Raw genomic sequence first — 494,610 nt, 5'->3', positions numbered from 1 at the left:
ACTGTTGCCTCACACCTGGGTGACCCAGGTTCGAGTCTCTGCCTGGGTCACGTGTGTGAAGTTTGAATGTTCTCCCCATGTCATCGTGGGGTTTCCTCCGGGTACTCCGGTTTCCCCCCAGTGTCCAAAAACATGCTGAGGCTAATTGGAGTTGCTAAATTGCCCTTAGGTGTGCGTGTGAGAGTGAATAGTGTGTGAGTGTGCCCTGCGATGGGCTGGCCCCCCATCCTGGGTTGTTCTCTGCCACTTGCCCATTGCTTCTGGGACAGGCTACGGACCCCCCACGAACCAGTAGGATAAGCGCTTTGAAAAATGGATGGGTGGATAGATGTATTAGAATTGCTACCCCTCTTTATTATAATAATAATAATAATAATAATAATAATAATAATAATAATAATAATAATAAATAAATAACTTAATTTCCCTACAGGGGATCAATAATCTTTACGCCTCCTCAACTTGCTCTTTGTGGAGTAAGTTGACCACGAAGGGCTGCCACTCATAGTGGCGCCCAGGGAGCTGGGGGTTAAGGGTCTTGCTCAAGGAGCCGCAGACGTGCTGAGGCTGGGTTCGAACCTGCGACCTTCTGATTACAAGGATACAGGCTTAGCCCACTGAGCCACACGCTGCCCCCTAGTGCCCACTTTGCCTAGAGTTATAGCAGGCTGAGAACACATTGGGAAACTCGGGTGTTTTAAGTTCATCCTTTGGCAGGTCTATGAGTCTCTTGTAATAAAACGTCTGCCTGTAGTTTAAGCTGGCTACCAGGGAGTGGTACTGGGGTCGCCGTACAGCTGCCCATCCACGTAGAGCTGGTCTACGGCGATGAGAGCTCGGGAACCCTTCTAAATAAAGTTGCGTCGGATTGGGAACAGAACTTTGCGTCGCTCCAGGATCTCTTTGGGGAACTGGTCGTTTACGACAAAGTCTGTTCCTTTCAGCTCCCAGCCGCGGCTCTTCACCTGCTCCTTCTGCTTAAAATATCCAAATTTAACCACAATAGGATACGGTCTCAGTGCACCAGGCCTCTTGGCTCCCAGCCGATGGACTCTCTCAAAGCAGATGTTTTTCAGTGTCCTCTGAAAGCTTCAGGTGGTTCTTGATAAAGGTTTTGACGGTAATTCTGGGATGCCTGAAAACACCAGGTTATTTCTCATGCTACAGGCCTGTAGATCGACGACAGTCTCTTTTATTTTTTTATTTTCTTCATTTAGATGGGTCACATTTTCAGTTAGAGACTTAACCGAGTCCCATAGTGAGGTGTTTTCAGCAGCGAGTGTTTCCACCTGCTGCTGGTTGAATTCCAAAGATTCCCTCGGGGATTTGAATTCCTGATGTAGAATCTCGACGACAGCCAACCTCTCGTCGAAGCTGGACAATCGTTTGTCGATTGAATCCAGGATGTCGGCAAAGTCTTTACCAGTCGGCGATGCTGTGCCAGGGGAGTCTGCCGGGCAACTTCTTTTGGAGGACGGTGTCTCGCTTTTGGCTGGAGAAGATGCATCTGCGTTCTTCTTCATGACTATAATGTTGAAGTACCAGTCGATATATTCCACAAGAGATTCCAAATTCCCCTCGCTGTTCATTCAGATTTTCCGCCAAGTCTCCGGCGTCTGACGTCACCTACAGCATTTCCGCCTCTGACGTGCCCTCCAACGTACTCATACTTGTACTTGCAAGATCTCAATTCTGTATTACAGTAGCGTACATTGTCCTGGAGGATATGGGTGTGAGGCAAGGAACAACCCAGCATGGGCCACCAGCATATCGCAGGGCACAGATACCAGTCACACCTACAGGCAATTTGGTAACTCCAATTAGCCTCAGTATGTTTTTGGACTGGGGGGGGGGGGGGAAACCAGAGAACCTGGAGGAAACCCCACAACAACACAGGAAGAACATGCAAACTTTACACACATGGTGTTATGGCCGTGACTCAAACCCAGCTCCCAGAAGTGTGAGGCAATAGTGCTATCCATTGCACCACCATGCTGGACCATAAGTGGAAATCCAACAAGTGAAACTGATTTATTAGGGTTAAGCTAACAGACACCCAGAAAAATTAAAATGTAAATCACTGCAGTGCCGTGCAAACCTGTGTGAACAGCCAATCAGATCAGCCTGCTCTGTAGCATGTACCTCCCTGTTTCCGGTCCCTTTGTCAGTTTCTCACTGGCTGATTCAAAACAAGTGGAACCACTATGATGTTCAAACCCTTTGCTCTTCTCATTTTCATTAGTAAGCTCCTGATCACCGTAACCAGTCTGCATTTAAGACATTTTTCCCACACCCCATTCTCACAATAAGCTGATAATAATACTAATAATACTACTGTAATAATAGTATTACAGTAGACTTACTCAGCCAGATGGCAGTGGTCACATACTGATGAATGGTTGGGTAGCCAAGTGCTAGAAAGCTAGAAAGCAAATAAACTGATTCACCATTTACTCTCATGTACATCAATTAAAACTGTTTGCTCCAAGATAAAAGATGAAAAATACAAAAGTCATTTTTTCCGTCTAACCTCTGATTACTGCATGACATTTCTGATAATTGATGAGTAGAAGTCTGTTGTCAAATGTCTGTTGCTTGGTGGTAAGATGTTTCCAAAAGGAGAACCACAAAGAGCACAGTCATTTTCAAGGTTATTTCTCACTGGTCAGTGTGAAAGGCTGCATCATTACTATAACGCCGGGCTCAGCACAGTGACTGCACCTGCGCTGCACTGTAGACCACAAGCCAGGCTGCAGACCATCAGCCCTGAAAGTTAAAACAGGACTCGTATGTGTGTCATGTGTTGTTTAATAAAAATTTACAGGACAGAACATAGTGGATTCAGTTTCCTTTGCTCTTACACTCCCAGTCCAAAGTGTGGCCACAACTGCTGTCAATGCATCTGTCTCTTTTTTCACTGTGTTATTCACCTTAATATCAAAAGGCTCCAAAGCAGTACAGTAATGCAGAACAAATAATGTAACTAACAAGGAAGTGGGGAGGTAATGGACAGAAGTGTTGGTTTTTGGTAACTCCACTCCTCTGACCTCCACTGTAATTTTAGGTTCCTTGGAACAATATTGTAAACCAGTCATCACACACCTAGGGGTTAAAGTCGACACCAACCTTAAGTTTGACACGCAGATAAGATCAGTTGTCAAGTCAAGCTTTTTACAATTGAGGCAGTTGGCCAAAATAAAGCCAATTCTTTCTAGGCAGCACTTTGAGACAGTAATCCACTCTTTTGTCGGTACTAGTTTGGACCACTGTAACGCCCTCTATGTTGCGGTTAGAGGCTCCACTATTGTTCACCTCCAGAAGGTTCAAAATACTGCCGCACATGGAAATATGAGCATGTCTCCCCCATTTTAGACTCACTCCACTGGCTGCCCGTACATTTTAGGATTCATTTTAAAATTCTGTTATTTGCTTTTAAAGCCCTCAAGGGTCTTGCTCCACCTGACCTCTGTGAGCTGCTTCACTCTTACACCCCCACCTGCTCTCTCAGGTCAGCTGATCAGCTGCTCCTGATGGTTCCTAAGACTCAGCGTGAGCTTAGAGGGGATCGAGCTTTTGCATTCGCAGCTCCTAAAATGTGGAATGATTTGCCTTTTCACATTAGAGAGGCCTCTTCTCTTTAAATCTTTAAATCTCTTTTTAAAACTCATCTCTTCTCCTTGGACACCTTGTGAGATATTAACTTTAATAGTAAATTTTATTTCAATCTTAGCCTTTTCTTTATTAATATAAATTTTTATATATTCATAAATAATTATTAATATAATATTTTTATTTTATTAATGGCCATTTACTTACATTTAATGTTTTGGTTTTTATTAAATTTATTTTAATTCGTTTTTAAGTTTGTGAATATTTTTATTTATTCCTTTGTGCAGCACTTTGGTCGATAAGGTTGTTTAAAGTGCTTTTTAAATAAAGCTGGATTGGATTAGATTGGAAGATGGCTCAACAAATCTCTCTCCCAGTATGTAAAATTCGATAGAGGGGCGCAAGGTGACATTCTGTCAGGGGCCCAGAATTTTTAGCTACACCTCTGTGCTACTGTGTTTTTATTTTTACTCTAGCCATCAACAACTCTGGAGCTGCTATATTGCCACCTGGTGGTGAAGAGATCAGACAAAATATGTACACATGTAACCAACAGTGGGGCGGCATGGTGGTGCAGCGGTTAGCACTGTTGCCTCACACTTCTGGGACCCCGGTTTGAGTCTCTGCCTGGGTCACATGTGTGTGGAGTTTGCATGTTCTCTCTTGCTAAATTGGCCGTAGGAGTGCATGTGTGTGTGAATGGTGTGTGAATGGTGTGTGAATGTGCCCTCCGATGGGCTGGCCCCCATCCTGGGTTGTTCCCTGCCTTGTGCCCATTGTTTGCAGGATAGGCTCCGGACCCCCCGCGACCCAGTAGGATAAACGGTTTGGACAATGGATGGATGGATGTATGAGGGTGAGTCACAATGACAACAGCTGCTCTGTTGACTTGGTCCCAGGAGTCGTCAGCGTTGGTCTGCCGGGGCCCCCGTCCTGTCTGTGGAAGCACCCCTCTTGTTGGCTGTTCTCTCTGCCTGGGCCCCCTCTCCTGCTGCCTCACCTTTGGGTTGAAGTGGCTCCCCATTTCCTCTGTAAAGCTCTTTGTGTATCTTAGAAAAGGGCTGTATACATGTAACATTCATTCATTTATTCGAGGTCCCAGCCAGAAGAGTGCAGTCCCACACTGTCCCAACAGCCTGAATCAGCTGGATGTTATAGGATTAATACACTTCCTGCATTAGGCCATTTACCCTCAGTGTATTTCCACATACCCTGACAGGATGGATGACAATACTGTGGCCCTAATTTTCAATACACAGTTTTCACAGGAGTCTCACCCTCATCCACATTCTCTGCATTCCTTATCTCATGCTTTTTTGCCACCCGCATCTCCTCTGCCTGCTTTGTCTCATTTTCCCACAATTGAAACACCTTCCAATTTGTCTCCGTTTTAGTTCTACCACATTAATACCTGAGCAACCAGTCTGATCCTGTTCCTCTAATTTCAAACGCATCTGGCTTATCTGATTGGGACTGAAGCTGCTGTTTCTAGGAAAACCACATTCGTCCCACTGGGGCAGGTCTGACGCCGCGTCCTTCCCATATTTCTCCCATAATTGTTGTAGAGAATTTCAGCTGGAGATCTTTCCCAGAAGCAAGTCACTTCACTTTAGCACCTGTTATCAGTAAAAGTCAAGTCAAGTAGGTCTTTAATGTTATTTTTAACTTTACACAGTTGAGTATAGTACAGTTACAAAAGAAACTGTTTCCCTCGGACCAAGGTGCTACTTAAATTAACACAAGACTAACACATACCAACCTAGCAACATACTGTATGGTGCATAATGAGCAAAAACTGTGCAAACATTGCAGGACAGTGCAAAAAGAGAGGACAACTGACACCAACGAGCACAAACAGCACAGTAAACCCAATACTGATAAGGTGCAGTTTGGTTGTGCAATGAGGTAGCAATAAAAATAAATAAAAGTAACTGTAAACATGGCTACAATAAGATAAAAAAATAGTAGTTAAATAATAAAGTGTGTTAATGAGTGTATGTGTGTGTGGTATCAGATTAGTCCCTGAGAGTTCAGTAGTCTGACGGCATGGGGGATAAAGCTGTTTGAGTCTGGCTGTAAAGGCCCGAATGCTCCGGGACCTATTTCCAGAAGGCAGGAGGGTGAAACGATAATGTGAGGGGTGGGTGGGGTCATCCACAATGGTGGTGGCTTTGCGGATGCAGTGTGTGGTGTGAATATCCGTGATGGAGGGGAGAGATATGTTAGGGTTATCTTCTTCTGAAGATGCGCTGGAAACAAACCAGTCTCTGAACACAGAACAACACAGACAGCTGTGATGACGTTTTACTTGCTGCAAGGTGTAGGGAATCCACTTGCAGAGTCTCCGCAGTTTCAGCAAAATGATGGTTTATTGAACAGCAAAAATAATACAATGTAATACAGTGTAGAGACACACCGGGTACTGAAAGGCAGCTCAGACACAAATTGAAGACAGTTCTTCACCCCCCTTTATACCCAAAAAGGCCCTCCCCACCAAGGTGTTGTGTGTAGGTGTTGTGAGTGAATTTACATATAAAGAGTGACCCCCTGGAGTGTGAGGATCCTGAGACGGGGACAGGACAGAACAGGGTAGAGACTTTTATGATCATTGTAATTAAATTCTTATCACCTTATCTTATCCTTATCACCCTAGTGGTGCCAACTGGAACCCCCATTCTCTCCCTGGCTTCCCCCATGATCATAAATTCCTAACATTGTCTGCATTCAAATGATCAACCAAGAACCTTGGGGCATTTTTACCACTTTTCCTTACAAAGGGAAGCCCGGTCCTGACCTCGAGGTGTCAGCCTCTCAGTCGAACTCGGCCAACTTCGAAAAAGGAACTCCCCTCGCAGTGTCTTTTATTGAGGTACACAAACAGGATATGCAACTGACATTGAACATTGTTTGTCACCATATATGGGGTGGAAATATTCAAGCGACAGTTCTTGAGACGTGTTATTGCTCAATTAAGATCAAGCTGCGGCAGGGTGTTGTTTCCAAGCGTCTAGCAAAATGATAATAAAAAAAGTACATATTTCTCTAACAAGATACTCCAATGATTTTCTCACCTGTCATCACTATCTGTTGTAGGGACTTGCGATCTGAGGCGACATAGTTCCCAAAGCAGACTGTGATGCAGCTGCTCAGGGTGCTTTCAACAGTTCCCCAATAGAGTGTGAGGATGGGAGATGGGCTTTTCTGAGCTTCCGTGGAGAGTAGAGGTGCTGCTGTGCTTTCCTTACTATGGAGCTGATGTTGAAGGACCTGGTGAGATTCTCCGCCAGATGGACAACAAGGAATCTGGTACTCTCTACGATCTCCACAGATGAGCCATCGATGTGCAGCAGAGAGTGGTCACTCTGTGCTTTGTGTTCTTCTAAAGTCAACAACCATTTCTTTGGTCAACATTCAGAGACAGGTTGTTGGCTCTGCAGCAGTCCGATAGTCATCACACTTCCTCTTTGTATGCTGAGTCACCGTTTTTATTGACGAGACCCACAGTCTTGTCATCAGCCTGATGTTGATGATGTGATTCGAAATGTGCATTGCTGCTCAGTTGTGAGTCATCGGAGTTAACAGCAGTGGGCTGAGCATAAAGTCCTGGGTTCCTGCTACAGCGTCTGAGCAGCCGCCTTCGTCGCCCGTAGCTCCTGCGCAGCCCGAGCAGCCGCCTCCGCTGCCCCCTGCGGCCCTAGAACCCGAGGCGCTCCCTCTGCCTCAAATGACTGTGCCCCTTGGGGCTCTTGTTCCTGGCCCCACTCCTGTCCCTGACCCAGCTCCAGACTTTCCTGCCCTAGTCCCCGAGGAGGTCCCGGACAGTCCGACCACCGTGTGTGCCACGCCCCCTGATTATCCACGTGTGCTTCCCTGATCGTACCCAGCTGTGTCCGATTATTTTCAATCAGTCCTGTCTATTTGAGTCCATGTCTTACTAGAGTTCAGTGTCCGTCATTGAAGTCCGTCTGCGTGAGATGTTTCCTGCACCCCGTGTTCCTAATAAATCCCCGTATTTCCCCGTATCCTGCCTGCCTTGCCTGTTTCCTGCCCGTCCGCCGCTCCCGTTAAACGGCGATCGTGACACAAGGCACACGCACATCAACAAGTACCAATGCAGCAAATACAGATGAACAATTTAGGAGGAATACTAGTCAAAGGAAGGAAGAAAAGCAGCCCACCCTATCTCATGGTCACGGACACAAACATCAGGGAGTGTTATGAAGAAGACACCACACTTAGCACCATTGGTTTTACGCAGTGAATTACACCAGAGAGAGTTTTTACATTCTAGCTGTGTTACATAACATTCCTCAGCCTTCAGGTTTTTTCCACACAATGCAGGACACGCAGGGGTGCCAAACAAAACAGCGGAACTGCAGTGTAGCCAATTATTTGTTTCAGTAGTTTTAAGAAAACTAGAACATAAAATGTTTGTTTTACTTAGGTAAAAGTCCAGTTGAAACAGACTTTATTTTTAAAAAGTTAGATTGGCTTTAAGTGATGAAACATGTTACTTGTGTTAATATTGCTTAATGAAGTGTAGGTGACATAGAAGCATGCAGTTTGATGTTTGGGGGCTGTAGTTTTTAATGGGACTATTTGAATATGGAGTACTAGTGTTGTACTTTTTAAGATGGCGGCCGGTGCATTCGTGTGTTTGTGGGGCTGAATCAAGATCTTTTGGTTTTCTCACCTAATACCTACTTGACAATGTTTACCTAAGCAACTTTGGCTTTGATAACCCTTAGTCATTAGCAACATCTACCTTTGAGCCCTTGGAGGGCGAAAAACCTGCCTGCCAGAGTGGTCACTGCCTCTGGCAGGGATGAGGGAGGCGCCTCTGGAGGGACAACCGGCGGTGGCGGGACTGGGAAGTCCCGGGAAGGGGATACGGGCGCGGTCCTCTTCGGGACCCGGGGTACTCGAGGGATCGAGTCCCTGACAGCCCTAAAACCCCCCCAATTCGCCATACGCTCGGGTCGGTAATTATACCGGCTCAGGGGCGGTAGCTGGTCCAGAGTGATCGGCTCTAGTTCAGGGAACGAGAAGGGTGTGTCCTCCTCGTCCTCGCTGGAAGCCCCGAGCCTCGCCAGGTAGTAGGCTCCCATGGGGAGCGGTTCAGGAATGGAGGCCCGGACGAGCTCCTCTCTCTCTTCCTCTCCGAGAGGCCAGGAGTGGGCGAGGGAGCACGTGCCCAGGCTGATGGGCTCCGGCTGGGGCTTTCCTTTCCTCTGCTTCCTCTTTTTCTTTCGGTCTGTCATTCTGTCACGGTAACGGCGAGACGAGCCGGACGGAAGATCGCTCAGGAAGCGCGAGCGATCCAAAAACAGGCAGGCAGGCAGGAATCGGGGCAAATGAGGGTTTAATAGGGACAGGCACGGACATCCACTAAAAAACACCACGAAACAACCATCAATGACAGACATGGAAACAGGGGAGACCAGGACTTAAATACAATAAAGCAGGGCAACATAACCGGACAGGGCTGGAAACAATCGGGGAAGCACACATGGGTAATCAGGGGGCGTGGCACACATGAGGAGCGGACGAGTCAGGCGTCACAGTCACCAGCACTCCCTAAAAAAGGAAAAGGTGAACCTAGTTTATCTGAGCTGCAGGAAAATATCATGAGAATGATAGCAATCAAAATTAAAGTACCAATAGTCTTGCACAGTTATAACAAAGAATACAGAGTCTATTGAAGCTCTAAAAGAGCAGTCCGAATTTCTTTTTCAAGAAATTCAGGAGATGAAGAAAGACGTCCAAACAGTCAAAACAGTTAATGCTAGTCATGAGAAGAGGATATGGATATCAGTCCACGTCTTGCCCTGCCTTTTGTCCATCATTGATGTTAGTAGCGTTCCGATGTCCTGGTCTCCCCGTAGCCGTCTTCCCCTTAATAAATCCCCAGTTTTCCCCGGCTTTCGGCTACCTATTTCGTTCTTCCCTGCCTGCCTACCCGTCCGCACCCGCGAATCCTGACAACTATACACTGATGACAATATGAATGTTCATAAACACGACACGATATTTTACGGCCCAGCCCAGTCGGATGCCGTTTCATCTTCACCGTCTTTTCCTTAATTAATTAGGCATATCATACTTTCAAAAAGTCCTTTTAAGGTCCCTTCTGGTGTCATCGCAGACATTGCGGCCCTGTCAGTCTCCAAGTCGAGTACTATCCCATCCCAACTACCTAGCTGGCCAGCTTGCAAGCTAACGGACCTTGTAGGTGCCCGCAGGCATCTTACGTTAAGCAAGATAAGTTTGGTGATAATTAATGCAGCTAGCGAAGTACTTACATAAAAACCTATTACTTGGGGGCGCAATAAGTTATCGGATTGACTAGTAAACGACAAGAAACATAAATAACACAATCAACAAAAATCTGCTGCCAAGTCAATCAGTACTTGTATTTCCCGCTGGCTCCATTTTGGACAGCAGTTAGACGAACTCTATCTGCATTCTATTAGTCATCCTGCTGGTCCTGGATGTAGAGGGTTGAATTTTGGACCGTATTTTAAACCACTGAAATTCTGGCAGCGTATTTGAAACAGCGAAAATAACGGGACTGAATATTGTAAAGCACAAATAAGACGACTGAATATTACTGCTTGAATAATAAAGATGCGAATAAAACACATGGAATATTTTCAACTGAATTTCTTCTTTTCAAATTTATTTTGAAGCTAAATTAAGTTAACTGAATTCATGTGGTTGAATTATAAACACGCACTTTAAAATACGTATGTTTTGGAACTGAATTTTGGAAGAATTGTCATGTTGAGTATTCCGTAGCCACTATGAGAAACGTATATAAAGTTCTTATTAGCTGATATGGCCCTCTTGGCTACTTAGTACCCTATACAACACAAGCAAAGATATTTGTGTAGCGCCTGTGGGACAAGAAAGGGGAGTGGGATGATCCCCATCTACCAGAGGAACTGCTGCACTCACGGCATACCTGGGAGGCAGAGCTGGAACACCTGCAAAAGATAGCATTACCCAGGTGTTACTCCAGCCCAGAAATGGACAACTCCAGCCGTATGAGAGACATTCATGTGTTTCGCAATGCCTCAGAGCAGGCATATGGACCTGTTGCTTATCTCAGGACTGAGGCTAAAAGGGGCGACATCGAGGTCTCCTCTCTTGCGGCACGCTCCCGCGTCGCACCCCAGAAGCAGCAGTCCATTCCACGGTTGGAGCTGTGTGCAGCCCTCACAGGTGCGCAGTTTTACAAGGTTATATCCACTGAACTAACCCTTCCCATCCGTAGCTGCACATTGTGGTCTGACTCACTGACTGTCCTTACATGGGTGTTGTCGGATTCATGTCGCGACAAAGTATTTGTGGGTACTCGAGTTGCGGAGATCCAGGAGCTGACAGCAGGAGACAACCCAGTTGATGACATCACGCGAGGACTCGCTCATCTGGATATGTATGACGTCAGCCGAATGGACCCATGTGAAGTGTCCACCACATGGATGGCCTGTGAAGCCGAGCCCGACTGTATGTTATTTATGTTCACAGACCACACACTATTTTACACGTAATAAGTGATAACGGTTGCCGAAAACTCGCAAATAAGAGTCTTCATTAAAAGAAGTTTGAGTCATCCAGATTCTGTTTGCGGTTATATCAGAGTTCTAACCGAACTCCCCACAGTGGTTTGAATATACCTACTCGGCACACAAACGCTCCATTACATATATACTTATTATTTTGGTGATCGATTTAAATCATATTATTAACATTGGAAACAGACGTTAATAATGTATTTTAATGCTATAAGACGTTAATAGCATACGTTAATTTTATCATCCATCCATCCATTTTCCAAACTGCTTATCCTACTGGGTTGCGGGGGGTCCGGAGCCTATCCCGGATGCAATGGGCATGAGGCTGGCAACAACCCAGTATGGGGGGCCAGCCCATCGCAGGACACACTCACACACCATTCAATCTCTACGGGCAATTTAGCAAGTCCAATTAGCCTCAGCATGTTTTTGGACTGTGGGGGGGAAACCAGGGTACCCGGCGGAAAACCCACGATGACATGGGGAGAACATGCAAGCTCCACACACATGTGATCCAGGTGGAGAGTCAAACCCGTGTCCCAGAGGCGTGAGGCAACAGTGCTAACCACTGCACCACCATGCCGCCCCACTATTAATCTCAATTTTGCTAAATAAAAATATCTAGCTTGCATCAGTCACATGATGACCATTAACCAATGCTCACCCTTGACGGCAGAGCGCGCTGGTTACGAGCCGGGAACAAGCTCGCAAAGAGCACGTGCATTTTTTGCTGGCTGGGCGGTGCAGAGCTGTAGGGGAAACACAGAAATTATTTGGGAGACGCAGAGTGATGCAACAAAAACCAGTAAAGGTGTACAGCGTACACTATTGTCTATCGCAGACAGGAGTATTAGGTGATTATGTACACTTTAAATTGTCTTGTGGCAACTGACGAATTGAAACAAATGAGAATGCTGTGTCTGCACAGTGTGCAACAGCGCGACAAAACATTACCTGTCCTTTTATTAACTGCACAAGTAGTGGTGGTCATTAGCCGCTAGCTAACTGGGTGAGAGTGTCATGGGTCTAACTCTGTCCACCATTTTAGGGAACATATTTTGTTTTAAAGTAAGTTACCAGGCTTTCCCCTGCCTTTCTGGAGGGCTTATATTTCACTAAAAACTATCTAACTGCATATCTACATAATTATGGACTATTACGATATAAAAACACACACTGTATTTTAAAGAAAATTATAATTATATACAGAGTGTATTAGATTTATATTTCAAATATGACAAAATGCAGATTTTACAGAAGCAAAATTATTGTACCACTACAATTTAAACATTTAATAAGCTTGCTGCCTTGCACAGAGTGGATAGTCAAGCAAACTGAATCATCATAAATACATTATTGTATATTTTCTATTCTTATTGCTTTATTATTATAGCACAATGAATACATGATAAGGGAAGGATTCTGGATCAGCACCATGATGCAAACTTGTGGCCGTAGTATGTACAGTATTCTGGAGAATGTGTAAAACGTCACTGTATGTGCACAACACAGCCCTGCCGTCCAGCACTATCAGCAGCAGGGGCAGCAGCAACCCCTCAACAGCAACATCGTGCCCCATCAGGTAAAACATAAGCTACGTTTGCTTTGCATTGTTCTCACCCGATGACAGTGAGTATGATGCAATTCCATATTAGATTCCTGATAAATGTGGGTCGTTATTTAGCTTGGTTCTATGTGCCCCTTCAAACATCTCTGCACGGCCCTGCATAACCCTGTATTCCGTCAATTCGCAAATCATATTCAAGTAATCATTCAAAAGCACTACATAAGAACTTATATAACATCCTTACAGTTTATTGCACGCAGGCTATATTTTGTGCATTTATTGTTGACACTGATGTTTGGTTCGGTTGCATCAAGACATACTATGTTTGCCACTTTGCTCGGTTTGCTGAGTTCCCCTAATATTTTTTGTCATTACTGACACCTATTTATTGTATTTATTTTGCCTGTTTATACCTGTTTTACTATTTTTACTGTTTGACTACCGATAATGAAAGAAAAAAGTATTTTTCATGGCCTTTCACCTCTGTCGCAACCATTCACACAGACTGTATACCTCAGCCTTAATGTTACCGCAGTTAAGTTAGCCTCATATTCAACTTTCTGGCTTTAACAGTTTTTAACAGAAGTAAGGTGGGGCATTTCTAATGAGATGTGTGTTTAATGAATTGCAATGCCCAGTACATAGACAACGATGCACACCAATTGTTTTTGCGCTCCAAACCATTTTGTGATTTGGGTACATTTTATGGCTTTGTTCTTTCCAGTAACTTTTCTGGAGGACTGAATACGGCAAACGTTACATATTAGTTATCAGTCATAGTAGACGACCATACTTTTTTTTTATTATAGTCTTACAGTTTCTAATTTACATGCCAAAAACTATTTTGACTGGTAGTGTTTTCATTTTTTTGTGAGTTTAGCTTGAATTTTAGGGTTTGTGCTTAGTGGTTTGATTAAAGGAGAGGAGATTTTAGGAAACGTGTTTTAGCAATTCAGAAAAACTGTAAAATGTTAAGGCATGTCAGACTACTTTGAAAGTGGGTGAGAGGCCTCACACTCCAAAGGGTTACAGTAAATACTGATTATGCTGTGTTTCTTTTATGTTCCTCTTTTTGAGTCTGGTACTATGACAAAAAAATTCCCAATCTATCTATCTAGTGCTACTTCATTATTCCATCCTCTTTGTGCAACGTAGTAATGTAAAGTACTGTCAGTAAAACAGCATGATACTACCACCACCCTGCTTGACCATTGGTTCAGTATTCTTATGTTAAGAAAACAACCTCACCTTGATCCCCTGCAAACATCTCTTTTCATTGTGGCCAAGCAGAGAAGTTAATGACACATTCACATGTCATTGTGACTGCCCCCCACCCCCACCCCAGCCCGTGAATATGCAGCCATCAGCAGCCTTTCAGACTATTAGACAGACAGAACACACTAAGGAATGTGTCTGTTTTATTCAAGCACAGTACAGAACCATATGTTTTTTTATTTTTCATGACCATAGGTGAGGGTAGGAACGTAGATTGACTGGTAAATCGAGAGCTTCGCCTTTTGGCTCAGCTCTCTCTTCACCATGACAGACCGATGCAGCGCCCACATGACTGCTGACGCCGCACCGATCCGCCCGTTGAACTCCCGTTCCATCGTTCCCCCACTCGTGAACAAGATCCCGAGATACTTCAACTCCTCCACTTGGGGGAGGACCCCATCCCCAACCCGGAGAGAGCATTCTACGCTTTTCCGGCTGAGAACCATGGTCTCGGATTTGGAGGTGCTGATTCTCATCCCAACCGCTTCACACTCGGCTGCGAACTGCTCCAGTGAGAGCTGAAGGTCACGGTCCGATGAGGCCAACAGAACCACATCATCGGCAAAAAGCAGAGACCTAATCCTGAGGTCACCGAACCGGACACCCTCAACGCCCTGGCTGCGCCTAGAAATTCTGTCCATTAAAGCTATAGACAGAATCGGTGACAAAGGGCAGCCCTGACGGAGTCCAACCCTCACCGGAAACAAGTCCGACTTATTGCCGCCCATGTGGACCAGGCTCTGGCACAGGTCATACAGGGACTGAACCGCCCTTAAAAGGGGGCCCGGAACCCCATACTCCCGGAGCACTCCCCACAGGACTCCCCGAGGGACACGGTCGAATGCACTCTCCAAGTCCACAAAACACATGTAGACTGGTTGGGCAAACTCCCATGAACCCTCCAAAACCCTGCTGAGAGCATAGAGCTGGTCCACTGTTCCACGGCCAGGGCGAAAACCACACTGCTACTCCTGAATCCGAGGCTCGACAATCCGGCGGACCCTCCTCTCCAGGACCCCCGAATAGACCTTACCAGGGAGGCTGAGGAGTGTGATCCCCCGATAGTTGGAGCACACCCTCCGGTCCCCCTTCTTAAAGAGGGGGACCACCACCCCGGTCTGCCAGTCCTGAGGCACTGCCCCCGATGTCCACGCGATGCCGCAGATGCGTGTCAGCCAGGACAGCCCCACAGCATCCAGAGCCTTAAGGAACTCCGGGCGAATCTCACCCACCCCCGGGGCCCGGCCACCGAGGAGCTGTTTGACCACCTCAGTGACCTCCGCCCCAGAAATAGGCGAGTCCACCCCCAAGTCCCCACACTCTGCTTCCATATCGGAAGGCGTGTCGGTGGGATTGAGGAGGTCTTCGAAGTATTCCTTCCACCGACCCAAGACGTCCCGAGTTGAGGTCAGCAGCGCACCATCCCCACCATAAATAGTGTTGATGCTGCACCGCTTTCCCGCCCGGAGCCGCCGGATGGTGGACCAGAATCTCCTCGAAGCCGTACGGAAGTCGTTCTCCATGGCCTCGCCAAACTCCTCCCACACCCGAGTTTTTGCCTCAGCAACCGCCAAAGCCACATCCCGCTTGGCCTGCCGGTAGCCGTCAGCTGCATCTGGAGACCCACAGGCCAAAAAGGCCCGATAGGACTCCTTCTTCAGCTTGACGGTGAAGTAAAATACAAAATTCTAACTTCATCAATAAACTGACTAAAACACATTTTGATAGTTTTAGGCCATCTTTGCCTCACAGCAGAAACAATTTCTTAAATTTCACAGGCCATTTATTGCAGTATAATCAATTTATTAATGAAACTGGAATTTTGTCTAAATATAAGAAAATTATAATTGCTTAGATTTTCATTTTTGTAGTGAAGTTAAGATAAGAAGTTTTCATAATCACTGCTCTCCCTGGTGGATGTAATTAAGTTATAATTTTTGTCCCTGTATCAAACACACTTTAATGATCCATATTCAATACAAACCTGACACACATCTCACAAGTCTAATACTCATTATGAGTAGTTTAAAGAGGGAAGTTCACTTAAAAGCCCTGGACACTAACACGGTACAAAAAGGTGTCAGAGTTTGTTTTTTGGCAGAAGCTAAGAAAGCAGGTGTCATGCCCGGCTCGTCCGCTCCTCGTGTGTGCCACGCCCCCTGATTACCCACGTGTATTTCCCGGATTGTACCCAGCTGTGTCCGTTTGCTTTTCATCAGTCTTGTGTATTTAAGTCCTGGTCTCCCCAGTTTGCTGGGTCTGTCATTGATGTTCGTAAGCGTGAGCTGTTTCCCGGTCCCTGTCCTCGTATTAAACTCCCGTTTGCCCCGTATTCCTGCTTCCTGCTTGCCTGCTTGCCCGCACGATCGCCGCTTCACCCGTACCCGATCGTGACAGAATGACAGACCACAAAAGGAAAGGCCCCCGGAGAAGGAGAGGACCGGAGGAGACGATCCGCCTGGGAGCCTGTTCGCTCTCCCGGCTATGGATCGCTTCGGAGGAGAATGAGAGGGAAGTACCCGCTCTACCTCCAGCCCGGAAGCTGACCACACACTACCCCGATCCCGTGTGGAAGTACTGGCTCTCCAGTGAGGATGAGGACGAGGAGCCCTTCCTCTATCCTTACCCGGAGCCGGAGCCGATCCTTTCACCGCCTGTTTTTCAGGACATCGCACCACCTCTCGCCGCCGCTGGGCGCCGGAGAAGGAGGAGGAGACCGGCGATTGCCTGTCCCGAGGAGCTCCCTCCGTCAACGCCCACGGACACACAGCTCTCTCCCCCTGCAGTAACCACCCCGGAGGCGCTACCCGCGCCTCACTTAGGGAAGCCGGTGAACTGCGCCTCCCAGTTCTTTGCCCTCCAGGGGTTGTTCTGGAGGATCTGGGGGGAACTGGTCCCTCCAGTAATTCCGGAGGTAGCGGGGCTAGCGGAGCGACTCCAGAGGAGCTTTGCGGCGTTTACTCCCGCTTCCGACCCAGAGGAGCTGGAGAGTATGGCAGAGGACGTGCGGCAGCTCCTACTGCTCCAGAGGGCTGCAGACCCCGCTCCCGTGCAGCCGCCATTGCCGGCGGACCCCGCTCCCGTGCAGCCGCCATTGCCGGCGGACCCCGCTCCCGTGCAGCCGCCATTGCCGGCGGACCCCGCTCCCGTGCAGCCGCCATTGCCGGCGGACCCCGCTCCCGTGCAGCCGCCATTGCCGCTGCCGCCGCCTGCGCAGCCGCCGCCGCCTGCGCAGCCGCCTTCGCTGCCGCCGCCACCTGCTGCAGCTCCAGGGCAGGCGCCCCCACTGCAGCCACCTGCAGCTCCAGGGCAGGCGCCCCCACTGCAGCCACCTGCAGCTCCAGGGCAGGCGCCCCCACTGCAGCCACCTGCAGCTCCAGGGCAGGCGCCCCCTCTGCAGCCGCCTGCTGCAGCTCCCGGGCCGGCGCCCCCACTGCAGCCACCTCCAGTTCCTGACCGTGCTGCAGCTCCCGGGCAGGCGCCCCCACTGCAGTCGCCTGCTGCAGCTCCCGGGCCGGCGCCCCCACTGCAGCCACCTCCAGTTCCTGACCGCGCTCCAGTTCCTGACCGCGCTCCAGTTCCTGACCGCGCTCCAGTTCCTGACCGCGCTCCAGTTCCTGCAGAGGCGCCCCCTCTGCAGCCGCCTGCTGCAGCTCCCGGGCAGGCGCCCCCACTGCAGCCGCCTGCTGCAGCTCCCGGGCAGGCGCCCCCACTGCAGCCGCCTGCTGCAGCTCCAGGGCAGGCGCCCCCTGACCGCGCTCCAAGTCCTGACCGCGCTCCAGCGGCTCCCGGGCCAGCTGACCGCGTTCCAGTCCCTGACCGCGTTCCAGTCCCTGACCGCGTTCCAGTCCCTGACCGCGCTCCAGTCCCTGACCGCGCTCCAGTCCCTGACCGCGCTCCAGAGGCGCCCCCTCCGCCTGCAGCAGCTCCAGCTCCTGTCCCTTCTCCTCCAGTGACTTTGTCTCTCTCACCCCGGCGAATTCGACCCCGACCTGGGGTCATGTCTGTGTCCCGTAAAGGGAGGGGACACAGACGCAGGGCTGGGGTCCCGCCCGCCCTGCCCCCTGGCTCGCCCTGCCTCGCCTGCGCTGGGGCTCGGTTGGCGCCTGCGGGTCCTGGCCCTCCGGGTCGGTTGTCGCCTGCGGGTCCCTCTCCGGTGCCTCGTCGCCCTGCCTCGCTCCCCTCTCCGGGTCCTGGTCGGTCGCCTGGGGGTTCCCCGACGGCGGCTCCTTGGTCGCCTGCGGGGCCCTTACCTCCGGCCCTTCCCCGGACGTCGCCGCCTGCTGCGGCTCCCCCCTCCTCCGGGCCTTCGCCCTGGCCCCTTCCTGCTCCCTCGTCCCCTTCCCTGGTGCTCCCTCCTGCTCCCTCCCTGGCCCCTCCGCGGGTCCCTCGCCCTGTCTCCTCTGCCCCTTCTCGGTCCCCTCCGGCTCCGGCCTCCCGGCCGCCTGCGGCCCCTCCGGCTGCCGCCCGTCGCCCGCTGGGTCTCCCTCGGGCTCCCCTTTGTTCCCCCTCCTTGTCTCCCTACGCCCCTGCCTTTGTCCCGCCTGTCTCTGCCCCTTCGTCTTTTGCTCCCCCTCGCTTCGTTCCTCCCGTCTCTGCTCCTCGTCCTCCTGTGTTCCCTCCGTTCACTCCTGGCCCTTGTGTCCCGCCTGTGCCCTCTGCTTCGCCCTTTCTTGTCTGTCTGTCTGCTTTCCCGGCCCTCTGTCGGGTTTTGTCCTTTGTCTTGTCCCTGGCTGTGTTTTGTGCCTCTGTCTTGTTCCCGGTCCTGCGTTGATTCTGTTCTTGTTTTTCAGGTCCTGTCTTGCCTCGTCCCGTCCGTCGCCCCCTTCCTTGGCGCGCCCGGAGTAGCGCGCCTTTGGGGGGGGGTTCTGTCATGCCCGGCTCGTCCGCTCCTCGTGTGTGCCACGCCCCCTGATTACCCACGTGTATTTCCCGGATTGTACCCAGCTGTGTCCGTTTGCTTTTCATCAGTCTTGTGTATTTAAGTCCTGGTCTCCCCAGTTTGCTGGGTCTGTCATTGATGTTCGTAAGCGTGAGCTGTTTCCCGGTCCCTGTCCTCGTATTAAACTCCCGTTTGCCCCGTATTCCTGCTTCCTGCTTGCCTGCTTGCCCGCACGATCGCCGCTTCACCCGTACCCGATCGTGACAGCAGGTAACTGATGGTCAGATATTGCCATGACGAAAAATACATTTGATTTTTCCCTTATTCATCCACTTTATTAGGTACACCAGGTCAACTGCTTGTTAAATCTAATCAGCCAATCATATGTCAGCACTAACAGTCTGAGATGAATGCTCAACATACTAAGCTATGCAGCAGTCCAAGGAACAGGGAAAACAGAAGGGACTTAAGCACACTGGGACTGAAGGGCAAGAGACAGGGAGGAACACGATGGCCAGCGACACCTACTGGCCAAACCGGTTGGAGACATGAAGGGCAGGGCCAGATGGGTGCTGATTGTGAGAGCGCTTTAAATTGACACGCTGACTGTATATAACTATTATTGTGCTTTTTTGTTTGTAAATCTTTAAGTGACAATAAAATAAAATAAAAAAGGCTGTACAGATCAGCTACTTCCAAGGACACCTCTCACTGGCAGAGTTACATGACGTGCCCATTCTCCTTCAGGTCCGCACTGTATGGGTTACAAGTATTTAGGTATTAACAACTCAGTTTGGGTCAAGTTAACCTGAAGTACGAAGCCAACAGCGTCAACTCAGCATTTTTAAGAGTGAAGAAAACTAGCGGTGTGATATTGAAAAGCCAGAGTTACCGCCACTTATCCTCAAAGTTAATCGGCTAAACAAGGAATATGGCTTCACAATATAAGCCTCAGAAAGCGCCCGGTAGCTCACCATCAACACATTTATTTATTTAGCTTGCGGACACAAAATAATTTTTATTATGAAGACATGCACGCATGGCGTGAAAATGAAGGATGCGCTTCTTTGAAACTATAAAAACCACTTTGCGTCACGCTTTCTGCCGGTAGCTTAAATGAAGCATATGAGGCGCTCAGTAAGTCCTTCAAATTTGCCATGTATGTTTTTAACGTAATGTTTGAAACAACCTGCACAGAAATTGCTGCATTTGTAGTGCCATTGTCTGGCAGCAGGTGAGGGCTGGGTTTTATACACTTAATATTTTGAAACTCAGTTCTCATCTACCTCCATCCAGTCCAGAACCAATTGGTGCAAAGCAGGGAATAACCCAGGATGAGACACCCATTGCAAGGCACACTGACACATGACCACCTATGAACCATTTGGTAACTCTGTTTAGCCTGAGCATGGAGGTACCTGGAGGACACCTCGCGATAACATGGGGAAAACATGCAAGCTCCACACACATGAAACCCTAGCAGGGGCTTGAACCCAGCTCCGAGAAGCATGAGGCAACAGGGCTAGCCACTGCACCACCATGCCATCCTGCGTTACCACTAATAAAGTCATATATGTTCATAACTTTCATTTCTTCTCAAATATATACTGCAAGTTGTTCATCATCAGTAATCCATGTCTGCGATGTAATTTTGTAAATCCTACAGGTCACATGCATGCATGGTGTGAAAATGAAACCCAACTTCCCAATGCAACCCAAAGCTAACTTGCCTAAGTACAGACTCACGTGCACCACCTTCAAGTCTTGCTATAATTTCCTTTTTACGTTCTACAAATACCCTCACTGCTTTCCTCTTTGGTTTGCTGCAATCATGTTCACTTTCATAGGGGCCATGATTACTATATCACTAAACGTACTGTAGACAAAGCACTACAAAAATCATACCGAACAAAGGAACACACCATTCTCACGTCAAACTCGGTCAAGAGGTACTACGAAACAGACCGATTCACAGGCAAAAGCAACCCAGTAGGACCATTTGCATGTCAGTTCATCAAAGATGCATCTTGATTTGTACAAATTTAGCAGTTCCGTTTCGTCGTGATCAGTAAAAGACCAGTAACAACTCATTTTGGCCTAAAAAGTGGCAATATGTAACCTGTTTTAGAAGCAGCAGATTTAACTCTGCACATATTTAAATATTTGTCTTTTACATGCCTCTGACATGTCCCAAATTAGTAAGAGTTGCTGTTTGGCTGAATGTTTTCCATTTAGTATGAATTCAAATGATTCAACTTCTAAAGACAACATGAGATCATTGTATTTGGATCATTGTTGAATGTTCATTGTTGAAGTTTTGTTGCTTTAGAATACCATGTGACCTACAATTTTAAAGATTTGATTATACATGCGGGGCGGCATGGTGGTGCAGTGGTTAGCACTGTTGCCTCACACCTCTGGGACCCGGGTTCGAGTATCCGCCTGGGTCACATGTGTGCAGAGTTTGCATGTTCTCCCCATGTTGTCGTGGGGTTCTCTCCGGTTTCCCCCCACAGTCCAAAAACATGCTGAGGCTAATTGGAGTTGCTGAATTGCCCGTAGGTGTGAATGGTGTGTGAGTGTGCCCTGCGATGGGCTGCCTCCCTGCCTCATGCCCATTGATTCTGGGATAGGCTCTGGATCCCCCACGACCCAGTAGGATAAGTGGTTTGGTTTGGAAAATGGATGGATGGATGATTACACATGCACATTTATCTAGTAAATGAAAACAAACAGTATTATCACAAAGACAACTTTTACAGCAAACATTTTGTGAATGTTTGCAACTCAGAATAACTTTGTAATTTGCCGATCAGTGCTGACACACCACAGCACAACACACAGTGCACAACCACGAAATCTCTCCTCAGGTGATTGATGGACTCTGAGCATGAGACATGTACAAAAGATGAGGACTCTTCTCCACTATGTAAATGGAAATTGTTCTTAATCTATTATTTATACCTTTTGCTTATATCGTAAGATTTAGGAACACACTGAAAAAGATCAACTTTAATACATTTGAAGGTTGAAGTTATTGGAATTTGTTACGGCTGATTTGGTGGAATAAGTTTTTGGACCGAACTGTCGAAAAATGTGGAATGAAAATGCAGTTTAATGGTTGAATCCGTGGTTTGCCTAACTTGCTATAAATTGCACACACATCCAGCATTAAAGTGACAGGGAGCTATTAGACCAGAGTTGTTTTATTGCATTAACACGGAACAGCAAAAAATATCATAACATTATTCTAACATTAATGTCATGTTGTTCTTAATAGATTTCCAGTCCTGATTTCAAATTGGGCCTTTAAAACTAGAATATGGTCAGTTTTAAAAATGCTTGACTTTGTTGCAACTCTGACTAAGTTGAATTCCATCGAGTGGCTGACAGGTGTGAATATTATCCTGAAATTGACAAGTTAATGTCATCTTTCCAGTTAATGTGAGTTTGTTCTTTGTGGGTCTCTGTCTCAGGCTGTCATTTTAGTCCTAGTCTCATTTAAAGCACTTAACAATATGCATGAATTGCATAGCTGCTAATGTAAAAAACAAAAATTAACTTGAAAAGCATTCTACAACAACATACAGTATTATGAAGTATTAATAGTATTTATTGCCAATTCCAGATGGCAGGTAACTTCTATAATATGAATAGAATACAAGATATTTTAAACCAAATTACAGTTGTTATTTTTCTGTTTAAAAAAGACAATTGCTGTAATTTACATACGACAAAACCTGTAAAAGACATTTTGTAATTCTTTTCTAAATGACATGAAGATACTTTGTTACTCTCCTTGGGGAAATTCTCTTTTCACCTACCCCATCTTGCTCTACTTGACACGGGCACAGACAAAGGTGACAGCAAGCCTGGCAGCAAAGGGCAGCCACCTGTAGGGACACCCATGGAGCTGGGGGTTTTACAGTGATTAACAGCAATTTTGCAATACTTTTCTGGCAGCTTTTTTTTGCTAAGAATTTACAGTAAATTCTACAGACAATTCTACACTAAAACAGATGTCATTCCTAAGCGCAGCATGGACTGCTTCCGGACACAGTATCAAATGTGACTTACAGAGTCACTTGAGTAAGCTGGAGATCCTACAACCCCGGGTAAGAGAGCCTGCAGTAGGCAGCCTACCAAAAGAGGGCCTTCCTGTTCCCTTGGTGAATTAGAAAACCAGTGGAGAGAGCTCTTCTGTTGCAGTTTCACACAGATGAACAACATGGAGTACTTTGGATTGAGGTTTTGCAGTAAGAGGGTGCTGAAAGAAAAAGGAGTTTCAAAGACATTGGTCTGCCTGTACTGCCGATTTTGTCTCTGCCGATTTCAGATGTTCATGTAAAGTGTGAATTTACTAATGTGAGATTCCTTAAATATAACCACTTAAACAGAACAGTTGTAAATTTTCTGTCCAGTTTCGTAGATGGACTGACGCAGAGGCAGACCTATGGTTAGGTCTGGGTGGTATTGACAGCTGGGCCCACCCAATTAGATTAATGAAACTGCATTTTTTATATATAAACTACTGTCTTCTAACTCTGTTCCTATACATCACTGTTGTTACTGTGGCAAGTATGACAGAATGTGTGAGCTCCCTCTAGTGGTGATCTAGGTAGAATTTTTTCTCAATTTTTTTGCTATTCTGTCTTCTTTTCATACATATAATGCGGCGATTAGCTTCATACTGGGCACCGACACACCTGGAAATGGCGTAACATCGAACCAAATGCCAAAAGTAATCAGAAGTTAGCACGCTGCCCAGAATGCACAGATGACAAGCTACACTGCAAGTCGTCCAGCCACGACGTCACCCAGCCCCTCGTCTACCATCTAAAATACAGATAAATTACATGTGCTCCATATTTCTGCAGCTGACATTATTTTGAACAGGGCCATAAAGAACATAATCTTGGCCGGGAGGGAGGGGCTGCTGGGCTATTTTATATCAGGCTACTCTTTCTTAATAACCCCATTTTCAATTCAGAACAATAAGAGTAATGGGATGGGGAGGCATGGTGGTGCAGTGGTTATCACTGTTGCCTCACACCTCTGGGACCCGGGTTCGAGTCTCTGCCTGGGTGACATGTGTGCAGTTTGCATGTTCTCCCTATGTTGTCGTGGGGTTCTCTCCGGGTACTCCGGTTTCCCCCCCATAGTCCAAAAACATGCTGAGGCTAATTGGAGTTGCTAAATTGCCCATAGGTGTGCATGCGTGAGTGAATGGTGTGTGAGTGTACCCTGCGATGCGTGACCCAGTAGGATAAGCAGTTTGGAAAATGGATGGATGATTATACATGTACATTTATCTAGTAAATGAAAAACAGTATTATCATAAGACAACTTTTACAGCAAACATTTTATGAATGTTTGCAACTCAAAATAATTTTTTAATTTGGCGATCAGTGCTGACACACCACAGCACAACACACAGTGCACAACCACGAAATGTAACCTCTGCATTTAACCTACATGTGACACCATGACATAGCAGGGGGCAGCTAATTCAGCACCCAGGGAGCAGTGCTTGGGGGTGATACCTTGCTAGTCAGGGATTTGGACCAGCAACATTTCGATTACAAGTGCACTTCCCTAATTAAAATGAAATATTTCATATGTTCACAATCAATTAATGTGCAGGAAGGCTACCAATTCTGTCATTTTCCACTAACACCAAATTAACTCGCTAGTCTCCCAAGGTCATTCTAAATTAATTGCAACAGACATGCTCAGGCAGTGGCATCTTGTGGTTTGCCATATATGGAAGCCTTCATTAATAATAACTCAGACTAGCTAGTTTTGTTCCTAAGGACAAAGTACATTTCTATCATCTAATCGTGGGAGTTTTTATAGCCACTGAGCTCATGTAAAAGGGAGAACCGACTGATGAACTTGAGGTTGCAAATCATCTATGTCGCAGTCGCTGGTCCCTTTTGTATTTATTGAGTGTATATCTAAAGTTTCTTTTTTAGTTTTTTTGAGTTTATGTTGGGCACCCAACTGTAACACAAAGCTGGCAATTCATGTATAATTTAAGATAGTGTTACGGCGCCTCATTGCGCCTGCATTTACACTTTATGGTTAACTGTGTGATAGATTACGTCCTTCAAATGATACGAAGAAATGCCTCAGTCCCATTTGCCTGAACAAAATACAGCTTTTCATAGTCCTGAGCCCTCGCTATACATTTAGTTTATATGAAACTTTCTTTAACATTGAAAAGAAATACAGAACTTCATGCATCTGTGTGACGGACATCTCCGACATTCCCTGGTAAAATGGCCCCTACACACAAATCGTGACGTATTACACATGTAACCTAATACAATCCATTGTCTATACATGTCTCAGTAGGTGGAGACATTACGAAGCAGAGGCCACGCCCTAGCTCAGCTGTCATCATATCTAGACTAACGAACAGGGAGCTATTTCAAACAGAAAAGTTTACTGAAATAAAATTCTGAATTCTGTTTCACGTGAGCCGAATCATCTTCTGTAAAATACACAACCGTGCAATTTAACAGTTTATAAAACTGCTTTGCAGTCAAAGACTACCTTCACAATATATTCTAACTATTAAAAAACACCTCTGAATCTTTGTCAAATAAATCCTAAACATCAACAGGACTAATGAGGGGGACCCAACATACAGGTATTTCAGAAATACAATTTAGAAAAATTCAAGAACAAACATTTATTGGACTGACTGAACTGTGTGGGTCTGGTGGTGTGTCTCAAAGTATCCTAATCAAGAAAAATCACTGGGAGCACTAGTAGGGCCTCTCCCCTGTGTGAATCCGCTGGTGCTTCTTTAGGGGTCCTAACTCTCTGAATCTTTTTCCACACTGAGAGCACTGGTAGGGCCTCTCTCCTGTGTGAATCCGCTGGTGACTCTTTAGGCTTCTTAACTCATTAAATCTGTTTCCACACTGGGAGCACTGGTAGGGCCTCTCTCCTGTATGAATCCGCTGGTGTGTCTTTAGGTGACTTAATTGACTGAAGCTCTTCTCACACTGGGAGCACTGGTAGGGCCTCTCTCCTGTGTGAATCCGCTGGTGTGTCTTCAGGTGACTTAAATATCTGAAGCTCTTCCCACACTGGGAGCACTGGTAGGGCCTCTCTCCTGTGTGAATCCGCTGGTGTGTCTTTAGGTTTCCTAAATCACTGAAGCTCTTCCCACACTGGGAGCACTGGTAGGGCCTCTCTCCTGTGTGAATCCACTGGTGTCTCTTCAGGTGACTTAAATATCTGAAGCTCTTCTCACAGTGGGAGCACTGGTAGGGCCTCTCTCCTGTGTGAATCTGCTGGTGTGTCTTTAGCTTTCCTAAAATACTGAAGCTCTTCTCACACTGGGTGCACTGGTAGGGCCTCTCTCCTGTGTGACTCCGTTGGTGTGTCTTTAGGGTTCCTAACTGATTAAAGCTCTTCCCACACTGGGTGCACTGGTAGGGCTTCTCCCCTGTGTGAATCCGTTGGTGAGTCTTTAGGTTTCCTAAACGACTGAAGCTCTTCCCACACTCAGAACACCGATGGGACTTCTTTGTGCGAGTCTGCCTGTGTATTTTACAGTCTCTGTTTATATTGAAAGTCTTCTTACCCTGGGAACCCTGCTGTGCTGTCAGTGTGTCTGTATTGGCTTCTGCCAAGGTACTGAGTGTGTCTTTACTGGGCTGAGCGGCACTGGGGCCAGCAGAAGTTGGGGAATCCTGGTTTGTGTTGACAGTTCCAGCCCTCAGTTGTCTGACATACTCTTTGGGGTAAGATTCATTCATTCTCCTTGCTGGGGGCAAGATGAAAACAAGTCAGTCCGTACTGAGAGGGAAAAGAGTTAATAGAAAAAAAGTCAGAAAAATAGTGAAGGCAAACGTATCTTCCAAAGAGCCTTCGTTACTCCATACGCAGTTTATGTTCACAATGTGGAATTCACACTGCAATCTCCGACATGCCTGAACTTTACCGAGTACTAACACTGCTGGTTTGAAATGGCAACCTGAAGCACAAACTATGACCTTCAAATGTACCAAAACATTTGCAGTTTTGATGGTATATGTTGGTAGCTAAAATCACCTGGGTTTGGAGGTTTCGCACACTGTTTGCTCCGCCCACCAGTAACTAACAGAAGAGAACCAATCAGCTCCACCTCAGTCACATCCTGAACCGCTGCACCCTTCACCTTCTGTCATGAAAACAAACAAGACAGAATAAGCTGTTCACCTCAAATCTATACAGGTGCTTCTGTTTGCTTAATAGTAAAAAAGGAGCAGAAACCAAACAAATTACTTCAAGTATAAACATTAAACTGAAATTATGTCCATTTCTGGTGTGACCTACCGTTGGCTGCTTTCGAAATTAAAACACAGAAATTATACCACTTCAGAACGGAAAAGTGACATTTGTAAAGAGACCCATTTACACTCCATTTCACCTTGGGGGGGCTCTCATTCGCAGTCCCTTCACCCTCAGATATCAGGTATTCCCCCTCCTCTTTTTTAACCTCTCTGACACCCTGCTGGGAAGGTTGCTGGTTTGTATGGCAGGTGGTGTTACTGCAGGAAGACGTCTGCTGAAACCAAAATGATATCAAACACATTGAGACTGTGCCAGTTAATTAGTATGTTGCAATACAAAGCCAGCAGCAGATTGCGTTGAGCACAAACAGACCCTCTTTCCCTGGTCTGTAGCACATGACTCTGATCCCACAGCAAGGGTTCTGCTCTGACCGGACCGCCTGGATGTAGGCTGGAAACTCCTGGATGCTGAAAACACAAATGATCACTTCAGGCAGACTGCATCACCTTAGCGCATATCCGCAAGGCTCTTTGTGTTTGGGTCGCAACTACAGGCACTTTCACATTGAGCTTTTGTCTGGAACCAAAACCTTATCCTGGAACCAGGGATTTCTCTCACGTTCACACTGCGGGAACTCAGCCCGATTGTAGTTCCCTGGAAGAAGTTCCAGAACCCTTTAGTGCTTACTCCAGACTAGGTCCTTTTTGTTCAAATACGGTGGTGCTTATAGCATTAAACTTGCTGACTAGTTGACCACAAGCACTGGCGCTAACTTGGAAGTTACTCATAGGTGCAGAAAAAGAGATGCAGCAGAGCAAAAATTGAGCAGACACATGGAGAACAAAAATAATTCCAGTTAATGCATCAACCAATACATTTTTTGCTTGCATCCCCATCTTTTTGAATCAGACGCTTCAATCGCTACCAATATAGTTCTGTCTAATATCACCGGTGCAAGGGGTGAAACTTGCCAGTGCTTATTAGTGAGACGTCATATACATGTGGTAGGTTCATATAAGCAAAATATAAATAATTTGTGATCAATCCCTCCAGTAACTAACAAATAACAAAACAAATTATTCAACCTCCATTGTTTTGGAATGACGGTGTAGTTTCAAATAAAGTCATTGTGAACCTACAAACTTTTTGTGTCTTACATGCTTCAGCATAAAGGTCCCAGTTCCAGTTGTGTGGGGTGAAACTGATACACAAAAGTGGCTAGGAGCTGCAAGAGTTCCAGGTCGACACAGCCCAGAAACCCAAACCAGGCCCCGGAACTTTTGCCTTATCCTTTAGCGACACAGATGAATGCCTGACACTGTTTGAAGGAATCACCCGTCACAGCAGGAAACCTCTGACTGGCAGTATCACCTCCACTCGCCTTGTCCCCAGGGCTCCTTCTCAGAAGGTGAGAAGTCCACTCCTCCGAATTGCTGCATTTGTCGCCGCCCAACCTCTCCGTCATCACCCCGCTGGATCGGCTGCTTCTCATGAACACTGGGGTGGTGGAATTCAGCCCTAGAGAAAACACAGTTGCAGACTATGCAAATTTCCCACTGGTGGGACTAATAAAGGCTCTCATTGCACTCTTGGTACTCATCCAAGTCTAATGCCGGAGCCCAAAGCCTACCCATATCCAACATGGCCTGGTGGTTCCTCTTCATGTTCCTGTAGTGCACCTTCTCGCATCTCTGCAGCCGAACCCATTCAGCCTTGGAGAAATAGGCCCGGATATCCGCATAATCCTCCTGCATGGGGATAGGGTTCTCCATGAGGCTGCTTCATGCTTTACAGAGCAGGCACAATGACACTGAAAGGCCACTGCACCCACTGGCCATCCCAGATACAACAGCCCGTCCTCAGTTTTAGCTGTCAGTTCTCCCCCAGTTGCCTTACCTCATCTGACAAACTCATGTCCGAAGCCCTTTCCATCCTATGCAGCAACCAAGTTCACGTTCCCACCTGAAATGTGTAATAAAATGTCAAATATGCAGAGGTGGGTAGGGACGAGGTACACTTAATCAAGTGACTTGTTGGGGAGGAAATCTTAGTGTATTCAGTGAACGTTTTGTAGTCTTACTTGAGTATATCTGCCAAATGAAATGCATTTTCTCCTGCATCTCATCTTTCGTTGACTTATGTGAGGCTGTTACCAGTGGTATCCAGCCATCCCATCAAGGCGGTTTTCCTCCCCAAACCATTCCAGCTCATACCACAGCTGACTTGCATGCAAACCACAAGCAAGATCAAGTTCATTGGATAGCAGTATGAGAGTACTGAACTACAACATGAATGCATTTTGCAGTCCACTTTCATCCTTGCCATGAGGGAAAGTTGGGGTCCCACCAGACAAAGAAGCCTACCCCAGCTAAGAATAACTGGTAAATAAATTGACAGCAAATGTTATTCAGCTGAGATAGGGAACACAGGCTTAACCTTTGGATCATTTTAGGATTTGACAGGTGGTAGGGAACGATTTTCTTCACGTGAGAACGTAGGATAGCCAGCAGAGACCCCTGCCAAAAGAACTAAACCCTTTTAGTGCATTTATGGACATATTTGTTTTGCTTTTTAAAAGAAAACACTTTCTAAAAAGCAAAAATAAAATGATGTCAAAATTACTGAGAAAAGGTATACATATATCTTTAAGGCATGAATTAAAATGGCCTTTACTCTCTGTTCTTGTACATTTGTAGGAGGCGTAAAAAAGTCCTGACAGGATTGTATCTCCTGAATGAGTGAATGTTTGTGCGTGTAAGTGAATGTGAGTAAGATCTGTGTGTGTTTAAGTGTGTTACAGAATGAGTGTGTGTGTGTGAGCCTTTAAAGGAGCATGTGGCGGTTGGATAATTCAGTGTCTCAGTTTCACTAACCCAAGGCTGTCAGGGGGTAATTTTTATGTTATATTTATATCATAATTATGTAATACTATTCATATTAATCTAAATCTGCAAAATAATATTACTAAAGCCTTGAAATAGATCTAGTTGCGTAAACCCCATGCTTCCCTTTAGACTCACCCCTGCATGCTGCAGGTATCACTCCAACTAATGAAGCTGAAAACATGGCTTTTCTTCACCTTTCAGCTTAACAGCTGGTTTGATTACGGACTCTCACCAGCTCTTTACCAGTAAAGGTTTAGTAGCGATTGCAAGCACTGCTGTTGTTTTCTTTCACTCCACCTGAGTTCGCCATCTCTGTAATGGAACCGTCTCTTTGCTCTTAGTGTACAGACAGGCTCCAGCTCCGTGTTAAACTACGACAGCATCATTTTGACTGCTGTTGTGTTAACAGTGTTTTTACTGAGGAAAACTAGGGGCTGCTTAGGCTGAATCTTGTTATACTTTTCACGCTTACTTTGTATACTGGTTCCGCTCTGTGGACTGGTTCCATAGACTGGGTGCTTTCTGTTGAGATGTTGAATCATTGACGTTGTGCTATTGTGGTAAACTAATTCGGTTTTACAATGGACACACTGTATAGTATTTTCGCTTTTCTTTTGTTTGAAATGTTCCCAAACTTTAGACAGACATTTTTCATCTTTCTCTGACTGTCCTCGCTATTTTCCCCGTCTTCCTCCATTGCGCCATCAAATCAACCCTGCTACACGTAATGCAGAATAAGCACTGTGCGACAGTATTAATCCTCCGAGTGAAACACGCTGATCACTAAGCAGCACATAGTTGTCCGGATTACACGAAGCATCGAAGCAAAGAATTTGCATCGAGATTTTTAGTAATCGAGTTATTCGAGTTACTCGAATCGTTGCAGCCCTAATTACGTGATTTTTTTTTTTTACCCAATATAAGGCATTTTACATTTAAACAAAACTCCAACTTCTAAACAATTAGAGTACATACATGTAAGCAAACACAAATTACGGAGTATTCCTAACTTTGGGCAACATATTAAAACTTTCTTCTGCAAGACGTCGGCACAAATATCCAAGATCGTCAACAGAAACATGACTGACGGGGCACATGTTTAATTATAAAAAGAACCACTTAACATTCTGACACTGTAATGGTACTTATAGCTAAGGAGTTCTCCTATACCGTTTATTATTCTCTACACTGAGAAGAGTGACATCCATCTCCCGCCTGCTAGCCCTGCCTTCCACATATCTCACATGCAGCTCATATCCGCACGAACTGTAAGTCAATGAAATCTCCCCAATGGGTGTACCGTGGTTGTTTTTTGATTATTAAAAAAGGTAATATACCTGCGTTCGATTCTCTCTCTGAGGCGGAACTCGGATGAAAAAAATCCCATCGGAAACATGCCTCCTTTCTGACGTTGAAGTTGGACAGAATTTTCCTATCTGAGATATCCGAGATTGTGACGTTATTTCAGCATGGCGGTTTACACACATAATAATAATAATAATAATAATAATAATAATAATACTACATTTTATTTATAATGCCCTTTACATCCCAGGATCTCAAAGGGCTACACGTTAAAATAAAAAGAGACAAAATAAATAGTTTAAAAGTAAACAAATTTAAAACCTCTAAGTGGAGGAACCAAAGGTTTTGTTAAAAAGAAAAGTCTTTAGATGCTTTTTAAAACAGTCAGTGGGTTGTGGTGCCCTCAGGAAGTCAGGGAGGGCATTCCATAGGCGTGGAGCAGCAGCACAGAAAGCCCCATCTCCCATAGTCTTCAGATTGGTTCTTGGTTTGTGGAGGAGGTTAGCCTGCGTAGAACGGAGGAGAACGTGTTGCGCGTTGTGGGTTAATAAGTTCTTTGAGGTAGGGGGGGGAGGCATGTCCATGGACGCATTGGTGTGTAAGAAGCAAATCCTTATAGTCAATCCTGGCGGAGACGGGAAGCCAATGAAGTGAGTGAAGAATGGAAGTGATGTGCTCATGTTTTCGCACTCTCATCAGGATCCTTGCTGCAGAGTTTTGAATGTATTGGAGCCTCTGCAGGCTCTTGCTAGGTATCCCAAAGAGAAGTGCATTACAGTAGTCCAGTCTAGAGGAGATAAAGGCATGGACCAGCTTTTCGGCATCAGATAGGGAGAGAATGGGGTGGAGTTTGGAAATGTTCCGGAGATGGTAGGAGGAGGTTTTACAGAGATGGTTGATATGGGATTCAAAGGTGAGTTGGGGATCCATTTTTACGCCAAGATTTGTGACTGTTGATGAGAGAGAGATATTAGAGCCAGAGAAGATGATACTGGTTATGGGTGATGATTTTATCTGGTGAGGGGTGCCAACCAGAATGGCCTCGGTTTTGGAGCTGTTGAGTTGAAGGAAATTGTGATCCATCCAAACCTTTATCTCCTCCAGACAGACGGTGAGTTGAGATGGGGATGATGAGAGTGGCGTTGCCGCTGTGGCATTTACATAAAGCTGTGTATCGTCGGCGTAACAGTGAAAGAAAAATCCATGGCGGCTGATGACCTGACCGAGCGGAGAAAGGTAAAGAATGAAGAGCATGGGGCCAAGAACTGACCCCTGGGGAACGCCACAGGAGACTGTGTGTGGCTTTGAGGTGGAGTCACCCATAGCAAGGTACTCTATCCGGTTTGCGAGGTATGATTGAAACCAGCTGAGGGCAATGTCAGTGAGTCCAAAGGTGGAATGTAGTCGATTTAATAAGATGTCATGGTCAACTGTATCAAATGCAGCAGATATGTCCAGGAGAATAAGCAAGGAGGAAGAGCCAGCATCGGATGACATCAGGAGATCATTTGAGACTCTTACGAGTGCAGTTTCTGTACCGTGGTTTGTCCGGAAACCAGATTGGAATTTTTCATAGAGGTTGTTGAGTTTCAGGTGGTTATGCAGCTGGATGGCAACTACTTTCTCAATCACTTTGGATATGAATGGGAGATTTGAGATGGGCCTATAATTGGAAAGGACTTCTGGGTCCAGGTTGTGTTTTTTGAGAAGTGGTCTTATAATGGCTTTTTTTAAGACAGATGGGATATGACCAGTTTGAAGAGTTATTTATAACAGAGGTGATAAGGGGACTTAAGATAGTGATATGGGTCTGCACCAGGGAAGTTGGGAAAGGGTCCAAGGCACAGGTGGAGGGTTTCATCTTCCTGATGATGTTTTGCACCACTTCTGATGAAGCCAGAGAAAAGCAGTTTAGGCGCTGAGAAATAGCACATGTTGAGGAAATGGTTTGGATCTGAGGACCGGAAAGGGCAGAGCGAATATGTGCAATTTTGGATGTGAAATAATCCATGAAATGGTTGCACTGCTCTGCTGTGGTGCCAGTAAGTGGGAGGAGGGGTTGCAGTTCGAGGAGATGGTTAACAGTGGAGAAAAGCTGTTTGGAATTTCCCACACTATTTCTGATGGCATCAGAAAAAAATTTCGACCTTGCCTCTATGAGAGATTTCGAATATTTTTGTTGGTGCTCCCGGTAGGCTTGCTTGTGAACGGTAAGGCCAGATGCTTTATAGCGCCGCTCAAGAATCCGACCTGCTGTCTTCATTTTCCGAAGCCCATCTGTGAACCAGGGCGCTGAGCATGAGAAGGTCACAGCTCTGGTTTTAACAGGGGCATGGTGGTCCAGAAGGCTACTCAGATGGCTGTTATAGTAGTCCACTGCTTCATCAGCTGATGAAAAATTTGTGGAAAGATGCTGAAGGTCTGCTGCCACGTGTTCTGGGTTGATGTTTTTGAGGTTCCTAAAGCAGATATTGTGTTCAGGCTTGGTGAGGCTAGAAGGAGATGGCAACTCCATAGAAATTACCTTGTGGTCGGAGACGCCTAGGTCATACACCTGCAAGTTAGTGAGAGAAGCAGAGTTTGTGATGACCAGGTCCAAGGTGTGCCCCCTGTTGTGTGTAGGGACATCAACAAGTTGTTTTAAATTAAAGCAGTCGAGCAATTGAAGAAACTCAGCAGCAAGGCGACAAGTGGGGGAGTCAACATGGATGTTTAAATCTCCTAAAATGATGACTTACATCAGTAATTCTATTTTACAAATCTTAAAAATGTTTATAATTATTAATAAATGTAATTGCACATGATCGATTTAGAGAATACCATATCGTTACCGTAAACAGTATCCTAGCATGCAATATCAGAATTTTACCAGACTTGTTAGGTTTTCTGGTTTGTTTATATTTCGCTTGCTTCTCAAAAAAAGAATATCGCTATGAATGTACCAAAATACTTTATAAAGCTTTTAATGTGGTTTGACTAGTTCCTGTTTCTTGTGTGTTTGTCTCTCGGAAATAATAATCTTACTCCAAAACTGCTGAAATATAAAGCAACATCACACAGCAGCGCATTCATGGAGGCAGCCAAGTTTGTTCCGAGTTGTGGCACTGTAGCTCGAACGGGAGATTGTCGGACGTGATGTCACTCAATTTGGAATTTCCAAGTTCTGAGAGATAATCGAACGAATCACATGGTCTTATTTGCGCACATTATGTTTGTTTTATTTGGAGAGAATATTTTAATTTTAGATTCGGTTCTTTAATTGTCTGTACTGTTGATCGGAAAAGCCCGCAACTGAGGGTTTGTTAATTTTCTGATTTAGCAAACCAACACGCTACTCCAGTACTCTTTTGTTCTGGATACTCCTTTACTCTCACTAAAGTAGTGAGACTTGAGTACTTTTAACAGGGTTGCTGCACAGACTTCAACATCACAATTAAGACACAAGACCTCAAAAAGAAAAAAAAAAAGCATATACACAATTATTATTAAAAGATGGGCTACATTCGAACATTATCTCGAACATAATTACAAAGCTGTCCTCATTCACAGCTGACCTTAGCTCACGATGGACGAACGGTGTAATACTAATATAGATATATATGCGGTCTTATCCCTCCCGCAGGTGAACAACTTTACTATGACTAAATCCGGGAACATCGATCGAAACACTGTGTGTATTTCACTATTGGCTCTGTACAAATGAAGTTGGCTCACCGCGTATAGAGACTAAAGCACTTCGGCCGTACTGTAAGTGTTGCTGTTGTTGAAAACTCAGAAAAAGATGTCGAACACAATACCTCCAAAGCTGTAACTTCGGCGGTGGTTTGAACTTCCAAAGCAGTATCTGGCGGACTAGACCCACACTGAACGTAGTTCTGGATGGGCAGTGAAGTCGTCTTTGAGGACTCATAGCGTTTGTGTTTCCCTGATGCATGATTTGTCTCGATCGCTCGAATACCCATATTACCCCATGTGTATGTCTTCTTGCAATACGAGCATTTAAAACCATGTCCAAAACAACTAGCTCGGTACATTAGCAGTCACAGCTACGAACCTATTCCCCACAAACGCCTTACCGTGCCGCAGATGCTTCCTCTTGTTAGTAACTAGAAAGTGGTTTCCCTTAACGATATTGTCCTGCGTCGCTTTCAGCCATAATTAAAACCGCGACTGTAATATCTGCTGACCGCTGCAGCCTGATGGAATAATGGCGGCGCCTCCCCTTCCTTTTGAATTCGCTCGCTCCGCGCGCCGCATCCTGATTGGAGGGCAGCAAACAAGGTCGCCCGTGAGACAACTGCGTTACAAATACAGTACCAAATGCAAATACAGCAACTTCCGCATCATCTTTTAAACAGTATATTAGAAATATACAAACAATTTTGGGTAAATTGGATGGATTTACTGAGGGTCACATATGCCTCATTCAAGCTATCTGACGCTTTCCGGGGCTTGTATCATAAAGCCAGATCCCTTGTTTAGCCGATTGAGAATAAGCATTGTCGTGCACCAGGAAGAACCTAGGACCCACTGCACCAACGTAAGGTCTGACAGTGGGTTCAAGGATTTCATCCTGATACCTAATGGCAGTCATGGTGCCATTGTCTAGCCTGTAGAGGTCTGTGCAGCCCTCCATGAATATGCCTCCCCAGACCATCACTGACCCAACCCCCTCTGCTACTTAACTGACCAGATCAATATCCCAGAAGTTTAATAGACTTGATGCTATACTCTGATTAAAAATTGTTCCTTAAATTTTTTTAAGCAGTGTATATTTTTCAAAGGGGGGAGGTTTAATGTAATTACCTCAGAAAGAGTGGTTTGTGAATGCTGGAGAAAAAGTAACACATCATCCGCATAAAGTCTTACCTTATGTTCTACATTCCTGCATTTAATGCCTTTAATCACTGTAGCCTGTCTAATTGCTGCTGCTAGTGGTTCAATAAAAATCGCAAACAATGAGGGGGATAGAGGACATCCGTGGCTGGTGCCCCTCTTGAGACAGAAACTGGAGGATGTTTAGTCATTCGTCCTGACGCATGCTGTTGGTGAACTATATAATATTTTTAACCAGTTTATGAAAGAGTTTCTGAAACCAAATTTGCATAAAGCTGCAAATAAAAAATTCCAGTTACTGTAACTCTATCGAATGCTTTTTCTGCATTTAGAGACAGTATTGTAATTTGAAGGTTTTTATTGCATGAATAGTCTATGTCTAGATTAAGTAATCTACGTGTATTTGTTGATGAGTGCCTCCCTTATGAAACCAGTTTGGTCAGGATGAATTATGAGAGGGGTTAACTTCTCTATTCTTTTTGAGAGAGCTTTGCAGATTATTTTAAGGTCAACGTTTATAAGGGATATTGGACGATAGCTGGTAGATACTGTAGGATCTTTGCCTGGTTTTAGCAAGAGACTAATGTTTGCAGAATTCATATTTGGTGGTAGCCGACCATTTTCCCTGGTTTCTTGCAACATTCTGCAGAATGTTGATGCCAGAATTGTCCAGAATTCTTTATAGAATTCTGCTGGAAATCCATCTGGACCTGGAGCCGTTTTATTGGGCATACCGTTCAGGGCTTCCTGGAGTTCACCTGGTGTCAGCGGAGAATCCAGTGCCATCGCTTGATTGTCTGATAATTTCGGAAGGGTTATACTATCAAGAAACTGATCAATTTCGTCTTTAGATGGGTTTATCTGTGGTGAATATAAAGATTTGTAAAAGTCCCTGAAAGTGCTGTTTTTTCTGTCAGGGTCATATACTGTATCCCCATTTCAGTCTTTAACAGCACATATAGTTGTTTTTTTCCATATTTATTTTTAACTGATCGTATCTAGCCTCGCTTGTCTCCCGTGTCTCCCTTTCCCGAATAAACCCCGATTACCCCGATCCTGCTCGTCAGCCTGGTTTTCTGAACCACCGCCCGCACGATCGCCTGTCCACCCGAACCTTCCCGTGACACATGGTTTCTTCTAAGTCCTGGATACACTTGTTTTCTCTTCTTTTTATGTGATGAGAATGAGATTATTTTACCTCTCATCACAGCTTTGCCTGCTTCCCAGAGAACAGATGCTGATGTTCCAGGCAGGTCATTATAGTCTAAATATAAAGCCCACTCTTTTTTTAAAATAGTTAATAAAATCTCCATCTTTAAGCAATGATGTATTAAATCTCCAGTTTCTACTTGGTGGAATGGCCTTCTTATTTATTAGGGTTAAAGATACAGGAGCATGATCGCTGACAGCTATAGGGTGTATCTCTGTGTCTGAAATGTCACTCAGCAGAGAGCTACTGACTAGGAAATAATCCAGATGAGAGTAAGAGTGATGGACATGTGAGAAGAAAGTATATTCCCTACGGGTGGGGTGAAGAGAACGCCATGCATCGCAAAGTCCATAGTCATACTCATGTGCTGTTTAACTATGTTTGTGGATTCCCAATTGCGCTGAGCAGCTGTACTGAGCCTGTCCATTTCTTTATTTAGTCCAAAGTTGAGGTCGCCCACAAGAACAAGTGCGCAGTCCTGGTGTTCAGAGAGTGCGGTAAAGAAAACGTGGAAGAATGAGGGGTTATCAACATTTGGACCATATATATTAACAATACATAACTTTTTGTTAAGTATAGATAATTTAATGATTATAAATCTACCCTGTGGATCTATAATTGTGTTGAGTACTGTGAAATTGACATTTTTATGTATTAGAATGGGGAGGCATGGTGATGCAGTGGTTAGCACTGTTGCTCCGGACCCCCTGCGGCCCAGTAGGATTAGCAGTTTGGAAAATGGATGGATGGATGGATATTTTTATTAATTTAATTTTGAGTATTATGGTGTTCCATGGGGGCGGCATGGTGGTGCAGTGGTTAGCACTGTTGCCTCACACCTGGGTGACCCAGGTTCGAGTCTCTGCCTGGGTCACGTGTGTGAAGTTTGAATGTTCTCCCCATGTCATCGTGGGGTTTCCTCCGGGTACTCCGGTTTCCCCCCAGTGTCCAAAAACATGCTGAGGCTAATTGGAGTTGCTAAATTGCCCTTAGGTGTGCGTGTGAGAGTGAATAGTGTGTGAGTGTGCCCTGCGATGGGCTGGCCCCCCATCCTGGGTTGTTCTCTGCCACTTGCCCATTGCTTCTGGGACAGGCTACGGACCCCCCACGAACCAGTAGGATAAGCGCTTTGAAAAATGGATGGGTGGATAGATGTATTAGAATTGCTACCCCTCTTTATTATAATAATAATAATAATAATAATAATAATAATAATAATAATAATAATAATAAATAAATAACTTAATTTCCCTACAGGGGATCAATAATCTTTACGCCTCCTCAACTTGCTCTTTGTGGAGTAAGTTGACCACGAAGGGCTGCCACTCATAGTGGCGCCCAGGGAGCTGGGGGTTAAGGGTCTTGCTCAAGGAGCCGCAGACGTGCTGAGGCTGGGTTCGAACCTGCGACCTTCTGATTACAAGGATACAGGCTTAGCCCACTGAGCCACACGCTGCCCCCTAGTGCCCACTTTGCCTAGAGTTATAGCAGGCTGAGAACACATTGGGAAACTCGGGTGTTTTAAGTTCATCCTTTGGCAGGTCTATGAGTCTCTTGTAATAAAACGTCTGCCTGTAGTTTAAGCTGGCTACCAGGGAGTGGTACTGGGGTCGCCGTACAGCTGCCCATCCACGTAGAGCTGGTCTACGGCGATGAGAGCTCGGGAACCCTTCTAAATAAAGTTGCGTCGGATTGGGAACAGAACTTTGCGTCGCTCCAGGATCTCTTTGGGGAACTGGTCGTTTACGACAAAGTCTGTTCCTTTCAGCTCCCAGCCGCGGCTCTTCACCTGCTCCTTCTGCTTAAAATATCCAAATTTAACCACAATAGGATACGGTCTCAGTGCACCAGGCCTCTTGGCTCCCAGCCGATGGACTCTCTCAAAGCAGATGTTTTTCAGTGTCCTCTGAAAGCTTCAGGTGGTTCTTGATAAAGGTTTTGACGGTAATTCTGGGATGCCTGAAAACACCAGGTTATTTCTCATGCTACAGGCCTGTAGATCGACGACAGTCTCTTTTATTTTTTTATTTTCTTCATTTAGATGGGTCACATTTTCAGTTAGAGACTTAACCGAGTCCCATAGTGAGGTGTTTTCAGCAGCGAGTGTTTCCACCTGCTGCTGGTTGAATTCCAAAGATTCCCTCGGGGATTTGAATTCCTGATGTAGAATCTCGACGACAGCCAACCTCTCGTCGAAGCTGGACAATCGTTTGTCGATTGAATCCAGGATGTCGGCAAAGTCTTTACCAGTCGGCGATGCTGTGCCAGGGGAGTCTGCCGGGCAACTTCTTTTGGAGGACGGTGTCTCGCTTTTGGCTGGAGAAGATGCATCTGCGTTCTTCTTCATGACTATAATGTTGAAGTACCAGTCGATATATTCCACAAGAGATTCCAAATTCCCCTCGCTGTTCATTCAGATTTTCCGCCAAGTCTCCGGCGTCTGACGTCACCTACAGCATTTCCGCCTCTGACGTGCCCTCCAACGTACTCATACTTGTACTTGCAAGATCTCAATTCTGTATTACAGTAGCGTACATTGTCCTGGAGGATATGGGTGTGAGGCAAGGAACAACCCAGCATGGGCCACCAGCATATCGCAGGGCACAGATACCAGTCACACCTACAGGCAATTTGGTAACTCCAATTAGCCTCAGTATGTTTTTGGACTGGGGGGGGGGGGGGAAACCAGAGAACCTGGAGGAAACCCCACAACAACACAGGAAGAACATGCAAACTTTACACACATGGTGTTATGGCCGTGACTCAAACCCAGCTCCCAGAAGTGTGAGGCAATAGTGCTATCCATTGCACCACCATGCTGGACCATAAGTGGAAATCCAACAAGTGAAACTGATTTATTAGGGTTAAGCTAACAGACACCCAGAAAAATTAAAATGTAAATCACTGCAGTGCCGTGCAAACCTGTGTGAACAGCCAATCAGATCAGCCTGCTCTGTAGCATGTACCTCCCTGTTTCCGGTCCCTTTGTCAGTTTCTCACTGGCTGATTCAAAACAAGTGGAACCACTATGATGTTCAAACCCTTTGCTCTTCTCATTTTCATTAGTAAGCTCCTGATCACCGTAACCAGTCTGCATTTAAGACATTTTTCCCACACCCCATTCTCACAATAAGCTGATAATAATACTAATAATACTACTGTAATAATAGTATTACAGTAGACTTACTCAGCCAGATGGCAGTGGTCACATACTGATGAATGGTTGGGTAGCCAAGTGCTAGAAAGCTAGAAAGCAAATAAACTGATTCACCATTTACTCTCATGTACATCAATTAAAACTGTTTGCTCCAAGATAAAAGATGAAAAATACAAAAGTCATTTTTTCCGTCTAACCTCTGATTACTGCATGACATTTCTGATAATTGATGAGTAGAAGTCTGTTGTCAAATGTCTGTTGCTTGGTGGTAAGATGTTTCCAAAAGGAGAACCACAAAGAGCACAGTCATTTTCAAGGTTATTTCTCACTGGTCAGTGTGAAAGGCTGCATCATTACTATAACGCCGGGCTCAGCACAGTGACTGCACCTGCGCTGCACTGTAGACCACAAGCCAGGCTGCAGACCATCAGCCCTGAAAGTTAAAACAGGACTCGTATGTGTGTCATGTGTTGTTTAATAAAAATTTACAGGACAGAACATAGTGGATTCAGTTTCCTTTGCTCTTACACTCCCAGTCCAAAGTGTGGCCACAACTGCTGTCAATGCATCTGTCTCTTTTTTCACTGTGTTATTCACCTTAATATCAAAAGGCTCCAAAGCAGTACAGTAATGCAGAACAAATAATGTAACTAACAAGGAAGTGGGGAGGTAATGGACAGAAGTGTTGGTTTTTGGTAACTCCACTCCTCTGACCTCCACTGTAATTTTAGGTTCCTTGGAACAATATTGTAAACCAGTCATCACACACCTAGGGGTTAAAGTCGACACCAACCTTAAGTTTGACACGCAGATAAGATCAGTTGTCAAGTCAAGCTTTTTACAATTGAGGCAGTTGGCCAAAATAAAGCCAATTCTTTCTAGGCAGCACTTTGAGACAGTAATCCACTCTTTTGTCGGTACTAGTTTGGACCACTGTAACGCCCTCTATGTTGCGGTTAGAGGCTCCACTATTGTTCACCTCCAGAAGGTTCAAAATACTGCCGCACATGGAAATATGAGCATGTCTCCCCCATTTTAGACTCACTCCACTGGCTGCCCGTACATTTTAGGATTCATTTTAAAATTCTGTTATTTGCTTTTAAAGCCCTCAAGGGTCTTGCTCCACCTGACCTCTGTGAGCTGCTTCACTCTTACACCCCCACCTGCTCTCTCAGGTCAGCTGATCAGCTGCTCCTGATGGTTCCTAAGACTCAGCGTGAGCTTAGAGGGGATCGAGCTTTTGCATTCGCAGCTCCTAAAATGTGGAATGATTTGCCTTTTCACATTAGAGAGGCCTCTTCTCTTTAAATCTTTAAATCTCTTTTTAAAACTCATCTCTTCTCCTTGGACACCTTGTGAGATATTAACTTTAATAGTAAATTTTATTTCAATCTTAGCCTTTTCTTTATTAATATAAATTTTTATATATTCATAAATAATTATTAATATAATATTTTTATTTTATTAATGGCCATTTACTTACATTTAATGTTTTGGTTTTTATTAAATTTATTTTAATTCGTTTTTAAGTTTGTGAATATTTTTATTTATTCCTTTGTGCAGCACTTTGGTCGATAAGGTTGTTTAAAGTGCTTTTTAAATAAAGCTGGATTGGATTAGATTGGAAGATGGCTCAACAAATCTCTCTCCCAGTATGTAAAATTCGATAGAGGGGCGCAAGGTGACATTCTGTCAGGGGCCCAGAATTTTTAGCTACACCTCTGTGCTACTGTGTTTTTATTTTTACTCTAGCCATCAACAACTCTGGAGCTGCTATATTGCCACCTGGTGGTGAAGAGATCAGACAAAATATGTACACATGTAACCAACAGTGGGGCGGCATGGTGGTGCAGCGGTTAGCACTGTTGCCTCACACTTCTGGGACCCCGGTTTGAGTCTCTGCCTGGGTCACATGTGTGTGGAGTTTGCATGTTCTCTCTTGCTAAATTGGCCGTAGGAGTGCATGTGTGTGTGAATGGTGTGTGAATGGTGTGTGAATGTGCCCTCCGATGGGCTGGCCCCCATCCTGGGTTGTTCCCTGCCTTGTGCCCATTGTTTGCAGGATAGGCTCCGGACCCCCCGCGACCCAGTAGGATAAACGGTTTGGACAATGGATGGATGGATGTATGAGGGTGAGTCACAATGACAACAGCTGCTCTGTTGACTTGGTCCCAGGAGTCGTCAGCGTTGGTCTGCCGGGGCCCCCGTCCTGTCTGTGGAAGCACCCCTCTTGTTGGCTGTTCTCTCTGCCTGGGCCCCCTCTCCTGCTGCCTCACCTTTGGGTTGAAGTGGCTCCCCATTTCCTCTGTAAAGCTCTTTGTGTATCTTAGAAAAGGGCTGTATACATGTAACATTCATTCATTTATTCGAGGTCCCAGCCAGAAGAGTGCAGTCCCACACTGTCCCAACAGCCTGAATCAGCTGGATGTTATAGGATTAATACACTTCCTGCATTAGGCCATTTACCCTCAGTGTATTTCCACATACCCTGACAGGATGGATGACAATACTGTGGCCCTAATTTTCAATACACAGTTTTCACAGGAGTCTCACCCTCATCCACATTCTCTGCATTCCTTATCTCATGCTTTTTTGCCACCCGCATCTCCTCTGCCTGCTTTGTCTCATTTTCCCACAATTGAAACACCTTCCAATTTGTCTCCGTTTTAGTTCTACCACATTAATACCTGAGCAACCAGTCTGATCCTGTTCCTCTAATTTCAAACGCATCTGGCTTATCTGATTGGGACTGAAGCTGCTGTTTCTAGGAAAACCACATTCGTCCCACTGGGGCAGGTCTGACGCCGCGTCCTTCCCATATTTCTCCCATAATTGTTGTAGAGAATTTCAGCTGGAGATCTTTCCCAGAAGCAAGTCACTTCACTTTAGCACCTGTTATCAGTAAAAGTCAAGTCAAGTAGGTCTTTAATGTTATTTTTAACTTTACACAGTTGAGTATAGTACAGTTACAAAAGAAACTGTTTCCCTCGGACCAAGGTGCTACTTAAATTAACACAAGACTAACACATACCAACCTAGCAACATACTGTATGGTGCATAATGAGCAAAAACTGTGCAAACATTGCAGGACAGTGCAAAAAGAGAGGACAACTGACACCAACGAGCACAAACAGCACAGTAAACCCAATACTGATAAGGTGCAGTTTGGTTGTGCAATGAGGTAGCAATAAAAATAAATAAAAGTAACTGTAAACATGGCTACAATAAGATAAAAAAATAGTAGTTAAATAATAAAGTGTGTTAATGAGTGTATGTGTGTGTGGTATCAGATTAGTCCCTGAGAGTTCAGTAGTCTGACGGCATGGGGGATAAAGCTGTTTGAGTCTGGCTGTAAAGGCCCGAATGCTCCGGGACCTATTTCCAGAAGGCAGGAGGGTGAAACGATAATGTGAGGGGTGGGTGGGGTCATCCACAATGGTGGTGGCTTTGCGGATGCAGTGTGTGGTGTGAATATCCGTGATGGAGGGGAGAGATATGTTAGGGTTATCTTCTTCTGAAGATGCGCTGGAAACAAACCAGTCTCTGAACACAGAACAACACAGACAGCTGTGATGACGTTTTACTTGCTGCAAGGTGTAGGGAATCCACTTGCAGAGTCTCCGCAGTTTCAGCAAAATGATGGTTTATTGAACAGCAAAAATAATACAATGTAATACAGTGTAGAGACACACCGGGTACTGAAAGGCAGCTCAGACACAAATTGAAGACAGTTCTTCACCCCCCTTTATACCCAAAAAGGCCCTCCCCACCAAGGTGTTGTGTGTAGGTGTTGTGAGTGAATTTACATATAAAGAGTGACCCCCTGGAGTGTGAGGATCCTGAGACGGGGACAGGACAGAACAGGGTAGAGACTTTTATGATCATTGTAATTAAATTCTTATCACCTTATCTTATCCTTATCACCCTAGTGGTGCCAACTGGAACCCCCATTCTCTCCCTGGCTTCCCCCATGATCATAAATTCCTAACATTGTCTGCATTCAAATGATCAACCAAGAACCTTGGGGCATTTTTACCACTTTTCCTTACAAAGGGAAGCCCGGTCCTGACCTCGAGGTGTCAGCCTCTCAGTCGAACTCGGCCAACTTCGAAAAAGGAACTCCCCTCGCAGTGTCTTTTATTGAGGTACACAAACAGGATATGCAACTGACATTGAACATTGTTTGTCACCATATATGGGGTGGAAATATTCAAGCGACAGTTCTTGAGACGTGTTATTGCTCAATTAAGATCAAGCTGCGGCAGGGTGTTGTTTCCAAGCGTCTAGCAAAATGATAATAAAAAAAGTACATATTTCTCTAACAAGATACTCCAATGATTTTCTCACCTGTCATCACTATCTGTTGTAGGGACTTGCGATCTGAGGCGACATAGTTCCCAAAGCAGACTGTGATGCAGCTGCTCAGGGTGCTTTCAACAGTTCCCCAATAGAGTGTGAGGATGGGAGATGGGCTTTTCTGAGCTTCCGTGGAGAGTAGAGGTGCTGCTGTGCTTTCCTTACTATGGAGCTGATGTTGAAGGACCTGGTGAGATTCTCCGCCAGATGGACAACAAGGAATCTGGTACTCTCTACGATCTCCACAGATGAGCCATCGATGTGCAGCAGAGAGTGGTCACTCTGTGCTTTGTGTTCTTCTAAAGTCAACAACCATTTCTTTGGTCAACATTCAGAGACAGGTTGTTGGCTCTGCAGCAGTCCGATAGTCATCACACTTCCTCTTTGTATGCTGAGTCACCGTTTTTATTGACGAGACCCACAGTCTTGTCATCAGCCTGATGTTGATGATGTGATTCGAAATGTGCATTGCTGCTCAGTTGTGAGTCATCGGAGTTAACAGCAGTGGGCTGAGCATAAAGTCCTGGGTTCCTGCTACAGCGTCTGAGCAGCCGCCTTCGTCGCCCGTAGCTCCTGCGCAGCCCGAGCAGCCGCCTCCGCTGCCCCCTGCGGCCCTAGAACCCGAGGCGCTCCCTCTGCCTCAAATGACTGTGCCCCCTGGGGCTCTTGTTCCTGGCCCCACTCCTGTCCCTGACCCAGCTCCAGACTTTCCTGCCCTAGTCCCCGAGGAGGTCCCGGACAGTCCGACCACCGTGTGTGCCACGCCCCCTGATTATCCACGTGTGCTTCCCTGATCGTACCCAGCTGTGTCCGATTATTTTCAATCAGTCCTGTCTATTTGAGTCCATGTCTTACTAGAGTTCAGTGTCCGTCATTGAAGTCCGTCTGCGTGAGATGTTTCCTGCACCCCGTGTTCCTAATAAATCCCCGTATTTCCCCGTATCCTGCCTGCCTTGCCTGTTTCCTGCCCGTCCGCCGCTCCCGTTAAACGGCGATCGTGACACAAGGCACACGCACATCAACAAGTACCAATGCAGCAAATACAGATGAACAATTTAGGAGGAATACTAGTCAAAGGAAGGAAGAAAAGCAGCCCACCCTATCTCATGGTCACGGACACAAACATCAGGGAGTGTTATGAAGAAGACACCACACTTAGCACCATTGGTTTTACGCAGTGAATTACACCAGAGAGAGTTTTTACATTCTAGCTGTGTTACATAACATTCCTCAGCCTTCAGGTTTTTTCCACACAATGCAGGACACGCAGGGGTGCCAAACAAAACAGCGGAACTGCAGTGTAGCCAATTATTTGTTTCAGTAGTTTTAAGAAAACTAGAACATAAAATGTTTGTTTTACTTAGGTAAAAGTCCAGTTGAAACAGACTTTATTTTTAAAAAGTTAGATTGGCTTTAAGTGATGAAACATGTTACTTGTGTTAATATTGCTTAATGAAGTGTAGGTGACATAGAAGCATGCAGTTTGATGTTTGGGGGCTGTAGTTTTTAATGGGACTATTTGAATATGGAGTACTAGTGTTGTACTTTTTAAGATGGCGGCCGGTGCATTCGTGTGTTTGTGGGGCTGAATCAAGATCTTTTGGTTTTCTCACCTAATACCTACTTGACAATGTTTACCTAAGCAACTTTGGCTTTGATAACCCTTAGTCATTAGCAACATCTACCTTTGAGCCCTTGGAGGGCGAAAAACCTGCCTGCCAGAGTGGTCACTGCCTCTGGCAGGGATGAGGGAGGCGCCTCTGGAGGGACAACCGGCGGTGGCGGGACTGGGAAGTCCCGGGAAGGGGATACGGGCGCGGTCCTCTTCGGGACCCGGGGTACTCGAGGGATCGAGTCCCTGACAGCCCTAAAACCCCCCCAATTCGCCATACGCTCGGGTCGGTAATTATACCGGCTCAGGGGCGGTAGCTGGTCCAGAGTGATCGGCTCTAGTTCAGGGAACGAGAAGGGTGTGTCCTCCTCGTCCTCGCTGGAAGCCCCGAGCCTCGCCAGGTAGTAGGCTCCCATGGGGAGCGGTTCAGGAATGGAGGCCCGGACGAGCTCCTCTCTCTCTTCCTCTCCGAGAGGCCAGGAGTGGGCGAGGGAGCACGTGCCCAGGCTGATGGGCTCCGGCTGGGGCTTTCCTTTCCTCTGCTTCCTCTTTTTCTTTCGGTCTGTCATTCTGTCACGGTAACGGCGAGACGAGCCGGACGGAAGATCGCTCAGGAAGCGCGAGCGATCCAAAAACAGGCAGGCAGGCAGGAATCGGGGCAAATGAGGGTTTAATAGGGACAGGCACGGACATCCACTAAAAAACACCACGAAACAACCATCAATGACAGACATGGAAACAGGGGAGACCAGGACTTAAATACAATAAAGCAGGGCAACATAACCGGACAGGGCTGGAAACAATCGGGGAAGCACACATGGGTAATCAGGGGGCGTGGCACACATGAGGAGCGGACGAGTCAGGCGTCACAGTCACCAGCACTCCCTAAAAAAGGAAAAGGTGAACCTAGTTTATCTGAGCTGCAGGAAAATATCATGAGAATGATAGCAATCAAAATTAAAGTACCAATAGTCTTGCACAGTTATAACAAAGAATACAGAGTCTATTGAAGCTCTAAAAGAGCAGTCCGAATTTCTTTTTCAAGAAATTCAGGAGATGAAGAAAGACGTCCAAACAGTCAAAACAGTTAATGCTAGTCATGAGAAGAGGATATGGATATCAGTCCACGTCTTGCCCTGCCTTTTGTCCATCATTGATGTTAGTAGCGTTCCGATGTCCTGGTCTCCCCGTAGCCGTCTTCCCCTTAATAAATCCCCAGTTTTCCCCGGCTTTCGGCTACCTATTTCGTTCTTCCCTGCCTGCCTACCCGTCCGCACCCGCGAATCCTGACAACTATACACTGATGACAATATGAATGTTCATAAACACGACACGATATTTTACGGCCCAGCCCAGTCGGATGCCGTTTCATCTTCACCGTCTTTTCCTTAATTAATTAGGCATATCATACTTTCAAAAAGTCCTTTTAAGGTCCCTTCTGGTGTCATCGCAGACATTGCGGCCCTGTCAGTCTCCAAGTCGAGTACTATCCCATCCCAACTACCTAGCTGGCCAGCTTGCAAGCTAACGGACCTTGTAGGTGCCCGCAGGCATCTTACGTTAAGCAAGATAAGTTTGGTGATAATTAATGCAGCTAGCGAAGTACTTACATAAAAACCTATTACTTGGGGGCGCAATAAGTTATCGGATTGACTAGTAAACGACAAGAAACATAAATAACACAATCAACAAAAATCTGCTGCCAAGTCAATCAGTACTTGTATTTCCCGCTGGCTCCATTTTGGACAGCAGTTAGACGAACTCTATCTGCATTCTATTAGTCATCCTGCTGGTCCTGGATGTAGAGGGTTGAATTTTGGACCGTATTTTAAACCACTGAAATTCTGGCAGCGTATTTGAAACAGCGAAAATAACGGGACTGAATATTGTAAAGCACAAATAAGACGACTGAATATTACTGCTTGAATAATAAAGATGCGAATAAAACACATGGAATATTTTCAACTGAATTTCTTCTTTTCAAATTTATTTTGAAGCTAAATTAAGTTAACTGAATTCATGTGGTTGAATTATAAACACGCACTTTAAAATACGTATGTTTTGGAACTGAATTTTGGAAGAATTGTCATGTTGAGTATTCCGTAGCCACTATGAGAAACGTATATAAAGTTCTTATTAGCTGATATGGCCCTCTTGGCTACTTAGTACCCTATACAACACAAGCAAAGATATTTGTGTAGCGCCTGTGGGACAAGAAAGGGGAGTGGGATGATCCCCATCTACCAGAGGAACTGCTGCACTCACGGCATACCTGGGAGGCAGAGCTGGAACACCTGCAAAAGATAGCATTACCCAGGTGTTACTCCAGCCCAGAAATGGACAACTCCAGCCGTATGAGAGACATTCATGTGTTTCGCAATGCCTCAGAGCAGGCATATGGACCTGTTGCTTATCTCAGGACTGAGGCTAAAAGGGGCGACATCGAGGTCTCCTCTCTTGCGGCACGCTCCCGCGTCGCACCCCAGAAGCAGCAGTCCATTCCACGGTTGGAGCTGTGTGCAGCCCTCACAGGTGCGCAGTTTTACAAGGTTATATCCACTGAACTAACCCTTCCCATCCGTAGCTGCACATTGTGGTCTGACTCACTGACTGTCCTTACATGGGTGTTGTCGGATTCATGTCGCGACAAAGTATTTGTGGGTACTCGAGTTGCGGAGATCCAGGAGCTGACAGCAGGAGACAACCCAGTTGATGACATCACGCGAGGACTCGCTCATCTGGATATGTATGACGTCAGCCGAATGGACCCATGTGAAGTGTCCACCACATGGATGGCCTGTGAAGCCGAGCCCGACTGTATGTTATTTATGTTCACAGACCACACACTATTTTACACGTAATAAGTGATAACGGTTGCCGAAAACTCGCAAATAAGAGTCTTCATTAAAAGAAGTTTGAGTCATCCAGATTCTGTTTGCGGTTATATCAGAGTTCTAACCGAACTCCCCACAGTGGTTTGAATATACCTACTCGGCACACAAACGCTCCATTACATATATACTTATTATTTTGGTGATCGATTTAAATCATATTATTAACATTGGAAACAGACGTTAATAATGTATTTTAATGCTATAAGACGTTAATAGCATACGTTAATTTTATCATCCATCCATCCATTTTCCAAACTGCTTATCCTACTGGGTTGCGGGGGGTCCGGAGCCTATCCCGGATGCAATGGGCATGAGGCTGGCAACAACCCAGTATGGGGGGCCAGCCCATCGCAGGACACACTCACACACCATTCAATCTCTACGGGCAATTTAGCAAGTCCAATTAGCCTCAGCATGTTTTTGGACTGTGGGGGGGAAACCAGGGTACCCGGAGGAAAACCCACGATGACATGGGGAGAACATGCAAGCTCCACACACATGTGATCCAGGTGGAGAGTCAAACCCGTGTCCCAGAGGCGTGAGGCAACAGTGCTAACCACTGCACCACCATGCCGCCCCACTATTAATCTCAATTTTGCTAAATAAAAATATCTAGCTTGCATCAGTCACATGATGACCATTAACCAATGCTCACCCTTGACGGCAGAGCGCGCTGGTTACGAGCCGGGAACAAGCTCGCAAAGAGCACGTGCATTTTTTGCTGGCTGGGCGGTGCAGAGCTGTAGGGGAAACACAGAAATTATTTGGGAGACGCAGAGTGATGCAACAAAAACCAGTAAAGGTGTACAGCGTACACTATTGTCTATCGCAGACAGGAGTATTAGGTGATTATGTACACTTTAAATTGTCTTGTGGCAACTGACGAATTGAAACAAATGAGAATGCTGTGTCTGCACAGTGTGCAACAGCGCGACAAAACATTACCTGTCCTTTTATTAACTGCACAAGTAGTGGTGGTCATTAGCCGCTAGCTAACTGGGTGAGAGTGTCATGGGTCTAACTCTGTCCACCATTTTAGGGAACATATTTTGTTTTAAAGTAAGTTACCAGGCTTTCCCCTGCCTTTCTGGAGGGCTTATATTTCACTAAAAACTATCTAACATGCATATCTACATAATTATGGACTATTACGATATAAAAACACACACTGTATTTTAAAGAAAATTATAATTATATACAGAGTGTATTAGATTTATATTTCAAATATGACAAAATGCAGATTTTACAGAAGCAAAATTATTGTACCACTACAATTTAAACATTTAATAAGCTTGCTGCCTTGCACAGAGTGGATAGTCAAGCAAACTGAATCATCATAAATACATTATTGTATATTTTCTATTCTTATTGCTTTATTATTATAGCACAATGAATACATGATAAGGGAAGGATTCTGGATCAGCACCATGATGCAAACTTGTGGCCGTAGTATGTACAGTATTCTGGAGAATGTGTAAAACGTCACTGTATGTGCACAACACAGCCCTGCCGTCCAGCACTATCAGCAGCAGGGGCAGCAGCAACCCCTCAACAGCAACATCGTGCCCCATCAGGTAAAACATAAGCTACGTTTGCTTTGCATTGTTCTCACCCGATGACAGTGAGTATGATGCAATTCCATATTAGATTCCTGATAAATGTGGGTCGTTATTTAGCTTGGTTCTATGTGCCCCTTCAAACATCTCTGCACGGCCCTGCATAACCCTGTATTCCGTCAATTCGCAAATCATATTCAAGTAATCATTCAAAAGCACTACATAAGAACTTATATAACATCCTTACAGTTTATTGCACGCAGGCTATATTTTGTGCATTTATTGTTGACACTGATGTTTGGTTCGGTTGCATCAAGACATACTATGTTTGCCACTTTGCTCGGTTTGCTGAGTTCCCCTAATATTTTTTGTCATTACTGACACCTATTTATTGTATTTATTTTGCCTGTTTATACCTGTTTTACTATTTTTACTGTTTGACTACCGATAATGAAAGAAAAAAGTATTTTTCATGGCCTTTCACCTCTGTCGCAACCATTCACACAGACTGTATACCTCAGCCTTAATGTTACCGCAGTTAAGTTAGCCTCATATTCAACTTTCTGGCTTTAACAGTTTTTAACAGAAGTAAGGTGGGGCATTTCTAATGAGATGTGTGTTTAATGAATTGCAATGCCCAGTACATAGACAACGATGCACACCAATTGTTTTTGCGCTCCAAACCATTTTGTGATTTGGGTACATTTTATGGCTTTGTTCTTTCCAGTAACTTTTCTGGAGGACTGAATACGGCAAACGTTACATATTAGTTATCAGTCATAGTAGACGACCATACTTTTTTTTTATTATAGTCTTACAGTTTCTAATTTACATGCCAAAAACTATTTTGACTGGTAGTGTTTTCATTTTTTTGTGAGTTTAGCTTGAATTTTAGGGTTTGTGCTTAGTGGTTTGATTAAAGGAGAGGAGATTTTAGGAAACGTGTTTTAGCAATTCAGAAAAACTGTAAAATGTTAAGGCATGTCAGACTACTTTGAAAGTGGGTGAGAGGCCTCACACTCCAAAGGGTTACAGTAAATACTGATTATGCTGTGTTTCTTTTATGTTCCTCTTTTTGAGTCTGGTACTATGACAAAAAAATTCCCAATCTATCTATCTAGTGCTACTTCATTATTCCATCCTCTTTGTGCAACGTAGTAATGTAAAGTACTGTCAGTAAAACAGCATGATACTACCACCACCCTGCTTGACCATTGGTTCAGTATTCTTATGTTAAGAAAACAACCTCACCTTGATCCCCTGCAAACATCTCTTTTCATTGTGGCCAAGCAGAGAAGTTAATGACACATTCACGTGTCATTGTGACTGCCCCCCACCCCCACCCCAGCCCGTGAATATGCAGCCATCAGCAGCCTTTCAGACTATTATACAGACAGAACACACTAAGGAATGTGTCTGTTTTATTCAAGCACAGTACAGAACCATATGTTTTTTTATTTTTCATGACCATAGGTGAGGGTAGGAACGTAGATTGACTGGTAAATCGAGAGCTTCGCCTTTTGGCTCAGCTCTCTCTTCACCATGACAGACCGATGCAGCGCCCACATGACTGCTGACGCCGCACCGATCCGCCCGTTGAACTCCCGTTCCATCGTTCCCCCACTCGTGAACAAGATCCCGAGATACTTCAACTCCTCCACTTGGGGGAGGACCCCATCCCCAACCCGGAGAGAGCATTCTACGCTTTTCCGGCTGAGAACCATGGTCTCGGATTTGGAGGTGCTGATTCTCATCCCAACCGCTTCACACTCGGCTGCGAACTGCTCCAGTGAGAGCTGAAGGTCACGGTCCGATGAGGCCAACAGAACCACATCATCGGCAAAAAGCAGAGACCTAATCCTGAGGTCACCGAACCGGACACCCTCAACGCCCTGGCTGCGCCTAGAAATTCTGTCCATTAAAGCTATAGACAGAATCGGTGACAAAGGGCAGCCCTGACGGAGTCCAACCCTCACCGGAAACAAGTCCGACTTATTGCCGCCCATGTGGACCAGGCTCTGGCACAGGTCATACAGGGACTGAACCGCCCTTAAAAGGGGGCCCGGAACCCCATACTCCCGGAGCACTCCCCACAGGACTCCCCGAGGGACACGGTCGAATGCACTCTCCAAGTCCACAAAACACATGTAGACTGGTTGGGCAAACTCCCATGAACCCTCCAAAACCCTGCTGAGAGTATAGAGCTGGTCCACTGTTCCACGGCCAGGGCGAAAACCACACTGCTCCTCCTGAATCCGAGGCTCGACAATCCGGCGGACCCTCCTCTCCAGGACCCCCGAATTGACCTTACCAGGGAGGCTGAGGAGTGTGATCCCCCGATAGTTGGAGCACACCCTCCGGTCCCCCTTCTTAAAGAGGGGGACCACCACCCCGGTCTGCCAGTCCTGAGGCACTGCCCCCGATGTCCACGCGATGCCGCAGATGCGTGTCAGCCAGGACAGCCCCACAGCATCCAGAGCCTTAAGGAACTCCGGGCGAATCTCACCCACCCCCGGGGCCCGGCCACCGAGGAGCTGTTTGACCACCTCAGTGACCTCCGCCCCAGAAATAGGCGAGTCCACCCCCAAGTCCCCACACTCTGCTTCCATATCGGAAGGCGTGTCGGTGGGATTGAGGAGGTCTTCGAAGTATTCCTTCCACCGACCCAAGACGTCCCGAGTTGAGGTCAGCAGCGCACCATCCCCACCATAAATAGTGTTGATGCTGCACCGCTTTCCCGCCCGGAGCCGCCGGATGGTGGACCAGAATCTCCTCGAAGCCGTACGGAAGTCGTTCTCCATGGCCTCGCCAAACTCCTCCCACACCCGAGTTTTTGCCTCAGCAACCGCCAAAGCCACATCCCGCTTGGCCTGCCGGTAGCCGTCAGCTGCATCTGGAGTCCCACAGGCCAAAAAGGCCCGATAGGACTCCTTCTTCAGCTTGACGGTGAAGTAAAATACAAAATTCTAACTTCATCAATAAACTGACTAAAACACATTTTGATAGTTTTAGGCCATCTTAGCCTCACAGCAGAAACAATTTCTTAAATTTCACAGGCCATTAATTGCAGTATAATCAATTTATTAATGAAACTGGAATTATGTCTAAATATAAGAAAATTATAATTGCTTAGATTTTCATTTTTGTAGTGAAGTTAAGATAAGAAGTTTTCATAATCACTGCTCTCCCTGGTGGATGTAATTAAGTTATAATTTTTGTCCCTGTATCAAACACACTTTAATGATCCATATTCAATACAAACCTGACACACATCTCACAAGTCTAATACTCATTATGAGTAGTTTAGTAGTTTAAAGAGGGAAGTTCACTTAAAAGCCCTGGACACTAACACGGTACAAAAAGGTGTCAGAGTTTGTTTTTTGGCAGAAGCTAAGAAGGCAGGTAACTGATGGTCAGATATTGCCATGATGAAAAATACATTTGATTTTTCCCTTATTCTTCCACTTTATTAGGTACACCAGGTCAACTGCTTGTTAAATCTAATCAGCCAATCATATGTCAGCACTAACAGTCTGAGATGAATGCTCAACATACTAAGCTATGCAGCAGTCCAAGGAACAGGGAAAACAGAAGGGACTTAAGCACACTGGGACTGAAGGGCAAGAGACAGGGAGGAACACGATGGCCAGCGACACCTACTGGCCAAACCGGTTGGAGACATGAAGGGCAGGGCCAGATGGGTGCTGATTGTGAGAGCGCTTTAAATTGACACGCTGACTGTATGTAACTATTATTGTGCTTTTTTGTTTGTAAATCTTTAAGTGACAATAAAATAAATAAAATAAAAAAGGCTGTACAGATCAGGTAGTGAGAGCTACTTCCAAGGACACCTCTCACTGGCAGAGTTACATGACGTGCCCATTCTCCTTCAGGTCCGCACTGTATGGGTTGCAAGTATTTAGGTATTAACAACTCAGTTTGGGTCAAGTTAACCTGAAGTACGAAGCCAACAGCGTCAACTCAGCATTTTTAAGAGTGAAGAAAACTAGCGGTGTGATATTGAAAAGCCAGAGTTACCGCCACTTATCCTCAAAGTTAATCGGCTAAACAAGGAATATGGCTTCACAATATAAGCCTCAGAAAGCGCCCGGTAGCTCACCATCAACACATTTATTTATTTAGCTTGCGGACACAAAATAATTTTTATTATGAAGACATGCACGCATGGCGTGAAAATGAAGGATGCGCTTCTTTGAAACTATAAAAACCACTTTGCGTCACGCTTTCTGCCGGTAGCTTAAATGAAGCATATGAGGCGCTCAGTAAGTCCTTCAAATTTGCCATGTATGTTTTTAACGTAATGTTTGAAACAACCTGCACAGAAATTGCTGCATTTGTAGTGCCATTGTCTGGCAGCAGGTGAGGGCTGGGTTTTATACACTTAATATTTTGAAACTCAGTTCTCATCTACCTCCATCCAGTCCAGAACCAATTGGTGCAAAGCAGGGAATAACCCAGGATGAGACACCCATTGCAAGGCACACTGACACATGACCACCTATGAACCATTTGGTAACTCTGTTTAGCCTGAGCATGGAGGTACCTGGAGGACACCTCGCGATAACATGGGGAAAACATGCAAGCTCCACACACATGAAACCCTAGCAGGGGCTTGAACCCAGCTCCGAGAAGCATGAGGCAACAGGGCTAGCCACTGCACCACCATGCCATCCTGCGTTACCACTAATAAAGTCATATATGTTCATAACTTTCATTTCTTCTCAAATATATACTGCAAGTTGTTCATCATCAGTAATCCATGTCTGCGATGTAATTTTGTAAATCCTACAGGTCACATGCATGCATGGTGTGAAAATGAAACCCAACTTCCCAATGCAACCCAAAGCTAACTTGCCTAAGTACAGACTCACGTGCACCACCTTCAAGTCTTGCTATAATTTCCTTTTTACGTTCTACAAATACCCTCACTGCTTTCCTCTTTGGTTTGCTGCAATCATGTTCACTTTCATAGGGGCCATGATTACTATATCACTAAACGTACTGTAGACAAAGCACTACAAAAATCATACCGAACAAAGGAACACACCATTCTCACGTCAAACTCGGTCAAGAGGTACTACGAAACAGACCGATTCACAGGCAAAAGCAACCCAGTAGGACCATTTGCATGTCAGTTCATCAAAGATGCATCTTGATTTGTACAAATTTAGCAGTTCCGTTTCGTCGTGATCAGTAAAAGACCAGTAACAACTCATTTTGGCCTAAAAAGTGGCAATATGTAACCTGTTTTAGAAGCAGCAGATTTAACTCTGCACATATTTAAATATTTGTCTTTTACATGCCTCTGACATGTCCCAAATTAGTAAGAGTTGCTGTTTGGCTGAATGTTTTCCATTTAGTATGAATTCAAATGATTCAACTTCTAAAGACAACATGAGATCATTGTATTTGGATCATTGTTGAATGTTCATTGTTGAAGTTTTGTTGCTTTAGAATACCATGTGACCTACAATTTTAAAGATTTGATTATACATGCGGGGCGGCATGGTGGTGCAGTGGTTAGCACTGTTGCCTCACACCTCTAGGACCCGGGTTCGAGTATCCGCCTGGGTCACATGTGTGCAGAGTTTGCATGTTCTCCCCATGTTGTCGTGGGGTTCTCTCCGGTTTCCCCCCACAGTCCAAAAACATGCTGAGGCTAATTGGAGTTGCTAAATTGCCCGTAGGTGTGAATGGTGTGTGAGTGTGCCCTGCGATGGGCTGCCTCCCTGCCTCATGCCCATTGATTCTGGGATAGGCTCTGGATCCCCCACGACCCAGTAGGATAAGTGGTTTGGTTTGGAAAATGGATGGATGGATGATTACACATGCACATTTATCTAGTAAATGAAAACAAACAGTATTATCACAAAGACAACTTTTACAGCAAACATTTTGTGAATGTTTGCAACTCAGAATAACTTTGTAATTTGCCGATCAGTGCTGACACACCACAGCACAACACACAGTGCACAACCACGAAATCTCTCCTCAGGTGATTGATGGACTGAGCATGAGACATGTACAAAAGATGAGGACTCTTCTTCACTATGTAAATGGAAATTGTTCTTAATCTATTATTTATACCTTTTGCTTATATCGTAAGATTTAGGAACACACTGAAAAAGATCAACTTTAATACATTTGAAGGTTGAAGTTATTGGAATTTGTTACGGCTGATTTGGTGGAATAAGTTTTTGGACCGAACTGTCGAAAAATGTGGAATGAAAATGCAGTTTAATGGTTGAATCCGTGGTTTGCCTAACTTGCTATAAATTGCACACACATCTAGCATTAAAGTGACAGGGAGCTATTAGACCAGAGTTGTTTTATTGCATTAACACGGAACAGCAAAAAATATCATAACATTATTCTAACATTAATGTCATGTTGTTCTTAATAGATTTCCAGTCCTGATTTCAAATTGGGCCTTTAAAACTAGAATATGGTCAGTTTTAAAAATGCTTGACTTTGTTGCAACTCTGACTAAGTTGAATTCCATCGAGTGGCTGACAGGTGTGAATATTATCCTGAAATTGACAAGTTAATGTCATCTTTCCAGTTAATGTGAGTTTGTTCTGTGTGGGTCTCTGTCTCAGGCTGTCATTTTAGTCCTAGTCTCATTTAAAGCACTTAACAATATGCATGAATTGCATAGCTGCTAATGTAAAAAACAAAAATTAACTTGAAAAGCATTCTACAACAACATACAGTATTATGAAGTATTAATAGTATTTATTGCCAATTCCAGATGGCAGGTAACTTCTATAATATGAATAGAATACAAGATATTTTAAACCAAATTACAGTTGTTATTTTTCTGTTTAAAAAAGACAATTGCTGTAATTTACATACGACAAAACCTGTAAAAGACATTTTGTAATTCTTTTCTAAATGACATGAAGATACTCTCCTTGGGGAAATTCTCTTTTCACCTACCCCATCTTGCTCTACTTGACACGGGCACAGACAAAGGTGACAGCAAGCCTGGCAGCAAAGGGCAGCCACCTGTAGGGACACCCATGGAGCTGGGGGTTTTACAGTGATTAACAGCAATTTTGCAATACTTTTCTGGCAGCTTTTTTTTGCTAAGAATTTACAGTAAATTCTACAGACAATTCTACACTAAAACAGATGTCATTCCTAAGCGCAGCATGGACTGCTTCCGGACACAGTATCAAATGTGACTTACAGAGTCACTTGAGTAAGCTGGAGATCCTACAACCCCGGGTAAGAGAGCCTGCAGTAGGCAGCCTACCAAAAGAGGGCCTTCCTGTTCCCTTGGTGAATTAGAAAACCAGTGGAGAGAGCTCTTCTGTTGCAGTTTCACACAGATGAACAACATGGAGTACTTTGGATTGAGGTTTTGCAGTAAGAGGGTGCTGAAAGAAAAAGGAGTTTCAAAGACATTGGTCTGCCTGTACTGTTGATTTTGTCTCTGCCGATTTCAGATGTTCATGTAAAGCGTGAATTTACTAATGTGACATTCCTTAAATATAACCACTTAAACAGAACGGTTGTAAATTTTCTGTCCAGTTTCGTAGATGGACTGACGCAGAGGCAGACCTATGGTTAGGTCTGGGTGGTATTGACAGCTGGGCCCACCCAATTAGATTAATGAAACTGCATTTTTTATATATAAACTACTGTCTTCTAACTCTGTTCCTATACATCACTGTTGTTACTGTGGCAAGTACGACAGAATGTGTGAGCTCCCTCTAGTGGTGATCTAGGTAGAATTTTTTCTCACTTTTTTTGCTATTCTGTCTTCTTTTCATACATATAATGCGGCGATTAGCTTCATACTGGGCACCGACACACCTGGAAATGGCGTAACATCGAATCGAATTAATGTGCAGGAAGGCAACCAATTCTGTCATTTTCCACTAACACCAAATTAACTCGCTAGCCTCCCAAGGTCATTCTAAATTAATTGCAACAGACATGCTCAGGCAGTGGCATCTTGTGGTTTGCCATATATGGAAGCCTTCATTAATAATAACTCAGACTAGCTAGTTTTGTTCCTAAGGACAAAGTACATTTCTATCATCTAATCGTGGGAGTTTTTATAGCCACTGAGCTCATGTAAAAGGGAGAACCGACTGATGAACTTGAGGTTGCTAATCATCTATGTCGCAGTCGCTGGTCCCGTTTGTATTTATTGAGTGTATATCTAAAGTTTCTTATTTAGTTTTTTTGAGTTTATGTTTGGCACCCTACTGTAACACAAAGCTGGCAATTCATGTATTATAATTTAAGATAGCGTTATGGTGCCTCATTGCACCTGCATTTAGATTTTATGGCTAACTGTATGGTAGATTACTTCCTTCAAACGATATGAAGAAATGCCTCAGTCCAATTTGCCTGAACAAAATACAGCTTTTCATAGTCCTGAGCCCTCGCAATACATTTAGTTTACAAGAAACTTTCTTTAACATTGAAAAGAAATACAGAACTTCATGCATCTGTGTGACGGACATCTCCGACATTCCCTGGTAAAATGGCCCCTACACACAAATCGTGACGTATTACACATGCAACCTAATACAACCCATTGCCTATACATGTCTCAGTAGGTGGAGACATTAAACAGCAGAGGCCACGCCCTAGCTCAGCTGTCATCATATCTAGACTTACGAACAGGGAGCTATTTCAAACAGAAAAATTTACAGAAATTCTGAATTTTATTTCACGTAACCCGAATCATCTTCTGTAAAATACACAACCGTGCAATTTCACAGTTTATAAAACTGCTTTGCAGTCAAAGACTACCTTCACAATATATTCTAACAATCAAAAAACACTGCCTCTGAATCTTTGTCAAACAAATCCTAAACATCAACACGACTAATGAGGGGGACCCAACATACAGGTATTTCAGAAATACAATTTTGAAAAAATCAAGAACAAACATTTAATGGACTGACTGAACTGTATGGGTCTGGTGGTGCGTCTCAATGTATCCTAATCAAGAAAATCACTGGGAGCACTGGTAGGGCCTCTCTCCTGTGTGAATACGCTGGTGGCTCTTCAGCGGATTTAAATAACTGAAGCTCTTCCCACACTGGGAGCACTGGTAAGGCCTCTCTCCTGTGTGAATTCGCTGGTGTCTCTTCAGGTGACTTAAATATCTGAAGCTCTTCTCACACTGGGAGCAATGGTAGGGCCTCTCTCCTGTGTGAATCCGCTGGTGTGTCTTTAGGTTTCCTAAAATACGGAAGCTCTTCTTACACTGGGAGCACTGGTAGGGCCTCTCTCCTGTGTGAATACGCTGGTGGCTCTTTAGGATTCCTAACACTCTGAAGCTCTTCCCACACTGGGTGCACTGGTAGGGCTTCTCCCCTGTGTGAATCCGCTGGTGTGTCTTTAGGTTTCCTAAAAATACGGAAGCTCTTCTTACACTGGGAGCACTGGTAGGGCCTCTCTCCTGTGTGAATACGCTGGTGGCTCTTCAGCGGATTTAAATAACTGAAGCTCTTCCCACACTGGGAGCACTGGTAAGGCCTCTCTCCTGTGTGAATTCGCTGGTGTCTCTTCAGGTGACTTAAATATCTGGTTTGTGTTGACAGTTCCAGCCCTCAGTTGTCTGACATACTCCTTGGGGTGAGATTCATTCATTCTCCTTGCTGGAGGCAAGATGAAAACTAGTCAGTCAGTACTGAGAGGGAAAAGAGTTAATAGAAAAAAAAGTCAGAAAAATAGTGAAGGGAAACGTATCTTCCAAAGATCCTTCCTTACTCCATACGCAGTTTATGTTCACAATGTGGAATTCACACTGCAATCTCCGACATGCCTGAACTTTACCGAGTACTAACACTGCTGGTTTGAAATGGCAACCTGAAGCACAAACTATGACCTTCAAATGTACCAAAACATTTGCAGTTTTGATGGTATATGTTGGTAGCTAAAATCACCTGGGTTTGGAGGTTTCGCACACTGTTTGCTCCGCCCACCAGTAACTAACAGAAGAGAACCAATCAGCTCCACCTCAGTCACATCCTGAACCGCTGCACCCTTGACCTTCTGTCACAAAAACAAACAAGACAGAATAAGCTGTTCACCTCAGATCTATACAGGTGCTTCTATTTGCTTAATAGTAAAAAAGGAGCAGAAACCAAACAAATTATTTCAAGTATAAACATTAAACTGAAATTATGTCCATTTCTGGTGTGACCTACCGTTGGTTGCTTTTTAAATTAAAACACAGAAATTATATCACTTCAGAATGGAAAAGTGACATTTGCAAAGAGACCCATTTACACTCCATTTCACCTTGGGGGGGCTCTCATTCGCAGTCCCTTCACCCTCAGATATCAGGTATTCCCCCTCCTCATTTTTAACCTCTCTGACACCCTGCTGGGAAGGTTGCTGGTTTGTATGGCAGGTGGTGTTACTGCAGGAAGACGTCTGCTGAAACCAAAATGATATCAAACACATTGAGACTGTGCCAGTTAATTAGTATGTTGCAATACAAAGCCAGCAGCAGATTGCGTTGAGCACAAACAGACCCTCTTTCCCTGGTCTGTAGCACATGACTCTGATCCCACAGCAGGGGTTCTGCTCTGACCGGACCGCCTGGATGTAGGCTGGAACCTCCTGGATGCTGAAAACACAAATGATCACTTCAGGCAGACTGCATCACCTTAGCGCATATCCGCAAGGCTCTTTGTGTTTGGGTCGCAACTCCAGGAATTTTCACATTGAGCTTTTGTCTGGAACCAAAACCTTTTCCTGGAACCAGGGATTTGTCTCACGTTCACACTGCGGGAACTCAGCCCGATTGTAGTTCCCTGGAAGAAGTTCCAGAACCCTTTAGTGCTTCCTCCAGACTAGGTCCTTTTTGTTCAAATACGGTGGTGCTTATAGCATTAAACTTGCTGACTGGTTGACCACAAGCACTGGCGCTAACTTGGAAGGTACTCATAGGTGCAGAAAAAGAGATGCAGCAGAGCAAAAATTGAGCAGACATGGAGAACAAAAATAATTCCATTTAATGCATCAACCAATACATTTTTTGCTTGCATCTCCATCTTTTTGTATCAGAAGCTTCAATCGCTACCAATATAGTTCTGTCTAATATCGCCGGTGCAAGGGGTGAAACTTGCCAGCGCTTATTAGTGAGACGTCATATACATGTGATAGGTTCATATAAGCAAAATATAAATAATTTGTGATCAATCCCTCCAGTAACTAACAAATAACAAAACAAATTATTCAACCTCCATTGTTTTGGAATGACTGTGTAGTTTCAAATAAAGTCATTGTGAACCTACAAACTTTTTGTGTCTTACATGCTTCAGCATAAAGGTCCCAGTTCCAGTTGCGTGGGGTGAAACTGATACACAAAAGTGGCTAGGAGCTGCAAGAGTTCCAGGTCGACACAGCCCAGAAACCCAAACCAGGCCCCGGAACTTTTGCCTTATCCTTTAACGACACAGATGAATGCCTGACACTGTTTGAAGGAATCGCCCGTCACAGCAGGAAACCTCTGACTGGCTGTATCACCTCCACTCGCCTTGTCCCCCGGGCTCCTTCTCAGAAGGTGAGACGTCCACTCCTCCGAATTGCTGCATTTGTCGCCGCCCAACCTCTCCGTCATCACCCCGCTGGATCGGCTGCTTCTCATGAACACTGGGGTGGTGGAATTCAGCCCTAGAGAAAACACAGTTGCAGACTATGCAAATTTCCCACTGGTGGGACTAATAAAGGCTCAAGCAAACCACAAGCAAGATCAAGTTCATTGGATAGCAGTATGAGAGTACTGAACTACAACATGAATGCATTTTGCAGTCCACTTTCATCATTGCCATGAGGGAAAGTTGGGGTCCCACCAGACAAAGAAGCCTACCCCAGCTAAGAATAACTGGTAAATAAATTGACAGCAAATGTTATTCAGCTGAGATGGGGAACACAGGATTAATCTTTGGATCATTTTAGGATTTGACAGGTTTTAGGGAACGATTTTCTTCACGTGAGAACGTAGGATAGCCAGCAGAGACCCCTGCCAAAAGAACTAAACCCTTTTAGTGCATTTATGGACATATTTGTTTTGCTTTTTAAAAGAAAACACTTTCTTAAATGCAAAAATAAAATGATGTCAAAATTACTGAGAAAAGGTATACATATATCTTTATGGCATGAATTAAAATGGCCTTTACTCTCTGTGTTCTTGTACATTTGTAGGAGGCGTAAAAAAGTCCTGACAGGATTGTATCTCCTGAATGAGGTAGGAATGTTGTGCTCATGTTTGTGTGTGTAAGTGAATGTGAGTAAGATCTGTGTGTGTTTAAGTGTGTTACAGAATGAGTGTGTGTGTGTGAGCCTTTAAAGGAGCATGTGGCGGTTGGATAATTCAGTGTCTCAGTTTCACTAACCCAAGGCTGTCAGGGGGTAATTTTTATGTTATATTTATATCATAATTATGTAATACTATTCATATTAATCTAAATCTGCAAAATAATATTACTAAAGCCTTGAAATAGATCTAGTTGCGTAAACCCCATGCTTCCCTTTAGACTCACCCCTGCATGCTGCAGGTATCACTCCAACTAATGAAGCTGAAAACATGGCTTTTCTTCACCTTTCAGCTTAACAGCTGGTTTGATTACGGACTCTCACCAGTAAAGGTTTAGTAGCGATTGCAAGCACTGCTGTTGTTTTCTTTCACTCCACCTGAGTTCGCCATCTCTGTAATGGAACCGTCTCTTTGCTCTTAGTGTACAGACAGGCTCCAGCTCCGTGTTAAACTACGACAGCATCATTTTGACTGCTGTTGTGTTAACAGTGTTTTTACTGAGGAAAACTAGGGGCTGCTTAGGCTGAATCTTGTTATACTTTTCACGCTTACTTTGTATACTGGTTCCGCTCTGTGGACTGGTTCCATAGACTGGGTGCTTTCTGTTGAGATGTTGAATCATTGACGTTGTGCTATTGTGGTAAACTAATTCGGTTTTACAATGGACACACTGTACAGTATTTGCTTTTCTTTTGTTTGAAATGTTCCCAAACTTTAGACAGACATTTTTCGTCTTTCTATGACTGTCCTCACTATTTTCCCCGTCTTCCTCCATTGCGCCATCAAATCAACCCTGCTACACGTAATGCAGAATAAGCACTGTGCGACAGTATTAATCCTCCGAGTGAAACACGCTGATCACTAAGCAGCACATAGTTGTCCGGATTACACGAAGCATCGAAGCAAAGAATTTGCATCGAGATTTTTAGTAATCGAGTTATTCGAGTTACTCGGTGAATCGTTGCAGCCCTAATTACGTGATTTTTTTTTTACCCAATATAAGGCATTTTACATTTAAAAAAACTGCAACTATTAAACAATTAGAGTACATACATGTAAGCAAACACAAATTACGGAGTATTCCTAACTTTGGGCAACATATTAAAACTTTCTTCTGCAAGACGTCGGCACAAATATCCAAGATCGTCAACAGAAACATGACTGACGGGGCACATGTTTAATTATAAAAAGAACCACTTAACATTCTGACACTGTAATGGTACTTATAGCTAAGGAGTTCTCCTATACCGTTTATTATTCTCTACACTGAGAAGAGTGACATCCATCTCCCGCCTGCTAGCCCTGCCTTCCACATATCTCACATGCAGCTCATATCCGCACGAACTGTAAGTCAATGAAATCTCCCCAATGGGTGTACCGTGGTTGTTTTTTGATTATTAAAAAAGGTAATATACCTGCGTTCGATTCTCTCTCTGAGGCGGAACTCGGATGAAAAAAATCCCATCGGAAACATGCCTCCTTTCTGACGTTGAAGTTGGACAGAATTTTCCTATCTGAGATATCCGAGATTGTGACGTTATTTCAGCATGGCGGTTTACACACATAATAATAATAATAATAATAATAATAATACTACATTTTATTTATAATGCCCTTTACATCCCAGGATCTCAAAGGGCTACACGTTAAAATAAAAAGAGACAAAATAAATAGTTTAAAAGTAAACAAATTTAAAACCTCTAAGTGGAGGAACCAAAGGTTTTGTTAAAAAGAAAAGTCTTTAGATGCTTTTTAAAACAGTCAGTGGGTTGTGGTGCCCTCAGGAAGTCAGGGAGGGCATTCCATAGGCGTGGAGCAGCAGCACAGAAAGCCCCATCTCCCATAGTCTTCAGATTGGTTCTTGGTTTGTGGAGGAGGTTAGCCTGCGTAGAACGGAGAGAACGTGTTGCGCGTTGTGGGTTGATAAGTTCTTTGAGGTAGGGGGGGGAGGCATGTCCATGGACGCATTGGTGTGCAAGAAGCAAAACCTTATAGTCAATCCTGGCGGAGACGGGAAGCCAATGAAGTGAGTGAAGAATGGGAGTGATGTGCTCATGTTTTCGCACTCTCATCAGGATCCTTGCTGCAGAGTTTTGAATGTATTGGAGCCTCTGCAGGCTCTTGCTAGGTATCCCAAAGAGAAGTGCATTACAGTAGTCCAGTCTAGAGGAGATAAAGGCATGGACCAGCTTTTCGGCATCAGATAGGGAGAGAATGGGGCGGAGTTTGGAAATGTTCCGGAGATGGTAGAAGGAGGTCTTACAGAGATGGTTGATATGGGATTCAAAGGTGAGTTGGGGATCCATTTTTACGCCAAGATTTGTGACTGTTGATGAGAGAGAGATATTAGAGACAGAGAAGATGATACTGGTTATGGGTGATGATTTTATCTGGTGAGGGGTGCCAACCAGAATGGCCTCAGTTTTGGAACTGTTGAGTTGAAGGAAATTGTGATCCATCCAAACCTTTATCTCCTCCAGACAGACGGTGAGTTGAGATGGGGATAATGAGAGTGGCGTTGCAGCTGTGGCATTTACATAAAGCTGTGTATCGTCGGCGTAACAGTGAAAGGAAAATCCATGGCGGCTTATGACCTGACCGAGCGGAGAAAGGTAAAGAATGAAGAGCATGGGGCCAAGAACTGACCCCTGGGGAACGCCACAGGAGACTGTGTGTGGCTTTGAGGTGGAGTCACCCATAGCAAGGTACTCTATCCGGTTTGCGAGGTATGGTTGAAACCAGCTGAGGGCAATGTCAGTGAGTCCAAAGGTGGAATGTAGTCGATTTAATAAGATGTCATGGTCAACTATATCAAATACAGCAGATATGTCCATGGAGAATAAGCAAGGAGGAAGAGCCAGCATCGGATGACATCAGGAGATCATTTGAGACTCTTACGAGTGCAGTTTCTGTACCGTGGTTTGTCCGGAAACCAGATTGGAATTTTTCATAGAGGTTGTTGAGTTTCAGGTGGTTATGCAGCTGGATGGCTACTACTTTCTCAATCACTTTGGATATGAATGGGAGATTTGAGATGGGCCTATAATTGGAAAGGACTTCTGGGTCCAGGTTGTGTTTTTTGAGAAGTGGTTTTATAATGGCTTTTTTTAAGACAGATGGGATATGACCAGTTTGAAGAGAGGGGACTTAAGATAGTGATATGGGTCTGCACCAGGGAAGTTGGGAAAGGGTCTAAGGCACAGGTGGAGGGTTTCATCTTCCTGATGATGTTTTGCACCTCTTCTGTTGAAGCCAGAGAAAAGCAGTTTAGGCGCTGAGAAATAGCACATGTTGAGGAAATGGTTTGGATCTGAGGACCGGAAAGGGCAGAGCGAATATGTGCAATTTTGGATGTGAAATAATCCATGAAATGGTTGCACTGCTCTGCTGTGGTGCCAGTAAGTGGGAGGAGGGGTTGCGGTTCGAGGAGATGGTTAACAGTGGAGAAAAGCTGTTTGGAATTTCCCGCACTATTTCTGATGGCATCAGAAAAAAATTTCGACCTTGCCTCTATGAGAGATTTCGAATATTTTTATTGGTGCTCCCGGTAGGCTTGCTTGTGAACGGTAAGGCCAGATGCTTTATAGCGCCGCTCAAGGATCCGACCTGTTGTCTTCATTTTCCGAAGCCCATCTGTGAACCAGGGCGCTGAGCGTGAGAAGGTCACAGCTCTGGTTTTAACAGGGGCATGGTGGTCCAGAAGGCTACTCAGATGGCTGTTATAGTAGTCCACTGCTTCCTCAGCTGATGAAAAATTTGTGGAAAGATGCTGAAGGTCTGCTGCCACGTGTTCTGGATTGATGTTTTTGAGGTTCCTAAAGCAGATATTGTGTTCAGGCTTGGTGAGGCTAGAAGGAGATGGCAACTCCATAGAAATTACCTTGTGGTCGGAGACACCTAGGTCATACACCTGCAAGTTAGTGAGGGAGTTTGTGATGACCAGGTCCAAGGTGTGCCCCCTGTTGTGTGTAGGGACATCAACAAGTTTTAAATTAAAGCAGTCGAGCAATTGAAGAAACTCAGCAGCAAGGCGACAAGTGGGGGAGTCAACATGGATGTTCAAATCTCCTAAAATGATGACTTACATCAGTAATTTTACAAATCTTAAAAATGTTTATAATTATTAATAAATGTAATTGCACATGATCGATTTAGAGAATACCATATCGTTACCGTAAACAGTATCCTAGCATGCAATATCAGAATTTTACCAGACTTGTTAGGTTTTTTGGTTTGTTTATATTTCGCTTGCTTCTCGAAAAAAGAATATCGCTATGAATGTACCAAAATACTTTATAAAAGCTTTTAATGTGGTTTGACTAGTTCCTGTTTCTTGTGTGTTTGTCTCTCGGAAATAATAATCTTACTCCAAAAAACTGCTGAAATATAAAGCAACATCACACAGCAGCGTATTCATGGAGGCAGCCAAGTTTGTTCCGAGTTGTGGTACTGTAGCTCGAACGGGAGATTGTCGGACGTGATGTCACTCAATTTGGAATTTCCAAGTTCTGAGAGATAATCGAACGCATCATATGGTCTTTTATTTGCGCACATTATGTTTGTTTTATTTGGAGAGAATATTTTAATTTTAGATTCGGTTCTTTAATTGTCTGTACTGTTGATCGGAAAAGCCCGCAACTGAGGGTTTGTTAATTTTCTGATTTAGCAAACCAACACGCTACTCCAGTACTCTTTTGTTCTGGATACTCCTTTACTCTCACTAAAGTAGTGAGACTTTAGTACTTTTAACAGGGTTACTGCACAGACTTCAACATCACAATTAAGACACAAGACCTCAAAAAGGAAAAAAAATAGCATATACACAATTATTATTAAAAGATGGGCTACATTCCAACATTATCTCGAACATAATTACAAAGCTGTCGTCATTCACAGCTGACCTTAGCTCACGATGGACGAACGGTGCAATACTAATATATATGCGGTCTTATCCCTCCCGCAGGTGAACAACTTTACTATGACTGAATCTGGGAACATCGATCGAAACACTGTGTGTATTTCACTTCTGGCTCTGTACAAATGATGTTGGCTCACCGCGTATAGAGAATAAAGCACTTCGGCCGTACTGTAAGTGTTGCTCTTGTTGAAAACTAGATTGTTGCATGAATAGTTGCATGTTATGCTAACTGGAGAGTCAACAACAAGAACGGCAAACGCCCTGTTTGGGTTATAAAAACCAGACCCTGACAAGAGATATTGAGCTACTCTTGGTATGTACTGTTTTGTGCATCTAAGTGTGCTCCCTGATTTAAATCTGTGACGTCATTAAAGAGAGCTGACTTGCAACCAACCTTCGCCTCAGACTGCATCCTTCCCTCATCAACGGACTCGGTGGAGTCTAACTCCAACAATTTGGGGGCTCGTCCGGGATGAGGAGGAGGTTGTGCTAATTGGAACCAGAGACGAGGTCTTGCGGACGCGGACAGACTCGGGGCCCAGGGAAAAAAGGTAGGCAGAGCCTGTTTTATCAAACTCTGCATATTGGCTATTCCTAAAAAGTGGCTGGAAGTGTCTCAGGATCTGTCAACCAATATTGGGGCGAGGGTTTGTTGGGGGTGTAGCTCTGAAGGGTCTGGGACCCTTGAGAATAGTATCGTTGTTGAAGGGTCTGGGACCCCTGAGAATAGTATCGTTGTGGAGAGGTCTGGGACCTTTGAGTAAAGTAGTGTTGTTGAAGGGTCTGGGACCCTTGAGAATAGTATCGTTGTTGAAGGGTCTGGGACCCCTGAGAGTAGTATCGTTGTGGAGAGGTCTGGGACCTTTGAGTAAAGTAGTGTTGTAGAGGGGTCTGGGACCCGTGAGAATAGTATTGTTGTAGAAGGGTCTGGGACCCGGGAGGAAAGCACCGGTGTGAAAGGGTCGGGGACCCTGGAGGAGAGAAGGGAGAAGTACTGTTGAGGAGGGTCTGGGACCCGTGAGGAAAGCGCTGTGATAGAGGGTCTGGGACCTGGGAGCCTTCGCAGGGGGTCAGGGACCCTGTAAAACAGAGGGCTCTCAGATGTGACGGTGGGTCAGGGACCTCCGTCACAGAACCTATTGGCAAGGGTCTGGGACCCGTCCGTGGATTGGCACCCCACCTACTGCTGGCAGGTAGTAGGACAGCTGGGACTGAGCCGCCCGGGGATATAGGACCCCCAAGCAGCTCGTTTGGCTGGAGGAGTCAGGTTCATCCTCCCGAAAACGGGTCATTGTAGGCCCGAGGTATAGAGTCCTCGAAGCTACCCTTGTAAATAAAGTGTATTTAGTGCGAGTTGGTGACTGGGGGTTGGTGGGGAACTGGTGTGAGATAAGGTGTACATAGAGCCATTTATTCTTTGCATTTACAATTGATTACTTACTGTTTACTGTTTACCGTTGTCCGTGGCTTGATAATTGTGTGTGTTTATGTTTTGGTGGTGTTTATTGGTGGGGCACTCAGTGACAGCGAAAAGGTGTACTAAGTGTGGGTGGGTGAATCCACATCCTGAGGCGCAAGGGCTATTAGATCAGGAAAAGCGTAGGTCGGATAAGGTAAAACATGGAGCACGAATTTGATAGAGAATTGGATGACGGAGGCTGGGGTCCACCAGTGCGCGGGCGGTGGAAGCCTCTGTCTGAACAAATGCAGTTGCTAAAAATAGCAGTGGGTAAAGCAGCACAGGAAAAGGGCCGAGAGAGAGAGAAGGCAGATGCGTGGAAGCGTATGGGGATTGCAGTAAAAAGTGCTGGATACAAACCAGAGGATAGACAATCATTAGGAGCACTTTTATGGCGTAAGGAAAGGGAGCATAGAGGCCTGAAAGATGAGGCAGGATGTCAGCTGGAAAAAGCAGGGGTGTTACAACGGGGAAAGTGGAGAAAAGAGGGAGTGAAACAGGAGCAGGAGAGGCAAGTGTGGGCTCGCCTAGCCATTTTCTGGCAAGGGATCGATCACCTGCATAGGGAAAGTGGAGATAACGATAACTGTGACCCAGTCCCGGAGGGGCAGGGAACTAGGAAAAGTGACAAACAACCCCCGGCGTACACCAGCCGTGGGGGATTTCCCACCGCTCCCCCGGCGCACATATGTCCAGTAATACATGTTACTGGGGGAACGGTCCAGGTTCAAACCCAGGGGGAAGGGAACCTCCTGGGAAGGGATGGCGGTAGTGTGGAGGAAAGAGACTCGGATTGTGAAACCGCTAGGGATTCCGAGGGAGAAAGTACGGGCACCCCTGGTAAAGGCAGCACTAAGCAAGCCTTCCAGGAAAGGGTGATCAGAGAGCAAAAGGAGGAGGCAGCCCGGGGTAATAGGGGCAGCCTCACCCCTCTCCGAGACCGGGGACGGGTTAGGAGAGGGGAAGTTGAGATTATTGGTGAATTGTCGGGGTATTGTGAGGAAGATGAGGATGAGAAAGTGTTGATTGATTTGGACGGTGAACAATGCGAGGGGGTAGAGCCTGAGAGAAGGGAATCCTCAGGGAAACTGATTCTCAGGTCCCGCATTCTACAGCGGCGACCTAGCCTGAAGTCTAAGCAGTTTCCCCTATTAAGGGGGGCTTCAGGAGGCCCAGAGAGATACAAGCCGTTCTCCTTAGGAGACGTGCAGGCACTAGCAGACAAGATGCCCCCTCCTGCAGACGGGGGAGGTCACTGGATGGATAAATTAGACCAGCTGACGCAGGGAACAAAGTTGGCCATGGGTGATTTCAGAGCAGTGGCTGCGAGGTGCCTCACTAAACATTCTCTGCAGGAAATAGAGGAAATGGCAGGGACACTCACTCGCAGCGATGGTGTGATTCTAACAGACGTAGTGCTGGGCTTGGGGGAAGCCATGCGGGAGATGTTCCCCGCCCCAAGTGGGGCTAGCATGCCAAAATTTACGTGGGACCCTAAAACCCCCCCCAGAGAATATTTGGACAAATGTAAGGAGGATTGGACGCGGAGAACTGGGTGTCACCCGGGGCAGGCGGGGGTTCAGCAGGAGTGGTTCCGGCGAGCGGTCCTGGAAGGTGTCCCTGAGCAAGTGAAAGCAGCTATTTTGGCTAATCCTGACCTCCCAGGCGCTGAGTCCCCCGTGTGGGATAGACATGTGTTGCATCATCTTCAGAGAGCGAGGGACGAGGCCACAAAAGAGGAAGGAGGTCTGAAAGATTTACAGACACAGTTGTTGAAACTGCAGGTGGGAGAAGCGAGACAAAAAGCACAGACTTACAAAAAGAAAGGGCAGGGGAGACAGATGGTGGCAGGAGCACCACCACCCCAGTTCGGCCCATGGGTTGGACAAAATACCAATTACAGTAATCGAGGTTGGGGTCCCCAGCAATGGGGAAGAGGCCGTGGGGGCCGAGGCCGGGGAGTCGGGAACTGGGGATGGGGCCGGGGTATGTCGCAGAGGTGGCCACCGCAGGGAGCTTGTTTCCGGTGTGGGGCTGTGGGTCATTGGGCCAGGGAGTGCGGAGCAGGACAGGCCCAAGGAGGACCCCCAGCAGGACAAGCGACTGCACCCAATCCACAGGCTGTTCCCGGAGGAGGGCAGTACCCCACCCTCACAGGATCCGAGGACTGGGAGTGGGGAGACCCCTCCCAGTGACGGTGCCCACGGGTGGCCCGGGACGCAGGGGGGGCAGACCCCATGCTGTCCCTAATGGTCATGGACAAAGAACTGCCGTTCTTGGTGGACACAGGGGCCACATATTCGACTTTGAATGTGATGCCTAACCAACAACATCTTTCCACCACTACAGTGACCGTTGTGGGCTTCTCCGGGGAGGAGCAGAAACTGCCAGTGACTAAGCCTGTGAGAGTGCGGTTGGGGGGACAGACCTTTCTACACCCGTTTGTGGTCTCCGCTGCAGTGCCTGTGAACCTTCTGGGGCGGGACATGCTGGTGAAGCTGGGGGCTTCAATTCTGTGTAATGCTGATGGTGTGGTTGTCACCCTCCCCGAAGGGACCCGCCTGCCATGTGACGGAGCGACAGGCGGCACCGGGCAGTGGCTGATGCAACCTGTGTCACAACACCCGGTGGCTGACATCTACTGGGGCCTCCTGCAGCCTAGCCCGGCGGGTATCCTGGCGGTGTACTCCGCGTGGCGCTCCTGGATCTCCCTCCTGGAACCCTACGTTCCTCCGCCCGACCCCCCACATGTGACACTGTTTTATGACCGAAATTCCACAGAATGGTATGGGGACCTGTTTTCTGAGCAACTGGAAGGCCACGAGTGGCAAGTTGCTTCCCAAAACATTTATGTAGGTCCCGAGGGGGTGGCCTCAGCGGTCCACCTGTCTCCGGAGCAACTGCCCTGGTACAGGATGGGAGAGGAGGCGGTGCCACACGTCTCACTCGCCCTACATCCTAAGCATCAGGCCAAAGATTTAGGCCCAATGGTGAAAAGAGCCACTTCAGCTACAGACTGGGTTCTCACCCAGATCCCTCAAATCTCGTACTCCCCCTCCTGCAGTTCCTACTGTATTCAAACTAAGGTGACAGACACAGCCATGTTACAGCATGAACAATTGTCTAGGGACCATTGTAGGGAAAAGATGGATCATCCCGGTGCAGCAGCACTACTGGCTTCTCTGCCAGACTCACTGTGGTCCAACAGCCCCACTGATGTTGGTTTGGTGGACTGCACGCCCGTCGACTTCCTACTGCACCCCAGTGCTGGACCCCTCTGGGTCAAGCAATATCAACACAAACCAGCGGCAGAGGAAGGGATAGCAGAGACTGTAGCCGGTCTCTTACGGGCGGGTGTATTAGAAGGGTCCACTTCTCAGTGGAATACTCCTATACTCCCAGTAGAGAAGGCAGGAACAGGCAAGTATCGTATGGCGCACGACTTGCGCGCTATCAATGAGCTGCTGCTGACTCCCACTGTTCCGGTTCCTAATCCCTACGTCGCTCTCACCAATCTTACGCCGTCCCAAACATGGTTCACTTGCATTGATCTGGCTAATGCTTTCTTTTCTGTACCACTAGCACCCCACTGCAGGGATGTATTCTCGTTCACGTACAGGGGATGCCAGTTCAGGTACACGCGACTCCCACAGGGATTTGCTCTGTCTCCTGGGATTTTCAACCAGGTGTTGAAGCAGTCGTTGCAGGGCTGCCATCTCCCGGATGGGGTCACCCTCGTCCAGTACGTCGATGACTTGCTTATCGCGGCCCCGACAGCGGAGGCGGAACTCGAGGCAACGCGGTCAGTGCTCCTCTGGCTGGCAGAAAAAGGATTTAAGGTCAGTAAGGATAAGATACAGGTGGCCCGGACGGTGGTGTCCTTCCTGGGGAGGGTCCTGTCAGGTAAGGGAACAGGGCTCTCTCCGGCCCATCAGTCAGCCATCCTGAATCACCCTAAACCAATTACTGTGAAGGACATGTTGTCCTTTTTGGGACTGACCGGCTACAGCCGAACTTACATTGCAGATTACACAGGTCTGACGCAACCACTGCGGGCTCTGGTGCGGCCACATGGCCTGCGGAGCCTCAGCGCCACTCTGACGTGGGATCAACCTGCAGAGGAGGCTTTCATCACTCTCAAGCAGAGGTTGGCCCAAGCAGCTGATTTGGCGTTACCTGATTATTCTCTCCCATTTCATTTAGATGTTTCTGAAACTGGAGACGTCGTGAACGCCGTCTTGTTTCAGAAAAAGGGGGGAGAGAGGAAGGTATTGATGTATATTAGCACCAAACTCGACACCACAGAACAGCGACATCCATCATGCACCAGACATGTGGCAGGAGTGGCAAAAGCCGTGCAGAAAACAGCACACATTGTGATGGGCCATGCCCTACACATCCTGACCACGCACAGTGTGGTGGCCTATGTGAACTCACAAACGTTCACAATGACGTCTCTAAGACAGCAGAGGCTCAGCAAAATTTTTTGAGGCACCACATTTAACTTTTGTCCATGAGGGCATCAACATGGCTGATCGAATGGGGGGAGGGGCACCCCACGAATGTGAGGCCAGGGTTAGGAAAGAGGAAAAGGTCAGGGAGGACCTAACAGCCGAAAAGATAGAAGGTACGGAGGAGTGGTTTACCGATGGATGTTGTTTTCGAACAGAGAGTGGAAGTTTGCAAGCAGGTTTTGCAGTGGTAGCGAGAGAAGGCCTGGGATTCAGGACACTGAAAGCAGAGAGACTGGAGGGGGCCCAATCGGCCCAGAGAGCGGAGATCAGGGCAGTCATTGAAGCTTTAAAATTGGCCGAAGGTAAAGCAGTCACCCTCTATTCAGACTCAGCGTATGCGGTGGGGGCTGTGCATGTGGAACTCAGCCAGTGGCTGAGGGCTGGGTTCTTAATGGCAGGAAACAAACCGATTAAGCATGAGGCAGATATGAGAGAGTTAGTGGAGGCATTGATGCTTCCGGAGAAAATAGCTGTGGTAAAGTGCAAAGGACATGAGGGGTCAGGGACAGTGATAGCACAAGGCAATCAAGCAGCAGATGCGGAAGCAAAAGTGGCAGCGGGGTATGAGGTAAGCAGGCAGATGGTGACAGTAGAAGAGGAACTGGAGGGACAGGGCAGGCTGACCTCAAGCAGGATCCGAGTCATGCAGGCGCAAGCCTCCCCAGAGGAGAAGAACATGTGGGCAGAGAAGGGGGGCATAGAGACAGAGGGCCTGTGGTGTAACAGGGAGGGGAAGCCAGCCCTCCCTCTGGGAATTAGGCAACAGGTCATAGAGGAGGCACACGGTGTGGGGCACGTGGGGACAGGACAGATGCTTCACAATTTGAGAGCATGGTGGCATCCGTTCCTGAAGGATATGGTAAAGGAGTTTGTGAGAAGCTGTGAGATCTGTGCGCTGCACAACCCGAGACCCACGGTAAAACCAGAAAAGGGTCAGTTTCCAGCATGTCATAGGACTGGAGAGGAAATAGTCCTAGACTACACCGACATGATAATACCGGTGCGGGGGATGCGATATGTGCTGATGTGTGTGGATGCATTCTCAGGGTGGCCAGAAGCCTGGCCCACTAGGAGAGAAGACGGGGCCTCGGTGGTGAAGTTCCTAGTAAACCACTATATACCCAGGCATGGGTTCCCCGAGAGGGTGAGGTCAGACAATGGTTCACATTTCAAAAGCGAGGATCTGCAGAAGGCAGAAAGGGCGTTGGGACATATTAGAAATATACAAACAATTTTGGGTAAATTGGATGGATTTACTGAGGGTCACGTGTGCCTCATTCAAGCTACCTATCTGACGCTTTCCGGGGCTTGTATCATGAAGCCAGATTCCTTGTTTAGCCGATTGCGGATAAGTATTGTCGTGCACCAGGAAGAACCTAGGACCCACTGCACCAACGTAAGGTCTGACAGTGGGTTCAAGGATTTCATCCTGATACCTAATGGCAGTCAAGGTGCCATTGTCTAGCCTGTAGAGGTCTGTGCAGCCCTCCATGAATATGCCTCCCCAGACCATTGCTGACCCACCAGCAAACCGATCATGCTGAACAATGCTGCAGGCAGCATAACGTTCTCCATGGCTTCTCCAGACCCTTTCACGTCTGTCACATGTGCACAGGGTGAACCTGCTCTCATTTGTGAAAAGCACAGGGTGCCAGTGGCAGACCTGCAAATTCTGGTATTCTATGGAAAATGCCAATCGAGCTCCAGTGAAAAACTAGTGAAAAAACCGTCAGAAAAGATCAAGAGGGGAAAAATGCCAGTGGCCTCCACCTGTTAAACCATTCCTGTTTTGGGGGATCGTCTCATTGTTGCCCCTCTAGTTCACGTGTTGATAATTTCATTAACACCAAAGCAGCTGAAACTGATTAACAACTCCCTCTGCTACTTAACTGACCAGATCAATATCCCAGAAGTTTAATAGACTTGATGCTATACTCTGATTAAAAAGTGTTCCTTAAATTTTTTTAAGCAGTGTATATTTTTCAAGGGGGGAGGTTTAAGATGGCGGCCGGTGCATTCGTGTGTTTGTGGGGCTGAATCAAGATCTTTTGGTTTTCTCACCTAATACCTACTTGACAATGTTTACCTAAGCAACTTTGGCTTTGATAACCCTTAGTCATTAGCAACATCTACCTTTGAGCCCTTGGAGGGCGAAAAACCTGCCTGCCAGAGTGGTCACTGCCTCTGGCAGGGATGAGGGAGGCGCCTCTGGACGGACAACCGGCGGTGGCGGGACTGGGAAGTCCCGGGAAGGGGATACGGGCGCGGTCCTCTTCGGGACCCGGGGTACTCGAGGGATCGAGTCCCTGACAGCCCTAAAACCCCCCCAATTCGCCATACGCTCGGGTCGGTAATTATACCGGCTCAGGGGCGGTAGCTGGTCCAGAGTGATCGGCTCTAGTTCAGGGAACGAGAAGGGTGTGTCCTCCTCGTCCTCGCTGGAAGCCCCGAGCCTCGCCAGGTAGTAGGCTTCCATGGGGAGCGGTTCAGGAACGGAGGCCCGGACGAGCTCCTCTCTCTCTTCCTGTCCGAGAGGCCAGGAGTGGGCGAGGGAGCACGTGCCCAGGCTGATGGGCTCCGGCAGGGGCTTTCCTTTCCTCTGCTTCCTCTTTTTCTTTCGGTCTGTCATTCTGTCACGGTAACGGCGAGACGAGCCGGACGGAAGATCGCTCAGGAAGCGCGAGCGATCCAAAAACAGGCAGGCAGGCAGGAATCGGGGCAAATGAGGGTTTAATAGGGACAGGCACGGACATCCACTAAAAAAACACCACGAAATAACCATCAATGACAGACATGGAAACAGGGGAGACCAGGACTTAATTACAATAAAGCAGGGCAACATAACCGGATAGGGCTGGAAACAATCGGGGAAGCACACATGGGTAATCAGGTGGCATGGCACACATGAGGAGCGGACGAGTCAGGCGTCACAGTCACCAGCACTCCCTAAAAAAGGAAAAGGTGAACCTAGTTTATCTGAGCTGCAGGAAAATATCATGAGAATGATAGCAATCAAAATTAAAGTACCAATAGTCTTGCACAGTTATAACAAAGAATACAGAGTCTATTGAAGCTCTAAAAGAGCAGTCCGAATTTCTTTTTCAAGAAATTCAGGAGATGAAGAAAGACGTCCAAACAGTCAAAACAGTTAATGCTAGTCATGAGAAGAGGATATGGATATCAGTCCACGTCTTGCCCTGCCTTTTGTCCATCATTGATGTTAGTAGCGTTCCGATGTCCTGGTCTCCCCGTAGCCGTCTTCCCCTTAATAAATCCCCAGTTTTCCCCGACTTTCGGCTACCTATTTCGTTCTTCCCTGCCTGCCTACCCGTCCGCACCCGCGAATCCTGACAACTATACACCGATGACAATATGAATGTTCATAAACACGACACGATATTTTACGGCCCAGCCCAGTCGGATGCCGTTTCATCTTCACCGTCTTTTCCTTAATTAATTAGGCATATCATACTTTCAAAAAGTCCTTTTAAGGTCCCTTCTGGTGTCATCGCAGACATTGCGGCCCTGTCAGTCTCCAAGTCGAGTACTATCCCATCCCAACTACCTAGCTGGCCAGCTTGCAAGCTAACGGACCTTGTAGGTGCCCGCAGGCATCTTACGTTAAGCAAGATAAGTTTGGTGATAATTAATGCAGCTAGCGAAGTACTTACATAAAAACCTATTACTTGGGGGCGCAATAAGTTATCGGATTGACTAGTAAACGACAAGAAACATAAATAACACAATCAACAAAAATCTGCTGCCAAGTCAATCAGTACTTGTATTTCCCGCTGGCTCCATTTTGGACAGCAGTTAGACGAACTCTATCTGCATTCTATTAGTCATCCTGCTGGTCCTGGATGTAGTGGGTTGAATTTTGGACCGTATTTTAAACCACTGAAATTCTGGCAGCGTATTTGAAACAGCGAAAATAACGGGACTGAATATTGTAAAGCGCAAATAAGACGACTGAATATTACTGCTTGAATAATAAAGATGCGAATAAAACACATGGAATATTTTCAACTGAATTTCTTCTTTTCAAATTTATTTTGAAGCTAAATTAAGTTAACTGAATTCATGTGGTTGAATTATAAACACGCACTTTAAAATACGTATGTTTTGGAACTGAATTTTGGAAGCATTGTCATGTTGAGTATTCCGTAGCCACTATGAGAAACGTATATAAAGTTCTTATTAGCTGATATGACCCTCTTGGCTACTTAGTACCCTATACAACACAAGCAAAGATACTTGTGTAGCGCCTGTGGGACAAGAAAGGGGAGTGGGATGATCCCCATCTACCAGAGGAACTGCTGCACTCACGGCATACCTGGGAGGCAGAGCTGGAACACCTGCAAAAGAAAGCATTACCCAGGTGTTACTCCAGCCCAGAAATGGACATCTCCAGCCGTATGAGAGACATCCATGTGTTTCGCAATGCCTCAGAGCAGGCATATGGACCTGTTGCTTATCTCAGGACTGAGGATAAAAGGGGCGACATCGAGGTCTCCTCTCTTGCGGCACGCTCCCGCGTCGCACCCCAGAAGCAGCAGTCCATTCCACGGTTGGAGCTGTGTGCAGCCCTCACAGGTGCGCAGTTTTACAAGGTTATATCCACTGAACTAACCCTTCCCATCCGTAGCTGCACATTGTGGTCTGACTCACTGACTGTCCTTACATGGGTGTTGTCGGATTCATGTCGCGACAAAGTATTTGTGGGTACTCGAGTTGCGGAGATCCAGGAGCTGACAGCGGGAGACAACCCAGTTGATGACATCACGCGAGGACTCGCTCATCTGGATATGTATGACGTCAGCCGAATGGACCCATGTGAAGTGTCCACCACATGGATGGCCTGTGAAGCCGAGCCCGACTGTATGTTATTTATGTTCACAGACCACACACTATTTTACACGTAATAAGTGATAACGGTTGCCGAAAACTCGCAAATAAGAGTCTTCATTAAAAGAAGTTTGAGTCATCCAGATTCTGTTTGCGGTTATATCAGAGTTCTAACCGAACTCCCCACAGTGGTTTGAATATACCTACTCGGCACACAAACGCTCCATTACATATATACTTATTATTTTGGTGATCGATTTAAATCATATTATTAACATTGGAAACAGACGTTAATAATGTATTTTAATGCTATAAGACGTTAATAGCATACGTTAATTTTATCATCCATCCATCCATTTTCCAAACTGCTTATCCTACTGGGTTGCGGGGGGTCCGGAGCCTATCCCGGATGCAATGGGCATGAGGCTGGCAACAACCCAGTATGGGGGGCCAGCCCATCGCAGGACACACTCACACACCATTCAATCTCTACGGGCAATTTAGCAAGTCCAATTAGCCTCAGCATGTTTTTGGACTGTGGGGGGAAACCAGGGTACCCGGAGGAAAACCCACGATGACATGGGGAGAACATGCAAGCTCCACACACATGTGATCCAGGTGGAGAGTCAAACCCGTGTCCCAGAGGCGTGAGGCAACAGTGCTAACCACTGCACCACCATGCCGCCCCACTATTAATCTCAATTTTGCTAAATAAAAATATCTGGCTTGCATCAGTCACATGATGACCATTAACCAATGCTCACCCTTGACGGCAGAGCGCGCTGGTTACGAGCCGGGAACAAGCTCGCAAAGAGCACGTGCATTTTTTGCTGGCTGGGCGGTGCAGAGCTGTAGGGGAAACACAGAAATTATTTGGGAGACGCAGAGTGATGCAACAAAAACCAGTAAAGGTGTACAGCGTACACTATTGTCTATCGCAGACAGGAGTATTAGGTGATTATGTACACTTTAAATTGTCTTGTGGCAACTGACGAATTGAAACAAATGAGAATGCTGTGTCTGCACAGTGTGCAACAGCGCGACAAAACATTACCTGTCCTTTTATTAACTCCACAAGTAGTGGTGGTCATTAGCCGCTAGCTAACTGGGTGAGAGTGTCATGGGTCTAACTCTGTCCACCATTTTAGGGAACATATTTTGTTTTAAAGTAAGTTACCAGGCTTTCCCCTGCCTTTCTGGAGGGCTTATATTTCACTAAAAACTATCTAACATGCATATCTACATAATTATGGACTATTACGATATAAAAACACACACTGTATTTTAAAGAAAATTATAATTATATACAGAGTGTATTAGATTTATATTTCAAATATGACAAAATGCAGATTTTACAGAAGCAAAATTATTGTACCACTACAATTTAAACATTTAATAAGCTTGCTGCCTTGCACAGAGTGGATAGTCAAGCAAACTGAATCATCATAAATACATTATTGTATATTTTCTATTCTTATTGCTTTATTATTATAGCACAATGAATACATGATAAGGGAAGGATTCTGGATCAGCACCATGATGCAAACTTGTGGCCGTAGTATGTACAGTATTCTGGAGAATGTGTAAAACGTCACTGTATGTGCACAACACAGCCCTGCCGTCCAGCACTATCAGCAGCAGGGGCAGCAGCAACCCCTCAACAGCAACATCGTGCCCCATCAGGTAAAACATAAGCTATGTTTGCTTTGCATTGTTCTCACCCGATGACAGTGAGTATGATGCAATTCCATATTAGATTCCTGATAAATGTGGGTCGTTATTTAGCTTGGTTCTATGTGCCCCTTCAAACATCTCTGCACGGCCCTGCATAACCCTGTATTCCGTCAATTCGCAAATCATATTCAAGTAATCATTCAAAAGCACTACATAAGAACTTATATAACATCCTTACAGTTTATTGCACGCAGGCTATATTTTGTGCATTTATTGTTGACACTGATGTTTGGTTCGGTTGCATCAAGACATACTATGTTTGCCACTTTGCTCGGTTTGCTGAGTTCCCCTAATATTTTTTGTCATTACTGACACCTATTTATTGTATTTATTTTGCCTGTTTATACCTGTTTTACTATTTTTACTGTGTGACTACCGATAATGAAAGAAAAAAGTATTGTTCATGGCCTTTCACCTCTGTCGCAACCATTCACACAGACTGTATACCTCAGCCTTAATGTTACCGCAGTTAAGTTAGCCTCATATTCAACTTTCTGGCTTTAACAGTTTTTAACAGAAGTAAGGTGGGGCATTTCTAATGAGATGTGTGTTTAATGAATTGCGATGCCCAGTACATAGACAACGATGCACACCAATTGTTTTTGCGCTCCAAACCATTTTGTGATTTGGGTACATTTTATGGCTTTGTTCTTTCCAGTAACTTTTCTGGAGGACTGAATACGGCAAACGTTACATATTAGTTATCAGTCATAGTAGACGACCATACTTTTTTTTTATTATAGTCTTACAGTTTCTAATTTACATGCCAAAAACTATTTTGACTGGTAGTGTTTTCATTTTTTTGTGAGTTTAGCTTGAATTTTAGGGTTTGTGCTTAGTGGTTTGATTAAAGGAGAGGAGATTTTAGGAAACGTGTTTTAGCAATTCAGAAAAACTGTAAAATGTTAAGGCATGTCAGACTACTTTGAAAGTGGGTGAGAGGCCTCACACTCCAAAGGGTTACAGTAAATACTGATTATGCTGTGTTTCTTTTATGTTCCTCTTTTTGAGTCTGGTACTATGACAAAAAAATTCCCAATCTATCTATCTAGTGCTACTTCATTATTCCATCCTCTTTGTGCAACGTAGTAATGTAAAGTACTGTCAGTAAAACAGCATGATACTACCACCACCCTGCTTGACCATTGGTTCAGTATTCTTATGTTAAGAAAACAACCTCACCTTGATCCCCTGCAAACATCTCTTTTCATTGTGGCCAAGCAGAGAAGTTAATGACACATTCACATGTCATTGTGACTGCCCCCCACCCCCACCCCAGCCCGTGAATATGCAGCCATCAGCAGCCTTTCAGACTATTAGACAGACAGAACACACTAAGGAATGTGTCTGTTTTATTCAAGCACAGTACAGAACCATATGTTTTTTTATTTTTCATGACCATAGGTGAGGGTAGGAACGTAGATTGACTGGTAAATCGAGAGCTTCGCCTTTTGGCTCAGCTCTCTCTTCACCATGACAGACCGATGCAGCGCCCACATGACTGCTGACGCCACACCGATCCGCCCGTTGAACTCCCGTTCCATCGTTCCCCCACTCATGAACAAGATCCCGAGATACTAAAACTCCTCCACTTGGGGGAGGACCCCATCCCCAACCCGGAGAGAGCATTCTACGCTTTTCCGGCTGAGAACCATGGTCTCGGATTTGGAGGTGCTGATTCTCATCACAACCGCTTCACACTCGGCTGCGAACTGCTCCAGTGAGAGCTGAAGGTAACGGTCCGATGAGGCCAACAGAACCACATCATCGGCGAAAAGCAGAGACCTAATCCTGAGGTCACCGAATCGGACACCCTCAATGCCCTGGCTGCGCCTAGAAATTCTGTCCATTAAAGCTATGGACAGAATCGGTGACAAAGGGCAGCCCTGACGGAGTCCAACCCTCACCGGAAACAAGTCCGACTTATTGCCGCCCATGTGGACCAGGCTCTGGCACTGGTCATACAGGGACTGAACCGCCCTTAAAAGGGGGCCCGGAACCCCATACTCCCGGAGCACTCCCCACAGGACTCCCCGAGGGACACGGTCGAATGCACTCTCCAAGTCCACAAGACACATGTAGACTGGTTGGGTAAACTCCCATGAACCCTCCAAAACCCTGCTGAGAGTATAGAGCTGGTCCACTGTTCCACGGCCAGGGCGAAAACCACACTGCTCTTCCTGAATCCGAGGCTCGACAATCCGGCGGACCCTCCTCTCCAGGACCCCCGAATAGACCTTACCAGGGACGCTGAGGAGTGTGATCCCCCTATAGTTGGAGCACACCCTCCGGTCCCCCTTCTTAAAGAGGGGGACCACCACCCCGGTCTGCCAGTCCTGAGGCACTGCCCCCGATGTCCACGCGCTGCCGCAGCCAGGACAGCCCCACAGCATCCAGAGCCTTAAGGACGAATCTCATCCACCCCCGGGGCCCGGCCACCGAGGAGCTGTTTGACCACCTCAGTGACCTCCGCCCCAGAAATAGGCGAGTCCACCCCCAAGTCCCCACACTCTGCTTCCATATCGGAAGGCATGACGGTGGGATTGAGGAGGTCTTCGAAGTATTCCTTCCACCGACCCAAGACGTCCCGAGTTGAGGTCAGCAGCGCACCATCCCCACCATAAATAGTGTTGATGCTGCACCGCTTTCCCGCCCGGAGCCGCCGGATGGTGGACCAGAATCTCCTCGAAGCCGTACGGAAGTCGTTCTCCATGGCCTCGCCAAACTCCTCCCACACCCGAGTTTTTGCCTCAGCAACCGCCAAAGCCACATCCCGCTTGGCCTGCCGGTAGCCGTCAGCTGCATCTGGAGACCCACAGGCCAAAAAGGCCCGATAGGACTCCTTCTTCAGCTTGACGGTGAAGTAAAATACAAAATTCTAACTTCATCAATAAACTGACTAAAACACATTTTGATAGTTTTAGGCCATCTTTGCCTCACAGCAGAAACAATTTCTTAAATTTCACAGGCCATTTATTGCAGTATAATCAATTTATTAATGAAACTGGAATTTTGTCTAAATATAAGAAAATTATAATTGCTTAGATTTTCATTTTTGTAGTGAAGTTAAGATAAGAAGTTTTCATAATCACTGCTCTCCCTGGTGGATGTAATTAAGTTATAATTTTTGTCCCTGTATCAAACACACTTTAATGATCCATATTCAATACAAACCTGACACACATCTCACAAGTCTAATACTCATTATGAGTAGTTTAAAGAGGGAAGTTCACTTAAAAGCCCTGGACACTAACACGGTACAAAAAGGTGTCAGAGTTTGTTTTTTGGCAGAAGCTAAGAAAGCAGGTAACTGATGGTCAGATATTGCCATGACGAAAAATACATTTGATTTTTCCCTTATTCATCCACTTTATTAGGTACACCAGGTCAACTGCTTGTTAAATCTAATCAGCCAATCATATGTCAGCACTAACAGTCTGAGATGAATGCTCAACATACTAAGCTATGCAGCAGTCCAAGGAACAGGGAAAACAGAAGGGACTTAAGCACACTGGGACTGAAGGGCAAGAGACAGGGAGGAACACGATGGCCAGCGACACCTACTGGCCAAACCGGTTGGAGACATGAAGGGCAGGGCCAAATGGGTGCTGATTGTGAGAGCGCTTTAAATTGACACGCTGACTGTATATAACTATTATTGTGCTTTTTTGTTTGTAAATCTTTAAGTGACAATAAAATAAAATAAAAAAGGCTGTACAGATCAGCTACTTCCAAGGACACCTCTCACTGGCAGAGTTACATGACGTGCCCATTCTCCTTCAGGTCCGCACTGTATGGGTTACAAGTATTTAGGTATTAACAACTCAGTTTGGGTCAAGTTAACCTGAAGTACGAAGCCAACAGCGTCAACTCAGCATTTTTAAGAGTGAAGAAAACTAGCGGTGTGATATTGAAAAGCCAGAGTTACCGCCACTTATCCTCAAAGTTAATCGGCTAAACAAGGAATATGGCTTCACAATATAAGCCTCAGAAAGCGCCCGGTAGCTCACCATCAACACATTTATTTATTTAGCTTGCGGACACAAAATAATTTTTATTATGAAGACATGCACGCATGGCGTGAAAATGAAGGATGCGCTTCTTTGAAACTAGAAAAACCACTTTGCGTCACGCTTTCTGCCGGTAGCTTAAATGAAGCATATGAGGCGCTCAGTAAGTCCTTCAAATTTGCCATGTATGTTTTTAACGTAATGTTTGAAACAACCTGCACAGAAATTGCTGCATTTGTAATGCCATTGTCTGGCAGCAGGTGAGGGTTGGGTTTTATACACTTAATATTTTGAAACTCAGTTCTCATCTACCTCCATCCAGTTCAGAACCAATTGGTGCAAAGCAGGGAATAACCCAGGATGAGACACCCATTGCAAGGCACACTGACACATAACCACCTATGAACCATTTGGTAACTCTGTTTAGCCTGAGCATGGAGGTACCTGGAGGACACCTCGCGATAACATGGGGAAAACATGCAAGCTCCACACACATGAAACCCTAGCAGGGGCTTGAACCCAGCTCCTAGAAGCATGAGGCAACAGGGCTAGCCACTGCACCACCATGCCACCCTGCGTTACCACTAATAAAGTCATATATGTTCATAACTTTAATTTCTTCTCAAATATATACTGCAAGTTGTTCATCATCAGTAATCCATGTCTGCGATGTAATTTTGTAAATCCTACAGGTCACATGCATGCATGGTGTGAAAATGAAACCCAACTTCCCAATGCAACCCAAAGCTAACTTGCCTAAGTACAGACTCACGTGCACCACCTTCAAGTCTTGCTATAATTTCCTTTTTACGTTCTACAAATACCCTCACTGCTTTCCTCTTTGGTTTGCTGCAATCATGTTCACTTTCATAGGGGCCATGATTACTATATCACTAAACGTACTGTAGACAAAGCACTACAAAAATCATACCGAACAAAGGAACACACCATTCTCACGTCAAACTCGGTCAAGAGGTACTACGAAACAGACCGATTCACAGGCAAAAGCAACCCAGTAGGACCATTTGCATGTCAGTTCATCAAAGATGCATCTTGATTTGTACAAATTTAGCAGTTCCGTTTCGTCGTGATCAGTAAAAGACCAGTAACAACTCATTTTGGCCTAAAAAGTGGCAATATGTAACCTGTTTTAGAAGCAGCAGATTTAACTCTGCACATATTTAAATATTTGTCTTTTACATGCCTCTGACATGTCCCAAATTAGTAAGAGTTGCTGTTTGGCTGAATGTTTTCCATTTAGTATGAATTCAAATGATTCAACTTCTAAAGAGAACATGAGATCATTGTATTTGGATCATTGTTGAATGTTCATTGTTGAAGTTTTGTTGCTTTAGAATACCATGTGACCTACAATTTTAAAGATTTGATTATACATGCGGGGCGGCATGGTGGTGCAGTGGTTAGCACTGTTGCCTCACACCTCTGGGACCCGGGTTCGAGTATCCGCCTGGGTCACATGTGTGCAGAGTTTGCATGTTCTCCCCATGTTGTCGTGGGGTTCTCTCCGGTTTCCCCCCACAGTCCAAAAACATGCTGAGGCTAATTGGAGTTGCTAAATTGCCCGTAGGTGTGAATGGTGTGTGAGTGTGCCCTGCGATGGGCTGCCTCCCTGCCTCATGCCCATTGATTCTGGGATAGGCTCTGGATCCCCCACGACCCAGTAGGATAAGTGGTTTGGTTTGGAAAATGGATGGATGGATGATTACACATGCACATTTATCTAGTAAATGAAAACAAACAGTATTATCACAAAGACAACTTTTACAGCAAACATTTTGTGAATGTTTGCAACTCAGAATAACTTTGTAATTTGCCGATCAGTGCTGACACACCACAGCACAACACACAGTGCACAACCACGAAATCTCTCCTCAGGTGATTGATGGACTCTGAGCATGAGACATGTACAAAAGATGAGGACTCTTCTCCACTATGTAAATGGAAATTGTTCTTAATCTATTATTTATACCTTTTGCTTATATCATAAGATTTAGGAACACACTGAAAAAGATCAACTTTAATACATTTGAAGGTTGAAGTTATTGGAATTTGTTACGGCTGATTTGGTGGAATAAGTTTTTGGACCGAACTGTCGAAAAATGTGGAATGAAAATGCAGTTTAATGGTTGAATCCGTGGTTTGCCTAACTTGCTATAAATTGCACACACATCCAGCATTAAAGTGACAGGGAGCTATTAGACCAGAGTTGTTTTATTGCATTAACACGGAACAGCAAAAAATATCATAACATTATTCTAACATTAATGTCATGTTGTTCTTAATAGATTTCCAGTCCTGATTTCAAATTGGGCCTTTAAAACTAGAATATGGTCAGTTTTAAAAATGCTTGACTTTGTTGCAACTCTGACTAAGTTGAATTCCATCGAGTGGCTGACAGGTGTGAATATTATCCTGAAATTGACAAGTTAATGTCATCTTTCCAGTTAATGTGAGTTTGTTCTTTGTGGGTCTCTGTCTCAGGCTGTCATTTTAGTCCTAGTCTCATTTAAAGCACTTAACAATATGCATGAATTGCATAGCTGCTAATGTAAAAAACAAAAATTAACTTGAAAAGCATTCTACAACAACATACAGTATTATGAAGTATTAATAGTATTTATTGCCAATTCCAGATGGCAGGTAACTTCTATAATATGAATAGAATACAAGATATTTTAAACCAAATTACAGTTGTTATTTTTCTGTCTAAAAAAGACAATTGCTGTAATTTACATACGACAAAACCTGTAAAAGACATTTTGTAATTCTTTTCTAAATGACATGAAGATACTTTGTTACTCTCCTTGGGGAAATTCTCTTTTCACCTACCCCATCTTGCTCTACTTGACACGGGCACAGACAAAGGTGACAGCAAGCCTGGCAGCAAAGGGCAGCCACCTGTAGGGACACCCATGGAGCTGGGGGTTTTACAGTGATTAACAGCAATTTTGCAATACTTTTCTGGCAGCTTTTTTTTGCTAAGAATTTACAGTAAATTCTACAGACAATTCTACACTAAAACAGATGTCATTCCTAAGCGCAGCATGGACTGCTTCCGGACACAGTATCAAATGTGACTTACAGAGTCACTTGAGTAAGCTGGAGATCCTACAACCCCGGGTAAGAGAGCCTGCAGTAGGCAGCCTACCAAAAGAGGGCCTTCCTGTTCCCTTGGTGAATTAGAAAACCAGTGGAGAGAGCTCTTCTGTTGCAGTTTCACACAGATGAACAACATGGAGTACTTTGGATTGAGGTTTTGCAGTAAGAGGGTGCTGAAAGAAAAAGGAGTTTCAAAGACATTGGTCTGCCTGTACTGCCGATTTTGTCTCTGCCGATTTCAGATGTTCATGTAAAGCGTGAATTTACTAATGTGACATTCCTTAAATATAACCACTTAAACAGAACGGTTGTAAATTTTCTGTCCAGTTTCGTAGATGGACTGACGCAGAGGCAGACCTATGGTTAGGTCTGGGTGGTATTGACAGCTGGGCCCACCCAATTAGATTAATGAAACTGCATTTTTTATATATAAACTACTGTCTTCTAACTCTGTTCCTATACATTACTGTTGTTACTGTGGCAAGTACGACAGAATGTGTGAGCTCCCTCTAGTGGTGATCTAGGTAGAATTTTTTCTCAATTTTTTTGCTATTCTGTCTTCTTTTCATACATATAATGCGGCGATTAGCTTCATACTGGGCACCGACACACCTGGAAATGGCGTAACATCGAATCGAATTAATGTGCAGGAAGGCTACCAATTTTGTCATTTTCCACTAACACCAAATTAACTCGCTAGCCTCCCAAGGTCATTCTAAATTAATTGCAACAGACATGCTCAGGCAGTGGCATCTTGTGGTTTGCCATATATGGAAGCCTTCATTAATAATAAGTCAGACTAGCTAGTTTTGTTCCTAAGGACAAAGTACATTTCTATCATCTAATCGTGGGAGTTTTTATAGCCACTGAGCTCATGTAAAAGGGAGAACCGACTGATGAACTTGAGGTTGCAAATCATCTATGTCGCAGTCGCTGGTCCCTTTTGTATTTATTGAGTGTATATCTAAAGTTTCTTTTTTAGTTTTTTTGAGTTTATGTTGGGCACCCAACTGTAACACAAAGCTGGCAATTCATGTATAAATTTAAGATAGTGTTACGGCGCCTCATTGCGCCTGCATTTACACTTTTTGGTTAACTGTGTGATAGATTACGTCCTTCAAATGATACGAAGAAATGCCTCAGTCCCATTTGCCTGAACAAAATACAGCTTTTCATAGTCCTGAGCCCTCACTATACATTTAGTTTATATGAAACTTTCTTTAACATTGAAAACAAATACAGAACTTCATGCATCTGTGTGACGGACATCTCCGACATTCCCTGGTAAAATGGCCCCTACACACAAATCGTGACGTATTACACATGTAACCTAATACAATCCATTGTCTATACATGTCTCAGTAGGTGGAGACATTACGAAGCAGAGGCCACGCCCTAGCTCAGCTGTCATCATATCTAGACTTACGAACAGGGAGCTATTTCAAACAGAAAAGTTTACTGAAATAAAATTCTGAATTCTGTTTCACGTGAGCCGAATCATCTTCTGTAAAATACACAACCGTGCAATTTAACAGTTTATAAAACTGCTTTGCAGTCAAAGACTACCTTCACAATATATTCTAACTATTAAAAAACACTGCCTCTGAATCTTTGTCAAACAAATCCTAAACATCAACACGACTAATGAGGGGGACCCAACATACAGGTATTTCCGAAATACAATTTAGAAAAAATCAAGAACAAACATTTAATGGACTGACTGAACTGTATGGGTCTGGTGGTGCGTCTCAATGTATCCTAATCAAGAAAATCACTGGGAGCACTGGTAGGGCCTCTCTCCTGTATGAATCCGCTGGTGTGTCTTCAGGTGACTTAATTGACTGAAGCTCTTCCCACACTGGGAGCACTGGTAGGGCCTCTCTCCTGTGTGAATCCGCTGGTGTCTCTTTAGGCTTCTTAACTCATTAAATCTGTTTCCACACTGGGAGCACTGGTAGGGCCTCTCTCCTGTGTGAATCCGCTGGTGTGTCTTTAGGTGACTTAATTGACTGAAGCTCTTCCCACACTGAGAGCACTGGTAGGGCTTCTCTCCTGTGTGAATCCGCTGGTGTGTCTTTAGGTTTCTTAAATCACTGAAGCTCTTCCCACACTGGGAGCACTGGTAGGGCCTCTCTCCTGTGTGAATCCGCTGGTGTCTTTTTAGGCATCTTAACTCATTAAATCGGTTTCCACACTGGGAGCACTGGTAGGGCCTCTCCCCTGTGTGAATCCGCAGGTGCTTCTTTAGGTTTCTTAAATCACTGAAGCTCTTCCCACACTGGGAGCACTGGTAGGGCTTCTCTCCTGTGTGAATCCGCTGGTGCTTCTTTAGGGGTCCTAACTCACTAAATCCGTTTCCACACTGGGAGCACTGGTAGGGCCTCTCTCCTGTGTGAATCCGCTGGTGTGTCTTCAGGTGACTTAATTGACTGAAGCTCTTCCCACACTGGGAGCACTGGTAGGGCCTCTCTCCTGTGTGAATCCGCTGGTGTCTTTTTAGGCATCTTAACTCATTAAATCGGTTTCCACACTGGGAGCACTGGTAGGGCCTCTCCCCTGTGTGAATCAGTTCGTGTTTCTTTAGGGTTCCTGACTGACTGAAGCTCTTCTCACACTGAGAGCACTGGTAGGGCCTCTCTCCTGTGTGAATCCGCTGGTGTGTCTTTAGGTTTCTTAAATCACTGAAGCTCTTCCCACACTGAGAGCACTGGTAGGGCTTCTCTCCTGTGTGAATCCGCTGGTGTGTCTTTAGGTTTCTTAAATCACTGAAGCTCTTCCCACACTGGGAGCACTGGTAGGGCCTCTCTCCTGTGTGAATCCGCTGGTGTGTCTTCAGGTGACTTAAATGACTGAAGCTCTTCTCACACTGGGAGCACTGGTAGGGCCTCTCTCCTGTGTGAATCCGTTGGTGTATCTTTAGGTTTCCTAAAAGACTGAAGCTCTTCCCACACTCAGAACACCGATGGGACTTCTTTGTGCGAGTCTGCCTGTGTATTTTACAGTCTCTGTTTATATTGAAAGTCTTCGTACCCTGGGAACCCTGCTGTGATGTCAGTGTGTTGACAGAAGTTGGGGAATCCTGGTATGTGTTGACAGTTCCAGCCCTCAGTTGTCTGACATACTCCTTGGGGTGAGATTCATTCATTCTCCTTGCTGGGGGCAAGATGAAAACAAGTCAGTCAGTACTGAGAGGGAAAAAAGTTAATAGAAAAAAAGTCAGAAAAATAGTGAAGGCAAACGTATCTTCCAAAGAGCCTTCGTTAGCCCATACGCAGTTCATGTTCACAGTCAGCTATTCACACTGCAATCTCCGACATGCCTGAACTTTACTGAGTACTAACACTGCTGGTTTGAAATGGCAACCTGAAGCACAAACTATTACCTTCAAATGTACCAAAACATTTGCAGTTTTGATGGTATATGTTGGTAGCTAAAATCACCTCGGTTTGGAGGTTTCGCACACTGTTTGCTCCACCCACCAGTAACTAAAAGAAGAGAACCAATCAGCTCCACCTCAGTCACATCCTGAACCGCTGCACCCTTCACCTTCTGTCACGAAAAAAAACAAGACAGAATAAGCTGTTCACTTCAAATCTATACAGGTGCTTCTATTTGCTTAATAGTAAAAAAGGAGCAGAAACCAAACAAATTACTTCAAGTATAAACATTAAACTGAAATTATGTCCATTTCTGGTGTGACCTACCGTTGGCTGCTTTCGAAATTAAAACACAGAAATTATGTCACTTCAGAATGGAAAAGTGACATTTGCAAAGAGACCCATCTACACTCCATTTCACCTTGGGGGGGCTCTCATTCGCAGTCCCTTCACCCTCAGATATCAGGTATTCCCCCTCCTCTTTTTTAACCTCTCTGACACCCTGCTGGTATTCCATGTGTCTGCTCAATTTTTGCTCTGCTGCATCTCTTTTTCTGCACCTATGAGTAATTTCCAAGTTAGCATTAAACTTGCTGACTGGTTGACCACAAGCACTGGCGCTAACTTGGAAATTACTCATAGGTGCAGAAAAAGAGATGCAGCAGAGCAAAAATTGAGCAGACACATGGAATACAAAAAGAATCCCATTTAATGCATCAACCAATACATTTTTTGCTTGCATCTCCATCTTTTTGTATCAGACGCTTCAATCGCTACCAATATAGTTCTGTCTAATATCGCCGGTGCAAGGGGTGAAACTTGCCAGCGCTTATTAGTGAGACGTCATATACATGTGATAGGTTCATATAAGCAAAATATAAATAATTTGTGATCAATCCCTCAAGTAACTAACAAATAAAACAAATTGCTCAACCTCCATTGTTTTGGAATGACGGTGTAGTTTCAAATAAAGTCATTGTGAACCTACAAACTTTTTGTGTCTTACATGCTTCAGCATAAAGGTCCCAGTTCCAGTTGTGTGGGGTGAAACATACACAAAAGTGGCTAGGAGCTGCAAGAGTTCCAGGTCGACACAGCCCAGGGACCCAAACCAGGCCCCGGAACTTTTGCCTTATCCTTTAACGACACAGATGAATGCCTGACACTGTTTGAAGGAATCACCCGTCACAGCAGGAAACCTCTGACTGGCAGTATCACCTCCACTCGCCTTGTCCCCCGGGCTCCTTCTCAGAAGGTGAGACGTCCACTCCTCCGAATTGCTGCATTTGTCGCCGCCCAACCTCTCCTCCATCACCCCGCTGGATCGGCTTCTTCTCATGAACACTGGAGTGGTGGAATTCAGCCCTAGAGAAAACACAGTTGCAGACTATGCAAATTTCCCACCGGTGGGACTAATAAAGGCTCTCATTGCAGTCTTGGTACTCATCCAAGTCTAATGCCGGAGCCCAAAGCCTACCCATATCCAACATGGCCTGGTGGTTCCTCTTCATGTTCCTGTAGTGCACCTTCTCGCATCTCTGCAGCTGAACCCATTCAGCCTTGGAGAAATAGGCCCGGATATCCGCATAATCCTCCTGCATGAGGATAGGGTTCTCCATGAGGCTGCTTCATGCTTTACAGAGCAGGCACAATGACACTGAAAGGCCACTGCACCCACTGGCCATCCCAGATACAACAGCCCGTCCTCAGTTTTAGCTGTCAGTTCTCCCCCAGTTGCCTTACCTCATCTGACAAACTCATGTCCGAAGCCCTTTCCATCCTATGCAGCAACCAAGTTCACGTTCCCACCTGAAATGTGTAATAAAATGTCAAATATGCAGAGGTGGGTAGGGACGAGGTACACTTAATCAAGTGACTTGTTGGGGAGGAAATCTTAGGGTATTCAGTGAACGTTTTGTAGTCTTACTTGAGTATATCTGCCAAATTAAATGCATTTTCTCCTGCATCTCATCTTTCGTTGACTTATGTGAGGCTGTTACCAGTGGTATCCAGCCATCCCATCAAGGCGGTTTTCCTCCCCAAACCATTCCAGCTCATACCACAGCTGACTTGCATGCAAACCACAACCAAGATCAAGTTCATTGGATAGCAGTATGAGAGTACTGAACTACAACATGAATGCATTTTACAGTCCACTTTCATCCTTGCCATGAGGGAAAGTTGGGGTCCTGCCAGACAAAGAAGCCTACCCCAGCTAAGAATAACTGGTAAATAAATTGACAGCAAATGTTATTCAGCTGAGATGGGGAACACAGGATTAACCTTTGGATCATTTTAGGATTTGACAGGTGGTAGGGAACGATTTTCTTCACGTGAGAACGTAGGATAGCCAGCAGAGACCCCTGCCAAAAGAACTAAACCCTTTTAGTGCATTTATGGACATATTTGTTTTGCTTTTTAAAAGAAAACACTTTCTTAAATGCAAAAATAAAATGATGTCAAAATTACTGAGAAAAGGTATACATATATCTTTAAGGCATGAATTAAAATGGCCTTTACTCTCTGTGTTCTTGTACATTTGTAGGAGGCGTAAAAAAGTCCTGACAGGATTGTATCTCCTGAATGAGTGAATGTTTGTGTGTGTAAGTGAATGTGAGTAAGATCTGTGTGTGTTTAAGTGTGTTACAAAATGAGTGTGTGTGTGTGTGTGTGTGTGTGTGAGCCTTTAAAGGAGCATGTGGCGGTTGGATAATTCAGTGTCTCAGTTTCACTAACCCAAGGCTGTCAGGGGGTAATTTTTGTTATATTTATATTATAATTATGTAATACTATTCATATTAATCAATCTGCAAAATAATATTACTAAAGCCTTGAAATAGATCTAGTTGAGTAAACCCCATGCTTCCCTTTAGACTCACCCCTGCATGCTGCAGGTATCACTCCAACTAATGAAGCTGAAAACATGGCTTTTCTTCACCTTTCAGCTTAACAGCTGGTTTGATTACGGACTCTCACCAGCTCTTTACCAGTAAAGGTTTAGTAGCGATTGCAAGCACTGCTGTTGTTTTCTTTCACTCCACCTGAGTTCGCCATCTCTGTAACAGAACCGTCTCTTTGCTCTTAGTGTACAGACAGGCTCCAGCTCCGTGTTAAACTACGACAGCATCATTTTGACTGCTGTTGTGTTAACAGTGTTTTTACTGAGGAAAACTAGGGGCTGCTTAGGCTGAATCTTGTTATACTTTTCGCGCTTACTTTGTATACTGGTTCCGCTCTGTGGACTGGTTCCATAGACTGGGTGCTTTCTGTTGAGATGTTGAATCATTGACGTTGTGCTATTGTGGTAAACTAATTCGGTTTTACAATGGACACACTGTACAGTATTTTCGCTTTTCTTTTGTTTGAAATGTTCCCAAACTTTAGACAGACATTTTTCGTCTTTTTCTCTGACTGTCCTCGCTATTTTCCCTGTCTTCCTCCATTGCGCCATCAAATCAACCCTGCTACACGTAATGCAGAATAAGCACTGTGCGACAGTATTAATCCGCCGATTGAAACACGCCGATCACTAAGCAGTACGTAGTTGTCCGGATTACACGAAGCATCGAAGCAAAGAATTTGCATTGAGATTTTTAGTAATCGAGTTATTCGAGTTACTCGAATCGTTGCAGCCCTAATTACGTGATTTTTTTTTACCCAATATAAGGCATTTTACATTTAAACAAAACTCCAACTTCTAAACAATTAGAGTACATACATGTAAGCAAACACAAATTACGGAGTATTCCTAACTTTGGGCAACATATTAAAACTTTCTTCTGCAAGACGTCGGCACAAATATCCAAGATCGTCAACAGAAACATGACTGATGGAGCACATGCTTAATTATAAAAAGAACCACTTAACATTCTGACACTGTAGTGGTACGTATAGCTAAGGAGTTCTCCTTCACTGTTTATTATTCTCTACACTAAGAAGAGTGACATCCATCTCCCGCCTGCTAGCCCTGCCTTCCACATATCTCACATGCAGTTCATATCCGCACGAGCTGTAAGCCAATGAAATCTCCCCAATGGGTGTACCGTGGTTGTTTTTTGATTATTAAAAAAGGTAATATACCTGCGTTCGATTCTCTCTCTTAGGCGGAACTTGGATAAAAAAAATCCCGTCGGAAACATGCCTCCTTTCTAACGTTGATGTTGGACAGAATGTTCTTACCTGAGATTCCCCTGTGACGTCATGTCGGCATTGCGGTTTACACACAACAGTAATTCTATTTTACAAATCTTAAAATGTTTACTTTGTTTATCTATTTATAATTATTAATAATAAATGTAATTGCAAGTGTTCGATTTAGAGAATACCATGTCGCCTTAAACAGTATCCTAGCATACAACATCACATTTTTACCAGACTTGTTAGGTTTTTTGGTTTGTTTATATTTCGCTTGCCTCTCGAAAAAATACATCGCTATGAATGTACTAAAATGCTTTATAAAAGCTTTTAATGTGGTTTGACTAGTTCCTGTCTCTTGTGTGTTTGTCTCTCGGAAATAATAATCTTACTCCAAAACTGCTAAAATATAAAGCAACTACACACAGCAGCGCATTCATGGAGGCAGCCATGTTTGTTCCGAGTTGTGGTACTGTAGCTCGAACGGGAGATTGTCGGACGTGATGTCACTCAATTTGGAATTTCCAAGTTCTGAGAGATAATCGAACGCATCATATGGTCTTTTATTTGCGCACATTATGTTTGTTTTATTTGGAGAGAATATTTTAATTTTAGATTCGGTTCTTTAATTGTCTGTACTGTTGATCGGAAAAGCCCGCAACTGAGGGTTTGTTAATTTTCTGATTTAGCAAACCAACTCGCTACTCCAGTACTCTTTTGTTCTGGATACTCCTTTACTCTCACTAAAGTAGTGAGACTTGAGTACTTTTAACAGGGTTGCTGCACAGACTTCAACATCACAATTAAGACACAAGACCTCAAAAAGAAAAAAAATAGCATATACGCAATTATTATTAAAAGATGGGCTACATTCGAACATTATCTCGAACATAATTACAAAACTGTCGTCATTCACAGCTGACCTTAGCTCACGATGGACGAACGGTGCAATACTAATATAGATATATACGCGGTCTTATCCCTCCCGCAGGTGAACAACTTTACTATGACTGAATCCGGGAACATCGATCGAAATACACTGTGTGTATTTCACTTCTGGCTCTGTACAAATTATGGTGGCTCACCGTGTATAGAGACTTCGGTGGAGAGGTTGGGCACTTCGGTCGTACTGTAAGTGTTGCTCTTGTTGAAAACTCAGAAAAAGATGTCGAACACAATACCTCCAAAGCTGTAACTTCGGCGGTGGTTTGAACTTCCAAAGCAGTATCTGGCGGACTAGACCCACACTGAACGTAGTTCTGGATGGGTAGTGAAGTCGTCTTTGAGGACTCATAGCGTTTGTGTTTCCCTAATGCACGATGTGTCTCGAACGCTCGAATACCCATATTAGGCAATCAGTATGTCTTCTTACACTACGAGCATTTAAAACCATGTCCAAAGCAACTAGCTACCTACAGTAGCAGTCACAGCTACGAACTCATTCCCCACAAACGCCTTACCGTGCCGCAGACGCTTCCTCCTGTTAGTGACTAGAAAGTGGTTTCCCTTAATGGTATTGTCCTGCATCGCTTTCAGCTATAATCAAACCCGCGACTGTAATATCTGCTGACCGCTGCAGCCTGACGGAATAATGGCGGCGCCTCCCCATCCTTTTGAATTCGCTCGTTCCGCGCGAGGCATCCTGATTGGAGGGCAGCAAACAAGGTCGCCCGCGAGACAACTGCGTTACAAATTAGTGATGGGAATTCCGGCTCTTTTAACACTAGAACTGCCAAATCTACGCAAATTTGCGTAAATTCCCTGGGCCTAACACCTACTAGCATCCCTGCTGAGAGTTTCTTGGGCCATTGTCCTCCTGCTTTTGTTGTGCAAACACACCCATTACCTGTGAGGCCTGGCACATTTGCATTTTTTTACTCAGAGCAGCTAAAATCCAAGGCAGGCTAAACCTCTGTGTGTGACATGGAAACCTTCACAAAAGTCTGCCATATCTATACCAAATATCCCACATGCTGACTGACCTGCAAATATGAAAGACACACATTCACAAAATATATGGAAGCACAAGTCTGTTTTATTTATAAAAAAAATTGAGTGTTTCAAACTTTGCAGTGTTTGCAGACCCAGTGACCATCATCCCTGCATTTGGCGCAAGTGAATTTGTAACACTTTGCACTGGTAAACCTGCTGCGGTTTCTGTTGCAGTTCTCCTGTACCTGACACTGAGTTGTCCATACAAGTCCTGGCACAGCAGCAGCCTTCCTCTGTCCCCATAGCCTTTTGTGGCATAAATTGGCAATGGAGTTCCTTGGCTAGATGACTCAAAAATAATCTTCTTTTGCCTTCCCACCTTGTACATGCCTTGTACAGAACGTAGGAATTTGCCACCACCAGGTCCAGCATGTTGTAAAATACAGCTACTGGCCACCTGCATGTTGCTGCTCTTACGGAATACATGCGCGCCATTTGGTCCAACACATTTACACCACACTATAACAGCAGAGAGAGAGAGAGTCATGAGTGTATTTGCTTTTTTCTACCTTCTTTCTATATAGGCCTGTATAGTACATATCAGAAAACATTGTAGCACTGATGTAAAATTATACACACATTCACATACCTTCATGTGGTTATAGTCTGTTATCGTGTTGGGTTTCCTCTTTCTGCCTTCACAGATCGCCACATCTTGGTCCAAGGAACTCAGAACACACACAATCTTGTTTTTTTAGGTGCATAAATTGTCAAGGAGACACTGCCACTTCTAAGCACTGACGCGGAGAATTCCTCTTGCTGTGCAGTGTCCTTTGAAATTGGAGGAAGTTCATACCAAACTTTATTCCCTGTGCTCAGTAGTGTTGTTTTGCGCTGAAGCAGTCTGTGTGACAGTGCCAGTGAGGTGAAGAAATTGTCCGTTGTGACATTTCTCCCGTCATCCAGAAATGGCTCCATCAGACTCATGACCATGTTCTCTGCCAGCCTCTCCCTTTTCTGGTGACTGGGGTCCTTTCCCAAGTTAGGGGACACGTTGCAGACGTATTTGGTCTCCAAATCCGTGGCCATCCAGAACTTGATCCCAAATTTGTCCGGCTTGGATGCGATATACCAAGTGACATGGAATGGATCCACATCTACTCCACGTTGTCTTTCCACCGGTGTCCCTCAGGGCTCGGTTCTTGGCCCTCTCCTATTCTCCCTCTACACTAAATCTCTTGGCGAAGTTATATCCTCACATGGCTTCTCCTACCACTGCTATGCCGATGACACTCAACTCATCCTCTCCTTCCCTCCCTCAGACACTCATGTCTCCACTAAGATCTCTACATGCTTGGCAGACATCTCATCTTGGATGACCACTCACCAGCTAAAACTCAAAACTAGTAAAACTGAGTTGCTTTACATCCCGGCTGACTCATCCCCCCTCCAGGACCTTGCGATCTCCTTTGACAACTCCCTGATCCGTCCTTCGGTTTCTGCTAGAAACCTTGGAGTTACCATAGATGATCGGTTGTCATTTTCCTCACATATCACCAGTCTTTCTCGCTCTTGTCGGTTTCTCCTCTTTAACATCAGGAGGATACGTCCATTTCTTTCCACCCAGGCTACCCAGATACTCGTCCAGTCCCTCGTCATCTCACGCCTTGACTACTGCAACTCGCTTCTAGCGGGTTTACCACTGAGCGCCATCCGTCCCCTCCAACTGATTCAGAATGCAGCTGCTCGTCTTGTTTTCATCCTTCCCAAGTTCTCCCACACCACTCCTTTGCTGCGCTCCCTCCACTGGCTTCCTGTAGCTGCACGCATCAGATTCAAAACACTGATGCTCGCATACAAAGCCAAAAATTCTCTGGCACCATCCTACCTAAAGGACCTCATCACACCCCGCTCTGCACCACGATCTCTCCGATCCTCCAGCACTGCTCGACTGGTCCCACCTCCCCTCAAGGCACAAGGAAGACACGCATCTCGGCTCTTCTCTGTCCTGGCACCTAATTGATGGAATGAACTCCCCCTAGATGTCCGAACAGCTGAATCCTTGAATGTCTTCAAGCGACGACTCAAAACTTTTCTTTTTCAGAAATACCTGACGTAGAACTTCTATATTCTTACTCGACTCTTTTTCTGGTGTGTGTTTTAAAAAAATAAAATAAAATAAAAATTCTGCACTACTCAATGGCGTTCTCAGAGATAGTATTCGTAGCTGGGGTCCTTATTGAGCTAGCATCGGAAATTCATTGCAGAGTCTCAAAGCACTTATGTAAGTCGCTCTGGCTAAGGGCGTCTGCCAAATCCTGTAAATGTAAATGTAAATGTAAATATACTGCATGGACAATGAACCTTGGTCGAGAACAGCTGTACATCTATGTTCATGTGTTCTCCTGGAGTGAAACTTTCAGCACAGTTCTTGGTGAAGGCTGGCAGAGAACGTGGTCATGAGTCTGATGGAGTCATTTCTGGATGACGGGAGAAATGTCACAATGGACAATTTCTTCACCTCACTGTCACTGTCACACAGACTGCTTCACTTTACTGGGCATGGTGAATAACGTTTGCCGTGAACTTCCTCCATTGGCAAAGGACACTGCACAGGGAGAGGAATTCTCCACGTCAGTGTTTAGAATGGCGCGCATGTATTCAGTACGAGCAGCAACAAGCAAGTGGCCAGTAGCTGTGTTTTACAACATGCTGGACTTGGTGGCCGTGAATGCCTACGTTCTGTACAAAGCATCTACAGGGTGGAAAGGAAAAAGAAGATTGTTTCCGATTCTTCTAGCCAAGGAACTCCATTGCCAAATACAGGGATGATGGTCACTGGGTTTTCAAACGCTGCAAACACAGACTTTGAAAGATAGACAGACTGTGTGGGACAGTAACCACTGAGACAAAAGGCAGAAAGATGACGAAGAGATGAACCTGGAACTGAGGCACGGATACATCAATTTTAACGTGAACAGCCAAACATGCAAAGCTGGAGAGATCACACAAAAACAAAATTCACTTTTGGTGTTATAATTCAGTGATGGCCAATGAAAATGAAATGACATTTTATTCTGTATGTGTATGAGCATGCCAAAAACCATGGACCATGACTTCACTCAGCTTATGACATTTATATACAAACATGCATTGGAGACTGAAGTGTTAGCATGTTTTCATTTTATTCATTTCATTCTATTAGCAACTTTTCATTCTATTTTCACTCAATTTGTTTTATAAATAACACAGACTTGTGTTTCCATATATTTTGTGAATGTGTGTCTTTCATATTTGCAGGTCAGTCAGCGTGTGGGATATTTGGTATAGATATGGCAGACTTTTGTGAAGGTTTCCATGTCACACACAGAGGTTTAGCCTGCCTTGGATTTGAGCTACTCTGAGTAAAAAATGCAAATGCGCCAGGCCTCACAGGTAATGGGTGTGTTTGCACAACAAAAGCAGGAGGAGGATGGGGCTGAAGACCTGCGAAAATCACAGCAGGGGTGACAAACACCTTGGGACTCTCAGCAGAGAATAAAAACTCGGTAAATCTAGTGTTAAGAGAGCCGGTTCTTATGGCTCGGCTCACTTAAAGAGCCGGCTCTTTCGGCTCCCAAGTGGCTCTTCAGATTTTTTTTGGTGCTTAAATGAATTTATTACCAGAAATAATGTCAAATTATTAGTGAAATGAATTATTATGGTTGGAAATCACGTGCAATTATTTTAGCCAGTTCAATTGTTTTCTGTTTTACTGGAGTCATAGCTTTTTGCACAAACTGCTCTAGGTTGTAGGTCTATGTGGTTGTGGTGCTGTACTGGATGATGGTGTAGACATTGACAAACTGCAGTAGACAAACTGTCTCTTTCATTAGAGCAGGTTCATTTGTCTTTTTTCTTCCCACTGCACTGATGGATGTACAGTTCTCATGTGCTAATGCAGGGTATTTGTAGAGCCTGATCGATATGAGATTTTAACCTTGCAAGCACTACACTCTGCCTTTGTATTATCTATGCAATTGAAACGTTTCCAAATTTTACTCCGTTTCCTGCAGTCACTCATTTTGTCGCGCGCCTCCTTCCCTCCTGTTTCTCTGTCTGTGTGTACGATTGCTGTATTTATCTGTGGGTGCGTTCGACTTCACGCTGCCGTTTGCAGCGCTGGCTTAAAAGTGACAATAGCCTCGTCAGAACACAGTGGCTAAGAAAAGAGGACAAGACAAGGTAGAGGGAAAAACAAGTAAACTTTAGAGAAATCCATGAAAATAGTTTAATGGATGCAAGAGCTGATTCTCATTCTTACGCAAGCTCCAATGCTGATGCCTTCACACTACCAAACTCCGTCACCAGCACTCCCTAAAAAAGGAAAAGGTGAACCTAGTTTATCTGAGCTGCAGGAAAATATCATGAGAATGATAGCAATAAAAATTAAAGAAAGTACCAATAGTCTTACACAGTTATAACAAAGAATACAGAGTCTATTGAAGCTCTAAAAGAGCAGTCCGAATTTCTTTTTCAAGAAATTCAGGAGATGAAGAAAGACGTGCAGACAGTCAAAACAGTTAATGCTAGTCATGAGAAGAGGATCTCAGAAATTGAAGATAAGGTCAACGAGGCAGAGAGGTATCAGAGGCGGTGGAATTTAAGACTGTATGGTTTACCCGAGGAAGAAGAAGACATCAAATTAAAGTTCATCAACATCTGCCGTGTCGTCCCAGAAGTAGGTGAAGTGCTGCACCTTCATGTGGACGTCAGCCACAGAATTGGCAGAAAGCAAGAGGGCAGGACCCATTCAGTGCTGTTTCGATTTACCCCAAGATCAACAATAGAAAAAATATGGAAAAATGCAAAAACTTCAGAATTTCTGAAATCCCAGAAACTTCACTTTGGTGAAGATCTGACGGCAAAGGACAAAGAAACACGGAAGAAACCATGGCCTAAGGTAGAAGCAGCAAGGAAAGAGGGAAGGAAGGCATTCTTCATGGGTGCCAAAACTACAATTGATTGTAAAGAGCTTAAGTTGTTACAATGGTGAAAAATCCTTTCTAGGTTAAAGGTTTTTGATTGACTTAGTCTACTCCAGGGGTAGCTAATCTTATCCGCAAAGGGCTGGTATGTATGCGGGTTTTTGGGATACCAGAGAGTATAGGAAAATACGGGTTCATAAAGGTCATAAAGGTCACGGGGGGGGGGGGGGGGTGGAGTTTGGGGAGTTGTTGTGCTGGTACGATGTGACGTCATGGGAGTGGGATTTACTTATTATTATTTATTATCATTTAAAATTATTTATTTAATTATTTATTATTATTTTATATTTATTTAAAAAATTATAATTTTATATTGAGGAGCGTGTGGGGTTTTTTTGTTGGGCGCCGCCAGGGTGTGGGGGCTGAGCGGGGTGGGTTACCTGATGGAGTGTGAGCGTACGCTGTGCGGTACTGTGGTAAGGTCCCGGGCTTTGGAGAATCCGCAAAGGACTCGGAGCGAGCGATGCCGGAGAGCTGAGAGCCGTGCTGCTGCGTGAGTCTGATGCCGGAGAGCTGAGAGCCGTGCTGTGCGAGTCTGAGAGAATGAGACTCTGGGAGAAAATTATAAAGTTGGAGCAAAGAATGAGAGGAGGCGGAGGGTCTGACGTCCAATAAAACCGCTTGGCGGTAGTTATGACCGTGTATGTGTTTTTCCTCATGCAACCGTTTGTACATCCCGGTAGGTCATCCGGGTCATCTCTAATAACTTGGGCCACACATCAAGTTGGACATGTTGTGTTGTGGTTTTTTCTCCTTCCCCGCCAAATCAGAAGTCAGAGGGCCGCTTGTGCAGTATCCAGAATTCAGTCTTTATTGCAACAATGAAGTTACAACCAAGGCTGGACACGTAAGGTGTGACCAGTACTGTTTTACACCAATTTTTATATAAGTTCTTATCATTTAACAATATCTCGTCACTGAAGCGTCATCATTCCTTCAGCCATTCACAATAATTGTTTTTTCCCTTAATCCACACCCCTAGGTGATAAGTTTGTCCATCATTTCTTTTACCGTTTGGTCTCTCGGCTGAACATAATGGTGGCGCGAGCAGCTCCACTTGGTTTTTTAAAAATGCTCAGCCGTGAACTTCTGGTGAACTCAGGCGAATCCCTTCCTTCAGTAGTAAACCTTGGCAGTTTCAGCCTTTTACACATTGTCTAACTAAAAGGTTGATAATATATTTGTCCTTTAACATAGTGATGAAATATACATTAATAAAAGTGAATATTCATAGATTCAGGACTAACATAAAGTAGCTAACAGAATCTCAGACTAACAAAAGGTGCAAATACATACTCAGTTGATTACATTGTGTTGATTACATTATAATGTTTACATTGTAATGATTACATCATGGATATTTGGCATACTTTTTAATAATATCATAATACTTGTATTCTATGTTATATAGTGCTAAATAATATTCTTATATTTCCCCCCTTTGGGACTCCATGGAGTCCCACACACAATCCTGTCCATCCAGCCTAGGAGGGAGGGCAAAAACCCTAAGTCCTAGGGAAATTCCACTCCCAGCCCGCCACAGGCACGGCCCCCCTTCGGGGTCCATGGCAGGCATGGCTCACAAACTACTCACTGCGAGTCAACCAACAGCAGCAAAGGGGGTACATCAGGAAGGGAGGGGAGGATCACCATAAAATGACCTCCCATGAATATATTGCATATACAGCAGGACTACAAAATCTATTACAAACCCAATACAAAAACAGATATATGTAATACAAAGATAAGTAAAAGGTTCACTAATAACATTTCAGACTATTATAACGGACAGTCTGTCCTAATCAGAAAAAATCCTACATGTCGTGGGGGGCAGGCATGCTGCAGGTCTCCCGCCCGGAGTATTCACACACGGAACGGCCGAACTTCAGCTATGGTCAGGACTGCATCCAAGGTGTCTATGTCGCCATCCGTTTTCGTGTTGGTCCAGGAGGATGCCGCTCCAAACGGTCCTCCCACCACTCTGGACATTGCAGCTATAGTCGCCTGCCGGGACAGTGCTCTCCTCACTAGGGAGCGAACAAGAGGAACTACACAACAAAAGATTAGTAGCAGAGCAAAAATGAGCACAGCACCCACACAAAGTGCTTTCATAAGGGCTTGCTGCCAATTTCCCCACATATCATACCACCAGTCAAACAACCCGTAATGTTGTCCTGCATTACTTGCCATCTCATCCTGTAACCCCTGCAACTTTCTCATAGCCTCAGTAAAGAAACCATCCGGGGCTGTATTATTAGGAATAAACGTACAGCACTGATCCCCAAACAGCACGCACTGTCCCCCTTTCTCTGCCAGGAGCCAATCCAGGGCCATCCTGTTCTGCCAGGTCATCAGACTGGTGGCCTGAAGCTGCTCCCTCAGAGATGCGAGTGCCTCCTGAGTATAGTTGGTAAACCTCTGCTGATTATAGTACAAATTATTTATCCATTCCACATTTTTCTTAAGAGTAGGCCAAATTACTATTGATTCGAAACCAGCAGCTATCTCACTTCTCGCCTTATATTTCTCTAGAATGCCCCTCGGCTGGCCAATCACATCTATATATACATTGGGATCCTTCTCATAATTTGCAACAAATCTGCGGGACCTAGATAGTCATCTTCTAGAATATATATCCACCTGGCTGGCTAACATTACCCTAGCGCAGAGGCCTCCCCAATTATAGGAAAGAGTAGGCCTCAATCCGCCCTCCTTACCACACAGCCACCACACATCTGCCAGGGGCACACTCTGGTTTTCTAGCACGTCCAGCGGAACACGTCATAGTTCTCCGTTCTGTGATCGGGGACCTTTCACATCCCAAACAGTTCCACAGATTCCCCAGAAGATGCCTACCTCCTCTGATCCATCATTCGTAAAACACTCATAAATACGTCCCTTGAAAAAACTCAATTTGTTCATCATAATATCTTGCTGTCCCCCTTCCCTGGGCTTAAACTGCCCACAATGCTTTTCCACCCTGTAAGCATATTTAGCATTTCCCTGATATATCAGACACTGATAGGGGCAGTATGGTATGCGCTCTGACTGGTTAGATATGGGCCTGCCCCTCCTGACACAGACTCTTCCAGAATCTCATAATCCTCTCCATTTCCCATTCTTCACACTGTTTATTAGTGTATGGGAACGGGACTACCCTAACTGAAGGGTCAGGACCTGCACACAACACACAACCCTCCTGCTCTAATGAAGCGGCGGTATACTTTGCCCATTTATACCACCAATTTCCAAGCATACATTTTGCTAATCCATCCAGGTCTATTTCATCCTGGGTATATTCTACAATTTGTTCACTCTCCTCACTCTCATATCTCCTCCCTATCTCTCCGCTTTCGCTCATTGTTATCTGAGAGGTTATTCAGCATCAAAGGACAAGGCTGAGTCAGTGAAGTCAATTGTTCTGAACTCACCTGACCTGTGGTCCTGCTGTGCCCCCAGACCTGAAGGGCCTGATATATCATTAGCATCACCAATATCATCGCTGTCAGCCCTACCAGAACCCACAGCTTCGTGTCCTGTCTGGAGTGGCTGGTCTGCTTGCGACGCTCCCTCTTGACCCTCAGTCTGTTCTGAACCTGAAACTGGCTCCACCCCAAGCTGTGGAGCTCCTCTGGGACCTCCATCAGGGCCATCTGAGCCAAGGGCAGCTGCATCCTCTGTGTCGTTTTCAGTGACTATCTGCCTTTCGTGCAGTACTCTAGTGCAGTGGTTCAAATGGTACCACGTATTACTCCCTTCTACCTGTACCGCTGTTGCTGTGGCTCGTGTCACCTTGAAGGGTCCCTCTCGCTGGGGCTCGTGCCACTTTCGCCGGAACACTCGCAGGTAGACTTCATCTCCTGGAAAGATGACTGGCTCCTCCTGGTCTGTGTCTTCTTTCTGTGCTTTCTCCTTTTCCTGTTTGGAAATAGCTTTGTGTATTTTGGTTAACGTCCTCATGTACAACTTTAATTCATCCCCCAGCTGATCTAGGCTGGGTCCCTTATACGGCCCCCTCCAAGTCGATCCAGGCATTGGTCTCCCTGTCAGCATTTCATGCGGAGACAAATGCGTCACCCTGTGCGTTTCCATCCGATACGCCATCAAGCCTGTTGGCAGTGCATCCACCTAGTTCATTTTCATGGTGGCGCAAATCTTATTCAGCTTCTGCTTAAGTGTGCCATTCACTCTCTCCACCATGCCCTGCGACTGAGGGTGATACACACATCCCAACCTTTGTTTTATTCTCAGCTGTTGAACCACTAACTTAGTAACTTTCCCCATAAAGGCAGCTCCATTATCAGAGCTTATTTCAGTTGGTATCCCAAACCTCGGAATCACCTCTCTGATCAGGAATTTCACCACTGTCATCGCTCCCATGTTCTTCGACTGTATTGCCTCCACCCATCTGCTGAACCTGTCCACAATCACAAGCATATATCGCTTTCCATATGCTGTCTTTCCCATGTCCACATAGTCCATCACTAGGTGTCTGAATGGTCCCTCAGGCACTGGAATGTGCCCTATTGGGGCCGTGATTGCTTTGCGTACATTGTTCTTAATGCACACTTCACATTCTGACAACCTTGCATCCACCATTGCTTGCATCTGAGGTGCCCAGAAACCTTGCCGTGTAATTTTCCATAACACCTCCCCCCTTGCGCAATGGTCAAGACCATGCGCATCCGTTATCAAAATGTTCACCAAAGACAGAGGTGCGGCCAAAAGTCCCTCATGGTTGCGATACAGACCATTAGCATCCTTAGAGCCCCCCCTTTTTAGCCACACTGAGGCCTCATAGGGGCCCGCACGCTCCTGCAGGACCACCAGATCAGAAACAGTAAGGTCCGGCTCTACAGTCACCATAGGCAAAAGATGAGCAGTCCTGACCTGTGCAGCCGCCCTGGCTGCCGCATCAGAGGCCGCATTGCCTTGAATAACAAAATCACGACCTTTGCGGTGGGCCTGACACTTAACAATAGCCAAACGCTTAGGACGCATCATTGTGTGTAGCAACTCCAAAATCTGATTATAATGCTGATTGGGGGAGCCGTCACTTTTGCGAAACCCCCTTTGCTTCCAGACTGCTCCAAAGAGATGGCATACACCGTGTGCGTATGCAGAGTCTGTGTAGATTGTAACCGTCTTATGTTGTCCTCGCTGGCACACTGCAGTCAAAGCCTTTATCTCCGCTAATTGAGCGGAAAACGGCTGTGCCGCTGGTTCTGAAACGAGAGTGTAAAAATCATCACCCTGTGCCTGAACTACAGCAAACCCAGCCTTCAAGGCATCTCCATCTCTCCAACATCAGCCATCAACAAACAACACCATCTCGCTATTTTCAGTGGGAGAGCTCTCCAAGTCTGGTCTCAGTTTAGTGTAAACCAAAGACTCTGCCACACATTCATGTGGCTGCCCCTCATCCTCCAGGGGAATGCTGTCTGCAGGGTTTACTGTAGTGCAGCGCTTTATTGTCACATCAGGGTAAGAGAGAAATGCAAAGTACGCTAACTGCCTCGCTGGGCTCAACACAAATTTGCCTTTGTCAATAAGGTCCACCACCTCATGTGAAGTATAAATTGTCACTGGATAACCCATTGTGATAGCAGTGGCCTTTTCATAGCCTAAATAGGCAGCCGCCACTCCCTGAAAACAGGGTGGGTATCCCTGAGCCACATTGTCCAGCTTCATACTGTAGTATGCCAATGGCTGCTTCCATCTGCCAGGACACAAGTCCCGAGTGAGCAGGGCTGTCCCAAAGCCGTCCTTCCTGTTCCCGACATACAGATAAAACGGCTTGGTGTAGTCTGGGAGGCCCAGAGCAGGTGCATTCTGTAGCTCCTGCTTGATAGATTCAAATGCTACTGAGGCCTCATTTGTACAAATTAAGGAGGCCTTCAAATTAGTGTGGCCCTCCTCCTTTATCAGTGCCCGCAACGGTGCCACCTTCACAGCATAGTCCTCAATCCAGTCCATGCTGAACCCTGTCATCCCTAAAAAAGTCAGCATCTGTGACACAGTCATGGGTTTCGGAGCCTTAGTGATCCCCGTTAGCTGTTCTGCTGCTATAGCTTTCCTCCCATGGCTGATCTCACGCCCCAAGTACGTAACCTGCTCTTGGCAGTACTGCAGCTTGGCCTTGGACACCTTATGCCCCCCTTTCGCCAAAACCTTCAGCAACTGCACTGAGTCCTGGTGGCAGTCTGCCAGCGTTTCAGCACACAACAATAGATCATCCACATACTGTATTACTGTACTTTTTAACTTCAGTCCATCTAAGTCTGCCTTAAGCACCTGATTAAAAACATGCAGCAAATGCTTAAATCCCTGTGGCATCCTCGTGTAGGTATACTGCTGACCCCTGTAGGTGAAAGCAAACAGAAACTGTGACTGTTCTGCAAGGGGCACACTGAAAAACACAAATCCACAACTGTAAACCATTTTGCAGTAGGAGGCACATTTGTCAACAGAGCATGTGGATTGGGAACTTCTGTTGTCTGATCCTCCACTACCTCATTTACTGCACGCAAATCATGAACCAGCCTCCACTTTTCACCTCCTGCCTTTGGCACAGGCAAGAGGGGGGTGTTGCAGCAGCTAATGGTAGGCACCAACACCCTTGCATCCAGTAATCCCTCTATCGTTTCCCTTATACCTTCCTCGGCCTCAGGTTTCATGGGGTACTGGTTTTTCCAGGGTGGTGTGCACCCTGGTTTAAGATAAATTTCCAGAGGACTAGCTGAATTTACGAGGCCTACATCTATCATGAGCAGTCCACACCTCCTCAGGCACTTGCCTTTCCATTTCCTGCCAACATTCCTCTGTACTTTCTTTTGCATCACACTGTACTCCTATCATGCTCCACAGCCACGAATCTCTATTGTCAAACTTCAAATCACCTACAACCTTTGCACTCCACTGAATCCTTAACATCTTCTCTCCTGCTGCTGCCTGCACTCTTTCACGCACCGTCGGCACCCAAACCACCTGCTTTGCTCGCCCCATCATTTCTCCCAGATCCAGCATAGACCAATTAAAAGCCACTGCTATGTGGGGCTCCATGTCGGGTATGTTGTACCATTCTCCCACTATTCCCGTTTTCCAAATCGGAATGGCTACTCCCTCAGGGCCTAATATTATCCCATCTGTTATCATGCACATCCTTTCTTTCTCCCGGCCAGGCAGAGACTCTATCAGCTGATCCCACTCATCCTTTACTTCAGGATCACTGAATTTTCCCCATCGCAACAAACAAATATGTTTGTCCTGTGTCCAATTTAACCTATTGCTATATTGTTCCTGTATAAATGGGCCCCACTGTTCTAAAATGTCCCAAATTTTTCCAGTAACATCTTCAATCCCATATAAACTATACTGCCCTCTGTGGAACAACAAATTTTGTCGCATAAGGCTGTACTGTCCACTGAGCACCTCTACACCTCCCTCTGTACATTTTATATCTATCTGCAGCTGACACAAAGCATCTCTGCCTAACAAATTCACTGGGGTGTGCTCTGATATTAGTATGGGCATATTTACAGTTTTGTCCCCTATCTTAATCTCCACTGGAGCAGATTTAGGAATATGCTGCACTTGTCCCGAGAATCCTATGGTCCTGACCTTCTCAGCGGACTGGGGGATATGACTGGCATCTTTTAGTCCTACACAAGTGTAGGTGGCTCCAGTGTCTATCATCATTGGAATTACTTTGCCATTTATTTGAACCTGCAGCATCGGCTCAGCCTCAGACCCCTTACTCAACATTGGCATCTGAGGTCCCCCTTTAGGATTCTCTGGGCACCCCTAGAATAAACGTCCCTGGGCCCACGGGTTGATCGGACCCCGTGATCTGTTATTCTGCAACTGCGGATTGCCACCCCTGCCTCTATTTGGCATTGGACCTACAGAGCCTCCTGGATTAACCGGGCCAATAGGGCGTCTCGGGCTCACCCCCTGAAAGGGTGGATTTGGGCAGACTCTAGAGGTATGACCAGGCTGGTTACATTTCCAGCACACCAGCTGAAGTGGCCTGTTCCCCAGGCTTCCCATAGACTGGGATTGTCTAATTTGTGGGAAATCAGGTGCTCTCTGGTCACCCCCCCACCTATCATATCTATTCTCTCTATTCCAATCAGGGACCGAAGACCAATTAGTGTTCTGAGGGGCCCCAGCGACAGGAGACTGTCGGCTGTCCACAGGCTGCCCCCGGGGGCTGGGGTCTGGAGAGACCACTGGTGCCTGGAATTTTTTCTTTTTAGCGGTCAGCTCCTCCAGCTGCATCTGATTCAGTTTCTTTGTCAGCTCCCTCTCACGCTCTTTAGCAGAGTCCTCCTCCTCTCTGTACAAGTCAATAGCGTGAATCAGCTGCTCACGGTACTGCTCTTCAGGCATAGTAATAAGTCCCACAACTTGCCTTAGCCTGCTTCTCACTGGCTTAGGGAGTGCGTCCTGCAGTGCCCTCCGGTACAGACTTCTGAATGTCGGTTTCTGCAGATCCTGCTCTCAGTGCGCCACCGCTTTTCTTGAGCTTGCAGATAGGCAGCTGGGCTCTCCCCCTCCTTTATGGGCTCCACCTTCATTTCAACCACACTCAGCCGTGGAGGAAACATTAATCGCAGCTGGTGCCAGAAGTTAGCGCGGTAACCGTCAAAGGGACATGCATCATTCACAGGAGTCCCTGTCGCCGCTGCCAGGCCACTGCTTCGCAGGAGTCTCTCCATTGCGTCCACCCCCAAAGTGCGAGCCATAACCGCCTTTATGTCCCCTATCGCCAGGAGCCGACCCATAGTTTCCTCCTCTATTGCTTTTATCCACTTTCCGGCCCCTTCTGCCAGAACTGGGAGTCTGAGAAGCAGGCCCTCCAGATCCTGTCCTGCCCACGGCACATACTGTGTCTGTGCTCCTTTCACCATTAACGGAAGCATCGGAGTGTACCTGGTGGGGGGCCTTACAGCCCTCCTGCTTCTCACTACTCTATCCTCTACTCCTTCCTCACTTTCTGTTTCTGTCTCCTTCTCCTGAAACTGACTCCATCCTTTAGATGGAGGGTTAGGGGTGTCCAGCAGGTGCGTCAGCCCTTCTACTTCACTACCACTTACTCCATACCCCACCTTTTTAGCACTTCCCTTTTTCTCAGATCCACATACCTGGCCTTCTGTTATTAGCTCACTCCCTCGCAGTCCTTCCTCCATGGCCTGCCGCAGCAATGCACTCACTTCCCTGTATCCATCTAAACAACTTGCTGTTCCTTTCTGCTCACTTCCTGCTTGATCCTTCTGTGTCACCTCACCTTTGAATTCTACCTTCCCCTCTATTACTGGAAACTGACCCTTGTATGAAGGAGGTGGGGCTTCCACTAACGGGTACTGACTTTGATAAGACGGTGGCCATATTTCTTTCTGCCTCATCTCTTCTTTCTCACTTAATGCCTTTCTCATTGCTTTCTGGTCCCTTCTCCGGGTCTCTCCCTTTACTTTAAACAACCTCAAAACTTCCAGTTCCTTACGCCTTTTCTTTTTACGCCTTTCTGTGTTCTTATTAGCCTTATGATACTTTATCAGAGTCTCCATCTCCCCACACACTGCTACATCCCATGTGCCCCCTTTAGGCCACTTAGTTACCAGGGCCTTTGTTCTATTCTCCCACTTTTTAGACATCTTTTCTATCTTTGTTTTAAGCAGGGGGTGCTCCCTCCCCAGCTGCTGTACTGGTGTGTCTGCTGCCTTTACTGGGCCCTTTATTTTACTGTTATCCTCCACTCTACTGTCACTTGGGCTGTTTTCCTGTCTGGTATAAAAATTTGCAAATTTCCTCACAGCCAACCCATGTTCTATTGTTTTCCTTTCTTTTCCTTAATAAGAGTTCTCTCCCTGACTGAACCTACTTCACCTTAAAGTCTCACTGACTCTAAATTATTTTCTACTTACTCCTAACGTTGCACCCAATTATCTACGGGCACACATATACCAAAGCTTCTCTTGTGCTAGATCCTCAAAAACTTCCCTTCTCTCTTTTTTATCAGCCTGATTTTACGCTTGTCTGCCCACCGTGCACACGAGCCTCCTCACACTTTCTCTGTTGAACTCCCTAATTCCATGGAAAGTCACGAAACATCTTGTCTATGACCTGTTGTTCTCTCACAAAGATGTGCTTTAATACCCTTTATCTCTAAACTTAGTCTCTATAGTCCAGAGAATCTTCTAATCACATTTTATTCAAAAAACTTTATTTTGAGATTTGTCAAAATTCTAAACTCACCTACCTGCACTTCCACTACTATAATTGATTTTTTATAGAAATCACAAATGCTCTATCCAGTCCCCCTGCTAGATTGATCCCTTTTTAATTTTAGTCTCCTAAGCAGTTTTACCTCTGGGGTGCTTATTTCTGCTTCATACACCTTATCACTCAACTTATCCGTCAAAAATATATGTGCTTTTTCTCTGATTCAACCCAAAATTGCATATATGATCACTTTCCCCACTTCTGCATAACAAAACCAGTCTGATCCAGCAGACCTTTAAAATCCCCACAACTTCTAATACTTAGGCTCTCTCTGGCCTTATTACTTTACCAATATTTTATTTGCAACACAACATAACCTTTGCTTAAAACAATTCCTTAGCAATATCTTTGTATCACGACATAACAGCATTTTCCCCCCACAACTTGAAACACACGGGCCCCTCCCTTAGGGCAACCCAACCTTTACTTTATCAGAACAGGGAGACCCCCCTCTCTTAGGGCGATGTCTCTGGCTCACACTAATTCAAGAACCTGCAGCACAAACACTGGCCCTCTCTCAGGGCAATACCTTTAAATCACTTATTAAACCTTCAAGGCCTCTACGCCTCGCAACAATATATCAAGCCCTCAGGGTCAACTTTCCCCTCCTTCAAGGCGCTTATCTCTGAGGGAATATCCACACGTGACCCTTCCTTTAGGGACTTCTCTCACATCACACACACACTGGGCCCACTGGACACTGCACAAACAGCTCCGAGACACCCCCGTCTCCGTCTCCCTATTCTATTTCCCTATTCTATTAAACAATAATAAAAACCTTTCCTTACCTATGTTTAGGTCGCGCCACTTAAATTCAGACGGGTGTCTCCCGGTTCTCCGCCAGGTGCTCGCCTCCCCAGGTCTCTTCTCCGGTCCTGTTCGTGATGCCAATTTATGTCGTGGTTTTTTCTCCTTCCCCGCCAAATCAGAAGTCAGAGGGCCGCTTGTGCAGTATCCAGAATTCAGTCTTTATTGCAACAATGAAGTTACAACCAAGGCTGTTTTACACCAATTTTTATATAAGTTCTTATCATTTAACAGTATCTCGTCACTTAAGCATCATCATTCCTTTAGCCATTAAAATAATTGTTTTTTTCCCTTAATCCACACCCCTAGGTGATAAGTTTGTCAATCATTTCTTTTACCATTTGGTCTCTCAGCTGAACGTAATGGTGGCACGAGCTGCTCCACTTGGTTTTTTAAAAATGCTCAGCCATGAACTTCTGGTGAACTTAGGCGAATCCCTTCCTTCAGTAGTAAACCTTGGCAGTTTCAGCTTTTTACACATTGTCTAACTAAAAGGTTGATAATATATTTGTCCTTTAACATAGTGATAAAATATACGTTAATAAAAGTGAATATTCATAGATTCAGGACTAACATAAAGTAGCTAACAGAATCTCAGACTAACAAAAGGTGCAAATACATACTCAGTTGATTACATTGTGTTGATTACATTATAATGTGTACATTGTAATGATTACATCATGGATATTTGACATACTTTTTAATAATATCATAATACTTGTATTCTACGTTATATAGTGCTAAATAATATTCCATAAAGCTTATTTGGCACATGATGAAATATTTCATCTGCAAGGAGGCCAAGCCAGGTACAAAGCAGCAGTGTGTCTAAGCAATAGAATTATTTTGGGAGAGGAGAGTACAGTTGATTAAAGGAGTGGAGATTTTAGGAAACGTGTTTTAGCAATTCAGAAAAACTGTAAAATGTTAAGGCATGTCAGACTACTTTGAAAGTGGGTGAGAGGCCTCAGACTCCAAAGGGTTACAGTAAATACTGATTATGCTGTGTTTCTTTTATGTTCCTCTTTTTGAGTCTGGTACTATGACAAAAAATTCCCAATCTATCTATCTAGTGCTACTTCATCATTCCATCCTCTTTGTGCAACGTAGTGACGTAAAGTACTGTCAGCAGAACAGCATGATACTACCACCACCCTGCTTGACCATTGGTTCAGTGTTCTTAGATTAAGAAAACAACCTCACCTTGATCCCCTGCAAACATATCTCTTTTCATTGTGGCCAAACAGAGAAGTTAATGATACATTCACATGTCATTGTGACTGCCCCCCACCCCACCCCGTGAATATGCAGCCATCAGCAGCCTTTCAGACTATTAGACAGACAGAACACACTAAGGAATGTGTCTGTTTTATTCAAGCACAGTACAGAACCATATAAGAACATAAGAACATAAGAACTATACAAACGAGAGGAGGCCATTCGGCCCATCAAGCTCGCTTGGGGAGAACTAAACTAATAGCTCAGAGTCGTTAAAATCTTATCTAGCTCTGATTTAAAGGAACCCAAGGATTCAGCTTGCACTACATTATCAGGAAGGCTATTCCATACTCTGACTACACGCTGTGTAAAGAAGTGCTTCCTTAAATCCAGCTTGAAATGTTCTCCCGCTAATTTCCACCTATGGCCACGAGTTCGTGTATTTAAACTAATGCTGAAGTAACTATTTGGTTGAACAGCATCCAAACCTGTTAGAATCTTATATACCTGGATCATGTCCCCCCTCAATCTCCTTTGCTTGAGACTGAACAGATTTAGCTCAAGTAACCGTTCCTCGTATGACATTCCTCTAAGACCAGGAATCATTTTTGTGGCCCTACGCTGCACCTTTTCTAAGGCCACAATGTCCTTTTTAAGATATGGTGACCAAACCTGCACACAATATTCTAGGTGAGGTCTCACCAAGGAATTGTATAATCTTAGCATTACCTCCCTTGACTTAAACTCCACACACCTGGAGATATACCCCAACATCCTATTGGCCTTTTTTATTGCTTCCCCACACTGGCGAGAATGGGACATGGAAGCATCAACATACACACCAAGGTCTTTCTCATGATCAGCTACCTTTATTTCAGTGACACCCATGAAATACCTGTACTTTATATTTCTGCTCCCTAGATGGAGTACCTTACATTTATCGACATTAAATTTCATCTGCCAGGTATTGGCCCAGTCACTAATTAAATCAAGATCCCGCTGTAGCTGCTGAGCCACTAATTCAGTATCTGCTACACCACCCACCTTGGTGTCATCTGCAAATTTCACCAGTTTACTGTATATATTGGTATCCATATCATTTATGTAAATTAGGAACAATAGTGGTCCTAAAATCGAACCCTGCGGTACCCCACTATGAAGGCAAGCCCACTGTGACATTGTGCCTCTTATAACTACTCGCTGTTTCCTATCTGTTAACCAGTTATCAATCCAGGTCGCTATGGTACCTAAAATACCTGTCGCTTTGAGTTTAAGTAGGAGCCTCTTGTGGGGGACAACATCAATATGTTTTTTTTTATTTTTCATTTTCTACTCTGTCCACCTTTATTCTCCACAATCAACCTTATTACTTTGTTTAGGCCTGTAATTAGTCTGTTACACACATCTTGGGTCACTCTCCTCTCCCAAAATAACTCTATTGCTTGGACACGCTGCTGCTTTGTATCTGGCTTGGCCTCCTTGCAGATGAAGTACTTCATCATGTGCTAAACAAGCTCGATGGGCTTCAAATCTGTTTAATTTTCATATACCACACTCAATCTTATTACTTTGTTTAGGACTGTAATTATTATACTGCAGACATCATGGGTCCGCCTCATCTCCAAAAGGTGAAGTAAAATACAAAATTCTAACTTCATCAATAAACTGACTAAAAATACATTTTGATCTTGGCCATCTTTGCCTCACAGCAGAAACAGTTTCTTAAATTTCACAGGCCATTTATTGCAGTGTAATCAGTTTATTAATGAAACTGGAATTTTGTCTAAATATAAGAAAATTATACTTGTTCATTACATCATCGTGGGGGATCTTATTATAGTCAAGGTCCCACCCAGGACCCAGCCAAGGACCATCCAAGGAACAGCCAAGGACCAGCCAAGGACCAGCCAAGGACCAGCCAAGGAACAGCCAAGGACCAGACAGGGACCCATCATGGAAATATGGGAAAATTCAAGTGGCTACATCTGCACATATACATCAAAAAATGTACCTGACAAAAATGTTATTTTAATGCTATCATGTTGTCATTTAAACTGCATTACACTGGTTTTAGTATTAGGATATTTCTGCATTTAAACGACAGTATTAAGTAATTTCTACAAAGAAATGTTTGATTAATGATTTGACTAAATATTACTGTTAACAATGTTCCATTGTATTTCCATTTATAGTTTTTTAATGTCATGATTTTATGCCACTTCAGTGTTAATTCTACAAATATTTTTTTACAGTGTGTAGATGCTATCTGACATAGGGACAACGTGGTTCACAATGCTAGGTCTGGTAAATTTATTAAACCCAACATGATATAATTTATCAAAGCTTATATAATTAAGTTAAAATTTTTGTCCCTGTATCAAACACACTTTAATGATCCATATTCAATACAAACCTGACACACATCTCACAAGTCTAATACTCATTATGAGTAGTTTAAAGAGCGCAGTTCACTTAAAAGCCCTGGACACTAACACAGTACAAAAAGGTGTCAGAGTTTGTTTTTTGGGAGAAACTAAGAAAGCAGGTAACTGATGGTCAGATATTGCCATGACGAAAAATACATTTGATTTTTCCCTTATTCATCCACTTTATTAGGTACACCAGGTCAACTGCTTGTTAAATCTAATCAGCCAATCATATCTCAGTACTAACAGTCTGAGATGAATGCTCAACATACTAAGCTATGCAGCAGTCCAAGGAACAGGGAAAACAGAAGGGACTTAAGTACACTGGGACTGAAGGGCAAGAGACAGGGAGGAACACGATGGCCTGCGACACCTACTGGCCAAACCGGTTGGAGACATGAAGGGCAGGGCCAGATGGGTGCTGATTGTGAGAGCGCTTTAAATTGACACGCTGACTGTATGTAACTATTATTGTGCTTTTTTGTTTGTAAATCTTTAAGTGACAATAAAATAAATAAAATAAAAAAGGCTGTACAGATCAGGTAGTGAGAGCTACTTCCAAGGACACCTCTCACTGGCAGAGTTACATGACGTGCCCATTCTCCTTCAGGTCCGCACTGTATGGGTTACAAGTATTTAGGTATTAACAACTCAGTTTGGGTCAAGTTAACCTGAAGTACGAAGCCAACAGCGTCAACTCAGCATTTTTAAGAGTGAAGAAAACTAGTGGTGTGATATTGAAAAGCCAGAGTTACCGCCACTTATCCTCAAAGTTAATCGGCTAAACAAGGAATCTGGCTTCACAATATTAGCCTCAGAAAGCGCCCGGTAGCTCACCATCAACACATTTATTTATTTAGCTTGCGGACACAAAATAATTTTTATTATGAAGACAGGGAAAGCAGGGAATAACCCAGGATGAGACACCCATTGCAAGGCACACTGACACATGACCACCTATGAACCATTTGGTAACTCTGTTTAGCCTGAGCATGGAGGTACCTGGAGGACACCTCGCGATAACATGGGGAAAACATGCAAGCTCCACACACATGAAACCCTAGCAGGGGCTTGAACCCAGCTCCTAGAAGCATGAGGCAACAGGGCTAGCCACTGCACCACCATGCCATCCTGCGTTATGACTAATAAAGTCATATATGTTCATAACTTTCATTTCTTCTCAAATATATACTGCAAGTTGTTCATCATCAGTAATCCATGTCTTTGCGATGTAATTTTGTAAATCCTACAGGTCACATGCATGCATGGCGTGAAAATGAAACAAAACCCAACTTCCCAATGCAACCCAAAGCTAACTTACCTAAGTACAGACTCACGTGCACCACCTTCAAGTCTTGCTATAATTTCCTTTTTACGTTCTACAAATACCCTCACTGCTTTCCTCTTTGGTTTGCTGCAATCATGTTCACTTTCATAGGGGCCATGATTACTATATCACTAAACATACTGTAGACAAAGCACTACAAAAATCATATCGAACAAAGGAACACATCAATCTCACGTCAAACTCGGTCAAGAGGTACTACGAAACAGACCGATTCACAGGCATAAGCAACCCAGTAGGACCATTTGCATGTCAGCTCATCAAAGATGCATCTTGATTTGTACAAATTTAGCAGTTCCGTTTCGTCGTGATCAGTAAAAGACCAGTAACAACTCATTTTGGCCTAAAAAGTGGCAATATGTAACCTGTTTTAGAAGCAGCAGATTTAACTCTGCACATATTTAAATATTTGTCTTTTACATGCCTCTGACGTCCCAAATTAGTAAGAGCTGCTGTTTGGCTGAATGTTTTCCATTTAGTATGAATTCAAATGATTCAACTTCTAAAGACAACATGAGACCATTGTATTTGGATCATTGTTGAATGTTCATTGTTGAAGTTTTGTTGCTTTAGAATACAATTTTAAAGATTTGATTATACATGCAGGGCGGCATGGTGGTGCAGTGGTTAGCACTGTTGCCTCACACCTCTGGGACCCGGGTTCGAGTCTCTGCCTGGGTCACATGTGTGCAGAGTTTGCATGTTCTCCCCATTTCGTCGTGGGGTTTCCTCCAGGTACTCCGGTTTCCCCCCACAGTCCAAAAACATGCTGAGGCTAATTGGAGTTGCTAAATTGCCCGTAGGTGTGAATGGTGTGTGAGTGTGCCCTGTGATGGGCTGCCTCCCTGCCTCAAGCCCATTGATTCTGGGATAGGCTCTGGATCCCCCGCGACCCCGGAGGATAAGTGGTTTTGTTTGGAAAATGGATGGATGGATGATTACACATGCACATTTATCTAGTAAATGAAAACAAACAGCATTATCATAAAGACAACTTTTACAGCAAACATTTTGTGAATGTACAACTTTGTAATTTGCCGATCATTGCTGACACACCACAGCACAACACACAGTGCACAACCACGAAATCTCTCCTCAGGTGATTGATGGACTCTGAGCATGAGACGTACAAAAGATGAGGACTCTTCTCCACTATGTAAATGGAAATTGTTCTTTATCTATTATTTATACCTTTTGCTTATATCGTAAGATTTAGGAACACACTGAAAAAGATCAACTTTAATACATTTGAAGGTTGAAGTTATTGGAATTTGTTACGGCTGATATGGTAGAATAAGTTTTTGGACCGAACTGTCGAAAAATGTGGAATGAAAATGCAGTTTAATGGTTGAATCCGTGGTTTGCCTAACTTGCTATAAATTGCACACACATCCAGCATTAAAGTGACAGGGAGCTATTAGACCAGAGTTGTTGTACTGCATTAACACGGAACAGCAAAAAATATCATAACATTATTCTAACATTAATGTCATGTTGTTCTTAATAGATTTCCAGTTCTGATTTTAAATTGGGCCTTTAAGCCTAGAATATGGTCAGTTTTAAAAATGCTTGACTTTGTTGCAACTCTGACTAAGTTGAATTCCATCGAGTGGCTGACAGGTGTGAATATTATCCTGAAATTGACAAGTTAATGTCATCTTTCCAGTTAATGTGAGTTTGTTCTGTGTGGGTCTCTGTCTCAGGCTGTCATTTTAGTCCTAGTCTCATTTAAAGCACTTAACAATATGCATGAATTGCATAGCTGCTAATGTAAAAAACTAAAACTAACTTGAAAAGCATTCTACAATAACATACAGTATTATGAAGTATTAATAGTATTTATTGCCAATTCCAGATGGCAGGTAACTTCTATAATATGAATAGAATACAAGATATTTTAAACCAAATTACAGTTGTTATTTTTCTGTTTAAAAAAGACAATTGCTGTAATTTACATACGACAAAACCTGTAAAAGACATTTTGTAATTCTTTTCTAAATGACATGAAGATACTTTGTTACTCTCCTTGGGGAAATTCTCTTTTCACCTACCCCATCTTGCTCTACTTGACACGGGCACAGACAAAGGTGACAGCAAGCCTGGCAGCAAAGGGCAGCCACCTGTAGGGACACCCATGGAGCTGGGGGTTTTACAGTGATTAACAGCAATTTTGCAATACTTTTCTGGCAGCTTTTTTTTGCTAAGAATTTACAGTAAATTCTACAGACAATTCTACACTAAAACAGATGTCATTCCTAAGCGCAGCATGGACTGCTTCCGGACACAGTATCAAATGTGACTTACAGAGTCACTTGAGTAAGCTGGAGATCCTACAACCCCGGGTAAGAGAGCCTGCAGTAGGCAGCCTACCAAAAGAGGGCCTTCCTGTTCCCTTGGTGAATTAGAAAACCAGTGGAGAGAGCTCTTCTGTTGCAGTTTCACACAGATGAACAACATGGAGTACTTTGGATTGCGGTTTTGCAGTAAGAGGGTGCTGAAAGAAAAAGGAGTTTCAAAGACATTGGTCTGCCTGTACTGCCGATTTTGTCTCTGCCGATTTCAGATGTTCATGTAAAGCGTGAATTTACTAATGTGACATTCCTTAAATATAACCACTTAAACAGAACGGTTGTAAATTTTCTGTCCAGTTTCGTAGATGGACTGACGCAGAGGCAGACCTATGGTTAGGTCTGGGTGGTATTGACAGCTGGGCCCACCCAATTAGATTAATGAAACTGCATTTTTTATATATAAACTACTGTCTTCTAACTCTGTTCCTATACATTACTGTTGTTACTGTGGCAAGTACGACAGAATGTGTGAGCTCCCTCTAGTGGTGATCTAGGTAGAATTTTTTCTCAATTTTTTTGCTATTCTGTCTTCTTTTCATACATATAATGCAGCGATTAGCTTCATACTGGGCACCGACACACCTGGAAATGGCGTAACATCGAATCTAATTAATGTGCAGGAAGGCTACCAATTCTGTCATTTTCCACTAACACCAAATTAACTCGCTAGCCTCCCAAGGTCATTCTAAATTAATTGCAACAGACATGCTCAGGCAGTGGCATCTTGTGGTTTGTCATATATGGAAGCCTTCATTAATAACTCAGACTAGCTAGTTTTGTTCCTAAGGACAAAGTAAATTTCTATCATCTAATCATGGGAGTTTTTATAGCCACTGAGCTCATGTAAAAGGGAGAACCGACTGATGAACTTGAGGTTGCAAATCATCTATGTCGCAGTCGCTGGTCCCGTTTGTATTTATTGAGTGTATATCTAAAGTTTCTTATTTAGTTTTTTTGAGTTTATGTTTGGCACCCTACTGTAACACAAAGCTGGCAATTCATGTATTATAATTTAAGATAGCGTTATGGTGCCTCATTGCACCTGCATTTAGATTTTATGGCTAACTGTATGGTAGATTACTTCCTTCAAACGATATGAAGAAATGCCTCAGTCCAATTTGCCTGAACAAAATACAGCTTTTCATAGTCCTGAGCCCTCGCAATACATTTAGTTTACAAGAAACTTTCTTTAACATTGAAAAGAAATACAGAACTTCATGCATCTGTGTGACGGACATCTCCGACATTCCCTGGTAAAATGGCCCCTACACACAAATCGTGACGTATTACACATGCAACCTAATACAACCCATTGCCTATACATGTCTCAGTAGGTGGAGACATTACGAAGCAGAGGCCACGCCCTAGCTCAGCTGTCATCATATCTAGACTTACGAACAGGGAGCTATTTCAAACAGAAAAATTTACAGAAATTCTGAATTTTATTTCACGTAACCCGAATCATCTTCTGTAAAATACACAACCGTGCAATTTCACAGTTTATAAAACTGCTTTGCAGTCAAAGACTACCTTCACAATATATTCTAACAATCAAAAAACACTGCCTCTGAATCTTTGTCAAACAAATCCTAAACATCAACACGACTAATGAGGGGGACCCAACATACAGGTATTTCAAAAATACAATTTAGAAAAAATCAAGAACAAACATTTAATGGACTGACTGAACTGTATGGGTCTGGTGGTGCGTCTCAATGTATCCTAATCAAGAAAATCACTGGGAGCACTGGTAGGGCCTCTCTCCTGTGTGAATCTGCTGGTGTCTTTTTAGGTTTCCTAAAATACGGAAGCTCTTCTTACACTGGGAGCACTGGTAGGGCCTCTCTCCTGTGTGAATTCGCTGGTGTCTCTTCAGGTGACTTAAATATCTGAAGCTCTTCTCACACTGGGAGCACTGGTAGGGCCCCTCTCCTGTGTGAATCCGCTGGTGTGTCTTTAGGTTACTTAAATCACTGAAGCTCTTCCCACACTGGGAGCACTGGTAGGGCCTCTCTCCTGTGTGAATCCGCTGGTGGCTCTTTAGGTTTCTTAAATCACTGAAGCTCTTCCCACACTGGGAGCACTGGTAGGGCCTCTCTCCTGTGTGAATTCGCTGGTGTCTCTTCAGGTGACTTAAATATCTGAAGCTCTTCTCACACTGGGAGCACTGGTAGGGCCTCTCTCCTGTGTGAATACGCTGGTGGCTCTTTAGGATTCCTAACACTGTGAAGCTCTTCCCACACTGGGTGCACTGGTAGGGTCTCTCCCCTGTGTGAATCCACTGGTGTGTCTTCATTTGACTTAAATGTCTGAAGCTCTTCCCACACTGGGAGCACTGGTAGGGCCTCTCTCCTGTGTGAATACGCTGGTGTCTCTTCAGGTGACTTAAATGACTGAAGCTCTTCTCACATTGAGAGCACTGGTAGGGCCTCTCCCCTGTGTGAATCCGCTGGTGTCCCTTCAGGTGACTTAAATATCTGAAGCTCTTCTCACAGTGGGAGCACTGGTAGGGCCTCTCTCCTGTGTGAATCTGCTGGTGTGTCTTTAGGTTTCCTAAAATACTGAAGCTCTTCTCACACTGGGAGCACTGGTAGGGCCTCTCTCCTGTGTGAGACTGCTGGTGGCTCTTCAGCAGATTTAAATGACTGAAGCTCTTCCCACACTGGGAGCACTGGTAAAGCCTCTCTCCTGTGTGAATCCGCTGGTGTCTCTTCAGGTGACTTAAATATCTGAAGCTCTTCTCACACTGGGAGCACTGGTAGGGCCTCTCTCCTGTGTGAATACGCTGGTGGCTCTTTAGGATTCCTAACACTCTGAAGCTCTTCCCACACTGGGTGCACTGGTAGGGTCTCTCCCCTGTGTGACTCCGTTGGTGTGTCTTTAGGGTTCCTAACTGATTAAAGCTCTTCCCACACTGGGTGCACTGGTAGGGCTTCTCCCCTGTGTGAATCCGTTGGTGAGTCTTTAGGGTTCCTAACCGATTAAAGCTCTTCCCACACTGCGTGCACTGGTAGGGCTTCTCCCCTGTGTGAATCCGTTGGTGAGTCTTTAGGTTTCCTAAATGACTGAAGCTCTTCCCACACTCAGAACACCGAGGGGACTTCTTTGTGCGAGTCTGCCTGTGTATTTTACAGTCTCTGTTTATATTGAAAGTCTTCTTACCCTGGGAACCCTGCTGTGCTGTCAGTGTGTCTGTATTGGCTTCTGCCAAGGTACTGAGTGTGTCTTTACTGGGCTGAGCGGCACTGGGGCCAGCAGAAGTTGGGGAATCCTGGTTTGTGTTGACAGTTCCAGCCCTCAGTTGTCTGACATACTCCTTGGGGTAAGATTCATTCATTCTCCTTGCTGGGGGCAAGATGAAAACAAGTCAGTCAGTACTGAGAGGGAAAAGAGTTAATAGAAAAAAAGTCAGAAAAATAGTGAAGGCAAACGTATCTTCCAAAGAGCCTTCGTTACTCCATACGCAGTTTATGTTCACAATGTGGAATTCACACTGCAATCTCCGACATGCCTGAACTTTACCGAGTACTAACACTGCTGGTTTGAAATGGCAACCTGAAGCACAAACTATTACCTTCAAATGTACCAAAACATTTGCAGTTTTGATGGTATATGTTGGTAGCTAAAATCACCTGGGTTTGGAGGTTTCGCACACTGTTTGCTCCGCCCACCAGTAACTAACAGAAGAGAACCAATCAGCTCCACCTCAGTCACATCCTGAACCGCTGCACCCTTCACCTTCTGTCATGAAAACAAACAAGACAGAATAAGCTGTTCACCTCAAATCTCTACAGGTGCTTCTATTTGCTTAATAGTAAAAAAGGAGCAGAAACCAAACAAATTATTTCAAGTATAAACATTAAACTGAAATTATGTCCATTTCTGGTGTGACCTACCGTTGGCTGCTTTCGAAATTAAAACACAGAAATTATACCACTTCAGAACGGAAAAGTGACATTTGCAAAGAGACCCATCTACACTCCATTTCACCTTGGGGGGGCTCTCATTCGCAGTCCCTTCACCCTCAGATATCAGGTATTCCCCCTCCTCTTTTTTAACCTCTCTGACACCCTGCTGGGAAGGTTGCTGGTTTGTATGGCAGGTGGTGTTACTGCAGGAAGACGTCTGCTGAAACCAAAATGATATCAAACACATTGAGACTGTGCCAGTTAATTAGAATGTTGCAATACAAAGCCAGCAGCAGATTGCGTTGAGCACAAACAGACCCTCTTTCCCTGGTCTGTAGCACATGACTCTGATCCCACAGCAGGGGTTCTGCTCTGACCGGACCGCCTGGATGTAGGCTGGAGACTCCTGGATGCTGAAAACACAAATGATCACTTCAGGCAGACTGCATCACCTTAGCGCATATCCGCAAGGCTCTTTGTGTTTGGGTCGCAACTACAGGCACTTTCACATTGAGCTTTTGTCTGGAACCAAAACCTTATCCTGGAACCAGGGATTTCTCTCACGTTCACATTGCGGGAACTCAGCCCGATTGTAGTTCCCTGGAAGAAGTTCCAGAACCCTTTAGTGCTTACTCCAGACTAGGTCCTTTTTGTTCAAATACGGTGGTGCTTATAGCATTAAACTTGCTGACTAGTTGACCACAAGCACTGGCGCTAACTTGGAAGTTACTCATAGGTGCAGAAAAAGAGATGCAGCAGAGCAAAAATTGAGCAGACACATGGAGAACAAAAATAATTCCAGTTAATGCATCAACCAATACATTTTTTGCTTGCATCCCCATCTTTTTGTATCAGACGCTTCAATCGCTACCGATATAGTTCTGTCTAATATCACCGGTGCAAGGGGTGAAACTTGCCAGTGCTTATTAGTGAGACGTCATATACATGTGATAGGTTCATATAAGCAAAATATAAATAATTTGTGATCAATCCCTCCAGTAACTAACAAATAACAAAACAAATTATTCAACCTCCATTGTTTTGGAATGACGGTGTAGTTTCAAATAAAGTCACTGTGAACCTACAAACTTTTTGTGTCTTACATGCTTCAGCATAAAGGTCCCAGTTCCAGTTGTGTGGGGTGAAACTGATACACAAAAGTGGCTAGGAGCTGCAAGAGTTCCAGGTCGACACAGCCCAGAAACCCAAACCAGGCCCCGGAACTTTTGCCTTATCCTTTAGCGACACAGATGAATGCCTGACACTGTTTGAAGGAATCACCCGTCACAGCAGGAAACCTCTGACTGGCAGTATCACCTCCACTCGCCTTGTCCCCCGGGCTCCTTCTCAGAAGGTGAGAAGTCCACTCCTCCGAATTGCTGCATTTGTCGCCGCCCAACCTCTCCGTCATCACCCCGCTGGATCGGCTGCTTCTCATGAACACTGGGGTGGTGGAATTCAGCCCTAGAGAAAACACAGTTGCAGACTATGCAAATTTCCCACTGGTGGGACTAATAAAGGCTCTCATTGCACTCTTGGTACTCATCCAAGTCTAATGCCGGAGCCCAAAGCCTACCCATATCCAACATGGCCTGGTGGTTCCTCTTCATGTTCCTGTAGTGCACCTTCTCGCATCTCTGCAGCCGAACCCATTCAGCCTTGGAGAAATAGGCCCGGATATCCGCATAATCCTCCTGCATGGGGATAGGGTTCTCCATGAGGCTGCTTCATGCTTTACAGAGTAGGCACAATGACACTGAAAGGCCACTGCACCCACTGGCTATGTCAGATACAACAGCCCGTCCTCAGTTTTAGCTGTCAGTTCTCCCCCAGTTGCCTTACCTCATCTGACAAACTCATGCCCGAAGCCCTTTCCATCCTATGCAGCAACCAAGTTCACGTTCCCACCTGAAATGTGTAATAAAATGTCAAATATGCAGAGGTGGGTAGGGACGAGGTACACTTAATCAAGTGACTTGTTGGGGAGGAAATCTTAGTGTATTCAGTGAACGTTTTGTAGTCTTACTTGAGTATATCTGCCAAATGAAATGCATTTTCTCCTGCATCTCATCTTTCGTTGACTTATGTGAGGCTGTTACCAGTGGTATCCAGCCATCCCATCAAGGCGGTTTTCCTCCCCAAACCATTCCAGCTCATACCACAGCTGACTTGCATGCAAACCACAAGCAAGATCAAGTTCATTGGATAGCAGTATGAGAGTACTGAACTACAACATGAATGCATTTTCATTCATGAATGTACAACTACAACATGAATTCATTCTCTCTGGCTCTCAGCGGAGGCGGTCGCACTTCTTTCCCTCTCCCTCCCCTTATCTTCCCTGCTTCGCTCCTCTCGTCTCGTCTAGTCTACTGTCTTATACTTGAAGAGACTCTCTCTGCTCTGCTCTCCAAACTACGAGAAATTATGGATTTGATCAGCTGGTCTCTCAACGCAATTGACACCATCTTCTCAACGAGAAGCCTGGGTTCGGGGGAACCTAACTGTCCAGCGGGAACGTATGCTGCTGGCTACACGATGGACGGATGGGAGCGGTGGAGGGTCGTGTGCCTGGCAGCTCTTTCCGTGGAGGACATTGAAGACATCTACCTATTCGGAACTATGATTACAGGTATTATGCTGATTGGATTAGGCATTGCCCTGGTTCATCAAAATTGAAGAAGACCGTGACAGCCTCTCAAAGCCCCACTAGGCTGGCCGGAATGATTGATGGAGTGGGCAGAGCTGTTAGCACTCAGACTGTGAAACTGGATAACATCATGGAGAAGCTCACAGCTTTGCAAAACATTGGATGGAGTGGGCAGAGCTGTTAGCACTCAGACTGTGAAACTGGATGACATCATGGAGAAGCTCACAGCTTTGCAAAACTTATTGGATGGCGGAGACCAGCGTGGACATTAGAGGAGCTGGAAATTACAGCTTCTCGTACGGAAACCCAAACAACCTTATTCTATCAAGCTTCTGGCTCCCCTCAATCAGCACTGGCCTTGGCCAAGGCCGCTGCTGAACAAAAAGCTCCCCCGGAAGAACAGGCAGTGAGACTCTCTTGCATTCCTCTCCCCCAGTCCCAAGGACTTGCACCCTCCCCCCATCCAACGCCTTCGCCGCTTCATACCCCCAGCGTGAACAGGCGGGTCTGTGACCAGCGCCTCCATGGCTGCAGGACCGGATGGCTGTTTGTCTATGCTGGACTACCTCCACCTCCCCATTCCCTCACCTGTTGCGAGTCGTGTCTTTTCATGTTGTACGATGTAGTGATCATGTGCTTATGTTGCTGAGGTGTTTTCTCCTCCTCTCTCCTCATGTCATCCTGTTTCTCTTTTTCTCTCCTCCCCTGTCTCCCGGCCGGTCTACCCCCTACTGTGATGTTGTATATGTAAGGTCGGGCGATGGCCTGCTTTTCGCTGGTACTTGTGACTAGTGACATGGTATATTGCAACAGCAATAAAGGGTTTGAATCAAATCAAATTTTGCAGTCCACTTTCATCCTTGCCATGAGGGAAAGTTGGGGTCCCGCCAGACAAAGAAGCCTACCCCAGCTAAGAATAACTGGTAAATAAATTGACAGCAAATGTTATTCAGCTGAGATAGGGAACACAGGCTTAACCTTTGGATCATTTTAGGATTTGACAGGTGGTAGGGAACGATTTTCTTCACGTGAGAACGTAGGATAGCCAGCAGAGACCCCTGCCAAAAGAACTAAACCCTTTTAGTGCATTTATGGACATATTTGTTTTGCTTTTTAAAAGAAAACACTTTCTTAAAAGCAAAAATAAAATGTCAAAATTACTGAGAAAAGGTATACATATATCTTTAAGGCATGAATTAAAATGGCCTTTACTCTCTGTTCTTGTACATTTGTAGGAGGCGTAAAAAAGTCCTGACAGGATTGTATCTCCTGAATGAGTGAATGTTTGTGCGTGTAAGTGAATGTGAGTAAGATCTGTGTGTGTTTAAGTGTGTTACAGAATGAGTGTGTGTGTGTGAGCCTTTAAAGGAGCATGTGGCGGTTGGATAATTCAGTGTCTCAGTTTCACTAACCCAAGGCTGTCAGGGGGTAATTTTTATGTTATATTTATATCATAATTATGTAATACTATTCATATTAATCTAAATCTGCAAAATAATATTACTAAAGCCTTGAAATAGATCTAGTTGCGTAAACCCCATGCTTCCCTTTAGACTCACCCCTGCATGCTGCAGGTATCACTCCAACTAATGAAGCTGAAAACATGGCTTTTCTTCACCTTTCAGCTTAACAGCTGGTTTGATTACGGACTCTCACCAGCTCTTTACCAGTAAAGGTTTAGTAGCGATTGCAAGCACTGCTGTTGTTTTCTTTCACTCCACCCGAGTTCGCCATCTCTGTAATGGAACCGTCTCTTTGCTCTTAGTGTACAGACAGGCTCCAGCTCCGTGTTAAACTACGACAGCATCATTTTGACTGCTGTTGTGTTAACAGTGTTTTTACTGAGGAAAACTAGGGGCTGCTTAGGCTGAATCTTGTTATACTTTTCACGCTTACTTTGTATACTGGTTCCGCTCTGTGGACTGGTTCCATAGACTGGGTGCTTTCTGTTGAGATGTTGAATCATTGACGTTGTGCTATTGTGGTAAACTAATTCGGTTTTACAATGGACACACTGTACAGTATTTTCGCTTTTCTTTTGTTTGAAATGTTCCCAAACTTTAGACAGACATTTTTCGTCTTTTTCTCTGACTGTCCTCGCTATTTTCCCCGTCTTCCTCCATTGCGCCATCAAATCAACCCTGCTACACGTAATGCAGAATAAGCACTGTGCGACAGTATTAATCCTCCGAGTGAAACACGCTGATCACTAAGCAGCACATAGTTGTCCAGATTACACGAAGCATCGAAGCAAAGAATTTGCATCGAGATTTTTAGTAATCGAGTTATTCGAGTTACTCGAATCGTTGCAGCCCTAATTACGTGATTTTTTTTTACCCAATATAAGGCATTTTACATTTAAACAAAACTCCAACTTCTAAACAATTAGAGTACATACATGTAAGCAAACACAAATTACGGAGTATTCCTAACTTTGGGCAACATATTAAAACTTTCTGCAAGACGTCGGCACAAATATCCAAGATCGTCAACAGAAACATGACTGATGGAGCACATGTTTAATTATAAAAAGAACCACTTAACATTCTGACACTGTAGTGGTACTTATAGCTAAGGAGTTCTCCTATACCGTTTATTATTCTCTACACTGAGAAGAGTGACATCCATCTCCTGCCTGCTAGCCCTGCCTTCCACATATCTCACATGCAGTTCATAACCGCACGAGCTGTAAGCCAATGAAATCTCCCTAATGGGTGTACCGTGGTTGTTTTTTGATTATTAAAAAAGGTAATATACCTGCGTTCGATTCTCTCTCTTAGGCGGAACTCGGATGAAAAAAATCCCATCGGAAACATGCCTCCTTTCTGACGTTGAAGTTGGACAGAATTTTCCTATCTGAGATATCCGAGATTGTGACGTTATTTCAGCATGGCGGTTTACACACATAATAATAATAATAATAATAATAATAATAATAATAATAATAATAATAATAATAATACTACATTTTATTTATAATGCCCTTTACATCCCAGGATCTCAAAGGGCTACAAGTTAAAATAAAAAGAGACAAAATAAATAGTTTAAAAGTAAACAAATTTAAAACCTCTAAGTGGAAGAACCAAAGGTTTTGTTAAAAAGAAAATGGATTTAGATGCTTTTTAAAACAGTCAGTGGGTTGTGGTGCCCTCAGGAAGTCAGGGAGGGCATTCCATAGGCATGGAGCAGCAGCACAGAAAGCCCCATCTCCCATAGTCTTCAGATTGGTTCTTGGTTTGTGGAGGAGGTTAGCCTGCGTAGAACGGAGGGAACGTGTTGCGCGTTGTGGGTTGATAAGTTCTTTGAGGTAGGGGGGGGAGGCATGTCCATGGACGCATTGGTGTGCAAGAAGCAAAACCTTATACTCAATCCTGGCGGAGACGGGAAGCCAATGAAGTGAGTGAAGAATGGGAGTGATGTGCTCATGTTTTCGCACTCTCATCAGGATCCTTGCTGCAGAGTTTTGAATGTATTGGAGCCTCTGCAGGCTCTTGCTAGGTATCCCAAAGAGAAGTGCATTACAGTAGTCCAGTCTAGAGGAGATAAAGGCATGGACCAGCTTTTCGGCATCAGATAGGGAGAGAATGGGGCGGAGTTTGGAAATGTTCTGGAGATGGTAGGAGGAGGTTTTACAGAGATGGTTGATATGAGATTCAAAGGTGAGTTGGGGATCCATTTTTACGCCAAGATTTGAGACTGTTGATGAGAGAGAGATAATAGAGCCAGAGAAGATGATACTGGTTATGGGTGATGATTTTATCTGGTGAGGGGTGCCAACCAGAATGGCCTCGGTTTTGGAGCTGTTGAGTTGAAGGAAATTGTGATCCATCCAAACCTTTATCTCCTCCAGACAGACGGTGAGTTGAGATGGGGATGATGAGAGTGGCGTTGCAGCTGTGGCATTTACATAAAGCTGTGTATCGTCGGCATAACAGTGAAAGGAAAATCCATGGCGGCTGATGACTTGACCGAGCGGAGAAAGGTAAAGAATGAAGAGCATGGGGCGAAGAACTGACCCCTGGGGAACGCCACAGGAGACTGTGTGTGGCTTTGAGGTGGAGTCACCCATAGCAAGGTACTCTATCCGGTTTGCGAGGTATGATTGAAACCAGCTGAGGGCAATGTCAGTGAGTCCAAAGGTGGAATGTAGTCGATTTAATAAGATGTCATGGTCAACTGTATCAAATGCAGCAGATATGTCCAGGAGAATAAGCAAGGAGGAAGAGCCAGCATCGGATGACATCAGGAGATCATTTGTGACTCTTACGAGTGCAGTTTCTGTACCGTGGTTTGTCCGGAAACCAGATTGGAATTTTTCATAGAGGTTGTTGAGTTTCAGGTGGTTATGCAGCTGGATGGCAACTACTTTCTCAATCACTTTGGATATGAATGGGAGATTTGAGATGGGCCTATAATTGGAAAGGACTTCTGGGTCCAGGTTGTGTTTTTTGAGAAGTGGTCTTATAATGGCTTTTTTAAGACAGATGGGATATGACCAGTTTGAAGAGAGGGGACTTAAGATAGTGATATGGGTCTGCACCAGGGAAGTTGGGAAAGGGTCTAAGGCACAGGTGGAGGGTTTCATCTTCCTGATGATGTTTTGCACCTCTTCTGATGAAGCCAGAGAAAAGCAGTTTAGGCGCTGAGAAATAGCACATGTTGAGGAAATGGTTTGGATCTGAGGACCGGAAAGGGCAGAGCGAATATGTGCAATTTTGGATGTGAAATAATCCATGAAATGGTTGCACTGCTCTGCTGTGGTGCCAGTAAGTGGGAGGAGGCGTTGCGGTTCGAGGAGATGGTTAACAGTGGAGAAAAGCTGTTTGGAATTTCCCGCACTATTTCTGATGGCATCAGAAAAAAATTTCGACCTTGCCTCTATGAGAGATTTCGAATATTTTTGTTGGTGCTCCCGGTAGGCTTGCTTGTGAACGGTAAGGCCAGATGCTTTATAGCGCCGCTCAAGGATCCGACCTGCTGTCTTCATTTTCCGAAGCCCATCTGTGAACCAGGGCGCTGAGCGTGAGAAGGTCACAGCTCTGGTTTTAACAGGGGCATGGTGGTCCAGAAGGCTACTCAGATGGCTGTTATAGTAGTCCACTGCTTCATCAGCTGATGAAAAATTTGTGGAAAGATGCTGAAGGTCTGCTGCCACGTGTTCTGGGTTGATGTTTTTGAGGTTCCTAAAGCAGATATTGTGTTCAGGCTTGGTGAGGCTAGAAGGAGATGGCAACTCCATAGAAATTACCTTGTGGTCGGAGACGCCTAGGTCATACACCTGCAAGTTAGTGAGAGAAGCAGAGTTTGTGATGACCAGGTCCAAGGTGTGCCCCCTGTTGTGTGTAGGGACATCAACAAGTTTTAAATTAAAGCAGTCGAGCAATTGAAGAAACTCAGCAGCAAGGCGACAAGTGGGGGAGTCAACATGGATGTTCAAATCTCCTAAAATGATGACTTACATCAGTAATTCTATTTTACAAATCTTAAAAATGTTTATAATTATTAATAAATGTAATTGCACATGATCGATTTAGAGAATACCATATCGTTACCGTAAACAGTATCCTAGCATGCAATATCAGAATTTTACCAGACTTGTTAGGTTTTTTGGTTTGTTTATATTTCGCTTGCTTCTCAAAAAAAGAATATCGCTATGAATGTACCAAAATACTTTATAAAGCTTTTATTGTGGTTTGACTAGTTCCTGTTTCTTGTGTGTTTGTCTCTCGGAAATAATAATCTTACTCCAAAACTGCTGAAATATAAAGCAACATCACACAGCAGCGTATTCATGGAGGCAGCCAAGTTTGTTCCGAGTTGTGGCACTGTAGCTCGAACGGGAGATTGTCGGACGTGATGTCACTCAATTTGGAATTTCCAAGTTCTGAGAGATAATCGAACGAATCACATGGTCTTTTATTTGCACACATTATGTTTGTTTTATTTGGAGAGAATATTTTAATTTTAGATTCGGTTCTTTAATTGTCTGTACTGTTGATCGGAAAAGCCCGCAACTGAGGGTTTGTTAATTTTCTGATTTAGCAAACCAACACGCTACTCCAGTACTCTTTTGTTCTGGATACTCCTTTACTCTCACTAAAGTAGTGAGACTTGAGTACTTTTAACAGGGTTGCTGCACAGACTTCAACATCACAATTAAGACACAAGACCTCAAAAAGAAAAAAAAATAGCATATACACAATTATTATTAAAAGATGGGCTACATTCGAACATTATCTCGAACATAATTACAAAGCTGTCGTCATTCACAGCTGACCTTAGCTCACGATGGACGAACGGTGTAATACTAATATAGATATATACGCGGTCTTATCCCTCCCGCAGGTGAACAACTTTACTATGACTGAATCCGGGAACATCGATCGAAACACTGTGTGTATTTCACTATTGGCTCTGTACAAATGATGTTGGCTCACCGCGTATAGAGACTAAAGCACTTCGGTCGTACTGTAAGTGTTGCTCTTGTTGAAAACTCAGAAAAAGATGTCGAACACAATACCTCCAAAGCTGTAACTTCGGCGGTGGTTTGAACTTCCAAAGCAGTATCTGGCGGACTAGACCCACACTGAACGTAGTTCTGGATGGGCAGTGAAGTCGTCTTTGAGGACTCATAGCGTTTGTGTTTCCCTGATGCATGATTTGTCTCGATCGCTCGAATACCCATATTACCCCATGTGTATGTCTTCTTGCAATACGAGCATTTAAAACCATGTCCAAAACAACTAGCTCGGTACATTAGCAATCACAGCTACGAACCTATTCCCCACAAACGCCTTACCGTGCCGCAGATGCTTCCTCTTGTTAGTAACTAGAAAGTGGTTTCCCTTAACGATATTGTCCTGCGTCGCTTTCAGCCATAATTAAAACCGCGACTGTAATATCTGCTGACCGCTGCAGCCTGATGGAATAATGGCGGCGCCTCCCCTTCCTTTTGAATTCGCTCGCTCCGGGCGCCGCATCCTGATTGGAGGGCAGCAAACAAGGTCGCCCGTGAGACAACTGCGTTACAAATACAGTACCAAATGCAAATACAGCAACTTCCGCATAATCTTTTAAACAGTATATTAGAAATATACAAACAATTTTGGGTAAATTGGATGGATTTACTGAGGGTCACATATGCCTCATTCAAGCTATCTGACGCTTTCCGGGGCTTGTATCATAAAGCCAGATCCCTTGTTTAGCCGAATGAGAATAAGCATTGTCGTGCACCGGGAAGAACCTAGGACCCACTGCACCAACGTAAGGTCTGACAGTGGGTTCAAGGATTTCATCCTGATACCTAATGGCAGTCAAGGTGCCATTGTCTAGCCTGTAGAGGTCTGTGCAGCCCTCCATGAATATGCCTCCCCAGACCATCACTGACCCAACCCCCTCTGCTACTTAACTGACCAGATCAATATCCCAGAAGTTTAATAGACTTGATGCTATACTCTGATTAAAAATTGTTCCTTAAATTTTTTTAAGCAGTGTATATTTTTCAAAGGGGGGAGGTTTAAGATGGCGGCCGGTGCATTCGTGTGTTTGTGGGGCTGAATCAAGATCTTTTGGTTTTCTCACCTAATACCTACTTGACAATGTTTACCTAAGCAACTTTGGCTTTGATAACCCTTAGTCATTAGCAACATCTACCTTTGAGCCCTTGGAGGGCGAAAAACCTGCCTGCCAGAGTGGTCACTGCCTCTGGCAGGGATGAGCGAGGCGCCTCTGGAGGGACAACCGGCGGTGGCGGGACTGGGAAGTCCCGGGAAGGGGATACGGGCGCGGTCCTCTTCGGGACCCGGGGTACTCGAGGGATCGAGTCCCTGACAGCCCTAAAACCCCCCCAATTCGCCATACGCTCGGGTCGGTAATTATACCGGCTCAGGGGCGGTAGCTGGTCCAGAGTGATCGGCTCTAGTTCAGGGAACGAGAAGGGTGTGTCCTCCTCGTCCTCGCTGGAAGCCCCGAGCCTCGCCAGGTAGTAGGCTCCCATGGGGAGCGGTTCAGGGACGGAGGCCCGGACGAGCTCCTCTCTCTCTTCCTCTCCGAGAGGCCAGGAGTGGGCGAGGGAGCACGTGCCCAGGCTGATGGGCTCCGGCTGGGGCTTTCCTTTCCTCTGCTTCCTCTTTTTCTTTCGGTCTGTCATTCTGTCACGGTAACGGCGAGACGAGCCGGACGGAAGATCGCTCAGGAAGCGCGAGCGATCCAAAAACAGGCAGGCAGGCAGGAATCGGGGTAAATGAGGGTTTAATAGGGACAGGCACGGACATCCACTAAAAAAACACCACGAAACAACCATCAATGACAGACATGGAAACAGGGGAGACCAGGACTTAAATACAATAAAGCAGGGCAACATAACCGGACAGGGCTGGAAACAATCGGGGAAGCACACATGGGTAATCAGGGAGCGTGGCACACATGAGGAGCGGACGAGTCAGGCGTCACAGTCACCAGCACTCCCTAAAAAAGGAAAAGGTGAACCTAGTTTATCTGAGCTGCAGGAAAATATCATGAGAATGATAGCAATCAAAATTAAAGTACCAATAGTCTTGCACAGTTATAACAAAGAATACAGAGTCTGTTGAAGCTCTAAAAGAGCAGTCCGAATTTCTTTTTCAAGAAATTCAGGAGATGAAGAAAGACGTCCAAACAGTCAAAACAGTTAATGCTAGTCATGAGAAGAGGATATGGATATCAGTCCACGTCTTGCCCTGCCTTTTGTCCATCATTGATGTTAGTAGCGTTCCGATGTCCTGGTCTCCCCGTAGCCGTCTTCCCCTTAATAAATCCCCAGTTTTCCCCGACTTTCGGCTACCTATTTCGTTCTTCCCTGCCTGCCTACCCGTCCGCACCCGCGAATCCTGACAACTATACACTGATGACAATATGAATGTTCATAAACACGACACGATATTTTACGGCCCAGCCCAGTCGGATGCCGTTTCATCTTCACCGTCTTTTCCTTAATTAATTAGGCATATCATACTTTCAAAAAGTCCTTTTAAGGTCCCTTCTGGTGTCATCGCAGACATTGCGGCCCTGTCAGTCTCCAAGTCGAGTACTATCCCATCCCAACTACCTAGCTGGCCAGCTTGCAAGCTAACGGACCTTGTAGGTGCCCGCAGGCATCTTACGTTAAGCAAGATAAGTTTGGTGATAATTAATGCAGCTAGCGAAGTACTTACATAAAAACCTATTACTTGGGGGCGCAATAAGTTATCGGATTGACTAGTAAACGACAAGAAACATAAATAACACAATCAACAAAAATCTGCTGCCAAGTCAATCAGTACTTGTATTTCCCGCTGGCTCCATTTTGGACAGCAGTTAGACGAACTCTATCTGCATTCTATTAGTCATCCTGCTGGTCCTGGATGTAGAGGGTTGAATTTTGGACCGTATTTTAAACCACTGAAATTCTGGCAGCGTATTTGAAACAGCGAAAATAACGGGACTGAATATTGTAAAGCGCAAATAAGACGACTGAATATTACTGCTTGAATAATAAAGATGCGAATAAAACACATGGAATATTTTCAACTGAATTTCTTCTTTTCAAATTTATTTTGAAGCTAAATCAAGTTAACTGAATTCATGTGGTTGAATTATAAACACGCACTTTAAAATACGTATGTTTTGGAACTGAATTTTGGAAGCATTGTCATGTTGAGTATTCCGTAGCCACTATGAGAAACGTATATAAAGTTCTTATTAGCTGATATGACCCTCTTGGCTACTTAGTACCCTATACAACACAAGCAAAGATACTTGTGTAGCGCCTGTGGGACAAGAAAGGGGAGTGGGATGATCCCCATCTACCAGAGGAACTGCTGCACTCACGGCATACCTGGGAGGCAGAGCTGGAACACCTGCAAAAGATAGCATTACCCAGGTGTTACTCCAGCCCAGAAATGGACAACTCCAGCCGTATGAGAGACATCCATGTGTTTCGCAATGCCTCAGAGCAGGCATATGGACCTGTTGCTTATCTCAGGACTGAGGATAAAAGGGGCGACATCGAGGTCTCCTCTCTTGCGGCACGCTCCCGCGTCGCACCCCAGAAGCAGCAGTCCATTCCACGGTTGGAGCTGTGTGCAGCCCTCACAGGTGCGCAGTTTTACAAGGTTATATCCACTGAACTAACCCTTCCCATCCGTAGCTGCACATTGTGGTCTGACTCACTGACTGTCCTTACATGGGTGTTGTCGGATTCATGTCGCGATAAAGTATTTGTGGGTACTCGAGTTGCGGAGATCCAGGAGCTGACAGCGGGAGACAACCCAGTTGATGACATCACGCGAGGACTCGCTCATCTGGATATGTATGACGTCAGCCGAATGGACCCATGTGAAGTGTCCACCACATGGATGGCCTGTGAAGCCGAGCCCGACTGTATGTTATTTATGTTCACAGACCACACACTATTTTACACGTAATAAGTGATAACAGTTGCCGAAAACTCGCAAATAAGAGTCTTCATTAAAAGAAGTTTGAGTCATCCAGATTCTGTTTGCGGTTATATCAGAGTTCTAACCGAACTCCCCACAGTGGTTTGAATATTCCTACTCGGCGCACAAACGCTCCATTACATATATACTTATTATTTTGGTGATCGATTTAAATCATATTATTAACATTGGAAACAGACGTTAATAATGTATTTTAATGCTATAAGACGTTAATAGCATACGTTAATTTTATCATCCATCCATCCATTTTCCAAACTGCTTATCCTACTGGGTTGCGGGGGGTCCGGAGCCTATCCCGGATGCAATGGGCATGAGGCTGGCAACAACCCAGTATGGGGGGCCAGCCCATCGCAGGACACACTCACACACCATTCAATCTCTACGGGCAATTTAGCAAGTCCAATTAGCCTCAGCATGTTTTTGGACTGTGGGGGGAAACCAGGGTACCCGGAGGAAAACCCACGATGACATGGGGAGAACATGCAAGCTCCACACACATGTGATCCAGGTGGAGAGTCAAACCCGTGTCCCAGAGGCGTGAGGCAACAGTGCTAACCACTGCACCACCATGCCGCCCCACTATTAATCTCAATTTTGCTAAATAAAAATATCTGGCTTGCATCAGTCACATGATGACCATTAACCAATGCTCACCCTTGACGGCAGAGCGCGCTGGTTACGAGCCGGGAACAAGCTCGCAAAGAGCACGTGCATTTTTTGCTGGCTGGGCGGTGCAGAGCTGTAGGGGAAACACAGAAATTATTTGGGAGACGCAGAGTGATGCAACAAAAACCAGTAAAGGTGTACAGCGTACACTATTGTCTATCGCAGACAGGAGTATTAGGTGATTATGTACACTTTAAATTGTCTTGTGGCAACTGACGAATTGAAACAAATGAGAATGCTGTGTCTGCACAGTGTGCAACAGCGCGACAAAACATTACCTGTCCTTTTATTAACTGCACAAGTAGTGGTGGTCATTAGCCGCTAGCTAACTGGGTGAGAGTGTCAGGGGTCTAACTCTGTCCACCATTTTAGGGAACATATTTTGTTTTAAAGTAAGTTACCAGGCTTTCCCCTGCCTTTCTGGAGGGCTTATATTTCACTAAAAACTATCTAACATGCATATCTACATAATTATGGACTATTACGATATAAAAACACACACTGTATTTTAAAGAAAATTATAATTATATACAGAGTGTATTAGATTTATATTTCAAATATGACAAAATGCAGATTTTACAGAAGCAAAATTATTGTACCACTACAATTTAAACATTTAATAAGCTTGCTGCCTTGCACAGAGTGGATAGTCAAGCAAACTGAATCATCATAAATACATTATTGTATATTTTTTATTCTTATTGCTTTATTATTATAGCACAATGAATACATGATAAGGGAAGGATTCTGGATCAGCACCATGATGCAAACTTGTGGCCGTAGTATGTACAGTATTCTGGAGAATGTGTAAAACGTCACTGTATGTGCACAACACAGCCCTGCCGTCCAGCACTATCAGCAGCAGGGGCAGCAGCAACCCCTCAACAGCAACATCGTGCCCCATCAGGTAAAACATAAGCTACGTTTGCTTTGCATTGTTCTCACCCGATGACAGTGAGTATGATGCAATTCCATATTAGATTCCTGATAAATGTGGGTCGTTATTTAGCTTGGTTCTATGTGCCCCTTCAAACATCTCTGCACGGCCCTGCATAACCCTGTATTCCGTCAATTCGCAAATCATATTCAAGTAATCATTCAAAAGTACTACATAAGAACTTATATAACATCCTTACAGTTTATTGCACGCAGGCTATATTTTGTGCATTTATTGTTGACACTGATGTTTGGTTCGGTTGCATCAAGACATACTATGTTTGCCACTTTGCTCGGTTTGCTGAGTTCCCCTAATATTTTTTGTCATTACTGACACCTATTTATTGTATTTATTTTGCCTGTTTATACCTGTTTTACTATTTTTACTGTTTGACTACCGATAATGAAAGAAAAAAGTATTGTTCATGGCCTTTCACCTCTGTCGCAACCATTCACACAGACTGTATACCTCAGCCTTAATGTTACCGCAGTTAAGTTAGCCTCATATTCAACTTTATGGCTTTAACAGTTTTTAACAGAAGTAAGGTGGGGCATTTCTAATGAGATGTGTGTTTAATGAATTGCGATGCCCAGTACATAGACAACGATGCACACCAATTGTTTTTGCGCTCCAAACCATTTTGTGATTTGGGTACATTTTATGGCTTTGTTCTTTCCAGTAACTTTTCTGGAGGACTGAATACGGCAAATGTTACATATTAGTTATCAGTCATAGTAGACTACCATACTTTTTTTTTATTATAGTCTTACAGTTTCTAATTTACATGCCAAAAACTATTTTGACTGGTAGTGTTTTCATTTTTTTGTGAGTTTAGCTTGAATTTTAGGGTTTGTGCTTAGTGGTTTGATTAAAGGAGAGGAGATTTTAGGAAACGTGTTTTAGCAATTCAGAAAAACTGTAAAATGTTAAGGCATGTCAGACTACTTTGAAAGTGGGTGAGAGGCCTCACACTCCAAAGGGTTACAGTAAATACTGATTATGCTGTGTTTCTTTTATGTTCCTCTTTTTGAGTCTGGTACTATGACAAAAAAATTCCCAATCTATCTATCTAGTGCTACTTCATTATTCCATCCTCTTTGTGCAACGTAGTAATGTAAAGTACTGTCAGTAAAACAGCATGATACTACCACCACCCTGCTTGACCATTGGTTCAGTATTCTTATGTTAAGAAAACAACCTCACCTTGATCCCCTGCAAACATCTCTTTTCATTGTGGCCAAGCAGAGAAGTTAATGACACATTCACATGTCATTGTGACTGCCCCCCACCCCCACCCCAGCCCGTGAATATGCAGCCATCAGCAGCCTTTCAGACTATTAGACAGACAGAACACACTAAGGAATGTGTCTGTTTTATTCAAGCACAGTACAGAACCATCTGTTTTTTTATTTTTCATGACCATAGGTGAGGGTAGGAACGTAGATTGACTGGTAAATCGAGAGCTTCGCATTTTGGCTCAGCTCTCTCTTCACCATGACAGACCGATGCAGCGCCCACATGACTGCTGACGCCGCACCGATCCACCCGTTGAACTCCCGTTCCATCGTTCCCCCACTCATGAACAAGATCCCGAGATACTTAAACTCCTCCACTTGGGGGAGGACCCCATCCCCAACCCGGAGAGAGCATTCTACGCTTTTCCGGCTGAGAACCATGGTCTCGGATTTGGAGGTGCTGATTCTCATCCCAACCGCTTCACACTCGGCTGCGAACTGCTCCAGTGAGAGCTGAAGGTCACGGTCCGATGAGGCCAACAGAACCACATCATCGGCAAAAAGCAGAGACCTAATCCTGAGGTCACCGAACCGGACACCCTCAACGCCCTGGCTGCGCCTAGAAATTCTGTCCATTAAAGCTATGGAGTCCGACTTATTGCCGCCCATGTGGACCAGGCTCTGGCACAGGTCATACAGGGACTGAACCGCCCTTAAAAGGGGGCCCGGAACCCCATACTCCCGGAGCACTCCCCACAGGACTCCCCGAGGGACACGGTCGAATGCACTCTCCAAGTCCACAAAACACATGTAGACTGGTTGGGCAAACTCCCATGAACCCTCCAAAACCCTGCTGAGAGTATAGAGCTGGTCCACTGTTCCACGGCCAGGGCGAAAACCACACTGCTCCTCCTGAATCCGAGGCTCGACAATCCGGCGGACCCTCCTCTCCAGGACCCCCGAATAGACCTTACCAGGGAGGCTGAGGAGTGTGATCCCCCGATAGTTGGAGCACACCCTCCGGTCCCCCTTCTTAAAGAGGGGGACCACCACCCCGGTCTGCCAGTCCTGAGGCACTGCCCCCGATGTCCACGCGATGCCGCAGATGCGTGTCAGCCAGGACAGCCCCACAGCATCCAGAGCCTTAAGGAACTCCGGGCGAATCTCACCCACCCCCGGGGCCCGGCCACCGAGGAGCTGTTTGACCACCTCAGTGACCTCCGCCCCAGAAATAGGCGAGTCCACCCCCAAGTCCCCACACTCTGCTTCCATATCGGAAGGCGTGTCGGTGGGATTGAGGAGGTCTTCGAAGTATTCCTTCCACCGACCCAAGACGTCCCGAGTTGAGGTCAGCAGCGCACCATCCCCACCATAAATAGTGTTGATGCTGCACCGCTTTCCCGCCCGGAGCCGCCGGATGGTGGACCAGAATCTCCTCGAAGCCGTACGGAAGTCGTTCTCCATGGCCTCGCCAAATTCCTCCCACACCCGAGTTTTTGCCTCAGCAACCGCCAAAGCCACATCCCGCTTGGCCTGCCGGTAGCCGTCAGCTGCATCTGGAGACCCACAGGCCAAAAAGGCCCGATAGGACTCCTTCTTCAGCTTGACGGTGAAGTAAAATACAAAATTCTAACTTCATCAATAAACTGACTAAAACACATTTTGATAGTTTTAGGCCATCTTTGCCTCACAGCAGAAACAATTTCTTAAATTTCACAGGCCATTTATTGCAGTATAATCAATTTATTAATGAAACTGGAATTTTGTCTAAATATAAGAAAATTATAATTGCTTAGATTTTCATTTTTGTAGTGAAGTTAAGATAAGAAGTTTTCATAATCACTGCTCTCCCTGGTGGATGTAATTAAGTTATAATTTTTGTCCCTGTATCAAACACACTTTAATGATCCATATTCAATACAAACCTGACACACATCTCACAAGTCTAATACTCATTATGAGTAGTTTAAAGAGGGAAGTTCACTTAAAAGCCCTGGACACTAACACGGTACAAAAAGGTGTCAGAGTTTGTTTTTTGGCAGAAGCTAAGAAAGCAGGTAACTGATGGTCAGATATTGCCATGACGAAAAATACATTTGATTTTTCCCTTATTCATCCACTTTATTAGGTACACCAGGTCAACTGCTTGTTAAATCTAATCAGCCAATTATATGTCAGCACTAACAGTCTGAGATGAATGCTCAACATACTAAGCTATGCAGCAGTCCAAGGAACAGGGAAAACAGAAGGGACTTAAGCACACTGGGACTGAAGGGCAAGAGACAGGGAGGAACACGATGGCCAGCGACACCTACTGGCCAAACCGGTTGGAGACATGAAGGGCAGGGCCAGATGGGTGCTGATTGTGAGAGCGCTTTAAATTGACACGCTGACTGTATATAACTATTATTGTGCTTTTTTGTTTGTAAATCTTTAAGTGACAATAAAATAAAATAAAAAAGGCTGTACAGATCAGGTAGTGAGAGCTACTTCCAAGGACACCTCTCACTGGCAGAGTTACATGACGTGCCCATTCTCCTTCAGGTCCGCACTGTATGGGTTACAAGTATTTAGGTATTAACAACTCAGTTTGGGTCAAGTTAACCTGAAGTACGAAGCCAACAGCGTCAACTCAGCATTTTTAAGAGTGAAGAAAACTAGCGGTGTGATATTGAAAAGCCAGAGTTACCGCCACTTATCCTCAAAGTTAATTGGCTAATCAAGGAATCTGGCTTCACAATATAAGCCTCAGAAAGTGCCCGGTAGCTCACCATCAACACATTTATTTATTTAGCTTGTGGACACAAAATAATTTTTATTATGACGACATGCATGCATGGCGTGAAAATGAAGGATGCGCTTGTTTGAAACTAGAAAAACCACCTTGCGTCACGCTTTCTGCCGGTAGCTTAAATGAAGCATATGAGGCGCTCAGTAAGTCCTTCAAATTTGCCATGTATGTTTTTAACGTAATGTTTGAAACAACCTGCACAGAAATTGCTGCATTTGTAATGCCATTGTCTGGCAGCAGGTGAGGGCTGGGTTTTATACACTTAATATTTTGAAACTCAGTTCTCATCTACCTCCATCCAGTCCAGAACCAATTGGTGCAAAGCAGGGAATAACCCAGGATGAGACACCCATTGCAAGGCACACTGACACATGACCACCTATGAACCATTTGGTAACTCTGTTTAGCCTGAGCATGGAGGTACCTGGAGGACACCTCGCGATTACATGGGGAAAACATGCAAGCTCCACACACATGAAACCCTAGCAGGGGCTTGAACCCAGCTCCTAGAAGCATGAGGCAACAGGGCTAGCCACTGCACCACCATGCCACCCTGCGTTACCACTAATAAAGTCATATATGTTCATAACTTTCATTTCTTCTCAAATATATACTGCAAGTTGTTCATCATCAGTAATCCATGTCTTTGCGATGTAATTTTGTAAATCCTACAGGTCACATGCAAGCATGGTGTGAAAATGAAACAAAACCCAACTTCCCAATGCAACCCAAAGCTAACTTACCTAAGTACAGACTCACGTGCACCACCTTCAAGTCTTGCTATAATTTCCTTTTTACGTTCTACAAATACCCTCACTGCTTTCCTCTTTGGTTTGCTGCAATCATGTTCACTTTCATAGGGGCCATGATTACTATATCACTAAACGTACTGTAGACAAAGCACTACAAAAATCATACCGAACAAAGGAACACACCATTCTCACGTCAAACTCGGTCAAGAGGTACTACGAAACAGACCGATTCACAGGCAAAAGCAACCCAGTAGGACCATTTGCATGTCAGTTCATCAAAGATGCATCTTGATTTGTACAAATTTAGCAGTTCCGTTTCGTCGTGATCAGTAAAAGACCAGTAACAACTCATTTTGGCCTAAAAAGTGGCAATATGTAACCTGTTTTAGAAGCAGCAGATTTAACTCTGCACATATTTAAATATTTGCCTTTTACATGCCTCTGACATGTCCCAAATTAGTAAGAGTTGCTGTTTGGCTGAATGTTTTCCATTTAGTATGAATTCAAATGATTCAACTTCTAAAGACAACATGAGATCATTGTATTTGGATCATTGTTGAATGTTCATTGTTGAAGTTTTGTTGCTTTAGAATACCATGTGACCTACAATTTTAAAGATTTGATTATACATGCGGGGCGGCATGGTGGTGCAGTGGTTAGCACTGTTGCCTCACACCTCTGGGACCCGGGTTCGAGTATCCGCCTGGGTCACATGTGTGCAGAGTTTGCATGTTCTCCCCATGTTGTCGTGGGGTTCTCTCCGGTTTCCCCCCACAGTCCAAAAACATGCTGAGGCTAATTGGAGTTGCTGAATTGCCCGTAGGTGTGAATGGTGTGTGAGTGTGCCCTGCGATGGGCTGCCTCCCTGCCTCATGCCCATTGATTCTGGGATAGGCTCTGGATCCCCCACGAGAGAGAGATGCAATACCGCTTTCGTCAAAATGACAGGTCGGGTCAAAGGTCACGTTCAAAAGTTCAGTGGGCGGAGCTTATGTTGTAGTGGGTTGAGCTTGGTTGTGTAACTGACGCAATAGCATGTGGATTTAATTATTTATTTAAATATTTTTTTTTCGTCTTCTTCCCCGGGGGTTGGTTGTGTAACTGCTGCAATGGTATTTGTATTTAATTATTTATTTATTATTTTAAATGGCTTAGGGGGCATGGGTTGGTTGTGTTAGTGATGCAATGGTATTTGGATTTAATTATTTATTATTTTAAATGCTTATTTTAAATGTTTATTATTTTAAAATGATATTGAGGAGAGTGCTTATGAGTGTGTATTATTTTAAAAATGATATTGATGAGAGTGCTTATGAGTGTGTGTTATTTGAATAAGTTATTATTATTATTATTTTGTGGGGCGCGGGCGGGAGTGAGCGTGGCTGGGTTACCTGATGGAGCGCGAGCGTACGGTGTGCGGTAGCGTGGTAAGGTCCCCGGGCTTCGGAGAATCAGCAAAGGACTTATTCACATACTGGTGCGGTAGCGCGGAAAGGTCCGCACGGCTTTGGATAATCCTCGGAGAGAGCGATGCGGGAGAGCTGAGAGGCGTGCTGATGCGCGAGTCTGAGAGAAACTGTGAGAGACTGTGGGATAAAATGGTAAAGTTGGAGCAAAGAATGAGAGGAGGAGGTGCAGGGTCTATCGTCCAATAAAAACGCTCGGCGCTAGTTTTGACCGTGTGTTTTTTCCTCACGCGAGCGTTTGTATCACATCGGCGTATGGCGCCAATTTGTAAAGGTCATAAGTCGAGACATACATCGAGTCTGTCAATTTGTCCGCCAGTAAATTCTGCAGGGCCGTGCCACCTGGCCATCGAGGCGCCCCCCTACCCGGCCACGCGGGCCATACATCGAGTCTGACACTTTTGCCCTCCAGTAAATTCTGTTTAAAGTTTTGTTTTCACATACGTCCCAAATTACAGATAATTTTCTTACACAGGCACGAGTAGCATCATCAAGGCCGTACCACCTGGTCATACATCAAGTCTGACAATTTGCCCGCCAGTAAATTCTGTTTATAGTTTTGTTTGTCATACATGACCGTGCAGATATGGGGTGACAGAGACAATTAAATTGTATTGCGGCGAGCGGGGGGGGGCCTATTCCTCCTAGGGCAGAGGCACAAGTATCTTCGAGGTCTTACCCTTCCTGCCAGCCAAAGAGGTTCATCCAGGCCTTACCCGGTGAGTATATTATTTCTTTTATTCGCGTGATAAAAATGCTAATTAATTAAATTAAATTAAATTAAATTAAAAATAACATTCTAATAATAGGTATTCTCTGTTTTTTCTATGTACAAGAGAGAGAGACTGCGCTGACCGGTCAAGAGAAAATCTACAAGAGACCTGAATCAGCAGTGTTATAAAGCACATAGCCAACGCTAATTAATAAAGAATTTAAGCATAATAGCCCAGACGTACCATGGCCTATAGCTGGTAGAAACGGAGCTATCCTACGGCCTACAAGATAAAAGCATATGGCACCAAATTGGAATCAGTAGTCTTTAAAAGAATAAATGGACTAGCAACTGTCTCTGGGGGAGCAGCCCCGGTTAGGTACTATTAAGCAGCATTTAGTGACATGCATCAAAACACATTTTTTAAAACTTTGACAGAATAAAGTCTTAGTTATTTTAATAAATACGTTTTTCAGTAAATGTTTATTCACGCGCATGCGGACAAACACACACCCCGGAGGTCAAACTAAAAAAAAGTTGATACAAACTACAGTTGTATCGGACACGCACACAAAAACACAAAAGAGTTTGCTCAATCAAAAAACACCAAACATATATAGTTCACGTTTTTTATTAAAATGTATAAGGATTGTTTTGATTTAAATTAATATGAGTGGAATATAAGTCATTTACGCAACAGGATTTGAGGAAGAACCTAAATAGCAGCTAGAAATGACCGACCAGGCAGGCAGAAGTCTGCTTTTCTTATCTCACAAGTCATGGAAGGGTGGGAGGGGGGGCCACATAAGTGTGGGGTAGGAACTGTGGAATCAGGCAGGGGTGTAAGAATTTAGGATATAGTCTTGTTATTTTAAAGAAGGTGTACATGATTATTTAATTATATTTAAAGAAGGTGTACATGATTATTTAATTATATTTAATAGGAACCAGTAAGCTGCATTTAGCACCATGCTGCAAATACACATTAAAAACTTTAAAGAATAAGGTCTTAGTTATTTTAATAAAGACATCCTACAAGGTACCCACGGCCCCAGCTTATATAATCTACAAGCTTGATCTGAGATGCTTGCTGGAGTACAATGCTAAGTTGACAACGGTAACGGAGCTGCAGACTGTTTGATAGTTAATGAAACATAGTTCAAATTCAACAGTGTCAGCAGTCATCCACTATGCAGGGAGACTACAGATTCACTATAACGACCCCATTTATCTGCAAGAATTATTTAAAAATTGTTTTTGACAGAATAAAGCCTTAGTTATTTTAATAAATATGTTTTTTCAGTAAATGTATATTCATGCTCATGTGCACAAACACACACACACACACACACACACACACACGCACACCGGTGGTCAGGGGCTATAGAGTTTAACTTTAGGTCTGTGAAAGTATAGGACCGCCATGTGTATACAGACCCCAAAACATACTAACTTAGTCGTTCATGAGTCTTATTGTAAAAAACCACACAAAATAGACTTGTAAATTTTAAAGAAAACACATTAACAGCTTTTGTTAATGTTTAAATGTATAAAAACTTTAGATGTGTTTGTTAAACAGTCAAACAAAAATGTGTTATTTTAAAGTAGTATAAAATATAACCTTAACTTTGGACGCAAGATGAACAACCTACACAGACACAAACACAGACAGACACACACACACAGCAAAACCCCAAGCATGCGCACAAGCGCACAACCAAAGGTTGGGAAGTGTGCTTTCCTTATCTCACAAGTCATGGAAGGGTGGGAGGGGGGCCATATAAGTGAGGGGTAGGAACTGTGGAATCAGGCAAGGGTGTAAGAATTTAGGATATAGTCTTGTTATTTTAAAGAAGGTGTACATGATTATTTAATTACATTTAATAGCAACCAGTAAGCTGCATTTACACATTAAATGCAAATACACTTTAAAACTTTAAAGAATGGTAATATAACTTGACCATAGTTTTTAGTTACACAAATATTTTAAGACGTAACATGAACGTTTTTCAAAGTAAGATGTACAAATGTTTTAAAATGTGACATGAAAGTTTTTCAAAGTAAGATGTACAAGTATTTTAAAATGTAACATGAAAGTTTTTCAAAGTAAGATGTACAAATGTTTTAAAATGTAACATTAAAGTTTTTCAAAGTAAGATGTACAACTGTTTTAAGACGTAACATAAAAGTTTTTCAAAGTAAGATGTACAGATGTTTTAAGATGTAAGATGTTTGGGTGTTTTACAAAAACATTTTGTTATATGTTTGCAGCCCAAACGTATTTTTAAAATGTACAAAGTTTTATGCATTCATTTTGTGAATTAGTTTTGAAATCTAATATGAACATGGCTTTTATTTTACAAAAGCAAAGTTGTAAAAAGTTTGTAGGGATTTTATCAAAGGAGATTTTGTTAATGTAATATGAAGTTTTTTTTATTTTCAAAGTTGCACAAGTGTTTTAAAATGTATCATGTATACGTGTGTTTTATTTTTCAAGCTTGTGTACATTTATCAAATGAGTTTTTAAAATGTACCATGACCGGGTGTTTTATTATTCAAAATAAAAGTTGTGCATATGTTTTGTTATATGTATGTAGCACGGTTGTGTTTTTAAAATGTACTAATTTTGTGGGGTGGTGGGAATAAACCGTATTTAAAGGGGTACCTCTCATGGAATCTACCAATCTTTAACAGCTGATGAACCCTGAGCCACACGGGGACTGGGAGTTTTAACCGTGAGACTCGACACCTAGGCATTAGATCCTTATGTCAGCAATGCTCCCCATGCATGTACCCAGTGTAGGGTCAGGTCCAGAGAAAGCTGTAACTACGAGTGCAGCTGATTAATAGCATTTAATTTATAACAGTAGGAGCTAGTAAACTACATTTAGCAGTCGCATTAAAACACGTTAAAGACTTTAAAGAATAAAGGCTTAGTTATTTTTTAATAAAGATGGCTTTTCAGTAAATGTTGACTTCCCTACAAGGTGACCCCCAAGGCCTATGCTTATAGCATCCGGGTGCCTGATTTGAGATGCTTACTGAGGATGCCATGTTAACACCGGTAACTGAGCTGCACCATCTGTCACACTTAATGAAACTTAGTCCTAATTCAACAGAACCAGTCGTCATCCACTTTGCAGTGAGATTTCTGAGCGAAAAGTGAGCGAAGTTTCATTTTCTTACTTTACCACCTATCGGTTAGTAAGGGAAATGGAGGCGGTAATATGTCGGACACGTCAATGGCACTGAGCGCGAGGGAGTGTGCGGTGTGGCGCGAGCTGCTAGCTGATGTAACGCTGCGAACAGTGGGGCTCTTACGTTTTTAAGATGCGGCTAACTATCCCCGAGACACTTTAGCCAGGTTCGTGTATATTTGCTCTTAATGCTGCGGTCAACGCCAGGAGGGAGCTGGCTAGCAATAACATCTTTAGCTGGTCTTAAAGCTTGCTGTATTTTTCATTCAGTAAATACACGGTTTAGAAGAAAACCTAATCGACATTTAAATAAATAAAAAATAAACGTACAAAACTATTGAAATCCACAAGAAGCATGTGCATATTTTTCTGGTTTGCATGTTATGTGTGGTTGTCTAAGCACCGTCGGCCTAGTGTTTGATAGGTGATGGAGAAGCATACGGTCGTAAACTGCATGCGCTTATGCCAACAGGTGTTTAACATACAAACATAGACGCTTTTCTCTAACGTAAAACATTTAAAGGCTCATTCTGTTTTGTCGACATTCTTTAATTTTATTCAAGTAGCCTCTAATCACCTTACACTTGTTCTATTTTACTGTAGAGTATTTTAAAACAATGTCACTGAAATGTCACCACATGTCAAAGCTAACAAGGTAACATGATTGTATCAGCGGAACAAAAAGCCGTCGCCTGGATATGTATAGACAGATCATGTATTGCTCAGCAAATCGACAGCATTTTGAAATCTATTTGTATCTAGACAAATATATTGGGAATGAAGCGTCGCGTTTTAAGAGGCAGACATTGAGGCCGAATTTAAGTTGGTCACAAATGTATTTTTCTTCTGCAGCTAGAAGCGTCGTCTGAGCCTGATTTTAACTGGCATGTCGGTGTGGGATTCTTATAGTAGAAGTTATGTGAATTGCGGTACTCTGAAATTAAGTGATATGTGTATTAGAATCGTGAAGTGTCATCTTCCTTTTGTTTTAGCTTCCCCCTAGGCATTTTTATGAACTGTATTGCAATATCAGACAGTGTGTCATGAATTTCTGAAGGCATGTTATATATGACCGTTCCTTGGATACGTCTCTTGTACAGTAGTTACAGTTTGTCAGGACAAGACTGTTTGCCTAATGTGACATGGTGAACAAGTCCTGTGATTAAAGCATGTCTGCTGCTTAAAACATTGTGTTGTATGATGAAGGTTTCTTGCCGGTACATGTTGAATTACATTAGAATATTCAAGTATTATTTTTTAAATCATTTAATGAAATAGGTATTTATCTCATTATTGATGATGCCTGTGGTCCACCTGTATGACAAGTAACCTGTCCCGGACAGAGGTTTCTTCAAGGCCTGTTGTAGGAACCCCATGGTGTAGCATTATGAGAAAGTATACAGGGAGTAGTACAAATGAGCAGTCGCCCTGCCCCTCTTTTACTCATTTTGGATGCTTAAATTACTAAATTGTGTCTTTAATGCTATTCTGTATGATTCTATGGTCTGAGTGAGTCTCCAGTACTACATGAATGGTAAACTTAAAAACTCTACTTCTCTTAGCTTAATAATATTTTCTTTCTTGAGTTGAATTAGTTTGTGTCTAATTTTCATTTTATTGATTTTCTGCACACTTGGATTATTTATTTGCCCCCCTTGTCTTAAAGGCTAGAGGGGGTCTGTGCTTGTGACCTGGCAATTATTTTCGGTGTTTGTCACTAAACTTGCAATATAAAATTTGAAGACAGGTCTGTGACCTGTGCTTGCAACAAAAAACGTCTAAGTGGTAGTAGGCAAAGCACAGCACTGCCTATACTTTCTGAAAAGGCTAATCTTTTATGGCACAGACAGGAAAAGGTGATGATCCACTAGCAGCTCCAAGACGAAAATGGGGTTTATTAAAGAAAAACAGAGCACCCTGGGGTAAAATACTAAACAAAAAGGCCGTGAGGGGTCCGAAACTAGCTGGGAGAAATAAGATTGAACTAAAGAAATCATTAAGTAACACAACTAAGGAACTAGGCTAAACAGAGAGCAGGACTAAAAAACCAACCAGTCATTTCACAACTAACACTGACCACAGACAGACGGACGGACAAACGAATGCATGTGCCACACACACACACACACACACACACACACACACACACACACACTGTGAAATGACTGGTTGGTTTTTTAGTTGTCTTCAAATTTTATATTGCAAGTTTAGTGACAAACACCGAAAATAATTGCCAGGTCACAAGCACAGACCCCCTCTAGCCTTTAAGACAAGGGGGGCAAATAAATAATCCAAGTGTGCAGAAAATCAATAAAATGAAAATTAGACACAAACTAATTCAACTCAAGAAAGAAAATATTATTAAGCTAAGAGAAGTAGAGTTTTTAAGTTTACCATTCATGTAGTACTGGAGACTCACTCAGACCATAGAATCATACAGAATAGCATTAAAGACACAATTTAGTAATTTAAGCATCCAAAATGAGTAAAAGAGGGGCAGGGCGACTGCTCATTTGTACTACTCCCTGTATACTTTCTCATAATGCTACACCATGGGGTTCCTACAACAGGCCTTGAAGAAACCTCTGTCCGGGACAGGTTACTTGTCATACAGGTGGACCACAGGCATCATCAATAATGAGATAAATACCTATTTCATTAAATGATTTAAAAAATAATACTTGAATATTCTAATGTAATTCAACATGTACCGGCAAGAAACCTTCATCATACAACACAATGTTTTAAGCAGCAGACATGCTTTAATCACAGGACTTGTTCACCATGTCACATTAGGCAAACAGTCTTGTCCTGACAAACTGTAACTACTGTACAAGAGACGTATCCAAGGAACGGTCATATATAACATGCCTTCAGAAATTCATGACACACTGTCTGATATTGCAATACAGTTCATAAAAATGCCTAGGGGGAAGCTAAAACAAAAGGAAGATGACACTTCACGATTCTAATACACATATCACTTAATTTCAGAGTACCGCAATTCACATAACTTCTACTATAAGAATCCCACACCGACATGCCAGTTAAAATCAGGCTCAGACGACACTTCTAGCTGCAGAAGAAAAATACATTTGTGACCAACTTAAATTCGGCCTCAATGTCTGCCTCTTAAAACGCGACGCTTCATTCCCAATATATTTGTCTAGATACAAATAGATTTCAAAATGCTGTCGATTTGCTGAGCAATACATGATCTGTCTATACATATCCAGGCGACGGCTTTTTGTTCCGCTGATACAATCATGTTACCTTGTTAGCTTTGACATGTGGTGACATTTCAGTGACATTGTTTTAAAATACTCTACAGTAAAATAGAACAAGTGTAAGGTGATTAGAGGCTACTTGAATAAAATTAAAGAATGTCGACAAAACAGAATGAGCCTTTAAATGTTTTACGTTAGAGAAAAGCGTCTATGTTTGTATGTTAAACACCTGTTGGCATAAGCGCATGCAGTTTACGACCGTATGCTTCTCCATCACCTATCAAACACTAGGCCGACGGTGCTTAGACAACCACACATAACATGCAAACCAGAAAAATATGCACATGCTTCTTGTGGATTTCAATAGTTTTGTACGTTTATTTTTTATTTATTTAAATGTCGATTAGGTTTTCTTCTAAACCGTGTATTTACTGAATGAAAAATACAGCAAGCTTTAAGACCAGCTAAAGATGTTATTGCTAGCCAGCTCCCTCCTGGCGTTGACCGCAGCATTAAGAGCAAATATACACGAACCTGGCTAAAGTGTCTCGGGGATAGTTAGCCGCATCTTAAAAACGTAAGAGCCCCACTGTTCGCAGCGTTACATCAGCTAGCAGCTCGCGCCACACCGCACACTCCCTCGCGCTCAGTGCCATTGACGTGTCCGACATATTACCGCCTCCATTTCCCTTACTAACCGATAGGTGGTAAAGTAAGAAAATGAAACTTCGCTCACTTTTCGCTCAGAAATCTCACTGCAAAGTGGATGACGACTGGTTCTGTTGAATTAGGACTAAGTTTCATTAAGTGTGACAGATGGTGCAGCTCAGTTACCGGTGTTAACATGGCATCCTCAGTAAGCATCTCAAATCAGGCACCCGGATGCTATAAGCATAGGCCTTGGGGGTCACCTTGTAGGGAAGTCAACATTTACTGAAAAGCCATCTTTATTAAAAAATAACTAAGCCTTTATTCTTTAAAGTCTTTAACGTGTTTTAATGCGACTGCTAAATGTAGTTTACTAGCTCCTACTGTTATAAATTAAATGCTATTAATCAGCTGCACTCGTAGTTACAGCTTTCTCTGGACCTGACCCTACACTGGGTACATGCATGGGGAGCATTGCTGACATAAGGATCTAATGCCTAGGTGTCGAGTCTCACGGTTAAAACTCCCAGTCCCCGTGTGGCTCAGGGTTCATCAGCTGTTAAAGATTGGTAGATTCCATGAGAGGTACCCCTTTAAATACGGTTTATTCCCACCACCCCACAAAATTAGTACATTTTAAAAACACAACCGTGCTACATACATATAACAAAACATATGCACAACTTTTATTTTGAATAATAAAACACCCGGTCATGGTACATTTTAAAAACTCATTTGATAAATGTACACAAGCTTGAAAAATAAAACACACGTATACATGATACATTTTAAAACACTTGTGCAACTTTGAAAATAAAAAAAACTTCATATTACATTAACAAAATCTCCTTTGATAAAATCCCTACAAACTTTTTACAACTTTGCTTTTGTAAAATAAAAGCCATGTTCATATTAGATTTCAAAACTAATTCACAAAATGAATGCATAAAACTTTGTACATTTTAAAAATACGTTTGGGCTGCAAACATATAACAAAATGTTTTTGTAAAACACCCAAACATCTTACATCTTAAAACATCTGTACATCTTACTTTGAAAAACTTTTATGTTACGTCTTAAAACAGTTGTACATCTTACTTTGAAAAACTTTAATGTTACATTTTAAAACATTTGTACATCTTACTTTGAAAAACTTTCATGTTACATTTTAAAATACTTGTACATCTTACTTTGAAAAACTTTCATGTCACATTTTAAAACATTTGTACATCTTACTTTGAAAAACGTTCATGTTACGTCTTAAAATATTTGTGTAACTAAAAACTATGGTCAAGTTATATTACCATTCTTTAAAGTTTTAAAGTGTATTTGCATTTAATGTGTAAATGCAGCTTACTGGTTGCTATTAAATGTAATTAAATAATCATGTACACCTTCTTTAAAATAACAAGACTATATCCTAAATTCTTACACCCTTGCCTGATTCCACAGTTCCTACCCCTCACTTATATGGCCCCCCTCCCACCCTTCCATGACTTGTGAGATAAGGAAAGCACACTTCCCAACCTTTGGTTGTGCGCTTGTGCGCATGCTTGGGGTTTTGCTGTGTGTGTGTGTCTGTCTGTGTTTGTGTCTGTGTAGGTTGTTCATCTTGCGTGCAAAGTTAAGGTTATATTTTATACTACTTTAAAATAACACATTTTTGTTTGACTGTTTAACAAACACATCTAAAGTTTTTATACATTTAAACATTAACAAAAGCTGTTAATGTGTTTTCTTTAAAATTTACAAGTCTATTTTGTGTGGTTTTTTACAATAAGACTCATGAACGACTAAGTTAGTATGTTTTGGGGTCTGTATACACATGGCGGTCCTATACTTTCACAGACCTAAAGTTAAACTCTATAGCCCCTGACCACCGGTGTGCGTGTGTGTGTGTGTGTGTGTGTGTGTTTGTGCACATGAGCATGAATATACATTTACTGAAAAAACATATTTATTAAAATAACTAAGGCTTTATTCTGTCAAAAACAATTTTTAAATAATTCTAGCAGATAAATGGGGTCGTTATAGTGAATCTGTAGTCTCCCTGCATAGTGGATGACTGCTGACACTGTTGAATTTGAACTATGTTTCATTAACTATCAAACAGTCTGCAGCTCCGTTACCGTTGTCAACTTAGCATTGTACTCCAGCAAGCATCTCAGATCAAGCTTGTAGATTATATAAGCTGGGGCCGTGGGTACCTTGTAGGATGTCTTTATTAAAATAACTAAGACCTTATTCTTTAAAGTTTTTAATGTGTATTTGCAGCATGGTGCTAAATGCAGCTTACTGGTTCCTATTAAATATAATTAAATAATCATGTACACCTTCTTTAAAATAACAAGACTATATCCTAAATTCTTACACCCCTGCCTGATTCCACAGTTCCTACCCCACACTTATGTGGCCCCCCCTCCCACCCTTCCATGACTTGTGAGATAAGAAAAGCAGACTTCTGCCTGCCTGGTCGGTCATTTCTAGCTGCTATTTAGGTTCTTCCTCAAATCCTGTTGCGTAAATGACTTATATTCCACTCATATTAATTTAAATCAAAACAATCCTTATACATTTTAATAAAAAACGTGAACTATATATGTTTGGTGTTTTTTGATTGAGCAAACTCTTTTGTGTTTTTGTGTGCGTGTCCGATACAACTGTAGTTTGTATCAACTTTTTTTTAGTTTGACCTCCGGGGTGTGTGTTTGTCCGCATGCGCGTGAATAAACATTTACTGAAAAACGTATTTATTAAAATAACTAAGACTTTATTCTGTCAAAGTTTTAAAAAATGTGTTTTGATGCATGTCACTAAATGCTGCTTAATAGTACCTAACCGGGGCTGCTCCCCCAGAGACAGTTGCTAGTCCATTTATTCTTTTAAAGACTACTGATTCCAATTTGGTGCCATATGCTTTTATCTTGTAGGCCGTAGGATAGCTCCGTTTCTACCAGCTATAGGCCATGGTACGTCTGGGCTATTATGCTTAAATTCTTTATTAATTAGCGTTGGCTATGTGCTTTATAACACTGCTGATTCAGGTCTCTTGTAGATTTTCTCTTGACCGGTCAGCGCAGTCTCTCTCTCTTGTACATAGAAAAAACAGAGAATACCTATTATTAGAATGTTATTTTTAATTTAATTTAATTTAATTTAATTAATTAGCATTTTTATCACGCGAATAAAAGAAATAATATACTCACCGGGTAAGGCCTGGATGAACCTCTTTGGCTGGCAGGAAGGGTAAGACCTCGAAGATACTTGTGCCTCTGCCCTAGGAGGAATAGGCCCCCCCCCGCTCGCCGCAATACAATTTAATTGTCTCTGTCACCCCATATCTGCACGGTCATGTATGACAAACAAAACTATAAACAGAATTTACTGGCGGGCAAATTGTCAGACTTGATGTATGACCAGGTGGTACGGCCTTGATGATGCTACTCGTGCCTGTGTAAGAAAATTATCTGTAATTTGGGACGTATGTGAAAACAAAACTTTAAACAGAATTTACTGGAGGGCAAAAGTGTCAGACTCGATGTATGGCCCGCGTGGCCGGGTAGGGGGGCGCCTCGATGGCCAGGTGGCACGGCCCTGCAGAATTTACTGGCGGACAAATTGACAGACTCGATGTATGTCTCGACTTATGACCTTTACAAATTGGCGCCATACGCCGATGTGATACAAACGCTCGCGTGAGGAAAAAACACACGGTCAAAACTAGCGCCGAGCGTTTTTATTGGACGATAGACCCTGCACCTCCTCCTCTCATTCTTTGCTCCAACTTTACCATTTTATCCCACAGTCTCTCACAGTTTCTCTCAGACTCGCGCAGCAGCACGCCTCTCAGCTCTCCCGCATCGCTCTCTCCGAGGATTATCCAAAGCCGTGCGGACCTTTCCGCGCTACCGCACCAGTATGTGAATAAGTCCTTTGCTGATTCTCCGAAGCCCGGGGACCTTACCACGCTACCGCACACCGTACGCTCGCGCTCCATCAGGTAACCCAGCCACGCTCACTCCCGCCCGCGCCCCACAAAATAATAATAATAATAACTTATTCAAATAACACACGCTCATAAGCACTCTCATCAATATCATTTTTAAAATAATACACACTCATAAGCACTCTCCTCAATATCATTTTAAAATAATAAACATTTAAAATAAGCATTTAAAATAATAAATAATTAAATCCAAATACCATTGCATCACTAACACAACCAACCCATGCCCCCTAAGCCATTTAAAATAATAAATAAATAATTAAATACAAATACCATTGCAGCAGTTACACAACCAACCCCCGGGGAAGAAGACGAAAAAAAAATATTTAAATAAATAATTAAATCCACATGCTATTGCGTCAGTTACACAACCAAGCTCAACCCACTACAACATAAGCTCCGCCCACTGAACTTTTGAACGTGACCTTTGACCCGACCTGTCATTTTGACGAAAGCGGTATTGCATCTCTCTCTCCCACGACCCAGTAGGATAAGTGGTTTGGTTTGGAAAATGGATGGATGGATGATTACACATGCACATTTATCTAGTAAATGAAAACAAACAGTATTATCACAAAGACAACTTTTACAGCAAACATTTTGTGAATGTTTGCAACTCAGAATAACTTTGTAATTTGCCGATCAGTGCTGACACACCACAGCACAACACACAGTGCACAACCACGAAATCTCTCCTCAGGTGATTGATGGACTCTGAGCATGAGACATGTACAAAAGATGAGGACTCTTCTCCACTATGTAAATGGAAATTGTTCTTAATCTATTATTTATACCTTTTGCTTATATCGTAAGATTTAGGAACACACTGAAAAAGATCAACTTTAATACATTTGAAGGTTGAAGTTATTGGAATTTGTTACGGCTGATTTGGTGGAATAAGTTTTTGGACCGAACTGTCGAAAAATGTGGAATGAAAATGCAGTTTAATGGTTGAATCCGTGGTTTGCCTAACTTGCTATAAATTGCACACACATCCAGCATTAAAGTGACAGGGAGCTATTAGACCAGAGTTGTTTTATTGCATTAACACGGAACAGCAAAAAATATCATAACATTATTCTAACATTAATGTCATGTTGTTCTTAATAGATTTCCAGTCCTGATTTCAAATTGGGCCTTTAAAACTAGAATATGGTCAGTTTTAAAAATGCTTGACTTTGTTGCAACTCTGACTAAGTTGAATTCCATCGAGTGGCTGACAGGTGTGAATATTATCCTGAAATTGACAAGTTAATGTCATCTTTCCAGTTAATGTGAGTTTGTTCTGTGTGGGTCTCTGTCTCAGGCTGTCATTTTAGTCCTAGTCTCATTTAAAGCACTTAACAATATGCATGAATTGCATAGCTGCTAATGTAAAAAACAAAAATTACCTTGAAAAGCATTCTACAACAACATACAGTATTATGAAGTATTAATAGTATTTATTGCCAATCCCAGATGGCAGGTAACTTCTATAATATGAATAGAATACAAGATATTTTAAACCAAATTACAGTTGTTATTTTTCTGTTTAAAAAAGACAATTGCTATAATTTACATATGACAAAACCTGTAAAAGACATTTTGTAATTCTTTTCTAAATGACATGAAGATACTTTGTTACTCTCCTTGGGGAAATTCTCTTTTCACCTACCCCATCTTGCTCTACTTGACACGGGCACAGACAAAGGTGACAGCAAGCCTGGCAGCAAAGGGCAGCCACCTGTAGGGACACCCATGGAGCTGGGGGTTTTACAATGATTAACAGCAATTTTGCAATACTTTTCTGGCAGCTTTTTTTTGCTAAGAATTTACAGTAAATTCTACAGACAATTCTACACTAAAACAGATGTCATTCCTAAGTGCAGCATGGACTGCTTCCGGACACAGTATCAAATGTGACTTACAGAGTCACTTGAGTAAGCTGGAGATCCTACAACCCCGGGTAAGAGAGCCTGCAGTAGGCAGCCTACCAAAAGAGGGCCTTCCTGTTCCCTTGGTGAATTAGAAAACCAGTGGAGAGAGCTCTTCTGTTGCAGTTTCACACAGATGAACAACATGGAGTACTTTGGATTGAGGTTTTGCAGTAAGAGGGTGCTGAAAGAAAAAGGAGTTTCAAAGACATTGGTCTGCCTGTACTGCCGATTTTGTCTCTGCCGATTTCAGATGTTCATGTAAAGTGTGAATTTACTAATGTGAGATTCCTTAAATATAACCACTTAAACAGAACAGTTGTAAATTTTCTGTCCAGTTTCGTAGATGGACTGACGCAGAGGCAGACCTATGGTTAGGTCTGGGTGGTATTGACAGCTGGGCCCACCCAATTAGATTAATGAAACTGCATTTTTTATATATAAACTACTGTCTTCTAACTCTGTTCCTATACATCACTGTTGTTACTGTGGCAAGTATGACAGAATGTGTGAGCTCCCTCTAGTGGTGATCTAGGTAGAATTTTTTCTCAATTTTTTTGCTATTCTGTCTTCTTTTCATACATATAATGCGGCGATTAGCTTCATACTGGGCACCGACACACCTGGAAATGGCGTAACATCGAACCAAATGCCAAAAGTAATCAGAAGTTAGCACGCTGCCCAGAATGCACAAATGACAAGCTACACTGCAAGTCGTCCAGCCACGACGTCACCCAGCCCCTCGCCTACCATCTAAAATACAGATAAATTACATGTGCTCCATATTTCTGCAGCTGACATTATTTTGAACAGGGCCATAAAGAACATAATCTTGGCCGGGAGGGAGGGGCTGCTGGGCTATTTTATATCAGGCTACTCTTTCTTAATAACCCCATTTTCAATTCAGAACAATAAGAGTAATGGGATGGGGAGGCATGGTGGTGCAGTGGTTATCACTGTTGCCTCACACCTCTGGGACCCGGGTTCGAGTCTCTGCCTGGGTCACATGTGTGCAGTTTGCATGTTCTCCCTATGTTGTCGTGGGGTTCTCTCCGGGTACTCCGGTACCCCCCCCATAGTCCAAAAACATGCTGAGGCTAATTGGAGTTGCTAAATTGCCCATAGGTGTGCATGCGTGAGTGAATGGTGTGTGAGTGTGCCCTGCGATGGGCTGGCCCCCCATCCTGGGTTGTTCCCTGCCTCGTGCCCATTGCTTCCGGGATAGGCTCCGGACCCCCCGCGACCCAGTAGGATAAGCGGTTTGGAAAATGGATGGATGGATGGATGAAAAACAGTATTATCATAAGACAACTTTTACAGCAAACATTTTATGAATGTTTGCAACTCAAAATAATTTTTTAATTTGGCGATCAGTGCTGACACACCACAGCACAACACACAGTGCACAACCACGAAATGTAACCTCTGCATTTAACCTACATGTGACACCAAGACATAGCAGGGGGCAGCTAACTCAGCACCCAGGAAGCCGTGCTTGGGGGTGATACCTTGCTAGTCAGGGATTTGGACCAGCAACATTTCGATTACAAGTGCACTTCCCTAATTAAAATGAAATATTTCATATGTTCACAATCAATTAATGTGCAGGAAGGCTACCAATTCTGTCATTTTCCACTAACACCAAATTAACTCGCTAGCCTCCCAAGGTCATTCTAAATTAATTGCAACAGACATGCTCAGGCAGTGGCATCTTGTGGTTTGTCATATATAGAAGGCTTCATTAATGATAACTCAGACTAGCTAGTTTTGTTCCTAAGGACAAAGTACATTTCTATCATCTAATCGTGGGAGTTTTTATAGCCACTGAGCTCATGTAAAAGGGAGAACCGACTGATGAACTTGAGGTTGCAAATCATCTATGTCGCAGTCGCTGGTCCCTTTTGTATTTATTGAGTGTATATCTAAAGTTTCTTTTTTAGTTTTTTTGAGTTTAGGTTGGGCACCCAACTGTAACACAAAGCTGGCAATTCATGTATAAATTTAAGATAGTGTTATGGCGCCTCATTGCGCCTGCATTTACACTTTATGGTTAACTGTGTGATAGATTACGTCCTTCAAATGATACGAAGAAATGCCTCAGTCCAATTTGCCTGAACAAAATACAGCTTTTCATAGTCCTGAGCCCTCGCAATACATTTAGTTTATATGAAACTTTCTTTAACATTGAAAAGAAATACAGAACTTCATGCATCTGTGTGACGGACATCTCCGACATTCCCTGGTAAAATGGCCCCTACACACAAATCGTGACGTATTACACATGTAACCTAATACAATCCATTGTCTATACATGTCTCAGTAAGTGGAGACATTACGTAGCAGAGGCCACGCCCTAGCTCAGCTGTCATCATATCTAGACTTACGAACAGGGAGCTATTTCAAACAGAAAAGTTTACTGAAATAAAATTCTGAATTCTGTTTCACGTGAGCCGAATCATCTTCTGTAAAATACACAACCGTGCAATTTAACAGTTTATAAAACTGGTTTGCAGTCAAAGACTGCCTTCACAATATATTCTAACTATTAAAAAACACCTCTGAATCTTTGTCAAATAAATCCTAAACATCAACAGGACTAATGAGGGGGACCCAACATACAGGCATTTCAGAAATACAATTTAGAAAAATTCAAGAACAAACATTTATTGGACTGACTGAACTGTGTGGGTCTGGTGGTGTGTCTCAAAGTATCCTAATCAAGAAAAATCACTGGGAGCACTAGTAGGGCCTCTCCCCTGAGTGAATGCGCTGGTGCTTCTTTAGGGGTCCTAAATCTCTGAATCTGTTTCCACACTGGGAGCACTGGTAGGGCCTCTCTCCTGTATGAATCCGCTGGTGCGTCTTCAGGTGACTTAAATTACTGAAGCTCTTCTCACACTGGGAGCACTGGTAGGGCCTCTCTCCTGTGTGAATCCGCTGGTGTATCTTTAGGTTTCTTAAATCACTGAAGCTCTTCCCACACTGGGAGCACTGGTAGGGCCTCTCTCCTGTGTGAATCCGCTGGTGTCTCTTCAGGTGACTTAAATGACTGAAGCTCTTCTCACACTGGGTGCACTGGTAGGGCCTCTCCCCTGTGTGAATCCGCTGGTGTGTCTTTAGGTTTCCTAAATGACTGAAGCTCTTCTCACACTGGGAGCATTGGTAGGGCCTCTCCCCTGTGTGAATCCGCTGGTGTCCCTTCAGGTAACTTAAATGACTGAAGCTCTTCTCACACTGGCAGCACTGGTAGGGCCTCTCTCCTGTATGAATCCGCTGGTGTGTCTTTAGGATTCCTAACACACTGAAGCTCTTCCCACACTGGGGGCACTGGTAGGGCCTCTCTCCTGTGTGAATCCGCTGGTGTATCTTTAGGTGACTAAAATGACTGAAGCTCTTCCCACATTGGGTGCACTGGTAGGGCCTCTCCCCTGTGTGAATCCATTGGTGAGTTTTTAGGTTTCCTAAAAGACTGAAGCTCTTCCCACACTCAGAACTGGGACTTCTTTGTGCGAGTCTGCCTGTGTATTTTACAGTCTCTGTTTATATTGAAAGTCTTCTTACCCTGGGAACCCTGCTGTGCTGTCAGTGTGTCTGTATTGGATTCTTCCAAGATACTGAGTGTGTCTTTACTGGGCTGAGCGGCACTGGGGCCAGCAGAAGTTGGGGAATCCTGGTTTGTGTTGACAGTTCCAGCCCTCAGTTGTCTGACATACTCCTTGGGGTGAGATTCATTCATTCTCCTTGCTGGAGGCAAGATGAAAACAAGTCAGTCAGTACTGAGAGGGAAAAGAGTTAATAGAAAAAAATAGTGAAGGCAAACGTATCTTCCAAAGAGCCTTCGTTACTCTATATGCAGTTTATGTTCACAATGTGGAATTCACACTGCAATCTCCGACATGCCTGAACTTTACCGAGTACTAACACTGCTGGTTTGAAATGGCAACCTGAAGCACAAACTATTACCTTCAAATGTACCAAAACATTTGCAGTTTTGATGGTATATGTTAGTAGCTAAAATCACCTGAGTTTGGAGGTTTCGCACACTGTTTGCTCTGCTCACCAGTAACTAACAGAAGAGAACCAATCAGCTCCACCTCAGTCACATCCTGAACCGCTGCACCCTTCACCTTCTGTCATGAAAACAAACAAGACAGAATAAGCTGTTCACCTCAAATCTATACAGGTGCTTCTATTTGCTTAATAGTAAAAAAGGAGCAGAAACCAAACAAATTACTTCAAGTATAAACATTAAACTGAAATTATGTCCATTTCTGGTGTGACCTACCGTTGGCTGCTTTTGAAATTAAAACACAGAAATTATATCACTTCAAAATGGAAAAGTGGCATTTGCAAAGAGACCCATTCACACTCCATTTCACCTTGGGGGGGGCTCTCATTCGCAGTCCCTTCACCCTCAGATATCAGGTATTCCCCCTCCTCCTTTTTAACCTCTCTGACACCCTGCTGGGAAGGTTGCTGGTTTGTATGGCAGGTGGTGTTACTGCAGGAAGACGTCTGCTGAAACCAAAATGATATCAAACACATTGAGACTGTGCCAGTTAATTAGTATGTTGCAATACAAAGCCAGCAGCAGATTGCGTTGAGCACAAACAGACCCTCTTTCCCTGGTCTGTAGCACATGACTCTGATCCCACAGCAGGGGTTCTGCTCTGACCGGACCGCCTGGATGTAGGCTGGAAACTCCTGGATGCTGAAAACACAAATGATCACTTCAGGCAGACTGCATCACCTTAGCGCATATCCGCAAGGCTCTTTGTGTTTGGGTCGCAACTCCAGGCACTTTCACATTGAGCTTTTGTCTGGAACCAAAACCTTATCCTGGAACCAGGGATTTGTCTCACGTTCACACTGCGGGAACTCAGCCCGATTGTAGTTCCCTGGAAGAAGTTCCAGAACCTTTTAGTGCTTACTCCAGACTAGGTCCTTTTTGTTCAAATACGGTGGTGCTTATAGCATTAAACTTGCTGACTGGTTGACCACAAGCACTGGCGCTAACTTGGAAGGTACTCATAGGTGCAGAAAAAGAGATGCAGCAGAGCAAAAATTGAGCAGACACATGGAGTACAAAAAGAATCCCATTTAATGCATCAACCAATACATTTTTTTGCTTGCATCTCCATTTTTTTGTATCAGACGCTTCAATCGCTACCAATATAGTTCTGTCTAATATCGTCGGTACAAGGGGTGAAACTTGCCAGTGCTTATTAGTGAGACGTCATATACATGTGATAGGTTCATATAAGCAAAATATAAATAATTTGTGATCAATCCCTCCAGTAACTAACAAATAACAAAACAAATTATTCAACCTCCATTGTTTTGGAATGACGGTGTAGTTTCAAATAAAGTCATTGTGAACCTACAAACTTTTTGTACAAACAGTTGTGTGTTTGAAACTGATACACAAAAGTGGCTAGGAGCTGCAAGAGTTCCAGGTCGACACAGCCCAGAAACCCAAACCAGGCCCCGGAACTTTTGCCTTATCCTTTAGCGACACAGATGAATGCCTGACACTGTTTGAAGGAATCACCCGTCACAGCAGGAAACCTCTGACTGGCAGTATCACCTCCACTCGCCTTGTCCCCCGGGCTCCTTCTCAGAAGGTGAGACGTCCACTCCTCTGAATTGCTGCATTTGTCGCCGCCCAACCTCTCCGTCATCACCCCGCTGGATCGGCTTCTTCTCATGAACACTGGGGTGGTGGAATTCAGCCCTAGAGAAAACACAGTTGCAGACTATGCAAATTTCCCACCGGTGGGACTAATAAAGGCTCTCATTGCAGTCTTGGTACTCATCCAAGTCTAATGCCGGAGCCCAAAGCCTACCCATATTCAACATGGCCTGGTGGTTCCTCTTCATGTTCCTGTAGTGCACCTTCTCGCATCTCTGCAGCCGAACCCATTCAGCCTTGGAGAAATAGGCCCGGATATCCGCATAATCCTCCTGCATGAGGATAGGGTTCTCCATGAGGCTGCTTCATGCTTTACAGAGCAGGCACAATGACACTGAAAGGCCACTGCACCCACTGGCCATCCCAGATACAACAGGCTGTCCTCAGTTTAAGCTGTCAGTTCTCCCCCAGTTGCCTTACCTCATCTGACAAACTCATGCCCGAAGCCCTTTCCATCCTATGCAGCAACCAAGTTCACGTTCCCACCTGAAATGTGTAATAAAATGTCAAATATGCAGAGGTGGGTAGGGACGAGGTATACTTAATCAAGTGACTTGTTGGGGAGGAAATCTTAGTGTATTCAGTGAACGTTTTGTAGTCTTACTTGAGTATATCTGCCAAATGAAATGCATTTTCTCCTGCATCTCATCTTTCGTTGACTTATGTGAGGCTGTTACCAGTGGTATCCAGCCATCCCATCAAGGCGGTTTTCCTCCCCAAACCATTCCAGCTCATACCACAGCTGACTTGCATGCAAACCACAAGCAAGATCAAGTTCATTGGATAGCAGTATGAGAGTACTGAACTACAACATGAATGCATTTTGCAGACCACTTTCATCCTTGCCATGAGGGAAAGTTGGGGTCCCGCCAGACAAAGAAGCCTACCCCAGCTAAGAATAACTGGTAAATAAATTGACAGCAAATGTTATTCAGCTGAGATAGGGAACACAGGCTTAACCTTTGGATCATTTTAGGATTTGACAGGTGGTAGGGAACGATTTTCTTCACGTGAGAACGTAGGATAGCCAGCAGAGACCCCTGCCAAAAGAACTAAACCCTTTTAGTGCATTTATGGACATATTTGTTTTGCTTTTTAAAAGAAAACACTTTCTTGAAAGCAAAAATAAAATGATGTCAAAATTACTGAGAAAAGGTATACATATATCTTTAAGGCATGAATTAAAATGGCCTTTACTCTCTGTGTTCTTGTACATTTGTAGGAGGCGTAAAAAAGTCCTGACAGGATTGTATCTCCTGAATGAGTGAATGTTTGTGTGTGTAAGTGAATGTGAGTAAGATCTGTGTGTGTTTAAGTGTGTTACAGAATGAGTGTGTGTGTGTGTGTGAGCCTTTAAAGGAGCATGTGGCGGTTGGATAATTCAGTGTCTCAGTTTCACTAACCCAAGGCTGGTCAGGGGGTAATTTTTATGTTATATTTATATCATAATTATGTAATACTATTCATATTAATCGAAATCTGCAAAATAATATTACTAAAGCCTTGAAATAGATCTAGTTGCGTAAACCCCATGCTTCCCTTTAGACTCACCCCTGCATGCTGCAGGTATCACTCCAACTAATGAAGCTGAAAACATGGCTTTTCTTCACCTTTCAGCTTAACAGCTGGTTTGATTACGGACTCTCACCAGCTCTTTACCAGTAAAGGTTTAGTAGCGATTGCAAGCACTGCTGTTGTTTTCTTTCACTCCACCTGAGTTCGCCATCTCTGTAACGGAACCGTCTCTTTGCTCTTAGTGTACAGACAGGCTCCAGCTCCGTGTTAAACTACAACAGCATCATTTTGACTGCTGTTGTGTTAACAGTGTTTTTACTGAGGAAAACTAGGGGCTGCTTAGGCTGAATCTTGTTATACTTTTCACGCTTACTTTGTATACTGGTTCCGCTCTGTGGACTGGTTCCATAGACTGGGTGCTTTCTGTTGAGATGTTGAATCATTGACGTTGTGCTATTGTGGTAAACTAATTCGGTTTTACAATGGACACACTGTACAGTATTTTCGCTTTTCTTTTGTTTGAAATGTTCCCAAACTTTAGACAGACATTTTTCGTCTTTTTCTCTGACTGTCCTCGCTATTTTCCCCGTCTTCCTCCATTGCTCCATCAAATCAACCCTGCTACACGTAATGCAGAATAAGCACTGTGCGACAGTATTAATCCTCCGAGTGAAACACGCTGATCACTAAGCAGCACATAGTTGTCCGGATTACACGAAGCATCGAAGCAAAGAATTTGCATCGAGATTTTTAGTAATCGAGTTATTCGAGTTACTTGAATCGTTGCAGCCCTAATTACGTGATTTTTTTTTACCCAATATAAGGCATTTTACATTTAAACAAAACTGCAACTTCTAAAGAATTAGAGTACATACATGTAAGCAAACACAAATTACGGAGTATTCCTAACTTTGGGCAACATATTAAAACTTTCTTCTGCAAGACGTCGGCACAAATATCCAAGATCGTCAACAGAAACATGACTGATGGAGCACATGTTTAATTATAAAAAGGACCACTTAACATTCTGACACTGTAGTGGTACTTATAGCTAAGGAGTTCTCCTATACCGTTTATTATTCTCTACACTGAGAAGAGTGACATCCATCTCCCGCCTGCTAGCCCTGCCTTCCACATATCTCACATGCAGTTCATATCCGCACGAGCTGTAAGCCAATGAAATCTCCCCAATGGGCGTACCGTGGTTGTTTTTTGATTATTAAAAAAGGTAATATACCTGCGTTCGATTCTCTCTCCGAGGCGGAACTCTGATAAAAAAAATCCCGTCGGAAACATGCCTCCTTTCTGACGTTGAAGTTGGACAGAATTTTCCTATCTGAGATATCCGAGATTGTGACGTTATTTCAGCATGGCGGTTTACACACATAATAATAATAATAATAATAATAATAATAATACTACATTTTATTTATAATGCCCTTTACATCCCAGGATCTCAAAGGGCTACAAGTTAAAATAAAAAGAGACAAAATAAATAGTTTAAAAGTAAAATTTTAAACCTCTAAGTGGAGGAACCAAAGGTTTTGTTAAAAAGAAAAGTCTTTAGATGCTTTTTAAAACAGTCAGTGGGTTGTGGTGCCCTCAGGAAGTCAGGGAGGGCATTCCATAGGCGTGGAGCAGCAGCACAGAAAGCCCCATCTCCCATAGTCTTCAGATTGGTTCTTGGTTTGTGGAGGAGGTTAGCCTGCGTAGAACGGAGGGAACGTGTTGCGCGTTGTGGGTTGATAAGTTCTTTGAGGTAGGGGGGGGAGGCATGTCCATGGACGCATTGGTGTGTAAGAAGCAAAACCTTATAGTCAATCCTGGCGGAGACGGGAAGCCAATGAAGTGAGTGAAGAATGGGAGTGATGTGCTCATGTTTTCGCACTCTCATCAGGATCCTTGCTGCAGAGTTTTGAATGTATTGGAGCCTCTGCAGGCTCTTGCTAGGTATCCCAAAGAGAAGTGCATTACAGTAGTCCAGTCTAGAGGAGATAAAGGCATGGACCAGCTTTTCGGCATCAGATAGGGAGAGAATGGGGCGGAGTTTGGAAATGTTCTGGAGATGGTAGGAGGAGGTTTTACAGAGATGGTTGATATGAGATTCAAAGGTGAGTTGGGGATCCATTTTTACGCCAAGATTTGAGACTGTTGATGAGAGAGAGATAATAGAGCCAGGGAAGATGATACTGGTTATGGGTGATGATTTTATCTGGTGAGGGGTGCCAACCAGAATGGCCTCGGTTTTGGAGCTGTTGAGTTGAAGGAAATTGTGATCCATCCAAACCTTTATCTCCTCCAGACAGACGGTGAGTTGAGATGGGGATGATGAGAGTGGCGTTGCAGCTGTGGCATTTACATAAAGCTGTGTATCGTCGGCGTAACAGTGAAAGGAAAATCCATGGCGGCTGATGACCTGACCGAGCGGAGAAAGGTAAAGAATGAAGAGCATGGGGCCAAGAACTGACCCCTGGGGAACGCCACAGGAGACTGTGAGTGGCTTTGAGGTGGAGTCACCCATAGCAAGGTACTCTATCCGGTTTGCGAGGTATGATTGAAACCAGCTGAGGGCAATGTCAGTGAGTCCAAAGGTGTAATGTAGTCGATTTAATAAGATGTCATGGTCAACTGTATCAAATACAGCAGATATGTCCAGGAGAATAAGCAAGGAGGAAGAGCCAGCATCGGATGACATCAGGAGATCATTTGAGACTCTTACGAGTGCAGTTTCTGTGCCGTGGTTTGTCCGGAAACCAGATTGGAATTTTTCATAGAGGTTGTTGAGTTTCAGGTGGTTATGCAGCTGGATGGCTACTACTTTCTCAATCACTTTGGATATGAATGGGAGATTTGAGATGGGCCTATAATTGGAAAGGACTTCTGGGTCCAGGTTGTGTTTTTTGAGAAGTGGTCTTATAATGGCTTTTTTTAAGACAGATGGGATATGACCAGTTTGAAGAGAGGGGACTTAAGATAGTGATATGGGTCTGCACCAGGGAAGTTGGGAAAGGGTCTAAGGCACAGGTGGAGGGTTTCATCTTCCTGATGATGTTTTGCACCTCTTCTGATGAAGCCAGAGAAAAGCAGTTTAGGCGCTGAGAAATAGCACATGTTGAGGAAATGGTTTGGATCTGAGGACCGGAAAGGGCAGAGCGAATATGTGCAATTTTGGATGTGAAATAATCCATGAAATGGTTGCACTGCTCTGCTGTGGTGCCAGTAAGTGGGAGGAGGGGTTGCGGTTCGAGGAGATGGTTAACAGTGGAGAAAAGCTGTTTGGAATTTCCCGCACTATTTCTGATGGCATCAGAAAAAAATTTCGACCTTGCCTCTATGAGAGATTTCGAATATTTTTGTTGGTGCCCCCGGTAGGCTTGCTTGTGAACGGTAAGGCCAGATGCTTTATAGCGCCGCTCAAGAATCCGACCTGCTGTCTTCATTTTCCGAAGCCCATCTGTGAACCAGGGCGCTGAGCGTGAGAAGGTCACAGCTCTGGTTTTAACAGGGGCATGGTGGTCCAGAAGGCTACTCAGATGGCTGTTATAGTAGTCCACTGCTTCATCAGCTGATGAAAAATTTGTGGAAAGATGCTGAAGGTCTGCTGCCAGGTGTTCTGGGTTGATGTTTTTGAGGTTCCTAAAGCAGATATTGCGTTCAGGCTTGGTGAGGCTAGAAGGAGATGGCAACTCCATAGAAATTACCTTGTGGTCGGAGACACCTAGGTCATACACCTGCAAGTTGGTGAGAGAAGCAGAGTTTGTGATGACCAGGTCCAAGGTGTGCCCCCTGTTGTGTGTAGGGACATCAACAAGTTTTAAATTAAAGCAGTCGAGCAATTGAAGAAACTCAGCAGCAAGGCGACAAGTGGGGGAGTGAACATGGATGTTCAAATCTCCTAAAATGATGACTTACATCAGTAATTCTATTTTACAAATCTTAAAAATGTTTATAATTATTAATAAATGTAATTGCATATGATCGATTTAGGGAATACCATATCGTTACCGTAAACAGTATCCTAGCATGCAATATCAGAATTTTACCAGACTTGTTAGGTTTTTTGGTTTGTTTGTATTTCGCTTGCCTCTCGAAAAAAGAATATCGCTATGAATGTACTAAAATACTTTATAAAAGCTTTTAATGTGGTTTGACTAGTTCCTGTTTCTTGTGTGTTTGTCTCTCGGAAATAATAATCTTACTCCAAAACTGCTGAAATATAAAGCAACATCACACAGCAGCTTATTCATGGAGGTAGCCAAGTTTGTTCCGAGTTGTGGCACTGTAGCTCGAACGGGAGATTGTCGGACGTGATGTCACTCAATTTGGAATTTACAAGTTCTGAGAGATAATCGAACGAATCACATGGTTTTTTATTTGCGCACATTATGTTTGTTTTATTTGGAGAGAATATTTTAATTTTAGATTCGGTTCTTTAATTGTCTGTACTGTTGATCGGAAAAGCCCGCAACTGAGGGTTTGTGAATTTTCTGATTTAGCAAACCAACACGCTACTCCAGTACTCTTTTGTTCTGGATACTCCTTTACTCTCACTAAAGTAGTGAGACTTGAGTACTTTTAACAGGGTTGCTGCACAGACTTCAACATCACAATTAAGACACAAGACCTCAAAAAGGAAAAAAATAGCATATACACAATTATTATTAAAAGATGGGCTACATTCGAACATTATCTCGAACATAATTACAAAGCTGTCCTCATTCACAGCTGACCTTAGCTCACGATGGACGAACGGTGCAATACTAATATAGATATATACGCGGTCTTATCCCTCCCGCAGGTGAACAACTTTACTATGACTGAATCTGGGAACATCGATCGAAACACTGTGTGTATTTCACTTCTGGCTCTGTACAAATGATGTTGGCTCACCGCGTATAGAGACTAAAGCACTTCGGCCGTACTGTAAGTGTTGCTGTTGTTGAAAACTCAGAAAAAGATGTCGAACACAATACCTCCAAAGCTGTAACTTCGGCGGTGGTTTGAACTTCCAAAGCAGTATCTGGCGGACTAGACCCACACTGAACGTAGTTCTGGATGGGCAGTGAAGTCGTCTTTGAGGACTCATAGCGTTTGTGTTTCCCTGATGCACGATTTGTCTCGATCGCTCGAATACCCATATTACCCCATGTGTATGTCTTCTTGCAATACGAGCATTTAAAACCATGTCCAAAACAACTAGCTCGGTACATTAGCAGTCACAGCTACGAACCTATTCCCCACAAACGCCTTACCGTGCCGCAGATGCTTCCTCTTGTTAGTAACTAGAAAGTGGTTTCCCTTAACGATATTGTCCTGCGTCGCTTACAGCCATAATTAACCCCACGACTGTAATATCTGCTGACCGCTGCAGCCTGATGGAATAATGGCGGCGCCTCCCCTTCCTTTTGAATTCGCTCGCTCCGCGCGCCGCATCCTGATTGGAGGGCAGCAAACAAGGTCGCCAGCGAGACAACTGCGTTACAAATACAGTACCAAATGCAAATACAGCAACTTCCGCATCATCTTTTAAACAGTATATTAGAAATATACAAACAATTTTGGGTAAATTGGATGGATTTACTGAGGGTCACGTATGCCTCATTCAAGCTATCTGACGCTTTCCGGGGCTTGTATCATAAAGCCAGATCCCTTGTTTAGTCGAATGAGAATAAGCATTGTCGTGCACCAGGAAGAACCTAGGACCCACTGCACCAACGTAAGGTCTGACAGTGGGTTCAAGGATTTCATCCTGATACCTAATGGCAGTCAAGGTGCCATTGTCTAGCCTGTAGAGGTCTGTGCAGCCCTCCATGGATATGCCTCCCCAGACCATCACTGACCCACCACCAAACCGATCATGCTGAACAATGCTGCAGGCAGCATAACGTTCTTCATGGCTTCTCCAGACCCTTTCACATCTGTCACATGTGCTCAGGGTGAACCTGCTCTCATTTGTGAAAAGCACAGGGTGCCAGTGGCAGACCTGCAAATTCTGGTATTCTATGGAAAATGCCAATCGAGCTCCAGTGAAAAACTAGTGAAAAAACCATCAGAATAGATCAAGAGGGGAAAAATGCCAGTGGCCTCCACCTGTTAAACCATTCCTGTTTTGGGGGTCGTCTCATTGTTGCCACTCTAGTTCCCCTGTTGATAATTTCATTAACACCAAAGCAGCTGAATCTGATTAACAACCCCCTCTGCTACTTAACTGACCATATCAATATCCCAGAAGTTTAATAGATTTGATGCTATACTCTGATTAAAAAGTGTTCCTTAAATTTTTTAAGCAGTGTATATTTTTCAAGGGGGGGAGGTTTAAGATGGCGGCCGGTGCATTCGTGTGTTTGTGGGGCTGAATCAAGATCTTTTGGTTTTCTCACCTAATACCTACTTGACAATGTTTACCTAAGCAACTTTGGCTTTGATAACCCTTAGTCATTAGCAACATCTACCTTTGAGCCCTTGGAGGGCGAAAAACCTGCCTGCCAGAGTGGTCACTGCCTCTGGCAGGGATGAGGGAGGCGCCTCTGGAGGGACAACCGGCGGTGGCGGGACTGGGAAGTCCCGGGAAGGGGATACGGGCGCGGTCCTCTTTGCGACCCGGGGTACTCGAGGGATCGAGTCCCTGACAGCCCTAAAACCCCCCCAATTCGCCATACGCTCGGGTCGGTAATTATACCGGCTCAGGGGCGGTAGCTGGTCCAGAGTGATCGGCTCTAGTTCAGGGAACGAGAAGGGTGTGTCCTCCTCGTCCTCGCTGGAAGCCCCGAGCCTCGCCAGGTAGTAGGCTTCCATGGGGAGCGGTTCAGGGACGGAGGCCCGGACGAGCTCCTCTCTCTCTTCCTCTCCGAGAGGCCAGGAGTGGGCGAGGGAGCACGTGCCCAGGCTGATGGGCTCCGGCAGGGGCTTTCCTTTCCACTCCTTCCTCTTTTTCTTTCGGTCTGTCATTCTGTCACGGTAACGGCGAGACGAGCCGGACGGAAGATCGCTCAGGAAGCGCGAGCGATCCAAAAACAGGCAGGCAGGCAGGAATCGGGGCAAATGAGGGTTTAATAGGGACAGGCACGGACATCCACTAAAAAAACACCACGAAACAACCATCAATGACAGACATGGAAACAGGGGAGACCAGGACTTAAATACAATAAAGCAGGGCAACATAACCGGACAGGGCTGGAAACAATCGGGGAAGCACACATGGGTAATCAGGGGGCGTGGCACACATGAGGAGCGGATGAGTCAGGCGTCACAGTCACCAGCACTCCCTAAAAAAGGAAAAGGTGAACCTAGTTTATATGAGCTGCAGGAAAATATCATGAGAATGATAGCAATCAAAATTAAAGTACCAATAGTCTTGCACAGTTATAACAAAGAATACAGAGTCTATTGAAGCTCTAAAAGAGCAGTCCGAATTTCTTGTTCAAGATATTCAGGAGATGAAGAAAGACGTCCAAACAGTCAAAACAGTTAATGCTAGTCATGAGAAGAGGATTTGGATATCAGTCCACGTCTTGCCCTGCCTTTTGTCCATCATTGATGTTAGTAGCGTTCCGATGTCCTGGTCTCCCCGTAGCCATCTTCCCCTTAATAAATCCCCAGTTTTCCCCGACTTTCGGCTACCTATTTCGTTCTTCCCTGCCTGCCTACCCGTCCGCACCCGCGAATCCTGACAACTATACACTGATGACAATATGAATGTTCATAAACACGACACGATATTTTACGGCCCAGCCCAGTCGGATGCCGTTTCATCTTCACCGTCTTTTCCTTAATTAATTAGGCATATCATACTTTCAAAAAGTCCTTTTAAGGTCCCTTCTGGTGTCATCGCAGACATTGCGGCCCTGTCAGTCTCCAAGTCGAGTACTATCCCATCCCAACTACCTAGCTGGCCAGCTTGCAAGCTAACGGACCTTGTAGGTGCCCGCAGGCATCTTACGTTAAGCAAGATAAGTTTGGTGATAATTAATGCAGCTAGCGAAGTACTTACATAAAAACCTATTACTTGGGGGCGCAATAAGTTATCGGATTGACTAGTAAACGACAAGAAACATAAATAACACAATCAACAAAAATCTGCTGCCAAGTCAATCAGTACTTGTATTTCCCGCTGGCTCCATTTTGGACAGCAGTTAGACGAACTCTATCTGCATTCTATTAGTCATCCTGCTGGTCCTGGATGTAGTGGGTTGAATTTTGGACCGTATTTTAAACCACTGAAATTCTGGCAGCGTATTTGAAACAGCGAAAATAACGGGACTGAATATTGTAAAGCGCAAATAAGACGACTGAATATTACTGCTTGAATAATAAAGATGCGAATAAAACACATGGAATATTTTCAACTGAATTTCTTCTTTTCAAATTTATTTTGAAGCTAAATTAAGTTAACTGAATTCATGTGGTTGAATTATAAACACGCACTTTAAAATACGTATGTTTTGGAACTGAATTTTGGAAGCATTGTCATGTTGAGTATTCCGTAGCCACTATGAGAAACGTATATAAAGTTCTTATTAGCTGATATGGCCCTCTTGGCTACTTAGTACCCTATACAACACAAGCAAAGATATTTGTGTAGCGCCTGTGGGACAAGAAAGGGGAGTGGGATGATCCCCATCTACCAGAGGAACTGCTGCACTCACGGCATACCTGGGAGGCAGAGCTGGAACACCTGCAAAAGAAAGCATTACCCAGGTGTTACTCCAGCCCAGAAATGGACATCTCCAGCCGTATGAGAGACATCCATGTGTTTCGCAATGCCTCAGAGCAGGCATATGGACCTGTTGCTTATCTCAGGACTGAGGATAAAAGGGGCGACATCGAGGTCTCCTCTCTTGCGGCACGCTCCCGCGTCGCACCCCAGAAGCAGCAGTCCATTCCACGGTTGGAGCTGTGTGCAGCCCTCACAGGTGCGCAGTTTTACAAGGTTATATCCACTGAACTAACCCTTCCCATCCGTAGCTGCACATTGTGGTCTGACTCACTGACTGTCCTTACATGGGTGTTGTCGGATTCATGTCGCGACAAAGTATTTGTGGGTACTCGAGTTGCGGAGATCCAGGAGCTGACAGCGGGAGACAACCCAGTTGATGACATCACGCGAGGACTCGCTCATCTGGATATGTATGACGTCAGCCGAATGGACCCATGTGAAGTGTCCACCACATGGATGGCCTGTGAAGCCGAGCCCGACTGTATGTTATTTATGTTCACAGACCACACGCTATTTTACACGTAATAAGTGATAACGGTTGCCGAAAACTCGCAAATAAGAGTCTTCATTAAAAGAAGTTTGAGTCATCCAGATTCTGTTTGCGGTTATATCAGAGTTCTAACCGAACTCCCCACAGTGGTTTGAATATACCTACTCGGCACACAAACGCTCCATTACATATATACTTATTATTTTGGTGATCGATTTAAATCATATTATTAACATTGGAAACAGACGTTAATAATGTATTTTAATGCTATAAGACGTTAATAGCATACGTTAATTTTATCATCCATCCATCCATTTTCCAAACTGCTTATCCTACTGGGTTGCGGGGGGTCCGGAGCCTATCCCGGATGCAATGGGCATGAGGCTGGCAACAACCCAGTATGGGGGGCCAGCCCATCGCAGGACACACTCACACACCATTCAATCTCTACGGGCAATTTAGCAAGTCCAATTAGCCTCAGCATGTTTTTGAACTGTGGGGGGAAACCAGGGTACCCGGAGGAAAACCCACGATGACATGGGGAGAACATGCAAGCTCCACACACATGTGATCCAGGTGGAGAGTCAAACCCGTGTCCCAGAGGCGTGAGGCAACAGTGCTAACCACTGCACCACCATGCCGCCCCACTATTAATCTCAATTTTGCTAAATAAAAATATCTGGCTTGCATCAGTCACATGATGACCATTAACCAATGCTCACCCTTGACGGCAGAGCGCGCTGGTTACGAGCCGGGAACAAGCTCGCAAAGAGCACGTGCATTTTTTGCTGGCTGGGCGGTGCAGAGCTGTAGGGGAAACACAGAAATTATTTGGGAGACGCAGAGTGATGCAACAAAAACCAGTAAAGGTGTACAGCGTACACTATTGTCTATCGCAGACAGGAGTATTAGGTGATTATGTACACTTTAAATTGTCTTGTGGCAACTGACGAATTGAAACAAATGAGAATGCTGTGTCTGCACAGTGTGCAACAGCGCGACAAAACATTACCTGTCCTTTTATTAACTGCACAAGTAGTGGTGGTCATTAGCCGCTAGCTAACTGGGTGAGAGTGTCATGGGTCTAACTCTGTCCACCATTTTAGGGAACATATTTTGTTTTAAAGTAAGTTACCAGGCTTTCCCCTGCCTTTCTGGAGGGCTTATATTTCACTAAAAACTATCTGACATGCATATCTACATAATTATGGACTATTACGATATAAAAACACACACTGTATTTTAAAGAAAATTATAATTATATACAGAGTGTATTAGATTTATATTTCAAATATGACAAAATGCAGATTTTACAGAAGCAAAATTATTGTACCACTACAATTTAAACATTTAATAAGCTTGCTGCCTTGCACAGAGTGGATAGTCAAGCAAACTGAATCATCATAAATACATTATTGTATATTTTCTATTCTTATTGCTTTATTATTATAGCACAATGAATACATGATAAGGGAAGGATTCTGGATCAGCACCATGATGCAAACTTGTGGCCGTAGTATGTACAGTATTCTGGAGAATGTGTAAAACGTCACTGTATGTGCACAACACAGCCCTGCCGTCCAGCACTATCAGCAGCAGGGGCAGCAGCAACCCCTCAACAGCAACATCGTGCCCCATCAGGTAAAACATAAGCTACGTTTGCTTTGCATTGTTCTCACCCGATGACAGTGAGTATGATGCAATTCCATATTAGATTCCTGATAAATGTGGGTCGTTATTTAGCTTGGTTCTATGTGCCCCTTCAAACATCTCTGCACGGCCCTGCATAACCCTGTATTCCGTCAATTCGCAAATCATATTCAAGTAATCATTCAAAAGCACTACATAAGAACTTATATAACATCCTTACAGTTTATTGCACGCAGGCTATATTTTGTGCATTTATTGTTGACACTGATGTTTGGTTCGGTTGCATCAAGACATACTATGTTTGCCACTTTGCTCGGTTTGCTGAGTTCCCCTAATATTTTTTGTCATTACTGACACCTATTTATTGTATTTATTTTGCCTGTTTATACCTGTTTTACTATTTTTACTGTGTGACTACCGATAATGAAAGAAAAAAGTATTGTTCATGGCCTTTCACCTCTGTCGCAACCATTCACACAGACTGTATACCTCAGCCTTAATGTTACCGCAGTTAAGTTATCCTCATATTCAACTTTCTGGCTTTAACAGTTTTTAACAGAAGTAAGGTGGGGCATTTCTCATGAGATGTGTGTTTAATGAATTGCGATGCCCAGTACATAGACAACGATGCACACCAATTGTTTTTGCGCTCCAAACCATTTTGTGATTTGGGTACATTTTATGGCTTTGTTCTTTCCAGTAACTTTTCTGGAGGACTGAATACGGCAAACGTTACATATTAGTTATCAGTCATTGTAGACGACCATACTTTTTTTTTATTATAGTCTTACAGTTTCTAATTTACATGCCAAAAACTATTTTGACTGGTAGTGTTTTCATTTTTTTGTGAGTTTAGCTTGAATTTTAGGGTTTGTGCTTAGTGGTTTGATTAAAGGAGAGGAGATTTTAGGAAACGTGTTTTAGCAATTCAGAAAAACTGTAAAATGTTAAGGCATGTCAGACTACTTTGAAAGTGGGTGAGAGGCCTCACACTCCAAAGGGTTACAGTAAATACGGATTATGCTGTGTTTCTTTTATGTTCCTCTTTTTGAGTCTGGTACTATGACAAAAAAATTCCCAATCTATCTATCTAGTGCTACTTCATTATTCCATCCTCTTTGTGCAACGTAGTAATGTAAAGTACTGTCAGTAAAACAGCATGATACTACCACCACCCTGCTTGACCATTGGTTCAGTATTCTTATGTTAAGAAAACAACCTCACCTTGATCCCCTGCAAACATCTCTTTTCATTGTGGCCAAGCAGAGAAGTTAATGACACATTCACATGTCATTGTGACTGCCCCCCACCCCCACCCCAGCCCGTGAATATGCAGCCATCAGCAGCCTTTTAGACTATTAGACAGACAGAACACACTAAGGAATGTGTCTGTTTTATTCAAGCACAGTACAGAACCATATGTTTTTTTATTTTTCATGACCATAGGTGAGGGTAGGAACGTAGATTGACTGGTAAATCGAGAGCTTCGCCTTTTGGCTCAGCTCTCTCTTCACCATGACAGACCGATGCAGCGCCCACATGACTGCTGACGCCACACCGATCCGCCCGTTGAACTCCCGTTCCATCGTTCCCCCACTCATGAACAAGATCCCGAGATACTTAAACTCCTCCACTTGGGGGAGGACCCCATCCCCAACCCGGAGAGAGCATTCTACGCTTTTCCGGCTGAGAACCATGGTCTCGGATTTGGAGGTGCTGATTCTCATCACAACCGCTTCACACTCGGCTGCGAACTGCTCCAGTGAGAGCTGAAGGTAACGGTCCGATGAGGCCAACAGAACCACATCATCGGCAAAAAGCAGAGACCTAATCCTGAGGTCACCGAATCGGACACCCTCAATGCCCTGGCTGCGCCTAGAAATTCTGTCCATTAAAGCTATGGACAGAATCGGTGACAAAGGGCAGCCCTGACGGAGTCCAACCCTCACCGGAAACAAGTCCGACTTATTGCCGCCCATGTGGACCAGGCTCTGGCACTGGTCATACAGGGACCGAACCGCCCTTAAAAGGGGGCCCGGAACCCCATACTCCCGGAGCACTCCCCACAGGACTCCCCGAGGGACACGGTCGAATGCACTCTCCAAGTCCACAAGACACATGTAGACTGGTTGGGTAAACTCCCATGAACCCTCCAAAACCCTGCTGAGAGTATAGAGCTGGTCCACTGTTCCACGGCCAGGGCGAAAACCACACTGCTCTTCCTGAATCCGAGGCTCGACAATTCGGCGGACCCTCCTCTCCAGGACCCCCGAATAGACCTTACCAGGGAGGCTGAGGAGTGTGATCCCCCTATAGTTGGCAGGTAACTTCTATAATATGAATAGAATACAAGATATTTTAAACCAAATTACAGTTGTTATTTTTCTGTTTAAAAAAGACAATTGCTATAATTTACATATGACAAAACCTGTAAAAGACATTTTGTAATTCTTTTCTAAATGACATGAAGATACTTTGTTACTCTCCTTGGGGAAATTCTCTTTTCACCTACCCCATCTTGCTCTACTTGACACGGGCACAGACAAAGGTGACAGCAAGCCTGGCAGCAAAGGGCAGCCACCTGTAGGGACACCCATGGAGCTGGGGGTTTTACAGTGATTAACAGCAATTTTGCAATACTTTTCTGGCAGCTTTTTTTTGCTAAGAATTTACAGTAAATTCTACAGACAATTCTACACTGAAACAGATGTCATTCCTAAGCGCAGCATGGACTGCTTCCGGACACAGTATCAAATGTGACTTACAGAGTCACTTGAGTAAGCTGGAGATCCTACAACCCCGGGTAAGAGAGCCTGCAGTAGGCAGCCTACCAAAAGAGGGCCTTCCTGTTCCCTTGGTGAATTAGAAAACCAGTGGAGAGAGCTCTTCTGTTGCAGTTTCACACAGATGAACAACATGGAGTACTTTGGATTGAGGTTTTGCAGTAAGAGGGTGCTGAAAGAAAAAGGAGTTTCAAAGACATTGGTCTGCCTGTACTGCCGATTTTGTCTCTGCCGATTTCAGATGTTCATGTAAAGCGTGAATTTACTAATGTGACATTCCTTAAATATAACCACTTAAACAGAACGGTTGTAAATTTTCTGTCCAGTTTCGTAGATGGACTGACGCAGAGGCAGACCTATGGTTAGGTCTGGGTGGTATTGACAGCTGGGCCCACCCAATTAGATTAATGAAACTGCATTTTTTATATATAAACTACTGTCTTCTAACTCTGTTCCTATACATCACTGTTGTTACTGTGGCAAGTACGACAGAATGTGTGAGCTCCCTCTAGTGGTGATCTAGGTAGAATTTTTTCTCACTTTTTTTGCTATTCTGTCTTCTTTTCATACATATAATGCGGCGATTAGCTTCATACTGGGCACCGACACACCTGGAAATGGCGTAACATCGAATCGAATTAATGTGCAGGAAGGCTACCAATTCTGTCATTTTCCACTAACACCAAATTAACTCGCTAGCCTCCCAAGGTCATTCTAAATTAATTGCAACAGACATGCTCAGGCAGTGGCATCTTGTGGTTTGCCATATATGGAAGCCTTCATTAATAATAACTCAGACTAGCTAGTTTTGTTCCTAAGGACAAAGTACATTTCTATCATCTAATCGTGGGAGTTTTTATAGCCACTGAGCTCATGTAAAAGGGAGAACCGACTGATGAACTTGAGGTTGCAAATCATCTATGTCGCAGTCGCTGGTCCCTTTTGTATTTATTGAGTGTATATCTAAAGTTTCTTTTTTAGTTTTTTTGAGTTTATGTTGGGCACCCAACTGTAACACAAAGCTGGCAATTCATGTATAATTTAAGATAGTGTTACGGCGCCTCATTGCGCCTGCATTTACACTTTATGGTTAACTGTGTGATAGATTACGTCCTTCAAATGATACGAAGAAATGCCTCAGTCCCATTTGCCTGAACAAAATACAGCTTTTCATAGTCCTGAGCCCTCGCTATACATTTAGTTTATATGAAACTTTCTTTAACATTGAAAAGAAATACAGAACTTCATGCATCTGTGTGACGGACATCTCCGACATTCCCTGGTAAAATGGCCCCTACACACAAATCGTGACGTATTACACATGTAACCTAATACAATCCATTGTCTATACATGTCTCAGTAGGTGGAGACATTACGAAGCAGAGGCCACGCCCTAGCTCAGCTGTCATCATATCTAGACTAACGAACAGGGAGCTATTTCAAACAGAAAAGTTTACTGAAATAAAATTCTGAATTCTGTTTCACGTGAGCCGAATCATCTTCTGTAAAATACACAACCGTGCAATTTAACAGTTTATAAAACTGCTTTGCAGTCAAAGACTACCTTCACAATATATTCTAACTATTAAAAAACACCTCTGAATCTTTGTCAAATAAATCCTAAACATCAACAGGACTAATGAGGGGGACCCAACATACAGGTATTTCAGAAATACAATTTAGAAAAATTCAAGAACAAACATTTATTGGACTGACTGAACTGTGTGGGTCTGGTGGTGTGTCTCAAAGTATCCTAATCAAGAAAAATCACTGAGAGCACTGGTAGGGCCTCTCTCCTGTGTGAATCCGTTGGTGAGTCTTTAGGTTTCCTAAATGACTGAAGCTCTTCCCACACTGGGAGCACTGGTAGGGCCTCTCTCCTGTGTGAATCCGCTGGTGTGTCTTTAGGTGACTTAATTGACTGAAGCTCTTCTCACACTGGGAGCACTGGTAGGGCCTCTCTCCTGTGTGAATCCGCTGGTGTCTCTTTAGGCTTCTTAACTCATTAAATCTGTTTCCACACTGGGAGCACTGGTAGGGCCTCTCTCCTGTATGAATCCGCTGGTGTGTCTTTAGGTGACTTAATTGACTGAAGCTCTTCTCACACTGGGAGCACTGGTAGGGCCTCTCTCCTGTGTGAATCCGCTGGTGTGTCTTTAGGTTACTTAAATCACTGAAGCTCTTCCCACACTGGGAGCACTGGTAGGGCCTCTCTCCTGTGTGAATCCGCTGGTGGCTCTTTAGGTTTCTTAAATCACTGAAGCTCTTCCCACACTGGGAGCACTGGTAGGGCCTCTCTCCTGTGTGAATTCGCTGGTGTCTCTTCAGGTGACTTAAATATCTGAAGCTCTTCTCACACTGGGAGCACTGGTAGGGCCTCTCTCCTGTGTGAATACGCTGGTGGCTCTTTAGGTTTCTTAAATCACTGAAGCTCTTCCCACACTGGGAGCACTGGTAGGGCCTCTCTCCTGTGTGAATACGCTGGTGGCTCTTTAGGTTTCTTAAATCACTGAAGCTCTTCTCACACTGGGAGCACTGGTAGGGCCTCTCTCCTGTGTGAATACGCTGGTGGCTCTTTAGGATTCCTAACACTCTGAAGCTCTTCCCACACTGGGTGCACTGGTAGGGTCTCTCCCCTGTGTGACTCCATTGGTGTGTCTTTAGGGTTCCTAACCGATTAAAGCTCTTCCCACACTGGGTGCACTGGTAGGGCTTCTCCCCTGTGTGAATCCGTTGGTGAGTCTTTAGGTTTCCTAAATGACTGAAGCTCTTCCCACACTGGGAGCACTGGTAAGGCCTCTCTCCTGTGTGAGACTGCTGGTGGCTCTTCAGCAGATTTAAATGACTGAAGCTCTTCTCACACTGGGAGCACTGGTAGGGCCTCTCCCCTGTGTGAATCCGTTGGTGAGTCTTTAGGTTTCCTAAATGACTGAAGCTCTTCCCACACTCAGAACACCGATGGGACTTCTTTGTGCGAGTCTGCCTGTGTATTTTACAGTCTCTGTTTATATTGAAAGTCTTCTTACCCTGGGAACCCTGCTGTGCTGTCAGTGTGTCTGTATTGGCTTCTGCCAAGGTACTGAGTGCGTCTTTACTGGGCTGAGCGGCACTGGGGCCAGCAGAAGTTGGGGAATCCTGGTTTGTGTTGACAGTTCCAGCCCTCAGTTGTCTGACATACTCCTTGGGGTGAGATTCATTCATTCTCCTTGCTGGGGGCAAGATGAAAACAAGTCAGTCAGTACTGAGAGGGAAAAGAGTTAATAGAAAAAAAAGTCAGAAAAATAGTGAAGGCAAACGTATCTTCCAAAGATCCTTCGTTACTCCATACGCAGTTTATGTTCACAATGTGGAATTCACACTGCAATCTCCGACATGCCTGAACTTTACCGAGTACTAACACTGCTGGTTTGAAATGGCAACCTGAAGCACAAACTATGACCTTCAAATGTACCAAAACATTTGCAGTTTTGATGGTATATGTTGGTAGCTAAAATCACCTGGGTTTGGAGGTTTCGCACACTGTTTGCTCCGCCCACCAGTAACTAACAGAAGAGAACCAATCAGCTCCACCTCAGTCACATCCTGAACCGCTGCACCCTTCACCTTCTGTCATGAAAACAAACAAGACAGAATAAGCTGTTCACCTCAAATCTATACAGGTGCTTCTATTTGCTTAATAGTAAAAAAGGAGCAGAAACCAAACAAATTATTTCAAGTATAAACATTAAACTGAAATTATGTCCATTTCTGGTGTGACCTACCGTTGGCTGCTTTCGAAATTAAAACACAGAAATTATACCACTTCAGAACGGAAAAGTGACATTTGCAAAGAGACCCATCTACACTCCATTTCACCTTGGGGGGGCTCTCATTCGCAGTCCCTTCACCCTCAGATATCAGGTATTCCCCCTCCTCTTTTTTAACCTCTCTGACACCCTGCTGGGAAGGTTGCTGGTTTGTATGGCAGGTGGTGTTACTGCAGGAAGACGTCTGCTGAAACCAAAATGATATCAAACACATTGAGACTGTGCCAGTTAATTAGAATGTTGCAATACAAAGCCAGCAGCAGATTGCGTTGAGCACAAACAGACCCTCTTTCCCTGGTCTGTAGCACATGACTCTGATCCCACAGCAGGGGTTCTGCTCTGACCGGACCGCCTGGATGTAGGCTGGAGACTCCTGGATGCTGAAAACACAAATGATCACTTCAGGCAGACTGCATCACCTTAGCGCATATCCGCAAGGCTCTTTGTGTTTGGGTCGCAACTACAGGCACTTTCACATTGAGCTTTTGTCTGGAACCAAAACCTTATCCTGGAACCAGGGATTTCTCTCACGTTCACATTGCGGGAACTCAGCCCGATTGTAGTTCCCTGGAAGAAGTTCCAGAACCCTTTAGTGCTTACTCCAGACTAGGTCCTTTTTGTTCAAATACGGTGGTGCTTATAGCATTAAACTTGCTGACTAGTTGACCACAAGCACTGGCGCTAACTTGGAAGTTACTCATAGGTGCAGAAAAAGAGATGCAGCAGAGCAAAAATTGAGCAGACACATGGAGAACAAAAATAATTCCAGTTAATGCATCAACCAATACATTTTTTGCTTGCATCCCCATCTTTTTGTATCAGACGCTTCAATCGCTACCGATATAGTTCTGTCTAATATCACCGGTGCAAGGGGTGAAACTTGCCAGTGCTTATTAGTGAGACGTCATATACATGTGATAGGTTCATATAAGCAAAATATAAATAATTTGTGATCAATCCCTCCAGTAACTAACAAATAACAAAACAAATTATTCAACCTCCATTGTTTTGGAATGACGGTGTAGTTTCAAATAAAGTCACTGTGAACCTACAAACTTTTTGTGTCTTACATGCTTCAGCATAAAGGTCCCAGTTCCAGTTGTGTGGGGTGAAACTGATACACAAAAGTGGCTAGGAGCTGCAAGAGTTCCAGGTCGACACAGCCCAGAAACCCAAACCAGGCCCCGGAACTTTTGCCTTATCCTTTAGCGACACAGATGAATGCCTGACACTGTTTGAAGGAATCACCCGTCACAGCAGGAAACCTCTGACTGGCAGTATCACCTCCACTCGCCTTGTCCCCCGGGCTCCTTCTCAGAAGGTGAGAAGTCCACTCCTCCGAATTGCTGCATTTGTCGCCGCCCAACCTCTCCGTCATCACCCCGCTGGATCGGCTGCTTCTCATGAACACTGGGGTGGTGGAATTCAGCCCTAGAGAAAACACAGTTGCAGACTATGCAAATTTCCCACTGGTGGGACTAATAAAGGCTCTCATTGCACTCTTGGTACTCATCCAAGTCTAATGCCGGAGCCCAAAGCCTACCCATATCCAACATGGCCTGGTGGTTCCTCTTCATGTTCCTGTAGTGCACCTTCTCGCATCTCTGCAGCCGAACCCATTCAGCCTTGGAGAAATAGGCCCGGATATCCGCATAATCCTCCTGCATGGGGATAGGGTTCTCCATGAGGCTGCTTCATGCTTTACAGAGTAGGCACAATGACACTGAAAGGCCACTGCACCCACTGGCTATGTCAGATACAACAGCCCGTCCTCAGTTTTAGCTGTCAGTTCTCCCCCAGTTGCCTTACCTCATCTGACAAACTCATGCCCGAAGCCCTTTCCATCCTATGCAGCAACCAAGTTCACGTTCCCACCTGAAATGTGTAATAAAATGTCAAATATGCAGAGGTGGGTAGGGCCGAGGTACACTTAATCAAGTGACTTGTTGGGGAGGAAATCTTAGTGTATTCAGTGAACGTTTTGTAGTCTTACTTGAGTATATCTGCCAAATGAAATGCATTTTCTCCTGCATCTCATCTTTCGTTGACTTATGTGAGGCTGTTACCAGTGGTATCCAGCCATCCCATCAAGGCGGTTTTCCTCCCCAAACCATTCCAGCTCATACCACAGCTGACTTGCATGCAAACCACAAGCAAGATCAAGTTCATTGGATAGCAGTATGAGAGTACTGAACTACAACATGAATGCATTTTCATTCATGAATGTACAACTACAACATGAATTCATTCTCTCTGGCTCTCAGCGGAGGCGGTCGCACTTCTTTCCCTCTCCCTCCCCTTATCTTCCCTGCTTCGCTCCTCTCGTCTCGTCTAGTCTACTGTCTTATACTTGAAGAGACTCTCTCTGCTCTGCTCTCCAAACTACGAGAAATTATGGATTTGATCAGCTGGTCTCTCAACGCAATTGACACCATCTTCTCAACGAGAAGCCTGGGTTCGGGGGAACCTAACTGTCCAGCGGGAACGTATGCTGCTGGCTACACGATGGACGGATGGGAGCGGTGGAGGGTCGTGTGCCTGGCAGCTCTTTCCGTGGAGGACATTGAAGACATCTACCTATTCGGAACTATGATTACAGGTATTATGCTGATTGGATTAGGCATTGCCCTGGTTCATCAAAATTGAAGAAGACCGTGACAGCCTCTCAAAGCCCCACTAGGCTGGCCGGAATGATTGATGGAGTGGGCAGAGCTGTTAGCACTCAGACTGTGAAACTGGATAACATCATGGAGAAGCTCACAGCTTTGCAAAACTTATTGGATGGCGGAGACCAGCGTGGACATTAGAGGAGCTGGAAATTACAGCTTCTCGTACGGAAACCCAAACAACCTTATTCTATCAAGCTTCTGGCTCCCCTCAATCAGCACTGGCCTTGGCCAAGGCCGCTGCTGAACAAAAAGCTCCCCCGGAAGAACAGGCAGTGAGACTCTCTTGCATTCCTCTCCCCCAGTCCCAAGGACTTGCACCCTCCCCCCATCCAACGCCTTCGCCGCTTCATACCCCCAGCGTGAACAGGCGGGTCTGTGACCAGCGCCTCCATGGCTGCAGGACCGGATGGCTGTTTGTCTATGCTGGACTACCTCCACCTCCCCATTCCCTCACCTGTTGCGAGTCGTGTCTTTTCATGTTGTACGATGTAGTGATCATGTGCTTATGTTGCTGAGGTGTTTTCTCCTCCTCTCTCCTCATGTCATCCTGTTTCTCTTTTTCTCTCCTCCCCTGTCTCCCGGCCGGTCTACCCCCTACTGTGATGTTGTATATGTAAGGTCGGGCGATGGCCTGCTTTTCGCTGGTACTTGTGACTAGTGACATGGTATATTGCAACAGCAATAAAGGGTTTGAATCAAATCAAATTTTGCAGTCCACTTTCATCCTTGCCATGAGGGAAAGTTGGGGTCCCGCCAGACAAAGAAGCCTGCCCCAGCTAAGAATAACTGGTAAATAAATTGACAGCAAATGTTATTCAGCTGAGATAGGGAACACAGGCTTAACCTTTGGATCATTTTAGGATTTGACAGGTGGTAGGGAATGATTTTCTTCACGTGAGAACGTAGGATAGCCAGCAGAGACCCCTGCCAAAAGAACTAAACCCTTTTAGTGCATTTATGGACATATTTGTTTTGCTTTTTAAAAGAAAACACTTTCTTAAAAGCAAAAATAAAATGTCAAAATTACTGAGAAAAGGTATACATATATCTTTAAGGCATGAATTAAAATGGCCTTTACTCTCTGTTCTTGTACATTTGTAGGAGGCGTAAAAAAGTCCTGACAGGATTGTATCTCCTGAATGAGTGAATGTTTGTGCGTGTAAGTGAATGTGAGTAAGATCTGTGTGTGTTTAAGTGTGTTACAGAATGAGTGTGTGTGTGTGAGCCTTTAAAGGAGCATGTGGCGGTTGGATAATTCAGTGTCTCAGTTTCACTAACCCAAGGCTGTCAGGGGGTAATTTTTATGTTATATTTATATCATAATTATGTAATACTATTCATATTAATCTAAATCTGCAAAATAATATTACTAAAGCCTTGAAATAGATCTAGTTGCGTAAACCCCATGCTTCCCTTTAGACTCACCCCTGCATGCTGCAGGTATCACTCCAACTAATGAAGCTGAAAACATGGCTTTTCTTCACCTTTCAGCTTAACAGCTGGTTTGATTACGGACTCTCACCAGCTCTTTACCAGTAAAGGTTTAGTAGCGATTGCAAGCACTGCTGTTGTTTTCTTTCACTCCACCCGAGTTCGCCATCTCTGTAATGGAACCGTCTCTTTGCTCTTAGTGTACAGACAGGCTCCAGCTCCGTGTTAAACTACGACAGCATCATTTTGACTGCTGTTGTGTTAACAGTGTTTTTACTGAGGAAAACTAGGGGCTGCTTAGGCTGAATCTTGTTATACTTTTCACGCTTACTTTGTATACTGGTTCCGCTCTGTGGACTGGTTCCATAGACTGGGTGCTTTCTGTTGAGATGTTGAATCATTGACGTTGTGCTATTGTGGTAAACTAATTCGGTTTTACAATGGACACACTGTACAGTATTTTCGCTTTTCTTTTGTTTGAAATGTTCCCAAACTTTAGACAGACATTTTTCGTCTTTTTCTCTGACTGTCCTCGCTATTTTCCCCGTCTTCCTCCATTGCGCCATCAAATCAACCCTGCTACACGTAATGCAGAATAAGCACTGTGCGACAGTATTAATCCTCCGAGTGAAACACGCTGATCACTAAGCAGCACATAGTTGTCCAGATTACACGAAGCATCGAAGCAAAGAATTTGCATCGAGATTTTTAGTAATCGAGTTATTCGAGTTACTCGAATCGTTGCAGCCCTAATTACGTGATTTTTTTTTACCCAATATAAGGCATTTTACATTTAAACAAAACTCCAACTTCTAAACAATTAGAGTACATACATGTAAGCAAACACAAATTACGGAGTATTCCTAACTTTGGGCAACATATTAAAACTTTCTGCAAGACGTCGGCACAAATATCCAAGATCGTCAACAGAAACATGACTGATGGAGCACATGTTTAATTATAAAAAGAACCACTTAACATTCTGACACTGTAGTGGTACTTATAGCTAAGGAGTTCTCCTATACCGTTTATTATTCTCTACACTGAGAAGAGTGACATCCATCTCCTGCCTGCTAGCCCTGCCTTCCACATATCTCACATGCAGTTCATAACCGCACGAGCTGTAAGCCAATGAAATCTCCCTAATGGGTGTACCGTGGTTGTTTTTTGATTATTAAAAAAGGTAATATACCTGCGTTCGATTCTCTCTCTTAGGCGGAACTCGGATGAAAAAAATCCCATCGGAAACATGCCTCCTTTCTGACGTTGAAGTTGGACAGAATTTTCCTATCTGAGATATCCGAGATTGTGACGTTATTTCAGCATGGCGGTTTACACACATAATAATAATAATAATAATAATAATAATAATAATAATAATAATAATAATACTACATTTTATTTATAATGCCCTTTACATCCCAGGATCTCAAAGGGCTACAAGTTAAAATAAAAAGAGACAAAATAAATAGTTTAAAAGTAAACAAATTTAAAACCTCTAAGTGGAAGAACCAAAGGTTTTGTTAAAAAGAAAATGGATTTAGATGCTTTTTAAAACAGTCAGTGGGTTGTGGTGCCCTCAGGAAGTCAGGGAGGGCATTCCATAGGCGTGGAGCAGCAGCACAGAAAGCCCCATCTCCCATAGTCTTCAGATTGGTTCTTGGTTTGTGGAGGAGGTTAGCCTGCGTAGAACGGAGGGAACGTGTTGCGCGTTGTGGGTTGATAAGTTCTTTGAGGTAGGGGGGGGAGGCATGTCCATGGACGCATTGGTGTGTAAGAAGCAAAACCTTATACTCAATCCTGGCGGAGACGGGAAGCCAATGAAGTGAGTGAAGAATGGGAGTGATGTGCTCATGTTTTCGCACTCTCATCAGGATCCTTGCTGCAGAGTTTTGAATGTATTGGAGCCTCTGCAGGCTCTTGCTAGGTATCCCAAAGAGAAGTGTATTACAGTAGTCCAGTCTAGAGGAGATAAAGGCATGGACCAGCTTTTCAGCATCAGATAGGGAGAGAATGGGGCGGAGTTTGGAAATGTTCCGGAGATGGTAGGAGGAGGTTTTACAGAGATGGTTGATATGGGATTCAAAGGTGAGTTGGGGATCCATTTTTACGCCAAGATTTGTGACTGTTGATGAGAGAGAGATATTAGAGCCAGAGAAGATGATACTGGTTATGGGTGATGATTTTATCTGGTGAGGGGTGCCAACCAGAATGGCCTCGGTTTTGGAGCTGTTGAGTTGAAGGAAATTGTGATCCATCCAAACCTTTATCTCCTCCAGACAGACGGTGAGTTGAGATGGGGATGATGAGAGTGGCGTTGCAGCTGTGGCATTTACATAAAGCTGTGTATCGTCGGCATAACAGTGAAAGGAAAATCCATGGCGGCTGATGACTTGACCGAGCGGAGAAAGGTAAAGAATGAAGAGCATGGGGCGAAGAACTGACCCCTGGGGAATGCCACAGGAGACTGTGTGTGGCTTTGAGGTGGAGTCACCCATAGCAAGGTACTCTATCCGGTTTGCGAGGTATGATTGAAACCAGCTGAGGGCAATGTCAGTGAGTCCAAAGGTGGAATGTAGTCGATTTAATAAGATGTCATGGTCAACTGTATCAAATGCAGCAGATATGTCCAGGAGAATAAGCAAGGAGGAAGAGCCAGCATCGGATGACATCAGGAGATCATTTGTGACTCTTACGAGTGCAGTTTCTGTACCGTGGTTTGTCCGGAAACCAGATTGGAATTTTTCATAGAGGTTGTTGAGTTTCAGGTGGTTATGCAGCTGGATGGCAACTACTTTCTCAATCACTTTGGATATGAATGGGAGATTTGAGATGGGCCTATAATTGGAAAGGACTTCTGGGTCCAGGTTGTGTTTTTTGAGAAGTGGTCTTATAATGGCTTTTTTAAGACAGATGGGATATGACCAGTTTGAAGAGAGGGGACTTAAGATAGTGATATGGGTCTGCACCAGGGAAGTTGGGAAAGGGTCTAAGGCACAGGTGGAGGGTTTCATCTTCCTGATGATGTTTTGCACCTCTTCTGATGAAGCCAGAGAAAAGCAGTTTAGGCGCTGAGAAATAGCACATGTTGAGGAAATGGTTTGGATCTGAGGACCGGAAAGGGCAGAGCGAATATGTGCAATTTTGGATGTGAAATAATCCATGAAATGGTTGCACTGCTCTGCTGTGGTGCCAGTAAGTGGGAGGAGGCGTTGCGGTTCGAGGAGATGGTTAACAGTGGAGAAAAGCTGTTTGGAATTTCCCGCACTATTTCTGATGGCATCAGAAAAAAATTTCGACCTTGCCTCTATGAGAGATTTCGAATATTTTTGTTGGTGCTCCCGGTAGGCTTGCTTGTGAACGGTAAGGCCAGATGCTTTATAGCGCCGCTCAAGGATCCGACCTGCTGTCTTCATTTTCCGAAGCCCATCTGTGAACCAGGGCGCTGAGCGTGAGAAGGTCACAGCTCTGGTTTTAACAGGGGCATGGTGGTCCAGAAGGCTACTCAGATGGCTGTTATAGTAGTCCACTGCTTCATCAGCTGATGAAAAATTTGTGGAAAGATGCTGAAGGTCTGCTGCCACGTGTTCTGGGTTGATGTTTTTGAGGTTCCTAAAGCAGATATTGTGTTCAGGCTTGGTGAGGCTAGAAGGAGATGGCAACTCCATAGAAATTACCTTGTGGTCGGAGACGCCTAGGTCATACACCTGCAAGTTAGTGAGAGAAGCAGAGTTTGTGATGACCAGGTCCAAGGTGTGCCCCCTGTTGTGTGTAGGGACATCAACAAGTTTTAAATTAAAGCAGTCGAGCAATTGAAGAAACTCAGCAGCAAGGCGACAAGTGGGGGAGTCAACATGGATGTTCAAATCTCCTAAAATGATGACTTACATCAGTAATTCTATTTTACAAATCTTAAAAATGTTTATAATTATTAATAAATGTAATTGCATATGATCGATTTAGGGAATACCATATCGTTACCGTAAACAGTATCCTAGCATGCAATATCAGAATTTTACCAGACTTGTTAGGTTTTTTGGTTTGTTTGTATTTCGCTTGCCTCTCGAAAAAAGAATATCGCTATGAATGTACTAAAATACTTTATAAAAGCTTTTAATGTGGTTTGACTAGTTCCTGTGTTTGTCTCTCGGAAATAATAATCTTACTCCAAAACTGCTAAAATATAAAGCAACTACACACAGCAGCGCATTCATGGAGGCAGCCATGTTTGTTCCGAGTTGTGGTACTGTAGCTCGAACGGGAGATTGTCGGACGTGATGTCACTCAATTTGGAATTTCCAAGTTCTGAGAGATAATCGAACGCATCATATGGTCTTTTATTTGCGCACATTATGTTTGTTTTATTTGGAGAGAATATTTTAATTTTAGATTCGGTTCTTTAATTGTCTGTACTGTTGATCGGAAAAGCCCGCAACTGAGGGTTTGTTAATTTTCTGATTTAGCAAACCAACTCGCTACTCCAGTACTCTTTTGTTCTGGATACTCCTTTACTCTCACTAAAGTAGTGAGACTTGAGTACTTTTAACAGGGTTGCTGCACAGACTTCAACATCACAATTAAGACACAAGACCTCAAAAAGAAAAAAAATAGCATATACGCAATTATTATTAAAAGATGGGCTACATTCGAACATTATCTCGAACATAATTACAAAGCTGTCGTCATTCACAGCTGACCTTAGCTCACGATGGACGAACGGTGCAATACTAATATAGATATATACGCGGTCTTATCCCTCCCGCAGGTGAACAACTTTACTATGACTGAATCCGGGAACATCGATCGAAATACACTGTGTGTATTTCACTTCTGGCTCTGTACAAATTATGGTGGCTCACCGTGTATAGAGACTTCGGTGGAGAGGTTGGGCACTTCGGTCGTACTGTAAGTGTTGCTCTTGTTGAAAACTCAGAAAAAGATGTCGAACACAATACCTCCAAAGCTGTAACTTCGGCGGTGGTTTGAACTTCCAAAGCAGTATCTGGCGGACTAGACCCACACTGAACGTAGTTCTGGATGGGTAGTGAAGTCGTCTTTGAGGACTCATAGCGTTTGTGTTTCCCTAATGCACGATGTGTCTCGAACGCTCGAATACCCATATTAGGCAATCAGTATGTCTTCTTACACTACGAGCATTTAAAACCATGTCCAAAGCAACTAGCTACCTACAGTAGCAGTCACAGCTACGAACTCATTCCCCACAAACGCCTTACCGTGCCGCAGACGCTTCCTCCTGTTAGTGACTAGAAAGTGGTTTCCCTTAATGGTATTGTCCTGCATCGCTTTCAGCTATAATCAAACCCGCGACTGTAATATCTGCTGACCGCTGCAGCCTGACGGAATAATGGCGGCGCCTCCCCATCCTTTTGAATTCGCTCGTTCCGCGCGAGGCATCCTGATTGGAGGGCAGCAAACAAGGTCGCCCGCGAGACAACTGCGTTACAAATTAGTGATGGGAATTCCGGCTCTTTTAAGAGAGCCGGTTCTTATGGCTCGGCTCACTTAAAGAGCCGGCTCTTTCGGCTCCCAAGTGGCTCTTCAGATTTTTTTTGGTGCTTAAATGAATTTATTACCAGAAATAATGTCAAATTATTAGTGAAATGAATTATTATGGTTGGAAATCACGTGCAATTATTTTAGCCAGTTCAATTGTTTTCTGTTTTACTGGAGTCATAGCTTTTTGCACAAACTGCTCTAGGTTGTAGGTCTATGTGGTTGTGGTGCTGTACTGGATGATGGTGTAGACATTGACAAACTGCAGTAGACAAACTGTCTCTTTCATTAGAGCAGGTTCATTTGTCTTTTTTCTTCCCACTGCACTGATGGATGTACAGTTCTCATGTGCTAATGCAGGGTATTTGTAGAGCCTGATCGATATGAGATTTTAACCTTGCAAGCACTACACTCTGCCTTTGTATTATCTATGCAATTGAAACGTTTCCAAATTTTACTCCGTTTCCTGCAGTCACTCATTTTGTCGCGCGCCTCCTTCCCTCCTGTTTCTCTGTCTGTGTGTACGATTGCTGTATTTATCTGTGGGTGCGTTCGACTTCACGCTGCCGTTTGCAGCGCTGGCTTAAAAGTGACAATAGCCTCGTCAGAACACAGTGGCTAAGAAAAGAGGACAAGACAAGGTAGAGGGAAAAACAAGTAAACTTTAGAGAAATCCATGAAAATAGTTTAATGGATGCAAGAGCTGATTCTCATTCTTACGCAAGCTCCAATGCTGATGCCTTCACACTACCAAACTCCGTCACCAGCACTCCCTAAAAAAGGAAAAGGTGAACCTAGTTTATCTGAGCTGCAGGAAAATATCATGAGAATGATAGCAATAAAAATTAAAGAAAGTACCAATAGTCTTACACAGTTATAACAAAGAATACAGAGTCTATTGAAGCTCTAAAAGAGCAGTCCGAATTTCTTTTTCAAGAAATTCAGGAGATGAAGAAAGACGTGCAGACAGTCAAAACAGTTAATGCTAGTCATGAGAAGAGGATCTCAGAAATTGAAGATAAGGTCAACGAGGCAGAGAGGTATCAGAGGCGGTGGAATTTAAGACTGTATGGTTTACCCGAGGAAGAAGAAGACATCAAATTAAAGTTCATCAACATCTGCCGTGTCGTCCCAGAAGTAGGTGAAGTGCTGCACCTTCATGTGGACGTCAGCCACAGAATTGGCAGAAAGCAAGAGGGCAGGACCCATTCAGTGCTGTTTCGATTTACCCCAAGATCAACAATAGAAAAAATATGGAAAAATGCAAAAACTTCAGAATTTCTGAAATCCCAGAAACTTCACTTTGGTGAAGATCTGACGGCAAAGGACAAAGAAACACGGAAGAAACCATGGCCTAAGGTAGAAGCAGCAAGGAAAGAGGGAAGGAAGGCATTCTTCATGGGTGCCAAAACTACAATTGATTGTAAAGAGCTTAAGTTGTTACAATGGTGAAAAATCCTTTCTAGGTTAAAGGTTTTTGATTGACTTAGTCTACTCCAGGGGTAGCTAATCTTATCCGCAAAGGGCTGGTATGTATGCGGGTTTTTGGGATACCAGAGAGTATAGGAAAATACGGGTTCATAAAGGTCATAAAGGTCACGGGGGGGGGGGGGGGGGGGTGGAGTTTGGGGAGTTGTTGTGCTGGTACGATGTGACGTCATGGGAGTGGGATTTACTTATTATTATTTATTATCATTTAAAATTATTTATTTAATTATTTATTATTATTTTATATTTATTTAAAAAATTATAATTTTATATTGAGGAGCGTGTGGGGTTTTTTTGTTGGGCGCCGCCAGGGTGTGGGGGCTGAGCGGGGTGGGTTACCTGATGGAGTGTGAGCGTACGCTGTGCGGTACTGTGGTAAGGTCCCGGGCTTTGGAGAATCCGCAAAGGACTCGGAGCGAGCGATGCCGGAGAGCTGAGAGCCGTGCTGCTGCGTGAGTCTGATGCCGGAGAGCTGAGAGCCGTGCTGTGCGAGTCTGAGAGAATGAGACTCTGGGAGAAAATTATAAAGTTGGAGCAAAGAATGAGAGGAGGCGGAGGGTCTGACCTCCAATAAAACCGCTTGGCGGTAGTTATGACCGTGTATGTGTTTTTCCTCATGCAACCGTTTGTACATCCCGGTAGGTCATCCGGGTCATCTCTAATAACTTGGGCCACACATCAAGTTGGACATGTTGTGTTGTGGTTTTTTCTCCTTCCCCGCCAAATCAGAAGTCAGAGGGCCGCTTGTGCAGTATCCAGAATTCAGTCTTTATTGCAACAATGAAGTTACAACCAAGGCTGGACACGTAAGGTGTGACCAGTACTGTTTTACACCAATTTTTATATAAGTTCTTATCATTTAACAATATCTCGTCACTGAAGCGTCATCATTCCTTCAGCCATTCACAATAATTGTTTTTTCCCTTAATCCACACCCCTAGGTGATAAGTTTGTCCATCATTTCTTTTACCGTTTGGTCTCTCGGCTGAACATAATGGTGGCGCGAGCAGCTCCACTTGGTTTTTTAAAAATGCTCAGCCGTGAACTTCTGGTGAACTCAGGCGAATCCCTTCCTTCAGTAGTAAACCTTGGCAGTTTCAGCCTTTTACACATTGTCTAACTAAAAGGTTGATAATATATTTGTCCTTTAACATAGTGATGAAATATACATTAATAAAAGTGAATATTCATAGATTCAGGACTAACATAAAGTAGCTAACAGAATCTCAGACTAACAAAAGGTGCAAATACATACTCAGTTGATTACATTGTGTTGATTACATTATAATGTTTACATTGTAATGATTACATCATGGATATTTGGCATACTTTTTAATAATATCATAATACTTGTATTCTATGTTATATAGTGCTAAATAATATTCTTATATTTCCCCCCTTTGGGACTCCATGGAGTCCCACACACAATCCTGTCCATCCAGCCTAGGAGGGAGGGCAAAAACCCTAAGTCCTAGGGAAATTCCACTCCCAGCCCGCCACAGGCACGGCCCCCCTTCGGGGTCCATGGCAGGCATGGCTCACAAACTACTCACTGCGAGTCAACCAACAGCAGCAAAGGGGGTACATCAGGAAGGGAGGGGAGGATCACCATAAAATGACCTCCCATGAATATATTGCATATACAGCAGGACTACAAAATCTATTACAAACCCAATACAAAAACAGATATATGTAATACAAAGATAAGTAAAAGGTTCACTAATAACATTTCAGACTATTATAACGGACAGTCTGTCCTAATCAGAAAAAATCCTACATGTCGTGGGGGGCAGGCATGCTGCAGGTCTCCCGCCCGGAGTATTCACACACGGAACGGCCGAACTTCAGCTATGGTCAGGACTGCATCCAAGGTGTCTATGTCGCCATCCGTTTTCGTGTTGGTCCAGGAGGATGCCGCTCCAAACGGTCCTCCCACCACTCTGGACATTGCAGCTATAGTCGCCTGCCGGGACAGTGCTCTCCTCACTAGGGAGCGAACAAGAGGAACTACACAACAAAAGATTAGTAGCAGAGCAAAAATGAGCACAGCACCCACACAAAGTGCTTTCATAAGGGCTTGCTGCCAATTTCCCCACATATCATACCACCAGTCAAACAACCCGTAATGTTGTCCTGCATTACTTGCCATCTCATCCTGTAACCCCTGCAACTTTCTCATAGCCTCAGTAAAGAAACCATCCGGGGCTGTATTATTAGGAATAAACGTACAGCACTGATCCCCAAACAGCACGCACTGTCCCCCTTTCTCTGCCAGGAGCCAATCCAGGGCCATCCTGTTCTGCCAGGTCATCAGACTGGTGGCCTGAAGCTGCTCCCTCAGAGATGCGAGTGCCTCCTGAGTATAGTTGGTAAACCTCTGCTGATTATAGTACAAATTATTTATCCATTCCACATTTTTCTTAAGAGTAGGCCAAATTACTATTGATTCGAAACCAGCAGCTATCTCACTTCTCGCCTTATATTTCTCTAGAATGCCCCTCGGCTGGCCAATCACATCTATATATACATTGGGATCCTTCTCATAATTTGCAACAAATCTGCGGGACCTAGATAGTCATCTTCTAGAATATATATCCACCTGGCTGGCTAACATTACCCTAGCGCAGAGGCCTCCCCAATTATAGGAAAGAGTAGGCCTCAATCCGCCCTCCTTACCACACAGCCACCACACATCTGCCAGGGGCACACTCTGGTTTTCTAGCACGTCCAGCGGAACACGTCATAGTTCTCCGTTCTGTGATCGGGGACCTTTCACATCCCAAACAGTTCCACAGATTCCCCAGAAGATGCCTACCTCCTCTGATCCATCATTCGTAAAACACTCATAAATACGTCCCTTGAAAAAACTCAATTTGTTCATCATAATATCTTGCTGTCCCCCTTCCCTGGGCTTAAACTGCCCACAATGCTTTTCCACCCTGTAAGCATATTTAGCATTTCCCTGATATATCAGACACTGATAGGGGCAGTATGGTATGCGCTCTGACTGGTTAGATATGGGCCTGCCCCTCCTGACACAGACTCTTCCAGACTCTTTCATAATCCTCTCCATTTCCCATTCTTCACACTGTTTATTAGTGTATGGGAACGGGACTACCCTAACTGAAGGGTCAGGACCTGCACACAACACACAACCCTCCTGCTCTAATGAAGCGGCGGTATACTTTGCCCATTTATACCACCAATTTCCAAGCATACATTTTGCTAATCCATCCAGGTCTATTTCATCCTGGGTATATTCTACAATTTGTTCACTCTCCTCACTCTCATATCTCCTCCCTATCTCTCCGCTTTCGCTCATTGTTATCTGAGAGGTTATTCAGCATCAAAGGACAAGGCTGAGTCAGTGAAGTCAATTGTTCTGAACTCACCTGACCTGTGGTCCTGCTGTGCCCCCAGACCTGAAGGGCCTGATATATCATTAGCATCACCAATATCATCGCTGTCAGCCCTACCAGAACCCACAGCTTCGTGTCCTGTCTGGAGTGGCTGGTCTGCTTGCGACGCTCCCTCTTGACCCTCAGTCTGTTCTGAACCTGAAACTGGCTCCACCCCAAGCTGTGGAGCTCCTCTGGGACCTCCATCAGGGCCATCTGAGCCAAGGGCAGCTGCATCCTCTGTGTCGTTTTCAGTGACTATCTGCCTTTCGTGCAGTACTCTAGTGCAGTGGTTCAAATGGTACCACGTATTACTCCCTTCTACCTGTACCGCTGTTGCTGTGGCTCGTGTCACCTTGAAGGGTCCCTCTCGCTGGGGCTCGTGCCACTTTCGCCGGAACACTCGCAGGTAGACTTTATCTCCTGGAAAGATGACTGGCTCCTCCTGGTCTGTGTCTTCTTTCTGTGCTTTCTCCTTTTCCTGTTTGGAAATAGCTTTGTGTATTTTGGTTAACGTCCTCATGTACAACTTTAATTCATCCCCCAGCTGATCTAGGCTGGGTCCCTTATACGGCCCCCTCCAAGTCGATCCAGGCATTGGTCTCCCTGTCAGCATTTCATGCGGAGACAAATGCGTCACCCTGTGCGTTTCCATCCGATACGCCATCAAGCCTGTTGGCAGTGCATCCACCTAGTTCATTTTCATGGTGGCGCAAATCTTATTCAGCTTCTGCTTAAGTGTGCCATTCACTCTCTCCACCATGCCCTGCGACTGAGGGTGATACACACATCCCAACCTTTGTTTTATTCTCAGCTGTTGAACCACTAACTTAGTAACTTTCCCCATAAAGGCAGCTCCATTATCAGAGCTTATTTCAGTTGGTATCCCAAACCTCGGAATCACCTCTCTGATCAGGAATTTCACCACTGTCATCGCTCCCATGTTCTTCGACTGTATTGCCTCCACCCATCTGCTGAACCTGTCCACAATCACAAGCATATATCGCTTTCCATATGCTGTCTTTCCCATGTCCACATAGTCCATCACTAGGTGTCTGAATGGTCCCTCAGGCACTGGAATGTGCCCTATTGGGGCCGTGATTGCTTTGCGTACATTGTTCTTAATGCACACTTCACATTCTGACAACCTTGCATCCACCATTGCTTGCATCTGAGGTGCCCAGAAACCTTGCCGTGTAATTTTCCATAACACCTCCCCCCTTGCGCAATGGTCAAGACCATGCGCATCCGTTATCAAAATGTTCACCAAAGACAGAGGTGCGGCCAAAAGTCCCTCATGGTTGCGATACAGACCATTAGCATCCTTAGAGCCCCCCCTTTTTAGCCACACTGAGGCCTCATAGGGGCCCGCACGCTCCTGCAGGACCACCAGATCAGAAACAGTAAGGTCCGGCTCTACAGTCACCATAGGCAAAAGATGAGCAGTCCTGACCTGTGCAGCCGCCCTGGCTGCCGCATCAGAGGCCGCATTGCCTTGAATAACAAAATCACGACCTTTGCGGTGGGCCTGACACTTAACAATAGCCAAACGCTTAGGACGCATCATTGTGTGTAGCAACTCCAAAATCTGATTATAATGCTGATTGGGGGAGCCGTCACTTTTGCGAAACCCCCTTTGCTTCCAGACTGCTCCAAAGAGATGGCATACACCGTGTGCGTATGCAGAGTCTGTGTAGATTGTAACCGTCTTATGTTGTCCTCGCTGGCACACTGCAGTCAAAGCCTTTATCTCCGCTAATTGAGCGGAAAACGGCTGTGCCGCTGGTTCTGAAACGAGAGTGTAAAAATCATCACCCTGTGCCTGAACTACAGCAAACCCAGCCTTCAAGGCATCTCCATCTCTCCAACATCAGCCATCAACAAACAACACCATCTCGCTATTTTCAGTGGGAGAGCTCTCCAAGTCTGGTCTCAGTTTAGTGTAAACCAAAGACTCTGCCACACATTCATGTGGCTGCCCCTCATCCTCCAGGGGAATGCTGTCTGCAGGGTTTACTGTAGTGCAGCGCTTTATTGTCACATCAGGGTAAGAGAGAAATGCAAAGTACGCTAACTGCCTCGCTGGGCTCAACACAAATTTGCCTTTGTCAATAAGGTCCACCACCTCATGTGAAGTATAAATTGTCACTGGATAACCCATTGTGATAGCAGTGGCCTTTTCATAGCCTAAATAGGCAGCCGCCACTCCCTGAAAACAGGGTGGGTATCCCTGAGCCACATTGTCCAGCTTCATACTGTAGTATGCCAATGGCTGCTTCCATCTGCCAGGACACAAGTCCCGAGTGAGCAGGGCTGTCCCAAAGCCGTCCTTCCTGTTCCCGACATACAGATAAAACGGCTTGGTGTAGTCTGGGAGGCCCAGAGCAGGTGCATTCTGTAGCTCCTGCTTGATAGATTCAAATGCTACTGAGGCCTCATTTGTACAAATTAAGGAGGCCTTCAAATTAGTGTGGCCCTCCTCCTTTATCAGTGCCCGCAACGGTGCCACCTTCACAGCATAGTCCTCAATCCAGTCCATGCTGAACCCTGTCATCCCTAAAAAAGTCAGCATCTGTGACACAGTCATGGGTTTCGGAGCCTTAGTGATCCCCGTTAGCTGTTCTGCTGCTATAGCTTTCCTCCCATGGCTGATCTCACGCCCCAAGTACGTAACCTGCTCTTGGCAGTACTGCAGCTTGGCCTTGGACACCTTATGCCCCCCTTTCGCCAAAACCTTCAGCAACTGCACTGAGTCCTGGTGGCAGTCTGCCAGCGTTTCAGCACACAACAATAGATCATCCACATACTGTATTACTGTACTTTTTAACTTCAGTCCATCTAAGTCTGCCTTAAGCACCTGATTAAAAACATGCAGCAAATGCTTAAATCCCTGTGGCATCCTCGTGTAGGTATACTGCTGACCCCTGTAGGTGAAAGCAAACAGAAACTGTGACTGTTCTGCAAGGGGCACACTGAAAAACACAAATCCACAACTGTAAACCATTTTGCAGTAGGAGGCACATTTGTCAACAGAGCATGTGGATTGGGAACTTCTGTTGTCTGATCCTCCACTACCTCATTTACTGCACGCAAATCATGAACCAGCCTCCACTTTTCACCTCCTGCCTTTGGCACAGGCAAGAGGGGGGTGTTGCAGCAGCTAATGGTAGGCACCAACACCCTTGCATCCAGTAATCCCTCTATCGTTTCCCTTATACCTTCCTCGGCCTCAGGTTTCATGGGGTACTGGTTTTTCCAGGGTGGTGTGCACCCTGGTTTAAGATAAATTTCCAGAGGACTAGCTGAATTTACGAGGCCTACATCTATCATGAGCAGTCCACACCTCCTCAGGCACTTGCCTTTCCATTTCCTGCCAACATTCCTCTGTACTTTCTTTTGCATCACACTGTACTCCTATCATGCTCCACAGCCACGAATCTCTATTGTCAAACTTCAAATCACCTACAACCTTTGCACTCCACTGAATCCTTAACATCTTCTCTCCTGCTGCTGCCTGCACTCTTTCACGCACCGTCGGCACCCAAACCACCTGCTTTGCTCGCCCCATCATTTCTCCCAGATCCAGCATAGACCAATTAAAAGCCACTGCTATGTGGGGCTCCATGTCGGGTATGTTGTACCATTCTCCCACTATTCCCGTTTTCCAAATCGGAATGGCTACTCCCTCAGGGCCTAATATTATCCCATCTGTTATCATGCACATCCTTTCTTTCTCCCGGCCAGGCAGAGACTCTATCAGCTGATCCCACTCATCCTTTACTTCAGGATCACTGAATTTTCCCCATCGCAACAAACAAATATGTTTGTCCTGTGTCCAATTTAACCTATTGCTATATTGTTCCTGTATAAATGGGCCCCACTGTTCTAAAATGTCCCAAATTTTTCCAGTAACATCTTCAATCCCATATAAACTATACTGCCCTCTGTGGAACAACAAATTTTGTCGCATAAGGCTGTACTGTCCACTGAGCACCTCTACACCTCCCTCTGTACATTTTATATCTATCTGCAGCTGACACAAAGCATCTCTGCCTAACAAATTCACTGGGGTGTGCTCTGATATTAGTATGGGCATATTTACAGTTTTGTCCCCTATCTTAATCTCCACTGGAGCAGATTTAGGAATATGCTGCACTTGTCCCGAGAATCCTATGGTCCTGACCTTCTCAGCGGACTGGGGGATATGACTGGCATCTTTTAGTCCTACACAAGTGTAGGTGGCTCCAGTGTCTATCATCATTGGAATTACTTTGCCATTTATTTGAACCTGCAGCATCGGCTCAGCCTCAGACCCCTTACTCAACATTGGCATCTGAGGTCCCCCTTTAGGATTCTCTGGGCACCCCTAGAATAAACGTCCCTGGGCCCACGGGTTGATCGGACCCCGTGATCTGTTATTCTGCAACTGCGGATTGCCACCCCTGCCTCTATTTGGCATTGGACCTACAGAGCCTCCTGGATTAACCGGGCCAATAGGGCGTCTCGGGCTCACCCCCTGAAAGGGTGGATTTGGGCAGACTCTAGAGGTATGACCAGGCTGGTTACATTTCCAGCACACCAGCTGAAGTGGCCTGTTCCCCAGGCTTCCCATAGACTGGGATTGTCTAATTTGTGGGAAATCAGGTGCTCTCTGGTCACCCCCCCACCTATCATATCTATTCTCTCTATTCCAATCAGGGACCGAAGACCAATTAGTGTTCTGAGGGGCCCCAGCGACAGGAGACTGTCGGCTGTCCACAGGCTGCCCCCGGGGGCTGGGGTCTGGAGAGACCACTGGTGCCTGGAATTTTTTCTTTTTAGCGGTCAGCTCCTCCAGCTGCATCTGATTCAGTTTCTTTGTCAGCTCCCTCTCACGCTCTTTAGCAGAGTCCTCCTCCTCTCTGTACAAGTCAATAGCGTGAATCAGCTGCTCACGGTACTGCTCTTCAGGCATAGTAATAAGTCCCACAACTTGCCTTAGCCTGCTTCTCACTGGCTTAGGGAGTGCGTCCTGCAGTGCCCTCCGGTACAGACTTCTGAATGTCGGTTTCTGCAGATCCTGCTCTCAGTGCGCCACCGCTTTTCTTGAGCTTGCAGATAGGCAGCTGGGCTCTCCCCCTCCTTTATGGGCTCCACCTTCATTTCAACCACACTCAGCCGTGGAGGAAACATTAATCGCAGCTGGTGCCAGAAGTTAGCGCGGTAACCGTCAAAGGGACATGCATCATTCACAGGAGTCCCTGTCGCCGCTGCCAGGCCACTGCTTCGCAGGAGTCTCTCCATTGCGTCCACCCCCAAAGTGCGAGCCATAACCGCCTTTATGTCCCCTATCGCCAGGAGCCGACCCATAGTTTCCTCCTCTATTGCTTTTATCCACTTTCCGGCCCCTTCTGCCAGAACTGGGAGTCTGAGAAGCAGGCCCTCCAGATCCTGTCCTGCCCACGGCACATACTGTGTCTGTGCTCCTTTCACCATTAACGGAAGCATCGGAGTGTACCTGGTGGGGGGCCTTACAGCCCTCCTGCTTCTCACTACTCTATCCTCTACTCCTTCCTCACTTTCTGTTTCTGTCTCCTTCTCCTGAAACTGACTCCATCCTTTAGATGGAGGGTTAGGGGTGTCCAGCAGGTGCGTCAGCCCTTCTACTTCACTACCACTTACTCCATACCCCACCTTTTTAGCACTTCCCTTTTTCTCAGATCCACATACCTGGCCTTCTGTTATTAGCTCACTCCCTCGCAGTCCTTCCTCCATGGCCTGCCGCAGCAATGCACTCACTTCCCTGTATCCATCTAAACAACTTGCTGTTCCTTTCTGCTCACTTCCTGCTTGATCCTTCTGTGTCACCTCACCTTTGAATTCTACCTTCCCCTCTATTACTGGAAACTGACCCTTGTATGAAGGAGGTGGGGCTTCCACTAACGGGTACTGACTTTGATAAGACGGTGGCCATATTTCTTTCTGCCTCATCTCTTCTTTCTCACTTAATGCCTTTCTCATTGCTTTCTGGTCCCTTCTCCGGGTCTCTCCCTTTACTTTAAACAACCTCAAAACTTCCAGTTCCTTACGCCTTTTCTTTTTACGCCTTTCTGTGTTCTTATTAGCCTTATGATACTTTATCAGAGTCTCCATCTCCCCACACACTGCTACATCCCATGTGCCCCCTTTAGGCCACTTAGTTACCAGGGCCTTTGTTCTATTCTCCCACTTTTTAGACATCTTTTCTATCTTTGTTTTAAGCAGGGGGTGCTCCCTCCCCAGCTGCTGTACTGGTGTGTCTGCTGCCTTTACTGGGCCCTTTATTTTACTGTTATCCTCCACTCTACTGTCACTTGGGCTGTTTTCCTGTCTGGTATAAAAATTTGCAAATTTCCTCACAGCCAACCCATGTTCTATTGTTTTCCTTTCTTTTCCTTAATAAGAGTTCTCTCCCTGACTGAACCTACTTCACCTTAAAGTCTCACTGACTCTAAATTATTTTCTACTTACTCCTAACGTTGCACCCAATTATCTACGGGCACACATATACCAAAGCTTCTCTTGTGCTAGATCCTCAAAAACTTCCCTTCTCTCTTTTTTATCAGCCTGATTTTACGCTTGTCTGCCCACCGTGCACACGAGCCTCCTCACACTTTCTCTGTTGAACTCCCTAATTCCATGGAAAGTCACGAAACATCTTGTCTATGACCTGTTGTTCTCTCACAAAGATGTGCTTTAATACCCTTTATCTCTAAACTTAGTCTCTATAGTCCAGAGAATCTTCTAATCACATTTTATTCAAAAAACTTTATTTTGAGATTTGTCAAAATTCTAAACTCACCTACCTGCACTTCCACTACTATAATTGATTTTTTATAGAAATCACAAATGCTCTATCCAGTCCCCCTGCTAGATTGATCCCTTTTTAATTTTAGTCTCCTAAGCAGTTTTACCTCTGGGGTGCTTATTTCTGCTTCATACACCTTATCACTCAACTTATCCGTCAAAAATATATGTGCTTTTTCTCTGATTCAACCCAAAATTGCATATATGATCACTTTCCCCACTTCTGCATAACAAAACCAGTCTGATCCAGCAGACCTTTAAAATCCCCACAACTTCTAATACTTAGGCTCTCTCTGGCCTTATTACTTTACCAATATTTTATTTGCAACACAACATAACCTTTGCTTAAAACAATTCCTTAGCAATATCTTTGTATCACGACATAACAGCATTTTCCCCCCACAACTTGAAACACACGGGCCCCTCCCTTAGGGCAACCCAACCTTTACTTTATCAGAACAGGGAGACCCCCCTCTCTTAGGGCGATGTCTCTGGCTCACACTAATTCAAGAACCTGCAGCACAAACACTGGCCCTCTCTCAGGGCAATACCTTTAAATCACTTATTAAACCTTCAAGGCCTCTACGCCTCGCAACAATATATCAAGCCCTCAGGGTCAACTTTCCCCTCCTTCAAGGCGCTTATCTCTGAGGGAATATCCACACGTGACCCTTCCTTTAGGGACTTCTCTCACATCACACACACACTGGGCCCACTGGACACTGCACAAACAGCTCCGAGACACCCCCGTCTCCGTCTCCCTATTCTATTTCCCTATTCTATTAAACAATAATAAAAACCTTTCCTTACCTATGTTTAGGTCGCGCCACTTAAATTCAGACGGGTGTCTCCCGGTTCTCCGCCAGGTGCTCGCCTCCCCAGGTCTCTTCTCCGGTCCTGTTCGTGATGCCAATTTATGTCGTGGTTTTTTCTCCTTCCCCGCCAAATCAGAAGTCAGAGGGCCGCTTGTGCAGTATCCAGAATTCAGTCTTTATTGCAACAATGAAGTTACAACCAAGGCTGTTTTACACCAATTTTTATATAAGTTCTTATCATTTAACAGTATCTCGTCACTTAAGCATCATCATTCCTTTAGCCATTAAAATAATTGTTTTTTTCCCTTAATCCACACCCCTAGGTGATAAGTTTGTCAATCATTTCTTTTACCATTTGGTCTCTCAGCTGAACGTAATGGTGGCACGAGCTGCTCCACTTGGTTTTTTAAAAATGCTCAGCCATGAACTTCTGGTGAACTTAGGCGAATCCCTTCCTTCAGTAGTAAACCTTGGCAGTTTCAGCTTTTTACACATTGTCTAACTAAAAGGTTGATAATATATTTGTCCTTTAACATAGTGATAAAATATACGTTAATAAAAGTGAATATTCATAGATTCAGGACTAACATAAAGTAGCTAACAGAATCTCAGACTAACAAAAGGTGCAAATACATACTCAGTTGATTACATTGTGTTGATTACATTATAATGTGTACATTGTAATGATTACATCATGGATATTTGACATACTTTTTAATAATATCATAATACTTGTATTCTACGTTATATAGTGCTAAATAATATTCCATAAAGCTTATTTGGCACATGATGAAATATTTCATCTGCAAGGAGGCCAAGCCAGGTACAAAGCAGCAGTGTGTCTAAGCAATAGAATTATTTTGGGAGAGGAGAGTACAGTTGATTAAAGGAGTGGAGATTTTAGGAAACGTGTTTTAGCAATTCAGAAAAACTGTAAAATGTTAAGGCATGTCAGACTACTTTGAAAGTGGGTGAGAGGCCTCAGACTCCAAAGGGTTACAGTAAATACTGATTATGCTGTGTTTCTTTTATGTTCCTCTTTTTGAGTCTGGTACTATGACAAAAAATTCCCAATCTATCTATCTAGTGCTACTTCATCATTCCATCCTCTTTGTGCAACGTAGTGACGTAAAGTACTGTCAGCAGAACAGCATGATACTACCACCACCCTGCTTGACCATTGGTTCAGTGTTCTTAGATTAAGAAAACAACCTCACCTTGATCCCCTGCAAACATATCTCTTTTCATTGTGGCCAAACAGAGAAGTTAATGATACATTCACATGTCATTGTGACTGCCCCCCACCCCACCCCGTGAATATGCAGCCATCAGCAGCCTTTCAGACTATTAGACAGACAGAACACACTAAGGAATGTGTCTGTTTTATTCAAGCACAGTACAGAACCATATAAGAACATAAGAACATAAGAACTATACAAACGAGAGGAGGCCATTCGGCCCATCAAGCTCGCTTGGGGAGAACTAAACTAATAGCTCAGAGTCGTTAAAATCTTATCTAGCTCTGATTTAAAGGAACCCAAGGATTCAGCTTGCACTACATTATCAGGAAGGCTATTCCATACTCTGACTACACGCTGTGTAAAGAAGTGCTTCCTTAAATCCAGCTTGAAATGTTCTCCCGCTAATTTCCACCTATGGCCACGAGTTCGTGTATTTAAACTAATGCTGAAGTAACTATTTGGTTGAACAGCATCCAAACCTGTTAGAATCTTATATACCTGGATCATGTCCCCCCTCAATCTCCTTTGCTTGAGACTGAACAGATTTAGCTCAAGTAACCGTTCCTCGTATGACATTCCTCTAAGACCAGGAATCATTTTTGTGGCCCTACGCTGCACCTTTTCTAAGGCCACAATGTCCTTTTTAAGATATGGTGACCAAACCTGCACACAATATTCTAGGTGAGGTCTCACCAAGGAATTGTATAATCTTAGCATTACCTCCCTTGACTTAAACTCCACACACCTGGAGATATACCCCAACATCCTATTGGCCTTTTTTATTGCTTCCCCACACTGGCGAGAATGGGACATGGAAGCATCAACATACACACCAAGGTCTTTCTCATGATCAGCTACCTTTATTTCAGTGACACCCATGAAATACCTGTACTTTATATTTCTGCTCCCTAGATGGAGTACCTTACATTTATCGACATTAAATTTCATCTGCCAGGTATTGGCCCAGTCACTAATTAAATCAAGATCCCGCTGTAGCTGCTGAGCCACTAATTCAGTATCTGCTACACCACCCACCTTGGTGTCATCTGCAAATTTCACCAGTTTACTGTATATATTGGTATCCATATCATTTATGTAAATTAGGAACAATAGTGGTCCTAAAATCGAACCCTGCGGTACCCCACTATGAAGGCAAGCCCACTGTGACATTGTGCCTCTTATAACTACTCGCTGTTTCCTATCTGTTAACCAGTTATCAATCCAGGTCGCTATGGTACCTAAAATACCTGTCGCTTTGAGTTTAAGTAGGAGCCTCTTGTGGGGGACAACATCAATATGTTTTTTTTTATTTTTCATTTTCTACTCTGTCCACCTTTATTCTCCACAATCAACCTTATTACTTTGTTTAGGCCTGTAATTAGTCTGTTACACACATCTTGGGTCACTCTCCTCTCCCAAAATAACTCTATTGCTTGGACACGCTGCTGCTTTGTATCTGGCTTGGCCTCCTTGCAGATGAAGTACTTCATCATGTGCTAAACAAGCTCGATGGGCTTCAAATCTGTTTAATTTTCATATACCACACTCAATCTTATTACTTTGTTTAGGACTGTAATTATTATACTGCAGACATCATGGGTCCGCCTCATCTCCAAAAGGTGAAGTAAAATACAAAATTCTAACTTCATCAATAAACTGACTAAAAATACATTTTGATCTTGGCCATCTTTGCCTCACAGCAGAAACAGTTTCTTAAATTTCACAGGCCATTTATTGCAGTGTAATCAGTTTATTAATGAAACTGGAATTTTGTCTAAATATAAGAAAATTATACTTGTTCATTACATCATCGTGGGGGATCTTATTATAGTCAAGGTCCCACCCAGGACCCAGCCAAGGACCATCCAAGGAACAGCCAAGGACCAGCCAAGGACCAGCCAAGGAACAGCCAAGGACCAGACAGGGACCCATCATGGAAATATGGGAAAATTCAAGTGGCTACATCTGCACATATACATCAAAAAATGTACCTGACAAAAATGTTATTTTAATGCTATCATGTTGTCATTTAAACTGCATTACACTGGTTTTAGTATTAGGATATTTCTGCATTTAAACGACAGTATTAAGTAATTTCTACAAAGAAATGTTTGATTAATGATTTGACTAAATATTACTGTTAACAATGTTCCATTGTATTTCCATTTATAGTTTTTTAATGTCATGATTTTATGCCACTTCAGTGTTAATTCTACAAATATTTTTTTACAGTGTGTAGATGCTATCTGACATAGGGACAACGTGGTTCACAATGCTAGGTCTGGTAAATTTATTAAACCCAACATGATATAATTTATCAAAGCTTATATAATTAAGTTAAAATTTTTGTCCCTGTATCAAACACACTTTAATGATCCATATTCAATACAAACCTGACACACATCTCACAAGTCTAATACTCATTATGAGTAGTTTAAAGAGCGCAGTTCACTTAAAAGCCCTGGACACTAACACAGTACAAAAAGGTGTCAGAGTTTGTTTTTTGGGAGAAACTAAGAAAGCAGGTAACTGATGGTCAGATATTGCCATGACGAAAAATACATTTGATTTTTCCCTTATTCATCCACTTTATTAGGTACACCAGGTCAACTGCTTGTTAAATCTAATCAGCCAATCATATCTCAGTACTAACAGTCTGAGATGAATGCTCAACATACTAAGCTATGCAGCAGTCCAAGGAACAGGGAAAACAGAAGGGACTTAAGTACACTGGGACTGAAGGGCAAGAGACAGGGAGGAACACGATGGCCTGCGACACCTACTGGCCAAACCGGTTGGAGACATGAAGGGCAGGGCCAGATGGGTGCTGATTGTGAGAGCGCTTTAAATTGACACGCTGACTGTATGTAACTATTATTGTGCTTTTTTGTTTGTAAATCTTTAAGTGACAATAAAATAAATAAAATAAAAAAGGCTGTACAGATCAGGTAGTGAGAGCTACTTCCAAGGACACCTCTCACTGGCAGAGTTACATGACGTGCCCATTCTCCTTCAGGTCCGCACTGTATGGGTTACAAGTATTTAGGTATTAACAACTCAGTTTGGGTCAAGTTAACCTGAAGTACGAAGCCAACAGCGTCAACTCAGCATTTTTAAGAGTGAAGAAAACTAGTGGTGTGATATTGAAAAGCCAGAGTTACCGCCACTTATCCTCAAAGTTAATCGGCTAAACAAGGAATCTGGCTTCACAATATTAGCCTCAGAAAGCGCCCGGTAGCTCACCATCAACACATTTATTTATTTAGCTTGCGGACACAAAATAATTTTTATTATGAAGACAGGGAAAGCAGGGAATAACCCAGGATGAGACACCCATTGCAAGGCACACTGACACATGACCACCTATGAACCATTTGGTAACTCTGTTTAGCCTGAGCATGGAGGTACCTGGAGGACACCTCGCGATAACATGGGGAAAACATGCAAGCTCCACACACATGAAACCCTAGCAGGGGCTTGAACCCAGCTCCTAGAAGCATGAGGCAACAGGGCTAGCCACTGCACCACCATGCCATCCTGCGTTATGACTAATAAAGTCATATATGTTCATAACTTTCATTTCTTCTCAAATATATACTGCAAGTTGTTCATCATCAGTAATCCATGTCTTTGCGATGTAATTTTGTAAATCCTACAGGTCACATGCATGCATGGCGTGAAAATGAAACAAAACCCAACTTCCCAATGCAACCCAAAGCTAACTTACCTAAGTACAGACTCACGTGCACCACCTTCAAGTCTTGCTATAATTTCCTTTTTACGTTCTACAAATACCCTCACTGCTTTCCTCTTTGGTTTGCTGCAATCATGTTCACTTTCATAGGGGCCATGATTACTATATCACTAAACATACTGTAGACAAAGCACTACAAAAATCATATCGAACAAAGGAACACATCAATCTCACGTCAAACTCGGTCAAGAGGTACTACGAAACAGACCGATTCACAGGCATAAGCAACCCAGTAGGACCATTTGCATGTCAGCTCATCAAAGATGCATCTTGATTTGTACAAATTTAGCAGTTCCGTTTCGTCGTGATCAGTAAAAGACCAGTAACAACTCATTTTGGCCTAAAAAGTGGCAATATGTAACCTGTTTTAGAAGCAGCAGATTTAACTCTGCACATATTTAAATATTTGTCTTTTACATGCCTCTGACGTCCCAAATTAGTAAGAGCTGCTGTTTGGCTGAATGTTTTCCATTTAGTATGAATTCAAATGATTCAACTTCTAAAGACAACATGAGACCATTGTATTTGGATCATTGTTGAATGTTCATTGTTGAAGTTTTGTTGCTTTAGAATACAATTTTAAAGATTTGATTATACATGCAGGGCGGCATGGTGGTGCAGTGGTTAGCACTGTTGCCTCACACCTCTGGGACCCGGGTTCGAGTCTCTGCCTGGGTCACATGTGTGCAGAGTTTGCATGTTCTCCCCATTTCGTCGTGGGGTTTCCTCCAGGTACTCCGGTTTCCCCCCACAGTCCAAAAACATGCTGAGGCTAATTGGAGTTGCTAAATTGCCCGTAGGTGTGAATGGTGTGTGAGTGTGCCCTGTGATGGGCTGCCTCCCTGCCTCAAGCCCATTGATTCTGGGATAGGCTCTGGATCCCCCGCGACCCCGGAGGATAAGTGGTTTTGTTTGGAAAATGGATGGATGGATGATTACACATGCACATTTATCTAGTAAATGAAAACAAACAGCATTATCATAAAGACAACTTTTACAGCAAACATTTTGTGAATGTACAACTTTGTAATTTGCCGATCAGTGCTGACACACCACAGCACAACACACAGTGCACAACCACGAAATCTCTCCTCAGGTGATTGATGGACTCTGAGCATGAGACGTACAAAAGATGAGGACTCTTCTCCACTATGTAAATGGAAATTGTTCTTTATCTATTATTTATACCTTTTGCTTATATCGTAAGATTTAGGAACACACTGAAAAAGATCAACTTTAATACATTTGAAGGTTGAAGTTATTGGAATTTGTTACGGCTGATATGGTAAAATAAGTTTTTGGACCGAACTGTCGAAAAATGTGGAATGAAAATGCAGTTTAATGGTTGAATCCGTGGTTTGCCTAACTTGCTATAAATTGCACACACATCCAGCATTAAAGTGACAGGGAGCTATTAGACCAGAGTTGTTGTACTGCATTAACACGGAACAGCAAAAAATATCATAACATTATTCTAACATTAATGTCATGTTGTTCTTAATAGATTTCCAGTTCTGATTTTAAATTGGGCCTTTAAGCCTAGAATATGGTCAGTTTTAAAAATGCTTGACTTTGTTGCAACTCTGACTAAGTTGAATTCCATCGAGTGGCTGACAGGTGTGAATATTATCCTGAAATTGACAAGTTAATGTCATCTTTCCAGTTAATGTGAGTTTGTTCTGTGTGGGTCTCTGTCTCAGGCTGTCATTTTAGTCCTAGTCTCATTTAAAGCACTTAACAATATGCATGAATTGCATAGCTGCTAATGTAAAAAACTAAAACTAACTTGAAAAGCATTCTACAATAACATACAGTATTATGAAGTATTAATAGTATTTATTGCCAATTCCAGATGGCAGGTAACTTCTATAATATGAATAGAATACAAGATATTTTAAACCAAATTACAGTTGTTATTTTTCTGTTTAAAAAAGACAATTGCTGTAATTTACATACGACAAAACCTGTAAAAGACATTTTGTAATTCTTTTCTAAATGACATGAAGATACTTTGTTACTCTCCTTGGGGAAATTCTCTTTTCACCTACCCCATCTTGCTCTACTTGACACGGGCACAGACAAAGCTGACAGCAAGCCTGGCAGCAAAGGGCAGCCACCTGTAGGGACACCCATGGAGCTGGGGGTTTTACAGTGATTAACAGCAATTTTGCAATACTTTTCTGGCAGCTTTTTTTTGCTAAGAATTTACAGTAAATTCTACAGACAATTCTACATTAAAACAGATGTCATTCCTAAGCGCAGCATGGACTGCTTCCGGACACAGTATCAAATGTGACTTACAGAGTCACTTGAGTAAGCTGGAGATCCTACAACCCCGGGTAAGAGAGCCTGCAGTAGGCAGCCTACCAAAAGAGGGCCTTCCTGTTCCCTTGGTGAATTAGAAAACCAGTGGAGAGAGCTCTTCTGTTGCAGTTTCACACAGATGAACAACATGGAGTACCTTGGATTGAGGTTTTGCAGTAAGAGGGTGCTGAAAGAAAAAGGAGTTTCAAAGACATTGGTCTGCCTGTACTGCCGATTTTGTCTCTGCCGATTTCAGATGTTCATGTAAAGCGTGAATTTACTAATGTGACATTCCTTAAATATAACCACTTAAACAGAACGGTTGTAAATTTTCTGTCCAGTTTCGTAGATGGACTGACGCAGAGGCAGACCTATGGTTAGGTCTGGGTGGTATTGACAGCTGGGCCCACCCAATTAGATTAATGAAACTGCATTTTTTATATATAAACTACTGTCTTCTAACTCTGTTCCTATACATCACTGTTGTTACTGTGGCAAGTACGACAGAATGTGTGAGCTCCCTCTAGTGGTGATCTAGGTAGAATTTTTTCTCAATTTTTTCGCTATTCTGTCTTCTTTTCATACATATAATGCAGCGATTAGCTTCATACTGGGCACCGACACACCTGGAAATGGCGTAACATCGAATCGAATTAATGTGCAGGAAGGCTACCAATTCTGTCATTTTCCACTAACACCAAATTAACTCGCTAGCCTCCCAAGGTCATTCTAAATTAATTGCAACAGACATGCTCAGGCAGTGGCATCTTCTGGTTTGTCATATATGGAAGCCTTCATTAATAACTCAGACTAGCTAGTTTTGTTCCTAAGGACAAAGTAAATTTCTATCATCTAATCATGGGAGTTTTTATAGCCACTGAGCTCATGTAAAAGGGAGAACCGACTGATGAACTTGAGGTTGCAAATCATCTATGTCGCAGTCGCTGGTCCCGTTTGTATTTATTGAGTGTATATCTAAAGTTTCTTATTTAGTTTTTTTGAGTTTATGTTTGGCACCCTACTGTAACACAAAGCTGGCAATTCATGTATTATAATTTAAGATAGCGTTATGGTGCCTCATTGCACCTGCATTTAGATTTTATGGCTAACTGTATGGTAGATTACTTCCTTCAAACGATATGAAGAAATGCCTCAGTCCAATTTGCCTGAACAAAATACAGCTTTTCATAGTCCTGAGCCCTCGCAATACATTTAGTTTACAAGAAACTTTCTTTAACATTGAAAAGAAATACAGAACTTCATGCATCTGTGTGACGGACATCTCCGACATTCCCTGGTAAAATGGCCCCTACACACAAATCGTGACGTATTACACATGCAACCTAATACAACCCATTGCCTATACATGTCTCAGTAGGTGGAGACATTACGAAGCAGAGGCCACGCCCTAGCTCAGCTGTCATCATATCTAGACTTACGAACAGGGAGCTATTTCAAACAGAAAAATTTACAGAAATTCTGAATTTTATTTCACGTAACCCGAATCATCTTCTGTAAAATACACAACCGTGCAATTTCACAGTTTATAAAACTGCTTTGCAGTCAAAGACTACCTTCACAATATATTCTAACAATCAAAAAACACTGCCTCTGAATCTTTGTCAAACAAATCCTAAACATCAACACGACTAATGAGGGGGACCCAACATACAGGTATTTCAAAAATACAATTTAGAAAAAATCAAGAACAAACATTTAATGGACTGACTGAACTGTATGGGTCTGGTGGTGCGTCTCAATGTATCCTAATCAAGAAAATCACTGGGAGCACTGGTAGGGCCTCTCTCCTGTGTGAATCTGCTGGTGTCTTTTTAGGTTTCCTAAACGGCTGAAGCTCTTCTCACACTGGGAGCACTGGTAGGGCCTCTCTCCTGTGTGAATCCGCTGGTGTCTCTTCAGGAGATTTAAATGACTGAAGCTCTTCTCACACTGGGAGCACTGGTAGGGCCTCTCTCCTGTGTGAATCCGCTGGTGTGTCTGCAGGTGACTTAACTGCCTGCAGCTCTTCCCACACTGGGTGCACTGGTAGGGCTTCTCCCCTGTGTGAATCCGCTGGTGTGTCTTTAGGTTTCCTAAAATACGGAAGCTCTTCTTACACTGGGAGCACTGGTAGGGCCTCTCTCCTGTGTGAATTCGCTGGTGTCTCTTCAGGTGACTTAAATATCTGAAGCTCTTCTCACACTGGGAGCACTGGTAGGGCCCCTCTCCTGTGTGAATACGCTGGTGGCTCTTTAGGATTCCTAACACTCTGAAGCTCTTCCCACACTGGGTGCACTGGTAGGGCTTCTCCCCTGTGTGAATCCGCTGGTGTGTCTTTAGGTTTCCTATAATACGGAAGCTCTTCTTACACTGGGAGCACTGGTAGGGCCTCTCTCCTGTGTGAATTCGCTGGTGTCTCTTCAGGTGACTTAAATATCTGAAGCTCTTCTCACACTGGGAGCACTGGTAGGGCCTCTCTCCTGTGTGAATACGCTGGTGGCTCTTTAGGATTCCTAACACTGTGAAGCTCTTCCCACACTGGGTGCACTGGTAGGGTCTCTCCCCTGTGTGAATCCACTGGTGTGTCTTCATTTGACTTAAATGTCTGAAGCTCTTCCCACACTGGGAGCACTGGTAGGGCCTCTCTCCTGTGTGAATACGCTGGTGTCTCTTCAGGTGACTTAAATGACTGAAGCTCTTCTCACATTGAGAGCACTGGTAGGGCCTCTCCCCTGTGTGAATCCGCTGGTGTCCCTTCAGGTGACTTAAATATCTGAAGCTCTTCTCACAGTGGGAGCACTGGTAGGGCATCTCTCCTGTGTGAATCTGCTGGTGTGTCTTTAGGTTTCCTAAAATACTGAAGCTCTTCTCACACTGGGAGCACTGGTAGGGCCTCTCTCCTGTGTGAGACTGCTGGTGGCTCTTCAGCAGATTTAAATGACTGAAGCTCTTCCCACACTGGGAGCACTGGTAAAGCCTCTCTCCTGTGTGAATCCGCTGGTGTCTCTTCAGGTGACTTAAATATCTGAAGCTCTTCTCACACTGGGAGCACTGGTAGGGCCTCTCTCCTGTGTGAATACGCTGGTGGCTCTTTAGGATTCCTAACACTCTGAAGCTCTTCCCACACTGGGTGCACTGGTAGGGTCTCTCCCCTGTGTGACTCCGTTGGTGTGTCTTTAGGGTTCCTAACTGATTAAAGCTCTTCCCACACTGGGTGCACTGGTAGGGCTTCTCCCCTGTGTGAATCCGTTGGTGAGTCTTTAGGGTTCCTAACCGATTAAAGCTCTTCCCACACTGCGTGCACTGGTAGGGCCTCTCTCCTGTGTGAATACGCTGGTGGCTCTTTAGGATTCCTAACACTGTGAAGCTCTTCCCACACTGGGTGCACTGGTAGGGTCTCTCCCCTGTGTGAATCCGTTGGTGAGTATTTAGGTTTCCTAAATGACTGAAGCTCTTCCCACACTCAGAACACCGATGGGACTTCTTTTTGCGAGTCTGCCTGTGTATTTTACAGTCTCTGTTTATATTGAAAGTCTTCTTACCCTGGGAACCCTGCTGTGCTGTCAGTGTGTCTGTATTGGCTTCTGCCAAGGTACTGAGTGTGTCTTTACTGGGCTGAGCGGCACTGGGGCCAGCAGAAGTTGGGGAATCCTGGTTTGTGTTGACAGTTCCAGCCCTCAGTTGTCTGACATACTCCTTGGGGCGAGATTCATTCATTCTCCTTGCTGGAGGCAAGATGAAAACAAGTCAGTCAGTACTGAGAGGGAAAAGAGTTAATAGAAAAAAAAGTCAGAAAAATAGTGAAGGCAAACGTATCTTCCAAAGATCCTTCGTTACTCCATACGCAGTTTATGTTCACAATGTGGAATTCACACTGCAATCTCCGACATGCCTGAACTTTACCGAGTACTAACACTGCTGGTTTGAAATGGCAACCTGAAGCACAAACTATGACCTTCAAATGTACCAAAACATTTGCAGTTTTGATGGTATATGTTGGTAGCTAAAATCACCTGGGTTTGGAGGTTTCGCACACTGTTTGCTCCGCCCACCAGTAACTAACAGAAGAGAACCAATCAGCTCCACCTCAGTCACATCCTGAACCGCTGCACCCTTCACCTTCTGTCATGAAAACAAACAAGACAGAATAAGCTGTTCACCTCAAATCTATACAGGTGCTTCTATTTGCTTAATAGTAAAAAAGGAGCAGAAACCAAACAAATTATTTCAAGTATAAACATTAAACTGAAATTATGTCCATTTCTGGTGTGACCTACCGTTGGCTGCTTTCGAAATTAAAACACAGAAATTATACCACTTCAGAACGGAAAAGTGACATTTGCAAAGAGACCCATCTACACTCCATTTCACCTTGGGGGGGCTCTCATTCGCAGTCCCTTCACCCTCAGATATCAGGTATTCCCCCTCCTCTTTTTTAACCTCTCTGACACCCTGCTGGGAAGGTTGCTGGTTTGTATGGCAGGTGGTGTTACTGCAGGAAGACGTCTGCTGAAACCAAAATGATATCAAACACATTGAGACTGTGCCAGTTAATTAGAATGTTGCAATACAAAGCCAGCAGCAGATTGCGTTGAGCACAAACAGACCCTCTTTCCCTGGTCTGTAGCACATGACTCTGATCCCACAGCAGGGGTTCTGCTCTGACCGGACCGCCTGGATGTAGGCTGGAGACTCCTGGATGCTGAAAACACAAATGATCACTTCAGGCAGACTGCATCACCTTAGCGCATATCCGCAAGGCTCTTTGTGTTTGGGTCGCAACTACAGGCACTTTCACATTGAGCTTTTGTCTGGAACCAAAACCTTATCCTGGAACCAGGGATTTCTCTCACGTTCACATTGCGGGAACTCAGCCCGATTGTAGTTCCCTGGAAGAAGTTCCAGAACCCTTTAGTGCTTACTCCAGACTAGGTCCTTTTTGTTCAAATACGGTGGTGCTTATAGCATTAAACTTGCTGACTAGTTGACCACAAGCACTGGCGCTAACTTGGAAGTTACTCATAGGTGCAGAAAAAGAGATGCAGCAGAGCAAAAATTGAGCAGACACACGGAGAACAAAAATAATTCCAGTTAATGCATCAACCAATACATTTTTTGCTTGCATCCCCATCTTTTTGTATCAGACGCTTCAATCGCTACCGATATAGTTCTGTCTAATATCACCGGTGCAAGGGGTGAAACTTCCCAGTGCTTATTAGTGAGACGTCATATACATGTGATAGGTTCATATAAGCAAAATATAAATAATTTGTGATCAATCCCTCCAGTAACTAACAAATAACAAAACAAATTATTCAACCTCCATTGTTTTGGAATGACGGTGTAGTTTCAAATAAAGTCACTGTGAACCTACAAACTTTTTGTGTCTTACATGCTTCAGCATAAAGGTCCCAGTTCCAGTTGTGTGGGGTGAAACTGATACACAAAAGTGGCTAGGAGCTGCAAGAGTTCCAGGTCGACACAGCCCAGAAACCCAAACCAGGCCCCGGAACTTTTGCCTTATCCTTTAGCGACACAGATGAATGCCTGACACTGTTTGAAGGAATCACCCGTCACAGCAGGAAACCTCTGACTGGCAGTATCACCTCCACTCGCCTTGTCCCCCGGGCTCCTTCTCAGAAGGTGAGAAGTCCACTCCTCCGAATTGCTGCATTTGTCGCCGCCCAACCTCTCCGTCATCACCCCGCTGGATCGGCTGCTTCTCATGAACACTGGGGTGGTGGAATTCAGCCCTAGAGAAAACACAGTTGCAGACTATGCAAATTTCCCACTGGTGGGACTAATAAAGGCTCTCATTGCACTCTTGGTACTCATCCAAGTCTAATGTCGGAGCCCAAAGCCTACCCATATCCAACATGGCCTGGTGGTTCCTCTTCATGTTCCTGTAGTGCACCTTCTCGCATCTCTGCAGCCGAACCCATTCAACCTTGGAGAAATAGGCCCGGATATCCGCATAATCCTCCTGCATGGGGATAGGGTTCTCCATGAGGCTGCTTCATGCTTTACAGAGTAGGCACAATGACACTGAAAGGCCACTGCACCCACTGGCTATGTCAGATACAACAGCCCGTCCTCAGTTTTAGCTGTCAGTTCTCCCCCAGTTGCCTTACCTCATCTGACAAACTCATGCCCGAAGCCCTTTCCATCCTATGCAGCAACCAAGTTCACGTTCCCACCTGAAATGTGTAATAAAATGTCAAATATGCAGAGGTGGGTAGGGACGAGGTACACTTAATCAAGTGACTTGTTGGGGAGGAAATCTTAGTGTATTCAGTGAACGTTTTGTAGTCTTACTTGAGTATATCTGCCAAATGAAATGCATTTTCTCCTGCATCTCATCTTTCGTTGACTTATGTGAGGCTGTTACCAGTGGTATCCAGCCATCCCATCAAGGCGGTTTTCCTCCCCAAACCATTCCAGCTCATACCACAGCTGACTTGCATGCAAACCACAAGCAAGATCAAGTTCATTGGATAGCAGTATGAGAGTACTGAACTACAACATGAATGCATTTTCATTCATGAATGTACAACTACAACATGAATTCATTCTCTCTGGCTCTCAGCGGAGGCGGTCGCACTTCTTTCCCTCTCCCTCCCCTTATCTTCCCTGCTTCGCTCCTCTCGTCTCGTCTAGTCTACTGTCTTATACTTGAAGAGACTCTCTCTGCTCTGCTCTCCAAACTACGAGAAATTATGGATTTGATCAGCTGGTCTCTCAACGCAATTGACACCATCTTCTCAACGAGAAGCCTGGGTTCGGGGGAACCTAACTGTCCAGCGGGAACGTATGCTGCTGGCTACACGATGGACGGATGGGAGCGGTGGAGGGTCGTGTGCCTGGCAGCTCTTTCCGTGGAGGACATTGAAGACATCTACCTATTCGGAACTATGATTACAGGTATTATGCTGATTGGATTAGGCATTGCCCTGGTTCATCAAAATTGAAGAAGACCGTGACAGCCTCTCAAAGCCCCACTAGGCTGGCCGGAATGATTGATGGAGTGGGCAGAGCTGTTAGCACTCAGACTGTGAAACTGGATAACATCATGGAGAAGCTCACAGCTTTGCAAAACATTGGATGGAGTGGGCAGAGCTGTTAGCACTCAGACTGTGAAACTGGATGACATCATGGAGAAGCTCACAGCTTTGCAAAACTTATTGGATGGCGGAGACCAGCGTGGACATTAGAGGAGCTGGAAATTACAGCTTCTCGTACGGAAACCCAAACAACCTTATTCTATCAAGCTTCTGGCTCCCCTCAATCAGCACTGGCCTTGGCCAAGGCCGCTGCTGAACAAAAAGCTCCCCCGGAAGAACAGGCAGTGAGACTCTCTTGCATTCCTCTCCCCCAGTCCCAAGGACTTGCACCCTCCCCCCATCCAACGCCTTCGCCGCTTCATACCCCCAGCGTGAACAGGCGGGTCTGTGACCAGCGCCTCCATGGCTGCAGGACCGGATGGCTGTTTGTCTATGCTGGACTACCTCCACCTCCCCATTCCCTCACCTGTTGCGAGTCGTGTCTTTTCATGTTGTACGATGTAGTGATCATGTGCTTATGTTGCTGAGGTGTTTTCTCCTCCTCTCTCCTCATGTCATCCTGTTTCTCTTTTTCTCTCCTCCCCTGTCTCCCGGCCGGTCTACCCCCTACTGTGATGTTGTATATGTAAGGTCGGGCGATGGCCTGCTTTTCGCTGGTACTTGTGACTAGTGACATGGTATATTGCAACAGCAATAAAGGGTTTGAATCAAATCAAATTTTGCAGTCCACTTTCATCCTTGCCATGAGGGAAAGTTGGGGTCCCGCCAGACAAAGAAGCCTACCCCAGCTAAGAATAACTGGTAAATAAATTGACAGCAAATGTTATTCAGCTGAGATAGGGAACACAGGCTTAACCTTTGGATCATTTTAGGATTTGACAGGTGGTAGGGAACGATTTTCTTCACGTGAGAACGTAGGATAGCCAGCAGAGACCCCTGCCAAAAGAACTAAACCCTTTTAGTGCATTTATGGACATATTTGTTTTGCTTTTTAAAAGAAAACACTTTCTTAAAAGCAAAAATAAAATGTCAAAATTACTGAGAAAAGGTATACATATATCTTTAAGGCATGAATTAAAATGGCCTTTACTCTCTGTTCTTGTACATTTGTAGGAGGCGTAAAAAAGTCCTGACAGGATTGTATCTCCTGAATGAGTGAATGTTTGTGCGTGTAAGTGAATGTGAGTAAGATCTGTGTGTGTTTAAGTGTGTTACAGAATGAGTGTGTGTGTGTGAGCCTTTAAAGGAGCATGTGGCGGTTGGATAATTCAGTGTCTCAGTTTCACTAACCCAAGGCTGTCAGGGGGTAATTTTTATGTTATATTTATATCATAATTATGTAATACTATTCATATTAATCTAAATCTGCAAAATAATATTACTAAAGCCTTGAAATAGATCTAGTTGCGTAAACCCCATGCTTCCCTTTAGACTCACCCCTGCATGCTGCAGGTATCACTCCAACTAATGAAGCTGAAAACATGGCTTTTCTTCACCTTTCAGCTTAACAGCTGGTTTGATTACGGACTCTCACCAGCTCTTTACCAGTAAAGGTTTAGTAGCGATTGCAAGCACTGCTGTTGTTTTCTTTCACTCCACCTGAGTTCGCCATCTCTGTAACAGAACCGTCTCTTTGCTCTTAGTGTACAGACAGGCTCCAGCTCCGTGTTAAACTACGACAGCATCATTTTGACTGCTGTTGTGTTAACAGTGTTTTTACTGAGGAAAACTAGGGGCTGCTTAGGCTGAATCTTGTTATACTTTTCACGCTTACTTTGTATACTGGTTCCGCTCTGTGGACTGGTTCCATAGACTGGGTGCTTTCTGTTGAGATGTTGAATCATTGACGTTGTGCTATTGTGGTAAACTAATTCGGTTTTACAATGGACACACTGTACAGTATTTTCGCTTTTCTTTTGTTTGAAATGTTCCCAAACTTTAGACAGACATTTTTCGTCTTTTTCTCTGACTGTCCTCGCTATTTTCCCCGTCTTCCTCCATTGCGCCATCAAATCAACCCTGCTACACGTAATGCAGAATAAGCACTGTGCGACAGTATTAATCCTCCGAGTGAAACACGCTGATCACTAAGCAGCACATAGTTGTCCAGATTACACGAAGCATCGAAGCAAAGAATTTGCATCGAGATTTTTAGTAATCGAGTTATTCGAGTTACTCGAATCGTTGCAGCCCTAATTACGTGATTTTTTTTTACCCAATATAAGGCATTTTACATTTAAACAAAACTCCAACTTCTAAACAATTAGAATACATACATGTAAGCAAACACAAATTACGGAGTATTCCTAACTTTGGGCAACATATTAAAACTTTCTGCAAGACGTCGGCACAAATATCCAAGATCGTCAACAGAAACATGACTGATGGAGCACATGTTTAATTATAAAAAGAACCACTTAACATTCTGACACTGTAGTGGTACTTATAGCTAAGGAGTTCTCCTATACCGTTTATTATTCTCTACACTGAGAAGAGTGACATCCATCTCCTGCCTGCTAGCCCTGCCTTCCACATATCTCACATGCAGTTCATAACCGCACGAGCTGTAAGCCAATGAAATCTCCCTAATGGGTGTACCGTGGTTGTTTTTTGATTATTAAAAAAGGTAATATACCTGCGTTCGATTCTCTCTCTTAGGCGGAACTCGGATGAAAAAAATCCCATCGGAAACATGCCTCCTTTCTGACGTTGAAGTTGGACAGAATTTTCCTATCTGAGATATCCGAGATTGTGACGTTATTTCAGCATGGCGGTTTACACACATAATAATAATAATAATAATAATAATAATAATAATACTACATTTTATTTATAATGCCCTTTACATCCCAGGATCTCAAAGGGCTACAAGTTAAAATAAAAAGAGACGAAATAAATAGTTTAAAAGTAAACAAATTTAAAACCTCTAAGTGGAAGAACCAAAGGTTTTGTTAAAAAGAAAATGGATTTAGATGCTTTTTAAAACAGTCAGTGGGTTGTGGTGCCCTCAGGAAGTCAGGGAGGGCATTCCATAGGCGTGGAGCAGCAGCACAGAAAGCCCTATCTCCCACAGTCTTCAGATTGGTTCTTGGTTTGTGGAGGAGGTTAGCCTGCGTAGAACGGAGGGAACGTGTTGCGAGTTGTGGGTTGATAAGTTCTTTGAGGTAGGGGGGGAGGCATGTCCATGGACGCATTGGTGTGTAAGAAGCAAAACCTTATAGTCAATCCTGGCGGAGACGGGAAGCCAATGAAGTGAGTGAAGAATGGGAGTGATGTGCTCATGTTTTCGCACTCTCATCAGGATCCTTGCTGCAGAGTTTTGAATGTATTGGAGCCTCTGCAGGCTCTTGCTAGGTATCCCAAAGAGAAGTGTATTACAGTAGTCCAGTCTAGAGGAGATAAAGGCATGGACCAGCTTTTCAGCATCAGATAGGGAGAGAATGGGGCGGAGTTTGGAAATGTTCCGGAGATGGTAGGAGGAGGTTTTACAGAGATGGTTGATATGGGATTCAAAGGTGAGTTGGGGATCCATTTTTACGCCAAGATTTGTGACTGTTGATGAGAGAGAGATATTAGAGCCAGAGAAGATGATACTGGTTATGGGTGATGATTTTATCTGGTGAGGGGTGCCAACCAGAATGGCCTCGGTTTTGGAGCTGTTGAGTTGAAGGAAATTGTGATCCATCCAAACCTTTATCTCCTCCAGACAGACGGTGAGTTGAGATGGGGATGATGAGAGTGGCGTTGCAGCTGTGGCATTTACATAAAGCTGTGTATCGTCGGCATAACAGTGAAAGGAAAATCCATGGCGGCTGATGACTTGACCGAGCGGAGAAAGGTAAAGAATGAAGAGCATGGGGCGAAGAACTGACCCCTGGGGAACGCCACAGGAGACTGTGTGTGGCTTTGAGGTGGAGTCACCCATAGCAAGGTACTCTATCCGGTTTGCGAGGTATGATTGAAACCAGCTGAGGGCAATGTCAGTGAGTCCAAAGGTGGAATGTAGTCGATTTAATAAGATGTCATGGTCAACTGTATCAAATGCAGCAGATATGTCCAGGAGAATAAGCAAGGAGGAAGAGCCAGCATCGGATGACATCAGGAGATCATTTGTGACTCTTACGAGTGCAGTTTCTGTACCGTGGTTTGTCCGGAAACCAGATTGGAATTTTTCATAGAGGTTGTTGAGTTTCAGGTGGTTATGCAGCTGGATGGCAACTACTTTCTCAATCACTTTGGATATGAATGGGAGATTTGAGATGGGCCTATAATTGGAAAGGACTTCTGGGTCCAGGTTGTGTTTTTTGAGAAGTGGTCTTATAATGGCTTTTTTAAGACAGATGGGATATGACCAGTTTGAAGAGAGGGGACTTAAGATAGTGATATGGGTCTGCACCAGGGAAGTTGGGAAAGGGTCTAAGGCACAGGTGGAGGGTTTCATCTTCCTGATGATGTTTTGCACCTCTTCTGATGAAGCCAGAGAAAAGCAGTTTAGGCGCTGAGAAATAGCACATGTTGAGGAAATGGTTTGGATCTGAGGACCGGAAAGGGCAGAGCGAATATGTGCAATTTTGGATGTGAAATAATCCATGAAATGGTTGCACTGCTCTGCTGTGGTGCCAGTAAGTGGGAGGAGGCGTTGCGGTTCGAGGAGATGGTTAACAGTGGAGAAAAGCTGTTTGGAATTTCCCGCACTATTTCTGATGGCATCAGAAAAAAATTTCGACCTTGCCTCTATGAGAGATTTCGAATATTTTTGTTGGTGCTCCCGGTAGGCTTGCTTGTGAACGGTAAGGCCAGATGCTTTATAGCGCCGCTCAAGGATCCGACCTGCTGTCTTCATTTTCCGAAGCCCATCTGTGAACCAGGGCGCTGAGCGTGAGAAGGTCACAGCTCTGGTTTTAACAGGGGCATGGTGGTCCAGAAGGCTACTCAGATGGCTGTTATAGTAGTCCACTGCTTCATCAGCTGATGAAAAATTTGTGGAAAGATGCTGAAGGTCTGCTGCCACGTGTTCTGGGTTGATGTTTTTGAGGTTCCTAAAGCAGATATTGTGTTCAGGCTTGGTGAGGCTAGAAGGAGATGGCAACTCCATATAAATTACCTTGTGGTCGGAGACGCCTAGGTCATACACCTGCAAGTTAGTGAGAGAAGCAGAGTTTGTGATGACCAGGTCCAAGGTGTGCCCCCTGTTGTGTGTAGGGACATCAACAAGTTGTTTTAAATTAAAGCAGTCGAGCAATTGAAGAAACTCAGCAGCAAGGCGACAAGTGGGGGAGTCAACATGGATGTTCAAATCTCCTAAAATGATGACTTACATCAGTAATTCTATTTTACAAATCTTAAAAATGTTTATAATTATTAATAAATGTAATTGCACATGATCGATTTAGAGAATACCATATCGTTACCGTAAACAGTATCCTAGCATGCAATATCAGAATTTTACCAGACTTGTTAGGTTTTTTGGTTTGTTTATATTTCGCTTGCTTCTCAAAAAAAGAATATCGCTATGAATGTACCAAAATACTTTATAAAGCTTTTATTGTGGTTTGACTAGTTCCTGTTTCTTGTGTGTTTGTCTCTCGGAAATAATAATCTTACTCCAAAACTGCTGAAATATAAAGCAACATCACACAGCAGCGTATTCATGGAGGCAGCCAAGTTTGTTCCGAGTTGTGGCACTGTAGCTCGAACGGGAGATTGTCGGACGTGATGTCACTCAATTTGGAATTTCCAAGTTCTGAGAGATAATCGAACGAATCACATGGTCTTTTATTTGCACACATTATGTTTGTTTTATTTGGAGAGAATATTTTAATTTTAGATTCGGTTCTTTAATTGTCTGTACTGTTGATCGGAAAAGCCCGCAACTGAGGGTTTGTTAATTTTCTGATTTAGCAAACCAACACGCTACTCCAGTACTCTTTTGTTCTGGATACTCCTTTACTCTCACTAAAGTAGTGAGACTTGAGTACTTTTAACAGGGTTGCTGCACAGACTTCAACATCACAATTAAGACACAAGACCTCAAAAAGAAAAAAAAATAGCATATACACAATTATTATTAAAAGATGGGCTACATTCGAACATTAACTCGAACATAATTACAAAGCTGTCGTCATTCACAGCTGACCTTAGCTCACGATGGACGAACGGTGTAATACTAATATAGATATATACGCGGTCTTATCCCTCCCGCAGGTGAACAACTTTACTATGACTGAATCCGGGAACATCGATCGAAACACTGTGTGTATTTCACTATTGGCTCTGTACAAATGATGTTGGCTCACCGCGTATAGAGACTAAAGCACTTCGGTCGTACTGTAAGTGTTGCTCTTGTTGAAAACTCAGAAAAAGATGTCGAACACAATACCTCCAAAGCTGTAACTTCGGCGGTGGTTTGAACTTCCAAAGCAGTATCTGGCGGACTAGACCCACACTGAACGTAGTTCTGGATGGGCAGTGAAGTCGTCTTTGAGGACTCATAGCGTTTGTGTTTCCCTGATGCATGATTTGTCTCGATCGCTCGAATACCCATATTACCCCATGTGTATGTCTTCTTGCAATACGAGCATTTAAAACCATGTCCAAAACAACTAGCTCGGTACATTAGCAATCACAGCTACGAACCTATTCCCCACAAACGCCTTACCGTGCCGCAGATGCTTCCTCTTGTTAGTAACTAGAAAGTGGTTTCCCTTAACGATATTGTCCTGCGTCGCTTTCAGCCATAATTAAAACCGCGACTGTAATATCTGCTGACCGCTGCAGCCTGATGGAATAATGGCGGCGCCTCCCCTTCCTTTTGAATTCGCTCGCTCCGGGCGCCGCATCCTGATTGGAGGGCAGCAAACAAGGTCGCCCGTGAGACAACTGCGTTACAAATACAGTACCAAATGCAAATACAGCAACTTCCGCATAATCTTTTAAACAGTATATTAGAAATATACAAACAATTTTGGGTAAATTGGATGGATTTACTGAGGGTCACATATGCCTCATTCAAGCTATCTGACGCTTTCCGGGGCTTGTATCATAAAGCCAGATCCCTTGTTTAGCCGAATGAGAATAAGCATTGTCGTGCACCGGGAAGAACCTAGGACCCACTGCACCAACGTAAGGTCTGACAGTGGGTTCAAGGATTTCATCCTGATACCTAATGGCAGTCAAGGTGCCATTGTCTAGCCTGTAGAGGTCTGTGCAGCCCTCCATGAATATGCCTCCCCAGACCATCACTGACCCAACCCCCTCTGCTACTTAACTGACCAGATCAATATCCCAGAAGTTTAATAGACTTGATGCTATACTCTGATTAAAAATTGTTCCTTAAATTTTTTTAAGCAGTGTATATTTTTCAAAGGGGGGAGGTTTAAGATGGCGGCCGGTGCATTCATGTGTTTGTGGGGCTGAATCAAGATCTTTTGGTTTTCTCACCTAATACCTACTTGACAATGTTTACCTAAGCAACTTTGGCTTTGATAACCCTTAGTCATTAGCAACATCTACCTTTGAGCCCTTGGAGGGCGAAAAACCTGCCTGCCAGAGTGGTCACTGCCTCTGGCAGGGATGAGCGAGGCGCCTCTGGAGGGACAACCGGCGGTGGCGGGACTGGGAAGTCCCGGGAAGGGGATACGGGCGCGGTCCTCTTCGGGACCCGGGGTACTCGAGGGATCGAGTCCCTGACAGCCCTAAAACCCCCCCAATTCGCCATACGCTCGGGTCGGTAATTATACCGGCTCAGGGGCGGTAGCTGGTCCAGAGTGATCGGCTCTAGTTCAGGGAACGAGAAGGGTGTGTCCTCCTCGTCCTCGCTGGAAGCCCCGAGCCTCGCCAGGTAGTAGGCTCCCATGGGGAGCGGTTCAGGAACGGAGGCCCGGACGAGCTCCTCTCTCTCTTCCTCTCCGAGAGGCCAGGAGTGGGCGAGGGAGCACGTGCCCAGGCTGATGGGCTCCGGCTGGGGCTTTCCTTTCCTCTGCTTCCTCTTTTTCTTTCGGTCTGTCATTCTGTCACGGTAACGGCGAGACGAGCCGGACGGAAGATCGCTCAGGAAGCGCGAGCGATCCAAAAACAGGCAGGCAGGCAGGAATCGGGGCAAATGAGGGTTTAATAGGGACAGGCACGGACATCCACTAAAAAACACCACGAAACAACCATCAATGACAGACATGGAAACAGGGGAGACCAGGACTTAAATACAATAAAGCAGGGCAACATAACCGGACAGGGCTGGAAACAATCGGGGAAGCACACATGGGTAATCAGGGGGCGTGGCACACATGAGGAGCGGACGAGTCAGGCGTCACAGTCACCAGCACTCCCTAAAAAAGGAAAAGGTGAACCTAGTTTATCTGAGCTGCAGGAAAATATCATGAGAATGATAGCAATCAAAATTAAAGTACCAATAGTCTTGCACAGTTATAACAAAGAATACAGAGTCTATTGAAGCTCTAAAAGAGCAGTCCGAATTTCTTTTTCAAGAAATTCAGGAGATGAAGAAAGACGTCCAAACAGTCAAAACAGTTAATGCTAGTCATGAGAAGAGGATATGGATATCAGTCCACGTCTTGCCCTGCCTTTTGTCCATCATTGATGTTAGTAGCGTTCCGATGTCCTGGTCTCCCCGTAGCCGTCTTCCCCTTAATAAATCCCCAGTTTTCCCCGACTTTCGGCTACCTATTTCGTTCTTCCCTGCCTGCCTACCCGTCCGCACCCGCGAATCCTGACAACTATACACTGATGACAATATGAATGTTCATAAACACGACACGATATTTTACGGCCCAGCCCAGTCGGATGCCGTTTCATCTTCACCGTCTTTTCCTTAATTAATTAGGCATATCATACTTTCAAAAAGTCCTTTTAAGGTCCCTTCTGGTGTCATCGCAGACATTGCGGCCCTGTCAGTCTCCAAGTCGAGTACTATCCCATCCCAACTACCTAGCTGGCCAGCTTGCAAGCTAACGGACCTTGTAGGTGCCCGCAGGCATCTTACGTTAAGCAAGATAAGTTTGGTGATAATTAATGCAGCTAGCGAAGTACTTACATAAAAACCTATTACTTGGGGGCGCAATAAGTTATCGGATTGACTAGTAAACGACAAGAAACATAAATAACACAATCAACAAAAATCTGCTGCCAAGTCAATCAGTACTTGTATTTCCCGCTGGCTCCATTTTGGACAGCAGTTAGACGAACTCTATCTGCATTCTATTAGTCATCCTGCAGGTCCTGGATGTAGAGGGTTGAATTTTGGACCGTATTTTAAACCACTGAAATTCTGGCAGCGTATTTGAAACAGCGAAAATAACGGGACTGAATATTGTAAAGCGCAAATAAGACGACTGAATATTACTGCTTGAATAATAAAGATGCGAATAAAACACATGGAATATTTTCAACTGAATTTCTTCTTTTCAAATTTATTTTGAAGCTAAATCAAGTTAACTGAATTCATGTGGTTGAATTATAAACACGCACTTTAAAATACGTATGTTTTGGAACTGAATTTTGGAAGCATTGTCATGTTGAGTATTCCGTAGCCACTATGAGAAACGTATATAAAGTTCTTATTAGCTGATATGACCCTCTTGGCTACTTAGTACCCTATACAACACAAGCAAAGATACTTGTGTAGCGCCTGTGGGACAAGAAAGGGGAGTGGGATGATCCCCATCTACCAGAGGAACTGCTGCACTCACGGCATACCTGGGAGGCAGAGCTGGAACACCTGCAAAAGATAGCATTACCCAGGTGTTACTCCAGCCCAGAAATGGACAACTCCAGCCGTATGAGAGACATCCATGTGTTTCGCAATGCCTCAGAGCAGGCATATGGACCTGTTGCTTATCTCAGGACTGAGGATAAAAGGGGCGACATCGAGGTCTCCTCTCTTGCGGCACGCTCCCGCGTCGCACCCCAGAAGCAGCAGTCCATTCCACGGTTGGAGCTGTGTGCAGCCCTCACAGGTGCGCAGTTTTACAAGGTTATATCCACTGAACTAACCCTTCCCATCCGTAGCTGCACATTGTGGTCTGACTCACTGACTGTCCTTACATGGGTGTTGTCGGATTCATGTCGCGATAAAGTATTTGTGGGTACTCGAGTTGCGGAGATCCAGGAGCTGACAGCGGGAGACAACCCAGTTGATGACATCACGCGAGGACTCGCTCATCTGGATATGTATGACGTCAGCCGAATGGACCCATGTGAAGTGTCCACCACATGGATGGCCTGTGAAGCCGAGCCCGACTGTATGTTATTTATGTTCACAGACCACACACTATTTTACACGTAATAAGTGATAACGGTTGCCGAAAACTCGCAAATAAGAGTCTTCATTAAAAGAAGTTTGAGTCATCCAGATTCTGTTTGCGGTTATATCAGAGTTCTAACCGAACTCCCCACAGTGGTTTGAATATACCTACTCGGCACACAAACGCTCCATTACATATATACTTATTATTTTGGTGATCGATTTAAATCATATTATTAACATTGGAAACAGACGTTAATAATGTATTTTAATGCTATAAGACGTTAATAGCATACGTTAATTTTATCATCCATCCATCCATTTTCCAAACTGCTTATCCTACTGGGTTGCGGGGGGTCCGGAGCCTATCCCGGATGCAATGGGCATGAGGCTGGCAACAACCCAGTATGGGGGGCCAGCCCATCGCAGGACACACTCACACACCATTCAATCTCTACGGGCAATTTAGCAAGTCCAATTAGCCTCAGCATGTTTTTGGACTGTGGGGGGAAACCAGGGTACCCGGAGGAAAACCCACGATGACATGGGGAGAACATGCAAGCTCCACACACATGTGATCCAGGTGGAGAGTCAAACCCGTGTCCCAGAGGCGTGAGGCAACAGTGCTAACCACTGCACCACCATGCCGCCCCACTATTAATCTCAATTTTGCTAAATAAAAATATCTGGCTTGCATCAGTCACATGATGACCATTAACCAATGCTCACCCTTGACGGCAGAGCGCGCTGGTTACGAGCCGGGAACAAGCTCGCAAAGAGCACGTGCATTTTTTGCTGGCTGGGCGGTGCAGAGCTGTAGGGGAAACACAGAAATTATTTGGGAGACGCAGAGTGATGCAACAAAAACCAGTAAAGGTGTACAGCGTACACTATTGTCTATCGCAGACAGGAGTATTAGGTGATTATGTACACTTTAAATTGTCTTGTGGCAACTGACGAATTGAAACAAATGAGAATGCTGTGTCTGCACAGTGTGCAACAGCGCGACAAAACATTACCTGTCCTTTTATTAACTGCACAAGTAGTGGTGGTCATTAGCCGCTAGCTAACTGGGTGAGAGTGTCATGGGTCTAACTCTGTCCACCATTTTAGGGAACATATTTTGTTTTAAAGTAAGTTACCAGGCTTTCCCCTGCCTTTCTGGAGGGCTTATATTTCACTAAAAACTATCTAACATGCATATCTACATAATTATGGACTATTACGATATAAAAACACACACTGTATTTTAAAGAAAATTATAATTATATACAGAGTGTATTAGATTTATATTTCAAATATGACAAAATGCAGATTTTACAGAAGCAAAATTATTGTACCACTACAATTTAAACATTTAATAAGCTTGCTGCCTTGCACAGAGTGGATAGTCAAGCAAACTGAATCATCATAAATACATTATTGTATATTTTTTATTCTTATTGCTTTATTATTATAGCACAATGAATACATGATAAGGGAAGGATTCTGGATCAGCACCATGATGCAAACTTGTGGCTGTAGTATGTACAGTATTCTGGAGAATGTGTAAAACGTCACTGTATGTGCACAACACAGCCCTGCCGTCCAGCACTATCAGCAGCAGGGGCAGCAGCAACCCCTCAACAGCAACATCGTGCCCCATCAGGTAAAACATAAGCTACGTTTGCTTTGCATTGTTCTCACCCGATGACAGTGAGTATGATGCAATTCCATATTAGATTCCTGATAAATGTGGGTCGTTATTTAGCTTGGTTCTATGTGCCCCTTCAAACATCTCTGCACGGCCCTGCATAACCCTGTATTCCGTCAATTCGCAAATCATATTCAAGTAATCATTCAAAAGTACTACATAAGAACTTATATAACATCCTTACAGTTTATTGCACGCAGGCTATATTTTGTGCATTTATTGTTGACACTGATGTTTGGTTCGGTTGCATCAAGACATACTATGTTTGCCACTTTGCTCGGTTTGCTGAGTTCCCCTAATATTTTTTGTCATTACTGACACCTATTTATTGTATTTATTTTGCCTGTTTATACCTGTTTTACTATTTTTACTGTTTGACTACCGATAATGAAAGAAAAAAGTATTGTTCATGGCCTTTCACCTCTGTCGCAACCATTCACACAGACTGTATACCTCAGCCTTAATGTTACCGCAGTTAAGTTAGCCTCATATTCAACTTTCTGGCTTTAACAGTTTTTAACAGAAGTAAGGTGGGGCATTTCTAATGAGATGTGTGTTTAATGAATTGCGATGCCCAGTACATAGACAACGATGCACACCAATTGTTTTTGCGCTCCAAACCATTTTGTGATTTGGGTACATTTTATGGCTTTGTTCTTTCCAGTAACTTTTCTGGAGGACTGAATACGGCAAACGTTACATATTAGTTATCAGTCATAGTAGACTACCATACTTTTTTTTTATTATAGTCTTACAGTTTCTAATTTACATGCCAAAAACTATTTTGACTGGTAGTGTTTTCATTTTTTTGTGAGTTTAGCTTGAATTTTAGGGTTTGTGCTTAGTGGTTTGATTAAAGGAGAGGAGATTTTAGGAAACGTGTTTTAGCAATTCAGAAAAACTGTAAAATGTTAAGGCATGTCAGACTACTTTGAAAGTGGGTGAGAGGCCTCACACTCCAAAGGGTTACAGTAAATACTGATTATGCTGTGTTTCTTTTATGTTCCTCTTTTTGAGTCTGGTACTATGACAAAAAAATTCCCAATCTATCTATCTAGTGCTACTTCATTATTCCATCCTCTTTGTGCAACGTAGTAATGTAAAGTACTGTCAGTAAAACAGCATGATACTACCACCACCCTGCTTGACCATTGGTTCAGTATTCTTATGTTAAGAAAACAACCTCACCTTGATCCCCTGCAAACATCTCTTTTCATTGTGGCCAAGCAGAGAAGTTAATGACACATTCACATGTCATTGTGACTGCCCCCCACCCCCACCCCAGCCCGTGAATATGCAGCCATCAGCAGCCTTTCAGACTATTAGACAGACAGAACACACTAAGGAATGTGTCTGTTTTATTCAAGCACAGTACAGAACCATATGTTTTTTTATTTTTCATGACCATAGGTGAGGGTAGGAACGTAGATTGACTGGTAAATCGAGAGCTTCGCATTTTGGCTCAGCTCTCTCTTCACCATGACAGACCGATGCAGCGCCCACATGACTGCTGACGCCGCACCGATCCACCCGTTGAACTCCCGTTCCATCGTTCCCCCACTCATGAACAAGATCCCGAGATACTTAAACTCCTCCACTTGGGGGAGGACCCCATTCCCAACCCGGAGAGAGCATTCTACGCTTTTCCGGCTGAGAACCATGGTCTCGGATTTGGAGGTGCTGATTCTCATCCCAACCGCTTCACACTCGGCTGCGAACTGCTCCAGTGAGAGCTGAAGGTCACGGTCCGATGAGGCCAACAGAACCACATCATCGGCAAAAAGCAGAGACCTAATCCTGAGGTCACCGAACCGGACACCCTCAACGCCCTGGCTGCGCCTAGAAATTCTGTCCATTAAAGCTATGGAGTCCGACTTATTGCCGCCCATGTGGACCAGGCTCTGGCACAGGTCATACAGGGACTGAACCGCCCTTAAAAGGGGGCCCGGAACCCCATACTCCCGGAGCACTCCCCACAGGACTCCCCGAGGGACACGGTCGAATGCACTCTCCAAGTCCACAAAACACATGTAGACTGGTTGGGCAAACTCCCATGAACCCTCCAAAACCCTGCTGAGAGTATAGAGCTGGTCCACTGTTCCACGGCCAGGGCGAAAACCACACTGCTCCTCCTGAATCCGAGGCTCGACAATCCGGCGGACCCTCCTCTCCAGGACCCCCGAATAGACCTTACCAGGGAGGCTGAGGAGTGTGATCCCCCGATAGTTGGAGCACACCCTCCGGTCCCCCTTCTTAAAGAGGGGGACCACCACCCCGGTCTGCCAGTCCTGAGGCACTGCCCCCGATGTCCACGCGATGCCGCAGATGCGTGTCAGCCAGGACAGCCCCACAGCATCCAGAGCCTTAAGGAACTCCGGGTGAATCTCACCCACCCCCGGGGCCCGGCCACCGAGGAGCTGTTTGACCACCTCAGTGACCTCCGCCCCAGAAATAGGCGAGTCCACCCCCAAGTCCCCACACTCTGCTTCCATATCGGAAGGCGTGTCGGTGGGATTGAGGAGGTCTTCGAAGTATTCCTTCCACCGACCCAAGACGTCCCGAGTTGAGGTCAGCAGCGCACCATCCCCACCATAAATAGTGTTGATGCTGCACCGCTTTCCCGCCCGGAGCCGCCGGATGGTGGACCAGAATCTCCTCGAAGCCGTACGGAAGTCGTTCTCCATGGCCTCGCCAAACTCCTCCCACACCCGAGTTTTTGCCTCAGCAACCGCCAAAGCCACATCCCGCTTGGCCTGCCGGTAGCCGTCAGCTGCATCTGGAGACCCACAGGCCAAAAAGGCCCGATAGGACTCCTTCTTCAGCTTGACGGTGAAGTAAAATACAAAATTCTAACTTCATCAATAAACTGACTAAAACACATTTTGATAGTTTTAGGCCATCTTTGCCTCACAGCAGAAACAATTTCTTAAATTTCACAGGCCATTTATTGCAGTATAATCAATTTATTAATGAAACTGGAATTTTGTCTAAATATAAGAAAATTATAATTGCTTAGATTTTCATTTTTGTAGTGAAGTTAAGATAAGAAGTTTTCATAATCACTGCTCTCCCTGGTGGATGTAATTAAGTTATAATTTTTGTCCCTGTATCAAACACACTTTAATGATCCATATTCAATACAAACCTGACACACATCTCACAAGTCTAATACTCATTATGAGTAGTTTAAAGAGGGAAGTTCACTTAAAAGCCCTGGACACTAACACGGTACAAAAAGGTGTCAGAGTTTGTTTTTTGGCAGAAGCTAAGAAAGCAGGTAACTGATGGTCAGATATTGCCATGACGAAAAATACATTTGATTTTTCCCTTATTCATCCACTTTATTAGGTACACCAGGTCAACTGCTTGTTAAATCTAATCAGCCAATTATATGTCAGCACTAACAGTCTGAGATGAATGCTCAACATACTAAGCTATGCAGCAGTCCAAGGAACAGGGAAAACAGAAGGGACTTAAGCACACTGGGACTGAAGGGCAAGAGACAGGGAGGAACACGATGGCCAGCGACACCTACTGGCCAAACCGGTTGGAGACATGAAGGGCAGGGCCAGATGGGTGCTGATTGTGAGAGCGCTTTAAATTGACACGCTGACTGTATATAACTATTATTGTGCTTTTTTGTTTGTAAATCTTTAAGTGACAATAAAATAAAATAAAAAAGGCTGTACAGATCAGGTAGTGAGAGCTACTTCCAAGGACACCTCTCACTGGCAGAGTTACATGACGTGCCCATTCTCCTTCAGGTCCGCACTGTATGGGTTACAAGTATTTAGGTATTAACAACTCAGTTTGGGTCAAGTTAACCTGAAGTACGAAGCCAACAGCGTCAACTCGGCATTTTTAAGAGTGAAGAAAACTAGCGGTGTGATATTGAAAAACCAGAGTTACCGCCACTTATCCTCAAAGTTAATTGGCTAAACAAGGAATCTGGCTTCACAATATAAGCCTCAGAAAGCGCCCGGTAGCTCACCATCAACACATTTATTTATTTAGCTTGTGGACACAAAATAATTTTTATTATGACGACATGCACGCATGGCGTGAAAATGAAGGATGCGCTTCTTTGAAACTAGAAAAACCACTTTGCGTCACGCTTTCTGCCGGTAGCTTAAATGAAGCATATGAGGCGCTCAGTAAGTCCTTCAAATTTGCCATGTATGTTTTTAACGTAATGTTTGAAACAACCTGCACAGAAATTGCTGCATTTGTAATGCCATTGTCTGGCAGCAGGTGAGGGTTGGGTTTTATACACTTAATATTTTGAAACTCAGTTCTCATCTACCTCCATCCAGTCCAGAACCAATTGGTGCAAAGCAGGGAATAACCCAGGATGAGACACCCATTGCAAGGCACACTGACACATGACCACCTATGAACCATTTGGTAACTCTGTTTAGCCTGAGCATGGAGGTACCTGGAGGACACCTCGCGATTACATGGGGAAAACATGCAAGCTCCACACACATGAAACCCTAGCAGGGGCTTGAACCCAGCTCCTAGAAGCATGAGGCAACAGGGCTAGCCACTGCACCACCATGCCACCCTGCGTTACCACTAATAAAGTCATATATGTTCATAACTTTCATTTCTTCTCAAATATATACTGCAAGTTGTTCATCATCAGTAATCCATGTCTTTGCGATGTAATTTTGTAAATCCTACAGGTCACATGCAAGCATGGTGTGAAAATGAAACAAAACCCAACTTCCCAATGCAACCCAAAGCTAACTTACCTAAGTACAGACTCACGTGCACCACCTTCAAGTCTTGCTATAATTTCCTTTTTACGTTCTACAAATACCCTCACTGCTTTCCTCTTTGGTTTGCTGCAATCATGTTCACTTTCATAGGGGCCATGATTACTATATCACTAAACGTACTGTAGACAAAGCACTACAAAAATCATACCGAACAAAGGAACACACCATTCTCACGTCAAACTCGGTCAAGAGGTACTACGAAACAGACCGATTCACAGGCAAAAGCAACCTAGTAGGACCATTTGCATGTCAGTTCATCAAAGATGCATCTTGATTTGTACAAATTTAGCAGTTCCGTTTCGTCGTGATCAGTAAAAGACCAGTAACAACTCATTTTGGCCTAAAAAGTGGCAATATGTAACCTGTTTTAGAAGCAGCAGATTTAACTCTGCACATATTTAAATATTTGCCTTTTACATGCCTCTGACATGTCCCAAATTAGTAAGAGTTGCTGTTTGGCTGAATGTTTTCCATTTAGTATGAATTCAAATGATTCAACTTCTAAAGACAACATGAGATCATTGTATTTGGATCATTGTTGAATGTTCATTGTTGAAGTTTTGTTGCTTTAGAATACCATGTGACCTACAATTTTAAAGATTTGATTATACATGCGGGGCGGCATGGTGGTGCAGTGGTTAGCACTGTTGCCTCACACCTCTGGGACCCGGGTTCGAGTATCCGCCTGGGTCACATGTGTGCAGAGTTTGCATGTTCTCCCCATGTTGTCGTGGGGTTCTCTCCGGTTTCCCCCCACAGTCCAAAAACATGCTGAGGCTAATTGGAGTTGCTGAATTGCCCGTAGGTGTGAATGGTGTGTGAGTGTGCCCTGCGATGGGCTGCCTCCCTGCCTCATGCCCATTGATTCTGGGATAGGCTCTGGATCCCCCACGACCCAGTAGGATAAGTGGTTTGGTTTGGAAAATGGATGGATGGATGATTACACATGCACATTTATCTAGTAAATGAAAACAAACAGTATTATCACAAAGACAACTTTTACAGCAAACATTTTGTGAATGTTTGCAACTCAGAATAACTTTGTAATTTGCCGATCAGTGCTGACACACCACAGCACAACACACAGTGCACAACCACGAAATCTCTCCTCAGGTGATTGATGGACTCTGAGCATGAGACATGTACAAAAGATGAGGACTCTTCTCCACTATGTAAATGGAAATTGTTCTTAATCTATTATTTATACCTTTTGCTTATATCGTAAGATTTAGGAACACACTGAAAAAGATCAACTTTAATACATTTGAAGGTTGAAGTTATTGGAATTTGTTACGGCTGATTTGGTGGAATAAGTTTTTGGACCGAACTGTCGAAAAATGTGGAATGAAAATGCAGTTTAATGGTTGAATCCGTGGTTTGCCTAACTTGCTATAAATTGCACACACATCCAGCATTAAAGTGACAGGGAGCTATTAGACCAGAGTTGTTTTATTGCATTAACACGGAACAGCAAAAAATATCATAACATTATTCTAACATTAATGTCATGTTGTTCTTAATAGATTTCCAGTCCTGATTTCAAATTGGGCCTTTAAAACTAGAATATGGTCAGTTTTAAAAATGCTTGACTTTGTTGCAACTCTGACTAAGTTGAATTCCATCGAGTGGCTGACAGGTGTGAATATTATCCTGAAATTGACAAGTTAATGTCATCTTTCCAGTTAATGTGAGTTTGTTCTTTGTGGGTCTCTGTCTCAGGCTGTCATTTTAGTCCTAGTCTCATTTAAAGCACTTAACAATATGCATGAATTGCATAGCTGCTAATGTAAAAAACAAAAATTAACTTGAAAAGCATTCTACAACAACATACAGTATTATGAAGTATTAATAGTATTTATTGCCAATTCCAGATGGCAGGTAACTTCTATAATATGAATAGAATACAAGATATTTTAAACCAAATTACAGTTGTTATTTTTCTGTTTAAAAAAGACAATTGCTGTAATTTACATACGACAAAACCTGTAAAAGACATTTTGTAATTCTTTTCTAAATGACATGAAGATACTTTGTTACTCTCCTTGGGGAAATTCTCTTTTCACCTACCCCATCTTGCTCTACTTGACACGGGCACAGACAAAGCTGACAGCAAGCCTGGCAGCAAAGGGCAGCCACCTGTAGGGACACCCATGGAGCTGGGGGTTTTACAGTGATTAACAGCAATTTTGCAATACTTTTCTGGCAGCTTTTTTTTGCTAAGAATTTACAGTAAATTCTACAGACAATTCTACACTAAAACAGATGTCATTCCTAAGCGCAGCATGGACTGCTTCCGGACACAGTATCAAATGTGACTTACAGAGTCACTTGAGTAAGCTGGAGATCCTACAACCCCGGGTAAGAGAGCCTGCAGTAGGCAGCCTACCAAAAGAGGGCCTTCCTGTTCCCTTGGTGAATTAGAAAACCAGTGGAGAGAGCTCTTCTGTTGCAGTTTCACACAGATGAACAACATGGAGTACTTTGGATTGAGGTTTTGCAGTAAGAGGGTGCTGAAAGAAAAAGGAGTTTCAAAGACATTGGTCTGCCTGTACTGCCGATTTTGTCTCTGCCGATTTCAGATGTTCATGTAAAGTGTGAATTTACTAATGTGAGATTCCTTAAATATAACCACTTAAACAGAACAGTTGTAAATTTTCTGTCCAGTTTCGTAGATGGACTGACGCAGAGGCAGACCTATGGTTAGGTCTGGGTGGTATTGACAGCTGGGCCCACCCAATTAGATTAATGAAACTGCATTTTTTATATATAAACTACTGTCTTCTAACTCTGTTCCTATACATCACTGTTGTTACTGTGGCAAGTATGACAGAATGTGTGAGCTCCCTCTAGTGGTGATCTAGGTAGAATTTTTTCTCAATTTTTTTGCTATTCTGTCTTCTTTTCATACATATAATGCAGCGATTAGCTTCATACTGGGCACCGACACACCTGGAAATGGCGTAACATCGAATCGAATTAATGTGCAGGAAGGCTACCAATTCTGTCATTTTCCACTAACACCAAATTAACTCGCTAGCCTCCCAAGGTCATTCTAAATTAATTGCAACAGACATGCTCAGGCAGTGGCATCTTGTGGTTTGTCATATATGGAAGCCTTCATTAATAATAACTCAGACTAGCTAGTTTTGTTCCTAAGGACAAAGTACATTTCTATCATCTAATCGTGGGAGTTTTTATAGCCACTGAGCTCATGTAAAAGGGAGAACTGACTGATGAACTTGAGGTTGCAAATCATCTATGTCGCAGTCGCTGGTCCCTTTTGTATTTATTGAGTGTATATCTAAAGTTTCTTTTTTAGTTTTTCTGAGTTTATGTTGGGCACCCAACTGTAACACAAAGCTGGCAATTCATGTATAAATTTAAGATAGTGTTACGGCGCCTCATTGCGCCTGCATTTACACTTTATGGTTAACTGTGTGATAGATTACGTCCTTCAAATGATACGAAGAAATGCCTCAGTCCCATTTGCCTGAACAAAATACAGCTTTTCATAGTCCTGAGCCCTCGCTATACATTTAGTTTATATGAAACTTTCTTTAACATTGAAAAGAAATACAGAACTTCATGCATCTGTGTGACGGACATCTCCGACATTCCCTGGTAAAATGGCCCCTACACACAAATCGTGACGTATTACACATGTAACCTAATACAATCCATTGTCTATACATGTCTCAGTAGGTGGAGACATTACGAAGCAGAGGCCACGCCCTAGCTCAGCTGTCATCATATCTAGACTTACGAACAGGGAGCTATTTCAAACAGAAAAGTTTACTGAAATAAAATTCTGAATTCTGTTTCACGTGAGCCGAATCATCTTCTGTAAAATACACAACCGTGCAATTTAACAGTTTATAAAACTGCTTTGCAGTCAAAGACTACCTTCACAATATATTCTAACTATTAAAAAATACCTCTGAATCTTTGTCAAATAAATCCTAAACATCAACAGGACTAATGAGGGGGACCCAACATACAGGTATTTCAGAAGTACAATTTAGAAAAATTCAAGAACAAACATTTATTGGACTGACTGAACTGTGTGGGTCTGGTGGTGTGTCTCAAAGTATCCTAATCAAGAAAAATCACTGGGAGCACTAGTAGGGCCTCTCCCCTGTGTGAATCCGCTGGTGTCTCTTCAGGTGACTTAATTGACTGAAGCTCTTCCCACACTGGGAGCACTGGTAGGGCCTCTCTCCTGTGTGAATCCGCTGGTGTGTCTTTAGGTTTCCTAAAATACGGAAGCTCTTCTTACACTGGGAGCACTGGTAGGGCCTCTCTCCTGTGTGAATCCGCTGGTGTGTCTTCAGGTGACTTAAATTACTGAAGCTCTTCTCACACTGGGAGCACTGGTAGGGCCTCTCTCCTGTGTGAATCCGCTGGTGTATCTTTAGGTTTCTTAAATCACTGAAGTTCTTCTCACACTGGGAGCACTGGTAGGGCCTCTCTCCTGTGTGAATCCGCTGGTGGCTCTTTAGGATTCCTAACACTCTGAAGCTCTTCCCACACTGGGTGCACTGGTAGGGTCTCTCCCTTGTGTGACTCCGTTGGTGTGTCTTTAGGGTTCCTAACCGATTAAAGCTCTTCCCACACTGGGTGCACTGGTAGGGCTTCTCCCCTGTGTGAATCCGTTGGTGAGTCTTTAGGGTTCCTAACCGATTAAAGCTCTTCCCACACTGCGTGCACTGGTAGGGCTTCTCTCCTGTGTGAATCCGCTGGTGTGTCTGCAGGTGACTTAACTGCCTGCAGCTCTTCCCACACTGGGTGCACTGGTAGGGCTTCTCCCCTGTGTGAATCCGCTGGTGTGTCTTTAGGTTTCCTAAAATACGGAAGCTCTTCTTACACTGGGAGCACTGGTAGGGCCTCTCTCCTGTGTGAATATGCTGGTGGCTCTTCAGCGGATTTAAATAACTGAAGCTCTTCCCACACTGGGAGCACTGGTAAGGCCTCTCTCCTGTGTGAATTCGCTGGTGTCTCTTCAGGTGACTTAAATATCTGAAGCTCTTCTCACACTGGGAGCACTGGTAGGGCCTCTCTCCTGTGTGAATACGCTGGTGGCTCTTTAGGATTCCTAACACTCTGAAGCTCTTCCCACACTGGGTGCACTGGTAGGGCTTCTCCCCTGTGTGAATCCGCTGGTGTGTCTTTAGGTTTCCTAAAATACGGAAGCTCTTCCTACACTGGGAGCACTGGTAGGGCCTCTCTCCTGTGTGAATACGCTGGTGGCTCTTCAGCGGATTTAAATAACTGAAGCTCTTCCCACACTGGGAGCACTGGTAAGGCCTCTCTCCTGTGTGAATTCGCTGGTGTCTCTTCAGGTGACTTAAATATCTGAAGCTCTTCCCACACTCAGAACACCGATGGGACTTCTTTTTGCGAGTCTGCCTGTGTATTTTACAGTCTCTGTTTATATTGAAAGTCTTCTTACCCTGGGAACCCTGCTGTGCTGTCAGTGTGTCTGTATTGGCTTCTGCCAAGGTACTGAGTGTGTCTTTACTGGGCTGAGCGGCACTGGGGCCAGCAGAAGTTGGGGAATCCTGGTTTGTGTTGACAGTTCCAGCCCTCAGTTGTCTGACATACTCCTTGGGGCGAGATTCATTCATTCTCCTTGCTGGAGGCAAGATGAAAACAAGTCAGTCAGTACTGAGAGGGAAAAGAGTTAATAGAAAAAAAAGTCAGAAAAATAGTGAAGGCAAACGTATCTTCCAAAGATCCTTCATTACTCCATACGCAGTTTATGTTCACAATGTGGAATTCACACTGCAATCTCCGACATGCCTGAACTTTACCGAGTACTAACACTGCTGGTTTGAAATGGCAACCTGAAGCACAAACTATGACCTTCAAATGTACCAAAACATTTGCAGTTTTGATGGTATATGTTGGTAGCTAAAATCACCTGGGTTTGGAGGTTTCGCACACTGTTTGCTCCGCCCACCAGTAACTAACAGAAGAGAACCAATCAGCTCCACCTCAGTCACATCCTGAACCGCTGCACCCTTCACCTTCTGTCATGAAAACAAACAAGACAGAATAAGCTGTTCACCTCAAATCTATACAGGTGCTTCTATTTGCTTAATAGTAAAAAAGGAGCAGAAACCAAACAAATTATTTCAAGTATAAACATTAAACTGAAATTATGTCCATTTCTGGTGTGACCTACCGTTGGTTGCTTTTTAAATTAAAACACAGAAATTATATCACTTCAGAATGGAAAAGTGACATTTGCAAAGAGACCCATTTACACTCCATTTCACCTTGGGGGGGCTCTCATTCGCAGTCCCTTCACCCTCAGATATCAGGTATTCCCCCTCCTCTTTTTTAACCTCTCTGACACCCTGCTGGGAAGGTTGCTGGTTTGTATGGCAGGTGGTGTTACTGCAGGAAGACGTCTGCTGAAACCAAAATGATATCAAACACATTGAGACTGTGCCAGTTAATTAGTATGTTGCAATACAAAGCCAGCAGCAGATTGCGTTGAGCACAAACAGACCCTCTTTCCCTGGTCTGTAGCACATGACTCTGATCCCACAGCAGGGGTTCTGCTCTGACCGGACCGCCTGGATGTAGGCTGGAAACTCCTGGATGCTGAAAACACAAATGATCACTTCAGGCAGACTGCATCACCTTAGCGCATATCCGCAAGGCTCTTTGTGTTTGGGTCGCAACTCCAGGCACTTTCACATTGAGCTTTTGTCTGGAACCAAAACCTTTTCCTGGAACCAGGGATTTCTCTCACGTTCACACTGCGGGAACTCAGCCCGATTGTAGTTCCCTGGAAGAAGTTCCAGAACCCTTTAGTGCTTCCTCCAGACTAGGTCCTTTTTGTTCAAATACGGTGGTGCTTATAGCATTAAACTTGCTGACTGGTTGACCACAAGCACTGGCGCTAACTTGGAAGGTACTCATAGGTGCAGAAAAAGAGATGCAGCAGAGCAAAAATTGAGCAGACATGGAGAACAAAAATAATTCCATTTAATGCATCAACCAATACATTTTTTGCTTGCATCTCCATCTTTTTGTATCAGAAGCTTCAATCGCTACCAATATAGTTCTGTCTAATATCGTCGGTGCAAGGGGTGAAACTTGCCAGCGCTTATTAGTGAGACGTCATATACATGTGATAGGTTCATATAAGCAAAATATAAATAATTTGTGATCAATCCCTCCAGTAACTAACAAATAACAAAACAAATTATTCAACCTCCATTGTTTTGGAATGACGGTGTAGTTTCAAATAAAGTTATTGTGAACCTACAAACTTTTTGTGTCTTACATGATTCAGTATAAAGGTCCCAGTTCCAGTTGTGTGGGGTGAAACTGATACACAAAAGTGGCTAGGAGCTGCATGAGTTCCAGGTCGACACAGCCCAGGGACCCAAACCAGGCCCCGGAACTTTTGCCTTATCCTTTAACGACACAGATGAATGCCTGACACTGTTTGAAGGAATCACCCGTCACAGCAGGAAACCTCTGACTGGCAGTATCACCTCCACTCGCCTTGTCCCCCGGGCTCCTTCTCAGAAGGTGAGACGTCCACTCCTCCGAATTGCTGCATTTGTCGCCGCCCAACCTCTCTGTCATCACCCCGCTGGATCGGCTGCTTCTCATGAACACTGGGGTGGTGGAATTCAACCCTAGAGAAAACACAGTTGCAGACTATGCAAATTTCCCACTGGTGGGACTAATAAAGGCTCTCATTGCACTCTTGGTACTCATCCAAGTCTAATGTCGGAGCCCAAAGCCTACCCATATCCAACATGGCCTGGTGGTTCCTCTTCATGTTCCTGTAGTGCACCTTCTCGCATCTCCGCAGCCGAACCCATTCAGCCTTGGAGAAATAGGCCCGGATATCCGCATAATCCTCCTGCATGGGGATAGGGTTCTCCATGAGGCTGCTTCATGCTTTACAGAGCAGGCACAACGACACTGAAAGGCCACTGCACCCACTGGCTATGTCAGATACAACAGGCCGTCCTCAGTTTTAGCTGTCAGTTCTCCCCCAGTTGCCTTACCTCATCTGACAAACTCATGCCCGAAGCCCTTTCCATCCTATGCAGCAACCAAGTTCACGCTCCCACCTGAAATGTGTAATAAAATGTCAAATATGCAGAGGTGGGTAGGGACGAGGTACACTTAATCAAGTGATTTGTTGGGGAGGAAATCTTAGGGTATTCAGTGAACGTTTTGTAGTCTTACTTGAGTATATCTGCCAAATGAAATGCATTTTCTCCTGCATCTCATCTTTCGTTGACTTATGTGAGGCTGTTACCAGTGGTATCCAGCCATCCCATCAAGGCGGTTTTCCTCCCCAAACCATTCCAGCTCATACCACAGCTGACTTGCATGCAAACCACAAGCAAGATCAAGTTCATTGGATAGCAGTATGAGAGTACTGAACTACAACATGAATGCATTTTGCAGACCACTTTCATCCTTGCCATGAGGGAAAGTTGGGGTCCCGCCAGACAAAGAAGCCTACCCCAGCTAAGAATAACTGGTAAATAAATTGACAGCAAATGTTATTCAGCTGAGATAGGGAACACAGGCTTAACCTTTGGATCATTTTAGGATTTGACAGGTGGTAGGGAACGATTTTCTTCACGTGAGAACGTAGGATAGCCAGCAGAGACCCCTGCCAAAAGAACTAAACCCTTTTAGTGCATTTATGGACATATTTGTTTTGCTTTTTAAAAGAAAACACTTTCTTAAATGCAAAAATAAAATGTCAAAATTACTGAGAAAAGGTATACATATATCTTTAAGGCATGAATTAAAATGGCCTTTACTCTCTGTTCTTGTACATTTGTAGGAGGCGTAAAAAAGTCCTGACAGGATTGTATCTCCTGAATGAGTGAATGTTTGTGCGTGTAAGTGAATGTGAGTAAGATCTGTGTGTGTTTAAGTGTGTTACAGAATGAGTGTGTGTGTGTGAGCCTTTAAAGGAGCATGTGGCGGTTGGATAATTCAGTGTCTCAGTTTCACTAACCCAAGGCTGTCAGGGGGTAATTTTTATGTTATATTTATATCATAATTATGTAATACTATTCATATTAATCTAAATCTGCAAAATAATATTACTAAAGCCTTGAAATAGATCTAGTTGTGTAAACCCCATGCTTCCCTTTACTCACCCCTGCATGCTGCAGGTATCACTCCAACTAATGAAGCTGAAAACATGGCTTTTCTTCACCTTTCAGCTTAACAGCTGGTTTGATTACGGACTCTCACCAGCTCTTTACCAGTAAAGGTTTAGTAGCGATTGCAAGCACTGCTGTTGTTTTCTTTCACTCCACCCGAGTTCGCCATCTCTGTAATGGAACCGTCTCTTTGCTCTTAGTGTACAGACAGGCTCCAGCTCCGTGTTAAACTACGACAGCATCATTTTGACTGCTGTTGTGTTAACAGTGTTTTTACTGAGGAAAACTAGGGGCTGCTTAGGCTGAATCTTGTTATACTTTTCACGCTTACTTTGTATACTGGTTCCGCTCTGTGGACTGGTTCCATAGACTGGGTGCTTTCTGTTGAGATGTTGAATCATTGACGTTGTGCTATTGTGGTAAACTAATTCGGTTTTACAATGGACACACTGTACAGTATTTTCGCTTTTCTTTTGTTTGAAATGTTCCCAAACTTTAGACAGACATTTTTCGTCTTTTTCTCTGACTGTCCTCGCTATTTTCCCCGTCTTCCTCCATTGCGCCATCAAATCAACCCTGCTACACGTAATGCAGAATAAGCACTGTGCGACAGTATTAATCCTCCGAGTGAAACACGCTGATCACTAAGCAGCACATAGTTGTCCCGATTACACGAAGCATCGAAGCAAAGAATTTGCATCGAGATTTTTAGTAATCGAGTTATTCGAGTTACTCGAATCGTTGCAGCCCTAATCACGTGATTTTTTTTTTACCCAATATAAGGCATTTTACATTTAAACAAAACTCCAACTTCTAAACAATTAGAGTACATACATGTAAGCAAACACAAATTACGGAGTATTCCTAACTTTGGGCAACATATTAAAACTTTCTTCTGCAAGACGTCGGCACAAATATCCAAGATCGTCAACAGAAACATGACTGATGGAGCACATGTTTAATTATAAAAAGAACCACTTAACATTCTGACACTGTAGTGGTACTTATAGCTAAGGAGTTCTCCTATACCGTTTATTATTCTCTACACTGAGAAGAGTGACATCCATCTCCTGCCTGCTAGCCCTGCCTTCCACATATCTCACATGCAGTTCATAACCGCACGAGCTGTAAGCCAATGAAATCTCCCTAATGGGTGTACCGTGGTTGTTTTTTGATTATTAAAAAAGATAATATACCTGCGTTCGATTCTCTCTCTTAGGCGGAACTCGGATGAAAAAAATCCCATCGGAAACATGCCTCCTTTCTGACGTTGAAGTTGGACAGAATTTTCCTATCTGAGATATCCGAGATTGTGACGTTATTTCAGCATGGCGGTTTACACACATAATAATAATAATAATAATAATAATAATACTACATTTTATTTATAATGCCCTTTACATCCCAGGATCTCAAAGGGCTACAAGTTAAAATAAAAAGAGACGAAATAAATAGTTTAAAAGTAAACAAATTTAAAACCTATAAGTAGAAGAACCAAAGGTTTTGTTAAAAAGAAAATGGATTTAGATGCTTTTTAAAACAGTCAGTGGGTTGTGGTGCCCTCAGGAAGTCAGGGAGGGCATTCCATAGGCGTGGAGCAGCAGCACAGAAAGCCCTATCTCCCACAGTCTTCAGATTGGTTCTTGGTTTGTGGAGGTGGTTAGCCTGCGTAGAACGGAGGGAACGTGTTGCGCGTTGTGGGTTGATAAGTTCTTTGAGGTAGGGGGGAGAGGCATGTCCATGGACGCATTGGTGTGTAAGAAGCAAAACCTTATACTCAATCCTGGCGGAGACGGGAAGCCAATGAAGTGAGTGAAGAATGGGAGTGATGTGCTCATGTTTTCGCACTCTCATCAGGATCCTTGCTGCAGAGTTTTGAATGTATTGGAGCCTCTGCAGGCTCTTGCTAGGTATCCCAAAGAGAAGTGCATTACAGTAGTCCAGTCTAGAGGAGATAAAGGCATGGACCAGCTTTTCAGCATCAGATAGGGAGAGAATGGGGCGGAGTTTGGAAATGTTCCGGAGATGGTAGGAGGAGGTTTTACAGAGATGGTTGATATGGGATTCAAAGGTGAGTTGGGGATCCATTTTTACGCCAAGATTTGTGACTGTTGATGAGAGAGACATATTAGAGCCAGAGAAGATGATACTGGTTATGGGTGATGATTTTATCTGGTGAGGGGTGCCAACCAGAATGGCCTCGGTTTTGGAACTGTTGAGCTGAAGGAAATTGTGATCCATCCAAACCTTTATCTCCTCCAGACAGACGGTGAGTTGAGATGGGGATGATGAGAGTGGCGTTGCAGCTGTGGCATTTACATAAAGCTGTGTATCGTCGGCGTAACAGTGAAAGGAAAATCCATGGCGGCTGATGACCTGACCGAGCGGAGAAAAGTAAAGAATGAAGAGCATGGGGCCAAGAACTGACCCCTGGGGAACGCCACAGGAGACTGTGTCTGGCTTTGAGGTGGAGTCACCCATAGCAAGGTACTCTATCCGGTTTGCGAGGTATGATTGAAACCAGCTGAGGGCAATGTCAGTGAGTCCAAAGGTGGAATGTAGTCGATTTAATAAGATGTCATGGTCAACTGTATCAAATGCAGCAGATATGTCCAGGAGAATAAGCAAGGAGGAAGAGCCAGCATCGGATGACATCAGGAGATCATTTGTGACTCTTACGAGTGCAGTTTCTGTACCGTGGTTTGTCCGGAAACCAGATTGGAATTTTTCATAGAGGTTGTTGAGTTTCAGGTGGTTATGCAGCTGGATGGCAACTACTTTCTCAATCACTTTGGATATGAATGGGAGATTTGAGATGGGCCTATAATTGGAAAGGACTGTGTTGTGTTTTTTGAGAAGTGGTCTTATAATGGCTTTTTTTAAGACAGATGGGATATGACCAGTTTGAAGAGAGGGGACTTAAGATAGTGATATGGGTCTGCACCAGGGAAGTTGGGAAAGGGTCTAAGGCACAGGTGGAGGGTTTCATCTTCCTGATGATGTTTTGCACCTCTTCTGATGAAGCCAGAGAAAAGCAGTTTAGGCGCTGAGAAATAGCACATGTTGAGGAAATGGTTTGGATCTGAGGACCGGAAAGGGCAGAGCGAATATGTGCAATTTTGGATGTGAAATAATCCATGAAATGGTTGCACTGCTCTGCTGTGGTGCCAGTAAGTGGGAGGAGGCGTTGCGGTTCGAGGAGATGGTTAACAGTGGAGAAAAGCTGTTTGGAATTTCCCGCACTATTTCTGATGGCATCAGAAAAAAATTTCGACCTTGCCTCTATGAGAGATTTCGAATATTTTTGTTGGTGCTCCCGGTAGGCTTGCTTGTGAACGGTAAGGCCAGATGCTTTACAGCGCCGCTCAAGGATCCGACCTGCTGTCTTCATTTTCCGAAGCCCATCTGTGAACCAGGGCGCTGAGCATGAGAAGGTCACAGCTCTGGTTTTAACAGGGGCATGGTGGTCCAGAAGGCTACTCAGATGGCTGTTATAGTAGTCCACTGCTTCATTAGCTGATGAAAAATTTGTGGAAAGATGCTGAAGGTCTGCTGCCACGTGTTCTGGGTTGATGTTTTTGAGGTTCCTAAAGCAGATATTGTGTTCAGGCTTGGTGAGGCTAGAAGGAGATGGCAACTCCATAGAAATTACCTTGTGGTCGGAGACGCCTAGGTCATACACCTGCAAGTTAGTGAGAGAAGCAGAGTTTGTGATGACCAGGTCCAAGGTGTGCCCCCTGTTGTGTGTAGGGACATCAACAAGTTGTTTTAAATTAAAGCAGTCGAGCAATTGAAGAAACTCAGCAGCAAGGCGACAAGTGGGGGAGTCAACATGGATGTTCAAATCTCCTAAAATGATGACTTACATCAGTAATTCTATTTTACAAATCTTAAAAATGTTTATAATTATTAATAAATGTAATTGCACATGATCGATTTAGAGAATACCATATCGTTACCGTAAACAGTATCCTAGCATGCAATATCAGAATTTTACCAGACTTGTTGGGTTTTTTGGTTTGTTTATATTTCGCTTGCTTCTCAAAAAAAGAATATCGCTATGAATGTACCAAAATACTTTATAAAGCTTTTAATGTGGTTTGACTAGTTCCTGTTTCTTGTGTGTTTGTCTCTCGGAAATAATAATCTTACTCCAAAACTGCTGAAATATAAAGCAACATCACACAGCAGCGTATTCATGGAGGCAGCCAAGTTTGTTCCCGAGTTGTGGCACTGTAGCTCGAACGGGAGATTGTCGGACGTGATGTCACTCAATTTGGAATTTCCAAGTTCTGAGAGATAATCGAACGAATCATATGGTCTTTTATTTGCGCACATTATGTTTGTTTTATTTGGAGAGAATATTTTAATTTTAGATTCGGTTCTTTAATTGTCTGTACTGTTGATCGGAAAAGCCCGCAACTGAGGGTTTGTTAATTTTCCGATTTAGCAAACCAACACGCTACTCCAGTACTCTTTTGTTCTGGATACTCCTTTACTCTCACTAAAGTAGTGAGACTTGAGTACTTTTAACAGGGTTGCTGCACAGACTTCAACATCACAATTAAGACACAAGACCTCAAAAAGAAAAAAAAAAAGCATATACACAATTATTATTAAAAGATGGGCTACATTCGAACATTATCTCGAACATAATTACAAAGCTGTCCTCATTCACAGCTGACCTTAGCTCACGATGGACGAACGGTGTAATACTAATATAGATATATATGCGGTCTTATCCCTCCCGCAGGTGAACAACTTTACTATGACTGAATCCGGGAACATCGATCGAAACACTGTGTGTATTTCACTATTGGCTCTGTACAAATGATGTTGGCTCACCGCGTATAGAGACTAAAGCACTTCGGTCGTACTGTAAGTGTTGCTCTTGTTGAAAACTCAGAAAAAGATGTCGAACACAATACCTCCAAAGCTGTAACTTCGGCGGTGGTTTGAACTTCCAAAGCAGTATCTGGCGGACTAGACCCACACTGAACGTAGTTCTGGATGGGCATTGAAGTCGTCTTTGAGGACTCATAGCGTTTGTGTTTCCCTGATGCACGATTTGTCTCGATCGCTCGAATACCCATATTACCCCATGTGTATGTCTTCTTGCAATACGAGCATTTAAAACCATGTCCAAAACAACTAGCTCGGTACATTAGCAGTCACAGCTACGAACCTATTCCCCACAAACGCCTTACCGTGCCGCAGATGCTTCCTCTTGTTAGTAACTAGAAAGTGGTTTCCCTTAACGATATTGTCCTGCGTCGCTTTCAGCCATAATTAAAACCGCGACTGTAATATCTGCTGACCGCTGCAGCCTGATGGAATAATGGCGGCGCCTCCACTTCCTTTTGAATTCGCTCGCTCCGCGCGCCGCATCCTGATTGGAGGGCAGCAAACAAGGTCGCCCGTGAGACAACTGCGTTACAAATACAGTACCAAATGCAAATACAGCAACTTCCGCATAATCTTTTAAACAGTATATTAGAAATATACAAACAATTTTGGGTAAATTGGATGGATTTACTGAGGGTCACATATGCCTCATTCAAGCTATCTGACGCTTTCCGGGGCTTGTATCATAAAGCCAGATCCCTTGTTTAGCCGAATGAGAATAAGCATTGTCGTGCACCGGGAAGAACCTAGGACCCACTGCACCAACGTAAGGTCTGACAGTGGGTTCAAGGATTTCATCCTGATACCTAATGGCAGTCAAGGTGCCATTGTCTAGCCTGTAGAGGTCTGTGCAGCCCTCCATGAATATGCCTCCCCAGACCATCACTGACCCAACCCCCTCTGCTACTTAACTGACCAGATCAATATCCCAGAAGTTTAATAGACTTGATGCTATACTCTGATTAAAAATTGTTCCTTAAATTTTTTTAAGCAGTGTATATTTTTCAAAGGGGGGAGGTTTAAGATGGCGGCCGGTGCATTCGTGTGTTTGTGGGGCTGAATCAAGATCTTTTGGTTTTCTCACCTAATACCTACTTGACAATGTTTACCTAAGCAACTTTGGCTTTGATAACCCTTAGTCATTAGCAACATCTACCTTTGAGCCCTTGGAGGGCGAAAAACCTGCCTGCCAGAGTGGTCACTGCCTCTGGCAGGGATGAGCGAGGCGCCTCTGGAGGGACAACCGGCGGTGGCGGGACTGGGAAGTCCCGGGAAGGGGATACGGGCGCGGTCCTCTTTGGGACCCGGGGTACTCGAGGGATCGAGTCCCTGACAGCCCTAAAACCCCCCCAATTCGCCATACGCTCGGGTCGGTAATTATACCGGCTCAGGGGCGGTAGCTGGTCCAGAGTGATCGGCTCTAGTTCAGGGAACGAGAAGGGTGTGTCCTCCTCGTCCTCGCTGGAAGCCCCGAGCCTCGCCAGGTAGTAGGCTCCCATGGGGAGCGGTTCAGGAACGGAGGCCCGGACGAGCTCCTCTCTCTCTTCCTCTCCGAGAGGCCAGGAGTGGGCGAGGGAGCACGTGCCCAGGCTGATGGGCTCCGGCTGGGGCTTTCCTTTCCTCTGCTTCCTCTTTTTCTTTCGGTCTGTCATTCTGTCACGGTAACGGCGAGACGAGCCGGACGGAAGATCGCTCAGGAAGCGCGAGCGATCCAAAAACAGGCAGCCAGGCAGGAATCGGGGCAAATGAGGGTTTAATAGGGACAGGCACGGACATCCACTAAAAAACACCACGAAACAACCATCAATGACAGACATGGAAACAGAGGAGACCAGGACTTAAATACAATAAAGCAGGGCAACATAACCGGACAGGGCTGGAAACAATCGGGGAAGCACACATGGGTAATCAGGGGGCGTGGCACACATGAGGAGCGGACGAGTCAGGCGTCACAGTCACCAGCACTCCCTAAAAAAGGAAAAGGTGAACCTAGTTTATCTGAGCTGCAGGAAAATATCATGAGAATGATAGCAATCAAAATTAAAGTACCAATAGTCTTGCACAGTTATAACAAAGAATACAGAGTCTATTGAAGCTCTAAAAGAGCAGTCCGAATTTCTTTTTCAAGAAATTCAGGAGATGAAGAAAGACGTCCAAACAGTCAAAACAGTTAATGCTAGTCATGAGAAGAGGATATGGATATCAGTCCACGTCTTGCCCTGCCTTTTGTCCATCATTGATGTTAGTAGCGTTCCGATGTCCTGGTCTCCCCGTAGCCGTCTTCCCCTTAATAAATCCCCAGTTTTCCCCGACTTTCGGCTACCTATTTCGTTCTTCCCTGCCTGCCTACCCGTCCGCACCCGCGAATCCTGACAACTATACACTGATGACAATATGAATGTTCATAAACACGACACGATATTTTACGGCCCAGCCCAGTCGGATGCCGTTTCATCTTCACCGTCTTTTCCTTAATTAATTAGGCATATCATACTTTCAAAAAGTCCTTTTAAGGTCCCTTCTGGTGTCATCGCAGACATTGCGGCCCTGTCAGTCTCCAAGTCGAGTACTATCCCATCCCAACTACCTAGCTGGCCAGCTTGCAAGCTAACGGACCTTGTAGGTGCCCGCAGGCATCTTACATTAAGCAAGATAAGTTTGGTGATAATTAATGCAGCTAGCGAAGTACTTACATAAAAACCTATTACTTGGGGGCGCAATAAGTTATCGGATTGACTAGTAAACGACAAGAAACATAAATAACACAATCAACAAAAATCTGCTGCCAAGTCAATCAGTACTTGTATTTCCCGCTGGCTCCATTTTGGACAGCAGTTAGACGAACTCTATCTGCATTCTATTAGTCATCCTGCTGGTCCTGGATGTAGTGGGTTGAATTTTGGACCGTATTTTAAACCACTGAAATTCTGGCAGCGTATTTGAAACAGCGAAAATAACGGGACTGAATATTGTAAAGCGCAAATAAGACGACTGAATATTACTGCTTGAATAATAAAGATGCGAATAAAACACATGGAATATTGTCAACTGAATTTCTTCTTTTCAAATTTATTTTGAAGCTAAATCAAGTTAACTGAATTCATGTGGTTGAATTATAAACACGCACTTTAAAATACGTATGTTTTGGAACTGAATTTTGGAAGCATTGTCATGTTGAGTATTCCGTAGCCACTATGAGAAACGTATATAAAGTTCTTATTAGCTGATATGACCCTCTTGGCTACTTAGTACCCTATACAACACAAGCAAAGATACTTGTGTAGCGCCTGTGGGACAAGAAAGGGGAGTGGGATGATCCCCATCTACCAGAGGAACTGCTGCACTCACGGCATACCTGGGAGGCAGAGCTGGAACACCTGCAAAAGATAGCATTACCCAGGTGTTACTCCAGCCCAGAAATGGACATCTCCAGCCGTATGAGAGACATCCATGTGTTTCGCAATGCCTCAGAGCAGGCATATGGACCTGTTGCTTATCTCAGGACTGAGGATAAAAGGGGCGACATTGAGGTCTCCTCTCTTGCGGCACGCTCCCGCGTCGCACCCCAGAAGCAGCAGTCCATTCCACGGTTGGAGCTGTGTGCAGCCCTCACAGGTGCGCAGTTTTACAAGGTTATATCCACTGAACTAACCCTTCCCATCCGTAGCTGCACATTGTGGTCTGACTCACTGACTGTCCTTACATGGGTGTTGTCGGATTCATGTCGCGACAAAGTATTTGTGGGTACTCGAGTTGCGGAGATCCAGGAGCTGACAGCGGGAGACAACCCAGTTGATGACATCACGCGAGGACTCGCTCATCTGGATATGTATGACGTCAGCCGAATGGACCCATGTGAAGTGTCCACCACATGGATGGCCTGTGAAGCCGAGCCCGACTGTATGTTATTTATGTTCACAGACCACACACTATTTTACACGTAATAAGTGATAACGGTTGCCGAAAACTCGCAAATAAGAGTCTTCATTAAAAGAAGTTTGAGTCATCCAGATTCTGTTTGCGGTTATATCAGAGTTCTAACCGAACTCCCCACAGTGGTTTGAATATACCTACTCGGCACACAAACGCTCCATTACATATATACTTATTATTTTGGTGATCGATTTAAATCATATTATTAACATTGGAAACAGACGTTAATAATGTATTTTAATGCTATAAGACGTTAATAGCATACGTTAATTTTATCATCCATCCATCCATTTTCCAAACTGCTTATCCTACTGGGTTGCGGGGGGTCCGGAGCCTATCCCGGATGCAATGGGCATGAGGCTGGCAACAACCCAGTATGGGGGGCCAGCCCATCGCAGGACACACTCACACACCATTCAATCTCTACGGGCAATTTAGCAAGTCCAATTAGCCTCAGCATGTTTTTGGACTGTGGGGGGAAACCAGGGTACCCGGAGGAAAACCCACGATGACATGGGGAGAACATGCAAGCTCCACACACATGTGATCCAGGTGGAGAGTCAAACCCGTGTCCCAGAGGCGTGAGGCAACAGTGCTAACCACTGCACCACCATGCCGCCCCACTATTAATCTCAATTTTGCTAAATAAAAATATCTGGCTTGCATCAGTCACATGATGACCATTAACCAATGCTCACCCTTGACGGCAGAGCGCGCTGGTTACGAGCCGGGAACAAGCTCGCAAAGAGCATGTGCATTTTTTGCTGGCTGGGCGGTGCAGAGCTGTAGGGGAAACACAGAAATTATTTGGGAGACGCAGAGTGATGCAACAAAAACCAGTAAAGGTGTACAGCGTACACTATTGTCTATCGCAGACAGGAGTATTAGGTGATTATGTACACTTTAAATTGTCTTGTGGCAACTGACGAATTGAAACAAATGAGAATGCTGTGTCTGCACAGTGTGCAACAGCGCGACAAAACATTACCTGTCCTTTTATTAACTGCACAAGTAGTGGTGGTCATTAGCCGCTAGCTAACTGGGTGAGAGTGTCAGGGGTCTAACTCTGTCCACCATTTTAGGGAACATATTTTGTTTTAAAGTAAGTTACCAGGCTTTCCCCTGCCTTTCTGGAGGGCTTATATTTCACTAAAAACTATCTAACATGCATATCTACATAATTATGGACTATTACGATATAAAAACACACACTGTATTTTAAAGAAAATTATAATTATATACAGAGTGTATTAGATTTATATTTCAAATATGACAAAATGCAGATTTTACAGAAGCAAAATTATTGTACCACTACAATTTAAACATTTAATAAGCTTGCTGCCTTGCACAGAGTGGATAGTCAAGCAAACTGAATCATCATAAATACATTATTGTATATTTTTTATTCTTATTGCTTTATTATTATAGCACAATGAATACATGATAAGGGAAGGATTCTGGATCAGCACCATGATGCAAACGTGTGGCCGTAGTATGTACAGTATTCTGGAGAATGTGTAAAACGTCACTGTATGTGCACAACACAGCCCTGCCGTCCAGCACTATCAGCAGCAGGGGCAGCAGCAACCCCTCAACAGCAACATCGTGCCCCATCAGGTAAAACATAAGCTACGTTTGCTTTGCATTGTTCTCACCCGATGACAGTGAGTATGATGCAATTCCATATTAGATTCCTGATAAATGTGGGTCGTTATTTAGCTTGGTTCTATGTGCCCCTTCAAACATCTCTGCACGGCCCTGCATAACCCTGTATTCCGTCAATTCGCAAATCATATTCAAGTAATCATTCAAAAGCACTACATAAGAACTTATATAACATCCTTACAGTTTATTGCACGCAGGCTATATTTTGTGCATTTATTGTTGACACTGATGTTTGGTTCGGTTGCATCAAGACATACTATGTTTGCCACTTTGCTCGGTTTGCTGAGTTCCCCTAATATTTTTTGTCATTACTGACACCTATTTATTGTATTTATTTTGCCTGTTTATACCTGTTTTACTATTTTTACTGTTTGACTACCGATAATGAAAGAAAAAAGTATTGTTCATGGCCTTTCACCTCTGTCGCAACCATTCACACAGACTGTATACCTCAGCCTTAATGTTACCGCAGTTAAGTTAGCCTCATATTCAACTTTATGGCTTTAACAGTTTTTAACAGAAGTAAGGTGGGGCATTTCTAATGAGATGTGTGTTTAATGAATTGCGATGCCCAGTACATAGACAACGATGCACACCAATTGTTTTTGCGCTCCAAACCATTTTGTGATTTGGGTACATTTTATGGCTTTGTTCTTTCCAGTAACTTTTCTGGAGGACTGAATACGGCAAACGTTACATATTAGTTATCAGTCATAGTAGACGACCATACTTTTTTTTTATTATAGTCTTACAGTTTCTAATTTACATGCCAAAAACTATTTTGACTGGTAGTGTTTTCATTTTTTTGTGAGTTTAGCTTGAATTTTAGGGTTTGTGCTTAGTGGTTTGATTAAAGGAGAGGAGATTTTAGGAAACGTGTTTTAGCAATTCAGAAAAACTGTAAAATGTTAAGGCATGTCAGACTACTTTGAAAGTGGGTGAGAGGCCTCACACTCCAAAGGGTTACAGTAAATACGGATTATGCTGTGTTTCTTTTATGTTCCTCTTTTTGAGTCTGGTACTATGACAAAAAAATTCCCAATCTATCTATCTAGTGCTACTTCATTATTCCATCCTCTTTGTGCAACGTAGTAATGTAAAGTACTGTCAGTAAAACAGCATGATACTACCACCACCCTGCTTGACCATTGGTTCAGTATTCTTATGTTAAGAAAACAACCTCACCTTGATCCCCTGCAAACATCTCTTTTCATTGTGGCCAAGCAGAGAAGTTAATGACACATTCACATGTCATTGTGACTGCCCCCCACCCCCACCCCAGGCCGTGAATATGCAGCCATCAGCAGCCTTTCAGACTATTAGACAGACAGAACACACTAAGGAATGTGTCTGTTTTATTCAAGCACAGTACAGAACCATATGTTTTTTTATTTTTCATGACCATAGGTGAGGGTAGGAACGTAGATTGACTGGTAAATCGAGAGCTTCGCCTTTTGGCTCAGCTCTCTCTTCACCATGACAGACCGATGCAGCGCCCACATGACTGCTGACGCCGCACCGATCCGCCCGTTGAACTCCCGTTCCATCGTTCCCCCACTCGTGAACAAGATCCCGAGATACTTAAACTCCTCCACTTGGGGGAGGACCCCATCCCCAACCCGGAGAGAGCATTCTACGCTTTTCCGGCTGAGAACCATGGTCTCGGATTTGGAGGTGCTGATTCTCATCCCAACCGCTTCACACTCGGCTGCGAACTGCTCCAGTGAGAGCTGAAGGTCACGGTCCGATGAGGCCAACAGAACCACATCATCGGCAAAAAGCAGAGACCTAATCCTGAGGTCACCGAACCGGACACCCTCAACGCCCTGGCTGCGCCTAGAAATTCTGTCCATTAAAGCTATGGAGTCCGACTTATTGCCGCCCATGTGGACCAGGCTCTGGCACAGGTCATACAGGGACTGAACCGCCCTTAAAAGGGGGCCCGGAACCCCATACTCCCGGAGCACTCCCCACAGGACTCCCCGAGGGACACGGTCGAATGCACTCTCCAAGTCCACAAAACACATGTAGACTGGTTGGGCAAACTCCCATGAACCCTCCAAAACCCTGCTGAGAGTATAGAGCTGGTCCACTGTTCCACGGCCAGGGCGAAAACCACACTGCTCCTCCTGAATCCGAGGCTCGACAATCCGGCGGACCCTCCTCTCCAGGACCCCCGAATAGACCTTACCAGGGAGGCTGAGGAGTGTGATCCCCCGATAGTTGGAGCACACCCTCCGGTCCCCCTTCTTAAAGAGGGGGACCACCACCCCGGTCTGCCAGTCCTGAGGCACTGCCCCCGATGTCCACGCGATGCCGCAGATGCGTGTCAGCCAGGACAGCCCCACAGCATCCAGAGCCTTAAGGAACTCCGGGCGAATCTCACCCACCCCCGGGGCCCGGCCACCGAGGAGCTGTTTGACCACCTCAGTGACCTCCGCCCCAGAAATAGGCGAGTCCACCCCCAAGTCCCCACACTCTGCTTCCATATCGGAAGGCGTGTCGGTGGGATTGAGGAGGTCTTCGAAGTATTCCTTCCACCGACCCAAGACGTCCCGAGTTGAGGTCAGCAGCGCACCATCCCCACCATAAATAGTGTTGATGCTGCACCGCTTTCCCGCCCGGAGCCGCCGGATGGCGGACCAGAATCTCCTCGAAGCCGTACGGAAGTCGTTCTCCATGGCCTCGCCAAACTCCTCCCACACCCGAGTTTTTGCCTCAGCAACCGCCAAAGCCACATCCCGCTTGGCCTGCCGGTAGCCGTCAGCTGCATCTGGAGACCCACAGGCCAAAAAGGCCCGATAGGACTCCTTCTTCAGCTTGACGGTGAAGTAAAATACAAAATTCTAACTTCATCAATAAACTGACTAAAACACATTTTGATAGTTTTAGGCCATCTTTGCCTCACAGCAGAAACAATTTCTTAAATTTCACAGGCCATTTATTGCAGTATAATCAATTTATTAATGAAACTGGAATTTTGTCTAAATATAAGAAAATTATAATTGCTTAGATTTTCATTTTTGTAGTGAAGTTAAGATAAGAAGTTTTCATAATCACTGCTCTCCCTGGTGGATGTAATTAAGTTATAATTTTTGTCCCTGTATCAAACACACTTTAATGATCCATATTCAATACAAACCTGACACACATCTCACAAGTCTAATACTCATTATGAGTAGTTTAAAGAGGGAAGTTCACTTAAAAGCCCTGGACACTAACACGGTACAAAAAGGTGTCAGAGTTTGTTTTTTGGCAGAAGCTAAGAAAGCAGGTAACTGATGGTCAGATATTGCCATGACGAAAAATACATTTGATTTTTCCCTTATTCATCCACTTTATTAGGTACACCAGGTCAACTGCTTGTTAAATCTAATCAGCCAATCATATGTCAGCACTAACAGTCTGAGATGAATGCTCAACATACTAAGCTATGCAGCAGTCCAAGGAACAGGGAAAACAGAAGGGACTTAAGCACACTGGGACTGAAGGGCAAGAGACAGGGAGGAACACGATGGCCAGCGACACCTACTGGCCAAACCGGTTGGAGACATGAAGGGCAGGGCCAGATGGGTGCTGATTGTGAGAGCGCTTTAAATTGACACGCTGACTGTATGTAACTATTATTGTGCTTTTTTGTTTGTAAATCTTTAAGTGACAATAAAATAAATAAAATAAAAAAGGCTGTACAGATCAGGTAGTGAGAGCTACTTCCAAGGACACCTCTCACTGGCAGAGTTACATGACGTGCCCATTCTCCTTCAGGTCCGCACTGTATGGGTTACAAGTATTTAGGTATTAACAACTCAGTTTGGGTCAAGTTAACCTGAAGTACGAAGCCAACAGCGTCAACTCAGCATTTTTAAGAGTGAAGAAAACTAGCGGTGTGATATTGAAAAGCCAGAGTTACCGCCACTTATCCTCAAAGTTAATCGGCTAAACAAGGAATATGGCTTCACAATATAAGCCTCAGAAAGCGCCCGGTAGCTCACCATCAACACATTTATTTATTTAGCTTGCGGACACAAAATAATTTTTATTATGAAGACATGCACGCATGGCGTGAAAATGAAGGATGCGCTTGTTTGAAACTAGAAAAACCACTTGGCGTCACGCTTTCTGCCGGTAGCTTAAATGAAGCATATGAGGCGCTCAGTAAGTCCTTCAAATTTGCCATGTATGTTTTTAACGTAATGTTTGAAACAACCTGCACAGAAATTGCTGCATTTGTAGTGCCATTGTCTGGCAGCAGGTGAGGGCTGGGTTTTATACACTTAATATTTTGAAACTCAGTTCTCATCTACCTCCATCCAGTCCAGAATCAATTGGTGCAAAGCAGGGAATAACCCAGGATGAGACACCCATTGCAAGGCACACTGACACATGACCACCTATGAACCATTTGGTAACTCTGTTTAGCCTGAGCATGGAGGTACCTGGAGGACACCTCGCGATAACATGGGGAAAACATGCAAGCTCCACACACATGAAACCCTAGCAGGGGCTTGAACCCAGCTCCTAGAAGCATGAGGCAACAGGGCTAGCCACTGCACCACCATGCCACCCTGCGTTACCACTAATAAAGTCATATATGTTCATAACTTTCATTTCTTCTCAAATATATACTGCAAGTTGTTCATCATCAGTAATCCATGTCTGCGATGTAATTTTGTAAATCCTACAGGTCACATGCATGCATGGTGTGAAAATGAAACCCAACTTCCCAATGCAACCCAAAGCTAACTTGCCTAAGTACAGACTCACGTGCACCACCTTCAAGTCTTGCTATAATTTCCTTTTTACGTTCTACAAATACCCTCACTGCTTTCCTCTTTGGTTTGCTGCAATCATGTTCACTTTCATAGGGGCCATGATTACTATATCACTAAACGTACTGTAGACAAAGCACTACAAAAATCATACCGAACAAAGGAACACACCATTCTCACGTCAAACTCGGTCAAGAGGTACTACGAAACAGACCGATTCACAGGCAAAAGCAACCCAGTAGGACCATTTGCATGTCAGTTCATCAAAGATGCATCTTGATTTGTACAAATTTAGCAGTTCCGTTTCGTCGTGATCAGTAAAAGACCAGTAACAACTCATTTTGGCTTAAAAAGTGGCAATATGTAACCTGTTTTAGAAGTAGCAGATTTAACTCTGCACATATTTAAATATTTGTCTTTTACATGCCTCTGACATGTCCCAAATTAGTAAGAGTTGCTGTTTGGCTGAATGTTTTCCATTTAGTATGAATTCAAATGATTCAACTTCTAAAGACAACATGAGACCATTGTATTTGGGTCATTGCTGAATGTTCATTGTTGAAGTTTTGTTGCTTAATTGGTATTAGAATAGCATGTGACCTACAATTTTAAAGATTTGATTATACATGCGGGGAGGCATGGTGGTGCAGTGGTTAGCACTGTTGCCGCACACCTCTGGGACCCGGGTTCGAGTCTCCGCCTGGGTCACATGTGTGCGGAATTTGCATGTTCTCCCCATGTCGTCGTGGGGTTCTCTCCGGGTACTCCGGTTTCCCCCCCCATAGTCCAAAAAGGCTAATTGGAGTTGCTAAATTGCCTATAGGTGTGCATGCGTGAGTGAATGGTGTGTGAGTGTACCCTGCGATGTGTGACCCAGTAGGATAAGCAGTTTGGAAAATGGATGGATGATTATACATGTACATTTATCTAGTAAATGAAAACAAACAGTATTATCATAAAGACAACATTTACAGCAAAAAGTTTATGAATGTTTGCAACTCAGAATAATTTTGTAATTTGGCGATCAGTGCTGACACACCACAGCACAACACACAGTGCACAACCACGAAATGTAACCTCTGCATTTAACCTACATGTGACACCAAGACATAGCAGGGGGCAGCTAATTCAGCACCCAGGGAGCAGTGCTTGGGGGTGGTACCTTGCTAGTCAGGGATTTGGACCAGCAACATTTCGATTATAAGTGCACTTCCCTAATTAAAATGAAATATTTCATATGTTCACAATCAATTAATGTGCAGGAAGGCTACCAATTCTGTCATTTTCCACTAACACCAAATTAACTCGCTAGCCTCCCAAGGTCATTCTAAATTAATTGTAACAGACATGCTCAGGCAGTGGCATCTTGTGGTTTGTCATATATAGAAGGCTTCATTAATGATAACTCAGACTAGCTAGTTTTGTTCCTAAGGACAAAGTACATTTCTATCATCTAATCGTGGGAGTTTTCATAGCCACTGAGCTCATGTAAAAGGGAGAACCGACTGATGAACTTGAGGTTGCAAATCATGTGTCGCAGTCGCTGGTCCCGTTTAGATATACACTCAATAAATACAACGTTTCTTTTTGAGTTTATGTCTGGCATCCTACTGTAACACAAAGCTGGCAATTCATGTATTATAATTTAAGATAGCGTTATGGTGCCTCATTGCACCTGCATTTAGATTTTATGGCTAACTGTATGGTAGATTACTTCCTTCAAACGATATGAAGAAATGCCTCAGTCCAATTTGCCTGAACAAAATACAGCTTTTCATAGTCCTGAGCCCTCGCAATACATTTAGTTTATATGAAACTTTCTTTAACATTGAAAAGAAATACAGAACTTCATGCATCTGTTTGACGGACATCTCCGACATTCCCTGGTAAAATGGCCCCTACACACAAATCGTGACGTATTACACATGCAACCTAATACAACCCATTGCCTATACATGTCTCAGTAGGTGGAGACATTAAACAGCAGAGGCCACGCCCTAGCTCAGCTGTCATCATATCTAGACTTACGAACAGGGAGCTATTTCAAACAGAAAAATTTACAGAAATTCTGAATTTTATTTCACGTAACCCGAATCATCTTCTGTAAAATACACAACCGTGCAATTTCACAGTTTATAAAACTGCTTTGCAGTCAAAGACTACCTTCACAATATATTCTAACAATCAAAAAACAGTGCCTCTGAATCTTTGTCAAACAAATCCTAAACATCAACACGACTAATGAGGGGGACCCAACATAAAGGTATTTCAGAAATACAATTTAGAAAAAATCAAGAACAAACATTTAATGGACTGACTGAACTGTATGGGTCTGGTGGTGCGTCTCAATGTATCCTAATCACTGGGAGCACTGGTAGGGCCTCTCTCCTGTGTGAATCTGCTGGTGTCTTTTTAGGTTTCCTAAACGGCTGAAGCTCTTCTCACACTGGGAGCACTGGTAGGGCCTCTCCCCTGTGTGACTCCGTTGGTGTGTCTTTAGGGTTCCTGACTGATTAAAGCTCTTCCCACACTGGGAGCACTTGTAGGGCCTCTCTCCTGTGTGAATCCGCTGGTGTATCTTCAGGTGATTTAAATGACTGAAGCTCTTCTCACACTGGGAGCACTGGTAGGGCCTCTCTCCTGTGTGAATCCGCTGGTGTCTCTTCAGGAGATTTAAATGACTGAAGCTCTTCTCACACTGGGAGCACTGGTAGGGCCTCTCTCCTGTGTGAATCCGCTGGTGTGTCTGCAGGTGACTTAACAGCCTGCAGCTCTTCCCACACTGGGTGCACTGGTAGGGCTTCTCCCCTGTGTGAATCCGCTGGTGTGTCTTTAGTTTTCCTAAAATACGGAAGCTCTTCTTACACTGGGAGCACTGGTAGGGCCTCTCTCCTGTGTGAATACGCTGGTGGCTCTTCAGCGGATTTAAATAACTGAAGCTCTTCCCACACTGGGAGCACTGGTAAGGCCTCTCTCCTGTGTGAATTCGCTGGTGTCTCTTCAGGTGACTTAAATATCTGAAGCTCTTCTCACACTGGGAGCACTGGTAGGGCCTCTCTCCTGTGTGAATTCGCTGGTGTCTCTTCAGGTGACTTAAATATCTGAAGCTCTTCTCACACTGGGAGCACTGGTAGGGCCTCTCTCCTGTGTGAATACGCTGGTGGCTCTTTAGGATTCCTAACACTGTGAAGCTCTTCCCACACTGGGTGCACTGGTAGGGTCTCTCCCCTGTGTGAATCCACTGGTGTGTCTTCATTTGACTTAAATGTCTGAAGCTCTTCCCACACTGGAAGCACTGGTAGGGCCTCTCTCCTGTGTGAATCCGTTGGTGAGTCTTTAGGTTTCCTAAATGACTGAAGCTCTTCCCACACTCAGAACACCGATGGGACTTCTTTGTGCGAGTCTGCCTGTGAATTTTACAGTCTCTGTTTATATTGAAAGTCTTCTTACCCTGGGAACCTGCTGTGCTGTCAGTGTGTCTGTATTGGCTTCTGCCAAGGTACTGAGTGTGTCTTTACTGGGCTGAGCGGCACTGGGGCCAGCAGAAGTTGGGGAATCCTGGTTTGTGTTGACAGTTCCAGCCCTCAGTTGTCTGACATACTCCTTGGGGTGAGATTCATTCATTCTCCTTGCTGGAGGCAAGATGAAAACAAGTCAGTCAGTACTGAGAGGGAAAAGAGTTAATAGAAAAAAAAGTCAGAAAAATAGTGAAGGCAAACGTATCTTCTAAAGAGCCTTCGTTACTCCATACGCAGTTTATGTTCACAATGTGGAATTCACACTGCAATCTCCGACATGCCTGAACTTTACCGAGTACTAACACTGCTGGTTTGAAATGGCAACCTGAAGCACAAACTATGACCTTCAAATGTACCAAAACATTTGCAGTTTTGATGGTATATGTTGGTAGCTAAAATCACCTGGGTTTGGAGGTTTCGCACACTGTTTGCTCCGCCCACCAGTAACTAACAGAAGAGAACCAATCAGCTCCACCTCAGTCACATCCTGAACCGCTGCACCCTTGACCTTCTGTCACAAAAACAAACAAGACAGAATAAGCTGTTCACCTCAAATCTATACAGGTGCTTCTATTTGCTTAATAGTAAAAAAGGAGCAGAAACCAAACAAATTACTTCAAGTATAAACATTAAACTGAAATTATGTCCATTTCTGGTGTGACCTACCGTTGGTTGCTTTTTAAATTAAAACACAGAAATTATTTCACTTCAGAATGGAAAAGTGACATTTGCAAAGAGACCCATTTACACTCCATTTCACCTTGGGGGGGCTCTCATTCGCAGTCCCTTCACCCTCAGATATCAGGTATTCCCCCTCCTCTTTTTTAACCTCTCTGACACCCTGCTGGGAAGGTTGCTGGTTTGTATGGCAGGTGGTGTTACTGCAGGAAGACGTCTGCTGAAACCAAAATGATATCAAACACATTGAGACTGTGCCAGTTAATTAGTATGTTGCAATACAAAGCCAGCAGCAGATTGCGTTGAGCACAAACAGACCCTCTTTCCCTGGTCTGTAGCACATGACTCTGATCCCACAGCAGGGGTTCTGCTCTGACCGGACCGTCTGGATGTAGGCTGGAAACTCCTGGATGCTGAAAACACAAATGATCACTTCAGGCAGACTGCATCACCTTAGCGCATATCCGCAAGGCTCTTTGTGTTTGGGTCGCAACTCCAGGCACTTTCACATTGAGCTTTTGTCTGGAACCAAAACCTTTTCCTGGAACCAGGGATTTCTCTCACGTTCACACTGCGGGAACTCAGCCCGATTGTAGTTCCCTGGAAGAAGCTCCAGAACCCTTTAGTGCTTCCTCCAGACTAGGTCCTTTTTGTTCAAATACGGTGGTGCTTATAGCATTAAACTTGCTGACTGGTTGACCACAAGCACTGGCGCTAACTTGGAAGGTACTCATAGGTGCAGAAAAAGAGATGCAGCAGAGCAAAAATTGAGCAGACATGGAGAACAAAAATAATTCCATTTAATGCATCAACCAATACATTTTTTGCTTGCATCTCCATCTTTTTGTATCAGAAGCTTCAATCGCTACCAATATAGTTCTGTCTAATATCGCCGGTGCAAGGGGTGAAACTTGCCAGCGCTTATTAGTGAGACGTCATATACATGTGATAGGTTCATATAAGCAAAATATAAATAATTTGTGATCAATCCCTCCAGTAACTAACAAATAACAAAACAAATTATTCAACCTCCATTGTTTTGGAATGACGGTGTAGTTTCAAATAAAGTTATTGTGAACCTACAAACTTTTTGTGTCTTACATGATTCAGTATAAAGGTCCCAGTTCCAGTTGTGTGGGGTGAAACTGATACACAAAAGTGGCTAGGAGCTGCATGAGTTCCAGGTCAACACAGCCCAGGGACCCAAACCAGGCCCCGGAACTTTTGCCTTATCCTTTAACGACACAGATGAATGCCTGACACTGTTTGAAGGAATCACCCGTCACAGCAGAAAACCTCTGACTGGCTGTATCACCTCCACTCGCCTTGTCCCCCGGGCTCCTTCTCAGAAGGTGAGACGTCCACTCCTCTGAATTGCTGCATTTGTTGCCGCCCAACCTCTCCGCCATCACCCCGCTGGATCGGCTTCTTCTCATGAACACTGGGGTGGTGGAATTCAGCCCTAGAGAAAACACAGTTGCGGACTATGCAAATTTCCCACCTGTGGGACTAATAAAGGCTCTCATTGCACTCTTGGTACTCATCCAAGTCTAATGTCGGAGCCCAAAGCCTACCCATATTCAACATGGCCTGGTGGTTCCTCTTCATGTTCCTGTAGTGCACCTTCTCGCATCTCTGCAGCTGAACCCATTCAGCCTTGGAGAAATAGGCCCGGATATCCGCATAATCCTCCTGCATGAGGATAGGGTTCTCCATGAGGCTGCTTCATGCTTTACAGAGTAGGCACAACGACACTGAAAAGCCACTGCACCCACTGGCCATCCCAGATATAACAGGCCGTCCTCAGTTTTAGCTGTCAGTTCTCCCCCAGTTGCCTTACCTCATCTGACAAACTCATGTCCGAAGCCCTTTCCATCCTATGCAGCAACCAAGTTCACGTTCCCACCTGAAATGTGCAATAAAATGTCAAATATGCAGAGGTGGGTAGGGACGAGGTACACTTAATCAAGTGACTTGTTGGGGAGGAAATCTTAGTGTATTCAGTGAACGTTTTGTAGGCTTACTTGAGTATATCTGCCAAATGAAATGCATTTTCTCCTGCATCTCATCTTTTGTTGACTTATGTGAGGCTGTTACCAGTGGTATTCAGCCATCCCATCAACGCTGTTTTCCTCCCCAAACCATTCCAGCTCATACCACAGCTGACTTGCATGCAAACCACAACCAAGATCAACAAGAGAGTACTGAACTAGAACATGAATGCATTTTGCAGTCCACTTTCATCCTTGCCATGAGGGAAAGTTGGGGTCCCGCCAGACAAAGAAGCCTACCCCAGCTAAGAATAACTGGTAAATAAATTGACAGTAAATGTTATTCAGGTGAGATAGGGAACACAGGATTAACCTTTGGATTATTTTAGAATTTGACAGGTGGTAGGGAACGATTTTCTTCACGTGAGAACGTAGGATAGCCAGCAGAGACCCCTGCCAGAAGAACTAAACCCTTTTAGTGCATTTATGGACATATTTGTTTTGCTTTTTAAAAGAAAACACTTTCTTAAATGCAAAAATAAAATGTCAAAATTACTGAAAAAAGGTATACATATATCTTTAAGGCATGAATTAAAATGGCCTTTACTCTCTGTGTTCTTGTACATTTGTAGGAGGCGTAAAAAAGGTTCTGACAGGATTGTATCTCCTGAATGAGGTAGAAATGTTGTGCTCATGTTCGTGTGTGCAAGTGAATGTGAGTAAGATCTGTGTGTGTTTAAGTGTGTTAGAGAATGAGTGTGTGTGTGTGTGAGCCTTTAAAAGGAGCATGTGGCGGTTGGATAATTCAGTGTATGTTTCCCTAACCCAAGGCTGTCAGGGGGCAATTTTTATGTTATATCCATCCATCCATTTTCCAAACCGCTTATCCTAATGGGTCGCGGGGGGTCCGGAGCCTATCCCGGAATCAATGGGCACGAGGCAGGGAACAACCCAGGATGGGGGGCCAGCCCATCGCAGGGCACACTCACACATGCACACCTATGGGCAATTCAGCAACTCCAATTAGCCTCAGCATGTTTTTGGACTGTGGGGGGAAACCGGAGTACCCGGAGGAAACCCCACGACGACACGGGGAGAACATGCAAACTCCGCACACATGTGACCCAGGCGGAGACTCGAACCCGGGTCCCAGAGGTGTGAGGCGACAGTGCTAACCACTGCACCACCATGCCGCCCCCTTTTTATGTTATATTTAAAATATATTTATATTATAATAATGTAATACTATTCACAGAAATGACCCAAGACTTTGTGGAATGGTGCCAACTGAACAACCTCCATATCAATGCTGGAAAGACCAAAGAACTGGTAGTGGATTTTCGTAGGCACAAATGTCCTCCATCCACACCAATCAACATCCAGGGGATGGACATTCAGATTGTTGACTCCTACAAGTATCTGGGCGTTCATCTGAACAACAAACTGGACTGGACCCACAATACTAATGCTATTTACAGTAAAGGTCAGAGCAGGTTGTATCTGCTACGCAGACTGAGGTCCTTTGGAGTGCAAGGGCCACTCCTGAAGACCTTTTATGATTCTGTGGTGGCGTCAGTCATCTTCTATGCTGTGGTCTGCTGGGGCAGCAGCATCTCTACTGGGGAGAGGAGAAAACTGAACAGGCTGATTAAAAAAGCCAGCTCTGTCTTGGGAGGTCCCCTTGACTCAGGGGAGGTGGTGAGCGACAGGAGAACGTTGGCTTAGCTACATTCCCTGTTGGAGGACATCTCCCACCCCTTACAGGACACACTATCAGTACTGAGCAGCTCCATCAGCGACAGACTGGTGCATCCAAAGTGTGCGACAGAGAGATACCGCAGGTCTTTTCTTCCATCTGCCATCAGACTTCACAACAAACACTAAGGCACATACCGTATTGTATTGTATTGTATTGTATATATTTTATTGTATTTTATTTATATTTCTTATTTCTATTGTTTGATACTTGATACTTGAGATTTTTTCTACATTTTTTCTGCATTCTGCTTATTTCTGCTGCACTGTCCACTTTGCTGCTGTAAAACGCAAATTTCCCACCCGTGGGACTAATAAAGGCAATCTTATCTTATCTTATTAATCTAAATCTGCAAAATAATATTACTAAAGCCTTGAAATAGATCTAGTTGAGTAAACCCCATGCTTCCCTTTAGACTCACGACGGACGAACGGTGCAATACTAATATAGATATAATCTAGATATAAATATAGATAAAAAATACGTTTCTAATGTCACACTTACCAAACTTAGAGGCTGCTTAAACTGTTATCCATAGAAGCACAATTTAACAAATTTATCTCAGTAGTGGTCCAGTGCTTCAGAAGGTCTACTTGTTTTGATTTAATAGATTTGTTTAAACTCTCGAACATAATTACAAAGCTGTCGTCATTCACAGCTGACCTTAGCTCACGATGGACGAACGGTGCAATACTAATATAGATATATACGCGGTCTTATCCCTCCCGCAGGTGAACAACTTTACTATGACTGAATCCGGTGTTATGCCGAAAAAGGCATCCCTGCCGTAGAATGCATGCCTGTCTCGGGAGCGTGCACCACTGAAAACAGCAAAATGAAAGCTCTTTTTTGTAATGCGTATATATGATCGTTCCTGTTTACTTAAACTTATAAAACACACGTAACTGTCACGCTCGATCGCGGGCAGAGCGGCGATCGTGCGGGCGAACAGGCAGAAACGGGCAGAAAGCCGTAATCAGGGCAAACAAGGGGTTTATTACCAATAACGGGGCAGGGAACAGAAGACGCCAACTAACATCAATGACAGACACGGGTTAATACAAATCAGGAACTTAGATACATGAAACAAGGCAGCAGGAAACAAGACACGACTGGGCACGATCAGGAAATCACACGTGGGTAATTAGGGGGCGTGGCACACACGAGGAGCGGACGGAGCGGGCGTCACAGAACCCCCCTCCAAAGGCGCGCTACACCGGGCGCGCCCAGGAAGGGGGCGACGGACGGGACGAGGGAGAACAGGACCTGAAAGACAAGAGCAAAAATCAATGGGGAACAGGGAACAAGACAGACAGGCAAAACTGACACAGAGGCAGGAGCCAGGACAGGACACTACACAAGACAGGAAAAGCCGACAGACAGACCAGGAAGGGAGAAACAGAGGGAACAGGCGGAACAAAAGGAGCGGGAGTGACGGGAGGGAACGACGGGAAACCAGGAACAGAGCGGGGCGGAACAAAGGGACCAGGAACAGAGGACGGCGGGACAAAGGCAGGAGGAGGAACAAAGACAGGCGGGACAGGGACAGGAAAGAAGGGAGAGAAGGAGGAGGAAGGAAGGGGAGCCCGAGGGAGCCCCAGCGGGCGACGGGAGGCAGCCGGAGGGGCCGCAGGCGGCCGGGAGGCCGGAGCCGGAGGGGACCTCGGAGGGGCCGAGGAGGCAGGGCGAGGGACCCGCGGAGGGGCCAGGGAGGAAGCAGGAGGGAGCACCGGGGAAGGGGACGAGGGAGCAGGAGGGGCCCACGGCGAAGGCCCGGAGGAGGGGGGAGCCGCAGCAGGCGGCGACGTCCGGTGGAGGGCCGGAGGTAGGGGCCCCGCAGGCAACCGAGGAGCCGCCGTCGGGGAGCCCGCAGGCGACCGACCAGGCACCGGAGGGGGGAGCGAGGCAGGGTGACGAGGCATCGGAGGGGGACCCGTAGGCGACAGCCGACCCGGAGGGCCAGGACCTGCAGGCGCCAACCGAGCCAGAGCGCAGGCGAGGGAGGGCGAGCCAGGGGGCAGGGCGGGAGGGACCCCAGTCCGACGTCTGTGTCCCCTCCCTCTGCGGGACACAGACATACCGACCCCCGGTCGGGGTCGATGTCGCCGGGGTGAGGGTGAAGGAGTCACAGGAGCGGTGCCAGGGACAGGAGCGGGGCCAGGGACAGGAGCGGGGCCAGGGACAGGAGCTGCTGCAGCGCGGTCAGGGGGCGCCTCGGGAGCTGCTGCAGCGCGGTCAGGAACAGGAGCTGGCTGCAGTGGGGGCGCCTGCCCGGGAGCTGCAGCAGATGGCTGCAGTGGGGGCACCTGCCCGGGAGCTGCAGCAGGCGGCTGCAGAGGGGGCGCCTCTGCAGGAACAGGAGCGCGGTCAGGAACAGGAGCTGGCTGCAGTGGGGGCGCCTGCCCGGGAGCTGCAGCAGGCGGCTGCAGTGGGGGCGCCTGCCCGGGAGCTGCAGCAGGCGGCTGCAGTGGGGGCGCCTGCCCGGGAGCTGCAGCAGGCGGCTGCAGAGGGGGCGCCTGCCCGGGAGCTGCAGCAGGCGGCTGCAGAGGGGGCGCCTCTGCAGGAACAGGAGCACGGTCAGGAACAGGAGCTGGCTGCAGTGGGGGCGCCTGCCCGGGAGCTGCAGCAGGTGGCTGCAGTGGGGGCGCCTGCCCGGGAGCTGCAGCAGGCGGCTGCAGAGGGGGCGCCTCTGCAGGAACAGGAGCTTGCTGCAGTGGGGGCGCCTGCCCGGGAGCTGCAGGTTGCTGCAGTGGGGGCGCCTGCCCGGGAGCTGCAGCAGGCGAAGGGGGCGCCGGGACAGGAACAGGAGCGCGGTCAGGAACAGGAGCTTGCTGCAGTGGGGGCGCCTGCCCGGGAGCTGCAGCAGGTTGCTGCAGTGGGGGCGCCTGCCCGGGAGCTGCAGCAGGTTGCTGCAGTGGGGGCGCCTGCCCGGGAGCTGCAGCAGGTTGCTGCAGTGGGGGCGCCTGCCCGGGAGCGAAGGCGGCTGCGCGGGCTGAGCAGGGGCTGCAGGCACAGGAGGCGGCTGCTCGGGCTGAGCAGGGGCTGCAGGCACAGGAGGCGGCTGCTCGGGCTGAGCAGGGGCTGCAGGCACAGGAGGCGGCTGCTCGGGCTGAGCAGGGGCTGCAGGCACAGGAGGCGGCTGCTCGGGCTGAGCAGGGGCTGCAGGCACAGGAGGCGGCTGCTCGGGCTGAGCAGGGGCTGCAGGCACAGGAGGCGGCTGCTCGGGCTGAGCAGGGGCTGCAGGCGGCGGGACCGGTAGGTCCCGTGCGGGCAAGACGGACGTGGTCCCTTTAAGTGCCCGGGGCACACGCGGGATAGCTTCCCGCACCGCGCGGGCCCCCTTGTTGGCCAGCCGCTCCGGCCGGAAGTAGTACCGCTCGAGGGGCGGTAGCAGCTCAGCGGCGGCTGGGTGCTCTCCCCGGACTGGGGAAGCTGCCAGCGCAGGCAGCTTAGCTGCGGTGATGACGTCGAGGTCAGCCGGGGAGTCCTCCAATTCCCCGGTTAGGAGAGAAGCGGGGATGAGCGCGCACGCTCCCAAAACGATTGCAGGGGCGATCGCGTGCTTCTTCTTCTTCTTCTTCCTCTTTGTCACGGTGTCCGCGGGCGGCTGCTCCACGTCCGACAGGACGGACGGCTGGGGAACAACCTCCGGGACGCACCGTGCGTCCAGCCCCAACCTCCGCGCTGTTAGGCGCTGAACCAGCTGGTTGAGGTGGGAGCGCACCTCTCCTAGACGATGCCCGCCCTCCGATGGGGACATCGCCAGCAGGAGATCGCAGCTGTCGGTGGCCAATTGCAGCGCGACGGGGTCCTCCTGGACGTCGGGCTGGTTCAGCCAGTAGTGTACCTCTTGCAGCAGACCGAGACGTTGGCTCTCGGTCTGCTGCTGTGCCTTGTTGAGTTGGTCTGTCATTCTGTCACGCTCGATCGCGGGCAGAGCGGCGATCGTGCGGGCGAACAGGCAGAAACGGGCAGAAAGCCGTAATCAGGGCAAACAAGGGGTTTATTACCAATAACGGGGCAGGGAACAGAAGACGCCAACTAACATCAATGACAGACACGGGTTAATACAAATCAGGAACTTAGATACATGAAACAAGGCAGCAGGAAACAAGACACGACTGGGCACGATCAGGAAATCACACGTGGGTAATTAGGGGGCGTGGCACACACGAGGAGCGGACGGAGCGGGCGTCACAGTAACACATCACATGACGTATTTTGTTAAAATACAGATATATAACACAAAACAAATAAAATAGGTTGCTGATCTGAAAACGCTTTGTCACTTAATGGGCTGTTACGTGCCTGTTAATATCAATTCAAAAGTTCAAAACAGCAGCCATGAACGTGGCAATTTAAAGCTTGTTACATTATAAGTGTGTATCAGATGCACAGTAACTTTTTTCATGAAAAAAAATTAATTTGTTACTCAATCTTTTTAAAATGTCTGGGTCTCGTTTTAATTAATGGCTAAAATAGTGCTGCACCATGTAGCTCAGATGACACTGACCTGTCTCCGAATTGTATTAGTTAAAGGTGCATGATGCTGGGGTCAGTGCAAATATAATGATGAAGTTGGTGAGGGGATATACCGTTTTGTGTAGGGGGCAGCGTGTGGCTTGATCGGCTAAGCCTGTTTCCATGTAAGGCCACTTAAAAAAAAAAAATGGTTCTCGTCCTTTTTTTTTGGAGGGGGTGGGTCGGGATTTTTTTTTTATTTTACAAATTTTGATTGACTGTTTGGACTTTCAAATATGTAAGAAAATACATATTTGAAAATACATATCGAAGAGAGCAGGCCTACTTAGTACGCCTCCTCAGTTCTTCCAGTTTGTTGCGTTTCAAATATATTAAATGTAAGAAAATACAAGAATGTAAATTCCTTGATCCATGTGTATCTCATAAATGCCTTCCCAACTATGGATTTGGATACTTTATGCTGATGTTTCATTTGTGAATATAAAAATGATACTATTTGAAACCAATATTCTGTTTGTCATTCCCATTCTAAATGAACAACCAAGATTTTAAACTTTCTTTCTAGATATATATTTTATTAAAACATGTTAAAACACGAGGAATTTACAAAATACAGGAACCTGAATGGTTGAACAAGGAAATGCAACTCTACAAACAAGTACTTAAGAACATGTACCACATCACTTCCCCAGATTTAAATCTTTGCACCAGCCCATCTCAGGTAGACACAAATTTAGGTTCATGAAACCATTCCAAGACTAGGATTACACAATGTGGATCAATTGTCGATGTGGAATGCGCGGGAAATTCAAGTTTCGTCATTCTTGGGCATTTTCCATGTGATTTTTACGAAATAAAAAATAATTCGGGTCGGAGGCATTTCAGCGGGTCGGGAGGGGATGAGAACCATTTTTTAAAAAGTGGCCTAATCAGAAGGTCACTAGTTCAAACGCAGCTTCAGTATGTCTGCAGGTTCTTAAGCAAGGCTCTTAACCCTCAGCTTTCTGGGGGTCCCACTAGATGGCTGCTCTTTGCAAACAACTTACTGTATAAATAGGGAGGTGTAAAGACAATTTCCCCATGAGTATCAATGAGTTATCCATTATTATTATTATGTACTTGATGATGGAAGCTGCACAAATGCAAAATCCAAGGGGATGCCTTCGCAACTTCGGCGGTGGTTTGAACTTCAAAGTAGCATCTGGCGGACTAGACCCACACTGAACGTAGTTCTGGATGGGTAGTGAAGTCTTCTTTGAGGACTCATAGCGTTTGTGTTTCCCTAATGCACGATGTGTCTCGATCGCTCGAATACCCATATTACCCAATTTGTATGTCTTCTTGCAATACTAGCATTTAAAACCATGTCCAAAACAACTAGCTCGGTACATTAGCAGTCACAGCTACGAACCTATTCCCCACAAACGCCTTACCGTGCCGCAGATGCTTCCTCCTGTTAGTGACTAGAAAGTGGTTTCCCTTAACGGTATTATGCTGCGTCGCTTTCAGCCATAATTAAACCCGCGATTGTAATGTCCAAGAGGTTCCAGCTGCAGACAACAGTAGAGTGGAAATCCACAGGAAACACGTGATCTTTAAGAACGCAAACTGGGGCTAATTTTTACGACGTGAAGTGGCTTCCTCCCTACAACAGTGAGCCACTTCAGTCCCTTCCTGTAAGTACAAATTTTCCTCGGTGACTATTATTTAGAACTAGTGTAAGAGTACCTCATGTAAAATATTGATCTCCATTTCAGAATGATGCAGAGAGGAAGGACATTATTGTTAGGATTTTAAGATTTTATTGTAATTGTGTCAGTTACATCTTGGTACAGCTTTAGTTTACTCAGTTTAAGCCATGGGCAACTACTGTGAATCATTGACTGACTGTTATTGCAATGGCATTACTTAACACCTTGAGTAACTGTCTCTAAGGTGATGAAGCCAGGTAAAAAAGAAATGTTCTTTCTCGACTCATGATGTGCTAAGAAAAGGACAGGATTTGGTGGCCACCAATATGTGTCACTCTTGAGGTAAATTTTCTGTTTATGTTAGTGTGCAGGAACCTGTTCAGTGTTCCAGGTTAAGTACATTTTAGATCACGTTCTGATCTATTTTGTGTTCAGCATGTCTTCAGCTTATTCAGTGAATTCACATGCTTACTTGAAAAACCTGTAATGTGGAGTATAGCCTTTTGATTAAAAGGTGATACATCAGATGTTAAATCAGATATTTAAATAATAGTATTAAAATACCTAGAAGATGAGTTCTGACAGTAGAATTGGTTTATCCGATATAGTTACCAAATTATGTCATTAAATTGTCATTATAATTGGGCAGTACAGTTCAGTCTGAATAAATGTGTCAGCTAAATGCTGTAAATGTTAAAATATGATGAAACAGAAAATTACAGAACTTCTGTAGAGGTTGATCAAGACTAAGCATATGAATGTACTTTCACTCTTACAAGTACCTGGGTGTTCACCTCAACAATAAACTGGACTGGAGTACAAATACTGATGTCCTGTATAAAAAGGGCCAGAGTAGACTCCATCTGTTGAGGAGACTGAGGTCCTTCGGAGTATGCAGGATTTTGTTAAGGTCATTCTACGACTCTGTGGTGGCATCCGCCCTTTTCTATGCAGTGGTCTGCTGGGGGAGTGGATGGACGGATAGGGACAGATGCAGAATTGACAAACTGGTGCAGAGGTCAAGCTCGGTGCTGGGATGCCCTTTGGAGACTGTGGAGGTGGTGGCTGAGAGGAGGATGTTAGCGAAGTTGACATCCATCATGAATGACCCACATCACCACCTGCATGACACTGAGCGTGCGCTGAGCAGCTCATTCAGCCAGAGACTGATACATCCTTGCTGCAGGAAGGAGCGCTTTCGCAGATCATTCATCCCGACAGCAGTTAGACTTTATAACATGTCATGATGTTATGAGTCACCCAGATGCTACCTTAGGGTCACCATTACTTACCATCTCATACATAACGCACCTTATAGAGGTATGGGTATGAGCATGTACGTGTGTATGTATATTGTTACGATCTTCAGTCTAGGGTTGAGGACCGTCAGAAAGGTAAAGGGAAAGGAGAGGGGAAAATGAGACAACCAGGGTATGGGAAAAGGGAACACGGGAAACAAAGGGATCTTTTTTTGTATTTTTTATATTTATTCACAAAGACTTTAACAAACAATAGAGTAACAGACTTCGGGAGTGACACAGCCAAAACAATAAACAAAACAGCACTACCGAACACGTCCCAAACTAAGCTAATTCTAAACGAAATGAAAAGATGAGAAAACGAAATGACACAGACTAAGCCTAACTCCCTAACCAAAACACAGAATAAGCAACACGTACGCAAAACAAAATAGCAGTCACTCCCTACGTACTTAACAGAAACGAACATACAGAACACACCAAAGCCGAAACACAGTAACCAAAGGGGCGAGGCAAAGAGAGTAGTCAGGAGGAAGGCAAGAGATCAAAACCAGTAAACAATCAAAACCAAAGGCAAAGGTACCGAAGGGGCAAAGTGAGAGTCGGAGATCAGGAAACCAGAAATCTGTCATACACAAGTAATCAACACACAAGCAATCCAATAACCAAAACCAACTGTGAGCAGAGCTGCTGCTAATTTCCTGCCACGGCTTTTTCAACACTAGATGCAGAAGCAGCATCGACGGTTGGGGCGTGGCCAGGTCCGGGAGGCGGAGTTGAAGGGAGCAACGGGCGACGATCAGGATCTGCAGGACAATCCCTCCCCCTGAACCTTACGGCACGTAACAATATGGTTCTGCAGTACCAAGCACCATTTCAATAGTAAATTGTAGCTATAGCAGTGGATTTTTATTATTACTTGCACTATCCATATTTCATACTGTGTATGGGTGTACATGGGTATTATTATTATTATATTAGGGTCTTATCTATCTCATCTTATATTATTTTATTTTGTACTCTTATTTTGCATTTTTATATTCTTTATTCCTGAAACTTTCTTGCTATCTGTTTGGAGCTGTGATAACAGACAAATGTCCCCATTGTGGGATCAATAAAGTTTCTGTCTATCTGTCTGTCTGTCTGTCTGTCTGTCTGTCTGTCTGTCACATTTTGCTAATTGTGTACAGGCTGTGTTTTTAAGCCTGTTTATAAAGAGCATGCTGTTGCAGCATTAACAGTTAACAGTTGTTAAAAATTAATACTTTATTTGTACTAGCAGTAATTTCTGTATGTTATGTCTTAAAATAACAGGAAGCTTGCAGAGAATATCAGTCCAGGGGAGTGGTCTGAATTGAATAGCTTTGAGTTTGAGGTATGTGATCATGTGTGTGATTATATCGAGATTTTCTAATACAGGTATATTGATGAAATGTGATTAAAGAGTGTTTTATCCCATTGTGATAATAAAGGGGTTTCCAAGCCAAGACTTTGAGGTTGACTGTGGCATCTACATGTTGATGGTAAGATTCGTCATTCAGATATTTTTGGACTGTCAAGATGCTTTTGAGAATAAGTCATGAACATTGACATTTATTTTTTAATTGACAGTCTGCTTTATATGTGGTGCTGGATGCTCCCTTTTATTACACCATAGTAAGTAGCTCTTTTTAGAGAGCAATAAAGTATGTGTGCAAAGAAGTCACTAAATGACACTAAATGCACTAAATTGATTTTTAATAGTTAGACATTCCGAAATTGCGGAAATGGTGGTGCCTGCTGCTAATGGAAAACTTCGATCTCCGAAGGTCAGTGTGTGTGTATCTGTTAAATTTGACTGAAAAATGAAATTAAAGACACATTATTAATATCAGTATTTCTGCATTATAAGTCATGGGAAGGTATTTGCACACTGGACAAAGGAATCAGAGGCTGTGCTGAGAGGTGAACATGCACCTGTATTCAGACTAAGAAAGCGCAAATCTGTGGAACTTAGCCTGGTCAGTGCACACTTTAAACCTTACTTTTAGCAGTAAATTGTTTTACTTCTGAAAAAGTGTTATAATAATGTTTCTTCCTATGCTTCTGACAGAAACCAGCAGAAGGGATGTGCTGGATGGAGACAACATAGAATCCAAGGAGCCATTCCTCTTTGGTTTTCAGGTCCAAGAGGACATGGAATTATTTTTACAGGCCTGTGTTGACCAGCGGGGCCTTCGGGTTAATGCTGTCTGTTATAAGAATGATTAAATTACTGGCACATGAGTGTGTTGATTGATTATTATTTTTTTATTTCATCCTGTTTGTTGTTGCCTTCTAAATAAATTTAACAGTTTATTAAATATAATTATTACATGTCGATCATCATTTATACAACTAGTGTATGTATGTGTGTATATATATATATATATATATATTATTTTATATATATATATATATATATATATATATATATATATATATATATATATATATATATATATGTGTGTGTATGTTTATAACACTTAAGATATCTTATGACTTTATTTGTATATATACGCCCGGCTCGTCCGATCCTCGTGTGTGCCACACCCCCTGATTATGCTTCCCTGATCTTGCCCAGCTGTATCCGATTATATTCGCCCAGTCCTGTCTATTTCAGTCCATGTCTTGCCTTAGTTCATTGTCCATCATTGATGTTACTGATGTTTGTTGATGTCAGTGCCTGCGTTTTGCCCCCTTTGGTCCTGCCCGTCAATAAATCCCCGTTTTTCCCCGTATTCCGCCTGCCTGCCTGCTTCCTGCCCACTCGCCTGCCCGTGCGATCACCCGCTTCACCTACGATCGCAACCACCGATCGTGACATACATATACACATATATAAACTTTTCTATAATGAACAAAAACATGTGTTTATTCGCCAGAATTTTACAACTGACGTTCTACTGTAACAGAGTGGAGATCGCGTGTTTCCTGTGGAGCTCCACTTTACGTCGTAAAGATTAGCCCCACTTTGCGTTCTTAAAGATCACGTGTTTCCTGTGGAGCTGACATATTTCCTGTGGATCTCCACTCTACAGTCGTCTGCAGCTAGACCCTTCTCCCTGCTGCAGCTACGTCCGAGGGCCATCCGCATCCGCCGCCGTCTGCTTTTAAAAAATCCCGCTGAATTTCTGACCATTATCGCCCGTTCCCGCTGTCTGTGTCTGTCAGTCCCGCAATATTTCTGTCCAATCCCGCCCGCACCCGCAGATCCATTAACGAATATACTGTATGATGAAATAAGTTTATATGCATTAAATGTTTTATTCCAATAGAACACGAACTAAATAAATAAAACAAATTCAACAAAAATCTGAACTTTGAATCGCAAATGAATGTGAACTGAGCCCAAAAACTATTCAAATGTGCAAATGTCTGCATAGCTATTAAAAAAACAGTAATCAAATCTATACAACAAATATATGTAAGTAGTATAGTAAGTATTATTTTCTTTTCTTTTATGCATGAACATTTAACATATGATACGTAGATTAAGTTCTTGTGATAAAGTGTTGTTGTACAACCAAAAAAGTTTTGATCAGTTATTCCAGAAATGCGAATCGTTTTTCTATTGTTCTACAGTTTAGAATATTGTTAAAGTATTTAAACGTCAGTTTTTTTAGTCTTATTTCCATACGTAGCAGAATTTTTTTGAGGGCTGAGGGGAAGGTGGTACTGTCCAGTATATTGTTCCCATTTACCCTTTGTCACCTTTATGAAACAAAATTTGCTATATAATTTTATGCAGTTCTCATACTTTTTCATTTTGGGTATTTAACACTTATTTAAAGTAAGGAAATTGTATAATAAAAAACATTTTTAATATTTTTGGTATAAAATAAGATAAATATATAATTGTCTTTATCTATCAATATATTTACTTCTACTTATGATCAAATTTGGCAACGTATATGTATCACAGCATATAATCTCATATACATATTTACAATTAAATGCATTAATCGCGTATGAAAACCGAACTTTTATTTTGACACAATAAGCGGAAATAGCGACCGGAAGCCTCCCTCTTATTCTTGCCAGCTTCTCACTGCTTGCTCACAGCAGCAGGGAAAACGGAAGTACTATAAAAATCTTTTAATTTTTTGGATAATTTGTCAACGTGGGTTTGTTTTACCATGGGAGGTGGAGACTTAGTAAGTGTCTAATTTTGTTATATTTTCTTATCAAAATATGATATTTTGTTAAATATAAACCGTATTTGCCTTCGGGAGTCCGAGTTGAGTGGTCTTTTTACAAAATTGCTGAAGGTTACTTAACGCAACATTGCTTCAGCCTGATCGTAATTCTCAGAAATATGCTGGCAACAATACCTGCTCTATAAAGGTTTGTTTCTTCTTTAAAAAATGCCTGTATTATCGAAAATATCAGGTATTTTGTCCGTGACTTGAACAGCCTGTATTGGAACACAACAACAGAATGTCCTGTTTTCACAACGATATATACTTTTTAATATACGCTTTTAAATAGACGTATATGCTACAATTAAATTGATGAGCAATGGTTTTCGAAAGTCTGGCAGACATTTCATATCGACCAGCACTAATCAACTGGATAACTCTTTGATGGTAATGTTGGGCAAAATGACCGAAAATATAATTACTTGCAGGTCGGCATACTCAACCGTGTAAAGAAATTAGAAATTTGGTGGACTGTGGAACAAACAGTTCCATCGTACTTAAATTTGTATACAGAACAAAAAAAAGTGTCTAACTTCAAGTAATAGTTCTACCGCAATCTTACACTCCACTAACTCGTTCGTGATGCGTTGTGAAAGTTTTGTAGATTTATACATGTATACATGTGCAGATTCATAGTAACCGAGATGGTTACATATGTTTGTTTTTAAACAGTATCGCCAGCAACTGGTGAAAATGATATAACACAGAAATTACTTTGGTTTTCACATGGATTTTTAACAGGTTAGTATGCCTGTAACTGGAACATCACAGGTTCAATTCTTTTGGCTGGCTGAATGATTGTATCATCGGGCCCTTGAGCAAGGCCCTTAACCCTAATTGCTCTAGGGCAGGGGTGTCCAATCTTATCCACAAAGGGCTGGTGTGTATGCAGGCTTTTTGGATAACATTTAGCTCAGCTGTTCACACCCAGGTGTGAGGACTCTTCAGCCAATCAGTCCTCTAATTAGTAATCTAATTATGGAGTCGTAGCAAAAACCTGCACACACAGCAGCCTTTTCTGGGTAAGATTGGCCACCCTTGTGGCCTGTACTACAAAATGGGGTTACTGGTTTATTGGGGTAACTTCGCGAGTAACTTGATGACGTGAGGTGTAACTTTGCGGTTAACCCACACTACGAAAGGGGGGTAGCTTTTACTTGAGGCATGCTGCTATGGCAATTTACACTGCGTCTCAAATGCAGTTTTTGTTCTTGATTAAGTTGAGGTTTCTGCGTAAGTCAACCCTATATGAACACCCCCCTCCAACTACAATTTCTTTGAAGACAATGCCGGTGTACCTGGATGATCCATACGACATTAGCACGCGAATCGTGAGAGGCTCTCTCTGTCAATATGTATGAAATGGACCAATGGCATATAATCTGCATACAATGTATTAACTGTTAGGGAGATAGTTATTCTAAAAGTCAAGTGGGTGTGCATTGTTCCCTGTTGTTCACTGATCAAACCAAACTTCACTAGATGTCTTGTCTGTTTTAAAGTTAACCCATTCATGTATTGTCCCATTGCATATTACATGGATACATTTGAACATTCAAAAAAATAATAATAAATTGTACGTAAAGCAATCTGGGAAACAAATGGATGTACAACAGTCACCATGAGCCCAAAATGCTAAACCACCATATCATTACAGCTGACAGGACCTATATTAGCAGTTAATACAATTTTGCACAAATCACAAAATGGTTTGAAGTGCAAAAATAATTGGTGTGCATCGTTATCTGTGTACTGGACATCACAGTTCTGTCATTAAAAACACCCCACCTTCCGTTAAAAATTATTAAAACTAGAAAGGCTCATATTCCATATTCAGTTAACGCAACCATGGTGACAGGTTCCTAGTCGTTTTTTCGCTACACATATGCTTCTGTTTTGTCCTGTTGTAAATCATTTGTTTGTTAAACAATGGCTCACCTTCTATTAAGTGTAGTATGAACAGACACCTTTTTCTTATTAGCTGTAAAACATAGAAACACACTAAGTGGGGGTTAGACACAAGAAATTCTTCATAATTAGTAGAAATATAAATACATAGCCCTACTACTTGACATGATTTTATATTTAATCTTGACTTGCTGCCACATACTCTTTCCACTACTGTTGCATTTGAAATTGGAGCAGTTAAGTTATTGTTAACATTAGGTTTACATTATGAGTAACATTACAGTAATGGAACTTTAAGGAGCATTACTTAATTCAGAAACCTATTGTTTGCTGTTATGTCGCATCTGTGAGCCTCTGTATTTATTAACAGTATTTAAATTCTTTTCAAACAACACTTCATAGTCTAATAATCGGTCGTGAGATATTTAAACCACGTTTTATGACCATAAAAATGTAATTACGCATTTACTCGGTCGGCAATATGTTGCCAACAAGCCTGCCTGCTTTTGTTGGCTGCAGTGGTATTGGAGTTTCCTTGCAGTGCTGATTTAAACTCCTCATAACCCTGCATAATTGTGACCCATCACCACGAAATTAGTCTTATGTGTGTATTTCTACCAGTGCAACTTAAGACTCATTTCATGGTGATGGGTCACAATTAGCATGCAGTCTTCCTCCGTGAAATATGGAGATCGCGCCATGACCCAAACAGTGACTTGTGCTGCCGAATGTGCTCCATGTGAACGCGCCTGAACTCCAATGCACTTGACACTGATTTAACAAATCGGCTTCTTAACTGGCATCGTAGTACTGATTAGTACCGATTGAGTCAACCTGATTTTGTCAACCCAGCATTCGCAGATTAATTCCGGGTTTAATCAGATTTGGTTAAACCCCCTTCATAGTACTGGCCACTGCTCTAGGGAGACTGGCTAACCGTGCTCTGTAGTTTACCTGAATACCATCAAGGCATTAGGTGACTGAGAGTGCCATTTTCTCCGGAGGTTCTGACTTACTAGAGAGCTACGTTTTTCTGCATTTTTCTGATTCTGAGCACAAATTTAAAAATGGAAGGAAAACGCTGAAATGGCCTGTTAATTCAGTTGGCATTAATCCACGTTCTGTAATCCATTTTCTTTCAGAACTTGAAAAAGAGCTGGCATCCACAAACTCTGAAGAATATTGAGCGTGTGTGGAAGGCTGAGCAACAACATGAAGCGGAGCGCAAGAAAATTGAAGAGCTGCAGAAGGAGCTGCGAGAGGAGAGAGCTCGGGAAGAGATAACTAGATATGCACAGGAGACGGGTGCTCTTCGGTACGTACTAATATTTATATCTCTTCAGTGAAAGGCTTCACCTTCAATCTTTTCTGAAAAAAGGTTCATAGTCATGCTTAGCATATTCCCGAGTTTAACAGTCATGCGTTCACTCACAGAAAGAAAGATGACCGCTTGGACTGGATGTACCAGGGGCCAGGGGGTCAAGCATCCAGAGAGGAGTATTTGCTGGGGCGACCAATTGACAAGCAAATTACCCAACAGTACGAGGAACAAGAGAGTGGTCCATGTACCCAGACTGGACTTTTGCCAGGCTCCATCTTCAACCCCACTCTCCCTGCCTCCACCCTTGACTTAGCTGCCAAGATCAGGGAGGACCCACTCTTCGTCATTCGGTATGTCATTTGCTTAGTCATTGATTCTTCTGTGCTATTCAGTTGTTGTTTTTCACTGAGGAAAAAAACATTTATACTTGGTTTTGCAAAGTAGTTTTTCATTATACAAATTAAACAATCGTGAACAAGTGAATGTTCCTGTGCATGCATCATTATATCTTTTTATTTATGTGTTTATAGCTCAATTTAAATTATTTTAACTGGCACTTAGTTCAAACCAACCAGTAGCCAGTACGTAATTCCACGAAATACAGGCAAACAACCCATATGTCCAAGGACGAATTTAGCAACTCCAATTAGCCTCAGCATGTCTTTGGACTGTGGGGGGAAAACGGAGTACCCGGAGGAAACCCCACGACGACATGGGGAGAACATGCAAACTCCACACACATGTGACCCAGGCGGAGACTCGAACTCGGGTCCCAAAGGTGTGAGGCAACAGTGCTAACCACTGCACCACCATGCTAACCACTGCACCACCATGCTAACCACTGCACCACCATGCTAACCACTGCACCACCATGCTAACCACTGCACCACCATGCTAACCACTGCACCACCATGCTAACCACTGCACCACCATGCCGCCCCTCGTGTGAATGTGTTATTTTTATTTATTTTTTTTGTTTGTTGTCCTTTCTGTTTGTCTATCAGGTCGTATTTCCTTGCTTCTCCAGCACTTTGGTCAGCTATTGTTGTTTTTAAAGTGCTTTATAAATAAACGTGACTTGACTATTTCAAATGACCTTGAAACAATAAAATTTTGTACCCTAAACAAAGTATTTATAAATGAACATGACAGGTTTTTACGACAGACTTAGATGAGTCTTGCCATAGACACATTTGTCCATGTATGGACCGTTGATGATTTCTATCGGCAATGTCAAACCCAGAAATTGAGGTAAAATATTTTGCAAAATACAGGCAAACAACCCAAAACCCAAAGGGAGATAACACTGTATTGTTGCCTTATTGCTAATCAGATTGTCTTAGCATGTGAAAATGCTCTTTGTAATACTTAAAGGAAACGAGAGGAGGAGAAAAAAAGAAATCTTCTTACCAACCCAGTTAAAATGAAGATGATCAAAAAGATGGTGAGTCTGTGGCACTTTACACTTTTTCAGAAAAGCATTGTGTTTTGCAAAGTCAGCCCAATGTGAAATATTTCGGCTCCCAAAAAAGCATATCTGGCAAATGCAATTAGACTGATGTAGATTTTCTGAATTGCATGGAAGGTACGTGGAACTATTGTGAAAATACAAATGTAGGTACACACAACCAACCGCAGTTACTTTTAGGTTGAGTTTCACCTGTGCTCAACTTAGTTTTAGATTCATTATTAAAACTTCTATGTCTGAAAAATGTAACATGAGTTTTTTTTTTTTAAAGGAATGTATCCATGAATATGTGGAATTTGAAAACCTCTTTTCAAGCACTTCCTTATTTTTCAGACATTTTGTAAACCATGGTGACATGGATGGATGCATGTGCAATGTGTTTCATGGATATTTGAAATAGGTTGAGCTGAGGCAGTGTGTATTGTACAAAAATTACTTCTTTTTTGCATTTTCAGCTGCTTTACAGATTGTGCTTTTGAAATTTATGGTACACCTGTTGTCAAACTTATTGGATTTTTTTTATCTTCTCAAAGTTACGCCAGAATTTAGAGAAGAAGGAGAAGAAGAAGAGAAAGAAGGATAAGAAAGAAAAGAGGAAAGAAAAGTACAAGAAACGCAGCACAAATGATGAATACTCTGGCTCTGAGGAAAAGTCGAAGCACAAGCAGCATAAGTATGCCTAGTGTACTGCAGCCCACTACATGATTGTTCAGTTTTGGATTATTAGTGGTGGCAGTAGCAGTGCTTGTTGGCTTCCATGGTGGCTCAGTGTGTTGCAGTGCCTTCCATCTTCAGGGTTGGAACTTCAGTTGCTGCACTATATTGCCAAAAGTATTGGGACACCTGTCTTTACACACACATGAACTTCAATGACATCCCATTCTTAATACCTAGACATTAATATGGAGTGGGGAGGCTATCCACAAGGTTTAGGAGTGTGTTTATGAGAATTTTTTACCATTCTTCCAGGAGAAGGCCCGGCTCAAAGTCTCTGCTCTAATTCATCCCAAAGGTGTTCTATGCAGGCCAGTCAAGTTCCTCCACACCAGACTTCCTCATCCATGTCCTTATGGACCTTGTTTTGTGCACTAGTGCGCAGTCATGTTCTAACAGGAAGGGTCCATCCCCAAACTCTTCCCACAAAGTTGGGAGCATGAAACTGTCCAAAGTGGCTTTGAATGGTGCAGCATTGAGTTCCTTTCACTGGAACTAGCGCAATACCCTAAAAAACAACCCCATACCATAATCCCCCTCTCCAGCAAACTTTATACTTGGTGCAATGCAGTCAGGCAAGTACCGTTCTCCTAGCAACCGCCAAACTCAGACTTTGTGCATCGGCTTACCAGTCAGAGAAGCATGACTTGTCACAACAGAGAACATGTCTTCACTGCTGTGGAATCCAGTGGCGGTATGCTTTACACCACTGCATCTGACGCTTTGCATTGCACTTGGTGATGTAAGGCTTGGATGCAGCTGCTCGGCCATGGAAACCCATTCCATGAAGTTCTCTATGCACTGTTCTTCAGCTAATCTGAAGGTCTCACAAAGTTTGGAGGTCTGTAGCTATTGACCCTGCAGACAGTTGGCGGCGTCTGCACACTGTGCGCCTACCACTTCGTGGCTGAGTTACTGTTGTTTCCAATTGCTTTGACTTTGTTATAATTCCATTAACAGTTAACCCTGGAATATTTAGTAGTGAGGAAATTTCATGAATGGACTTATTGCACAGGTAACATCCTATCATGGTACCATGCTTGAATTCACTGAGCTCCTGAGAGTGACCCATTCTTTCGCAAATGTTTGTAGAAGCAGTCTGCATGCCTAAGTGCTTGATTTTATACACTTGTGGCTATGGAAGTGATTGGACCACCCAAATTCAATGATTTGGAGGGGAGTCCCAATACTTTTGGCAATATATTGTATCTCTCTCCGTGGAGTTTACATGTTCTCTGAATATTGTGCGTTTTAAGTGTTATGTTGTCTGCATTTGAATATTATTGATTATTAGCCTGTCAGATCGTGGTACCTGCTGCAAATCCTAACACGAAAGCAATATATTTTTGTGTTTTAGGTCTCTGCACAGAGACATGGAAAATCCTGGCAGCTCCTCCACTCACAAATCTGGATATGGACTGCAGGTTAGTGGCATGTGATTATAACTACTTGCCAGAGTGAACAGTGACTGCATTGTGTCACAGGATGTAGCATTTTTATTAAAAAATACTGTAATCTGAGTTTGAAGTTAAAACAGGTAAAAATTGATATAAACAATTTTTTTTATCCTAATCAGGACAAGTGTTTCTATATTTTCCTGAGTTCAATAATTCATTTTATTGTATGTGAAGGGCATTTTTTTTTCCTTGTATCATATACTGTACATGCCACTGTGTTAAATCCTGTTGTTCCTCAATGAGGACAGTTTGGGCTTTAAGATGTGGCAGTGTGATTTTTATTCCAACAGTTAATTTATATAAAAAAACAGGTATGTATGTATATGTAATATACATATTTTTTCCCCTTTGATCTCAGGAGGCAATATATTATTTTTCCTGCTTAAGTGTTGCATTGTTTGACGCTCCATCTTGCTGTATTTCTTTGGTTGTGCCACTTGATTTAGAGCCGAGTTTACGTTTAATTGGACTGGTCAACCCTTTAATTTGAGAATATTGAGGATGTATTTTACTTGTGGCAGAGAAATCAAAACTTCAGAAATATTAACAAAGTAAAATGACTGAGGTTAAGGACTGAAGTGTTTTTGAAATACATTTTGACAGTTGTTGGCTGGGTAATGCGATATGACTTACTGTCATGATATTTAAACAATAAAATGAGAAACAGTTGACAAAGAACACTGCCAGATCACACATCAGGTCACACAAATTAATGCAATTCCAACCAGTCATATGATCTCTCATGTCTTTTAAGAAGGATCTACATATGCCCAACAAATGCACACCAAGGCAGAGATATTCACAAGTCACAAAATCAAGTCAAGTCTCCATTGTGGTTCCAATTTGACATTGCCATTTATCACAAATGTAACCAGCTTTTAGATTTTTTTTTCTATTAGTAATAGATGTGATTGTGCACTTATGCGTAGATGTGCACTTATGCGTAGTTGACTCATTGATACCATAAATGTTTTCAATGTGCCATTTGCCTCATTTGTATGTCGTTTTGGACCAAAGCACCCGCTAAATATGTAAATGTGAATTTAACACTAGCCTGACACTTTCAAATTCCAACAGCAGCTTTTCTTACTTGAGCGTCTAAATGTGTATTTTGGTAAATTATTGTCACGGAATTGTCAACATATTGTGTGTGAGTGTGTGTTTCCTGAGGTGGCCTTCTACCCATCTTTGCTTGCTTTGTGCCCTATGCTTTCTCCTTGTTTCCCATGCACCCAATGAGCACCGAACCCAAACACAAGGTTGTCAGACACCGAACTGCATGATGCACACGCGGTGGAAGATTTACACACGCTAAATACACGCGAGGAACAGACCGGGTACACACAAGGAATGGGCAAACACATGTGCGACAAAAGGGAAATGCTTCCATTAACAACAACCATACAAGGGTTAACACATCTCTCTGTGTTTTTATTCAATAATTGCTTTTATGTTCATTCCCTGCCCAGCCAATTTCAGGTCTGCATTTACAGTGGTGCCTGCAGTTCACGAACACAATCCGTTCCAAGAAAGTGGTCGCGAACCAAGGCAATTTTTCCCATAAGAATGAATTGACATTTGATTAATTTGTTCACAAGCCCACCAAATTTTTGTTAATTAATATTCTGTTTTTATAGTAAAACCTTTTTTTTAAAAAAAAAAAAAAAAAAAAAAAAAAAAAAAAACACAATATAGTGTGGCAACGAGCGGACCGAGGCATCGCGGGAGCAGAGAGAGACATGGAGACTTGCTTGCCGGGGAAATCGCGCTGTTTAACAATCCTTAACATTTAATATTTTTTCCACTGGCTTATAAGTTTCAAAATAATTTTTCCTTTTTATTCCAGTTTCCAGCCAAGAGTCACCATCATACAGACCGTCACCAAGGAAAGTCTTTTAGTGGCAAGTCAAGCCAGTCCCCTGTTTCTCCAAAAGCACAACAGAAAAATCAAACTACATGTTCCAGCGTTTCTGCACAAGCGCATAGGAACGGTGCTCAGGAGAAGGAGCGTGCTTACAAACGCTATGACACAATCCGACCCAAGTACGTCAGTATAGCTTGTTAATACGCTTTTGTCTCCAAGTTATTCCCTACCTCTCACAGACGAACATCATCATTTATTCATTTACTCCTTTGTGTTCAGGATGATGTCATCAGAGGAGAAGAGGAGGAAGCGAGAAGAGATGCTGGATTTTGCACGGCAACGTGACAAGGAGAGAATTAGCAATGTACAGAAATACCTGCGTCAAGATGAAGAGGAAAAGGAACGCGATGGGATAAAAGATCGCCATGTTGGCTTCATACAGTGAGTCTTACCTTGCATCTGACTTTCATTCGAAGTTCACTTTACAATGTTTTGTGCATCTCTTAGAGCCCTTTTCTGCCAGAGTCGATGCCTAATTTGAAGCTGGGTTGGGTCTGCGCTGTTCCACTGTTGCTTACCTGGTGCCATAGCTGGCACCATAGAATTGCTGCCCTGACACTGCAAACCCATGTCATTGGTGCATGGGCAGGGGCTAAGATGTGCTGTAAACTTTAGCAGAACAGAATTTATTTCCAGTGTTTGTTCATGTTTGGTCTTAGCATTAGGTAAAAACATGCAGAATTTAAAGTAAAACGAGACTACCAAAACTCTCCCAAAGTGGTACGGGACAGAAAAAGTTTAAAGGTGCCCCAATATTCTGTATTCGTTATTGGCAGACAGCCTCTAAAGTGTAATTGCAACATGTTTCTTTACGGTTACACATAATCACAGGGTTGCCAACTTTGGTCAGCTGGCCAAACTGATTTTTAGTTTGAGGCAAATCTGAACACGCATTTACATGCCTGTAAGTTTTATTACCTAATAAATAGTCTATAGGGTTTGTGCATTACTGCATCGTGTTTGTAACTAATTTAATATAGATTTACCATAAGATTGATGAGAGTCTGAAAGTGTGGATGTCCCGTTAGATGCGCTAGAATTGGCAACCATGCAATCAAAGATTGGTGCTTGCTTTCCCAAGTATGTGTTAGATGCATGTAATCAAATGACACTGGTGAAATGGAACTTTTGGATGAGCTGTGTCCATTTTGAACCCAGGGACTATTGTGATGACTCAGTGGCTATTTTGTGGATATGCCTAGCACCAATTTCAGACACTTTTTACTGTGACATCTTGTTTTTGTCGACGGATTCTTATATTCATGAGTGACCAGCTAGAAACATCGTAGGCTACTACCATACTTTCATTTTCAACATAAATGGGTTTCTGCAGATTTCAGTTAGAATCTCAATGTAAACTGTACATTCCATGTTCCACATTTTCCTTGTTGCCACAGTCATTGAGGGAATGATCCTCTTTTTCTTGTTTTCTGAATTATGCTTCTTGTAAAGCCATGCCTTCGATTTCAGGTTAAGTACGGTGGGGATGTCCACGCTGATAAGGGGAGAATACGCTTAAAAGCGTGTAACTTTTTATACATAAGCACCAGATGGGGCAATAAACCCTTTTGCTTTTAACCCGTAAAAATGTAGTCCAGTTCTTGGGTTGGGCCACTTCGGCACCACCTGAGAACCAGCTCCCTGTTAGCATGCGCATGGCACTAGTGGAAAAAAGGTATGTGTTTTTAGTGTGAAGGGGCATTTTTCTGGTTTGTTATACCAGCAATGTTTAAAATATTGGAATGAGATTTGTGCCCTAACCACATGATTATCCCCTGCTTGGCAGTGACATGAAGCTGGAAAGTGCTGCCTCTTCTCTGGAGGACCGGGTAAAGAGGAACATTCACTCTCTCCAACGGACCCCAGCTGCCCTCGAGAAGAATTTTATGAGGAGATAGTTCAGGCATGTTAAGACCTGCTTTAGTATATAAACAGTGTAATTATTCATATATAAAGGACCCAAACAGTTACCTGATGAACACCCTCATCAATATCACCTTTCGCTTTTTTTCCTCTTATCCTCGATAGGATTGCTGTATATTATCAGTCACTTAATTCCATTTAAGTTTGTAATTGTGGATGGCATCCCCACCCTCGATAATACAAATGCAGTCTGTGCTAAAGGGGGATATTCAAGCGTAATACCACTGCAGGTGAATACCTATTGGTTACCATTTTTACATTAACAGGAGGTAGAGAGAAACCTTTTCTACTTCTGTGGGTTTAGGTTTTTTTCTATTACATGAAATAGCAGATGGATATTTTACAAATCCTGTCATATCTTTACTAAGAATGTTAGATTGACCTATCATGTTTTTCAATTAAATACTTTGCCAAAATCTGTATTTTCCGATATGAACAAATTAAACGGGCCATTTCAGCACATTAGGTATTCAGTCTTTATTATGAGTCTTGAGAGAGTAAAAATGGTACAGTCACCATTACACCTATGCAGCTGATTTATTTAGTATAGTTCTTCTCTTGTGTAACACAACTAAAAGACACCAGTAAGGTGGGTCACGTTGGTGGGTACGAGTCAAGGTGGTCCTCTAGCACTGCTTAACACCCCAAAAGCAACATGTGTTCTATCATTTCTGTAAATCCAAAAATGAAAATGCTTTGAATTAAAACTTTCCATTTTCAGTGTGTATTCTTAAGGCTGACTGAAAATAGTAATACTTGTATTAATTAAAACATAGAAAAAAGGCAGAGGGAAAGAAATGGAAGAACATTTGGAGGTCAGGAGATTTTCAAAAGTAGGGGTCGGTTCACAGTTTGAAATATGGAAAAATGGCATTTAGAGCTTTTTCACAGAAATTTATCAATGCAATGCAGTTCCATGAAAGAGTTTAGTTTGTAAGTTATATTTAGCACAATAAGAACCTATTTTCCATTTTTAATTATTGTATTCCCCAGCCCTTGGGGAATGCACATGGTTTTAACACTGGTTTGCTGCCGCCATCTCTGTAGATGCGTGGTGTGTGAGCCAACAGCTCTCAAGCCATGGGATGGAATTTTGCACAGGCAGTGTATGGGTGATTGATTAAATCTGAATACATTTTGAGATCGCGCCAAAGTTGAAGCAATGCCACATAGTCATAGCCAAAATTGTTTGACAAATGAAAAATAAATCTTTTTCAGTCTTTGCAGTGGCATTGTATGGGTGCTGAATTGGAAATTATTCAGTTTTGCGATAAATTGCCCCAAAATTGAAGCAGTAAAAAATCTGTGAAAAAATCTCAGAAGGCAATCTGGGGACTCACCTTGGTACAGACCAATTGGTTACAGTACACTTTATGTAGTACAGTATACCTATGTTCATACATTTTCAGAGCTACACATATCCAGAAATTGTTTTTGTTGTTAAAGTACAAATACGAGACAGTGTTTCTTGTGCAGACATGTGCTTTTGACACTTTTTTTAAAAAAAAAATTGTAAAGCACTTTTTTTCAGTTCCCCCCCAAAACATTCAGTTTTTTAAATGAACAATTAAACATTTAAGTCCTTTTAAATGTAAATAAATTCCACTCAAATTAGCTTATGCTCCACTTTATTGAAAATAATGATCATGCAGGCTGATATTGAATAGAATTGTATTGCATTGTAGTAACAGTTCAAACATCGCCAGATATTGAATTGCTGCCTTGCAAAATCAAAATCAATCCAATCGTACTGTAGTAGTATTAGTGTGGAATAATGACTTTCTTTCACCAGCAAAAACAACTCTGCCTTTCTTGACTCATATGACGTGGGCACGCAGACCTCGCTCTCACAAAATGTTATAATGCTTTTGTATCGAATAAATGTAGTTCTAGGTTAAACAACAACGAATAAGATCTACCTGCTCAATCATGTCTACACCCACCTGGACCAGCGGGTGAGCACTGTGAGAGTCATGTTCTTTGACTTTTCCAGTAAATTCAATACCATCAGGCCAACTCTCCTTGGTGAGAAACTGACAGGGATGCAGGTGGATGCCTCTCTAGTGTCCTGGATTGTGGACTACCTGACAGAAAAACCACAATATGTGCGTCTTAAATGCTTTGTGTCTAACATTCTGAGGGATATCCAACATGGATTTAGGAGAGATAGATCTTATTTAATCTACTTGAGTTCTTCGAGGAAGCTAAAAGAGAAATTGATCACAAAAAGGCCTACGATGTGATCTACTTAGATTTCCAGAAGGCCTTTGATGTTGTCCCCCACAAACGGCTCTTGCTTAAGCTCAAAACTGCAGTTAAAATATATAGTCAAAAAGGCTAATAGGGTGTTAGGTTACATCTCTAGGTGTGTGGAGTTTAAGTCAAGGGAGGTGATGCTATGATTATACAATTCCTTGGTAAGACCCCACCTACATAATTGTGTGCAAGTTTGGTCGCCACCTTAACCTTAAAACCTTAAAAATGACATTGCTGCCTTGGTAAGGGTGCAATGCAGGGCTACAAAAATGATTCCTGGTCTTAGAGAAATGTCTTATGAGGAGAGATTAATTGAGCTGAATCTGTTCAGCCTCACGCAAAGGAGAGTAAGGGGGCACATGATCCAGGTGTATAAGATTCTAACAGGCCTGGATGCTGTTCAGCTAAATGGTTACTTTAATATTAGTTTAAATACTAGAACTCATGGCCGTAGGTGGAAATTAACAGGAGAACATTTTAAACTGAATTTGAGAAAACACTTCTTTACATAGCGTGTAGTTAGAGTATGGAATAGTCTTCCTGTTCGAGTAGTGCAGGCTAAAACCCTGGGTTCTTTTAATTTAGAGCTTTTAACAACTTTGAGCTATTAGTTAAGTTCTCCCCAAATGAGCTTAATGGGCCGAAAGACCTCCTCTCGTTTGTAAATTTCTTACAACTGCACAGAACCCTGCCATCACTCCAAAGCATTTCTGATGATTCTGTGGTGGTTGGATGCATCGGTGGTGGCGATGAGATGGAGTACCGGGCTGCGGTGGATTCCTTTGTTACGTCGTCCGAGCAGAGTCATCTGCAGCTGAACGTGACAAAGAGAAAGGAAATGATTGTGGACTTTAGGAGGACCAGAAAACCAGTGACCCCTGTTTCAATCCTGGGGGTTGATGTGGATATAGTGGAGGACTACAAATACCTCAGAGTACACGTCGACAATAAACTGGGCTGGGTTAAAAACACAACGTCACTGTACAAAAAGGACTTCTATTTTCTGATGAGGCTGAGGTCCTTTAACATCTGTCAGGCAATGCTCAGGATTTTCTATGAGTGTGTTGTGGCCAGTGCCAGACTCTACGCTGTTGCATGCTGGGGCAGCAGGCTGAGGGTAGCAGATGCCAACAGACTCAACAAACTGATTCGCAAGGCCAGTAACATTGTGGGGATGGAGTTGGACTCTCTTAAGGTGGTGTCGGAGAGGTGATTGTCCAAGCTAAGGACAATGCTGGACAATTTCTCCCACCTACTCCATGACGTGCTGGCCAGTCACAGGAGCACGTTCAGTGTGAGGCTAAGATTACCCAAAATGCACCACTGAATGACACAGGAAACCATTCCTGCCTGTGGCTATCTGTCTGTACAGTGCCTCCACATAAGCGCAAGTATTACACTACACTGCATTACAATATACACCTGAATTCAACCCCATGTATAGTTAATTTCTGTAATATATTAGAACATTGTTTGTATATTGTTTATATATTTATATATAATACATAATATATATAGTATATATAGTAATATATACAGTATATTGTTTGTATACTGAGTTCTTTGTACTTTTAGAGCCATTCGTAATTTGGTATTGTAATATTTGTAATATAATTATTAGGATAATGCTTGTATATTGTTCATATAATATATAACATATTTATATAATAAATTGTTTGTATATTTAGTTCCTTGTATTAGAGCCATTTGTAATTTTGGTATTGTAAAATTTGTATTATTTGTTATTGGTATTTTTTTACTGTCCGGGAGCAACTGTATCCACATAATTTCCTCAGAGATCAATAAAGTATTCTGAATCTGAATTACCTAAAAAGAAATATTTGGTGTAATACCAAGGATCAAGGGGGGTTGGAGGTCTTGTATTACGTAACTCTTAATAGAACATTTGAAATTAATTGGATGATTTAATTCTTAAAGAACAAAGCATATGGAAGACGTTTCCTCAATTTTCATTCAGTAAAGTTGGTGGAATTTAATTTCTTTTGAACTGTAATTACCCCGTTAGGGTAATGACCCCATTAAGTCATTATGAACATGGTCCTGTCCTAGTGGGTCACTTATTTGCGTTTTAACCACTGGTCCATATATTGCCATGGCATGTAGCCATAGACTTAAGTAAAGTGATAATATGTATGCAAATACAGCTATGATTTTTTTCAAAATCATGTTTTGTCATGATTTTGAATAAAAAGCCTACATATGTGTCAAAAACAACATTGTGATATTGTGATTTAGGAGGGCATTTTCATTGTTAGTAAGCTTTAAGCGCAAAAACCGCCTATTTTGCTGTTATACGTGCTTGACACACAAACTGACATCTAAATTCACAAACCACGAGTAACAAAATACCACTATTTACTGATGAACGTTACTGCACTGCAGAGATAAATTCAAATCCTTTTGACCACGGCAAAGATAGTTTGCCGTTAGCTGCAATGGCTGTCTATTTTTCCGGGTGTTCGAGGGAAAGTACTTGGATTGGTTTGTAAGATCACGTGATTACGGCTTGACGTCGAAATGCGTCCTTTTAGTTCCCAATATCCTTTTCGGTCTTTCTCTTTCCGGCTCCAAGCAAAATGTCGAAGAGGGGTGAGTAGCGGGGTGCTTAAAAGTGAATCTTGCAACATCCTTTAATTATAAGTCTTGTAAAACAAACACATAATTTGTGGAAGTATGGTACTTTCTCTTCTTTTCACAAGTCTCGATATTTCGCTGATGTTAATAGCTTTATGTGCCGCAATAAAACATCCGATGTGGAAGCCATGTTGGTTTACTCCGCTAAAGAGTTCAGTGTCTTTCACGTGTACGTATTAACAGTGTAGTCAGATCAGTCTCTTCTTCTGTGGAAAATAACTGCTTCTGTTATGAGAAAATGCCTTTTGGATTTAATTCTATGAACATTTAGGAATGGGTGAATGCGTTTGCAACGTGAGACTGTAGGGCACAACTAATACTGTGAATTTTAAGACTAAGGCTAGTATTAAGCAAAAACGTCGCGAATGATGACATGTTAGTAAATAAACCGCATTTCGTATTGTAACTTCACATCAGAGAGTCAGTTTAAGAGTAGCGAGATTACGTTGATGTTGAATTTAATGCCGGTGTTTAATATAATTAAATATACACTCAAATACTTAAATGTATGTGTACTGCTGATGTTGACTTTGAACTACTCCGCTGGACGCCTGTTATCGCTCACTTGTAATTATTTTTGTCAGATGCTTTTTTTGTGCAGTTCGGTGTTCTTGACCAGGAAATATGCATTGAATAGGTCATGCATTTGAAAGTTTAGCCAAGATTGGCCTTAAAATGCTGGCAACTTATGCCCTGCTTAGGATTGCAGCCATGGAGTGGCTACACAAGTGGTCTAGATTGTATAGTGTATTTGGGCCCTGAAACACACCTGAAGCTTATGTTGTTTTATGATGCTCTTCAGGACGTGGTGGTTCATCAGGTGCAAAGTTCCGCATCTCACTGGGCCTCCCAGTAGGAGCTGTTATCAACTGTGCTGATAACACGGGTAAGTGGAGCCTAAGTTCTCAACAAAATATATTTAAAGCATTATTGTTTACATTTATTTATTTAGCAAATGCTTTCGTCCTAAGAGACGTACAGCTGAGAACATGGATAGTCTGTCCTTGAAGCGATTGGGGGTTCAGAGGCCTGGTGGTGAAATTGGTCTACTAACCCAGGATTTGAACTGTCAACCTTCCGATCTCAAACACAGATCCTTGGGCTAGTCAGTCACACACTCACCAGACCATACCCTTGTCTACTAATAGGCAACACAAAGACCAGAAATCATGTTTTTTCTAAAAGCATGGTTCAGTAATTGTGTAATACCCACTTCTGTTCCAACACTTGTGTTGTCTGCAGTTGTCTGATGTCATTTTTCTCCAGCATGAGGGAGGCAGTTGTAATGAGAATGGATTGCATCCCCTGTTGCTCATAATGCTGGGGTATATGTAGGCTTTTTATTCACATGATGCCAAATTTGTTGCTGTTTTCCTGTTATCCTGTGGTTTTGAGCCACTCTGTATCGGAAAGTACTGCTGTAGCTCAACCCAAATGTTCTTAGAAGTCGCTCAGAACATTTTCTTTTTTTTGTATCATATGTGTTTGCTGGAGGAAGGCTTTAGGCTTGTTCACCCAACTGTAATGGCCTTTGTAATTCCTATATTCAAGTATATAACGCTTATGAAATTGGATTTTTGATTATAGTAGTAGTTTTGCATAAACACTCAATTATGCACTTAAGTAGAAAAACGGTTAAAAGTGTATGGTTCAAAGGTATATGAGGCACCTGTAATATCGTTTTAAAGACTGCGTTTCTTGCTTGTCTAAATGCCTTCCTAAGGATTGCATTTCCTATTCCCTTATCTTTCCTTTTCCAGGTGCGAAGAATCTTTATATCATCTCTGTGAAGGGAATCAAGGGACGACTCAACCGGCTTCCAGCTGCGGGGGTGGGAGACATGGTGATGGCTACGGTCAAAAAAGGAAAACCAGAGCTGAGGAAGAAGGGTCAGTAGTTTATCCCTTTTTGTGAACCTGATTATTGCATCCAAATTTTAGATATAAGCTGTTTGGTTCTCATTAGCTGTGTTGGCTTGTGCTCTACCGGCTATAATTGAGGTGTGTCTTCTGCTTCTGTTACTCCTCCACCACACATTTGCAGTCTCTATAACTGCTCATTGGTGTTCATTACAATAACAGTAGCCAGAAGTCTGCTTGGTACCACTTTACAATATGGCTCCCTTCTGCCACTTGGAAATGGTAGTAACTCATTAATGAAAACTGTTATAACTTAATTGTCTATTAATTTACAAAGCGTTACATCCAAATAAACCTGATTATAAACCATTCGTAAACTCTTTATGTAGGTAGTCTTATTGTAAAGTGGTACCATCTGCTTTGCTTGAATTACCCCTGTTTTACAAATAAATATTTTTCATTTGTATATACTGTTGTGTAATTGTGTGTTGCTTGAATTTTGGGCTGAGTTTATTTCGACATTGATATACATGAGCTTATTCTTGCAGCTTTTCTGTGAGAGAAATGGAATCTAGCTACAATTGGGGAAGAAGCGTTTGGTCTTAAGTTGATTACAGATGTTTTGCTAGAGTGATTCCTAAATAGATGCCTCATTTTCTCTCCTAGTGCATCCTGCTGTTGTGATACGGCAACGAAAATCTTACCGAAGAAAGGATGGGGTGTTCCTGTACTTTGAAGATAATGCTGGAGTCATAGTGAACAATAAAGGAGAGATGAAAGGTTAGAAATTCTCCGATTAGTTTAAAATACATTAAAGAATTCCTCGCTTTTTGCATACTAAAATCTTTAGGCATAGTGCCCAATGTAGATAATCCCATATAAATTTTCATTGTCACTCAAACTGGTCTTCGCGTTTTTGTGTGTGTGTACATGTAAAGTGCTAAATCTTCACATCAATGGGTAAAAAATTAATGCTTGGGCTGCGACAGATATTAGTTTGTATTTCCTTCGTTTTATTGAATGGACGATAATTTTATGGAATGCATGTTCGAATTTGTGTCTTGCGTGTTTGACCGTTCTTCACGTTGTCAGAAGTACTAGTTGAACATAGTGCAACTAATGTACCCATAGCTGTCAATGGTCAGGCTGGTCGCCATGAACACCTGCAGTATAATATAATTGTAGCACAATGTGACAAGTGGGTAATGTGTGCATGTGAGCCCCCAGCTGTGCAAGAGAAATGTCATTTAATCTTAAGACTGTACCAGTTGTGATGTCCTGTATGTTCTGGTGGGCAGCTTTGAAATCAACATGACAAAAACGTAATGAATGCCATGTTTGTATTGTGTCTTTTTATAGTAAACTTCACTCACGGTTTACGATACTTGCACAGTTCAGTTTAGTCGCATTACTATTTGGTTTTTGTAATTTGGGATTGTACCGCTATGCTAATCTGCTGGCTTTGGTAGAGGTCTTGTTAAAATGAATAGCATCTTTAATAGTTTCACCTATATTGCCTCTATATTGATGATTTTGTGGTGTGGTTGTAAGGAATGCTAGTTTGTTTGGCAGTATGAAGATGAGCACTAATCAATGGAACCTTTGATTAGTAAGTTACTAATGGTAGTCTTAATGTGATTCTTATGGTGGTTTTCAAGAGTTTTTTTTTTTTATTATTATTTTTGTGTGTGCTGCTGTTAGTCTGTAGAACTTGAGTAGCCACAAGTAAGCTGCTGAAATACAGCATAAGTTTCTAAATGCTGAAATGTACTAATTCAGATTTATGGGGAATCTGTGGTTAGGGATTGAACATGGTTTTATTTCTGGGTTACTTTACAGGCGAAGTTGCATTGCAGTGCATTTTTGAAAAATGATACCCTGTCTGATTTATTTGTTTCTTCCTCTCTCTTTAGGTTCAGCCATCACGGGACCTGTAGCCAAGGAGTGTGCTGACCTTTGGCCCCGAATTGCCTCCAATGCTGGCAGCATTGCATAATTAGAGTATTTTTTCCTGGACAGTCTAAGATTCCAATAAAAAGCACCTGTTACTTTCAACGCATTCTCCCCTTTGGCCTACTGTCTTGAGTTTACATTTTCCAATGCTACCTTAAGGTGTGATCACACTAGCCTGAGAAAATATTTGCCTCGTTTAGTTTGATTCGCGACAGGCAGAAAATTTGCTTCCAGTAGCGTGGTGAAGTTGTGGCCTGTTTTCACTCGTATAAATGAACATTGATTTGTGATTCTGTTGCTGAGCTCAGCCAGTGTGGAAGGTTTTTCACCCCTCAGCTTCACAGAAGTGTATGGAGGAGAATATTTTATCTGCATTATGGTGGTTTTTTTGTTTAACCTTGGAGACCACCGGAAATTGCTACAAGAAATCACCGCTGCATTTGTTCCTTTATACCGCTAATATGTACTTATGTACCAGTTATTTCATTCCGCTTAACATATTGCTAAGTAGCTTGTTTCTTTTCGTACCATGTGGTATTTTCAAAAGCAACAGTATATTCATTGATGAAGATATGGCGTTAAACCCAAAAATATGATATGCTGTATTGTCCGGTTACACACATTTTCAGTCGAGCCTGCAAAGATGGTGGATGGTTCATGCTAGTGTGATTGCTCTAAGGTACTCTTGGGCTTTATAAGTGAACAGTTACCAAATGCTTCAACATGCTTTTAAGATATTCTTTATCTAACTTTTTTTTATTTTTTAATAGCATTCAGTAAATATAGCCTCAGTACTAATACATCTATCCAGCCAACCTCTAACACCTGACGCTGAGAAGCTTTGCAAAGGGCCCTGGAGCTTGTCTCAGGTGTGGTAGGAGTTTACTGTAAATGGGATGCCAGTGTGTCACACAGTGCACTTACAGTCATTCTTTTGGGAATGAAGACACTGGATAGCCTGTGTGCCTTTAGGTCACAGGTGAAAACATGCTTGACATGCTGACTGCCAAGAATATACAGCAGGGGTATGTGATGCCACAGTAGCACCCACTGCTAATGCATCTATTCTCTGGCCACATCTGGTTCATCTCGGCCAGCAGCGGGTACATGACTAAGGCACAGTCTGGACTGAATATGATAAAATCTGTACAGCCCAGTTCATAAGTAATCTGATCAGGTTTTGGGTAATAGATTGGATATATTCTTGGAAATGGCTTGTTCAAAAGAAAAAAATGAAATCAGATTAGATCATGTAATGCAGTCTTGGTTTTGATCTGGATCAAACCATTTGTGTTTGTTAAATAGGATATGGAAAAAAAATAGAATTACCCTGAAAAACTTAAAAATTGTTGAAAAAATTAAACGTTTGTATCGTAGTATACAGTATACATTAATTTATATTTGGCACTTGAACCGTAATAAAGTAGACATGACTTCAGCAAGGCCCTTAACCCCCATCCCCAAATGCTGCAGCAGGTGGCTCCCCCGTGTGGACAGCTTGCTCTCACCTACAGAGCAAGCTTGGGGGGGGGGGAAGCATAAAAAGAATATCCCTGTAGGAATCAATAAATTATCAGTTTAAAAAAACAATTCACCTATCATCAGTACAAAATCTCAATGAGAAATACTGGATTGGATGCTTTACACATATCCACCTGGAATACACCCTTCTCCTGGGCCCAGAAAAAGTTTTGGAAAACTTTGGAAATCCCATATTTTGCTATCCGGCCTACAAGTGACTTCTTCTTAAAGGAGAAACCAAAAGGCAGGGCATAGGTACAAATCACTCTTACCCAACTACAGCAGGTTTTGTACATTCAATGGACACCCTTCAATTCTCTCCTACCAAACTAGTGGTGGCAATATATAATTCCTGCCACTCTAAATCCCCTGAGAGAGGCTGAATAAGGTAACTGAGTAATTCATCTTTTCAGACACTCACCCAGTTAGCTGATGTGCTTTGCCTTGTGTCCAGTTAAATCGCTCATGCCCAAAGGCATGTTCACCATACCAAATAGAAACCCACGCGCTGCTGGAGGGTGTTAGGTGCCATTATGCCTCAATAGTAGTTGCGTTTAATTCTACTCAAGGCAGAAATGACTAGTAGTGGGTTGATGAAGTTTCATGGGGCTTTTGAGACGCTCCACATATTTTCCAGAATGTGTTTCTCAGTTTTGACCCTCATTTCAAACACAGGGAGACGCCCAGTGGGTTTTGGTGATGCTTTGAACAATCTGAGAATGAGGTCTCTGCATTTACATTAAATGAATAATGTGGCTGGTATGGCAGCGGGGTCCGATTGTGTTAGCATGAATATAGTATTAAAAATATGAAGTATTTCTTTTGGTTTATTTATATGTATTTTATAGTTTTTATGTCTTTTCTATAAACTATTATGATGGGTCTTGTGCCTGTAGCTTCTGAAATAGGCTCCAGACCCCCCGCAACCCTGAATAAAACAAATGGGTACAGAAAATGGATTGAAGGATAGATGTGTTATAGCTGTATGGCAGATGTTTAGAGCAATCCAATCATAGCCAGTAAAATAATGATAAATAATATGAATATAATAATATACATTTATTCATTTGGCAGATGGTTTTATGAAATGGAGCACTGTCTCCACCTGCTGGCCAATTTATTAAAGCATTCAAAATACTGCATTTTGCAAGGGCTGAAATATAAATGAAATCTGATGATTTTTCTATGAGTCAAATGGCAGCAAAGAGAAAGGCAATTAAAAACATTGACTCAGTTGAAGGGAAGGGTGACAATTCTTTGATGGTTTTAAGAGATATAAGAATATTTCAGCTGAATTCGTCAAGGTGGGCCTTGAACATATATGCACAGTGGCCGTAGTACCCCACTATTCATCATTGAATTCAGGTGTTCCAATCACTTACATAGCCACAGGTGTATAAAATCTAGGCATGCAGATTGCTTCTACAAACATTTGAGAAAGAATGGGTCAGTGAATTCAAACGTGGTACCATGAAAGGATGCCACCTGTGCAATAAGTCCATTAGTGAAACTTCCTCACTACTGAATATCCCACAGTGAACTGTTACTTGTATTACAACAAAGTGGAAGCAACTGGGAACAGCAACTCAGCACCACCCTGCACCACCATGCCACATTCTAGATGTTGTTTTGAAAATGTATAAATATTCCCCAGGGACCTAACAGTCTGTGTTGTATTCTCTAGCTGAATACAACCTTGGTCAGTGGGTTGAATATTGCCCCTTTTGGTATAACGCACTTCCGTTTTGAAAATTGCATCACATTAAGAAAATGCAACACAGGAGTGTCAAAGGTATGCCTGATCCCTGCACATTTTTGGGTTTCCCCTCATTTAACACAAATGACTAAGTCCTTGCAACTCCTTGTGATAATTATCATCACACAGCTCCTGAACTGAATCATTTGTAGTAGAATAAGGAAATAACTAAGCTACACAGGGCTCTGGTCCTCCAGGACTCGAGTTTGACACCCCTGCATTAAGACAACACAACACATAACATATTTAATCATTAGTTTATTAAGTTTTTTGTCTTGATGTTTTTGTATCTTCATATTTTTCTGTTGTGTTCAATGTTAATGTTAAATGTTAATGTTGACGTGTTCTGGGATTTCAAGGCCACTGGATTATTGTAGCTCCAGGCCAAGCGAGGCATTGAACAGGACTGTAACAGGCACCCAACGAGCACCGAAACCATGAATACACACAGTGGAAACCCAAGGTGGTCAGATGCCGAATTGCAAGGTACACACATGGTGGGAGAGTTGTAAAAGCTAAGAACATGCGAGGATTGGACAGGGTACACAAAGAACACACATGCCACAATCGAGAAGGCAACTATAACCATAACAACAATACAAAGGCTATTTACAATTACAGACAGGGGCTATTTACATTGCCCGCGAGCATGCCAGCATATGCTGACCCGCGCCAGGGCTCCAACGTGTAGGTCAGAAAGAATACTCATTCATTGACTACACATTCCATTTATATGACAATTTACAGAATCTTTCCCCGCCAATTTGGTGGCTACTTATATTCGTTTGTGTATGTTTTAATGTCCATGTTTGAATGTCATTTATATTATTTGTATTTTTTAAATGTTAATATATTTATTTCTCTCTTGTAGTATGACATTTTCTGTGACATAAGAGTAAGAACTTTGACAAACTGTAAATGCATTTTATAAAATATTTGTAATAATGCATGTGGTAGATTCTAGCTCCCAATGACTTAAGTTAAAAAAGTTCATAGCGGCGCGCTTTTTTCACGTAAACGTATTCTCTCATTGACTTAAATCTGGGGTTTACGTGCACTTAGGCTAAATATTCACTTTGGGCGCAGAAACAGCGACCTGTACTTGAACAGCGGCTGGAAGATGAATTGATGAATTTAGACTTTAGTGATCAGTGTTGAAACACCACAGCACACAACTTGGGGTTTGTGCCTTGCTGGTCGGGGATTTGAACCAGCAATCTTTAAATTACATTGTGCTTTCCTAATCATTAAGACACCACTACCCAGCTCATATTACGCCTAATACAGACAATGGGATTTTACTGCTACCATGTTGTCTGGACCTTTATTTTGAAAACTTGAAACCGGAAGCTTCGTAATGTAAAAGTGAACCGCAACGCTACTCATAGATATCGTACACAAAATAGATGCCGCCTTGGTCAGTGCTGTTCATTGGAGCGATGCGTAAATGCGGCTGCCATCTTGAAACGGGGTAGAAATTCCTTCTTAATGGATGTTCGTGTTTAGAAACAAAGGCTTGTCCACAATTAAAATCACCATAAATCACAGACTTTTCAACCGGGTTAGTTTGTTACAAATGTCCTAAGTATTTATGATACAGAATATTTGGTCAAATATTTTTTCCATATTTATAATCTAATGTAGATGTGTGTACTTCTATTCCATATGAACTTACGACTTAATTTTTTTCTAAGGAAATTATATTTTGTTAATGCATGTAAAACTGGTGTAATTTAGTTTATATTTTTTTAAATAAATATTAATTCATTTTAAGTGTATGCAGCGTCTTATGTAATAAAACATGAAGTGAAATGTTATTCCCTGTTTAGTTTGATAATTACTATCATTAGAACATCCACAAGCAACGAAAATGTCCGGCATCTTCCGTTTGTGGCGTATACGAGTACTGATCAGAACCCCGTCACAAGATGGCGATGGAATTCATGCCCGCTGACAAGCCCAATGCGGCATCTATGTATGACGATATCTATGAGCGCCTATGACATGTCCCGGATATGCATCGACTGTTTCGCTATAGCACAAAAAGGAAGTAGTTTCCATTGGGACGCTACTGGCCTCTAGTTGTATTTACATCTTCGCTTTATGATCCCCCAAAATGGCTTCTGTAAGGGTCGGATTTCGGTCTTAGTTCCGATACGATTTCACTTAGGATCACCTTGTTGTGTATGCAATGAATAATTAACAACTACATATATCAATAATTGTCATTGCTCAGTTAATCTGGTAGTGCCTACTTATGTTTTGTGAGACAGAATAGCATGTTGCGTCGTGTGCAGTTGAGAGAAACGTCCACCCACTTAACTGCTGTGCAGTGATGTGAGTATGTGAAAATTAACGTGTTGAAATAATGAAATCTATAATTGTCTTTCAGTTGTTGCGGATTTTATGACTGCTTTAATTATCTGCTTAACTGTATAGCAGGATTAAATTTTGCCGATAAATTAAAAAAAATGTCATTTTTAGTTTTTTTTTCTTTTTTTAAGATAATTGCGCTAACCTGATAATTAAACGTAATAGGAATAAATAGTGATATTTATTATTTTATGGTTATGATGATTGAGGAATGTGCTGCTCTTTTTGTTCATTGAAAGCAAAGAGCATTCTGCTCAATTAACTGCTATTGGTTGTTAACTAAGATGTTTAACTGAAAGTTTCATGTTTACCACCTTGTGGTGTTTATGATGGAAACTTATAGTGGCTCCTTGTGATCCAGATCAGGATAAAGATGGTTGGAAGATGGATGGGTGGATGGATGGATGGATGGATGGATGGATGGATGGATGATTTATTGTGGGTGTGTGCTGCATATGTTTTTTATTTTTGATTATCAATTCCATCAGTAATTTTAACTTCAGCAAGTCTTTTCCCCCTCAAATAACTTTAATCATATGACTTCATAATATAATATAATATAATATAATATAAATATAATAATATAATACAATAATCTTCATAATCATATGATGCTTCCAAAAATCCACACGTTTAACAAAATACAGTGCTTACCTGTATGTGGACCTAGATAGACAAATCAGATATTCCTAACCCACTGCTAGGACTACTATTCCATTCTTGCACTTTTCCATCCATCCATCCATCCATCCATCCATCCATCCATCCATCCACAGGGTAGCCTGGAACATGTCCCATGCAGAGAGGGTTAGGGCAGAGGTACATTCGAGATGGACATTCGGCATAGTAACACTCACACACAGTCATACAATGTGGGAAATTTGCTGACAGCAATTAGTCTGTGGAAGGAAGCCAGTGTACCTGGAGTATATCATTTTGATGTGAGAGCATACTCTGTAAGCAGTATGTTTTTTTCTTAAAGTAGTAACCAACTTGTAGACATTAACTTCATTTGTATTCAGTAAAATATATCTTATATTGTTAATCCCAATGCTAATTTTTAAAACCACATAACTAAATTCCGATAATTGAATGATTTTCAGGAAAGAAAAAAGCTTACGTTACCTGTGGCTCTGTTTTATAAATACTAATAAGCATAATGGTCAGCAGATGGAACTATCATTAGGTTTCACTGAGAGTTTGAACGACATTTTTCAGATTTTGGTACAGTCCGCCCGAGTGCATTCGCGCTGCGTGATTCGCAAATTCACAGATCCACGAAAATTTCATTCTACTGTTTTTTTATGAAATATTTGATATTGGTAAGCAAGTATTAACATATCCAGTGTTCAAAATCAAAAACATTATTTGTAGACTATTTAATTTCTCCTTATTTGAAAATTTTAGTACAGTACATCAGCTTTTTTTCTTAGGGAGATACAAATATTAATACACATCAAATAATTAGTATTAAATTTGCCATTGATTAAATTAATCACTATTAAATGTATTCAATTATTATTACATTAATCAGTCACATGTATCATAGTCAGTGATAGTAAATTACTTAAAGGTTTACTAAGGATTGCTTGAATACAGTCTCTGACTTGCTTAATTCTAATAAGCATGACTTGAAACTTGAAGGCTAGTACTTGTGATAGAATTTATTTTGAAATAGTTAATCAATACTGTGAACACAATTAGGAACAGTTTTAAAACAAAAATAAGACATTGTGTCTGTCAAAGTGTCTGAGTAGCAAAACCTTGTGTGTACACTGATAAATATGTAAAGTAAAAATTTGAAAAATAATATTGCATCATTACAGTAAAATCCCGTTATAGTGGACTTGCTTATAATGGAATATCATATAATGGACGAGGTCTGCTGGTCCCGGTCGTGCGCCTTTAAGAACATGCAGAAAAAGCATCGGATATTGCAGATTCGCATATAATGGAATTTCGCTTATAATGGACAAACAATTTGGTCCCCAGGGCCGCTTTTAGCTGTAGTTTTGTTCGCTATAATGGACATGCAGGCTCCGCCTACAAGGTGCATGGCGTGCCGGTGATATCCAGCGTAGATGCGTAGTTGGGATTATTAATAGTCACGCATCTGGTCAGGTGAAGTTGGATTACTACATGTACTGTATAACAATCTATACCATAAGTAAATGGTGTCCTGTAGTTGTGTTTTGGGCATAACCGTGTATATTCTCTATAATGGACTTTGGATATATATGTTTTGCCATGTCCCTTGAAGTCCGTTATAATGGGATTTTACTGTACAGTCATAATGAACCAAATCCTGTGTTCTGTACTACTGAGCATGGTTACATAACTGTGGTGATAAATATCCTGTACCCTTAGTTATTTATTTTAGCCTGGTTAGAACTTCCTGGCAAAAGTACATTAAATGCTACAGCGAGACTAACTTCCGATTGTACGCACACTCAAATCATTATGTCTCAAATAAGTTAGCATGTTGGATGTCTTACCAGCAACATATCCAAGTTCGGTATAACACAGCCGGCAGACAGTCTTGGTCTTATCCAGAGGTGAGGCAATTGTAGAGAGAGTCTATGCGACCCAGCTTTCTTTAAACACTTTTAGTGTCTAGTTTAGTGCTGAGCTACTAGTTGTTTCGCTGCCTACGTGATTCACATTACATGCCCTTTACCTTTGGTACTGTCGCGGTAGAATAGCAGACAAATTGTGAACTGAGGAGGAGAGAGCACAATAAAAAGGAACGTATGCACAAATTCAAGACAAATCTAAGCCTCCGGGGCAGAGTAAGGCATGGGCTATCCTAAGGTACAGCATAGGACCATGGCAAAAGAGGGAGTGGAACTTTGCCAATCAGTCCGCTGGTGTGATACCCCCTCTCACACACCCCAATCAGTGAATTTAACCAGCAGTCCTCCTGTTCATACCCTGATCGATAAGTTTTTCCACTGGTACTCTGCACTTTGATTAGCATATTATTAATGTTCCATTGTTTTTATTGCCCTTTTGTTTCTCTTGTTTCAAACATGCCCACCTACTCCCTACCCATGTCAGCCTAGGGCCCCCTACCCATGTCAGCCTAGGGCCCCCTACCCATGTCAGCCTAGGGCCCCCTACCCATGTCAGCCTAGGACCCCCTGCCCATGTCAGCATAGGGCCCGTAGAAAAGTTAGTCCCTCCGGTCTTAACAGCTACTAACTCTCTAGTGGTGGTGTAATTTATTTGGAAACCAAAATTTAGCCAAACTCTGATTTAAGTGATGGGGTGGGTGGGGGGGTCTTTGACCTCCATGTTGAACATCTGATTGTGAATTTAGGTATCTCGTGTCAAGAAACGTATTCATTGGTTGCATTGAACAGCACCATACGTGTACCCTTATGGCCCTTGCTCTTACTTTAAATGTAGACCTGAAATGTTCTTCAGCTCTAACCATTTACAATGAGTTATACATAATCATGACTAGTCACAATTCTATCCATGATACACATTTTGGTATCGCAAGAACTGTGGGTAGCAAAAAATTGTACTTCAGAATTTTTCTTATGAGGTGTCAGGTTCAACTTTTGCATAGGTCTAAGTATCTTTTTTCAAGTTCAAGGTTCATTTTGCAAATTGCTTTTCTTGCTATATTAAACGGTGAAGGGCTTGGAGTAACAAGTAATTTTTTGTACTGAAATTGCCCACAGGCACAGAATCCTCACCCAGAGAAACACCCCAGGCACCATTTATTAGAGATTGATTTATTTTACATTGTGGTGACAAATAAAGTCTGTCTCCAGTTGTGTTTACGTACATAAATAAAATTATTTAGCTCAACTTTTTAATGAATTAAGCTATGTAGAATTTTTGGCATCTGGAATTATTTGTTTAAAAAAATATTGAATATTGTTTACCTTTTTTTATCTCTTACAGGAAAATAAGAAATCTGAAACGGCAAGAGTAAGGAAAGAATTTCTTTAGTAGCACCTCCATAGTGCTTAACGCTATGTGATTACGCCGTACAGTGGCTAGAGTGAGTGAGAGAGAGAGACAGACTCATATCACCAGTCCTGCCATGTCTTCCAGTACAGAAGCCGTGCATTACATTCACTTACATAACTCAAGCCAGTCTGTTTTAGAGGCCTTGCGGTCACAGCGCCAGGAAGGTCTTTTCTGTGATGTAACAGTCCGTATCCATGATGCATCTCTACGGGCACATGCTTGTGTTCTGGCAGCTGGCAGTCCCTTCTTCCAAGACAAACTGCTTTTAGGTCACTCAGAGATCTCAGTGCCCCCCCTGGTGCCAGCAGAAACCATTAAGCAACTTGTGGATTTTATGTACAGTGGTTCACTGGTGGTACTGCAGTCTCAAGCACTCTGCATACTAACTGCTGCAAGTATTTTGCAAATTAAGACAGTCATTGATGAATGCACCCAAATTATTTCTCAGAAAGCTGGGGGGATTGTGTCTGGTGCTGCAGGGGTTCTACCTAAGCATGAGGAAAAAAGATCAAAAGTTAGGGAAAAAGGAGGAGGTTTCCAGAATTTCTCAAATTATGCAACTGGAGACTCAGCATCAGGAAACCTCAGCATAAGCAACAGTCACAGTGTTAATGTGAACAAGAACGGGGCCAGTAATCTTGAACAGGCTAGACAGTTTGGAGAAATTCAACTTAATTCTGTGTGCGAATCAGGAAATTTGAGCTCTGAAGCGAGTCCGGCTCAGTTGAAACCAGAATCTGGTTGTGCTCAAGATGTCAGATACAAATTAAGAGACTTTTTAGAGATTAGCAACAGTAATAGCAGTGTACATGTCAACACTGCTTCTAACAGTGATGAAATTAGTGGAGAAAATATACAGGAGACCCTTTTGGAAGTAGACAATGAGGAAACTGTCCCAGGGATGGAGAAATACAATGAGGAGGAAGTGGAAGGGAGAGAGAGAGAGCGAGATCGGGATAAAGAACGTGGTGGAGGGCACAGTCGCAAGCAGAGACAACCACTGAGGTTACAGGTAAGAAAAGGGGAAATTTCTTTGTTAGGGGCTGGTGTGGCTTTGTCATGAATAGTAATGAGCTGGGCCCTTAGGTCTCTGCCGAACAAATGAAAATTGGCCTTTGTTCAGATATGTTGCATCAGTTGTCCTTTTGGGTACATGGGGCACATTTTAAATGATCAAACTATTCTGCAATGCAACAGATACTGACACAGTTTCATTATAAACATAAGAATTATCTGAAATTTCACAGCTATTCCACTTGACTAGTAGAAGAATCTTAAAGACGAATACCATGTTCCTAATCTAAAGGCCTGGATGTTGGAATGTAAAAATGTAAGAGGAACAGTAGACTTCCCAGTTTGAAAACATGTTAACAAATTATCCCAGTTAATTTAGAATTTATTAATACACACATACTTTACACATACTTTGGTGGTATTCTACATTCTGTGAGTTTGCTAGCATCATTAAGAAATATGTGTCTCATTTTGAAAGCATTTAATGCTCTGATCCTTTAACCTTATCACTAAAAATGGAACATACAGTAATTTGTTTGTCAGTCTGCATTTAAAGTGGCTTACTATGTCTACTGCATTCTTATTATACACTGTGCCTGCATTCGGTTTCTCTGAGGGTCTGTGTCTGTTTATGCAGAAGAGTTACACTTAGTAGTAGACCTTAAATATATAGATTTAAGGACAGATGGCTAAGGGAGGAACTGTGCAGTTGGAAATCCACTACTGCATTAATTCAGATCGATGCTCATGAACATCTAGGGTCTCATATTTGATGTGTCTGTGGCTTATTTCACTTCTCCAGTCACTTTCTCCCAATTGCCAGTGTGACCTTTTCATGACCTTTTCTTCACCATACATGTTGTTCTTAATGTTATCAGCCATTGCTGCAGTAAATGTTTAAATCAAACGGTTATATGTTTTCGTAGAATAGTATGTGGATGCCCCCTGCAGTTGTTTCAGCCTCAACAAACTCTTTCTTTCTCAGGTTCTTGGAGGAGAGGATGTGATGGTGAAAGATGAAGGATGGGTAGAAAGTAATGGGGGGGTGCTCACATATGAGGAGGAAAGAAAGGGGCACGAGGCTACACAGGAACCTATGGTAACGTACAGTCCGCTCAAGATTCATCTAGTAATTTACATTTTTTGGTCTTTTCATGTCATTTGTTGCCCTGATGATAGCCTTTCTTATCTTGGATTTTCTTTGCTGAGTGTGATAAGTATTCAGTGTAATAAAGCACATCTGTCATTTTCTTTGGACTTGGCAGGAAGGAGCGTACTATGAAGAGGGGCCCATGTTTTCTGAGCATTTCTGGCCACAAACGGAGCAGGAGTCTGAGTATCCTTCTGAAAATATACCATTTAACTCCAGAGTATGCAAGACGGTGTCTCCTCCATCCTCTGCACAACCAATTAACAATCAGGTTAGTTGGATCTTCAGTTCATTTTTATAATGTAAATGTTTGCAATATCCCAGTTAAAACTCTCCATACTCTTTAACTCTTCATTTTGCAGGTAGATTCAAATGAGTAAATAACTGGGTCATAATTTGACCCATTAAACAGTCAGATCTATAAAGAAGTGTTTGGGTTGTACTGTAAACCTGCTCAGTTTGCACTCATACATGGCAGATATATACGGCCTTTGTACTCAAATGTGACCTGCAAGGTTTTGTTTTGTGATCCCCGACATGCTTGATCCTGAATATTTTATTATTAGTCTATACCCTAATACCCTAATTATTATTTTTAAGTTGTTTGGAAATTGGTTGTGCGCCTTTAATTTTTTTCCTTATCTAATACCATGACAAAAGTAAACTTATTGACAGAGATGCATTGTCCTGCATCTTTTTTGGAGCAAAGCTAGACAGCTGGCAAACAACTAGTCAGTCTCTAATAAAAAGCGAGGCTTACTTCTTGATTTTTACTGAAACACCAATTTTGATTTTATTTCAAAGCTATTTTTTTTCCCGCATAGTGTAAAATGATACACGAATCGTGTTACATACAGACAAAGTTCTGAAAATGCCATGGTTCTGAATAAGAAAACACCGGAACATGGAACCTCCACCCAGCAAATTTTATTGTCAGCAAACCGGGGCCCTTTAGCATTTGTTGAGGGCCTCTAGACCTCTGAACTTGAGTGCCCTGGGTCTGAAGAAGCCTTAGATAAGAGGAACCTGTAGCAATTGTGGTCAGATATTTATCTGTGGTCCCTGGGGCAGTGGCCCAATAGTGGCCCAAAATGATCAGATTCAGATTTTGTAATCCCTTAATTTGGCATCCAGGATCATGTAATCTATCTTAGTTTTGTCCTGGTTTTTCAAAGCAAAATTGGCCTGGATTACGTTGATGCTGATACCAGTGTTTTAAATTCAGAATCAGAATATCTTAATTGTCATTGTAATAGATACAACGATTTTTTTATGGGATACAAGAACCTGAAACATATTAATCCCATCATTTATTACCAGGTTGCTAAAGTCATTGGCAAAACCCTGCCAGAAAGTGAAAGACTGGTGTGTTAGTGAGGGCAAGATGGCTGATGAACCGGTGTCCAGAATCATACAGCATTATATCAATCTCTTGGGAACAAACTACACCAATTAGTGCCACAAATACATGACATGAACCACATTCTACAATTGAGTGGATGGGAACTTTGTAATTACTGATGTATAAGCGTCAGTAATTTTGAGTGTGAATTACCTGGACATGGCTTCACTGAAATTCCTGTCACTGACAGTCTGTCCTGCCTCTGCCCCCAGCTGCTTCCCAGTACATTGCAGGGGTGGACAGTCTTATCCAGAAATGGCTGTTGCGTATGTGAGTTTTTGCTGTAACTCCCTGATTAGACCAATGATTAGAGCACTGATTGGCTGAAGAGTTCTCCACCCTGGGTTCGAACAGCTGACCTAAAGGGTATCCCAAAAACCTGCATACACACTGGCCCTTTGTGGATAAGATTGGCCAACCGTGGATCAGAGGAACAAAACTAGCCATGTAACCCAAAACTTACAGAATACTTAAACTACCCCACATATAATACCAATATGTATATACTCCTGTCTTTGTAGTCCATTTATTTTAAACATATCATATTTGCATTTTCCAGAGAATGGACCTTTTTGAGTAAGCATTTCATCTTATGTATGGCTTGTTCATGACAGAACTTGAACTTTATGTGCTGGTTTTATCACCTTTTACTAATTCAGTTTTAAATCTCAATTTCAGATGCTTTTCCAGTACCAAATGACCCAGCCTCAATCACCATCGTACTTTGTGCGTGGACCTATGATGATTGACAGCAAGGCAGAACCAAACCTGCAAATTCCATCAACAACCCCAATGACTCCTGCTACGTTGACATCCTCTTCCTGTGCAGCAGGCCCCTCCCCATCCTCTCAAGGCTCTGAAACATCTTTCGATTGCTCTCATTGTGGGAAGAGTTTACGTTCCAGAAAAAATTACAGCAAACATATGTTCATACACTCTGGTATGCATGCCTCTTTACCCTCCTGTTTGTGTTTAATGGATCTGCCACTGTTTTTATTTTATTGGGAATCTACAGTGTTCACCCACTATATAGATAATTGTATAAGATGCAATGTAACAGAATCACTTAATATATTAATATCTTAGATCTGACGTGGCGTACAGCCACCCTGCACTACCGCTTCGGACCTTGAAATGTTACCAATCCTAAACTGCATAGTGAAAAATTGGACCATTCTTCATTCAACATTTTACTTCATCCTGGTTTTCATGAAAGCGCTCTTGAATTTGTTTAGCAGTATATATGGGGCTTTATTCTTAGTGTCAGGGAACAGGTCCTGACCCTTAGCTATAAAACAAACTTACAGAGCATCATCCGACCTAATGCCAGGACGGCTTCCCAAACCAACAGACACTGTGGGTTTCGGACGTCACATGGAAGCCTGTCTGGATGTGGGAAAAAGAGCGACTCATGGGACCATATTACTTTTTCTGTTGCTCAGGGTTCCAGGTTTTGTGCCTATTTCACGAGGTCATGAATGGGTTAAACTTAGATGCATATGGTTGCTATAAATTGCAGTTTTGTGAAGATGTTTGCTTCTTGTTGAGGCTGGGTCACCGCTGGGTCACAGGTGCCCCTTTCCTGTCCCCCTCTCTCTACATGAGATATTTCAACATTGATATATATTGAAAAATATTGGTATGAATATCTTTTGTCCTCTGACCACTATAGTATGTGTCATTCTTGAATATGGTATGAAGTACAGCTATATTGATAGTTTTTCGTAGTATATTTGATATACTTATTATATATGGAATTATTACAATTAGGTCATTGTTGACACAGCACGCAGTGCACAACAGTGAAATGTGTCCTCTGCATTTAACCCGTATGTGACATAGCAGGGGGCAGCTAATTCAGCACCCGGGGAGCAGTGCTTGGGGTTGGTACCTTGCTGGTCAGGGATTTGAACCAGCAACCTTTCGATTACAAATGCGCATCCCTGACGATTAGGGCCACCAGCGCCCCAATTATAAGGATCATTATGGGGTAACAAAAGTTCATAAAAATAATCAGCTTAGTTCTCTCAGCATGTGTGTCTTACTTTAAATCGTATATTTGTGGGAGAAACAGGACCTTTGCTGGTCCCATATTTTGTCAGTGAAATGAGACAAAATGATGACATATTATCATCTCTCTCCATATTTTTCACCAGTCGATGAAATACTTAAAAATAGAATGCAAGTTAAAGCAAACTTCTTGCAGATAAATGTGTGAAAAACGTCCTAGTTAAACCTCTTTTAAAAATGCTACATATATCTGTTGCAGTATTATAATAGTATGATGTATTACAGCTTGTGTACTCCGGGGTGGATCTAAGGGGTGTTGGGGGGTGGGGGCATGGCCTCCCCAAGTAAATACGTGGCCATCCCTGTTGCCTCCCGACCTCAAAATAATAGAAATTAAATATGCATTATTTTATTTTCTAAGCAGAACCATAAAATAGACCGTGTGGTTCAGCCACCCCAAAAATGAACCTGGCCCTTGAAGGGCACCTCGGTTAAAATTCTGTCTGTACTGGGCCGATAAATTCATTAAATTATTAATTTATTGATGAGAATGATGAAGGGACAAGATGGTTTAGTAAAAGGTTGGAGATAGTTATGTAATGTATTATGCAATTCTGACGGGCCGTCGTCAGAGGCCTGTTCATGCAGCAAGTGTGAATGTGAACAGAAGCATATTATGTGGGGAATAGAGGAAGGAATCGAGACTTTGCATGCAAAAAGAAAAAGAATGAGGGTGTATAACTGCTGAAACTGGGTGTGGTGTTTGGCATCATGGGCTGTGTGGGTTAACTGAGGGCAGCAATAAGTAAAGCTCAGTATCCTGCAATGAAAGGGAATGAGGTGAAATAAATGAGTGCTTATCTGATTTGGGGGTTTCAAGCTCGAGAACTGAAACAGTTCAGCTGGTTTCACAGATACATGGGCTAATTTTTCATCTGCGTACCCAACTATTTCTTTGTATATAACTGGTAATATTAATAATAGAGTAATGAACATGGATGCAAGTGACTTATGAATGCTAGAATGGGATTGTTTTTGTAATTGTTCTAATTTATCTGTGAAATTTCATCTTTCTGTTTCGGTTGCAGGTCAGAAGCCCCACCAGTGCAGCATTTGCTGGCGTTCGTTCTCCCTTCGAGACTACCTGCTCAAGCATATGGTGGTGCACACTGGCATTCGGGCATTCCAGTGCTCGGTCTGCGGGAAGCGTTTCACTCAGAAAAGTTCACTTAACGTGCACATGCGTACACATCGAGTAGAGCGCACCTTCTCCTGCGAAGTCTGCCATCGAGCCTTCACTCACCGAACCCTGCTGGAACGCCATGCGCTCCAGCACACTCATATCCTACCTCCCAAACCAAGCCCATCTCATGCTATATCCTGTGATACTGTCAACTCCATTGCCAGTGTGAACATGTCCAGTGACACTGCTGAACCCTAGAATGATATATTCAGAGATGGACAAGAGGAGGTGTCTATGGTTATAAAAATGTGACTATGTAGTCATTTACCACAGAGGATGTAAAACAACAGATACAGACAGAGACGCCTCATTTGCACAAAACTCCTGACTTGTATGCCTGCATGGTATATTTAAGGACTTGTCATGTCACACCAAAAATTGCTCATTCTATGTTAAAATGTACAGCTCTAGTGACTTTTCCATATTACTCTAAACAAAACTTATAGATGAACCAACAGGATTAGGAGAACCAGATGTTTGTGTTTTATGTTTTCTTGTTTTTTGCTGTATTAGTTGCATTAATAGTTGTGACAGTAATTTCTATTATAACACAAATAAAATTTGAACAAGCAGATCAGTCTTATTTTCCGTCAGACTTATTTTCTCTTGCATTATTTAGTCTAGTTGATATTTGTAAGCAACATCTTTTTACTAATTTCAATTATATCCAGTCTTTAATTAGGTAAGTTACTGTAGTAATCTAACAAGTTCTGTTTTCTCATAACCTTGTAAACACAAAACTTAAACCCTTCCAGTTTTTAAATTTGTACTGTTTATTGAGCATATGCTTTGTGACATGTATTTTATATTTTTTTATTATATACAAATGATAATCACTATTATACAATGAACCACCCTACAGTTTACATTTCAGATTGTTGTTGAATAAACTGACGTAATGAATGATAAAAATAAACTATTGAAAAAATGTTGTGTAAAAGTTGTATAAAACTAAAATAGAAAATAATGTGGTTAGTATTCTCACCTCATATCTCCAGTGTTGGGGTCGAACCCTGTCACCAGCTCTGTGTCTGTGTGGATTCTGTCTGGGCTTGACAGGGCCTCCAGAAATGGTGGGAGACTTAGTACAGTTCAAGCATCTTTGAATGATGTGGGCCTTAAAAAATTTGGAACATAGTTATATTGATCTAGGTTGGGGCCCCAAAATCTGTAGTGGCACCCCTGCCTTTGTGCGCTTCCCATTCCCTCTTATAGTTCAAAAATATACTACTAGATTAAGCAGTGTTTTAAAATTATCGAAAGTATATTGTGTGCCCTGTAATTCCTGGCATAGGCACCAAGTTTACTGTAACCCTGTACTGAATTAATGGTTATGGAAATGCTCCATTGTCTGTCATTGTCATGCTGGGGGATTCTAGATCAGGCAGAAGTCCTTCATCACAGACATTGCACATTCACACACTTCCCCTGCTGTCCAGTACATAATCCTTTGTGTTCACTTTTGTTACAAAGTAACACTTCAGAATGATTTTTTTTGTTCTGCTCAGAACTTAGTTTCAGAATTGACCCATTTCAGTTATGACCTATTTATGGAGATGATCATCGCAGAACATATAATTCCACATTTACCAAAAGTTCATGATGAAAATTTCATGGAGCCTGGTCCTTCTGAAATGTTATCAGCTTAAGAAATCTTCATCGCTGAAGCCCTTCCCTATTCTCAAAGGTCTGGTTGTCATGGTAATGAACATACTGGACAACTGGCCAGTTATACATATATATGAATTAAATTTTTTATATAACACAAAGCATAATGGGATTTTTTTTAATTATAGAAAAAGAAAAAATAGTTTGTGTAGAGTAGTTGAGGAATATTTAAACTAGGCACTAGGGGGGGCAGGGAGGTTAGTGAAGAATATAGGTCGGGGAGATGGAAAGCTCCAATTACTATTAAAAATGGGCACTGTAAACAGCTAGGAGTATTAGAAACAAAATTCATGATTTAGAGGCTTTAATGTCATCAGACTCCCACGACATTATAGAAATAACTGAAACATGAATGAGTGATAATGGAGAAGAATATAATATGGATGGTTAAACGTTGTTCTGTAGAGACCGGATAGGCAAGAAGGGAGGTGGTGTTGCAGTATATGTAAAAGAGAACTTGCAGGCAAGGGAGCTCACTGATAAAAATAAAAGTATAGAAGCTGCCTGAGTAAAATTGCTAGGATTTGTTATAGAGCAGCTAATGTAGCTGCAGAGGAAAGCCGAATGTTTTCTGCTCTCTCCCCAAACTAACTTGACGGGCCGAATGGCCTCCTCACATTTGTAAATTTCTTATGTTCTCACCCACCACCCCCCCAGTCACAACTTCAACAGTCATTTAATAGATGGGTCCATCCAGGTGATTTTCTTACATAATGATGAGAGATTTCCATTGTAATAAATTATTAATAATGAATATTTAACTGTTCTTCCGGTTTTATAAGCAACAAATCCAATTTTCACATAATTATCACAAACACAAATGAGGACTAAAACTAAATGTCATTTGCAAGATCGAATTGCTAACCATAAGCTCAACATTCTAGGCCCATAAGAACCTTAACTACTTGCCACAACCTTTTTGGCTTCCAGGGAGTATAGTTACATATTTCAGTCTGTATTCAACAACAAAGTACATGGTATGCAATGTCGACATTAATGTGCAGGCCTACCAGACATGCAGTGTTGAGTTGTCACAAGGCCCCTTACTATTTTCTACAAAGGTGTAGTTGCAGCTCTAGCAGTGCATGCTCTGCAACCTGACCTGATGTAGTTGTTGATGGAGTCAGGGGGAAAATTGGTCATGCCGTTCACCTGGGCACCAGGCCGGGAAAGTCTGCCTATAAAAGCACCCCTGAGTTTTGAAGATAGTGAAATAAACTAAATTTTCATCTCAGTACTACATGCCTATTTTTGGATACGCCACAAAACCACTAATCAATAGAAGCTGTATCCATTTTCAAATTTAAAATATTAGTTCCATCATTGGGTGCGGCAGAGTTTCCAGTAAGTGATCCATTGGGGCTGCAAAAGAATTTCTTATGCAACTGGTTAGCTAACAAGTTGGATCTGAGAGATGGTAGAAGACTGAAACTTGGGTTTGAAGCAAATGTCTTTAGCACCAATTTAAATCATAAATGGGAAAAAAAAAAGTTCCTCGCATGTCACCGCATCACAGTTGCAACAATTTTAATTATGCGCATTATAGTTTGTTTTTCATATGTGAGAAATTAACAGAAATGCATGAATAAATTTACAAGTGTTTATTTTACCTTTTCCCATAACATGTAAGAACACGAGAATAGTTTTCTAAATATATAAAAAATGTGGAGAACAAATGAATAGAACAACATGTGCTCTAATCCATTCTGGCCTTCAGAGTCCGAGTTGTGATTTTGTCTTTCTCGCTGTAAATAAAAAAAAGAATCAATCAAGTTCTAGTAAACGGTAAATCAGGTTACACACTTGAGAATTCACATTCTCCTGAGATCCAGCAATTAAAGTCCTCTACAGAGGACAAACATTTTTGCTCATCCCTCATATTGTATATGCCACTATATTAAGTGCCGTTGTTCTTTTGTGGGGACGTGACCATGCCAGCTTCCTCAAAATTCAAAATTATATTGATTATTTCCCCCCCTGAATCTCAGGAGGATATGCAAGATACAATCTAATCATTTTCAAGAACTGGAAGAGCTTTTTATTTCTCTGAAAGATGTGAAAAAAGAAACAGTACTTACATGACATGCACAACAACCCCCATACCAGAAACTGCATCTCTGTCTACAGCATTCAGCATGGCTTGTGAAATGGTCTCAAACAAGTCTTCCGCCCCCTGCAAGAATTCGAAACAATGTACAGATTCAGTTCACAGTTTGTGTGGCACCAACCCAGTTTCTCCAAAGTACTGAGAAAATAAAATCAGATTTTGTAGTCAGACTAAATAAAGACTAAAAGGGGGGCGGCATGGTGGTGCAGTGGTTAGCACTGTAAGGGGCGGCATGGTGGTGCAGTGGTTAGCACTGTTGCCTCACACCTCTGGGACCCGGGTTCAAGTCTCCGCCTGGGTCACATGTGTGCGGAGTTTGCATGTTCTCCCCATGTCGTCGTGGGGTTTCCTCCGGGTACTCCGGTGTCCCCCCCCCAGTCCAAAAACATGCTGAGGCTAATTGGAGTTTCCATATTGCCCATAGGTGTGTGTGTGAGTGAATGGTGTGTGAGTGTGCCTTGCGATGGGCTGGCCCCCCATCCTGAGTTGTTCCCTGCCTCGTGCCCATTGCTTCCGGGATAGGCTCCGGACCCCCCGCGATCCAGTACGATCGTTTGGAAAATAAATGGATGTTTTCATAAAGACTAAAAGTATTATTTATGAAGTCAGTGGCAAAGGAATGTGGGAATCAAAAAGAGAGAAAAAACTGATTGAAAATAAAATAATAATAATTAGGTAACTTTTAGGATAGCAAAGGCAAAATACATAGTTGACAATTTATTATTATTATTATTTTTTAAGTGAAATCCTCACCATGTCTGGCTCCCACAGAGATTCGCACATGCCGTACATCTGCTCAGAGCAGGTTCCGCTAACTACAAAATCTTCTGTTACCATGGGACAGCCAATCAGGTCCAGGGAACAGATGAATGGCTCAAAGGTCTTGGGATCCAAACCAGCAATTACAGGCTCTACATAGTATGGGCCAAATCTGAGTTGGGGGGGGGGGGGGGGAAAGCAAGACTCAGGTTAAAAATGAACTGTTATGGACTCATAATAGGGATTAACATTACGACTTTGGGATATAAGCAAGACTGGATTTCACCTTCCTGAAATCCTTTTTAAATCCTTGAGTGTTTTGGTATATGGTTCTCAACCAAAATTAACCACCAATACTAGTAGATTAATACAGAATCACAGTTACGTAATACAGACAAAAGTATTCTACTACAGATGATGTCCAAAGTATATCAAATACATGTGGAAAATACATTTTCAGAAATATTAAAACACACCACTAATATAAAGGGTTAGAAAAAGTAAAGCTAACTGAGCTAATCCAGATCACTACAGCTGAGTCAGGAATGGAGTAAGCTGTACACCTGTATAGACCATGTTGACCAGTATTTTTTTTTTTTTTATGAAGCAGTTTCATGAAGAAGTTACTACAAAATACACATCGTCAAAATTCTACTGCCTGCTTGGATCCTTAGTAATGTAAATGAACCACAATGAAACAAATACAAGACACACAATATCCCCCATAACTGACCAGAAATCCTATCATTTACTTGCCTCCTTCATTTTAATAGGCTATATTAGGTTTGTCTTAGTGATTCTGTCCAAACCACATGACCCTGTACTAGATGTTCAGTTAAGGATAATGGATGGATATTAGAACTGTCACCTTAGCCACTCTAACGCTTAGCCACACAGTATGCGAACCATGTGATCCTATTTGCATACAGCATGTATTCAGCTGCAGCCATGCGATTGAGTGTTTGGAAACAAAAATCTGTTTAAAAAAAGTGGTATTTTATATATCACACACTAAATGTATAACTCAGTTGCAAAGTTTTCTTCAAATCTAATACAGTAGTTTTTGCATATTTATACATATATTTCTGTAATTTGTAATTCTGTGTTATGTTTACATTTATGCCTACTTTGCATCTGTGTGTTTCTGTCATGTGAATTGCTACTGCAACACCAATTTCCCCTTGGGGATAAAGAAAGGACTCCGAATCTGAATATATGAATAAACATAACATTTTCGAAATGTTTGGTTCTGACAGACCCAAAGCTTGCAGAGTTACGAAAATAGTGAGACAGACCTCCTTTCATAGAGTAAATTGGATACCATGCTCATGAAGGTTCTGGGCTTGATGTGACGGCCTTCCTTCAGCTCATACAAGTTTAGGCGAAACTTAAGGCGCTGGGACCTAGAGAGGGTGAGACTTAGACTTAGTTACCTCAAGACGTAAACAGACTGTTTTTTACTTGTGTCGTTAATTAGAAAATTAAACAAATTCATTCATTTATCATGGATTAAATGGCACATTTAATGAAAACCAAACCAGCATAAAAAAGTGAGAAAACTTACACAGTTTGCACATCAGTGGCCAATCCTGCTAGGCCAATGTATAGCCTATCACCCATAGGAAATATCTTCTGAAAGTCTGTGGTGACCAGCTGGGCTTGAACCCCAAAGCGTCGGTCAGCGGCAATGGCCACACAATCTTTGCCCCGCATCGCCATGACAGCACCCCCATTATATGACATAATAGACTGCAGGAGAGAAGCATAGAAGTAAGAGAAATACCCTATTTAAAATAATTTAGACAAAGCTAGCAACTATACACATAAATCAAACATAAGCAGAACAACATTTTCTCAAACAACTAGTCACTGTCATCACAAAAAAGCAATCGGAGGTTTTAGTTTCGGTTTTCTTGAATGCGCCAGTACTTTAGTTGAACCTCACCCAGCTAGAAAGAGGTTTAAGTTACTCTTTGTTACAACTCAAACTTAATATTCAGTAATTAGAAAGTTTCATTTTATCGCTGGTATTATAATGGCAGTAAACATCACCGATATATCCTCAGAGATCACCTTAAGGGTTGGATCCACATAGTTCACAAAAATATTGCTAGATAACTATCTAGCTTGATTAAAGAGTACTCCGACTCCGTATATATGTACAGCTATTAATTGACTGCTACTAAGACACATTTTTAACAAAACATAGCTTTGCCAGTAATTAAGCGGTTCCATATATTATTGCAGACACGTTCCTGGAAGCGGAATGCGTTACGTTGCATAGTCGAAAAAGTGGCTATTCCCGAACATCTGTAGTTTATTCATGACTCTGCAGTTATAATACATCTAGCTACTTACCATTTTGCAAAAAAATGTGGATTTTCTATGCCCTGGAAATGAGAAATTAAAATTATACTTGCAAAATTTTGAAAACAATCCACAATGACTTCACAAATTCTTTGATGAGATGATTCTAGTATTTTAACACGGAAGTGAACGACTAAAGCCTGGAATTGGACGAATCATTGGGTACTTGTTACCGTATGTCTATTATTATTGGGCAGAGTAGGAAATTCGTCACAATGTAGGCGGTGCCTAATCAAGTTTGAGTGCAATGTGCCACAGGAAATTTCGTTATTTTCAATCGACGCATCTTTTTGAAAAAATTATGCGACGGTAGGTGCTGCTTGTTAATCTATTTTCACGCCGGAAGGTGTTGCGATGCGCTTTAGTATACTACGTCCCATTGTCGTGCTTCCCAAAAAGGAAGCACATACTCATAAAAGTCAAAATAATGTTATCCCGAATAAAATAGAATTATTTTGTTGTCATATTTTCTTGCACTACAACAAAAAAAGCACACACGTGTTTTTTTTTATGAACATCCTGTGTAAATGTAAATAAATACAGCTGCATTATTTTGGCAAGTTATTGCACAGTAATCACAATAATTCCGTGTTTCACAGTTTTCATAACATGACACGGTTATTGAACCAAGTCTGTCTTGTTAATTTTAGTCTGACTGGGGTTCACTTCAGTAATGGCTCTGAAAAAAACTGTTTTTGAGCCTGTTACTGCGGGTCTTTAGGGTCTTGTAACACCTCCCGCACGGTAGCAGGGAGAACAGTATTCAACTCCAGGGGTGTTGGGATGTGATTGGTCCCAAATTTCCTCTCACCTGTATCTTACGGCAGATATGCAATATGAAAAAAATAATTTCTGGCACAAGGACTAATAAAGTGCAACAATAATTCTATTCCCCAGATGAGAAATGCAGTGCATATGGTTTTGGGACCGTGCTGCCACTGCAGACACTTTCTTGTTACTGCGATAACTCTAAAGTATTTGGTGGCTGGAGATAACATCAGATGCTGTGTTTTTATCCACTTCATGTGTATATGTTTAGTGATAAAACAAAATGGAAAGGATATAAAAAGTGTACACACCCCTGTTAAAATGCCAGGTTTTTGCGATGTAAAAAAAAAAAAAGAGAAATTTCCCCACCTATAATGTGACCTATAATCTGTACAATTCAATTGAAAAACAAAGAAATCTGTTGGGGGCGGGAATATAAAAACGTACATTAGGCTGGTTGCATAAGTGTGCACACCCATAAACCAATACTTTGTTGAAGTACCTTGGTTTAATTATAGCATTAAGTCTTTTTGGGTACACACCTGCACGCAATTAGTAACTCTGCCTAACCCCAAGCAAAGTTTAGCTGTCCTAGTAGGATTTTCAAGACATTTGCTCAGTTGAATCCTGTAGCAAAAGCCATGGTCTGCAGAGAGCTTACAAAGCATCAAAGGGTTTGCATTGTTGAATAAGGATGATGAAGAGTCCGCTTTCTCAAGGCTGTTAACAGACGCTTCAAAGATGTAGAATCTGAGCCACTATATGCGCTTGCAACACTGTTGGATCCAAGATATAAAGACAGGTATGGATTTTTTTTATTTATGTGGGGGGGGGGAGAGAGAAAGAACGAGATAGAAAGAGGGAGAGTGTGTGTGTGTGTCAATGAGAGAGAGAGCTAAAGACATTTACTCACAAATCCCATACTTGAATGTGAGGAAGTTAAGTTAAATTGTAATATTTAATCAGCCAACAGTATGATAATCCCTTAAATTGTAGAATATTAGAGTAGAAATCTCAAAGCAGGCAAAAGCTGCTTTGATCGTAGAGCTGAGAAAGATGGAGTGTTTAAAAGAAGCACATGAGATTCCTCAGAGCCAGCAGAGGGGACATCTGTGAATCAGCTGCTGTGGAATCAGCAAGCAAGAGTCCATGGAAAGGAACTGCAAGCCACAGCAGACTTGAAAGTATTTTTGATGAAATCCTGCAGGAAAGCTCTGTAGAGCCTGATCCTCAGTTAACCGCCACAGGTGCATGTATTGAAGTGCAAACCTACCTCAGTGAGCCAACTATTCAGCACTCAGACAATCCGCTGCTGTACTGGCAAGTCAACCAGCCTAGATGATCCACTCTGGTTTGTACAGTAGCTAAATTTCTTTGTGCACCTTCAAGAAGTGTGGAGAGCGAGAGGCTCTTCGGTACAGCCTCCATCATTATTGATGAAAGGAGAAGCAGGCTGACAGCTGAGAAGGCTGAAATGCTGATATTTCTAAAGAAAAACCTACCCTTTATGTTAAAATGAAGCAAGAAAATATTTATGTTAAGTATTAAGTAAGGGTCAATATTAGATTTTAAGTATTAATTTTATGTCGCATTATTTTAAATAGCAGTTACTGTGTTTTTCCAAACAAAAGAGGTTTTTGAACTCTTAAGTAAAATTGCACTTTGAATGAATGTTTCTTTAGATACTAAGCTTTTATGTCATCATATGTTTTATTTTTGTATACAGTCACAGTTTTTTGGGTGGTCAAATGCTGCTAAAACTGAGGACATTTAAATAAAAAGAAGCAATGTTACTAAATTACAATGTTCCTTATATCACAGCTATGATTTTTGTATTTGTGTTAAGGTATACAAAATGTTTCTGGACATTTTTTTAAAGCATTATTTTTTGTTTTCTGTTTATAAAAAGACTCAGAGACTATCGGATTTGTATCGTATTGGCAGATATCCAAATTTACAATATTGGTATCAGACATAAAAAAGTGGTATCATGCCATGTTTAGTATCAGTCAGGAGGTACAAAAAAATGTCCACGGCATTAGATCTACCATGGAACACATTCTAACAGGGGTGTGTAAATTCGACTTAAAGACAGACTTGGAGAATGGATCTTGTTCATAACCTGGAGACTGCCTGTAGAGGGAATTTATGCAATGAATAAATTTAGAGACACATATCTTGCATTTATTTAACTTCTTGAATGAAAAATAATAGATTGTATAAAATGTTCAATAAAAGGATAAAAGTTCTAACAAACTGGTTTTCACTATGTAAACTGGTGTTGCCATTACAAACTAGTGAATAGACTTGAACCACTAATAGCAAAGCAGTATCATGGCATGTGTCGTAATCTGATAATGTACCCACTTCTGTCTTTACCACACATGAATTACTTAGTGATGTCGGGAAAGATTGCTTTGAACAGCTCTCCAATTTCTTCATTAGAGTTCGATTGGTGTTTAACAGACACCACAGAATCTCACCATGCAGTGTTGGTGTGGCACCCATTGTCCCCCGGAGATCTGCCGTCGATGTAGCCATGATGTTGGTTTGGATGGTGGCACTACTTTGCAGTGGTGTAACGGTGGCAGCAGCACAAAAAGTAGAGATTGATAACTGCTCTCCGCATCCGTGCATTCCAGATTTATGGCTGGTGCATGGTGTATGTGACCAGAGAGCGTTAAGCCCCCATCCAAGTGATATATTTTATTATTCACAAACCGAACAGTAGGCCTGCTGGTTATTCCCTACTACATGCCTGAGCCAATCTTAAAAACACTTGGTCCTCTAGCCAGTTACCTGGGAATTTGCATTTACTCATGTCAACGATATGTTTGGTGGTCTGAGCATTTGAGGAGTTCTACAAGCCAGCCAATATCCAGCTAACCACGCAAAATGGTTGAGACATTGAACGACCATTGAATATGGCGTCAGCATCATAGATATAGACTAACTAGAATGAATGAGCCTTATCTAACATTTAAATAAACTTATGCAAACTTTAGCAGATAAACCTTTAAACACAAATGGACTCATAGTTTGAAAAAAATCTAAAATTTAATATTGCATTAAATTACATTTAATTAATTTTAATACCTTTTAACGGCCTTAATTTTTGGTAGTTTGATTTACTACCTTGTAATACTTTTTAAATCCCTGCAGCCACCCTGTTGGTATTGAGAAACAGCCAGAGGCACACCCACATTACTTATGCACAATGAATCTTGGGATATGTTGGGCTGTGAAGGGTCCATCGGGTGCATTTATAGACTAGACTGCATTTCAAGGAGCCTTTGAAATGGGACAGCCTTGTTGCACAGCTGTGATTAATTCAGTGTTCGAATGCAGCCTTCGAAGGATGCAGCCCTGAATTTGGACACAGTCTACATCCATATTGTACCAAAGTCCAACTACTCGTGCCCTGGCCCACCTCTCCAAGTCGACCAGGGCATGGTTAAGTTTACCTTACCTGGGCATGGTATATGATCACACTAGTCAAACAAGCTGGGTCAAATGTGTGCAGGCATGGTATGGAACGCTAGTGCTATACCTTAACAACTAGCAGTAAAGGCTCCTGTTACAGGACCCCTATATTATGGAATGGTTTGCCAGCTCGTGTGTGGGATGCCGGATCAGTCTCAATCTTTAAATCCCACCTGAAAACCTATTATTTATGTTTTAGCTGACTCGCAACTTAACACATAACACACTATAACTATGGCTGCTTGTTCTGCTGTACAAGTGCCAATTAATGTGTATCTGCATGTTCTAAACACCCATGTTCTTTACCTTCCTTTCCACATGCCCAGATGGTGCCCAGGGTGGACACCATCTGAGCTGGGATCCTGGCAGCCAGCTTACTATGGACCCTCAGGGGGTTTTTTTTCCTCCTTATTGCTTGGCAGTTTTTGGTTCCATTTGACTTTCTTTCTTTAATATATTTGTCTTCCTCTTGTCTGTTTTTGAATTATTCTGTATAAATGATGTAAGGTAGTATGGTAGTACAGACGCTCCTCTACTTACGAACTTTCAACTTACGAACTTTCAGACATACAAACGAAGAGGACTGTAAGTCCAAATTGTGTTCATTGGGCTCCCGTTTCCTGTTCGCAACATCAATTTATTTTTACGCGCACCAGTTCCACCTAGTACGACCTCTGGCCGTTATTCCCACCACGCCAGCAGCGTAGCGTGCGTACTCCCAGCATCCTAGGTCTTTGTACTTGCATATACCCTTAAAATGATGTTGAATAACGACTTACGAAAATTTCAAGTTATGAATGGCCATTCGGAACGTATCTCGTTCGTAAGTAGAGGAGCATCTGTATTCCCCATTTGTCCCTTTCCCTTAACTTATTCATGATTGTGTAGGAATTTTCTGCAATATGTAAAGTATACCAAAAACTCCACCCTTTGCACAATAAGGTTTGTACTGTCATGAATTTTGCACTATGAGTTCAGGAGGAATGCTATTTTGTATCACTGTGAAATATATTTGGCGGAGATGAAAATCAAACTTTATTTGACTTGGATTGACCAAATATGATAATATCATGCCAGTCTGTAGCAGCCATGCAGTCACTGAACTGAGATTAAATCTATTTTGCATCATTTCCATGGATATCGTTTAATTGGCATCTACACACATTTTTTACCTTTACTGCCCAGTTAGATTCTGTAGTTGGGCCAGTGGATGGTTTCATACACAAACAGCAAGGAAGATAAGGCACACCTTTGTTGGAAGCCAACACCCACACTGAACTATGTAGACTTTGTACCAAGTATGCAAGCACAGCGCATACTATGTTCATACAGTGACTAAATTGCACACAGAAGTGTCCCTGGTACCACATATTTATGCAGCACCTCCCACAGTTTGTGCCAGGATACACAGTTATATGCCTCTCCTGAGTCCGTAAAGCACATATACGCTGTAGCTGTATCCCCACAGACAGCTGTGTGAGGGAGAACAGCTGGTCCTCAGTTCCTCAGGAAGGTCATAATCCACAATGTTCTCCCTGAACTCTAGGTTTGATTACTGAGCGATGTCTCCTCTCCAGTACCCTCCTGTAAGCTTTCCAAGGAAGGCAGAAAAGTGTAATGCCCTGTTCTAATGACATGTTCTCAACAGCAACCCCTACCCCTGCTTTCCAGTATATGGATGTTGTGTGGCTCTGTGGATTAGCAGTTCTGTATCAGTTTTGAAAAATCTGACGCCAAATGAAACTGTAACATTGACCATTTTGTCACGGGGAGGCATTGAAGAAGGGCAGGCGTAGGGACAAACAAAATGGGCTTTATTTGAAACAAAAATGGGAACAAGACAAAACCAGCCAGACCATGAGAGATCAACCAGAAAGGCTGGCACATGCAAACCACTGGCTCGGGTGCAATTACTGGACTGAGAAGCATTTTATCTAGGGATTAATGAGAGCACAAACGAGTGGAGCTGGAGTGAATCACATCAGGCTAGGAACAATAGGTAAGACAAATGATAAACAGGCTTGGCGCGTTAAGACCACACTGGGCAGGAAACAGGAGGGGCAAATGCAGAGCGTGACACATTTGAGATTTTTATTTACTTGTTTTAGAATGAATGCCTTTATTAAAAAAATTGAATTAAAATGAAATAAAAGATAGTGTCTTTGTTGAGTTTGGGGGGACATTACCCCCAAATGACCGCTCATGATATTGACCCAGAGAACATAATGGCATATGGGAAAACCAACAAATTCCTATGCAGTTCTGCTTGTATAGATGCCGAATAAAATCTCATCAGTCTAGTAATACATTACCTGCGTTCTTTTGAACTGGCTGATAATGTTAAATATTTTCTGTGAAATGCTAAAGCAACCGAGAAAAACTGTAGTTCTTAAGTAAACCACAAACAAAATGATATAAGATTGTGTAAAATGTATATTTTTCATGGAATGTTGAGTACTTCTCAAAACAGTACTGCATATAGCACAACAATATGGTTAAGCTGCAAAAAGCCGCAACTCGTGAGATTCAAAATGCTTAGACATTTTGCCAGTGTACGTATGGCCTCAAAGATTTTAAAGAAAACTACAGAAAAACGGTAATATTGCGCAAGTAATTACTCATTTCAGTTACTCTTACTCATTTCATCAAAGGCTACACCCAGGAATGTGCCTGTAGAGCTATAGTGACCCTATCTCTGACTGGCTGGCAATGAGATGGGTATGTGCTTCTGTAAAAGACTTACATGCTAGTTAAACTTGTACATGCACAGGGAAAACATCAACGCTTTCAATATTACAGAAGCAGACTTCTCATTCAGGCAACATAAGGTAAGGAATTAAACTTTATTTATTCATTCTTATTATTTATTGATACAAATACATTTATTGAAAGCCTTTGTATAGTAGAAATTTTGAATGTTAGTTTCAATGGAACATTTTACTCCCATTCATTCTATCAATGTTAAAAAGTATAGTAGAATGTTAACAGACCAAGCTAGGCTTTCATTTAGCACTACATGATATGCATGCAGTTTCCCGGTTAAGAACGTCCGAAAACTTGTACTTACGAACGGACTGCCATTAAGTGTGTTATATGAAAACAACAAGCACACGGACTTATTTGTGACGCTCATGAAAACCTTGCGCGGCTTCAGTGGTTCTATAATAATGAAAATAATTATTATTATCATTTTTCCGACTTACATTCGACCGAAAGGCAGAAAGTTTACCTCGGAACTATATACATCATATTTTGAATGTAACGTTTTCTTATAAATGGCAACCAGGTTATTTAAACTACCCGATATTAATAATGGAAAGAATAACCAGAATAAATTATTTATTAGTACTTTATTTACTAGTATTTTATAAATGTTTATAAACAAACTATAGTATCACCTGAAATAAGATCCAAAGCAAAGAACGTAATAACACACGATGTAATCTAATTTGTAGCTATAGGCTCAAATTACAATTCTGATATTCCATTTACGTGTTATGGATTTTATCCATTTAATTCACTGTTATGTTATGTTATGTTATGTTACATAGCACTGTTATGGTTAAGAAGTCAGCTAAGGTCATTTCCGATCTTAAATATGTTATTTTTGCAACTAGAGCTGGCAAAACTATTACAGTTTTCCTCGATTGCATTTTCACAACTATACAAGTATTTCTCGTTTATGAGTATAGAATAACACCATGATTAAGTTGCAAAAGGCCATAACTCACCCAAAAGAATTATGTCTCAAAAGCAAATTATTCCATCAATGAATTAGTAAGTGCCACTAAAATGAAAAGTACCTTTAGCATAAGTATAATTACAAGAGTTAAAATACACACAAATGACACATTGTCAAAATGTCCTGAGTTCCACAATTCTGAAAAATAGTCCTTTTGCACTTCCTCGCTGTAACTGACTTATCATTTTTCTTTAGCAAACTGATACTAATTACTGATGTCAAAGACACCAGTTTTGATATTGCTTTTGTGTGAACTGCATTAGCAACTCGCATGCAGATGCACAAGTTACACAGCACTGCTTAACACAAAAACCACAAAATGGCAATAAAATCATATACTGTGGGAGTCAAAAAAACAAAAATGCTGTATCACTGGAATTTAAAGCATATATTCTCGAATCAGTCTGAACTGTTCTTCATGTGGTGGCTTACAAAGACTTACATCTATAGTTTTGGGTGTAGTGTTATTACAATGAGAAATTCCATAATCCATTTTGACAACAAGCAACTTAACATTATGCCAAATGATAACAATTGCACAAGACCCTTTGCATAAATATACTGAAATATTTAGAAATTTGCGTGAAACAATGACAAATGATGTGCTGCTGTGCAGAAGTGACATTATCGTGTGGGGATTAAACTTGTAGTTTTGCAAATTCTAATTGCCATTTGAGAAATGTATCAAAGCAATTGATAAAAGCTGTAGTAGGCATTGTCATAGCAATGTTCCTTAGATCTATGACTCAACAGGAACCACACCTTGTCAGAAAAAAGCCAGAATGACCATTATGAATTACATTTAATGCATTTTATTATGTCACCAGTATGAGTCACTTCTTAGGAAAATGCTTAGGAGACGTTTAAGCTAATGTTTGTGTGAGATAAACCCACAAAAGTTAGCACACTCTAAAGCTTTATAGGTTCAATCAAGTTTAACATTAAATATCAGAGTAATGCTGAGCATAAATAAAATGTTTATAGGAAATTTGTATATAAAAAATGACCAGCAATTTAGTAAATAAAATAATACTACATAAACCAGAGAAGGCAAATATGAAAATGAAAATGATGTGGCCATTGTGTTGCAGTGTCCCCTCTTGAAAAATACATAAATAGGCTGAGGAAAAACATTACTAGGTACATAGTGATATATTCAGGGGCAAATGAATGCCTTTAAAGAATGTGAATGTAGTTAACTAGAATTAACTGGAGGAGCACACACTCACATAAATATATCATTTGTGAAATGCATTAACAAGATTAACAAATGGCACGATAATGAAATAAGAAAAATTGTGACAGTCAAACATAATAATACTGGATATATGAATAACGCTTTCTATGAATATCATGTCAATAAGATTCTATGAACCCATTTATAACACATCATAATGCATTCATAAAGCATTATAAACATGTCTCAAAATATTAAAAAGGCACAATCCATTTTAGCCATGTTTATAATGTATTATGAATGCTTTATGAAGCTCTCATCTATAATGCAATATAGACAACAGCTTTGTGTTATCAACCCATATTAAAAGTGCATATAAATGAAATATGCATATAAATGTAATCTTTTATAATATGACATCTACACAGGTATATATTTTTTCTTTTCAGATTTATATAACTGCTGCTATAATATTGTTATAGCTTGATATGGCGAACAGAGATTCTTTTGTGTGCATGACTCCCATATCACAAAACACATCACAAGCGATCCCAACGGCACATGTGCAAAGTTTTGGAAAGCGTCTTCACCTTCCTGCCAAGGTCAATGATTTGTCAGCCTACTCACTTTCCCATCCATTATCTACGGAATGCTGGGCTGGAAGTCAGAGGCATGCTGACTACAGGGAGACAGATCCAATCTCCCCCACTCTTGATATATCTCTGGAGAATCTAAATCAGCTGATTCTAGAGCTGGACCCTACATTCGAACCTATCTGCGGTCCTTCAGCGATCAGTGGGAGTCCTGACAGCAGCCCCTCTACAGGTAGGCCTGCGTACAGCCTGAAAACAAGCACATGTTTGATCCTTTCTGAATAATGTGTCTCATCAGGCCAATCAAGTTTTGTAAGGTATTTAAAGACATAATGTTAAGACAAAATATCGTAGCTTTTCTCAATTAATTTTGACACATTTCATGAAATAAACATAACACTGCATTGACTCAAAACAGTTCATACATGTAGCACAACAATATGGTTTAGTATTCATGATAGGCAGAATGTCTATGAGTTGTGAGAATGTTAAGTATGTTTCAGGAAATGTTCCAAAGCAATCAGGAGAAACGGTAATATAAAAATATGGATATAGCTATATTATTATAAGATAGCGATTTATTAGTAATTTCATAGATATGAATTTTGTACTGCAACCTTGTTACTGTTTTGGATAGCTGGTCCAAATAATGGGCTCCTTGTTACTGTTTTGGATAGCTGGTCCAAATAATGGGCTCCTTGTTACTGTTTTGGATAGCTGGTCCAAATAATGGGCTGGAACCTAAGAACTTAAGGTGTTGTGAGTCTACTGATTCATTGCCAGTAAGAGACCAATTATGTAAACGGATTAGTAGGAGCCTCCCATATCTAAGAATAGTTGGCTACAAATACAGCAATTCCAGAACAGGCTGAAACTTATCTTGGAAAATGCTATTTGATTTGGATGGTTTAAATTGATGTATTCATCATAAGACTGTAAGCTGGGTGTTACTCAAAACAGGCATGTGCTTGATCGGAATTTCCTTTGCTTCCAGGCACATATACGCACTGCATTTAACTACACACCCTTGTATTACAGTCATGGTGATTGCTGTGTAGAATTGGTTTACGGAGCTGTGAAGGTTTCTCAGCTTCTGATGGATAAAATAAGAATCCATATATAACTATCATTTTTTATTTTTTAACAAATGTGCTTATCGGTTTGTGGTCAATATGCGTTGCTTTAAAAGTGCTTTATAAATAAAGTTGACATTGACATCAAAATGTAACAGTAATGATTGTAGTGTGATCCCGTGATACCAATTTGTCACTGCCTGTCTCCTTATCCATAGCTACAGACACATCACCTGAGGAAGACAGTCCTCATCCTGTCCAGGATAAGTGGTGTTTTTCTCAGACACAACACCTCTCACCTTCAGTCGCCGCACCCTCCAGCAGTGTGCCCATTCCTCTGCCCTCAGGAACAAGCTGCTCCCCCAATTCTTCCTTGATTTTTTCTGGCTCACATCCTTTATCACAGCCTCCCCAATCCAGCAGAAGTAAGGTTCCCCTATCTGCCTCTTGGGAAGTGCCATCTCCTTCCGGTTCCCTGCATTTGCTGAGCCGCTGTCGTGGCAGTGGCTGTTCATTGCTCTCCTGTTCTCCCAAGTCAGATACCAGCTATGTTCTTGGCAGGTTTGTCCTCCTGTTTACTTTACACTCAGGCTTAAAACTGGCTGCCCATTCTTTTTTAATATAACTAAGTCCTTAAGTTATGCTTCTGGCTCTAAGGTTTCTATCTGTTAAATATGAACTGTTGTATTATATACAATTAAATATTAGTAAGCTGCCCCATAGAGATTAGTGATTTCATTCATTCTTTTGTTTGAATTGGCCTATATGGAGCCAAAGAAATTACTGATGAGCCTGATATTTTCAGTCAGCGTCCCAAATGAAACTGTCTAATATCGACAAAGGCTTATTGATGACAGTTTTGAAATCCTATATTTATATAAATGTAATTTATTGTTGCTGTTTTATTTTAAGTATTTTGTTGCTTCTGACTCTAGTTTAGTTGTCATTCAATTAAAAAGAAAAACTTTCTTTTTTATCCAGCTGCCATTCTCTGCTCAGTGATGATGCTGACTGCCCAGATTGCAGTACTTTTGATTCCACAATACCTTACAATGATGTCATCAGCTCCCGCCCTCAATCACCAAGGCGATCCCAACCATCCTTCTCTGAACACAAACTCGACAAGTCTGCACAGATTCTGCACACGATACCTCATCGCAGTCGCGGAGTAATCTGCACCTCCAACCCAAACAGTTGCTCATCTTCTGTGGCTGGATCTGTGTCAGACATCCCTGTGGTTCTGATTAATGGAGCCCCTGAGACGAAGGATGAAGCCACACATCCTCAGAATGAGCATCCAGTCTGCATCCTGGAAAGCCAAAATTTGGAGAAAATATCTTCTGATGGTTCTACCCCGTCGCCACATGGTAATAGCACTATACAGATTTCTGGTACTCAAAACTGGAAATTCCTGTACTGTCGAGCTTAAAATACTTTTTTGGGGGCTCCAGCTTAATAAATATTTATACATTTGAACAATTAGAGCCCTGTACTTCTAGGATCCCTTAACTATTTTCTTTTGCGTCTTCATATGCATACAGTATATTAACAACCCTGTAAGTTACATTAGTTATAAGTTAACCGTAATTCAATTCATAGAGCCCTTTAAGTGTAATAACTAATCAAGTATACCGCTGTCACCATCACTCAGGCACTTAAATGAGTCTCCTGCATACATTGATGAAAATACCCTTTTATATCTTTTTTCAGTCCTACTGCAAAGAAACCAGCCCTCCATAAAGTCTGTGATGGATAAATCCCAGTTCTGGTTCCGCCCACACATCACCCGAGAAGAGGGTAAGAATTTTGTGGTGATGTAATTTTCGTCACAGGGGCCATGCAAGGGTATGTGTTACTACCTGATTCACACCATCTGCCCGAATTGTACCTCCCATGTATTATGCATGCGCAACATTTTTTATCATGCATAGACCACATTACAGTTTCTGGCACTGCCCAATCTGTTCATCCTGCCAAACGGTAAACCATATTGTTTACATATATGCCAAGCTACAGTGGTCACTTTTTTGTTTAAAGAGTTAATGATTCCACTGACTGAAATTGACTGAGTATGTTTTATTTGTGAGTATGTTCACTGTATGTTTGAATTCAGAACTCTGTCCAGTCATCAATTTCTAGTTTTTGCATCAACACTATCAGCTAAGTATCCCATATCTGAAATATTATTATATATTTCCAACCGTTGAAAATCCTGCTGTCCAATGATATGGTATTTTGTTATGCGTATAGTTTTGCTTCACTGAACACAAACTCGACAAGTCGGCAGAGATTCTGCACACAACACCTCATCACACCTTCAGAGTTGACACTGCTTACTGTATTCAAAGCCCATTCTTATTTTTAATATAACATCTAAGGCTGTCCATCCATCCATTTTCCAAACCGCGTATCTTACTTGGTCGCGGGGGGTCCGGAGCCTATCCCAGAAGCAATGGGCATGAGGCAGGAACCAACCCAGGACGGGGGGCCAGCCCATCGCAGGGCTCTAAGGCTGTCACTATCAATTATATTAGTAACCAAGTAATTCACTGAGTAATTTGACGATTATTTGAGTAATCTTTATATACAATATATACAAGCAGTATATAAAACATAATACTTATACTTCACATATACACTATATTGCCAAAAGTATTGGGACACCCCTCCAAATCATTGAATTCAGTGTTCCAATCACTTCAATAGGCATGGTACTGTGATAGGATGCCACCTGTGCAATAAGTCCCTTTGTGAAATTTCCTCGCTACTAATTATTCCACTGTCAGCTGTTAGTGGTATTATAACAAAACAGTAGCGGTTGGGAACAACGGCAACTCAACCACGAAGTGGTAGGCCACGTAAAATCACAAAGCAGAGACAATGCATGCTTTGGCGCACAGTGTGCAATAGTTGCCAACTGTCTGCAGACTCAGTAGCTACAGACCTCCAAACCTTGTGTGACCTTCAGATTAGCTCATGAACAGTGGGTAGAGAACTTCATGAAATGGGTTTTCATGGCCGAGCAGCTGCAACCAAGCCTTACATCACCAAGTGCGATGCAAAGCGTCGGATGCAGTGATGTAAAGCACACCGCCACTAGACTCTGGAGCAGTGGAGACATGTTCTCTGGAGTGATGAATCACGCTTTTCTGTTCTGACTGCACCACTGCACAAAGCAAGGTCTATAAGGATATGAATGAGCGAGTCTGGTGTGGAGGAACTTGACTGGTCTGCACAGAGCCCTGACCTCAACCCAGTAGAACATGTTTGGGATGAATTAGAGTGGAGACTGTGAGTCAGACCTTCTCATCCAACATCAATGCCTGACCTTGCAAATGCTCTCCTGGAAGAATGGTCAAAAATCCCCACAAACACACTCCTAAACCTTGTGGACAGCCTTCCCAGAAGAGCTGAAGCTGTTATGGCTGCAAAGGGTGGGCCAACCACATATTAAAGACTATGTATTAAGAATGGGATGTCATTATAGTTCATGTGTGTGTAAAGTCAGGTGTCCCAGTCCTTTTGGCAATATAGTTTAGCAATTGGCACGAGGCAGGAACTAACCCTGGACAGGGTACCAGTCCATCTCAGGGTGCACACTGACAAGTTTAAATATGCCTGCTTAGGCACTCCAGTTCACATAAGTTGCATATAATTAGACTGTCTGAGAAAATGCTAGTTATGTGACTATGGTTCTATGAATTCCACATGACTGTTGGAGGCGGAAGAAAGACTAGATTACATCAGTGCACCTGCATGTATGACAAGAAGTGAATAGCTAAAAGGTCAAACTGGTCTGGCATGGCATGGGACCGCCCCTTTATAAATGCCCATGACATGATTTAATTAGCGACTGGGCTGATACCTGCCAGATGAAATTTAACGTAGATAAATGTAAGGTAATCCATGCAGGGAGCAGATATATAAAGTACAGATATTTTATGCGTTCCACTGAAATAAAGGCAGCTGATTATGAGAAAGACCTCGGTGTGTATGTTGATGCTTCTACGTCCCACCCTCGCCAGTGTGGGGAAGCAATTAAAAAGGCCAATAGGATGTTGGGTTACATCTCCAGGTGTGTGGAGTTTAATTCAAGGGAGGTGTGATTATACAATTCCTTGGTAAGACCCCACGTAGAATATTGTGTGCAGTGTTGGTCACCATACCATAAAAAGGCCTTGGAAAGGGTGCAACATAGGGCTACAAGAATGATTCCTGGTCTTAGATGAATGTCTTATGAAGAGAGGTTGGCTGAACTGAATCTGTTCAGCCTCGACAAATGAGACTAAGGGGGGACATGATCCAGGTATACTTAAGTTCTAACAGGTCTGGATGCTGTTCAGCCAAATGGCTACTTCAATATTAGTTTGAATACTAGAACTCGTGGCCATAAGTGGAAATTAGTGGAAGAACATTTTAAACGGTATTTGAGAAAGCACTTCTTTACACAGCGTGTAGTTAGAGTATGAAATAGTCTCCTTGTTAGTGTAACATAAGCTAAAACCCTGGGTTCCTTTAAATCAGAGCTAGATAAGATTTTAACAACTCTGAGCTATTAGTTAAGTTCTCCTCAAACAAGCTTGATGGGCCGAATTTGTATGAAACACTCTATTCTTAAATAATCTTCTCACAGATTCCGAGTCACAGACAACTCTGATGATCATCTGGAATTTATAGAATCATGGTTACATTCTCTTTCATTCCTCCCAACTGCCAGGGGCAGTATGACAACTCATACCAACACGAGTCATGAGGAAATACTCACCAAAGCCTGATAAACTGCATATTCCACCATTTGCAGCACAGCCACTTTTACCCTGTATAATGTAGCAGAGTGAGCACCAAGTAACTGCACCATGTAGACACCTCTGAGTGCAGCTCAGGACATAGGAACACTCATCATCAGCACTGCCAAGGGCTGGCCACTAACATTCAACGCCTTAAAGATGACCTTGATGATCCAGCAGAAGAACTGCTGCATAGAGATGATAGCTTCCACATTGTTACCCCTGAAACAGACAAACAGCTGGTTGAACAGGGAACATGTGGTTTTTCATGGACCTCCTGAAATGGTGCAGAATAGTAAGCCAATAGGACTATGGGTAGATTAGAATATTGCAGTGGCAAAACCTTAGGCAAGAAAGAAGGGTTGGACCCCTCAATCTCCAGGCATCAACTGCAGGCAGGACTGACTCAACAGAAGGGCATGTACGGTTGTGTTCAGAATGATAGCAGTGTGAATAAAAAAGTGAATAAAGCCCAAAGTCCTTATAATAACTTTTATTTCTACACAGGGAACACTGTACATTCTATTCCTAATCAAAACATGAAGAAAAATGATCAAATTTGTGTTAATCCTTTAGAAAAATTGAAGAAAAAGGAATATTAGGCTGTTCAAAAAATAGCAGTATCTGCATTATTCTTTACGAACTCAAACATTCACTGTGTAAACCGAAAAAAACGCAAGACTTAGCTTCCCTTTGAATCACAGAAATAACATTTAGTTGTATAACCATGGTTTCTGAGAACTGCTGCACATCTGTCCTGCATGGAGTCGACCAACTTCTGGCATCTGTGAACAGGTATTCCTGTCCAGGATGATCCACAGTTCTTCAGCATTTCTTGGTTTTGCCTCAGACACAGCATGTCACCCCACAAGTTTTCTATTGGATTAAGGTCCGGGGATTGGGCTGGTCACTCCATAACATCAATCTTGTTGGTCTGGAACCAAGATGTTGCTCTTTTACAAGTGTGTTTGGGGTCGTTGTCTTGCTGAAACAACCATTTCAAGGACCTTTCCTCTTCGGCATACGGCACCGTGACCTCCTCAAGTATTTTAATGTACTCAAATTGATCCATGATCCCTGGTATGCGATAAATAGGCCCAACACCATAGTATGAGAAACACGCCCATATCATGATGCTTGCACCACTATGCTTCGCTGTCTTCACAGTGTACTGTGGCTTGAATTCAGTGTTTGGGGAACGTCTGACAAACTGTCTGCAGCCCCTAGACCCAAAAAGAACAATCTTGCTTTCATCAGTCCACAAAATGTTGCGCCATTTCTCCTTAGGCCAGTAAATGTGTTCTTTGGCAAATCGTAACCTCTTCAGTACGTGTCTTTCTTTCAGCAATGGGACTTTGCGAGGGCTTCTTGCCAGTAGCTTGGCTTCACATAGGCCTTTTCTAATTGTTACAGTGTTCACAGATAACTTTAGATTTTCTTTGATCTTCCTGGAGCTGATCATTGGCTGAGTCTTTGCCATCTTGGCTTTTCTCCGATCCATCCGATTGGTAGTTTTCCTTTTTCTTCCACGGCTTTCAGGTTTTGGTTGCCATTTTAAAGCATTAGAGATCATTTTAGCTGAACAGCCTATCAATTTCTGCTCTTCTTTATATGTCTTCTCCTCTCCAATCAACTTTTTAATCAAAGTACGCTGCTCTTCTGAACAATGTCTGGAACGACCCATTTTACTGAGGTTTTCTGAGAGAAATGCACTATAACCAGCATGTACAACATTTGCTCCCTTCCTTCCTTAAATAAGGGCTGTAATTGACACCTGTTTTTTCACAGATCGAATTACCTTACTAATTTAGCTTCACACTGCTATTAATTTGAACACGCCTCTTTCAATTAATGGTTCAGTTACACAGAACCAGCAGCATGCATGTCATGTCTATTGGTTTTCTATTATTCTACGACACCTACTAGCAAATAATTTGCCATATAGAAAAAGGTAGAAAATGACTTTCTACCAAAACCAGTGATGGATCAGGTTAGTGATGTCAGACTGCTATTATTTTGAACACAACTGTATATCACTGATACTTAGTGGAAGTAATTGTGAGGAGAAAAGCCACCTTCAACAACAATCACTTAAGCCCTGTGCTTAGTAGGGATTCGAAAGGAGTCTGTCGGAGTACCACCAAAACCAAAGGCAAAGACTACTATGAGGTGGAGATGCTTGCCCCCTACATAAAATTGCTGATCAAGGATTGATTGCCCACCATAATGCTATCAACAAAAGTGTGACTACCTGAAATAACTGCTACATAGACCTCCACAATAGATGTAGATCTACCACAGTCAAGCAAGGACTGCAAAAAACGCAGCACCGATGGTATGGAGCAAAACATAGCATCTTCTGTCACGATTGGGAGACAAGGAACAGAGGAGGACCCAGATGCTGGAGATCGAGGGTTTTATTAACAAGCCAAGCAAACAGAATCCAAATCATAAGGCAGGAGGCATAGTCAGGGTCGACATTCCAGCAGGGTTGTAACCCAGAAAAATTAGCTTTATGAGGAGGTGCAAGATGGGGAGCAGGAACGCCGAGCAGGATGGGCAGGCAGGTACAGGCAGAGCAGGCATGGCAGGCACAAGATGAAAGAGATGGCCGACGAGGTTATAGAACTTCTCAGTACGGCCTTTTGGGACGTGACATCCTTACCCTGGGCTGCAGGTCAAGTACTAAATATCAGCCACTCACAACTATACAGTGCTCTGGTGAATGAGGCCCTAGCATTCAGAATAGTGTGGACAACTTAGCTGTCAGAAACCTTTAAAACAGGGCTGGGCCCATCAGTGTCCAAGTTCAGAGTTGAAGATGACCTGGGTTGGGATACCAACTTTGGCTGTCCAGCTGAGACAGTAGATGTTGTCTGGAGGTAAAATACCATGGCTAGCTGGCAAGAAGACGAAGCAGTGGAAATCAGGATCTCAACAGGCACCTTGGGTCAATCAGCAGGAGGCTGTGCAGGACAAGGGGAGCATGTGACAAAGCCTGAACTTTGGCCAGACATGGGCCAGAGTGTCTAGACCCTTAGGACTGTCCGGTTCTGCCTTCAGTGACGGCTGAGTCCTTGTGCTGCCCTGAAGGTTTATGTTGTGAACAACAAAAATATGGGAAAAGTACCTTAGAATGAAGTAGACTCAAGTAAAAGAAAAAACAGTAATTACTAAAACATGAACTGGAATGTATTTTATCCATCCATCCATCCATCCATCCTGCCATCCATTTTCTGCCACTTATCCAGGGCTGGATTGCAAGGGCAGTAGTCTGAACTGGGATGCCCAGACCTCCCTCTCACCAACTACCTCCTCCAGTTCTACCTGGGGAATACCAAGGCATTCCCAAGCTAGTTGAGAGAAATAATCTCTCAAGTGTGTCCTGGGCCTACCCTGGACCCTCCTCTCGGTTGGACATGCCTGAAACACCTCCCCAGGGAGCCATCGTATTGTAGACAGATGCCTTAACCATCTCAACTGGCTTCTTTTGATGCGGAGGAGCAGTGGCTCTAATTCGAGCCCCTTGATTGTCTGAGCTCCTCAACCGCAATTACTGCCGATGCTGCACCAATCCCTGTCGATCTCCCGCTCCCTTATTCCCTCACTCGTGAATAAGACCCCAAGATACTTAAACTCCTACACTTAAAATAGGCAACTCCTCCCTTACCTGGAGAAGGCAATTCACCATTTTCTGGATGAGAACCATGGTCTCAGACTCGGCCGGCTCACGATCAGCGGCAAACCACCCCCAACAAACCAGACTTCCTCCAGTCCTTGGCTACCTCTAGAAATTCTGTAAATTCTGTCTAGTAATAGTTATGAAGAGAATGAGTGACAAAGGGCAGTCCTAGTGGAGTCCAACACCCACTGAAAATGAGTCTGACTTACTACTGGTAGTGTGAACAAAGTTCTCGTTCCGTCTGTACATTAACCCTGTACCCTACACTCCTGAAGCACCCCCCACAGGACCCCCCAAGGGACACGATTTTGTGCTTTTCCCAAGTCCACAAAACAGATGTAGACTGGTTGGGCAAACTCCCATGAACCCTCCAGTATCCTTGTGAGTGTGGAGAGCTGGTCCAGTGTTCTGTGGCAAAGACGGAATCCGCATTGTTCCTCCTGGATCTGAGGGTCGACCAACAGGTGGACCCTCCTCTCCAGCACCCTGGCATAGATCTTACCAGGGAGGTTGAGCAGTGTCGTCCCCAACGTCCATGCAGTGTTGAAAAGGTGTGTCATCCAAGACAGCCTAATGACATCACAAACTTTCAAGAATTCAGGGCAAATATCATCCACCCCTGGAGCCTTACCACTGACTACTTTTTTGACAGTCTTTTGACTACTTCAGTGACCGCACCATTAGAGATGGTCCCCCTTTAGAGTCTTCAAACTGTACTTCCTCCAAGGAAGGCATATCAGTGGGATTCAGGAGATCCTTGAATGTCTTGTCATGTCTTTCCATGAATTAAAAATATATGTAATTGTCAAAAATCGCACTCAATGTGAATTAGGCATCAGACATTCGTATGCATGGATCAACTTATAAATGGCATTCTTGCTAGTGACTACGTGAATGGAATTATTAGTGGGGAATGAATTTTCCTGGAAAACCAAGATTACTTTTACTAATTTGTTTACTGTTTGCACTGTGTGTAATGTCTGAATTTTGTTCAGTCTGTTTGGTATTTTGTCTGTTTTGCTTCCACATTTGTGGTGAAGTCAAATTTTCCTAATATAATTGAGGCAATCAACTGCAATAACATTGTAATAAGGGCACCTCAAATCAAATCAAAGTTTATTAAATGCACAACAGTATAGCATTCAACAGCATAAGCAGACAATGAAATGAGTGCTAATTAAGCTACACTATATGGAAAAAGTATTAGGAAACCATTTTGTCCATCATCTCACTCTGAATCAAAGGGTATTAATATGAAGCTGGCCAACTCTTTGTTGCTATAACAACCTATACTCTTCTGGGAAGGCTTTCCATTAGAGGCTGGAACGTTGCTGGTGTGAATTACTGCCATACAGGTTGGGTTTTGATACTGGATGATCAGAGCCTTTTCTGTGAGCTTGTGTGGCCAAACACATCACAGCTGAACTTCAAGCTTCAAGCTCCAAGAAGTTTCCACTTTACAATCACTTCACTTGCAGTTGACTAGGGCAGCTCTAGCAGGACAGAAAAGTGAAGAACTGACTTTTTGGAAAAGTGTCCGTCCAATGACGGTGCTAGATTGACTAACCTATTCTGTATGACCAGCCATTCTGCAACCATTGTTTGATACTGGAGATTGGCTGTATGCTTAATTAAACACCTGTATGTCAGAAATGGGTGTGGCTTATGTGGCCAATTCCTGTAATTACTACAGGTGTCCAAGTAACTTTGTCTATGTAGTGTACTTTTCAGTCAAGAGCCAGGTCATTCTATTAATGTACAAATTATCAGTGATACTGACATGACATTATAATTTGTTTGTTTTGAGCTTCATGTACCACATCAGTATTTCTCACCTGGTCTGGTACCTCACTGGAAAATAATGCATCCCCTATTATAGATGCTATACAAATGCTGAAATATGAGGGTGAAGATGTGGGTTTGCTCCCAGTTGTTGCAATTACGCTGGCTCAGGGCACAGCAATTCATGTCATTCTCTCAATTTTCAGATCTGACCACTTTTTTCAGGTAGTATTGTAAAGCTAATGTAATTTACCGCAGTGGTGATGTGTTGACATTCAACACACTTTAAGATTTAACTTTATAATCATAGCACAAATTACAAGTACTCTGATATGAATGTCCAAAAGTGCTAGAAACAGCTGTACCATACATACATACATACATACATACATAGATACAAACATACATACATACATAGATACAAACATACATACATACATACATACTGCCATGAGTGCCTGTCAGAAGCACAAGACAATCTGGCAACTGGCTGCTAGCAAAACAAGACTTCAAAACACTGGATAAGAGGTAATCAATGAGGAACAGGTATAGGCACTTGGTAAGTTAGGCTGATCAGTAGTTGCAGTCAGTTGATTTCTTGGAGTGAAAGATATGCCTAAAACGCAGGAACAAGGAACAGTGTGCAGGAACACAACTAGAGGAAGCAGAAAAAGGAGAAATACTGACTTATACTAATGTTTTTAAAGGGAAATAAATAGAAACATATAAGTTGAAAAGGTTGTACCTAAATATTCAATACGATTAAGCAGTTTTAAACACACATCACAGTAAAATGTTGTGTTAAAATCTCATTCTGTATTGGATTTCACCATAACATTTACGTTATTGACATTGATATTTGGTTTGTCTGATTTTAAAGCGGATTTCCTCCTGCAAGATCAGAAGCCGGGCTCCTTTGTAGTACGGAACAGCACCTCTTTTAAAGGTTCCTTTGGACTCGCCTTGAAAGTTGATGAGAATTATTCAAACCTCCAATCTACCTGCCAATTGGGTAAGACCTCCTGTGGACATTTTTAAATCGTAACTGCTAAATAACCAAAGTAATTACACATGCAGATACAAAACTATATATTTATTAGCAATTGATTTCAAATTGAGAAAGCTACTGCTTATCCAGTGCAGGGTCATGATGTGGTCTGAAGTTTATGCCAGGCAGAGTAGGGAGCCAGGAGAAGATGCTGGTCCATCATGGGCAGATACAAGTGCACACTCACACAATCACACATTATGGGCACTTTAGAGACATCAATTCATCAGACTGCAGAAGGAAACTTGGGTACCCAAAGGAATGAAACCTGAAATTAATTGCTAAAGTGATTGCGGATCAACATCAAACCAACTTCCACTTGCCCGACAGCTGTACTTATATACGTCTTTTGGATACACTCATTCATTCTCCATTCACTTTTTTGTTGTTTTATGGTCACATAGGATAGCGTGGGATTTCTGAATCAAAGGCCTGCCACTTGATCAATTTCTCTTTCCTTTGCCACCAAACTCCAGAGGATACCTCAGACCTGGTCATGCAAAAGCCAAAGAGAAATTCACCTACACTCATCCTTTTCCCCCTGTTCTCCTCCTCCTGCCATCCTCCCCTTGACTGACATCCTCCCACTCAGTCACTACCAATGCCTCAAGCACCATACTTCATAGAGTGAAAGAGCAACCATCATAGCTACCCTAGTAATCACCTAGCAACATCCTACCAACCAGTTTATATACCTTAGCAATCACATAGCAATACCCTACAAACCACGTACAAACTTAGCAACTATCTTAACAAGGACCTAGGATCACCATAGCAACCAGCTTAACTACCCTAGCAAAACCTTACCAACTACCTAGCAACACCATATCAAAACCCTAGCACCCACATTATATACTTAGCAACACCTTAGCAACCACCTAGAAATACAAATGCTTGCAAATAATTGCAAACTTTCAATTTACGAATTTTCAGACATACGAACGAAGAGGACTGTAAACCCAAATTATGTTCCTTGAGCTCCCGTTTTCTGTCCGCAACATCAATTTTTTCTTTCTGCACACCAATTCCGCTTAGTATGACTTCTGGTCGCTACTCCCACCCTGCAGCAGCATAGGGTGTGGGTTCTCAGTATCCTAGTTCATTGTACTTGCATACTTTATACCCTTAAGATGATGTTCAAAAACGACTTACGAACATTTCAAGTCACAAACTGCCGTTCGGAACGTAACTCATTTGTAAGTAGAGGAGCGTCTGTACTTTCACGAGCACCTTGAGTAACACATCAACACCTTAGTATTTTGGTTATTTTCTGTGGATTTGAACAGTTAGTTAGTTGTGGGACACCGTATCAACAACCTGTAGCACCTGCTTGTTGCTGTGCAGCAGCAATCACACTTTTCTAGCTAAAGATATTGTCTTATTAATTACTGCTTGTCTTATTAAAGGTGACAGCATCCAAACTACAACTCTAGTGAGACATTACCTTATAGAATCATCTGCTAAAGGTGTTCGTCTTAAGGGGTCCACTGAAGAGCCATATTTTGGTAAGTTCTCATTAGGTCTTTCACTGGGTTTGGAGAGGAATGGCAATAGAAGAAAATATCCTGGGTGTAGTCATTCAGTGTGTACAACCCCAATTCCATAAAAGGTGGGACTTTGTGCAAATTGTAAATAATGACAGAATGCAATGGTACTGAAATTTCATTTTATTCACATGCACATATAACATATCAACATGTAAAACATATCAAATGTTTAAAGTGAGACATTTTGCAATTTAATGAAAAATACTGGCTCATTTTGAATTTCATGAGAGAAACACATCTCAAAAAAGTTGTGACGAGGGGACTAAGAAGCTGGAAAAGTTAGTGGTACAAAAATCCAACAGCTGGAGGAACAATTTGCAAATAATTAGGTCAATTGGCAACATGAATGGGTATAAAAAGAGCATCTTACAGTTGCAGTGTCTCTCAGAAGTAAAGATGGGCAGAGGATCACAATCCCCCTAATACCGCATCGACAAATATTGAAGCAATTTCAGAAAAAAGTTCTTCAGTATAAAATTGCAAAGAGGTTGAAAATGTCATCATCTGCAGTACATAATATAATCAAAAGATTTAGAGAATTTGGAGAAATCTCTGTGTGTAAAGGACAAGGCCAAGAAACCATACTGGATGCCCGTGATCTTTGGGTCCTTAGGTGGCACTGCCTCACATATAGGCATGATTCTGCAATGGAAAACATTAAATGGGCTCAGGAATATTCCCAGAAAACATGGTCAGTGAACATAATTCACGCTGCCATTTGATGATGCCAGTTAAAACTGTATCATTCAAAGAAGAAGTTGTATTTGAACATGATCCAGAATCACCGACGTCTTCTCTGGGTCAAAGCTCATTTAAAATGGACCATGGCTAAGTGGAAAACCGTTCTGTGGTCAGACGAATCTAAATTTGAGACCAGGGATGCCATTTCATCTGGACTAAAGAGGTGAAGGACCAACCAGCATGTTATCGGCGCTCAGTTCAAAAGCCAGCATCTCTAATGGTTAGTTAGTACCAAAGGCATTGGCAGCTTGCATATCTGGGAAAGGCACCATCAATACTGAAAGCTGTATCCAGGTTCTAGAACAGTGGTTCTCAAACTCAGTCCTCGGGCCCCACTGCCCTGCTTGTTTTCCAGCTATCCCTGTGGGGCAGGGATTGCATTCTGTAATTTAGAGCAACATATGCTCCCATCCAAATGACATCTCCTTCAGGGAAGACCATACATTTTCCAAAATGACAATACCAGACCACACACGGCATCAATTACAACATAATGTATTTGTAGAAGAAGGGTCTGGGTACTGAACTGGCCTGCCAGCGGTCCAAATCTTTCACCCATTGAGAACATTCAACGCGTCATATAACGAAAATTACGACACAGAAGACCTATGACAATTGAGCAACTATAATCCTGTATCAGACAAGAATGGGACAACATTCCTCTCCCAAAACTCGAGCAACTGATCTCCTCAGTCCTCAGACGTTGTTAAAAGAGGTGATGCCACACAGTGTTAAACATGGCCTTATCCCAACTTTTTTGAGATGTGTTGCTGCCAAAATTACCTTATTTTTTCCTTAAAATTGTACATTTTCCCAGTTTAAACATTTAATATGTTTTCAGTGTTTTCTTATGAATAAAATATGGGTTTGAGATTTCCATATCATTACATTCTGTTTTTATTTACAATTTGCACATCGTCCCAACTTTTTTCAAATTGGGGTTGTACAATAAAATATATATTACTCGAAACAGGGGCATTTGGAAAACATTTAAGTGAAAGCATATTAACATAAAAAAATATATTTTCACCTGTAATAACAATAACAACAAATTTCAAAGATCAGATGCCATTATTTTTCCTGGTGGCATTTATTTTATAGCAACATCTTTCGATATAGTTGTTCCATCAATTGTGTTTTCATTAAGGTTGTTTAACATCTGTATAAGTGGAGGGGACCTCAAAAAAAAAAAAAAAAAAATCACATCTGGTTAATTTATTCGTGTTTCAACAAATAGCAACACACTAACTCCCTGCGCTCTACTGCAGGTAGCTTATCTGCTCTGGTCTACCAGCATGTTGTTACTGCTTATGCACTACCCTGCAGACTGCGCATCCCCACACATGGTATGTATGAAACAAAATGTAAAATGAATAGCTGTAACTTACTTAATAATAAAGTAAAACTGAGCATTTAGCTTGTCATTTCCAGAGTACAACTTGTAACACTTGAATCATGTTACAGATTTCAGGACCAGAGAGAATAGCAGCAAGGACAAATCAGGAAAAGGGTCATCAAAACAGTTTGGTGAGTAATCTCACAAATTAGTCTTTTACACAGGTGAAAGTAATAGCCAAAAACATGACTCAAGCCCAACATTTACAAAGAACAAAAACACTGGTAAAATGAGGATGGGTGATATTGTAATCATTATTTTCTTTACGGGCACCTTTCAAAACACTCAAGATAATCAAAAAATAAAACATAGTATAGCAGATAAAAACACTGATATAAAACAGCAGTATAGTTAAGGCAGAAGAGGTGAATGGAGGTCAGGGGAGTGAAAAGGCTTGCTTAAACAGATGAGTTTTGAGACATAATTTACATGGTGCAATGGAGTTAAGCAGATGAATATGGAGAGGAAGGGAATTCCATGATTTAGGAGTTGCAAGGTTGAAGGCCCTGGCACCCATTGTGCTGAAACAGATTGGAGGACCATTAGGAGTAAGTTTTCACCACATCAGGCACCATACTGTTGGTACTTCAAGGTGTTGGCACACCAATAAGCCTTAATAAGCATACAGTGGCCCGGGAGCAGCTCTAGCGAGAGCTACGAAAGAATGACCATTTAAACAGCCATAGTGGCTTGATCTAGGGATGACCGCATTCACAGAGATATGCCCGGAGTTCCCGAAAACAGCATGCTACTCCCCTGCACCAGGGTACTCACCTTGTCTCCTACACTGTCCATAAAACAGGCATATACTATAGTACAGGTGCAGGTGCAAAGCAAAGCCACAGGCTAATAGCATCCTGGTAACTGGCAGTCAGCTAAAACTGGGAAATACTTTTACAACTAGACTTGGCAAAATCAAATAGAAATCCCAGCTTTTTGTCATCACGTGTATTTATTACACAAAGGGAAGATTTTTTTAAAAAGATGAAAAACAAAACTGAAAGTTGACAGTTACTTTGAAATCATACGTGTTCAACTGGTTAACAGTCTATAGCAGCTACTATTTTGATCCCGTGCATTGGAGCTTGTTTCAGTCAGGAAGCGAGGAAGAAAAAAAATAGAATAATCCAACCGCTTACTCACAGTCCCGACTACCTGTTGAGTCTCTCTTCAACGATATTCAGTGCTGAAAAGTCCCGTGACGAATCCTCAAAACCAGTTCTTTTCCTGGTCCGTCCATCTCCGCTCCTTCGTCCGCCGTTCTTCCACGCGCTCCCCCTCTCCACCAATCTGCTACTCAACAATTGACAGACAATCTTGCCAAAACACCACATACGATTATTCTTTTAAACCAGGGGTCTCCAACCACCTGGCCGCAGCCCGGTACTGAGCCGTGGTGCATTTTGTGTGCATTTTAGTCATTCCCCTCAAATATGTCAGTGTTTATACATTAGGGGTGCTACACTATTTTAATATTATTTACTTTAACTGATTTCAAGACGGTTTTTGTATTGTTATTTGCATAACCGTTTGAGAGTGAATACATTTTGAAGACCCACTCTGAAGTACCCCAGCTGGTTTGGAATTTTTGAAACTGGAAATTTTGGTAAGGGTACTCAATGAAAAAGAGTAAGTACCATACCAAAAGTATGGTACTTGGTGCGGTGGAAAAGTGCGCTAAGTAGGAGTGCTGTGGAAGAGCAAAGGGAGAAGGATTAACCTTGATATAAGTGGGATATAACTGGGAACAAGGTTACAAAAGGCTTTAAAAGTAAGTAGAAGAATCTGGAACCTGATCCTGTTGGGGATGGGGTAGGGGAAGTTGAATGAGTATTGGGATGATGTGATTGCTGGATTTAGTTTGAGTGATGATACAGGCAGCCGAGTTTTGTATGACTTCTAGTCTGTTGAGAAGATTTTTAGGACTGCCAGCTAGAATAGCATTGCAGTAGTCACTCCAGGAGGTAGTCAGATAATTTACAAGCACCTGAGTGTGTTGAATTGAGAGGGCATGATGAATCCTGGCAATGCTGCATAAATGGAAAAAATGAGTTTGACGAATGTTACTAATGTGACAACTAAAGGAGAATCTACTGTCCAAAATCACACTACAGTAAGACTTTCGACCCGAGGTGATCTAGAGACAGGGAAACCATGGACAGGGAATACTGAAACTGTGTGCAGATTTGGAACCAGTAAAATTGCCTCATTTTTGTTGCCGTTAAGTTTTGAAGAAATTTTTGGAAAACCAAAAGTTAAATATATAAATTAGTTGCAGAATATGTCAATCATATGCTGTTAATTCCAGAACCTTGCAGTAATAAATGACATGACGTTTCCATTTTCACACTTTTTATATTGTTTTCAGCATGTAATTTCCTGTACCTGAGAACGGTGGGCACAGAGATGCTGACAGGACCCTGTGCTCTCCAGAAAGCAGTATCTGCCATTTTTCAGCAAGAGAACATACCTACACCAACAATCGTCAATCTGATGGTGTCACCAAAAGGCATCACCCTAACGGACATTCAGAGGAAGTAAGAAAGCTGAAGGAATTGAAATCAATGGCCTGAACATAAAGCTACTGACATAAACAAATAGCCAAATAAACAAATAAATAAATGAATGAATACACATATGCATCTGAATTTATGAATGAATTATTAAAAGCCATTAATGTCACAGGGCATGGCTTGGTGCCGGCAGGAAAAAGGGAACGATCCACTTATCGCTCCAAGAAATGGGATTCATTAACAAAACAATAATAGATTCTAACACAAACATACTGCATTCACCTACACAACTACATACAGTGACAGACTGGAGAACAGAGCAGGAGCAGGAACTTAAATACACATTAGGCTAACAAAACAGCGCGGGACCAATGAGAACAATCGTGAGGCGCAGGGAAACAGGAAAACAGTGGATCTAGTTAACTTCATAATGGGACTAAGAGACTAACAGGGAAACTAGGAAACAGATTTTAACACTAGGAATATAATAAGACATGTAATACATAACCACAAAAGGCACAAACCAAAACAGAACACAAACCACAAAATAGGGAAAATAAAACGAATAGAAAAGAAACAGGAACAAAAATCTAATAAATACAAATGACCAAAGGGTTAACATTCTTAGAGCTGCATATTGAGACATTTGGTGGATTGGACAAAGGGAAGAGTACACTAAGGCTGAAAGACTAGAGACAGAGAGGAGAACAGGTTGGCCAGCAACACCTAAGGCATGAAGGGCAGGGTTAGAAGGATGCTGACCCTGATAATTGAACATTTGAGTAAGGAAATATTATTTTATTAAAAATTCTGTTTTAAATCTAATGTAAATTTGTTAACTTCTTAAGAGGCTCACATGAGCCAACTCATGTTAAGAGGATATTTTTTTAGCAATATAAACATTATAGGTGTATGTTAAAATGATTGAATATTATATTATTAGTCTCATTCTTGTAATTAGCAATTTATTACTATAGCTGTACTGAATGGAATTGTTCTAACATTTCTTACAGATTGTTCTCCAAAATCAAATTTAGGAAATAACTGCAAGGAAACTTTTGTCAGAAAACATTTGCCAATTGTTACTGTAAATTCAGCTTACTTTATATAGTGAATGCACTAAAAATCTGTTAAGATATTTATTAACAAATAAAATTTTCCAACTAGGGTCTTCTTTAGACAATATTACCCTGGCCATCTACTGAGTTATTGCGGGGAAGATCCTGACAATAGAAGGTAAGATCAAACATATCTTTTTGATACTTTTATAAAACATGCTTGTCTTGCCTCTGTAGCCATTGCTTTATTATTGCCTATATTTTTTTCACAATTCTTCTCTACAGTTGGCCAAAGGACTGCAAATCAGCAATGTAAGTTATTTTCTTATTTTTCTGCTTCCAGTGTAAATCTCTATCTCAATGTAATATCTTACTTTCATCATTAAAAGGCCTCATTTGAGTGATTATCAGTGACACACTAATCCATTATTTTAAATATCCAAAATCCCTTATTTATATAAGTATTCAGAGCCTTTATTATCAATACCAGTTTAGCTCAGTTCTTATTTTATTTGCTAATGTCTCTAGAACTTCTGTAATCCACCTATGGTAATTTCTCTTGGCATGATAAACACATCTGTTTTATAAAGGCTCCCAATTCACTGTGCAGGGTGGATTATAAGAATCTTTGAAGAAAATCTGATCCACACAACCTTGGACTAGGTTTGGGATCTACTTTTCACAATGCCCATGTCCTGAAGCACACAGCCACACTATTGCTGGAGCGGCTGCAGAACAAGTTTTTGAATGTGTTTTAGTGGCTTAGACAAAGCCTAGAAAAACTAAACCGGGCAGAACATTGTAGTTTGCGAGTGTTTTCCGTCCAGTCTACCAGAAAGGATATGCAAGGGAAAATCGAAGAAAATACCCAAGCATAGGTCTACAGAGCTGACATGCTTCTAAGACAGGTTATACAGATACTGACTGAAGGCTCTGCATATTTATGTAAATGGGGGATTTTAGTTTTTAATGTATTAGAAAAAAGTGATTCCACTTTGTCATTGTTGGGTGTGTCAGTTCAAAAATCTAAGAATTAAGTTTGGAAAAGCTCTGCACAACAATGTTTAGAAATAGTGAGTCCTTTTGGAAGGCACTGTACATAGTAATAACAATCCTGCTGATGTATTACAAGACATGAAACCTTAAGAATCTCTCTTTTTTTTCAGAATTTTTGGCTTTGTATCAAAAGGCAACGAGTCAAATGCTGAGAACATGTGTCATATTTTTGCTCCATGTGACACCCTACAATCTTCAAATTCAGCTGTTGAGTTGATCCGGGGCATCATCACTTCTGATATCAAGCAATTTCATTCTAACATGATATAGCGAAAATGGAAATCAGGCTTAATCTGCATGCTAAATTATTTTTGATACGATATCCAGGATTAGTTGATATTACACAAGTACACTGTAATTACTAGAAAAAAGTACACTGTCTGGCTAAAGACAAGTCAAATACTATCAAGTTTAGTTGGACTGCCTTTAGTTTTCATTACAGTTTGCATTCACTGTGGCATTGTGTCAATGAGCTTTTGCAGCATCTCAACATGTATTTTTGTTTAGATTTACATAATTTTTTGCCAATATCTTGTGTAAAGTTGAACCACTCCAAGTCTTCTCCAGAACATCCCAAATTATTTCAATGGGGTCAAGGTCAGGACTGTGTGGTGGCCACATCGTGTGTTAAAACGATTCCTCATGCTTCCTGAACCACTCTCTCACAATTTGAGCCTGATGAGTATTGGCATTGTTATCCAGGAATGTGCCCGTAATGCCAGGGAAGAAAAAATACATTGATGGGATAACCTGTTCATTCAGAAGTTCAGGTACTCGGCTAACTTCATTTTATTGGTGCCTAATGTTGCTGAGCCTAGATCAGGCCAACAGAAAGAACTCCAGATTGTAACACTGCCTCCAGAGGCAGAAGGGTCCTTCGCTTCTTGTGTTTCCCTTCCCGGAAGTCTTTTTTTCCAGTTAGCCTCACAAAAAAGTGTTTTTCTTGTAGTCACACAGCTGTTTAGTCCCAATTCTGTAAGTTTTCAGTGTGCTTAGAAGTGCTCTTTTACTATTAAATGTAGTCATAGGTTCTACTGATGATTTTTAAAATGATTTCACTTTACTAAGAGTATTAGTGATCTCCAGTCATAATCATTCATCAAGGAATAATCTGTTATTTTAGACCGCATTTTTTTTCCACAAAGTTGATGGTTCATCACCATCGTTTCAGGATTTATAAAGGGTTTGACATTTCTTAACCCAGTTGCAATACTTTAACCAATCTCCTTATTTATTTTCTTTTCTTGATGCAGGCCAATAATTTTCCCTTTTTAAATGTACTAACATCTTTTCCATGGGATACGTTTTCAGACATGGTTGTTTAAGAAAAGAGGAGTTACACACTGGGCCAGTTGAAGTTAAAGGACCTGTTGGCAGCTGAAACCTGTTATTTACTGCAATAATAATCCAATCATTGGCTCTTAAGAATTTTCTTATATAAAAATTGAAATGGTGACTTTTTTTGATGAGGCAGTGTACAACGTGTAATATAAGATGTAGATAAAAATTATGTTAAAATATTAAACAAAAGTATTTTTAAACAACACGAAACCAATTTTTTTTATGATTCTGTATGGGATTCTGATTCTTCAATCATATAAATCACAAAGGGTTTCAGTGTTTTAGTGTGATGTGTCTTCATAAAGGTATAATGTATGCTTTTGGTAGTCCAAAGGCTCAGAATGTAACATGAATCTTACATTGAATCTTTATGTGGGGATTTATCTTTGTGTTCATCTAAATTCAGTTAAGTCAATCTAGTATCTCTGCTAAGAAAATAACTGCTGAAAATGTCTTCATTTGTTGTTTATTTGTCTTTTTAGCAGTTGCAGCTGGTGAAAATTATTCTAGGTTCTGTTTGTTTCTGCCATATTCTGTCAGTTTCAAGCAACTGTCCAAATACATTTTAACACAAAATGCAGGATACCAGTGGTCTGACAAATAGTCAGCAATTATTTTATTAGCATTAAAAATCAACAGATTAATAAATAATGAAAATTATCATAACGGAGCTTAAAAAAATTCAGAATCTTAAAAAATTTGACCTGGAAACATTTCCTAAAGGCCATTCTTATTGTGGAAGCAAGACTGGATATTGGTAAGCTCGGGAGGGGAGGCATATTGGGTCTTTTATGTCTTAGGCCTTAGGCAAGAAGAGATTGTTTTGAATACTGTGTGACCTCGCTTTGTAATGGCTGCCTGCAGTTAGTTCCGCAGACACTGAAGAAAGGTCGGACCTTGGAGAGGCAGGCAGTGGAACAAAAAAGGGGGGGGGGAGAAACCACCTGCAGGAAGAGATTAGAAGCTCCCCCAACTGGTGCACAATGAGTTATAGCTTTATAAAATAGTTGCAGTGACATAGTTTTAGTGTTTCTGGGTAGTGCAAATGTATAAGTAATTATGTTCATCATACAAATCATATGCTAACCATGTATTTGCAGTAATTCAATGACAATACGTCAATGTGTTAATCATTAATCAATGGAACACCCAAACATTAATAGTGATTCAATGTCATATGATCAATATCTATATACATATCTCAAGTAGAGTTTAGAGGACAAGACAGATTCTGGTAAATTGAGCAAGATGGGTGGATTTTACCTTGCTACCATGGTGAATCAATAGAGCAGGAGAATTTATGTTTGTTACACGTTTGAGCTCGGTTTGTTGGTGTTTTGTGACCAATCAGGACTTAAAAGTCCTTATTGGGAATTGGGAGTTATGGTTTATCAAATGGTTGCTCTGTGTGCTCCGGGTGACTTGGTACCGAGTGCCAGAGTGTGACAGGAGCACTTTGCTGGATTGCTGGAATAAAAGAGATTTTCTTTACTCACCAAACTGAAAGCTCCAGACTTTTATTCTAAGTGATTCTCTGTGTTATCAGAGAGGTTGATTTATAATTTTTCTACCACACTCTGTTCTGGTGTGTGTTCCCGGGCGGAGACATTCTCTGTAGAAGAGTCTCGCTCCGGCTGGCCAAATCCCGGGTTACGGGGTGGTCCTGGACCTCAGGTAGATTTAGCCAGTTGATCACCTCATGCCATGCAGCAGACTGATGTGATCATCCTCCTTCTGCCGCGGTGAATCTTCGGTGATATCCGTCATTCTGTTGATCCATGTAACGGGCGAGCGAGCAGGGTGTGGGGAAGCAGGATCAGGGAGATGGAAATCCACAGGACAGGGTTTATTGGGGCAGACTGGTAAACACACAGTACAACTGTTAATGACGGATCTGGGGAAAACAGACACGGACTAAATACATAAAACATATCAGACTGATAGAGAACAGCTGGGCAAAATCGGGGGAGCACACGTGGTTGATCAGGGGACATGGCACACACGAGGACTGGACGTGCAGGTCATGACATTAAGGTATATCTAGATTAGCTTTTCGAGTTTTAAAATGCTTGATGTGTATTAACAGTTGATGGAAAATATTTTTACAGGCTAGCTTTGAGATTTGATATTGTTATTAGATTGAAGTCGTAGAACAGCATTTTATGGGTTTTAATTAGAAAAAATTGCAGTATTTAGATGTAGTTTTCACTGTAAAAAAATCATGTTACAAAACACGTTGCATTATAAACAACCTTTGAAGGTAATTCAGCAAAATACAGTTACATGACTTAAAATGAGGCTTTTGCAGTTAAATAATGTTGTTTAATATTTTTCAGTGAAATTGAATTGGATTCGATGTACAACAAGCGATAACTGGATGTAAATCTTACTGAAAGATTTTGTTTAATAATGTAATCGTTGTGCTAATTAAGCAGAAATGCCATGTAAAATTTACAGGTTTAAACTAATTTTATGCATTTTTATGCTGTTAAATTTTCCGTAATGATGATTACGGTTTTGCCATATTTTTTTTACAGAATTATTCTGGCAACCACAGCTGCCAGTGTTTTTACGTAAAAACAATGTTTTTTTTTTTTTTTAACAGTGTATCCTTGCAGTATTGCTATTGTAATATTTAAAGTGGTACTGGCATGGAGGTCATAATTTTGGTATCCTGACCACATTACCAGAGAACAGGGGTGCCCCACTACCTTGATTGCGATCTACTGGTCGGTTGCATGGCATAAAAAATAGAGGATGGATGACACGTTTAACCACGCCAGCTGCTGCAAAACAGCAAGCTACAGAGTCGCTTCCAATCTATTTCTACTAAACTTAAGAAAGGGTATAAAAATGAATGGGGGAGCTGGACCAAGTAAGAAGCCAAAAACCTACCATTTCCATACCGAATGGGAGGAGGACTGTTTTTTACACCATGTTATATTTGAAGTGCGTTCACTTCATCTGTCAGTCTACCGATGCTATTCTGACTAAATAAAACTACAACATTAACGTTGTAGAGAAAGGTGAATGAGCTAAAATCCCAGTTCAATTCAAAAATGCTTTATTTATCCCAAAGGGAAATTAATAATCATAATAATCATCCATCCATCCATTTTCCAAACAGCTAATCCTACTGGGTCGCGGGGGGTCCGGAGCCTATTCCGGAAGTAATGGGCACGAGGCAGAGAACAACCCAGGATGGGGGGCCAGCCCATCACAGGGCACATTCACACACCATTCACTCACACACGCACACCTACAGGCAATTTAGCAACTCCAATTAGCCTCAGCATGTTTTTGGACTGTGGGGGGAAACCGGAGTACCCGGAGGAAATCCCACGACGACATGGGGAGAACATGCAAACTCCACACACATGCGACCCAGGCGGAGACATAATAAGACAGAAAGACTAATAATAATACTCGGTATATCTATAAATAAATATATGTTTTGCATTTTTATAGTAGGTAGATCATTTTGACTTGGTCATTTATAAGTAGCTTGCAAGCTGAATAAGTGTGGGACCCCCTGCCATTGACCAAGGTTGTCATGCCCTGCGCGTCCAGTCCTTGTGTGTGCCACGCCCCCTGATCATCCACGTGTGCTTCCCCGATCGTACCCAGCTGTTTCCCCCTCGTCCCTGTGTCCCTCCTGTCTCTGCTCCTCGTCCCTCTGTGCCTCCCGTGTTCAATCCTGGTCCTTCTGTTCCTCCGTTTCCTCCCGTTACTTTTTTCCCGTCCATTGGTGTTTCCCCCTGTTTCTCCCTTCCTCATCTGCCTGTCTGCGTTCCCTGTTCTGTGTCAGGTCCTGTCCTGGCTTCTGCCTTTGTGCTTATTTTGTTTTTCCGTCCTGTTTCCAGTCCATCGTTGATGTTTTGCTCTTGTTGTCTAGGTCCTGTGCCCTGTTCTCGTCCTGTCCGCCGCTCCCCTTGGGGCCCACCCAGAGTGCGTGCCTTAGGAGGGGGGTTCTGTCATGACCTGTGCGTTGAATCCTCGTGTGTGCCATGCCCCCTAATCATCCACGTGTGCTTCCTCGATTGTGCCCAGCTGTTTTTAATCGGTCTGTGTATTTAGTCCGCGTCTGAGTCTCTATTCCCGAGACTTGTCATTAATGTTCGTTGAGTGTTGTTGAGGTGGATTAAGGTGCTGCTGGTATTCCAGTTACAAGTTGAGTCTCACAATGTCTTGGTTGAGCCTTTCCTACTGCTTGTTCTTCTTGGGGGTGCTATCTAACAGCAGATGGTTAGCCAAAACCAGGCTGTGAAATGAGGTACCCAGTCACTTGCAAAGTCCTCAGGCAAACAGAAAATCCTGAAAACCTGGTTGAAGAAAATATCAACAAGCTCTAATGGTTAGAAAATAAAGGGAAAAAAAAGGAAAAAAAGAAAAACAAGCTCAGAGGCTCTGGGAAACTTGGGTAGAGTCGCACATCATAGAAAATCAGTCTATGATAACCATGATTATAGTAAACTACCGGTTTGGTGATAAATTGCATGGCATGTGACCAGGGGCATTGAGGTATAGGCAAGGGTTGGAGCTGGCGTGCTGGGAGTGCTTGGAGGGTCTTGCACTGTTTGAAGGAAGTGCAAGAAAAGACATAACCTTGAACGTGTGCTTTTGGAAACAGCCACCGGTATTGGTAGCTTACCAGCTCTGTGGTCCTCCGAATGCCAGGGTGCCTGGAATTCAACGACAGGTGTGTCTACTCAACCAATCGGGGTCACACGGTGGCAAGCATATACTGCCTGTTGCTAGGGGTGGTTGTAGGAGCTGGATCTTGCTGCAGTGCATGGGTAATCTCATCCTCCGTGCCCCATTTGATGGCTGCCATGAAGCAAGTTAGCAGGAGGATGATGTCTGAGGATGTGGACGGTCGGTTGGTATCAAATCTCTATGATAGGGCATCAGTGTTTGAGTTTACTTCCCCAGGAGATAGGTAAAAGTGAAACAGAATATGAAACAAGGAACATAAAACCTGCCAAGGGTTTACATACTTAGTATATTTTATGTGTTCTAGGTTCTTGTGATTAGTGAGAACCTGGAAGGGATGCTTGGTCCACCTCAAGCCAGTCAAGCCAGACTCTCAAGGCCTATATGATGAATAGCAATGCACAGTTCTCCACATCATTTCACTGTAATCGATAGTTTATGCAAGAAGAATGCACACAGGTGCAACTTCAAGGGCTGCTTCACCGAGGTGCAGGATCACAGGATCTCACAGTTACAAAGAAATTGTAAAAGCTAATTTTCAGTTTTATTCCCCTATTCAAAAAACTAGTTAGGTGAATTTGTGTACATTGCCAGTAGTGTGTGAATGTGATTCCTACGATGGACTGGCATCCCATCCAGTGTGCCCCCTGCCTAGCGCACGCTGCTGCCATGAATAGGCCCTAGGCTTATCACAACCTGTACTGGGCAACTGGCTATGGATGCTGGACTCGCTACTTTGCTCATAGAATTTTTCTTTCTTTCTTTCTCTCTCTCTTTCCTACTTTGGATATGTGCGTAAATGTGCACCCTGCGACATACTGGCATTCTGTCCAATATGTGCCCTGTGTTTCCTGGGATGGACTCCAGGCTATTTATGGAAAACTGAAGAATGGATGCATAATAGAATTATGAACAGTGGAAAGTGTGCAGGACCTGACAGAAAAGATTTAGCTCAAAATTATGGGGAAACAGGAAGTTAATAAGTTACACTTATATAGCACTTTTCACAGTCCCAGGGTTGCATCAAGTAGTAATGAATGAGAGAAAGAATTATATTGCCTGTCCTCTGCACATTATGCATTTCATTTACATTGTATTGTACTTTACTTCATGTTACTTTGCAGTGACATATGTTATTAGCTGTTTTCTTCTTATTTTTTTTTTGTTTGTAGTTTGTTCTGATTGTAGTCGAGGAAACTGGTCCCCATAAGGGAAAACTAAATTTAATAAAAGTCTGTGATTGCAATGAAAAAACTAGCATTTTTCCCATAGAAATGAATGAGTGGTCCCCATAAAGATATGTTTACCCGACGTGTGTGTGTGTGCGCGCTTGAGTTTAAAAAAAAAGAGAGACATGACTTGCTGGCCCAAAAACCCATCGGCCCACCGGGTTAATGTCCAAGATGCCAGATGGCCAAGCAGCAGCCATTAAAAAAATCATCCATTTTAATCAGAATGTCACTGGTATTACAGTCACGCGTGTTACACCATATCTTTGAAACCAGTGACTAATGTTAATGTAAAGAATGATCAGAAAAAGAAAAGGCTATTTAATATGGAAATTAGAAGTTGTTAATCTTTTATCTGTTTATTTTTCCATTTTGTAAAATAAAATGAAATAAAATTCTGCCACTGCTGTTACATGGTGTGTCACTGGTATTATAGTGCAGTTATGACAAGATGTTTCTTATTTTTGATGAACTATTGTCTTTATTAAGAATATCATACTTGAACTATAAATTGAACAAATTGACAAAATGCATGCCTCATTATGTGAACACCAGTGACAAACTATGTATTTTGCATTGATTCCGTAATTTAAATGCTGAGATACTGTATTGTTTGGAAAACAATGTTAATGATGAAAACAAAGCAAGCCTCATAAGTATAATGGCGTATTAGATTTAGTGTTACCCTGCTAACATATGTGCAAATGAAACAGCCTCTTTTTCAACTAGCAATAATTGTTTTACATAATCGTATGACCTCTACTATAAATGTAGTATATTAACATTCCAAATACAGATGTAATAAGTTTAAACTTTAAACCATTAACATTTAAAATAATTAATAAGTTGGTAGACTGCAATCCAAACTGGAAAGATTAAATTCAGGTAAGGTTAACCTTGCACTCAACAAACCATTTAGAAATGTTGTGTCACTTATCTCACAAAATTGAATAATGCACATGCAAATAATTTAAACATTAGCATATACATTCGTTTTACAGACAAACACCTACAAATGTATTCATCAGTCCAAATTTCATATTTGTCCAGGACAGCAACATGGTGACACTTACATGTATGCCATAGAAAATATACATATTTAACATCTCACTGTTGCAAGATATTTCACAGCCAGTAACATTGCATAGGCAGGAAAGGCATTTTTAACATTATAATATCAGATTTTTTTTCTTTAAAAATATCATTTTGTGCTTCATTTTTAATTAATTAAAAATTATTTCCAGATATTGGTAGAACTTTTGTAGGTAAGAATACTGTGGAGGTAAGAATACAACAACAAGGAAAATGGATTTGAGCAAGAAATTAGTGTAGAAATGCACAATACAGCAGACTGAAACTGAAATATACTGTATGGATATTATGTCATCAGTAAAAAAAGGATAAAGCTGATATTTTCTCTGTATATTTATCCATAGAAATGAAGAGGCTGAGATCCAAGAGCAAAACCCTCATGTTTTACTAAGCTTCTGGACAGAACAGAAGGACTTACAGTAACTCAGCCAGACCCTGCTGTGTTCCTATCTGTTCTAATCATAGATATAAGGAGTTGGAAGAGATGGGGAAACTGGAACATGTGTGTCTGGGGCAGCAAAAACTGGAATTATACACAGGGGGGCTAGTATTTTTCTAAACCATAAAGGGGTGTAGAAATAGAAAACTAAAGTAGCTTGTTTTATTCCACTCATACTGATGTGGCAGGGATGTAGCTGCACTTGAGGGAACGACGCTCCTCAACTGCCAACCCTTGTCTGCCTTATGGAATGGTCTCGAGCTTGGGTATGAGCTGCCGATCCATCTGCTCGAAGGTTTCATCTCGTTCATTTTTGGTCTCCTGGACCTCACAGGTAGCCTGGTGGTGTGTCTCCCACGTGCCTTCCTTGTACGAGCAGAAACATACATTGCGTTCGTCTATCTCCACCCTCACACCAGCTGGGATCACTATGTTTCCAACGAAGCAGTTTGGTCCTGTAATGGGGAAAACAGTCATTTTTAGACAGTACTTTGTATGCATTTCTGGGTAAACGTTTCACCATATGATAAGTATTTCATGGTACTCCTTATATAATTAAATACATCTGTAGTTTCATTTAATATATCTATAGATACAATGGAGTAGGTGAGAGTTTGAAATTGTGAGACAATAATTTAAACTTAATTTAAACGCAAAGATCTATTTACTAGAGGCTTATTACTGATTCATCCGCATTATTGTTAATATCAGAGTGCACCACTGCAGATAATATGAGCAATTTTTATGTGCGCTTGTTCTGCATGTTTGCTCAGCAAATAATATGTGTGAATGCAATTCAATATGTTTAAAGGTCGATTAAATAATCGTGTGGTTGTGAACCTTTGAAGAGATGTGAGTACTTGCCGTTTTTGCACACAGGACAGCACTGGTGGGGCTCGTATATGGGGTTGACACAATGCAGACCAGGACACTCGGCCACAGTGCAATACACCTCCCTATTAGCGCCGCATCGGCACCTCTCACATGGGGACAACTGGACAAAACAGGCAACACAACGCCGTGGGTAGAGAAGCAATATGGTATTTATTTATTTATTTAGTTTGTTTGTTTATATATAGCTGGCACATGCTGTTCAAGTGAGCAGAATGTAATGACGTACTGCTACTATTTATAAAACAATATGCAATAGCACAGTTTCCAATTGTACTGGAATGTGAACCTGAAGTCAAAGGGATGTGCTGTAGACCATTCTGTTTTGAAACGTTTAAAAATATTTGCAGTGTTGCAGCCGTTGTGAAAAGTCCGAGTGCAATCAACTCAGATAACCGCACTCACAAAACGTCTCTTGTCTAATGAGATTTCTTGGTTGGAACTAACTATAGTATAATTATAAATATTTTCGTAAATTACGTTAGCAAGGTAATGTTGCACCATGACATTATTACCAGAGATTAAATATTACAATATTATTCCAGAATTAAGCTAACATATTTGCTCCTACGATGTACTTTTTACACATTTCGGCTCCTATTTGTTTGAACTTGATTAAGATTAATTTACAAACTATCACGATTTTTCCTATATCTATTTCTAATCATTTCAGTCAATCATAACTCACCGCTTAGCCCAATAATTAAGGTTGCTGCTTAAAAAAACAATATTAAAACAAAAACAGTAATGAAGCAAGAATAATCATCATGTAGAAAATTTTGTAACACATATAAATGATTATATATATATATATATATATATATATATATATATATATATATATATATATATATATATATATATATATATATATATATATAGTTGAGAATGTTACAGTTGACGGCTCTGGCGCCAATTTTGGGGACCATGAGGTGGGGAGGGCTCAAACAGATGTGACAAGTTAAATTTTTTTTTTTCTATAATTAGATAAAATACATTCAAATATTCAAAGTATCGAAAAGATTAGTAGTTCAACTCCAGTTCCAATATCCTTTTACTGTATGTACTACTTTTTTCAAGTTATTCGACATTAAAATACGTTTCACTTTGTATCTTACCATGAATTCCTCAAGGACTCTGTAGGTTTTTCCCTTATGGATACAGACTCGGCTAATAGCTTCGCATACCGGGCAGCACGACTTGTAGGTAATACGCGTGCATTTCGGATGAATCCGCGGACAACTGGGTTTTACGCAGATGGGACCATCTTCGGTGCAAGTGCAGGGGCAGGCAGTGTGACCGGGGAAATAGACTTCTCCTATACTGTAGACAAAGCCGTGGTCATCCAGGCACCACTTTCCCCGGTAGTCGCCAAAATCGTAGTCGATTTCGCTCTTGGAATATTCTGCTGCCAAACTTAGAGTCAGAGAGGCGAATACGAAAAGGGAGCGTAAGGCGTAAGAGCTCATCGTCGCTTCAATCCCACGATCAGTCTATCTGACGCTTATTGCATTTCTATAATGACTACATGCATCGGCAACCAGCTGAGCATTTTTTCTTTCTTCCAGCGAAGGATAAAAAGTGAAATTCTCCGTCAGAAATCTGAATTGCATGAATGTAATGTACTGAATAAAATTACTATTAGCAAGAATGTCAGGTAAGACAAAATTTGTTTTCCACTAGGTCAAACTAAAGGTTCCGTGCTGGGAGGCACAATAAACTACTCAATATCTCTCTGATGGACACTGGCACAGCAGCACAACTAATGACACTGAGATGGATGCAAGGAAATTTTCGGCTTTCACGTTTACCTCTTTCAAAATTTGATTTTGGCAAATTAAGAGCTTGAAACGAAATGTTACAAAAAATGTATAAATAAAATAACCACAATTACAACAGCACCCCCTTTTGCATGATTTATGCTATGATATATTAATTTATGCAAATTAATTTTTCGATTTTAAGTTATTTTAACATAGGAAATTGCAGACCTTATTAAAGGTCTGAAATGATCTGCCTTTAAATTCTGGAATGGCCTTTTCATTATCAGAAACTATTACCTTTTTTCTGTAACCCAAATATAGATAGTCTGTTCACAGCATGCACATGCACACAGCCTCCGAAACAAACACACAGTTGAATTAACAGCTCCCTAAATTAGTTTATAGCAATACTGAATATGATCACATTTACGAAAATTTAATGCAGGTCTATTGTATTAGACTGCATTAGTTTTAGTCTAGTGTTCCTAATAAACTGGAAACTGAGTGTACATAGCTCCTATGATCATAGAGGCACCCAGGTACTTCCACCATGATAAAACAGCGATTTATGGATTAACCTTGTAAAAAGTAACCTAATCTAAATATATAATAATATCTAAATATGTAATAATTTGAACGACAACAACTAATCTCCAAATACAGACAATATGTCAGAGAACCAGCTAGGACATTTCTATCCACTGTTTTCATCGTCTTGCTCTCAGAAAAGACCCTTCACTTTGTGTACCACCGCAGCAGATCTACAGAGGATTCAGTTTTACTAGCAGTCAGTTCTACTGGTTCACTTGGACAACGAAATGTTCTAGGTCAGGATATTGTTTATACTACACTTCAGAATTCTTTTGTATTAGTATGGCCTCTATACACGCTTGTTTTCTGGGTCTTTGTGTACTGGCAGATAAACTTCTGGTATTTATATACCAATCAACAACAATAAACAGATATACAGTACATGGCTTTATTTGACACTCACTGTCTACATGACTTACGTTGTCTTAAAGTAAATGACGTAGACCGGCTTGTGAAAATGCCCAGTACTGGGAGAATGGTCTCCAGTCACCTAATACAAAATGGTCTCTTGTGGTAAATTGGTCCTAGGGGAGCAGTCAAACTAAGTATGGTTTAATTTGATCCCCATAATGGTTGCCAATAAGGGTTATGTTACCCCGCCTGGACTGGGAGATCAAAGCCTCTCCCTGGAGCCAGGACTGTGGCGGGAGCTCGAAGGCGAGCGCCCAGTGGCCAGACTTCCACCCATGGGGCTTGGCCGGGTATAGTCCTAAGGAGTATCCTGTGTTCGTCCTCCTCTGGGGTTGATCACAATGTAGATTGGGTGGCAATAAAAAGTAGGGGCCGATCGTCGGCTACCAAAACTGACTCTTGACGCATGGAATGTAACCTATCTGGTGGAGAATCCTGAGTTGGTGCAGGAGATACTAGATATAGTCAGGCTCACCTCAACACAGCTTGGGTTCTGTAACTCTTGGGGAGGGGCTGGACAATATTCCATTCTGGAGTTGCACATGATGAGAGATGGCGGGCAGGTGTGGGTTTACTTATAGCCCCCCAGTTTGGTGCCAGTGTGTTGGGGTGAAGAAAAAGATTGCCTCTCTTCAACTTTGAGTCTGAGGATGACTCTCACTGTTGTCTGTGCATATGCACCAAATACCAGTCCAGAGTATCTGATAGGTCTGAATTTGTACTCTCTGGACCTGAACTTTCTACCCCTGTCTGTAATGGATGGTGTAAATACGGGGCAGATATGGTAATATTCAGTATACAGCTAACCCAAGTATGGCCCTTATCTATTTCAAATCCAGAGAATGGATTCAGACTGGTATTGGTCCTTTGCACAAAAAGATACCAGGCCAGGTTTATGGATCTGTGGCAATTTCTGAACAACATTTCACTCCATTTTTGCTGGCCTCTTTAATTGGAGCCTGAGCCAGTGTATAGTACATACCTACCTGCTTTAAATCCTCAATCATCATTCCAATTGAATAGGAAAACAGAAAATCACTTGCTGAATGACTTCCGCCTCTCTAACCTCTGTAGTTATGTAGTTCTTTGAGAAAATCACCCAAACCTTCTACAGTTTGCTTACAGATCAAACAGATCTGTCGAAGACACCATCAACATAACTTTGCAATATATATTTTTTTAACTCTTGGCTCATTCATCTATAAAATACCAATTCCTTGTCCACAAACAGAATATTGGCAAACAAGTGATTTTAATCTTAATAACAATGTAATATAACTTAATTCCCCACCGCCACACACACAGGTTTATAATTATATCTTTGTGGGGACTCTCCATTCATTTCTACTGGGAAAACTCTAATTCCAACATGACAACCTTAACCCCTTCTCAGCCCCATATGTCACTGCATTCGAAACAGCTGATCAACATTTGATGGAATGTGATATATAGTGGAACCCGCTTATACTGATCACAGTTACAGTGATCAACCACTTAAATGGATCAAAAAGCTCGGAACAGAATCATTCCTATACAAATACTGTTTAAACAATTCGATTTTAGTAATCAAGCAATCCGCATAGGGTGTTCATTTTGAGTATTTTTGTACATGTCAATATACGGGAAAAAAATTTACCTATGCTAATTATTATTATTTCTTTACTCTACTTTGATAAGCCTATTTTGCCTTGCGGTAACTGTACTGTGTTGAAGCACAGAGCAGACCGAGGAATCGCAGCAGCGGCGAATGAAAACAACAAGAGGCGGACTGACACAAAGAAGTTCTTTATGTTCCTCCTTAAAGGGACCACACAACAAGCAACAATAACACGAAAACCATGAATGTTAGGGAAACACGGGAAGTTATACTAAGGACGGTAAGGCACACACACGACGGGCAATTTCACGATGGTTAAGACACGTTAGGATCAGGCAAGAATTGAGTACAACCAAAGTTAAAGGCACACGCGACAACCGAATACACAGCACAAGTAGTACAGGTACCTACACTAAAAATAAAAACGGGCTATATATAAGACATATACATGACTATATACACGCGTTCACGAGGCATGCCGAGACGTGCAGATGCCGCCAGCGCTACAGTATTACAGCATACTTGAATTATACATAGTTCAGTAATTTAGTTTATACATTTGAAAAGCTTTTGAAACAGCTGTACTGTTTTTACTATTTTTAAAGAGTGAATAAAATAGTGACACAGTCCGTTCTATTACCTTATATTCATGTAATAAATACACGAATGTCAATTAGATGGTACTCTGCCTGAGACGTAAAGAAAAAGGAAAAAAGTTATAATGATCATCTGCTTATACTGATCAACTTCACCCAGACAGATGCGATCACTACAGTATAAGTGGATTCCACTGTATTAAAAAAAATTCACATTCATGAGTCAGTGCCAGCCATTTCTGTCTCATGACGAGTCCTAAGTGACATACAAGTGATGAAAGTTGGGGTCAGAGAACAGAATCAGCCAGCCTCTCAAAAGCTTATGCTCTAGGGCCAAGTGGGGATGTGATCACCCTGCAGGGTGCAGGATTCCAATCCACAACCTTGCACAGTGTCAAAGAACACTAACTTCTTGAAATTACATCATTAAGAGGTACCAGATCTCCTAAATGTACACTCTTAAGTAAGAGATCGAAATAAACAAAGGAAAACTCCACACACTGAAACCAGGACAGGAATCGTTCTCACAACCCTGGAAGTGTAAGGCTACAAGTATTCAATCACTCTGGAATTTATCAATTTCAAATATTAAAAATAGTATTAGCAAACACATTTTTTTTTCATTTCTTTTTATTGAAACATTTTTTTCTTTGGATTAAAAGCAGGGCTTTTGCCTTTCCTTTTTAATCACTAAATGTTCAAGTTCAAATACTCTACTAACAAGCACAATCCTAGCATATTAAGAAATGCATAGAGAATAACATTTTCCGAAGAGACTTAAACATTACAGGAACCCAAATTAAATGGATATTAGCTTTTATGTCATCACTCTCAATGTTTTTTTTCATCTTTGGTGTCAGAGAAAAGGATCATTTTACTTACCATTACTCATTTTAAATAACAATATTTATATAGGACTCATAATATATAAAGACTGTATCCCTAGTTAGAAATTAATCATTCTTGTGTCAGGTCAAATTGCAATACAGAAATCATTAACTACACCATGACTGGCATTAGAATAAATATGTAAATTACAATAAGTATATAAATTTCCATTGTACAGCGCACATTGCATGAATTATATGTGCAGATCACAAATCAACTAAATGCCTTTCACTGGTCTGTCCACATCAACCCTTTTATTCAACAGCTTGCAGTAAATAAAACCATAAAGGATTAGAATATAAGTCACACCCTTTGTTATTTCTCATATGGTGTCTTTATGTAATGTACAGAATTTTAAGATTCTTTCTTACATCAAGGGAGTTTTCTGAGCACAGTAACATTGTCATAGTAACTGAGAAATAAAAAAAGGGTTAGTCTTAGGCTTACAAGTGAATAAGCGTCACAAAAATGAATGGTTGTGAACTTGCATTAAAACCATATTATACTCCCTGATTGGGTTGAAGGTGTGAGAATTAAATACTGTTTATGTGTGATTTCAGTGTGATGCTCATCTTTGGCACAGCACATCATCAGGCTCTCTTGTCACGGTGTGATGGATGGGATGCTGCGGGATCTCTTCATCACTAGTCGCACTTCCACATCAGGCAGCTCGTCAAGCTGCGTCTGACCACAGCCTTCGTCAGCTGCCGCCATATGCAGGTCAAAGCGAAGTGAGACTGATTTTTTGCGCAGTTTTGGGTTCCCTTGGAAGAAGGACCCCTCCCACTGCTTTATGACAACATCTATCTTCTTTGTCCTGCAGGAAGGAGCAACAGACAGATGGAGAAACAAGAAACTGATGCTGAGCATAGAATGCAGTGATTTATCATCTCATTAATGTCTTTTAACTTCTCCCAGTGTTTTTAAACACACACACACACACACAGTGAAGACTTAGTGATGTGAAGTGCTAGTAGCACCAATCAACATTCAGATCTTAACCCTTCATTCACATCTCCGAGTCATGCCCACCCAACACCCAGTCAACCATGCCATTTTGGAGTCATCTGGCCACAAAGATTTTGTCCTAGTCAGTGTCACTCAGATCTTTAGCACTGCCAATTTCTTCCAAATTCAACATGTCAACTACAAGTGCTAGATGTTACCTTACAGTCTATTACATCCCAGTCTTTGACATGCACTGTTATTCCTAGATTGTCAACATAGTTTGCTTCACTGCATTGTGCAAAAGTCTTAGACGGGAAAAAATTATGCTTAAATTATTTTCTTGTTGGGATAAGACTATATTATTTTGCCTGTCAAAGTGTGATAGCCTAGCCATTTGAAAAATTCTGCAAAAATCACCCCTGTATTTGCAGTAACCAACCAAACAGTGGCAACTGCCCTAAGACTACAATGGAATTCAGTCTCCTCAAAAATGTCATATCAAAATTTAGTCAAATACATACTGTTGTATTTACATTGCTATTACAAAGAGTATGCTAAAACGTACTGAACTTTATGGCTAGTTCATTCAGAATCAGCAATAATTTCTTGGAGGTTGTTTACTGTGATTTTATTTATTTTTTGTCATACATTACATTCTTGAGGCAGGGGAATCCAATGAAACCCAACAAAGTGCAACTTCACTGGACTTCAGTGGCACTTCTGTTTTCAGTGCAGCAAAGCTAGACGTTTATTGGACAAATGCTTCATAAGGCCATTTCCAGGGAAACTCAGTGTCTCTGGGAGTAATCGGGGCAGCGAACAGTGTTTTTTTTTTTTCTTAAACGTATATTTATTAAGGGCGGCATGGTGGTGCAGTGGTTAGCACTGTTGCCTCACGCCTCTGGGACCCGGGTTCAAGTCTCCACCTGGGTCACATGTGTGTGGAGTTTGCAATATTCTCCCCGTGTCGTCGTGGGGTTTCCTCCAGGTACTCCGGTTTCCCCCCACAGTCCAAAAACATGCTGAGGCTAATTGGAGTTGCTAAATTGCCCGTAGGTGCGCATGAGTGAGTGAATGGTGTGTGAGTATGCCCTGCGATGGGCTGGCCCCCCATCCTGGGTTGTTACCTGCCTCATGCCAATTGATTCTGGGATAGGCTCCGGACCCCCCGTGACCCACTAGGATAAGTGGTTTGGAAAATGGATGGATATATTTATTAAAATTTTCTTATCGACTTTAAACATGAATATCCCAACAAATTGAACACACACCCTCCCCCTATCCAGCCAAATAAAAAATAAATAAAATGAGATGAATAAAAATAATAAGTGAATTAAAAAGGTACACAAAAAGGTAAACGCGATCACAGCAGTGCAAACCTTACATAACTTTTCAGATTAATCACAATTAGAAATCATGAGTTTCCAAAAACGCATGTAGGGGTTCCATAAATGAGCAAAGTTCTCATCTTTCTTTTTCACAATATATGTTAGTCTCTCCATGAAAAGACAAAAAATTAATTTAATTTTACTTTTTAATTTTTCACATCTGACTCGTACATGAGTGGAAAATTAAAATGCAAAATGGTGCTTTTCATTTTAATTTAAATTTTTGCAGGATTTTTGCACATAGACTTTCAAAACTAAATGGCTAAGTGGAGATTGAAAATGATAAAATGAAAATACATTTTATTTTTTGCAGAAAATACCTCCAATACCTATGGGTCATAATTTAAAGAAACTAATTTCACATCTGGACTGATTTTAATCCCTAAATATATAAAACCTTCTTCTGCAGTTGCAAATGCCGTATCTACAATAGGCTGCAATCTCTCATTTTCATTCAAAAACATTAATGCCAATTTGGAAATGTTTATTTTATACCCCGATATGTTTCCAAAGGTTTCATTTAAATTCATTAATTGAGGAATACTATCTTTTTAGTTTGTTTAAAAAAAGAATGATGTCATCCACATACAACGCTATGTAATGTTCATAACCACTGACAGTTATACCTGTGATGCCTTGGCCATAGCCAAGGACTCAACAGCCAACACAAATAGTGAAGGCGACAATGGGCACCCTGGTCAAGTTGATCGTTGGAGAGTAAATGGTTTAGAGACATTATTATTGGTCAATATTTTGGCAGTTGTGCTTGAGTACAAGAGCTTTATCCATCTCAAAAAATTCCCATCAATTCCATACTGTGGGAACACACTGAAAAGGAAGCCCCACTCGATCCAATCAGAGGCCTGGCATATGTCTAAGGATATTACAGCTGTATCTCCAGCACTATATTTTTCATACAATATGTTCAGAACATGTTGAATATTATGAAACCCTTATCTATTTCTAACAAACCCTTTTTTGATCATTACTCACAAGATTCAGAAGATATGACTCTAGCCTTCTGGCCAAGGTCTTGGTGTTTTTTTTTCAGTTTCAGAATTAGGGTTATTATTACAAGTCTTAAAGATGGAGGGAGTATTCCTTTTGTATAGGATTCCTCATACATAGCCAATAATGGGACAAGAAGTTTCTCCCCAAATCTCTTCTAAAATTCAATAGGAAAGCCGTCTGGCCCTGGTGCTTTCCCACTCTGCGTGCTTTGCATGGCCTGTGCTAATTCCTCCGTTTTTAAACCGCAATCCAATTCCTGTTGTTCCTTTTTTGACAAAGTCTGGAACTTCAACTGATTTAAAAAAAAATGTGAAATCATTTGAACACTCAGATGCATACAACGACTTACAAAAATCCCTAAATGTGTTATTGATCACTTGGTTCTGAGGTCACATCACCTGCAGGTGTTGTGATGCTGTTGATTGCCCTGTCCGACTGTCTGTTTCTAATTTGCCAAGACAATAATTTACCACATTTTTCTCCTTGATCATAATAGGACTGTTTTAGCCACATTAACCTTTGTGCAGCTTCATCCATGGATTAGTGCTGGGCGCTATAGCGGTTCATAGTGAAAACTGTTCTTTATTATTGTTATGATATCAATTTTTCTTATCGCAATACCGGTTTAAATAGCCTAAACAACGTTCGGAAAGTGGTGCAGCTGGAAACTGTATAAGGAGTGACCTTTTTCACCGCTGCACCGCTAAAAATGTACCATGAAAGATCAGAAACGGAAGATACAGTTGGAGTTGAAAATAATGAGACATTGGGGTTGTCAAAAATCGATTCTCAGATACTAATCGAGATTAAAAATTAAATGCTCATTCTCACTATCACCAACAGTGCGGTTTTTCGCCTCATTCAGCACACAGCACCATTACAGTCTCTATAGCCGCTGAACGCATTCACGCTGGTTAACACACAACACACGCAACCCAGTAGGATAAGCGGTTTGGAAAATGGATGGATGGATGGTCACAAATAACTTTAACAATTTGGACCGGTACAGATGTCTGAGTATGAGCACACCTCTGGCATAATTACTGTATGGAGCATACAAAACCTGACCTGGCCATCTCTTTTGTAATATATCAGTTTCCTCTGCTCTTAAATGTATCTCCTGCGAGGAAATTTTGGGACCTAAGTTTTGATTCTGCTTAAAACCTGTTTTAATTTGGCTCACTCTCTCTGTCTCTCTGACTTTAGACATATTGCTATTTTAATTTTATGAATAAGATGTAGTTAAACCAAATAGGTAAGGACACTGTTAAGAGCTCTATTGGGGATATCTTCCCTCACATAATCCCAAGCACTTCCCCAACTGAAGTGCTTTAAACCTGAACATTGTTCCCCGTGTTCCAAAGTTTCACTAAAGAAACTAAGGGGTACAGATACACAGATACATTTAAATAAGGAGCAGTTAGACCACATGTGTAACGCTCTGCTCATCCGATCCTTCTGTGTGCCACGCCCCCTCTTTAACCTCGTGTGAAATCCCAGCTGTCTCTTGTTATTTCCATTAAGTCCTGTGTATTTCAGTCCGTGTTTGAATATGTTTCCGGAGTCGTGTCACTGACGTTCTTCCTGCATGTGCTGTTTTTCCCTAATAAACCCGAGCTTTCCCCAGTACCTATGGACTCCCGTGCTTCCCTGCTCGATATGTCCGCAGCAAGTCATGACAACATGAGTCTTGAACTTGAATCTTAACCGGTCACCAACCGTGCACAACATGTTAACGTAATTATTTCCCTTGGATATTCAAAAGAAATGCATTTGTAAACACATATTCATATGTTAAAGGTCAAAAAAAAAAAAACTAGAATTAAAATTAAAATATACCCCCACACACATACCTGTCTGAACAACTTTATCATTCTTTGTAAACTAAAGGAATTTTAATAAAGAAATTGGCTAAAGGCTTTATCCTGATGACATTCATAATATCATTTCCAACTCAAAATGCAAGGGGGGCAGCATAGCAAGACCACACCCAGTTCGCACTGTTCATTATGAATAATGATAACATTAATGCAGATATATGAAAATTCGGTTTAAAGACAGTAAAGGAAAAAACTAAAAGTACGCCGGGTTGTTTATAAAAGTTGCATTGTCCATGTATAGCCGTCTTACCGATGTCACTCATCATCAGGCGCTGTGCGTGAGTTTCTCTTTTAGGTTGAATTCCACGGTGAAGAAAAGAGAAGCATCTTCCCTTCATGAATCACTCTCAACTTGTAGAAATCCTCGGAATATTCCCATCTCAGTCAGCAACTTTCTGGCTGTATTGAACTCCCGGTGCCTCTGTGTCGTTTGCGCTGAGAAATCCTTCACAAAAGCGAGTTTGGCTCCATCATGTAGGATATTCTTCTGCACTGAAAGATGATAAACAGTCTCTCTATCCTGAGTTGGTTCAGCCTTGTCGGTGTGTAAGGGACCAAGCAGTAAGGCAACAAACACAGGAGCCTAATTTAAAAAATAGGACTTTATTGACCCCCAAATCACAAACAATAACAAAACTCAAAACCTTAATAACTGGACCCATAAAAGAGGTCAACAAAAAACAAACATAACATAATATTACAATGCAATTATTTTGTTAGAAATAAATAATTATATTACTGAAATAAACTGACATTTTTATAAGGAAAGATGAGGGAACATATATAGTGGTTTGGCCAAACCAATTAACACACAAAAGGGGTAAACCAAATAAGCACTACATATAACTAAACAAAGCTAAACACAGCTAAACCCCAACTCCCCCCTCTTGCCATGGCAGCACATGGTTCAATCCTACTCCAGGGGTTGTCCTTTGATACACCTCCACCCTCAGCCACACCTTCATGCTAAATTGAAGACCAACCCCCACAACCAAAGTAACTACAAACCAAAAGATTAAACAATCACTGCACACAACCCTACAATATCAATATATGTACACTACACCTAACACAAAAGGCAAAACATCAACTAAGAAAATTAAATTACTGTAAATAAAGCTGTTTAATTAAAAAAAAGCATACAAGTAATGAACTAAAGGATGCGAGAATTTAAGGTCTTACTGTATGACTGTAGTCATCACACTGTGCCAAGGTGCGATGCACCCTTTCCAGTAACAGGGTCTGATTCACGCTGAGCCCCAGCCACTTCGTTAACATTTCCCGGATAAACAGCGGTTGAGTACCCTCGGCACCTTCTCGGAGACCAAACATACACAAGCTTTCTCCTGCTTCGGTTTTCCACGCCATCAGTCTTCATCTCCAGGTATGTCAGCCATTTTACAGTGGAGGTCAATTCGACTTGCAGCATCTCAAGTTCTGCCTCTGCCACAGGCACTCGGTTCTCAGCTTCTTCAATGCGTTTACTATGTCCTCACACATCCTGTTTAACTTCAGCCATTTTGCCCTCTAGTGCTGTTATACAGTAGCATTGGTTATATCTCCAAGATGGTTATTGATAGCATTCAGTTTTAGTCCAAACTCGGAATGGAGCGACTTTTGCTCTGTTAGTATATTTCCTGTCGGCCATCTTACTGGTGTCTGCGTGTTTCGGTGTTGGGGGCTTTTTCATGCTGTGAATGGTCTTCCTGTAAGCTTGGGTAAAAACATCGGAAATCCGGATTCCTAACGATTTTCTGGGGAATAGAAGAAGATTTGTGCACGGTTGACCGGAGTCTCTTTTCTAGGCTGCCATCTTTGTAGGTAGTTATGTGGTTCCCCCACCGTTTTGAAATTTTACTTCTGCATCAGAGCATTTCAAGTTCAATCCCATGTGGATTTTCAGCAGGTGAGGTCTTTTCACTTTTTTGATTTTCATTTGGGGGTGGTGTGACCGGTTGGTGCTTTGCGAGCAATGTGTTGTGTTCACCTCTGCGTTGTGTTCCCCTCTGTGTTGTGTTATTTTTAATAAAGATACCAAATTCTTTTACAGCGGGCCTTCCTTTATTACAGGACTTCGGCTTACACTCTGCCTTCCTGTTCAAACATAAACGAAACACACATGCACCCCAGGTACTCGGCTCCACACAAGTCTTCTCCCGTCCGTTAGCAAGAAAGCGCCGCACGTATGCGTATTTAGACCAAATACATAAAATGCGCGAATGAAACATCGTACTGTGTTACATATAGAAAATATATAACACAAATATCGAAATATTACACAAATATACGACACAATAATTCCTAGCAAACCAAGGAAAATGTCCTTTAAGCAAAGCTATTGGTGCTCAGTTGCAGTACATGGCTACAGCATGTCAGTACTTGAGCTAGACAGGCAAACTGCCAGCAAAATCCCCTTTGATCAAATATACTTTGATATATATATATATATATATATCAAAATAACCCACAACCATGATAATTCAGCCCCTAAGTGATGCTTATGTTTCAAGTATATGTTGACTATTATTACATTATTATTACATATTATGACTATTATTACATTATTATTATTATTACATTTTATCCATTCGTAAAACTATTTCTCTAAAGAGAGCACTGAAACGCTGCTCACCTCTCCCGTCCGTTAGCAAGAAAGAGGATGGAAGAAAGTGCGCCAACGTGACAAACCCAGAGCCGCTGTCAAAATAAAAGCACCTGTGTGCGTCCGGTTGTAAAACAACACAGAAAGAAAAGTCCAAAAATGTAGTGGATTATAAACACTTTACAACACGTGGAATGAATGTGTCTATGATTTTGATGGATATTCAAATAACCTTTTACCCTCGTTAGAGTGGCATGGTGGCGCAGTGGTTAACGCTGCTGCCTCACAGAAAGAAAGTTCTGGGTTTGGTACTGGGTCCTTTCTGTGTGGTGTTCATACGCTCTCCCTGTGTTCATGTAGGTTTTCACTGGGGACTCTGGTTTTCTCCCGTGGTCCAAAAGCATGCAAGATAAATTGATTGGTGAATCTAAATTGGCCCTGTACTTATGCAAGTGTGTGTGTCCTGTGGTGTGTTGGTGACCGCCTAGGGTTGGTTCCCACCTGCGCCCATTGTTCCCGGGATAGGCTCTGGTGACCCCAGTTGGGATTAAGCAGTTTCAGAAAATGGATGGATGAATGGATCCTCATTTGTACATGTATCTTACAAATATTGCTTCTTCTTTCGTTAGTGAGGTTTCTTCATCAGTAGGTCAGTAAAATCTGCTCATTTATTTCAAGCTAGGTTGTGCGACATGGGCCGATAGCCAGCCAACTAGCTAGCAAAGAGGGAAGTTCAGCTTCTCAGAGCAGAGTACAGAGATTATAAAAATGTGCTTCCCCTGTTTGAAAGACCACCAACCGCAATTGCAACCAATACAGTGTCAGGGTGGGGACCATGCACTAATGCAGTGCGGTGCCGCACCCCCATATGAGACCTTAGCTGGTGATCCCGCAGGCAGACACACATTTCAGTCCCACCCTCCGGAAATGGCCATCCATCTGCCGCAACCAACTGTAACATGGGAGTCCTCTTGGCCTGGTCCAGCTGTTCAGGTCTTTAGCAATGAGGATCCAGGGAGCTGGATCACCCTCAGGGAAACGCACTACATGGATGTACTGCCGTAACCGACAGTCCCTCACAATGCAGGGAATGTGCCTCATTTGGAACTCCTCTAGCTATTCTCCAAAGAGACATAGTACCGAAGGAGCCCAGTCTTCGTCTCAGCTCACTGGATAGCGTCCATGTTTCACAGCCATACAGCAAAACAGGGAACACCAGGACTCTAAAGACTTAAGAACATAAGAAATTTACAAACGAGAGGAGGCCATTCGACCCATCAAGCTCGTTTGTGGAGAACTTTAATAGATCAGAGTTGTTAAAATCTTATCTAGCTCTGATTTAAAGGAACCCAGGGTTTTAGTTGCACTATACTAGCAGGAAGACTATTCCATACTCTAACTACACGCTGTGTAATGCTTCCTGAAATTCGTTTTAAAATTCGCTAATTTCCACTTATGGCCACGACTTAAACTGATATTAAAGTAGCCATTTGGCTGAACAGCATCGAGACCTGTTAAAATCTTACAGTATATACCTGGATCTTGTCCCCCCTTAGTCTCCTTTGCGCGAGGCTAAACAGATTCTGCTAACCTCTCCTCATAAGACAATCCTCTAAGACCAGGAATCATTCTCGTAGCCCTACGTTGAACCTTTTCCAAGGCAGCAATGTCCTTCTTAAGGTATGGTGAGCAAACCTGCACACAATATTCTAGGTGGGGTCTTACCAAGGAATTGCATAAATGTAGCATCACCTCCCTTATCTTAAACTCCACACATCTAAAGATGTAACCCAACATCCTATTGGCCTTTTTTATTGCTTCCCCACACTGGCGAGAGTGGGACATGGAAGCATCAACATACACACCGAGGTCTTTCTCATTATCAGCTACCTTATTTCAGTGGATCCCATAAAATCTTTACTTTATATTTCTGCTCCCTGTATGGAATACCTTACATTTATCTGTTAAATTTCATCTGCCAGGTATCAGCCCAGCCCAGGTATCAGATCCCGTTGTACATACAGTACACGCCAAAAGTTTGGACACACCTAATCATTCAATGTGTTGTCTTTATTTTCATGACCATTGGTAGATTCTCACTGAAGGCATCAAAACTATGAATGAACACATGTGGAGTTATGTACTTAACAAAAAAGGTGACAAATGAAAACATGTTTTATATTCTAGTTTCTTCAAAATAACCACCCTTTGCTCTGATTACTGCTTTGCACACTTGCTAAACACCTCTGGGAACTCCTTCAAGACTGTTGAAAAACCATTTCAGGTGACTACCTCTTGAAGCTCATTGAGAGAATGCCAAGAGTGTGAAAAGCAGTTTTTTTAGTACTTTTAAACTTTTAAAGTATCCGATAGGGTCAGAGATAACAACCTTAGAAATTAAACTTTTAAAATAACCAAATTAACAATTACTTACCCGATAATAACTTCCTACTGAATCATGCTTAACTAAATTAAAAGGTAATTGCTCTTGGAAGGCTGAAAAACCACAAGAAACCCTCTCAAAGCAGGCTACTGCTGGAGTGGGAAAAAAAGTGGAAAATATCCTCCAGGCCCCGACTGGCTACTGAGCAAAGCTCAGGAGCAACTGTCCATTTCCGAGTTAACGTTACCGATATTAGATAATATTACCCCAGTCAGTGTTTGTAGCAAAGGTACGCAGACATAAATGCCGCTCACACGATACCCACAGCTGTCGGTAACACTTGCGCTGTTAATAAACAGACAAGCACTCACGCCGACCAAAAAAAAATGTTACAACAACCACCCAAGTAACCGTACTGGCACGCAAACACTCAAATATACTTCCAAATAATTCCAATCAACCGCTTCAACAGGCGCACGATACAACACAAGTGCACCCAGCATATACACTGCGAGGGAGTGGTGTATCTGTCCTCAGAGCCCTCACAGCAGTCCTCCACAATTTCTGGTACAGACTGGAGTTGCCACCAAGTCATGTGCTGTGACTCCTCTCGATAATATCCAGGAATAATATCTGCGAGATGAAGCACCTCCTTCTGGGAACATCAGTAACACCAACCCAATCCTCAGCGACCTTCAGGGTCTTGTCATGGAAGGTCTCCCATATCACATTAGAGTCAGCAGTCACACCCAAGTTTGCAAGTTCCTTACAAACTGCATGGAAACTCATCAGAAACAGCTTGATCTCAGAGTCAAAAGACTTACCATTAAAGCGGTTGTTCCCTTAAGCTCAATAATAAACTACGTAATATTTCAAAGCACCGACTAAGTGTCATAAATTTGTACGAAACCTCTGTTTTTGTTAGTACAGCTCCTCACACTCTGTGGAGTGACGCTTCTGGAGGTGCTTTATTAAGTTGGTCATGTTATACTTTGCAGTGCTGCTGCCTCCCCGCGAAACAATAGCTTTGCAGATATCGCAAACAGCTACGGAACTTGTTGGCGTAGCAAGCGTGAAATACTTCCACACATATGACAGTTTGTTGTTAGCTCCCTCCATACCGTTAGCTGTTCTTGTACTTCTCTTAACAAAGCGTGACGGTTTAACTGCGCGCGGCTGATGCATAACGGAGTTTGCGCGCGCGTGACGTAGCTTCCGCACGTGTACAAATACAGATAAACTTCATAATTTAATCAAATAGTTTGGTCCCATAGATCAGCCCAATGCTACCAATATCCGATCCACCTATTTAAGCCATTATTGGACAGATATCTGATATAAGTATCGGATCGGTTCATCCCTAATAGCGACCAGACCAAAAATAGGTGTACACACCTACAGAGATCCAGGCACTCCTCATTCTGCGTACCTCAGAGAGTGCCGCCACTGAAATGTGGAGTTTACAAAGCACCCCCGACAGCAGAGGAAGACGTTCCACACACCAACCACAATGTTCAAAACTGGGACCTGTGGATTTTTTGACTTGACCACTAGCACACGTCCTGTGCTAATCAATATCTCATTGACTTTTTCAGCTAATTAAAATAATTAATTAAATGAGATTAAATTTAATAAATCCATACAATGGCTGTGGTGCCCTTGAAGAAAGGTTTGGAAACTGAAGCAGTAATTATCTAGCCATCCAACTAAATATCAGCAACCTTTTGGAGAACAGAAGAGATTCTTGAACCTTTACCGTGTTACTCTTAATTTGCTTATGTTCTAATGCTAAATTGTTTTTCTGTTTTGAGCAAAAGTGCACTTACTACGCCAATAAATTGCTTTAAATGTTTCTTTTGACTGCCTAAGACTTTTGCACAGTACTGTATATACCATATATTATACTACATTTGGCAAGCTAAATACATTTTTAAAATGGATTCTAGGAAATACTCCTGTGATACAAACAAGCCTAACTGGTGTTGAATAAACAAACACGTATCAAATCTGTTTCTTGTACTCACTCCACAGTGCCATGTGCCTCAGCACTCTCCCGTACAACATTGCCATGCAATATTTCTTGTGTCTTCACCGTAGCCATTTTCCTTTCAGTGTTCTCTGGTTGTGTGTAGAGAAAGTGGCATTCTCATACAAACATATTAGAGACATAACATTTCACTAGACTAAACAGCAGTAACAACATCTTGAACATCTGAGTAGTGCCTGGAATCACATGTATTTTCTTTTTGACGTTCGTATATCTATGCATAAGACCCCTGTCTAGCTGCAGATCCTGCTTTAAATAAGCATTTAATGGAAAATAGGTGGATGCATAAAGTTTTTACATCCGTACCTGTAAAGATGATTAGACTCTTCTGTTTCTGTAGCACTCCAGGAGTTCTTCTCACATTGTTCTTTGAGGTGTGTACCTCCTTGTGTCTTGGTTCTGGGTTTAAATTCTTGGCTTGGTCATTGCATCCATGAGTCCTTCCAGAGGGGACATAATTAATAAGAAAATTAAGGAATGAAGAAGTCCCATACAAATACAATATGACATGCTTAGGAGGTCAATGTGATTGAAGTTACAACATTGCTCTGTGAAAGTTATGCTGTAGTTCAATATTTAATTTAGTGTATTCATATTACTTCTTTAAACGGTTCCATCTACTACAAAAACTGTATGTTTGCCCATGAAATACATAGAGACACATAGACACAACATATGCACAGACAGAAACTCCTTATTCTATTATTCCATCTCATTTAATAATATTGTTTCTATGTTTCTGTGAACCTTTTACCGTGAAGACTGCGAGTGTGTTTTGTCATAGTTTTCACATACATGCATGAATTGGGGGTCTGGAAGCCTGAAGAATATCCCACGAAATAGAGGGCATGGGGCACCCACTGTGTGTAGCGGATGGGACCTACATCCGCATTGTAGGAGTACACAACTCTTCTCTGGATAACTGGGAATGAAGGGAGCTGGGTCCTTGGCCCCCAAGTCAATTCTCCTCAGGCCCCCCCTGCCTGTACTGTATGAACCAGGTAGCTTGGCTTCAGGATTTGTACGCCACGGTGATGACCTTACGGTTTAGAGTGTGGGCGCGGGAGTATCCCACCCCTCTCTTTTACTATTAATGTAACTTACCTCACCCCTCCCCAAGCTGCAACAGCCACAAGCAGAGGCTGAGAGAGGATACCTCGAAACCTTAATCTGAAGAATAACTTCACTGCAAGAGTGATATACGAAAACCAGTAAATAATGGCTAGGTTTATTACTCAAAAGAAAGAAAAATTAAATAAGCAAACGAAAATTCCCACTGGGCTGGAGAATTAACGCCCTCAGCTACTTAAATAAGTCCCCTCCTGTAACAAACCATTCCCACTTACAGTAGCTTAGTGTCGTCCAAGTCCAAAATTAAGCAAAATTACCAACTTTAAATTTAACTGCAAACAGCACCAAAACACATAACCACAGCGAACAATGTCCCTTTATCAAACCTCCAATCTGTAGGGTGCCGTCAGCTGGGGAGTCCTCCGTCCAAAAAAAAACAAAACAATTTTTAAGAATTTAAACACAACCAAAACAAGATGAAGTCCTCCAGGGCAATCCAGTCCAGAGCCCCTTCACCCTATCCTTACACTGTGTCGCACTGTATACGTTAATATAACTCACAGAACTGTGTTTACCTCGACTCCATTAACAAGCTCCATCCTAGATCACTTCCATCGCCTTTCCCCTAGGTTTCATCTTAGGTCTATGGGCTAGAGCTACACTATTTCACACACACCTGGTAAAGCACTACACTGCATTCCAAATTATTATGCATATGCTGTTTTTGTTCATTTTTATTAATAGTCATTGTCATTGACAGCGACAATTTTTATGTAATCGTCAACAATTATATTAGGTTATATAATAATCTGGATTTTATTGAACAAAACTATCAATGATGACAAGAGTTTTTTTTTGCGAACTACTCAAAATACGGTGTTCCAAATTATTATGCATAACAGCTTCAAAACATCCATCATACATTTGCTTTGCATAGGTATTTTTCCGAAACCAAATTTATACCATAACAGAAAATAGTCAGTTAGAAACCCCACATATTTTGCAGAGGTCATTTTGACACCTTCAGACACCCTAAAGGGGCCTACCATCTCACTCCCAATTATTCCAGCCCAAAGCATCACTCAGACACCTCCTTACTGACATCGCAGCCTTGTTGGGACATGGTGGCCATCCACCAATCACCTGGACTATCCAGTGTAGCGCAGCATTCATCAGTGAATTAAATTGTCTGAAAATTAGTCTTCATGTATTTCTGAGCCCACTGCGAACATACAAACAATAAGTATGTACAGTACATGGTAAAGATTTAAGCTGTTTCATTACAGTGTAATAGTTCTGCCAAGAATGTTGTGGATTACTGTTATGGCAGGATTTAATTAATGGGAAAAAGAGGCCTAGAAAGAGGAGATGTCATGTAACCTGTGGTATTACTCCTGAGACAGTCAAGACACTACGGGGCAGGAGAGAGTTGTTTGGGGTTGTTGCTGTATGGTGGAGAATAAAGTTGAAAGAAATCCTGGAGGCAGCGTTATGAATCCGTCCTTTATTAAGGTAAAACACGACAGTCCTTTTAAAGATCGCACAAGAGACTGCTAAAATCTGAACCTTGCTCTCCGCCTCATGATCTCTACACTCCTTAAAAGTCACAATATTTTATTCATTAGACCTGTGGCATGGTTTAAATTTACAATGCAAAGTTATTCCGCTAATAGCCTGGCTAGTTGTTTCACTGCTGGCACTGGCGATACTAAACAAAACTGTATTACCTGAATTTTCCAGGTATGCGGTTTGGAGCGATAGCCCGTCCCACTTTTGCTAACATTACGGGAACTAACCGAATCACAGCCGCACTCCTTCTCGTACATTATTGCTTAAATTTGAAACACATTTTCAGCAAGGTGTAGCCTGTCCGCGTAAGAAGTGTTGTGCACCCACACGTTTCTATAACACGCAGCTTAAATACCTTCTAACAATATGAATATACACTGACTTGAGAACTAGCTTTTGTTGGTCAAAAATGCAATGTCATTTTGCTGCCTTGCAATACCAGCACGCCACGCCTCATTAAAAAAACGGCAATCCTACAAGTTAAAAGTGGGCGCAAAATCATTTATTATTTTGATGACATGCACGCATGGCATGAAAATGAGCAGTGCGCTGGTGTGGAACTAGCAAAACCAGCATCGCGCTTTGCACAGGTGGGAAATAGAGCCCCTGTGTTCTTAAACAAAGGAAATAGGAGTTTGCCTGGAGAAACGCACAAAAGACCCAGGGCAAGTGATGAATGCACAACACTTGGTATGTGAGGCTACGGTAAAACCCACTGAGCAGCTGCAATGCCATTAAGTTCTCTGTATTTTGCTTAAGAATGGTGTGTGTGTCCTGTGGATGGATGGATGGATAGATGGATGTTTTCATCAAGTGAAATAGTGGCTACACACATACATGCTGTAACATGTTTAGCAATTTTAGATTTTTAGGGAATTAAAAAATTTAAATTAAAAAATTAAAGCTGCTGTAGTCAATGGACAAGCAGGTTCTAACTCTGCAACACAATAATGGACAAGTGATCAGAAAATGAATGATTGGATTTCTTTCTATGTTGTGTATAAAAATTCTGTATGGTTCTGAAGGTCTGTACCTCTGATTATCAGTACAACTATTAATTAATATAATTAAATGCCATGATTTTTTTCCAACATAGCTAGTACAGTTTTAAAAAATGTTAAACCATTTGAAATTAAATAATCCTATATTTGCTATTTTTACAATTACAGGTACAGTGCCTTCAGAATTACTGGCACCCAGAAGTAAAATTGGGAAAAACATGATGTGAAGAAATGTCTTTATTGTTTATCCTCATGATCTTTCATTCAAAATACTCACAACAATCTGACTTTTTATTGAAATATTTGAAAGAAACATTAAACTCTTATCACAAAACATGTATTTGTGTGCTAAAATTACTGGTACCCCTTCACTGAATATCTCATGCAGCCTCTTTTTTGTAATATAACAGCTCTGAATCTTCTCCTATAATATTTGATTAGGTTGGTAAACACATGTCATGGGATATGAGACGATTCCTCCAAACAGAATCTCTCCATGTCCTTCAGATTCAGAGACTGATGCTTATGGACTCATCCCACAGATCGTCTATGGGGTTTAGGTCAGGGGACTGTGATGGCCATGGCAAAACCTATTACAGTAGGTGCTCATTTAATATCTGCTGGTATTTGACATGTACCATGTGTCCTAACAAGTTGCGCAGTTCCTTTGGAAGAAAAACAGCCACACAAAATCAAAGATCCACCACACTGTCATGCCCTGATCGTTCCAATCCTCCAGTGTGCCACGCCCCCTCATTTGCCTTGAGTGGAATCCCAGTGTTTTCAGCTGTTTCTAGTTGTGTTAATTAGTCTGGTGTATTTAAGTCCTGTGTGCCTTACGTTAGTCAGGTCATTAACGTTGTGATGTTGTTGTTTGTTCCTGAGTGTATTATCCCGAAATAAACCCTGTGTTCACCCGACTCCTGCTCCTGTGTCGCTGCTCTGTGCCCAGCGGACGTGACACACCACAACATTTTTATACAAAGTGCTTTTCTGTATGGCTGTCTTTCTGTCTGCACCAAACCCATCATTGATGTTTGTTGCCAAAAAGTTCTATTTTCCTCTCATCTGACCATATAACTCAGTCCCATTTAAAGTCCCAAGTTAACTAGTGCTGTCAGTGTTAACGCGTTAACACTTGTTGACGCAAATTAATTCACGCCTGCAGGATAAAACAAAAATCTCAACAAACTGTCAAACTTGTAGTAAACATAAAAAAACACCCCAGGACCCTTGATCAGTCTACTTTTCAACTGTATCTAGGTAGAAATTAAACATATATTTTTGAGCTTTGTAAGGAAAATTAATTGAGAGTTACTGACTCAAGTGTCTGAGTCACAAAGCAGTCCAGATCGCCCATCCATTTGCAAATATTACTATTGGATAACGATACAATAATCCACAGATGTTACTGGGTCAAGAAAACATGTGAAAACTCCCATAAAGAACAGCACATTTCTAGGATCTGTTTACACTGAGGAGCTTCATACTTTCATTTCATGATCTTAGAGAGTTTTCACTGAGAAAATATTATAAAAATCTTCAATGCATGGAGAGCTGCAAACTGGATAAACAGTAACTTTGTAAATCAAAATGTCATTTTCTAATTTTGATCACTGCTGTATAAACTTGTCTTTAAAAAGAAAAGAAAGAAATGCAAACTGTTGAGAACTAGGTTATTCTTTTAGCATCATTCGCTACCTTTATAAGAAATTTTTTCAAGTATAATCAAAGTATATTTTTTATTTAACCTGTTTTTAAAAATGCATGTTGTAAAACAGCTTAAAATGGAATAAAATAGAATTGTATTTGCCGAAAAGAATTTTACATAAAATAGTTTTGCACTAAAAACACATATTATTCACATAAATGATGCAACTTACATGTTCTCTATACAAAAATGGAAGGAGGGAAGTTTCGACGCAAAATTAAAAAATAAAAGCAGAGCGGAGTCAAATATAATAAAGAAATCAAATGTAAAAATATCATTGTATATCTGTATATCCCACTGTAAACCCCAGCTACCCACTTATAGTCAAATATTACCCATAAATCTCCAGTACAATAGTCATAATGGAGCACAGGTAAAGCCATTAAAGTATTAATTAACAAAATTTTAGGAAGTACACAGGGTGGAATGGTGGTGCAGTGGTTAGCACTGTTGCCTCACACCTCTGGGACCCGGGTTTGAGTCTCAATCTGGGTTACATGTGTGTGGAGTTTGCATGTTCTCCCAATGTCGTCGTGGGGTTTTCTCCGGGTACTCCGGTTTCCCCCCAAAGACATACTGCTCGTGTGTGTAAGTGTGCCCTGTGATGGGCTGGCCCCCTACCCTGGGTTGTTCCCTGCCTCATACCCATACTTCTGGGATGGGCTCTGGATCCCCTGCGACCCAGAAGGATAGGTGGTTTGGAAAATGGATGGATAGAAAGCCTACAAGTCTGAACGCATTTAGTGTGTATAAATTTTACTGTGGACAGACTTAAGAAAAATCAGCAGCAGCCTTACTTACATTTCTTCAGCATTTTTTCACTGACATGACAGCTTTGATCTGTGCTGCTGATCAACTAGCCACCATGCATCCCTCGCTTCTGTTTGCAGTATGTCACACTAAGGCTATAAACATTTCCGGGATTTTTCAGGCTAGAAAAATAGATCGATTGCTGATGGAAAATTGAATTGGTTACATACGCCGCCAGCATTTTGTTGCCAAAATCAGCCTGATATCAATACTGGGTATCGAGTGCCATCTCTAACATAGAACTTTATTTTACAGTTAAGGAATATTGGGGAAATAGATACCCAAGACACGAGATTAAAGAATGTTGCAGCTAAATAAACATTTATGGCAAATAAATAAAAATTATAAAAAATAAGACATCCTTTTAGTATGATAATATTTCTCTTTCACTTCTGTTTATCCTCATCAAAGTCATGGGATGAAATCTTTATCCATCCATCTATTTTCTGCAACTGCTAATCTCAACCAGGGTCATAGAGGTCCGGTTTATCGGTCATTGAGGCTACAGTTCAAGTCAGAGACCAACCCAAGATGGGGTACCAACCCATCACAGGGCATGAAATCTTTATTTATAATGAAATTAATAGTATTTGAAATATGTTTTTCCCATTTTTTTGTATGACATAACAGTAAGAAATGTAACACACACACCAATGGTATAACTACATAATCACTATGTAATGTCAAACAAACACACACACATACAGATCCATGCAGATCCCATTTTGATTTTCTTCTGAAATAAAATGTGAGCGTTACCTACATTGTTTTTGACTCTACACCCGCAAACTCCATTTAACTGTCAAAAAAATTTCAGAAAGGCCAGATCTTCACACATGCAGTGTGACCTCAAAGTTTGGAAACAATCCAGCAAATAATTTTTGACCTAAAAGAGTTACAAGATCAGGCATCTAAAACTATCCTTCTGCTTCTATTTTGGAGATTTGTCTTACAATTTCACCAGTTCACACATAATGTGTCTGCATAGTTGGATAAAGATCCGTGAGATACTTTTTGAGTTATCTCATTAATGAGAAAGAAACAGACTGGTCCCAAAATCATATGTATTCCTCGATCCAGGGAGCACAATGAAGTGCACAGGTATCGATAAAATGAAAATTCACTTCCTTAGTCGATTGACTAAGTTCCCCAGGATTCAGAGGAACTGAATAGAGTTCAATGCAGGATTAAATGTGTATTCATATTTACCTCATATTTCAGTGCAGTGCCCCAAATATTAAGACAAGTATGAAGACAACAACTTTAGACAATAGAGATTGTTCAGTATTTAAAAATGTATCCCTTTCATTCTGTGTTAACATATAGTATTGTTCATATTAGCGTCTTAAAGCAGAAGCATATGGAGATAGGGGATGTATAACCCCCAATATTTAATTTGGCTTTATTTGCCACTGCCCCTCCCCCCACAAAAATAGATCTTTGCATTTAAATTATTAAGTTGTGTCTACCCAATGGTAAGCTCTCTCCTACAGCCCTGAATGATAGTAATTATTGATCCTGTGTCTTACCGTCTCTCCTCACACTCGAGAAGCTGCCTATAGGTGGTAATCTCATGCTCTAGTCGCACCCTGGTGTTCAGGAGCTGGTAATGGAGCTGACGCTGGCTTTCAATGCTGCTCCGCACTTGGTCAAGTTCGGCTTCCAGACCCTGGATCACTGTGCTCAAGTCCTGCAGCTGAGATTTGTACTGCTCTTGTGTGTCTTGCAGAGATCTTTCTAGACCCTCCTGCTGAAAGAACAGCAGGGAAAAGTGGTGCGTCTATTTTCTATGTCAGTATATCGGTGTTGTTCATTAAACTGGTCATTTCCAATATGTTTCTGGTTTCAAGTTCAATATTGTACAATGTGTATCAATGGTACTGAGAAACACTTATGTCCCTGTTTATGTAATTGTCCGATGTGCTGCAGTAGATTGCACCCTTTCAGCAGAATGTATAACCAATGTTCATGGGAATAAGAATTTGCTTACCAGTGCATGCAATGACTCAATCTCCACCTGCAGGCTATTCCATTGTCTCCTGGCCTGAGTGAGTTCAGCCCGAGCCTCCCGCAGGGCCTCCTGATCTCGTCTCACCTGAGCTTGTGGTGTTTCGTCCTGCAACTATGCCAGATATGATAGGGTCAGGGCACATGTATCACCAAGGAGCAGAGATACAAATGCACTGATACACACAGACACTGATACAAATGCACATTAAACATCGAAATTAATACATTAAGAATAGATACTAATCTGAGACACACTGGTATCAACGCATTACACATTGATTTAAAGCTTTATATGAACAGTGTAAATAATGTGAAGGAACAGTATAGATTCATCAGTTGACAAGCAGGCATTATTCATGGTCAAAATGCTTTTCCTTGCATAAAAGGACAGTGTTACACTGAAAGGAAATCATACAATTATGCTCAGAAACACACTGACATATACAGATGTGGACAAATTTGTTGGTATCCTTACAACGCATTACAATGCTTTAATTTTCCTGAAAAGCAATTCAATTAAAACAATTGTCGAATGTATACCTGCATGCCTTTAGTATGTGACAGAGCAAATCAATAAAATTGTGAAAAGAAACAATTTGTTGTTTATTTTACAAAGATATGCTCTAATAGTTTGGAGAGTTTTTGGTACCTTGGATTATAGTCATATTTCAAACTAAGTGTTTAACCTTACTTAGTATCACAGGTGCCTTCAAGCTTTTCACCAGCTATTCAGCCTATTTAAAGAGAAAGAACATGCTGCTGTGTTTGGTATCATTGTGTGCATCTCACTGACCATGGACCAGAGGAAGCAAAGGCGAGAGCAGTCTGAGGAGCTCAGAAAGATGATTAAAGATAACCATGTTAAAGGTAAAGGCTATAAGACCACCTCCAAGCAGCTTCACGTTCCTGTGAGCACATTTGCCAATGTCATTAAAAAGTATAAGGTTCATGGGACTGTAGCCAATCTTCCAGGACGTAGACACAAGAGGAAATACAGCCCCAGGTTGGTCAGAAGGATAGTATGGATGGTAGTAAAAGAGACAAAGGAAACCATCCAAAACCCTTCAAGCTGAGCTCCAAGGTCAAGGTACGTCACCTTCTGATCGCACTATCCATCGCATTTTGAACAATAATGGGCTGCATGGGTGAAGACCCAGGAGGGCTCCACTACTGACAGAAGAACATAAAGCCAGAGTGGAATTCACCAAAATGCATGTTGACAAGCCCAAAAGTTTCTGGGAGAAAATGACAGAATGTCCTTTGGACTGATGAGACAAAACTGGAGTTTTTTTGGTCTGTCACATCAGCTCTATGTTTACAGATGGAAAAATTAAGCTTTAAAAGAAGAGGGGACTCTGTTTTGTTTTGGGGCTGCATCTGGCACGGGGAACCTTGAATCTGTGCAGGACACTGAAGTCTCAAGACTACCAAGGCATCCTGGAGCCAAACATACTGCCCAGTGTGAGAAAGCTCAGCCTCAGTCGCAGGTCATGGGTCCTCCAGCAGGATAATGACCCAAAACATACAGCTAAAAGCTCTCAAGAATGGCTGAGAAAAAGCATTGGACTATTCTTAAATAGCCCTCCATGAGTCCAGATCTTAATCCTATTGAACATTTACAGTATGGAGAGATCTGAAAATTGCAGTGTGGAGACATGAAATTAAGATTACCATGCTTTTTTAACTGTGACATTTTCCATTTATTTAATTATATAAAATATTCAAGTGAATTAGTAATCAAAAGCAAAGTCTGATTTGTGTTAAATATGGAATAAACAAGGGATGCCATTAAAGTTTTGTCAGTTTCAAGTTATTTCAGAGATAGTTGTGTTTTTTTGTGGAAGGGTACTAACAAATTTGTCCACGTCTGTCTGTGACATTAATCTTTTCAATAGCATTTCACAAAAAGGTGCTTGGAGGACTGATCCCAGTCCTTTCATATAATTTATACTAGACCTATTTTCAGTGTCTCTGAATACAGGTTACTTATCTGCTCTACATATGTGTCCTTCATAGAGGTGTCAGAAGGGATATCTAGTACAATTATATGTATATAGGAATTATATTTTTTCTCATTATTGTGAACAGTTTCATTGCATTTAATAAGAAATGAGTGTTTAAAAAAACACAGGAAAATAATTTTGTTCCACATAAAATCCTAAATTTCAGAAAGAATAACCTAGTGAAACGTGCATAAAACATGCATTATGGGTAACTACACAAAATCATTTTTCTGTCTTAAAAGACTACTGGGATGGACAGGGTGTGTCACTTATGTTGATATGGGGGGTGGGGGTGACCGGGAGGAGGTAGCAGAAAAATTAGATAAGTTAGCATGCAGATTACCTGTGTATGGAGTCTTTCTGGCTCATTTGCTGGGTTGACCATACTGGGACCAGAGTGATTGCTGGCAGGGAGATGCCCATATTGCTTCCTGATCCGACTGAGGAGCTGGGAACTCTCCATCTTTCTGCCATCCTCTTCTGTTGTTGACATTAGCACAACATTGTACCGGCCAGCTTGGTCCTGCAGAGCCTGCACTGCCTGCAGTAAATGAGGAAGAGAGGGGGATACAGAAAGGGAGGGGGGAGAGGCAGTGACTGAGCATGATGTGAACAATGTGGGGGAGGGGATAGGGAGCTGTGAATGACTGAGTTAAACAGGAAGATGCTGAGTGAGGGAGCTACAAAAATAATGAAAAGAGAAAACTGATGAGCACAGAAATATAGAAACAGAACCAGTTCTGTTAATAAACTAAGTTATCAGCTGCAGAGGACCTTAAATATGAAATTAGTTATTAGTTAATTACATAGTATTTTAAAAATTATATTGATTATACATAATTTATATTATACATACCAGAAATGATTTCAGGATGCTAAGCTAATATATTTCGAAGCTATATTTAGTTTCTGTTGGGTTGTGGCAGCCATGTTTGTTTTCATGATAACTATACAATATAATTGCACGGCCCCACAGTAGCACTTCTGCTCAGGGTTAGATTTGTGTTGAGTTTTCACATGTGCTGCATGATATTCCTGTTCTGACTTCCTTTCAAAGTCTTAAGACATGCAATTAGGATAATTAGCATCTCTAAAAACATGTATGTCATACAGAATTTTACAGAAGGTTAAGCATGCCATAAGCAGGGATGCACATAACTGGTATGCAAATGCGCATTCACCTTCAAAAGCGATACATGTGGCAATTGATTGCTGTAACAGTACAAATGTGTACTTGCATACCAGGTATGTGCATCCCTGGACGTAAGTATAAATAAATAAATCATTAAATAAATAAAAATATATGTATGTAAATGTGTGTGTGTGTGTGTGTGTGTGTGTGTATATATATATATATATATATATATATATATATATATATATATATATATATATATTTATATATGATAATGAGTCCTCTTTAGTCTCTGAGGCACAAGTGGATCATCATCTCATTTTCTGCCTGCACCAAGCCGAGTTCATGACAGTCTGCAGCTGAGCTAAGCAAAATTGTCCCCTAGCACTCACTTCTATCATTTTGAGTTTTCTGAGGATAGTAGGGAACTACATCATCTCCATCCTGCCACACAAACCCTCTCCTGTTCAAATATAAACTCAATCAATCAAACAATGACGTGGTCTCTGCTGAACTCTTACTGAGAGAATGATAATACCTAATTTTTTCAGCGATTACAGTTCAACAATATAGTTCCCTCAAAACTCATGAAGTTCAGGAACATGTGATTGAACACCCCTGAAATATAAATTCTTTGAAAACCTATGACTGTGTAGCTAAGGACACCTCCAAATGCATCATCGGGCCTGCCAATGGAGAGGTGAGACAACAGGCTCCACATCAGTGTCAACAAAACAAAGGAAATATCACAGACTATAGGAAGCAAGACTGGAAGACAGGCACCGATTCAGATAAAAACAACAGCAGTGTCAGGTTACTTTGCCTGTACATCACTGACAGACTGGACTGATCAGTACATACTGATGTTGTAAAAAAGACTGAATTTGGCATATCCTTTGAGATCCTCACTAGTTTCTTCAGGAGCAATGTGAAAAGCATCCTAACTTACTGCATGGCCATATGGAATAATAGCTGTAGTATTGTCCTGCAAAGCCTGACACAGGGTGATGAAAGTGTAGAGCAGGCTCCCAGTTTTACAGGACATTTACATGAGGAAGTGTGCGTGAAATGCCCACAGAATCATTGATGACCCCAATCAACTATTTATCCCTCTCAAGTCTGCTGTATAGAACTGGAAAGCTGAACACAACTTCTATTCGTCTGTCATCACATTACACCATGAAACTAGACTTCACTGACCTTAAACTGTAGGTTCTTCAAGCCCAGCCGTAGCTTTCCCACACGGCAGCACTCCATCAGTGCCAAGAGCTCGACATCATGGTCACTCTCAGCCTCCTCGTCTGTATCTCCACAGCCCATGACCAGGATGTCATCTGCAGTGGGTTCAATGCCGTTAAGTCCTGCGAGGAGCTCATCTTGCTTTCGCTGATATACCTTGGGTGCCACAGATTAACAGCTTAAGCCACCGTTTTCTCCCCTAGGGGGTCCAAAATGTAGTCTTGATGCTGCTCTCATAGTCTAGTTTACACTGTTGAAACGCATCTCGGGTGTCCACTAAGGTGAAGACTCTTGCATTCGGAGGTTTCTACAGGATGTCCTCCAGAGTGGGCATAATGTAATGTGAGCGTCTCAGGGCCTTGTTCAGAGATTTAGGATCAATGCATATCCTCAGCTTTCCTGGCTTTTTTACTACCACCGTGTTGCTGATCCACTCTGTGGGGTCTGTGACCGGCGCTATGTGGCCATCAGCCTCATACTTATCCAGCTAAGCCTTCGAGCCGCCTTCATGGCAATAGGAACATTGGTCGGAGCGCACTGAACTGGAGGAATGGTGGGGTCTAGGTCGAAGTGAGCTTCTCCAGGTACGTATTCCACCAGTGAGTTGAATACATTGCTGTATTTGTTGATGAGCTGGCTCTTCATTTGGGGTCCAGGCTGCCTACGTTCCACATTGTGAACATCCTCAGGAATTGTGAACTGTAAAAGGCCAAGGTGTTCACAGGTGGAGCCTGACAGAAGAGGATGCTGGTTGGTCTTCACTATTTCAAAGAGATCTTGTATCTTTGGCCTCTCACAGTGCATTCAGTTTCGAAAGTGCCCATGGAGCTCAGCATTTCCCCTGAGTACAGCTTCAGTCTTGTATGACTTGGGCAGAGCGGTGCATTGGAAGCCAACCTTTTCTTGTCTTGAAGACCCATTACATTGCATGTCGCTCTGGAATGCAACTGACATTTCTGTGGCTTGTTGTGAAATTGCAATGTTACAAACCATTTTTTCCCTTTTGCTTGTACTGCACCGATTGATTCATATATGTACATCTCTTCATCGCTGTTCTGCTCTGATTGCTCTGTTGTATTTTCCAGACAGTTTACTTTCCCATTGGTTGCTCTTCTTTTGCTTTTTTGACACACTTTTGGGGGCGGCATGGTGGTGCAGTGGTTAGCACTGTTGCCTCACACCTCTGAGACCCGGGTTTAAGTCTCCGCCTGGGTCACATGTGTGCGGAGTTTGCATGTTCTCCCCATGTCGCCGTGGGGTTTCCTCCGGGTACTCCGGTTTCCCCCCACAGTCCAAAAACATGTTCAGGCTATTTGGACTTGCTAAATTGCCCATAGGAATGCATGCGTGAGGGAATGATGTGTGAGTGTGCCCTGCGATGGGCTGGCCCCCCATCCTGGGTTGTTCCCTGCCTCATGCCCATTGCTTCCGGGATAGGCTCCGGACCCCCCGCGACCCAGTAGGATAAGCGGTTTAGAAAATGGATGGATGGATGGACACACTTTTGCAGAATGGTTATGTGTGTCACATGATTTGCATTGTTTGCCAAATGATGGGCAGTGTTCTCTGCCCCTTGCATGTGAGTTGCCGCAGTATTTGCATGAATGGGCCGATTTTACAGTTCTGGGTGGGTTGCCCTGCCTGGATTGGTTTTGCCTGGATTGTTGCTTAGCGATGGCATACACAGCTTCTGTGACTGGAGGACAGGCAATCTCCATTGCTCTTATACGTATGTCCATCGGTTCTGCTGCACAGCAGTATCTCAATGGCGGTGGCTAGCGTCAGTTCCTTTTCTCTCAGTAATCTGCGTCTTGTGCTCTCATTTGCAACACCCAGTACAATTTTATCCCGAATCATCTCGTCCCTCAGCTGACTTACTCACAGGTTGCGGCTCTTTCCCTCAGCCTGGTCACAAAATTGTCTATGGATTCCCCTTCCTTTTGTCTGCAGCTCCCAAAAAAACGTATCTCTCGTATATCGTATTCTTCGCTGGTTTGAAATACCATTGCAGCGCATCTAATATGACGGCGGGATTCCCTTGATCCTTGACGTGTCTGCAGTCACTTCCCATTTGTTGCAACCTGAATTTTCTTGTCCTTATCAGCTATGCCCGTGACAAGGATGTAGTCTTCATATTCGGCACGGAATATATCCCAGTTAGTGCACCAATCGCCCGTGAAGCTCATAGGCGAAGGGAGTGCTATATTAGCCGCCATGTTGGTGCCAGCTGTTACTGGGTGATTCTGTCTCGTCTTCAGCAGGGGAATGGATCAACTTCGGTCCTTACGTAAACTCAACTGACGGTCGGCAAGCACATACTATTAAAATAAAACACATACACTAACTTCTGACACCATGTTCAAGTGTGACAAAGCATGAATGATGACAGACATGACTTCAGCCATATATTGTATATCAGCAAACGGAGAGCATGGATCCGGACGTTACTGGCGGGTCTTGTGTAACCAAAGCAAGATTAACTGATTGCCGATAGCATCAATCTAACTAGACCTGTAAAAGGTTCAATTGGAACACACAGCCAGTTTAGATCTGGCAGTTGTCCCTCCTACCTGTCTCCAGACTGGTGCCGGCAGCAGCAGCCAGCAAATTCAAGCCCTGGGTCACAGTCAGACGTGGTCCTAAGATTGCTAAGCTAAGAATTCCTGCACATCAGTCAGCTGTTGCACTTAGCGACAGGTTCTCTGCTCTTGGCAGTGTGTCCGCCGAAGAAGAAAAAATGCTTATAGTTGGAGAATCGATAGTTAGAAACGTTAGAGAGTTAGAGAAAGCAGCAGTCTCTGTAAAATGTCTCCCTGGGGCAGTTTCCAACATCAAGGTGAAATTGGACACCCTACGCAGCATTTCTATGTGTGTAAAAGCTAAAACAAAATGCCAGAATCTAATTGTCTCTGGTTCCTTATGAATTCTCGATAGAAGAGATGTAATCTTTAGTAGGCAACTTTCCCTAAATCACTGGTTAGAGATATTGTTTTAAGATGATGTGAGGAGGATATAGGGCTCTCGAAGGAACAAACAGGCACACTTACTGTAGGTTTGATTCTAAAAACTATTTATTACAAGCAATACAAAATAACCTTGCATTAAAATCAATACCAAAACATTGGATCAAAGGCAATGCAAAATAGTCCTGTATCACAAGTGATATCTAATAATTATAGTTATACACATATATCATTAACAAGAATAAAACCTCCAATACAAGAAATAATTTAACTAGTATCCTTGAGCAGAGCTTTCCCTTCCCGTGAAGGTAAGGCAGGTGTCTCAAACACTGACCAGTGGCGTAGTAAACATATTGAGCAGCACCGTTCCCAGTCTTCAGCAAACCCCTCCAAAACCCGGGGAAACAGGGTAAGCGTCCTTGAATAGTTTTTAGAAGCTCAAAATAAATAAATCGCAGGACCCTGATACATTTTACCTATAGTTTTAAAAGAGATTATTATTAGCCAACCTTTAACTTTACTATTTCAGGAATCCTTATCTACTGGTGTGGTACCTTCTGATTGGAAGCATGCTAATATAACACCCATATTCAAAAAAGAGGATATAAGTAATCCAGCAAACTATAGGTCAATCAGTTTAACTTGCATAACTGGAAAAGTAATGGAAGGTATAATCCAAGTGAAAATGGTGGATTACCTGGATTCAAATAACATTCTGACTGATAGCCAACATGGATTTAGGAGAGGTAGATCCTGTTTAACTAATCTACTTGAGTTCTTTGAGGAAGCTGCAAGAGAAATTGATCACAAAAAGGCCTACGATGTGATCTACTTAGATTTCCAGAAGGCCTTTGATGTCCTTTTTGTCCCCCACAAACGGCTCTTGCTTAAGCTCAAAGCTGCAGGGATTTTAGTAACTGTAGCAGCTTGGATCGAAAACTGCTTAACAGACAGGAAGCAGCGAGTAGTTATTAGAATCACAATGTCACAGTGGGCCTGTGTTCATAGTGCGGTACCGCAAGGTTCAATTTTAGGACCACTATTGTTCCTAATTTACATTAATGATATTGACACCAATACATACAGTAAACTGGTGAAATTTGCAGACAACACGAAGATGGGTGGTGTAGCAGATACTGATCTAGTAGTGGAGAAGCTACAATGGGATCTGTATTTAATTAGCAACTAGGCTGATACCTGGCAGATGAAATTTAACATAGATAAATGTAAGGTAATCCAAGCAGGGAGCAGAAATATAAAGTACAGATATTTTATGGGTTCCACTGAAATAAAGGTAGCTGATTATGAGAAAGACCTCGGTGTGTATGTTGATGCTTCCATGTCCCACTCTCGCCAGTGTGGGGAACCAATAAGAAGGCCAATAGGATGTTGGGTTATATCTCTAGGTGTGTGGAGTTTAAGTTAAGAGAGGTGATGCTAAGATTATACAATTCCTTGGTAAGACCCCACCTAGAATACTGTGTGTAGGTTTGGTCACCATACCTTAAAAAGTACATTGCTGCCTTGGAAAAGGTTCAACGTAGGGCTGCAAGAATGATTCCTGGTCTTAGAGAATTGTCTTATGAGGAGAGGTTAGCTGAGCTGAATCTGTTCAGCCTCCCACAAAGGAGATTAAGGGGGGACATGATCCAGGTGTAAAAGATTTAAAGAGATCTGGATGCTTTTCAGACAGATGGCTATTTCAATATTAGTTTAAATACTAGAACTCCTGGCCTAAGTAGAAATTAGCAGGAGAACATTGAATTTGGGAAAACACTTCTTTGCACAGCATGTAGTTAGAGTATGGAATTATCTTCGTGTTCAAGTAGTGCAGGCTAAAACCCTGGGTTCCTTTAAATCAGAGCTAGATAAGATTTGAACAACTGAACAACTCTGAGCCATTAGTTAAATTCTCCCCAAACAAGCTTGATGGGCCGAATGCCCTCCTCTCATTTGTATTTTTTTTATGTTCTTATGCTCATCTTCAGGCATACTTGGAAGTACATAACATACTGTATAGATTCCATTTGGACTTCCGCCCAGAACACAGCACTGAAACTGCTTTAACTAGAGTCGTAAATGATATATCAGTGCACCTGATGCTGACAACGTGACTGTGCTAATGCTTTTGGACACTAGGGCAGGTTTTTACACAGTCGACCATTTTACTGTATTACAAAGACTTAAATTGGATGTTGGGTTGTGTATTAAAGTGGTTTCAATCCTATTTCACAAATCAATATCAATATGTTCAAGTGTCACATAAATGTACTCTGTCGTCTTTGTCACCCGTCAAACATAGAGTACCACAGGGATCAGTTCTTGATCCTTTATTGTTTCTCTCTACATGCTGCCATTGCGTAAAACAATGAGAAAACATAATATTAAGTATCATTCCTATGCCAACGACACTGACATCTAATGACACCGCATGAATTGTCACTTTAGCTAATTGCATTAGTGACGTGAAGACCTGGATGACCGAAAACTTTTTTTATCATTAAATACTCATAAAACCAAGGTTCTGTTGTTTGGAGGCAGGTCTGCGTATAGGAATGCTGTTATCTCCGTACTCCACTCCAAGGGCTGTAACCTTGGCGTCATCTTAGATACAAAGATTTGAACAACTCTGAGCTATTAGTTAAGTTCTACCCAAACGAGCTTGATGGGCTGAATGGCTTCCTCTCATTTGTAAGTTTCTTATGTTCTTATATAGCATGCGGATGCAATATCGAAGGTATGCTTTCTGCAGCTACATAACACTGCCAGGCTACCACGATTCCTTACTACTCAAGACACTGAGAAATTAATACTTGCCTTTGTATACAGTAGGTTTGACTACTGTAATGCTCTGTTATCTGGGAGCACACACAGCACGTATAACACCTTGCAGAGTATTCATATTGCAGCAGTTCGGATTGTCAAGAGGAGCAGGAAGTTCAGACATGTAACTCCATTTTTTTGGTCCCTGCACCGGCTTCCACCGGTTCTAGACTGACTTCAGATTTCTCCTGCTTACATATAAGGCACTTCAAGGGTCTAGCATCCTCATACCCAACAGAATTACAAGCCGCATTGTAATACTGTAAAACTGTAAAACTCCACACAGATGTAACCCAGGCGGAGACTCGGGTCCCAGAGGTGTGAGGCAACAGTGCTAACCACTGCACAACCATGCCACCCCTTGAAAGACAATAGAGCTCGAGAAATACAATAAATATTCCTGTAGAGGTATTGGGAGGTGGCATGGTGGTGCAGTGGTTAGCACTGTTGCCTCACACCTCTGGGACCCGAGTCTCCGCCTGGGTTACATCTGTGTGGAGTTTGCATGTTCTCCCCATGTCGTCGTGGGGTTTCCTCCGGATACTCCGGTTTCCCCCCACAGTCCAAAAACATGCTGAAGCTAATTGGAGTTGCTAAATTGCTCGTGTGTGTAAGTGTGCCCTGTGATGGGCTGGCCCCCTGTCCTCGTTTGTTCCCTGCCACATGCCCACGCTTCTGGGGTGGGCTCTGGATCCCCTGCGACCCAGAAGGATAGGTGGTTTGGAAAATGGATAGAAAGCCTACAAGTCTGAACGCATTTAGTGTGTATAAATTTTACTGTGGACAGACTTAAGAAAAATCAGCAGCAGCCTTACTTACATTTCTTCAGCATTTTTTCACACAACTGACATGACAGCTTTGATGCATCTGTGCTGCTGATCAACTAGCCACCATGTATCCCTCGCTTCTGTTTGCGGTATGTCACACTAAGGCTATAAACATTTCCGGGATTTTTCAGGCTAGAAAAATAGATCGTAGGTGTGCATGTGTGAGTGTGCCCTGCGATGGGCTGGCCCCCCGTCCTGGGTTGTTCCCTGCCTCGTGCCCATTGCTTCTGGGATAGGCTCCGGACCCCCCGCGACCCAGTAGGATAAGCGGTTTGGAAAATAGATGGATGGATGGATGTAGCAGCTGCATGCCTATACACATACAAATTATTTCCATTATCGGTTGCTGAAGGTACATTCACCATTATTTTATAAATATACTACTGTGGAAGTAAATGCATTGTGTTGTAAAAAATCCAATGAATAATAACCTAGATGCATTTGTAGTGGCCACAAAACTACAAACTGAACACACTGTATTCCATTAGCAGTTTCATACTGTATTTCTCTTTCATCAGCAGTATGAGCATGAAAGTTCATGAAATACTGTTTAATATCCATCAGGACCTAAATAGATATATAATACTTTCCACGACATGTTTACGTAGTGATTGATGAATATAAACAACAGGATAATTATTTGCTTCAGGAAAGGAAAGCTTCAGCACATTAATGGATGCAATAACAGCTTCTGCCAGTAGATGCCAATGTTGAGCCAGAAGTGTTTTGTAACATTCGTCAAACGTGTCGGAATGTTTCGAAGTTTCAAAATTGCCACAACTAGTAATCAGGTCACATTACATTAAAATATACATTTGAACAGCTATTTATTAATTATGCATTGGAATACATGGTAACCTTCCCAACTCTACTCAAAACACAAGCTGTGCTGAGCTGCAGACTTCTAAGACTGTGTAGCGGGTTCTTAGTTTGTCAGAATTCTCAGGGCAGATGTGCTTTTATTTTGAAGGTTTGTGGTCATTTATAAAGAGCTTCTCTTTCAAAACTGCCAGTGTATTTAATATGTAACAGTATGTATATACCCAAGATTGGAGTGAGATTACATTAGGAGCGAAACGTGTGTCTCACGGTCAATGCCTGAGACTTGAGAGCCCTGCCAAATACATTTATTGGATCTTGCTCATCCATATGATAACGTGCTTGTAGAGGGATCATGTCTAACTTATTTTGGAATTTACCTGGAAACAACAAATGCTATTTTCTGATTGGCTGGTAAGTGGCTATTAACGCTGTATAACCGGTGGAAAATGCCACTTCGTTTGCCTGCACATCGTCCAGAATTCTATATAATGGGCCACCGTGCTGGATGTTATCCTTTACTTCTCAGTTTGAGAAATACAAGGTGTGGCGTTTGAGTGGGTGAACTGGGTGAGATGCATGCATCTCACAGTCAATGTGTGAGACTTGAGGGCTCACTATATCACCCACACCCGCTTCACCAAGTAAAGGTTAAGAAAACCAAGTAAAGGTTAAGAAAACACAAAAACACTGCCAATGCGTGAAACATAAGAATATAAGAAATGTAGAAACAATAGGAGTTCATTCGGCCCATAAAGCTCATTTGGTGAGAAATCAACTAATAGCTAGGAGTTGTTAAAATCTTATCTACCTCTTTTTTTTAAAGGAATCCAACATTTAGCTTGCATTGATAACTGGTTCATGCTTTCTAATGTTTCTGCATTAGGTAATTGCAGAAACTGCAATTTTTTCAATCTGCATTTTTTTTTTTGTTATTTTAAAGTTTTTGTGTTGTCCTTAATTGTGACCCGTCGCCACGGAATGAGTCTTAAGTCACACTGGTAGAACTTCACCCAAAAGACTCATTTCGTGGTGATGGGTCACAATTGTTTTGTGTTCTTAGGTCGGGTGTATGTTTTTTGCATTTTTGTAATGTGCTGTACATTTTAGGAGCATTTTACTCCATTCATCTGTCTACTGTCTTTTGCTTCCCACCCAAAAACAAACCCTCCAGTAAACATCTGCTCAGTATACAAAAACATGTTGCATGTACAAAAATAGAGAAAACTGAAAAAAATATATATATAATCAAACAGAAAAAAATAATAAATACTTTCATGCGGCAAGAATCAGCGGAGGTCAGTTAGTTCCTTAACTTTGCATAAGCAAGTCTCTACCTAGTAATGGTTATGAGAGTAGCTCCATGCATATGGGCTGTTGAAAGTTCGATGGAAATGATATCCAGCAAACTAAGATCCCATAAGTGTCTGCACATTGAGTGAGGAGGGTACCAATTACAAACCAATCATTTATTAGCTACTGTAAAAGCAGCAAGGAGAAGGTGCTTTTGAAAAGGGGTAAATGTCCAGTTCGAAAAATCATTAAAAAAACAGGTTGGGAGTTGATAGTACATCCCTGCCTATTAGAAAAGACATATCAGTAGCTAGCTGGTGCCAGATAAAAAGGAGGGCGGGCAAAAGAAATGCAAACGGGACCCTAATACCCAATGAGAACAGAAGTTACAATTTGGAGATGAGGAAATATTCGTGTAAAATCGTTTCAGTGGAGTCAAATAAATTCTATGAACAAGCTTTCAATGTATCATTTGGTGGTTAGAAGTCCTAGAAAACATAGGAACTGTCTGCCAAGTGCGATGAGTCAGAGTCCCCTCTGCCTCGCATGCCGGGTCTTCTGACTACACCGCTGTGACACCAAGAGGCTTGTATGATGATTTAAGAAGAAAAGAAAAAATATGAGATGCAGAACAAGAACCATTTTGATTACTACAATATATTAGCTTTCAAAGTGGATAGAGAGATAGACTCAGAACTAAAGGAACACCATAAGAACGCAGAACCGGTTTGATACAAATGATACACATTTGATACAATGATACATACATTGATACACACACACACACACACACACACACACACATATATATATAGAATGAGGAACCAGGAACATTGTATTGAGCCCTAATATCCTGGAATGTTCTTAAACCTTTATCACTAAATTTATCCCCAAAAATCCTAATACCACACTTAATCCAATGAGAAAAATAAAACGAGACATTACCAGTTAAAAACTTATAGTTTTTAAAAAGAGGAGGGTGATGATGCCATTTAACCAAGGATTTGGATTGTCTTCCTACAGACCTCCAAGCAGATCAGGTGGGATTTTATAGGGCCAAAATGCCTAATGCCTATACCGCCTAATGGGAATGGCACAAAACTAGCTCTTTTAAATGAAAAGGGGCCACAATTGATTCTTTGATAGACCTCCATGACACTCTGGCATCTGAACTAAACCATGTACTGTATATAAGGAACATAAAAGGAAAGACTGGGCGTATACCTTAAAATTCAAAAGAGAAGGACCTCCATCTAACTTACTACGCTGAATAGTAGACATTTTGATTCAAGGGCGTTTCCATTCCATATGAATTGAGGGAGTGCTGCATTAATTACTGTAGTTCCCAAAATTGAGCATGGGCTGGTAAAGGAAGCATGGCACTAAAAGTGTGGGAGAATATTCATTTTAATTATAGATATCTGAGCATTCAGAGATTTAGGTAAATGTTCAGAATGTTCTTGAAATTATTGCGAATAATATCATGGATGGAAGTATAGATGTCAATACCTAGGTGTCTAAACGAATTAACAGGGTTAATGACCGGTAGGGGACGGCAAGGAATTCGAAATGTTTAGTTTTTTGATTGCAGTCACAGTAAATTGAATTTCTCCTTGTGGGATCCGAAAAAATATTTTTTTTTATCACATTTCACCCCCCCCCACACACACATACACTTAAAAAAGGTGATTGGATCAATGTTTTGTACTTGGCTTTTTTAGCTGCATATCCTTTCATTTTAATAGTTGCATGACCTTTTAATGGTTAACAATTAAGACAAGTGTGCACATTGCTTAACGAAGACCAAGAAGAAACAGTGTAGATTTGGAAATATTGTTGCAGTAACAATGTGGGGGGGGGGTTGATTTATACTGAAACCAAACCAAGATGGATATTGGTATATTGCCATTAAATAGACATGCGCTTAAATCAAAATTGTAATTTAAATAATTTCTTGCTGGATGCTTTATTGATCCAAAGGGATTCCTTAACATGGACCTTCAGTTACATCTGTAATCAGAATTACATAATATTTTAACTAAGGTACTTGCATAGTGCTCAGAACATGCCAGAAGTAAAAACTGAAATGACCAGACAAGCTCTGGAAAATTAAAATATTTATTTAAATTATTTAAAGAAATAATATGATATGATGGGGGCGGCATGGTGGTGCAGTGGTTAGCACTGTTGCCTCACACCTCTGGGACCCGGGTTCGAGTCTCCGCCTGGGTCACGTGTGTGTGGAGTTCCATGTCGTTGTGGGGTTTCCTCCGGGTACTCTGGTTTCCCCCCACAGTCCAAAAATATGCTGAGGCTAATTGGAGTTACTAAATTGCCCTTAGGTGTGTGAGTGTGCCCTGCGATGGGCTGGCCCCCCATCCTGGGTTGTTCCCTGCCTCGTGCCCATTGCTTCCGGGATAGGCTCCGGACCCCCTGTGACCCAGTAGGATAAGTGGCTTGGAAAATGGATGGATGGATATGATATGAGCATAACATGGAGTAATTCAATAAAATAATGACTATTCAGAAAGACCCTACAGCAGCCATTAATCACATTCGAATCTTTCATATGTCATTCTTCAGATTACGGAAGCATGCATTCCATTGTTAAAAATTCCTGAAAGTCTACTGTGATGTAATCAAGAACACAGCAAAATGTGATAGTCATACGTGACAAATTTTAAACAGAGGGCTGGGCCACAGATGCATATCTACTGAAATAATTGTAAGAAACACCTGTAGACAATGGTCTTTCAAATAATTTCTGTGTTTAGAAGATACAACATTCGCTCCCATTGATAGGATAAAAATCACGACAAGATGAAATATTTAGACATCCCACTAAAGATCAACTGCTAAGACTAGAATGTTATCTCATATCTTACACTCACAGCTTACAGTAAATGGAATGTGGCTTTACTTGTTAAACTTTAGTTTTGTAACATAAAAAGAAAAATATCTACCATTTCACAATGCAGTAAACAGATTTGGTGATCCATGATGCATAGTAGACACCCTTCATGTTCCTGTTCTTAAGATGGGTTATGCAGTACAGGGGCTCGTGGAAACAATAAATGCTGTTTGAGGAAATTTTGTGAAGACATAGTTTAATGTGGTGGTTGCAGCATATGATAACTGGGATGATAATCAGTGAGCTACATACTGCCCTCACACCCCCAGTGTTTGATTCAGACCCTTACTCAGTGTATGGAAGTTTCATGTATTGTTAGATGGATCATCATGTTAGATGGATTGTTCATGCAGTTAGATGGATTGTCTTTAATCTCTCTATATACTGTACTGTAAGGTATGACTATGTGTGCTGTCAAGGACGCCATCCCCTGACATGCCCTTCATGGATCAGGCTCACTGCCATCTTATACTAGAAAAGTATTTATGGAAAACTGATTGGTGCCAGTTAGATGTAGTTGTATGCAGGGACGGATTATGGGTTGTGTGGGCCCCTGGGCAAAACGTTCGCGAGGCCCCCCCCCACCACCACCAGCACCACCACCACAACCACCACAATTCAAGGGCCCTTGGCAGCCATACGCCCTCCCTATAGGGTCAGGGGCCCTTGTAGGCAGAGGATCAAAGAATGTAGGCCCTCTAAAATAGACAAACGAAAATACATTGTTGATAAGCGTTGCAAATTGTTTTGGGCTAGGGGCCCCATGGGCCCCCTGCACCCCAAGGGCCCCTGGGCAGCGGCCCCGCTGGCCCAGTCCGTAATCCGTCCCTGGTTGTATGGGGAATACCCTAGAATAGCTCCAGATCCCAAATACAGGAAAATAGCTTACAGAAACAAAGTGCAAATCAGTACATGATGGCACATTTAAAAAGTCAAATTTAACATATTGCTGTATGATGTTTAAATAAGTTGTTATAGTAAGTGTTTTATAATGAATAATAGCAATTTTTCAGAAAGAAAAACCATGAAAAGATATAATGTAAAACATGGAAAACATAGTTACCACCTGGAGTATTTTTAATTCAAATGTTCATTCTTAATAATCCTACGAAACTCCAAACAGTCAAATTCTCAACATATCACATCAGGAAAAAAAGAAAACATTTGAATTCTGCAAACGGAAAACCATTAAATGTCATCTGCTAATCAAATAACATTTCAAACATTCTGCAGCGGGCAAACTGAGGAGTGTTCGCTACCAACAGCATAATTGTTTTTGAGATGTAGGAGTGGTGAATGTCTCATAGTTTCATAGAAAAAGAAACATCAATACAGAAGACATTCTTAAGCATACAGTACACAAAGAAAAAAGGAGGTAAATGAAAGATATGCGGGTTAGGTGTGTCAGGTTCATTTGGTGTAGGTGTCTATAAGTTTATGCCCTTTTGTGAACTGGCATCCTGTCCAGGTGCACAATGCATTATGTCAAAGTCAAAGTCAAAGTAAACTTTATTGTCATCTCTGCTATATACTGTACAGGTACATAGAGAGACGAGATGACGTGGCTCCAGTTTTTTTCAGTGCAGATGAGAGAAATAGACATGTAACAAACCAATAAATATAAGGTATACAAAAAAATATACTATACTTGGAGATAGAGGTAGAGGAGGTTATAATAGTTATGCATGGAAAATGTGCAAATAGGTGGCAGAAGTGCAAAAATGCTTGTAGCAGAGTTTGTGTGTAAAGTGCAGATGTGCAAGAGTCAATTTGTTCACAGTCCGGGTGTGTGTGGGGGGGTAAGTGTGTTCAGGAGTCTAATGGCTACTGGGAAAAAGCTATCCCGCAGCCTGGAAGAACGAGTCCTGATGTCCTTTTGTTCCCTGGATAGGGCTGAATTAGAACCAGTCTGCAATTAATATTTACACTGACACAAAAATTGCATGTATTTCTTTGTAGACAAAAAAAAAAGTACAGATGGAGAACAAGTGTTATGACCAAAGCTGGACACAGACCAGGGAAGCAGGTGAGGAACAGAAAGACTAGGATAAAAGGGGTTTAATTGGGAAACAAAGAAGCATACAGGACAAAAGGCTTGACAATACAATGACAGAATTAGGGAAACATACACTGACGTGGACTTAAATACACAGAACTAATGAAGACAATTCCCTCTCGGTCACAAGAGGTTTCAGAAAAGTGGATCATGACAACAAGGTTATAGGGATAGAGCCCAGACAGGTAGCAAATCACATGGCACACATTCATACGCTACAAGCAATTACATTTAATTTTTTTATTATTATTTCTTTTTTTCCTGCCGTCCCCATGCTCTCTGTCCTGTTCGTGTTATTTTAATTTTCTATGCTATTGTTATTGTTTGCATCGTAAGAATAAAAAAATGAGCCATAGTCCATAAAGACGCAATCAACTATTAAATAGAAAGTGATGAGAAAAAAGTCAATTAGCTTGATGCGTGCTGCTGTTTTCCACAACGCATTTTGTGAACTATTTTGGTTTCACATGGAGCTGGTTGCTGTGATAATACATTGGCATTAAAAATATAGTTTTATGTTACATAAAACATTTAATTAGTAAGTAAGTAAACTTTATATCAAACTGCTTCACATATGCAAAATTAATGGAACAATAAAGGAATATATACAAACAACAGGTTCCTAAACACAACATGCCTAAAATACCCCTCACTCAACCCCTAAAATAAATTAGTAAAATTCTTCCAATGAATTTAAAAATGTCTGCTACATACCATGTAATATATATATGTATATATACTCATTTTAACACTTAATTCTCCCCTAAGACTAATGAATAACAGTGAGTTTTGACTTAAATATGGAAACAGTAGGCGCACCCCTAATATGCAATGGAACACTATTACAGAAACTCAGTGATGCCACAGCGAAGGTGCGGTCACCCTTCACCTTTGGCCAGGCATGTCTGTATGCAGAAGATATTGAACTTTGAAGCAGATGAGCTACAGACCACAATGAGTGCCACTCCTGTCAGCTATGAATAAGAAACAGGCTGCAGTGGGCACAGGTTCAGCAAAACTAGACAATGGAAGATCGGGAAAAAATGTTGCCTGGTTAGATGAGTCTTGATTTCTGCGGCGACATTCAGTCAGCATTTCACATAAACAACATGAAAGCATGAATCTATCCTGCATTGTATCAACCATTCAGGATGGTGGCGAGGGTGTAATGGTGTGGGCGACGTTGGGCCACACTTTGGTCCACAGAGTACCAATGGAGCAACATCTAAATGCCATAGCCTACCTGAGTATCAATGCTAACTGTGACAATCCTTTTACTGTATGACCACAGTGTACTTAGTTTCTAATGGTTAGAAGCATGATAAGGCACCATGTCACAAAGCTTATATCATCTCAGTCTGGTTTCTTGATCATGACAGTGGGTGTCATTTATAAAACATTCATAAAATAACGGACACATCTGCTCATAAAAGACAATTTTATTAAAATCTTATGCCACATTTACAAACCATGAGTAGCTTAACTTTTTTGTATTTTCCCTCTAGTGGTTTGGACACATACGTCCAAGTTTTAAGTAACAGAGAAAAAAATCCATCCATCTTCTGAAATTCCTTATCCTGTTCAGGGTCACCAGGGCACCGGAGCCTATGGGCACAAGGCAGTGAACAACCCTGGATGGGGGGCCAGCCCACCAAAGGGCGCACTCACACACACCATTCACTCACACATGTACACCTACGGTCAATTTGGTAATTCCAATTAGCCTCAGCATGTTTTTGGATTGTGGGTGGAAACTGCTGTACCCACAGGAAACCTCACAAAACCAGGAGAACATGGAAACTCCACACACATGGAACCCTGGCACAGACTTGAACGCACGTCCCAGCCGTGTGAGGGAACAGTGCTAACCACTGCACCACCATGTCACTCCTGAGGAAAAAACAACATTCAATAAATCACACTCATGTCTCAATTAACCAAAAACCGGGCAATACACCTCACAAACATATCAAGAAAGTCTGACATTTTCATGTGCCATGGTTTTTTGGTAATAAGTAAAAATATAACAACCATGATGGCCATCATTAAAAAAATCATAACGGTATCAAGATAAGATACCCTTTCCCATAAAAATGGTGCTCTAACCTTTAAATAATCTGCTGGAATCATTTGTCAAAAATTACCTGTGAAAAAATTATATAGTATTTCTCACATAAAAGCTTGTTAAATATTATCGTCCTATTTTTACTTGATTTTTTTTCACCTTCCATGTCCCTTTAGGGGCTCTGTACAATTGCATTACGTATAAGGTACTATAAAGTACTATTCTGTCCGTCAAGCAGATATCTTTTAAAAAGCTCATTGTTATCCAGCATTATCAAAACACTCCTCATTTTCCAGAATTTAAGTGTCTGCCTGCATCTGAATGCCATCTTGTCACAAATCCTAAAGGGTAATGACAGCCCTCAAGTTCTAAATCCTAGCAGTGTTATGAGTACTTTTCTAAGATAAGAATTTTTTTAATGCTCCTACTCCTAAAACTAGGACTAAAATTGTGTCACTTTGAGGATTTTGGGCCACTTGGGACTCTTCCTACTCAGCTGCTTTATAAATACTGCCTCAGAACTCATTGCAAAAGAATACCCAGCAGAAGTGGTGGAACGAGAGATTTGCATCATGAAGGTGTACTGTAGCTGAGATATCTGCAGCAACCGAATGACACTGTTTATATGAAAGCTTGGGGTCCGAGTTCATGGTTATACCAATTTTCTTGTGACCCTGAAATGATAACACCACAGTCTGAAGAAAATATGGCAAGACTGAATCCATTCCACATCTTGGCCTGAACTGGCTAATTAGCACACTTGCAATAATAGCTTCACGTTTATATACCGGTTGTTTAGTTACAGCCCACCGTGAGGTATTGAGAGTTATTCACTGACACGCGGTCCAGTCCCACCCTCTGGAAATGGCTGCCTGTCTACCGCAGCCAGGTGTTTTATTGACGTCCCCTTGGCCTGGTCCAGCCACTCGGGTCCTCAGCAATGAGGATCCTGCTATCCAGATCATCCCCAGGGAATCATGCCATATGATCGTAGTGCCGTAACTGATGCTCCCTTGCAATGTAGGTAATGTGCCTTATTCGGGACTCCCTAAGCAATCGCTTCTTCGACACAAATTAAAACCAGCGGTACCCAAGGACTCTCCAAAGAGACACAGTCCCAAAGGAGTGCAGTCTTCATCTCAGGTCACTGGATAGAGTCCATGTCACACAGCCATACAGCAAGACAGGGAGCACCAGGACTCTAAAGACTTGGACCCTTGTCCTCTTACAAAGTTATCTGGAGCATCACACACCCCTTTCCAGCGACCTCTTGACCTCCCATGCTCTGCCAATGTTCATGTTTGCACTCTATGAGAACCCTCAGTTGTCTGTAGTTGTCACAATCCAGGCAATCACCGTTCCCTTTCAAGATGGGCACAAAAAGTCCCATTTTACAGTCAGTTAGGATGACACCTGTCTTCCAAATGGAAGCAAAGATTGTTAGCAATTCCAGGAGGGCACCCTGACTACCAGGCTAGAGAAGTTCACTTTGCTAGCAATTCATTTCAGCTAACCTCTCCTCATAAGACATTCCTCTATGACCAGAAATCATTCTTTTAGTCATATGTCATACTGTTTCTAAGGCAGCAACATCCTTTTTAAGGTATGGTGACCAAACCTGCACACGATATTCTAGGTGGGGTCTTACCAAGGAATTATATAATTGTAGCATCACCTCCCTTCACTTAATCTCCACACACCAAGAGATCTAACCCAGCATCTTATTGGCCTTTTTTATTGCTTCCCCACAATGGCGAGAGAGGGACATAGAAGCATCAACATACACACCGAGGTCTTTCATAATCAGCTACCTTTATTTCAGTGGAACCCATAAAATATCTAAACTTCATATTTTAGCTTGCTTCATGGATTACCTTACATTTCTCTGCATTAAATTTCATCTGCGTGGTATCAGGCCAGCCATTAATGTAATTTTTAGTTTAGGAATGTTTAGGAATACAAAGAGAGATGCAATGTTATCTTGAGGAGCCCCTCATCCATCGTGGAGAAGACCCACTTAGCTGGTGGCAGGCCAAAGCCTCAGTCTTCCCAGACCTGGGGAAGGTGATGGAGGGGAGACTGTGCATTGTGGCAACATCTGTTCCTTCGGAGAGAGTCTTCTCACAAACAGGGCAGATACTAAATGAGAGGAGAAACCGCAACAGCCCATCCAAGCGGAGGCATTTGATTTTTCTGTCAACCTGCACTGAGGACATACTGTTTGGTTACTGAGTTTGGTTCTGTTTCTGTTCTGTGGATTTGTTTGCTGTGTTTTATTCATTTGTTTATTTGTGTAAAATTAAAATTAAAAGCAAAAGAGTTTATCAACACCCAAAGCTTTCATATTTGCAGAGTTAGGCTAAAATATGAGGCATTGAAATCAAGGTATCGTTCTGGTATTGCTACTGAAAAATTCTGAGCAATGCCGAGCCCTACTCATAACCCTGGTATTATTATATAAAGTTCTGCTCCCTGCTGCATCTACATTAGGTGCCCTATAACAAATACCTACAATTAGACCAGCTTCCAGTTTTACCCAAAAGCTTCTGTAGCTTTAATTGCATTAGGGAATTCCATTGACTACATTTTATGTACGTAACCGGGTGATCTATGAGTTGTGCACATAAGCAGTATAACTGCGTCTCTTGGGAACAATAAAGAATAGGTGCTTGCGCCTTTAAGAAAGCTGATGACGTCACCCAATGGTGAGCGTGGAAAGGAACCGCCTGGAATCGCCATTTTTAACTATATTAGTTATGCTGCGGATAGATTTTTGAGCTGGGGTGGGTGGGTTGTGGGAGGGTATTCGAAGTGCCAGGTTTGTTTACTTGAATAAGTAGAGTGCGATTTAATGAGATGTATGTACTTTTCTTTCCGCATATTGGTAAAGCGTGAAAACTGAAAAGTAGCTGTTTGTACATTTCAGAGAGCGGTGTTTCTGAACGGTTTACTGCCCACGCCTTTAAAGTTTAGCTGGTATGTGTAAAGTCAGTAACAACCTATTGTTCATATTGGATGTCTGTTCCGTTGTTAGTGGTGTGCTAATAATGCCGTGTTTGTGTTGTTACAGTGCCACTGCCGTACGTATTATTTCCAGTGTAATACTGCTATTTTCCCTTTTATTAATGCATACTCGCTTATACGAGATTAGCCTAAAGTGATTTTTGTATTTTATTTTGTTTTTACACTGACCCCCCCTAACGAGAATGTGGAGTATTATTTTTCTCAGTTTTGAGAATCGCCTGTAAGGGAAAATGGAAGGATAAAGAAACTGTTTTATGTAAATCCTCTTATTTTCCAACAAAACATCTATTCAAATAGATCTATGGAATAAATTTAACCCCAAAATAGTGTTTGTGTTCCTGAGTGTTATTTCCCGGGCCACACACACATAAACACATACACACACACACACACACAGACAGAGACAACAATTCCACCATCCTTTCTGTCCTGCTAGTCTCTACAGAAAATTGTGTGATTTTCCAAATTATATTTTTCCCCCCGGCGGCGCTGCTGCCTCACAGCAATAAGGTCCTGGGTTCGGTCCCGGGTCCTTTCTGTGTGGGTTTTCACCAGGGGCTCCGATTTCCTCCCAAGGTTCAAAAGCGAGCAGGATAGGTTGATTGGTGAGTCTAAATTGGCCTTGTGTGTGCGTGTATGGATAGGGGCGCCAAAAAAGATCGACCAATATTGGTTTTTCAGGGCTGGTATCGATACCGATTATTACTAGTTAACGTGGCCGATAACTGATATTTGGCACCGATATACATTTGCAACATATAAAAATCTCTGTCAAAATTTAGAATTTTACAAACACCAACAGAAAAACTTTGTTTGAAGAACTTTACTGTTTATAAATCCTAAGGGTTGATCGATTATCGGCCTGGCCGATTATTGGGAGCCGATATTAGGCATTTTGCCGATTATCTGTATCGGCGTACCTAAATTCACGGAATAGATAGATAGATAGATAGACAGAACCAAATACGATATATTAAATAATAGCATTGCAGCTGGACATCATGTTTTGCTTTGTCTCTTTATTTGTTTTTTGAGTGCCATCACATGCAATAATAAGACAAACAGCATGCACAACGTTTGGCCACTTTGTTTTTGATTACTTAATCAGATAAAATGATAACCATTAAAAAATTAATTCATTTGTGATTGCATTCAGGTATAGGTAATTTTATGTTGGTTACATGGCCATCCTAGATCTGAGCGCTGCCCCTTTGCCTCACTGGTTGGTCACAACCTGAACGTCCACGTCCTCGGTGTGGGAGATCACTTTTCCGTCCACCACCTCCTCAACCACCGTTATTATTTTCTTGGTCCTTATTGACTCCGCTGTGGAAGATTAAAGGAAGGTTAATTACATTAATAAAGCAAATTGTCTGTCATACATCAGAAATATTTTTTAAAGTGATAGTCTTGTGATATATTTGATGCGCTAATGCACATAAATTTGAAGGAAAACAAAACAAGATATCCATTCAGTCTGTAGTCTGAATATATATATAGCAATAAATATTTTGTTTTGTTTAAATAGAAACTTACGTTTCTCAACTTCAGCTGCTTTGTATCTGCAAAGAAATAAATCAATATTTTATTAAAAAATAAATGAACTGCTTACATCAAACCTAGAATTAATATGTAATTAGCTAAATAAAAGGTATACGGACTGGAAAGAGTAGAAAAGTCTGCAGAATTGGTTTTTATAAAGTTGCCCTTACTGAATATCCCCTCCTTCCAACAGTCTCCTATACTCCGCAATTTCCATCTCCAGGCGAGTCTTGATGTTTAGAAGGCTCTTGAACTCGGCATCTTGATGCTCAATCTTCATACGCATTCTTGCTAGTTCTTCTTCTAGCTTGTGGACCTCTGTCTGCAATTTGCCGAGCTGCTGACAGTAGCGTGACTCTGTTTCGCCTAATGTGCTCTCCAGTAGCATTTTCTGTTGGGAATAATGACAAAGGATCATTATTTCACAATGCTCTGGAAGCAGCCTTCATAGGTTATACAGCTTTCAGCTTGACAATTGGAAAGGAATTTTCATATTATTGAATCTTGCTTTTGACAAATTTGTGTAAACACATGCAGACTGCTTATAGTACAAATGAAAAGCTTGCAATGCTAGATAATGGATAAATGGTATGCAGGTAATACAGTCTAACTGGGGAGTCATACTCTAGAAAGACTGGAGCGTGTATGGATATTTGTCATGTTCAATAGCAGCTGAACAAAATGCTTGCTTACTTGCTTTTCTTGAGTTTTTGAAAATGCTTATGTATATCATTCACATCTACAGAAACTAGGTGATGTGCTATTTTCTGTTCCAATGTATAATAATAAATAACATAAATGCTGTCACATCCTTAGAGTTCTCGTGTGAAATCATTGCTACCTATACAGTACTAACTGAAACGTATAAGCAGTACATTTCAAAATTCTCACCCGGCTATGCTCGGATTGCAGCTCAATTTCCAGTGTCTCTAGGGTCCTCTTTAGCTCACTAGCCTCGGAGCGGGATGTCTGTATAAGCTCTGTGTGCTGGGAAACCTGCTTATTCAACTCTTCATACTGTGGGGAAGAGGGAACAACTGATATGAAGAAGCACATTCAAATCATCATTCTAAGGAAAACACAGTCTCCTGTGGTTCTGCAAGTGTAAACTCCATTATTTGAAATGCCCATTTCCTTGTGCTTACTTTGCCTTTGTACCATGTCTCCATATCTTGGCGGTTCTTGAGGATTATGGCCTCGTACTGCTCTCTGATCTTCACCATGACTTCCGACAGGTCTGGCTGAGGTGCTGCATCCAGTTCCACATTTACTGCGCCGCTATTAATTTCAGCCCTCAGCCTAGCCATATTCTGGGTTTCACAATGGATAAATTATGTCATTTAATGCAACAGGGAGAAAACAAAAGGTAACAAAAAAAGAAATGTCCTTGCACGTTGCTTCACACCACCTACTTCCCCATGGTCTTTCTTCATCAAGATTAACTCCTCCTTCATCCGCTCTATCTTCATCTCCAAATCTGACCTGGTTACTGTTATATCATCTAAAGCCTTTCTGAGTCTGATAATGTCTGCCTCCACCGATTGTCTCATATCGAGCTCAGTCTCCATCCTAGATAAAATAAATGCTTCATTTCAGCAGGTCATAATACATCGATTCATATTCTATAACTGTTTATCCAATCCTTGAATCCCAGGTCACCCAAGCACAAAACAGGGGACATTTTGGAAAGCATGCCAGTCTATCACGTGAGACAGTCACAGGACACCCAACAAGATATGTCTGGTCAGTGTCAAAGAGGCTACCTACAGTAATATCCACTGATCCACCATGCTGCACTCATAATACATAATACATATCTAAACAATCTAAACTAATTCAGACAATATAGCAAATACGACCGTTGTGAATGGAATTATTGAGACATTTTATGAGCAGTGTATTTACAGTCAATGCTACGTAACATGGTTTATTCTCAATTTTACATACTTGATTCTGAAGTCGTCAGCAGCCAGCTTTCCATTGTCTATTTCCAGAATGATTCTGCCATTCTCCAGAATAGCATTTCTAATCTGAGGAGCAGACACAGGGTCAAGAATAAATGTCAGTGATACAAGATAAGTCAATCTGAAATTATGCATTTATGCACATGACAAGCGATAACATCTGTGAAAAGAACCATAAAAGAACAAGCGTCAGATGTTTTAGTTGTCATTATAATTTAAAAAGGTTACCTTCTTGCGAAGCTCAGTAATGGTTTTCTCATGTTGGCTGTAGTCTCTGGACAACGGAACTTTCTTTTCATACCATTCACGGATTTGCTGCTCCAGTTGATTATTTGCGCTTTCTAGGGACCGCACTTTCTCAAGGTAGCTTGCTAATCGCTTATTCAGGTTCTGCATGGTGCCTTTTTCATTGATTGCAAGTCCAACTTCAGGAAAGCCCCCTCCAAGCGCATCAGCAAGGTCAAAGCCAGTTTTCGTTCCCCCAAAGTTGGAGATGAGGACATTATTACCCCCTGCCCCACCATATACACTGGGAGGCCTACCAGATAAAGCCACAGGTGAGGTTCTATAGCCAAAGGAATAAGTGGACATGGAGCTCATTGTGGATTTTGTACAGGTAAGTCTTCCAAAGTTCTCAAGATGTTGATCCAACAGCTAAGTGCTACAGAAAGTGAGAGACAGAAAAACAGATGGCGAATATATAGTCTAAAGAGGGAGTGGTGGCCATGGGGAATCTTTTAATCACTTTCAATCATGCATTTTTTTTACTGTGATATCTCTTGGATCACGAATGCTATTTGTTCACAGAAGGCAGATAATAGCGTGACAGCCAAGAACTGGTTTTGATCATTGCATAACATTGTTATGCATTTTTTCCACTTTATGGGTTTATTTGAAATAAAATGGTGAGTAGAATATGTAAGGTAAGTTTGTGATTAAAGACATCAAAGTCTAAGTTAATAATTTTCACATGTTCAACTAAAGGACTGCAAGTAAGCATTTTTCCTCAGTTCTTTTGAGTTTCATTTAACGAGAAACAAAATATCATACGTGTGAGTATAATGTCATTTTTCACGTGAATAATATAATAAAGTAAAAACTAGATATCATTTTCTGGTTTTCACAGAGCCAAATATTAATCTGTGTTAACTCCTGGATATGGTCAACTTTATTCAAGTGTGTAGCTGGTTAGAAAAATTTTAGAAGCAATAAGAACAATGTAAAAGAAAAGTATGTTGAGAAAAGAGATTGTTGCGATATTCTTACACAGACAGACGTGTTCGACTTCATTGCTCAGCCAGACTTGATACTATCTAAGCCATGTAGTTTTGTGTTTACAATCAATAAAGAATACACAGTGTATAGCGCACAGTGGATAATATATCACATACACAACAGAAGCTCATAAAAATTATAATGGATTTTTAACTAGCTAAATTTATATTTCTGATATCAACAATGGGCATTTTGACTAGTTAAAACTGAAGTCCTGATATCAAAATTTGGAATTTTAACTAGTCAGTCCTGCTACAATGTGGCTAACTCTTTCCTGAAAAACCTTACGTTCTCTAAAATCGCATACAGGCACTTGTCACGACATAGTTCCGTTCCTACAGCTACATGTAGATCATTAAGTTAATTGGCTGACAATCAAGGAGCTGCCCCTTACCGATAATTCAAGCATACTGTACTGGTAGCGAATTTGTGTTAACCATTTTTAGATATTGTTTTAATGTCACCTTTGCACCATTTATAACATTTTAGTATGTATATAACTGTTTTATTTATAAATGTTTTATATATATACTTATAGTATATATACATTTATATAAAAATGGTCATACAGTACTGTACAGTATAGGCTACTGTAATAAACAATAGAGGAAATCAGCTCTAATATACATTACTTAGCTTTGCATACTGTAAATACAGGTAATCATTTTTATTTATTGTGAATAAAGAAAAGGTGTAAAGGAAATTATAACTTGATAACTTTGTTATAATTTGCCTAACTCATACATATCACAGAACATAAAAATACATACATAAAAATATGTAGTCTTGGTGATTACAAACACTAGTGTATTGAATACTGAGCAATTGCCAAAACGAGACAGACAGAGAAATGGTGATGAGATGATTGACACTGAGATGGCTACACAGCCATTTCCATGACCAAAGTTTTTGTACAGGTGGTCGGACGTCTGTACGTCGTTAAACAGGCATGTCTTTAAGTGAGACCTCTGGAATAAAATAATAATAATAATTTCAAATGGGAAATATAGGGTTAGGGGAATGAGACTTCAAAACCTGGTAATCTATGCCAAACAAGATTAATTATAAGCAATAGAAACAGTGATACCAGTGGCCAATAATGTAGCTATATGCATTTTAAATGATATAATAATAATATATTAATAAATAATGTAATTGGGAGTAATGATTGTGATGCCCAGCTCGTCGGCTCCTCGTGTGTGCCATGCCCCCCTGATTACCCACGTGTTTGTGTTGCTTCCCTGATTGTTTCCAGCTTTGTCTGATTTCTTTGCTTAGTCTCGTTGTATTTAAGTCCTGGTCTGACCTGTTCCCTTTGTCTGTCATTGTGGTTCGGTGTTGGTTGTCCTAGTCTTGCCTGTTCCCGGTACCTGTTCCCGAATAAACCCCACGTTTGCCCGGATTTTGGCGTGTCTGCCTGTTCCTGCCAGCCGACCCCCACGATCGCCGCACCTCGCCGCGAACACGATCGTGACAATGATGGTCAAAACTATGCTTCATGAACCATTTGCTTTATTTTCTTACCCCACTAGATGATGGTCTTGTCTTTTTTGAACAGATAGTACCATCTAGTTGGGAGTAATGAGCCACAGCCACCATGTAACAAGGCATGCACATAGCACAAATATAGTGGATTAGGTTTATGAAGAAACACTGAAGGCAACGTGTCTACAGACAGTTTATGAAGAATCTAAAGCTTTGACCTGTGCAATGCGTGAATGTACAAAGAGTTTGGTTCAATTGATTGGTTGATTTGAAAACCAGTTTGACCATTTCAATGAATAGAACCCATTCAAAAGATGTAGTGCTTCTCATGTTGTAGTTTGCATAGTGCCTTTTCTCTCTGACTAAAATTCCACATTGAATTGGACTTCAGTTCAAATATATCAATTGTGTTAGAACAGATTCGCGCTGATATCATGAGCTGTGGTAGTTGAAATTCCAGCTCCCATTGAAATGAATGAGAAAAACCTTTTGGGCTTTGGTGGGCACGGTGGCCGTTGGACGAGCAGGGCTGGGGTCATTCCCACAGCCACGGTTCCACCGGGCCCAGGGAAAGGACAGACGCCACCTTGTCCTGGAGGAGGTACGGGCAGGTGTTGAGGAGGTGAGGACCAGCAGGATGGTGAGCATGCAGCAGCAAGGAGCATCAGCAAGATGGGAAGGAGCGCTGGGGAGGAAGCTGACCTGGAATGACATCTGGAAGGCAGAGCCACAGCGTATCAAGTTCATGGTCCAAGCTGTGTACGATGTGCTACCAAGCCCTGCTAACTTATACGTCTGGGGGAAGTGCGACCTTTCAACGTGTCCCCAATGCCCAGGAAGGGGCACATTGGAGCACATCCTTAGTAGCTGCCCAGCAGCCCTTGGAGGTGGACGCTACCGCTGGCGCCATGACCAGGTGCTGAAGACAGTAGCTGAGACCATAGCTACTGCAGTGGCTAACAATATACACACCCGAAGCCGGAGGGTAGTACCCTTTGTGAAAGCTGGAGAGAAGCCACGACCACAGCCAATTCCAACATCCAGCCTACTTTCATCGGCATCAGACTGGGAACTGCGAGTTGACTTGGGCAAGCAGCTCAAGTTTCCAGAGTATGTTACATCAACCTCATTGAGACCAGATGTAGTGCTGACTTCTGTCTCTTCTAAGCAAGTCCTCTTATTAGAATTAACAGTCCCTTGGGAGGACCGCATGGAAGAAGCCAACGAACGGAAGCGGCTTAAATACCAAGAGCTCATAGAGGAATGTCGGAGAAGAGGCTGGAAAGCCCGCTGCGAGCCAATAGAGGTGGGATGTCGAGGCTTTGCGGCTCGCTCCCTATGTAAAGTCTACACCTTACTTGGCATCACTGGAGCTGCAAAAAGAAAAGCCATCAAGTCCACCACAGAGGCTGCAGAGAGAGCCTCCAGGTGGATTTGGATGAAGAGGTCTGAAACGTGGGCCAATGCTGCTGGGACACAAGTTGGGGCCTGATCAGCCCTGGCTGGGTCGCCTGAAGGAGGGTGTCTGATGTTGCGAGACCCGAAACACCCAAAGATCTCAGGAAACATCACTGATGATGTGTCCCAGGGCATCTACGGATGTATCTATTCACCTTTTTAACTGGCGTGACCAGTGACTCCCAGGAAGAGACTGGGTGACAACCAAGTAAGATTGGTGACAACTGGAGAGACAGTGACAGCACGGAAAGACGGCAGTTGGGGCAGGAAGGGTTAGCAGCCCAACCTGCATCTCCTGTGAGGGAGAACCCAAAATAAGCTACAGATCAACCCACAGATAAACACCCCCAGGGGAGCCCGAGAGGGGGGGAGGATGAGCACCCCATTAGGACGGACCTAATGACGACAACTTCTGAAAACGGAATATCGACGACGAGCAGATGCTTTTGCGGCAAGGTCTGCAAGAACGCCCGAGGCCTAAAGATCCATCAGAGCCGGATGAAATGCTTGGAGCAGGAGAGCGCAGCACAACGCACAGGAATAACGCCTGGTGAGACGCAGGAGGAGCCCGGCCCGGAGACAACCCACAGTGCCCAGAACCTCCAAGTGCCCAGCACTCCAACTCCCAGCAGAGTAGTCCAGAATCATCGTATTAAGTGGCCTCAAGCGAAGCAGCATGGGCTGTGGCAGCAGTTTGATGATGATACATCTAGAATTGTCAACTCAACAGCAAAGGGAGGCGTAGAAAGCCGACTGAAGTACCTGACCACCATTATAACAAGTTTTGGGGCCGAAAGGTTTGGCGTCGAGCAGGCCAAGTCCAGTAAGCCCACTTACATCAACAACCGGAGGGCAGACAAAGTCCACCATTTACGAAAAGAACTGCGTACACTGGCAAAGCAGTTCAAGGTAGCAGATGAAGAGGAAAAGCCACCTCTCGCGGAGCTTCGACACACTATCCGGAAGCAGCTTAAGACCCTGCGCAGAGCTGAATGGCATAGGAGACGGAGGGTGGAGAGAGCCAGGAAGCGAAGTTCCTTCATAGCCAACCCCTTTCGTTTTGCTAAGCAGTTGTTGGGACAGAAACGAAGCGGACGTCTCGAGTGTTCCCAGGAAGAGGTGGACAACTTTCTGCACAACACCCTCAGCGACCCAGTCAGAGAGCAAGGACTTGGACCACAGACAGCCCTTAGGGTCATGCCAACCCCTACAGTGGAGTTTAACACCTCAGAACCCACTTGGAAGGAAGTCCAGGAGGTGGTAACAGCAGCCAGAGCCAGCTCCACTCCAGGCCCCAGTCAAGTACCCTACAAGGTGTACAAGCGCTGTCCAAACCTCCTCAGAATTCTATGGAAGTTGCTGCGAGTGATTTGGCGGAGGGGAACCATTGCAGACCAATGGAGACAGGCGGAGGGTGTCTGGATACCAAAGGAGGAGAACTCAACCAGGCTGGAGCAGTTCCGATCCATTTCACTTCTCAGTGTGGAGGGGAAGGTCTTCTTCAGTATCCTTTCCAGAAGGATGACAGACTTCCTCTTGAAGAACAAGTACATCGACACCTCAGTACAGAAAGGTGGCATTCCTGGAGTTCCTGGCTGCCTAGAACACACCGGAGTAATTACCCAGCTGATCAGGGAGGCACGAGAAGGGAAGGGGGACCTGGCAGTGCTGTGGCTGGACCTAGCTAACGCATATGGGTCAATTCCCCACAAGCTGGTGGAAACCACTCTGGACCGTCATTACATACCCGATAAGATCAAGGACCTCATCCTGAACTACTATGGGAACTTCAGGTTGAGAGTGACATCAGGGAGCATAACATCCAATTGGTATCGGCTCGAGAAAGGGATTATAACTGGTTGTACAATCTCAGTTATCCTGTTTGCCCTTGCCATGAATATGTTGGTGAAGGCAGCTGAGATGGAGTGTAGAGGCCCCCTGTCCAAGTCTGGAATTCGTCAGCCCCCCATTCGAGCCTTCATGGATGACCTGACAGTTACCACTACGTCAGTGCCTGGATGCCGGTGGATCCTTCAAGGCCTGGAAAAGCTCATTTGTTGGGCTAGGATGAGCTTTAAACCAATTAAATCTAGGTCCATGGTCCTGAAGAGAGGGAAAGTGGTGGACAAGTTTCGCTTCTGTGTGGACGGTGTAACGATACCAACGATCACTGAGAAACCAGTCGTAAGCCTAGGCAAGGTTTTCGACTGCAGCCTCAGAGACACAGCATCGGTCCGAATTACCATTAAGAAGCTTGAAGCCTGGTTGTCCACAGTAGATAAATCTGGCCTTCCTGGCAGGTTCAAGGCATGGTTATACCAACATGGCATTCTGCCCCGCATCCTCTGGCCGCTGTTAGTGTACGAGGTGACTATGTCCACTGTTGAGACCCTGGAGAGAAAGATCAGTTCTTTCCTCCGAAGATGGCTGGGCCTGCCACGCAGTCTAACTAGTGCAGCATTATACAGCAGAAGCAACAAACTCCAGCTTCCTTTCAGCAGCCTGGAGGAGGAATTTAGAGTTTCTCGTACAAGAGAGGCACTTGCTTATCGAGAATCCAGCGACTCCAGAGTTGCTTCAGCAGGCATTGTGGTGAAGACTGGCAGGAAGTTCAGAGCTCAAGAGGGGCTAGAACTGGCAGAATCTCGTCTAAGGCACAGGGCTTTGGTGGGCACGGTGGCCGTTGGACGAGCAGGGCTGGGGTCATTCCCACAGCCACGGTTCCACCGGGCCCAGGGAAAGGACAGACGCCACCTTGTCCTGGAGGAGGTACGGGCAGGTGTTGAGGAGGTGAGGACCAGCAGGATGGTGAGCATGCAGCAGCAAGGAGCATCAGCAAGATGGGAAGGAGCGCTGGGGAGGAAGCTGACCTGGAATGACATCTGGAAGGCAGAGCCACAGCGTATCAAGTTCATGGTCCAAGCTGTGTACGATGTGCTACCAAGCCCTGCTAACTTATACGTCTGGGGGAAGTGCGACCTTTCAACGTGTCCCCAATGCCCAGGAAGGGGCACATTGGAGCACATCCTTAGTAGCTGCCCAGCAGCCCTTGGAGGTGGACGCTACCGCTGGCGCCATGACCAGGTGCTGAAGACAGTAGCTGAGACCATAGCTACTGCAGTGGCTAACAATATACACACCCGAAGCCGGAGGGTAGTACCCTTTGTGAAAGCTGGAGAGAAGCCACGACCACAGCCAATTCCAACATCCAGCCTACTTTCATCGGCATCAGACTGGGAACTGCGAGTTGACTTGGGCAAGCAGCTCAAGTTTCCAGAGTATGTTACATCAACCTCATTGAGACCAGATGTAGTGCTGACTTCTGTCTCTTCTAAGCAAGTCCTCTTATTAGAATTAACAGTCCCTTGGGAGGACCGCATGGAAGAAGCCAACGAACGGAAGCGGCTTAAATACCAAGAGCTCATAGAGGAATGTCGGAGAAGAGGCTGGAAAGCCCGCTGCGAGCCAATAGAGGTGGGATGTCGAGGCTTTGCGGCTCGCTCCCTATGTAAAGTCTACACCTTACTTGGCATCACTGGAGCTGCAAAAAGAAAAGCCATCAAGTCCACCACAGAGGCTGCAGAGAGAGCCTCCAGGTGGATTTGGATGAAGAGGTCTGAAACGTGGGCCAATGCTGCTGGGACACAAGTTGGGGCCTGATCAGCCCTGGCTGGGTCGCCTGAAGGAGGGTGTCTGATGTTGCGAGACCCGAAACACCCAAAGATCTCAGGAAACATCACTGATGATGTGTCCCAGGGCATCTACGGATGTATCTATTCACCTTGAATTTTCTATAACAATAATGTGCATTTTCACTAGTAAAAATCAGATATCAGAAATACACAATATAACTAGCTTTAACTGATTTCCTGATATAACGGAATTTTAAAAGAATTAAAGCTAAAATGGCTTGCCATAAGTTATAGCCTTTTGCAGCTAAATCATAGTGCTGTGCAATATCCATAAACTGTTTTGAAAAACGATCTTATAGTTGTGAGAATGTTAAGTATGTTTCAGGATGAGTGTCAAAGCAATAAAAACAAAAAACAGCAAACAGCCATCTGCTCTGTACTTGGAGCATTTTGTATTAATAGCTAACTTCTTTCGTAGCTTGCCATGATCATAGTTTGAAACCCCAGTTTGAATCTGGGACATGGCAGTGTAAAGTTCCCTCATGCTGCAGTGGGGACTATGTTTTAACAAAGTTTAGATGCCACCCAGGCTCAGGCACTGAGTTCAGTTCCCTGTCTCCCCTGGAGGCATGTGTTTGAATCCCACTCCTGACAATATTCCCTTAGTCACTCTTTGTGTGGCTTAACTGGGAGACTGTCTGACTGATAACCAATGTTACAAGTTGAAACCCAGGCACCCCCTGCATAACAAAAGTATGTTTCTGTCAGGGTCAGCCCCCGCCTGACCCTGTCCTTGTGTCTCTTCCCTGTGTAGTTAGCAGCCATTGCTGATCATCGCATTGTCTTTGGCCATAGTGTGTTATTCCTCTTCCCTGCACTACTGCATGGCATAATGGGTTGAGCGTACAGGTTTAAGAGGTTCCAGCTGAGTCCAGGCTCTCTTGAATGTCTGCACGGCTCCCTCTGCTGCCCTGTTGGATGTAGTGTGGTAAGGTGGTCCATGGCGGACTCCATTATTCCTGAGAAACTGCTGAAACTCTGTTGACGCAAATGGAAGGCCATTGTGTGATACTAACACCTTGGGCAGGCCATGTGCTGGAAGGACGTTCCTGAGAAGGTGTGCCATCTTGCCTGCCGTCATGTGTTTAGTAGCAGGACTTCAAGCCACTTTGAATGAACATCTACTACCAGCAGATAGTGCTACTTATTAATTTCAGCGAAATCTACGTGTATTCTTTCCCATGGTGCTGTAGCCCACGACCAAGGACACAGAGGTGCTGCTGCAGGTCTGTTCAGTATAGTTTCGCATGCTGCACACTGATCTACAAAGGTGTTTATCTCCTGATCTAGCCCAGGTCACCACAGGACACTTCAGGCTAAGACCTTCGTCCAGGTTATTCCAGGTCCCTCATGTAAATCTGATAGCAGCCTCAGTTTGAACTTCCACACCACACTCTTAAAAAAATAAAAATCATCTGTTCAACTTCAAAAATTATGTTAACAATTTGCATGTATTTTATTATTTTTTAAAATGTTTTTGGTATCAATTATTGGGTAAATTACATGAATATTTTAAAGTTAGACTAACTTGAATATTTAAGTACAGCCAAAATGATTTGCCTTTACTTCTACAAATCTAATTAATTTAAAACAACTTATGTCACTGCAACTTTTGAAAGGATATAACGTCTTCATCATATGAACTTCGCTGTTTTTACATTTTTATTTTATTTTCTTCTTACCACCAAACTAGGTGAATTATTTCTGGTAGGCTACCGCAAAGTGTTGGTTTTCTAAGCTCATAAAACAGATACGGGACCCGAATAATAAAACCTTTAGCTCTTAGGGAAGAGCGTAGTTTTTCTATTGAGTTTGAAACAGAACTAACGCACAAAATCCCAAAATAAATACGACTCATAAACATAAAGGGTCTGACACTGGACAGTAAAGTACACACATGGTGGGTAATTTATACATTGCGAAAGACATGCGAGGATCGGACAGAGTTTACGTAAGACACGAGCAAACACATGCATGACTATTGGGAAATGCAACAAATATTAACATTATCAAAAGGGGCTTATATACAATGTCCCAGCATGCTCAGCACATCCTGCTGGTGCTACAATGTTATCTGGCTGGACTATGTGCGATACTAAAACAATTCTTACGTCACTAGTCAGTTAGATTAAGATCAGACTTTTTCTTACTTTAAATTCTGTATGGAAATTATAAGTCAATGGAAAAGAGAAAATATATCAAAAGAACTTGGCGCGGTAGAAAAGCACCCAAAGCTTCTGCGCAGATCCGACTCACTTTCAGAAGTTGCAGTAATTTAGCATTTTTCAGATGTTAAGGGACTGCAAAAATATTTGTTAAAAATACATGAATATAACTAGGTTGACGGAGTATTCTTTATTTTTTATTTCGGCCTTAGAACTTAGAAAATGAATTTGTTAACTAACTAACATGGGAATATGCAACAAACGTAAAGTTTTATGTTGAGAAACATCTTTATTTAAAGTGTTACTTACAATCCCCTTGAACCATTTTTAGAGTGCAGAGGGATAAACCTTTTTGATTATCATTGCGGTTTATTTTCCTCTAGATGTGATTCTGTCAGTTATCCCATCATATCTGTCGCTAGATGTCATTCATGGGACGACAGCCTAATGATGATTTTGAATTGATTACCCCAGAAACACAGCTTCTCTATCATTGCAGCTGAATTTGTAGCGTGGGGGGCCCCTAGTGGCTGCCAAGGCCCAATGCATCTGCGTAGCCTCTTGAGATCCAGGGGAGAAAAAAATCATATTGAATTAAAAATTTTGATTTGACAGGAAGAGGAGGTTGGCAAGATCATATCTGCAAACATGTCACGTCATCTTAAAGCTCTAACTGTTCTCTTTAAGAAACAACAGGAATTTACAGAGTGGCATACAGTATGTAGTAAGAGAGATATGAGCAAAAACAGAGATATGGCAAAGATAAATTGCTGGACCTCAGGAGGATATAGCAAGAAATGGCTCTGACCACAGCACGTGATTCCAGTTGTAGCTCCATTGTTGCTTGGCAAAGATCAGACAATGGGATTTGTGTTTTGGTCTCAGTAAGAGCTTCTATCATGGAACTTGTCATGGAGGTGGCATCTCACTGTTGATCTGTGAACTCCTCTCTCTCACCATCCTCCTCAATGTTTATGGGGACAATATGCGGATGTGCCCTATCCCTGGCAAATTTTCAACAGTTCCATACATTTCAGATTTCTTTACTATGGCTGTGATTGTGCTAACTGGTTTTCAACTGAATACCATTTTTTTTGTAGCCATTCCCTCAATAGCCTTTTTTTCCCTATGCATACTCGAGTTTACAGGTTTTTGATTTTATGCATGTTAATGGAAGACAAAAGAATAATACCTGTGTGTTACCTCATATTTATACCCCAGTGAAACAGGAAACAGTCATAGACAACAATAAAGTTTGTAGACACTAAAAACAATATCAAGAAACTTTTTTTTTTTACTCAAAGTCACAAATTCCTATGGTTTTATTTATATTATTTTTCATGGGTAACAAAAATTTTGCCATGTATGTTTTTGACAAATAAATTATTCTGAAATAAAAGAACATTTTTCCAGAAATTGTTTTTATAAAATGAAAATTAGAATCATTATATGTATATCTATATTATATTAATGTATTTACTTACTTTCGTGAGGGGTGCCAATATTTCTGCTGTTGACTGGGTTACACAAAGGGAAGCATTCTAGTGTACAGTAACTGTACTTGTGCAAATAGTGATAAAGGATCATTTCTTTTCTAATCATGTATTTTGAAGTGAAGTGACAGTGATTAGCCGTTATTGTTGACACACCACAGTGCACAACAGTAATACAATTTATGGAATAATTTATTATTATTTATTATTATTTGCTTGATGATCGTTTACATAGTTTTGTGTGTAAAATTATTACAATGGGAAACTACAGAACTATTTATTTTGACCAACAAGACTAAAGTAACTGAACATTATACCAAGTGATGATAATTATCTAAAGACTTTATGCATAATATACTAAAGTATTGACATGATGATTTGACCCACAATATGGGGATTATACTAGCAGTTTTGCAAATGTTGTCATATGAGAAATGTACGAAAGAGAAAAACTTTAAGAATTACATGATTTCTGTGAGCAACTGCTGGATCAAGCAGATGACAACCTGACCAACCCAAACAACTTCTCCAACCTAAGAACAGCCTACAGTTGTGTGGCCTCTAGTATTGACTAACTGTAAAGAAAAGTAGTAAAGATGCCCCAATGTTCTTGGTTGTTCATTTGAATACAGACAGTGTTAGTAATTTATCAGAAGATGAGCTTAGAGCAGTCAGAGCGGAAAGCAAAAGTTTACAAAGCAATGTAGAAAACATGAGCTCAAATAATTTGGGTCTCCATCAATGTGCAGGAATTTTTTTTATTGTTTTATTATTAATTAGTTAATTTTTTATATTAATTAATTATGCTTCAATAGAGGGGCGGCATGGTGGTGCAGTGGTTAGCACTGTCGCCTCACACCTCTGGGACCCGGGTTCGAGTCTCCGCCTGGGTCACATGTGTGCGGAGTTTGCATGTTCTCCCCGTGTCGTCGTGGGGTTTCCTCCGGGTACTCCGGTTTCCCCCCACAGTCCAAAAACATGCTGAGGCTAATTGGAGTTTCTAGATTGCCCATAGGTGTGCATGTGTGAGTGAATGGTGTGTGAGTGTGCCCTGCGATGGGCTGGCCCCCCATCCTGGGTTGTTCCCTGCCTCTTGCCCATTGATTCCGGGATAGGCTCCGGACCCCCCGCGACCCAATAGGATAAGCGGTTTGGAAAATGGATGGATGGATGGATGCTTCAATAGTTTGTTTTTCCAAAAACAATATTATGGAAGTTACAGGAAGATTTAGTTCCCGGATATGAATGGAATTCAATAATTACATTATCACTACGTCAGCAGGCATTCTAAGCAGTGTTTCTAACACTACAACTGAACATGACAGACACAAAATAACAGAACAAAACAGAATAAAGGGGTGGCATCGTGGTGCAGTGGTTAGCACTGTTGCCTCACACCTCTGGGACCCGGGTTCGAGTCTCCACCTGGGTCACATGTGTGCGGAGTTTGCATGTTCTCCCCATGTCGTCGTGGGGTTTCCTCCGGGTACTCCGGTTTCCCCCCACAGTCCAAAAACATGCTGAGGCTAATTGGAGTTACTAAATTGACTGTAGGTGTGCATGTGAGAGTGAATGGTGAGTGTGCCCTGTGATGGGCTGGCCCCCCATCCTGGGTTGTTCCCTGCCTCGTGCCCATTGCTTCCGGGATAGGTTCCAGACCCCCCGTGACCCAGTAGGATAAGTGGTTTGGAAAATGGATGGAAAACAGATGAAAATCAATGAGCCAGATGTAATATGGGAAGGCAGTAACTTATTTTAAATGGGTACCCATAAAGGGAAATACTGTTTTGCAAAGCAAGCCCTCGATCTTGGAAGTGTGACCCACAATTATTAAAGAGATGGACAGGACAGATTATCAAATGAATGAAAGCCAGTTTATGTGGCTGCAGATGGAATGTCTGGAAGTGTTTTGCAGAGGTGAGGAGATGATCAAGACGTGTGCAGCTGTTCTGTATGTGCGTATCTTCAGCCTTATGGTTCAGCTCCACTGTTATGGGGATCTGTGGTCTGTGATTTTAAAATCCACGGTGCATGAATATTGATTCTTGGGAATCTAGCACTTGAACTAATGGCCTGGGACATCCAACTGGTGGGCTGGTCCAGGGATGCCTGTACTGGGATTTATGACCATACTGAGGCAGCTTTAGAGTTTACTTGAATTTAAAGTTCTTAACTTTAAATATGTGCAATTTTGTGATCCATGATCAGATCCGTATTTTGGAGAATTTGTCCATCCATTTGATACCAAACACAAGATGGCGAACTGGAGGTTTACACATTGTGCCATAAATTACATTATACATGCTGGTTACTCATATTGGTACATAGTACTGTGGTCATGTTGCACGTCACCAGATATTGACATTTTTAGATAAGTGTTACAGAAGTTCTATTCCAAATTACAAACAGCACATCTTAATTCCAGGTTGATTTATGTCCCCCACAATGTAATAAATACTGTTTTTTAATGTTGTGGGGACAATTTTCCATGTCCCACAAAGATCTGTGAATGCAATCCAAAATGAAAAAATACCAAAAGTCTCCTATTTTGTTTGGTTACTTATGGTTAGGGTTTTATATATAAATATATAACTTTAATAACACCCATTAATAAATACATGAGAAGTCTATAATTTCACTGGCATGTTTATTTAATCAGCAAAAATTAGATTATTAACAAAACAATCAAGAAAAAAATCATTATGTAACAGTTACAAACCAGTTTGTGATTACAGACTTCTCATTTGTTTATTAATGGGTCAATTTACGAATTCAGCAGGGGGTCAAATAATTATTTCCCTCACTGTAAGTATAATAAGGTGACTAATGGTCCACTGGTGCTAACGCTCATTGCTTGAAATGCACTGCAGCTTTCAAATGGAAGCCTGTAATCCGCTAAGACAAAAACCTGAAACTAAGTGGAATGTGCAGTAAATGAATATGTGTGGTGTCAGAGTCACATGTCATTACTAGGACTCAGAGCATTCAGTTAAAAACACATTTATTGGCTTTCCAGTTCATCCATCTAGTAATTCTAATAATTGTAATGGTGAGGGGTGAGCAGGGATTATGTGGATTATGAATTTGGCAATGTACTCTGTAGTCCCTCACACAACCAGGGCCGGAGAAGCTGTCTGTTCTCTCTGGGTCTCCTTCAGGTACTTGGCTTTTCAAATAGGTGTCTCTTAATTGCTGATATGTGATCATGTGTGTATCTGTTATGCAATAGACTGACATTCCATCTTCCATTCCAAGGAATTCCATTGCCTTGTGCAACTCTAAACTGGATGGATGGATGAAGACGAATGGATGGAAAGTAGTACATTTAATTTAAAAAATTCATCATCCAAATTCTACTGGCTGCTTACTGAGACACTTGCTAACATGGGATGGCAGTGTGGCCCAAAAAAAGTTGCACCATGGTACCACAGCAACAATACTGAAATGGCCTGAATTCCTTGTCATCTGACACAAAGCCTCAGAATCCTGCTAATTCATCCTGCTTTCACATATCACTTCAGCTCCCTTTGTTACCATCGCTATAAAAAGATCAATGCTTTTACAGACTGAGCTTAGTAGCTAATCCGGCGAATGTAGAACAGTTATACATGCATTGATGGAGGATTAACCATCACTCAATTATGCCCTCATATCTAACATGGAAATGCTCCCATCCTCTTTTGTTAAGTGATTCTGTAGCTGTGACATGCGCCCAGGTACCACTGGAAAATTACTAAATGCAAGATGGTGAGCTAGTGACAGAAGAGAAGGGTGACAAGAGAAACTGAAATCTGCAGCACACAGGGGGAGAACCTGGCAAGACCTTATCCTTTTCATTTCTCTTTTCCTTTGGATACAGGAACAGCTTTTCACTACACTCGCGTGGATGGTTTGCATGGCTGAAATATTATAAGAAGATCTCTCTGAAGCAGAAGATCAAACTGCAGGCTCTCTGACACACCCTGAGAATGTCAGCGGCTAAGTGTAATTCACTGGCCAGGGACAGGATGGACATGGGATGAATTAATATACATGGTTGAGGAAGAAAAATAAACAGCAGTTTTTGAAGGAAACAAATCTAAATCGACTGATATATACCTGGCATAAAAATGGAATTCTTGGCTATGCTGGTCCTAGCTCCTCTCCTTTCAGCACAGAACATACCAGTTTTCCTAGAAGACATTACTGCTGGTTCTGTGCCTTCCACAGGCCCTGCAAGTATGAAAAGGACAGACAGTCCATCATCTGTGTTTCAGAATCCAAAGACTAGTGGAAGTTCTTCAGATGAAGAGATCCGGCCACTGGTTGAGGCATATCTATACAATGGCAATGCCACCTTGCTCTCCCTCGTGAATTGTTCTAAAGCATATCAGTTACCTGGACGACAAAGACCTGCAGATGAACTCAGTCCCTGGTTACGCCCAACTGTGGATGCTATTACTAATGCTGCCAACTTCCTTAACATGATTTTTCAGGCAAATGACTTACGGGACAGTAGCATAAAGGAGGATTTGGAGTGGTACCATGCTTTGGTACGGGGCCTGCTGGAGAGCGATCCCCTCATTCGCCGGGTCCTCCTTGCTTTTGATACGCAACCTTCGGCTCTGCGGCCACAGCTTGTGCTCCAGGCAAAGCACCCTAGCTACAAGTCCCAGGACATTCTCCTGCAGGACCTTTCCTCAGCATGGCAAGACCTTCATGCATCACCCCCGGCACTTGATGCCAGCTGGTACGCTGCCCTGAAGTCTTCTGCTCAAATACCTCCCGCACTTTCCAAACGGATACTTTTCAATGACCTAAATACCTTGGAGACACCGAAATGGGGACGAGGAGACAGCTATGTGACTAATAGAGATGAAGTTCATTGGGCCAGTGCACCTTTTCTAGAGTGTGACAAGGGACAGTTCCTTCCTGACTGGCTACTCACGCTTTCTACTTCCTTCTATGGTCTCAAACCTGATCTCAGCCCGGAGTTCAGGTAAGTGACCGATCTGTGAAATTACCACATCTTTTCCTGGTGCACTCCTAATGTAAATATTTACTTTGACATTGTAATGAACCGTATACTCCATCCACATAGTTCTCCTCTGCGACCTGCAGTTTAGATGAACTGGAAACTCTAAAATGGCCATTCTGTGGGTACACTGCCAGGCACTATGTAAGCATATCCAGAAAAGAGTTAGATGGACCACAGTTATTATAATCTCAGTCATCCTTTTGAGGGGCTACTGAAAAAAATATACATAAAACCAGATGTTTTTATAATATAAGAGAATGCTGTATTGTTATATTGCTTGGATGATGTAAATTTAATACTTTATACCAGTCTTCATATTAAGTTTGTAAAAATGGATTTGATTGTCTGTGCACCTGCATAAAGTAACTCACTGTTGGCTACCCAGCAGTGGGTTGGCAATCCACTTTTGTTCGGGATAAAATTCCATAAAAGAACAGAAAGAATACTACCAAGAAGAATACTAGCCTGTAACTAAACATTCTTTGTGCATACTTTTCAATAATTCTGTGTGAATCTACACTATTAAAAATCTTTTTATTATTAATAAAACATATTTAATATACTGCGATGGGCTGGCCCCCCATCCTGGGTTGTTCCCTGCCTCGTGCCCATTGCTTCCGGAATAGGCTCCGGACCCCCCGTGACCCAGTAGGATAAGCGGTTTGGAAAATGGATGGATGGATGGATGGAACAGAAAGAATACTACCAAGAAGAATACTAGCCTGTAACTAAACATTCTTTGTGCATACTTTTCAATAATTCTGTGTGAATCTACACTATTAAAAATCTTTTTATTATTAATAAAACATATTTAATATACTGCGATGGGCTGGCCCCCCATCCTGGGTTGTTCCCTGCCTCGTGCCCATTGCTTCCGGAATAGGCTCCGGACCCCCCGTGACCCAGTAGGATAAGCGGTTTGGGAAATGGATGGATGGATATTTAATATATTATTATCATTAAAACATATTTAATAGTTTTGTAATGCAGATGTTTAAATGACTAATTGTAGGGGTTTTGACCTTTCTTAAACCTGGAACGTCCAGATGAAATGGAGCAAAATGTATTACCCCTTGAATAATTCTCTACCCGGCTTGAGGATTCACCAAGTAGCTGAGGGGAGGGTGCAAATCCCTGTTCCCATGTAAGCTGTTAGATTGCGTCATACATTATTCATTCACTAGGGAAATTCACACACAATCCTTCTTTTCAAAAGTCAGGTTTTAATCCAAGATAAGCTTCCAAACATCAGCCCAACTCCTTTCCACAGTACTCAGCCATCGTTGTACCATTGTTTAATCAACTATTATTGCGGTCAAGTAAATTAAAGGGGTTTATTGCAATATGAAAACATATACACTGCTAAACATTCTCACCTTCATATGCCACTACATGATGCCCTTTTCTAAGGGAGTATTCTACTAAATACTACTAAATAACTGCGGCAGCTGTTGCCAGCCATTGTTAGCTCAGTGGGGGGGAGGGGGGCAGGATAAGGGATATTTCATTCTGTCTGTAACACGTCAATCTGCTGGAGGAGTGAAGAAAAAGCAAGGTGGCAGAACTGTCAGACCATTGATACATATACCAATACCTTATATTATGCTTATTGTTCTATGGCCTAGTGTTTTTGGATATCACTCATCAAACGGTCAGTTTTGCACCTTTCGGAATTCACTTGATTGGCTGCCTTTCAGGCACACTGGCCAGGGAGTGGTGTACAGGTAAGGTGTTTTGCTAAGCGCACCCCAAGATTTTTAGTGGCCAGTCTGTATACTGCCTGCATTCAGATTGTTTCCTGTTTTTGTTGTTCTCTATAAGCAGCCCATTTGCTTCATCATAATTACAGCCCCAAACTACAATAAACTCCCCATTCCTTTCTCAAGTTATCTGGATGTATCCAAGGAAGCAAGTCTTAAGGCCCTATTTTCCACTGGCGCAAAGTGCGACGCAAAGTGGTTTTGCTAGTTTTGTACCAGAGCATTGCGCATTTTCACACCATGTGCGCACATTGTCAAAATAGCAAATGATTTTGCGCCAGCTCCTGTAGGAGTGTAGGAGCACATTGTCGGCGAATTGCTATTTTAAGGCAGCAAAATTACATTGTGCTTTGGACCAACAAAAACCATGTCTAAAGTCAGTGGTGCATTGTTAAATGTTATTTAAGTGGCATGTTTTACAAACACGCGGGAGCACGATACTCCTTATTGACACACTTAATTTATATACGTTTTATTGTAGAGCACGCCTGGTCCTTTCACGTAATCATACTGTTTAGTGAAACACCAAATGAAAAAAAAAATCATTCACACACACACACACACACACACACACACACACACGTCGGGTAAACATATCCTTATGGGGGCCGCTCATTCATTTCTAGGGGAAAAAATGCTAATACTAACTATGACAACCTTAAGCCCCACGCAGCCCTAGCCATATTTAATCAAGCAAAGTTTAGAATTTTTTATTTTTTCATTGGAGTCACAGATTTTTTGTTAAAATTGCGTTTGTAATTATACCTTTGTGAGGACTCTCCATTAATTTCTATGGATAATGCTTTAATTCCAACATGATGACCTAAACCAATGCCAAGCCCTAACCTTTATTTGGGCCCCAAAATGTAATATAAACCTAATCCACATACACACACAGACACGGACAAAATTAAGAGACCACAGCACAGTTTTTTGTTTCACTCATTTCTCACTCTACAGGTGTGCGTCTGTGAATCATACATTTTGTATTGCAAACTGCAGCCTGGTTATTCTCTCTTTCACATTAATGAAGGGCCTCTTCTTGGCTTTATGGACCTTCAGTCCTGCTTCTGGCAGCCAGATATGAACTGTCCGACCAGTGCACTCCACACTGCACTTAATGTTTCCCATTCCTTTTGAAGGTCACTTGATGTCATCCTCCGATTCATGAGAAACTGTCGGATAAGTTAACGGCCATTTCTGGCATTAGAATGTTGCTTCTGCCCTCTACCTGGCTGGTTTCTGGCCGTTCCCAGTGTCTCCTGCTTCATTTTATTCTTGTGTACTGCTGTCTTAGAAATGTTGAAGCTTGAAGCATCCTGCTGCTCAGTGCTGCCTTCTGGAGACAGAACCAGGATTACTTCAGGATTTAAAATTTAAACAAAGATCTAGCATCCTTGTACATATAAAATACAGTAACAATATGCTTTCTAGATTTAATACTTCATTTACTTCACTTGAACTCTATGTTCAAGGTTGTTTTTCTGTTCAGTCAAGCGATGCTTACCACTTTAAAAACTGAAATGAAAACGAAATGATCATCTATTTTCCATCTGCATAAGTATGAGTACAGACACATTGGACTGCAGCTTTCTGCATATACTATCTTGCGCTCCTTTTATACGTACGCACTCACAGTACAGAGTGAAGCTGGAGGTTTCATCACAGGGTTAGGCCATGTATCCAGTGACCCTGGAGTATTTCAGGGGGCTTGGTGCCTTGCTCAAGGGTCAAGAAGCCCTGTAACTATTCTGCCAAGGCCAGAGCTCAGACCAGCAACCTTCCAATCACAGACACAGAAACGAAAAGGCTTCACCTGCTGAGCCACACATCACCCTCAGTGCTGAGTTATATTCTGATATATTGTGCAACCTGAATTTCTGATGCAAGTTTTAGTAGCAAATAGCATTACATTTTATTGTATATGAATGAATGAATGAATTTTTAATTATTGTGTCCTGTGTACTCTGCGCCCAAACCGATAACACCAATTGCATGCTAACATTTTATATGCTAATGGACCTTTCATACAGTATAATCTCAGCTATATCATTATTAATGAAATGTGTTAAATAATTTCATAAACATTAGTAATGTCGTATATTGTGTACATCTTATATATTTTATATGTTCATTCATTAAAGTATCTAATATTTACTGCGTTGGATGTTACCATATGCAATCATCTAACATACAAAATCTAACATCTTGCCTTGTCATTCAAGGATTTTCCTTAATAATTTTTCTTAATAAAGTTCATATAATTGAAATTTGCATTTGGTCTTTCAGTTGTGGTTTTCTGGGATCCTCATATACACTCATTGGCCACACCTGCTCATTAATGCACACAGGCTGCTAATTTAAAGAGTAAAACATGTGATTGTAACTGAATATATAAGGACACAGACAGGTGAACATGGCTGGTCGAAACCCATGCAGTGCAGTTTGCTCAATCAGCACCCCCTCTAGACCTATAGGATTGACTGGCTCTGTTGGTCAACATGTTCAGCTACTGTACATTACAATAGCATTTCATTACTGGAGCTAGTAGATTGTATTGTATTATGTATGTTGTATTATAGTGAAAATTACACTACACCTATTAACACTGGGGTTGTATTGAACACTTTCAGTTTAACTCATTCTAAAAAATGTATTTACTGCTTGTATTCCTACTCCAGGGGAGTGATCCGTATAGATGTCAGTCTACAAGGTTTTGATGTGGACCAGTGTGCGCAAAGAAAAGATTGGTTCTCCAACACACATCGATGCAATCGCACAACCATGCATGTAAGTCCAAGATGAACTGATTATGCCAAATGAACAGACGTACTGGGTATATTCAAACGCATTGATCCATATGCACCAATAATAACTAACATCAAAGTGACTCAGTGACTAGTTATGATCACAATTGCAGGAATATAGATTCAACACCTGAATTACATTTTTGAATGAAAAACTTGTTTTAAAATACAGTATTTTGATGTGATGTAATGTAATCAAAATATAATACATATGTAGGGAAACAACGATTGAGTGGAACCAATTAATAACTTTAAAAACAGCCTTTGATTCCAACACTGGCATGGAAAAAGGTCAGTAATTGTTTTTTATTAAAAAGATTTCAAATATATTTTAGTCTGTATTTTAGTTTTCTTTGTGCCATGTTGTTTTTTAATATTAAAAATAATAATAATTTCAGAATTAAAGGCAAACAATATTATACAGAAAACTGTAATTTTAAACTGTTTAATTTCTTAATCTTTACAACCAATTTGAATGGATGGATTAAACTTTTACAGTTTATAATAGGGGTAGCCTAGAGTCTGAATCAAATTCAGGGGTCAGGTGACCATCCAGTTGTAATGCCATATTGTGCTTTTTTACAAATAAGGGTTTAATGTATGTGTAAAATATGAATTATTTAGAACAGCAGTAGTGGTATGAAATATATATCATATACTGCATGATGGTATTTACCTCGGTACAGTAAAATCTGTCATCTCTCATTTGATTTTAAAACAGACAAATTCATGCAAATTCAAACTAAGCAATTGGAATCCTTTTAAGTTGCTTGACAATCCATCCATCTTCCAGTGATTTATGCAGTACAGCAGTGTCCAATCATCCAGAAAGAGCCATGATTTTCATTGTAACCCCTTAATTAGATTACTAATTAGAGGACTGATTGGCTGAAGAGTCCTCGCACCTGGGTTTGACCAGCTGACCTGAAGGTTATCCCAAAATCCTGCACACACACCGGCCCTTTGCGGATAAGATTGGTCACACCTGTAGTACAGGGTCAAGATGTTGACCTGGAGCCTCTTCCAGGGACCACACGGGGATCTCTCAGGACAGAATGCCCGTCCAATGGGAAGCACTGAAACACAATGTACAGTTGTGCCAAATCACATGTGTCTGAGTGGCAGACAAAGAGCACCCCCACATAACACAGGAACAGCATATAAACTGCACACGCACAGAGGCAGGATGCAAACCCCAGCCAGTGAGATGTGAGTTAACAGTACCATTCAGTGAGCCTCTGTGCCACGGTACTGCTCTTAAACATTCAGTTAACATTTAATACATGTAATGGCTATTTTTATTCTTACAATTACATTTAAAATGGTATAAAGTAAAGGATAAAAAAATGAAAAACCTAATCCACTCCCTTTCATTTGCGTTTTTTTTTTTTTTATTATTAAAAATGTGTTTTGGGAAGCAAGGATATGATCTGCAGGATTAACAAGAATAATCTGGAAACTGCTACCCCTCCCTGCAAGGGGGAATGTTGTTTTCAGTAATACTACTTGTGCTGAGCTTTTCAGTGAGATACTACTTTTAAAGGTATGCAGTCTCAAAACTGAATCAACCTGTTGCCACTTCATATATAAACTGTAACTAGTTTAATGGAGGTTATTTTCTTCCAGTTCTATTTTGATGAGTTCTCATCGCAACTGGAAAATTTGGAAGTAAATCTTTCCATCCTTTGAACACATTCTGGTCTGGAGTTGGGCACTAGCTTGGGTACCATCCTGGACAAGATGCCAGCCTATATCACAGAGAACATATAGGCACACATACTGTCAAACAGTGTGGGCACTTTAGAGACACTGGGCTACAGGAGGAAACTGGAGTAGACACAGACAAAGGGTAGAACATGCAAACTTCATTCATGCAGAGGTGGGACTCAAACTCCCAACGGCTGAACCACTATGTCCCCCATGAATATAAGTGGTAGTTAATATTGAACCATAATTTAGGGAGAACATGTTTCAAGGGTAAATGCAATTTAAAGAAACTTGCCATCACAATAAGTGTTTAATTTGGTGCCACTATTTGTATGCAAAGAACATCCACTTTGAAAGACAAGTACAAGACTGTGAGTCTGTTTCAATGTTCTACCCCATTAGTACAACATGTGTGTTTAAAAATGTTAATAGTAGAAATGTCACAACTATCACGTTTGAAAAAATAGCCGCACTGAAAAGTGTCCATCCACAGAGCCCGTCTCTCATTGTCCACTCGCCTGGTTTTCTTTGCCCAAGGTGTGGAACTTCAGAACAGCTAAAGCATGGATTGATTTTAAAGCTAACAGTTATAAATCAACCAGGAATTATGCTGCTACACAACCTCGTGAGTACACAGGAAGCTTGAGGGAGGACAGCCCAAACAATACAGAACAGAGAGTATGGCATCCCCCAATGGGGGGATTTGTTGCCAACCATCTGCATCAATTAGGGTATCTGCCACACTTGGAAAGAAAGAGGTTTTCAAAACTGAGATGCCAGCATTTTAGAGTTAGCCTGATGAAGGTTCTGTATCAGGCTGGAGTCATGGATCTCCCTGTCCATGACCCTCACAGTTAACTTTATACTGAAGACCAAATGCAGCAATAGTCTGAAAGGCTGTTAACCAGTCAAAGCTACCGTAAGCCTGACCAAGGATGTCAAAGGTAGGGAACATATGGTGCTAAGGCACTCCTACTTCACCATAAATCCCTCGGTAAGATCAATACACAGGCGCATCTTGACTTTGTGAGATCAACTCCAGTAAATTCAGATTTATGCAAAGAACATCCAGGATACATAAAGTTTAAATAAATACATAACGTGTTAACGCAAAAAGGCAAGCTTTTCCGAGCTTTTCAGTTATTTAATAGGTGATCTTTAGTGTGTATTACTAGTATATTTTGGCTCATGTGTTTTTTGCTATAAGGGGTCTTAAATGGTATGGGAAGGTAAATCCTACTTACATAAATTCTGATTTATGTAAGGGTTTGTGGAATGGATTGCCTGTCAGTTGAGAACCCCCAGTATTTGAGGATTTTTGCTATAAAAAGCTCATTTACAATTCTCAAAAAACTGATGAGCTTTTAGATTCCAGTTTATCAGCTGTGGTGTAAAATATGACATAACAAAATGTCTGTAAACATTTGTGATCCATTGGGCCTTTTCGGTAATTTTACCTACTGAAGGAAATAATACTTTGAACATACTGTACAGAAATCGCTTCTCCAGGAGAAGGCATATGAATGGTCAGATGTCTTAGTGTGCTGAGGAAAGGAGCAACTTGAGAAGGCAATGGTGGCTAAACTATTAATTTAAAAAGAATATCTCACCAAAATAAATTATGAGTGCTATTCATAGTTAATAGTTACATGCACATTTTCTATTACTTTTTGTGATGTAGATTTATTCCCATTGTCCAAGCAGTGTGTGAGTGTGTGGGCCCTAAAATGGGCATCTTGTCCAGGGTGGACCATTCCCTGTGCCCTGTGAGGGACTGGCATCCCGTCCAGGGTGCACCCTGCCCACTGCCCTGTGATGGACTGGCATCCCGTCCAGGGTGCACCCTGCCCACTGCCCTGTGATGGACTGGCATCCCGTCCAGGGTGTACCCTGCCCACTGCCCTGTGATGGACTGGCATCCCGTCCAGGGTGTACCCTGCCTTCTGAGCTGTGCTGCTTGGGAGACTCTCCGGGTCCCTTAGTGATTCTGACCATAATTACGGGTCTGAAGATGGATGGGTGTATGGCGGTTAAGGCTATATGTAAGTTGCACCAATTTTCCTTCTCTTATTTACACCCAGTGTGAACCTGTCCATGGGCAGGGCTTTCGGCTTGGACAGTACGCCTGCCTGTGCAAAGAGGGATACTACAGCCTCCCACTAGGCACTCAAAATGCACGTAAGTAGATCATCTTGCTGTATATATGAAGTTCTTCATTTTAGGACTAGTTGTTCCACAATATCAAAACATGTCAGTGCATGGAGATGGTTTGATTCCAAATGATTTTATATTGCTGGAGATTCCAAGACTTTGGAGATTTTGTTAGTGTTTCTTTACCTGATTTTATACCTAGGAGTTGGGGAGAATGGCACTGTCAGTACAGGGGAGGCATTCTCGCCTCCTATTCCCGTGTGTTTGCCCTGCTGGCCAGGTTGTAAGCAATGTAAGGATGGAGCCCCTTGCAAGGTGCAAGGGACCTGGTACCTGCGGTTGGGAGTTCTGGCAGTGCAGAGCCTCTTTATGCTACTCGTACTCATCAATATGTTTGTGGCCTACCAGTTTCGTCAGAACAAGGTAAGGACAGCATTCCTTTGAAATAAAGAGTGATTTGAAATTTCGAATACTGATAACTCTCAAATCAAAATTGTTTTTTTGATCTGGTGCAAAGTTGGTTCAATATGGTTTTACATTTATTTTCAATTGTATAAGTTTAGGTCAAGAGTAAAATATGGTGTTCTAAATATATATTCTAAATTAATGAAATTTTAATATTAAGTCACATGGTGGTTCACTGAGTTGTAGGCACTGGTCCACAGTTCTCCTGCCTTGAACCCTATGGTTCCTGGGATAGACTCTTTATGAAGGTTTTGGAAGATTGAGGATGCCAGGTTATTATAATTCTGCAATTTTCAGTATTATAAAGGAAACTTGTACCACCCTGTGTGTATAACAGTTCAACCAAACACTGTATAAAAACTATCATTTCATTTTATTAGTGGCATACAGTTCTGGTAAATATTGCCATGAAATATTCACAATACTCAAACTATATTTCAAACTTCCTAAGTATTGTTGAATTAGTTTCATATTTCACATGTCTATTAAAATAGCTGGAGCTGAGGTTGTTTGATACATATCAAACATGTATGTCTGGAAGCAGTGTAAAAAAAGGCAGTTATTAAATATGAAATCATCCTCCTCTTGAAAAAAACGCACAATTCAGGAAGGAATGTACTCTTTAGGATATTAAAACAACTTAGAAGGTGTCCAATAAATAAATAAATATGAACATGAGCAGAATAACCGATAACATGTAAGAGATGTTGTTGGTTTTGTTTCAGTGGGAAGCGTAAGGACTCGGGAAGTAGGACCATGTGACACAGGGATTAGAAGGATTGAGCATCTTTGTGTCATGCAGGGGAAAGAGGTCACGGGGTTGCTGGATGGGATGGCATTAATAAGGCAGAAGGAAAACAAACTGCTGTTTTGGCTGCACAGGTTTTAGCACTGCCAAAATACTGTAGTTTGCTTGCTGTCTTAATCTGGGGTTTTCGTTTGCACTTGCTGCCAAACAACACATTCATACACATAACTTCTAAAACAAGAAAACAGGGCTGTCACCAGACTCAGCTCCATGATAGATAGCAGCTGTTACTCACTTTTATTTTCAATTTTTAAGTGTGTTTTATAGCGTGTGTGTATGTGCGTCTCTTTCTCAGAGCATCAGAGCATCTGGTCTGTTGCTGTTGGAAACAATCCTCTTTGGCTCGCTGCTACTGTATTTTCCTGTAAGTCTGAGGTTTTCATTTATTGTTATTCATTGCTTGGGTTTAAAATAAAATCATTCGTTTTACTTATGTTCTCTGTTTAGTTTGACAGTTGATTTGGATAACAGAGCCTGTTTGTAATGAAAAGTAACAATCCTTCTGGCTTGAGAGCCCTGGAATGGCAGAACCACGACTTTATTAAAAACATGATAGTAATAAAAATGCAGACTATTCTACAGGGTAAGACTCATGCTGGTCTGCGTTGCATCTCTTGCAGGTCTTCATCTTGTACTTCAAGCCCAGCACTTTCCGCTGTATCTTACTTCGCTGGGTGCGGCTTATGGGGTTCGCCATTGTTTACGGCACTATAACACTGAAGATGTACCGGTTTGTGACACATCATCTTCATCACCCAGCTTCACTCATTTCGCCTTATATTGCCTGAGGCTTTCTGGCACCATGGTGGAAATTGTAATAATATAGTGCATCAACTTAGGCATGTGTCATAACTGGAGCTCCATATTTCACTGTTCCCAAAGGGTGTTAAGGGTGTTCCTGTCCCGTACTGCTCAGCGGGTCCCCTACATGTCCAGCACACACATGTTGAGGCTGCTGGGAGTAATCGTGCTGACGGTTGCCTGGTTTTTGTCTGCCTGGACGGCGAGTGCGCTGCAAAACCGTGAGCGTAACATTCCCTTGCTAATCACCTCCAGCACTCCAGAGGGGAAGAGCTTCAGGCTGTGTGATTTAGATCGCTGGGACTATATGATGGCCATAGGTGAGCTTAGAGTAAGACGGCTGCCACACCCCTCATATCCTAAATCCTGGCCGGCTTTCATTCTATGCCAGGCTGTTGTATGTGGAAAATGCTCAGTTTGTCAAAAACATTTCAGCAGATTAATTATGTACATAGATAAAGAAATGTTTATTTTCATTAAATCTGTTTAGTTTTTTCCTGTATGATCCAATTCTTCATTCTCCACTTACTTTCTTTCAGTGGCATTTTTGGGGAGGAATTTACACTTTACTGTCTCTCCTTTGCAGCGGAGCTGCTCTTCCTGTGCTGGGGAAGCTCTCTACATAATTCTGTCAGGATGATCCCCTCTGCTTTTCATGAGCCACACTACATGGGCATTTCAATCCATAATGAGCTGCTTCTCTCATCCGCCTTCCACGCCACCAGGTAAATTTCAAAATTCCATATTCCACTCAACCTATAAATTAAGTGTCTTGTCCAACCATTCTCCTCATGCAATATTTTCATATTTGCGATATAAAAATACATCCATCCATCCATCCATCCATCCATCCATCCATTTCCCAAACCACTTATCCTACTGGGTCGCGGGTAAAAGTAAAGCCACATTCCATTTACTGTAAGCTGTGAGTGTAAGATATGAGATAACATTCTAGTCTTAGCAGTTGATCTTTAGTGGGATGTCTAAACATTTCATCTTGTCGTGATTTTTATCCTATCAATGGGAGCGAATGTTGTATCTTCTAAACACAGAAATTATTTGAAAGACCATTGTCTACAGGTGTTTCTTACAATTATTTCAGTAGATATGCATCTGTGGCCCAGCCCTCTGTTTAAAATTTGTCACGTATGACTATCACATTTTGCTGTGTTCTTGATTACATCACAGTAGACTTTCAGGAATTTTTAACAATGGAATGCATGCTTCCGTAATCTGAAGAATGACATATGAAAGATTTGAATGTGATTAATGGCTGCTGTAGGGTCTTTCTGAATAGTCATTATTTTATTGAATTACTCAGTGTTATGCTCATATCATATCCATCCATTCATCCATCCATTTTCCAAACCACTTATCCTACTGGGTCGCAGGGGGTCCGGAGCCTATCCCGGAAGCAATGGGCACGAGGCAGGGAACAACCCAGGATGGGGGGCCAGCCCATCGCAGGGCACACTCACACACCATTCACTCACACATGCACTCCTACAGGCAATTTAGTAACTCCAATTAGCCTCAGCATGTTTTTGGACTGTGGGGGGGAAACCAGAGTACCTGGAGGAAACCCCACGATGACATGGGGAGAACATGCAAACTCCACACACATGTAACCCAGGCGGAGACTCGAACCCAGGTCCCAGAGGTGTGAGGCAACAGTGCTAACCACTGCACCACCATGCTGCCCCGATATAAAAATGTGAAACAAAAACTAAACCTGAATAGCGATGGGATGTAAATGTATTAAAACATTGTCAGCTACAATCTCAATCTTTCCGTAACAGGTTTGCTCTGCCCTTGTTGCACCCAGATTGGATGTTACTGCTGTTCTTCACCCACACTCATGTCACCGTCTCTGTGACTCTAGGACTTCTGCTGATTCCCAAGGTAATATTCAGTCTCAGCACTTCTCTGGATATTTCCCTGAACACTTTCTAAAACATCACACAGCAGGCAGAGTGCTGCCCCTGAGGCTAGAGCTCTGTGACAACCTTCGGAAGGTCACTGGTTTGAATGTCAAGAGCGATCCTACCCTGTTAAACCCTTGAGCAAGGCCCTTAACCAGTAATTACGTCATCCTGTCTATGATGTTAATCAACATTCAGCCCTGCAAGGTCCTCCAATTTACAGAGAAATTTGAGGATTAGTGGCAGGATTGGCACTCTAGCCACCAGAAGGCAAAAAACACATTGGTCCATTTGGACTAGTGTGGGGCTGAGGCACCTGGGCACCTGCGTTGGCTTTGACTTTGTTGGCATGACTGCTTAGATGATCGCCACTGCAATGCCTCATCTTTTTTTCTAAAGTAACTATGTTAATTAATGACTATAAATACATAGAAAGGCTATGATGCCCCTAAAGAGGGCTTTTGGAACTGAATCATCAGCAGCTGAGTCATCCAAGAGATCAGTAACTTTTTAGAGAAAAGAAATCTTATTGTGTTACTGCTGATTTACATATATTCTAATGTTAATTTGATGTTAATTGTGTTTTTTTTTTCGGAGAAAATATACACTTACTACCCAGATAAATAGCTTAAAACATTTTCTTTGACTGCCTATTACTTTTGCACTGTACTGTATATACTGTTGGTGTTTCCAGCTTGATTAAATGTTTATTTGCCTATGCTTGCCTTTTAAGTTTTTATATATGTCGCAACCAATACGCAAGGAGATGGCAGCGGAAGTATATGAGGAGGAGGTGGGCCTCCAGCGCTCATGCTCGTATTTCAATGGCAGCTTTGCCTCCAACTGGAACGAGCACAACACAGACTCTGATGATATACGGGTAAAAGGTTTTACCACAACAATGTATTGTACATAATTTGTGAGAGTATTTTTTAAAACCATTTAAACTTTAAGAAAATTTATGGTATTTATACATTTTAATTTGAAATATTTTAAAACACTTTCGATGGCATGTCCGTGCAAACATTATACACTTCATCTGCAATTTAGCAACAGAAATGACCGACACTGAAATGCCTGGTACAGAAACATCTGAATGTATCGTGAATGTATCTCGATCATCATGCTTACATGTTTTTTTTGTTCTTTGCATTTGAGAATTTGGATTTCCTTTTTCTTCCTTCCCTAGGATGAGTTAAAGAAGTTGTATGCGCAGTTGGAGATGCACAAGACCAAAAAGATGAGTGCAAACAACCCCCACTTGCGAAAAAAGCGCAGTTCTCATTTGGGATTGGGCCAGTCTATAATGAAGCACATCACAAGGTTTCCAGGGTCTATGAGTCGCCGATGTAGTCGTGAGGAAATCTCACAATATAGTGGAGGAGGTAGCAAACCAGCATCATGCAAAAAGAAGATCTTGGAGTCAGGTAGCATCAGATCTTCAGAAGAATCATTCAACAAAGGCGTTCTTCTGCGCTGTAAATCCCACAGTATCTATGACCGTGGCCAAGAGCACCAACTATACGCTGGTGATGTTAAAGATTCCTCACTGCTAAACTCTTCCATGAGAAAGAAGCTGACCAAAAAAGCTTCTGAGAGCTCCGAAATAAAGTCTGAAGAAGCTGTACCATTCGTATACAAATCTGCCAGCGCCCACAACCTCTCTGCTGATAATCAATTACTGCAGCCTATGCCGAAGAAGCTGCAGAAGTCACTGAGTGTAATGACAAGCGACATGGATGGTTCAGCTCTACATCCAAGCAAGATCTACACAGCAGATGATGGCCAGCATGCCAGTAAACCAAGCAAGAAAGAGAATGATCCTAAACACAAGCTAACAATCAGTTCTCAGACATTAAATGCACATCTGTCTGAATTATCTAACAAGGCAGAAGCATGTTTTGCTGAAAATAGAAGTCACAAACATGTCACTTATTCTATTCACCCCCAAAATGGCCAAAAATCTACAGAAAGGACAGAATCCCCTTTAATGCAACATAACAGTGCAGTGGAAAAATTGCCATGTGACTGTCAACTGGAGAACATCATTTGGGTGAGAGAAGATGTAATGAGCAAAGACCAGAAGAAAACCAAGGATTGCACTGGAAAAACTGAGGGTTTGGACTCAGACTCAGAACTAGGCAACGCTCAGCTTTCTGCCTCAGGCAGTGCTCCTCATTCTCCCATCACAATCTTAGCACAGACCAAGGAGCTTCGGGTTCTGTCATTATGTGGTACCTCCAGTAACTCAACAAAGGGTTTAAAGCGAACTAGTAAGTGCAGTGGTAAGGACAACGGTATTTTTTCAGAAGAAGAGCAGGAAGCAAATGTGGAAATGTTGATATCTAAGTCTGAAGATAATGTGGGTTATTCTTCAAACCTCTTAAATTCAATGATGGACAATGCTGTAATTCTAAGGAAAGACAACAATGGGGTGTATATTTCTGTATCAGATAATTTAGCACTACATACACAACAAAGAAACACAGCCAATATTCCCCCCAGAAAACTTCAGGAAGAGACTACAACTGAGACGACAGATACTAAAGAACGCATGCAGGCTGAATTACAAAACAAGGCTAGGAAACAACAGAGTATCTATGAAAGTATATGCCCATGGGAGACTGTAAACTTACAGATGATTAAAAGGCAGACCAGCTTACGCACTAATATCTGTCCTTGGGAAGTGGAGGAAGAGCCTCCTTTCATAGACAGTAAGCACATTAGTGAAGATCAGGGTTGCACTGTACAAGCAACCATGACTAATTTTAAACATAAAAATATGGTTTCAAAGACAGATATTTGTCCCTGGGACGTTTCAGAGGCACCACAGGACTCTCCAAAAAGACAACAAAGCATTATGGCAGACATTTGCCCTTGGGAGGTAAAAGAAATCAACCCTAATTCTATCAGCATTAGTTCTGCTAAACATTTGACTGAAAGACTGCAAGAGGTAAAAAGCACACAAAATAAGGAAAAAATGCTTATTGATATATGTCCCTGGGAGGAAGAGGATCTAGAAAACTCAGGAGCAACCCAGGTAAGTGATCAGAGAAACAATGAGGAAATTCTGCAGAATCGAGACAGAGGAAAGAAAGAAATTATCAATGTAGCAGTTACTTGCACTAATATATTTATTAATGAAAATCGAACATCTGAGACAACTGTTAAAGCAGAAATATGTCCCTGGGATATAATATCCCAGCAGGCACTGCAAAGACCATCAGGGGATATGGCAGATATTTGTCCCTGGGATATAATATCCCAGCAGGCACTGCGAAGACCATCAGGGGATATGGCAGATATTTGTCCCTGGGATGGGTCAGATCCAGACACAAAAATACAAAAATCTCTACAGGCTGATATCTGTCCGTTGAAAAATAGCCAAAATGAAAATGCATCAGTCACTGAAAAGTCAAGACAGGAGACTGGTAATTCAGAAATCTGTCCCTGGGAAAAGCACCATGAAGAAACTCAATCAAATCTGAAAACTGTCAATGCAGAAGTGTGTCCCTGGGATGCTCCTGAAATACAGACAACACAAAGAAATCCAAGCAACATTGCAGAAATTTGTCCATGGAATGTGAAGAACGATGATTACTCTTTCAAAAACACCTTGGAGTCCTTTACAGGTGGTGTAAAACTGACAGAAAATAAAACACAACAAGAAAATTGTGAAAATATTTGCAATGGAGAGAATAAACAATTAGACAAGGCAATAACGCAACATAGTGAAAATGACGTTATCAGTCAGCAGGGAACTGAAGGAACAGATCATTTGGAAGAAGTATATTCAGAAAGAAACTCTGCACTGAGGGGAAATACTGTAGATATAAATTCTTGGGAATCCATTAGCACTAAACCTTGCCTTGTGAAACAAACAGCTATTCAGACATCTTCAGAAGAGGCAGAACCAGTACAGACAAGAGCAGCAAGAGATAATTATTCTACCATCATTCAACCCTTCAAGAAAAATATTACAGATCAAGGAAGTGTATGTTTTGACATCAGAGCAGATACTATTTGTTCAAATAACTGTCCGTTGGAAAGAGTCGACCTTGAAAGCACATCAAAGACACAGGATGGCAATTGTGCTGACATTTGTCCTTGGGAAGTTATGGGAATGACACCCACCGTAGGAAAGCAAAACTCTTCTGCGTGTGTCATTGCTACAGTTGAAGTTATAGTAACAGAGCCAATTGGTGAAGATGAGGAGTCCCAGAAACCTGTAATCGGTAATAAACAACAGGTAGAAGGAGGTCAAGAGCTTATCCCTCCGGCTCACCATGATGCAATATGCCCCTGGGGGGTCCAGGAGGAAAAATCGCTCCTTGAAAAGAATATAATGTCCCCAGACATTCCTTCTGGCCGAGGTGAAGAGATGGCAATAGATGCAGAGAGCGAGGCAGAGGCCTTCTGTTTCCCAGCAGACTTATAAACTGCAAATCACCTTCTACAAGTGTCTGTATTCTTCAGAACAAGACTGCCAGTCACAGAAAAGCATTAATGCTAATATCCGCAAAGATGCATGATCTTGATCACCTATTTGAGATTGGAACACTAACACGGATGCTGTCCTCCTTACTGTCGCATTTAAATTCATGCAAAATCCTAAGTAGTGCGTCTTCTTTTAAGTGTATAACCGTTCTTTTGCTTAAGTAATATAAAAAGTCAAAAGACAGTGTATGAAGAATAATTGGAACTTACCCATGACTTAATTTGTTAGTGGGGTTGCTGAAAGTAGTAGAGACATTTGTCATTTTTAGCAATAGAAAGAACAGAGTATATATACAATAGCCCCCCCTTGGAAAATTCCAAAAGGAAACAATTCTTTAGTTTCAGACTGTAGGCCAAGTGAATACAGGCTGCAAGCAGATGAATACTCAAAATAATAGGCTGATATTTTTTAATAAATAAAATTTACTCATTACAGGTTATGTACAGGAACATAATATAATATTTTTCAATATGAAATGTGCAAAAGTAGCCTGTGTTTTGTCATTGTTTTTTCGTTCTTTAATGTATAAAAAGCATGATTTGCATTGCTCTGTCATCTCTTGATACATTCATTTTTTTGTCATTGCTATACCATCTCTTGAGAATTGGGCTAAAATATCAGAATCCCTGTAATTTGAGTGAGAGAGGAGAGAGAGAGAGAGAGTGAGAGAGCATATATATGAATATCATGATATAAATGGGGTCCATAGATGGTTCACTATTATCTGTGGTTCAGGCTATCCATGGTAGGTTTTAGTGTGAATCACCCATGGATATGAGGGGACTACTGTACTGTATATATATATATATATATATATATATATATATATATATATATATATATATATATATATATATATACATGCATACATAAGTCTGGCACAAACAGAGTATTGCTGAAAATTCAGTATTGTGTTATATCCAAAAACCATACAAAATGCTTAGACCACAACTGAAAAAGTTAAAAGTGCTGAAGTAGCTAAACTGGTATTGTGGTAGAAGTAAAAACAATCAGGCAAGTTGAATAGCTCATTATTATTGCAGGTGATTTTGTGACATTGTTTGAATGTTGTGACATACGTTTCTCTTCACCTGATCAACTTATACATTTTAAACAGTCATTCATTGGGACCTATTAAAACTATGAAATCTATAAACAGATCCCTCTCATAATGCCATTCATATATCTGCCCAGTTTTATGATTAAAAGCAGGGTTTTTAGGCACTGGTTTTGACACTTTTTAATGGTCAAGTTGGGATTTGCAGAGGGTAGGGTTGAGAATCCCTGAATTAAAAACATTTATAAAACTTCCCTTACTATGTGGGTATCTAGTGTTTAAGTAGTACGACATTTTTATTTGCCATTTGTGCATAAAACCAACATTCTAGGCACATTGGAATTCTTGTGCTTGTTCTGTGAGTGGTGATGCTGTTCGCTCTGCTGTGTCTCAGATTGTAAGTACAGTTTTTGTGTCTGAGCAGAGAGTGAGCTGGATGGAGTGAGTCCCTGATAATTCCCTCTGCTCTTCTCCGACAGCGCTGTGCGTACATAGAATCCATGGAAGGGAGTTTTATCCCTATGATCCTCTCTGCAGTCTTCATGACTCTTTGCAGAGCCTTCCTCTCTGCCTGTGTGGTGTTCCCGTGTCAGACAGTGATGCCTGCGGTGAGGATGCTCTCTATCAGTCCTCTGTAGGCCTGAGTGAGAGGGCGATGGTTCAGGCCGGCTTTCCTGAGCAGCCTAATGAAATAAAGCCTTTGCTGGGCTTTTTTCACTGTGGCTGTGGTGTTAGAAGTCCAGCTCAGGTCTGATGTAACCTACAGTCCCAGGAATCTGTGGCTGTCGACCCACTCAACCTCAGGCCCTTTGATGATAAGAGGCTGTAGAGGGGGAGGGTTCTTCCTGAAGTCCAGTATTATTTCTTTGGTCTTGTCTATATTGAGGATGAGGTCATTCTCCTCTCCATAGACAAGAATGTTATGTACCAGGGACCTGTACCCCAACTTCTCCCCCCCCCTTGATGAGCCCCAGGAGAGTGGTGTCGTCAGCGTATTTAATGACGACAGAGTTACCCTGGGTGGAGACACAGTCATAAGTGTACAGCGTGGAGGGTTTTGCACTGAGGCAGCCCCCCCGTGGGGATCCAGTGCTGACTGTAAGCTCAGCCGACACGCGTCCTCCCATTCTCACCACCTGTGGTCTATCTGTCAGGAAGTCCAGAATCCAATTGCAGGTGGGAGTTGGGACGCCGAGGTCTGTCAGCTTCTCCATCAGCTTGCCCAGGCAGATGGTGTTGAAAGCAGAGCTGTATTCCAGGAAGAGCATCCTGACATACGTTCTGCTACATTCCAGGTATTGCAGTGTGGTGTAGGGCTATGGCTATTGCATCATCCACTGAGCAATTAGGGCGATAGGCAAACTGGAGGGGGTCGATGGCATCTGGGACCATGTGGTTGATAACCAGTTTTTCTAAACACTTCATGTCAACTGGTGTGAGTGCCACTGGTCTGAATTCATTTAGGGTGGATGTGTCCGGTCTTTTGGGGACTGGTATGATGGTGGAGGATTTAAAAATACGGGGGACTTCTGCCTGGGATAGTGACATTGTTGAAGATATCAGCATACAAACCTGCCAGTTGTTCCCCACATGCCTTCAGAACTCTGGGAGGGACTCCATCGGGTCCCACAGCCTTGCGGGGGTTCACATTTTTCAGCGCTATCAGGGCCTGTGTGAGAATCTTGAAATTGGGGCAGTTATTGTCAAGGGTTCCCCCCTCCCCACAGATTGAAAACATGCTGAGGTTAACTGGAGTTACCGAATTGCCCATAGGTGTGAATGTGTGAGTGACTTGTACATGAGTGTGCCCTGTGATGGGTTGGCATGCTATTTCGGGATGTTCCCTGTCTTGTGCCAGCAGTCTCCAGGATAGGCTCTGGACCCTGTCTGTCTAGAGGAGGACAGAAAATGGATAGATGGATGTTGTCACCCTGGACCAGTGTGTGATTCCATGGGTTAGATCAAAAAGAGAGTCCAACCTTGTCATATAGGATTAAGAGGATAGATAGACCTACAAAGAAACTGAAATATACATTATTACCATATTTACAGGCAACAAAAGTTTAGTAACATATTATGAACATTTAGGCATCTTGCAAAACTAGAGAAAATATGACAGAAAGCAAACAGCAGCGACGGATTTTATTCTGTGTTCTTAAATCAATTTTCTGTTTAACAGGGGCTGTATAACATCATTTTGACTTCATTACATTCCAAATAACCTACAAGACTATTTCTTTTTACAACACAGTATACAAATAATTACATCAGATTTGTTAAACTGTAACAGTAGTAGCCAGGTGTACCTAATAAAGTGGCCAATCAGTATATACCAGTTTGCTTCATCTGTTCTCCCAAAGAAGAAATTCATTAAACATAACAGAATAAAAAAACACAGTCAATTAAAGTGGTGTACTGATAATGAATGATAAATAATAATCAGTTTACATGCCGGGTCAGATATTGCAATATTATTTGTGATTATTTACAAGATAGAAAAACAAGTATATGACTGTAGAAAAGACCTGCAGGCCTGGTCCCAATCTTCGTTGTGCTGTCATTCAGGCTGAACATGAATTAGCCTGTTTAAAAATGAATCTTCTCTATGGCAAAGAGCATCTGGGGTGTCAAACTCCACTGCCTTTCCAGCATGAATTACTAGAACCTTATCAGAGTCCAAGATGGTGTTGATTCTGTTAAAGGGAGACGGTCTGTTTTACTTTTTCTGAACAGGATCTCACAGTATTTTTGTGAAAAAAATGCCAGGAATAGATTATGAAAAACATTTTAAGAATGACAACATTTTACTTGAGGCGGCACAAATAATGTAGTAGTACACTCTCACTTACTGTATTAATTAACCAGAAACTAAGTGTTACTTACATACTGACCCCATGTTCGTTTATCAATAGTCAATCACTAAGTTACTAAAGTTAGTTACTAGTCAGGTACAAATCATGAATAAACTAAGTTACGAAGTTGCTTGTGCCTCCTCAAGTAAAGTGTTGCCAAGAATTCTATTAAACGAAATTCAATACATTATTTCAATTATGGTAACATACCTATGAGCAATGGTGAGAACAGTTCTGTCTTTAAACTTCAGCCTGATAGTTTGCTGCAGCAACTTATCAGTCTTCTGGTCAACACTGGCTGTGGCTTCATCAATGCATAATACCTACAAAAATATTTTCAAGAGCTACATACATAAATGCTAAACTACATGAGATCAAACCAAACATAAACAGGGACTGAGATTGGGTGGGGTCTTATTTTTCATGCCTTCAAAACATTACACTGCAGTATATTGTGTTTTCAAACAACGTCTGGGCGAGTTTGAAACCCAGGACTTCAGTCCTGTCTCTGGCTCTCTGTGTCTGCATATTTTCCCCATCTTTCCACTTCCTGCATTCAGAAATCATGTTGGCAGCCAATCTCACCTGTTATAGTTCCCAACCCAGAGTCCATGACAAACTAGGCCTTAGAAAACTACCAACGGGACCTTGTGCCAATAAACAGTTTTAAAACTGTTTCATATTACTGAAATTACTGTACTGTAATTACTGCAACAGCAAATTGCAGTACTGCAATAATTGTGTACTGCAACAGCAAAACTATAATACGCTATGTTTTATGTATAATATTGTGCTGTATATGAAGTGCTGAGCAAACCAAGGAATCGCAGAGCCGAATGAAAACAACGGGAGGCGGACAGACACAAAGTTATTCTTTATGTTACTCCTTAAAAGGGACCACAGAACAAGCCACAAAAACACGAAAGGCATGAATAACAGGGAAACACGGGGAAGTTACACTAGGCACACATATGGCGGGTAATCACACAATGACTGAGACGCGCCAGGATCAGACAAGTACTGAGTACAATCATAGTTGAGGGCACACACAACAACCGGATACAAAGCACAAGTACCTTCACTAAAGAATACAAATCAGGGGCTGTTTACAAGACAAACATGGGGATGTATACATGAGCTCGCGAGACATGTAGATGCCACAGGCGCTACACTATTATACTGTTTCCGAATTATACACAGTTCAGTAATCTAATTTGTACAGTACTGTTATTTGAAAAGCATTTGAAACAGCTGTACTGTATTTCGAAAGGAAGGAAGGTAGGTAAGGAGCATATGCTTGACAGCGCATTGCTGTACCCACCACATGACAAACCACCTCAGGGATGAGAACCTAAGTGCAGCCATGTGGCAGGTGATACCTCAGCACCACACTAGTCCAAATGGACCAGTGTGAGGTTTTTTTCCGGTGGCTGGAGTGCCAATCCTGCCACCAACCCCCAAGTTATTCCCTGTAAGTTGGAGGACCTCCCTATAGGGGCTGGATGTAGATTAACATCATACCCAGGACCCAGGACAAAGCAATTGCATGTTAAGCGCCTTGCTCAGGGGCCCAACAGAGCAGAATCACTCTGGGCATTCATGGGATTTGAACCACCAACTTTCCGGTTGCTGGCACAGATCCCTACCTTCAGAGCCACCACAGCGCTGCCCCTCATGCACATTTTCCCCTGCTTTCTCTGAGGAAGTCGGAGTGGAGAATTAATCTTTGCTCATGTGCACAGAGGTGCAATGACTGTCCTGTGGATGGCTGCTAATGTGACTGTTTGGTCAGAGAGCAGAACTGTGCACATGGGCTCAGCTATGCGGTGTACGGCGGCATACATACCTTAGCCTGGGTCAGTAAGGCACGAGCCAGACACAGCAGCTGCCTTTGTCCCAGCGACAGAGACTTCCCTTTCTCTCCAACCTCTGTGTCCAGCCCCCCTATCGCAAGACATACTAATTGTAATTTAACCCATAGATAGATGGCTCAGAAAGATGCCTCAGCTGCTTACTTTCTCAATGCGTGTCTAACACTTGCAGCCCAAAGCCTGAGCCATGCAGCCTGCCCTCCTCACTAGCTCTTACCCATTCTCTCCACTGCCTGGAGGAGGTGACACTGTTCCAGCACATCTATGAGCTCAGCCTCAGAGTGGCGGCCACAAGGGTCGAGATTTTCTCGCACAGTTCCACTGAATAAAAATGGGTCCTGGGGAATGATGGCTAGCTGCGACCTGTAGGTAAAGTATAAAGCAAGAAACGCTGACATTTGGAATTATTTTCTGGACAGCAACAGTTTTCAAACTTAATTTGGAAAAATGTGTGCATTCCGTTTATTGTGTAAAAGTAATGCCAGCATTCATAAAAGTACTTCACATTTTCCTACCTGTGTATTACTACTTCTTACTTAAATTTTTACCATTTACCTTGTAATCTAGCCCTTCTTCAACTACATGAGATCAAACCAAAATATTTTACAAAGAAAGTGTAGATAATAATTACGTCCAGCCATACTCATTTGTCCAGTATAAGATTGCTAGAGACATGGGGCATACAGCATGAGACATCTCAGATGGGCTATCAGTTCATCACAGCAGAAACACAGGACAACCTCACTGTAAGGGCAAGTTAAAGACCCCATCTTTTTGGCCTTCGAGAGGAATCTTGAGCACCCAGATGAAACGGACATGAAAAATAGTAGAATATTCAAACTGCACACATACACAGAGCTGGAACAGAAGATGAAACCCACACCTTTTCCCTTGAGCCTCTTATGGTGCTAAACATATTTACAAATACAAAAAATTACCATATGACATCAGCTATACAGGCAGTTCTCTGATTACCAATGTGATCCATTCCTTAAGTCTGTCAAATTTCTAGGTAAATCAGAACAGGTACAGTACATACCAGTTCTTATGTAGCATCAGTTAGTGCTCCCTACTTACCGTAGCTGTCGCAGGCCTACGTGGCTGATGTCCACACCATCGACCAGAATCTGCCCACCGCTGAGCTCCATCATGCGGAAAAGAGCGAGGAACATCGAGGATTTCCCGGATCCTGTTCGGCCGACCACGCCCACTTTTTCCCCAGGCTGGATCACTACGGTTAACCTATCCAAAGCATTGGGTAGACCAGGACGGTACACGAGCACCACCTGTCTAAACTCCACCTGCCCATGCTCTGGCCACGAGGGGGGCACCTACATGGGCAAATCATAATCAGTGGGACACATGCATCCTCACACGCTCGCTCTTTATCTCAAGAAATAAGTGCTAAGTTCATAAGAATTTTACATTTTTTTTTGCATACTTTAGCCAAAATAAAGAAAGCTAAAATGTTCATGTTTTGATACCAGTTTGCTTAATGTCATTTGAGCTGCTGAGACGATTACAGCTCATGTGATATTTATATGGATTACCTCCAGACCGCCCTGCTGAGGCTCCATGGGGGTACTGGTGGAGTACTCCTCAGTCCTCTCCACACTAACCATCTGCGTTTCCACCTGCGTAAAGCTGGCGATGAGCCCTGACAGTAAGCCTGTGATGGACAGGGCATAGGACAACGAAAGGCCCACCAGACCTGCATCAGAGGAAAGAGACAACAAACTGGTTACCACTGCACTCTGGCATGAAGACTGGCTTTCTTATTCTGCTCGAGAAACTGACATTAACAAATGACATTTACAAAACATTACACTGCTAACATGTATTAACTAAAATGCAAATGTATTGAGCGAACACTGTCATTACTAACCCGAGTCAACAGATTTCATTTGGTGCTGGATGATTGCAATCACACTAAGACCCGTCACCACCAAGACTCCAATCATTTGCAGCCGGATGTCCAGCCACTGCATAGCTGCATTACTAGCAAACAGACACCTCTGGTTCATTTCCAAACGATTCGCATTCTCCTCTTGAAACCTGCAAAACAGTCAAGATTATAATCATGATACATCATTTGCCATTTTTTAAATATGCACAAGTATCTTCGGATATGCCTGAATTTCCCAGGCATAGTGGCAATTTCCTAACAATTGTTACCGAACGTTTTAATTAAGGTATGGAAACGTTCAAAGTGTCCGGTTTTCTTGATCTTCCCAGAATGTTATCCCACTACTACAACAGCTAAGACTAATAATATAAAAACAAACGAAGGGCATGACAGAGCAGTGGCTACCATGTGCTGCTCTACATTCCAAAGGCCACAGGTTCAAGGCTGGTTGGGGATACTGCCTTAGTAATATACATAAGCAGCAATTTCATAAAATAATATTTTATTATAACACAAAGTTTTTCAACATTAATTGCGTTAAAAGGATGTTCAGGTAATAATGTTATTGTGCTGACGCTGACACCTTTATTGAAATGTGAAGCATGGAAATAATGTTCCGTTACTGTTACTGTAAGAGCGTTCTCTGCAAGCTTTGACACGACCTTCATATAATGTTGGCTAAAGTTCTGGGAACGTTCCCTATTAGCAGGTTAGCATTTTACCTTAGTAAGAAGTGTAATTATGCATCTGAATATTCAATAAATCCATTATCTGAAATCACTCATCCTATTCAGGGTCACAGGGGGTCCACAGCCTATCCTGGAGGCTACGGGTACAAGGCAGGGTACAACCCAGGATGGGCCAACTCCTCGCAGGGCACACTCACACACCATTCGCTGACACATGCACACCTATGGGCAACTCCAATTAACTACAGCGTGTTTTTTGGACTGTTGAGAGAAACCGGAGGACACCCCAGGAAGACACGGGGAGAACATGCAGACTCCACACACATGGAATTACTGGCATTTCATCACCAAATAAGAGATGTTGCCAAAATAACTAAACACAGAGAACGCTCCTTCATTCTCACAAGTTATTGATCACAAAAATTGAATAACAGCAAATAAGATTGCCCTTTAAAATATACCTCCCTGTAAAATATACTGGTTAAATCCAAGAGCATGGCACTGATACCTGTAAGTGCTGCCGCTTGCCCGGATGGTGCACAGTCCTGTTAGGGTCTCAGAGAAGTGGGAGTAGATGGGTGAAAGGGTGATGCTGTAAAGACGCTTCAGCTCGCGGGACGTGTGCCGGTAGAAGTTCTGGATTTTATAATAAAGAGCAGCTAACGGCAAGAGCAGCAGCAGGATCCACGGCAGGCCATAGCTGATCATGACCAGCATGCCAAGCAGGCCAAAGATGTTCGCAAGGAGGATGTTGAGGATAAAGGGCAGTGTGTCATCCACACTGTACAAGTCAGAAGAGAAGCGGTTGATGATACGGCCAAGTGGAGTGGAGTCAAAAAAGGTCACAGTGGACTGGCCGGTAAAATAAACAAAAATAAATACGTGAGAAGGTGGCAATAACAGCATCACTTCAAAAAGAGATGGTAGAATAAAAGAACGCATACCTTCAGCACTCGGTCCAGCAGCCGAGTGTGAATGACTGTGGCGGCACGGATGGTCCCATAGGCAAAGACGAACGCTCGGATTACAGTGAAGACTGAGTTAGCAGCTGCTATAGACACATACACAGTCAGGTAGAATCTCAGCTCGCCGGTAATGTTGGCATGAGCAGAAGGGTCAGTGATGATTGCTGTGTACCTATGGTGAGGAGACAAATGGACAGAAATATTTAAGAAGTAAAAAAAAAAAAAAAAAGGTTCTTAAATATAGAATATCTAAAAATGCACTGCTCAAAAGAGTCGGAAATAAAAATATACATATATCAAACTGAGCTGCATAATAAGCAAGAAAAATGTAATAAAATGGAATTATGGGTATAGTAAACTGAATAATATACAAGTGAAATTACACATTTTTCATGAAAAGGTATCTGGAATACCTAAAGACAAATTAATTTATAAATATCACTGAAGCAAAAAGTAAAAATGTGCCTGTCAATTGTGCCAATGCAAACCTGGACCAAAAACTCACATCATCCGCGGTGAGGCGGCCAAACTGGGTGAGAAGCTGCTGAGGAACATGGAGTTGTGGGAAGCTGCACTGCTGTTCTTCAGACTGGATATCCAGTGGGCCAGCCACCAGTCTGATACATTTTTCGATGCTGGGAGAAAGTGGAATACTATATACATCACGGCTACTGAAATGGACGACTCTAGTCAGCATCCGGATGAACACACAATATAATCTGGACAGTACATAATCTATCAAAGGAACCCTGTAGTACCCCTGAAGTATATACTTTACATGGGATACTAAAGTGGAGTACTGCCATTCCACATATAGTGCTAGTGGATGCTTGCTTAATTCTGTAAATTTATAAATGTTGCATATTTATTGGTTTCATAACAGAAGTCCATTGAAAAGCAATGTTTAATGTATATGCACATATCTTCTGCACAGACATTATCTTTATATTGTCATATTTTTTTTTTACTATCTGAATCAGTTGTGTTCTTGTCATTTTGGTATTATGTTAGCTTGAAAAAGCTAACATATTGTTCTTTTACTTTCAGCTAATTATTAATTATTATAATAATAATTATTATTATTATTATTATTATAGCAAAATCCTGTTAGTGGACTCGCTTATAACAGAATATCATCTAACAAGGTCTGCTGGTCCCGGCCGTGCACCTTTAAGAACATGCAGAAAAAGCATCAGATATAGCGGACTCGCATATAACGGAATTTTGCTTATAACGGACAAACAATTTGGTCCCCAGGGTGGCTTTTAGCTGTAGTTTTGTTCGGCTATAACAGACATGCAGGCTCCGCCTACAAGGTGCATGGCATGCCGGTGATATCCAGCGCAGATAAGTAGTCGGGATTATTAATAGTCATGTATCTGGTCAGGAAAGTTGAATTACTACATGTACAATATAATAATCTATACGATAAGTGTGTCTGCTGGGGTGTGACATGAGTAAATGGTGCCCTGTAATTGTGTTCTGGGCATACAGCAACTCCAGATATAACGAACTTTGGATATAACAGACTGTTTTGCCAGGTCCCTTGAAGTCTGTTATAAATGGATTTTATTGTATTATTATATATATATGTTTGGCAAACAAATGAATAAAAGTAATGGTTTTTGTTATAAGACCAATAAATTTGCAATACTTTTACTGAATTAAGCAAGTGCCCCAAGACTTTCTGTGAGCACTGTATGTTTTCATTACTTTGCTTTCTTCAGGACAGCTGTGTTATCACTGCGTGGTACCTTGCATGAGGAATAGGAAAAAGACGATCAGAAACGCCAGGCAGCCACCGATAGCCAGCCAGTACGAATGGTACACCTTCCACGTGACCACACCCGTCTGCTTCTGCTCCTCATCCACCATGGAATGGATGAGAGGGCTCTGTTCAGGGGACTCCTCCAGCACCTGCTGCTGCTCCAATTCCAGCTCATCTAATCCATAACGACACACATATTGCAGAGAAAAGATCAGGCCGTGACAGAGGGTGACATTGGAAATAAGACCAGGCCGTGACAGAGGGCAATTTAGCAAATATGGGTAACACAGAGAATAAGATCAGGCCGTGACAGAGGGCAATTCAGCAAATACGGGTAACACAGAGAATAACACCAGGCCGTGACAGTGGGCAATTCAGCAAATACGGGTAACACAGAGAATAAGATCAGGCCATGACAGTGGGCAATTTAGCAAATATGGGTAACACAGAGAATAATATCAGGCCGTGACAGAGGGCAATTCAGCAAATACGGGTAACACAGAGAATAACACCAGGCCGTGACAGTGGGCAATTCAGCAAATACGGGTAACACAGAGAATAAGATCAGGCCATGACAGTGGGCAATTCAGCAAATACGGGTAACACAGAGAATAAGATCAGGCCATGACAGTGGGCAATTCCGCAAATTCGGGTAACACAGAGAATAAGATCAGGCCGTAACAGTGGGCAATTCAGCAAATACGGGTAACACAGAGAATAAGATCAGGCCGTGACAGAGGGCAATTCAGCAAATACGGGTAACACAGAGAATAACACCAGGCCGTGACAGTGGGCAATTCAGCAAATACGGGTAACACAGAGAATAAGATCAGTCCATGACAGTGGGCAATTTAGCAAATATGGGTAACACAGAGAATAAGATCAGGCCGTGACAGAAGGTGATTAAGGAAACGGGGGTAACGCAGAGAATAAGATCAGGCCATGACAGAGGGCAATTTAGCAAATATGGGTAACACAGAGAATAAGATCAGGCCGTGACAGAGGGCAATTCAGCAAATACGGGTAACACAGAGAATAACACCAGGCCGTGACAGTGGGCAATTCAGCAAATACGGGTAACACAGAGAATAAGATCAGGCCATGACAGTGGGCAATTTAGCAAATATGGGTAACACAGAGAATAAGATCAGGCCGTGACAGAGGGCAATTCCGCAAATTCGGGTAACACAGAGAATAAGATCAGGCCGTGACAGTGGGCAATTCAGCAAATACGGGTAACACAGAGAATAAGATCAGGCCGTGACAGAGGGCAATTTAGCAAATATGGGTAACACAGAGAATAAGATCAGGCCGTGACAGAGGGCAATTCAGCAAATACGGGTAACACAGAGAATAAGATCAGGCCGTGACAGAGGGCAATTCAGCAAATACGGGTAACACAGAGAATAACATCAGGCTGTGGCAGTGGGCAATTCAGCAAATAAGGGTAACACAGAGAATAACATCAGGCCGTGACAGAAGGTGATTAAGGAAACGGGGGTAACGCAGAGAATAAGATCAGGCCGTGACAGTGGGCAATTCAGCAAATACGGGTAACACAGAGAATAACATCAGGCTGTGGCAGTGGGCAATTCAGCAAATAAGGGTAGCACAGAGAATAAGATCAGGCCGTGACAGAAGATGATTAAGGAAACAGGGGTGACACAGAGTATAAGGGCACTTTTCCACTGTATCAGGCACCGTACTTTTGGTACTTTCCCTTTTCTACTGACTTCAGGTCGACTACCAGTACCAAAAGTTCCAGCATCTAAAATGCCGAACTAACTGGGATACTTTTTAGGTACTTCAGAACTTTGGGGTGGAACTTGAAATGCTTTCTTGTCGGTTGGATATGCAAATAGCCTGCCTCTGAAATACAATATAACCGGTGTCTTGAAAAAAGTTGAAAAACTCAGAAACCAACGATAAATAAAGTAAAAAAAAAAAAAAAGTAATAATAACAAATGTGTGGACAAATGAAGAGACCCAAGCTTAAATTGTGAACTGGTCGGAAGACCAGACATGACAAGATGAGGATGGCATGAGAAGAAATAAACAATTTTGGATAATATAGCTACTAGGACATCAATGCATTGAAACTATAGCAATGTGGTTTTGTCATAATAAATATTTGTGTATTTATAAAGCAAAAAAGGAGTACAATATAAGTTTCTCACCTGTCTAGCAGTGATTTAAACAGCAAAGATGAAAATGATTATGAGTGTCTCGGAGAATGCATGCAATGCTAATTTTTAAACATATGCTACTGTAGATAATCCTGAAAATCATTAAATGATAATCATTAAAATTACAAAACTTGCTAAGTTCTGTTTTTCCTATGATAGAGTAAGACATTTTAGCGAAACGTGAATTCCCTGGCAATAATGTCCATAATGTACTGAAGGTAATTAAAAGCCTGATCTTAATGTAACTGACTAGCAATGTAAGATTAGCATATGCATAAATGTTATTAATATCACACATCGTCCAGCCCTATAATATACTCCAGTCATTTTTTGAATACAGTATAAAATTCTTTGCCTCGCAATGTGATGTCCTTAGGTACCAGTATCAGTTTTTACACAGTGGAAATCCAGCACCTTTAAGTACCAAAGGTATGTTAACTGGTGCGGTGGAGAATCGGCCTAAGATTAGGCCACGATAGAGGATGATTCAGGAAAGAGGGGTAACATATAGAATAAGATCAGGCTATGATAGAGGGTGATTACAAAACAGAAAACAAAGTGTGAAGAGTGACAACCAAAACTGCTCATACCTTTCTGCTTCTTGTTGACGCTTTTATTCCAGTCCTTAGGTACAGCTTCCACCAAAGGGAGAATTTCCTCTGGGCTACCTGACAGATAAATAATAATCAATGAATTCATCTATGTAACTGCACGGCAAATTGAATGCATCATTTCTCAAACTGACAAGAATCATACTTTTCTTGACAGTCAGTCTCGTTCTATTTTTTTTGCATTAAAAATATCTTGGTATCAATTTTCATTTGAAATATTTTGTGAATTTTAGTTTGTTATCTTTCTAAATTAACCAACAGAAACACTCTGTTGTAAATGTATCCTTTAGAGTACACAGTTACAGTGTTCCTTTTGTATGCTAATTCACCACTTTAAAATCAATTATTCCAAGGAATACAGAAATATTACAGTGATAAATATGAATCGCATGCAGTGGCTGATGCACACATTGCATTGCTTATATCAGTGTTTCCCAACCTATTCCACAAGGACCCTCAGACAGTCCATGTATTTGCTCCCTCCCAGTTCCTAATATACCTGTATTCGGTGGTATTCGGTGTTCTTGATTAGCTAGGAGGGAGCAAAAATGTGGACTGCCTGATTTCAATAGAAAATAAAAGCAATAAACAGGAAACTGGGTACCTATTTTAACAACTGTGCCATTATCCATCAACACGACAGCATCCGCTTTGTGCAGAAACTCGATGCGGTGCGTACAAATGATTCTTGTCTTGTGCTTTAAGATTCCCAGGATGCATTTTTCCAAGAGGTGTTTTGCTACATCAGCATCCACCGCAGCCAGAGGATCATCGAGAAGGTAAATGTCCTTTTCCTAAGCAGTAGAAGAGGAAGATAATGGGGTGATTAAAAACTTGCTTTTCTCCTTTTCTTCTTTCAAGAATTTAATTAAACTTTTAAGCAGGTTTTTAATTAACCAAACCTTTATTCAAAATAGTTTATACATTCACCTATCTGCTTTCTGCAGCAGAAAAAAATTAGTTATATCAATGCAATATTATGTGGTATGATATGGAAGATAGTCCACAGAATGTACCCCTTGAACATGATGACATATATTTTGCAATACAAAAGTGAAAAACATTGCATGCATTCTTATACCAGGGGGGAAAAAGCTGCCCGATCAATACAACAGCCTCATGCCATTTAATAAGGCCTGATGGGTATTTGGTTTTGTACCATGTATATGGCCCTAGCCAGCGCCAGCCGTGCCTTCTGCCCCCCACTGAGTGTCACTCCATTCTCCCCCACCTCAGTCAGGTCCCCACTGGGCAAAATCTGCATACAAATATAATCCAGGGGTAAGGCTTTACATTAAAGGTACCTTCACATTCATTATGCATTCATAAGCAGCACGTAAGCATATCTTAACATGTCTTAAAGCATTGCGTTCATAATGTCAGTGAAAAAAACAATATTATATTAATACATGACAATATGCTAATAACAAACATTGGTAATGATTTACATTAAGTGCACATTCATAATGCATTTAGAATGCATTCATACAACATTAAGTGCACTGTCACATGAAGGTATTATTCTTACATGCAACTTATTAATGGTCTATGAATGCATTATAAATTCATTATGAAGGCCCACAATGTAAAGTGTAACCAATTGAAGTCACTGTTTTATAATTACAACAGTCAGGCAGTCTAGCAGAATTAAGCATTATACAGAAATATCAGGTATTTATACATGAGCATAATGAAATCCATAAAGCAACATCCCCAAGTCTCCCTGTAAAATATAATGGTCAAATATAACAGGTTATACATAGTATTAAACTTCCCTTCCTTTCATAAAAAATTACAAAAGACAAAGTCATGAGAGGCAGGAATCAGTGAACTGAAAAAGATGAGCTCACACTGAGATCTTCGCTAAGTGCACAGGCCTCCAGCACAGCTTGGTACAAACGGCTGCGGAATTCCTTGCCAAACAAGATGTTGTCACGTACTGATCCGTGCTGAATCCATGGCTCCTGAGCAGCTATGGCAAAGCCATTTTCTCGTCCTTCAACATATACCGCACCCCCACACCTTTGCAGGATACATTTTTTTGCAAATAAATAACTCACAAATAAAAGAGTCATACTATAGTGGTTTCAAAAATATTGTGCTACACTTTGAAATGTTACCGGGTGAGCTCCCCCACGATGGCAGCTAAGAGTGTGCTCTTTCCACAGCCGACTTTCCCTACCACAGCGACAAGGGAGCCCTGGTAAATAGCAAAAGAGTATGAATCAGTATCAGACACTGATCCAGGGCTTAACTGCTTATTTACAAAATAAGAAGGTCCTACATGGGGCGACAATCAATAAAAATTAGACTTGTGCAATAATTCACTTGATATACAGTTACCATATCGCAAAAGTCTTCGATGTAAAACCATGATATCATGTCTGTTAAACTGCATCAGTTTAACCATTTCAAAATCTCTCCTAAAGTCACCCCAGGATTTGCAGGAACCATCCACTACACAAATGTATTTTTTGATCAGCATAACATTTTTGTCTAATCAATACTCATCAAGTAATTTAACCAATTAAACTAGATTTTAAAAATTAAATGCCACCTCAATATAATGTCTGGGGAAAAAACATAAACTAATTGCATTTACCCACTGATTATACTGAATCTTTCTGACGCCTTTAGGTATCAGATTACCTTTTTTATAGTGATGTTGATACTCTGAAGCAACTGATTGCTATTTGGGGATGATCCTCTTGTTCCAATGTAATTGGGAAGGTCCCTAAATTCAGAGTCATGCCAGGAAAAGGTGCAGTTTTTCATTTGGACAGCAGTTTGGGGATCCTCAGGTGCATCTTCACAAAGAGTAAAAACAACCATAAACACAAAGAAAAACTTAAGTTAACTCAAGGATATATAAAGGCCGGAAAAGTAGAGTACCAGAAGAGTAATAGACATCCAGGTCTTGATCACAAAGCCTTAGGAAGCGCTGGATACGATCTAATGACACCTTGGCTTCAACAGTACTGTTCAGTATCCAAGGAAAGTTGTTTAGAGGCAAAATAAGCATGCCTACTAGAGCAAGTGTTGTGAAAACCTGCAAGAAAAATGGACATGTAGAATAAAAAAGCAAAATCACGGACAGGACAGGACAGGACAGGACAGACAGATAGATAATTTACAGGCCCAGTACTTGAGAAAAGATACCAAGACTGTCACATCATGGAGCTTCACAAGCTGAACATTGAGAACAATTCAATACAGAAAAGGTGGCACTTTTAAAATCTGGAAAAAGATTTGTATTCAGGATTGAAAATTTTGATGGGTGTGAATTAGCTGTTATGGTAACCATATTATTATCCAGAGAAACTCTGGATATACAAGATATATCCTTTAGAGTAATTTGGCAAGACAACCACCATGCTGCCCAATTACAAAGGTAACATTTTACTTGCTATATTTCTCTTGAACAAATCTTTGAAATAATCAAGGTAAAAGATGGAAATGTATTTAGTAAGCAATGGAACCTCTTTTAATGGCAACAACCTTGACTAAACACTTTCTGCAGCTGCTAGGAAAAATTTTGCCTCATTCCTCTGTATAAAACTGTTTCCTTCTATAGTTTAAAACTGGTTCTTCTATTGTTTAAAACTGGTTCTTCTACTGCTTAAACAACCTGCTTTGGATTACTTTGCCTTTCTAAAATATAGATTTTCTTTTGTTTGAGTAACTCTGCTGATCCACCTCTGTGCCAAGATAGGGCACCAACCCATCACGGATTTTGGTCGGACACTGGCTTTAAATATTTTGGGATAAATACTGCAATATTTCTAAAGTAAAAGTAAAAGTAAAACAGTAAAAAAAATATGCCCAATATAAACTAAAGCCAAACGCAGTTTGTCTACCAGTAGAGTCTGTCATACAAGTTGCGGGTTTCCATGGATTGTGCCAACCCAGGGCCCTATCCTCCCACATCCCCATGTACTTAAGTAAAAAAAAAAAAAGGCACACAACTGCACTTTTCTTTGCTCAAGCATATTCTACCATTGACTTAAATCTGTGTTTTATGCTTAATTTAAAATTTAAAAAACTGACCTCTAGAAAATACATGTAATTCTCATGCATCAAAATGGTGATGCAAAAACCGTTTTCGAATTAAAATTAAATGAGCCATTAATTAGACCAAAGTCAATTAGGCCACATATTTAAATAGACACAAAATATCTTACCTTAGCTGCAGTGAGTTCATTGCCTAGCAGCACGTAAGTGACAAAGGTGAGGATGGAGATTACCACAGGTAGGGCTGCCCAGGTATAAACGCAGACAGCATCTAGGTATTTAATGGCCTTGAGATGGGACAGCTCCTGTTTGCGGTAATCTGCAATTTTACGGGAGAAGTGAAACTCCCAAGTGTAGAACTTGATGACTCTCATCCCAAGCAGAAGTTCCGTCATGAGCTAAAATAAATAAAAACAAGATTTACTAATGACCTACATTTTTTCAGACTTGAAACAAAAATGATGTGTCTAGCTGTGATAAAAGCACTAAAGTGCTTGCTGAGCTGTCCTCAAATAAACACCCAAATGAAAGAGCATGGTGAAGAGCCAGCAAATCTCTTTTGATTCACTTAAACAACACTTAATGTAGAAAGTCATATCACTGTCTTTTGAGTCAGTTGCTAATGAAATTTTGTATTCTGTAAAATGTGCCTTAAACTCCAAAGGGAAGCTGATTATTCTGGGTAAAAAACAATCCAACATCAGTATGAATCCAAGGGCACCGATTTGGGTACGGACGGTATGGACATATCCCTGCTAATACTAAGGAAGTACCATGTGTTCAGGGGGTGGGGGGATTGGGCGGCAGATTTAGTCCCATCCAATACTGAAACCAAATCTACACCCTTACATGAATAAGTATGCTTGCTGATGTTGTCATTTACTTCCACATAGAAACAATAGCATTTTAATTTATTTATATCACGTAACGTGCAATACAAAAGTATTGATGGTCAAAATACAGTTAAGAATCAGAATATCATTTAAACCGTAAACATACCTTAACACGGCTATCTTTGTATTTCAGCATGTACTTGTTGTTCTTCATGATACAGGTGGCAAGGACCTTATTAACTGGTACAAGCAGCACTGCAAAACCTAATCCTGCAAGGAAGGCCAGCCCCACTTGCAGGTAGAAGAGGTACAGGGTGATTGCAAACTGCAGAGGCAGATTCCAAATATCATGAAAATTGTTTAAGAAGTTGATTAAGCGATCCGTGTCTGTGCTCATGAAGTTGACAATTTCCCCCAGAGTGAAATGGGCTAGTGTAGAACTGCTCACCCGCAAGGCTTTCCGATAAATAGTTGATATGACGGCAGCACGGGCAGAAAGTGACACCTTTGACACTTCGAAAGAAAAAATATTACGAAAGACAGCGGAAAGCAGGGTGCTGGTTAAGAGGCCCAGGGAGCACCACAGCCCTTGGCTAATCGGTGCCTGACTTGTCTCCATGAAGCCCACCAAGCTGCTGAGGAGCAGTGGTCCTGCAAAACTCAGGATATTCCCAACCAGCTTCAGCAGCCCTAGCAAGTAATACTTCGTCCCGAACGCCTTGTGCAGAACATGCAAAAGTGTGACTTCAGAGTCATCACAAAGGTCTGTCCTTTCCTTACAATGGTCGTCATGAATGTCTGCTAGGCTCCTCGTCATCGGCTTCCTCTGCCTCTTCATCTGCCCTTCATCTACGTACATTTCCTGCCGGGATTGATTCCAACAACGGTTAAAGTTCTGGCAGATGACTCTGGTCTGCAGGTAACGGGGTAACTGGTAGACATCCGAAGGTCTCTCTATTTCCTTTAGCTGACCACGCTTCATCAGAGGATTCAACCAGAAATAAAAGATCCGGGACACCCAACTGCAGCCATCTTCTCCTATAATCTGACCATACTGGTCGATCTGAACTTCTCCAGGAATGAGAGGCGCCCTATCAGAATCATTAACTGACAGCTGATCTGTATGTTCCCCTTTAGGAGGGATGGCAAACGCAAATAAATATAAAAACAGAAGGAAGAGCTGAGCAGCTAACAGAACTAGGCGTGTAAACCTAAGGGGATGGGAGAGGTCAACATACATGGGATCCTTGCAGTAGGCAATCATGGAGATGCTGAGTGCAAACAGCGGCATGATGGCAAGAATTAGTAATGTGAGGGGACCCCTAGTAGCACTGTAAACAGATTTCTGCAAAACCACTAGCACCCCAAAATGTACAAACCACGCAATAATAGCAGAGCCATCAGCCAAAATGTCAAGGTACATCGTCACTGGAGAAAGGAGAGCCACTATAACCACATCGCATACAAACAGGGCTGCCATCAAAAATGAGACAAATGTCCTGCAGCCCCATCCGCAAAAGGTAGGAGAACAGAGAGGTCTGCATCTGTATAGTGAAAAGAGAGATGATATTTATCACATCAGTAACTGTAAAACCTCAACTTCTCATGCGTAAAAAACATTATAAAAACTTGGATTGTAGCTCTGTAGCTCAGAGATATAAACCGTGGTAAAATATTGCATATTTTCAAAAACAGGTGTATGACTTAAAATTATCAACAGTGAAAAAAAAAAAACATATTGCTTAGCTGAGACTTACCTTGGTGTACTCAAGTAACATGCACTGGAGAGAGCAAGAAGAGAATGTGATATGCAATTCAGGATAAGCTGGTTAAAACACGGACTTATAGTTCCATTTTTCCAGATTGGGAAAGGATCTGAATTGTTTGTATGACAGAGCACTTCAATAAAGTCAACCATTTCCACAGAAGCACCATAAAACCTGTGTTTAACCTGTGAAGAAGAAAGAAAACTCAACAAAATAACACTCACAATTAGACTTGTATATCTGTTTTAGATGATAGATTAGAGAAGATAGTAAAGTGCACTCAACAGCATACTCACCAGATTTGCAAATTAACCACAGATTATTTCATTTCAAAAAGTCTACGACCAAACTAATTCTGTGCCCCCAGAAATTATGCTCAAAAAACAATAATGGAGAATTATTTCTCGCTTAACTGTAGTCATATATAAATATACATAAATATATTGAAAAGCATTTTCTATGCATACACTTATTAGCAGGGGTGCACATAACTGGTACGCAAGTACGCATTCACCTTTAAGAACGATGTGTGCGGCAATCGATCGTTTGTAAAAGCGCAAATGCGTACTTATGTGCATTTGCGCTGCTATGACAAGAAAATACTTTGCATTTTAATCCGTATACCGCAAATGAAGTCGAGTTAGCATATAAATATTAAAATACATAATATTTTGTTTTCATATCAGCACAAATGCACCTAAAATACAGTACGGAGACACTCACACAGAAATGGTTCCCACGCATTACCAGCTAGTTGTACCTATTTTAGTGTCCACTAAATGTATTTAAGTAACTACTTATTTCATAATGCACAGCGTTTGAAGGAAGTTAATTCCCTGTTGTAATTTCATACTGCCTCAAAGTCACAACAAAAGCTATTCTAGATGAAAAGCAACACCATTCGCACGATAATCGGATGGACTACAGGCATGGAAGAGCCTGAAAAAGTCTAGGCAATGCTTTTAGTTCTGTTATCGCTGTGTGTCAGTGATGTATTCAAAATACCTATCAATGACACACGGTAGAAAAGTAGCCATTAATTTCGACAACTGCCAATGAGGCTATAAACATACAGAGCATTCCTAACTTCAATGACTATCAGCTTAACCACTAGCATAAGTAACAACAAACGCAAGAGTCTGAATTTAACAAAGTGAGGTACAAAACTAATGTACACATTTAAGCATTTATACATTACTTATAGTTGTTGGAAGTTGACTACTGTAAAACTATTCATATCTACAACACACTTTGAGGGTGTCATATTCAGCAGTTTCGAAACAAAATATGTCATATTCCAATGTCTCGAAATGTTATATGACAAATCATTATATGACAACCAGTATCACTGCTTACCCAAAATCATTTGCAAACAGAAATCACTGTGTAGTATTTTCACAGGGTTTGCAACACTTCCAACTGTACGCTTAAAAAAAACTGAATATGAGGGCATGTAGATTTGCCGGGTCTCTTTTTTGGTTCTGTATTGATGGTTTCCTAGAAATTACGTATTAATAGCACCGGTTTCCTAAAGAAACAAAAAACATTTAATTGTCTTGGTGACTACAAAACAAAATCAGCGATCAAGTTTAATCAAAATGATCAAGCGTATCAGTCCGTATGAACATGCAGGGCGCAGCCATATTGGTTGTTTTCATTTTTTTTGTTCACGAGCGCCGCGGGGCTTTAAAGAAAGAACAGCGCCATCTATCGGTCAGTATGATAGTCTGGATGTGTAAGGTAAAACCGCTCTGCACATTGTACAAATAACTGAATTTTTACCCTCATAATACAGTTTGTATTTGATGCTGTTTCTTCTATTGAACTGATTTCTGACTGGTAATAAGTGGATGACGATACTGTAGATACTGAAGACTTTTCCTCGCCATTCATATGACATACAGAGCGATCGCCTAGGGCGTCATTTGATTGCGGGGTGCAAAACAAAAAATCAGAAGAAATACCTGTGGCTGCATTCCATACCATTTCAGTTTTTGCACAGATATATTGACTCCCGCAGCCCCCATTAAACACCAAAATAACGCGTCATTCCTTAGTTACTGAATTAGCAAGACTGATAAATTTCCATCCATTTTCCAAACCGCTTATCCTATTGGGTCGCGGGGGGTCCGGAGCCTATCCCGGAATCAATGGGCACGAGGCAGGGAACAACCCAGGATGGGGGGCCAGCCCATCGCAGGGCACACTCACACACCATTCACTCACACATGCACACCTACGGGCAATTCAGCAACTCCAATTAGCCTCAGCATGTTTTTGGACTGTGGGGGGAAACCGGAGTACCCGGAGGAAACCCCACGACGACACGGGGAGAACATGCAAACTCCGCACACATGTGACCCAGGCGGAGACTCGAACCCGGGTCCCAGAGGTGTGAGGCGACAGTGCTAACCACTGCACCACCATGCCGCCCCCACTGATAAATTTAAACTATCAAAACAATCAGTGGCACCAGGAAGAAAATTGGGAAAAGAGGAAATAAGACGTATTTTATTGTTGCAGTTAGACAGTTTAAAGAATCAAATACTTTTTACTATTTTAAATATTTTTTAAAAATATTTTCAACAATTGTAGTCGTCCGATATAACTGAACATTCCTCACTGCAACCCCCAGGTCAGGATAATCCCTACGGTTTTAATATGCATCATATTTTTTATAAAAATTTCATGATATTATTCAACGAATTTTGCTCTTTTTGGTCTTATTCCCATTAACCAATTTTCTTTACCTGCTTTTCCTTTTCAGGGTCATAAAGGTTTAGAGCATAAACATTATTTTATCAATAGGTACCAGGTAGAGAATATTTTATCATGATGCATGGACAAATTTTTGAGGTAACACAGATTATGTTGAGGTACTGTAGGTGTGTCGTCTGCACCAACAATGATTGGATGTCAGAGAGGACGTAGCAATTGAATGAGCTTCAAAGGCAGTGGGATCAAAAAAGTTCCTCTATCCTGCTGTATTAGTGGTTAGTTATATGAAATCACATCCTTTGTACAGTTTGGTTCAGAAATTGAAGGTGGGAATATCAGCATGGCATTTCACTAGAAGCAATCGTAGTTTTCAAAAGGCAAAGTACATTGATCATGCACAAATAGTGTGAGTGGCAGAAAAATCTTACGCATTTTATTTTGGTGTGACAAAAAACTATTTTTTTTTTGGTATTTCTGCAGCCTTCAAATACTGCCATCTAGGTGCCGCTATAAAACATGAACAAGTTTAATTTTCTTACTTCCGTAGTCCCTAGACAGGAAGTTAGACTAATTGTTGTCATTAAATTAATGCCTTTGGTGTATGATTGAGTGTGTATGTATGCATTAGGCATGTAACGGTACAGTTTGTGTCACGATATTTGAACCACAGTAATGGTACTTATTCTGTATTTTTATATTTAAGAAGAAAATTAAAACACATAACCCTTTAATTAAACAACTTATCTAATTAAACTATTTATTTTACCACATTACAACTCTCCATTCTGGAAAATAACAGCATGACTAACTAGGCCTAGTGTATGTCTGTACTATATAAAATCAAAGAGAGAAGAGCATAAAAAGTGCTTCTTAACTTTGATAACCTCTAGCTGTTTTCTCTATTCTATTGTATTCTATTCTATTCCACAGTATATACAGCACCAAATACATTTTTTCGGCAACTATTTTTGGAAAAAAAACTTACATCTTACCTTTATAAAGCAAAATAATTTTATTTTGCCCTCTCTGACTTGCAACATTATCGTGGTGGAGGGGTTTGTGTTCCCCTGTGATCCTAGGAGCTATGTTGTGAGGGGCAATTGCCCCTGGTAGGGTTTCCCACAGCAAATAGGTGAGTGGCCAGACTAATCAAGGAGGATGTTACCCCATCCAGATTGGCAGAGTAACATCTTGCCCAGGCCTAGTGCTCATGTGCGAGTGTCTGGTGGCTGGACCTCCACCCATGGGGCTCAACCAGGCATAGCCCGAAGGGGTAACATGAGTTCATCCCCCTGTGGGCCTACCACCTGCAGGGGGGCCGTAGGGGTCAGATACAGTCGAAGGCTGGGGCCTCGACGGACTTATCGTCAGTTACCAAAACTGGCTCTCGGCACATGGAACGTAACCTCTCTGGTGGGAAAGAAGCCTTAGCTCATGCAGGAGGGAAAGAGATACCGACCAGATGCAGTCGGGCTCACCTTGATGCACGGCTTGGGCTCTGGAACCAAACTCCTGGAGAGGGGCTATTCCACTCTGGAGTTGTCCATGATGAGAGGCGCTGGGCAGGTCTGAGTCTGCTTATAGCCCCCTGGTTTAGTGCCAGTGCAATGGAGTTTACCCCAGTGAACGAGAGGGTTGCCTCCCTTTGGTTTCGAGTTGGGGGTTGTCTGTACGCAGGCGCCAAGCACAATTAGAGAGTATCCAGACTTCTTGGAAATCTTGGAGGGGGTGCTGGAAGGTGCCCCTTATGGGCACTCCATTGTTCTGCTGGGGGACTTTAACGCTCACATGGGTAATGACAGTGAGACCTGGAAGGGTGTGATTAGGAGGAATGGCCTGCTCAATTGTGGCCATAAGTTTGTTGGTGCCTGCGGCGGCGGCAATCTCCAAACCTGGTGATGGACAAAAGAAGTAAAGGGAGCTGTCAGGCTGAAGAAGGAGTCCTTCTGAGCTTGGTTAGCTTGTGGGACTCCTGAAGCAGCTGAGAGATATCGGCAGGCCAAGCGGAAAGCAGCTTTAGTGGTTGCTGAAGCAGAAACTCGGACGTAGGAGAAGTTTGGTGATGCCATGGGGAAGGACTTTCAGATGGCCTCGAAAAGGTTCTGGCAAACCATCAGGTGATTCCGGGGGGGGAGAGCAGGGCTTTACCCATGCTGTTTAGAGTAGGGATGGACAACTGTTGATATCAACTCATGATATAGTCAGGCAGTAGCAGGAATATTTCACGGACCTCCTGAATCCTACTGATGTGGCTTCCTTGGAGGAAGCAGAGTTGGAAGACTCAGAGGGGCTAAGGTCACTGAAGTAGTCAAAAAACTTTTCAGCGGTAAGGCTCCGGGGGTGCATGAGAGTTCTTGAAAGCTCTTGAAAATGATTATTTATGCATGATTGTCTTGGTTTAGCAATTTAAAAAAATATTCAGTATTTATTATTCACTGCAATAACAAATGCATATTTGACTACTTATGATTAACTTTTACAGAACATATCAAATGAAGCTTTTTATTGGGTCTGAATATACTATATCAATCCATCCATCCATTTTCAAAACCGCTTATCCTACTGGGTCGCGGGGGAATATACTATATAAAATCCAAAAATCAGTTATTGTCTAACTGACCTAAAACCTGTCCATCTTTCAACTGTTCGATAAACTGTTTATTAACATTGCTTGTTTGGGGCGTGTCCCCTGTTAATAAGCCCGGTTTGCTCGCATTCACGGCTCCCTTCGCCTGCTTGCCTGCACTCACCGTAACAGAATGACAGACCTGGGGAAACGTACTCGAATACGGACTGAAATACAAAGGACAGGCCGGAAATAACATGAAACAGCTGGGAACAATCAGGGTTCCACATGAGGTAAATGAGAGGGCATGGCACACGAGAGGATGGTACGAGCAGGTCATGACATAAATATCCATCATTTTTATTGGGTCAGTTTTTATGTAAATCGATGATGATTTTTTATCAACAAAAGCCACATGTACTAAATTGGTTAAATAACCTTTCAGGGCCCCATTTTCTAGAGGTAAGACCATCATACCTCCAACTCTTTCTTCACAGCACTGAATGCATTTCAGACAGTTCACTTACATTCCCTATATATTCACTGAATCTATTTAATGTAGGTGCATACTGACTTCTACTGCTGCCTGTTTCTGTATTATACTATAAAGGGAATGGCAGTCTGGTGGCTCACTGGTTTCTGCTCTGGCTCCGGGGCTCCTGTATGGTGTCCTCATCATCTTTGTGTAGGATTCCTCAGATTACTCTGTTTTACTCTTAGAGTCCCAAGACATGTGGGCAGCTCATGAATTGCCCCTAGGTGTACACCCAGTCATGGACTGGCATCTACTGGGCTGCCTAGGATAAGCTTCAGCCTCACCAAGGCTCTAAACTGGATAAGCTCTTATGGAAAATGAATGGGTGGCTCTGTATTGAAAGAACCCCTTAGATAGAATCTCAATTACCAGGCTTTATAAAGCCTGCTTTATTATTTTCCAAGCACTTCTCACATAAATGCTACTTGTAGTTCAGTGAAACCGGACATGACTGTGAAAAGAATTAACGTTGTAAATTTTTTAAGGACAATGTTATATGTAACTAAGTTTACAACATATAAAATATTTTAATAATCTGCTAGAGTAGCAGAAGGCTGAATAATCAATAGTCATTCAAAATTTTAAAATGATTTCCCTGCATCATCTGGAACATACTTCTCTGGTGGAACACCTGACCTCAGTCCAAGAAAAGTAAAATGACTTGGCTTAATTGTGCCCCCAAAATAATAAATCCATCCATCCATTTTCCAAACCGCTATCCTACTGGGTCCGTGAGGGAGGTCCGGAGCCTATCCTGGAAGCAATGGGCACGAGGCAGGGAACAACCCAGGATGCGGGGCCAGCCCATCGCAGGGCACCATTCACTCACACGCACACATACAGCCAATTTAGCAAGTCCAATTAGCCTCAGCATGTCTTTGGACTGTGGGGGGAAACCGGAGCACCCAGAGGAAACCCCACGACGACATGGGGAGAACATGCAAACTCCACACACATGTGACCCAAGCAGAGACTCGAAGCCGGGTCCCAAAGGTGTGAGGCAACAGTGCTAACCACTGCACCACCATACCGCCCCCAAAATAATAAATGAATTTACTAAGTTGAATAAATAGAATTATAAAGTGAAGTAATTAGGTAACACAATCAGACCTCGGACATTTGCGAGGTTAGGTTCCAGAACCCGTCACGAATGAGGAGGATTCGCAGATGTTTGGCAGACTCACTAAAAATGGTAAAATGTGCTTATTTCTATAGTTTAAACCCTAAATATGAACCCAGTCATGCTCCCAAAACACTTGAATTTCATTTAAAAGTTAGCTTAATACATTACCTTTAAAAATAAACAAATGTTTGATGTAAAAATAGAGTACAGTATCGCCTAACGGATATTTGTCACGCTAGCACATTTACAGTACAGTGTACTAATGTTACCCCTACTAATTCATAGAACATGGCATTGGCTGCTGTTTTCTTTTGCATTCACAGTAAGGTAAAATGATTAAATGAGCGGGACTGTAAACTTATTGACATAAGTCGTATACGTAACCAAGGTATAATTCAATAAAGTATGTGAAGGAAATATGTACATGTAATTTTCGCAGATCTGTGAATTTGCGAATCACGAACGCACGAGGTTCGTGGAGGAACACAAATATCCAAAAACAATTTAGATTTACCCTCGGTTATCAGTTTACACTACTTTGAAAATATTGCCCCAAATCCAAAAAGGTTAAAAATTATACACAGGAGAATGCAGAACTAAGGTTACTGTCCAAAAGTAAAAGTAACTACTCATTTATATAAAATGAATCATAAATTTACCTGAAAGCAGAAGAAATATTACTCTTCTTAGGGGATAGAAGACAGATGCAAGATATGTTTTCATGAAGTTGCTCTGAAGGATCTACTTTTATGAAGGTCTTTGCCCTAAAGACAGTCTTTACTGCAATTACTCTCCAAGATGAGAATATATGAGCATAAAACAAATACTGTACATATCTTTAGCACAATAAAACATAAGACTTTGTACTTACATGTGTAATGATAATGCCTTGGATTTTTTAGATAACACATTATGATCAGATCATCATTGTTAAAGTTTGCATACCCAGAGTAGTAGTTGGGCAATCAGTTGAACTTGGAACCAGAGTTTTTATGTCTCCCAGATTCACCTTGGGGGGGGGGGGGGGTGGTAAGTTTAAATATTGTGCTTTGACTATTTTTCCCATTGATATTTGGAATACTGCTTCGCATATAGTTTTGTAATATTTATATTAAGTGCTCTGGGACACTTACATTTGGAAATACACTTCAACAATACAATATATACTTTACTCTTAAAGTTATTTCTTAAAGCCGGAATAAGTTTATATACAGCATTCTATATATGTATGTATGTACGTGTGTGTGTGTCTTTTGTGTGTGTGTGTTTGTTTCTTTTTTCCTTGACAAGATCACTATGGAAACATGGAGCAGACATGTTCATCTGTTTCACTGGTACAGGCACTCCTCACTTGACGACTGAGTTCTGTTCCTTGAACTAGGTCGTTAAACGAATTGGTTGATAAGTGGAGAGCCAGCAATATTTCAAGCATACTGCTAGTGGGTTTATGTCAGCCATCTTTAGAAATTGCTTTAATGTGTCGTTTAATGTTCGGCCCATCCATTGACAGAAAGTGTTGCTCAGTTCCAGCTCCTTATTACCTAACTGCACTTTTGAAAAAAGGAGGAAATGATTAACTCAATTAGCCATGTAATCCACATTAATTTATGAGAAAGTTCTATTAGCCAAATAACAACACAAATACTACTACTGCTCCTCCTCCTCCTACTACTACTACTACTACTAATAATAATAATAATAATGATAATGGGACGGCATGGTGGTGCAGTGGTTAGCACTGTTGCCTCACACCGCTGGGACCCGGGTTCGAGTCTCCGCCTGGGTCACATGTGTGCGGCGTTTGCATGTTCTCCCCATGTCGTCGTGGGGTTTCCTCCAGGTACTCTGGTTTCCCCCCACAGTCCAAAGACATGCTGAGGCTAATTGGAGTTGCTAAATTACCCATACTGTAGGTGTTCACGTGTGAGTGAATGGTGTGTGAGTGTGCCCTGCGATGGGCTGGCCCCCCATCCTGGGTTGTTCTCTGCCTCGTGCCCGTTGCTTCCGGGATAGGCTCTGGACCTCCTGCGACCCAGTAGGATAAGTGGTTTGGAAAATGGTTGGATGGATGGATTTGTCTTGTATTTTCTTAACTCAGCTACCTCTTCTCCCAATGGCTGATAATATCGGCCTGAACCCACCTCCCCTCATACACACGCTCAAATAAAACATATTTTAAATATGCATCATTGTCATATTTTCTGTTTTGATTCATTTTAGATATTTCTTTGCCAACACATTTTCTTTTAACACTACCAGCAGCTAGAAATTTGTCCTTGGTTGTACTTGGTTCCTCCAAGTATGTAAGCATTAACTGAGCAACTTTCTCACTGTGAACTTTCCTTATGTTAGCACTCTTCACAGTTTGATGTAATCGTTGCATGATGTCTGTGTATTTTTTAATTATTTTAATTTGTTAGCATCTGTCATGCCCTGCTCGTCGGCTCCTCCTGTGTGCCACGCCCCCTGCTTACCCACGTGTGTTTCCCAGATTGTACCCAGCTGTGTCTGCTTATTTTCAATCAGTCCTGTGTATTTCAGTCCATGTCTTACCCGAGTCCTTTGTCCGTCATTGATGTTGGTCGATGTTCGTACTCCGTTTCCTAATAAACCCCTTGTTAGCCCTGTATTCGGCTTGTCTGCCCGTTCCTGCCTGCCGACCCGCACGATCGCCGCTTCGCCCGACCGCGATCGTGACAGAATGACGGACCAAAAGAAGCGGAGGAGACGGAGAGTCCCGCAGGGGACGATCCATCTCGGCGCCTGCTCGCTCTCCAGGCTTTGGCTCCCGATGGAGGACGAGAGGGAGGTACCCGCCCTACCTCCAGCCCGGGGGCTGACCACACACGACCTCGATCCCGTGTGGAAGTACTGGCTCTCCAGTGAGGACGAGGAGCCCTTCCTCTACCCTTACCCGGAGCCGGAAGCCTTTCTTCCGCCGTCCGTTTTCACGGACATCGCGCCGCCTCCCGCCACCGCCAGGCGCCAGCGAGGGAGACGGAGGAGACCGGCGATCGCCAGTACAGAGGACCTCCCTCCGTTACTGCCGGCGGACCCCGCTCCCGTGCGGCCGCCGCTGCCGGCGGACCCCGCTCCCGAGCGGCCGCCGCTGCCTGCGCAGCCGCCTTCGCTGCTGCCGCTGCCCATGCAGCCGCCTCTGCCTGCTGCAGCTCCCGGGCCGGTGCCCCCACTGCAGCAACCTGCAGCTCCCGGGCCGGCGCCCCCACTGCAGTCACCTGCAGCTCCCGGGCCGGCGCCCCCACTGCAGCCACATGCAGCTCCCGGGCCGGCGCCCCCACTGCAGCCACATGCAGCTCCCGGGCCGGCGCCCCCACTGCAGCCACATGCAGCTCCCGGGCCGGCGCCCCCACTGCAGCCACATGCAGCTCCAGGGCAGGCGCCCCCACTGCAGCAGCCTCCAAGTCCTGACCGCGCTCCAAGTCCTGACCGCGCTCCAAGTCCTGACCGCGCTCCAGCAGCTCCCGGGCCGGCGCCCCCATGGCCTGCTGACCCTGTTCCGGTCCCTGACCGTGCCCCAGTTCCTGTCGCCGTAGTCCCCGAGGTGGTCCCGGAGGACTCCATCGTGGCTCCTCCCTCTTCGGAGGTGGAGGAAGAAAAACAAAAACGGAAAGAGAGGAGACCAGCGGAGGGTCAGATGATCTTCCTGGGATCCACCTCTCTCTTCCCCGCTTCTCTCCCAGCAAGTGATCGGGGGGAATCCCCGATCACCCAGGACATCACCACCACAACGCCCATGCAAGCATCAAAAGCCCCCATCGAGCAACCACCGCTAGAGGCGTATCATTCCTGGGTGGTGTACCTGGCTAATAGGGGGGCCAGGGCTGTATGGGACGCTATTCCACGGGTCGCGGGGGCTCTTAAAGGGGCAAAGCCCACTCTTACAGCACCAACCCTGGTGGCAATCATAGATGTCCCTGACCTACCTGATCTGCCTGTCCTGCCTGTCCCGCCGGCGCCTGACGTGCCTGTCCAGCCTGTTCCAGCGGCTGCCACACCGCCCAGCAAGGCTCTGGCCACAGCGGCGCCCTCTGCTGGCCCAGAGTCGGTGGTTCCTGCGGCGCCCGAGGCACCTGCTACAGCCCCACCTTCAGCTACTGCTGCGGCTGCTGCACTGCCCGAGCTCCCTGCTGTGGCTGCTGCACTGCCCCCTGCTCTGCCCAAGGTCCCGGCGTTGCCTCCGCCTGCAGCTCCGCCCACACTGGAGTTCCTGGCTATGCCTGCAGACCCTGCTATGGCCCCGCCTCCGGCTACGCCTGCTACAGCCCTGCCCAAGGCGCCTCCTCCACCTGTTGCTCTGCCCAAGGCCCCGGCTGCGCCCATACCTCCTGTTCCTCCTGCCCTTGAACTCGCTCGGACACGGACCAGGGAATCAGGTGCAGGAGTCGGGTAAACATGGGATTTAACTGCAGACAAACAAATTCAGAAAAATCAACGTTAATGACCGGATGGGGAAAAATACTTGAACGCGGACTTAAATATACAGGACTAATTAACATCAACTAGACAGCTGGGAACACTGGGATTCCACACGAGGTAAATGAGGGGGGGCGTGGCACAAGGAAGGATCAGACAAGCAGGGCATGACAGAATCCCCCCAAAACATCAGCGAGGCACAGAGAATGGCACAGACACACGGAACAGGCACACAGGCAATAACGACAGAAACACAGAACCCAAGGAGGGGGACAATGAAGGGACAACACCAGGGGACAAACTACCAGGAGGAACAAAGGGCCCAGGAGGGAACAAGGGTGGAGCAAATAGACAAGGAGCAAACACAGGGGGCACAAAACCAAGGGGCAAGGAAGCAAAGGCTGGGGGGAAGCAGGGAGCCAGATGGTTCTCTAGCAGGCAGAAGGCAAGAGCTGCAGGGGCAGCAGGTGACCACGAGGCAGGAGCAGGAGGGACTCTTGGTGAGAGGGACGCCATAGGGAGTGAGGTGGAAGGCGGAGGGACAGATCTAGGAGGTGAGGCGGGAGGAGAAGGAGACACTGGAGGAGGCAAGGAGGGAGCAAAAACCACGGCAGGCAAAGGTGCAACCACAGCCGGCGAAGGCACAGGTGAACAATGAGTCGGAGCAGCGGGACCCGCAGCCGCCCAACGAGGCACCGCAGGTGGAGCCATAGGTGACTGCCAAGCAGGAGCCAGGGGGACCGCAGGCGACCACCGAGCAGGAGCTGAAGGACCCGCAGGTGACCACCGAGCCAAAGCCAGTGGGACTGAAGGCAAGCCAGGGCGCAGGGCTAGTGGGACCCAACCCCTGCGCAGGTGTTCTCTCCCTTTTCGGGACACCGAGAGATGAGATTCTCGCCAGGATCTGCCACACTGGGGTGGCTGGGCAACCGGAGAGGTGCACTGGGGCAGTCATCAGGGAAATCCCTGAGGTGTCCCACTCAAGCTCCTACTCCATCTCCAAGGGGGGAGGAGTGGTGGTCCGATGGTCTGGGACCTCCTCGGGGACAGAGTCTATGGGAACTGGGGCAGGAGCAGGGTCTGAGGAATCAGGAACCTCCTCAGGGATAGGAGCCAGGGTCACGGAAGCAGGAACTGGAGCAGGGCTCAGTGATTCAGGAGCTGGGACAGGCGCAGGTAGCGAAAAAGTGGGAAATCTGCGAGGTCCAAGTCCTCGAACAGGGACATCCCCTCCAGAATGTCCCTCGACTGGCAAGTGAGGACTCTAGCCGTGTTGTCCCCCTAAACCTTAGGCTGACACAGTCAGTATGTTACTTCATCCGTGAGGTTGATGTATTCCAGTCATTCTGTTATGAACTCGCTCAAGCACAGACCGGGGAATCAGGTGCAGGAGTCGAGAAGTGGGATAAACACGGGATTTAATAGCGGACAAACACACTCAGAACAACCAACGTTATTGACCAGACGGATAAACATACTCGACTTAAATATACAGGACTAATTAACAACAACTAGACACAGTTGGGAACACCGGGAATCCACACGAGGTAAATGAGGGGGGGCGTGGTACACGGAAGGATCAGACGAGCAATTATGTCAAGAAGATAGGAATTTGCATTTAGGTTGGGAATTCACATGCCATTTGGAGATTCACATGCAGGTTGAGGACTCGTGTGCAGGTTGGAGATTCATGTGCAGGTTGGAGATTCATATGCAAGTTGGGGACTCACCTGCAGGTTGGAGATTCACATGCAGTTTGGGGACTTGTGTGCAAATTGGATACTCCCATGCAGGTTGGAGATTCACATGCAGGTTGGGGATTCATATGCAGGTTGGGGACTCACCTGCAGGTAGGAGATTCACATGCAAGTTGGGGACTTGTGTGCAGCTTGGAGATTCACATGCAGGTTGGGTACTCATGTGCAGGTTGGGAATTCACATGCAGGTTGGGGATTAACATGTAGATCACAGTAGTACTCTCTGGGTCAACATTTTTAAGTTCATGTAAAAAATTTAGAAGCATAATGCATTTTTAAATAGTAAACTTTTTTTGGTTTCTATCTATAATTCTACATATTTGATAATAACTTATCAAAGATGTCCCTCCCATGACTTTCATGCTGAAAAGTGTATGCGCCAACATGGATTTAAATACATAGCAAAAAACCACAAGTAATTAATTATGCATAGATCAGTCGTAAAAATTAAACAGGTTAAAACAAGGCATATCTCCCCCATATAATTTTGAACTGAACTGGTTTTAAACGTTTTATGGTTTTATAGCTAAATTTACAGAAAGACAGCTCAAAGCAGACAGCTCAAAGATACACAGCATTAAAGGTGAAAAGAAAACAAATAGTGGCTGTATATAAAGCATGAATAGAGAGAAAAATGCAAAAACCTTCCATTGAAGTACAAAAGGTACAGTTAGGAGGAGGTGGGGTTTGGTTGGCGTCAGTTGCACAGACAGTAATAATGGTGCTGCTGTAATTTAACTATCAAAGATGAGGGGTGGAGGCTGCTGAGGAAGTCCCTTCCCAAAATACAGGTGTTACTCCACAATCAAAGGGCTTCACGCAGGAAATACGGGGTTTGAACTTTAATGATTAGACAGGGGAGGATCTGTGTGTCTGTGTGGGTGAAAATAGACTCAAAATCTCAGCAAAGTGCAAGCCACCATGCTTTAGGATCTGCCCCTTATAAGAATAAAAATTTAAATGGCATTATTCTTTAGGGCAAAGAAAATGACAACTGTGAATTACATCTCAATGAAGACATACTGTATTGAGGGAATCGAAACCTGCACAGGCATAATTAAATCAATGTTTAGTGGACCTTTTTGTTCCTTTCATTTAAATAGAATTGTTTTATGAACATGAAAAGGCATATAGCTGTGTTCCTTGGGGGTTCCTGTGGGAGGTACCCCATTCAGGTGTACCTCATTCCCAAGGTACACGATAGTCTCCGGTGGCTGACAGAGCGCATAATGGAGAGGCGGATCGGCTGTTGTGGGTCATCAGGTTCCTGTATAACCGGAGCGAGAGTTTGCTTTGCATTGCCAGAAGTCAGACTCATTCCCGGTGGGTGCTGGATTCCACCAGGGCTGCCCTTTGTCACCAATTCTGTTCATAACCTCTATGGCAAGATTACTAGGTGTAGCCAAGAGGCAGAAGGAGTCTGGTTCAGTGATCGCGTCTCTGCTTTGTGCAGATGTGCAGGGTTGTGACCTGCAGCATGTACTGGGGTGGTTTGCAGCTGAGTGTGAGGAGGCTGGGAGGAGTATTAACACCTCCAAGACTGAACCAGGTTATAGTTCTCAACCGGTGGAGTTTAAGTATCTCGAGGTCTTGTCCATGAGTGAGGAAAGGGAGCAGGAGATTAACAGATAGATCAGTGCAGCGTCAGCAGTTATGTGGACACTGTGCTGTTCTGTCATGGTAAAGAGAGAGCTGAGCCAAAAGGGAAAGCTATCCTCAATCTACATTCCTACCCTCTCCTATGGTTACTAGCTTTTGGGTAATCACCGAAAAAAATGAGATAAGCGACAAAAATTTGTAATGTAATCCATTACAAAACACTTGGTACTTTAAAAACCCACAAAACCCCCACAATATATACTTTCAGGGTAATGAAAAACAGTATTGAAAGTACTGATGAACCAGAATTGCAGAAATTATCGGATGAATTCATTCAAACCCATATACAGTGTCCAGTACAGGCAGGTCCCAAGTTACTAATGAGATCTGTTCCCTTAATCCGTCTTTAAATTGAATTTCTAGGTAAGTACCAGTTACATACACTTATTTAGTGTCAATTAGTTAAATGTTTATCTCAGTATATTGTATATACTGTATTTTACCTTTTTATGCATATTCAACACAAATGCATATTAAACTATTCCAGATATAGTAAAACATCCTTAACATAACAATACAGTACAGTACAATACCATAATAATAATACAGTAATAATAAATTTAAATACATAGGTTACTGTACTGCATCTCAAGCTGACAAACCGCTGAAGAACCGTAATGTTTCTACAAGCCTCACAAAGTATGTGTTTTCATTATTATGAAACATTGAATTTAACTTTATACACTGCCTGGCCAAAAAACATTGCAGTTTAATATTTTGTTGGGCCGCCTTTAATTTTTATTGTGGTGCACATTCATTAATGCATCGTTTCCATGTACTTAAGCAGCATCTCCATTTTTTTTTCCTTCCATATTTGCATTAATTTCTCGTCAAGATCTTGTATTCATGAAAGGTGAGTTGAACCGTCCATAAAGTTGTCTTCAGCGCATCTCAAAGGCTTAAGGACAAAACTCTGTGCTGCCCAATTCACATGTTAAAAATGATTCCTTGCGCTCCCTAAACCACTCTTTCACAATTTGATCCCTATGAATCTTGGCATTATCATCCCAGAATATACCCATGCCTTTAGGTAAGAAAACAACCATTGATGGGATAACCTGGCCGTGCAGTAGATTCAGGTGTTCAGCTGACGTCACCTTATTGCTGCATAACGTTGCTAAGCTTTAATAAAGATGCTATCATTGGCTTTTAAGGACCTGCCGAGTTAAATTCAAGTGGTGACTTTATTTTTGGCCAGTCAGTGTATAATAGGCTTTATAATAAGTACAACTTTAATGTATCTCTGTAATTCCGTCAACTCTATGAAACACTTTGAATTGCTTTGTATCTGAATTGTGATAAATCAATAAACTTGCCTTGCCTTGCCTCACCACAGGGCTGCAGGCAGGAAGCACTGCCACATCTGAAATAAAGGTGAAATAAAGAGCTGAGCCATAGGCAAAAGTTCACAAAGTAGACAACTTATACAATGAGTTTAAAAGAATTTCCTTGAATCTGTGCTGGATAAATGGCTAGAAGACAGCAATAAAGATTATTTTTTTCTTTAAAAATCCCAAAGCAGGTACCTTCCTAAAACTACAGACATAGGGCTCCAATCTACCATCATTAATTACAAAAGTGATGAAAAAAAAGTTATGCTCTTTTGAGTTACACATATTCTCCAATTTGTAACACGGTTACACACATAACCTGAAAATGATGGAGTTCAGTATAATATAGTCTGAGTATAGTGGACCCAAGATCCCATAATCCCTTGTACCCACTTCCCCATATAATTGATACTTTATTGATCCCCTGTAGGGAAATTATCTTTACGCCTCCCTCAACTTGCTCTTTGTGGAGTAATGATACCAGCCTGTTTCTGTTCCCTCTTTTACCTTGATTGTTTCATTTTGCCCAGCTGTGTCTTGTTGCCCGTGCCCTATTTAGCCTTGTTCTACAGACTTTGTGCTTTGTTCCAGTCCTTCCTTGTGAGACTGTCAGTATATTGTCCTGCATTTGAGTGTTTACTCTAGCCCTGCCTTGTGCTTCTCATTCTTCCTAGCCCTTTCGCATGATTGCCGTGCTCCTATTTAGTTCCAAGGAATCAAAGCAACCAGATTATACCTAGATTTTAATGTATTTTATGGTAACTCGTTACTGTTGAACTTGTCAGTGGAGGGAGGGGCGGGAAGAGGAAAGGTTCAGTGCAGGTCTACAAAGGATAATCCCTACTTCCTGGGTAGGGCTGTAATGGTACACTTTATTGTCATGTGCTGTTCATTTGCGTTCTTTTTGGTTATGAATATACAATGAAATGAATTCATATATTTCTTGACACAGGTGAAAACTAAATTCACAAGTAGATGTTCAACAACAAAAAAAAACATGCTGATTATGGTTGTGAGCTGGTTATGGCTAATGCTGGTTACAGGCAATACAACTTAGCATTTTGGTGTCCCAATGAATTATGGCAGTCTGGATGCTGGAAATATCCAACATGCAATGGCTAGACCATTTCAACTGGGCAGGCCAGACTGGGGCCAGTTGTTCAGTTACGAGGTCAGATGTATTTGACCTTAATGTCCTCCAGGTATTACTTACATTAGTATCAGTGTCTTTTCTAACCCTTCCCCATTTGGCCAGCAGGCATCACTGGCCATTCTATCTTTCCCCCTCTCTGTCTTAGTTCCTGGCCCCTGCAGCTCTGCCCAAGATCACACACAGCCTAGAGGGGATTGATCTCGAGGAATCTCCTCCAGAGCACTTGGAGCAGGAGCCCATGAATCTAGCCCTGGGTCCCACTCCAGGGGTGCCTTCTATGGTTCTTGGTTCTCTGTCTCCCGAAGGAGGGAAATGGGGACACAGTCTGGCCAGTGGCCCAGACCCAGGTCCCCCGTCGGCCTGCAGCTCCTGTCCTTCAGTCCCTTCATTGCACTCCAGTCCCCATCCCGCGGTTTCTGGGTGTCCTCCGGACTCATCTCCACCTCCTGATGTGACACCACTCAGCCCAGCCTCTCCTTCATTTAGGCCTGCAGTGGTCCACTTCCCCCATCCTTTTGCCTCATCCCTGGTTTGTTAACACATCCCTTCAACCCTGACCTGTTCTTACCCAGTTCCTTCTTCCTCTGTTCCCGAGCTTGTTTCCCTGTGAAACCCCTTTTGTTCCCTTCCCTTTAGGTTCCCCTACCTCATCCTGGTCCCTGCCTTATGTCCCAGGGCCTTGACTATAGGTTTTCAGCATTAGACCTCCAACATATTCATCTCTGGTCCTGTCCCTCAATTCCAATGTTTTTACCCCAATCAGTTAACCCCTGGGTCAGTCTCTCAGTCCCCGAGTCCTGGTTCCAATATATCCACTCTTAGCTCTGTCCCTCATCTGTTAGTCTCTGGTCCCCAGATTCTGTCCTCTGCTGTGTTTCCTTTCCTGTGTGTTCTCCCCATTCCCGGAGCTGCTGCACAACACAGTGGGTTGAGTATTTGGCTCAATCTATAAACCTGGGGGTCATGGGTTTGAGGTTCCATTGGTTCAGTGTTACTATTCGCAGCTGTTTCTTATTGTTCTGTCTCATTGTTGTTGATTGGTTAATTATGTCTTACATCTGTTCCTTGTTTGCTCCAGTTTTCTAGGTGTATTAAAGTTCTTGCCTTAGCTTCTTTGCCCATTGGTCATAGTGTTAGGTTTGTGCCAGTATTGCTGTGTGCTACTCTGTTTCCTTCCTTCCTTCCTTCCTTCCTTCCTTGCCTGTTTCTTTTTGTATGTTAGCTTACTGGTTTTCTTTTAATTTTGTTATTCTTTGTCAGGTTTCGTTCTTAATGTCAGACCGCCGTCAGGCCAGCAGGGAGTGGGGAATCAGGATCAGGGAGACGGAGATCCAGGAACAAGGGGTTTATTTGGCAGAACAAGCAGACGAGGCACAACACAATGGAGACGTCATTGACAGAACTGGGGATACATACTCTGATGTAGGTGACCGACAAGGTGTCGGATGCAGGACCGAATGTGGGTGACGAGGCATCGGAGGGGGACCCGCAGGTTACCGCCGAGCAGGAGCCCAAGAGACTGAGGGCGAGCGGGAGACGACCCCGGCGCAAGTGTCCTCTCCCTTTCCAGGAGACCAAAAGGTGGGGACCCGACTGGGATTTGCCATACTGGGGTACTCCACTAGAGGGTTCCTGTGGGGAAGGTTTGCCATCAGGGAAATCCCAGAGGAGTCCCATTTGAGCTCCTCCTCCCCCAAGCGGGAAGGAGTGGTGGTCGGGCAGTCTGGGCCCGGGGGATAAGGATCCTCCTCAGCAAAGGAATTCAGGGACCTTGGTTACAGGGACCTCAGGGGGCAGAGCAGGAACCTTGGGAACTGGGACAGCAGGGGGCAGAGCAGGAGTCAGGAGCCACAGGAACAGGAGTCACAGGAACATCATCTGCCAGCACAGTAACAGTGGGGGGGTGGAGCATCATCCATTGGCACAGGACCCGTGGGGGGTGGAGCATCATCCGTCGGCACAGGACCCGTGGGGGGTGGAGCATCATCTGTCGGCACAAGAACCGTTTGGAGCTGGAGCCAGGGTTGATGTCTTGGTAACAGGCACTGCCCCTTTAAAGACCTTGGGGATCCACAGGATAGCATCCCGTATAGACCTGGCCCCTTTAAGAGCCAGGCGCGTCCCAGGAAAGGAGTGTGCTGCCAGTCCTCCAGGGTGACGGCAGCAGCTTCCAGCGCAAACACCGCTGGGTTTAAAATCGGGAGGGGCTCCGTCAAATAGCTGGTAGGGGAAGAAGTGGAGACGACCCCCAAGAAGATCACCGGTTTGTCCTCAGTCCTCTGACCTCTTCTTTCTCCGGTTCGCGGATGTTGGCAGATGTCGGGGGGTTTCAGGGAGGTCGGACAGCAGATCCGGATCCAGCTCACTGTTGAGTGGTATCAGCCGGGTCCTCACCTCTGTCACCCTCCTTAAAAACTGCCAGCTGTGACAGCTGTGAGTTGAATGTCAGTGTCCAAGGATATCCTCTTGAGGATGTCCCGGGTCTGGCTTGCCAGAGCCCAAGCCACGAGGTCCCCCCTATGTGAGCCAGTATAGCACCTCTTCAACTAAACTAAGGTAGAAATCCTCGGTTGGGGGGGGGTACCTTTTCTTGGAGTTTCGTCATTCTGTCAGACTCCCATCAGGCCAGCAGGGAGTGGGGAACCAGGGTTGGGGAGACGGAGATCCAGGAACAAGGGGTTTATTTGGCAGAACAAGCAGACGAGGCATAACATGGTCGAGACGTCACCGACGGAACTGGGCATACATACTGTGACGTGGACTTAAATACACAGGACAAGAATGAAAGAACAAGAAACAGCTGGTAACATTGGGATTTCATATGATCTTAACAAGGGGGGCGTGGCACACGGAAGGATCGGATGATCAGGCGTGACTCTTACCCCTTGTGGGTTTTGTTTTTGTATTATTGTTTTGTTAAATAAATCCTGTGTTTCTTGGAGCCATAATAGGATTGTCACCTTCTTTTCTTGTCTGCACCATACCCCGGCATCTTGACACATTAGATTACTAGCATGAAGAAGCAAAACACAATTTTGAAAATTTTGAAAAGTTGTTTATAGAATGCTTTGCAGTAGTATTTTACAGTTTTTACAAATATGTAACTCACTCAAATTTCTTGCTTCCACAAGCTTAATTTTTTTTTGTGTTGTTGACTTTGCTTTCCACCAACTGAAGTGACTCAACCGCCCGGCGCACCCATGTTAAGAGTCCATCAAGAAAATGTGCTTATATTTGTGTTTCACCTGTTCCCAGTACACAAAATATTAGACCACTCATGTAGAATAGAATATATTGAATTTATTGTTATTACAAAATTTCTTGCACAATGAAATTTGCAGAGCAGTCCCTCGAATGTGCATATATCCAGTCATTACAACATAAAAACACATGGGAAAAAAAATGAAAATCCTGTGTAAATATAAATAGATGTGCAAGATCTATTGTTAGAATTGGCATAATAATCGTATTGTAACTACAGTTGTTCCATATTTCACAGTTTTCATAATATTGCACCATTACTGAATCAAGTATGTCTTGTTTAGTTCTAGTGCGATTACTGTTCAGTTCAATGATGGCTCTGGGAAGAACAGTTTTTGCGCCTGTTAGCCCGGGTCTTTAGGGTCTTGTAGCACTATCCCCTTGGTAGCAGGGAGAAGCGGTGATGGCAGGGGTGAGTTGTGTCTCTCAGGATGTTGCCGACTCTGCAGAGGCAGCATGTCCTGAAGATGTCCTGCAGTGAGGGAAGAGGAAGTCCTGTGATCTTTTGGGCTGTGTTGATGACTCACTGTATTGCTCACCTGTCTGCTGCAGTGCAGCTGGCAAGGCAGTGGAGGTGGTTGTCCTTGTGACTTCGTCAGTGATGTGGCTTCCCAGGAACTTGTAGCTGGAAGCCCTTTCTACTTCCTCTCCTCTGATGTTAAGAGGAAAATGGTTCTCACTGTCTCCTGAAGTCTATAATGATTTATTCGGTATACAGTGATAGGCTGTTTACTGTGCTTCACTCTACCAGCTTGTAGAATTCATCTCTGTATGCTGTCTCGTCCCCACCTGATATCAGCCCCACCGCTGTTGTGTCATTGGTGGATTTGAATGTTGTATTTGTGTAATGTGTGGCGACACAGACTTATGTGTATCAGGAGTATAGAAGGGGACTCAGCACACAGCCTTGTGACACGCAAGAGACTTGGAGAAAGGTGGCGGCCGAGTCTAACTCCCTGGGGCCTGTTGGTTAGAAAGTCCTTAATCCATATAGACAGAAGATTACTGAGGCCCAGCTAAAGGGGTTTGATAACTAACCTACTGGGGACTATAGTGTTAGTACTGTGCTGTAGTCCACAAACAGCATTCCCACGTACGTCCCTCGCTGTTCAAGGTTAGTGCTGTGTGGAGAGCTCCGGTGATAACATCCTGTGTGGTATGGTTCCACCTGTAGGCATACTGATGCTGATCCAGGGTGGGAGGGAGTGTTGGATCCGATGTGCTTCAGAATCAGTCTTTCAAAGCACTATTTTATGATGGGTGTGAGTGTCTGAAGTAGTTGTATAGACTGTTGAGCACTGGTATGACTGATTTCAGACAGGTAGGTATATTAGTGTTGGATTCCCTGTAACACTCATGTCGGGTCCCCGTTGGTGAAGTGATCCTTGATCCTTTTCCAATCCACAGCCTTGGCTCTTTTGATACCTCTCTTCAGGTTTCTTCTGGCAATGCAGTACTGCTCCTTGTCCCTGGATCAGGATGCTGTGTTTAGTTTCTTCAGTAGATTCCGGATTTCTTTTGTCATCCATGGTTATCTGTTTGGGGAAACATGAATACATTTGCAAATGGTGACATTTTCAGTGCAGGTCTTGATGTAACAGAGAACAGTTGAGGTGTATAGATCCACATCCTGATCCGAGAACAGGTCCCAGTACATTGGAAGCAGTCCTGCAGTTGTAGAGGCCAAGTTTTCAGTTTTTGTGTCCCTTAAGAAGTGAGATCTGACTGTCCAAGATGCGGGAAAGAGGAGGATCTCTAAATAATGTAAAAAAAATTAAAAAAAACACTGTCAATTAAAATAATAATAATAAAATAACAATAATAATACATTTATTTCAATCCCAAGTAGCATACATATTTAGGGAGGCCATATGGAGGGCCATGCATGTTGACACAACATCATTCGAGTGTGTGTACGATTGAATGCGCAGCAAAACTGAAGCAGCCTGATGAAGTTAACCTCCCCGTGACATTTAAGGTGCTTGTGGTGGGTAAACCAGGCAAAAAAAAAAACTATGGCTATAGAGGTATAGTAACAATATTATTATAAATCAGTCTGATTTTTTAATTTTTAAATATCAAATTTATATTGTAAGCCATAAAGAATTGTGCTGCGGGCTTTGACTTTGACATATGTGGTGTAGAGTAATTGAAATTACCATAACTTTTTAGGCATATTAAAATGGCATTTGTTTGATTTAATAATTTTTTAAACCATTTTCCCCAAATAGGTATCCAAAAATGTCACTGTTGTTGCACTTAAGACTGAATAACACTAAAATAGATAAAATGTTTTAAATCCATTCAACACCGTATGAACAATTTGTATATTTTTACCCCATGTGTCCTATTTAGCATCATTGAGGTCTACATGGCCAGGAATGACTCAAGATAAGAAACCAACCCATTGCAGGGCACACACACACTTACGGGCAATTTAAGTAACTTTGATTCATCTCAGCATGTGTCATGCCCGGCTCGTCCGCTCCTCGTGTGTGCCACGCCCCCTAATTACCCACGTGTGATTTCCTGATCCTGCCCAGTCGTGTCTTGTTTCCTGCTGCCTTGTTCTGTGTATTTAAGTCCTGGTCTCCCCAGTTTGCTTTGTCTGTCATTAATGTCAGTCGATGTTAGTTCGTGTGAGATGTTTCCTGTTCCCGTCTGCCTAAATAAATCCCCGTTTGCCCTGCTTTCGCCTGTCGGCCTGCTTCCTGTTGGCTCGCCTGCCGGTTCGCCTTACCGGCTTACAACGTCCCGTGACAGAATGACAGACCCTAAAGAAAGGGCAGCTTCCGTAGCTGAAGAGGACTACTGCAGCTACGTAGAACAGCTGCTATTTTGGATT

At 42.7% G+C, this 494,610-nt stretch overlaps 16 protein-coding genes and 2 long non-coding RNA genes across 62 annotated transcripts; 8 read left to right on the top strand and 10 right to left on the bottom strand.

Annotated features, from left to right (window-relative positions):
- Window positions 1-22,098: 22,098 nt before the first annotated feature.
- Window positions 22,099-275,716, bottom strand: LOC125715410 (zinc finger protein 239-like). Of its 42 annotated transcripts, XM_048986899.1 has the most exons (10): window positions 193,400-193,552; window positions 126,581-126,646; window positions 126,315-126,432; window positions 126,056-126,202; window positions 125,057-125,151; window positions 124,821-124,958; window positions 124,463-124,571; window positions 122,805-124,175; window positions 91,461-91,469; window positions 87,024-90,854 (listed from the first exon to the last, which is right to left on the bottom strand). In XM_048986899.1, exons 2-10 carry the CDS (start codon window positions 126,614-126,616, stop codon window positions 89,701-89,703), a joined length of 3,177 nt encoding a protein of 1,058 aa, XP_048842856.1. In that variant the 5' UTR covers window positions 126,617-126,646; window positions 193,400-193,552; the 3' UTR covers window positions 87,024-89,700. The 42 variants fall into 42 exon arrangements, with proteins under 42 accessions (XP_048842841.1, XP_048842843.1, XP_048842845.1 ...); XM_048986884.1 differs by lacking the exons at window positions 87,024-90,854; window positions 91,461-91,469; window positions 122,805-124,175; ... (5 more) ...; window positions 126,581-126,646; window positions 193,400-193,552 and adding exons at window positions 22,099-26,693; window positions 26,981-27,089; window positions 27,339-27,476; ... (4 more) ...; window positions 64,745-64,843; window positions 134,188-134,352; XM_048986886.1 differs by lacking the exons at window positions 87,024-90,854; window positions 91,461-91,469; window positions 122,805-124,175; ... (5 more) ...; window positions 126,581-126,646; window positions 193,400-193,552 and adding exons at window positions 22,099-26,693; window positions 26,981-27,089; window positions 27,339-27,476; ... (4 more) ...; window positions 31,425-31,523; window positions 134,188-134,352.
- LOC125715428 (uncharacterized) lies at window positions 103,443-112,055 on the bottom strand. Its single transcript, XM_048986930.1, has 2 exons — window positions 105,256-112,055; window positions 103,443-104,447 (listed from the first exon to the last, which is right to left on the bottom strand). The coding sequence occupies exon 1, from the start codon at window positions 112,053-112,055 to the stop codon at window positions 110,826-110,828; it is 1,230 nt and encodes a 409-aa protein (XP_048842887.1). The 3' UTR covers window positions 103,443-104,447; window positions 105,256-110,825.
- Window positions 162,097-163,149, bottom strand: LOC125716059 (zinc finger protein 551-like). The gene is made up of 2 exons (XM_048988292.1): window positions 163,044-163,149; window positions 162,097-162,931 (listed from the first exon to the last, which is right to left on the bottom strand). Exons 1-2 carry the CDS (start codon window positions 163,147-163,149, stop codon window positions 162,153-162,155), a joined length of 885 nt encoding a protein of 294 aa, XP_048844249.1. The 3' UTR covers window positions 162,097-162,152.
- LOC125715460 (uncharacterized) lies at window positions 182,329-182,892 on the top strand. The gene is made up of 3 exons (XR_007384073.1): window positions 182,329-182,419; window positions 182,504-182,671; window positions 182,840-182,892. It is a non-coding gene; the product is annotated as an uncharacterized LOC125715460 (long non-coding RNA).
- On the bottom strand, window positions 198,241-206,067 carry LOC125715434 (uncharacterized). The gene is made up of 2 exons (XM_048986939.1): window positions 204,275-206,067; window positions 198,241-199,046 (listed from the first exon to the last, which is right to left on the bottom strand). The coding sequence occupies exons 1-2, from the start codon at window positions 204,782-204,784 to the stop codon at window positions 198,504-198,506; spliced, it is 1,053 nt and encodes a 350-aa protein (XP_048842896.1). The 5' UTR covers window positions 204,785-206,067; the 3' UTR covers window positions 198,241-198,503.
- On the bottom strand, window positions 215,284-217,221 carry LOC125716058 (zinc finger protein 883-like). Its single transcript, XM_048988291.1, has one exon. It carries the CDS (start codon window positions 217,219-217,221, stop codon window positions 215,284-215,286), a length of 1,938 nt encoding a protein of 645 aa, XP_048844248.1.
- On the bottom strand, window positions 262,698-266,143 carry LOC125715440 (zinc finger protein 135-like). Its single transcript, XM_048986949.1, has 3 exons — window positions 266,009-266,143; window positions 265,651-265,759; window positions 262,698-265,362 (listed from the first exon to the last, which is right to left on the bottom strand). The coding sequence occupies exon 3, from the start codon at window positions 264,984-264,986 to the stop codon at window positions 264,090-264,092; it is 897 nt and encodes a 298-aa protein (XP_048842906.1). The 5' UTR covers window positions 264,987-265,362; window positions 265,651-265,759; window positions 266,009-266,143; the 3' UTR covers window positions 262,698-264,089.
- LOC125715452 (uncharacterized) lies at window positions 275,694-279,452 on the top strand. Of its 4 annotated transcripts, none has more exons than XR_007384061.1 (7): window positions 275,697-275,831; window positions 277,831-277,947; window positions 278,424-278,480; window positions 278,578-278,628; window positions 278,849-278,913; window positions 278,997-279,105; window positions 279,198-279,452. It is a non-coding gene; the product is annotated as an uncharacterized LOC125715452 (long non-coding RNA). The 4 variants fall into 4 exon arrangements; XR_007384063.1 differs by adding an exon at window positions 276,801-277,166 and having other exon boundaries at window positions 275,740-275,831; window positions 278,578-278,913; XR_007384060.1 differs by having other exon boundaries at window positions 275,694-275,831; window positions 278,578-278,913.
- Window positions 279,453-281,140: 1,688 nt separating this feature from the next.
- Window positions 281,141-292,500, top strand: cwc25 (CWC25 spliceosome associated protein homolog). Its single transcript, XM_048986931.1, has 9 exons — window positions 281,141-281,280; window positions 284,376-284,548; window positions 284,668-284,904; window positions 285,929-285,998; window positions 286,556-286,695; window positions 288,094-288,160; window positions 290,040-290,236; window positions 290,337-290,498; window positions 291,904-292,500. The coding sequence occupies exons 1-9, from the start codon at window positions 281,263-281,265 to the stop codon at window positions 292,013-292,015; spliced, it is 1,176 nt and encodes a 391-aa protein (XP_048842888.1). The 5' UTR covers window positions 281,141-281,262; the 3' UTR covers window positions 292,016-292,500.
- A 4,261-nt stretch (window positions 292,501-296,761) lies between these two features.
- On the top strand, window positions 296,762-300,865 carry rpl23 (ribosomal protein L23). The gene is made up of 5 exons (XM_048986966.1): window positions 296,762-296,906; window positions 297,754-297,837; window positions 298,712-298,840; window positions 299,477-299,590; window positions 300,724-300,865. The coding sequence occupies exons 1-5, from the start codon at window positions 296,894-296,896 to the stop codon at window positions 300,804-300,806; spliced, it is 423 nt and encodes a 140-aa protein (XP_048842923.1). The 5' UTR covers window positions 296,762-296,893; the 3' UTR covers window positions 300,807-300,865.
- Window positions 300,866-306,078: 5,213 nt separating this feature from the next.
- zbtb45 (zinc finger and BTB domain containing 45) lies at window positions 306,079-318,137 on the top strand. The gene is made up of 6 exons (XM_048986909.1): window positions 306,079-306,377; window positions 310,329-311,409; window positions 312,397-312,510; window positions 312,677-312,832; window positions 314,642-314,903; window positions 317,062-318,137. The coding sequence occupies exons 2-6, from the start codon at window positions 310,471-310,473 to the stop codon at window positions 317,412-317,414; spliced, it is 1,824 nt and encodes a 607-aa protein (XP_048842866.1). The 5' UTR covers window positions 306,079-306,377; window positions 310,329-310,470; the 3' UTR covers window positions 317,415-318,137.
- A 2,333-nt stretch (window positions 318,138-320,470) lies between these two features.
- psmb3 (proteasome 20S subunit beta 3) lies at window positions 320,471-324,268 on the bottom strand. Its single transcript, XM_048986963.1, has 6 exons — window positions 324,109-324,268; window positions 323,315-323,499; window positions 323,046-323,153; window positions 321,745-321,922; window positions 320,963-321,057; window positions 320,471-320,629 (listed from the first exon to the last, which is right to left on the bottom strand). The coding sequence occupies exons 1-6, from the start codon at window positions 324,109-324,111 to the stop codon at window positions 320,581-320,583; spliced, it is 618 nt and encodes a 205-aa protein (XP_048842920.1). The 5' UTR covers window positions 324,112-324,268; the 3' UTR covers window positions 320,471-320,580.
- Window positions 324,269-331,049: 6,781 nt separating this feature from the next.
- Window positions 331,050-357,404, top strand: LOC125715417 (tensin-4-like). The gene is made up of 13 exons (XM_048986905.1): window positions 331,050-331,196; window positions 333,737-334,112; window positions 335,172-335,514; window positions 335,935-336,320; window positions 336,664-336,750; window positions 346,085-346,216; window positions 347,659-347,757; window positions 349,809-349,886; window positions 350,005-350,067; window positions 352,305-352,473; window positions 353,617-353,685; window positions 353,793-353,819; window positions 354,674-357,404. Exons 2-13 carry the CDS (start codon window positions 333,776-333,778, stop codon window positions 354,831-354,833), a joined length of 1,950 nt encoding a protein of 649 aa, XP_048842862.1. The 5' UTR covers window positions 331,050-331,196; window positions 333,737-333,775; the 3' UTR covers window positions 354,834-357,404.
- A 4,678-nt stretch (window positions 357,405-362,082) lies between these two features.
- On the bottom strand, window positions 362,083-366,106 carry si:dkey-283b1.7 (brorin). Its single transcript, XM_048986960.1, has 3 exons — window positions 365,387-366,106; window positions 364,242-364,371; window positions 362,083-363,832 (listed from the first exon to the last, which is right to left on the bottom strand). The coding sequence occupies exons 1-3, from the start codon at window positions 365,735-365,737 to the stop codon at window positions 363,621-363,623; spliced, it is 693 nt and encodes a 230-aa protein (XP_048842917.1). The 5' UTR covers window positions 365,738-366,106; the 3' UTR covers window positions 362,083-363,620.
- A 2,696-nt stretch (window positions 366,107-368,802) lies between these two features.
- LOC125716086 (citron Rho-interacting kinase-like) lies at window positions 368,803-417,900 on the bottom strand. The gene is made up of 16 exons (XM_048988322.1): window positions 417,438-417,900; window positions 417,193-417,275; window positions 416,658-416,814; window positions 416,391-416,555; window positions 416,137-416,262; window positions 415,416-415,636; window positions 415,240-415,265; window positions 414,921-415,029; window positions 410,444-410,504; window positions 394,884-395,078; window positions 392,892-393,089; window positions 390,526-390,657; window positions 390,065-390,285; window positions 382,680-382,813; window positions 382,351-382,444; window positions 368,803-370,931 (listed from the first exon to the last, which is right to left on the bottom strand). The coding sequence occupies exons 1-16, from the start codon at window positions 417,807-417,809 to the stop codon at window positions 370,718-370,720; spliced, it is 2,508 nt and encodes an 835-aa protein (XP_048844279.1). The 5' UTR covers window positions 417,810-417,900; the 3' UTR covers window positions 368,803-370,717.
- A 3,706-nt stretch (window positions 417,901-421,606) lies between these two features.
- LOC125715405 (uncharacterized) lies at window positions 421,607-425,209 on the top strand. The gene has a single exon (XM_048986840.1). The coding sequence runs from the start codon at window positions 421,827-421,829 to the stop codon at window positions 425,085-425,087; it is 3,261 nt and encodes a 1,086-aa protein (XP_048842797.1). The 5' UTR covers window positions 421,607-421,826; the 3' UTR covers window positions 425,088-425,209.
- Window positions 425,210-432,997: 7,788 nt separating this feature from the next.
- gpr179 (G protein-coupled receptor 179) lies at window positions 432,998-453,991 on the top strand. The gene is made up of 13 exons (XM_048988321.1): window positions 432,998-433,755; window positions 438,236-438,344; window positions 442,150-442,246; window positions 442,425-442,642; window positions 443,788-443,856; window positions 444,113-444,222; window positions 444,375-444,613; window positions 444,880-445,018; window positions 446,093-446,195; window positions 446,949-447,095; window positions 447,405-448,103; window positions 452,925-453,065; window positions 453,950-453,991. Exons 1-13 carry the CDS (start codon window positions 432,998-433,000, stop codon window positions 453,989-453,991), a joined length of 2,871 nt encoding a protein of 956 aa, XP_048844278.1.
- On the bottom strand, window positions 453,898-472,887 carry abcc10 (ATP-binding cassette, sub-family C (CFTR/MRP), member 10). The gene is made up of 22 exons (XM_048986830.1): window positions 472,585-472,887; window positions 471,220-471,413; window positions 469,629-471,006; window positions 468,800-469,027; window positions 467,511-467,667; window positions 467,268-467,425; window positions 466,739-466,818; window positions 466,469-466,640; window positions 465,778-465,876; window positions 465,223-465,412; window positions 464,598-464,675; window positions 461,808-461,996; window positions 460,559-460,688; window positions 460,033-460,225; window positions 459,597-459,940; window positions 458,379-458,548; window positions 458,044-458,204; window positions 457,571-457,824; window positions 456,711-456,856; window positions 456,469-456,566; window positions 454,833-454,945; window positions 453,898-454,463 (listed from the first exon to the last, which is right to left on the bottom strand). The coding sequence occupies exons 2-22, from the start codon at window positions 471,378-471,380 to the stop codon at window positions 454,328-454,330; spliced, it is 4,635 nt and encodes a 1,544-aa protein (XP_048842787.1). The 5' UTR covers window positions 471,381-471,413; window positions 472,585-472,887; the 3' UTR covers window positions 453,898-454,327.
- Between the last annotated feature and the right edge of the window lie 21,723 nt (window positions 472,888-494,610).

Source organism: Brienomyrus brachyistius, chromosome 20 (assembly GCF_023856365.1).
Source record: "Brienomyrus brachyistius isolate T26 chromosome 20, BBRACH_0.4, whole genome shotgun sequence".
Classification (NCBI taxonomy): domain Eukaryota; kingdom Metazoa; phylum Chordata; class Actinopteri; order Osteoglossiformes; family Mormyridae; genus Brienomyrus; species Brienomyrus brachyistius.
Note: the sequence above shows the minus strand (reverse complement) of the source record. Positions and strands in the feature narration are given on the sequence as shown.

Bases quoted from the DNA above. Each gene is read 5' to 3' on its own strand.
- LOC125715434 (XM_048986939.1), bottom strand. From the start codon at position 204,784: ATGTCTAAAAAGTGGGAGAATAGAACAAAGGCCCTGGTAACTAAGTGG. The intron at 199,047-204,274 runs GTATGTGGATCT...ATTTCCAAACAG, and splicing joins AGCTAATAACAGAAGGCCAG to GAAAAGGAGAAAGCACAGAA.
- LOC125715405 (XM_048986840.1), top strand. From the start codon at position 421,827: ATGACGACAACTTCTGAAAACGGAATATCGACGACGAGCAGATGCTTT.
- zbtb45 (XM_048986909.1), top strand. From the start codon at position 310,471: ATGTCTTCCAGTACAGAAGCCGTGCATTACATTCACTTACATAACTCA. The intron at 312,833-314,641 runs GTTAGTTGGATC...TCTCAATTTCAG, and splicing joins CACAACCAATTAACAATCAG to ATGCTTTTCCAGTACCAAAT. The intron at 314,904-317,061 runs GTATGCATGCCT...TTTCGGTTGCAG, and splicing joins ACATATGTTCATACACTCTG to GTCAGAAGCCCCACCAGTGC.
- psmb3 (XM_048986963.1), bottom strand. The intron at 323,154-323,314 runs GTAAGTTTTCTC...CACCCTCTCTAG, and splicing joins GCCACTGATGTGCAAACTGT to GTCCCAGCGCCTTAAGTTTC. The intron at 321,058-321,744 runs GTGAGGATTTCA...GAATTCTTGCAG, and splicing joins CTCTGTGGGAGCCAGACATG to GGGGCGGAAGACTTGTTTGA.
- si:dkey-283b1.7 (XM_048986960.1), bottom strand. From the start codon at position 365,737: ATGAGCTCTTACGCCTTACGCTCCCTTTTCGTATTCGCCTCTCTGACT. The intron at 364,372-365,386 runs GTAAGATACAAA...TGTTTTGTCCAG, and splicing joins GAGTCCTTGAGGAATTCATG to TTGTCCCCATGTGAGAGGTG. The intron at 363,833-364,241 runs GCAAGTACTCAC...TCCCCATTACAG, and splicing joins CTGTCCTGTGTGCAAAAACG to GACCAAACTGCTTCGTTGGA.
- LOC125716058 (XM_048988291.1), bottom strand. From the start codon at position 217,221: ATGAATGAATCTCGCCCCAAGGAGTATGTCAGACAACTGAGGGCTGGA.
- LOC125715428 (XM_048986930.1), bottom strand. From the start codon at position 112,055: ATGTCTAAAAAGTGGGAGAATAGAACAAAGGCCCTGGTAACTAAGTGG.
- LOC125715440 (XM_048986949.1), bottom strand. From the start codon at position 264,986: ATGAAGACACACCAGTGGATTCACACAGGGGAGAGACCCTACCAGTGC.
- rpl23 (XM_048986966.1), top strand. The intron at 298,841-299,476 runs GTCAGTAGTTTA...TTTCTCTCCTAG, and splicing joins ACCAGAGCTGAGGAAGAAGG to TGCATCCTGCTGTTGTGATA. The intron at 299,591-300,723 runs GTTAGAAATTCT...CTCTCTCTTTAG, and splicing joins CAATAAAGGAGAGATGAAAG to GTTCAGCCATCACGGGACCT.
- abcc10 (XM_048986830.1), bottom strand. From the start codon at position 471,380: ATGGTTGACTTTATTGAAGTGCTCTGTCATACAAACAATTCAGATCCT. The intron at 467,426-467,510 runs GTACTCTACTTT...CTCTTTGTGAAG, and splicing joins GGATGTCTATTACTCTTCTG to ATGCACCTGAGGATCCCCAA. The intron at 460,226-460,558 runs GTGAGTTTTTGG...TCCTCACCATAG, and splicing joins GCCGCCTCACCGCGGATGAT to GTACACAGCAATCATCACTG.
- LOC125715410 (XM_048986899.1), bottom strand. From the start codon at position 126,616: ATGGAAAGGGCTTCGGGCATGAGTTTGTCAGATGAG. The intron at 125,152-126,055 runs GTGATACTGCCA...TTGTGTTTTCAG, and splicing joins GGGGGACAAGGCGAGTGGAG to CATCCAGGAGTCTCCAGCCT. The intron at 124,176-124,462 runs GTGATTTTAGCT...TCTTGCCCCCAG, and splicing joins TGCGAAACCTCCAAACCCAG to CAAGGAGAATGAATGAATCT.
- LOC125715417 (XM_048986905.1), top strand. From the start codon at position 333,776: ATGGCGAACAGAGATTCTTTTGTGTGCATGACTCCCATATCACAAAAC. The intron at 350,068-352,304 runs GTGAGTAATCTC...TATTGTTTTCAG, and splicing joins AGGGTCATCAAAACAGTTTG to CATGTAATTTCCTGTACCTG. The intron at 353,820-354,673 runs GTAAGTTATTTT...CTTTTTTTTCAG, and splicing joins AAGGACTGCAAATCAGCAAT to AATTTTTGGCTTTGTATCAA.
- cwc25 (XM_048986931.1), top strand. The intron at 285,999-286,555 runs GTGAGTCTGTGG...ATCTTCTCAAAG, and splicing joins TGAAGATGATCAAAAAGATG to TTACGCCAGAATTTAGAGAA. The intron at 290,499-291,903 runs GTGAGTCTTACC...CCTGCTTGGCAG, and splicing joins CGCCATGTTGGCTTCATACA to TGACATGAAGCTGGAAAGTG.
- LOC125716086 (XM_048988322.1), bottom strand. From the start codon at position 417,809: ATGAGCTCCATGTCCACTTATTCCTTTGGCTATAGAACCTCACCTGTG. The intron at 410,505-414,920 runs AGGCAAAGGGGC...TTTTTTCCTCAG, and splicing joins CAGGTTGTGACCAACCAGTG to GAGTGACATGGTGGTGCAGT. The intron at 395,079-410,443 runs GTCTGTGCCAGG...GTGGCACCCAAG, and splicing joins CGGCTGGGACGTGCGTTCAA to GTATATCAGCGAAAGCAAGA.
- LOC125716059 (XM_048988292.1), bottom strand. From the start codon at position 163,149: ATGAATGAATCTCACCCCAAGGAGTATGTCAGACAACTGAGGGCTGGA. The intron at 162,932-163,043 runs GTAAAGACACAC...TAAAATACACAG, and splicing joins CCCCAGTGCCGCTCAGCCCA to GCAGACTCGCACAAAGAAGT.
- gpr179 (XM_048988321.1), top strand. From the start codon at position 432,998: ATGAAAAGGACAGACAGTCCATCATCTGTGTTTCAGAATCCAAAGACT. The intron at 442,247-442,424 runs GTAAGTAGATCA...TATACCTAGGAG, and splicing joins ACTAGGCACTCAAAATGCAC to TTGGGGAGAATGGCACTGTC. The intron at 448,104-452,924 runs GCAGAAGCATGT...TCTATCTGTCAG, and splicing joins TGTCTGAATTATCTAACAAG to GAAGTCCAGAATCCAATTGC.